At 43.2% G+C, this 566959-nt stretch overlaps 5 protein-coding genes and 2 long non-coding RNA genes across 25 annotated transcripts in view; 4 read left to right on the forward strand and 3 right to left on the reverse strand.

The window, feature by feature from the left end:
• Window positions 1-134798: 134798 nt before the first annotated feature.
• Window positions 134799-180592, reverse strand: LOC137301726 (uncharacterized). Of its 2 annotated transcripts, none has more exons than XR_010958343.1 (3): window positions 180567-180592; window positions 152181-152282; window positions 134799-134945 (listed from the first exon to the last, which is right to left on the reverse strand). It is a non-coding gene; the product is annotated as an uncharacterized lncRNA (long non-coding RNA). The 2 variants fall into 2 exon arrangements; XR_010958342.1 differs by lacking the exon at window positions 180567-180592 and adding an exon at window positions 168022-168089.
• Window positions 178025-279871, forward strand: smad3b (SMAD family member 3b). Of its 5 annotated transcripts, XM_067971333.1 has the most exons (10): window positions 178025-178750; window positions 206356-206427; window positions 245964-246157; window positions 248272-248406; window positions 250682-250756; window positions 252396-252449; window positions 262266-262478; window positions 266393-266530; window positions 267518-267662; window positions 271092-279871. In XM_067971333.1, the coding sequence occupies exons 1-10, from the start codon at window positions 178545-178547 to the stop codon at window positions 271213-271215; spliced, it is 1356 nt and encodes a 451-aa protein (XP_067827434.1). In that variant the 5' UTR covers window positions 178025-178544; the 3' UTR covers window positions 271216-279871. The 5 variants fall into 5 exon arrangements, with proteins under 5 accessions (XP_067827434.1, XP_067827435.1, XP_067827438.1 ...); XM_067971334.1 differs by lacking the exon at window positions 206356-206427 and having other exon boundaries at window positions 178026-178750; XM_067971337.1 differs by lacking the exons at window positions 178025-178750; window positions 206356-206427 and adding an exon at window positions 233425-233560.
• Window positions 279872-282486: 2615 nt separating this feature from the next.
• aagab (alpha and gamma adaptin binding protein) lies at window positions 282487-315203 on the reverse strand. 2 transcript variants are annotated; one of them, XM_067971339.1, is made up of 10 exons: window positions 315094-315203; window positions 300449-300639; window positions 298854-298950; window positions 296221-296310; window positions 294543-294626; window positions 288280-288362; window positions 287032-287116; window positions 286846-286950; window positions 286321-286370; window positions 282487-284214 (listed from the first exon to the last, which is right to left on the reverse strand). In XM_067971339.1, the coding sequence occupies exons 1-10, from the start codon at window positions 315158-315160 to the stop codon at window positions 284137-284139; spliced, it is 930 nt and encodes a 309-aa protein (XP_067827440.1). In that variant the 5' UTR covers window positions 315161-315203; the 3' UTR covers window positions 282487-284136. The 2 variants fall into 2 exon arrangements, with proteins under 2 accessions (XP_067827440.1, XP_067827439.1); XM_067971338.1 differs by having other exon boundaries at window positions 286846-286953.
• Window positions 315204-315657: 454 nt separating this feature from the next.
• On the forward strand, window positions 315658-428553 carry iqch (IQ motif containing H). Of its 2 annotated transcripts, XM_067971340.1 has the most exons (21): window positions 315658-315763; window positions 318952-319074; window positions 323569-323666; window positions 324911-325031; window positions 332414-332530; window positions 341869-341989; window positions 343765-343902; window positions 345753-345955; window positions 350676-351227; window positions 351872-351938; window positions 352689-352772; window positions 357059-357234; window positions 360617-360889; window positions 368150-368341; window positions 387638-387758; window positions 393612-393898; window positions 409791-409976; window positions 413776-413901; window positions 419092-419153; window positions 419578-419686; window positions 423112-428553. In XM_067971340.1, exons 1-21 carry the CDS (start codon window positions 315710-315712, stop codon window positions 423211-423213), a joined length of 3312 nt encoding a protein of 1103 aa, XP_067827441.1. In that variant the 5' UTR covers window positions 315658-315709; the 3' UTR covers window positions 423214-428553. The 2 variants fall into 2 exon arrangements, with proteins under 2 accessions (XP_067827441.1, XP_067827442.1); XM_067971341.1 differs by lacking the exons at window positions 315658-315763; window positions 318952-319074; window positions 323569-323666; window positions 324911-325031 and adding an exon at window positions 330245-330266.
• A 3827-nt stretch (window positions 428554-432380) lies between these two features.
• c34h15orf61 (chromosome 34 C15orf61 homolog) lies at window positions 432381-448528 on the forward strand. 5 transcript variants are annotated; one of them, XR_010958345.1, is made up of 6 exons: window positions 433987-434674; window positions 434937-435115; window positions 441429-441524; window positions 443593-443705; window positions 444314-444493; window positions 445890-448528. XR_010958345.1 is itself a non-coding variant. In XM_067971349.1 (3 exons), the coding sequence occupies exons 2-3, from the start codon at window positions 434338-434340 to the stop codon at window positions 435062-435064; spliced, it is 465 nt and encodes a 154-aa protein (XP_067827450.1). In that variant the 5' UTR covers window positions 432381-432462; window positions 434336-434337; the 3' UTR covers window positions 435065-435176. The 5 variants fall into 5 exon arrangements, 3 of the variants coding, with proteins under 3 accessions (XP_067827450.1, XP_067827451.1, XP_067827452.1); XR_010958344.1 differs by having other exon boundaries at window positions 441434-441524; XM_067971349.1 differs by lacking the exons at window positions 441429-441524; window positions 443593-443705; window positions 444314-444493; window positions 445890-448528 and adding an exon at window positions 432381-432462 and having other exon boundaries at window positions 434336-434674; window positions 434937-435176.
• Window positions 446384-468856, reverse strand: LOC137301733 (uncharacterized). Of its 2 annotated transcripts, none has more exons than XR_010958347.1 (3): window positions 468166-468856; window positions 467344-467435; window positions 446384-448900 (listed from the first exon to the last, which is right to left on the reverse strand). It is a non-coding gene; the product is annotated as an uncharacterized lncRNA (long non-coding RNA). The 2 variants fall into 2 exon arrangements; XR_010958346.1 differs by lacking the exon at window positions 446384-448900 and adding an exon at window positions 460266-460444.
• Window positions 467935-566959, forward strand: part of map2k5 (mitogen-activated protein kinase kinase 5) — a 241979-nt gene continuing 142954 nt past the window's right edge. For 6 of the 7 annotated variants that reach the window (XM_067971342.1, XM_067971343.1, XM_067971344.1 and 3 more), the window contains exons 1-8: window positions 467935-468881; window positions 482936-482984; window positions 485516-485583; window positions 513340-513409; window positions 517808-517848; window positions 528695-528762; window positions 529816-529864; window positions 553045-553109. In XM_067971342.1, the coding sequence (XP_067827443.1) occupies window positions 468753-468881; window positions 482936-482984; window positions 485516-485583; window positions 513340-513409; window positions 517808-517848; window positions 528695-528762; window positions 529816-529864; window positions 553045-553109 (539 nt within the window). In that variant the 5' untranslated portion in view covers window positions 467935-468752. Of the gene's footprint in view, window positions 468882-482935; window positions 482985-485515; window positions 485584-504308; window positions 504378-513339; window positions 513410-517807; window positions 517849-528694; window positions 528763-529815; window positions 529865-553044; window positions 553110-566959 lie in introns of those variants that run through there. The other variant, XM_067971348.1, reaches the window with a different exon arrangement.

Here is a 566959-nt window from a genome sequence, read left to right on the forward strand (position 1 = left end):
CTTTCTTTTTAGTGATGTTGGTTGAGGGATAAATATTGGCCAAGGTCACCAGGAAGAAATCCCCTGCACGATGCTGGAATGGGAAGATGGTATTCTGGAAGGATGGGATGAAATGGGCGGAAGGGCTCTCTTGTAGCCCGTCTTGCTGCCTGATCTGACATCAGCTGCTTCAGCATGGAAAGGGATTCAAACCTGGAACCTCCTGGTTTCTGTGGTTGACACCAGGCAGTGTCTTTATCCACTGCACCATCAGGGGGTGGACTTTTTGATTGCGAGGGGGCATTATAGCCAAACTCAATCCGTTCCTGAACAACATCCACCCACATGCACTTTCCAGCAGGAGCCACTGGATAAAGACTAGCAGCGAGAACTCTGGCCGATTTATTCCCCCCTCCCCACCCCAAGGATGCTGAGGCCAATTGTGCCAGCCCGACATGGCGCACCAACTGAGGTCAACTAACTCAGCACAGACCTGAGACCTTCTGGTTTGTATGGTCTCACTAACACATCGGGCAGTGCATTATAATCTTTGAGACATTCAGAGGGTGTCAAATGAATTATTTTCTGTCTGAACGCAGAGGTCAGATTACGAGCAGTGTTCCTCTACAGCCAGGACGAAGGAGGTCCTCGAGCCCATTTGATCTCATCTTTCCAGAAAACCAACCCTCCCATCTTCCCATTGCAGCCACTAGCTGTTTATTAAATGAGGTCAATATCTTGACCTGAACCATCCCTCTGATTGTTTATCACTTTCTGATGCTTGTCCGAAATTTATCCTTCACAGCCCTGGCCCCTGACCCCTCTTATCCAGTTGGCCCTGAAAGTATTGTTCCAGGTTTACTTTTGCTTCCTCCTGAAGTATCTCATATACTTCCATAAGGTCCCCTCTCAGACATCAGTCTATAATGGGCGATTTCTATAATGGGCTGTTTGTATAATGGGAGATTTCTATAACGGGGGATTTCTATAAGGGGCGGTGTTTATAATGTGGGGTTTCTATAACTGGGCGTTTCTATAACGGGCGATTTCTATAACAGGCGGTGTTTATAACGGGCAGTGTTTATAATGGGCCTTTCTATAACGGGTGATTTCTATAACGGGCGGTGTTTATAATGGGCGGTTTCTACAACGAGCGGTTTCTATAACGGACGGTGTTTATAACGGGTAGTTTCTATAACGGGCGGTTTCTATAACGGGCGGTGTTTGGTGTTTATAATGGGCGGTTTCGACAACGGGCAGTTTCTATAACGGGTGGTGTTTATAACGTGGTGTTTATAACGGGCAGTTTCTATAATGGGCAGTGTTTATAATGGGCGGTTTCTATAACGGGCAGTTTCTATAACGGGCGGTGTGAATAATGGGCGATTCCTATAACGGGCAGTTTCTATAACGGGTAGTGTTAATAACGTCATGTTTATAACAGGCGGTTTCTATAACGGGCAGTGTTTATAACGGGCGGTTTCTATAACGGGCAGTGTTTATAATGGGCGGTTTCTATAACGGGCAGTGTTTATAATGGGTGGTTTCTATAACGGGCAGTGTTTATAACGGGCGGTTTCTATAACGGGCAGTGTTTATAATGGGCGGTTTCTATAACGGGCAGTGTTTATAATGGGCGGTTTCTATAACGGGCAGTGTTTATAATGGGCGGTTTCTATAATGGGCAGTGTTTATAATGGGCAGTTTCTATAACGGGCAGGTTCTATAACGGGTGGTTTCTATAACGGGCAGTGTTTATAACGGGCGGTTTCTATAACGGGCAGTGTTTATAATGGGCAGTTTCTATAACGGGCAGTGTTTATAATGGGCGGTTTCTATAACGGGCAGGTTCTATAACGGGCAGTTTCTATAACGGGCAGTGTTTATAATGTGGGGATTCTATAACGGGCGGTGTTTATAACGGGCGGTGTTTATAACGGGGGGCCAATCCAAAATGTCAGTTTCACGCTCGGGTGGCATGTTGAAAATTACCCCCAATTTCTTCACGAGAGCAAGGGGCAAACACGTGAAGAAACGATAGAATGTACGGAATCTATTTACGTTTAGTTCCTGCCTTCTTTGCACCAAATATTTCAAGCACCGAGGATTCAAAAGACTAACAGTTTTACGTGCCATCCCATACTTTACTCTCAGTTAAAGCTCGTGCTTTTCCAGTTTCTGCAATGAGGAGGCCCAGCCACTAATTACCTCTTAGAAAAACAGTCAGTATTAACTGACAGCGAGACATGACCAGGTTGACCCTTCTGGTTGGGAGAGCCAAGTTTTAAACAAGCATTGTCTGCCTTAAGAGGTTTTCAACTTCTTTTCCATTTAGTGCCGCAGTCAGATGGAATGTGTGCTTGAGAAACAAGCACATACCTGTCTTAGAAAGTGAACTAGGTTTGTGGCATTTACCAACATATTCCTTAAAGAAGAACTGAGCTTTCGTGTCGAAGTTGAATCCTTTCAGGAAATGTTCCTACAGATTGGCTTCTTTGCTGGTTTTGAGCACCTGTAAAGTTCAGAGGAAACCACAGACCTCAATATCTGTAACAGGAATAACGTGAGAATATGGTTCTGAATGCTTTACTTTAACCCGTAAACTTCCAGCCGGTCCTTGCAAATAAAAACGTTTCTGCAACATACAGGAAGACACCTCAAAGCCTCTTATAGGGCAGTGGAAATCAATGCCCACCATGCAGAGAAAACAGATAATGGGAAAAGAAATGGCGGAGGCCGAGGTACTGTCACAGAGCAGGTTTTTTGAAAAGCAGGTAGGGAGGTGGCAAGGTAGAGGGACCTTTCTTTTCTTATTCATGCTTGGGTATGGGCATCGCTGGCAAGACCAGCATTTATTGCCCATCCCTAGTTGCCCCTTGAGAAGGTGGTGGTGGGCCTTCTTCTTGAACCACTGCGGTCCGTGTGGTGAAGGTGCTCCCACAGCACTGTTGGGTAGGGAGTTCCAGGATTTTGACCCAATGACGATGAAGGTTATAAGAAAATAAGAAATAGGAGCAGGAGTAGGCCATATAGCCCCTCGAGCCTGCTCCCTCATTCAATAAGATCATGGCTGATCTTTGACCTCAACCCGCCTGATCCCCATATCCCTTGATTCCCTTAGAGTCCAAAAATCTGTCAATCTCAGTCATGAATATACTCAACGACTGAGCATCCACAGCCCTCTGGTGATTATATGTCCAAGTCAGGATGGTGTGTGACTTGGAGGGGAACTTGGAGGTGGTGGTGTTCCCATGCACCTGCTGCCCTTGTCCTTCTAGGTGCTGGAGGTCACAAGTTTGGGAGGTGCTGCCGAAGAAGCCTTGACGATTAGTTGCAGTGCATCCTGTGGATAGAACACACTGCAGCCACGGTGGTGGAGGGAGATGATCCAGAGGGCAGGGATTTAATGACTGAAAAAGTAACCAGAGATAGGAGAACGGAGTGAGTGGAGAAATGACCATTACTCCAGGGAAAATAATTTTGTTTGTTTTTTTATCTCACACTTTGATGTCAATACCAGGAATAGATTTATTCCTGCAATCTTAACTCTGAACTACTAAATTAAAGAAGTAAAAGACAACTTTATACAAAATAATAAAAATGAAATACTTTATCCGTGCGTGCCCCTTTGTTCCTTTTTGCCGATTATTCTCGCTTCTGCCCTGTTCTCCCTGTCCTGGTTTTTGATTTGAACTTTGCGCTGTTTTTTAAATTGATGCACTCTTTCCCTGTTTCTCAGGCCCTCGAGATTATATCGAGATAATTTATTGAAAGGAGTAGGTGCAACATCTGAGGCCAAAACATTCCAACTGTACGGAGGGCTGAAAGTACGGAGTCCATTGGGTGCCACTTTGTGAGTTAGTCAAAGAGAGGGACAGGAAGAGAGGGGATTAATTCAATAATAACCCTGAAGCCCTGGGCGAGCGAGATATGAGTTGACCTCCTATTGCTCAGCAAGCTTTCCTCTGAGTCAAAAGGTTGTAGGTTGAAGTCTCATTCCAGAGATTTAAGCAAAAAAATCTAGGCTGACAATCCAGTGCAGCCCTCTCAGGTGGACGTAAAAGATCCCATGGCACTATTTGGAAGACGATTAGGGGAGTTCTGCCTGGTGCCCTGGCCAATATTTATTTCTCAACCAACATCACTTAAACAAAACCCAGATTACTTGGTCATTGCTGTCTGTGGGATCTTGCTGTGCGCAAATTGGCTGCAGCGTTTCCTACATTACGACAGTGCCTACGCTTCAAAAGTTCTTCATTGGCTGTAAAGCGCTTTGGCTCGTCCCGAGGCCATGAATGGCGCTATATAAATGCAAGTTCTTTCTTTACACGTGTAGTGTTGGAAATGTAACCTTTATCCAGTAATTCCTGGCATTTCTATGGGTTTCCTCTTGCTGGAGAATGAAAGAAAACAAGAGCATGGTGTGAAGGTGGAGCAATCCCAACATGTTTAGCAGCAGAGAAGTTCCCGCTATAAATTCACTAAGGATCCTATAGATTTAATAAAGGGCTTTCACTATTGCTATGAATGCTGGGATAGCCCCTCCTCCATAGCCACATCTTCTTTTCTCCTACTCTCCTTTGAGGGAAAAGAGAAGGATACACTTGCAAATCCCACAGTCAGGGAGGCTTTGCATAGAGAGAGAGAAAATGAGTGGGGAGGAAGAGAGGGAAAAGAATATGTAAGAAAGAGAAGAAGAATGTGTTAATGGCAATTTGGCTGCTCCCTGCGGCCTGTGTAACAGACACAGCTTGCAGCTTTTAACCCCGTTAGTGTTTTTGGCTTGAGGTGAGGCCCCTGGTGCACAGACTGAAGATCTCGCACCTGGGATTTGTCCAACGTTGACAGCTCTGAATCTTCAGAGAGTTAGAAACAGGCCGACTTCCTTAATCTCCTGCTACCTGGCTTCTAAAGTGCAGCTGCTTCGTAAAGCTGCACATGCGCCTGTCTTGGGTGAGAGATATTTGTTGGCTGGGCACCAAGGTTGATGTGTAGATAAACTGATTCAAAGGAAACCTGAATTTCTGCTCCAGCACAATAATAATCTTAACCAGTTTTGTTTGCCAAAGTTTGGATACTTGATTGGGCTGTGACATTAAGTTGGCTTCTAATCGACTCAAGATGGGGAAGGCCAAACAGCACTGACAATGAAAGAAAGCAGAAATGGAAGAGAGGAGGACAGAGGAAACTGCTATTAGATCAGAAAATGTTGAAGTGACCCCTCAACCAGGGCAATTGTTGAGTTGACATAGAGGGAGCAAGACAATTGACCAGTGTCCACGCTGGCACCCAATCGAGTGACCACTAATTGGGAAGGAAGGGCACCCGCAGGTTGGACGAGGACCGAGCTGGACTTGGCTCCACAGTTCCTCCAAAGTTGAATAGCCAAGGGTCACACGCCAGGAGTGTCCAGTCAGCAAGTTACTGGTGGGTGGCCATCACTCATGAAAATCTATTAGTCAGTGTATGAGTTAGGTAAGAGGAGGGGAAAAAAATGGAGACTGGGTAACTAGTCATTTGGGCAGTGCCATTGCAGTCCTGAAAGTTCTACCACTACACTATACGCTGCTTCAGATATCAACTTATAGAATGATAGAAATTACAGCATGGGAGCAGACCGTTCAGCCCATCGTGCCTGTGATAGTGCTAGTTCTTCTACTAGAGCTACCGACATTGATCCTATTTCCCTGCCTTTTCCCCGTGTCCTTTTAACCTCAGAGGCACAGGGTAGTGCAAGGGGACATACAACTCTATGCTGTCCCCACACCCCAACCTTGAAGCAGGTCACTGGCTCAAGCCCACAACATTAAGCCTCTATAGATTCAAGCTGATCAGAGTAAATACATGATGTGGAGATGCCGGTGATGGACTGGGGTGGACAAATGTAAGGAATCGCACAACACCAGGTTATAGTCCAACAGCTTTATTTGAAATCACAAGCTTTCGGAGCTTTGCTCCTTCGTCAGGTCACCTGACGAAGGAGCAAAGCTCCAAAAGCTTGTGATTTCAAATAAAGCTGTTGGACTATAACCTGGTGTTGTAAGAGTAAATACACACACTGAATATACATGCAGAAAGTGAATGCATTGAGAGTGACTACTGGCGACAGACACATACACCGAACACACAGAGTGAATAATGGTGAAACTACACGTAGAATGCACTGAGAGTGAACATTGGACTGGCCTCACGCATACACACGCACCTGGGTTAGACGGAATGGAACCAGAGTGGGCGAAAGACTGGACTCCCAAAACAATGTGAATTCTTGGTCACCTTTCGTCATCCATTGGCTGAAAGTCAAAGGTGGGAGCAGCCATCTTGTATTGCTCGTTTATGCTGTTTGAGAATGTGATTTTTTTTTGGTTCATTGTTTTTTTGATCGAAACATTTACAAGTTATTTATTTTTTATCCCTGGCAACAAGGTCAAAAGCCCGACCCTGCCCCCTCCCAGTATTAGTGAAACCAGTTTGCCTACCCAGATAAGGCTCTGTGCACCCTAGGCTAACTGATTAAGGGATAGCGTGAGAAAAATCCATAGTTAGAGCTAGGCATGGGGTTACCCTAGTGTGTGAAAAGACTAGGTGACACTGTGCAACTAAAGGCAAACACATCCAAATACAACACTGAATAACCTTTCAGTTATCCAAGGTATAAATAGGTACCAGGCTACAGAGAGGAGGAAGCATTACAATCGGTTATGGCTCTACCAGTCGCCTATTTAGTCATGGCACCACCTGGTGTAACACTGAGACTTGCAAACTAAAAAGATCCTTGCTCAAAATCTGATTTCTGATGAGCTAGCTACAACAACTACTTGCATTTATATAGTGCCTTTAACATAATAAAACATCTCTCGGCGCTTCACAGGAACGATTATCAAATAGAATTTGACACCGAGCTACATTAGGAGATATTAGGACAGGTGACCAAAAGCTTGGTCAAAGAGGTAGGTTTTAAGGATTGACTTAAAGGAGGAGAGAGCGATCGAGAGGCAGAGAGGTTTAGGGAGGGAATTCCAGAGCTTAGGGCCTAGGCAGCTGAAGGCACGGCCGCCAATGGTGGAGCGATGAAAATCAGGGATATGCAGGAGGCCAGAATTGGAGGAGCGCAGAGATCTCGAAGGGTTGTAGGGCTGGAGGAGGTTACAGAGATAGGGAGGGGAGAGGCCATGGAGGGATTTAAAAACAAGGGTGAGGATTTTAAAATCGAGGCGTTGCCGGACTGGGAGCCAATGTAGGTCAGTGAGCACAGGGGGGAGTGGGTGAACGAGACTTGGTGCGAGATCGGATAGGGGCAGCAGAGTTTGGATGGGCTCAAGTTTATGGAGGGTGCAAGGCGAGAGGCCGGCCAGGAAAGTATTGGAATCGTCAAGTCTGGAGGTAACAAGGGAATGGATGAGGGTAGTTGTGCAGTTGTGGTAGGAGCACTATAATTGGCCTCAGTGTCCTGGGGGTGGGGGGGAGGGGGACAAAACAGCCACAGTTGCTGCTCCTAAAGCAATCCCTTGCTGGAATGTGAGTGTGTGTGGATCTTGAGTGAGCACAGGATTCGGCTCAGCTCTGATGCCGTCCATGGTTGAATACCCTCCTGACATTACCTGTCTAGCCTCATGCATGAAGAGCGGCCAGTCGGGCTGGAGGAATACTGGAACCCAGGCACGCCTGGGCCAGAAAGGCTACAGGAGAGGAGCGGAGGGAGGAAAATTCACAAAATGAAAAGAATTGATTGTGCCGGTCTGTTACAATAGTTTGAGAGCCCGTCAGTGTATTCTTAAAGGGGATTTGCTCCCTCGGTGGGTTCTCAGTTCCCAAACCTGTGGACCCCAAGCTGAGCTTGCCAGTTTCTCACCAACCCAGAAAATTATTTCTAGTTGACAGATGTAACTTTAAGGTGTCAGCCGTGGCTCAGTGGGTAGCACTCTCACCTCTGAGTTATAAAGGTTGTAGGTTCATAGTCCCACTCTAGAGACTTGAGCACAAAATCTAAACTGATACTCTGAGTGCAGTACTAGGGGGGTGCTGCTCTGTCGGGGAGATGCTGTCTTTCGGATTAGACATTAAACCAAGGCCCTGATTACTCTCTCAAGTGGATGTAAAAGATCCTATGGCATCATTTTGAAAAAGAGCAGCGTCCTGGTAAGTATTAATCCTTCAACAAACATCCCTACAAAACAGGTAGCTATCACTATGTGGGATCTTGCTGTGCGCAAATTGGCTGCTGTATTTCTTACATTACAACAGTGACTAAACTTCAAAAGTACTTTATTGGCTGTAAAGTGCTTTGGGATGTGCTGAGGATATGAAGGGTGCTATATAAATGCAAGTCTTTCTTTCTTTAACCGTTGATACACGAGTCGGCTTTTTAATTTCGCAAGTCAAAGCCAACCAGATGGCAACCTTACTCTGATAGCACTTTTTGCAGGCTGCCCTGTTGGCCTTCAGAAGGTTGATCCAATGCCTGCTTGTAGGGTTGCCTCCCAGGTAAAGACCTGCACTCCCCTGGATGTGTTCTGTAGCAGGGATTGAGATCCTTTTAACAATGGAAGTTGTGACCAACAGTCAGATGAAAATGCTCTTTCCCAAACAAAGCCATTCATTTGGAAACAAAGAAGTAGGCGAACGACTGTGGGTCCAGTACAAGAAAATACTGCCAGAGATCCTGGACAGATTACAAGCTGGATCTGTACAGCCCAGGGTATTACTGAAAAAAAAAGTTTTTTTTTACATTTCCTGCTCTGGCTCCCCAGTGGTTCGGTCGATAAGTGAACTGACCCAGTGTGGAATAGAGCCAGACAGATCAGGAGGGTCTTTGGTCCAATCCCTGTTTGTGCTAAATTAGATGCCTTTAAGGGGAAGCTGAATAAATACATGAGGGAGAAAGGAATAGAAGGTTTTGCAGATAGGTTCAGATGAAGTAGGGTGGGAGGAGGCTCATGTGGAGCAGTTGGGCCAAATGGCCAGTTGGGCACAAACCAGTTGGGCCAAATGGCCAGTTGGGCACAGACCAGTTGGGCCAAATGGCCAGTTCCTGTGCTCTAAATTCTATATAATTCCATATAATACCAGTTGAAGCAGTAATAGGGATAATAATGTTACATTCCTGGGTAGGTTTGGGGGAAATCAGCCAGTATTGAAATTTTTGGTTGGTAGCCAGTGACTCCTGGATTAACTGTTTATTAATTTATTAATAATTACCTCATTGCTGGTTGTGGGATCTTGATGTGTACAATTGGCTGCTGCAGTTGCCTACATAACAACAGTGATTACCCTTCAAAAGTAATTCATTGGCTGTAGAACATTTTGGGATTTCCTGAGGATGTAGAAAGCGCTATATAAATGCAAGTTCCTTTTATTTCCCTTGTTGGGAAGTGCGCACGTGAATGTGCAGGTGAAGTGGACCAGGATGGCAACATTCCCCACCTTGGCACACCCGAGAAATGGCCACTTGGGTAAAGTAATGGCAGCTGGCATGTGGAAAACCATAGCTCAGGAATGGTCACTGTCTTCGGAAGAAGGGAGCGAATTGAAGCAAGATATAGAAATGCAAAAAAAAACAAACATCTCTTTCTAAAGCTGACCTTGCAACTAGAGTTTTGGAAGTTGTCATGGCAAAGGATTGTTTCTTTAGCGCCTGTTACAAAAACATTCATTTTCCACTCTGCGGGTTGAATCATTGTATCCTGCTAAACAATTGTTTACAAGGAAAAGGATAAATAATGTGACAAGACAAACACAGCCCCAGCCAAGATGGCTGGCTCATACAGTACCGATCTACTCAACCTATCTGACCTCACTGGGATGTCCTGGGCTTCTCAGTGTGGACCACACAACCTAGGTCTTTGGCTGGATTCTCCAACATACAGATCCAGAAACATCTCCCTGTCCAACTTGGCTACAATAGTTGGCTCTGGGCCTCTCCTAGACTCCCATGAGAACAAGAAGCGAAAGAAAAACGTTTATCAATTTGCAGACGCTCTGCAGCCGAACATCGGAACTGTGTTTTTTTTTTGTCTTACATATTGCTGCAATTTGGTACAGAAAAAAAAGAGTGTATTTAGCTCAGGGTTTCCAACCCTCTGGGATTGGCCTGGAGTCTCCAGGAATTGGAGATTAATCTCCAAGACACGGCTGTGAGCAAAAACCAAGAGAAAAATCATAGGGGCATTAAAAAAAACTGTGCTTTTTTAAAATTTTCTTTGAACACTTGTGTTTATTAGTTTTATAAATATTGGAGATGGGAATAAAGGCTGTTTGACTGACTGCCAAGAATCATCCAATCGGTAATGAAGGATATATTCACTTTCCATTTGGCCGAGAAGATGGACATGTCGGGCGACCAATGGCGGGAGTATAGGGGGAGGGGGGGGTGGGAGGGGGTGGGATGTGGTTGGAGGCAGGATGTCATGTGATGAAACCTCCAGGAATACGTCCGACCCGAGTTGGCAACCCTAACTTAGCCCGCTGCCTGCCTGATGGCTACTCCTTCATATTATCAATGACACCCTTGCTGTTGTGACATTGGGTTTGCAAGCGTTGTAAATCAGGGTGTGAATTTGCAGCTCAAGAGTCCAACCGCATGAAGAGTTGGGCCAGACGGGTGATTGAGGGGGGAGGGGGAGAGGGAAGGGGGGGAGGAGGGGAACTTTGGTCCCAAACCTCAGTATTTGACTAACTGAAAAGTCAGTTAAGGCAAAGAAACAGCGAGTCATAAATAATGTGAAAGAGAGCGGTTGATGAGGCATGAAATCCATGGTCTCTGGACTTGTATTCATAAGGAATTTTTATTCATTCAGCTGTTGTCAGAGTTTTGTTTGCCGCACTCTGCACGCAATACTATGTAATCAATAGTCAACAAACCCCCTCAAACAAATATTGATGCTGTGGGGAGATAGTTTCATTCTATTTATATATAGGAACACTCTGTATTAACCTTCACTATGCTTTTGTTAAATAAAATAGAATTTGTTTGCTTTTCCTGCCCTTTTAGACACAGAAAACCTGCAAAATCCTTAGCCAGTATTATTTTTCTCTCTCTCCGTTTCCTTTCCCCCTGGCTGTTGGGCGTCCTCTGACTGAGTGGGGACTCTTCATGTGTCAGCAGGCTAGTCAACCACACAAGATATGATTCCCTCCTTGACAGCCACACACTCCAATATTCCAGGATTACAATCAGGAGAAAGAACCGGGTGGAATTTTTTTCCCCCGCTCCCTATCTCGGGGGGTGTTGAGGCCAATTGTAACCAATGTTCTCCCCACCCCCCACCAAACTCCTCTCCCCTCCCCTCCCATCCATTGTTGTCCCGACTGAGATCAGCTAACTCAGCACAGATTAGATTGATCCTGGGATCTTTTTGGACCTGAGTAGTTGCGTATATATCACGCTGGTGCGACCAGATGTGCCGCTAAAAACACATTTTTCCGGCAGCCGATGTTAGTCATTCCCAGCTCTTTCACATTTTGCTCACAGTCAACCGTGCCAAACCATTATTTGGCAAGCCTGACAGCACCAGCATGGTTCTTGGGTAACTGCGCCACCAGTTACCAATGTAGGTTATACCATCTAGGGTTGCCAACCCTCCAGGATTGGCCTGGAGTCTCCAGCAATTGAAGATTAATCTCCAGGACACTACTATGAGCAACACGGAAGAAAAATCATCGGGACATTACAAAAAACTGTGTGTGCGTTTTTTCATTTTCTTTGAACATTTATTAGTTATAAAAATATTGGAGACGGGATGAAAAAGGCTGTTTACTGATAGTCAAGCATCATCCTGTCGGGTAATTAAGAGCCTCTCTGCTTTCCAATTGGCTGTGGGAAGGCGGAGTGTCAGGAGGATGAACGTGTCGGGCGACCAATGGCGGGAGAGTGGGGGATGGCAGGGTGGTTGGAGGCAGGAAGTCTTGTGATGAAACCTCCAGAGTTGGCAACCTTGATACCATCTGAGTCGTGTCACAGAGCAGGTAAGACTCTTGGGCGCTTCCACCAATGGTCTTTAAATCCTTCAAATTCGCCGGGATGATCATAAAACCAATGCATTTGTCCTCTCAGAAACCGGTTGTACCTGAACTGGAGCGATGGTCATAAAAGACCAACTTTGCTGCTCAGGTCTCATGTGCCAGTTAGATGATTCCAGGCTTCCAGAACAACTACTTTATGCAGAACTGAGCTCCGGCCTAAAGAAGGAAATGCTATAAAACACTCAGCAAGTCAGGCAGCATCTGCGGAGAGAGAAACAGAGTTAATGTTTCAGGTCGATGACCTTTCGTCAGAACTGGAAGAAGTGAGAAATTTAACAGTTTTTAAGCAAGTGCAGAGCCGGGGAAAAGGGTGGGAGAGGGAAAAGAGCGAAAGGGAAGGTCTGAGATAGGGTGGAGGGCAGGAGTGAGTAAATGACAAAAGGGATGATGGTGCAAGGCAAAAGGGGATGGCGGTAATGGGACAAGTAAAGAATCAAAAGATGGACCCATCAGCCACAGTATTTTGCTTTTGTTTCTGGCTAAAGAAGAGTTTGATGACCAGAAAAAGAGACATAAATACAGTTTGAAATCCACCCTGTAGAAATGCGGTGTTGACATCAATACCTGGGAGGAAAACATCAGAGACCGCAGACTGTGGCGATCAGTGTGCAGTCAGGGAGTTAACAAGCCAGGAGTGCCAAAGAAGAGAAACAGAGTAGACAGAGGAAAGGATGTCAGTCTGCTGCGATTAAACCTTCAGCTGGGTTGTCTTTCATATGTCAGCTTTGTGGTAACGCACGTCTCTCTAGGATTGGTTTACACAGTCATCTAAATGCTCACCAAAACCACGGCCAATCTTAAACCTCAAATTGTTTTTTTTTTAACCTGCTGGGAAACAATCTGACTTGATTATTGAGGAATTGCCAAGAGTCAGAGTGGGAGATTTTCATCATGTCTCTGACTGAGGGCTACATAAACCACACCAAGTTTGGTGGATTTGGTGGTGGGGGGGGTGAGTTATGAACAGATGGGTTTATGTTAGTAAGGGAGACATCATGCACGCTTTATCACAGGTCATGACCTCTGAGAGAGCATAGTAATGAGCGGTGAGCTATAGAGAAGCAGGTGTCGTATATGTATAAGGAGCCAAAAGCAATGTCAGAGCTTTATAATGGAGGGCAACTGGAAATACCAGACAGTCACAATTAATTACAGGTAATAAGTCTCCTCCAAGTCAACAGAGTGGGAGGGTGTTGTCATGATGGGATTCTAATGAGAAAGCCTAACCCAACTTCTCTGCTTCTGATGCTCACTAACCTGCTGTGTGTTTCTACTATTGTCTGGTTTTATTTCAGTATTCAACCCTTTTTTTCTTTTCGTCACGGCCCTTTACCCTAAACCCCCGCCCCCCAGAAACCGCAACATAAAATCTCAGACAATAATGATGGCCCGCATCAGAGACGGCAAAGTTCAGAAGTTGGCAGATGAGCACGAGATGTGCACGAGAGCCATTCATTGGGTCCGGTAAACGACCATTTCTCAAGTATATCCCTCCTCTTCCTGCTCCTGTTTCATGCGCACTGGCTTGAAGAGCTCGCCCATTTCAATGGAAAGTAAAATCGGGCGGAGCGTAAAACGGGCGTCCGACCCGAACCCACCCTGTTCCCACCGGGAGGGTGAGGTTAAAATTACCCCCGCACTGTCCGCTGACCAAGGGGGCATTACAGCTGAGCTTGATCCTGTTCCTGCCTGATGTTCCGGCCTGAGAGAGAGAAAGAAAGAATGAGAGAGAGAAAGAACAAAAGAATTGCATTTATATAACGCCTATCTTGACCTCAGGATGTCCCAAAGTGCTTTACAGCCAATTTGCGTGCAGCAAGGTCCCACAAACAGCAATGTGATAATGACCAGATCATCTGTATTTTTAATAATGTTGGTTGAGAGAACTCTCCTGCTCTTCTTCGAATAGTGCCATGGGATCTTTTACATCCACCTGACAGGGCAGACGGGGCCTCGGTTTAACATCTCATCCAAAAGACGGCACCTCTGACGGTGTAGCACTCCCTCAGTACTGCACTGGGAGTGTCAGCCTGGATTTTGTGCTCAAGCCTCTGGAGTGGGACTTGAACCCATGACCTTCATGACTCATAGTGCTACCACTGAGCCACGGCTAAGATACAATAGCAACCAAGAGTTGGAACCGTTGGCTGATATTCCTCTCCCTAACACAGGGATATCCAGGCCAGTGTCAATGCTCCAATAACTGTCCTGCTCAGCACAGACCAGAGGATGAAACTGGGATTTTGCTGGTTCAAATGGCTTAGTTACTCACTGGATAAACTCACTGTGCTTTGGAAGGGGGAGGATGCTGAAGTAATAAATTTAACAGCTGCCAAGTCGCATAGCTGCCTTGCTATTAATTTTAAAGTTGGGCTCGACCGAATCCTGTCAGTATATTTATTTATATCCACAATGAACAATTATAAAGAATGCAACCAAATAATAGGGTGCTGCAAACTAAACATTTCCCACAGGAAATAAGTGTATGGAATTGACCCCCAGCAAAAGCAGGTGATGCTATCAAAATGAACTCCCTCTATAAGACCCCTGGTCTATATTGAGTTAGCTGTTCTCAGCCAGCACACTGGTACAGTTGGGTTAGGGAAGGGAAATTAAGCTCGCATCTCTGCTAGAAACGCACGTGTGTGGGCATTGGGTGAGGACCTCCGCAGCTGAATAGCTTGCCAACACACTCGGTTGAGGCCTGCACATTTTAAAACGATCAAGGCGCAGTACCTAGAAACATTTGCCCTCTGAGGAACACAATAACAACAACAACTTGCATTTAAGCAGCACCTTTAACATAGAAAAACAGCCCAGGAGCACTTCAGAGAGGGGTCATCTCAGAAAATGGACGACGAGCCAAAGAAGGAGATATCAGGAGTGTTGATCAAAGAGGTGGGTTTTAAGGAGGGTCTTAGTGAGAAGAGGGAGGTGGGGAAGTGTAGGGGTTTGGGGGGGATTTCAAAGCATGGAATTCTAGGCAGCTAATCACTCCCAATCACTGCCAAATCTGCGTCACTTCTGTGCTCTGGGTCTACACTCACTAAGAGGAGGGTTCGGAATGTCCAAAGTCATTACACTTAGGGCTGTTTAAAATTATACTTTTCCAACATATTGGTGGTAACTAAACCTGTTTCCTCAACTATATAGTGCTTTGGTCAGACCACATCTTGAGAGTTGTGCGCAGTTGCTAGCCAAGTCATAATGGAAATAATTCAAAGCTCTCACACCCCCATCCCTACCTCTTCTCATCTTCTGCTCAACCACTCATCAATGCACCTCGACTATTCCAATGACCTCCTTTCATCTTCCATCCTCTATAAACTTCAGCTCATACAAGTCCTTGCTGCTCATATCCTACCCGACATCAAGCCCGGCGTCCCTGGCCTTGCTGACCTCCATTGGCTCCCGGTTCCCCAATGCCTCAAATTTAAAATTTTCATCCTCATGTTTAAACCCCTACATGGGCTCTCCGTTCCCTGACTCCATAACCTCCTGCAACACCCTATAAACTCTTCATTCCTCTGAGTCTAGCCTCTTGTGCGCTCCCCCATTGGCGGCCGTGCCTTCAGTTGCCTGAGTCCCGTGCTGTGGAGGCAGTGTAGAGAAGAGTCACGAGCTGAGGCCTAGTGTCAGGAGATGAGTTATGAAGAAAGACTGAAGAAGATGGTGCTCTTTATCTTTGAATGGAAATGACTGAGAGGAGGCCCAAAGACATATATGAGATATTAAATGGCATAGATCAGGAAAATCAAGAACAATACTTCTAGGTATGCCAGGATACTAGAACTGGGGAAGTTTAGGTCAGTTGTTAGGAAGGACTTTAAGCAAAGGGAGATCAACACCTGGTATGGTCTTCTGGACAAGTGAACTTCAGGGACCACAAGGTAAACTTAAGTGGATGAGCTGAGTGATGAGCCATGGGTTTGCGACTGGGAGACCTTTCATGGTGAATTTGCAAAGCTGAGCCTTGGTGGGGAGAAGCCAGGCAGATGTCACCTATTTCCACAAAGCCTCAACACCCCATGGACATCCCCCACAACTCCTATTGGCTAACTTCAGAGCGGCACTGGTGGGTAAGTTCAGGAACAGATCATTAACCTTCCCCTCTGGACCGAGGATCGCTCATAGTGTGGTGTGTGAGGGGCGGGAGGGGGGGGGCGCGGATAGCGGGCAAGATGGGATAATAGAAAAAAGTACCTTAAAAGAGAGCGTCTAATGGAAACATAGATACTTACATTACAAGAGTGACTACACTTCAAAAGTACATCATTGGCTGTGGAACGCTTTGGGATGTCCTGAGGTCCTGAAAGGTGCGATATAAATTTGAGTCTTTTTTATTACTTCTTACACCATGAATGTTGCTAGCAAAAGACACTTTTTATTTAAATGGGTCAACTTCCTTTTATGTTTTCAGAAAAAGATTTAAGAGTAAATTTTTATCTTCACACAGAGCTTCAGATGCCAGGAGGAGATACTGGGAGTCAGGCTTGTGCCCAGATTTGCAGCATGCACCACCAGAATGGGGAGATCTGCCAAGTACACTATAGAAAATAATTAACCCATTGGTGAAAAGTCTGGGTTATTCCTCCCCTCAAAGTGCTGGTTCTCGGTGGGATATGGGTCACCTCATAAGGAGACAGTGGGTTGCCACAGAGTCATCAAACAAAAACAAAGAAAAGTGCCCCCTTTTAGAGGGGCTCATCCAATAGAAAACTAAACCTAAAACAAAGGAATCTTTATCAAATTAAATAGGAATACTGTCACCCGTGTCCAGTACACCCTCCAGTCCCAGCGGTGCCCACCAATCACGGAAGACCTCAAGCGTAGCGATGGACAATGCGTGCTCCTTCTCCAAGGCCGCCCAGGCACAGACCAACCTGGACCCGTGGATGGGGGACATGGTTTGCACACTTAGCTCCAGCTCCTTAATCTACCTCACCTTCTCTTCTATTGTTTTCGAGCTTGGTGGTGTCCTGCACTGTCAATCTTGACCTTTCACCCACGTCTCTCAATTCAAAAGTGACATTGTGCCCTCTGCTACAATGTACATTCAGATATATTCTGCTGTTTTTCTTTCTGTCTCTAAACATTTGTCTACCTGAGTATTTCTGCCTATGTGACAAATACAACTATTTCAGTAGCTCACCCAAAAGACCATTCTTCGTGGATAATGGGTGTGAGTAGCTATTGGACCCTGATCCTGTCCTTGCTTAATGTTCACTCACACTCACTAATATACAATAGAATTCACTGGATGACAATCGGGAGCAGGAACCTGGCTCATTTCCTCCCCTCTGCCCCCTTCCTGCTTCGCCCAGGGGTGCTCAGACTAATTGCAGTAACCCCTATTTCTGTCACACCAGTTAACTCAACACAGACTGGATATCAAACCAGTCCTAATCTGTAAGGTTCAGTCTCACACTGGGTTTAGTACATTTATTGAGCCTTCACGGAAATCCACTGCACCTTTAATATGGTTCAATTTTACTAATAACATGCAAGAACAGAAAGTCATAATAAGCCATTTCACGTTGTTTGTTGCAGGCCTGTATTATATTATTATGTGGGACAAATGCTCCCAAGTGGTACAATTATCTCTCATTCATACATAGCTACTTTTCCACTGACGTTCTATATTTACTTTACTATAAGCATGTAATTGATGGTTTGGTGGATTTCAAAGGCACTTATTACATGCTGGTGCATGTATTGTGGTAAAATGCCTTTGTACGTGAGTCACTCTTCAGCTGTACACATGCCTCCATCTAAAATAATTGTATTTGTCACCTAGTCAGAAATACTCACGTAGACAGACACTTAGCGCTAGTTCAAAACAGCAGGATAGATCTGAATGTACGTTTCACCAGATGGCACAAACTTACATTTTAGTTCAGGAACCTGAGTGAAGGGGAGGGCATGGCCAAGGATGAAAACAGTAAACAGGAAGAGGTGGTCAATTAAGGAGCTATCAAGCATCTGAAAAGCCTGTAGATTGTAAGAAGAAATGATTGCTGAGGGAGGTAAGGGGTCCCACAGTTTTGAGGTGCTGGGATAAATGAGTAGGAGATGGTGTGACCAGTCTTGGTTCCAATACAGCGAGGATGAGGAAGAATGGGTAGGGTGGTGTATTTGGAGCTTAGATGCTCAGAGGAACTCGGAGGAGCAATAATCATAGAGGCAAGAAAGGTTGTGCTGGAGAGTGATTGGAGGTCAGAGCGCAGAGAATCATCTACATGCTTGGAATATCTGATAATAATGTCTGCAGGCAAAGCTTAGACTTCAGTCAGCTTGTTACTTAACTAGTCGAGTACAATCTATCGTTGTTGCTGTTAGATAGTCATCAAATAAGTTGTAAACAAGCTCTAATTGGTAGTACGGCACATTTTTGAGGGCTGTCTAGAGCCTTGTTGCTCAATAACTTTTGGTCATGGACCACAGTTTCAACCAACATCTTGCTCTTGGACTCCTCTCAGCAATACTGCACACACTGTACTCGGAGTCTGTGCCTGTCATTCCCCCCACGCTCACTCCTGATTTCAATTGTACCACGACGGGCAATTATCAACCGGAGGCCAGCTGTTTACCCACAGGAAGAGGGAAAAAAACGACAGGGTCAATAGTTCTATTCTTATAGGGCCCTTTCATTTAGTATGTGGATATTGAGATAATCCTGTCTTATTCCCTTCTCTTCTTTTGCTGCATAAGAAAAACACTGAACCCCAGTGCGGCCAACATCCCACAACACATCCTTTGGATGAGATGTTAAACCGAGGCCCCGTCTGCTCTCTGGATATAAAAGATCCCATGACTGCTCATAGAGGATCAGGGGAGTTCTCTCCGGTGTCCTGGCCAATATTTATCCCTCAACCAACATATCTAAAACAGATTATCTGGTCATTTATCTAATTTCTGTTTGTGGGACCTTGCTATGTGCAAATTGGCTGCCTTGTTTCCTACATCACAACAGTCAATACACTTCAAAAGTACTTTGTTGGCTGTGAAGCGCTTTTGGACGTCCTGAGGTTGTGAAAGGCGCTGTATAAATGCAAGTTCCTTCCTTCCTTCCAACATATTTGTCAACTGTTCCAATTTAGTATTGACGTTCCAACATGAAACGATGCTGCTGGAGAACGCAGCAATGGTGAACAAGACGCCAAACCAATAAGATCAGCTGACTTGCCGACTCTACAGAAAACCAAACTTCCATCCTTGGCATTGACCTGAATTCCACCCATTCAACACACTGCCATGAACAGAGAGCCGGGGGTATACGGAGCAACAGGCCTGCCAAAGACCACAGGTGAAGGGGAGCTTGGCTGCAGATCACCCCAGGGTTGTATTATGAGCACCAATTGTGTAGAGGGAACTATATTCTACATCTGACCTGCACTGTACTTGCCTTGGTGTGTGCTTGAAAGTGTGCTGGATTTTTTTTTATTATAGTATTTGAAGAATGAAGCACCTCTTTGAACAACAAACAAGGGTCAACACTATGCAAATAGTTTTGCATTTCTAATCACGCATTTACTCTGCTGCCTTGCAACTGATGGTAGCTCCATAGTTAGCTGCAGACCAGAAATGTAGTCCAGTACCTCCACTGCTTGAGTCCTTTTCTACACAATGTTCCATACAAGCATAACCCCCATTCTTGCCCATCTCTATAAGTAACTTGTACCCTGGTGATTCAACTTCTAGGTCCTCGTCCTAATCCCTCCATGGCTGTGCCCCCTGACCTCACACCTCCTCTGCTCCAACCATTGGAGCCCAAACTTTCAGACACTAAGCCCCTGTCCTTTGGAACCCTCTTCCAAAGTCACTTTCCCTCCCTACCTCTCTCGTAAGCCTGCAAAGAAAAAACTTCCCAAAGCCTATCTCTTCAACTGTGCCTGTGGTTCTTCACCCTCCAGGATTACATGTGACGGATGGTTACTTGAGTGAGATGCTGGGGCCTGCTGGAACCCATGGAGCCACATCAGGCAATACTCAGTGTCTTCAGGAGAAAGGGGAGGGGTAGAAAATTGGGGAAAAGAAATATACTCAGACTGTGAATGAATAGATACAACAGTAAAATGTTCTAAGCATAGGCACCTCATTCATATGAGTGTAACTCTCCTCTTCCGTGCCTTTACACCGTTTGCTGCTCGATGGATATTTGAAAGATTTTATCTGTTTCCATTCACTTTAAAGGTCCAAGAATTAGTGATCTTCAGACACCATGTAAGAAGTTCAAGGACCATCTTGAGAACAGAAAGAAATCCTGTGTAAAATCTGCTTGTCGGCAGCTCAGGATAACAAGCTGAGATTGGACTGTCTACATTATACAAACTAACAAAGCTGGGACCTGGTGACAGACGTCTATCCTATGAATACTTGAAGGCCTCAAGGTTGTGTGAACACCTAGAGTTGATGTTTAGTGTGCAGGAATGGCTTGTGAATTGCGTGTTTAGCACTAGGTTGCAACTAGGGTTGCCAACTCTGGTTGAACCGTATTCCTGGAGGTTTCATGACACAACATTCTGCCTCCAACTGCCCCACCCCACACTCCCGCCACTGGTCGCCCGACATGTCCATCCTCAAGGTGCCCCGCCTTCCTTGGTCAATTGGAAAGCAAACAAGCTCTTAATTACCCGATTGGATGATTTCTGTCAGTCAAACGGCCTTTTATCCCATCACCAATCGAAGAAAATAAAAAAATCGCGCACAATGTTTTTTTATTGACCCTTTGATTTTTCCCCGGGTTGCTTGTAGCAGTGTCCTAGAGATCAATCTTTAATTCACAGAGACTCCAAGGCAATCCTAGCGGGTTGGAAACCCTGGTTGGAACTCGTTTACCTCACCGTCCACTTGTCATCTCCAATAAAAAGGCTTTGACGTGACTGGAAAGTTCTGATTACGTGAAAAGATGGATTTATTGCGGTAGACTCGTCTCAACAGAAAAAGTGGTTGCTTAAGACCCCTGAAACAGATCTTGGAGGGTGTAAGAACAGTCCACAGTAAATCATTTCTCGGTCGATGAGTTAACACTCTGTTCAAAGACAACAGGAAGCCTCCAGTTGCATGTAAATTCTGAAGAGCCATTGAAGCCATCACCAAATGATTAGGCTGAAGGGGGACTGGTTCGGACAGTGGGTCAGACATTGACCTTCCACCTCTAAGACCAGGTCTCAACATAAGCCAGACTCATGGGATGAAAGTCTCCTCTGTCTGCAGACCGCACCATTCCTGATGTGGTATGAATCTGTCCGGTCCCAGCCCGGTTCCCAGGCAGGTACAGCACACAACTGATTAACAGTCTCACTCAGAGATGCCAGGAGATGGCTGGTGTAGGGAATGGAAAAATGTTACCTTGCAGTAAGAGATCTTGTGAAATTGGGTCTGGGAGCGCATTCAAAAAGGTGTCTACTAGAAATACCAACCAAAGAAACTGCATGGATTCATTTATGGTGCCAATTCATGTAGTTATTCCTGAATTCACGCAAGCCCCTTTTTCCAGGTGGAGTCACTGGATGCCGACCTGGTATCGGAACCCCAGCTGATTTGCCCCCTCCCTCTCTCCTCGGGCGTGAGAGCCTTAGGGATATCTTGGCTGAGCTCAGTTAATGCAGCACAGATCAGGGACCGAACCCAGGACATTCCCGGTCTGTAACGTTCAGCATTCACACTGGGCAGCTCACATATCAAGTGAGCCATTGGATGGGGAGGGTGCAGGGTTAGAAAGACTTGCATTTATATAGCGCCATTCATGACTTCAGGACGTCCCAAAGCACTTTACAACCAATTAAGTACTTTTTGAAGTACAGTCACTGTTGTAATGTAGGAAACAGGGCAGCTAATTTGCGCACAGCAAGGTCCCACAAACAGCAATGAGATAAATGACCAGATAATCTGTTTTTGGTTATGTTGGTTGAGGGATAAATATTGGCCAGAACTTCCCTGCTCTTCTTTGAATAGCAACCATGGGATCTTTTATGTCCACCTGGGAGGGCAGACGAGGTCTCGGTTTAATGTCTCATCCGAAAGACAGCACCTCCAACAGTGCAGCACTCCCACAGTACTGCACTGGAGTGTCAGCCTAGATTGTGGTGCTTAAGCCCCTGGAGTGGGACTTGAACCCAGCACCTTCTGACTCGGAAAAATTGACACACTCCCCTGGCTGGGGAGGGGTCCGGAACGAGGAGTCTCAGGATACGGGGTAGGACATTTAGGACTGAGATGAGGAGAAATTTCTTCACTCAGAGGGTGGTGAACCTGTGGAATTCTCTACCACAGAAGGCTGTGGAGGCCAAGTCACTGAATATATTTAAGAAAGAGCGAGATAGATTTCTAGACACAAAAGGCATCAAGGGGTATGGGGAGAGAGCAGGAATATGGTATTGAGATAGAGGATCGGCCATGATCATATTGAATGGTGGAGCAGGCTTGAAGGGCCCAATGGCCTACTCCTCCTATTTTCTATGTTTCTATGTTTCCATGTCTTAAAGGATCAATTTTATTTTCCACATTAAATATTAAGAGTTCATGGTGGGGGGGGGGTTAGATTTTCTCTGTGCACTAGGTATAGCAAAATCATAAAAGCATTTCCAATTTGGTTACAAGGTGCACACATAAAAAAATCATTCCTCCCACAGCTGAACGAACATATTCAGACCCTGAAATCACGCTGTGAGTTATTAACATACCAACGCTTAATGATTTCACACAAATTTTCTCTCTTTGCTAGTTTGGCAGAGGCTGCAACCCACGTCTGGTTAATGCCTCCATTAAAATTACGGAGAGGGGAATTTCAGTCGTTCGACACAAAACGTCCGATCGCCACTACCCCCGCGGCCTGATTTCAGAGCCAATAGTCTTTAATTAAAGGCGAAATAGGCTCAGTCGTGCTTTAGGAATCTCACCCAAGAGAGGAGGTAATTTGAAAGGACTTGAAAAAGATTTTTACTGCAGAGTCATAAAATAATAAATCCAAAGAACTGCAAACATTAGAGTGAAGCCTAAGTAATAAGTGTATTTTGCCACTAATGCGTTCCACATTTTTGAGACTAAATGGGGTAGACTGCGGAAAGGCAGTCACCCTGCATCACTTCCAAGCTTCCAATGCAATGCCTGCTCCAAGCATGCAAGGCTCCAGAGAAATGGCACTTTGAAGCTAGCTCATTAAAGTCCTGCTTTGGTTTTTTTCTCGCATAACTTTGGAATCATTAATGTTCAGCGTCGCGCTTCGAAATAAGGAGGAGGGTGGGGGGAGAGAGTAGAGAGGGAGGAGGGCAGAAAAAGATTTTTTTTTTTAAAAAGGCAAGCATATTAAATAAATGCAGCCCAGCAAACAAATTACCTTAAATAGCCCTGAAGGTCAACAGTTGCGAGGGCACAGCTGGCAACTATTAAGTGAGTGCGCTCTGACCAGCCAAAGCAGAACACTCTGCCAGCTAACCACGGTGACTTATAGCTGGTCCGCAGACAGTAGTTGATGGACAGCTTCCGATTATAATAGCGTGCTATCGTCAAGGGTGAGGTATTTAAACACATCAAGTTTTATTTGCGAAGAAGTTTACACATCAGTCCCCGGGGAATGGGATATGTGCAGCGAGGCGAAATGGAAAAACAGGAGAGAGAGAGAGAGAGAGAGAGAGAGAGGTGGGGGGCGGGGGGAACAAAAAGATGTTGAGGTGCAATTGCTGTTTGATCATCGAGTGAGTGACCGAATACACCAGTACACTGGCAGCCTGTTTAATACGCCATGTGTTTGGTTTATACTGGCAGGGTACACTCTGTGCTTTACGTCCTCACTGAGCCACAGCAGACCTAACTTTTTCAGAACGAGTGTGGTTTCATTTTTTTATTTTCAAAACCACCCGTTCCTGACAAATGTGTTCCTGCATGAGGGGAGTGGGGGTGATTTCTGGGCGTTAATATGCCGTCCCTGGTTTGGGGGCGGGGTGGGGGGTATATGTATATTAATATATGACCCGCATGGTAAGGGGAAGATGGGCATTAATGTACTGCCCCTGGGAGAGGGCTACGGTCGCCACGTCAGGGGGACGATAGACATTAATAGACTGTCCCCAGGAGATGGATACACTAAACAGCTCTCATTGGGGAGAAAGATGGATATTAATATAGTGGCTTGAGGGGATTATGGGAGTTAATATAGGGCCCTCATTGAGGAGGAAATGGTCATTAATATATGGTCCCCATTTAGGGTGGTAAGATGGGGATTAATATACATTTCTGGAAGGGTGGGGGGTTATGAATATTAAATGGCTCCCATGGGGCAGATGGGGGGAGATGGACATGAGTGTGCTGTCTCCAGGGAGAAGGGGAGATGGATATTAATATACTGTCTCCATCACTGTAGTGTTCCCATGTTGGGGAAGGGGTAGACACTGACATGCTTTCCTCATGGAGAGATACGTTGGTGGTTTACTCCCACAGTTTCATTGGTTGTGTTCTGGGTCTGAGCAGGACAAGCCCTCGCCTGCAGGCGTCAGGAGCAACCGGGTGCTCCTCACCTCCCTCCGTCTTTCCTTCCTCTTCCAAATATACAGACTTTTGCAACCCAAGCTTGGCATCACTTAACCACAACTTCTGGATTTATTTCATTTTCTCTCCTACTCTTTTCAGTCTTGATGGTTTCCTGCACAATGGGTTTTGACCTTTCACCAGGTTTCTCAACAAAAAAAGGTGACACCAGTACATAAATATTCCTTGTAGTACCAGATATAAGAAGGAAAGAAGAAAGAACTTGCATTTATATAGCGCCTTTCGTGTCCTCAGGCCGTCCTAAAGCACTTCACAACCAATGAAATGTAGTTACTGTTGAAATGTAGGAAATGCGACAGCCAATTTGTGCACAGCAAGATCCCAAACAGTAATGAGATAATGACCAGTTAATCTGTTTTAGTGATGTTTGTTAAAGGATAAATATTGGCCAGGACACTGGGGAGAACTCCCCAGCTCTTCTTCGAAATTATGCCATGGGATCTTTTACACCCACCTGAGAGGGTAGACGGGGTCTCAGTTTTACATCTCATCCAAAAGACGACACCTCCGACAGTGCAGCACTCCCTCAGTACTGCACTGGAGTGTCAGCCTAGATTATTATGCTCAAGTCCCTGGAGTGGGGCTTGAACCCATGATCTTCTGAGTGCAGACAGTTATCGCTCCCGTCACATCATTGATTGAGAATGGAACCACTAAATTACTACAATTTGAGTTCTCTCCAGATACTTTATTCTCATACCCAATGCAAAAAATCCACTTCTTTAGGCAAACCCTCGTTTCCCTATGAACTAAAACACGATCCTTATGTGTGAAGTAATATAGGATAGTATGTCTTGGGCAAACACTAAACTGTTTGGAAAAAATTCATTCTCAGGATGTGGGCATCACTGGCAAGGTTGGCATTTATTGCCCATCACTAGTTGCCCTGAGAAGGTGGTGGCGGGCCTTCTTCTTGAAAGTGGTTTAGATACAACGGAGAGGTTTGCTAGACCACTTCAGAGGGCAGATAAGAATCAACCACCACGTTGGTGTGGGACTGGAGTCACGTATAGGCCAGAACTGGGTAAGGGCGGCAGGTTTTTATCATAACCCAAGAGCTTCGTGGTCAGTTTTATTGATCAGACTGCACGCTGGAATTTCACTGCATTTTATGTTACTTCAGAAATTGGAAAAAAAAATCAAGCTTTCTGAAACAATGAAAGAGGTTTATTTGTGGATAAAGTTACTTCCAGAAGCAGCATTTTAAACAACATGACAAACGTATTTGACGGGCAGGCAAAGACCAGCTGGTCCAACGAGTCGGCCCCACTTATCAAATCAGTTCAAACACAGTAGTCTGGAGCCAGTTCACAAAGGGTTAAACAGACAAACCAGTCAGATGAGGTCCGGAGAAAACGTCCTTGCGGAACTTGGAATAAAACAAATACTTTTCAGAGATAGGTAACAGTGGGTCGTGGAAATCTGGAACTCTCTCCCCCCAAAAAAAGCTGTTGGGGGCTGGGGGGCTCAATTGAAAATGTCAATACTGAGATTGATAGATTTTTGTTAGGCGAGGGTATTAAGGGGATACGGAACCAAGGTGGGTAGATATAGTTAAGATACAGATCAGCCATGGTCTAATTGAATGGCGGAACAGGCTCAAGGGGCCGAATGGCCTGCTCCTGTGCTTATGTTCCTTCCCATGGTTCTTTAGTGAACCAACAGAAAAGAGTTTTTGCAGCATTTACACGATTCATGCCCGAGGAGCTGAGTCCCATTACTGTGCCTCATGGCCAGACTAAACTGAACTGCTGATATATGTGACATTTTTATACCCACAAAGCCCTTTGCAGACAGGGACTGGCAACATGGCGTTTGATGCAAATTTGCAAAGATCAATATTTTATGCCTTTGATGATGCCTGGATCGAAACATCATTCACTCTACTAACTTTGAATGGGGACAAAAGCAGCCTATGACTGGATTACTGTCATTCTCTCTAAAGCTATATTCATTCTTTGTGAATTTTTCAACCAAATATTTGAATGCTAAGGATACGTTACCCTATCAAAGGTTTAGGAACATAGGAACAGGAAGAGGACATTCAGCCCCTCAAGCTTGTTCCGCTATTCAATTAGATCAGGGCTGATCTGTATCTTAACTCCATCTACCCACCTTGGTTCCATTACCCTTAATACCCTCGCCTAACAAAAAATTATCAATCTCGGTTTTGACATTTTCAATTGACCCCCAGCCTCAACAGCTTTTTATGGGAGAGAATTCCAGATTTCCACTACCCTTTGTGTGAAGAAGTGCTTCCTGACATCACCCCTGAATGGCCGAGCTCTAATTTTAAGGGTACACCCACCCTCCCCCACCTTGTTCTGGACTCCCCCCACCAGAGGAAATAGTTTCTCTCTACCCCAATAGAAGGTTCCTGTCAACCTTCTGGGTGGATATTTTGTGTTTTGGTGGAAAGCCAACATGAAGTTGGTGTGGCAGTTTCTGAACCGGCCTGACGTCCCTGCCACTGGCCTTGTTGATTTTCCTATGCCGGCCTCATTGGAAGTCCAGTGGGATTCCCACCTTTGCCAAGGAGCCTGCCTAAAGGGAGGGGAGGGGGGGAGAATGGTTGTTGCAACTTCCGGGGGCATTGGGACTGCTGAAGAGGAGGCCCAACTTTAATAACTTTGTGAGGTGCAGGAGTGCAGCCAATCGCCCAGTGATCAAATGGACTGCTGTTGGGGACCCTTGAAATTTTAAATCCTTCCTGCCCACCATTATCAGCATTGGCTATCAGTGGAGTTGCCAACTCTGCTTGGGCGTATTTCTGGAGGTTTCATCACATGACCTCCCATCTCCCACTGTCACACTCCCGCCATTGGGCGACCAACACGTCCGTCCTCACGGTGCCCCGCCTTCTTGCGGACAATTGAGAAGCAAACAGACTCTTCATGACTCGATTGGATGATTCTCAACTTCGGTCAAACAGCCCCTTTTCCCATCTCCAGTGTTTTTTTATAACTAATAAGCAAAAGTGTTCAAAGAAAACGTTTTTAAAAACAATATTTTTTTTAACGTCCCGATGATTTTTCTCCAGATTGCTCACAGCAAACCTACCTCTGTGACCACCCTTCCTAATATCTCCTTATGTGGCTCAGTGTCAAATTTTGTTTGATTACACTCCTGTGAAGCGCCTTGGGACGTTTTATTACATTGAAGGCGCTATATTAATGTAATGTATTAATATTAATGTAAGTTCTTGTTGATTGGGATGTTATCCATGAATAAACAATCTGCCAGCACTCATTAGAGGAGATTCCTATTGGCTTCACCGGGCGGAAATGGGGTGAAAGCACCCTGAAAATCAGGATGACGCCATCCTGAAAGAGGCCTACCGCTGGTCAGCTAGAAGTGTGGCCTATTTCAGGCAGTATGTCCTGTCAATATGACGTTTGATTGTCGTTTTCGGAGACAACTGGGCCGAGCATGCGTCATGTGCGCTCCGCCCGGTTTTACTGGGACGATGAGGACGCAAAACGTTAAGTTGAAGATTATTTCTGTGGGATCAGGAGGTCCTCCAGTCGCTACGAGAATAATCTGGGCGGCTGCCCCCCCCCGAGCTCCGCCCTTCCTCCCGACCTACCTTCCTGGCGCTGGGTCAGCCTCAGGGCCGCCCGATACTGCACGGGCCTGGAGCTGGTGAGGTGCATTGGGTGCGCATTTGGCGCCCGCTGTCCGTCAGCCGCCCGATAGTGAGGCCTGGTCCCGCCGGCACTATCGGGCTACCCGCGGGTCGGCCGCCCGATAGTGAAAAACCTACCCTGCTGTTAGTGTCGACCGTGGTGCAGTGGGTAGCATTCTCACCTCTCAGTCAGAAGGTCATGGGTTCTTGTCCCACTCCAGAGACTTGAGCATAAAATCTAGGCTGACACTCCCAGTGCAGTACTGAGGGAGTGCTGCACTGTCAGAGGTGCCATCTTTCAGATGAAATGTTAAACTGAGGCCCCGTCTGCCTTCTTAGGTGGACATAAAAGATCTGATAGAATTAAGTCAAAGAAGAGTTCTTCCTGATCTCCTGACTAATATTTATCCCTCAACCAACACCTAAACAAAACAGATTATCTGGGCATTATCACATTGCTGTTTGTGGGACCTTGCTGTGCGCAAATTGGCTGCCACGTTTCCTACATTACAACAGTGACTACACTTCAAAAATACCTCATTGACTGTAAAGCGCTTTGGGACATCCTGTGGTCGTGAAAGGCGCTATAGAAATGCAAGTCTTTCTGTCTTTTTTACTTTATTGTCCAGAGTTTACACGTGATGAGTGCCTCCTGTGGGTGATCTTTGGAATTTAGCTTTGGAATTCTCGACCCCAGAGGGCTGTGGATGCTGAGTCGTTGAGCATATTCAAGGCTGAGAAAGATGGATTCTTGGACTCTAGGGGAATCAAGGGAGTTGGGGATCGGGCGGGAAAGTGGATTTGAGATCGAAGATCAGCCATGATCTTATTGAATGGCACAGCAGGCTCGAGGGGCTGTATGGCCTACTCCTGCTCCTATTTCTTATGTTTCTTATGTGAGGTGCCAGGTGAGCCGAGGCGAGCGAGTGATTCACCTCCTGACTCCCCAAAGCTTTTCCACCATCTACAAGGCACAAGTCAGGAGTGTGATGGAATACTCTCCACTTGCCTGGATGAGTGCAGCTCCAACAACACTCAAGAAGCTCAACACCATCCAGGACAAAGCAGCCCGCTTGATTGGCACCCCATCCACCACCCTAAACATTCACTCCCTTCACCACCGGCGCACAGTGGCTGCAGTGTGTACCATCTACAAGGTGCACTGCAGCAACTCGCCAAGGCTTCTTCCACAGCACCTCCCAGACCCGCGACCTCTACCACCGAGAAGGACAAGGGCGCATGGGAACACCACCACCTGCACGTTCCCCTCCAAGTCACACACTATCCTGACTTGGAAATATATCACCGTTCATTCATCGTCGCTGGGTCAAAATCCTGGAATTCCCTTCCTAACAGCACTGTGGGAGAACCTTCACCACATGGACTGCAGCGGTTCAAGAAGGCGGCTCACCACCACCTTCTCAAGGGCAATTAGTGATGGGCAATAAATGCTGGCCTTGCCAGCGATGCCCACATCCCATGAACAAATTTTTTAAAATGCAAGGACCCTCTACAGGAGCAAAAGTTAACGTCATAGAATGGCGCAGAATTGATGGGCCGAATGGCCTGTTTCTGTACTGTAACATTCTACGTTTTACACTTAAAAAAAGAATAAACAAGTCAAGAAGGGCTAATTATTTGATCTAATAATGAAAATGAATCGAAAACTGCATCCCTAATCTACCTTTTAAAAAAAGATAAAGAATCAAACCAAAGATGGGTCAGTAACCAAAGGACACGGATTGAAGGTAATTGACAAAAACCAGAGGGGAGATCAGGAGAATTTTTTTACGCAGCGAGTTGTTACGATCTGGAATGCGCTGCCTGAAAGGGCGGTGGAAGCAGATTCAATAATAACTTTCAAAAGGGAATTGGATAAATACTTGAAGGGGAAAAATTTTCAGGGCTATGGAGAGAGTGCAGTGGGACTGCTCTTCGATCTAGATAAGCACATGAGGGAGAAAGGAATAGAAGGGCATGCTAATAGGGTGAGATGAAGTAGGGAGGGAGGAGGCTCGTGCGGAGCATAAATGCCAGCATAGATCAGTTGGGCCAAATGGCCTGTTTCTGTGGTGTAGTTTCGATGTAACTTGATGTAACTCTTTCAAAGAGCCAGCACAGGCACAATGGGCCAAATGGCCTCCCTCTGAGCTGTATCATACTCTGATTCTCTGAAATCAGCTATCTGTCAGAATAGTTTCCAGAGCTTATCGATTCTGAGCTTCAAGCAATTACAGAGGAAATAAGGTAAGACTGAGTACCCAGTTCTAAGTAATGACAGAGGGACTGTAAAGTAGCTGATCTAATTGGATTGTAAATTATGGACAGCCGTCAAGGAGCCTCAAAAGCACGGCACAGGCCAGATGTTGAAAACCTTTAGAGGGAAATCCAACTCTTTTCTTAACTGTGTTTGTCAACTGTTAATGATTCCCACTAAAGAATGTTTTGAAGCCACTGCAGCTGGAACAGTGTATCCAAGTTAGGAGTTTACATTCAAAGTTTAAAAATGCCTGATTGTTTAGCAGATGTCTAAGGAGCTGTATGTGAGAGCGCTTTCCGAAACTATCTATTAAAAGAAAGGATGTGTGCTTTTTTGTGGCTAGTTTATTCGAGGCTAGATATTTATTATCGAACGACTACAGTCGGTATGGTAAACTCACTGGCAGTCTGCGGACATTGTAAGTGCATGCAATACTACTGTTATGATTTGTGAAGCTTTGAAAATCAAGGGGCTCTTGTTTCCCATCTAGTAAACAAAGGCACCAAGCACAGCTCCAGCCAAGTTAATACTGCCTGTGGAAGGGATAGAGGCTTGAAAACAACTGCCTCAGCTCTCTGTAGCTCCCATCCCATGCTGAGAGTCATTTACCTTCACTTCCGATTCACCAGCGACCTCCTTTCTTTGTTGAGGATTTTGATGCTCGTCGAATGCTTCAATTTCTGGCCCAGTGTCAGAATCAAGCACTTGCAGGTATAATATGCTTAGATGGAGAGTAAAGACCCCTTCTGCACTGCTTCATCAAGCATGCAAAGGTCAGGTATATACGTACAGTAAAGATTCCTCCACTTCAACAATGTACCTCAGCCCCAATCTCAAAGAAAGACTTGCATTTATATAGCGCCTTTCATGACCTCAGGACATCCGAAAGCGCTTTACAGCCAATAAAGTACGGTTTGAACATTACACTGTTCTAATGTAGGAAGTGTGGTAGCCAATTTGCGCACAGCAAGCTCCCACAAATAGCAATGTGACCAGATAATCTGTTTTCTAGGCATTCGTTGAGGGATAAATATTGACAAGGACAAGGACACAAGGGAGAACTCCCCTGCTCTTCTTCAAAATAGTGCCGTGGGATTTTTTTTTATGTCCACCTGAGAGGGCAGACGAGGCCCACGGTTTAATAACTCATCCAAAAGACAGCATCTCCGACAGCGCAGCACTCCCTTGTCAACCTAGGTTAGGGGCTTCAAATATCTGGAGCAGGGCTTGAACCCACAACCTTCTGACTCAGAGGCAAGAATGCTATCCACTGAGCCACCCGTTCTCCATATCCAACACTAGCCACTCTGTGGGTCTTAAAAAAAAACTGGGTTGAAACTGCCCAACCCCAATGTAGGACCATTAATGCTGGCAGAGAAAGGAGACTTTCAGCTTCTCAGGTCCCAGAAATCAAAGAGGCATCCTTCTTAATCTCTCTTTAGTTAGAACACTTCAGCAACATTTTGATTTCTCTGTTAACTAATTCTCCTAAGCAGGGTTAGTTATTGTGCTGTTCAGCCTACTGGTTAACAAGTGTTAAGGACAGGGTCAGACTTGGCTGCTATGCGTCCTTGCCAACACTTAGTTTCCATGCTCATTCAGAATGACCACCTGCGAGTAGCTTGTTTGTAAATCGATGTGGGTGTTGCTGGCAAGGCTGGTATTTATAGCCCATCCCTAGTTGCCCTTGAGAAGGTGATCTTTTTAAAAAGCTCTCTGGATATTTGAAGGAAAAGTGCACATTACATTCAGATCTCTATTTTGTTTCCAATTTTCACCTCTTTTATTCTCCCCCCCCCCACCTCTCCTGAGGGTGCTGGCTCATGTTGGGGTAAGTTCCCCTCCAAGCCACACACCATCCTGACTTGGACGTATATCGGCCGTTCCTTCATTGACACTTGGTGAAAATCCTGGAACTCCTCACCTAACGGCACTGTGGGAGCACCTTCACCACACGGACTGCGGTTCAAGAAGAAGGCCCACCACCATCCTCTCAAGGGGCAACTAGGGATGGGCAATAAATGTTGGCCTTGCCAGCGACGCCCAGATCCTTAGTGATGTGAGCCTGGTAAGTAAATGTTAGCAAAGTTTTTGGGCTGAGGGCATATAACAATCAAGTCTGACCCTCTCCTCACCTGATGTTCACACCTGCACATTTTCCAGAAAGGGTGATTGGATACCAATCAGAACCAGGAATCGTGGCTGATTTCTTTCCCCTCTTTTGTTCTTCTGTTACTGAGGCCAATTGAAGCCCCTTATAGCCAGCCCGGCTGAGATCAGTTAACTCAGTGCAGACTGGGATTGTAACTGGGATTTTCCTGTTTTGCATGAATATCACAACTCAATCAACTGGGATTAACTCACTAGGCCATTGGGAGAAGTGTGCATTCAAAGTTAACTAAGTTTGTAACAGGTTTGTTACTTAAATAGTCAGAAACCAGGATATCACAGTATATTTGTTTGAATATATCTGTATCCTCAGGAACTGATTACCTTGAATCTTTAAGATAATTTAAGTAAAGGTCAAGGATAATATTGTTCATTATTTTCTGTGTTTACTTGACCAGGATACATTAATAGAGCCTTTCATATGAAACTATAGTATTTTTTGCTCTATTTAAAGTTCCATTTCCCCCTCCTGCCTGTAATTGTTTCATTTAATTGTTGAACAATTCCTAATTTTTTTTATAACCTTGGAATACGCCTGGAGGCTTTTGGGGGCATTTCCTGGCAAAACAGGAATCAATAAGTATAGTTCCCTGGATCTTCAAGAGATGTTCAATAATATGACAAGCTCTGGGACAAAGGGACTTGGAATCAAACTTAGGCAAGAAAAGGTGAATACACAGTTAAGATATAAGGAGTAATCGCCCACTCCCCCGCTCCCAGTGAGGAGCTGCAGCACGAGAGCACAGGTCGGAGATTCCGGGCCACAAAGATGTAGCACTATTCCCGCCTTGTGTTACTTGTGAGAACGAGTCCCTGCTGGAAGCTCGGGATCATGAATTACCCTATTACCTCGCCATGCAGAGAGTGGTACATGGGGCTTAGCTACCCAGGGAGGCACTGAAGTGAAGGATGTTAGAAAGGACTATTGAAAGATATCAGAGGTAAAGCCTGAGGTCTTTGCCATTTGAGCTCATTCAGTCCAATGGATGGAGAAGGTCATTTCTGGACCTGTTCCTTAGGAAATTGGGACAAGTTGAAACAAACTGTGATGAGATGGGTCAATGCTACATATCCATTCGCCATTAACCTCTAGGTCTCTTTCTTGATCAGGACACTGTACCCGTTGTTACATTTATCACATTCCCTATGCTAATTATTTTTGTTTTCCCACATTGAACTGCATTTGCCACATATTGGACCAGTTATGTGGAAAATCTAAATATTTCTGAGCCTCGTTCCATTGTTACTCACTGTTGCTCTGACTCCATTATTTGTAATTGTCTGAAAACTCAGATACTTTGCACACAACATCCTTGTTGAAGTCTTTAATACTATATAATATTATAATATAGTAAAAGCCTTGCACATTTCCTGTAAGTGTCATACTTACTTCATGTCACACTTAAGCCATCACAATTTGATGATTGGTTCAAAGTAAAACAACAGTAAAACATAATTAAAGAGGTGGAGAACATACCAATCATAAGCAAGGAAAGGGCTACAAAAATCAATGGCCCTAATTTTACACCGTGGTGCTATGTGACACAACACCCCCATTGTTATAAAATAGTGTATCCTCTGCTTCACCATGAGCAATGCCGCAGGAGATATACCCAACACACATTTTGTCTGTCACACCCGTCTATATGCAAAAGAAGGTACCTTACAGTCGTAAGATCATAAGCCTTGATCCCACCCCCTGCCCCATCCCATTCTGCACCCGTCTGATTTTGTACTTGGTAAAATATGGTAACCCTGCATCCATCCAATGACTATGTTGCAAATATTCTTTTCATTAAAAGTTCATCTGATTCTCTTATTTCTCCCTTTCTCTTGAAAAAAGTGGGTGCTGGTCACCATTCTAGTGACAGATGCTGGCAGCAGGCCACATGCCCTTGCCAGCAACCATGAGGCGGTGTGTCCATTGTGGCAATAACTAAATTAAATACCAAAATGGAGGAAAAAAAACAGTGCATTACGCAACTGGTAACGTGGAGTTACAGGCGGGAGATTATCACTTCCTGCTCTGAACGTAAGACCTTCCTGGACTGTACAACTCAGTACCATTCCAGGAAGTGAATTCACTCACCAACTATTAAGAGAACATAGGAACAGGACTAGGCCATTCAGCCCCTCGAGCCTGTTCCACCATTCAATTAGATCATGGCTGATCTGTATCTTAACTCTATCGACCCGCCTTGGTCCCGTAACCCTTAATACCCTTTGCCTAGCAAAAATCTATCAATCTCAGTTTTGAAATTTTCAATTGACCCCACTCCCCCCCCCCCCCCCCCCAGTTCCAACAGCTTTTTGGGGGAGAGAGTTCCAGATTTCCACTCCCCTTTGTGTGAAGAAGTGCTTTCTGACATCATCCCTGAATGGCCTGGCTCTAATTTTAAGATTATGCCCCTTTGTTCTGGACTCTCCCACCAGAGGAAATAGTTTCTCTCCATCGACCCTCAAATCCTTTAATCATCTTAAAGGCCTCAATTAGATCACTCCTATATTTAAGGGAATACAAACCTTTTAGCTACAGTATCTTTCTGGTGAATCTGCGCTGCACCCCCTCCAAGGCCAATATATCCTTCCTGAGGTGCGGTGCTCAGAACTGAATGCAGTATCTCCATTGTATGTTCCATGTTCTAAATGTCATTTTCTGATTGTTCCTCTAGTGACCAAGGTTATAGTGTGGAACCATGGTTTGTGACTCCATTAACCACCTCAATTAAATGAGTAAAGGACACATACAAATAACATTTATGCATATATTCAGGATCTGGAGAATGTAAAATGTAAGCAAATGATAAGACAAGAAGTGCATTACAAACCAGCCCTGGGCAGGTCTACAGATATTACTCAACATGGTAGTGTATGGGGTACTCCAGCACCTTAATCAGAGACCACTTTTCACAGATAACTGCTCTGCGGTAGTTGAGTTTTGGTGGGGGGATCAAAACAAGGTCATATGTCTACTGGGGCATTCATGATGTCAACATACACAATTGTTTTTTCTTAAGGGCCCTTGGTTGCATGTGATGGGCACGGGTTGGCATGGGCACTTGTACAAGTTTGCTTCAGATCCTGAGAGGATACAGGCTATCTGTGGCTACTTCTGCCTTTGAAAGCTTAGAATGGGGCACTGTGAGGGGGATTCTATCTTTAACAGAAGGCTTGTTTACAAAGTGAACACAAAGAGAGATGGCACAACGCCAAGGCTACAAGGAGCACTCTGAAAAAACCCTTCTCCATTACAAAGTAAAAGAACAATGATAGATTATTCCACAGCAACTGGATAGGGCATTTTATCACTGTACCACACTCAAAGAGAGCTCCGTGCCCAAAAAAACCCTCAAAAATGTATTCACTTTGGTGTTTAAGATACTGGCCTAGAAATTTGACTGCGCCACGCCCATTGAGATAAGACATTAAACCAAGGCCCCGTCTGCCTGTTCCAATGGTTCAATTGGACTTTAAAGATCCCATGGCATTATTCAAGGAAGAATGGCGAGTTCTCGGAGTGGGCTGGCCGATATCACTCCCTCAACCAAAAAATGAATCAATCCACTAGTCCGTCACTTTGTTGCTGCTTGTGGGATCATGCTGTTTGAAAATCGTGGCTGTGGCCAGTCTACATAACAACATAGGAACAGGAGTAGGCCATTCAGCCCTTCGAGCCTGTTCCGCCATTCAAATAGATCATGGCTGATCTGTATCTCAACTCCATCAACTCGCCTTAGTTTCATATCCCTTAATCCCTTTGCCCAACAAAAATCTATCCGTCTCAGTTTTGAAATTTTCAATTGACCCCCAGCCTCACTGGTTAGAGTTCCAGATTTCCACTCCCCCTTGTGTGAAGGAACAGTCACTGCACTTCACAGTAATTCCTGGTAAGTGAAGCCTTTGAGATGTGGTAAGGTGCGATGTAATTCCAACTAGTTCTTTCTTTTGGTGCCCTAATACCTCCGATATGGAATACCCTGATCAACCCAAAGCAGAGAGGTGTCACAGTGAGGGTGGAGGGGGTCCATGGGTCTGGGTGTTGCAATTTACCTTATTCTCTGGGGGCCTTTTTGAATTGTGACATTGAAAGACTAGCTTTGGCAAGGATTTAAGAGGGCTTGACAGGGTAGATCACGAGAGGCTGTTTCCCCTGGCTGGAGAGTCTAGAACCAGGGGGCATAGTCTCAGGATAAGGGGTCGGCCATTTAGGACCAAGATGAGGAAAAACTTCCTCACTCAAACGGTTGTGAATCTTTGGAATTCTCTACCCCAGAGGGCTGTGGATGTTGAGTCATTGAGTATATTCAAGACTGAGATTTTTGGACACTAAGGGATATGGGGATAGGGCAGGAAAGTGGAGTTGAGGTAGAAGATCAGCCATGATCTTATCAAATGGCAGAGCAGGCTCGAGGGGCCGTATGGCCTACTCCTGCACCTATTTCTTATGTTCTTATGATTTGGCCACAGTCAACCAGTCTTGAATTTGGTAAAGGCTGACAACCGGCAGATAATTTTCCAACTTCTTCTGTGCCGTCATGGGAGGGACAGTGAGGGGAGCCCAGGCACTTCATTAGGTGGAAAGGGTGAAGATCAGATGCACAATTGCCCTTGAGCCTGTTTAGTTCATGTACGAGCCGACACCAATAGAACAGCAGAGGCTCAAGGCCGATGACCGGGCTCAGCCTGGTTTCTCAGGCAGGGATGCTGTGTGGGATGGAGATAGGGTTGCCAACCCTCCAGGATTGCCCCCGGAGTCTTCAGGAATAAAAGATCAAGCTCCTGGACACTGCTGCGAGAAATTCGGGAGAAAAATCGTAAGGACATTTAAAAAATGGATGTTTTTTTATTTTCTTTGAACACTTTCATAGAGTTACATAGAGTCTACAGCACAGAAACAGGCCATTTGGCCCAACTTATCTATGCTGGCATTTATGCTCCACACCAGCCTCCCACCACCCCTCTTCATCTAACCCTGTCAACATATTCTTCTATTCTTTTCTCCCTCGTGTGTTTATTTAGCTTCCCCTTAAATGCATCTACGCTATTCGCCTCAATTACTCCTTGTGGTAGCGAGTTCCACATTCTAACCACTCTCTGGGTAAAGAAGTTTCTCCTGAATTCCCTATTGGATTTATTAGTGACTCCCTCAGCCTTCTCTTTTCTAAAGAAAAAAGCCCCAACCTGCTCGGCCTTTCCTGATAAGCAAAACCTCTCTGCTCTGGTATCATCAATGTGAATCTATTTTGCACCTATCGTTCATTGGTTATAAAAATATTGAAGATGGGGACAAAAAAAGCTGTTCGACTGTGTGGGGCAGTTGGAGGCAGGAGGTCATGTGATGAAACCTCCAGGAATACGTCCAACCACAGGTGGCAACCCTAGGCGGAGAGGCTCTCAAAGAAAACACAGGAAGCACTCGGAGAAAACAGCGTCTAAAATAACCCAAATCTTCCCGCTCCACAGTCTGTGTGTGCAGTCAGTCTCAATGTAATGAACCTCATCTGCATTCCTTTAGTCAAGGTTTCTGAGCAATCTGTCAGCCTGCCTGTGTAAGGTGGACCTAATAGGAGGGAAATACAGATTTCTGTCAACACTTTCAAGCAGGTTTGCACACTTGGAAATGGCAATCTGAAACCAGTCACACCTCATGGATCAAGGCTGCGGATTGCTCGCTACAGCCAACCTTAAGCACGCCCTTCATGAAATTGCATGTAAATGATAAAATAAGCTGAATGCAAGAGACTTGTGACTCAGTCATCATCTCTGTAGGTATTCAGACTGCTTTACTCCCATCTTCCACCCTCCGTAAACTTGAGAGAACTCATCCAAAACTCTGCTGCTCGTATCCTAACTCGTGCCAAGTCTCGTTCACCCATCACCCCCGTGCTCACTGATTTACATTGGCTCCTGGTTCACATAGGTCTTAATTTTAAAATTCAACCAAGCTGTTGATCACCTGTCCTACTGTTTGCCTTGATGTCAATTTTTGTCTGATTACACTCCTGTGAAACGCTTTGGGATGTTTTACTACGTTAAAGGCTTGAGCTCGTCCAAAACTCTGTTGCCCGTATCCTAACTTGCACCAAGTCCCATTCACCCATCACCACAGTGCTCGCTGACCTACATTGGTTCCCGTTCCAGCAACACCTCGAATTTAAAACTCTCATCCTTGTGGTCAAGTCCCTCCATGGCTTCGCCCCTCCCTATCTCTGTAAACCCCTCCAGCCCTACGACCCTCCGAGATCTCTGCACTCCTCCAATTCTTGCCTCTTGCGCATCCCCAACTTCCTTCGCTCCACCATTGGCGGCCGTGCCTTCAGCTGCCTGGGCCCTAAGCTCTGGAATTCCCTCCCTAAACCTCTCCGTCTCTCTACCTTTCTCTCCTCCTTTAAGACACTCCTTAAAACCTACCTCTTTGACCAAGTTTTTGGTCACCTGTCCTAATATCACCTTCTATGTCTTATTACACTCCTGGTAAAGTGCCTTGGGATGTTTCACTATGTTAAAGGTGCTGTATAAAGGCAAGTTCTGGTTGTTGTATAAATGCAAGTTGTTGCTACAGTTGCTGCCTGGCCATTTAACAACAATGGTCTGTTTTTTCTCCCCTCGTCCTTTGAAGGCATTGACTCATAACGGGATATGGTACCACCAGCACTGGCAACCTTCTCACTACCTTCATGTAGGAGCCAGGACGGTGAGCGCTGGTGGGCCATTCAACAGTCAGGTCGGGGGGAGCAGTGGCATTGCGGCCCAGTCAGATTCTGCCATCACCTGTCATCCTGGTCCCCTCGCAGCCTATCAAATAACTCGCTAATACTCAGTTTCCACCTGAAGACGACACATTTGGATTCGGTGGCGTTTTCACCCATGTTACACACCATTTTAACAGATAACCAATAAGCAGTAACCGAGGAATTAAAGCACACACAATGATCAAGAAACACTTGCGCACTTTGCTTTTTGTCTTACCTTTAAAAAGAAAGACTTGCATTTATATAGTGCCTTTCATGACCTCTGTACGTCCCAAAGCGCTTTACACCCAATGAAATAGTTTTGAAGTGTAGTCACTGTAGGAAACGCAGCCAATTTGCGCACAGCAAGATCCCACAAACAGCAATGAGATAATGATAGGGTAATCTGTTTTAGTGAAGTTGGTTGAGGGATAAATATTGGCCAGGTCACCGGGGGAACTTCCCTGCTCTTCTTTGAATAGTGTCATGGGATCTTTTACATCCACCTGAGAGGACAGATGGGGCCTCAGATTAACGTCTCATCCGAAAGACGGCACCTCCGACAGTGCAGCACTCTCTCGGTACTGGCACTGGAGTGGTAACCTGGATTTTGTGCTCAAGTCTTTGGAGGGGGACTTGAACCCACGACTTTCCAACTCAGAGTCAAGAGTGCTACCCACAGAGCCAATAAATACCCCAAATCGTTACGGTTCACGTGCGAATATGAGTATTGAGATCAATTCCCAACGACAGTGTCTATTTTTTGATTTACAAATTGGACAGCTATGCTTCAGCCCGTGCCCTCCTAACTTTACTTAATTCCACGTGCAAGAGATTAGAAGTCAGTCCACAGTCCAGTGACACAGAAGGCTGAGGAGGAGCGGTCGGGTTTGAGCAGCTTGCAGAACTGAAGCTCTGGAGTCTCCTCCTGGGACTTAAGTTGGGGTGACTTGTGCCTCCATCAAACAGCTGCAACACAGCACGCACTGGCCGTTTGAGCTAATGGAAAGCACTGGGGTAACAGCAAGGCTGAACTCAAGGAAGGGACATGCGAAGGCTAGGGGTTGCCAACCCTCCAGGATTGCCCTGGAGTCTCCAGGAATTGAAGCTCAATCTCAATGGACCCTGCAGCGAGCAAAAAAACCACTGGAGAAAATTCATAAGGAGGTTAAAAAAAAAAAGTGTGTTTTAAAAAATTTCTTTGAACGCTTTTGTTCATTAGTTATAAAAGTATCAGAGACGGGGAAAAAGTGCTGTTTGACTGGGGGGGGGCAGTTGGAGCTGGGAAGTCATGTGGTGCAAGCTCCAGGAATACCTCCAACCAGAGTTGGCAACCCAGTGAAGGCTGCCTGTCATCTGACGGAATGATGTCGCTTACAGCGTACAGCGCTGGTACTGTAATTAACATGTTTGACATCTCACATAAGAATGAGCCCACAGCAAAACGCTCAGCCTGTCTGTTAAAGATGGGAACCTGTGGCCTGAGCATTTTTCCTTTGTGTTAAATTGCAACAGTATATTCCAGTTTAACTAGAATTGTTACTCTCATTGCCATTTCTGAATGCAAGTAAATTAACTATTTAGTTTGTTATAGTTATAGGCCTCCATGGGAATCATTGTAGGTAGAATCATAGAATCATACAGCACAGAAGGAGGCCATTCAGCCCATCCTGCCTGTGCTGGCTCTTTGAAAGAGCTATCCAATTAGTCCCACTCCCCCTGCTCTTTCCCCATAACCCTGCAATTTTTCCTTTTCAAGTATTTATCCAATTCCCCTTTGAAAGTTACTATTGAATCTGCTTCCACCGCCCTTTCAGGCAGCGCATTCCAGATCATAACAACTCGCTGCGTAAATAAAATTAGCCAATTATCTTAAATCTGTGCCCTCTGTTACAACCACTATTAATGCATAATATTTTTCAATGCTTTGCAAACATTTGCCTGAGGAAGGAGAAAATCTCCGAAAGCTTGTGAATTTAAAATAAAATTGCTGGACTATAACTTGGTGTTGTAAAATTGTTTACAATTGTCAACCCCAGTCCATCACCGGCATCTCCACATCATAACAATGTACTTAACTAAGAGAGTCACAACAAGTGGTTGTATTCGGGTTGTGCAATCTTTATTGCAGGGTGAGGGTTTAAAGTTTTCTGTCTCCTTCCTGTCTTCCAGTTCAAAGGTAGATGCTAAGTGCGAGATTTTCAGATGTAACCTGTACACCCCAGGCTTCACCTCGCTCCAGAAACATATGTACACGTAACGTGAGCTGTAGGAGGCAACCAAGTGGTGTTAATGTTCTCTCCTGCTCTTTCCCTCATTTTTTTCTCTGTTCTTTTTCCTCTATCCCATTTTTTAAAACATATATTTCTCTTTCACCGTTCACCAACCTGCCTGGTCTGTGTTTTTTCTCTCTTTGTCTGTCTGTCTGTTTCTCCCTGTCTGAGTCCGTCTGTGTCTATCTCTCTCTTTGTCTCTCTCTCTCTGTCTCCCTCTCTGATTCTCTCTGTCTCTGACTCTCTCTGTCTCTCGCTGTCTCTCTCTCTCTGTCTTTCCCTCTCTATCTCGCTCTCTGTCTCTAACTCTCTGTCTCTTTCTCTATGCCTCTCTCTCTCTCTTTGTCTCTGTCTCTGTCTCTCCCTCTCTGACTCTCTCTGTATCTGTCTCTCTCTTTCTCTCTTTCTGTCTCTCTATCTCACTCTCTGTCTTTCTCTGACTCTCTGTCTCTGTCTCTCTTTGTCTCTCTCTCTGTCTCTCTCTGTCTCTCCCTCTCTGATTCTCTCTGTCTCTGTTTGTCTCTCTGCCTCTCTCTTCCTTTCTCACTGTCTCTCTATCTCGCTGTCTGTCTCTATCTGACTCACTCTCTGTCTCTAAGCCTCTCTCTTTGTCTCTCCCTCTCTCTCTTTCATTGGATAGTGACACAAAGCAGGAGGGAAGGTGGCCACTACTGACACGATCCTCAGGAAGGGGGGTACTAGATCGCAAGCTCATGCATGAGACTCCCGCTGAATGCGGGAGAGTGGGTAGACCATTCAAAGCGGTGTCACTAAGGCCATTTTCAAGGCTATGCATTTTAGTCAATGTTGTGAAAACCGTCTTTACCGTGGCTCTGTTGCAAGGCACCGGCCATACTGAGGGAGCGCTGCACTGTCAGAGGTGCCGTCTTTCAGATGAGACGTTAAATCCAGGCTCTGACTGCCCTCTCAGGTGGACGTAAAAGATCCCATGGCACTATTTCGAAGAAGAGCAGGGCAGTTCTGCCCGGTGTCCTGGCCAATATTTATCCCTCAACCAATATCACTAAAAAAACATATCATCTGGTCATCATCCCAAAGCTGTTTGTGGGATCTTGCTGTGCGCAAATTGGCTGCAGTGTTTCCTACATTACAACAGGGACTACACTTCAAAAGTACGCTGTAAAGCGCTTTTCGATGTCCTGAGGTTGTGAAAGGCGCGATATCAATACAGGTTCTTTCCTTATTTGGTCAGAAAGTCATGGACAGTGCACACCCAAATTTCCAATAGGTGCACCCAATGACCAAGACTCCACGGCGGGTTCACCAAATCGGAAAGTGACCCCAAGCTATTTTGCCTTTTGTTACGTTTTTGAGTCAAACGAACAAGAAAGTTAAATAGATTAGAAGCAACTCTCCTTCACTGTCCATGAAAAGCAGCATGTAGCCATTTGAAGTTCTATAGGAAGTGACATCTTTTGACTCCTTGCCACAAAATGGTTTCCATATTACTGTCATCACTGGAAATATGTAAACCAAACTCTGGTTTAAGTGAACCACAGAAACTAGTCTGTACACCACCATACACCAATCCCTCCCCATAACACACATTCAGAGTGTGGTATGAAAACTGTATGAAAGCTATAGGGTGTGCGACAATAGGCCGTTCTGTCTATTTTGTTAAGTAGAGAGTCACAAACAATGCATGCTATATCGAAGAGTCCTATAATGAGTGGTTCCTGGAACCATTTGAACAGCATAACAAGGCAAGCCTCTATCGCATGCTTTCATCTCCTGCTTTTATCTCTTGCCCCTTCTCACCATTTCTTCCCCCTCCCCCAACCAACTTGATTAAAAGCAATTTAATGCAAGCGATTAGGTTACAGCTAGTGTCGGTCATGTGATGTGCAGCCGGCCAATCACAGATTCTCCAGCGACTTGAGCACAAAATCTATTCTGACACTCTCAGTGCCATACTGAGGGAGTGCTGCACTGTCGGAGGTGCCATCTTTCGGATGAGACGTTAAACCGAGGCCCTGTCTGCCCTCTCAGGTAGATCTAAAACATCCCACGGCACTATTTCAAAGAAGAGCAGGGGGGTTCTCCCCAGTGACCTGGCCAATATTTATTCCACAAGCAACATCACTGAAAAAACAGATGATCTGGTCATTATCACATTGCTGTTTGTGGGACCTTGCTGTGTGCAAATTGGCTGATGCTTTTCCTACATTACAACAGTGACTACACTTCAAAAAGTACTTCATTAGCTGTAAAGTGCTTTAGGAAGTCCTGAGGTCATGAAAGGCTCTATATAAATGCAAATGTTTCTTTTTTTTTCTTTCTATACACACGAGTCTACACTTGGGGTGCTACTGTCGCCACCCACACTGCACTCCTATAGAAAGTGGCCGAGCTTTGCAGATCCTATAGTACCCAGGACCAGACTTTTCATGAATCTGGAGTTGCAGAAAACAAAAACCCACCATTAAGGATTGGCAGCACAATGGTACACAAACCAAAGGGGGTGCCACTCGGAGGTCACAGGTCCATTGACTGCTGCTCCTCCAGAGACCTAGCACTAATACAAAAACACTCTAAACTTTTCTTTGCCATGCTTCTCCCCTTCATTTCTCCCCGCTCTCCTCTCCAATCTTAGCAGGTCCTTCGTAAGGTTGCATAGAAATAAGAAATAGGCTGAGTACAAGAGACTTACGATTCAGTTGGCCTCTCCGTGGGCCTTAAGGCTGCTTAACGGTGTAGTTGCTGCCTGGATATTTACCAACAATAGCCAGCTGGAACTCACTGTATAGATTCACTCATGAAGAATGGGAACTTGAGCAAAGTATTTGAGGGCTGACAGTGCCTGAGGGCATACTCCAAGAGTCAAAGGTGTCAGGTATCATTAGTAGGTACATCACTGCCTGATCTTTCACCTGACAAAGCATGTTACAACCAAGTTAAGTGTCCTACTCATCCTAGTTTAAACATGGTTATGAATATCCTCACACTATTCTACCAGGACTGATTTACTGTTGTCTTAACGAACCAAAGCAACACAGAACTCAAAGATCCAATTGGAACATGTTAACACCTGTTAGTGAGGATACAGCACCAGGTCAAGCAAGTCCAGGTCTGTATAGGCAGAATGCAAAAAAAAAATTGCTCAGGAAAGTGGTTCCCAGCTGCAGGAACTGCCAGTGAAACTTCCTACATTCTTCACCCCAGCAACTCCTCACATCCGCCTATCACAGCTGATGCTGGCAACTGCTGCGCCCTATAACTCTCAGTCTAACTTACAACAATGACAACTTGCATTAATGCAATGCCTCTTAAGTAGGAAAACATCCCAAGGCACTTCACAGGAGCGTTATCAAATAAAATTTGACACCGAGAGAAGATATTAGAACAGGTGACCAAAAGCTTGGTCAAAGAGGTAAGTTTTAAGGAGCATCTTAAAGGAGGAGAGAGAGGCGGAGGGGTTTAAGGAGGGAATTCCAGAGCTTAGGGCCTAGGCAGCTGAAGGCACGGCCGCCAAAGGTGGAACAATGAAAATCGGGGATGCGCGAGAGGCCAGAATTGGAGGAGCGCTGAGATCTCGGAGAGTTGTAGGGCTGGAGGAGGTTACAGAGATAGGGAGGGGCGAGGGCATGGAGGGATTTGAAAACAAGGATAAGAATTTTAAAATTGAAACATTCCCGGACTAGGAGCCAATATAGGTCAGCGAGCAAAGGGCTGATGGGAGAACCGGAGTTGGTGCGAGTTAGGATACAGGCAGCAGAGTTTTGGATGAGCTCAAGTTTATGGAGGGTGGAAGGCCAGGAGAGCATTGGAATATTCAAACCCCTTCGCCTCTCTACTTCTCTCTCCTCCTTTAAGATGCTCCTTAAAACCTACCGGAAAACTGGCAGAAATGGCTTCTGCCCTATTTTCCTGCCACAGAAAGCTACTTGCCCTGATCATGCACCGAAATTGCACCCAAAACAGAATGGTAGTTCTCCCTCCTTTATGATGCTGCTGCACAAAATGGCCAGAGGGTTTCTTACCCACAGCGGAGTAGGTGCGGTCATACAGTGGGTTGCAGATTGACCTCTCGTCTCTGCGATCCGAAATTTAATCTGATCCGAACTGAGGGGATTAAAGTCTCTGCTGGGCTCTGCTAGTTGGCTGTGGGGCACTGCATCAAATGAATTTGGGCTTTTTCAATCTAATTGCACTGAATTGGCAATCTCACCCAGAGAGGGCGCAAGGGGTGGGGGGTTCATTTTAACTTTCGTAAAACGGGCGATATTGGATCAGCCGCCCGTTAAACACCCCGTCCGATTTGAAGTCGAGGGAAAGGAAAATCAGGAGAGGTTTATAACGGGCGGCCGACCAGATATCGCCTGATTTACACTACGGCCAAAAGTTAAAAGTACCCCCTGGTGGCTGGTGTGAGAATCAGAACCATAGTCACACTGATGCAGTAGGGGGTGATTTTCTGAGACTTGAGCTGATGCACATTGATGAGGGGGCAGACATATGAGGAGAGGTTGAGTAGATTGGGACTCTACTCATTGCAGTTCAGAAGAATGAGAGGCGATCTTATTGAAACATATAAGATTGTGAAGGGGCTTGACCGGGTGGATGTGGTAAGGATGTTCCCAAGGATGGGTGAAACTAGAACTAGGGGGCATAATCTTAGAAAACTGAGATGAGGAGAAACTTCTTCACTCAGAGGGTAGTAGGACTGTGGAATTTGCTGCCCCGGGAAGCTGTGGAAGCTACATCATTAAATAAATTTAAAACAGAAATAGACAGTTTCCTAGAAGTAAAGGGTATTAGGGGTTACGGGGAGCGGGCAGGAAATTGGACATGAATTTAGATTTGAGGTTAGGATCAGATCAGCCATGATCTTATTGAATGGCGGAGCAGGCTCGAGGGGCCGATTGGCCTACTCCTGCTCCTATTTCTTATGTTCTTATGTTCTTAAGTGAAATGAAGAAGAAAGAAATAAGTTGCACTTATATCGTACCTTGTTACGACCTCAAGACAACCCAAAGAACTCCACACCCAATGTATTACATTGGTCAAGAATAGCCACTGATGTTACATCAGCACACACGGCAGTCAAACTGCACACAGCAAGGTTCTACAAATAGCAAATGAACAATCAGTTAATCTGTTTTTGTCGGCATTAATTGAAGGAGAAATGTTGTCCGAGACTCCAGGAGATCTCCCTGTCCTTTGAAAAATAGACAAGACCTAGGTTTAACAGCTCATTTAGAAAAAAAACACCACCAACAATCCAAACTCCCTTAGTACTGTCAGCGTAAATAATGTCCTGCAGATCTTGAAGGAGGGGCTGGAACCTATAACCTTCTAGCTCAGAGGCAAGGGTGCTACCAATTGAACCAAGCTGACACAAGCCAAGGGTGCTTGATGAAACAGTGCAGAGGGAGCTTTCTTCTGCATTTAACTTAATGCTGTAACTGACCTGTGAATGCTCCCAGAAATGGGAGGAAGGGGAGGAAAAAGAAAATGGTGCAGAGCTCGCTGCTGCCAAACAAAAGGTGTGTTACATAGAATTACACAGAATTACACAGAACAGCACAGCAACAGGCCATTCGGCCCAACTGGTCTATGCTGGTGTTTATGCTCCACACAAGCTTCCTCCCTCCCTACTTCATCTCACCCTATCAGCATATCCTTCTATTCCTTTCTCCCTCATGTACTTATCTAGATTCCCCTTAAATGTATGTATGTTATTCGCCTCAACTGCTCCTTGTGGGAGCGAGTTCCACATTCTCACCACTCTCTAGGTAAAGAAGTAAAAAAAATCGTTGAGCTTTTTTTTTTCACGAAGACAGTCTCCTTTTTACATCAAGGTGACACCCAATAACAGTGCGAAGCCTCCAGTGGGGCCTCCCTTATCGAGATGTACGTATCAGACCCGACACACTAGAGTTGTCCAGTTTGTCTCTGATGGTTCAACAACAATGAGAAAAAATACTTTTATTCGGGGAGAAAGGTGGGGTGTGAGCAGTTGTCTGCCGCGTACAAAGGAGATTCTGGAAACTCAATCGCTTAATTTGACCTCATCGAGAGTTTGCTGATGGAAGGAACTCCTCCTGCACCCAAAAAGAAACTGTAGCTTTTTTCATGATCTGCACTCCACTTAAGCCTGAAAGGAGCTGGGAGCTGGGGCATTGTCAGATTAAAGGTCTTTCTCTCCTTAAAAATGACTGCCTCTTGTTCCTCGAGCCACATGATTTGACAGATCCAGTGAGCCTCTCTGGCACGACTACAAAGAAGGCGAGTGCGCTGTGTAACCTGAACTGACAACAGGGCACAAGAAGCAAATGAAATAGGTGCAGAAAGTGAAGTCTAAACAATCTGCAAAGTGTCAGGCTTCAAAGAGATCGGCAATTATGATATTAGGTGGCACAGATCAGTCACTTTTTTTATCTATAAGTCCTTGCACTATTCATTATTACTGAGTTTTTTTTCATAGAACAGTAAAATAATTTTTAAAAAGACATAACTAAAACCATGGCCTAGAAATTCGGCCGCGCAGTGCACGCGTATCGGGTGCTAAATGGCCTCTTAGGCCTCCAATATGGCGGGCAGGAAACGCACGCACATTTCCAGCCGAAAGCGCGCCGCCCGCCATATTGGATAAGGTGGTTGCGCTGGGGTCTTGAGTGCCCGTTGGGAACATCACTCACTGATTGCTCCCTCTCCCCCCCACCCACACTCCGCCCCGTTCCCCCACCGCGCCACCCCCGGCCAGCGATCGCTCCCACCTATCAACGATCGCTCTGCCCGCCAGGTCATCCCCCTTCCTCACTGACCCGACAGCCGTTGCCAGCGTCGCAGTGGCCTGATCTCTTCAGCGATGCTTCGCCGGGCAAGCCACCTCTTACCCTCCGCAGCTTGCCCACTTCTAGGTCCAATATCAGGGGAGCCTCAGGCTTCACCATCCAGGCGCAGGGATTATACCCTGCCCCCCCACCCCCCCCACCGGGTGCCCCAAAAATGGACATACCTGAATTTCTAGTCCACTATATTTTCCCCGAGGTACGTTACCTTAACTACAATCAACAATAGGTAGGAATAAAATCAAATCATTCATTTTCCAATGAGTCAGTTTCACATCAGTTTCAACAGAAAGCCTTTGCTGAGATCTAATCACTATTTTTAGGCCTATGGTACGGATTGACTCTGAGATACAGTCTCCTCCAACAGCCAATCCCCTGACCTACTGCAACTGCCTTTACCGTCACTTTCATCAGAATAAGATGTTTGACATCAGTGAGTAAATTAATATAGAGAATTGTCACATATACAAATCAGTTAGAAATTAAAGGGGGCTGTGTCATATTACAAGACAGCTTGGTGCATCTGTTAATAACAAAACGGATAATTGGCATTCCTGGATGGCTTAGTGTTGCCTTATATGGAAATGAGCCATACAGACCAGGAAAATCCCAGGTGCGATCGCTGAATTTTATCCCTTTAGCTGATTATGCACTGCCCAATGTTTATCCCTCAACCAACATCACTAAAACAGATGATCTGGTCATTATCACATTGCTGTTTGTGGGATCTTGCTGTGCTGCCACGTTTCTAACATTACAACAGTGACTACTTCACTCACCTGACGAAGGAGGTAAGCTCCGAAAGCTTGTGATTTTCAAATAAAACTGTTGGACTATAACCTGGTGTTGTAAGATTCCTCACACTTCAAAAGTACTTCATTGGCTGTAAAGCTCTTTGGGACATCCTGAGGTTGTGAAAGGCGTTATATAAATGCAAATCTTTTTTGGGTGAAGGGATTCTTACTTTTCTTTCTTTATACGAGATACTTGAGGAGAAAGCAAAAGTAAACCTGGAACAATTCTTTCTTTCGTTCATAGTGATAGGGGCACTGCAAATTGTTTCAGCATCCTGAGAATTATGAACAAGTATCCCAATTCTTATTGCCATTCAGTGGCTCCTGCACATATGTCGATGTCCACTGGGAGGACAGCATCAGGCTCAGCCATGATGCCCTCACAGTTGAATAGCCAACCCTTCGCTTGCACTTTACGTGTGAGGAACGGACACTTGGGGCAAGGTGTGGGAGGGCCCAGGTAAATGGGATAAAAGTCTCTTCTCCCCGCTGGGATTCGGGGCAAGTCATAACCAGGTTCTCAGTGGGCAGGTGTCGATGGCACTAAGCTGTAGAATTTGGAAGGAATTGACAGTAAAATGGTATACCCACTCGGGTTAGTGGGGTGGCTGGTGTAGAGAACGAAAACATCACATTGGGGTGCTCTTCTGAAATTGGGGTTCAGGGACATGGTTGAGTCACGTTTGAAGGAAAGAAAAATTGATAGAAATTGAAAGTACAGTTGCCTCAAGGTAACATGGAAGACACCAGCGAAATACATCCCATTTGTCATTTCACTGTCACTTGATCCCTTGACATTTAAGTAAATGAATTGTTAAATTTTTTGTGGCTGATCTCTTTGTGTTGACTGGAAATTCCTTCTGGTGCTTAATGTCTTTGGTGGGTTAAGGGGCAAGCAGTCTCAGTGTTGATTAGACTTGCACTCAGAGTGGTAACGGTGCAGGTTTGCTCAAATGGGCATGTTTCTGATCATGGCACCAAGTGGCACTTCCCCAAGGTCCTGAGGAAACGTTGGTGACCATTCTGCCCCTCTACCCCCGAAACCAGCTTGGAGTTAAACACAACAACAACAACAACAACAACAACAACAACCTGCATTTATAAAGCGCCTTTAACGTAGTAAAGTGTCCCAAGGATCTTCACAGGAGCGATTATCAAACAAAATTTGACACCGAGCCACAAAAGGAGATATTAGGACAAGTCTGGTAAAAGAGGAAGGTTTTAAGGAGCATCTTAAAGGAGAGAGAAGTAGAGAGGCGGAGGGGTTTAAGGAGGGAATTCCAAAGCTTTGGGCCTAGGCAGCTGAAGGCACGGCCGCCAATGTTAGCGCAAAGAAAATCGTGGATGCGCAAGAGGCCAGAATTGGAGGAGCGCAGAGATCTCGGAGGGTTGTAGGGCTTGTGGAGGTTACAGAGATAGGGAGGGGGGAGGCCATGGAGGGATTTTTAAACAAGGATGAGGACTTTGAAACACAAAATGTTTCATTTGTAGGCTGAACCCACACAAAAAAAAAAGGTGGCTTGGTGTCTGCTGAGGCATCGCGAGGGGTTCCAGTGAAAACCATTTGCTTTGGTAACTGAGCGACTGGGGAGTGCGTCACTGGTTCCTTTACCTACCTGCACCTTTAATGGTGTCGGTGGGTCCATCAGCCAGCTGGCCAAGTAAGTACACAATGAAAGTGATGGGTTAACATGAGAAATGGCAGAGGGACATAGACATAGTATCATAGAATGAAAGAGCACAGAAGGAGGCCATTCGGCCCATTGTGCCTGTGCCGGCTCTCTTTGCTAGAGCTATCCAATTAGTCCCACTCCCTCTGCTCTTTCCCCATAGCCCTGCAATGTTTTTTTCCTTCTAGTATTTATCCAATTCCCTTTTAAAAGTTATTATTGAATCTGCTTCCCTTTCAGGCGGTGCATTCCAGATTATAACAACATGCCGCGTAAATTTGTTTTTTCCTCATGTCGCCTCTGGTTCTTTTGCCAATCACCTTAAATCTGTGTCCTCTGGTTACCGACCCTCCTGCCGCTGGAAACAGTTTCTCCTTATTTACTCCATCAAAACCGTTCAGGATTTTGAACATCTCTTTCAAATCTCCTCTTAACCTTCTCTGCTCTAAGGAGAACAACCCCAGCTTCTCCAGTCTCTCCACATAACTGAACGTATGTCTTAGGTGCTCAGCTCGAGCACTACCACATCATTTTAAACAGAGACATTCTAACCCTGGCATTTGGCACATGGCCCAGGTTAAAATACTGCCTCACTTAGATGTGGGCCATTGTCACTTTATAAAATACAGCAATTTGAATCAGGAGGATCACACAGAGTAACTAGTCAATGGCAGACTCTTTGTGTCAGTCTGTTTATCGCGGAGAGCATTGATGGCAAATATGTTAATCTCGGCAGTGCTGAGACCTTTTCAGCTGCACTTTGCTTCAGGGCTCTTCTGTTACCCGAACACAAAAAGAAAAGAAGAAAAAAAGAATAAGGGAAAATGTCACACAGACTCTGACTTGTCAAAGGATTGCCAACTCCAGCCAAGCCCGTGGGCATTTGTCATCTGCCCCGGAGTCTCAGTATGGCTGGGCTCTGCCCACACTTCTGCTGTCTGGCGGCAGCCTGTCAAGGCTTGGCGACAGTGGGTCTGCCCATTTGACACAGAAAACAAGCAAGAGATAGAGAGAGAGAGAAATTAAAAAAGCACGGGTTGTGTTAGATCATGGTTTTAAAGATACAATGGTGCGACAGATTGCCTGCAGCCTCTCCTGATGGGTCAGCAAGTTTATCCAGTGACTAGTTAAGCCATACAGACCAAGAAAGACCCAGACTTGGTTCCTGGCCTGTGCAGAGATAGCTGATTGCAACCAGGGTGGCAGTAAGAATGTTACAATTGGCCACAGCACCCTTAGCTTAGGGACGGGATAGGGGGGGGGGATATTTTTATTAAAACTATGTGGGCATTGCTGACAAAGATGGCATTTATGTGCCATCCTTTGCCGTCCTGATTGAGAGGTTTGCTAGGCCACCTTAGAGGGCAGTTAAGAGTCAACTACATTGGTGTGGGACTGGAGTCACATATAAACCAGACCTGGTGAGGACGGCAGGTTTCTTTCCCTAAAGGACATTAGTGAACCAGTTGGGTTTTTACGATAATCCAATTGATTTCGTGGTCACTTTTTTTTTTACTAATACCAACTTTTTTATTTCCAGATTTTTTAAAAAACTGAATTCAAAGTCTCAAACTTCCACGGTGGGATTTGAACTCACATTCTCCTGGATTTAGTCCAGGCCTTTGGATTACTAGTCCAGTGACGTAACCACCAATCTGCCAGGAATGCCACTCTGATCACTATCAATGGTGGATGTCCGGGTCAGGACAGCATCGGGTTCGACCGCGATGCCACCGTAGTTGAATAGCCGGACGACTCACCGTTTTGGCCTGGTATGCCCGACACCTGAAGGAGGGGAGCAGAGCAGAGAAAAACTGGCCGGTGAAGGTTAAAAAAAAAACAAGAACTGCTTACGATAGCTTTACATCGCAACTTAGCAAGGCAGGGAGAAAGTATGTGACCATAGCACTCCTTGTCACCAATCAAAACCGTATCCCCCGGGGGAAATGTCAGATCACTGAAGCGTGGAGAGCATTCTGTAGGGTGAATAATAAACAATGTTTTATAAAGTAATGAGCTCGTCCTGTCCAGATCAAATTACCAACTTGGTTTCTCCTTACGCAGAATTGGGAGCGTTGAAGAATTTGTTATGAAATTAGAGTAATGTAGATGTTCCAGATACACCCATGGTTTGCTCGACTAGACGGCTGATCACAAACAAAGAATAACTTAAATATATACATCAGGGTCTCCATATAGTTTGTCTTTGGGGAACACATTACTCGATCATTACAGATGACAGCCATGATCTAATTGAATGGCAGAGCAGGCTCGAGGGGCTGAATGGCCTCCTCTTGATTCTATGTTCCTATGACCTGGAAGGCCATTCGGCCCCTCTTAGCTCAGCCATAGTGCAGTCCCCCCCACTACAGCCTGCAATTGCTTCTTGATTGATTCCAGGGTATTTGCCTACACATAGCAACAGAGGGACGTTAGGAACAGGGGTAGGCCATTCAGCCCCTCGGACTTGCTCCGCCATTCTATTAGATCATGGCTGATCTGCACCTCAACTCCATTTACCCGCCTTAGCTCCATATCCCTTGATACCCTCACCCAACATAAATTTACCAATCTCAGTCTTGAAAGCTCCAATTGTCCCCCAGCAACCACAACCTTTTTGGGGGTGAGAGATTCAGATTCTGCTACCCTTTTTGTGGAAAGAGTTTCCTGATTTCACTCCTGAATGGCCTACCTCTGATTTTAAGATTATGTCCTCTTGTTCTTGATTGCCCCAAAGGGGGAAATAGTTTCTCCGTATCTACCCTATTGAATCCTTTAAACACCTCGATCAGATCATTCCCTCAATCTCCTATACTCAAGGGAATACAAGCCAAGTTTATGCAACATGTCCTCATAATTTAACCCTCTAAGCCCCGGTACCATTCTGGTGAATCTGCGTTGCACCCTCTCCAAGGCCAATATATCCTTCTTGAGGTGCGGTGCCCAGAACTGAACGCAGTTGCTCCAGATGGGGTCTGAAATGATATCCAGGAGTCCATTCCATGCATTGACTACTCTTTGGGGGAAGGAAAACCTCCTGATATCAGTCCCAAATTTGCCTTTGTCACACCTTGTCCTACTCTCACAATTTAAGTTTCTGGATTTTCCATTCTGCTTACGGTCTTCTGTCCTTCTGTAAGATTCTCCTCTCAGACATCTCCTTTCAAGGATGAAGAGTCCAGGTTTCTCATACCTGAGATCCTCAACAGCTGAGGGGAGCATACCATGAAACCTCGGTAAGTTGTAGGAGGATTGTAGCAGAGAGGAGGGGGGATCTTGCATCAGTTGGAGGCTCTGTAATTCAGATGAGATGTTAAGCTGTCCACCCCGTGGATGGTAAAGATCCTGCAGCACTAATTACAAAGAGCCAGGGCTTAACATTCCAGGCTCCGAGCTCACACTGATCCAAGGAAACCCCTCTGTCTCCCCTTCCCACAGGGCCCCAGCATCAACAGGATGAGCCATTTCTTTCATCCAACTCCTCCCTCCTCTCCCCCCTCTCCCCCCACCAATGCCCACGTTCACTCTTTTCCTAAAGACATCAACTCTTGCGGGGACGCAGGGGGTTGCCGACAGCCTTCACCGACATGGCCATTTTTCATGTGTGGGCTGCAGGCAGTGATTGTCGGCACGCTATTTAACCATGGAGACCATCACGGCTCGCCCAATGTCAACACCGGCGCGTGCGCACACTTTCCAGCAGAGGTCACCGAACTGCCACCAGGAACAGAAACCCCCTTCCCCAACCCCAGCGAAGGGTGCTGAGGCCAACTGTAGCACCCTTGACCCCCACCATTGCCACAGAGGCTGAGATCAGCTAAGTAAGCACAGACCAAGATGTGCGATTTGAATGAGATCCTTTGCATAAATACCATCAAATAAGTAATCACTTGAAAATAAGTAGGCAATATGATCATCAATAGAAGAAGCACTTCAGGGAACAGTATTAACTGTCACTGCCTGTTCATCAGCGACACATACAAGTTATTTGAGACCGGTTGGAAGAGGGGAACTAACTGGACAATGAGGCCATTCACTCAAGGTGTGTGTTACCCAGGTAGGCGCTTTACAATTCATTTTGGTTCAGGAAGAGAGCAGGGCCCTCATTGTACTGCTGTTTAATGTTACCCACCTCCCAGGTCATTACTGGGATCCATTACACCCCCTAGCAGGAGATCAAAAGAGAAAAACGGTTTCAAATTGAGCAAAGAGACATTTGAATTGGCAGGTCGCTGAGATTAAAAGCGAGAGCTCAGCTGAGCAGAGCACAGGCACATGGTGCTTGTAGAATGGACATCCCAGTGACTAGTTGGCAGACGTATCACACTGTCTCAATCAAACCCCCAACTGTAAACTATTCCCACGACACCCCAGTGTTGAAGATGTGCAGGTTCTTTCATGTAACAACTCCCTCCACACACACACACAAACACACACACACACAAACACACACACACACAAACTCACAAACACACACACACACAAACACACACACACACAAACTCACAAACACACACACACACAAACACACACACACACACAAACACACACACAAACACACACACACAAACTCACACACACACACACACACAAACACACACACACACACACACACACAAACACACACACACACACACACACACACACAAACTCACAAACACACACACACACACACACACACAAACTCACGACTCTCTCCTCTCCTGAAGGCACTGACTCTTGTTGGGGTATGGTTCCATGCGTGATGTTACAGAGGTGCACCTTGGCGATGGATGGGATGCAACGTTTGAAGCTCAGCTCTGGGCTGAACAGGGTGCCAAGGTTTCACATGGCCTGGCTCAGTCTGAGAGAGCAGCTGAGGGGAAAAGGAGGGAGTCAGTGGCAAAGGAATGAAATTTATGGTGGGAACCAAAAGTGATGACTTTGGTCTTCCCAATGATCAGCTGAAGGAATTTTTTAATTCATTCATGACTTGCATCGAGTTACATCGGGTCTACAGCACAGAAACAGGCCATTCGACCCAACTGGTCTATGCTGGCGTTTATGCTCCACATGAGCCTCCTCCCTCCCTACTTCATCTCACCCTATCAGGATATCCTTCTATTCCTTTCTCCCTCAAGTGTTTATCTAGCTTCCCCTTAAATGTATCTATGCTATTTGCCTCAACTACTCCTTGTGGTAGCACATTCCACATCCTTACCACTCTCTGGTTAAAGGCTATTAGATTTATTAGCAACTATTTTATATTAATAACCTATAGTTTTGGTCTCCCTCACAAGTGGAAACATTTTCTCTATGTCTACCCTATCAAACCCTTTCATTATCTTAAAAACTCTATCAGATCAACCCCTCCACCAGCCTTCTCAGACGGGCTGTCTGACAATATAGAACTGGCCATGGGATTCCAGGGAAACGGTGGAGAGGTAGACTTGGATGTCATCAGCATACGTATAGGGGTCGATTTTAACTGTCCCCACCTGCTGGATACCAGGCAGGGGGCAGGGGCTGAACACACACGGGGCTGCTGTCCAAGACTGGTCTTGTGATTCGAACCCTCATGTTGGGTGTTAGCAATAAAAAAGGATTTGCCAAATGCTAATTCCTGAATGCATCGCCCCTTTAAAAGTATTTCCAGATTTGTTTGGCACTTTTTCCTTGTGGAATATTTTTCCTCCTTCTTTTGCCCATCCCGAGAGCCAGTGTATCCGATATATTTCAGTGTTCTTTGCTCCGACCCTTGTTATCAAATCTAATGGCTGCTGGTACCAAATTCCTGGAATTCACTGTTAATCTCAGTTACTAGCTCTGTTAATGCTGCCTTTGTTGCTAAAATCCTGTGTTAATCTGTTAATGCCTCACTCCCAAAGGGCTACTGTGATTCTCCCAAAATCAACTGGGAATTTTGTAAATGTTTAATTCGAAAACTCTCAATGCTGTTCGATTTTTTTCTCCTCCAGCCCTACAACCCTCCGAGATCTCTGCACTCCTCCGATTCTGACCTCTTGCGCGTCCCCGATTTCCTTCGCCCCACCATTGGCGGCCATGCCTTCAGCTCTAAACTCTGGAATTCCCTCCCTAAACCTCTCTGCCTCTCCACCGCTCTCTCCTCCTTCAAGACGCTCCTTATAAACCCACGTCTTTGACCAAGCACCTGTCCTAATATCTCCTTATGTGGCTCGGTGTCAAATTTTGTTTGATTACGCTCCTGTAAAGCACCTTGGGACATTTTACTACATTAAAGGCGCTGTATAAATGCAAGTTGTTGTTGACTAGATTTCAGCTTCACATCAGTGCCCCACTTTACGTGTTTCTATCACAGCCCCCTACTTTGGAAGTGAAACCGTAATCTAAAAGAGGTGGTGGCTACGCCTCAGAACATGGAGGTCACTACCTCACGAGGCGGTTACACTCCCGGTCTTTGCAGGCAGTGTGCCAGTGACAGCAAATGCAAAACGGCCCTGGGTGCACCTGCAGCCCGCCATCTTGCTCTGGCCATTGGCGGCCTGAGGCCTCAGCCTGCCCGCACAAGGCCCATTGCTCGCACGCTCCTAGAAACGTAGAAACATAGAAAATAGGAGCAGGCCCTTCAATATGATCATGGCTGATCCTCTATCTCAATACCATGTCCCTGCTCTCTCCCCATACCTCTCGATGCCATTTGTGTCTAAAAATCTATCTAGCTCCTTCTTAAATATATTCAGTGACTTGGCCTCCACAGCCTTCTGTGGTAGAGAATTCCACAGGTTCACCACCCTCTGAGTGAAGAAATTTCTCTTCATCTCAGTCCTACGCCATATCCTGAGACTGTGACCCCTCGTACTGGACTCCCCAGCCAGGGGAAACATCCTCCCTGCATCCAGTCTGTCTATCCCTGTCAGAATTTTATATGTTTCTAAACTCGAGTGAATACAGGCCGAGTCGACCCAATCTCTCCTCATATGACAGTCCTGCCATCCCAGGAATCAGTCTGGTGAGCCTTCACTGCACTCCCTCTATGGCAAGTATATCCTTTCTTAGATAAGGAGACCAAAACTGCACACAATACTCCAGGTGTGGTCTCACCAAAACACTGTATAACTGCAGTAAGACATCCTTGGTCCTGTACTCAAATCCTCTTGCAATGAAGGCCAACATACCATTTGCCTTCCTATATGTCCTCCCCTTGACATGGTGGCCAGAGTCGCTGAAGGAGACCTTTGACCCACTGCACTAATTTGCGCCTGTCTAGTTGTTCCAACGCTGCCAACGTTCTGACTAAAACTCCCCCTCCCCACCTCCTCGCAGCATAAAAAGGGCAAATGATGCAACATTGAGCAGGCATGCACACAATAATGTGGGCCCCGCAATAACAGGGCGTCTGTGCATATCACCCACTAACAGCATGGCTCCGCTAACAGATGCCACGTAGGCTGCTTGCACAATGGGAGTCCAGCAATTCTGTAGAAAAAAAGATGGAAGAGAAAAAAGTAATTCGGTTACTTTGGAACCCGGAAATGACTGTTTGCAATTTTAAAGAAAGGAAGAATTTGCATTTATATAGCGTCTTTCACAACCTCAGGACAACCCAAAGTGCTTCACAGCCAATGAAGTACTTTTGAAGTGTAATCATTGTTGTAATGTAACAGCAAATTTGCACACAGCAAGATCCCACAAACAGCAATGAAATAAATGACCAGATTTTAGATGTTGTTGTTTGAGGGATAAATATTGGCCGGGATACCGGGGAGAACTCGGCTGCTCTTCTTCGCATAGTGCCAGGGAGCTTTTACATCCTCCTGAGAGAGCAAATGGGGCCTCGTTTTAACGTCTCATCCAAAAGACAACACCTCCGACAGTGCAGCACTCCCTTGGTACTGCTCTGGGAGCATCAACCTAGATTATGTGCTCAAGTCTCTGGAGTGGGGCTTGAGGCCACAACCTTCTGTATCAGAGGTGAGAGTGCTACCCCACTGAGCCATTGCTGACACATTAGCACACAACTGCGATGGCACATCCTCCGCACCCCCCTCCCCCCCAAACTAACAGGCAATACACTAGGCCTTCGCACGCAAACATCGCACAGATTAAACTCAGATGATTGAAAACCACAATGCTTGCCGACAGGTGAAATCACTCGTTCCATGAGGGGAAAGAATCAGAGCAATATCCACGTTACAAACACTGAACTCATACCCCCAGGCTTTCAAAGGCTGAAGGCCTCGTTGCCTTAAAAATGCAAACAGATACAGCTGCTCGTGACAAGAAATATGAATATCTGTCTTCATTAGCCTTCTGCTACATCTATTTACATTACTTGGTGAGTAAAGGATGAAAATCTGAGGCACGGATTTTGTTTGATGTGCTGCTTGTTAAGGTGAGAGGTGACAGAGTTGCAGCTGGAATGGATTTCAATATCTGTGTCAGGTTATACAACCACAGAGCTTCATTCCACCGCCTAGGGTTGCCAACTCTTGTTGGACGTATTCCTGGAGGTTTCATCACATGACCTCCCTCCTCGAACCGCCCCGCCCCCACACTCCCGCCATTGGTCCTTCCTCCGCCTTCTCACGGCCAACTGGAAAGGGAACAGACTCTTCATTACCCAGTTGTATTAATGTTGACTGTTAGTGAAACAGCCTTTTTCCCCTCACCTCCAATATTTTTATAATTAATAAATAAAAGTGTTCAAAAAAAATTTAAAAACACTAACGCAGGATTCTCCTCACTAATGCAGGAGTCTCTGCACTAACGCAGGCATCTCGGCACTAACGCAGGCGTCTCGGCACTAACGCAGGTGTCTCTGCACTAACAAAGGCAACTCTGCACTAACGCAGGCGTCTCTGCACTAACAAAGGCAACTCTGCACTAACGCAGGCGTCTCTGCACTAACAAAGGCAACTCTGCACTAACGCAGGCGTCTCTGCACTAACGCAGGCAACTCTGCACTAACGCAGGCATCTCTGCACTAACGCAGGCGTCTCTGCACTAACAAAGGCAACTCTGCACTAACAAAGGCAACTCTGCACTAACGCAGGCATCTCTGCACTAACAAAGGCAACTCTGCACTAACGCAGGCGTCTCTGCACTAACGCAGGCAACTCTGCACGAACAAAGGCAACTCTGCACTAACGCAGGCGTCTCTGCACTAACGCAGGCAACTCTGCACGAACAAAGGCAACTCTGCACTAACGCAGGCGTCTCTGCACTAACGTAGGCGTCTCTGCACTAACGCAGGCAACTCTGCACTAACAAAGGCAACTCTGCACTAACGCAGGTGTCTCTGCACTAACGCAGGCGTCTCTGCACTAACTCAGGAGTCTCCGCACTGATGCAGGCATCTCCGTTCAAGTGGTTAAGAAGTCTGTAAACGTCAACTGTTCCTTCTCTTTGAACAGTGTTATGACCTTAAAGTAAAATCACTTCTCCCTTTGTGTCAGGGGCAAGCTGTGTCCAAAAATTAAAACATATCTTAAATGTCTCTTTGAGTGAAAAGGACATTTCAAAGTGTTTGTTTTCATTGCGGCACAATAGTGTTTTACCCTAGCAACCCATTAATGGAGGAATAAACATTGCATCTTCAATGGGAACAGGTGTCTTTACACAGCCGTTTATTCTCGTGCAGGTTAACCTGTTAGGGGTTAGTCTACGGCAGGAGACGTAAGATTCTTATTTGGCTCATTATTGGGCCATTTGTTGTTTTCTGGCATTATTCTCCAAAATAAATACCCGTTTTTTTTGTTTTGTTTATCGTCCCTGGGATTCAGCTGCAAATACTGCTCCAAACCTCACTCCAGAGACTTAAGCACATAACCCAGGGTGAGACTTCAGTGCCGAGGGAGAGCTGCATTGTCAGAGGTGCCGTCTTTCAGATGAGATGTTAAGCTGAGGTCACGATCTGAGTTCCGTTAGTTGATCTCATCGGACATGGTGCCGGGGATCGTTACAATAAGTTTCAATGCCCCCAGGTTAGGTTAGGGTTCCTGCTCCTGATCGCTATCTCACAAGACGTGCAGTGTCCCAGTTCCTGGTGTGCCAGCCTCTCTCGAGTATTTTGCCCAAGTGGCCACTTTTCATGTGTGGAGGTGGACGGTTAAGAGGAAACTTCCAACTTTCACAGTTCTGATGCGAAGCTTTGTCCATCGGCAATGCATAGGTCAAAACATCGCCTGTTGCCAACTGGTGAAAGAGCATCACCCCTAGTTAAATGATCAAAGGGCATTACCAAAAAGAGAAGTGGTCAAAGGACATCACCCACAGCCAAAATGTCAAAGGGCATCACCATTTTTATAACCTGGAGCCTTGGCAACGCATCAAAACACGTGACAGGACCGGGAATCATTTCCAAATACGCTACAAGACAAGAAGAAAACACCATCCAGAGTAAAAAAAAATAAAGAACTTGCATTTATATAGCGCCTTTCATGACCTCAGGACGTCCCAAAGCACTTTACAGTGAAGGAAGATCTTTTTTGAAGTGTAGTCACTGTTGTAATGTAGGAAATGCGGCAGCCGATTTGGGCACAGCAAGGTCCCACAAACAGCAATGTGATAATGACCAGATAATCTGTTTTTTGTGAGGCATAAATATTGGCCAGGACACCGGGGGGAACTTCCCCACTCTTCTTCAAAATAGTGCCATGGGAATCTTCTACATCCACCTGAGAGGGCAGACGGGGCCTCGGTTTAACATTCTCATCTGAAAGACAGCATCTCCGACAGTGCAGCACCGGGACGTCAGCCTAGATTTTTGTACTCAGAGTCTCTGGGATAGGGATTTGAACCGATTTGAAACCATGACCTTCTGACTCAGAGGGGTGAGAGTGCTACCCACTGAGCCATGGCTGACACAAGGATACAGACCGACTGGGATAGATTTTCCACTTGCAGTCCGTGCATAAAAACCGGCAATGTGGATTGGCCGCCCGTTATAGAAACCACCTGATTTTCGTTTCCACTGGTTGCTATAACAGGCCACCATTTGCTTCACATTCGGACAGTAAGTTGACAATCTACCCACCTGTGTTTAATCCCTGGATATACTGTCTAATAATCCCCCATTCTACTCAGAGAGATATGGTAAACACATCTCTATTTAACAGATATGTCATTAAATATAATTTGGCTATGGGCTTTATTCATGCCGACTGAAATATTCTCAGTACCTTTCTTTATCAAGGAAATCTTCCGCCTTCGTTAAGTGCTTCATTTGCCTGCAGTCATACACCTCCATTTATCTCCTGCCTCTGAAAGAAAAGATATTTGTGAGCAAGGAATATAAAGCAAAAAGCCAGAGAGAGCCAGAGGGGGAAAATGCAGTTCCCAGAAATTTCAGCAGTTTTGGACATGTTCGAGCTGAGTAAAATCATGTTATAAAGTATGTAACTAGCAGTGTGTGTCCGCAGAACAGATGCTGGTTAGGAAGCTAAATTGCTAACCTGGAAGTGTTTGATTCAACCGGGCATTGGATCGATCATTTCAAGATAAGATTCTGCACATCAAAACTGAAATTGTTAAAGATTTCAGCTTCCCCCCCTGACGTCTCACTGGGTTAATGCACCACCTGGTGTGGTACTGAGACATTCAAACCAACGTCCCAGCTTCCAGCCGCAATCTGTGCTGATCTAGTTTATCTTGGTTGGGTCAGTAGCAGAAGTGATACAAGTGGTCTCAGTGCTCCTGGGTTAAGGGGGCATGGTTTCCCATTCCAGCCTGCTTTTTCCAGTGACTCCTGCTGGAAAGAGCACTTGTGTGGATAGTGGAACATAGGAACAGGAGGAGGCCATTCAACAAATCAGGCCTGCTCTGCCATTCAATCAGATCCTGGCTGATCTGTACCTCAACTCCCAACACTTTTGCTCCATATTCCTTCATACCCTTACCCAACAAAAACTAGCGATCTCAGTCTTGAAGGTTTCAATTGGCCCAGCCTTTTGGGGGAGTGAGTTCCAGTTTCCCACTACACTTTGTGTGAAGAAATGCTCCCTGATTTCACTTCTGAATGGCCTGACTCTAATTGTAAGATTCTGCCCCTTTTGTTCTGGATTTTCCACCCAACCAAAGGAAATTGTTTCTCTCTATCGAATCTCTCATTCTAAACACCTCGATCACATCACCCCTCAATCTTCTATACTCAAGGGAGTATGCAATCTGTGGTCATAATTTAACCCTTTTAGCCCTGGTATCATTCTGGTGAATCTGCGCTGCACCCCCTCTAAAGCCAATATATCCTTTCTGAGGTGCGGTGTCCAGAACTGAACGCAATACTCCAGAAGGGGTCTGACCAAGGCTCTGTACAACTGAAGCATCACTCCCTCCCCTTTGTATTCCCGCCCGGTTGAGATATTGGGCAAAGACAGGATTGGGCTCAAGTGTGATGCCTTCCTCCATCAAATATTCTCTGGACACAGGGCTCATACGTGAAGAAGGGCCACTTGTGCAAGATGCCAAAGGGCGGCCGGCCCCCAGGGATCTGCAAACCAGCAAAAATATATACATTTTTACCAGGGGCACAGCTGGTCAGGTCTTTGCCCCTTTCCCAAATCCCAAGGGTGGGATCGTTCTCGTAGCCTTGTGTGGGCATGTGCCTCGGTACGTTTGATTTCAGCCATGGTTTGTTGGTTTTGGTCAGGAGTTATGAGCCACAACTCATGAGTATCCCTGGTCCCGCAGAACCATCCATCTTGTCCAGATATTCCATTAAATAATTGGTGGAGGAATAGACTGGGGTAAATGTCACGGAAGCTTCCAAGCTACCTGGCATGCACCTGCTTGATGTGGTACAGGTGGTTACACACAACGTGTACATTTATTGGATGGAATGCCTTCCAATTCATACATGAGGGAGAAGGGGACAGAGGGATACGGGGGCAGGGTAGGAAGAGGTAATTAAAGTGGGAGGAGGCTTGTGTGGGGTATAAACACCAGTTGGGACAATTGGCCTGTTTCTGTGGAGGCACATGCTCTGATGAAGTGTTAGAAAATCGGAACAGCACCCTGTTACTCCGAGGGAGGGGGCACGAGGCCCTTACTGGGGACAAGATGTGAGTGAACTCACTATCTTACATCCTTGCATTTAGATCCTTGCTCACACTATAACTCTAGGCTGACACTTCCAGTGAAGTACTGAGGGAGTGCTGCACTGTCAGAGATGCTGTCTTTCCGATGAGATGTTAAACCGAGGCCCCGTCTGCTCTCCCAGGTGGACGTAAAAGATCCCATGGCATTATTCGAAGAAGAGCAGGGGAGTTCTCCCTGGTGTCCTGGCCAATATTTATCCCTCAACCAACATCAATAAAACAGATTATCTGGTCATATAGCTCATTGCTGTTTGTGGGATCTTGCTGAGTGCAAATTGGCTGCTGTGTTTCCTACATTACAACAGTGACTACACTTCAAAAAGTACTTCATTGTTTGCAAAGTGCTTTAGGCCGTCCTGAGGTCGTGAAAGGCTCTATAGAAATGCAAGTTCTTTCTTTTTTTTCCTCTCGCCTGCTCTTCCAACCTTGATGGGCATCCTGATCTTGCCCTTCACCCGAGTGTCTTAATCGAAAACTAAATACAACTCAGGAACATGTCGCACAAATAAAATTCCATGAGAGGGCTTGCCATTTTCTCTTCCCAAAAAAAAACCAGTCAGATTTGGGAAAGGTCCGTCACTTTTAACTAGCGAGATATCCCAAAATACCTAGAGTTCGACCTTGCTGTCCGGCTCTTCATCTGGTCTCGCGCCCAGCCTGTTGCCTTCAAGACAAAACACAGCGCGGGACTGCTCAAGTGAGCAGATAATGGCAGTCAAGCAAGGCTGAGTGAAAATGAAATCTGTGCCCTTATGTGTTTCCATGCGTGTCTTCTGAAATCGATGGCTTCCAGGGACCCCTTTCTCCTTTGTGTTTTCAATAATAACAAATCCTTGCAGCCAAAAGATATCCTTTAAACCAATACGCTCATGTACGGGTACTTGAAGTTGCAAGGGCTCTCACTTTAATCCTCTTATAACAATGTCATCTCTCTCATTGACACATTCCAGTCAACTGAGTATGATACTATTATCTCAAGATATTAACTAAGTTACTTTGCTGACTATTTTTGCACAAAAGTGCAATATTTCCACTGAGAAATTATGTTATCTCTCATTATTTTTCCTAGGCTCTGTCAAACATTCTAAGCCATACACACAGAGTGTAAAAAATATTATTTGTAAAAGAAAAGAAAGAACTTGCATTTATATAGCGCCTTTCATGACCTCAGGACGTCCCAAAAATGCTTCACAGCCAATGAAGTACTTTTGAAATGTAGTCACTGTTGTAATGTAGGAAACACGGCAGCCAATTTTGAGCACAGCAAGATCCCACAAACAGCAATGTGATAATGACCGGATAATCTGTTTTTAGTGATGTTGGTTGAGTGTTAAATATTGGCCAGGACACCGGGGAGAACTCCCCTGCTCTTCTTCGAAATATTGCCATGGGTTCTTTTACGTCCACATGAGAGGGTAGACGGGGCCTTGGTTTAATGCCTCATCCAAAAGCCAGCACCCACGACAGTGCAGCGCTCCCTCAGTACTGCACTGGGAGCGTCAGCCTGGATTATGGGCTCAAATCTCTGGAGTGGGACTTGAACTCATGACCTACTGACGCAGAAGGTAGCTCAGAATTGGATGGCGCAGCGACTGGCCTGTCACTTTCAGGGCCTGGGCTCAAACCCAGACAAGACTGATGGCTGAAAGAAAAATGACATTGGACTGTCTCAACCCAGTTCCTAGTAGGCAGGGGCCCATAGCACAAACCCACCCACAATTTGGTAGTTTATGAGTCTGGGCTGCTGGCAGGGGAGCCTCATGTAGTTGGGGGTGCTAATCGGAAATTCGGGCACGTACTGCCCAGAATTTTCCAACCATTTCCCCCTAAATTATCAATCTCTCTCAGAGAAGGCAATAGTTGGCGTGGGAAATGAAAAAATGGCCCACTGGTGCTGGGGTTATGGGGAGCGGGCAGGAAATTGGACATGAATTTAGATTTGAGGTTAGGATCAGATCAGCCATGATCTTATTGAATGGCGGAGCAGGCTCGAAGGGCCGATTGGCCTACTCCTGCTCCTATTTCTTATGTTCTTATGTTCTGAGGTCACGGCTGAGACACCTCGGTGGGGCAGAGTAGAGGGAAACTCTGCTCTGCACCTAGCTGTGCTGTACCTGGCCTGGGAGCGTTTGATGTTGACACTGGATGTCCGAATTGGGAAAATGATTCATTCCTCAGCCCTAACGCCCTGATGAGCACAAAATTCACAAAAAAAGGGCAGAAGTTAGGTCACGCACCAATGTGAATCAGCTTTGAATGATCGAATAGAGCCAGGCTCATGGATTGGAGTTGCAGAGAGTCAGTGGTGGCTCAGTGGCACTCTGGCCTCTGAGTCAGAAGGTTGTATGTTCATAGTCCCACTCCTGAGACAGAAGCACAAAATCCAGGCTGACACGCCAGTGCAGTACTTTTGGATGAGATGTTAAACCGAGGCCCTATCTGCCCTCTCAGGTGGATGTAAAAGATCCCATGGCACTATTTTGAAGAAGAGTGGAGGAGTTTTCCATGATATCCTGACCAATATTTATCCCTCAACCAACACTACAGAAACAGATTATCTGGTCGTCATCTCACTGCTGTTTGTGGGATCTTGCTGTGCACAAATTGGTTGCTGTGTTTCTTTCATTGACTACACTTCAAAAAGTACTTCACTAGCTGTAAAGTGCTTTGGGACATTGTGAAAGGCGCTATATAAATGCAAGTCTTTCTTTCTTCTGCTTTCTTCTATTTGGAATATCTGATTTTTTTCTCCAATTTCCTTAACTGTTTATTGATGAACACTTTGCAAGTTTCACTGCAAAGGCCATCCCATATTTGTATTCCCAGACTTTTTGCCCTGTGTCAGACAGACGCATGATTACAAATGGCTGTAAAGATTGTGTTTGACACTGTGCGCGATTAATAATTGATTGGAATATCTTTAAACCCTTGCTAAATATGAAACATATACATGTCACATGTAACAGTCAAAACACATTCTAATGCCTGGCTGTAATGCTTATGCGTAGTCTGATTAATGTCTGAACGTCTGGTCTATGAATACAGTGGATTTTAGTTACAGGGAGCTGCATTCATTGTAAACACACACCTTCGTCATGCTCTGGACCCCGGTTACTATAGGGATGTTTCACTCAGATTAAAATAACAAACCTTCAGTACCCCAAACTTAAAAATTATGCAGATTTTTCTTTAGGCAAGGGATGTTTTAGCAGTGGGAAATGGACTACTTAGCCCATTCCAGACACTCCCAGATAAAGTATCTACACAAAGTAAAGCTCGCTCAACTCGGCCCCAACAACATGCCTCAGACCCAACTTCAGAAATGCACCCCCCAATACACCAGTGCGTCAATTCTCCATTTCCCACAGTTATCCTGAAGAGAGAATGCCAATTAAGTGCTGTTGTCTTGTGGGCCCTGGCCCATTAGGGGCTGGATCAAGTCCGTCAAGACTCATTTCAGCCCTAATAGCCAGCAGAGATGAGTTTAATTCCCTCTGTCAGGGGCTAGATTTGAAACTGGGCCTCAGAGGTGAAAGGTCAATGCACCACATAATCTCCTAGTCAGGAAGAAAAAAGTAAAAGAAAGATTAACCAGACAGCTAAAGGGGAAATGCCATTGGAAAAATAGTAGTTAGGTCTATGTTATAACATTTACGGATCTGGGGATTGAAAATAACGTAGAAATGGTGAATGGTGTTAAAATATATTTAAAGGAGACCTTCGTAAAAATGGATCAAATGATTTGAGAAAGTCCCATTGCCCTCACCGTGGCTCTGTGGGTAAATGTGCTACCTGGTATGGTACTGAGCCACACAGACCAGATAGTTCCTAGGTTCATTACCTTGCGCTCAGTCAGCTGTTCTCAGTCGGCATGCAGGCTGGGGGTTAGGTGGGTTCATCCTCCTGGTCACTATCCAGAGGCACCTGCTGGAATCTGAACTCGTAGACATGGGGTGAGGGGAGAGAATTCCTCTGAAAATCAGAAATATGGATGTGCACTTGAAGTGCCATAACCTACAAGGCTACGGACCAATAGCTGGAAAGTGGGAATAAGCTGGCCCTTTCTCGGCCGGCACGGATACGATGGGCCGATTGGCCTCCTTCTGTGCCATAAATTTCCACGATTCTATGAAATGGAATCAAAAAGAACATGCTTATGATGGCGTTCTTCCAACTCTGGCCTCTTGTCCATCCCCCGCTTCCTTTGCCACACCATAGGTGGCTGTGCATTCGGCCATCTAGGCCCTAAGCTCTGGAATCCCCTCTTCTCCTTTAAGACCCTCCTTAAAACCTACCACTTTGACCAAACTTTTTGGGGGTCGCCTGTCCTAATGTCTGATTGCACCCCTGTGAGGCGCCTCGGGACGTTTCACTACGTTAAAGGCCCTATATAAATGCAAGTCGTTGTTGTCGTTACACATAGCGACCAGAACTATTCTCGACCCCACCGGATGGGAATGGGATCAGGCTCGACTATGGCGCCCCCTGCGGTGGCGTGGCCTACCTACACTTGGCTCACGGATGAAGATTGGTCACCGGGGTGGGGTTCTGGAGGGCTGAGTGCACCTCCATGGGATTATACCCCAGCAAGGAGCTCGGGGAGGAGGAAGAAAATTGGGGGAAGGGAGAGAAACAAAATTTGGGGTTCATTCCACGTTCCCCCAGCCCAGAAATCTGTGAGCAATGAGAGTGAACAAGGCAGACTCCTACTGCTGAAGAATATACTTTGCGTTGCTAGATCGCAATATGTCTGTATATATTATATATTTTGCTTCTAAATGAGTCATATTCATCCCTTTGCATTATCATTACATATTTTTGCATTTTTGTGAAATTAGTCACAGAGTGAGACATTTTCAATTATTGTGAAGAATCTTTTAAAAACTTCCTTGCATTGTGCAAGCTGGATGAAAATCAAGAATCTGTCTGTGCCAGAAAAACACACAGAAACAGTGAAAAAAAACGGTCCCAATTCTGTCCCCTCCTGAAGGCACTGTGTTTTGTGAGCAACACTGGCATGGCTGTGGGTGACACTCATGCCTCTGAGTCAGAAGGTCGTGGGTTCAAGTCCCACTCCAGAGACTTGAGCACAAAATCTATGCTGACACTCTAGTGCAGTACTGAGGGAGTGCAGCATTGTCGGAGGTGCCATCTTTTGGTTGAGATATAAAACCGAGGTCCCATCTACTCTCTCAGTTGGACATAAAAGATCCCACGGTATTATTTTGAAGAAGATCAGGGGAGTTCTCCTTTGTGTCCTGGCCAATATTTATCCCTCAACCAACCATCTAAAGCAAGTGATCTGGTCATTTATTTCATAGAAACATAGAAACATAGAAAACAGGAGCAGGAATAGGCCATTCGGCCCTTCGGGCCTGCTCCGCCATTCAAAATGATCATGGCTGATTGTCTAACTCAGTACCCTGTTCCCGCTTTTTCCCCATTTCCCTTGATCCTTTTAGCATTGCTGTTTGTGGGATCTTGCTGTGCGTAAATTTGCTGCTGTGTTTCCTACATTACAACAGTGACTACACTTCAAAAAAGTACTTCATTGGCTGTAAAGCGCTTTGGGACGTCCTGAGTTTGTGAAAAGCACTATATAAATGCAAGTCTTTCCTTTATACCCATCCCGAGTTGCCCTGACCACCGAGTGGATTGTTAAGCCACTGCAGAAGATATTAAGAGTCAATCACGTGACGTGGACTAGCCCAGAACACATTGGGGTAGCAGGTTCCCTTCACCGAATGTCACAAGTGAACCAGTTGAGTTTTTACGACAATTTTGTTTCCTGCGCTAGTCCACAAATGACCAGCTCCATCGCCATAACTTCCCACAGCGGGATTTGAAATCACAACCTCTGGGCTCTATTCCCACAGCCACGATGCTATCCCGTCCTCCCTGGGTTACGGCTCCACTGGCAGCCCTCCAAGACCGTGCTTGATTCTTCAAGTGACCGTGAATGTCACCATGCTGTTCAAGAAGGGAATGATGGTCATTCCCGATTCCTGTTCACCCACCCCCAACGTCCTGCACTTTCCAGCAGGAGTCACTTTTCCATATCAGCGGGAAATAGAATTCTTTCCCCTCCCTACCTCTAGCCTGCCTGCTATCCTGGATTAGATCAGTTAAATCAGCATAGCCCTGTGCCCTAATAGCCTGTGCAGTTCAGTGCTACACTAGGCAGTAACTCTCCCTGCTATGCCAGCAGGTGTAGTTAAAGATGTACACTTTAAACAAATAATAAATCATTAATCTAGTTGTTTTGCAACTCGAGGAGGAGGCCTCATTTAAGGAATTCTAATGCTTCAGATTAAATTGGAGAAAAAAATGTCAGCTAACCTTTATAAAACACTGGTTAGGCCTCACTTGGAGGATTGTGTTCAATTCTGGGCACCACGCTTTAGGAAGGATGTCAAGATCTTAGAGTGGGTGCAGAGGAGATTTACGGGAATGGTGCCAGGGATGAGGGACTTCAGTTATGCGGAGAGACTGGAGAAGCTGGGGGTTGTTCTCCTTACAGCAGAGAAGGTTAAGGGGAGATTTGATAGAGGTGTTTAAAATCATGAATGGTTTTGAAAGAATAAATAAGGAGAAACTGTTTCCAGCGGCAGAAGGGTCGGTAACCAGAGGATACAGATTTAAGGTAATCGGCAAAAGAGCCAGAGGCGACATGAGGAAACATTTTTTTATGCGGAGTTGTTATGATCTGGAATGCGCTGCCTGAAAGGGCGGTGGAAGCAGATTCAGTAGTAACTTTCAAAAGAGAGTTGGATAAATACTCGAAGGGAAAAAATTTACAGGGCTATGGGGAAAGAGGAGGGGAATGGGACTAATTGGATAGCTCTTTCAAAGAGCCGGCACAGACACAATGGGCCGAATAGCCTCCTCCTGTGCTGTATCTACTGTGACGCAATGAAGTGTTTCTGAAAACAACGGGGATCCTTGTGTAACTATCATTTTCAATAGTTGCGGCTCCAGCTGAAGCAAGCCAATAAAATTACACTAAAAGAATTGTTTAAATATTCACCCTCCCATGCACAGAGCAATTCAATTACTGTCTGTCTGGAGAGAGAGGAGTGTTCCTCTCTGAGGACATGGTTAAACCATTAGCAAAGTGCATGCAGAGTGTACCAGGGAAGCTTAGCAAAAATGGTATAAAAGTGACAGAAATTTGGAACTAAATCTGAAAATAAAAAGAATTCTTGATTATAGTTTGTCTCAGTAATTAATCTGTATTGTAATTGTCAGGAACTTGTATTGGATCCTACCTGAACTTTCTTCAGTTAAAAATTATTGGCTCAGAATTTGTTGTAGCCAGTCAATGATTGGTGACCAGAAGACACAGATTGAAGATAATTGGTAAATTAGTTAGTTAATCAGTTAGACTTGCCCTTGCCTGTTTAATCTCCATGAGATCTTGTACTGGAAGTTGCTGATGTTCGAGATAGTAACAACACATTGGTACCTGGGACCTGAGTGAACAGGTTCGATTCAGAGAGAAAAAAAAAGAGACAGAAAGGAAAAGTAAAAAAGAATTAAATTATTTTTTTTTAACAATCTCCAACAACAATTAAAAGCTGAAGGAATGAGACTCCACACTTGCAATAGTTCATTTTCAGTGCCAGAGAGGTTGTTTGGCAGTAATTAAGACTTATCACACCGTTAAAAAGGGTACTTACACTGAAATGGAGAAGCCCCAACTTTCTGCGGCAAGTTTAGTTAGTATCTACCGCGAAAATACAGCAACTTAACGCCGTTCAATGCATTTCAATGGTGAGGCAGACAGTGAGATGAGATTTTCGCAAAGCTAAAGGCAGAGCGGTGCCTCTCGAACAGCAACTTCAGGATTTTCGTGTTTAGCCTCACCTGAAGTTGCTGTGCAATTTGTGCACAAATAATAGTGAGCACCATTAGTCTCACCGTTATTTTGACAGCAAATTCTGGGCCGTTGGTGTCCTCCTTTCTCCTTCACTTTGCCAGGGCAGTCATTTTGAATTCAGGTCTCCAATCAACTAGCTTTCCCATCTTGTAATTGGTTTTACCTTTGGCAAATATTATGGAGCTCCTGGGGGTGAAATTGGTCTCGGGCAGTAGCGCAAAGCGGGCAATAGTGAATCAGCGGCCCGCTTTACCCGTGTTCCTGAGGGATGGACATTTCCAGTTATGAGGTGCCTCTGGCATAGGCAGCCTGGGCGCTAAGCTCTGGAATTCCCTCCCTAAACCTCTCCACCTCTCTCTCCTTATTGAAGATGCTCCTTAAAACCTACCTCTTTGACCAAGCTTTTGGTCACCTGTCCTAATATCTTTTTATGTGGCTCGGTGTCAAATTTTGTTTGATTACGCTCCCGTGAAGCGCCTTGGGACGTTTCTACTACGTTAAAGGCGCTATATAAATGCAAGTTATTGTTGTTGTTGTGTCAGAACACCGGATGATTGTAGGGTTGGGCTCGGTTGGTCTCTGCCGTCACTCATCGTCAAGTCTCCCACATGGAGAACGGATGCCCAGGTGAAGTGAGTAGCACCTGTATGGGTTTGTACCCCAAGTCTGAGTCAGGGGGCATCAGGAAAATAAGGGATGATAACTGCGGAGAGGGAGGATTGTACTGTATATATATCAAAACAATTCCAATAAAAAAAAATTCTAGGAAGCAATTTCCTTTTAAATTGAAAAGAAGCAAATGGGACAATACCTTGGAAAGGGGGCAGAGGAGATTTATTCGAATGGTACCAGAGATTCAGTTAAGTGGAGAGACGAGAGAAACTGGGGTTGTTCTCCTTAGAGCAGAGAAGGTTAGGGGGAGATTTAATAGAGGCGTTCAAAATCCATGAAGGGTTTCGATAGAGTAAATAAGGAGAAATTATTTCTAGAGGCAGAAGGGTCGGTAACCAAAGGACACAGGTTTAAGATAATTGGCAAAAGAACCAGGAGGGGGAGATGAGGAGAAGTTTTTTCACGCTGTGAGTTGTTATTATCTGGAATGCGCTGCCTGAAAGGGCGGTGGAAGCAGTTTCAATAGTAACTTTCAAAAGAGAATTGGATAAATACTTGAGAAGGAAAAATTTGCAGGGCTATAAGGAAAGGGCAGGGTGTGTGGGACTAATTGGATAGCTCTTTCGATGGGCCGAATGGCTTCCTTCTGTGCTGTATCATTCTATGATTCTGCAAGAGGATGGAGCAGAGGGAGATAATAAGTGAGGCAGAGGAGGTTCGGTGAGGTATGTGTGGAATGGCGACTATTAGCAAACTGGGAAGATAAGACAGTCGATACTGGGTAAACTATCTGAGGCGCCAGGTATTATAAAGAACCAGATCTATTTTATAGCTGTGGTTAAATATTATGCAGGAGTCTGTGGCTCGGAGCTGGTGTAAGTGCTGATCAATAGAGTGCTGCTTTGTTATATTACTGCTTATCACCGCAGACTGTCAGTGCTTTTTAAGCATGCAAGCTGTTTTCATTAGCTTCGAATGCAGATTAAAAAGTCATTAAAACGGCTCTCGCATTCATGTCTTGCTGCTGCTGCAGCGGCCGGTGCATCATTGATACAAGGCAATAAGAAACAGACAAACAGCTGCCCCTGACCTCCCGTATTATCTGATGTATTCAGCATTTATAACCCAGCGAGGAGAGAGAGAAAAAAAGCTCCCAGCAGTCAGACCGGCTGGCTCCTCTCATCCCAGTTGTCCAGACGGGAGGCGGGACCTGCTGTCATGAGCATTGCTTTCACTGAGGTTCAGTTAAACTAGCCAACACCAACACTTCCTTTCCTCCCCACCCCAAATCCCTCACCACCTTTGCTGGGGTCTGTAACTACCTGGTACCCTGCGAGGAGAGTGAGCAGGCTTGCCATTTATAAGAACCTTGCAAGGTCCCTCCAAACAGCAGAGCTCCTCTCTCCCCACCCCCCCCCGGCCTCGTGTACCATTCATCAACGAGGCAATACGCGCCCACCTACAGTAATTTGCTTCTGCAAAGTACATGGTCCACTTGTTCCATTTTTAATTAATCTGTTTAAAGAGACGACGCGTTTTTTTTTTAAAATGCCCTCCGTCGATTGAATTTAAAGGGCCACCCCCACTCTGTGCTCCGAGCTATTTTTAGCCGCTGTTCCTGGCATCTCCTACCTCGTCACCAGACAATTGCCCATATCTCAGACAGGCACCGTTGCCTGCCTGTTGTCACAGAGGTTACATTTCCCAGTCACAAAGTCTTATGAGATTAAAGTGGAGAGACATCATCGTTAACCCTGTCTGTGCTGTATCGCACGCTACTGAAGCTGTTATTGGAGAAGCATTTGCATTTTATATAACACCGCACACATCTCTCAGAAACATCTCAAACCGTTCTAAATGCAATGAATTCCGTTTAAAGTGCGGTGGCCATTGTAAAACGGGCAATTTCAGCAACTGTCATGCGCACAGCAAGATCCCACAAGCAGCAATGAGATGAATGAATGATGATTTGTGGTGTTGTCATCCTTGTTTTCAAATCCCTCCATGGCCTCGCCCCCTCCCTATCTCTGTAACCTCCTCCAGCCCCACAAGCCTCCGAAATCTCTGCATTCCTCCAATTCTGGCGTCTTGCGCATCCCCGATTTTAATCGCTCCACCATTGGCAGCCGTGCCTTCAGCTGCCTAGGCCCCAAGCTCTGGAATTCCCTCCCTAAACCTCTCCGCTTCTCCACCTCTCTCTCCTCCTTTAAGACGCTCCTTAAAACCTACCTCTTTGACCACCTGTCCTAATATCTCCTCGGAGTCAAATTTTGTCTGATTACGCTCCTGTGAAGCGCCTTGGGACCTTTTACTATGTTAAAGGCGCTATATAAATGCAAGTTGTTGTTGTTGGATTAAGGGAGGCATGTTGGCCGGGCCACCAGAGAACTCCCTGAGCTTCAAATAGTGTCATGGGATCTTTAATGTTCACCTGGACCACCAACACAGGCAGAAAGGCTTGGGTTTAATATCTCACCCGAAGGACAGTACCTCCAACAGTGCAGCACTCCATCAATACTGCACTGGAGTGTCAGATAAATTTTTGTGCACAAGCCCTGGGGTAGGCCATGAATACACAAGGTTCAAAGAAGAGATAACTATTGAGAACCGAAAACTCCCAAGATCGAGCTCATAACCTTAGAGATGTTTAAAATCAGGAGGGGCTTTACCAGAAATGTTTGAAGGAAAAGAAAGAACTTGCATTTATATAGTGCAAGGCGCCTTACAGCCAATGAAGTACCTTTTAGAAGTGTAGTACCCGTTGTAATGTAGGAAACACGGCAGCCAATATGCGCACAGCAAGATCCCACAAACCAGCAAATGAGATAAATGACCAGATAATCTCTTTTTTAATGATGTTGGTTGAGGGATATATATTGGCCAGGATACCGGGGAGAACTCCCCTGCTCTTCTTCGGAATAGTGGTCGTGGGATCTTTCATATCCACCTGAGAGGGCAGACGGGGCTTCAGTCAAACGTCTCACCTGAAGGCTTTTTAATACAGGCGGGTTATCAATAGGCTGAGGGAAAGAAACTGAACAATAGAGGCGTACAGAGGCATCAACTTTACCGGTCAACAAACTGTGACTTCTGTTCTACAAAGATGCCAAGAGACTTACGTGTCCTGTATCCTGTTAAAAAAACAAGTACGCAGCAGAGCAGGCTAGGGTTGCCAACCCTTCAGGGTTATGCTGGAGTCTCCAAGAACTTAAGATTAATCTCCTGGACACCGCTGTGAGCAATCTGGGAGAAAATTCATAGGGGGCATTATGAACGATTGTGGGTTGTTTTTATTTTCATTTTGCTTTGAACACTTTTGTTTATTAGTTATTAAAATATTGGAGATGGTGGGGGGAGGGGGAAATAAAGACTGTTTGACCAGGCGGTGCGGTGGGTGGCGGAAGGTCATGTGATGAAACCTCCAGGAATACGTCCAACCAGAGTTGGCAACACTAGAGCAGGCCCCAGTATTACTGACCAACTATTCGTTGTCTGTCGGTTAAATCAGAAGTGCAGTGAGATGAGTTTGGTCTTGCACAAAGCTTTATCGATTTTAAGCAAACATCTGTCAGCATCTGGCATGAAGGAAATTATAAAGACTTGTGTCAACTGCCCCCTAACGTCGTTACCCTGGCAAGGAAGGTCCAAATGTCCACAAGTGCAGAAAGAGAATTGACTGAATGCTTTCAAGCAACACTGGGCAAGTGTCAAGGTGATATTTTCTCCCATGTCTATTCAATGTTGTGCTCAGAGCAGCAATATAAATTGCATTAAAGACTGGCCAAATGGATAAATATTAATGGATACGATTTAAGAACCTCTCTTATTGCGAATGCTTTTCAATTTCTTTTGTGTGAGACCCCCCCTGCAAATAGCTACACACTCCTGAAAAACTCCTAGGAAACACTTCTTCATGCAAAGGGTGGTAGAAATGTGGAACTCTCTCCCACAAAAAGCAGTAGGCGCTAGCTCAATTAATAATTTTAAGTCTGAGTTTTTTGCTAGCCAAGGCTATTAAGGGGTATGGAACCAAGGCGGGTGGATGGAGTTGGGAACAGACCAGCCGTGATCTCATTGAATGGCAGAACAGGCTCGAGGGGCTGAATGACCTACTTCTGTTCCTATGTTCCTACAAATATTTACATACTTGCAGGGACACCTTGCAAATAGACATTCCCGAGAACTTCCTACAAATATTTATACACATCCAGGGAGTCTCTACAAATATTTACGCGTTCCCGAGAATTTCCTACAAATAGTTACAAAATTTCTGGGAACCCCTGCAAATATTTACACATTCCCAAGGACCCCCTACAAATAGTTACACACTTCCAGGGGCACCCTGCAAATAGCCACACATTCCTGGGGACCCCCTGACCTAAGTTCTGGTAGGCAGTACCAGCTACCCAAAGGAAAACAGCGCTATCAATGGGAACAACATTTTATTTATTGGGACACAGCAGGGTTCGTCCAAGCTTTTTTTGTCTTTGTGAGCCACATTGGTGCCCTGGAGTTCCGTGGGACACCTATGTGGACAAATGTAGTGAGGCCTCTACTGGGAAATCGTGGAGAGCCACCAATCAGGCCCGATGACCTTCACGCCCCAATCTCCGGTCTGTTCTCCTGTCGAGCAAGAGCTTTGGGAAATTTATCCTACATTTAAATCCATGTTGTGATTAATTAGCATATGGATCTCAAATCGCTGATACTGACAGATCTTGGTGTTTGCATATAGGGTTTATCCATCAATAAAAAGAAAGACTTGCATTTATATAGCGCCTTTCACGACCTCAGGATGTCCCAAAGCGCTTTGCAGCCAATGAAGTATTTTTTGAAGTGTAGTCACTGTCGTAATGTAGGAAACGTGGCAGCCAATTTGCCCACAGCAAGATCCCACAAACAGCAACGAGATAATGACCAGATAATCTGTTTTAGTGATGTTAGTTGAGGGATAAATATTAGCCAGGACACCAGGGAGAACTCCCCTGCTCTTCTTCAAATAGTGCCATGGGATCTTTTATGTCCACCTGAGAAGGCGGGGCCTTGGTTTAACATCTCATCTGAAAGACGGCACATCTGACAGTGCTGCACTCCCTCAGCACTGCACCGGAATGTCAGCCTAGATTATGTGCTCAAGTCTCTGGAGTGGGGCTTGAACCCACAACCTTCTGACTCAAAGAGTGCTACCAACTGAGCCAGTGCTAACGCCTAATGTGGATCGGTGCCGAGAACAGCCCTATCCAAACCACCAGGTCTACAGAATCTAAACAAGACAAACCAGTAGGTAGGGTGGCTGCCCATCTCATTGGTGTGGGATGGAGTGTGAGGGGCAGAATCTCAAATTGGGATATAATCAAAGAATGATGCTGGGAGAATAAGTATCTCCAACATACCAGCCATATGACTGGGCTGGGATGCCATGACAATACCAAAGAGTGATGTGGAGATGCCGGTGATGGACTGGGGTGGACAAATGTAAGGAATCTTACAACACCAGGTTATAGTCCAACAATTTTGTTTGAAAATCACAAGCTTTCGGAGGCTTTCTCCTTCGTCAGGTGAGCGTGGGATATGCGGTACCTTCCATCGAATCCCACACTCACCTGACGAAGGAGAAAGCCTCCGAAAGCTTGTGATTTTCAAATAAAATTGTTGGACTATAACCTGGTGTTGTAAGATTCCTTACATTAATACCAAAGAGGGCTGTCCCATTTCTTTCTATAGGTAGTGTTGAGTTGCACTATTGCCCACGGGCCATGATAAGTACCAGTCAGTATTTGCACTGCAGTGTGCAATGACAATACCTTCAACTTGGACTGCAGTGTTTTCACAGTGTCGATAACTATAGCAACACATTTCTTCTGGAAAATTCTGTTTTGGTTGCATTTTTAGTTATCGTCCTTTTCCTTTCTTGATAAGGTCCACAATGGAAAATGGCCAAACAACAATTAGGAGCAGCCAAGTAAAACTTTGTATAAAAACACAAAATGAAGCCACAATCCACAGAAGAAATTGGACAGTGGAAGGGTACCCTTTTTAAAGCTGGAGCTTCCTGTTTGGCTGAGTTTATACAATTATATTTCAGCTGGGCCATCTCTTGAAAAACGTTGTCAGGGCAATGTCTTGAGAAACCTGCTCGAACTCCCTCAGTGGCTCAATCAGCACACAGCCTACATCCCAGTAACACTCTGAGATAGATTTTTGTTAGATGCTTCTGCCCCTAATGGAAGGGGTGTCAGTGTTCGGTAAGAGTGCATTTATTTGCTCGAGTTATGAGTATCAAGGACTCCCTGCTGAGTCACTGTACAGATTACGTGCAGAGCAAAGATCCCTTCCTGGTGTTTGAACAATGTGCCCATCCCTCCTTTTCCTTGTGATCTCTCTGAACAAGACTGCTAATTTAATGCCTATTTATCTATCAGTCAGTCTGTTTGTCAGTCTATCTATCTGTCTATCTATCGTTCTACCTACCTATCTGTCTATTTGTCTGTCTGTCTATCAATCAATCTATCGATCTATCTATCTATCATTCCATCTATCTGTCTATCTATTTACTATTACAAATCTTATTGTCTCTGTAATATTGTAGTGACATGACCGCTTGCCTCCAAACACCTCGCCCAGTCAACCAGCCTTTTTTGCCCATCTCCAATATTTTTATAAATAGTAAACAAAAGTGTTCAAAGAGAATGAAAAAACACACAATTTTTTTTTAATGTCCCAAAAAAATTTCTCCCAGGTTTTGAACAGTATCTGGGAGATTAATCGTTAATTCCTGGAGACTCTAGGACAATCGTAGAGGGTTGGCATCCCCTATCCCCTCCATGTCCGTAATCCCAAGGATTTTCAACATGGCTTCCTCGAAGGCAGCCGTTGGTTGATTGCTGTGGGACTCCCTTCCAGTCTTAGTCTGCTCCCTTCTGTTGAGCGCTGCCTTGTTCTGCAAGTAGAGAAAAACTGTTCAGATGCTGAAAGTATCAGGAGCGCATTCAACGACACGCAAATGGTCATGCTGCAGCCCATTGCGTGTGCGTGTGGAACTACGCAAACATGAATGATGCTGCCAGGGTTTGGCAGAAGCATTTTAGTTTTTTTAGTGGAGCCCTTTTGAAATGACAGTGTGCCAACGGTTTCAAGGCTAAGTCGCAATCAGAATTTATGGGAAACCTAATTAAAGGGCTGGATAGCGACTCTATTGATAGATTATTCCAGTTTAACAGGTTGGGGAGGACCAGGGGACACTCGTTTAAACTATGGAAGAGTAGGAATAGACTGGATGTTGGGCGGTTCTTCTTTTCCCAGACAGTAGTGAGCCTCTGGAATGTGATGCCGGCTGGTGTGGTGGGTCCTGACTCTCTGCCTTCAAGAGGTGGCTGGACTGGTTCCTGACTGGGGCAAAGATCACATCATATAGATGGTGCGATTATAGATAATGCTTAGTCCATGTGATCTCCTGGACTGGTTTCGATCGTCTGAGGAGGGGTCGGAGAGGAATTTTCCGGAGTATTTTTTCCCTTATTGGCCCTGGTTTTTTTTCTCTGTTTTTTAATCTCTACCAAGAGATTACGTGGCTGCGGGGGTGGGTGGGGAGAGGAAGGGGGGGGGGGGGTGGAGGGGGGAGGGGAAGGGGGGTGGAGGGGGGAGGGAAGAAACATTTAGTCACGATGCTTCGGCCATCGTGAGTGTGGGTCAGGCTTGATGGACCAGCTGGTTTTCTCCTGCCTGTCAGTTTTGCACGTTCGTCAGAAAAAGGGAGTTCATCAAGGACCAGGGGTTAGGTGACTACCTTTGAAAGGAGGAAGGGGAGAGTGAGGAAGGTGAGGTCTTGGGTAACAATGAGTTAGAGTCGGAGAAGGTGTGACGAGGCTGGATTTCAACGCAGTGAGGATTTAGGATGCGCAAATTTCATGGGGTGAAAATTCCACTGCACCTCTCCTGGAGAATGTATAATCACAAAATTATGTGATACTAGCCCATGATTTTGCATCCATTAACAATGGATAATACTAGCATCGTTTATATACATGAGGAGGAAGTGTCTGACATTGTCTATATACACAGAAGAGATGAAATATTATTGGTAGACACATTGGAGTAATACCTTATATGTGAGTATCTGATATAGTGTTATATGGAGGGAGACCTAGTTCATCTGTATGAGATGTGGGGGGTACATATGGTTGGTGGGGGAGTGAATGGGCATTGCTGACTTCATACCATGAAGTATCAAATAGAAAGCAAGAGATACACTTTAGAAAGGATGTCAAGACCTTGGAGAGGGTGCAAAGGAGATTTACCAGAATGGTACCAGGAATGAGGGACTTCAGTTATGTGGAGAGTGTGGAGAAGCAGGGGTTGTTCTCTTTAGAGCAGAGAAGGTTAAGGAGAGATTTAATAGAGGTGTTTAAAATTATGACGGGTTTTGATAGAGTAGATAGGGAGAAACTATTTCCACTGGCAGGAGGGTCAGTAACCAGAGGACACAGAGTTAAGATAATTAGCAAAAGAACCAGGGGGGAGATGGGGAGAATTATTTTCACATAGCGAGCTGTTATAATCTGGAATGCATTGCCTGAAAGGGTGGTGAAAGCAGATACAATAGTAACTTTCACAAGGGAATTGGATAAATACTTGAAAAGGAAAGAGCGGGGAGTGGGACAAATTGGATAGCTATTTCAAAGAGCTAGCAGAGGCACGATGGGACGAATGGCCTCCTTCTGTGCTGTAAGATTCTATGATTCTATACACGTGAAGATATTCACATGAGCTAGAAATAGACTAATCCTTTTACAGTTTCTCTCTCAATACTGATACTGGGGACACAGTTCTCAAACAGTTAAGGATGGCTCTGTAAATATTTGGCTGAGTATCCTCCCAGGTTTTTTCCACAGTGATGCGCGTGGAATCAGTGTTATTTATCACACTACCCTCTGTCTGATCCTGCCAACCTACGATTGATATCAGTGCACAGCACTGCGGGCAGAGTACACCTGATACTAATCTTTGATCTTCATGCCCGGAAATGCAAATATGGCCCATTAACTAGTTCACTACCAAAGCCAGAATTGGTTTCTTTTCCGATCCCGGTACCGTGCTAGCTGCCATTTTCTTTTTGTCTTTAGACTATGCATCAATCATAGCCGAGCAATAAGAAAGGCCGTAGAATTATCTCTTCATTACGACAGAGAATTATAGTACCAGCCCACATCCACCTCACGCATAGTCTCTCTCTATGTACTCTACTCTTAATTCAAAGTCACTTCCTTCAAATTATCTGTTAATTTGAATTGACATTGTGCAAAAATTGCACCTTGTGCTGTATTATTTAAATTGCTTAATTCAAACTACTGGATAATTTGCTTTTTTTTTCCAGGCAAAAAAAAAACTTTGAATTAACAGGGGCAGACTGCATTGGAAAAAAAATATTTGTTCCTCCATCTTTGTACCTTAATTTGCACCCACCCCCCCTCCTCTCCTGTCGGTGCTGATTGCTGCTGGGGTAATGGTTCTATGGCCATCACAGGCCCTTTCCATGTGTCCATTCTTTATGAATGAGCCTTCATAGTGAGTATCGCCAGCCGACTGAATCATTGTAGGCCTCATTGCTGAGTTCGATCCTGTCCTTGCCCAATCTTCACACATGGGGGCTTTCTAGCAGGAACCAATGGATAACAATCAAGAGTTACATCGAGTCTACAGCACAGAAACTGGCCATTCGGCCCAACTGGTCTGTGCTGGTGTTTATGCTTCACATTAGCCTCCTCCCACCCCTCTTCATCTGACCCTATCGGCCAATCCTTCTATTCCTTTCTCCCTCATGTGCTTATCTAGCTTCCCCTTAAATGCATCAATGCTATTCGCCTCAACTACTCCTTGTGGTAGCGAGTTCCACATTCTCACCACTCTGAGTAAAGAAGTTTCTCCTGAATTCCCTATTGGATTTATTAGTGACCATCTTATATTTATGACCCCTAGTTTTGGACTCCCCCACAAATGGAAACATTTATTCTATGTCTCTAACCCGTTCATAATCTTAAAAACCCTTATCAGGTCACCCTTCAGCCTTCTAAACAAAAGTGAGCCAGCCTGTACAGCCTTTCCTGCTAAGTATATCCTTTCAGTTCTGGTATCATCCTTGTAAATCTTTTTTGCACCCTTTCCAATGCATCTATATCCTTTTTATAATATGGGGACCAGAACTATGCACAGTCCTCCAAGTGTGGTCTAACCAAGGTTCTATACAAGTTTAACATAACTTCTCTGCTTTTCAATTCTTTTCCTTCTGGAACAAACCAATGGATAGCAAACAGGATCGAGAACTTTGGCTGATTTTTTTTCCTCCCCTAGGCCAGGAATACTGAAGTCAACCGTAGCATTCAACTAACGGACAAACCACTGATTGAACTTGGCGTTCTTGTCTTATACCTCAGTACCACACCACTGAAAACATTTACCCCCTCCCCCACCACCATTTTCCATTATAAATTATGTCCACATTTATAATGGAAAACCCCTATGTAAACGTCACATTGTAATTACACCTTCCTGCCAATGATAGTGTTGCAGTACATCAGTCATGCCTCTTCCAGCTTCTCAGCCTGCACTGCAGACTCTAAACTGCTGTCAGATCCATGCAATCCTGGTCACTAACATTTTATTGAAAGCCGTCAGTCTCTAGCAGTGCCCTGATCTTGGGCCATTTTTAGGAACGCTCCAAGATGCTGAGCAACGAAATGGTTCCCTATACAGCAAGCCTCTGGTATCTATTATGCGGAGCGCGATTCAGCATTTCCCCACAGGATGAGAAAGGGAAAAAGCTCAAGGCCCTACAGTTCACCTCTGAGTCAGAAGGTTGTAGATTCAAGCTCGACTCTGTGACATCAGCACGTGACCTAGGCTGAGACTTAGGGGTCATAAATATAAGATAGTCACTAATAAATCCAATAAGGAATTCAGGAGAAACTTCTTTACCCAGAGAGTGGTGAGAATGTGGAACTCGCTCCCACAAGGAGTAGTTGAGGCAAATAGCATAGATGCATTTAAGGGGAAGCTGGATAAACACATGAGGGAGAAAGGAATAGAAGGATATGCTGATAGGGTGAGATGAAGAAGGGGTGGGAGGAGGCTCATGTGGAGCACAATCACCGCCATAGACCAGCTGGGCCGAATGGCCTGTTTCTGTGCTGTAAACTCGATGTAATTCTATGTAATGACGGAGGGCTGTGTTGTAGGAAATGCCATCTTTTAGATGAGACATTAAAGCAAGGGCCCATTGGACTGTTCAGGTGGATGTTAAAGATCCTTTAGCATTATTTGAAGAAGAGCAGGGAGTTCACCTGGTGTCCTGGCCAATATTCTTCCCTCGAGCAGCATCACCAAAAGCAGATTATCTTCTCATTCAGTTACTGTTGGTGGGATCTTGCTGTGTGCAAAATTGGATGACATGTTTGCCTACATAACAACCATGGTTGCACTTCAAAAGTAATTCATTGTCTCTGACGTGATTTGAGAAGTCCTGAGGATGTCTCAAGGTGTTACAAAATCCAAGTTCATTCTTTCTGTCTCTTGCCACGCTGACTGAGACCAGAGAACAAAGATTAAACCTGGGACCTTCTGGGCTATATGGCTCAGTACCGCATCGACCAATGCCTCATCCAATCTCTCGAAACGCACTTTCATTCCATAAAGCCAACTTGCCGCCAGAAGTTTGAGGGGGAAATTAAAGTACAAGAGTGGGGTGAAGCACGGACCATTCGGACCTTGACCCCGGGGTCTGGCTGGGCCCCAGACAAGGACGAAGTCGCCCCCCCCCCCCCCACTTCCTGGTAACTGCTAAAGATCACAGAGGCCTGCTCCGTGGTAGGCCTGAGCCTACAGCGTGAGGTGACTTGCCCTCTTAACTCAGCACGTTTGAGCTGTGTGAAAGAGCTCATTTGTGGTAATGTTTCTGATGAAAGCAAATGTCACTTGGTGTGGCCTCAGCGTAGTGTTTGAGAAGCTGCAATTTAAGGTACATTGATTAAGCAATGTTAGTGTTGCAAGCTTTGCCAACAGAGTGGAGTCATTAAATACACAGTGGAAACATTCCATTCCCAGGCAATGTTAGGCCTAGCCCTCTGTTCAAAACACTTCTTGAATGCCCAGAGAATAGGACATTCCTCAATAACCCCTGCCATCTAGTGGACTCTTGTGATATAGTGTTTCCCATTCACAACACTTAATTCATTCAAAATGACCCCATTTAGTTTGCGCTCAGTCTAGAAGACTCGCTCTTTAAATTTAGGGATTCCAAACATTCATATTATTTTTATAATAAAACAAATTGCAAACAATTTGCCTGATATATTTTTTTGAACTGCCACTGAGATCTATTTGTTTAGATTTTAATTGAGCTTATTTTTTCACTTAGTATCTAGTTTATTTTTCTCTCTCTCTCTCTGGTTTCGTCCTCTTGTCTCCAGAAAGTGTTGACCTCTCCCACCTCCCCCCTCACACAGGGGAACGGTCACACGTTCAAAGTCTGCTCCCTCGCCCAAGTCGCCATTGGCCACGTGTGAGCCTTGGCGGTGAGTGCCGGCGGGCTATTCGACCAAGGCAGCCATCGCTCTCCTCACCTGACGTCCACACTTCCTGCAACGGCCAGTGTATGATTATCAGGGATGGGAACCCTGGCAGGTTTTTCCTTACCCGGGGGAGCGGTAGCTATCAGAGGATATTGGCCAGGACACCGGGGGAGAACTCCCCTGCTCTTCTTCAAAATAGTGCCACGTGATCTTTTACGTCCACCTGAGAGGGCAGGCGGGGCCTCACTTTAACGTTTCATCCAAAAGACGGCACCTCCGACAGTGCAGCACTCCCTCGGTATTGCACTGAAGTAATTATTTCCCTTTAGTCTCTATGTTTGACCTCTGAACTACTGCTAATCAACGGAGGCCTTATGATATCAGAAGGGCAAGTGGAAAATGGCTGCACGATACAGGTGGTGGAAAGTTGCAGGATAATAGTGCACAATGTGAGTTATGAATGTGCATTTTACCGAACTATCATTTTCAGTCTGAAGTACCATACACTCAGTGTATTATATAGAACGCTATAAACATCTAGGAGTGGGTTACGAGGCAGCAACACATCAAGGAGTTCATAGGTCATCATAAATAGTGAGAGCAAAGGTCAAGTATTTTGCCAATCCTATCTCGCCCGTCCAAACACGCTCCTAAATAAATTATTCATTGCGGCGTCTCAAAATCATAAAGAATTTTTTTTTAAAATCGGAGTTGGCAGAGTTGAAACAGAGTGTCGACAACAGTGTGAGTGCAACTCCTGTGATGTGAATTTCTGTGTAACTAACGGTTCAAAGAAAGAGCCTGAATTTACATAATGTCGTATCATGTCCTCTGGATATTCCAAGCCACTTCAACAACAACAATAACTTGCATTTATAGAGTGCCTTTAAAGTAGTAAAACGTCCCAAGTCGCTTCACAGGATTGTTATCAGGCAAAATTTGATACCGACCCACATAAGGAGATATCAGCACAGGTGAAAGAGGTAGGTTTTAAGGGACATCTTAAAGGAGGAGAGAGAGGTAAAGAGGTGGAGTGATTTAGGGAGGGAATTCCAGAGCTTAGGGCCTAGGCAGCTGAAGGCACGGCCGCCAATGGCGGAGCGAAGAAAATCGGGGATGCGCAAGAGGCCAGAATTGGAGGAGGGCAGAGACCAATCAATTAGGTTTGGCATTCAATCATTGTTGCATGTATGCAAATGCAGCAGTCATTTTTACACACAACAAGGTCCCACAAACAGCAAATGAGATAAATGATCAGTTAATCTCGTTTAGTGGTGTTGGTTGAGGGATAAATGTTGACCAAAACACCGGGGAGAACTCCTGCTGTTCTCTGAATAGTACCATGGGATCTTTTACATCCTGAGAGGACAGACAGGGCCTTGACTTAACATCTCATCCAAAGAGGGTACCTCCGACAGTGCAGCACTCCCTCAGTCCTGCATTGCATAAAAGGGGTGATTTGTGACCCCAAGCTCCCATTGGGTACCCACAGGGCGGGTGGGTCATAGAAAAGGGGGGATACAATGTTGTAGCCCCATCTCCCACCCAGACTTGCTGCGAGTGAGAATCAGGTCTAAGCATATGTAAAATTTTAACCTATAATTGATTGACAATTAATTGCCAGTCAAAGGTATGTTTTGTCATCATCGTTAATATAAAGCTCAGTAATCATCATGAAACAATGGGTCACCATTCAAATCTACGGCCCTTTGATGTTGAACTTAGACTGTTTCGAAATAAAAAAGTTTAGCGTTGGCTCTGCAAAGGTTGATAATAGATAAGCCATCCAAATAACAACATTGTGTGGAGAGAGGAAGGAGGCACATACAGAAGCAAGTGTAGAACTCCTTATAGACCTGGAGTCTCCCGAAATTTGAAGACTTATCTCCAGGACACTGCTGCAGCAAAAAACCCAGAGAGAAAAATCATCGGGGCATTAAAAAACATGTTTTTTTTCCATTTTCTTTGAACTCTTTTATTTATTAGTTACGAAAATATTGGAGATTGGGGAAAATAGGCTGTTTGACAGAGAGTCAAGAATCGTCCAATCAGGTAATAAAGAGTCTGTTTGTTTTCCTATTGGCCATGATGCTATGAGGATTGATGTGTCGGGCGGCCAATGGTGGGAGTGTGGGGGCAGGGCGGTTGGCGGCAGGAGGTCATGTGATGAAACCTCCACGAATACGTCCAACCAGAGTTGTCAACCCTAACTCCTTAGCTCCCCTTCCTTCTGCAGTCTGCAGGCTCTTGGATCCACTAAAAGAAGCAACACAAGTTGTTGAGACCTTCAAAGGGTGCAAAGTACTGGGGTTCATTTCTGGAGGAATAGAATGCAAAAAGCAGGGAGGTAATGTTACGTTTATATAGAACCTTGGTTAGACCACACTTGGAGTACAGATGCAGTTCTGGTCTCCATACCACAGAAAGGATATTGAAATACTGGGGAAAGTACAGAAAAGATTTACAAGAGCCTCAATTTTAACTCAGGACAGCACCTCTGACAGTGCAGCACTCCCCTCAGTACTGCAGTAAGAGTGTCAGTCCAGACTTTATGCTCAAGTATCTGGAACAGGGCTTGTACCCATGACCTTGGGACTCAGAAGCAAGAATGCCACAGCTCCCAGTCCCTTAAATCTGTTTTTTTCAGTGATGTTGGTTGAGTAGCCTGCAGGCACTCATCGTGTGGGCTCATACACGAGAAATGGCTGCTCGGGCAAGCTTCAAGGCGGCAAACAGTGCCTGAGCAACTGTACATCAACAAGAGTCTTTACTGCCTTCAAGAGAGGATGGGTGAAAATCAGGAAAAAAGAAAAAGTTTCATTATGAAGCTATTGAAATATGCAGGAAGGTATTGGGGACATTAGAGGACTACGTCTTCAGGAGGAGGAGGGAGAGAAAAGAACATAAGAAATAGGAGCAGGAGTAGGTCATATGGCCCCTCGAGCCTGCTCCGCCATGCAATAAGATCATGGATGATCTTCTACCTCAACTCCACTTTCCCGCCGTATCCTCATACCCTTTGATTCCCCTAGAGTCCAAAAATCTATCGATCTCAGTTCTGAATATACTCAATGACTGAGCATCCACAGCCCTCTGGTGTGGAGAATTCCGAAGATTCACAACCCTCTGAGTGAAGACATTTTTCCACATCTCAGTCCTAAATGGCCGACACCTTATTCTTGAGACTATGACCCCTAGTTCTAGACTTTCCAGCCAGAGGAAACAGCCCAAGGAGAAAATTGGTCAGGCCAATAACACACCAATAGGTTTGCACTGGCAGGGATTACTTTGGCACGAGGTGAAACCAGCACAGGAATGGGCAGAATGGCCAAAACCCGATAGGGTTGCCAACTCTGGTTGGGTTTATTCCTGGAGGTTTCATCACATGACCTCCCGCCATTGGTCCATCCTGCAGGCCACTGCCTTCCCACAGCCAATTGGAAAGGGCACAGACTCTTTGTTACCCAATTGGATTAATTTTAACTTGTTATTAAAGCAGCCTTTTCTCCCCATCCCCAATACTTTTTATAATTAATAAATGAAAGTGTTCAAAGAAAATGAAAAAAAAACACAATTTTGTTTAGTGCCCCAATGATTGTTCTCCTGGGTTTTGCTCACATCAGTGACCTGGAGATTAATCTTCAATTCTTGGAGACTCGAGGACAACCCTAATAACCAAGCAACCATATTCCAGCACCTTCAGGAAAGGAGGGAGGAAAAATTGGGGGAAGAAAGATCAATGATGATTAGTCATTTGTTGAGCCAAGCTGACTAACTTGATACATCCCAACACATCTGTACTTACACCAGCCTCCCCCAAGGGGGGCGCGGGTGGGGGAGGGTACTGTGACCTTTGTCCCCTTTTTCTTAGTCTTAAATACTCTGCCTTTGAGTACTTGTCTTTTATAACAAAAATTCAAACAAAAAAAAGATAAAGGGAGCCAGATGTGATATTGTGATGGAATTACAGATGTGGTTTCTTTCAACAAAGATGTTTGTTGTAAGCAAAAAAGGAAACAATTATTTTAAGGAAAATTGTTCCTTAAAATTTATTCCACACAAGTGAGGCCCTAATCCTTCCCACACTGGGCCCCTGCATTAACCACAGCCGCTTGCGCTCTGCCTCTCTGTCTGTCTGTCTCTCCTCAGTTTACCGCACTCTCACTAAGTCAGAAGGCTGTTGGGTTCAGGCCCCACTTTGGCACATTTCCAGGCTAACTCTCCAGTGCATTACTGAGGGGGTGCTACATTGTCAAAAGTGCCATCGGAAGTTTGCAAGGTTAGGGAGCGGGGCCAGTGTGGGGATGAATCTGTGGCATTGGTGCACCAATCGAACGCCAGCTGCCGACTGAAAGAAGAAAGAACTTGCATTTCTATAGAACTTTCACGACCTCAGGATGTCTTACAGCGTTTCACAGGCAATGAAGTACTTTTTGAAGCGTAGTTATTGTTGTAATGTAGGAAATGCGGCAGCCAATTTACACACAGCAAGATCCCACAAACAGCAATGAGATAAATGACCAGATAATCTGTTCTTTAAGTGATGTTGGTTGAGGGACACCAGGGAGAAACCCCCCCCCTGCTCATCTTCAAATAGCACCATGAGAACTTTTACTTCCACCTAAGAGGGCAGACAGGGCCTCAGTTTAATGTCACATTCAAAAGGCAGCACCTCCGACACTGAAGCTCTCCCTCAGTACTGCACTGGATTTTGTGCTCATGTCTGTAGAGTGGGACTTTGAACCTACAACCGTCTAACTCAAAGGCGAAAGCGATAACACTGAGCCACGGCTGACACTCCAACACAACTGAGACCGATAGAAGCAGGAGCTTCTAACTCTGGCCCCGCCACCCTTACATTGATAGCCCCGTAGGGCAAGGCAGAGTTTCCGTCCTCACAAGCCCCTTGCAGACACATCGACACAAGGCTGAGAAGCAACTGAGATCCTATGGTGGGAGCCCACCAACAAGGCGGGAGATTTTTGGGGCCAAGATCTCGTTAACCACCTCTTAGTGGGCGGAGTTCAGAGCGGCAATGTCATAAGTCTGAACATGGGATGTCCACTCATCCTTTCAGCCGCAGATGGTACATGGCACAAGGAGAGACCCTTTAATGGAAGAGGTAGGAAATAGTTTTGTATTAAAAAATGGTTTACACTGAGAAAAACCAAAAAACAAATCTTCCCTCCCCTAGTTGCTCAGTATGTGATACAGACTAGAATATCACAGGTTTGGTTTCCTGCGTTACCTGATCTCAACTGGGGCAATTGTGGTTCTTGTATCCTCTGGCCTAGAGAGAGGAACAAATACTTCACCCAGAGAGTGGTGAGAATGTGGAACTTGCTACCACATGGAGTGGTTGAGGTGAATAACATAGATGCATTTAGGGGTACATTGGATGAGTACATGAGGGAGAAAGGAATAGAAGGATATGCTGATGGGGTGAGATGAAGTAAGGTGGTTGGAGGCTGGTGTGGAGCATAAACACCGGCACAGACCTGTTGGGCCGAATGGCCTGTTTCTGTGCTGTAAATTCTATGTAATACTACCATGCAAAATAATCGGCCAGGAATCCTGCTCCGACCAGTGACCCCTGTCGGACGGTGGACCTGGGAGGAAAACAGGAATTGGCTTGTTTGTGATGCCTTGCACAGCCAAATAGCCTGCCGGGTTCACCCATGAAGAATGGCCATTTGGGTGAGGTGCTGGGGGAGGGGGAAGAGTTAAGTCTGCAAAGCTGAATTCCACCATGAATCAACGCCAGGAGATGAAAAAAGTAAATAATGCAAAAAAAAGACCCCCGACAGAACCACACAAAGACCGTGCCCATAAATAGTTAAACTTTAGCTTTTACCTCATGTATAAATCTTGAACTGTAGTTCTTTCCAGGCCTGCCCTCCTAATCAGCGTGCTGGAGATGGAATGACTGTTTCCCTGGAATACGGCTGGTATGTGGTCTGTCACTTATTAGAAGTGTGCAGTCCTGGTTTAGTAAGAAAGAAGGAAGTTGCATTTATATAGAGCCCTTCATGACCTCAGGATGTCCCAAAGCGCTTTGCAACCAATGAAGTACTTTTGAAGCCTAGTCACTGTTGTAATGTAGGAAATGTGGCAGCCAATTTGCGCACAGCAAGATCCCACAAACAGATAATCTGTTTATAACCGGCTGCTTTGCCTGTGGGGTTTCTCCCCTCCTTTTTACTCTCTCGCTCTCTCTTCCTAACTGAATCAAGCGCTAGCCGGGAACAATAAAAAATTTGAAGTGAAACAAACACACGGGTCCTGCCCATCCAGGAGATCGGGACACACTCCCGGACACGGTGTCGCTGGGATGAAGTTTGCGGCTGCACCAGCTCATTAACTCGCAACTGAAATGAAGACTTCTCCTTCAAATGTTCATGGTGTCTCTACGTGCGAGAGTAAACCCCAGACGTTAAGCGGTGTGAGGTTACCGTGCAAAAACTTAGGGGCCCCATTCTCCGACATCGCCCAGCCACTGGAGAGGCCTTGCTCACTGAGTCGTGCGTAACAGGACATGGCCGTCCCTGCACACTTGGAGAATTGGCCCTTTAATGCGTTCATATCAAATACCCACATCCATTGTTTTTAACGGAGGCTTTCGCTCATTAAAATAAATAGGTTAACGCCGCTGCTAAAACAAGAGAAAGGGATTATTTTCATAGAATTACATAGAAATTACAACATGGAGACAGGCGGCCCATTCCCTTCATAATTTTAGACACCTCTATCAAGTAATACGATGTCAGCCTTGTCTCAGTGGGTAGCACTCTTGCCTCAGGGTCAAAAGATTGTGGGCTCAAGTCCCACTCCAAGGATTTGAGTGCAAAATCCAGGTTGAAACTCCCAGTGCAGTACTGAGGGAGTGCTGCATTGTCGGAGGTGCCGTCTTTCAGACGAGACGTTGAACCGAGGCTCTACCTGCTCTCTCAGTTGGAAGTAAAAGGTCCCACAGCACTATTTCAAAGAAGAGCAGGGGAAGTTCTCCCCGGTGTCCTGGCCAATATTTATCCCCCAACTAACATCACTAAAACATGATCTGGTCATTATCATATTGCTGTGTGTGGGATCTTGCTGTGCGCAAATTGGCTGATGCTTTTCCTACATTTCAACAGTGACTACACTTCAAAAGTACTTCATTGGCTGTAAAGCGCCTCGGGACGTCCTGAGGCCGTGAAAGGCGCTATATAAATGCAAGTTCCTTCTTTTTAAGTCTTTTATCCTTTAATCTTTGCTATTCTAATGGGAACAGGATTTGATACGACTGCATTAAACTCGGACGATAATATTGCAGAGATTTGTTTCCAGCTTATATAAGGCAAACAGGACAAATGTGAAAAAAGATGGCATCCTTAGTTTAATTTCCTGCAGTCTTGTTCTCCTGAATTTAGCTCTTGTGATTAGCTGTTGTAAAGGCTGTCGTGGGGAAGTCACACCCTCCCTGAAGCACTGAATGGCTTTTTACAATTAGCTGAACTCACCTCTACATTGTTATCAGAAAATTATAACAAAGCAAAAACTCTGACCCCAATTTTAACGGGGGTACAGTGCGCGCGAGCCCCCAAAACGGGCAGGGGAGTCCGGAGACCTGGAGGCCATTTCCATGAATTTTACTGGAGTCCCGCCCGATCCCAGACAGATCCACTACCTGGCCAGAGGGGCGGGAGGGGGAACTGGGCGCCAGGAGGCCGCAGCCAGGGACCTGCGGGAACAGTCCCCGTCAGTCAGTTGAGGGGGAGGTGAAGGGGACGGCTCCGGAGGCGATCGGAGGTTGTGGGCGGGAAGGGAGAAGGGGGCGAGGGAGGCCCCAAGGCTTCTTCGTGAGGCCGGAAGCAGCACGCCTGTCTGGGCCGCTTCCCCCTCCTGGCGGGTCTGGCCCGATGGCAAATCCGTCATGGCAGCCCGCTTCCCCCCACCAAACCACGACCCGATCTGCATATTTAAAGAAGGATCCCGCTGCCTTCCTGCGAGTGTCTCACTCGCCCGCTCAAAAGAATGGGTTAACATCGGGACACAGCGGGAAGGCAGCAGGATCAGCGTGACTGCCCTCGTTTTAACTGTCACCCCCCCCGACCTCCCCATCCCTCGCCTGGTTTCCGCCAGGCAAGGGGGGAGTTAAAATCGGGGCCTCTTTTTAAAAAAAAATTTTCAAACATTTGAAGTCATTTTTCCCATTCCTAACCCATGTGCACTGAGATTTGCAGCAGCCACCTCTGTCAACACTTAGCCCAGATCAACGAACGCAGCACAGACCAGATCCAAACTAGCCAATTTTGTTTGCCTCCTGTGCCGTCTGAGGGGCCCAGTTGTATTTTAAACCCTTTTGTTCGCGTGGTATCAGCGTCGGGAGGCCTGGACTGGGCTATCAACAAATAAAAACTTTTAATTGATAGCAGAGTCGAGGTAAATATCAGCTCAAGACCAATAAATCAACCTTGTTCTCGTGCACACTTTTACATATGTCTTAAATCAGTCCTTTACTGATGGGTTTGGCAAAAAGTCTGAAATATTCGCGGGGCACAAAAGTCGACAACATCATTTAACAGAATTAGTGGGTGAGCTGCGATCGCAGACGATCAGAATTTAATGTTCTGTTGTCAGCCTAGCGAAACTCTGACAAACAAAACAAATAATTTCATGACAAGTGCCCCAGAAATTCAGTATTTCTCTGTTTTCTTTTTCTTTTGACAACAAAAAGAAAGACTCTGCATTTATATAGTGACTTTCACGACCTCAGGACGCCCCAAAGCGCTTTACGACCGATGAAGTACTTTTTGAAGTGTAGTCACTGTCGTAATGTAGGAAATGCATCAAAGGCAGCCAACGAGCGGGACAGTAACCTTTTCCCGTGTTCTGATATTTTGCGGCTGCAAGAGCGTGACCCATTTATGGTCAAAACCTGCAGATGAGTAGTGGGATAGAACGCACCCCCACTCCTCAATAGTCTATTGGGTAACAGATATGCCCAGGGTAGCCCTAACCCAAATAGGAAATAGGGTCTAGATTTTATCCTGGCCAATATTTACCCCTCAATCAACATCACTAAAACAGATTATCTGATCATTATCGCATTGCTGTTTGTGGGATCTTGCTGTGCGCAAATTGGCTGCCACGTTTCCTACATTACAACAGTGACCACACTTCAAAAAGTATTTAATCGGCTGTAAAGCGCTTTGGGACGCCCTGAGGTTGAGAAAGGCGCTATATAAATGCAAGTTCTTTCTTTCTTCCTTATTGCTGGCCTGTGCTTGTTTGGCTGATCTCAGCCAGTGTGGGGATAGGGAGAGACACCTCCATTTTTCTCAATGACCCTGGTTGGGAGGGGGGAAATCAGCCAAAGTTCCTGCTCCTGATCATTAATGGAAGCCAAGACGGAGGAGGGACAGGGAAGCCTGGGGCCTCCCGCCAGAGGAGGGCTAAGAAGGGGCCCGGGGAGTCCTCGGAGGGGGAGGGGGAGGGTGAACGCCAGGCCAGCCCAGGGAAATGGTCAGGGATTTCCCTCCAGTGGATGATCAACTCCCCGAGAACCCCTGAGGGAAATGGCCAAGGCGGCAAAGAGCGAAGACTGGCTCTAAGTGATAACATCTAGTGACTCACTGGAAAGGAGAGATGATGAGAAGATGACTGGTCTCAGCTGGGAATGTCCCTCACAGGTGAATGGTTTCCAGTCTAAACTCTATATCTAACCCATGCTGTACCTGAAGTAGGAGGGTTTGATCGGAGACTGTACAGAGAGCTTTATTCTGCATCTACAACAACAACTTGCATTTATATAGCACCTTTAATGTAGTAAAACGTCCCAAGGTGCTTCACAGGAATGTTATCAAACAAAATTTGACACCGAGCCACATAAGGCGATATTAGGACAGGTGACCAAAAGCTTGGTCAAAGAGGTAGCTTTAGGGAGCATCTTAAAGGAGGAGAGAGAGGGAGAGAGGCGGAGAGGTTTAGGGAGGGAATTCCAGAGATTAGGGCCTAGGCAGCTGAAAGCACGGCCGCCAATGGCGGAGCGAAGGAAGTCGGGAATGCACAAGAGGCCAGAATTGGAGGAGTGCAGAGATCTCGGAGGGTTTTAGGGCTGGAGGAGGTTACAGAGATAGGGAGGGGTGAGGCCATGGAGGGATTTGAAAATGAGGTGCGCTGTACCTGATGTGGGAATGCTTGACTCGGACATTGGATGGAGTGAAATGGGAGAAGTTCCATTTGCCAAAACTAACATCCCTCACAAAAGTCAAAGAAAAAGAACGAGGCTACAATTAAGATTCAGCCAATGGCACAACAGTGGAACAGTCCATTGAGAATAGGGGGCATAACAGAAATTTTGCTAATATAACTGCGCAATGCTATGGGAGATCCACTATATATAAAAAGGTATGATTTTCAATAAGGGATCCCATTTCTTGATGGAATTTCAAACATTTACCACCGGCGATGTAGGCTGGGATTTATTCTGAAATACCAAATGCCTTGAATGAATGCATTCCTTTGTTTTGAACCAAATAATAACTGACCTTTCAGGCAAGGTTATTGAATGTTGCTCAGTCCGGAGATGTATGCGTTTGACAAGTATCAGAGGAAGGCTGCACTCGTCACACGAATGCACATTCTCTGGCAGATCACTGATACCGCGTGGACAGTTCCAGATGCCCTTCTTTTAACAGGGGCCAACGATCCGATGACATCTCTTGCAAGAGATGTGTCCCGAATCGATGTTTGTCTCCAACTGCCCTTGCCTGCTGCCCTATGTGACACGGCTTTAACCCGTAAATGAATGCACTATGGAGTGTGGTACCGAGCCACACACAGGGCAGGAAAGCTGTTGGAAAACGCTCGTTTGTGTGTGGACATTGAGAGAGAAGAAGCTGGGCCGTGCAGGACCCTTTATAGCTGACTAGCTGACTGTGCAAGGACCAGTCTTGACGAATGGTTAATATGGTCAGGTACTGGGAGGCAGCCAAAGATAAATAAAAAACATTGCAAGTTATTGTGACCCTTTTGTTTTTACATAGATTGCGATCCAGTTTATGTTTTAGAAAGTTTTCTTTTTCAAATGATGTCATTATTAGCATCTAAAATGTAACATGTTTAGTAATATCAATAAATTTGTTACCATGGCAACGCGACATCAATGTAAGCCATGGGGACGACATTGTCAGCTTAAAGATATAAAATACATGTCGACAATAATTACTAAAGCATGTTCTGCCACACAGCCAATGACTGCTGTGAGAAGGGTGTTCCTGCAATAGGTCTCAAGGGAATGACAGACTGTACTTATCTTCTAAGTGATACTGGGGCCAAGAGGCCCCTCTCTGCAACCTGATAGAACGATATAACGCGCTGAAGGTGCCTGTCAGCATTTTAAGAGGTTCCCATGTCGTCAATGTTGAATTGCCCAATATTGGTGCTGCATCCTTAAACGTATGCTCATGCAACATTGGCTGATGCAGTGGGTAAGGTGATGATCTTTTACATCTGGGATCCGGGTTCAAATCCAACCTGAACTTATGGGTGAAAGCCTCCTGTAGCTGTAAAGGTCCTGCGTGCAATCAGTTTGGGCAACCTCGACTCAGTTCATCTGGGTGAAATCTGGAAATAAAAAAGCTGGTCAAAGTGACCAGGAAGCCGTCGAATTGTTGTAAAAACCAAGCTGACTCTCAAATGTCATTTAGAGAAAGAAAGACTTGCATTTCTACAGCGCCTTTCACGTCCGTAGGACATCCCAAAGCGCTTTACAGCCAACGAAGTACTTTTGAAGTGTAGTCACTGTTGTGATGTAGGAAACCTGCTGTCCTTACCCAGCCTGGTCTATATGTGACTCCAGTCCCACACTAATGTGGTTGACTCTTAATTGCTCTCTGAAATGACGAGCAAGGCATTCAGTTGTACACGGCAACTAGGGATGGGCAATAAATGCCGGCCGTGCCAGCAACACCCACATCCTGAGAAGGAATTAAATAACTATCTACACTTATGACACTCTTCATTCTAGGCACCCATTGTAAGTACGAGGCTCACAGTGGAAGAATCATGTGTTTAGCAGCAGCTGGATTTCAGTAATGTAAAAAGCCCATTCACAACTCACCACAAGGTAGGGTTGCCAACTCTGGTTGGACGTATTCCTGGAGGTGTCATCGCATGACCTCCTGCCTCCCACCGTTCCATCCCCCACACTCCCGCCATTGGTCACCCAGCATGTCAATCCTCGCGGTGCCCCGCCTTCCCACGGCCAATCGGTAAGTGAACAAGACTCTTCATTACCTGATTGAATGATTCTTGACTGTCAGTCAAAAAGCCTTTCTTTCCCCCCCCCCCTCTCTGATTTTTATAACTAATAAACAAAAGTATTCCAAGAAAATTTTTTTTAAAAACACAATTTTTTTATGGCCTCTATGATTTTTCTCCTGGGTTTTTGCTCCCAGCAGTGTCCTGGAGATTAATCCTTAATTCCTGGAGACTCCAGGCCAATCCTGGAGGGTTGGCAACCCTGTTTTTCCTTCAGGTGTTTAAGTGATTTTCACCCACTTCCACTTTTGCTTGTAAATAAATATCCACTAATTAATACTGTATATTTTCTGTGAGACCAAACAATGTAATTTTTGCGTTTGATCTCTAGCACATTGCTTTGCAATGTATTTAGATCATTATTTTCTCATTATTCCCAGCAGTCATTTTGCATCTTTCTCCTAGATTAATCATTATTAGGCTCCGTTACAAAAACTGCCAATAAATTAATTACATTTTGGCAGCGCTACAGTGTAATGTTAGCTTTTGTAATCACTGCAGAGAGATTTGTAGTAATCAAATGTGTTAACCCTTAACCTACTGATTTACTGGCACTCCATAGAGTTACTGTAACATCAAATCATATAAACGTCAACCACTGTGCTTCTGCCAGTGCTGGCTGCCTGATCTTCCCCAGTCTTTCATTCCTCCTGTAATCTCCAGACTGTTAAAGCCCAAATTTGGCTTCATCTAACCACCTTTTTTTGATTTATTTCATCACAGTATCAGCTGTGGTTCAGTGGGCAGCTCTCTCGCGTCAGATGGTCGTGGGTTAAAATCCCGTTACGGGGACTCGAGCACATAATCTAGGCCGACACCTCCAGTGCAGTACTGAGGGAGTGCTGCACTGTCGGAGGTGCCGTCTTTCGGATGAGACATTGAACCGAGGCCCCGTCTGCCCTCTCAGGTGGACGTAGAAGATCCCACGGCCACTCACACGTAAAATGGCCACCCGGATGACGTACTGGAAGACTGCCAATCCCTCAGCAACCCAACCCCAGCTGGGTTCCTGCTTCTGATGGTTACCCTTGCTGAATCTTGAGTGAACATGTGTGGACTTATGGTGTGGCCAGGATCAGGTCCAGCTGTGTTGCCCTCCTCCTGGTCAAGTGACTTGCTGGCATTGACTGTCTTGGCTCACACATAAAGAATAGCCACTTAGGGAAAGTTCTGGAAGACTGGTGTTGCCCATGTAACCGTATTCTAGTGTGACTTACCATCTTAGGGAAGGTAGGGAGAAAATTGGACAGAGGAATGGAAAATAAATGATATCAATGTCAAACCATAATGATTGGTAGCAGATGATTAAAGACAACGCTCTCACTAATAGCTTCCAACAGATGATAAATCAGAATTTAGAATGCACCCCCCTCCCCATAGAGAGGGACCCCTATTGCTTCACCATATTGAAGTACAAGCTGATGATATTTGTACTGCAGTTTATGACATGGACCCAAGACTTCCTAAAATGTATGTTTTCTCAGAAATTGTTTCATTTTTCACGTTGAAAAATTTAATAAACTACATTAACTAAAAACATTTATTTTGTGACTGTTTCTCTGTGATTTACATCATGTTATGTTGTCTACATGCAACAACTAAGGCACCACAGGCGTCTGAACATTTACCGTTAAAGTATGGGATGTGTCAGGGACTCGTCAGAGGGGAAAGTCCAGAGTTTCCACTGCAGACTAACTATGTCTGTGCTTTAACTCACCTGAGATTCTAGCTTCATAGAATGGAGGACTCGCTATCACTAATGACAATGTTAGTCGGACGGACAAGACAATAAAGGTCACATGACACTATTCAAAGAAACGTTGGTGTTTACCTGGTCACCTGGTCAACTTTCCACCAGAAACAGATTAATTGTTCATTCATCCGCTGGTTGATACTCTGCTGCCTGTATCCTAACTCGCTGAGCTTCCAACCCCATATCCTCTCCATCACCAAGGCCGCCTATTACCACCTCCGTAATAGTTGAGAATTTTAATATCGAGGTGTTGGTGGACACCACGGTCCCACAGATGGAAAGCAGAAACCTTGGCCGCTTCGGTCAGCTTTCTTCCAATCATATCCCAGATATGAAAGTTTGCTCCTTGCATTGTTTAAAACCAAAAGAATAGTGAGGCTGAATCAGGAAAGCTTTTGACATCTGGTCATAGGAACATAGGAACAGGAGTAGGCCATTCAGCCCCTCGTGCCTGCTCCGCCATTTGATAAGAGCATGGCTGATCTGTGATCTAGCTCCATATACCTGCCTTTGGCCCATATCCCTTAATACCTTTGGTTGCCAAAAAGCTATCTATCTCACATTTAAATTTAGCAATTGAGCTAGTATCAATTGCCGTTTGCGGAAGAGAGTTCCAAACTTCTACCACCCTGTTGTTAGCTGGGTGATGTGTCGTGAAGCCTCCCTGTATAGCTTCAGTTTCACGCTAGAGTGACAAGCCAGGCCCCTCCGAAATATGGTGACCCTCAACAGATGGCCACGAGACGTCAACCCTTGTGGCAGGTGCGACCGCACTACTCCCCCACCTTACCCCTCCCGAGCCTACCTGCGGGCCTCGATCATTAACAATCTGCATCACGTGGCACCAAAGTGGTTAATTCTAACCAAATTAGCTCACGACTGAAGGTGGTGCAGTATCCGGAGTGCTCTCAGGTCTCCAACACGCACAATGTGGGTCAGCTCAAGGCTGCAGAAGCAACAGAGAAGAACACTACAGGCCCTGTCAGTGCGCGTTATGCCTATGAGGTCATTTTCAGTTTAAATCTGGCTGGTTAGCCCCGCAGACTTGTTTATGCACCGCGAAGTGCTGGTGACAAGAGTGACATTGGCTGTAAAATCAGGACCACTCACAGTGCTTGGCACACAAGGATCCTTCATTGTCTGTCTCTGAGAAAAGGACCATTAATTACACAAATTATTTGAGCCAACTTTTTTTTTTCAACCTCATGTTCTTGTGAGGTGACTTTTTGTATTAGGGACACCAGAGTTGAGCAGGAGAATGTTTAAACAGCAGAAAAACATTTCTGTCCCAGTAATAGGCCACAGGCTTTCATTAGGGGAGATAGACTTCTTTAAATTGCTTTGATTTGGAGCCACTCCAAAATGTCATTCAATTCTTCCTCCAAAAAAAAGAACATGTCATTTCCTTGCTAAACACAACGCTCATTCAGAAGACAAGTTTCACCCTAAGGCTTCATAACAGACCTGAAGAGGAGACATACCCACCGTTACAAGCTGGGTTTTTAAAAAAAAAACGTGATGTAATAACAAAAACAGATACAAGAAGGTTGGAAGCTAGGAGCAGCTGACCAAGTGCAACTTTATCTCTCACTCCGACTACGTGATCCATTCTTTCATTTTAAACAGCGCCCAGTTTTCCACTTCAGTGTCCCATCACCAAACACCACCGTCAAGGAGGACAGGCTGAAAGCTTACCTCAAGGCCTTTCCCAATGTCTAGAACTTGGTTGAAAGTGACCCTGGGAAGGAGTGAATCTCCCCCCCCCACCCTCCAATTTTCCACTCACTCCCTTGTGTGCACATCCACCTTGTCCGGCCAGACTGGGGGCTACAATCCATCCATTCCCATTGCACCAAAGCACTGCGCCATGATCTCTGAATGGAAGAACGCCATTTCCTTTCTCTTTCCTTCCAAAGTAGCTCTGGTAATGTCATTGGCTGGAACATAGGAACAGGAGTAGGCCATTCAGCCCCTCGTGCCTGCTCCGCCATTTGATAAGATCATGACTGATCTGTGATCTAACACCATATACCTGCCTTTGGCCCATATCCCTTAATACCTTTGGTTGCCAAAAAGCTATCTATCTCACATTTAAATTTAGCAATTGAGCTAGTATCAATTGCCGTTTGTGGAAGAGAGTTCCAAACTTCTACAACCCTGAGGAGAAAGGCTCCATTTACTTCATTAAGGGGATGGAACCATGGCCCAACTCTTGGGCAGACCGTTGGCTGGGTACTCCACACACTTTGGCAGTGGGAGGTGTGTTTTTTTTTACATTAATGGCTCTGGAAGGAAGTTGAGCCAAAATGGTGGGTCTCTGTTGGGGCAGGAAATTGGAATTTCTTTTCACGTAGACATTGGGGGAGTACTTTGAAGATAAGGTGCTACCCAGACAGGAAGGATGGGTGTGACTGTCAGGCAAGGACAGGATTGGCTGTGGAACATTAGGAACAGGCCATTCAGCCCCTCAAGCCTGCTCCGCCATTCAATCAGATCACAGCTGATCTGAACCTCAACTCCATTTCCCCGCCTTTGCTAACAAAAATCTATCTATCTCAGTCTTGAAAGCTCCAATTGTCCCCCAGCATCCACAGCCTATTGGGGGGAAGAGAGTTCCAGATTTCTACTACCCTTTGTGTGAAAAAATGCTGCCTGATTTTTGCTCTTGAATGGCCAGCTCTAACTTTAAGTTTATGTTTCCCCCCACCAGAGGAAATAGTTTCTCTGTATCCACTCTATAAAATCCTTTTAACATTTTAAACACCTCGATCAGTTCACCCCTCAATCTTCTACATTCATGGGAATAGTTTTCATGGTCAACTAGGCTCACACATGAGGAATAGCCACTTTGGTGAGGTACCAAAAGGGCAGCCTTAGGATTGTACCCGAGCAAGAGTCAACGTCCCCGGTAGACTGTTCAAAATGGGAGAAAATTAGCGGGGGGGGAAGTTTATTAAGGAGGGGGGAGCGATTGAAGGCTTGGGTGAAAAGATGGATCTGCGAAGGATTTTAAAGGAGGAGAGAGATGCGGAGAGGCGCTGGGGTTTAGGGAGGGACTTCATTTTCCAACCGTGAGCTCCCTGCAGGTCGTCTCAGCCACTGGGAGCACCTATCAGAAACTCAGATGCGTGCTGTGCCCAAATTTCCAACGTATGCTATTGGCAGAAGAAGTTCCTGTGCCGAGAGCACAGGGTCAAAAGATGACCCCTTACATTTCTCTCTGCTTTTGTTGATCTACTAGCACGTTATTTCTGTTGCGCAGCAATACTGGTTAAAAAAAAATTCTTCCGAAAGAAGCTAACACTGTCTTTCTGAAGTTAGGACAGCCTGGATCCCCAGGAATGTGTCAATATTTGCAAGGTCTCCAGGAATGTGTTTGAGTTTGCAGGATGTTCCCTGGTAATGTACCACTGTTTTCAGGGGATTCCTGAGAATGAGTCAATATTTGCAGAGATCTCTGGGAATGTGTCAGTGGTTGCAAGGGGTCTCGAATGTATCCAAATTTGTAAACGGTTTCCAGAAACGTGTCAATTATTTTAAGGGAGACTGATGGTGTAGCGGTATTTACACGGGGTCCCCGGGAGTGTGTCAGTATTTACACGGGGTCCCCAGGAGTGTGTCAGTATTTACACGGGGTACCCAGGAGTGTGTCAGTATTTACAGGGGGTCCCCGGGAGTGTGTCAGTATTTACAGGGGGTTCCCGGAAATGTGTCAGTATTTACTGGGGGTCCCCAGGAGTGTGTCAGTATTTACAGGGGGTCCCCGGGAGTGTGTCAGTATTTACAGGGGGTCCCCGGGAGTGTGTCAGTATTTACAGGGGGTCCCTGGGAGTGTGTCAGTATTTATTGGGGGTCCCCAGGAGTGTGTCAGTATTTACAGGGGGTCCCTGGAAGTGTGTCAGTATTTACAGGGGGTCCCCGGGAGTGTGTCAGTATTTACAGGGGGTCCCTGGGAGTATGTCAGTATTTATTGGGGGTCCCCAGGAGTGTGTCTGTATTTACAGAGGGGTCCCTGGGAGTATATCTGTATTTACAAAGGAGTCCCCGGGAGTGCGTCAGTATTTACAGGAGGCTGGTGCTTGTGGAACCGTACCCCAACATGCGGACTTGCGTTTATGTAGCGCCTTTAATGTAATAAAATGTCCCAAGGCGCTTCACAGGAGCATTAGTAGACAAAATTTGACACCGAGCCACATAAGGAGACATTAGGACAGGTGACCAAAAGCTTAGTCAAAGAGATAGATTTTAAGGAGCATCTTAAAGGAGGAGAGAGAGAGGTGGAGAGGCAGAGAGGTTTAGGGAGAGAATTCCAGAGCTTAGGACCTAAGCAGCTGAAGGCACGGCCGCCAATGGTGGAGCAAAGAAAATCGGGGATGTGCAAGAGGTCAGAATTGGAGCAGCGCAGAGATCTCGGAGGATTGTAGGACTGGAGGAGATCACAGAGATAGGGAGGGGCGAGGCCATGGAGGGATTTGTACACAAGGATGACTCGGGAAAAAAGGTTGGGATGGAGAGGGGCGCGAAGGAGAAAAAATAAAAAGAAACAAGCTACAGAAACAAACAGGGAGCCAGCTGGACTCAGAAACCCCTGTAATTCATTTGCTTGTGGCTTAAGAGCTAGCTGGAAGGAGCCAGAAGATGGAACAATCAGGAGAGCCAGGCAGGAATCATGTCTTGGAATTTTTACTAATAACCCTTAGTTTAAAATGCCTATTGAATGTTGTATGTAATGATGCGTACAGGAATACAAGGTCTGACACTTTAGTTCACTGGGTTTGTTTGCTCTCCGAGATGAATACTTACATTACAATAGAATCTGTCAAGATTATTAGTGGATTAGGAGGTGATCGAGCCCATTGCCTATTAGCAGCTGGGACCAGAATTCTCCGCATAGTTGACATCAAAGTTAAACGTTTTAAAATCTCCGCACAGCTAGCCCAGAGGAACCCCCTCAGAAGCCTTGCGTTAAAACATAATGACTACAAGTGTCTTCAAATCTCTGTGTGTGTTGTCGGCAATACACTTGACCCTTCAGGATGATCAGAAGGGGAGGATGACAGCAGGTAGCTTAAATGTTCGTTGATGGAGCTGGATTGCCATTACAAGACTGTCTGTTGATTATTAAGGTGATGGCTGGTGTCTGCACTGGGACAGATTAACCCCTCACTGAGATTAAAACTCAGACGTTTTAGAAAAATAAATATATATTTTTAAATGGTTTTAAGATATGTCTGAGGCTTTGATGTTTTTTCCCATCCAATTTTCTCTCATCCTCCCCCGAGGTGCTGAATCACACTGGGTAGAATCCTACAAAGACCAAACCTACACCTTAGCCTTCTGGAGCGAGCTCGGACAGTGAGTGTCCGGCTGCTTTTAATAAGCAGGCCAGGTCTCGGCATGGCGGCCTAAGTGCCCTGCTCTCCTGCATTTACGTTCGATCAGCCCACCTTACGTTCTTATTTTTTGGACACTAGGGGAATCAAAGGATATGGGGATAGGGTGGGAAAGTGGAGTTGATGTAGAAGACCAGCCATGATCTTATTGAATGGCGGAGCAGGATCGAGGGGCCATATGGACTACTCCTGCTCCTATTTCTCATGTTCTTAACCCGCTGCAAGGTGGATGCCTGTGCAGAGAATGGCTGGCATGCAAGCATGAAGTACTAGTGTCGTAACGTTAGTCAAGTGTTGGCACTGCCACCAGGATCTGGCATGTTCCACTGGGCCCAGGGAGACCCGTCGATGTTGGGAAGAACCAATAAGGAATGGGTTTGCCTGGCCGCTGGTCTTTAAAAAAAAATCCAGCAAGTTTAGCTTATTGCAAGGCTATGGGGAAAGAGCAGGAGAGTGGGACTAATTGGATAGTTCTTTGAAAGAGCCGGCACAGGCACGATGGGCAGAATGGCCTCCTTCTGAGCTGCATGATTCTATGATTCTTTGACTGTGGTTGATGCCAGCAGCATTGGGAGTCGGTAACCAGAGGATACAGATTTAAGGTAAATGGCAAATGTGTCATGAGGCAAACATTTCTTACACAGCGAGTTGTTTATGATCTGGAATGCGCTGCCTGAAAGGATAGTGAAAACAGATTCAATAGTAACTTTCAAAAGGGAATTGGATAAATACTTGAAGGAGAAAAATTTGCAGGGCTATGTGGGAAAGAGCAGGAGCGTGGGACTAATTGGATAGCTCTTTCAAAGAGCCGGCACAGGCACGATGGCCCGAATGACCTCCTCCTGTGCTGTACGATACTATGATTCTATAACAAGAGAAAAAATGCATGAGAGGCATCACAGCTGAGTCCAATTCTGTCTTAATCCAACATCACACACAGACACTTTCCAGCAAAGAACACTTTGCTCATTCCTGAGGTTCTGAGGACCATTGTAGTGATCCCAACTGATGCACCAGGTGAGATCAGGATGGAACCCGAGACTTTCTTGCTCTGTAAGGCCCAGTACCACCCCATTATTGAATTACATTTTTCTTCCATGTCCAAATCATAACATTTTTCGGTTGAAAATACAAGTATCCTTGTAAATAGGAGACCGTCTGATCTTTTACAGTTCCTTTGCAGAAACTCCCAAGTGAAACGCAGAACCAAAGCTGTCTTATTTTCAAAAAGGTCCCCTATTTCTGAAGTCAGCTGCTTCTATATTCAACTCAGTGGGTTTGGAAACAGGCCTGCTGTTCCTCCCCAGGCCTTCGAACCTAAGGACATTTTACAAGGGTGAAGACTTGAGCAAGTGCGGAAGGTGTGAGGTGTAGCCAGACCTGCTCTAGGGCCCGGGAAGCTTTGGATTGTCACATACCATTCATGCATTTATTCTATTTGATACAAAATGTGCGGAATTGTTCAGAAATCTGGGAGGTCTGCGACCAACTACCCTTCCCCCCATCCAACATCTGACTGTTCACACAGCGCACTGTCATTGGCAGGTCACTGTGTCACCGCAAGATAATTCCAGATAGACCAGTGGAGATGAAAACCCTGAAACCATTTAAGAAACAATTGGATGTTACAATGGGGGGATTTTTCTGGATGGATGAAATAAGATTGGCCAATTGGCCTTTCTCATGTATAATCCATGTAAAAAAGGCACCAAACCAGTGGAGTTTTTACTGTACTTGATACAGATTCAACCCTTGGCATAATCAAAACAAAAAGGCCTCAAAGCAAGTGCTAGGCCTCAAATGCAGCATGGCATTCTATCATTCACATTAATTGCTACTCTTGCAACAGATTCAATTGCAAAGGTTGATTAATCAAGAATTATTTAGGCTTTAACCCCTCTGTTACTTCATGATTTACATCTCATGGAGGTTTCATCACATGACCTCCCGCCTCCAACCACCCCGCCCCCACGATCCCGCCATTGGTCACCCAACACGTCTATCCTCGCGGCGCACTGCCTTCCCATGGCCAATCGGAAAGCGAACAGACACTTTGATACCCGATTGGATGATTCTTGACTGTCAATCATACAGCTTTTCCCACCCCTCCACCAAATCGCCAATATTTTTCTCTCAGGTTGCTCGCTGGAGAGTCCAGGAGATTAAGTCCTGGAGCTTCCAAGGGTTGGCAACCCATTTATTAAACGCGGGGAACTACCTTGACATGTTGAGAGATTTTTGTTGCCCCCTTTGCTGGCGTTGCGCTGAGAAGCTTGCCGCACAAAAAACAGTGTTTCCACTCTATGAGAGAGGTTAATTAGTCCATAAGAAAGGTTAAAGAATTACCCCTTCCCCCCCCCCCACACCCATCCTCCTGGCCTCCCTAAATTATTCAAATATAGTCATCATCGCAACCTAACTGTTTATGCAGGTAATGAGCATATGCAGTCTATTTATGCTAGATTATCCTTTTATCACATTTCAAACCTCATTTCAGCTCTCATGTCTCATCCCTGAGGGCATCATCAAGCAACTTAAGTCGTGCTATTTCCCTCCTGTGGTGAGATAGCAGGAGCTTCTCCAGTGACGGATGAGGACCACTAGTTTCGTCAAATAGGGTTTGCTTTAATAGATATTTTCCTTGTGATTATCATAGCTAAAAATTATCATGATTATTGAGGTACAATGATCTTTCGATAAATGTGTTCCTTTACATGCCAGTACCCACAGCACCGCGTCTCGGTTTTAATAGTCACTAGCTATAAGCAACAACAAGAAAAAGACGCACTTATATAAACCTATTAAAGAACCACTTGTTTCCCCCAAGTGATTACATGGCTTAGCAAAGTGTATTAGTTATATTGATAACTAGCGGTACGCTGATTGAGTGATTAAGTTTTCTTTGAAGCAGTGGGATCCTACTCACGTTCTAGTCAAATTTCAAAGGTTCTGTAACACCCCTGTGTAATGGTCAGCACTAATACCCGTTTGATGTCCACTGGGTTTAATCTTCAAGCTTGGTTACGAACTGTAAAGAAACAAAATCAGACGGAGAGGAGGTGAAGAGACTGCATGAAGTGGCAGCTTCACCTGTGTTTTTTCCTGGCTCCTCCTCCGTGCCCTAAAATGTCAGCTTGGCTCAGTTGGCAGCACTCTCACGTCTGAAGCAGAAGGTTGAGGCTTCGAACCCCACTCTGGACTTAAGCACGTAGTCTGGGAATTTTCCTCAGATGCTCACTGATTCCCTCTGTTATATATCTCTCACTCCACTCTCACTGATTCCCTCTGTTATATATCTCTCACTCCACTCTCACTGATTCCCTCTGCTATATATCTCTCACTCCACTCTCACTGATTCCCTCTGCTATATATCTCTCACTCCACTCTCACTGATTCCCTCTGCTATATATCTCTCACTCCACTCTCACTGATTCCCTCTGCTATATATCTCTCACTCCATTCTCACTGATTCCCTCTGCTATATATCTCTCACTCCACTCTCACTGATTCCCTCTGCTATATATCTCTCACTCCACTCTCACTGATTCCCTCTGCTATATATCTCTCACTCCATTCTCACTGATTCCCTCTGCTATATATATCTCATTCCATTCTCATTGATTTCCCCAGCCAAATGTCCTAACCACACATTAGGTGCTGGGCCAACAAATTGCCAGCAGTATAATTCCTAGGCTCAAAGCTGGCAATTAAGGAGTTCCTGCAATGGGTCAGTTGGTAAACGCATTATCCAGCAATGGGACTAAGCCACACAGACCAGGAAGGTACCAGGTTCAATCCTGGGTTTGTGCTCTGATCTCAGCTGGGGTGGCTGTAGGGACATTACAATTGGGCCTCAGCACCGCTAGAGAGGAGAAACAAATCACCAGGGATCCCTTTTCTCAATGCCATCTGGTTGGGATAAATGCCATCTGGGGGGCAGTCATATCTGGGAATATGTCAGTACTTGGGGTGGGTGTTCCTCAGAGTATGTCAGTATTTGCAGGTTTCTCTGGGAGCATGCCAATATTTGTACGAGTCTCCCAGAGAGAAGAGCTTGAAAACCATTGTTCTGAAACCAAGTGGGAAAAAATGTAGCTGATCCCAATCGGAGTTGATGGCAGCATCTTCCAAATTTCCTCCTCTCTGCCTATCCTGTTCCTATGTTCCCATTTCCCCCTTGGCCTACCATGGCTTCCCAACATTGTTGCTACTTCAGTACCCCTAGAGCCACCATATACTGCTGCGAACCAACCCTCTTAATTCTCTGAGTCAATCATTGCTAGCCGTCAAAGTTCAACCCGGGAGTGTTTCTCCAGAGAGACTAATGATCAGCGAGACACCCACAGACCCAACAAGAATGATTCAAGGCAAATTTCTGTTCCTACCTGAAGGTTTGTAACCTACAATTCCATATGAAACATTTATGAACCTGACTGAGTGACATACCCATTGATCAGATGACATTGGAGTCACTTAACCATTACTTTTTGATTTATCGCACTTTCTCGCCTGCTGTCTTCAACCTTGGTGCACTGTCAGCCTTTGACATTCACCTAGACGTCTCAATATAAAATCAAATTGGTAGCTGCATTTTTACTGTACGGGTTATATACTCTGTCAATACAATGCTTTTATTTGCTCAATTTAAGGTTTGGTGCCACAGGGAAACAGATAATGAAAGGAAAGGACTTGCATTTATATAGCGCCTTTCACGACCTCAGGACGTCCCAAAGCACTTTACAGCCAATTAAGTGCTTTTGAAGTGTAGTCACTGTTGTAATGTAGGAAACGCGGCAGCCAATGTGTGCACAGCAAGGTCCCACAAACAGCAATGTGATAATGACCAGATAATCTGTTTTAGTGATGTTGGTTGAGAGATAAATATTGGCCAGGACACCGAGGAGAACTCCCCTGCTATTCTTCGAATTGTGCTGTGGGATCTTCTATGTCCATCTGAGAGAGCAGACGGGGCCTCGGTTTAATGTCTCATCCAAAAGACGACACCTCTGACAGTGCAGCACTCCCTCAGTACCTAGATTTTGTGCTCAAGTCTGTGGAGTGGGACTTAACCCCACAACCTTCTGACTCAGAGGTGATAGTGCTACCAACTGAGCCATGGCTGACACCTAAAGTATATTCACTCCTGTTTGTTTCAGCAGCCCCAGTTTCATTGCAAAACCCATAAAAATAAATGAATCACTTACATCTAAATAATCCGATTGCCTACTCTGTGTACATCCTGTAATATACCTGAATTTTCCTTCACGGTTCATTAGCAATGAATGAATTTTTCGCATAGACAACGCTGTGCTGCAAAAAGATTGATGACAGGTTCCAACCACACAACGGTGCTGTGGATTCGAAGGCATTTGCACTGCATCTACTTTCATTTGTATGAAAACAATGACAAGAAAGGAACAATTACGTTCGCCTTACAGGAGATTCTTTGCTGTTGTGCCATGTAAGGTTCAGGTGCAGCTGAATGAAGGAGGTAATGCTGCTGAGATACTGGTGTCCCACTCTTATAAAGAAAGAAATATAGAAATATAGAAAAATAAAGAAATATAGAGCCTTTCACAAACCGGATGTCCCAAAGTGCTTTACAGCCAATGAAGTATTTTTGAAGTATAGTCACTGTTGTAATGTAGGAAACATGGCAGCCAATTTGCGCACAGCAAGATCCCACCAGCTGCATTGTGATAATGATTGCTGTGGTGTATAATTCTATGATTCTATGAACTGCCAACTTTGTTAAAACCCCCATGATAGGGATTTGGTCCTTCTTGATCCTTGGAGCTTAATGTGCTGTCACATTACTTTCCTTGCACGTTAGGCGCCATGGACAACCACTTTACCTTCCCTTCCTGGTGCCCGCTTGCACCCGTGGTATGATGCCTCCCACCAGTGTAGAATTACATAGAAATTACAACCAGTGTTGATGTTTACCTCCACATGAGCAGTAGCCCTAATCTCATGTGCCCGCTCTGCTCCCACATCCCTTTATCCTCCTTTCCTTCAACTACTCATCCAACTTATTCTTAAATGGCGATATGGTCTCTGATTCAATCACTAATCCCACAGCCTCACAACCCTCTGTATTTCCTGGGGGCAGGTGGTTGGAGGGGGGGGGGGGGGAAAGGGGGTGGGGGGGCGTAGCTCCCAATCGGCTGCCGTAACTTCAGCGTAAGATCAGTGGAAACCCCGACTAAAATGTGTAAACAGGGTTTCCGTTGATCTTCAGCCAAAATTACCACGGCCAACGGAGAGAAGCCAAGGAAATTTGCAACGGCTGTTACCACCTGCTCTGTCCCATCCCTGCTTACCAGGCAGCATCATAGTGAATCTGGGCTATACCTTCTCTAGTCAATCAATGTCATTCTTATAGTGTCAAGCCAAAAACTGCACACAGTGCAGTCCCCACCACTTATAGTGGGTGCGTGGGGTTAATGCGATTAGTTAGCATTGGACGGTCTATCGTCTTTTAGAGACACCGACAGAGAACGGAAACAGAGAGGAAACAAACGGCTGGCTGGATTCTGATTCTTATTGATAACAAAGTTTAACGTGGGAAGGGATCAACAGATGGATTGTTTGGGATTTAAACCAGGGGGTTTGCCAATGTTCCCAAATTACTGACTGAAGAAGCAGGAGCTGGTGAAATGTAGGAGGGAACAGAATTTCTTAAATCCCTGCAGCAGTTACTGGTAACTGAGCTGCGGGTGGGATTCTGGTTTAGAATGGGCGATTGTTACTGAGAGAGACCCTGGGCTCAAAACAGACACAAACACAGAATGATCCATGGAGGGATTTAAATACAGATGTGATAACGAGGTACGAAGAACTTATTTAACTGCCCAAAATAGTCAAGATGTTATAAACAGCGCTTTGAAATTGACTGCTATAGTACTGGGAAATGGTTAGTGCTATTTGTCCGATATATGCAGCTGCCCATGATAAGTGTGGCTAGTGTAAATAGTGGGGACTGCACTCCAACTGTGGTCTTAGTAAGATTTTGTACAGATTCGCCATTACAAAGAATGTACAGCACAGAAACAGGCCATTTGGCCCAACAGGTCCGTGCCAGTGTTTGTGCTCCATTTGAGCCTCCTCCCACCCTTCTTCATCTAACCCTATCAACATATCCTTCAATTCCCTTCTCCCTTGTTAAAAATTGAATGCCCAGGTGGTGAAGGATAGAATACAAGAGCCTGGTCTTCAGTTGCTTCAAAGCCTTTATTCACGGAGATCCACCTCACACATCATCCACTCCCTAGATAAGCTCCCTCCTATAAATGGAAACAAGAGAGTCCCCAATTAACACCCAGCATCTGTATACAATTAACACTAATTGAGATATAAATCATATGGATACAATTAACATCCCTCATGTGTTTATCTAGTTTCCCCTTAAATGTAGCTATGCTAGTCGCCTCAACTACTCCATGTGGTAGCGAGTTCCACATTCCTACCACTCTCTGGGTGAAGAGGTTTCTCCTGAATTCCCTGTTGGATTTGTTACTGACTATCTTATATTTGTGGCCCCTAGTTCTGGTCTCCCCACAAGTGGAAACATCTTCTCTACATCTACCCTATCAAACCCTTTCATAATCTTAAAGACCTCGATCAGATCACCCCTCAGTCTTCTCTTTTCTAAAGAATATTCAATCTTTCATCCTAATAAATCTTTTTTGCACCTTCTCCAGTGCCTCTATATCCTTTTTCTAGTATGGAGACTAGAACTATTCGCAGTACTCTAAGTGTGGTCCAACAAAGGTTCTGTACAAGTTTAGCATGACTTCTCTGCTTTTCAATTCTGTCCCTCTAGAAATGAACCCAGTGCTTGGTTTGCTTTTTTTATGGCCTTATTAACCTGCATCGCTATTTTTAATGATTTGTGTATTTGTACCCCTAAATCCCTCTGCTCCTCTAACCCGTTTAGACTCTTATTTTCCAAGGAATATGTGGCCTCCTTTTTATTCCTACTAAAATGTACCACCTCACACCTATCTACATTGAGATTCATCCATTATATCTCGACTCTTATATTCTATACCTCTTGCCATAAAACCCAATAATCCATTGACTTTTTCTATGGCCAATGTGACCCAAAAGCTAGCCTGTGGCCCTGTCTGGGTTTCTTCCTCTGCTATAGACCCGTCATATTTCATCAGCCTAAGCCACTGGCTGGAGCCTTCCCCCCACTGCCACCTTCTGCCTAAAATGAGAGTACAAGAAAATAGACACACGGCAGTAGAAGAGAGCAAAAAAAAGAGAGAAACTGAAGAGCAGAGATGAGCAGGAGAGAAGAGAATCAGTAAGAGAGACCAGCAGAAGAGCAGAGTGAGACCAAGAGAGAGAGATGGGGAGAGAGAGAGAAACCAAAAATTAAACAGTGAGGAGATAAAGAGAGAGAAGTAGACAAAGAGTTACAGAAAGAAGCAACAACATGAAGACAACAGAGACAGGTAAGAGAAAGAGTCCTCTGGCTCAACGAAAGCTTGGAGATCCATTTATACAATATACATAGACAGAGATGAGCTATGCCCCCAAATTCTCAGGTTTAAGGTCTCATCCGAAAGACGGTACCTCCGACAGTGCAGCACTCCCTCAGTACTGCACTGGAGTGATTATATTGATAAATCATTCCAGCTTCATTCTCATGGTTCCGGATACATTCCAAATGCCTTCACGTGTCACTGCCTTGTAACACACTGTAGAGAGTGCGTTCTCCTATGTTTATCACGGTCAACTTGTCAGATACACATTGAGAGAGTTAAGACTCCACCAATCTAGGATTGATCTTCAATACAATCAACATGCCATTGAGTCTCCAGAAAAACACAAGAGCGTAAAGCAGTCCTGATGAAGCCTAGACAATAGCTTAATGAGTTAGACATCTTAATCATGCTTAGCTTGTCTGAATATTGTAATATAATCAAACTGACGCTGGTCACAATATCTAATAAAAGCCAGCGGATGCAAATACTTAAAGAAGATTAAGCGATCTTCACCTCACTGTATTACTGCGACATGTAAACAAATTAAATTGCTTCATCGTGTTGTAAAGTGTGTTATTTTTATATTCCTACAGTTGACTGTTTTATTGCGCTATTACAAGCAAAACATTTGCTATAATTTTGGAGCTGTGCAAGAATAATGGGGTGGCAGCACTCAGACCAATAATGATTAGGATTTCTTCTTATTGAGAAAGTGCACTGAAAAAATTAAGCCTTTTATATGTATATAAAAAAATATTTAGTGTTTGTGCGGGTGGCTTAATTATCTCTCCACTGCCCAAGGGGGTGAAAAAAATAATAATGATAAAAGAAGCTACTAGAATTTTAGATTCAGGAAGATGAGACATTTCCACTCCTGGATCTCGCTGAAATATGACACAAACCCATGACTATTTAGTCTCATCCTTGCACTTTATGTTTTGCATTAAAGAAAAGTAATTTCATGCATATGGGTGAAAAGTGATATGTCGAGGCATTAAAAACATATCGGAGCTAATTTTATGATGATTAGTTAAAAGGGAGAAAAAAATACTGAGTTTATGTCATCCATATGCACTGATTTGCATAAAAATGCCCAAAGTTGCTATGCCAACATTTTCCATGGCGCTAGTCAGGGTCGTTTCTATGTCAAGACTGTGTATTAAAATGCTCTCCAGTGTGTTCTGCTTTAATTCATTCAAAGCTGTAAGTCATTTGTTCCAAATTGCTTGCAGTAAAACAAATGAATAGCTAAAATACTCATTTGCATGATTCCCATTTTAAAATGATTCCCCTGAAATTAAAGAGCGTGTTTGATGGTTGTAAAGATGAATGTGCAGATGAGGCATGCAATTAATATTTCTGTGTTCTGTTTAAAAGCCCTCTGAAGAATTAAAGTAGCACACGCAGCCTTCAAGATAGATTGGGCTTTGCAACAGTTCCAAAACAGCACAGTGCGGCCTGCTCTACCTTTCCCTCCTGTTATCCCAATTACATTATTCAGTAATTAAAACTATTTACTATTCCTGCACATCTGCCATCTGCTGCCAGTGGTAGCCTCACTTTGTCCATTTAGGATTCTGACAGAAATGGAGCTGGACACTGTCACCAAGCTAAGTAGGGATAATGCATCACAAACCTGCTTGGGATCTGTACTAAGTGGACTCAGAGACACTTTTGTAGGCTAAAACCTTTTAAAAGAAGACAACAGAGCTCGATAATACCCGATTAGGATCAGGATTGAGGGCTAGAAGGACAAGTACAGACAGGGATGATTGAGTGCTGAGTGGAGCATGAAGCTGGGACCATGGGAATGTCACGTCAACACGCCAATTGGTCAAGAAAGAATAATGTAAGGTGAGATAAGATAGATAGTCTGGAGCTTTGCTCAACTTACCTTTGAGGGGGGAGGGAAGAAACTTTGTAGGACATTTCCTGAGGAGATGGTATGGGTTGGGTAGAGTGGTCGAGTGGACTTTTCTCTCCAATGTTCCCTTGTGTTCTTATATTTGTGTAACAATCACTTGTCATTTTAGCTAAGGGATAATTCCTTAACCCTTTCCTGTCCAGTCATTTCAGGAATGTCCATTATTTTCACTGGGAAATTGGTGGCCATTCTGGCCACTTTTGAAAGAGGAGGGAGAAGGTAAAGCCTATACTTTCTCTAGAATTTTACATCGCGTCTACAGCACAGAAACAGGCCATTCGGCCCAACTGGTCTATGCTGGCGTTTATGCTCGATACGAGCCTCCTCCCTCGCGACTTCATCTCACCCTATCAGCATTCCTTTCTCCCTCGTGTGCTTATCTAGCTTCCCTTTAAATGCATCTATGCTATTCGCCTCAACTACTCCTTGTGGTAGCAAGTTCCACATTCTCACCACTCTCTGGGTAAAGAAGTTTCTCCTGAATTCCCTATTGGATTTATTGGTGACTATCTTATATTTATGACCATTAGTTTTGGACTCCCCCAAAAGTGGAAACATTTTCTCTATCAAAACCTTTCATTATCTTAAGGACGTCTATCAGGTCACCCCCTCAGCCTTCTCTTTTCTAGAGAAAGGAGCCCCAGCCTATTCAGCCATTTCCAACAGGCGTCTTAGGGGTGCTCCACACAACAAAATGTAAAATTTCGATGCAGGTGGTGTTCTTCTTGGAGTTCCACCCTTCGCTTTATTGCTATCATTCTTTTGGCTTTCCAACAATCAAATTTCTTCAGGGGACTTTAGTCCCTACCACATTTCTCCTCCCCCCCCCCCAACAAAATAAAAATTGACGGCACTGAACAGACAGTGGGTACCTGACATTCCAGCCCCACCCCACAACCAACACGTGTTCCCAGAACATCATGAACTACATACCAGGTGCAGAGTTAGAGTTTAAATTAACTCTAGTCTAGGAAAGAGAAAGCTGAGAGACGACTTAATAGAAGTCTTTAAAATTATGATGGGGTTCGATAGGATAGACATAGAGAAAATGTTTCCGCATCTGGGGGAGTCCAAAACTAGGGGTCCTAAATATAAGATTGTCACAAAGAAATCCAATGAGGAATTCCAGAGAAAGTTCTTTACCCAGAGAGTGGTTAAAATGTGGAACTTGTTACCACATGGAGTAGTTGAGGCGAATAGCATAGATGCATTTAAAGGGAAGCTGGATAAGCACATGAGGGAGAAAGGAATAGAAGGATATGCTGATAGGGTGAGATAAAGCAGGGTGGGAGGAGGCTCGTATGGAACATTAACACCAGCATAGACCTGTAGGGCCGAATGGCCTGTTTCTGGGCTGTAAATTCTATGTAATTCTGTGTAACCGACCTTGTATTTATTTCAGCATGGGTTCTTGGAGTGCCTAGTAAGCAGCGGTCCTGGGTGTAACAATTCCAGAACACGTTTAATGCAGCAATAGCAATATGTTGGACATGACATCTTGTTTCAATGGGTTATGCTCTATCATCATTGGTCAGGATTGTTTCCCCTGTTCCAAGTGAACTGTTCCACTGATTAGACCATAAGTAGAACAGTTCATACGTGGAGAAGGGAGAGGACCATCTTCTTCCAATAAAACGTAAGATGTACTTTCAGGAGGATGCCAAGAGATGGCAGGACATGGAACCACAATCCTCCACACAATGGTTTCCCATTTCCAGTTGTGGCATTGTCGGAAGATGCAAAATGGAGACCGAGCACTTTCTACAGAGAGAAAAGAACAACTGGGGAGAGTTATTCCGCGAAGCTTCCTGATAGCAATTCAAACAATGACAACACGCATTTCTATAACAACCTTAACCATTTTCACATCGTTCACCTGACGAAGGAGGAAGCCTCCGAAAGCTTGTGAATTTAAAATAAAGTTGCTGGACTATAACTTGGTGTTGTAAAATTGTTTACAACCTTAATGTAGTAAAACATCCCAAGGTGCTTCACAAGAGCGATTATCAAACAAAATTTGACACCGAGCCACATAAGGAGATATTAGGACAGGTGACCAAAAGCTTGGCCAAAGAGGTAGGTTTTAAGGAGCATCTTAAAAGAGGAGAGGGAGGTGGAGAGGTTTAGGGAGGGAATTCCAGATCTTAGGGCCTAGGCAGCTGAAGGCACGGCCACCAATGATGGAGCGATTAAAATCGGGGATGTGCAAGAGGCCAGAATTGGAGGAGCGCAGAGATCTTGCAGAGGGTTGTAGGGCTGGAGGAGGTTTCGGAGATAGGGAGGGGCGAGGCCACGGAGGGATTTGTAAACAAGGATTGATTTACAAAGCAGCATTGGCAGAACAATGCAGATGGGTGTTCCAGTGAATCATAAAATCATAGAATTGTACAGTGCAGTATGGGTGGGTAATAGGCTGTGTTGTACAGCATTGAACTGAGGCATGAGGGAGGAGCTTACCATTAGGTTTTAATAGATAAGCCATAAGCTGTGGACATGTTAAAAGTATGATGATAGGTTAATGATTTACTGTAAGAAATATTTTCCCTTGTGTATTATAAATATATAATTGATTTGACTATAAGAATAGAATATGTAAATAGTACATTGTATTGATTTTTAAATCATTTTTATGCATCAGTTTTACTCTTATGGAAAATATAAATATGATTTTAATGGGGTAAAAATGGCAGGCTTATCGTAATGATAATTAAAATCTAAACCATTGTAATAATTATATGTGGGATCGCCAATACAACTCCAAACCATCCCACATGCCCTTCCTCGCCTCTGCATCCTCACTGAAGATTATGCTGATAGGGTTAGATGAAGAGGAGCGGGAGGAGGCTAATGTGGAGCATAAACGCCGGCATAGACCAGTTGGGCCGAATGGCCTGTTTCTGTGGACTCTATGGGCTCAATTTTAAAACGGAGCCCGGATGAAGGCGGTGGGGTCAACTTGAGGTCGGGAAACCCATTAGTACGCATTTCCCGGACCTCCTTACGATTTTGAAGTAAGGGCGTCTTTTATTTTTTTTGTCAGTTTCTCGTCCAACTGACCGGCTGATTGACAGGCTGGTCTCAGTCGGACAGGAAACCAGCCAGGGAGAGGACATCTTCAGGTAAGTCTGCAGGTAAGTCTTTATATTTGCATGGATGGGGGGGAGGGCATGGGTGGGTAAGGGGCATGAGTAAGAAATGGGCACAGGTGGGCATGGGTGGGCATAGGTGGGCACGGGGGTCGCGAGTCATGGGGGATGGGATTAGACATGGGGGGGGGGGGGGGATTGTGGGTCCGTGATCGTTGAAGGGGTGGATCGGGGTTGGAGGATTGGGGTCGGGGATCAGGGTCGGGGGTCGGCGGTCAGGGTCAGGGGATCGGGGGTCCGCGATCGGGGGGCAGTCTGCGATCGTTGTTGGGGGGGGGGGTGGTCAGTGCAGGTAGGCTTGTTGGGCCCGAGGGAAGCGCTCCTGCTCCTCCAGGCCTACAAGCTATGCCTTTCTAGGCACTTACCTGTTAGTCTCGGGCCTTCTCACCTCCTTTCACGAGGCGCAAAACAGAAGGCTCGGGAATCCCAGTCCCCATGTTGAAATCGGGAATTAGTGAAAAATGGAGGCCTGAAGCCTCTTTGAAAGGCTTTAAGGCCCAACTCACCTCCTGGGAGCGGGTTGGCCGCCCGCCCCTCGTCCCACCCCGATGAAAACCGTAAACGGGCAGTTTGGAGGCGGATTGGGGGCGGGTCTGAAATGATGGCAAATTTCAATGTTCCCCCGCCCCCAACCCACCCGTTTTTTACTTTTAAAATTGAGCCCTATGTAACTGTATTGAAATCTAGACTACTTGTATGATTTCAGAAACAAATCCAAGACTTCATAAACAAATTCCAATCTGGCAACTTGAGAAACCTCTAATAAATCAGTGCACTCCCAATTTTAGGATTTATCACATTGTCCCCTGCTCTAACTCACTCATTTTCATGGGAGCTCAGAGCTGCAAAACACCTCGCCTCGATGGAAAGGGAATTCTAAACTGCCCCCTTCAGCCTTGGTGTGGAGAGACTATGGGAGGAGAGGGCAACTAAATGGTGAGGGAAGATAAAGTGCTGTCTTGTGGGCAAAACAGTCTACAGCAGCTGAATGCTGAGCGAAGGACGTACTTCAGTGTTGTAAACTAAACGGTTTGTGTGCCTTTGTGTTGCAAACACTAGGAATGTTGAAATGCTTTTATGGTGTCCATGATGTGGAGATGCAGGTGATGGACTGGGGTGGACAAATGTAAGGAATCTTACAACACCAGGTTATAGTTCAACAGTTTTATTTGAAAATCACTCTGTGTCGATATGCACGATCTTCTTGGAGATCCTCTCCACTGTGAGCTGGCAGTTTGTGGTGTCGATAGTAGCCATGATGGACTGGGGTGGTTTCAAATAAAACTGTTGGATTATAACCTGGTGTTGTAAGATTCCTTACAAATGCTTTTAGGTTACCAGTATACCATTAGTTGCTGTTGACTGGGAGCATACTGGTCTTGTGTATTCAACAAACCCCTCCCCCCTCAGAATATCAACACTCTGACCTACCTTGTTATGGCAGAAACAGAAACCTGTTTTTTTCATGCAACTCCCAATCTGCCTTCGAACCACCATCCACTCAATTGGCCTGCAGTGAGCTTACAGGAGACCGTCCGCCTACTTCAAATATATATGTTTGGAGAAGAATGGCCCAGGAAGGTTGTTTTGCCATTGGTCTTCCATGACCTTGGCCTGCACTAAGCCACATCCTTTGTTTTTGTATCTGCCTCTACCAATTAAGTAATGACATTGAAACAATTCCCATGAATTTGTGCTGGTTTTTTTTTTGGGGCGGGTGACTAGAGGGTCGGGTATAAATTGGGTTCAAGCTGATATTTCCTTGGGGAAGTACACACCCTTCTCAACAGGCCCGCCAACGGAAAAAAGCCTAAATCAAAGTTGCTAGGATACTCATTTTTATATAAACCAGCACTTGCAGAATTTAAACATTGTCTTGTTAGTGATTAGACATTTGAGTTTTAACTGCTGTGCTTCATTATGTATTATTAAGAAAAAAGACAGGCCTGGCACAAGGGATTTACAGTGTTGTCATTTGAAAATTACCTTTACCACAGCCTAGATCCTGCCAACAACTCTTTGTAGGCCTCTCCAAGTTCATGGGGGGTCAGACATGAGAAGAAATAAAAGGCAAACAGTGGCTTTTGAAAGCATTCAGTGCAATCAGCTTAAACATAATGAGCACTGACTGTGCACTTGGATGGAAGCCAACCTTTCATTTACTACGAGTCTTGTGTAAATGATTACATTACCTTACATCGGTTTCTGCAGCACCCCCAACTGTTCCTTCAGAGGTAACAGTTGGCTGTTGGGTCTGGGTTTTTTTTTTGGTGTAATTACCATGTGAGGTACAGTACAATTACAATAAAAGGTTCTTATGAGATTGTTAGTGATAACTAGAGGCATGTGGGTCTGCATCCTCTCCCCCTATCTCCTCCCTACCCCCTCCCCTCCTTACATTCCGTGTGATTTGTTTTCCAAAAATACAGAAAAGGAATAATTATTGGGGATAATTGTAATTTTGGGCAATGGTATAAAATGGCCGATATTGAACTGGCCGTCTGTATACATAATATCCGATTTTCTTTCCCATTGACGTCAGTGGAGGTATAATGGGCAGCCAATTCAAAATCACTCATTTTACACCATCGTGCAAAGTTACAATTTTGAGTTTAACTCCGCTGAACAAGAGCTGTAATAAGAGGAGCAGTTTCTGAGCAATTCATTTGCCTGGTAAGGCTTTTCTGCTCTTCATTCAGCTGTGTGGGGACTTCAGTAATTATTACAAGTGCTATCGTTTATACCAGGAGCACAAGCCTGAGCTTCCCGTCGCTAACAGCTTTTATCCTCCCAGTTTTCTCCCCTCCTGTTCTGAAAAGGTGCTGAGATGCGTACAATGGGAGCTCCCTGGTACCCTACCCGAGTAGCCATTCTTCACGTGTGAGTCTAGACAGTGAGTGTCGGCAGCCTATTCAACTGTAGAGGGCATCACAGAGGAGCACATTCACGTCCTCCCCCAATCTCCACCCACTTGTACTTTCCAGTAGGAGGTTACTGGATGACTTTTCCCCATTCCCTGGCGCAGGAACTATGACACCAATGATAGGGCCCGTCTCAAGTCAGAAGGAACTAACTCAGTGCAGATCAGACTTCGAATCTGGGATTTTATTCCTGAAAAGCCGCTTCAAAATCCATCTGTTTGACCACTTCTCCTTATTCTTCTAACTGGTCAATGTTCCTTCACCCCCCTCCCCCACCTTTTGTGTAGCATCTTTGAACATTTTGCTACACTAAAGGAGCTATACAATTGCAAGTTGCTATACCTGGTCGATATGCCCTAGTTCCACACCATGTGGTGTATATAACCATTTAGCCTCCATTATGGTATAATCTTGCTTTACATATAACCAGTACAGACAGTTCCACATATATACCTATCTATGCATATAAAAGCTTTTGCTGACGTCACACTTTTGATGTCACACCCCAGTCTCAAAAGTATAAAATATAAGAGAAAGAAAATCATGCCTGTTTCTTCTAACCTGCAGCCAGGAATTTACAAGTACCCGCCAATCTACAAACTTCCCTCACCGACTGTAATTAACCTCTAATCTACAGGAGATGGTCTTAAAGGGAAAGGCCAAACTAACCACAGCCGCGCCTCAGCAGCAGAATAATACATTACGCATCGCATGGTATAATGCTCCTATCATTAAACAGCGTATGCTTCAACTCAACATGAGCGATGTCACAACAGATCCGCCAGTATATATTAAATAACTCTGGAGTTCCCTCCCTAAACCTTTCCACATCTCTACCTATCTCTCTCCTCCTTAAAGATGCTCATTAAAACCTATTTCTTTGACCAAGCTTTTGGTCACCTGTCCTACTATCTCCTTCTTTGGCTTGGTGTCAATTTTTGTTTGATATCACTCCTGTGAAGCACTTTGGGATGTTTTACTACGTTAAAGGCGCTATATAAATGCAAGTTGTTGTTGTTATTATATAAATAAATCAGATGGAAGGAATTTTATGACAAGTTTCGCTCCTGTTAAATATGTAACTGATGTCCCACAACGTTAATGACCCACAGGAAGGTGAAATTCCTCCTGTCGATTGTCTTACCACAAAACAGTGAGCTCCTGCTTACCAATTATGCCAACTTTTGTTTGCTATAATTATTGATAGAAGATGTGACACCTCTTTGTGAAATAAACAAGGCAAAAGTCTATGGCACAGAGAAAGCGCCAACTGACTGAGAACAGGACAGGCTGAGATATTCTAAGAGGTTTGGTTTACGACAAAGATTTGCGATTTGTGATTTTTAAAAAAAAATTTATCCCCTCGCACTTCATGAAAGGAATTTTCCCAATTAGAAATCTATATTTAAATTTTCAACTGCGAGCGGTAAAAATACTTCACAAGTTGCAGGATTCATAAGCAAATTATTAGCGTTGGAAATGCAGTGACATTTGCAGTTGGCAATAGTCAAAGGAAAGAAAGAATTTGCATTTATATAGCACCTTTCACAAACTCTAGACGTCCCACAGCGCTTTACAGCCAATTAAGTACTTTTTGAAATGTAGTCACTAATGTAAGGTAGCAAACGTGGCAGCCAATTCACACACAGCAAGAGCCCACAAACAGCAATGTGATCAGATAATCCATGTTACTGATGTTGGTTGAGGGATAAATATTGGCCAGGACACTGGGGGGAACTCCCCTACTCTTCTTCAAATTAGTGCTCTGGGATCTTTTACGTCCAACTGAAAGACGGCACCTCTGAGTCTCAGCCTCGACTTTGCAGCATAGTAGGGTCTTGGCCATGACTTACTCAACCTGTGACACTGGCAACCCTCCAAAACTTCGGCCCTGATTCGGGATGTGAATGCGGGGTGCGGGGGCACAGGGCAGGCGTGAAGCCCGGGCCATTTTAACTCCTGTTCCTCACTGGGCTACAGTCCCAAGGGATATCAGTCACCCTTCGATTCCTCACCTAGACGGCCATTATATATGTGTGAGCCTCATCAGCAAATGTCAACAGGCTAGTGCATCACAGCGGACCCAGATCCAGTTCTCTCCTCACGTTGGTACGCACTGGGTAGGAGTTACGAGTGGGAAGCCTGGTCATTTCTTCTCCTACCCTGAGACAAGTTGTAGTGCTCTAACTACACAGTTGGGTTGAAGCTGAGACCTGCCTATTCCATGTGACTCAGCTACACACTGGGTGGTGCATTTTTTCAATTGTCTTTTGAATACATTTTTGTCCCCCCATAATCAAGATCAAGGACGCAGTCACATCACCAATCACATCCCTGTTCAGCTCTGTTTACAAGCATTACAATAAAAATCTTTCATTTATATAGCGCCTTTAACATAGTAAAACATGGTGCTTCACAGAGATATATGGGGAAAATGGACGCCGGACCGAAGAATTAGAGATTGAAAGAGGTGACAAAAAGCTTGGTCAGAAGAGGTGGGTTTTGAAGAGGTCTTTAAGGAGGAGAGTGAGGTGCAGAGGCAGAGGGGTTTAGGGAGGGAGACCTGAGCAGCTAAAGGCATAGCCAACAATGATGGCCGAACAGAGGGAGGATGTACAAGAGGTCAGAGTCAAAGGAGAATTAGAGTGGGGGGGGGGGTGGGTGGGTTGTAGAACTGGAGTGGGTTACAGAGATAGGGAAAGGGCACGGCCATGGTGGGATTTAAGCACAAGGATACAATTTTTAAATTTTGAGAAGTTGGGGGACCAGGAGTCAACGTAGGTTAAACAAAAAAGCGCACAGGTCAACTCTGCTTTAAGTGAGACAGTTCCAACACGGACACCAGCAAGACTATGCTGATAGGGTTAGATGAAGTAGGGTGGGCAGAGGCTCGTGTGGAGCATAAACACCAGCATAGACCAGTTGGGCCGAATGGCCTGTTTCTGTGCTGTAAATTCTATGTAAGTTGTGCTCCTAGTGATGCGTCATTTGAAAAACAGCCCTCAATTTTTATTAAATTATTTTCTCATCAGTCTGTTGCTGTTATTGCGTTATGATTCCCAATTTGTGTTCTCCAACCATTCTGATACACAAGCACAGTTGCTGCCGTTTATGTAGATTGTCTCTGAGGGCTGAGGACGTTCCCTCGTTGAGCTACAAACGGACTGAGGAGAGCTGCAACGTGTGAGAGCCACGGTTTACTAATATTTAATGACTGTGTAGAAATAAGAGGCTAATTTCAATGCTTGTTTCACTGCTCCTCAGTCAAAGCCACCAAACAAAACAAAGCACTTTCATCCCTTGTTAATTTATCTCGAAATTATAAAATGTTAATGGAGGGGGCGGGGCGAGTGTTTAATAGAAATTGCTGCAACCAAATAAATGAAATATTTAGTAATGGAACCAGATGCAAATAATTTCACAAGTTGAAATTTAGTTATGGCATTAGATTATTGTCGAGCGAAGCTGCTGGTTATAATCTGCGTTACTTTAATAAGCAAATATAATACCAGTCAATCTGTTTTCAATTTAAAGCTGTAGTGTACTATCGGAATCTAGGGGCTTTTTAAAGCCACATATGCAAAGAATCTTTTTGTCGTCCTTAACCCAAAGTTTGCATTGCTGCTACTTAGGAAGTTGGGGTGCCTCATGGGGTTGAGATACCTCCGTTGACTGTTTGTAGCACACAGGTACGCAAGCCCCATAGTCCTCAAGCAAAGAGCACATAACAAGGTACAGTCGAGAGGCAGAAGCATCATTAAGCAGATATTGGGCATGTTCAAACAGCAGTTCCAATGTTTGGATTGCACAAGGAATGATGTACAGAAAGTCCCAAAGAGAGCCGGCACAATGATAGTGGTACGAGGCTAGGAGATAGCCTTAGAAAGAAGCATATGCATGTTTGTGGAAAAAGAGCACCAACAGATCATGGCTTAGGATGTAGAAGGGAGAGCAGAGGATGGCGTTGAGAAGCCAGCAGAAGCTCAGTAGCCATTGCGGGAAGCACCAAATGGTTTGGCAGGATCAACAAGAACCACAACATTTATATAGCGCCTTTAACATAGTAAAACATCCCAAGGTGCTTCACAGGAGCGATTACCAAACAAAATTTGACACCAAACCACATAAGGAGATATTAGGACTGGTGACCAAAAGCTTGGACAATGAGGTAGGTTTTAAGGAGGGTCTTAAAGGCGGAGAGAGAGGTAGAGATGCGGACAGGTTTAGGGAGGGAATTCCAGAGCTTACTGCCTAGGCAGCTAAAGATACGGCCGCCAATGGCGGAGCGATTAAAATCGGGAATTAAAATCGCAAGAGGCCAGAATTGGAGGAGCGCAGGGATCTCAGAGTGTTATAGGATTGGAGAAGGTTACACAGATTGGAAGGGGACGAGGCCATGGAGGGATTTGAAAACAAGGATGAGAATTTTAAAATCGAGGCTTTGCCGGACCGGGAGCCAATGTAGGTCAGCGAGCCCAGGGGTGATAGGAGAACGGGACTTCCTGCGAGTTAGGATCTGGCTGAGCAGGTCTTTCTTTCAGGCCTGCCTTTACTTTTAAGTAGACTTTTTTTTTCCTCAGTGGTGCTGCTTCTGTGGAAAGACTGTAGCATTTATGGTGATCTGTTGCTGTCTTTACTGCGGATTCTGTAAACTCTAGACAAGATATACTTTTATAAAATGTGGTCTCCATGGGTTAGTCATCCATAGCGATTCAATTATAGGGCTACAGAAATGACAACAAGTAACTGCAAAAGATTGCTTTTAAACTTTGTACAGCTTTGCAGCTTTGGACTCTGACATATTAAAAGCACAAGAACCACTCTTTCCTGAGACAGATGTGTAATTTCAATAATAATAGAAAATGCCAGATTTCAGATTAAAAATCTTACATCAAACAGAAAACAATTTCTCTTTCTCCCACACTGAATACAGTGAAGTGTGAGGTAAATTTCTCGATGCCCCGTGATTTTTCAGTGGGCTTCAAGGAACAGCACGCAGCTGACCTTATCGAAGTTTGTTTTAGGGGTTGGTCCTGATTTCATGTGCAGAGCAAGCTCCCAATCTGGATTGGGCCTCCAACTGGTAGCTCGCCAAAGCGGGGTGGGAGTTGGGGGGGGTGGGTGTTGCAGAAAATCTGATAAGTTAGTAACTCCTAAAGGACTGCAGTTGGCACTTAATGGGTGTGGCTACCTAACGGTAAGTGGCCACGTCTCTAAAGGTTGAGGTAGGCAAATTAAAGGGTCATCAAAAAGCAGTGGGTGGCAAAACAAATGCAGAAGCAGTGGGTGCGTAATGGACCACCCACGCCCTCTTGTTTGACCAATGACGAAACAGAGGTGGGTGTGAGGATGGTTGTCCTATTTGGCCTTCCAGGGAACCCGCCCCAGAGGAAAGAATGCAACTTGCCTGGCAGGAGGTGATGGGCAAGGTTAATATTGTATCTGCTTCCTGCTACACAGCATAGACCAGGTATGCAAGCCTCAAAGTGTTAAAGAAAGAATTTGCATTTATACAGCATCCTTCACGGCCTCAGGACATCCCAAAGCACTTTTCTGCCAATGAAGTACTTTTGAAGTGTAGTCATTGTTGTAATGTAGGAAACACGGCAGCCAATATGAGCACAGCAATGTGACAATGACCAGATAATCTGTTAGTGATGTTGGTTGAGGGATAAATATTGGCCAGCAGGGAAAACATCCCTGCTCTTCTTCAATATAGTGCTGTGGGATCTTTTACGTCCACCTGAGGGGGCAGACGGAATCTCCATTTAACATCTCATCCGAAAGACAGGTCTTCTGACAGTGCAGCACTCCCTCAGTTTTGGCACTGGATATGTCAGCCTAGATTTTGTGCTCAAGTGTCTGGAATACGACTATGAACCCACAACCTTCGGACTCAGAAGTGAGAGTGCTACCACTGTGCCACACAATTGCTGCGAGTCCGTATAAAGACCCCAGACAACCTCACAGCTCTTTCTTTGCTCATCATGCACACCAACACTCCAGCAGGGCACATGTTCAGGCTGCAACTTACAATTGACAGCCATGGCACACTGACCTCTTATAAGAGCTTCTCACAGCAAATCATTCTAACATGACCTAACTGCATGATGCGTGGTTGGTTACTGATGCACAGGATGGGCTACAGGTCACACACGTGTCTGTTACTGCATGTGCTGCTTCTACTAAGTAAACCTCTTCTCTGCTTGCAAGACAAGATGGCACCTAATAGAAAGGTAAAAATCCAAACTGAAGGAGGGCCTAGAAATGACAAGACTTTGACTCTCTTTGAGAAGGCAGCTGCGGACATCCTTGCTATAAGACCATCAAGAGAGTAAAGAAAAGGTGAAGCCAGAGGCTTCCACCAAGCTCAGGGCCAGTATCATCTTGCTTTCTCTCATTCACACACAGGTGTAACCATAACCATACAAACATCACACACTGGGGGTCATTCTGACTTTGGGGAATAGTGTGATATCAGATCAGCTGCCCGTTATATATCTCCCCTGATTTTAATTTCCATTGAGGTCACTGCACTGTATAGTGTAGTACTGGCCCGCACAGACCAGGAAGGGCCTACACTCAGTCCCGAATCTGTATTATCTGTGCTCATCAAGCAGGAAAGACACAATACAATTGTCTGCAGCGTTCCTGGAGCTATGGTGAGGGGGGGGGAAGAAAGGATCAGTTAAGGTTCCCACTCCCGATTCCTACTCCCAGCTGGAAAGTAAGCATGTGTGGATGTCAGGTGAGGACAAAATCGGCCTCAGACATCTTACCCTCCATCATGGTTCAATAGCCCATGACACTCGCTGACGAGACTTACACATAATGAACGGAACTTGGGCGAGGTCCTGGAGGAACTGAACCAGCACCTTCTGCGGAGGATGGGACAATTTGGATAAAAGTGTGGCGACATTAGGGTTGCCAGATGTGATTGGACGTATTCCTGGAGGTTTCATCACTTGACTCCCCCCCGCCCAGTCAATCAACCTTTTTTTCCCCCATCTCCATTATTTTTATAACCAATAAACAAAAGTGTTCAAAGAAAATTTTAAAAGACCACAATTTTAAAAAAAAATTCCTCTACGCTTTTTCTCCCAAGTTGCTTGCAGCAGTGTACAGGAGATTATACTTCAATTCCTGGAGACTCCAGGACAATCCTGGAGAGTTGGCAACCCTAAGCAACATGGCAAATGTACTAATACTTAAGTATATTTATTGCATCAAGGTGCGTTTGCTCTGTCTATCATTCTACACAGCTAAACAATATTGAAAGACGTTATGTCCAAGTATTCCGTCAATAAATGTGCAAATGGTCACCACGTCACGTTTAACGTCTTGCTGAGATGTTTTGGTGGGATTCAGAGTTAAGCTCTGTGCACTCAGCAAACATTCTTCTTGACCAATTTAATAACAAAGGGTCTTCTTTCTGAACCAACAAACTTAGCTGCTCTCACGGATTGCCTGCCCCAGGGCCTGAATGCTGAAGCCTAGATTTGAGTGTTTGTGGTTTAAATGCCGACAGTGTCTGTTTACACTTTCAATGGGCCTCAAACGTCATAAATACATGCCTCCTTTGAATTTATTTGCTTAACGTGAGACTTCTGAAGGACAGCTCAGGCCTGGCCTCTTTCTCTGTCTCTCAGAGGCACAGGGAGGGCTGAGCAAATAAATAATCCAACATCAGAACCCATTCTGAGAAGCCCAGGAGGTTTCCGGAGAGGATGGAAAAAAAATATTTTCTGATTTTCTGGTACTCTGAAGGAAACTTTGAAAGACAGTGAGAGGACACAGTGAGCAGTTGCCCTGTTTAATGTAATTATACTAAATAAAAATGGAGAGCACCAGTTTAAGTAAAAGTAATGTAGTTCAGTCTTTTCTGCCTTTATTTGCCTCATCCGTGCTAAGGAAGCATTAGGTCTCAGCTCACATAAATACATATGCTGTTTTATTTTTCAAAGGCAATTAATCCCTTAACTAGAATCATAGAATCATACAGCACAGAGGGAGGTCATTCGGCCCATCGTGCCTGTGCCGGCTCTTTGAAAAAGCAATCCGATTAGTCCCACTCGCTGCTTTTTCCCCGTAGCCCTGCAAATTTTCCTTTTTAAGTATTTATCCAATTCCCTTTTGAAAGTTATTATTGAATCTGCTTCCACCGCCCTTTCAGGCAGCGCATTCCAGATCATCACAACTCGCTGCGTAAAGAAACTGATTGTTATTGTAATGACATGAGGGTGATAATCACCTCCTGGGTTCACTGATTTTAGGGCAAACTAAGATCTCCGAAAACAGAGGTTAATGAGTCATTTCTTTTCAAAGGCCAGGCTCAAATTTTTAATAATCTTTTTGCCTTTCAGGTTTTCTTCCCTCTTGTGAAGCCATTGACTCTCGACTGAGATAAGGTACAGTGGGCACCTCCAACTGAGTGATCACTATTCACGCACAAGTCTGGACTGTGGTGTCAGCTGCTTATTCCACTGTGGGGTTTAAGCCCAGAAAGGATGAGGCAAGCACAGACTTACATTGGCTCCCGGTCCAGCAACGCCTCAATTTTAAAATTCTCATCCATGGCCTCGCCCCTCCCTATCTCTGTAACCTCCTCCAGCCCTACAACCCTCCGAGATCCACGTGCACCTCCAATTCTGGCCTCTTGCGCAGCCCCGATTTTCATCGCTCCACCATTGGCGGCCGTGCCCTTTGCCGCCTAGGCCCTAAGCTCTGAAACTCCCTCCCTAGATGTCTCCGCCTCTCTACCTCTCTCTCCCCCTTTAAGACGCTCCTTAAAACCTACCTCTTTGACCAAGCCTTTGCCCACCCGTCCTAATATCTCCATATGTGGCTCGGTGATAAATTTTGACTGATAATCACTCCTGTGAAGCACCTTGGAACGTTTTAGTACGTTAAAGGTGCTATATAAATGCAAGATATTGTTGTTGAGTATATGACAGTGGTGGTGAGCTCTGTGTCAATCATCGGAAGGACGTAGATGAAAGTGAGAAAGATGTCGAATGACTTTTTTATTTGTGGTTTGGTTGAGGGAGGAATGTTGGCCGAGACACCGGGAGACCACTTTGCTCTTCTTCGAATAGTGCAATGGGATTTTTCACCTCTACCTGAACAGGTAGACGAAGCCTCGGTTTAATGTCTTATCCAAAAGACGGCACCTCTAACAACGCAGTACTCCCTCGTTACTACAGTGGAATATGAGCCTGGATCACATACTCAAGTCTCGACCCCCAGCCTCTGACTCTGAGGTGAGAGTGCAAGGTCTAAAGAAAGATGAAGCTTGAATATTACTTTGAAGTGGTTGCACAGGACACGGACAAGATAGAAAGTTGTAGCTGTTAAAGGTTTTTGACAAAATGCCTTGCTGACGCAGTGACATTTTAACAAAAAAAGTAGCAAGTAACGTATCAGAAATGGAAATTGCAGGATTATGCAAATTATATGCATGAGTGCAGCAATGAATTTCCATGGCCCAAATCACCCTGCCTTAACCCCCACTGCTCTTATGTTTACAGGCAAAATTCATACATAATTGGAGTACACAACGTGAAGCAGCTGGTGGACCCCCCAAGCCATCACTGATGCCCATGTGAGCAAGCAATGTTCAGGATATGTTCAGGAGAGCTTAGAAGGTTTAGGGTCTGTGGAGATTAGAGAACAATGCATTATTGATGCCTTGTACCATATTATTCAAGTTATTCTGAGTTCTATGGGGCTACTGTAATGGGTCTGCTTTCAAGTGCAAGCTGGTATAGTCCCAAAAACAAGATTCGGCAGTCACACAGTAGAAACCTTTCTCATGAATGTTTGCAGTGCTGCTCTAGAGAAGAGCACTATTTGAAGAAGAGCAATGTGTTCTCCCAGTATCCAGGGCAACATTCCTCCCTCAACCAAACCACTAAAAAAATGTCATTCAACTTCTTTCGCTATATAGAGACTGTGGGTTCCCAAACTCCAAGATGTGGTCATGGCTGGTTCCAACTCACTTGGACAACAGTTACAGGCAGCCAAGTCACACTGGGGGGGAATATAATACAATGCTTTCAATGATTCGGCAGTGTGAAGGCATAGTACCTCTTTTGGAGGGATGGCGATCATTCCATGGTCCATCACCTGTTAGTGGGAAGCTAGGGCATTAACTTTTCTTTAGAAGGTCCACTATCCGCACAGAGGAGCTCCGTGAAGCAGAGAATGGCGAGAAAGAGCGGCCAGGATAGAGACGGACTTGATGATGAGAGCAGGACAGATCCCAAGAAAGTCGTAAAAACAAATTGAAGAGCTGGTATCAGTAAAAGTGACCCTGAAGTTGTTGAATTGTCGTAAAAATTCCAACTGGTTCACTCATGGCCTTTAGGGAAGGAAACCTGCTGCCCTTACCCGGTCTGGCCTATATGTGATTCCAATCCCACACCAACATGGTTGACTCTTAACCACCCTCAGAAGGGCAACTAGGCCATGGGCAATAAATGCCAGCCTTGCCATTGACACCCACATCACGAGAATTAATATTTTAAAATGTAGTTCCAATAATTGCACCTGAGATCAGTAAATCACTGAGTATAAACCGCAAAATATGATATAATAATTTTTATAAGGGGGAAGGCAAGTTTGCAGTGAATATGTTTGTAATTTGGTTGATTTTTAGTGAGAGGAAATTGTATATTTATCTAGGAATGTATAAATTTGAGTGATTCTGCGATCAAGGTGGTTCCGAGGTTTATGATCAATCTGTGCATGTGACCTTGTGAGCCTGCCTGAGATCAGAACCAACTGATTACAAGCAGATGACTGTTGTAATACAGGCCTGTTGTGACTGGAGGATGGAAATACTGGATTTACAGGTGCCAGGGGGCTAAGAAAGGAGCTGAGAACCTAAATCAATTGTAATGCAAGAGAAAGTCTTATTGTTCACTTGTTAGTCCACCTGACCCTGGCCAAAGATAGATAATTGACTTGAGCCTGGCTTCTTGGCTAGCATTAATAAGGGTTCAGCTGCACCATCTAGTTGACTTGCGGGCGGTGAATAATTTTGAGGCTCCAGCCTTATTTAAATTCAGGAGCCCAAACAGGCGTCCCGGACCAGCTCGACGGGTTGAAGCCTGAAAATCGGGCCGCAGCTGCTGCCAGCAAGGTAAGTTGTGGGGGTACGAGTGGGGCTGGTCACGATCACGGAGGTGGGGAACCCAAGCAATGGAGGCCCAGATTATTTTTGTGGACCCCGGGGGTGCACTCCTGCTCCTCTGGGACCCACAAAAATAATTGGAAACTTGCCTTTTCTGACCTCGCCTCTCCCATCGCCCGTGGAACTGGTTGGAGTGGGCACTGCGCGGGCTCTGACCGGTTCATAATTAAAATTGGAATGGGGGTCCTATTTACGTCAAGGGATCCCGATTTCCATGTTAAAAGGGGCCCATTGCCTGAAACAGGCGGGCGCTTTGGACACCCGGCGGTAGGCCCCCTTTCAAAATGGTGTCGGCCGCATTGCCGGAGTTAACGGGGGTGGGAAGGCGACCGACCCCATTTTGAGGCTGTTACCTCCCTCCCCCCCGTTAGCACCAGGCGAAGGCTGCGAAAATCGACCCCACTGTGTCAGTCAAAGGAATAAAAGAAAGTAAGATTGGATGATCCAGTCCGGCCGGCTCCCCCTCTTCCTTCAGGTACTCTCTCACAGCACACTCTGATCATTTTACATCTCGACAAAGTGAGGACCCAGGAAGGAGGCAGAGCACGGAGGACAAAATGTTCGGAACAAAGAAGAAACAAGAGAGAAGCATTCAGAGGAGCAGTGGTCACCGTAGGAAGATATGAACAGTGGAACAGTTCAATCCTTCAAGCCTGTTCTGCCATTCAATTAGATCATGGCTGATCTGTATCTTAACTCCATCTACCTGCCTTGGTTCTGTAACCGTTAATAGCCTGACCTAACAAAAATCTATCAATCTCAGTTTTGAAATTTTCAATTGACTCCCAGCCTCAACAGCTTTTTGGAGGAGAGAGTTCCTGATTTTCACTCCCCTTTGTGTGAAGAAGAGCTTCCTCACATCTGATCAATTGATTATTCCACTGGAGTTAAAAACTGTATGGAGCCAATCGCAAGACTGACCCCCAGTGTCATTGGACTGGGTTATGGGGAAAGACTGGAAAAGAGTATTGATAAATAGAGAAAAGAAAGATTGTGATGGAGAGAAAAAAAACTAAAGTTGCAGGCTTCATTTACTGTGAGCACAAGGGAAAGTAGGATAAGGGGTTTCTGTTTGGCCAATCAAGTGGATCTAGCAAAAAAAAATTGGGATGGTTGGATGAGTTATTCTAAGGAATGAATATGAAACTAATTAAAATGTAATTCTTTCAGAAACATGGTTCAGGTATGGTCCTGTGCCATGGGAATAACTTTGATAGAGAATGTTCTTCTCCCAGTTCAAAATTAGATTCCATTAGCAACAGTTCTGTTGTGAGAAGCCTGCGTTCACAAAAATTCAAGACAGTCACGGATAAGGGAAGCTCATCCACCCAGGAAGACCTTACAATCCTCCCGTTACAGCATCCAACTGTCTCTTAAATTATCTAAGGCTTTTGCTCTCACTACCCTACCCAGGAGTCCATTCCACAGGTTGCTCCTTGCAGAAGACCTTCTTGAAATCAGTCCTAAATTTGCCTTGTACGGTTTTGAACCACTGTCCCCCCTTGACCTCTGTAAATGATTTAATTTGAAGTACGGTTCCTGATTTACCTTTTCCATACCATTGACTATTTACTTTTCTTGCCGTCCAACAAAAGAAGACAAGGGAATGCCGTTGGGAAGCAGGGTTATTCTAGCTACAATACAGCAAGTAAAATGGTTCTATTAATATAGAGCTACTGGCCCTATAGTTTTTTATTTCCTCTTCCAGTGGGCTTGAACTGCCTACAGTGGTTGAAACCAAATAGCTCACATGTGGGGAAAATCACAGGCTCAGATCCCATCCCGTCATTCCCTCGTTAAGCATGTTGCAGCATTCCTGGGAATGGCCCTCAAGCCAGATACTGTTTGGCATTGACTAAAAACGTTAGTGAGTAACTTTGCCCTGGGGAAGTGAGAAGTTTGCATGTCAGTGAAAATTGAGATTTCAACCCAGTTTTCATATCAATGACTTTCAAAAGGGAATTGGATAAAGACTTGAAGGGAAAAAAATTACAGGGCTATGGGGAAAGAGCAAGAGGAGTGGGACTAATTGGATAGCTCTACTAAAGAGCCGGCACAGACACGATGGGCCAAATGGCCTCCTTCTGTACTGTGACATGCTACGATTAGAAAATCCAAAGTTGTAGCTGCCAGGACACCCAGGGCTGACCTGAAATAATTAAAATAAAATCCCACCGTTCTCCTCCCAACCTTAAAACATCATTCACTCCGGCAACAAAGGCGAATCCGTATGTTTGGAATGGTTAACTGCACTGATAAGATAAATGTTTTACCTAGAAGTAGCGAATCAAATACCATTTATCTATCCTCAGGGACAGGCTCTTACATTATCTGTCATCAGTATGTAATGATACTGTAATGTTCAAGGAAAAGGCTGAATTTAAAAGACGGTATTTTGCTCTGCTATACTACACAGGCTATCAAAAATCAATCTTAGCCTTTAAAGCAATTTCCACAGCAATAGTTGTGCCAGTTTCTGCTTATTTATTAGGGTCTAGGGTTAAAGGAGAGCTAAATATAACTTGTAGCTGTGGTTATACTAAAAGGTTGCTATTATGGTTAAAAAATGATTCGCACCAAAATTTGACCCAATCTCATGAAGGGCCTAGAACCAGTAAATAGGTCTACGTGTGTATTAAGGAATGGATTCTTTTCTCTGTGGGAACGTGCCTTTAATAGATATACATATCAATATAGATACAGGCGCTGATTGGCCGTCCAGCTTATTCCTCTCTTCATCTGGAGATGTTGGCTTCTTGCCTCTAGGCTTTTCTGACTTTCTTTGAGGTTTCAATCAAACTGTCAGACTCAATGGCACACCCTACAGAAGAACATAAGGATGTTTAGGAACAGACAAGGCCACCAGGTACAACAGGCCTATCCTATTTGTTTGATTTCAATCCCATTCACACACTTTCTCACCATGTGTCAGCCGTGGTTCAGTGGGCAGAACTCTCGCCTCTGAGTCAGAGGGCTGTAAGCACCAAATCCAGGCTGACACCTCTGCGCAGTACTGAGGGAGTGCTGCACTGTCGGAGGTGCCGTCTTTCAGATGAGACATTAAACCGATTCCCTGTCTTCCCTCTCAAGAGGACATAAAAGATCCCATGGCACTATTTCAAAGAAGAGCAAGGGAGTTATCGCTGGTGTCCTGGTCAAAGTTTATCCCTCAACTAACAACACGAGAAACAGATTATCTAGTCATTTATCTCATTGCTGTTTGTGGGACCTTGCAGTGCACAAATTGGCTACTGCATTACTGCAGTGACTACACTTCAAAAGTACTTCATTGGCTGTAAAGCACTTTAGGACGACCTGAGGTCATGAGAGGTCCCATATAAATGCAAGTCTTTTGTTCTTATATCCCTCAATTCCTTCTCTCTCCACCAATACATTCAATTTAATCCTGAACTCATTTGTGTTAATCCCTTCAAAGTCATTCCCTGGTAATCATTTCCACAACTTTGTTACACTAGAGGTGAAAAAGTTCAGCCTGATTTCTTTAGCTAAGTTCCTCCTTGAGTGTCAGCTTGGCTCAGTTGATAGTTCAGCTCTAATACTCTCGCTCTGAGTCAGATTTGGGTCTAGGGCCCAGCCCAGAACATAAGCACGTAGGCTGGGAGCTGGTCCCACTCTGTTCATGTAGTGCGGCAGAATGGGAACAGCTCCATGGAAATTCCCGGCCATAATCTAGGCTGATGCTTCAGTATCGAACTGAGGGAGCGCTACATTGATGGAGGTGCTGTCCTTTGGATGAGCTTTTAAACCAAGACCCATTCAGGTGGCTGTTAAAAATCCAATGGTATTATTTGAAGAGCAGAGAGTCCTCCTGGTGTCCTGGCCAACATTCTTCCCTTAGCCAACACCACCATAACCTGGTTATTCGTCTCATTGCTATTTGTGGGACCTTGCTTGGACCAAGCGCAACCTCCTTACCCTTTCCTTATAACTTGAATTGCTGGAATCAGGAACCATCTCTGTTCTGGGATCGCTGGATCCTCTCAAAGTAATTAACATCCTTCCAATGAAGGCAAGTACGAAAAATGGCTGCCATGTTAGCTTATGTAACAGTGGCTGCACCTCAAAATAATCCATTCTCCATGAAGTGCTTTGGGATGTTTCTGAGAGATGTTAAAAGGCATTATATAAATTCAACTTCTTCCTTTCCTAATTTTTAACTTGTGTCTCTTGATATCTCGACATTTTGTGACATTGAATAATTTGCTAGGATCAATTTTTTCAATTCCCTTCATAACCTTGAAAACTTCAATTAGATCAGCTCAAAGTCTCTTCTTTTCCCAATAAAACAAGCCCCACCTTCTTACCCTTTCCTTATAACTTGAATTCCTGGTATCGGGGACCATCTCTGTTCTGGGATCGCTGGATCCTCTCAAAGTAATTAACATCCTTCCAATGATTTGGTGACTGGAACGTTACACAGTACTCCAGATTGGTCTTACCAGTGCCTTATACAGCAACTATATAACACCAGAAGAATGTACACAGAGCACTGGAGACAGGAATAAGGCAGAAACTCAATTTAATCCCCCTATTTGTCTCTGTGGTTCAGTTGGTAGCACTCTCATCTCTAAATCATAAGGTTATGGGTTCAAATCCCATTCTGGAGACTTAAGCACAAAATACATCAGTATAGTACAGTATTGTTGGAGGTGCTGTCTTTCAGATGAGACATTAAACCAGGTCCCTATCTGCCCTCTCAGGAGGACATAAAATATCCACATGGCACTATTTCAAAGAACAGCAGGGGTGTTCTCTCTGATGTCCTGGCCAATATTTATCCCTCAACCAACATCACTAAAAACAGATTATTTGGTCTTTATCACATCGTTGTTTGTGGGAACTTGCTGTGCGCAAATTGGTTGCCGCGTTTCCTACATTACAACAGGGACTTCACTTCAAAAGTCCTTCATTGGTTGTAAATTGCTTTGGGACATCCTGAGGTTGTGAATAGGTGCTATATAAATGCAAGTTCTTTCTTTCTTTCCTCTTTCTATTCCTTAAGAGCCATCCACACGGCACACAGTGCCCGTACCTACAGATCAGACAAAGAGTTTGCCTATGTCATCCTTGAACTGGCCACTAAGAGTTGTGGGAGACCAAGTACAACTTGCCCTCTGTCTAGGATAGTGGCTCGCCTCTGATTGTCATGTTGTCCCAACTAATATTGCCACCCATCCGGTTTTGGACCACACAGTTCTGCTGTTGAACAGAACTTCCAAATATAATTAGGGGGCCAAAACGTCTGGTTTTGTCCACTTTTCCCCCACTTGCTTCTTCATGTCCTGATGTGGAGACTTTCTCGTTTGTTATTGAGTCTGTTATTTGCAGTCAATTTTTATCAGCAGCAAAAGTAAACGTCAAAGCTCAAGGCATCCGGCCAGTTCCACAGGCGATGGAACGGAAGAGGCCGCCCCAAAGGTAAGTGTCGAAATAATCTGGGCCTCTGCTGCCCCGTTACCGCCACCCTCTGTGATCACCCCAGCCTCCCCACAACTTTACCTAGCTGACCCTGGCCCGATCTTGAGCTGTATTGGGCCTGTTTGGTGTCCCACAGCTCGCCTGCCAAATTGAACTAAGACCGGGGCTTCGAAATCGCGGGGGCCTCTTCGCCGCCTGACACGGAGGGACCCCCAATGGGATTTCAGGGCCCGAGCGTCGGTGGGCTATTTGACCACGGAGAGCATCACAGACCCCGGTCCTTTCCTCCCAGCTGAGATCAGTTTCCTCAGAACAAACCAGCGATTTGAATTAGGACCTTTCTTGGTGGGGTGTTTCCACATGGTTCAGTAGCACACCTGGCACTGCCGTCAACCACTAAGCCATCTGGGGAGATATCTATTGTTAACATAAAGCAACGTAGAGCCTCCCCACGATAAAATGTGCACTCGGTGAGTTGAAATCCCTTATTTAATCATTGTAAAATATACACTAAGGAGACACTAGAGGGTGCTGGAAGACAGAATACTGCCAATTTTACTGTAGTGACGGTACAGATGGAGAGAACTGCTGGTGCTCCTTGCCTTACAGTGACTTTTGTTCCCTTCCCGTGAGGGTACATCGCTAACCAGTGACGAGAGAAAATCTATCTGACTGGATCCCCCTTTTAAAAAAATTGGTGTTGAAATAAGAATATTAGAGCTGGACATTAAGTGTCAATTTTGGCTAATATTTCACACAGTGCAATTCCCAGGCCTACATACTTTCTAGCTCTTTATTTCTTTCTTCCTCGTTTACAATTATCTTCCAGCCTGATACAACTGGACAAGTGAGGGAGACGCAAGCACACTGAGGAGGAATACAGTCCATTACCCTCAGATAATTGATCCCTAACGATTATTAAAACTCAGAAATTACTGTTGACAATATTAGCGGATCAAAATGCTGTCCCCCTATTTTGGCAGAGGCTTTAACCCATTTAACGTCAGTAGTGGATAAAAGCAGGTGTTTCCAAACCTTTCGTCCCTTGTGAGCCTGGGGAGGAGGGGCGATACATGAAGTTTTAATCCGTGTTCCTATTAATTTGCGTAGATCTCAAGTTGCTGACACTGACCGATTTTGGGGGTTCTGATTTAGGATTTGAGGCAAAAGTGATGAAAGTGCCCTTTTCGAAATCGCCAGGCCCACAGAATTCCAACCAGCGAGTAAGAAATAAAAGTGGAAATAGAATCGAGTTGCCTGAGTTCCATGGGCTGGATTGCCTGAGTTCCATGGGCTGGATTGCCTGAGTTCCATGGGCTGGATTGCCTGAGTTCCATGGGCTGGATTGCCTTGGGTTCTATGGGCTGGATTGCCTGAGTTCCATGGGCTGGATTGCCTTGGGTTCCATGGGCTGGATTGCCTGAGTTCCATGGGCTGGATTGCCTGAGTTCCATGGGCTGGATTGTCTTGGGTTCTATGGGCTGGATTGCCTGACTTCCATGGGCTGGATTGCCTTGGGTTCTATGGGCTGGATTGCCTGAGTTCCATGGGCTGGATTGCCTGAGTTCCATGGGCTGGATTGCCTGGGTTCCATGGGCTGGATTGCCTGAGTTCCATGGGCTGGATTGCCTGAGTTCCATGGGCTGGATTGCCTGGGTTCCATGGGCTGGATTGCCTTGGGTTCCATGGGCTGGATTGCCTTGGGTTCCATGGGCTGGATTGCCTGGGTTCCATGGGCTGGATTGCCTGGGTTCCATGGGCTGGATTGCCTGAGTTCCATGGGCTGGATTGCCTGAGTTCCATGGGCTGGATTGCCTGAGCTCCATGGGCTGGATTGCCTGAGTTCCATGGGCTGGATTGCCTGAGTTCCATGGGCTGGATTGCCTGGGTTCCATGGGCTGGATTGCCTGAGTTCCATGGGCTGGATTGCCTGAGTTCCATGGGCTGGATTGCCTGAGTTCCATGGGCTGGATTGCCTGAGTTCCATGGGCTGGATTGCCTGAGCTCCATGGGCTGGATTGCCTGAGTTCCATGGGCTGGATTGCCTGAGTTCCATGGGCTGGATTGCCTGGGTTCCATGGGCTGGATTGCCTGAGTTCCATGGGCTGGATTGCCTGAGCTCCATGGGCTGGATTGCCTGAGTTCCATGGGCTGGATTGCCTGAGTTCCATGGGCTGGATTGCCTGGGTTCCATGGGCCACATTCAGCCCAAAAGCTGCAGGTTGGAACATCCCAGGGATAGAAGAGTTTCACATGAACTCATTAGGCTTTTGACCCCCCGAATACCAGCAACTGTCATTTCTAGGCTTTTATTTCTTAATTTTTATAACTTGTTGGAAATGGGATGGGCAACAAATGTGGCCTTGACAGCACATGCCAAGAACAGATAAAATAAAGGTATTTTGGAGATAGTGCGAGCAACTTCGGAGAGAGCACTGGGACTATAGCTCTACAGATTTCAAATAAATTTAATTCCATTTCCAACACAGAGAGCCACTAACCTTGATTACCTCAACTATATAGTGTTGGTTCCTGGTGTCTAGTCAGGGAGATACTGCAGGGTGTCCATCAAGCTATCAGATGATGCCAGCCATGGCTCAGTGGGTAACGCTCTTGTCGCTGAGTCAAGAAAAGTTGTAGGTTCTAGCCCCATTCCAAAGACTTACGCACAAAATCTGGGCCAACACTCCAATACAGCCTTGAGGGAGTCCTGCACTGTCAGAGATGCTGTCCTTTAGTAGGAGATGTTAAACCAAGGTCTTGTCTGCCCTTTCAGGTGGATGTAAAATGGTCCCATGGTACTACTTGATAGAAGAAGAGCAGGGGAGCTCTCCCTGGTGTCCTGGCCAACATTTATCCCTCAACCAACATCACTAAAAAAAAATGATGATCTGGTCAAGTAATTCATTGCTGTCTGTGGGATCTTGCTGTGTGCAAATTTCCTACATTACAACAAGGACTACACTTCATAAAAGTACTTAAATGGCTGTAAAGCGCTTTGGGATGTCCTGAGCTATATAAATGCAAGTCTTTCTTTTTTTCTTTTTCATTGACACCACTTTCACCAGTAGGTGTCAGTGAATTCCCTAGAGAGGAGAGCTCCGGATTTGTTATGAGGTGCAGATGGAAAGGAAGTGACGGATTTCCGACACGAACAGAGATGTCAAATGGATTTTACATGACTGCACGCTGAGTCAGCCAATGAGGAAAAAGTACTGTGCAACAAATCACAAGTGTAGAGCCCTGGGACCTCAGAGATACATCATCAGGATAAGTTTACTCAGAAGGCGACCTAGAAATGATGGGGTGGAACATCAGCAAGGGCGCGACCTCAGGGGGATTGAAGCCACCGTGGAACTCTGCCACTGACCCCGCCAAAGTTCACAGGGGCAGGCGGCAGCTGAGTGCTGCACTGTCGGAGGTGCCGTCTTCTCTCTGGATGTAAAAGACACCAGAGCACTATTTCGAAGAAGAGCAGGGAAGATCGTCCTGGTGCTGTGGGCCAATATTTATCCCTCAACCAACAGCACTAAAAACAGATCATCTGGTCATTACCACATTGCTGTTTGTGGGATCTTGCTGTGCGCAAATTGGCTGCTGCGTTTCCTACATTACAACACTGGCTACACTTCAAAAATGTACTTCATTGACTGTAGGGCGCTTTTCCAGTTAAAAGGGAAGGATGCTATATAAATGCAAGTTCTTTCTTCTTTCTTAAGAATGCCCACTTGACTGAGGTGCCTTAGAGATTGCGGGCACTTGTTAACTGCACCCCAGCGTGGGTCAGGGCCGTCAGCAGAGGAAGAGGGGGAAAGGAGACAAAACTGAGAAAAGGATTGGTACCTGGGGTACACTGAGGGGCAAGTGATTACCTACCGCAGGCCTTACTCCTTCGAGAAATCAGCACGACCGCACTCATTGCCAGAAACTGTATTAACAGTGACAAAAAGCTGAACGTTCCAAATGTATTGTTGAGCGCATTTGATGAAAGATGCATTTATTGAGGAGTGTTTGGAACTCTTAAAAACAACAGCCCCTCGATTTTAATCTAATCCGTCCACCGGGAACGTGGAGGGCTCGGGTCGGAGATGCGTTTCGACGCCCCCGCCCGATTTTACACTCCACTGACCTCAAGAGGGTGTAAGACGGGCGTCCAGCTCTAACCCACCCCGTTCCCTCCAGGATAGGTTATCGATGGGCAGGAAGCAGGGTTGTTGGTGTCAAAGTGGGGAATAGAGAAACACTGAGGATTTTTCTGGGGCCTAAGAAAAAAGGACTGAACAAATTGCCATCACCGGCTGCAGAAATAAAGGGGCAAGCTTCAGTTACTAGATTTAGGGAGGGGGCGAGACAATGGAGAGATTTGGAAGCAAGGATGTGAATTTTAAAATGGAGGCATTGTCAGACCGGGAGCCAATGATTCTAGTCCCACACTGCATGGTTGACTCATAATGACCCTCTAAAGTGGCCTAGCGAGCCACTCAATTTTACAAACTGGAATGCCAACAGAATCTCCTCGGGGCAATAAATGCAACCTGGCCAACGCTACCCACATCCCAAGAGCAAAACCTACATGTGAAAGTATTTCATTGCATATGAAGCACCTTCAGATGTTCCTGATGTGGTAAGATAGTAAGTGTCAGCTGATCCTGTCCTGAGCCAAGATTAGAGTTGCCAACTCTGGTTGGACATATTCCTGGAGGTTTCATCACGTGACCTTCTGCCTCCAACCGTCCCACCCAAACGGCCATTTTCCCCATCTCCAATACTTTTATAACCAATAATCAAAAGAGTACAAAGAATGTTATTTTTAAAACATTTTTTCTAATGCCCCTATGATTTTTCTCCCGGGTTTTTGCTCGCAGCAGTTTCCAGGAGATTAACCTTCAATTCTTGGGGTGGCAACACTCACTGAGGTACAAACACACACACACACACACACACACACACATTCTAACAAATCACCGGAAATTCCCAGAACGCAGAACCCTGGCTGATCTTTCCAGCCCAGATTGTCAAAGACAATTGTTGCAACCCAAACGCCACGATCTCAATGACTCTCAGGGCCGCTACTGATTATGAAATGTGTGAGACCAAATATGGAATGCTTATTGGGGAGTTACTATGGACTGTGAGAGGAAGGTATAAGCGTCACTGGATAGGCGTGACTCATCAAACTACTACAGAATCTCTGATCCAGTTCACAACAACAAAAAGAATGAGTTATGACTAATCTGGACTTCAGCCCATTGAGCTTGAATTAAAGAGTAGAATCTAACTGCTGGACACGTGATAATGCAGCTTTCAAATGTTTCCTTTCTAGGTGTGTAAGGCTATTGTCTTGTACTACTTTTTCTTTGAAAGTAGTACAAGGCAAACATCCACAGACATGAAACATTCCAGCCAGAGATATTGGACAGCAATTGTGGCTGATTTTTTTTACCCTCCCTTAGCCTAGGGGTGAGACAGTCATTGTGAGCTCCTCAGCTACTGCCCCAGCTCAGTGCAGCTAACTCAACGTAGACCAGGGTTCAAATCTGGAACCTTCTTGGTCTGTGTGGCTCATATTTACCCGAGGAGCTCTAAACCCATTTTTTTTATTCTAAGCTTTTATTGCCTCTTTCTCGCACATCTTCCTCCCAACCCGCCATCCTGGGCCATTATGATACAGCTCTGAATGAACCATTTGAAGGTGCGTGAGAGAGGCTGCGATATCTCCTGCTCTGCTTTTCCCTCCCTGTCTCTGAGTCAGCATTTATCTATATAATATCTTGTAGTAAAACTATAGGCACCCGACAGTTGAAGCTAAGCTTAGGATTGTTACGTTGTGGTGATTATTTAATGGTATTATTGATATTAATTCAGATCGCCTGAGGGGAGCCAGAGAGGAATTTCCTAGAGTATTTTTTCCCTATTGACCCTGGGTTTTTCTCTGGTTTTTCACCTCTCCCAGGAGATTACTACGGGAGGGGTGGGGAAGTGTCTAGTCATGATGCCCCAGCCATCATGGAGTGGGACAGGCTTGATGGACCAGCTGGTCTTTTCCTGCCTGTTAATTTTGAACATTGGTATCAATGGAGTGGGTAGCATTTTTCGATCACAGCTGGAATGCAAAGGGCTTAAGAAAGCATACAGCCCAAGAGAGAGTACGAAGAATTCATAGCATAATAAGAAGACGTAGGAATGAGAAAATGTCATTAGACCCATCAAACCCACTCCTTCCACAGGTGATGTACTATCTATCTTATAACGGAATCTCCACTGCTACGTAATCTCCTGAGGAAAAGATTATCAAAGCAAAACTCCAGAATATTTGCCCATCCTCACATCTCTACTGTTCAACCTTGGATTCTTCTGGAAAAATATTTCCCAGCAACACAGGAACCATCATGTCCTGTGGAATAATTGATCATCTCCATCTAAATCTCTCCAGATTACCTCCAATCCAATTCCTGACCACCTCCTTTTCAAAGGAGTTAATCATCTTGGCCTCAGCTTGTTCCACATCCCGCAACTTTATGGAATGAGAAAGAAATCTTCTAACATCCAAGCTTTTTCTTTATTTGAAACTTGTGTCCTCCAGCTTGCACGTAGTTTAAATCTGTTGGTGCACTTATATCATGCATCATTTTTTCCTCTCATCGTTTTACAGTCATGGGCCCTGAGATTCTGGTGGGGTGGGAGAGCTGGAGTCCTTCTCTCCAGCGGAAACAAAGAATAGACTGTGCCTTCTGCACACCGATTGTTGAAGTCATCCGTCATTAATATTTGACATCTGTTAATAAACTTTGTCCGAATCTGCGCCATTAACACTCCTTCATCTTCCCATGTTTACGTTAGTAATCCGTAAAAGCATTCCACAGCTTGGAGATCAAACGACAGAGCTAAACCAGATAATTATAGTGCAACACATTGCGTTTGGCTTATGAGCAGTGATAGGTCTTCAAGGACACAAAGCTTTCCTCTAACAAACTCATGACAGCGGTGAGGAGGCAATTAACTCAATGCTTTTCTTCCTGAAATCCCACCTTCGTTTAACTGATAGGACACAATGTTCAAGACTGAGTGAGCCAAACAACCAACAACCAGTCAGGGCAAGGCTGGGTAGATACAGTTGATTACCACAATGTCCTTTCATCTCTTGGACCTGCATTCGAATCCAGATCCAATTGATGAGAGCCCAGGCCAACTCACCAGAGTTTATAAACTGCGAGTGCTGCCCAGTGACTCTCACTGGAAATTATTTGCGTGAGAACGTCAGGTGAGAAGAGAATGGAGCTCACCTGAAATGGCCACTCTTCTCCCCATCCCTACAGTTGAATAGCCCTGATTTTATCCCAGCTGAAAGGGGAGGGGGAGGGAAGATATGTCTGGGAGTGGGATCATGTTGTAGTTGGTGGGAATAACAGATGATCTGGTCAATGTGTAGTGAAAGTTAAGAAAAAGGGAGTGAAAGGAGGGAGAGGGAGTGGGAATGGAAGCACAGGAAATGGAGTAGATTATGGCCAAGGGGCCTGTAGACTATGGCCAAGGGGCCTGTAGACTATGGCCAAGGGGCCTGTAGACTATGGCCAAGGGAAGAACCTGAGGAAAAGGGAGGAGATTCCAGAACCCTTGGTGCAGAAGTCATTTGAGGAGATACGACAGAACTGGAAAAACTGGGAGAAAGGGTTGGAGTCTTTCCAGGATGCCGGGTGGGAAGAAGCAATCATTTAGTCAGTTGTGGGGGTCTGTGGGCTTGTATTAGATGCCTGTAGAAAGACCGTTACGAGAAATGGAGAGAGCAAAGTCCACGAAGGGAAGGGAAGATTCAGAGATGGACAGTGTGGAGGTGAATGATAGAAATTGGAAATTAAATTCACCAAGTCAGATTGAAAGTAGGAAGAAGCTTTAACAAGGTCATCAGTATAACAGAGAAAGAGCAGAATGAGGGGACTTGAGTAAGATTGGAACAAACTTCAGTGGAAATAAAAATTGGGAGAGATGTAAAACAGGCTGCCGATTCGCTATCACCCACTTTACACTATGGGACAAAGTCAAGATCTACTCCAAGGGCTTCCAAATTCCACCACAGGCTAATAACACCTAAACCCTTAATATAAACCAATTTATGCCTTGGTTACAATAACAGAAGAGGGAATTTTGTACAAGGACATTAAGTGTCCATACTTATTGTCACATTGTGTAATTACAGGCCACATGTATTTGATATCTATTGATGAATTTTGTTAAAGTTACAATAAGGACTTTGGCTCCCAGGGGTGCTACTGATATGGAACACAGAATGCCCATTGGAAAATTACTACAGACTGTGAGAGGAAAGCAATAGTCTCACCGAGTAGGCATGGCCCATCAAACTACTACAGAATCTTTTGATCCAGTTCATAACAACGAGAGGAATGGATTATGACTAATTTGGACTTCAGCCCACTAACTCTGATGTAAAGACCTGGCTGCCAGGAACAGGCTGCTGAGATAATTCCTCTTGAATCGTCTCTAGGCGTGTAGAGTGATTGTCCAGTAAAAAGAAAGAATTTGCATTTATACTGCACCTTTCACGGCCTCAGGACATCCCAAAGCACTTTACAACCAATTAAGTACTTTTGAAGTGTAGTCACTGTTGTAATGTAGGAAACACAGCAGCCAATTTGCGCACAGCAAGATCCCACAAACAGCAGTGTGATAATGACCAGATCTTTTTTTTTTCTGGGGTTGTTTGAGGGATAAATATTGGCCAGGACACTGGGGAGAACTTCCCTGCTCTTCTTTGAACAGTGCCATGGGATCTTTTACAGCCACCTGAAAGAGTTTAACGTCTCATCCAAAAGTCAGCACCCCCAACAGTATAGCACTGAAGTAATTATTTCCCTTTAGTCTCTATGTTTGACCTCTGAACTACTGCCAATCAACAGTGTCCTTATGACATCACAAGGGCAAGGGGAAAATGGCTGCACGATACAGGCGGTGGAAAGTTGCAGGATCATAGTGCACAATGTGGGTTACTGAATGTGCATTTTACAGAACTATCATTTTCAACATAGAAACATAGAGCAGGAGTAGGCCATTCAGCCCTTCGAGCCTGCTCCGCCATTCAATATGATCATGGCTGATCCTCTATCTCAATACCAAATTCCCACTCTCTCCCCTTGATGCCTTTTGTTTCTAGAAATCTATCTAGCTCCTTCTTAAATATATTCAGTGACTTGGCCTCCACAGGTAGAGAAGGTTTACCACACTCTGAGTGAAGAAATTTCTCCTCATCTCAGTCCTACCCCATATCCTGAGACTGTGACCCCTCGTTCTGGACCCCCCCCCCCAGCCAGGGGAAAACCCTGAAGTACCATACACTCAGTGTATTATATACATCTAGGAGTGGATTACAAGGTAGTAACACATCAAGGAGATCATCATAAACAGGCCTTGATTGTAAATTGGTACAGGATGGCACCTTCAACAGTGCAGCACTCCCTTAGTACTGCACTAGGAGCATCAGCCTATATTTTCTGCTCAAGTCTGTGGAGTAGGGGACTTGAACCTACAACCTTCAGACTCCAGAGTGCTACCCACTGAGCCACACCTGACACTTAGAAAAGTGTCCAGTACCACTTTTAAACGAAGGCCCAACTGGGCGAACCTCACAACCACTTTTCCAGCCAGTGCCAAATGATAGCGATTGGGATAGAATCATGGAAAACTTATGGCACAGAAGGTGGCCATTCGGCCCATCGTGTCCGCGCCGGCTGAAAATGAGCCACCCAGCCTAATCCCACTTTCCAGCACTTGGTCCGTAGCCTTGTAGGTCATGGCACTTCAGGTGCACATCCAGGTGCTTTTTAAATGAGTTGAGGGTTTCTGCCTCTAAAGTCAAGGATCAGGACACTTGGCATTTTCCCCTCCTTAGAGTAGGAATGCTGAGGCCATCGCCGAATCCCCCACCATCAACATCCTGCGGGTCACCATTGACCAGAAACTTAACTGAACCAGCCCCCATAAATACTGTGGCTACAAGAGCAGGTCAGAGGCTGGGTATTCTGTGGCGAGTGACTCACCTCCTGACTCCCCAAAGCTTTTCCACCATCTACAAGGCACAAGTCAGGAGTGTGATGGAATACTCTCCTCTTGCCTTGATGAGTGCAGCTCCAACAACACTCATGAAGCTCGACACCATCCAGGACAAAGCAGCCCGCTTGATTGGCACCCCATCCGCCACCTTGAACATTCACTCCCTTCACCACCGGTGCACTGTGGCTGCAGTGTGTACCATCCACAGGATGCACTGCACCAACTCGCCAAGGCTTCTTCGACAGCACCTCCCAAACCCGCGACCTCTACCACCTAGAAGGACAAGAGCAGCAGGCACATGGGAACAACACCACCTGCACGTTCCCCTCCAAGTCACACACCATCCCGACTTGGAAATATATCGCCGTTCCTTCATCGTCGCTGGGTCAAAATCCTGGAACGCCCTTTCTAACAGCACTGTGGGAGAACCGTCACCACACGGACTGCAGCGGTTCAAGAAGGCGGCTCACCACCACCTTCTCAAAGGCAATAGGGGATGGGCAATAAATGCCGGCCTCGCCAGCGACGCCCACATCCCATGAATGAATTTTTAAAAATTGCAGAACTCTTCCCACCACCGAGCTGTAATTAGTTAGCTCAGCTCGGAGCGGGGATCGACCCTGGTGCCTTCCTCATCTGCATGGTTGAGTACATCACTGAGCTGTGCGTTTACAAAGTGAGCCAACCGGGGAGCTGGGCAATGTTTTTTTTCAACACAGATGGGGTGTGCGGCACTTTGGGCTACTGTGGAGTTAGGGGGGAGCACGCTGGCTCCTCTGGGCTCCACAGCAACTAATAAAAAATGTTTTCTTTTTAATTTTACCTTAGATTAGCAGCCGATGCTTCGGTCAGAGCAACTGCTGAAGAATCGGGCGAGGAGTAAGTTCCAGTTTCTGCAAGGGAGCCTAAAACAGGCGTTAGGCCCCTCGTTGACATATGCAAGAGGGCCTAATGCCTGTTTTAGGCGGCTGCTGGGGACGCCTGAAAAATGGCCCCATCCAATTTGGGGGGCCGGATGTTTTTTCAGGCACCCTTGGGCCGCAGGACGTTGCTCCCCAAAATTGAGACCCGTTGCACCAATTTTACGCCCATAAAACGGGCGCGACGCCGTCCACTTTCTATCCCTTACTGTTAAAACTCCAGGCTCAGCTGGCTGAGCCAGCTACCTACAGGCCCAGCTTCAATCCCAGGTCTGCTGATCTCAGTCGGAGCAGCAGTGGGCCTCGTGCTGCAGTGTTTCGGAAGGTGTAGGTGAGTTTCTGGTCCTCACTCACCAGTGACCCCTGCTGGAAAGTGTGTGAACGTCAGGCGAGGATCGGATCGCGGTAACCCTCCTGGCAGAATAACCTCTGTCCAGGCTCACACTTGATGAACGGCCAGTTGTCAAGGTACTGAGGCAGCACCTGTGGAACGGGACCCTGGCAAGGAGTCAACGGCTTGAGAAAAAGAGATGGTAGGGAAAATTGGCAAAGAAATCAACGGGGCGGGAAAGTTTAGGGAGATTGCCTTTTGTTTAACGCCATCTTCCAGTTTAATCTATATCTCTAACTGAGCCCCACAGCTTCAGACCTCCTGCTGCTAGGCCCCTCCATTGGTGTCACTGACAGGGAGGAGACCCACTTGTGCCAGAGCAGTTCCTTTGAAATAGGGCCTGTGACTTCAGACCAACGCCAAAAACGAAGCCACCCGACCCCCAGGAAAGCAGAGACATCCCCCACTTCCCTCGCCCCACCATTGGCGGCCGTGCCTTCAGCTGCCTAGGCCCTGAGCTCTGGAATTCCCTCCCTAAACCTCTCCGCCTCTCTCTCCTCCTTTAAGACCTTCCTGAAGAACCTGCCTCTTTGACCGAGCTTTTAGTCACCCGCCCTAATAGCTCCTTCCATGGCTCGTTGTGAGTTTCTGTCTCCTGTGAAGCAGCTTGGGACGTTTTACTGCGTTAAGAGCGCTATATAAGTGGAAGCTGTTGCTGTTGAGTAACTTTGGTGGGGTCAGGGAGCAGCCGAGCAGTGAGGAGAACCCGGCAGGTCTCACAGAAGTGAAACTTTGACATCGACATCTATTTTTGTGGTAGAATTTTTTGTTTTAACGGAGATAGCCTTATCGTTCCTTTATATGGCAAAAGAAGCAGAGGGGGAGAATTTGTTTTTAACGTTAGCGAGTTGTTACGATCTGGAATGCACTGCCTGAAAGGAAGCAGAACCAATGGTAACTTTCAATAGGGAAAATTTGCAGGGCTATGTGGAAAGAGCTGGGGATTGGGACAAATTGGATAGCCGTTTCGAAGAGCCAGCACAGGCACAATGGGCCAAATGGCCTCCTTCTGTGCTGTATCATTCTATGATTCTGTATATGGTGCAGTTAATAGGTGTTTAACGTTCCATTTACATTTTTCACCTAATGCAATGTTGTTACTATTACTCACTGGTTGTGCGTTTGAAAGTCTGTTACATTCATACCTACCACCCTGGCATTGGGAGCCACTGAGCCGAAACCAAGGGGCAGGGGGGTTTGGGTGAGCGTAAGTCAGTGCGAGACGATTTGCCAAGATACATCCTGCCAATGGCCAGGTGAGGAGCAGCTTTGCTGGAATGCTGGGAACAGCTCAACCACACATTGGCTCCTTGTGCCCAAGACAACAACAGCAACTTGCATTTATATAGCGCCTTTCACATAGTAAAACGTCCCAAGGCGCTTCACAGGAGCGTAATCAGACAAAATTTAACACCGAGCCACAGAAAGAGATATTAGGACAGGTGACCAAAAGCTTGGTCAAGGAGGTAGGTTTTAAGGAACGACTTAAAGGAGGAGAGAGAGGTGGAGAGACAGAGAGGCTTAGGGAGGGAATTCCAGAGTTTATATTTGCAACATGTTGGGATCTGATTCTGAATTCCAGTTCTGAATTTTACCAAGGGTTTTGCCGAACCTTAAAAAGTGACTGGGATTTTCTCCACCCAGCCCCTAAAAGGAATTTCACAACAGAGAATTGAACAGTAATTAGTAGCAGGCTAATTAATTAGAATCTGAGGCAGTGACAACAACAACAATCCTTAAACTGGAAATAATAACATTTTATTCATAACTCTATCCATGCACCAGGGTACTGCTGTGCAGGTATTCAATATATATAATAAATCAGAAGTCTTGAATAAAGCAGGCAGTTCCTGTAAGCCTTACACTTACTTCTTGTTACATTTTCCCAATACTGTTATAAAACACCATATCCTGTGACTGACTCACTGCCGGCAAAGCTTTGGAGATTTCTTAGTATATGTAAAAATGTCTTCTGGTCTAGCATGTGTTCATCGCATACCAGACATCACATTCCTGACATCACACACCAGGTGTCACGCACCAGGTGTCACACACCAGGTGTCACGCACCAAGCGTCAGACTCCAGGCGTCATACACCAGGTGTCACACACCAAGCGTCAGACTCCAGGTGTCACACACCAGGTGTCACACACCAAGCGTCAGACTCCAGGTGTCACACACCAGGTGTCACACACCAGGTGTCACATTCTAGGCTTCATACACCAGGTGTCACGCACCAAGCGTCAGACTCCAGGCATCACACACCAGGTGTCACACTTTAGGCATCACATACAAGGTGTCACACTCCAGATCTAAGCAACATTAGGCGTCACACACCAGGTGTCACACACCAGATGTCACATTCTAGGCATCACGCACCAGGTGTCACACTCAATGCGTAAGCAACATTAGGCGTCACACACCAGGTGTCACACACCAGGTGTCACACACCAGGTGTCACGCACCAAGCGTCAGACTCCAGGCGTCACACACCAGGTGTCACACACCAGGTGTCACATTCTAGGCATCACGCACCAGGTGTCACACTCCAGGTGTCACACCCCTGGTATCACACACCAGGTGTGATACTTCATTACAGATGCAAAACAGTCATTGAAAAAGAGTAAGAACAGCGTGCCATTGACATGGAGTCTGAAATTTACAAGTAGTTACGACTGCCTTGTGAATGACCCCAGCAGTTTCCGATCAGCTACAATTACCTGGATTTGACTATTTAGAGCAGTGGAATTAAAGGCACGGGCCAAGTTAGAGACAGAACATCACAACTGTCCTCTAGGTGCCACACAATGACTGAGCAATGCCACGGGAGATCTGCTAGTTTGTGCAAAATATAAATACGGTTTGCTCCATCCCGCACTTTCTCCCTAATTTTCTTCCCACCTTTCCTGAAGAGGCTGCTTATCGCTGGGATAGTTCCACGGCCATTCCATGATACCAGGCATCACAGTCAAGCCAGGTCCTGCCCTCACCTGACCTCCTCGTACTTGGACTGTCTATTAGAGGTATCTGGATAAGGATCAGAAGCGGGAAGCCTGTCAGATTTGTTCCCCTCCCCACCCTGGAGTCTACTGAGGCCAATTATGGTGCTTCTATCACCATGAGATCAACTAACTCAGCACAGACAAATGCCCCTGGGCGGGAGAGGGGAGTAGATAACTAGCATTCCCCCTCCTAATCACTGTGATGTCCTGCCAAAACGGTCAAACAGCCTGCTGATACTTACACTGGAAGATTGACCACTCCAATCGGTGAGACCCAAGAAAGCCACCTGCATCCGAGAGACTGCACCCCTGAGCACAAGGCTTTAGGAGAGGGGAGAAAAAATCTGGATAAAGAAAAATAGGAGCATTAAAATAGGTCAAAGTGGCTAAAACAAACAACTGAAGGAAAGACACAGACCAGACATGTACATCTGAGTGATGATTAATCAAATACTTTATCAGAGACATTGACTTAGCATTTCAGCCTTTGGTCTTAAAGACAGAGTCTCACCATTACTACCTTTTTTCATCTCAATGAACTCTGACTAACCGAAGCATCCTTTCTGTGTGTCTAATCCCACTGATTTCCCCCCCCACCCCCCCATGTTTTTGTTTAAATGATGAGTATTGAAGACGTCATCAGATGGAGCTGACTTGCAGGGGTCATGAACAAGGGGAGCTGAGTTGAAATGACAAGATTGATGGAAAACACTTGGGTTATGACTGTGCTTTTACTGATAATAATTCAGTTCCATCACAGCGTTACTCCCAGTCAGTAATGATGTCACAGCGGCTCACTGTTTAAACAAAAATATTCACCGTAACGACAGAAATAAACAGAGCAAACGGGTGTTAAAGTCAGACATTGGAACATAGGAACAGGAGGAGGCCATTCAGCCCCTCGAGCCTGTTCCACCATTCAATTAGATCATGGCTGATCTGTATCTTAACTCCATCTACCCGTCTTTGTTCTGTAACCCTTAATACCTAACAAAAATCTATCAATCTCAGTTTTCACATTTTCAATTGACCCCCAGCCTCAACAGCGAGTTCCAGGTTTCCACTCCCCTTTGTGTGAAGGAAGTGATAAAGGTCTCAGGGTTTGAATCGTAAAATGGAGTCTGGGTGAATGGGTGACACTGCAGGCTGGTGAGAAGCAAGTTTCTCTCTACCAATCCTATGTCCTGCTTTCCTGAAGGAGCAGACTCTTCGCTGGGCGCAATCTGATCAGTACCAGCAGCTCTTCATTACCTCATCCAACTCATCGCGTGCTAAACCATGACCATGAGTGTCAGCTGTCTTAAGAATATAAGAAGATAAGAAATAGGAGCAGGAGTAGGCCATACAGCCCCTCGAGCCTGCTCCACCATTCAATAAAATCATGGCTGATCTTCTACCTCAACTCCACTTCCCCCCCATCCCCAAATCCCTCGATTCACTTCGTGTGCAAAAATCTAACAATCTCAATTTTGAATATACTCAACGACTGAGCATCCACAGCCCTCTGGGGTAGAGAATTCCAAAGATTCACAACTCTCTGAGTAAAGAAATTTTTCCTCATCTTGGTCCTAAATGGCTGACCCCTTATCCTGAGACTATGATGCCTAGTTCTAGACTCTCCAGCCAGGGGAAACAGCCTCTCAGCATCCAATCTGTCAAGCCCTCTCAGAGTCTTATATATGAGATCACCTCTCATTCTTCCAAACTCCAGAGAATATTGGCCCATTTTACTCAATCACAGCCGAGCCCATTTGTGTCTTCATCCCAACACGCGCTCCCGAGTACAGGTCACTGGCTCGTTTTCTCACATTCCGACCCAGAGGCTTTAAAGCTAACAGCGGTGTCCCTGTTGCTGCCTCAGTTGAAATCAGTTAACTCGGCACAAGCCAAGGAGTGTATCATAACTTGCACCAAGTGAGGAGTGCAAGTCAGGAGTGTGATGGAATACTCTCCACTTGCCTGGATGAGTGCAGCTCCAACAACACTCAAGAAGCTCGACACCATCCAGGACAAAGCAGCCCGCTTGATTGGCGCCCCATCCACCACCCTAAACATTCACTCCCTTCACCACCGGTGCACTGTGGCTGCAGTGTGTACCATCCACAGGATGCACTGCAGCAACTCGTCAAGGCTTCTTCGACAGCATTTCCCAAACCCATGACCTCTACCACCTAGAAGGACAAGGGCAGCAGGCACATGGGAACAACACCACCTGTACATTCCCCACCAAGTCACACACCATCCCGACTTGGAAATATATTGCCGTTCCTTCATCGTCGCTGGGTCAAAAACCTGGAACTCCCTACCTCACAGCACAGTGGGAGAACCTTCACCACACGGACTGCAGCAGCTCAAGAAGACGGCTCATCATCACCTTCCCAAGGGCAATTAGGGATGGGCAATAAATGCCGGCCTCGCCAGCGACGCCCATATCCCATGAATGAATAAAAAACAAGTCCCGTTCATCCCTCACCCTCTGTGCTTGATGACCTACATTGGCTCCCGGTCTGTCAATGCCTCGATTTTAAAACTCTCATCCTTGTTTTCAAATCCCTCCATGTCCTTGTCCCTCCCTATCTCTGTAACCTCCTCCAGCCCTACTACACTCCCGAGAGCTCTGCATTCCTCCAATTCTGGCCTCTTGTGAATCGCCGATTTCCTTTGCCCCACCATCGGTGGCCGTGCCTTCAGCTGTGGAGGCCCCAAGCTCTGGAATTCCCACTCTCCACCTCTCCACCTCTCTCTCCTCCTTTAAGACGCTCCTTAAAACCTACCTCTTTGACCCAGCTTTTGGTCACCTGTCCTAATATCTCCTTATGTAGCTCGGTGTCAAATTTTGTTTGATTACGCTCCTGTGAAGCACCTTGGGACGTTTTTACTACGTTAAAGGCACTATATGAATGCAAGTTTTTGTTGTTTTTTTTAATTAATAAGAGAGCTTCCAGTTCTGTGTGGCTCAGGAACATACCAGACAGTGTATTTACCCACCAAACAACGGGGAACCAGATGTTAGCTCAATTCTCCCACATTGCCAAGCTCAGCTACACTACCCTGTAGTCATCTACAGACGCTGAAAGACGCCCTAGTAAGAACGGGATATGACGCTCGACTCATCGATCGACAGTTCCGACGGGCCACAGCAAAAAATCGCATAGACCTCCTCAGGAGACCAACACGGGACGCAACCAACAGAGTACCCTTTGTCGTCCAGTACTTCCCCGGAGCGGAGAAACTACGCCATGTTCTCCGCAGCCTTCAACATGTCATCAATGAGGACAAACACCTCGCTATGGCCATCCCCACACCTCCACTACTCGCCTTTAAACAGCCACCCAACCTCAAACAGACCATCGTTCGCAGCAAATTACCTAGCTTTCAAGAGAACAGCGTCCACGACACCACACAACCCTGCCATGGTAACCTCTGCAAGACATGCCAGATCATCGACACAGATACCACCATCACACGAGAGGACACCACCCACCAGGTACATGGCTCATACTCCTGTGACTCGGCCAACGTTGTCTACCTCATACGTTGCAGGAAAGGATGCCCCAGAGCATGGTACATTGGCGAGACCATGCAGACGCTGCGACAACGGATGAACGGACACCGCGCAACAATCGCCAAACAGGAGGGTTCCCTCCCAGTCGGGGAACACTTCAGCAGTCATGGACATTCATCCACCGACCTTCGGGTAAGCGTACTCCAAGGCGGCCTTCGAGACACACGACAACGCAAAATCGTCGAGCAGAAATTGATAGCCAAGTTCCGCACCCATGAGGACGGCCTCAACCGGGATCTTGGGTTCATGTCACGCTACACGTTACCCCACCAGTGAACAAATGTTATCTGTTTTTAATATAATGGGTCATTTGCTGGCTTTCTCTGCCTTCCGGATGTTTCTGCCTCTCTCTGTTTTTTTTTCCTGTTTGTTTTTTTGTTGAATGTGTATTCGGGGGTTCTGCAGGTGACACCTCTCTGTCTGAACACGGTGATTGCCTTGGCAACGGGCAGTTGCAGGGGCAGTCTGTAAACACCATGTATTGTTCTGTGATGTATAAATGCGTAGACTTCAAGGAGCTCCTGAACATTTACCTGACGAAGGAGGAAGCCTCCGAAAGCTTGTGAATTTAAAATAAAATTGCTGGACTATAACTTGGTGTTGTAAAATTGTTTACAACTACCCTGTAGAACACTGAAGTCAGGCTTCTCCCAATGAGTGGGTGGGGAGAGGGGGGTAAGGGAAAATACAGGGAGTTCTCTCTGAGTCACTCATAGATACCTCCTGGCACCCAGTCCAGAGTGCAATTAGTTTTGGATATCGATCAGGAAAGACATATTGGCCTTGAAGACGGTACTGCACAGATTCACCAGAATAATACTAGGGCTTAACGGCTTAAACTAAATTATGAGGACAGGTTGCAGAATCTTGGTTGTATTCCCGTGAATTTAGATAAGGGGTGATCTAATCGAGGTGTTTAAAATGATAAGGTAATTCGATAGGTTAGATACAGAGAAACTATTTCCCCTGGTGGGGGAATCCAGGACAAGAGGGCAAAATCTTAATTGGAGCTAGGCCATTCAGGAGTGAAATCAGGAAGCAGTTTTTCACACAAAAGGTAGTGGAAACCTGGAACTCTCTCCCTCAAAAGGCTGGGGATGTTGGGTCAATTGACATTTTCAAGATTGAGATCGCTAGGTTTTGTTAGGGAAGGGTATCAAGGGATATGGAGCAAAGGCGGGTAAATGAAGTTGAGGTACAGATCAGCCTTGACCTAATTCTTCTTATTACTTATGAAGGTCGATTTTGCCATACTCTTGTTTCCCAGTGCCGTGTCTCACTCGGCAAAACCCAGATCAGGGAATCGAGCACAGAGATCAGCACATCTAATAGGTTTGAGGGGCTGAATGGCCCACTCCCGTTCCTATGTTCAAAGTAATTCATTCTATGTGAAGCGCTTCGAGATATTTCTGAGCGACATAATCAGACACTTATAAGTACAATTTTTCTTTCTATCGGTCCTCAACTCTCCTAACGCTCTTTATAGTTATCCTTAACTGACTTTTGTAGGACTCCCAGCCCTCACTGCTGTTTGTTGCCCTGTATCTTTTAAAATAAATGTTTATACCCAGAAGGAATTTAAGACTCAAAGGCTGAAACTCCTCGACACTGTCCCATTGAAAACCAAGGGAGCATTTTGCGCCAAAGCAAATACTAAAATATTTAGGACGTCTATTCCTAGGATGCTGTATATGAAGGCATGTGTTGTTCCATACATTTCTCTAATTCTTCTTCTGACTTATGAAGGTTGATTTTGCAAGACCCTTGTTTCCCAATGCCGTGTCTCACCCGGCAAAGACCCAGATCAGGGAATTGAGCACAGATCAGCACATCCGATCTGAAGTATTCTCAGTTTTATGCCCACCAATTTTAATAATCAGAAAATCAGGAGTGCTATGAGTTGGACATCTCCAATTTGCCCTCCCGTTCAGCAAGATTCAGTGCAGCAGACCCTTGAAAAATTTTGCCCATTGGTCTTTCCTTTAAGACGACACATCTTGCTAAGTGGTAATAAAGTTCTTTCCAAAAATAAAACTCTAGGTTTAACGCCAGGTTTTTCAGTTACTAAGTGTCAGTCCCACAGCAATGCGTGTTTTTGCATAAGAATTCCCTTGTGGCATCTGAAAAGGACCACTCATTTCATAAAGAAAAATAGGCATCGTGTGCATTTACAGAGCAAAATAGACTGCAAATAGATAAGATTACTGGAATATAACACGGGCAGTAAACTAAACATGAAAAAGAAAAGCAATCTGAGTGACTTTCTGTTCATTATCTATAATATATTAAAAGTTTTGAGTCTTCCTGTTTGTGTCATAATTACTTCCAGTGTTACGCTTTGTCTATCACGCCTGGTTGTCACAGTTGGGTGTCACACCTGTGTTAGTTTTAAGCTAGAAGATTTGTATGCTTACCATAATACTAACCTTTCAGTGATCCCAAAGGTTGGTATACTGCGCACATATTAGTTTCCCTCCCCGATCCCAGCCTACAGCCCCGGTCAGATTCCTTCGCCCTCCCCTCTGGCGATCCGTCACATCCTGCCAGCATGTGGCCTTGCCTGGATCGTTGCCCCCGCCAGCGACATGCAGCTCCTGCCAGCCTGCCACCCTGGCCGGAATCCTCCCCTGACCCCTGACCTGGCGCTCACCTGCAGAAGTTACCATGAAGGAGAAAGAGAGGTGAGACTGAAAGAAACAGAAGAGGTAAAGTGAGAGAAAGAAACAGAAGAGAGAGAGAGAGAGAATCAGCAACACAAAGACAACAGAGACAAGTAGGAGGAAAAATCTGACTCACCGTGAGGCGGTGCCGTGGGAAATTCTCTGTTATTAATAAAAATTTGTGGCTTCAATAATGTGAGAGGCGAAACCCCTTATTGGCACAGCACAATCAGATAATTTCTTCATCCAACTTTCTCCTCTCCTGTAGCTGGTGACTCATTCTATGGTACTGTTCCACAGGCACGAATAGCCCTCTGGTACATGTTTATCCCATGGAAGAGTAGGAATAGACTGGATGTTAGATGGTTCTTCTTTTCCCAGAGAGTAGTGAGCCTCTGGTGTGGTGGGTGCTGACTCTCTGCCTTCAAGAGGGAGCTGGACCTGTTCCTGACTGGGGCAGAGATCACATCATATCGAAGGTAAGTATCTTTATAGATAACACTTAGTCCATGTGATCTCTTGGACTGGTTTCAATCAGCTGAGGGGGTCGGAGAGGAATTTTCCTATGTTTTCCTCTCCCAGGAGATTACATGGGGAGCGGCAATGGGAAGGGGTGGGAAGTGTTTAGTCACAATGCTCCAGCCATCATGGTGTGTTGGGCAGGCTTGATGGAGCAACTAGTCTTTTCCTGCACATCAGTTTCATATGTTTGGATTGTCCACATAGTCATTCTCCAGTATGACCCTACCTAGGGAATAACAGGGGGATATTTGAGATTGCATTGCAGCCGCGCATTGTTTAAAGTTGTTGTTTATAAAGTTGACACATATGCATTCCAGCAGGAATCAACGAATAATGTGAGCACTGCCTGATTTTTCCACCCAGAGAAGTCCATTACAGCAGGCCAACCACTTACCCAGCTGGGATCAGTGAGCAAAGCAAAGGCCAGGGATCGATCCTGGGCCCTTCCTGGCCTGTATGTTTCAGTATCACACCATATGGTGCACTTCCATTAAGCCATTGATGGAGCCCAAAAAGAAAATGGAAAGAAAACACCAATTGGAAAAGTAGAGGATATATAACCACAAACAAATCAGTTCGCAAGTGTGACCCTGAGATTCTGGTTGCTTGCCATTTTAATTCTCCATCCCACGACCATTCTGTCCTCTGACACCTATGCCATTCCAATGAAGCTCGACGGAAGCTCGAAGAACAGCACCTCATCTTCGATTAGGCACTTTACAGCATTTGGGGCTCAACAACATTAGATCATAAGAACATAAGAACTAGGAGCAGGAGTGGGCCTTGTTTTTTATTCATTCATGGGATGTGGGCGTCGCTGGCGAGGCCGGCATTTATTGCCCGTCCCTAATTGCCCTTGAGAAGGTGGTGGTGAGCCGCCTTCTTGAACCGCTGCAGTCCGTGTGGTGAAGGTTCTCCCACAGTGCTGTTAGGTAGGGAGTTCCAGGATTTTGACCCAGCGACGATGAAGGAACGGCCGATATATTTCCAAGTCGGGATGGTGTGTGACTTGGAAATTTATCGCAGGTGGTGTTGTTCCCATGTGCCTGCTGCCCTTGACCTTCTAGGTGGTAGAGGTCGCGGGTTGGGAGGTGCTGCCGATGAAGCCTTGGCAAGTTGCTGCAGTGCATTCTGTGGTTGGTACACACTGCAGCCACGTTGCACCGGTGGTGAAGGGAGTGAATGTTTAGGGTGGTGGATGGGGTGCCAATCAAGCGGGCTGCTTTGTCCTGGATGGTGTTGAGCTTCTTGAGTGTTGTTGGAGCTGCACTCATCCAGGCAAGTGGAGAGTATTCCATCACTCTCCTGACTTGTGCCTTGTAGATGGTGGAAAGGCTTTGGGGAGTCAGGAGGTGAGTCACTCGCCGCAGAATACACAGCCTCTGACCTGCTCTTGTAGCCACAGTATTAATATGGTTGGTCCAGTTAAGTTTCTGGTCAATAGTGACCCCCAGGATGATGGGGGATTCAGTGATGGTAATACCATTGAATGTCAAGGGGAAGTGGTTATACTCTCTCTTGTTGGAGATGGTCATTGCCTAGCACTTGTCTGGCGCGAATGTTACTTGCCACTTATCAGCCCAAGCCTGGATGTCGTCTTGCTGCATGCGGGCACGGACTGCTTCATTATCTGAGGGGTTGCGAATGGAACTGAACACAGAGCAATCATCAGCGAACATCCCCATTTCTGACCTTATGATAGAGCGAAGGTCATTGATGAAGCAGCTGAAGATGATTGGGCCTCAGACACTGCCCTGAGGAACTCATGCAGCAATGTCCTGGAGCTGAGATGATGGCCTCCAACAACCACCACCATCTTCCTTTGTGCTAGGTATGGCTCCAGCCACTGGAGAGTTTTCCCCCTGATTCCCATTGACTTCAATTTTACTAGGGCTCTTTGGTGCCACACTCGGTCAAATGCTGCCTTGATGTCAAGGACGGTCACTCTCACCTCACCTCTGGAATTCAGCTCTTTTGTCCATGTTTGGACCAAGGCTGTAATGAGGTCTGGAGCCGAGTGGTCCTGGCAGAACCCAAACTGAGCATCGGTGAGCAGGTTATTGGTGAGTAAGTGCCGCTTGATAGCACTGTCGACGACACCTTCCATCACTTTGCTGATGATTGAGAGTAGACTGATGGGGCGGTAATTGGCCGGATCGGATACGGCCCCTCGAGCCTGCTCCGCCATTCCATAAGATCATGGCTGATCTTCGACGTCAATTCCACTTTCCCGCCCGATCTCCATAACCCTTGATTCCCCTGGATTGCAAAAATCTCTCTATCTCAGCCTTGAATATATTCAATGACTCAGCATCCACAGCCCTCTGGGGTAGGAAATTCCAAAGATTCACAACCCTCTGAGTGAAGAAATTCCTCCTCATCTCAGTCTTAAGTGGCCGGCCCCTTATTCTGAGACTATGCCCCCTAGTTCTAGACTCTCCAGTGAGAGGAAACAACCTCTTAGCATCTACCCTGTCAAGCCCTCTCAGAATCTTATATGTTTCAATGAGATCACCTCTCATTCTTCTAAACTCCAGGTAGTATAGGCCCATTCTACTCAATCTCTCCTCGTAGGACAACCCTCTGATCCCAGGAATCAATCTAGTGAACCTTCGTTGCACCGCCTCTACAGCAAGTATATCCTTCCTTACATAAGGAGACCAAAACTGTGCACAGTACTCCAGGTGAGGTCTCACCAAAGCCCTGTACAACTGTAGTAAGACCTCCTTATTCTTGTACTCCAACCCCCTTGCAATAAAGGCCAACATGCTATTTGCCTTCCTAATTGCTTGCTGTAACTGCATGCTTATTTTTTGTGTTTCTTGTATGAGGACACCCAAATCTCTATGAACACCAACATTTAATAGTTTCTCACCATTTAAAAAAAAATTCTGTTTTTCTATTCTTCCTACCAATGTGAATAACCTCACATTTCCCCACATTATACTCCATCTGCCATCTTCTGTCATAATCACTGCTCTCATTTTTTTGGACAGCGGGTGCTGGTAATGGTTCTGCTGTAACCATTTACATCTCCTCTTGACCCATCTTTTGTTTACTTACTTGTCCCATTATCATCCCCTTTCGCCTTGAATCCCTTTTGTCATTTAATCACTTCTACCCTCCACCCTAGCACATAACTTCCCCTTTGTTCTTTCCTCCACCCCCTCCCCTCTTTTCCCCAGCTCTGTACTTGCTTATAAACTGTTAAATCTTTAACTTCTTCCAGTTCTGATGGAAGGTCGTCGACCTCAAATGTTAACTCTGTTCCTCTCTCCACAGATGCTACCTGACCCGCTGAGTGTTTTCCAGCATTTTCTGTTTTTATTTCAGCATCCACAGTATTTTGCTATTGTCCCACGTAGCAGTGTCGAGAAGAATCATACTTTGTGAAGGGTGAAAAACGTACTCAGTAGTCACAGTATTATTAAGCTGGATCTGTCTGGAGATAGACTTCGCTGTCTTAGAATTACCGAGAGAGATTCTTATTGTTGTTATTGAGCTCTGAGCCTAACTTGTTAGCTGAAAGAACTTGTATTTATTAAGTGCATTTCACATTCAAAGGATGACCCAAAATGCCTCCACTGCCAATGAATTACCGTTGTAGTGTATGTAGTCACTGCTGTTGTGAAGCGTTTTCACATGACAGGACTGCAGCTGAGAGGGGATACATGAACTTACCACCAATGGCTGCACTGCTAAGTACATACGACCTGACCTGCAAGAAACCAGCAGATTCGCAACTGCTGTAAGATTAAAGGCTCCTGTCGCAGAAAACTAAACACAGGGAGCTGGTCTCCGTAGAGGAGACTTATGGAGTCCAGCACCCAACTACATCCCTGCACGTTGGTTTCCTTGAAAGGGTCACTGGATAGTGATGAGGAGTGGCTGAAATTTCCGCACCTTAGCCCAGGGCTGCTCAGCACAGACCAGGGAGTACATGCAGCATCTATGTTGCTTAGTACTGTACGAGCTGGTGTCTTTACCCATTAGGCCATATGGGATCCTGAGGCTTTACATATGTTTGAATGTTAAAGCTTATTATTGATCAACTCTTAAGAATAGGAACTTGCATTTTATTGATATCTATGCTCGGCAGAAGTAGACTAGAGTCACGTTTCCTTCCCCCCTCCCCCCCACAAGGGCATTTCATTTTCTTATAATGGTCCCAAGAGCAGTACTCAACTCTTACATGAAGAATGGCCATTGAAAGAAGAAGAAAGAAAGACTTGCATTTATATAGCACCTTTCATGACGTCCCAAAGCGCTTTACAGCCAATGAAGGATTTTGAAGTGTAGTCATTGTTGTAATGTAGGAAACGTGGCAGCCAATTTGCACACAGCAAGGTCCCACAAACAATAATGTGACAATGACCAAATAATCTGTTTTTAGGTGTTGGTTGAGGAATAAAGATTGTCCAGGACACCAGGGAGAACTCCCCTGCTCGTCTTCGAAATAGTGTCTTGGGATCTTTTATGTCCACCTGAGAGGGTAGACTCACTTTAATGTCTCATCTGAAAGACGGCACCTCCAACAGTGCAGCACTCCCTCAGTACTGGCACTGGGGTGTCAGCCTAGATTTTGTGCTCGGGTCTCTGGTGTGACACTTGAACCCATAACCTTGTGATTCAGAGACAGAGTGCTACCCACTGAGCCACAGCTGACACGATTGGGTAGGTACTGAGGGCAGCTGGGATCCATGGGACTGTTCCCTCACACGAGTCATGGAGGGTGGAATTGTAGGTGACATTTTTAAATAGCAAATCAAAATAAAAAGATTTATTAACACAGATTAGTGATTTTAATTAGGACAGATTAGTGATTTTAATTAGGACAGATTGGTTGATTTGAAAGGCGCCCACCTATATTGTCAAAAATTACCCTACAGAAAAATAGCAAAAAAAAAGAGAAAAATAAATTTTAATTTCTTTGGCACTTGTTTTCTGTCTGGAACTACAGAAATGTGGTACAAGGAAAGGCGAGGAATGAAAGTTTGTGTATCAAAGGAAAAAAAGAGGATGTGGTGTGTGATTTTACTGGAATTTAGGCCTGGTTGGTCACAAAGCATAGCGAGTGTGAAATGATAGAGATGCTGAGGTAGGCCGGCTGTAAAACCAGTGCTCAGTGGTGGAGAGAGAGATGGAGAGACAGACAGAAATAAACCCCAGTGTACCACTGACGCAAGCAGAAGAATAAACTTGAAAGGCTCACTCTTTTACAAAAAAAAAACCTGTGATGACTAAAACGCAAATCAGAAATACTGCCCTGGTTGTGCAGCGTGTGACATTTAACTGGAAAGAGAAAACATTTAGAAGATCAGGGTGAGGAGGACTTAAAACATTCACTTTTGCTCCTCTCAGAAATAGATCAGCTTTTAGCTCAGGTGATGTAGGTATTGGTGAGTAATATTGCATTCCTTGATTGAATAAGGGGTAGACTTTTCTCCTGACATTTAGAATCATTTTTAACTCCAGGAATCGGTAAGTTTCAAGTGTGTGTATGTGTGTGTGTGTACATTTTACCACTGTGTATTTAACTAATGCTTACGGAAAGCCTATCATACAGGATTTATAGCTTGTTTTTTCTTTCCATCGACCAACTGGTTTAAACTGTTGGTGCTTCTCTCTTTTTAAAAGTGCCTAAAATCTAATAGATATTTGTCAGCTTGGCTCAGTTGGTAACAACCCTGCCTCTAAATCAGGAGATTACGCACTAAATGCTCACGTTGAGACTTAAGCCCTCAATCTAGGCTGATACTCCAGAGCAGCCCTATATTGTCAGAGGTCCTGCCCTGTCCTAATTTAAAACAACATTCAATCTCTTTTAGAACTGCTTCCAGAATAATGTGCAAAAGTCCCATGTTGGCTCCTGATCGATGGACAGGTGGTAGGCTTAGACAGAATGAAAATGGTCTTTAGCTTTTGTCCCAGCCTTTGATTTCAATTTCTTAGAAAAGCAGAGCATTCCTACTTGAACAAGATTTTTCCCATCGCTGAAATCTGCACTGGTCATTCCTAAGCTATAATCCCCCACCTTGCACCCTCTGTAAACATAAGCTCATCCAATAATCTGCTGCTTATATCCTAACTCACACCAAGTCCCGTTCACCCATCGTCCCTGTGCTTGCTGACCTACATTGGCTCCTGGCCCAGCAATACCTCAGTTTTACAATCCTCATCCTTGTTTTCAAATCCATGGATTCACGCCCTCCTTTTCTCTGTAACCTCCTCCAGCCCTACAACCCTCCGGGATCTCTGCACTCCTCCAATTCTGGCCTCTTGTGCATCTCTGATTTTCATCGCTCCACCAATGGCGGCCGTGCCTTCAGCTGCCTAGATCTTAAGCTCTGGAATTCCCTCCCTAAACCTCTCTCTCTGCTCCTTTAAGACGCTCCTTAAAACCTGCCTCTTTGACCAAGCTTTTGGTCATCTGTCTTAATATCTCCTTATGTGACTCAGCCTCAAATTTTGTCTGATAACCCTCCTGTGAAGCGCCTTGGGATGTTTTACTATGTTAAAGACGCCATATAAATGCACGTTGTTGTTGTTTAGCAGGGAGAGAAACAGAAAATAAGGCGTCCCCACAGTGGGAATAGGAGAAATGGAAACCCAGAGGAGTGAAAATGCTTCTCAGCGGGTTTGTGTGTAACATATACATGATCTATCAATGACTGAAAGAACAAATTGAAAGTCAATAAATGAAATTCGTTGAATCGGCTGCAGGTCTCAACAGCAACAATAATTTATATCGTACCCATCACATAACACAACATCCCAAGATGCAGGAGGAGAAGTGGTCACCAAGCAGGAAGTAGAAGGAAAGTTAAGGGAAATGACCAAAGGCTTAGCCAAAGTGTTAAATTTGCAGGAGAAGAGATAACGGGTAACAAATGAAGATATATAGGGAGAGTCTTCCAGAATGTTAGTTCATGATGGCTAAAGACTATGACCCTGATAGTAAAATGGATGGAGGGGAGAATGCACAATAGACCAGAGTTGGAAGAGTTTGGAACAGAGGACTGGTGAGAATTGCAAAGGTAGGGTGAAGCGAGCTCATGGATTTGAGGACCAGAATGAGGATTATGTACTCAACGCACAGGGGATTAGGGAACCAGCAGAGGTTAGAGGACAGGGGAACCGGGTACCTGGGACTTTGTGCGGGAGGTGTTAGGGGCTGCAAAGTTCTCGATGCATCGGAATTTACATCAAACCTTCTATTGCCTTCGACACGGATTGAGACGGATGTAAGCTACAGGGAACTGTATACTGGACCAGGATAGAAATAAAACCTTTAAATTAGGCAACATCACCCCTGTAAGGAGCAATAATTTAACTAAACTCTTTTGGGGGCATTTGTTTTACCGAAAAAAATAGTTAATGGCAGCAGTCTGTATCCTGGAAAAAAAATCTTTGAGATTGGAGCCAACAGCATCAAAAAAAGATAGAGTGGACAAGAGAGAGATTTCATCTCAATAACTTACATTTATATACCACTCCAAGAGAGACAGTAAGAGAGAGATCGTCTATGTAGGTCCCTTCCCGCCTGCTTCCATCTGGCATGACTCGGAAGCAATGGGAAACCCAAACAAGAATGGTTAAATTAATTTTAATTTTGTAATACACCCGTTTAAGTACCCCAACTATTTCAATGAGGTACATTGCCCCTTTAAGTATCGGCCCGCTGGCTTTAAGTACGGGCGGGACTTCCGGGTGTCTGTTGTGCGCGCGCATCCATACCTGCCAGGGTCAAACCATGAAGTGGGCGCATTGGAGGTGGGATGCAGTCCCACTCCAAAAAGCTGTTATTTTAACCTCCACCCACCCCCAACCCACATGTTCTTAGTGGTTAAAATTACCCCCTTGGTCTATGCTGAGTTAACCCCTCTGGCAACAGATGGGACACTAGAACCAGCGACAGTGCCCATGAGCTGGGTTGAATAAAATCAGACAGGTCTCCTGCTCTCGTTCACTATCCAGTCACCCCTTGTTGGATTTGAGCCTAGGTTTGAAGTCGACTGAGGACAGAATCAGGCACGGCTGTGATATCCTCTACCATCGAATCGCTGTCAAGGCTCACAGATGAAGAATGGCCATGTGAACAAGGTACTGATGCCAATGCAGCCAGGGGCGGACTGGCTTCCCCCGAAAGGGTGCAGGATTTTTTGGGATTCGAACAGAAAAAAGGGGCGGCAGTAACACAGCGCTATGGAACCATTCATGGGTGGAGTCCGCCTTTGAATGCAGCTGTAGTCCAGCCTGAGTCAGCGGCTTCAGGGGAGGAGGAGAAGGAGCTGGAAAAGAGAAAGGCCAGAAGCAGTCTAAATGCTTTGACTGCGATTCCTGCAACCTGAATTATCTGGGATTCAAACTCGTCTGGGCTCAATTTGAATAAGGGAGTTTACTTGGCTCAGCCCGTCTGAGACCCGACAATTGCCAATCAGTTTATTGATTTGGCAGCTCTCTTTTCTCTGTTTTGAAATGTTTTGTGAAATATCCTGTCTTGGGGCATTTGATTGGCTGAGGAGCCAGCTGCCAAAAGCAATTTTTCAACAACAACCACTACAAAAACTTGCATTTATATAGCGCCTTCAACGTATTAAAGCATCCCAAGGCGCTTCACAGGAGCGATTATCAAATAAAATTTGACAATGAGCCACATAAGGAGATATTAGGACAGGTGACCAAAAGCTTGGTCAAAGAGGTAGGTTTTAAGGAGCGTCTTAAAGCAGGAGAGAGAGGAGGAGGGGAGGAGAGGTTTAGGGAGGGAATTCCAGAGCTTGGGGCCTAGGTAACAGAAGGCACGGCCGGCAATGGTGGAGAGATGAAAATTGGGGATGCGCAAGAGGAACGGAGGCACTCAGAGATCTCGCGGAGGGTTGTGGGGCTGGAGGAGGTTACAGAGATAAGGAGGGGGTGAGGCCATGGAGGGATTTGAAAACAAGGATGAGAATTTTAAAATGGCAGCCCGATGGTCTTTTGCAAATTTTCTTCCACCACCAAAATGTACAGTGGGAGCTGGGGGAAGAATTTAAATATGACCACCCTTTGATCACTAGATGAGGCTGGCACTAAACACAGCTGATCAGCTGGTCTTTTCTGGTTATCTGTTTTGTACATACAGGAGAGCAGGGATAGATCTGAAGGAGATAAGCAGGTTCAGACAAGCATGAGTGTAAGCCATGACCTCGCAGTCTATCACCTTTATGTACTTTATTGCATGTTATTTACAAAGGTGTCCTCTGATTTCAGCAGTACTGACCGGATTAATTTAGCCCTCCCCTTATTGCTGATTTATACGTCACTAGACAGGGACAGAAGTGGCTCTGATGTACGTACCTTGAAATGTTAGGAAATCATCAAACATTTCTGATGTTGCTCCCAAAGCCTAGTGGATAAATGCTTTGCATAGTTCTGAGAAGGAAAGGCCCAGAGTGCTCAGCGATAGCACTCTCATCTCTGAGTCATACAGTCATCGGGTCAAGCCCCACTTGAGCTCAAAATCTAGGCTGACACTTCAGTGCAGTACCGAGGGAGTGTTTTGGATGAGACGTTAAACAGAGGCCTCGTGAAAGGTCCCAATGCCACTATTCAAAGAAGAGCAGGGGGAGTTCTCCCCGGTGTCCTGGCCAATATTTATCCCTCAACCAACGTCACTAAAAAACAGATTATCTGGCCATTTACCTCATTGCTATTTGCGGGATCTTGCTGTGCGCAAATTGGCTGCCAGGTTTCCCTACATTACAATAGTGACTACACTTCAAAAAGTACTTCATTGGCTGTAAAACGCTTTGGGACGTCCTGAAGTCATGAAAGGCGCTATATAAATGCAAGTCCTTTCCTTCTTTCATTCACAATGCGAGTGTAAAATCGGCACTGCAGTTGCAGTGAGAATGAACTGTAAGGTAATATTAGGCAAAGTGAAACAGAGAAATGCAGTGGCAGAGGAGACATAGATGTAGCCCTCCAGTCCTTTCCAACCAAACAAATCCTGTTTACCTGTTAGCAGGTTTATTGCTGCAAATTTGTAAATTATTCTTCAAGAATTTGTGCAATCAAGGCTCATTTCTAATGGAGCTGCCCACCACAACATCCAATTCATTAGAGAGCAGGTTTTGAAGGTGGCGCCTCACACCATCCTCCCAGAGAAAGGCAAGGCAAACAACTCATCCTCACCCCAGCTCATAAGAACAAAATCAAATAAGTTCCGGAAACATTGCTAACTACAAGCATATAGACTATATTCTATTCAATAGACTGGCTATCTAATGCTATTAAATTGTCAGATATCTAAGGAGTCCCATCCTACATTAATCTCACAGTTTATATTACCTCAGACACTGATCTCAACTGTAAATTTATAATCAGCAAGCAGTTAATGCTGAGTTACTATGATACAACTAAACTGCCTTTGTAACGTTTGATATTTATAGCGTCAATTAACCCTATCGACTAATTATTTGCATACTCAATATTGTTTAAGTTCTGCCAACTATGTTAATAAACAACTGTTAATTCATCACTTTGTTGTCTGACTTCTTTGATAATTGGAAAGAAAGAGTTAATTCATTCACTCAGTGCAAATCCTGATGGGAGGTTGGCAGTGTAAATGCTAATATAACCCAAACTGGTTGAAGTCAGCCAGTTTGGCGTGCCAAATTTAGGCTCATTAACTCCTAGGCATAGACTGGGTGTAAACCCCAGATGATTCCTTGACGTGGAGTTACGGTGAAGGAGTTAATGATTCCTATGGGTGCCCATGATGAATATTCTTGTCAGGCTATCAATCCCAGTGTTCCTACAAGTCTCAGCTATCAAGCCTGAAGAAAATGGCAGACATCCCCCTTATGTTTGTTGCTGCTGGCACTTTTCTTCTTGAGGTTCCTTCAAAACCCATCTCATAGATTGGGTCTTGTTGCCCTGTAGGCTTTATATCACACTGCTGCCTCTGGAAGCAAGGCATAAATTAGAGAATCATAATTTTGTACAATACAGAAGGAAGCCTTTCGGTCCATTGAGCCTGTGCTGGCTCTCTGAAAGAGCTATCCAATTAGTCCCATTCCCCTGCCCTTTTCCCAGATATCCAGTTAAATTTTTCTTTTTCAAGTATTTATCCACTTCCCTTTTAAAAGTTATTATTATTTCTGCTTCCATCAGTCTGGTAGCGCACTCCACGTCCTAACAAATCTCTATATAAAGAAAATTCTCCTCATCTCTTTCTTCGTTCTTTTGGTGATGATCTGAAATTTATGCCCTCTAGTTACTGAACCATAAAATCACAAGATACTTACAGATGAGGAAGTCCACTGAGCTCATCTTAATTCATCAAACCAAAAAGACCTACAGTTCCCCTCATTGGTGCATTTAATTGTTTCTTAAAGATTCCAGGATTTTCGCCTCCATCACTCTATTCACCCCAAGTATTGGTCATTCCCTGTGTGAATAAAAACTTCCTGATATCAGACCTAAAGATCCCATTTACTAGTTTGAACCTGTGTCCCCTTATCCCACAGTTTAATTTAAGGTAATACAGTCCCCACCGCTAAAAGCAGGTGCGTTCGTGCAAATGCGATTTTCCCACTATACATGATGGCCGGTATTACGGGGAAGTGCTGAAATATTCAAAATTATGAGGGGTTTTGATAGAGTAAATAGGGAGAAACTGTTTCCACTGGCAGGAGGGTCAGTAACCAGAGGACACAGATTTAAGGTAATTGGCAAAAGAACCAGAGGGGAGATGAGGCGACCTTTTTTTACGCAGCGAGTTGTTATGATCTGGAATGCGCTGCCTGCAAGGGTGGTGGGAGCAAATTCAATAGTAACTTTCAAAGGGCAATATATACTTGAAAGGGAGAAAAAATTGCAGGGCTATGGGGAAAGAGCAGAGGGGAGTGGGACCAATTGGTCAGCATTTTCAAAGAGCCGGCACAGGCATGATGGGCCAAATAGCCTCCTTCTGTGCTGTATGATTCAATGATTGTATATAGGCAACGCTGTACACAGAAACAACTTAAACTCTCTCTCTCTTTCTCTGAATACCAAGGAGTAAATTGCGTGCACCCTGCAGTTCAAGGGCTGTAAATACTGTATGGAATGGCTAGTGACTATGACAGCTGACGTGATCCTATTACATGTTTTTGGAACCATTTGTTGCTCAGTGACACCACCTCCTTTCCATCTCTGTGCCGTTGATTGTCCACAGCCTGGACCAGGTCACGTCTTGCCAACCACAGATGGGCTGTAGTAACGTCCTTCGGTTAAAGGGATATACTCCAGTTGCTTTAATATTGTCCTAAAGTTTAACTGGAACAAGACTAATTAAAAAAATACACCTCCCGTGGCTTAGCATTGACTGTTGGTGATTCCGCAACAAAGAAACTATTAACCAGTTTAAATTTCAAACCTGTAGTTCAAGGAATCCACCTAATTTAATTCGATATAATCTGAGTTTGATTGAAATAAGGTTTTGTAATGATCAGTGTGAAAAAGGAAGATAACAATTCAGTGAATTGTCACCGACCTTAATACAGCTGTCTCTGCCCTAAAAAACAGGATCACTTAAGACACTATAGTCGGAATCTTTGAAATTGATGTCAATGCGAATGGATAATGGTTATCGGGTTCTGGACGGTGTAAGTGACTGCCTACTTTAAACATGGGCTTTTTAAGTGGCGGGGACTGTATTCTGGATCAACCTTTTCCATTCCCTTAACTATCTTACAAACCTCGATAAGATCACCAGCGGAAATAGTTTGTCCCGATTTACCTTATCAAAGCCCCTCATAATTTTGAACACCAAAAAGACAGAAATGGCAGAATGTCACCGATGAAATGAAGCAGAAAAGAACAACTGGAATTTCATTCCAGCAAAAATGATGATCTAGAGATCTGCTGCAGACAGAATAATGTAAGTATTGTGGGCCTGCTAGGATACGGTAACTAGCCAGAATGAGAACTCCTGTCATACTGTTTTTCCATTAGCTTTATCCAGATGGTGTCCCAGCTATAACCTCTCTACGGATACAGGGACCTTCTTCACAAAGCTAGACTAGTTCAATCGCATTGGTACATTGAACTCTTGATTTTTTTTGACAGATTTGAATGACAGCCTAAGTAGGCCGGGAATAAGGAACTTTGTCAGTGCAGTGGTAACCCGTGGCAACCCACTTGAAGGAACCACAGAACATACCTTAAATCCGTTGAGCTTTCTCAGATGTTAAACTAATGCCACAAGTGCACCCTCTCAAAACCTAAATCTTCCTACGCTCATAAGTCATTTCTACTTGCTCGTGTGTGTTGCAAGTCCAGCTGGATTCTGATACAGCAATAGATTCTCAGCCAAGAAATGTTACGCTTGGAGTTAACTGTGTAAAGAAATTGACTATTTGCAGTCACGTTATTTTATTCTGAAATGGAATTTAATCAAAATCAACAACTTACATTTATACAGCAGCTTCCATGTGATGAAATGTCCCAAGACACTTGACAGGATGAGCAAGAAGTAGGGGGAGAAGTTAGGGTGGGTGGCTAAAAGCATGTTCGGTAAGGTAAGTATTGAAGAGGCTTTTGAAGGAGGGGAGAGAAGTAGCAAGGTGAAGAGGTTCGGGAGATCAGAACTCAAAGTGCGGGGAGCACAGTGGCTGATGGCTTTCCTGCCAATGATGAAGGAACACAGGGTGAGGATGCAAAGTAGACCAGAGTTGGAAGAGCAGAGAGTACATAGTGGAAGATTGCCACGGTAGGAAGGAATGAGGCCATGGATGGATTTGAAGATGAGGACTTTCAATTTTGAAGTTGATGTGCTGAGAGATAGGGATGTCATTGGAGGTCGACGAGGATCAGGATGATGGGCTTGTGAGTCTTAGGATGTGGGCTGCAGAGTTCTGAATGAGTTGGATTTTGAGTAGGGTAGAGCTGGAAAAGCTAGCCGGGAGAATGTTGAAGAAGATGAGCCTTGAGAAAACACTGGAATTGAGCCGTTCAACTTGGAGGATCACATGTTTGAACTCCGGTATGTGCCGAGTGATCTGGTCTCAGCCAGGGTGGCAGGTGGATTTCTGTAATCAGCCTCCACATTCTTTGACTAGGGAGGAGGAATCAATCAGCCAGGATTCTTGCTCCTGATCACTATCCAATGACTCCAACTCGGAAGTGGATGTGTGTGGATATCGCATGTGAACAGGAGAGAAAAACCCTACCCTTAACAGCTATCTGGGACCCTTGCTGGAAAGTGTTGACGTGTGGATCTGGGGTGAAGATCAGAACACACTTATATGTGATACCATAAATGGTCAATACCTACAGAGCCGTATCCCAGCACGAAAAGGAAACTTGGGCATAGAGTTCTAATCTTAAACTGATGCATATTTACGAGGAAGTTGACAGGACTGGAGAATTTTAGCTATGATGACAGATTGGATAGGCTGGGGTTGTTTTGCTTGGAACAGAGGAGGCTGAGGGATGGTTTAATTGAGGTGTACAAAATTATGAGGGGCCTAGATAGAGTGGATAGGGAGGACCTATTTTCCTTAGCAGAGGGGTCAATAACCAGGGGGCATAGATTTAATGTGATTGGTAGAAGGATTAGAGCGGAAATGAGGAAAAATGTTTTCACCCAGAGGGTGGTGGGGGGTCTGGAACTCACTGCCTGAGAGGGTGGTAGAGGCAGAAACCCTCAACTCATTAAAAAAATTCCTGGATGTGCACCTGAAGAGCCGTGACCTGCAGGGCTATGGACCAAATGCGGGAAAGTGGGATTAGGCTGGGTGGTTCGTTTCACAGCCAGCACGGACACGATGGGCCGAATGGCCTCCACCTGTGCCATAAATTTTCTATGATTCTATGATTCATATACAGCTCTATGTATTAATGGGAGTCAACACAGGGAAGTGCTTTTGCTATAAGTCCAATCAATAGATCCAATGCTCTGCATGTATCTTTCATTGTCCAGATCATCTATCATTCATGTTCTCTACTGGGTCACTGTCCTTCAACGCATTGATTCCAAAATTCTCATCCTCGTCTATAAATCTTTCCATGCCTTCACTCCTCCGTGCAACTGTAACCCCTTCCAGCCCTAAATCCCAGCTCACATCCTCTGCTTATCAGACTCTGGTCTCCTGTAATTCCCCCTCCCCACCCACTCCACCTTGGATGGCACAGCACAAGTTATCTTTTCCCTTGCATGTTGCACCCCTCTCCCTAAATCACTCTGTCTTGCCACATTGCTCCCCACCTTCAAATGCCTCCTTAAAGCCTACTTCTTTGACCTGGCTTTTGGCTGCCTCCTCAGCTCTTCTATCTATCCCTGCTTGGGTCTGGCCCACATCTGTGACAATCCTGGAAATCCTTTGCTGCATTAAAGGTGGGTTCAAGTCCCACTCCAGAGACTTGAGCACATAATCTAGGCTGACAGTTCAATGCAGAACTGTGGGAGTGCTGCACTATTGGAGATGCCATCTTTCAGATGAGACAGTAAACCGAGGCCCCATCTGCCTCCTCAGGTGGTCATAAAAGATCCCACGGCACTATTTCGAAGAGGACCACAGGAGCTCTCCCCCCTGTCCTGGCCAATATTTATCCTTCAACCAACATCACTAAATAAACAGATAATCTCATCATTGTTTCATTGCTGTTTGTGGGACCTTGCTGTGCATAAATTGGCTGCCATGTTTCCTACATTGCAACAGTGACTACACATCAAAAGAACTTCATTGGCCTCCATTGAGTTGCCTGGGGTCGTGAAAGGTGCTATATAAATGCAAGCCTTTCTTTCTTCCTATATATATAACAATTTGTTGTTGCTGAGATTTTGCATCAGTCAAAAAAGTCCATTCCGAATACCAATGGTACATCTGCTTCTGAGGAAGCCTCTCTCAGATATTAGGGTAGCCACCCAGTATTGGACAGTCCAGGTTTAAACTGCAATCACAAAAGTCTGATTTTCAAAATAATAGTTTTTTTTCTCTATTTTCTTCTGTGTCTCAGCAAAGCAAACATCACTACTCAATTAATGATTCTACCGCCCATCTTCGTTACCCCTATTGTGCACCCAGTTTGATCTTGGTCATGGCAAAAAGTAAAAGTTTTAGTCTCGTCCCAGGAGGTCTGTCTACAGAAAATCAAATGCAGAGCCAACCATCAGCTATGGATCCAGGCTCGCTAGGGCATGAATTGGGATCAGAGAAGGCTCTGGGCATGCCTATTGGCTCTCCTAACACATATTTCTGGGCCTAATCAGACACCAGACCAAGAGACATCTATACTTGTTGCAGTTACCTCCAGCTGTAACCTGTTGTTATGCCAACATAAAGTTACAAAACAAAAATATCAGTCACGGAAGAGCGCTGAATTAGTCAATGGGTTGGCATTTAATTGGTTTAGGATACCCCAGAGTACAGTAACCTTTCAAAATTATCTCATCAGATGGGTGTGTCACTGCAGGGAATGTCGTACAGACTGTTGCTGAATGAGATTCACTTCCTAGGGTTTCATTTTAGGTCAGTGGAGGAAACTTAGGCTGCCATTATACTGATCTGAGAGTTGTATCTGCCAGCTACAATTGATAGACCTTTGTTTTACCACGATTGAACAGCGAGATGAAGTAAAGTGACAACTGCACATGAATTCTTCAAAGCTCCCCCTGCAGTTGAGCTTTAACATTTGAAGAGTGCGAGCAGGACTATCTGCCTCGTCCTAACATTAAAAAGAAAGAACCTATATTTGTAAAGCAACTTAAATATCTCAAAGCACATCGCTTTCGATGAATTACCTTGAAATGCAATGACTGTTGTTATGTAGGCGGACACAGCAACTATTTTATACACAGCAAGATCCCACAATCAGCAATGAGATGAGTGACCAGTTAATCTGTTTGTGGTGATATTTGATAAGGGAGGAATGTCGGTCAGGACACCAGGAGAACTCACCACTCTTGTTTCAATACTGCCATGGGATCTTTTACAGTCACCCGGATACACGGACAGGCCCTCAGTTTCATTTAAAGAACGGCATAAGAACATAAGTACATAAAAAATAGAAGCAGGAATAGGCCGTACGGCCCCTTGAACCTGTTCCGCCATTCAGTCAGATCAACCTCAACTCCACTTTCCTGCCCGATCCCCATATCCCTTGATTCCCCTAGAGTTCAAAAATTTATCTATCTCAGCCTTGAATATATTCAATGACTCAGCATCTACAGCCCTCAGGGGTAGAGAATTCCAAAGATTCACAACCCTCTGAGTGAAGAAATGCCTCCTCATCTCAGTCTTAAATGGCCGACCCCTTAACCTGCAACTATGCCCCCTAGTTCTAGATTCTTCAGCGAGGGCCTCTCTGACAATGCAGCACTCCCTGAGTACGGCACTGGACTGTCAGCTTAGATTGCGGACTCAAACCTTGAAGTGGATCTTGAACCCAAAACCTTCTGACTCAGAGGCAAGAGTGCTACCACTGAGCCAATCTGACACCTAGAATTGTTTCAGGAGCCAGCTCTTCCTCCTGGGCTGAGGGGACATGGGGGATCTAAACTGGGTCCATCTCATGGTGAAGCAAAGTGCAGAGGCCTGTTTATTGGGACTACTGGGAATTACACTGGTTTCTGATGTTATACATGTTGGGCTGGAAGGTTTAATCAATATTTGCTGTCTACCACAATGAGGTATTAGAATACCAGAATGATACCGGGGCTAATAAGGGTTAGATTACAAGGACAGGTTGCATACACTGGGCTTATATTCCCTTGAATATAGATTAAGGGGTGATGTAATTGAAATGTTTAAGATGATTAAAGGATTTGATAGGGTAGAAAGGGAGAAACTATTTCCTCTGGTGGGTGAGTTCAGAACAAGGGGGCATAACCTTAAAATTAGAGCTAGGCCAATCAGGGTGATGTCAGGAAGCACTTCTTCACACAAAGGGGAGTGGAAATCTGGAACTCTCTCCCCAAAAAGCTTTTGAGGCTGGGGGTCAATTGAAAATTTCAAAACTGAGATTGATAGTTTTCCATTAGGCAAGGTTTATGGAACCAAGGCAGGTGGAGGGAGCTTAAGATGCAGATCAGCCATGATCAAATTTAATGGCAGAACAGACTCAAGGGGCTGAATGGCCTACTCCTGGTCCTATGCTCCTAGAGCTTCTTGTTAACCTCTTCACCCCCTGCAGACTCCCAGCCCCAGCTCCAGCTCTGCGCTCATGTGCGTGCACACACATCAACACACTCAATCCTTAGCTCCCCATAGTGTGTCTGTCACACTATAGTGTGTGACAGACACACACCTATAATTGGGATGTCTTGTTGGATTTGAACAACATCAACAACTTGCATTTATATAGCGCCTTTAATGTAGTAAAAAATGTCCCGAAATGAAAAATATTTGGAGAAAATGATTGCATTCTTTCCTATATTACAACAGTGACTACATTTCAAAAGTACTTCAATGGCTGTAAAGTGCTTTGGGACGTCCTGAGGTCGTGAAAGGCCCTATATAAATGTAAGTCTTTTCTTTCTTTAATATTTGCATTCCCATGTATGTGCAATCACTGCAATAAAAGAATTGCCTGCATTTATATAGCATCTTATTGCATAATTGAAATGTCATGCTGACTTGCAGAGGGCAGTGATTGTTGTAATGGAGCCAAACACAGTAGCTATTCTGTGCCAACAACGTCCAACAATCAGCAGTGGGATGAATGACCAGTCCATAAAGTTATTTTTTTACAGGGGGGCGGAGTAGCAACACTGGGACAACTCCCTGCTCTTCTTCAAACACTGCCTCGGGATCCTTAACATCCAGAGAGGTTTAATGTCTCATCTGAAGGATAGCAATTTCGACAAGTCAGCAATCCTCTGGGGCATCAGCCTAGATTAGCTGAGCCTGAATTTGGGGCTTGAACCCACAATCTCTTACCCCAGAACTGAGTGTGCCACTAACTGAGCCAAGCTGGCAGTAGCCATTTTTTGAAAATTAAATTTACATGTAGGATTAAAATGGTGAGCTAGATTGCATCACCCAAGATACTATAATGTCATAATATTGTGTTGTAACACTGATACTTAAAGTTCCTTATTTCGATGATCTATGAAAAAAATAAGTTATTGATCCCAGATGATTGGATTTTTATAGGTAAAGGGGGAGTGGAGAGGTAGTGAAATTACTACTGCAATATTATGAATTGTGCCAAGTTTCATTGAAATTGTAGCTTTGGGTTGGGTTAAATAAGGCATTTCCCTTTCACAGCGTTCTCTGTGATTGGTGTTAGGAGGCGGGAGGGAGTGGGGTACGTCTGGGCAATGACATTTTTTTCTCTCCGTCTCTCTTACAACACTCGGTGCTCAGTCTCTGCTCCAACTGCCTGCTGTAAAAATTTGCATGAGACACAGACTCAAAGTTGGCTTGACTGTGGACCGCATCACTGCACACCCACCCACCCCCTTCTCGGGAGTAGGAGGACGCATTAATTTTAGCATCAGAGAAAGGGGAGGAGAGGAAAGAAAACTTTTTAGGAAAAAGGAATTTTTTTTCTCTCTGTTGCTGCTGCAGCATCGCGTAAACCTTTTAAAAAAAGAGGACAGAAGCGAGTGAATCATCGTCTTGTTTCAAGGCAAAGCAAAGAAGGAGAGGCACTTAATTGAGAGAGCGGAGGGTTACTGAGATCCCCCCCCCCCTCCCCTCTCATAGGAGAGGTGTGCGGAGGCTGGGCTGTCTGGAGTGAAGTTGACGAGCGACTGAGGGAAAAAAAAAGTTTGGACAAACTTCTCCGAAAAGTTTTCGGATCGCGGTCGATCTGTTTTCGGGAGGACTTGGAGGAAGAAGCAGAAGAAGGCACAGCGTTTTTTTTTTGTTGTTGCCGGTGCTGGAAAAATGTCTTCGATCTTGCCCTTCACTCCCCCGATTGTCAAACGCCTCCTGGGCTGGAAGAAGGGAGAACAAAACGGGCAGGAGGAGAAATGGTGCGAGAAAGCGGTGAAAAGTTTGGTGAAAAAGCTGAAAAAGACCGGCCAGTTGGACGAGTTGGAAAAGGCAATTACCACACAGAGTATTAACACAAAGTGCATAACCATCCCCAGGTAACACGTTTTTTTTAAAAAAAAAAGACCCTTCCAATCATTAAAAAAAATGTTTTTTTTTTAAAAAACAGCCTTAATTAAAAGGGAGTTTCTAAATTGGCACCTATTTTTTTTGCTATTTTTTTTGCAATTTTTTTTCAAAGTGAATTGCAGTTTTTTTTAGAAAGCCAATTTTCATTCAAGATTTGCTGTCTCTCATTTTGCGTTTATATTGGATGTGCAGAGGAAAGGCAGGGTGTAATATGTCAAAAGGAACCACCTGTCTTCATCATGGAACGTTATTTTATTTATATATATGAAAATGTCCTTAACAGGCATGTTGTGTGGGTGACAGTTGGACATTGCAGTTAACATCCATTCTTAAAGAGGGTCCCTTAACGTGGACAATCAACTGAGCAAAAATAACAGGTCATCTCTACCAGGTTGACAATGATGTGTGTATAACAGTGTGTTTTTTTCTGAGTGAGGGGCTCCCAGACTATTTGACACACTCTTGGGGGACCTCCTGCAAATATTGGCACACACCCCTAGAGACTTGCTTGCCCTCCCTTCCGGAAGACAGTGCCATCTAGGCAATGGAAAACAGTGCTATCATTGGAGGAAGCACTTTTGTTACTGTGCAGCAGCTACAAAAAAAAACAGGTTTGTAAGACAGTCTAAAAAAATATATATAATATATTAGAATAGGGAATTCACCGGTCACTGTGCTGGTGGAGTGAGGTTACACAAACCTGGATGGACAGAAATCTGTTCTCGTGGACCCCCTGGAATCACTGTGGACCCCATTTTGAAAGCCTGTGCTGTGATATCATGGCACACTTTTCTCACATTGTGCTGTCAAAATGCAAGTAACCAGCACTGAAACACTGTCAGCATACAATCCTGCCCTTCGTAATATTAACAGTGAGAAACTCGCCAAAGTGCCACAGATCTCTTACCCATCTGTACAGGATCAGAGCTGCTTGGTCTCAGGGACCGTAGATAATTTACAAAGTATTTAGGTTTAATCATTGAATTCAGTTGGTTATGCTTGGCTCCAAAGCTGCAGTTAATGGTGTAAGTGCAGCCTGAGTCTGGAGCAAGGTGGCATGAGACTGATTCCCTGGAGGAGACTCACTCTGCTTTAAAGTGAAGTCAGTTGAGACCGTAACACCCAACTTACTCAGCACAAGTTTAGCGTCAGTGCAAAGCCGAAACTAATGCTAACCCAGTGTAAGTGCTTGTGAAAGTGCTTTGGGGTGGGTGTGTGTGTGTGAGTGAGAGAGAGAGAGAGAGATAGGGTTAAATCAGGCACTGTTGGACTTTTTTTATAGTAAGATTCTGGTTGTTGGGTGTTTCTAGAGTGTTTTATAATTTTCATTTTTAAACTTAGCCTTAGTTATCACACTGTGCTTTGTGTATGATAAGTGACTGGAGAGTGTTGCATGTAAGAAGACAAAATAATTTCTAATTGACCTGAGCAGGTTGACCCTCTCGTTCAGTTGCGCCATAAAGGGACACAGAAGGCCTGTGTAATCTCACGGATTTTATATTTTTATAATCAATACATGCTCCTCAGATCACATTCTAATGTAGGAATCATACAGCACAGAAGGAGGCCATTGGGCCCATCATGCCTGTACCAGCTCTTTGAAACAGCTATCCAATTAGTCCCACTCCCCCTGCTCTTTCCCCATAGCCCTGCAAATTCCTCCCCTTCAAGTATTTATTCAGTTCCCTTTGAAAGTCACCATTGAATCTGCTTCCACTCCCCTTTCAGGCAGTGCATTCCAGATCATAACAACTCGTTGTGTGTAAAAAAAAATTCTTTTCTTACCTCCCCTCTGGTTCTTTTGCCATAGTGTTATAATTACTGTAGATATTTTTGGGATTTGCTTTTGGGATCTGTTTACTTTTAAGTCCAGTCGGATCCGAAAAAAAAATGGCCTCCTAATTTTCTCGCCTCCTCTCCAAACGTTGCTGACTCGTGCTGGGGGACAGGTATTGGCCACCCTCTGCTCCCCCACCCAAGTCATTGGTCATTCTATATATGTGAGCCTGGACAGTGAGTGTCAGGGGGCTATTTGAATGTGGAAGGTTCTCACAGTAACCTTCCCGAAGCACAAGCCTTCAATACTCTTTCTAAACACACACTCCACCGGATTGGGTTTCCATTCCTCTACTACTTTGTGAAGTGCCTTGGGACATTTTGTTACGTTAAAGGCAATAATACAAAGGAAAGTTGTTGTTGATTCTTGCTGATTCAGGAACAAGTCTGTTGAGAATGATAAGAGAAGAGACAACTCAAAAGATAGCGTTAACAATCTGTTCTCAATCCTGCTCAATTCCGTAATTCAATGATTTCTTTTTGCTAAAGTTGATTTTTTTTTACCAGCTTCGCTGGTGAGGATTTTTGCCAAATTTGAACGGGAACGAGCCCATTATAATGGGGTCTCAATTTTGGCATTGGTGCATCCTGATGACCTCATGAACAACAACAATTTGTATTTATGCAGTGTTCCTCAGGTAGAACGTCTTGGAAAACTTTACAAGAAGGTGGGCTCGGCCCCAAATGGGAAGTAAGTGAATGTAAAGGGGCGAGCAAAGGCACAGTCAAGGGGACGAGGAAATGTGGCCTTGGAAAAGATTTCCAGAGGGCAGATGTGAAGTACCTGAAGGATCAGTCTCCAATGGTGGAAGGGAATGACCAGAAGACCAGCAGTGATCCATAGTTACAACTGATTTATTGACATCTTTACAAGACGCATAACATTGTTAAGTCATGTGTTTTTATAAACATTGATCAATAGGGGTAATTTTCCTGAATTTCTGATAGTGACTCTGGCTTCCTGTTTATCATCACCCCTCTTCCCTCTCCCAGTGCTCCTCACTCTGTGACAGAGCTATCAAATGTCTGGTCCTAATCTCTAGATCTGCCTCTCCCTTACCTTGCTACTTCTCTCCTTTGCCTTGTTACTTCTCGCCTCAGCTTCAAAATCTTCTTCCAGATCTATTTTTTTAATCGAGCATTTAGTCATTTCTTCTAATTCTTCTTCCACCACGTGATCCATTCTTTCCTCTGAAGTGCCTAAAGAAGTTTTGTTACGTTAAAGATGCTATAAGAACATAAGAAATAGGAGCAGGAATAGGCCATGCTGCCCCTCGAGCCTGCTGCGCCATTCAATAAGATCATGGTTGATCTTCGACCTCAACTCCACTTTCCTGCCCGATTCCATATCCCTTGATTCCCTTAGAGTCCAAAAATCTATTGATCTCAGCCTTGAATATACTCAACGACTGAGCTTCCACAGCCCGCTGGGGTAGAGAATTCCCTCTGAGTGAAGAAATTTCTCCTCATCTCAGTCCTAAATGGCCAACTCCTTATCCTGAGACTACGCCCCCTAGTTCTAGCCACTCTAGCCGGGGGAAACAGCCTCTCGGCATCTACCCTGTCAGGTCCTCTCAGATTCTTATATGTTTCAATGAGATCCCCTCTCATTCTTCTAACTCCGGAGATAATAGGCCCATTCTACTCCATCTCTGCTCGTAGGACAACCCTCTCGTCCCAGGAATCAATCTAGTGAACATTTGTTGCACCACCGCTAAGGCAAGTATATCCTTCCTTAGGTAAGCAGGCAAAAACTGTACGCAGTACTCCAGGTGTGGTCGCACCAAAGCCCTTTATAATTGTATCAAGACTTCCTTACTCTTTTACACCAACTCCCTTGCATAAAGGCCAGTGTACCATTTGCCTTCCTACTTGCTTGCTGTAACTGCACGTTAACTTTCAGTGTTTCGTGTACAAGGACACTCATTATCCCTCTGAACACCAACATTTAACAGAATATTTTTTAAATGGTGAGGAACTGTTTTTCTATTCTTCATACCAAAATGAATAACCTCACATTTCCCCACATTGTACTCCATCTGCCACCTTCTTGCCCACTCACTTAACCTGTCTATATCCATTTGCAGACTCTTTGTGTCCTCCTCACAGCTTACTTTCCCACCTAGCTTTGTATCGTCAACAAACTTGGATACATTATGCTCGGTCCCTTCATCTAAGTCATTAATATAGATTATAAATAGCCGAGGCCCGAGCACTGATCCTTGCGGCACCCCACTAATTACAGCCTACCTACCTGAAAATGACCCGTATGTTCCTACGCTCTGTTTCCTGTCCGTTAATTAATCCTTTATCCATGCTAATATATTACCCCCAACCCCATGAGCCCTTAACCTTGTGTAACAACCTCTCGTGTGGCACCTTATCAACGCTATTCAAATGCAAGTTGTTGTATAGACAGCTGCCATTTTGTGCACAATAATGTCCCACAAACAGTAATCCAATAAATGACCAGTTAATATATTTTTGATGATTGGGGGAGGAATTGTGGTCAGGCCACCAGGAGAATTTCCTGCTGTAATTCAGTTAATGCCATGGAATCGTTTACATCCACCTGAATAGGTAGACGGGGCCTCAGTTTAACATCTCATCTGAATGATGGCACCTCCGACAATGTAGCACTTCCTCGGTACTGCACTGAAGTGCCAGACTAAATTTATGGACTCAAGTCTCTGAGTAGGGCTTGAACCTACAACAATCTGTCCCATAGTGACACCATCGCCATGGGAATATCCTCTTTTAAAAAAATCTATGTATTGTGATTCAACAACTTATTTTTTATTTACAATATATAAATTAAAATAAAAAGATAAAGATACAAAAAAACCTCAGTGACATGTAACAGCGCCAAACTTCCCTGGCACCCAACATGGCCAGGTTTTGAGCAGAGGCCTTTGAAGCCTGTTCCAGAAAAGGAGCCTTTCCAGAGTTCTCCCTCTTTGGCGTCAATTATCTCGATCGTGGGTGGAATTTGTTGGAGCTCAGGCACACTGTACCTGTGGTTTCTAATCTAGCAAGTTGCCCATAATGTCCAAAATACTATTAATGTTGCTTTAGGAATGCTCTGGAATTGTTGCGTCCTATCTAGTGTTACAGAGGTCATCGATATGCTTTGCCTCAATACTTAACTAATAAGAACTGAATCAAATCAGTTATACAGTGAAGACTGTAAAGTAGAAGTTCTGGCCCGTTCAGTTTGCCGTCTCTATCTCTCTTTCGTTTATCTATCCGCATGCACACCAATAGATTTGACAAAAGTTGCGAATGCAATAAAATGGCAGTGCCGACAGCTGCTTTTGTATTGTGGAAGACCGCTAGTGGTACCCATACAGCTCCTGTGCAGCCGTATTAAGTCTTCCTGGCCGCTCAGCTCAGTAATTCCCAACAGGCGGCTCTACGAGACCTGTGTATCAGCAGCTGGTGCCACCAGGACCGGTCATAACGCAATATGAAAGCGGCTATAAATGGGGTGTTAGTGCTTTTGTTTTTCTTTTATTGCCTGAACTTTTTCTCTAATGACCGTGAAATGCTGCAATCCATTAACCAATATGTCAATAAGGGGTGTAGGATTTGTCAATCAAGAACAGCTACCTGGGCAGAAATTGAGAATTTGTCGATATTAAGTTGCTGGGTGCAAATATAAACATTACTGTGGTCCTTGAAAATCAAGTCAGTGCCTTATCCAGGCTTCATATGGACAGCCATGTCAGGCAGGGTAAGAAATATAGAAATTTCAGACTATCAATAATTGTTTTCGCCAATAAAGCATAGTTTACAAGAAAGGTACCGAAAACTCTCACAAATTTGATGAAATCATTTGAGTTGGTGCTGTTAAAAGCCTGTAAATAGGCTTGCCAACTCTTTCACGAGTCGCATCTATAATCTTTATAGCTACAAAGTCGGTTTCAGTAAAGGTTTCTCGTGCGCCCAGTAAAAGGGCGCACGAGGCTGCGGCCTAAATTGATGGGATTGTAGAATCTTACAGCACAGAAGGAGGCCATTCAGCCCACTGTGCCCGTGCCGGCTCTTCGAAAGAGCTATTCAATTAGTCCCACTCCCCTTCTGCTCTTTCCCCCAACCCTGCAATTATTTATTTTCATTTATATTTCTTATTCACTAGTTTGTCTTTTTTGACTTTTGGGGCCTGGAGGTTTGGAGAGGGCAGTTCTTAGCATTGCTGCCTCATTGGTGGATAAATCGTTAATCCAACAAGAAGATCTATTGGTATCTGCAACTTGACAGCTATGCTAATTTATTGGAACATTATACCGGGTTCTTAGACTCTGTGATATGCAGCTACGCAGCCCACAAAGACAAAACAGTGGATACCCTTGGTCTGGATCTATCATGGTGCTTTTATTTGCTAGGCCGTTGGGGGAGCCCTAACCTAACTTTTTTTTTTGTTGCTTTGCATCAAAAAAACCTTGCATTTATATCACCTCAGGACATCCCAAAGTGCTTTACAGCCAATTAAATACTTTATGAAGTGTAGCCACTGTTGTAATGTAGGAAACACAGCAGCCAATTAGCACAGTAAGCTCCCACAAACAGCAATGTGATGATGACCAGGTAATCTGTTTTAGGTGTTGGTTGAGGAATAAATATTGGCCGGGACACCGGGGAGAATTCCCCTGCTCTTCTTTGAAATAGTGCCGTGGGATCTTTTATGTCCACTCGAGAAGGCAGACGGGGCCTCGGTTTAACGTCTCGTCCGAAAGACGGCACCACTAACAGTGCAGCACTCCCTCAGTGCTGGCACTGGAGTGTCAGTCTAGAGACAGACTTTTACAGTCCCAGTTTGTAATTACCAGGTTTGACTGTGATTTTTTTTTTGATGTAGAGCGTTTCCTTGCAGCCTAAGGCCTGCGTTGCTCATTACTAATGGTGTGCAGTATTTTCACCAGGTAGCCAATATCAAAAATAGGGTCACCACTGTGAGTGAGGATGATCTCCCGCACTGGTTGTTGTGTTATTGGAAATATAGCCAGAAAGACAGTGGAAGTAATTTCTAGTTGCTGAAAGACTTTTTAAAAAAAAACATGTGTTGGGCCGCTAAATTTAACAATGCCTGTTGTGGCCCCATAATGTGTTTGTGGCTATGTTCACATTTAACCACAGCAGCTTCCAGCACCTACACCTCCTTATGTAGCTACATTCAGCACAGTTGCAGTTGATGAGCTCATGGATCTTTTCGGTATTGTGCTTGGAGCTGTTTGTGCAGTGTTATCGCTGGGTAAGCAGATACTCTCTTTTCCCGTTGTTGAATAATACCGATACTTGTTATTGAGAGACCTAGGTGAAAGGCCAAGGTCCACAGTACAGGAAGCTAAGGTTGAAAAGTGCAGAAGAAATGGGGACTGAGTGTTGGACTGGGTTAGACACCAGCCTTTCACTTCTGGGATCTAGTGATGGCTTGGCCCTCCAGGAATTTCAGGCCTATAATCTCTAATATAAAATCTGTGAGCTACAATCGTTTTGCTGATCGGCTTTACTAATTTTGGTCACTGCATCATCAACAGTACTAAATCCTTGCATTTATATGACGCCTCCTCACAATGTCAACAGTGAATTATTTTTGAAGTGAATGTATCTGTTGCTATGTAGGTGAATGCAATAGCCAATCCATGGCAGCAATGTCCCACAAAGTGCAATGAGATGAATTAGCAGTTAATCTTTTTTTTGGTGGTGTTGGTTGAGGGAGGAATATTGGTCAAAGCATCAGAGAAAGCCCCCAGCTATTTTTTAGATGGTGCCATGGGGATCTTTAATGTCCACCTGAATCACTGGAACTGAGGGACAGGGCTCGAGTTCAACATCTCATCTGAAAGAGGTCACGGCACAAAGCCACATCTCTTACCCAAGGCCACATGACAGTTTAGTTGTTTCACTTGACATCGGGGGGGGGGAATTGAATAGTTTGCCAATCAGCTGATCTCCGAGGAGGAGAGGATATTTCTTGAATATGAGGCTCTTGCTCATTTCGAAACGCACCTGGAGTTAGACCCACAGAACCTGAGAGACTAGGTCCCACACCCAGGTTAAGTTGGGTTTAAAGCTAAGTAGAGGCTGTGGTTGTGTCAAGAGAGTATCAGACATGAGATGTTGTGCTCTACCTTTTTATTTTGAATAAGAACCATCTATAATTGCGCATATATTCATCTAAGTACAAAGAGCACACTGTGAAGAGAGGAGGGTAATTTAGGGCTTAAAATGAAGGCCTGCGGATGAGAGAAACCAAAAACATATCTCCCTCAGTCTTTCTTTCCTCTTGCAATTAACAGGTTGTTAAAACCCAAACTTGGCATCACCTAACCACTGCTCCTTGATGGAGCTTATCTTCTACTCTTTACACTCCAAGTGGTGTTTTGCACCATAGACCTCTGCCCTCCACCCCGGATTTGCAATGAAGAAATAATTTCTCTAGAAATGAGAAGGCTGAGGATGATAGAGGTCTTTTTAAGATTATGAAATGGTTTGATTGGGAAGATGTAGAGAAGATGTTTCCACTTCAGGAGAAGACCAAAACTAGGGGCCATAAATACAAGATGGTCACTAATAAATCCAATAGGGAATTCAGGAGAAACTTCTTTGCTCAGAGAGTGGTGAGAATGTGGAACTCGCTACCACAAGGAATGGTTGAGGCGAATAGTGTAGATGCATTTAAGGGGAAGCTAAATAAGTACATGAGGGAGAAAGGAATAGAAGGATATGCTGATAGGGTGAAATAAAGTGGGATAGGCTTGTGTGAAGCATAAACATTGGCATAGACCAGTTGGGCCAAATGGCCTATTTCTGCGCTGTAGGCTGCGTAATTCTAATTGAAGAAGAAATGTTTCTGATTAAGGATAAAATTAGAAAATCCCAGATGGCAAGATTTTTGTTCCTTCAACAAAATTTTCTGTCTGCTTTTAAAATTTAAAAAAAAATTTCCTCCTGTTATGTCACAGTCCCTTGTCACACATAGTGCTTTTTTAACTATGGTTTATCCAAATCATACTACTAGTTATAGCTGAAAGTCTGTCTTTGTGTTTCCCTATTCTCTAGTCAGAAGCTGCTGTAAATATTTCTTTTGATGGAACCAATAGGTTGTCAGAAAAATCGCACCCCTGAAGCCAGTGTGCGTTAGCATTGTGTTGACACTCTTCTTGTCATTTGGTGCAGTGCTCATAATCCATCACCTCGAATTGTTCCCATTGTGATGAGCACTATTGACTCAGGCATGTGATCTGGTGCTTTTTTAAAAAATTCATTCTTGAGATGTGGGCTTCGCTAGCAAGGCTGGTACTTATCGCCCATCCCTGGTTGTCCTTGAGAAGGAGATGGTGAGCCGCCGTCTTGAACCGCTGCAGTCCTGTGTGGTGAAGGGACTCCAACAGTGCTGTTAGGGTAGGGAATACCCAGGGTTTTGACCCAGCGACGATGAAGGAACAGCGATTATATGTTGGGATGGTGTGTGACTTGGAGGGGAGCTTTGGTGGTGGTGGTCCTTTGTGCCGGCTGCCCTTGTCCTTCTAGGTGGTGGAGGTCGCAGGTTTGGGAGGTGCTGACGAAGAAGCCTTGGTGAGTTGCTGTACTGCATCATGCGGACAGTGCACGTTGCAGCCACAGTGTGTCGCGTCCCTCGCAAAGCCCCAGCGCCACACTAAGAGCAGCCGTGATGGTGTTGCATTGCAGTGCCTACTTGCCCACCACCCAGGGGCAGGAAGCAATTACTTGGTTATAATGCCCCACGTTTCTTCAATCTCAGACCCAGATGGACCACAGTGGGGAACCCTTACGTAAAAGTTACTTGGCCTCAGCACTCTGGCTTAGGGATTGGCAAATGAGCCAGTGCCCAGTTCCTGATTGTTATTCAGCACCACTGGCTGAAAGCATGTGGGCTAAGATGTTGGTTAAGGACGGAATTAGCCCCGACCACAATGCCTGCTGTGGTTGGAAACCAACTGAGACTCAGTGTCTAGGCTCACAGATGAATAATGTCCACTTGGGTAAGTTAGCGGAGGGCAGCAGATGCTTGTGGAACTGTACCCCAGTAAGGAGTCAACTCCTGCGGGAAGGAAGGGGGGAAATTAGCGGGGGGGAAAAGTCATTATCTCAAGACATGAAAGAGGAGGTACTCGTCCCTCTTTTTTTTCCCCCCCCCTCCCAAAATCCCAGTTGACGAGGCATTTTAGCCTCTGTAATCAGCCTTCATTGAGGCACTTCATCCCTTCTAATTCCCCCCAGTTCACAGAGACACTTTACCCCCCTCCTGCGCACCCCCTCTCTCCAGTTCACTGAGGCATTTCCCCTTCCTGATCTTCCTGTCGCAGGTCCTGGCAGCAGTTCACACATAATGCTACTGCTTCACTCTGGGAGCGGACCCTGTGTTGTGGATGAGAATTCCTGATCTATCATGAGACCAGCCATTGGTATTTACAGCACGAAGTGCGGTCCTGGAGCCAAGTAGCAGCGTCGGATATGAGCTGGAACAGGGAGAAGCTCATCGAAGAGCAAGATAGCAGTGGTTTTCCAGCCATAGAAACAACAAATCAGTATTTGCATCTCAAGCCGGCCCATTTTCCGCCTGTCCATGTCCCAGTAAGTAAACTCGAGAGGCAATTGTGCCCTGTTTCTGGAGAGAGAGGGGATGTGATGAGAAAGTTGGCAGATGGGGTTGCGATCAACCAAAAATTGGTTGCACTTATTGGATCTAATGGCCCTTGTGTTCTACACAGGAACTGAACATGTAGCATAAACGAGAAGGTCCTGGGGGATGGACTTTCTGAAATCTGCCTTCAGCGGTTGCCTGCGTGGTAAAAGATAAAGAATTCAACTTTCTAGAATATGACCGCCCGCTGTGTATTTGTGCTTTTTGACTTCCATGTGCTTTTTAACCAGCTGCGTGTCCTGGTGTCAGTTGGTCCTGCTGTCTGTGTTAGCACAATGCCCAAGAACAAGAGTGGTTCTCACTGCCAGCCAAAAACTGTGCGAAAGAGCTGGGTTAAAGTAGATCCCACTGCACAGATGACAACGGGGAAAAAAGAAGATAAGCAGCCATTTCCTGTGTCAATTTAACTGTTTAATAGTGTGTCAGAAACACACCATAGGAAAGCCATATGTTGCCTGTTGGGTGATTTCCATCACTGGGCTCAAATTCATCAGCTATCTGTCCTTGATGTGGTTTCTCTCTGGTGTTGCTACGGTAGCCATTTTGAATTAGACAAACATGTAGCTGGGCTATCCCAACATGCACAAGGCACAGACAGCAGTGAAGTATACCTTTTGTACGCAGCTTGGCTGCATTGCTACCACTGGGTCAGAGGATTGTGGTTTTGAACTCAACACAAAGACTTGAGGGCATCATTGAGGCTGGCACTCCAGTGCAGTACCGAGGGAGCGTTGCATCGTCAGTGTGCAACATCCTTCGGTTGAGACGTTAAAATGAAATCTGATGGTTTGGTTGGATATAATTGTCCCATAGCACTATCTGAAGAAGAGGAAGAAGTTTTCTTCTTGTCCTGGCCAACAATTTTTCTTCAACCGACACCCTCAATGACAGATTAATTACCTGTTCTTCGCTGTTGGTGAGATACTCCTGGCACAGAATGGCTACTGCATTTCTCCATCGATGCAGCACTTCCTCAGTACTGCACAAAAGGTTGTGTGCTTAAATCCTGGAGCGGGCCTTGAAGTCATAACTCGTGCCTCCGAGGCAAAGGTGCTACAAACTGAGCCAAGATCACTCCGTTAGTAGTACTTAATTAATTACTGACTTCTCCCAGATCATGTCTGTTGAGTCACTCAGTCCATCATGGCATAGGGATGGGCTTCATGGTTGATTCTTGATCTGCATGAGTCAGTTAGGACTTCTTTGCATTTTGATATGAATTAACCCACTTCAGATCCGTTTGGACTTGAGCAGAATCATCTGTGCTCACATCAGGTAAATGGAACAACAAATGCTATGCAGACATTGAGAAGTAAAGAAAGAGGATGGTCAGCAAATGTTTTTTTTTGTGCTATGAACATGAAGTAGGGGGTCTTTGATAGGGAGGATATGGGGTTCGAAGCTCAGCTCGGGGTCAAGTAGGGCGCTGAGGTTGTGAACAGTCTGGTTCAGCCTGAGACAGTGGCCCGGGAGGGAGATGGAATCGGTGGCTCGGGAACAGAGTTTGTGGCGGGGACCGGAGGCGATGGCTTCGGACTTCCCAACGTTTAACTGGAGGAAATTGCAGCTCATCTAGGACTGGATGTCGGACAAGCACTGTGACAACACGGGCAGTAAAGGGGTCGAGAGAGGTGGTGGAGAGTTGGGGTTGGTTGCCGTCAGCGGACATGTAGAACCTGACAGTTAGCACCAGTACTTCACCCTGGTGTTGTACAGCTCAAGATGCTCTCTCCAGACACAAGTTTGGGAAGCCAGAATCTCTAATTGATGCATAAAATACGCCTAAGAAAACCACAGCAGATCAGATGAAGACTCCAAATAGATACCCCAGGCTTCTCCATCCAGTGGTATAATAAACATTGTGGATGCACCTTAAACTGTACCCGTCCTTCAAAGGTGAAAACATGCAAACCATTTCTTTGATCGATTGCTCTGTAAATGATCTCGGGCAGGGCTGTAGTCATGGTGAAGGCAAAGGATTCCCTCCAAGTGTTCACCAACAAATGGTCTTCGTCATCTGGGTGTCTTTCACAAGTTCAACACCAATAAGGTTGCATTTTCACGAGCACCTTTAATGTCATAAAATGTCCCAAAGCGCTTCACAGAGCAGCAAAAATGGAGGAGCATAAATGGAGGAGTTAGGAGAACTGATCAAAAGCATGATTTTAGAAGGTAGGTTTTGAGCAGGCTTTTAAATGTATGGAGCAAGAAACAATGTGGAGAGGTTCAGGGAGGGAACTCCAGGGCCAAGACAGCTGAACGCTCAGCCGTGCACGGTGCAACGAATTTCACAAGCATCGTCGAGCATTCCTAAATGCAAGTGGTAAAACTAATTTGGACGTATAGACTCGGTGACGCAGGGAGAGAAACCGAGGGGAGCTGAATGTGGGTAAAAGAAAGAAGAACAAAAGTCTTGCATTTATATAGCACCTTTCATGACCTCAGGATGTCTCAAAGTGCTTTATAGCCAATTAAGTACTTTTTGCAGTGTAGTCACTTGTAATGTAGGAAATGCGGCAGCCAATTTGTGCAGAACAAGGTCCCACTAACAGCAATGAGATGATGACCAGATAATCTATTTTTAGTGATGTTGGTTGAGGGATAAATATTGGCCCGGACACCAGGGAGAACTGTTCTGCTCTTCTTCGAATAGGGGATCTTTTACGTCCATCTGAGAGGGCAGATGGGGCCTCGGTTTAACATCTCATCCGAAAGACAGTAACTCTGACAGTGCAGAACTCCCTCAGTATTGCACTGGAGTGTCAGCCTAGATTTTTTTTGTGCTCAAGGCTCTGGAGTGGGATTTGAACCCACAACCTTCTGACTCAGACGAGAAAAAGGGGAGGAAAACTGAAGAATGAAGTGTGGAGAAAGGAGGACAGGGACTCGGGAATGGAAATGTGAAAAGAAAGAAAGGCAATTCAGGAGGAAGTTGTTGGGTCTGAGCTGCATTAAACATCAGTTAGTCAAGTGGGACCAGCGAAAGTCAGAAATAAAATAGTTAGACTTAGGCTTGGAACTGCCAAAGGATGTGGAGTGTGCAGATCCAACAAAAAAAAGCCGTTAGCTACGCTTATTTTATTAACATAAAACAAAAGCAGAGCACAAAGATCTTTGGCTGCCAGTTGTTTAGAACATGGGGGAGAGAAGGAAGGGAACACTGAGTAAGTGGAATCTAACCTTAATGACGCACATCTCCTTTGCACTGCACCCTTCCTACATATAAGACTATCTTTCTAAAAGGCTGTAGCAACCCTTATTTCATAGAGTAATTAATATTTTTTCTAGGTTGTCGACCAGATTGAATCCAGTTGATTTATTCTGGAAAAAAATAAATCAGTGGTTTGGCCCATAACATAAGAACATAACATAAGAACTAGGAGCAGGTGTAGGCCATACGGCCCCTCAAGCCTGCTCCGTCATTCAGTAAGATCATGGCTGCTCTTCTACCTCAACTCCACTTTCCCTCCCTGTCTCCATATCCTGTGATTCCCTTAATATCTAAAAAAATTCATCAATCTCAGCTTTGAATATACTCAACAACTGAGCATCCACAGCCCTCTGGGGTAGAGAATTCCAAAGATTCACAACCCATTGAGTGAAGAAATTTTTCCTCATCTCAGCCAAGTAGATCAGTGGTGCTTAACTATTGAATGCACTCGTCCAGTGAGGTCATGGGGCACCCAGAATAGGAAGGTCCCAAGTTGGATCCCCGTTCTGTGCTGAGTTAACAGATCTCAACTGGGGTAGTGACGAATGGTGGTACAAGGCCGTCACACAGCTAGATTAAGGAGGAGAGATGATAATAAACCAGAGTTCCTGCTTTTGTTTGCTGTGCAGTGATTCCATCTGTAAAGTGAATGATGTGTTTGGACGTTGGGTAAGTACGGGATCCAACTCTGCTGTGATGCGTTTCACAAGTGACTGGTCTGCCAAGTGACGCTCACTCTCTCTTTGGACTCTAAACTCCCCTGCTCTTCTTCGAAATAGTGCCATGGGATCTTTTACGTCCACCTGAGAGGGCAGGCGGGGCCTTGGTTTAACGTCTCAAACGAGAGACGCCACCTCCGACAGTGCAGCACTCCCCCAGTACTGCACTGGATTGTCAGTCTAGATTTTGTGCTCAAGCCTCAGGAGTGAGGCTCGAACCCACAACCTTCTGACTCGGAGGTGAGAGTGTTACCCACTGAGCCACGGCTGGGCTAATCCTGGGCTGTCGTTGGAGGGCGGGGATGGGGGGAGCGGAGAATTGGGGCTACAGTGTTAATTCCAATCCATGCTCTTTCTATGAGCGTGGCTTCTCCGCTGGGAGAGTGGAAATCGCAGAATTAATGCTTGGATTGCGAGTTGCCCTTCCGTGTGTTGACACGTGGAGGAGGGGAAGTGGTTTACAGCTGTTGCCCGCAATATGAATGGGTTATTGTGCAATTTGGAGCGTGAGCAGCATCTCTGATGAACTAGCACACTAATGATTCAGTGGGGAAATCACCCGCTTTGCATCCAGGCCTCTTAATTTCCTAAAGCGCTTCAAATTCGTGACATCTATGGAGCAACAATCGACTGTGGGTCACAACAACATCCTGAGCGTACTTACCAGGGCTTGAGACATTTCTTATTTAAAACTTCTTGTGTGTGTTTTTGTTCTTGAAGAATGTTTCAGTTTGCTTCTTTTTAGAGGCCTGGAGTAGCATTTAAACAGCTGTGTCAAAAATGTGAGGAGATTTAACAACTCGTCTGTGCAGTTACCCACTAAGCAATCAGTGTGGCCTGGGACTGAGCTACAGAGACCAGCAAGCCCCAGACTCAATCCTTTGGCGAGTTTGTTGATCTCAGTTGGGGTGTCAGTGAAACAGGTTTCCCCTCTCATGATTGTTACCCTGAAACTCCAGCTAGAAGTTGTGCTTGCGTGTATACGGATGTTGACTGAAGACAGGATCTGGGTTCAATCTGATGCCTCCGCAGTTGAATAGCCTACCAAAGCTCACTGTCTAGGCTCGTGCACGAAGAGTGGCCATTTGGGTGGAGCGACCATTGGTGTCCGTGGAACTCTAACCTTAACTGGAGGCTGAGGGTGATGAGGGGAACCCATCGATCATTGGCCAGGTTTCTCAAACGGAGTGAGACTGAAGTGAAGTGACATGTGGTGCGGTGTATCACAGCGCCTAAGTGCGGCATCACGGACTACGCAGTTTCCGGTCTGTGATCGCTAGAACAATGAGTTCCTGACGGCAACCGCGTCAATGGGGAAGCATAGAATAGAGGGAAGATCAGTGGAAAAGTTCTCCCTTGGCTGTTGCCTTGCATTTGGTCGTTTCAGAGTGATAAGTTTGTCTGTCCTTTCAACTTCATATAGGGAGTGCGGCTTAAACAAGCTGTGTTGCCCTCGAAGAAATAAAACTCCCATTCTGAAACCCACACTCACTTTTTTTATATATTAAACATGCCCATGTGTACATGGACGTGTAATTGGTGTGTCTATGGAACAGGATCTTACAGGACATGAGTCACAGTCTAAAAGTTTAACGATCTTTTCATGTGTCAAATGAAATTGGATCGTACTTGTTGGGAGTCAAACTGCACAACGCTCTGCACTGTCAGCTTGGCTCAGTGATAGCATGCTTGTCTCTTGAGTCCGGAAGATTATGGATTCAAGCCCCACAATGGAATCGAATGCACACAATCTAGGCTGACGCTTGTGCTGTGTTGTCGGACGTGCCAACTTTTGGATGAGATGTGAAACAGAGGCCCCCTCTGCTTCGTCGGGTAGATGGAAGAGATCCCATGATGTTTTTGGACTAAGAGGAGCAAAGAGTTCTTCCAGTGTCTTGGCCAGCAATTATCCCTCAACTAACACCACCAAAAGCATTTTAACTGGATATTTTATCTTGCCCTCTTGTTAGTGGGACCTTATAGTGTGCAAACGGGTTAGCCTTGTTCGCCCACGTTACAATGAGAGAATTAAAAAAAAATACTTCATTGGCTGGCATGACCAGAGTATGCAAAACGTGCTATATAAATACAAGTCTTTCATTTCCAGTGAATGATTGAATGAAGTTGCCCTGGGTCACTTTGGGCAGAGGTTACGTGCCTGCACTCAATGTACTTACCTGCACAGTAATGGTCCACTGTGTCTCTACAAGACTAAACACTGTTGTGTTTCCAACGGGGACGCCCAAGGTCAGATCTTAGTTTTACAGTCGGGCTTTGTGCCCTGCTGGGGCCTGACCGAGGGAGCACCATTCAGAAGCATCAAGGGCGAGGATGCTCCGAATACAGCCCTGGGAATGTTGTTAGAGCTGGGATCATTGCTGTTCCCCCTCAATCTTTTGCTCTCCAGAAAAGGAAAGTAAAGTGATGTCAGGAGGCAGTATCCAAAGACCAAATGAAAGAGCCCCAGACCTATCTAATGGAATTGTTGGCCTTCTAGCGGGTTTTTCTCCTCTTCGTGTGGGATGGTGGCTGATTTCCATTTGGAAATGGCCCACAGTGAGTGGATTGAAATCAGGAGCTCACTGTGTGTGGAGGAGTCATTGGCACAGACCCGTGTCCCACCAATACAGGAGCGCTACACTTGTCCTTGAGAATGTCCGATATCTCCCAGCTGACACGACCGTACGGGTGTCGTGTTTTGGGGGGGAGATTACAACACCAAAAGATGTCACCTTGAAATAAATGCTTTAGTTAAACTGAAAGCACCGTACAATGACTTCATTATTGGAGTGAGTTATGCACGCACTCAAATGACTCACAGTATAGCTGACAGGTAAGGTCAGATTTCTGCAGATAGGTAACAGCAGCCAAGCAGGGGGTGTTGAGTAGTCAGCATATGTGAGAGATCTCACAGTCTCCCAGCTCTGACTCATATATTTCGACTTCCTGTTGAGAAGATAAGCCTTCCTAAAGCAGTTGAGTTCTTGTTCTGCTTGATGTTTAAGAGGAAAGTCACTGCTGCTGAACCTCCATTGACCATTTCACAAGGGCGGTGTTCCACTTCTAACGCAGCAATGTAAAATTAATCTTTAATTGAAACGGAAACTAAATATATTCAATTTTCGTTATTAATTCCTTCCCTCCCTCATCCAGTTTTCCTAAAAGGCGCTGCTGATTCCTTGCTAAGGTGTATAAAGTCCCACAGACACCAGCTACCCAGCAACAATAGATGCTGAGAGGTTATTTCCCCTGGCTGGAGAGTAGAACTAGGGGGCATAGTCTCAGGATAAGGGGTCGGCCATTTAGGACTGAGAAGAGGAGGAATTTCTTCACTCAGACGGTTGTGAATCATTGGAATTCTGAGTCGTTGAGTATATTCAAGACTGAGATCGGTAGATTTTTGGACTCTTAAGGGATACGGGGATCAGGCTGGAAAATGGAGTTGAGGTCGAAGATCAGCCATGATCTTAACGAATGGTGGAGCAGGCTCGAGGGGCCGAATGGCCTACTCCTGCTCCTATTTCTTAACTTCTTCTAACACCTCACTCAATGGCCCTTATTGCAGGAGCCTGGACAATGCATAGCCACAGGCCGCTCAGTCATCGATTGACATCATGGCTGAACCTGATCCTTACCTCACATTATGTATCCTAACTCGCACCAAGTCCCGTTCATCCATCACCTCTGTGCTTGCTGATCTACATTGGCTCCCGGTCCACCAACACCTTGATTTTTTTTTTAAATTCAAGTGTTCACATCCCTCCCTCGCCTCATCCTTCCCTATCTCTGTAACTTCCTCCAGCCCTACAACTCTCCGAGAACTCTACGTTCCTCCAATTCTGGCCCCTGGTGCATCCGCCGCTTCCTTCGCCTCACCATTGGCGGCCGTGCCTTCAGCCGTCGAGGCCCTATGCTCTGGAATTCCTTCCCTAAATATCTCCACCTCTTTCTCCCCCTTTTAAGATGCTGCTTAAAGCCTACCTCTTTGACCAAGCTTTTGGTCATCTGTCCTAATATCTCCTTATGTGGCTTAGTGTCAGATTTACCTGATTACGCTCCTGTGAAATGCCTTGGGATGTTTTACAATGTTAAAGGTGCTATATAAATGCAAGTTGTTGTTGTTGTTGTTGCACAACACTTTCACCTTCCAACAGAGAATTACTGATCAGGAGCAAGAACCCTGGCTGTTTTTCACCCCTCCCCCTCCTCCTAGCTTGGGGACACCGAGACCAACTGTAGTGCTCCCACCGCCATCTTGGCTGAGATCAGTTAACCCAAGACTGATCAGGGAATGAACCTGGTCCAGTTAGCTCACTCTCACGCTACAAGGTGCATTTATCCATGGAGGCATCGGGGGACTGTGTTCTTTTGCGAAGAACGTCAACATTGGAATTGACCTCCACCTCCTGAATATTATCCACTTATCATGCCGCAAAGTGCATGTTTGAACATCTGGTGGGGGGGGCAGGGCCAGACTCTACCATGGTCAAGTAGCCTAGCCAGTCCTCCCTACCTAGGCTCTGATATAAAGTGTGGCCAGTGCCAGTAGGTAAATGTGAGGTCATCCACTTTGGACCTAAAAAGGATAGATCAGAGTACTTTCTAAATGGTGAAAAGCTCAAAACAGTGGAGGCCCAAAGAGACTTAGTATCCATGTACATAGATCATTAAAATGTCATGGACAGGCACAGAAAATAATCAGAAAGGCTAATGGAATGCTGGCCTTTATATCTAGAGGGACTAGAATACAAGGGGGTAGAAGTTATGCTACAGCTATACAAAGCCCTGGTTAGACCACACCTGGAGTACTGTGTTCAGTTCTGGGAACCGCACCTTCGGAAGGATATATTAGCCCTGGAGTGAGAGTAGTGTAGATTAAATAGAATGCTACCTGGACTCCAAGGGTTAAATTACAAGGAGAGATTACACAAACTAGGATTGTATTCCCTGGAATTTAGAAGATTTAAGGGGTGATTTGATCAAAGTTTTCACGATATTAAGGGGAACTGATAGTGTAGAAAGAGAGAAACTATTTCCGCTGGTTGGGGAGTCTTAGGACGAGGGGACATAGCCTAAAAATTAGAGCCAGGACTTTTAGGAGTGAAGTTAGGAAACACTTCTACATGCAGAGAGTGGTAGAAGTTTGGAACTCTTCTGCAGATGGCAGTTGATGCTAGCTCAGTTGTTAATTTTATACCTGAGACTGATAGATTTTTGTTAACAAAAGGTATTCAGGGATGTGGGGCTAAGGTGTGTATATGGAGTTAGATCACAGATCAGCCATGATTTCATTGAATGGCGGAACAAGTTCGGGGGCTAAATAGCCTACCCCTGTACCTCAACAGGAGTCAGCACTTGCAGAAGACGGGGGGTGGGGGGGGAAAGAATTGGAAGACTAAAAGACATAGATATTTCAAAAGCAGCCCACTGGGCTTTGGTTGGGAAATGCTTCAAAGCAGTTCCACTGGCTTGACCATTGACCAATGCAGCCCGTGAATTCATTTTCATAATTTGAGTGATGAGAGGTTTCCTGTGTGAACACACAATGGTGTGCTTTGTTTGCTGTAAGCCGGTGGTGCAGGAAATGCACAGGAGTTTGAGTGATGGGCAGTGGTACCAGTCTCTCACCTAGCGACCATGTGCCATTTGTTCTTGAAGCATTGACGAGGGTGCAGAGGAGACTTACCAGAATGGGACCAGGGATGAGGGACTTCGGTTGTGTGGAGAGACTGGTGAAGCTGGGATTGTTCTCCTTGGAGCAGAGAAGGGTAAGGGGAGATTTAATAGAGGTGCTCAAAATGATGAGGGGTTTTGATAGAGTAGATAGAGAGATACTGTTTCCACTGGCAGGAGGGTCAGTAACCAGAGGACACAGATTTAAGGTAATTGGCAAAAGAACCAGAGGGGGAGATGTGGAGAACTTTTTTTGCACAGTGAGTTATGATCTGGAATGTGCTGCCTGAAATGGTGGTGGAAGCAGATTGAGTAGTAACTTTCAAAAGACAATTGGATAAATACTTGTAAAGGAAAAATTTGCAGGCCTATGGGTAAAGAGCAGAGGGGAGTGGGACTAATTGGATAGTTCTTTCAAAGAGCCAGCACAAGCAGGATGGGCTGAATGGCCTCATTCTGTGCTGTATGGTTCTATGATCACCAGTGCTGGCAGACAGGAAAACTCTGTGATGTCAGACAGTTCCCTTGGCCAACTGGCATAGGTGTCTACCAAAGTTGCCGGATAATCGTGGATGCAATTTGGCTTCTCGAATCGGCCCACTCAATATTTCCTGTTTATGTCAGCGACTTAGAGATCTATTTTAATTTTTGCCTATTGCCTTTTGTGTGTAAAAATATATATACATATTGTTTGTGGGTATGGTGTGTGGGGGTGGGCGGAGATGAGACATTTGTGAAGTGTGTTGTGAGACTTGCTTTGTACTGTGTTCTGGCTCGTGCCCAGTTGGGGAAAAGGTCAACACGAGAGTGCCTTTAAAAGAAGAATCCTGTTGTTCCATCTGTCTGGCCTTTATTCAAAGCCTTGGCTGCAGGTGAAAGAACGTTGTTGTTGCTCACTAAATCATTCAGCTTTGTTCTGCGTGGGATTTTTGCTTACGATTTTACACCGGCAACACCCATCCAAGACAGTCGGGGAATTTTACAGCAGCTGCTGACTACCAGCAGATCATTCAAAGTGGCGCGGACTTGGGAGAAATCTCCCATCTCCACCCCTGCCTCAGCTCATCTGCTGCTGAAACTCTCATCCGAGCCTTTGTTACCTCTAGACTCGATTTATTCCAATGCTCGCCTGGCCAGCCTCCCACCTACCACTCTCCATAACCTTGAGCTCATCCAAACCACTGCTGCCCGCATCCTAACTCGCGCCAGGTCCTGGTTGCACATCACCCCTGTGCTCGCTGACCTACTTTGGCTCCTGGTCTGGCAACGCCTTGATTTTAAAATTTTCATCTTTGTGTTCAACTCCCTCCATGGCTTTGCCCCTCCCTATCTCTGTAACCTCCTCCAGCCCTACAACCCTCCGAGAACTCTGTGCTCCTCCAATTCTGGCCTCTTGCACATCCCCGATTTCCTTTGCTCTACTATTGGCGGCCGTGCCTTCAGCTGCCTCGGCCCTAAGCTCTGGAATTCCCTCCCTTAACCTCCCTGCCTCTCGACCTCTCTCCTCCTTTAAGAGGCTCCTTAAAACCTCCCTCTTTGACAAAGCTTTTGGTCACCTGTCCTAATATCTCCTTATGTGGCTGGGTGTCAAATTTTGTTTGATAATCGCTCCTGTGAAGCGCCCTCGGATGCTTTACTATGCTAAAGGCGCTATATAAATGCAAGCTGTTGTTGTTTTAGTTGAAAGAAGATGTGCAGTCGGTTTGACCCCTGCCCTTTCACCGCTTGAGACCTGGGGTCAATTCAATCTCCGACTGGTGGGGTGAATGGCTCCCCTTTCGTCTGGCTGCAAGTGTTCTATGTGAAATGAGTCTGGCCAGTTTTGGTCCAGTGCCTGCAAGGTTACAGCATTAAACAGTCTGCATTTTGCCCACCCATGGAGGTTATAAGGATGGCTAATGTAGGAAATGGAAAGATGCACATTGGGCAGCGGATGTCCTGTGACTGCTGAGCCCTGAAGCCTAGCCAACTGGGCTTAGATTTCTGGTTTATCCAGTTTGAATTTTGTAGGTCTGGCAGTTTTGATGGGGCTGTTGCCTCATTGGTGGATAAATCCCGAATCAGAACACCAAGATCTGTTAGTATGAGCAACTTCGTATACGACAAGAACGTGGTTTAAACTTTATATGTGGTCCATGATATATACCTAATGCAGTTCACCGGGATAACAAGCTTGGCCACTGAGAACTAGGGGTGCTCTTCTGAGATGCCTTGCTGAGATCAAGTAGGAGGTTGTTCCCCAGTATCTAACACACTGCCTGACACCTCTCCAGCACTTTTTTTTACTGCCACAATCTCCAATGTATTGATCGTACGGATGTAAAAGTTACGCTCACGTACAATGGCCTGCAAAACTCTCAAACACAAACACCAGAACTCTCCTGGCCCCGCCATCCTTCCGCTCCACCTTAAGTGGATCTTTATCCAACCACGGTTCTCCTGCCCTGTACGATCCTCTACCCATTGCCCTCCGTGCTCAACACCTCCTCAAAACCTTCCTTGTCGACTGTGCCTTTGGCTTGCCCCCGTCCTGGCCTCTCCACTCTGCTGCCCTTCCTGCTCACTGTACAACGTAAACCTGTTTGTCTTTGTCGTAAACCACACTGAGATGTCCTCCTGGGTCTGAAGAGTTCTATATAAATGCAAATTGCTGTCGTACAAACCACATCCTCACGTTTACAGGTCACAGATAAAACCTGTAGAAAACTGTGTGACTGTGTACAAAACCTGATGGTAAATTTTTGGACTTTATTTTTGTCGTGAACCTGATTCTTAATGGAGTTATTTTCTTTGTCAAGAGTTCAGTGACAATACTGTATCTTAACCAAATATATGTGGTTTCAGTTCCACTGTGGCAGATGCAGTTCTCTGGCAGCTGAAACATATAAAATAGCTTGCTTGGTGCTTCTAATGCCAATAATGTTCCTGAATTACATCAACGCTGCTAGGGTGCCTGAAGCCTAAAAAGAATACTCCACAACAGCCCAACCTGGCAGCAGAGAAACTGCCATTTTCTGTTTGCTCTTCCTTCTCCTTCCCTGTTTCATCAGCTCTGCTTGGGAGCATAAATGGCTAATGCACTCTCCAGCCATTGCTCTGGATCCTCTATAACTGGATCCGGCTATTGATGCTCTTTTCAATCTTCGCTTCCCCCTCTAGGGTCAGCCGTGGATCAGTGGGTAGCGCGCTCTCCTCCTTGAGTCAGAAGATTGTGGGTTGAAGTCCCAATCCAGAGACTTGAGCACGTAATCTAGGCTGATACGTGTCAGGAAATGCTACACGGTCGGAGGTGCTGTCTTTTGGATAAGGTGTTTAACTGAGGGCCCTGTTTGCTCTCTTAGGTGGACGTAAAAGATCCCATGGCACTACTTCGAGCAGGGGAGTTCCTCCCTGGTGTCCTGGCCAATATTCATTCCTCAACTAACATCACCAAAACAGATTATCTGGTCATTATCATGTTGCTGTTTGTGGGATCTTGCTATGTGCAAAATTGGCTGCCATGTTTCCTACATTACAACAGTGACTACACTTCAGAAGAACTTCATTGGCTGTAAAGCGCTTTGGGATGTCCTGATGTTGTGAAAGGCGCTATATAAATGCAAGTTCTTTTCCTTTCTTTAGGGGCAGTGAGACTGGCCTCTTATTTAGAAGCCCCATTGGATGATTCAGATGAAGGAACAGCCCGTGCTCAGGCAATCACAAATACCCTGTGTTTCATTGTGCTATCCCGCCCAAGCCCTTCCATTTTAGACTCAATTGGGCGATTGGACATTTGTTGGTTGTACGTGATTGGCTGGATAGATGACGAGACACTGGGTTTTCTCCAGAAATAGTGCCAGTTTCAGATATTGCAAGGCCGCTGTTTCTAATCACTAACCAGTGACTCCTGCTGGAAAGTGCATTTGTGTGAATGCCAGTTGAGTCAGGCTGGGTTCTGATGTGCTCCCCACCACCCCCCCCTTCCATGGTTGAATAGCCTGCTGACATGCACTGTTTAGGCTCATGGATGAAGAATTGCCACTTGGATGAAGTAATGCGAGTATTGAGTACTGCGTTCAGTTCTGGGCACCACACCTCAAGAAGGATATATTCGCTTTGGAGGAGGTGCAGTGCAGATTCACCAGAATGATACCGGGGCTTAAAGGGTTAAATTACGAGGACGGGTTGCACAGACTAGGCTTGTATCCACTCCAGTATAGAAGATTAAGGGGTGATCTAATTGAGGTGTTTAAGATGATTGAAGGATTTGATAGGGTAGATAGAGAGAAACTATTTCCTCTGGTGTGGTCCAGAACAAGGGAACATAACCTTAAAATTAGAGCTAGGCCGTTCAGGGGTGATGTCAGGAAGCATTTCTTCACACAAAGGGCAGTGGGAATCTGGAACTCTCTTTTCCCCCAAAAATCTGTTGAGGCTGGGGGTCAGTTGAACATTTCAAAACTGAGATTGATAATTTTTTGTTAGGTAAGGGTTAAGGAACCAAGGTGGGTCGATGGAGTTAAGATACAGAGATGGGACCGTCTGTGCCAACGATCCCCCATGTAGGGAATCCTGGAACCTAGCCTGCCCTGTTCTCGGGAGGCAGTGAGCAGTGGCAGGTGTTTGTTCCACGGTGGGGGAGAGAAAGTCACCCTATGGGGTGCCCTTTTGCATCTCTTGGCAGCCCACGACAGAGTAACAGTGGTAGAAGTGTGGGAACGAGTTGTGGGGAATGGTGCCAGGTCAGACACATCCACACTGGGGCAAGGGAAGCTAATACACAAGATTTACTTAAATCGAAATAAGGTTTTGACAATGCAAACCAAAACAATAAAGGGAAAACATGATGTAATCGATCAGTAGCAACTCCTGAACGATGATGACAGCTACAAATTACAGAACATCCAGTATTGGGAAAACAAACACGAAATATGATATTTTTAAAAAAAGACACCAACCTGTAGCTCCCCCTTCACCACAAACACATGATGAAAGGTGTACTCAAGTAGGTTGGGCTGGGCCAAGATACTGGCTGACTCCTGGGACTAGAACACAGATCTAACCATTCACGATGGAATCAATCTTTGAACGGCACCTCTGACTAATCATTTTATTTCCCATCGGGATGGGAAGAGGAAGAAGGAATTCCTTAAAAAGTGGAAGCTTTACCCTCTGATATTCCAAGAAGTGACTCACTATATGAAGCACTTTGTCACATTTCAGTGATTTAATAAGAAAGACTTACACCTGTATAGTGAGTCCCTCATCACATCTCCCAGAAACGTCTCCAAGGTGCATCACACACAGCGACTGTCGGCAAATGTGACACCAAGATCCCAACAGCAGAGAAGTGAGTTGAACGACCAATTAATCTGCTTTCTGGTGGTGTTGGTCAATCAAGGGAGGAATGTTGCCCGGAATCACGGGAGAACTCATCTGCTCTTCCAATAGCATCCTGGGACCTTGAATATCCACTTAACATGTCGTCTGAAGGATAGCACCTCCAGTAATGCAGCAGCCCCTCAGCACCGCACTGGAGTGTGAGCCTGCTTTATGAGCTAAGGTCCTGGAAGCTGTTTTCTCTCGTATTTATAAAAAAAAAAGAAGCTGGATGGTCTTGGGGAAAGCCATTCATTAAACCTATCTGACACCCAAATGGCTGATGTCTGCAGCTATGATTTATAATCATGGATTAACCACAGGGTTTCACTTTATTTTCTCTGTGATTGTTGGCAAACAGTTGCTGTTAAGTCACGGTGTTTGCAGTGATCCAACAGGATTGGCAGTTTCCAGACGTAGCTCGCTGCCACTTGGCTTTTTATTCAAACTCCTCTAGTGAGCTCGAGCTGATAGCTCTTTTGTTTGGCCCACACAATCCATCACTGAATAATATTATTTCTCATCAACTGGAGGTTTTTCTGCAAATTAACATGGGTTTTTTTTTGCCAGCGCATGGCTTTCTATGAGGCAGTAGTTTTTAAACTTCTCTGTGTGGGGGAATGCTGAAATTTTGACAATGCTCCCAGGGACCCCCTGCAAATACTGACACTCCCAGGGACCCCCTGCAGTTACTGACTCACTCTGAGGAACTCCCTGCAAATACTGACACTCCCAGAGAGGCCTGCAGTTACTGACACTCCCAGGGACCCCCTGCAAATACTGACACTCCCAGGGACCCCCTGCAAATACTGACACTCCCAGGGACCCCCTGCAGATACTGACACACTCCGAGGAACTCCCTGCAGTTACTGGCACACTCCCAGGGAGGCCTGCAGATACTGACACTCCCAGGGAGGCCTGCAGATACTGACACTCCCAGGGGAACCCCTGCAAATACTGACACTCCCAGGGAGGCCTGCAGTTACTGGCACACTCCCAGGGACCCCCTGCAAATACTGACACACTCCGAGGAACTCCCTGCAGTCACTGGCACACTCCCAGGGAGGCCTGCAGATACTGACACTCCCAGGGGACCCCCTGCAAATACTGACACTCCCAGGGAGGCCTGCAGTTACTGGCACACTCCCAGGGACACCCTGCAAATACTGACACACTCCGAGGGTCTCCCTGCAGTTACTGGCACACTCCCAGGGAGGCCTGCAGATACTGATACTCCCAGGGACACCCTGCAGATACTGACACACTCCGAGGGTCTCCCTGCAGTTACTGGCACACTCCCAGGGAGGCCTGCAGATACTGATACTCCCAGGGACACCCTGCAAATACTGACACACTCCGAGGGACTCCCTGCAGTTACTGGCACATTCTCAGAGACTCCAGGGTACCCCTTACAAATACTGATTCACTCCCCGGGAAGCCTTGCAAATATCAATACAATGCCCATGACCTGCAAAAATTAATGCACTTCCTGGTACCTCCTGCAAATATTGATAACCTCCTTGGGACCTCAGTCCTAATTTCTGAAAGACACTTTACTAGCATACAACAACAGAAGTGATGTGCCAGTAACTCAACAAACACATAGAATACAGAATTCTGACACTGAGCTGATGGGATGCTCTTTGCACTTCCTCAGATGGTTAGGATTGGGGTGTCCTCGCTGTCCCTCCAGGGATAATGGGTCCCAATTTGCAAACCTATGCTATAAGTAGTAATCAGGCATTGATGTTATAAGTTTTTTTTTAAAAAATGCTTTTCCTGTTATCTTTGTCGATCCCAGACTAGTTGCTCTACTTAACAGAACTGCAAAAGAATCGCCTGGTCGTATGGTGAATATTTAATCTTCCTGCTCTGTTGACTTCTCAGTTGATTCTCGGCATGAGTCAGCACCTTCGGCAGAGGAAGGGAGGACTTTAGGGGGAATGGGGACGTGAATTGATTTTATTACGATTGAGAGAGCCCCATTTAAAAGGGCTTCCTATTGACCCACCACAGCTCAAGGTCTATGCTAACTGGAGCCGAGTTAGCCGGCGTTCATCTGCTGCCAATCCATGGATAAAATCGACCCTTTATTTTTTTGGCATCTAGGAGGACAGTGTCAAAGAATGCGAATAAGGAACTACAGAATGAGGAAGAATGGAGAAACAGTGACCAACGCAAGTAAGATCATTTAACAATCCATGCCTCAGTGCTAGGCCCCTCTTCCCCCAATTTTCTGCCTTCCAACCTTGAAGGCGGGACTCATGCCAAATGCAACTATTGGGAACTCAATGGAGAGGGAAGATGAACTATGCACCTATTCCATCGGGCTATTCCTCTGCAGTTCTGTCACCTAGAGCAGCGGGCTCGGTTTGACAAAGATAACCAGGAATGGGAATTTTAAAAAAAAAAATCAGAACTGAATCTGAAAGGCCAAATGCAGATATGTCCCAAGGCAGAAAAGAGCAGCAGAGAAGCTGAGGTGAGTTGGGAAGTAATGATTAGGTGACATCAACCTTTGGAAAAACCTGAACATTATAGGAGGAAGAGGGGAACGGAGAGAGGTGAGAAGTTGTATGGTTTTGAGGTCCGGGGAGCGAATGAGTTAGAGTAGGAGACAGTGTGATGAGTCAGCGTGAGGATGCAGGAAGGATCAAGAGTGGAAAGTTCAGAGGAGCACTGACCATAGTAGACTCTTTTTTTTTAAAAAAAAGAGAAAGATAAGAAAGGTTGTGAATGGCAAGAGGTCAGAGGCTAAAGGTGAGAGAAGGATCAGATAACCAGTTGATAAAGAAAAAGCTGCACAGAGGATGCTTTATTGTCTGGTGCCTGGAGGCAGTCTGAGACGACATGGGCGTGGGTGGATGCTCAGCGTGGAAGAAAAAAGCTTGCCAGAAGAAACATGTTCTTATCTGTACTTCTTGAGGCCAAAAGATAAAAAATACTTAAGAAGAATTAAAAGAAATACTGGATCAAAAAGTAATGTTTTTTTTCATGCAGATTATCAGCCGATTTGTTACATCTTCAATGACAGTGTTTTAAGTAGAATTGGCTTTCTAAAAAAAAATTCAGATCTCCTGTTGAAATTTTCTGTTGAAGATTGTTGTTGAGTTTTACAAATTCATGTTCCCAGCACAGAATGACACATGTTGGGAGTGGAATTCAGGCACTCCTTTCCACCCCCAGATTTTTTGTCCATTAAAATTAATGGATGGAGAATTGTTGGAAGCAATATGTGCTTCAGGGAGCGTTGAATCATAGAATAGTATAGCACAGAATGAGGCCATTCGGCCCATCGTGTCCATGCTGGCTCTTTGAAAGAGCTATCCAATTAGTCCCACTCCCCTGCTCTTTACCCAAAGTCCTGCAAATTTTGCCCCTTCAAGTATTTATCCAATTCCCATTTGAAAGTTTACTATTGAATCTGCTTCCGCCGCCCTTTCAGGCAGTTTATTCCAGATCATAACAACTCGCTGTGTTTAAAAAAAAAATAATTCTCCTCTGGTTCTTTTGCCACTGACCTTAAATCTGTGTCCTCTGGTTATCGATCCTCCTGCCAATGGAAACAGTTTCTCCCTATTTACTCTCTCATAAGTTCTCATAATTTTGAACACCTCTATTAAATCTCCCTTTAACCTTCTCTGCTCTTAGGAGAACAATCCCGGCTTCTCTAATCTCTCCACTTAGCTAAAGTAAGGAAATTTACTCTGAAATATTTTAGAAGATGCAGCAAATAACTGCTGTGTAATGCTGATTAATTGTTCATTTATTTCTTTTGCTGTATGTTGATCTTGCTGTGTGTAAATTGACTGCTGAAGTTGCCTACATAATGACATTAACTGCAGCCCCAAATCACTAATTACATGTAAAGCACTTGAGACGTTTCAGAGACCAGATATTCTGTTAAATAAATGCAGATTTGTTTCTCTATGCAGTTCAGACAAGTTGCATGAGGAAAGTTTATAGGAGTCAAACATTTTTGGAGTGACAAAAAGGAAAAGAGAAAGACTTGCATTGATATAATGCCTTATCTTGTGTCTCAGAAACATCCCCATGTGCTTTACATGCAGTGAATTGCTATGAAATGCAGTCATGGTTTGTAGGCAAATGCAGCAGCCATTTTGCACGCAGCAAAATCCCTGCAAATAGCAACGAGTTAACCTACCAATTAATCTGTTTTTTGGCGGTGAGAAAGGATCGAGGGTTACGATGAGAAGCTGAGCAGGTAGGGTTGCTCTATCAAAAAGGGGACACGCTTCCTGGGATGGTGCCCTTTTCCTGTTCCTAAAAATACTTGTTTCTAAGCAATGCTTTGCAACAGAGCCTGGCAGTAACCTTATGGAAAAGGGGAAGTTTGTTCAGCTGGTGTACTCACTGCAGTGCACATGCACAGAGTTGGTGCAGTATCTTGATGAAGTTTAATGTAGACCATAGCAGCAGTCTGATGAGGGGAAAACCCACTGTGCATCTTCATTGTTAACATAAGGCTTACCGCACATGGTTTCTTTTCTCCCCCAACCACATCACTTATAATCATTATGCTCTGAATGAGCTTTATGCCAATGAAGCACCTTCTTAAAACCCTCGTGTTTGGACTGAGCTTTCACGTAAAATGGTGAGGTGTTTCCAAGATCAGTTTGGCTCCTTTCAGCAATGGAACAATGGACAGAGAAACCACTACCAGCTTCTGAGCTGAAAGGCAGTCATTCCCTTTTATTTGCTTGTTTACTTATTTATATGTGTTTGTTTTGTTTGTTTGTTTTATAAGTGTGTGTGTTTGTGTGTGGCGCGCGCGCGTGTGTATATGTTCTATATATAAACCAAGGTGAAATCCTATGACAACTCATGCAGAACACCAGCAGGGTTGAAAAGTGTGGGGGAAAGATGATGTGAAATAAGAACCAATAGTTAGATGATCACAATCAACAACAACAACTTGCATTTATGTAGTGCCTTTTAATGGTGTAAAACGTCCCAACGCGCTTCACAGGAGTGTTCTCAGACAAAATTTGACACCACATAAGGAGATATTAAGACAGGTGACCAAAAGTTTAGTCGAAGAAGCAGGTTTTAAGGAATGTCTTAAAGGAGGAGAGAGAGGCGGAGAGGTTTAGGGAAGGAATTCCAGAGCTTACAGCCTAGGCAACTGAAGGCACGGCCGCCAATGGTGGAGCGATGAAAATCGGGGATGCGCAAGAAGCCAGAATTGGAGGAGCACAGGGATCTCGGATGGTTGTAGGGCTGGAGGAGGTTACAGAGATAGGATGGGGCAAAGCCATGCAGGGATTTGAAAGCAAGGATGAGAATTTTAAAATAGAAGACAGGCCAGCTTAACCTTTAAGAAGCAGAATAATACATTGTGCGTTCAATGGCATCATCTGACTCACTGTGAGCAATGCCACAGGAGGTCTGCTTAAAAAAAATCAATTGCATGTTTTAAAAAAATAAACCTACTGCTTTCCCTCAGATTATTCCAGAATATGTTGTGAACTAGAATGGCAACTAGAAATAAGAACATAAGAAATAGGAGCAGGAGTAGGCCAATCGGCCCCTCGAGCCTGCTCCGCCATTCAATAAGATCATGGCTGATCTGATCCTAACCTCAAATCTAAATTCATGTTCAATTTCCTGCCCGCTCCCCGTAACCCCTAATTCCCTTTACTTCTAGGAAACTGTCTATTTCTGTTTTAAATTTATTTAATGATGTGAATACAGATTGCCTAGAGGCTGGACCGTTTGAGTGACTTTCATATGTTGAGGTGTTTGTCCAACGCACTGGTTGAGGAGTTTGACCGTTAGTTAATGCTGCGGTAACTGGGAAGAACGATACTCAATGGTAACCTTGTGTAGAAAGCAGAACGAAGCTTGCCCTGGACTGACTGCCTGTGGGTGTTGGTTTGGCTTGTGGTTCCCTGCAGGGGTGGAAGATTAGGAGAATACTTGCTGCAGTATTACTTTGATACATCAGTCCTGTGTGTACACATGATTAGTCGTGGCTATCCTGTGTGTGCTTGCGTTTGTGATAGTTGAAATATACAGAGAGAGATGGACAGTAACTGCTCTGTCTTTTCGGACTCGTGTAGATTGTGCAGCTGTGTGAAATTCATACTACAGCCACTTGAACTGTAACAAACATTAAGTTGTACGATTATAGATTCTGACCTTCCAAAGTTGGGTTGCGTCTGGAGAAAGCAATTTGAGCTGTCTTAACACTAGAGTGAAGCACTAGTGTGGGAACAACTGGGGTGATCACACACTAAAGCATTTCACCTTCTGTAATTATTTTTTCTCTTTCTCACTTCATTGAATTGATACCAATGCACCTAATGACACAACCACCTGGAGATGGTATTTAAGCTACACAAAATCTATATAAAGTATTGCAGATAGAAAATCCTGGTTGTCCAGGTCCAGTTAACTCCTTTTCGTGTGCTGATGAAAGATTTTATCGTGTTCCTGCAAAACTTAAAAAGGCACCTGGACCTGAGTTAAAAGACTGGGCTGGAGATGTCTAAATTGCCTTTTGAAGTTCGCTGGAGCCTTTCATATTTGTTATGTTCCCAGACAGCTTTCTTGCTTTGAAGGTGAGCTGAAACTTGACTCTGGCAGAAACATTGACGGCCATTTGCAAGTGAGTTGGTTCCAACCCTATCCCATTACGGAATGGTTCCATAAAAAGCAACAAAGTCACAATCTCTTGCTGTTAACTCAAAAAAGAACGGGACAAAAATTGGGCAGCAGTTGCTCCCCAATGGCTCCGTTGGTATGTTCTCCCCAGATTCCTGGCCAATATTTATCCCTCAACTAGAAAAAAAGAGAGTTTCTGGTCATTATCACATTGCTGTTTGTGGGAGCTTACTGTGCAGCAAATTGGCTGCCACATTTCCTACATTACAACAGTACTTCAAAAGCAATTAATTGTCTGTAGAGGGCTTTGGGACGTCCTGAGTTCGTGAAAGACGTTGTATAAATGCTAGTTCGTTCTTCTTTAAGTACACTGTCCATGCATTCCAGGATCAATCCCCTAGTTTGTGGTAAATTAGCTGATTCTCAGCTGGAGAAGTAATGGGTGCATTACAAAGAGCAAAGTGTTCACCACTATTGGGAATGAAAATTGGAGGGAGAATACAACCAGCGTTTTTCGGTCATCCACAACCAATAAATCAATTCTTAGTCCTGCTCAGGATAGATGCTGAGTAAATTTTTACTGTACAGATGCTTTTTCTTTTTGCCTTTTATTTCCAAATCTTAGCAAGGGGCAAGATCTGGATTTGGATAAACCCTTTCGAGGCTTGTTGCCGACTCAACAACAGTGGAAATGCACTTAAACTGTTTTCATCGAAAATATGAGTGAAGGACCAAGCAAGGTCCATAGTGCAGGACACCACCCAGGTTGAACAGAGCAAGAGTAAATCAACAGTTGGTGAATAGGTGACGTCAACCTTGGATTTTGAAAGCCTGTGGAGGGTGGGAGGATGAGCGATGGAGGTGAGGCATTTGGCAGTTTTGAGGTGCTAAAGAAAGAATGAGTTGGCCAGCGTGTGGAAATGGAGGTTAAGTTTGGGTAGCAGTGGGAGCGCCTGCACCGTTTACATGGAGAAGGTAATCTGTTTGCTATTAAAGTCTTTTTATTATTATAATAAAAAGACGTTTATTTTAGTTGACAGTAATAGAGAACAGACAGCATCATCTCAGTCCATATGGAAAACAGATTTGCACTGTTTTTGGGAGTATGGAGGTTGCTTTTTTTCCGACTATAAAGAAGAAACTTTTTTCTACTTCTATCCCCCTCTATTTTTCTTTCCCTTCTTAAAGGCGCTAACACAAGCAGGGTTGGATGTAGGCTGATCTTCGCTACCTCACCCAAGCAGCCGATCTTCATTTGTGAGCCTGGACAATGAGTGGCGGTAGATTATTCAGCTGTAGAAGGTATATCACAGCCAAGCTCTATTCTATCCTGACCCGACAATCACTTTCAAGCAGGGGTCATTGGATAGCAATCAGAAGTGAAATCTTGGCGGTTTAGGTTTGTATCCTCTCCTAACCCAAAGACAGTGCGTCCAATTATAGCACCCTACTGCTGCCCCTGTAGTTTTTACTGTGTTTATTTATTTCCTAAACAACTGTAAGGACAGGAGAAGGAAACCAACCTATTTGGATTTATTTTGGTTTTGGTTCAACTTGAAATGTGCCCAACCCATCGAGCTGGAAGCCAGATCTGAGCCATTGAAATTGATGCATCAAAGTCAACAGTAAATGTTACAGCTTGGCTCAGACCCAAGAGTTTTTCCTTCTCCCTTTTAATCAGTTTGGGTTTCAAGTTCTTGAAGAACAAAGCAGTCAGCCTTTTATACAAGAAATCCCAGCCCGACTCAAATGTAACTTGGAAAAATATCTTGAGACAAACTTTTGACTAAGTTTGTAGACTGAGGTGTTGTGCAGGGTGATGATGTGACGATATGTCCAACATATTGTAACATTGCTTTAAGAATGTTCAAGGATTGTTATATTCTGTCTGACTGTTATATCGATCATCGACATTAAATAAACCAGAGAGAATCAGTTGTACAAGAAAGTAAGAGGGCAAAAGATCCAATGTCCACAACCTACGTCTTTTTGTGTAGCTTATTAAGATGTCTGCACATTACAGACATGTTACTAGCCACATCTGCCTTGACAAACTTGCAAACACTAACTTATGAGAAGATGAGGAACAATAATGGCTATAGCAGGACCTTTTAGAGAACCATCCGCAGTACAAACTCACCTTTGTGCTTGGCACCGTTCCCAGCTGGTGAGGCAAACAGGTGACCCGTCCCTAGCTTTTTGCATCACAAGAATGGCCCAGGGTCTTTCATCTTTGTTTTTCTCTTTTGTTTTTGCTGTGGGAAAGCATCTGGCTTCACTTCAGCAACTCTGCACGTCAACACACCTGAAACTTGCAGTAAAGAATTGTAGGAACAGGTTGGTGCCTTACTGTCCCATGATGCAGATGGGCTCAAAAGAGAAAGACAGGTTCACGGTGCATTTGAAGGGTCTCACTTGAAATGTGACGCCCTCTTGTGACACTTTGTTTATGCTGTGCGAGGGAACGGTGTGGGAGGGTTGAACCATTTCAGAAAGGATCCACACGATATGGAACCTTTTGGCTCGATGTTACAAATAAACCATTGTCGTGCGATTTTTCAGACCGCAAATTTGGGTATAAGTTCCTTACACTGAACCTAGGTGTGGTAGGAGGGGGAGGTTCTTCAAGGGGATCTCCATGGTCATCTTAACTATTGCGAACACCAGTAGTTTAAAGGTGAATGTTTCTGGAAAAAGACCACAGGCAGCTATATTGAATTGTAGGACATATCGACACAATAGGGGTGATGCTGCAAATCTGAAATTCCAGCGGGGAAGCCGTGCTTGATGGGAGCTAGGTTGGAGATATGGCTGCAACATCATAACCCAGGTTCTCCAACCTGCACTCACGGTGAGCGCGGTGCCCTGGTGGGAATTGTGGACTCACCACTTGTATGTAAGAGTGGTAAGTATGAGGAACTTGCTACCACAGGGAATAGTTGAGGCAAATAGCATAGATGCATTTAAGGGGAAGTTAGATAAGCACATGAGGGAGAAAGGAATAGAAGGATATGCTGAAAGGGTTAGAAGAAGAGGAGTGGGAGGAGGCTCGTGTGGAGCATAAACGCTAGTATAGACCATTTGGGCAGAATGGACTGTTTCTGTGCTGTAAATTCTATGTAATTTTATGTAATCTTCCTAGTTCAAATTGCACCTACGGTTCTATGGCATTGGGTTTTAGAGGAATACTGCAGGATTGGGGTGTCCAAGCTTTTTTTGTTTTTGTGGGCTACTTTAGTGAGTATTATGGAACTTTGGGTCCTACATATGAAGTTTAAATCCATTTTTTTTTATTCATTCAGGGGATGTGGGCGTCGCTGGTGAGGCCGGCATTTATTGCCCATCCCTAATTGCCCTTAGGAAGGTGATGGTGAACCGCCTTCTTGAACCGCTGCAGTCCGTGTGGTGAAGGTTTTCCCACAGTGCTGTTAGGTAGGGAGTGCCAGGATTTTGACCCAGCGACAATGAAGGAACGGTGGTATATTTCCAAGTCGGGATGGTGTGTGACTTGGAAGGGAATGTGCAGGTGGTGGTGTTCCCATGCGCCTGCTGCCCTTGTCCTAGGTGGTAGAGGTCGCGGGTTTGTGAGGTGCTGTTGAAGGAGCCTTGGCGAGTTGCTGCAGTGCATCTTGTAGATGTAAGGAGTCGCACAACACCAGGTTATAGTCCAACAGCTTTATTTGAAATTACAAGCTTTCGGAGCTTTGCTCCTTCGTCAGATGAAGTGAAGAGATGCATATAGGCACAGCATATATAGTCAGAGAACAATGCCTGGTGATTACAGATAATCTTTCTAACTGCCCTTTATCACATCTTGTAGATGGTGCACACTGCAGCCACAGTGCGCCGGTGGTGAAGGGAGTGAATGTTTAGGGTGGTGGATGGGGTGCCAATCAAGCGGGCTGCTTTGTCCTGGATGGTGTTGAGCTTCTTGAGTGTTGTTGGAGCTGCACTCATCCAGGCAAGTGGAGAGTATTCCATCACACTCCTGACCTGTGCCTTGTAGATGGTGGAAAGGCTTTGGGGAGTTAGGAGGTGAGCCGCTCACCGCAGAATATCCAGCTTCTGACCTGCTCTTGTAGCCACAGTATTTATGTGGCTGATCCAGTTAAGTTTCTGGTCAACGGTGACCCCCAGGATGTTGATGGTGGGGGATTTGGCGATGGTAATGCCGTTGAATGTCAAGGGGAGGTGTTTAGACTCTCTTGTTGGAGATAGTCATTGCCTGGCGCTTGTCTGGGGCGAATGTTACTTGCCGCTTATCAGCCCAAGCCTGGATGTTGTCCAGGTCTTGCTGCATGCGGGCACAGACTGCTTCATTATCTGAGGGGTTGCAAGTGGAACTGAACACTCTGCAATCATCAGCGAACATCCCCACTTCTGACCTTATGATGGAGGGTAGGTCATTAATGAAGCAGCTGAGGATAGTTGGGCCTAGGACACTGCCCTGAGGAACTCCTGCAGCAGTGTCCTGGGGCTGAGATGATTGGCCTCCAACAACCACTACCATCTTCCTTTGTGCTAGGTATGACTCCAGCCACTGGAGAATTTTGCCCCCTGATTCCCATTGACTTCAATTTTACTAGGGCTCCTTGGTGCCACACTCTGTCAAATGCTGCCTTGATGTCAAGGGCAGTCGCTCTCACCTCACCTCTGGAATTCAGCACTTTTGTCCATGTTCCCATTAATTTGGTGGAACTAACCAATTTTGGTGTTTGGATATATTCACCAATGAGGCAACAGAGTTCAGAACAATCTTTCCCCAGCCTGCAAGCGCACACAATTCAAACAGGGCAAACCAGCGAGTAAGAACTATAAATGCAAATAGTGCTGAATTGTCTGGGGTTCAAGAGACAGATTGCTGAGGGACATAAAGGCCACAGTTTGGACATCCCTGCACTACATCCACCTGCCAATGGTTTCATCCTTGCCAATTTGATAAATATGTAAAATTTTATGGCAATTTCTTTCAGAAACTCGCCACAGTGGCTGGGGTCTTCATCATGGCTGCCATGCTGTCTGTCTTTCAGAAGTCTGGCCTTGAAATGTGTCATTAATTGACCCAGCTTCACTCCCAACAGCTTTCCTGCCACCTCCCCACTTCTTTAACTGCTGCTTATTAGACTGTTATATAATTACATTGTAGTTGTTCAAACAACTTGAGTTGTAAAGAACGTTGGGGGTGATTAGACCCCCAAGCCCCTATGCTGGCACAAGGTAGATGGGTGGGACTTCCTGCTCGCCCTGCTGCCTGTGCCCATTTTCCAGGGTCCATTTCATTACCATATTTCCAGCCAGATTCCTCACTCCGTAAAGGACCTTGGTCGCAAGGGAAGCGAGGAAATTGCGGCTTCAGGTCTCAGGAGGAGCTTAGCCCGGTTGGCTGCCCAAAGGCATCCAATCAAAACCTGATATTTCATTTTTAAAAATTTAAAGATATTGGGGTAGAACGAGTGTGTTTCAGCGCCCGTTGGGTCTTTAAAACTTCAATCTCTTTCACACCCCCCCCCCAACCAATCCCATGCTTTAGCAATGCTGAATGTCAGGAACAACAACTTGCGTTTATATAGCGCCTTTAACATAATAAAACACCCCAAGGCGCTTAGCGCTCCTAGTGTCCAGCATGGCTGAGGCCAATGATGGGAAATGCATTTTATGACACAAACCCATCATTTGCACCTTAGTGTAACACGCCCGCCCATGTTTGGGAGATGTGTTGGACGCCCGCTGTCACTTCCCAAAGAAAATTTCGGAATTGGCGGTGGGCAGTGAGGAGCTGACTGATCGTGTTGCCCCCACCTGCTGGAGTTAACACTGGGGCACCAGCTTAATCCTCGAGGAAAATCGGCCCATGTGCTTTGACAGTAGTGTTAATAGCTGTTCTGCTTTATATATATTTTTTAAAAACAAATCATTACCTATTTCCTTGAGTTATTGAATGATCTGGTTAATTATAGGTCTGAGTTCTGTTGTTCTGTTTGAACTATTAAGTGATTTATTAGTGTAATTAGTTTCAATATCTTCCCCGCTGTGCTCTGAATAAGTGATTCATGTGGGATGGTTGTACATGCAGTGTCCATGTGATTGTCATTAAGATTAAAGGAGCTGGATGCTATCATTAGAATTGCTAAGACTCGAGTTGTTTTATGTTTGGTCCCAATCTGAACAATTTATGTTAAAGTTTTGTTACTCTACTTTTTTTATTTAAAGAGGGCATTTTATTAGTATGAGCTGACCCGAGCATTGGCTGGACTGCCATTTTGGAATCCGAATTCCAAGTAGTTGGACTATCCCGTTGCATATTTGCAATAACACTGCAGCAACCTTAAATTTGTATTGAACAAAAACCATGAAAAAAAATGTGTGGGCAAGGATTCGAGTGACTCAATCCCTTATTGAGGCATTAGTGGGGCCGCATTGAAGGAACTTCTTTCAGTTCAAGGTCGGTAATGCTGAAACCACCCTGTTCACCTTTTCATCATGAACTTAACACTCGAGGACCTCATTTCATCTCCCTCCGGGGCTCCTTGCTCAGACTGAACCTGCACCAAGTTAGGTGGCACAGTAAATAGTGTAGATGGGACCCAAAAGTTGCAAAGAGATATTAGTAGATTAAACGAGTCGGCAAAACTGTGGCAGATGGAGTTCAATGTGGGGAAGTGTGAGGTATGGACTATGAGAAATGGATTTTTAAATGGTGAGAAGCTAGGAACGGGGGGAGCAGAGAGATTGAGGGGTCCGTGTACAAAAATCCCTAAAAGCCAGTGGACAGGTACAAAAAATAATCAAAAAGGCTAATGAAATGTTAGCCTTTATCTCAAGAGGGCTAGAAATAAAGGGGTGGAAGCTTTGCTATAGTTATATAAAACTCTGGTTAGACCGTATTTGGAGTATTGCGTTCCGTTCTGGGCACCGTACCTCAGGAAGGATATAATGGCTTTGGAGGGGGTGCAGCGCAGATTTACCAGAATGATACTGGGGCTAAAAGGGTTAAATTACGCGAACAGGTTGCATAGACCAGGCTTGAATATAGAAGATTAAGGGGCGATCAGATTGAGGTGTTTATGATGATTAAAGGATTTGATAGGTTAGATAGAGAGAAACTATTTCTTCTGGTGGGGGAGTCCAGAAAACCTTAAAATTAGAGCTGGGCCATTCAGGGATGCAGTCAGGAAGCACTTCTTCACACAAAGGGTAATGGCAATCTTCAACTCTTTTCTGCCCCCCACCCCCCCCACAAACAAAAAAAGCTGTTGAGGCAGGGGGTCAATTGAAAAATTAAAGACTGAGATTGATAGATTTTTGCTGGGTAAGGGTATTGAGGGATAAGGAGCAAAGGTGGGTAAATGGAGTTGAGGTACAGATGAGCCATGCTCTAATTGAATGGCGGAACAGGCTCGAGGGGCTGAATGGCCTACTCCTGTTCCTGCCTATGCCCTGTATCTCACCTTCAATACCAGCGAAACCTTCATCTCGGTCGATCACCTCAAGGCTCATTAAGTGAAATATAAATATAAGTATTGTAGTCATAATTGTATATAACTCTTTCTAGAAGTGGCCTATCTTTAGACTGTATAAAACCTAGTACAGAGTCAGTCGGAAGCCCTGTCAGAATTGCAGAGGCAGTTGCAGTAAGCTGTAGCTCTGAACTGGCAGGCCTTCACCAGGATTTATTTAAAGCAAAGAAAGATCTTGCATTTATATAGTGCCTTTCACGACCTCCCAAGGTGCTTTTCAGCCAATTAAGTACTTTAGAAGCGTAGCCATGGTTGTAATGTAGGAAACACGGCAGCCAATTTGTGCACAGCAAAGTCCCACAAACAGCAATCTGATAATGACGAGATAACCTCTTTTAGTGATGTTGGTTGAGAGGGATAAATATTGGCCAGGACACCTGCTCTTCTTCAAAATAGTAGCCCCGGGATCTTTTACATCTACCTGAGAGGGAAGACGGGGGTTTCGATTTTAACATCTCAACCGAAAGACGGCATCTCCGACAGTGTAGCACTCATTCAGTACTGCACTGGAGCATTAGCCTAGATTTTTGTGTTCGAGCCTCTGGAGTGGGATTTGAACCCACAACCTTCTGACTCAGAGGCACGAGCACTACCCACTGAGCCACAGCTGTATTATGGTGGGTGTGTGAAATGTTCACAAGCCTCATATCGTAGGCACTTCTTTCACTGGCATTTCAATTAAGTGAGAATGGGAGAAGTGTTCTTACTGTGTCTGCTTTAAGTATCAAAAACACCCAGCCGTATAATTCTGGATTCTGCTCTGCCAAAACGCGGGTTGTGCCTGGAGGGGATATTTTGAGCTGAATTACACTCGGGTGAAGCACCAATGGTGACAACTCTTGTCACTGGCTGGGAGCTGTTTGAGGAGATGAAACATGAGTATCAAATAAATAAGTGTTAGCTTAAAGGTGAATTTTTTTTTAATAGCCTAATGACAGCACTGGAACGGCTACAGTAGTTTTGGGAAATGTTTGTAAAAAGCTCACTGCTCAGTAGAATATTGTTAGGGACAAAGTCGCTGGTTTTTGCTTTTCACAAAAACAAATGGAATCGCGATTGTGATCCCAAAAACTTTGGTAAAAATCCAGGTAATAAATGTGGAATTGAACTTCTCCAGCCACCATTAACCAGTCATCCTGCTTATGAGGTAATGTGAGATTTGGAAATGAGGTTAACTAGACACTTAACTAGATTTATGGCCCAACACCTGTGATTGGGAAATGCAACTGTATCTGGAGACAAGTGGAGGCTTAATTTAGATTGAAAAATATGCAGTGCATCCACTTTGGAGCCAGTCACTCATGTCCTAATGCTGCCAGTGAACAGTAATGAGTAGGGCTGTATATTTTACATGGATTGCAATTTATCATGGAGCCTCTGAAGCTCTGAAGAAGGGGAGACCCAAAGTATTTCATAGAAGTGCTCTACCGAAACTATAGGAGATTTCAACACATCATGTCCCGTTTCTCCCCCCTGTCCCCCCCACAACCTAGTGGTGCTTAAACAACACACACACACACACACACACACACACACACACACAATAAGAAAGTATGGAAAGAAAGGAAGACTTGTATTTATATAATGCCTTTCACGACCTCAGGACGTCCCAAAGCGCTTTACAGTCAGTGTTGGCACTGTTTTAATGTAGGGCAAGAAATAGATAATGTACAGTTCATTCTATCGTGGATTCAGCCCAATCCATTTAATCTCCTGAGGAAAGTTTCTGCAAAGTTGTTCCCTCCTTTGAAGGTAAATTGAGCAGAACTCCAAACTACGTATATAACTGTAATAAATCTGTGTTGATTAACTTGCTTAAAAAGCTGGATGAACATCTGGTTCAGAACACGACTGAAGGCAATAAAGATACATATAGACATAGGTGATTAAATACTCTATGGAATTATGATGGTTCCTGAGCTGCTGGGACTGTGGAAGTGCCATCTGTTGAATGTAAGTGGTCAGGGTTGAATAATACAATGATGGCTTAACGATAAGATTAATGAGCTAGATACCTTTTGGTGGCCGGGGTGAAACTTTACATAGCTTTATCATCTTGGGAGTTTTCCTTGTGGCTAGTACCATTTGTTAAGAGATTAAATAAGTTGGGAGAGTCCATCGCTGCTAGACATCATGGATAGGAATAGGAAATCAAACAATAATTCATGAGGGAAGACCTTCCTTTAGTGGGGCATTTGTAGGCCTGAGTTAGGAGCAATTTACTTCTTTGGCCTAAACTTCATTTCTAGGTTTTTCTTTGGGTCCTATGGCTGCACGAGGCAACGGAAATGTCACCTGGACTCTCAGTGGCCCAGGTGACTCTGTTTCTTCCACCTGAAGAGCACTCTGTCATGACTAATGTGGAAGAATCCTTTCTCGAGAGGAACATGAAAGTATCATTTATGTTGTTATGTCTCGTCTATTGTTAAATCGGGAAACACTCCCAGAGTTGAAAAGAACCATGTTTCGGGTAAAGAAGGAAATTTAGGCCCATAAAAGCCCAATTGAGGTGCACTCTGCCCCCGGGGAGTCCCTGTGGCTAACGAGAGATGCAAAATGGAGATTTGATTCAGCAAACTCCAGATTGTTTCTTTTTGTTAGCCTTTGTGCTGGGACTAGCAGTCTATAACTGCCTGTGACTGCAACATCAGTATCAATGATGAAAGTCACTTTCACCAGTTTTAGACAGAGAAGCAACAGTAATTTCTCCTCATCTCAGTAAGAGAGCAAGCGAGGACAAAAGGCCATTCAACCCGTTAAGCTCTCCTGTAGACCATGTACAGTCCACCCTAGTATTGGGTAGAATGGGCCTATACTTTTCTGGAGTTTAGAAGAATGAGAGGTGATCTCATTGAAACATACAAGATTCTGAGAGGGCTTGACAGGGTAGATGCTGAGAGGCTTTTTCCCCTGGCTGGAGAGTCTAGAACTTAGGGGGCATAGTCTCAGACTAAGGGGTCAGCCATTTAGGACTGAGATGAGGAGAAATTTCTTCACTCAGAGGGTTGTGAATCTTTGGAATTCTCTATCCAAGAGGGCTGTGGATGCTCAGTCATCGAGTATATTCAAGACTGAGATCGATAGATTTTTGCACTCAAGGGATATGGGGATTGGGCACGAGGGTGGAGTTGAGGTTGAAGATCAGCCGTGATCTGACTGAATGGTGGAGCAGGCTCGAGGGGCCGTATGGCCTACTCCTGCTCCTATTTCTTATGTCCTTATATTCTATTATAGACTTCTACATAACTCTTCAGAAAGAGGTTTCTCCCTGCCTTCCCAAGCATAGCGGTGGCACATTTGAGCAAGCCCACACCCCGTTGTTTTGGGACATACTGATGGTCCTAGTATCCAGCGGGGAAAGGATTTCATTCTAAAACGTTGCAGAGCATGTGGTGATCATCTCCATGCAAGACATGGCAGTGGTAGCTTTCCTAGGACAGCACGGCACAAATTGCTTCCTCAATGGATCGGCAAGTTGATGAATTTTCAGACAAGTGAAAATACTGTTCAAATTCTGGGATTTTCGGAGAAACATGTCCTCTGCTCAATGTTTGCAGTGAAATTATAAACATGGGTATAAAGAAAACATTTACAATTTCTCCAAAACCAGTAAACTGAGCAAATCTTTTGCCTTGTTTCTAGTTGCGGTGCGCGTGTGTGTGTATCTGCCTGCGTGCATCAAGGTGCATGTTTTCCAAACTAAACATCAGCAACCAAATGCAAATTTAAAACCACGTTCAGCTTCCCTCAGTAGGAAGTTGTGCTATGGAGCTGGAATGTGATAAACGAACACAGAACAACAACGTGTATTTATATAAGATCTTTAATGTAATAAAAATGTCGCAAAGTGCGTCACAGAAATGAAATCCGACATCAAGCAAGTGATGGAGGGTTGCAAGCTGGGGAGATGACTGAAGACATGATCAAAGCAGGAGGTTTTGAGGAGGCTTTTGATGGAGAGGAAAGTGGTAACAAGGAGGAGGGGTTTAGGGAGAGCGGTCCAGGGTGTGCGGTAACCCTGCAGAATGTTTGAACAGTTGTGCACGCTGCAGCCGAGCACCATCTGAGGAGGTCAGAACATTCTGTTGCCCAGAGACACACTCTGCAGAGCTGCATAGTGCTATCTCTGATGTATAGATTAGAAGTCAGAGTCAGATTGATTACAGAAGCAGATTGCGGTGTGCCTTTGGTGGTGAGACTAATATATAATAGGTGGCCACCCTCTAACCAGCAAACAAATACAGCAGGGTAAGTGCAATCCTTTGGGGATGGAAATCACATGAGATGTGGTTGCCTGTGCTGTTCAGCTTGAAACCATGTCTCTCTGCCAGCATTTCAAAAATATTATTTTTGGACTTTGTTTTTGAGTGATGTTGATTAATTGCAATGAAATGATTTTATTCCAACTTTTAAAAGCAGCATAAAAATAGGACCGAGGGTAAGAGGCGATGACTACGTAGAAAGATAACTAGGCTCTGCGGTGGCACAGTTGGTATCTTTTGCTGAGCTATTAGGGCAGTGTCATGCCATTCCCTGCCAATACTCACTGTCAAGATTCAGTGAAGACTTAGGTGGGGTTTTGGAGAGTGACTGGTGCCCATGGAACTGTATCCCAGCATGAGTCAGCACCTCGAAGAGAGGAGGGAAGAAAAAAGAAAGGACTGCATTTTAAAGCATCTCATCGGCCTCTTAAATTTTGCAAAGTATTTCACAGACAATGAATTGCTTTGAAATGCAGTCAGTGTTGCTGTGTTGGCAAGTGGAGTAGCTATTTTGTGAACAGCAATGACATGAATCGCCAGTTAATCTGTTTATTGGTGATTTATTCACACTCGTCACTGGATGTTCACCATATGTATTCAACAAATATTGAAAATGGTGATGAACAGGTGTACGAAAAGGACCCTGGGATGGAAGGCACTGACTGGGGTTTGAAGAGATCCCCAGAGTGGGGACACTGACTGGGGTTTGAAGAGTTCCATGGATGGGGGTACTGACTGGGGTTTGAAGAGTTCCATGGATGGGGTTACTGACTGGGGTTTGAAGAGTTCCATGGATGGGGGTACTGACTGGGGTTTGAAGAGTTCCATGGATGGGGGTACTGACTGGGGTTTGAAGAGTTCCATGGATGGGGGTACTGACTGGGGTTTGAAGAGTTCCATGGATGGGGTTACTGACTGGGGTTTGAAGAGTTCCATGGATGGTGTTACTGACTGGGGTTTGAAGAGTTCCATGGATGGGGTTACTGACTGGGGTTTGAAGAGTTCCATGGATGGGGTTACTGACTGGGGTTTGAAGAGGTACCCAAGAGGCTGGGTGTGTGCTGGGGATGATCAGAATTGCTGCTGGGGGTGCGGGGGAGGAAACAGGAATAGAATGAGGATGGTGACCAGGAAAGGTTTGTGAGGGAGAGAGGGGTTAAAAGGCAGTGGTAAGAGAAGGATGACCCATCAAATGACAAACGTTCCCGCTATCCTGACGATGAGCACGAGTAAGATGCCGGAAGCGTTATTAAAGTCTTGGTGGGAGACACATTTGGAAGTGGCTAGATGGAGTTCTTGCTCCTCCCTCCTCCGCTGAGCTGGAGTGCCTCTTTGTTTCACGGCATTTGTCCAGCTGTCCAGTTTGGATCTGCTGAAACGTGCCCGACTGAGACAGAAATCTGAATGAAGGGCAGCCCTGGGATTTGACCTCCCGACCTCTTGGTTAGAAGTTCAACGTGAGTGAGCACTCGGACTGTTTGGGGGTTTTGCTGTTTCTTTCTGTCCTTCAAACCATCTCACATATCCAGACATAACAAAATTTTTTTAAAAAGAGGGGCAGGAACAGAATGGTTACTAGGAAACAAATCCTGAGTTGTGCCCCTGACGACTGATTAAAGTCTTGTCGATGTAAAAATAATTGGAAAAATTGTGCCCTGTAATTCAATGAAGCTGCAGTGAAATTTTCAGCATCACCCTGAAAATCTATATATTTTTTTCTCTTAGTTTCCTCCACTCCTGAAATTGATATTGAGGTACAGTTGCCCTCTGATACCTCATCCAATTTGCCGTTATTCACGTATGAGCCTGGGCTATTCTGATGTGTGGGGCTCCAAAGATGAGCCCAAATAGATGAGCTGAACCTCGATAACATGTTCGAGATCGACACAGACTCCAGAACTGGAGGAATCAGGATCGAGCTCAAGAACGTCGGAACAGAAGTTTCGCCATTCAGTTAGATCATGGCTGATCTGTATCTTAACTCCATCTACCTGCCTTGGTTCCTTAACCCTTAATGCCCTGGCCTAATAAAAAAATCTATCAATCTCGGTTTTGAAATTTTCAGTCGACCCTTAGCCTCGACAGCTTTTTGGGGGAGAGAGTTCCAGATTTCCACTACCCTTTTGTGTGAAGAAGTGCTTCCTGACATCACCCCTGAACACTGAAAGCTTAGAAGACAGTTTTAGATTTAGCTACTTCACACAGAACATGGAATGGACTGTTAGGGAGGCAGTGGAGGGAGGGTAGTGTAGGAAAAAATTTAAGTGAGAATTAGATAGGTTTTTCAGGGAGAGGGGCGATTTGAGAGGTGGTAGTTTTTGGGACCGACTAACTGGACTGCAGAGTCTTTTCCGCTCAGTACTTTCCTATGTACACGGCAATGCAATAAAGAAAGAAAGAACAAACTTGCATTTATATAGCGCCTCTCACGACCTCAGGGTGCCCCAAAGCATGTTACAGCCAATGAATACTTCTGAAGTGTAGTCGCTGTTGTAATGTAGGAAACGTGGCAGATAATTCGCACACAGAAAGGTCCCACAAACAGCAGTGTGATAATGACCAGATAATCAGTGTTTGGTGATGTTGGTTGAGGCATAAATGTTGGCCAAGGACACCAGGGAGAACTCCTCTGCTCTTCGAAATAGTGCCGTGGGATCTCTTGCGTCCACCTGAGAGGGCAGACGGTTTAACATTTCAATCGAAAGACGGCACCTCCGACAGTGCAGCACTCCCTCAGTACTGCCCTGAAGTGTCAGCCTGGATTATGTGCTCAAGTCCCTGAATTCAGACTTGAACCCACGATCTTCTGACTCAGTGGTGAGAGTGCTACCCACTGAGCCACAGCTGACACTAATAGTATCCGACGTGAATGAAAAGCCTTTCCTCAGCCAGAAATTGCTCAGTTGAAGCTAATGTAATGCGACATCGCTGGGTCAAAATCCTAAAAGCCCCGACCAAACCGCACTGTGGGAGCACCTTCACCACACGGACTGCAGCAGTACAAGAAGGCGGCTCACCGTTGCCTTCTCGAGGACAGCGAGGAACGGGGCGGTAAATGCCGGCTTTGCCAGCGCTGCCCATATCCCGTGAATGAATATAATAAAAAAAACAAGTGTGGCATCCATGATGTACAGTCTCTCACAGATTCCGCGGAAAGAAAGAAGGAAAAAAGACTTGCGTTTATGTAGCACCTTTTTTTCTGTCTCAAAACACTTCACACGCAATGAATTACTTTCAAGTGCAGTGACTTGTTACATAGACAAATGTAGCAGCCATTTCTGACACAGTTAGATCCCACTAGTAGTTAACTTACTTTCCGTGGAGGGAATAGGGGCCAGGATATTGCTCTTCGAGTAGTGCCATGAGATTCTTTACGTCCGCGTGGACAGGCAGAAAGCTTCAGTTTAACAGAAGGAAAGAAGGAAGGGTAGAGGAGGTAAGTGGGCATAGGAAGGGGCAAGGCAAAATGTGGCAAGATACGGACAGTGGGTCTTTAGAAGGCTAAGGTGTGGTTTCATGTTCACCAGGATCCGTCCTCACTTAAGTGCCCATACGTCATGCTTAAGCCGAGACAGTGAAACCTGGATTTTCTGATTGACGTTCCTTTAATGACAACAGTTACTCTAAATGGATTACCACCGGCATTAAAATAACACCAACTGGATAATCTAGGCTCAGCCAATGGCAGGGGGTCCAATGTAAGGGTTATCACTAATGATCTTGCCTTCAACTGAAGGCCCACGTAGCTACATTGGGGGTCATTAGACAGGAATCAGGGACCAGTACTCTGGATGATCCCTTTCCTTCTGTTAAACTGAGGCCCTTTCTGCCTGTACCCTCCCCCCCCCCCCCCCGCAATCCCAAAAAGCACAAAATTGCTGAACAGTTAAAGCAGTCCAGTTGATGCCCAGGCTGAGATCAGTGAACAGAACACAGACTGGGGATGGAAATTGCGACCTTCCTGATCTGTACGATTCGGTAGTATCTCAGCATGAGCCTTTGGTGGAGCCATTATCACCGCTGCACCAACAAGTCTCCATTTTCCCAAAAGCAAAATACTGCAGATGCTGGAAATGCGAAATAAAAACTGAAAATGCTGGAAAAGCTCAGCAGGTCAGGCAGCATCTCTGGAGAGAGAAACAGAGTCATCGTTTCAAGTCGATGACCTTTTCATCAGAAAGTCCATTTTCTGTTTGCATGCAGGGTTCTGGGAATCACATATTGTTTAATAATAAACCTAACTCTTTTAGCTTTACTTATGGCTGAAAGAAGGCGGGTATGTCATTTACAGAGCATCAGTAATTTTGGTGTAAACACTTTAGACACACAAATCAGCTGGTTCTTTGAAGTTGGTCCTTCATACTCTCTAAAAAGAAAACTATTTGAAAAATTATTTTTTTTGTGTATCGTTTGAAGTTATGCATAATGTGTACAATTTGTTTTTTTCAATTATGTGTTTTTGGTCTTTGATGTCCTGAGAAATTGAACCTTCTTGAAAAAATTGTAGGCATGTGCACTGTAGAGAGGGGTGATGGAGGGAGGGATGAGGTTCTAGTTTAAAGGCCCTGAGAAAGAATGAGTTAGCATTGGAGACTGTGCAGTGAGTCATGATTTCAACACATTAGCCTCAAAGAGAGTTCTACAGGGCAAGGACAAGCAGGAGGATCAATGTGGTCTTGATGGTTAAGATATTGTTAGATAAACACTCTCAGGCATTTACGGAATCTGCTTTGAAGTGTCTTCCACACCACAGTCTGAGATGTGCACCAGGAAGATCAATCTGTTTCTTTTTGCCCCCCCACTAGGAATCAGCTTCAATAAACACTCATTTTTTCAGCCTGGAAGTGAAAGACTCAAACTAGAAAATGAACCATCCCACCTGATCTCTTCCCCTCCCTATCACTGTGACCTCCTCCAGCCCTACAACCCTCCATGATCTCCGCGCTCCAATTATGGCCTCTTTTGCATTCCCGATTTCCATCGTTCCACCATTGGCGGTCATGCCTTCAGCTGCCTAGGCCCTAAGCTCTGGAACTGCCTCCCTAAAACCTCTCCATCTCTCTCCCTCTATCCCCTCCTTTTAAGACACTCCTTAAAACCTACCTCTTTGACCAAGCCTGTCCTAATATCTCTTTATGTGGCTTGGTGTCACATTTTGTTTGGTAATCGCTCCTGTGAAGTGCTTTGGAACGTTTTTACTTTGTTAAAGGCGCTATATAAATGCAAGTTATTGTGTTAGGAGGATCCCTCTCCAAGGATTTATGGGAAATCATGTCACCAGCTCCTACTCTATAAATCATTCTCCCCAGGAAGTCAAAATTGTGGATCTCCTCACCTCACCCCCTTTTCCCTTCCACCTACAATCTATAGGCTTTGAAACCCAAGCTTAGCATCACTCAACCACCACCACTTCATTCACCTCATCTCCTCTTTCCAATGTTAATGTTGGTATGCGTAGTGGATAATGCCGTTCACCCACGTTTCTCAAGAAATGGATCAGCACAGTGGGATGGGGGTGGGATAGATGGCTGCACGCAACCAGCATCTTGAATGGGGGGTGGGCGGAAGCAGTGGATCAGAATAATTTGTTTAAAAACTTCCCAGATCTGTGGGAAACCCAAAAAAAATCTAGAAATGCTTCTATGTATTCAGCGAGAGTAAGAAACTGTGCTCGCGTGGAATTGGGCATTGAACACTCCATCCTGAGCCTGAACTGACGCTCAGGGAATTATGGTGGGAATCCAAGAATATTGTATTCCTGTGGATTGTTTTTGGAATCTGGTCCAATCATAGAAATTTCAGCAAAGGAGGCGGCCATTTGGGTGATTGTGCATGTACCTGTGCCAGTGTTGGCTCCACATCTCAGCGCGCTCTCCTTTATTCCTATTTCTCTGCTCTTTTACCCATACCAGTTACGATCTTTTTTTTTCCCTAGTGTTTAATTTCCTCTCGTGTTAACGTTGACCTGGCTTCAGGAGCCACTTGTGGTAAAGTAGGGATGTCCAAACTGCAGCCCAGCGGCCTAATGTCACATCCGAGGCCTGATATTCCAGCCCTTTTCAGATCAGGCAACTCGGCACGGATTCAAACTTTTCTATGTGTTTCCCTTCCCCACCCCCCCCCCCTCGTTGCAGCTCCACGGTCTTTCGGAAGAGACGTTCAACCAAGGCCCCTCTTGGGTGGACGTAAAAGATCCCATGACACCATTCGAAGAAGAGCAGGGGAGTTCTCCTTGGTGTCCTAGCCGATATTTATCCCTCAACTAACATCACTAAAACAGATTATCTAGTCATTCATCTCATTGCTGTTTGTGGGACCTTGCTGTGTGCAAATTTCTTGCATTACAACAGTGACTACCTTCAAAAAGTACTTCATTGCTGTAAAGCGCTTTGGGATGTCCTGAGGTTGTAAAAGGTGCTTTATAAATGCAAGTTCTTTCTTTGCTTTCTACGATATACAGTTATGTGGCTCATGGAAACAGAAAGCTTGGACATCCCTTTGGTAAAGCATTCACAGCAATTTTTTTTTATATATATGTATATTCTGGTTAGATAGCTGGGAGTCCCATCTCTTACCACACACTACTTTGCCAACCAAGTTGACAGCGTCAGTCAATTAGGCCATGACACAGCACAGATTTAATTTTTAAAACATCAATTGTGAAAACGAAAGAAGCAGAGCTACAAGTTTAATAAAAAGATCAAGGGATATAAAGAGATGGGCAGCTGCGGAGGTGAAATGGGGAAGAGATGATTGGCTATGAACTTCCCCTTTTGATGAAAAATGGGTATCTGTTTTTGTCTGGAATTCGCTACTTGCTAATGAGACTAGCAGGAAGTGCACTGGGAGCATGTGATTGCATTAGAAAACTTTGAGAGAAACTGGCATTCTCAATTTTTAAAATTCTCATCCAAGTTTTCAAATCCCTCCATGGCCTTGTCCCTCTATCTCTGTAACCTCCTCCAGCCCTACAACTCTCCGAGATCTCTGTGCTCCCCCAATTCTGATTTCTTGGGCATCCCCGATTTTCAGCGCTCCACCATTGGTGGCCGTGTCTTCAGCTGCCTAGGCCCTAAGCTCTGGAATTTCCTCCCTAAACCTCTCCTCCTCTCTACCTCTCTCTCCTCCTTTAAGACACTCCTTAAAACCTACCCCTTTGACCAAGCTTTTGATTACTTGTCCTAATATCTCCTTATGTGGTTCTGTGTCAAATTTGGTTTGATAATCGCTCTGGTGAAGCGCCTTGGGATGTTTTACTGCGTGAAAGGTGCTAGATAAATGCAGGTGGTCGTTATTCTCTCATTTTTCTTTAAAAGAGGAATTTCAGCCCTAACGCTGGAAAAACTGGAAATGCACAAGAGGACAATCGGCTTCTGAGAGAATAAAGATAGGTTGACATTTCGGGTGGGGCCCTTCATCAGAACCACACCCCCAAACCCCATACCTCACACCCACAAACCCTACACCCCACACCCCCAACCCATCCATGCAATCTTTAGTTATCTGGAGCTCCGTTAAATATGAACCGTTTTCTGAGCGGCCTGCCTTGTATTTTTACCGCAATCTCTGCCCTTATTTTGGATTTTCAGCAGTCGCGGTTTTTGTTTTCATCTGGTGGTTGTGGAGATGTTAGAAACCAGATGTGAAAAGATTAAGGGGATTATCCCAGTGATCTGTGGTAAAAACAAGACAAAAATGTTGTGGATGAATTCTAAGGGGGCATTCTTCAGCCTTGCTGTCTCCTTTTCTCTGCAAAATACATCCTTTATAGTTGCTTCTACGCTGTACTTCGGGTTTAGACATGTTGGCACCACACTCCGCCATTTACTTTCCCAACAGACAGAGTTCTGTGGATGGATGTGGAACCGGTGAATCTGCTGCCAGTTAAAATGCCCCACGGAAAAAAATAACCTGGGGCTCCACTGTTGCTGGATCAAGGCGAGTCAGACAGATGTATTTCCAGGTCCCACCGGCGAATAGGATGATGCTCATTTACTGTCTGCCTCAACCAGCTCGCCTTTCCTTCCAGTTCTGTAATAATCTTGACAAATCGTTGGGGGTAATTTTTTAGCTTTGGCGAGGTGGGGGTGATGGCGGGAAGCAAACTGGCTTCTCCGTAGAGAATTGGCTGTTCGTTATACTCCCCGCCTGATTTTCCTTTTTCATTGAAGTCCCACGATAACCCAAGTACTAATCAAAGACCTCCATCTTTTCACTGGGATTTGAAAAAGCCAAGTGGTGGATGAAAGCATAATGGTCGGGGTGTGAAATGTTCACGCAATGCCCACTTGAACAGAGCAAAAACAACCAATGGCACAATTCTAGATTCAGCCCTTCCAAACTTGGGTTATACTTAGAGCGCTTTGAACTGTGCATTGGGTGAAGTGCTGGTGCCTGCAAATCTGTTCTTAGAACATAAGAAATAGGAGCAGGAGTAGGCCAATCGGCCCCTCGAGCCTGCTCCGCCATTCAATAAGATCATGGCTGATCTGATCCTAACCTCAAATCTGAATTCATGTCCAATTTCCTGCCCACTCCCCGTAACCCCTAATTCCCTTTACTTCTAGGAAACTGTCTATTTCTGTTTTAAATGTATTTAATGATGTAGCTTCCACAGCTTCCTGGGGCAGCAAATTCCACAGACCTACTACCGTCTGAGTGAAGAAGTTTCTCCTCATCTCAGTTTTGAAAGAGCAGCCCCTTATTCTAAGATTATGCCCCCTAGTTCTAGTTTCACCCATCCTTGGGAACATCCTTACTGCATCCACCCGATCAAGCCCCTTCACAATCTTATATGTTTCAATAAGATCGCCTTAGTGGTGGCAGCTAACTGTAAGATTCTCTTAATTCATCGCCACAAGATGGCTATTGCACAATGTCCAAGTGTATTGCCTCCTCCAGCCCTGCGGTCCTCCAAGATCTCTGCGCTCCTCCAATTCTGGCTTCTTGCACGTCCCCGATTTTCATCGCTCCACCATTGACGGCCGTGCCTTCAGCTGCCTCGGCCCTAAGCTCTGGAATTTTCTCCCTAAACCTCCCCACCTCTCTCCTCCTCCTTTTAAGATGCTCCTTAAAACCTACCCCTTTGACCAAGCTTTTGGTCACCTGTCCTAATATCTGCTTATGTGGTCCGGTGTCAGATTTTCTCCGATTACGCTCCTGTGAAGCGCCTTGGGACGTTTTACTACATTAGAAGATGCCGCCTTCTGTTGCCACAGTGAGGCTGCATAGATGTTTTTAATTAGGCGCTGGGCATTTAACCTTCAAGGACATGTAAAGAAAATTACAACCCCAGCAGCCCAAAGGACCATGAATGCTGTTGTTTTCTCTAAGCTTACCATGTACTGCGCCTTACCACAGTGTTTTGCCCAAGGCCTGGAATATCGTTCCTTGAGTGGAGCCGAGCCCAGCCCAGCCCAAAGGGAATCGCCCCGATGGGATGACGCCTATTTTACTGCCTCTGAATCGATTTGCTGTGTCTCAGACAGTGTGTGGGTGTGGAGCACACAGTGGAATGATAGAAGAATGTGACTACTTGTCTTCACTTCCTCTGTATTTTTGTAAGTCGCTGAATTTTTGTTGTGGCTGGTTGTTGGGTTAGTGTGGGCGTGGGAGCTAAAGCTGTTTGCAAAACCTCTGTTCATTAGTAGTTTGTTGATCACCAGGAGAGACCTGCAGCACTATACCTCATCATTAAAGAGATAAAGGCCCAAATTCTTTCTCCCCCAAAATTGGATGCAGGCTCAAAGACAACCACAATATCAAGGGCAATGAACTGACCTACATCCATGTGCACAATTGATATGGCGGGCATCACACTGAAAAGTGCTTTATGCTTTGAATTGACTAAACGGGGGGATCCTGGCTCCATAAGCATTGCCAAACCCTCCAATATTGTCTTGGAGTCTCCAGCAATTAAAGATTAACCTCCTGGATACTGCAGCGAGCAACCCGGAAGAACAATCACAGGGACATTTTTGGGTTTTTTTTTTACATTTTCTTGTGAACATTTTCATTTATTGGTTATAAAAATATTGGTGTTGGTGGGAAAAGGCTCTTTGACCGGGGTGGGGTAGTTGGAAGCTGGATTGCTCTTTCAAAGAGCCGGCACAGGCACGATGGGCTGAATGGCCTCCTCCTGTGCTGTACCTACTATGATACTATGTGATGAAACCTCCAGGAATACGTCAAACCAGAGTTGGCAACCCTAGTGCTCAAACCACCTAACGTGGTTGGCCATCATCTTTTTTACTTCCCGAATCTACTGAACATTTAAAGTTAAATAGATTCCGCGACATTTATTTTCAAATTTTGACAGACGTGACAGTCCAGTGATACGTTTTGGAGACCATTGCATCATTTCCTGTTAACTTGGGAAGCACTTCCTGTGCTCTGAATAGCTGTCCAGCCTGTGGTGCAGTTTTGTTTTAAAGGTTTTTGTCACTTCCGGTTACCGAAGGAAGTTCTTCCTGTGCACTAAATAGCCAACCAAACCCTATTGTTTTCGAATTGCTGAATTATTTTACTGCTCGGTGCTTGTGAGAGAAAAAAAATGTGGGTGGTGTGTTGCAACAAAATTTCCCCCTGAACTTGACCTTATGAAAGAAAGAGCTTTCGTCAGTGGGCTAGCTGCACTTCCTGCTGTTGACAGGATTATGCAACTTTATTGAGGTTTTTTAAAATGACAAAAGGATTCGATAGGGTAGATACAGCAAAACTATTTCCTCTGGTGGGGGTGGGTGCAATCTTAAGACTAGAGTAAGGCTGCTCAGGAGTGAAATCAGGTCCTAGTTTTTCACACAAAGGGTACTGGGAATCTGGATCTCTCTTTCTCCCAAAAGGGTTTGGATGCTGAGGGTTGGCGGTCAATTGAAATTTTCAGGACTGAGATTGATAAATTTTTATCAGGTAAGTGCACCAAGGGATATGGACCAAAAGTGGATGAAAGGATATACGGTACAGGTCAGCCATGAACTGATTGAATGGTGGAACGGGCTCGAGGGGTTGAACGGCCTGCTCTTGTTCCTATGTGAGGAACCCTTTTATTTTGTACGCGCCAAGGCTGGTGATGTGACATCAGTCACTGTGTGGTCAGAGTTAGCACCGCCAACTGCAGAGCAAAGCTCCTTCTGCTTTGCTCAAATTTTTGTGCCTTAGGTCCATGCTGTGACGTGCAGCCCTACCACATCAGTCTGTCATTTCCATTTCCCATGCCAGCCAGCTTTGTGGCCTCCCTTGAGTCAGATCGACAAGTTAGTGCCAGTTTGTTTGTAACCAGCTGTTAGAGACTGGGTTGAAAGAGTTCCAAACTCCATTCATACAGATCCCTAACTGCTAGCAGAGAGAGATGGGCTAAACCCAGATCCTCAGGATGAAAGGACTGTGCACTAATCACTCTGCCAAACAGTTTCACCAGAAACCTCTTGAATTGAGCCTTTCTGTTTGAACGGAATGAGGGCAAAGTCCTTTTTGATCTAGGGGTTTAGACACTGAGCTAAATCTGTAGGCCTCTCAGACTGCAGAGGTTGGAGAAATGAATTTTGCCTGTTTGTGCAAAAAGAATATAATATCCCCAAATGTTAGCCTCAGTGCAGATCATTGAGACATGAGACTGATCACATTGGTCAGTAAATCAAAATATTTTAACAGACTAAAATTTACAACAAGATACTTGTATGTAGCAAAGCCTTAGAATCATAGAATGGTTACAGCACAGAAGGAGGCCATTCGGCCCGTCGAGCTCGTGCCGCCTCGCTGCAACAGCAATCCAGCTAGTCCCACTCCCCCGCCCTTTCCCCGTAGCCCTACAGATTTTTTCCCTTCAAGTACTTATCCAATTCCCTTTTGAAAAGCACGATTGAATCTGCCTCCACCATCCCCTCAGGCAGTGCGTTCTAGAATCACAACCACTTGCTGCGTAAAAAAGTTTTTCCTCATGTCACCTTTGGTTCTTTTGCCAATCACCTTAAATCTGTGTCCTCTGGTTCTTGACCCTTCCGCCAATGGGAACAGTTTCTTTCTATCTACTCTGTCTGGACCCCTCATGGTTTTGAACACCTCTATCAAATCCCCTCTCAACCTTCTCTGCTCTAAGGAGAACAACCCCAGCTTCTCCAGTCTCTCCATGCCTTGAAAGTGAAAACTCACATTAGGACTGACCTCTCGCTCCTTTTCTCAACTCATAAACCACATAAAGGGAGAACTTCAGATTGATGTAAGATACATTTGTCTACAAAAGTGTCTGCACTTGTAAAAGTAATCCATTGGATGCAAGGCAGTTGGGAGTCCACTAGTTGTAAGGCAGTTTAGGAGGCCCTGAGTGCGTGACAAGGTGATTATATAAATGAACAATCTCTCGAAATGAGCTAATGCTGGTGACAGTAATACATACAGTACAGGGACGCAGTATGAGTGCATGAAGCATATTCTATTGGCATTCTTGAATTCCAATGTTCTCCTCTCTCCAAGGTAGTGATTCATATTGTGTACAGTTCCATGGGCACTGATGGCCCTCTGACACCTGGCCTTGATGTGCGAGCCTACACAGTGACTACTGTCAGGCTTTTTGGACAGTGGGGGACATCACAGTCAAACCTAATCCTGTCCTCACCCAACATCCACCCCTACAGACTTTACACTTCTGTTTCAGTAGTAATAGAACCACAACGGCTAGAGAATCAGTGGCAGTGTCTTCAGTTGTCTGCTTGGGAGGCCACAGCTCTTGGATGTTAGGGATGTCACTGCTGTTGCACTGACTGCTGTTTGGGTAGCACAATTCCAGACCTACTTTCCTAGTCTTGGTTCAGTGGTAGCACTCTCGCCTATGAGTTAGAAGATTGTGGGTTCGAGTCCCACTCCAGCGTCTTGAGCACAAAATCTAGGCTGATACCTAGTGCAGTACCAAGGAAGTGCTGCACTGTCAGAGGTACCGTCTTTCGGATGAGACGTGAAACTGAGGCCCCTTCTGCCCTCTCAGGTGGATGTAAAAGATCTCCATGGTACTATTTCGAGGAAGAACAGGGGTGCCCTGGGCAATATTTATCCCTCAACAAACATCTAAAACAACATTATCTGGTCAATATCACGTTGCTGTGCGCAATTGGCTGCTGCGTCTCCAACGTTATAACAGAGACTACACTTCAAAAAAAAAAGTACTTCATTGGCCTTCAGCTGCCTAGGCCCTAAGCTGTAGAATTCCCTCCCTAAACCTCTCCATCTCTCTGTCCTCTTTAAAGACACTCCTTAAAACCTACCTCTTTGACCGAGCTCTCCTCATATCTCTTTGTGACTCGGTGTCAAATTTTGTTTCATAGCACTCCTGTAAAGCACCTTGGGATGTTTACGTTAAAGGCGCTATATAAATGCAAGTTTTTGTTGTAAAGCGCTTTGGGACGTCCTGAGGTAGCTACAGGTGCTATAAAAATACAAGTTCTTTCTTTAAATGAGGACAAGGTACTTCTTACTCTTCCCTTTATCTTTGATCTCCCCCAGGCTACAACTGTTGGCTTCCGCGGAGGGTGTGCGCCTGTCTTCTGAGCCTCTGCCAGTACTGGTTTGCTAGGAGATGAGCGAGTGCAGCCTGGGAAGACTTGTCCTCCAGTTCTCGCCGTGGGGAGGAGCCAAGCTTAGCGCTTCCCCCACGGTGGCACGACTGGAGACTGGGAGCTCGGTGGACAGAAGATTATGCTGCCGGGCCCAAGCCCAATCATTCCGTGCGACCGGACAGCCATCGCAACAACAACAACTTGCATTTATATAGCGTCTTTAACGTAGTAAAACGTCCCAAGGCGCTTCACAGGAGCGTTATCAGACAATATTTAACACTGAGCCACGTAAAGAGATATTAGGACAGGTGACCATTGGTCAAAGAGGTAGGTTTTATGGAGCGACTTCAAGGAGAAGAGAGAGGTAGAGAGGCGGAGAGGTTTAGGGAAGGAATTGCAGAGCTTGGGGCCTAGGCAGCTGAAGGCTCGGCCTCCAACAGCGGAGCGATAAAAATGGGGGATGCGCAACAGGCCAGAATTGGAGCGCAGAGATCTCGTGAGGTTGGAGGAGGTTATGGAGATAGGGAGGGAGCGACGAGACCACAGCGGGGGGGGGGGTGGGGATTTTAACACAAGGATGAGAATTTTAAAATCGACAGCCATCGTCAATAATTTTAGGATATTACATGCTTCGTTCAGCGGCTGCTGGGGGTGTGTCTTCTGTCCAAGGTCAGGTGCAGAGGTGAACGATGAACAGAGCTGATCTTGTCGTCCTCTGCCACAGGTTGCCATGGAGCTGCGTTCAGTAACACAGCTGTGTCTGTGGGAGGTGGAACGATTCCAAGTTGCCTGGATTGTCAGAGGTTCAGGCCACAAAACCAATCCTACTTTCCAAGTTGTGTTTTTCTTTTTAGGTAACTTTTTTTATTGGAGGGTGGAGGAGAATCAAAGTCACCCTCAAAAACCAGCAGGATTTACATTCCCTCAGCTGTAAAACACACTCTATAATTTGTGTTTCTCTGCTGCAAATTCTCCCTCCCTGACTCTTCCTGGGAATACAGTTCTATGGGTATCCGGTACTCACCTCACTGAACCAAGCTATGTGGGTGTTGAAGGGATATTCGGCTGTGAGAGGAATCATAGGCACATCCAACCCTACCGTCACCTCACCTAGCCTACGCACATTCCAGCAGGGGTGATTGGATAGTGATCAGGAGTGGGAATCTGGGCTGATTTTGCCTGCATCTGAGCCCTAGGGTGCTGAAGGTAGGTAGGAACACTTTTAACCGCTGCCCTGGTTGAGATCAGCCAACTCAGCACAGGCCCAGAATTGAAGCTGGATCCTTCCTGGAGTATGTGGCTCACATTGTACCTTCACTGACTAGAACCAACCAAGGAGGTTCAAAGCCCTATCTCTCCTTTCTTGGATCTCTCCGAGGCCACAACCAAAAAGGATGTGTGGGCCACCTTCTCTGAAGCCCTCCATGAGTGTTGCTCTGGCGCTGGTTGCTAGGAGATGCACCAGGGCCAGAATGGGGTCGGCCTCCCTCCCTCCCTGTGAGGATACTCCTCAACGTACCAATCCAGGAAATGAAAAGGTCCACCAAAGGATCCTGTCTGACCCTTGTCCAGTGTGGTCTTCTTGAGAGGACCACATTGGGCTTGCCTGTGCTTCCCCCCCCGCCCCCCCATAGTTGAATCACCTGGTGGCAATTTTGGCTAATACTTGAAGAATGGTCACTGGAAGAGGGGGGGGGCTGTTGCCCATGTAATTGGGCCCCGACTTCAGGAAAGATGAGGGGAGAAAACTGGGCAGCGGATTGCTGTTCCACTTGGGGGGGTTTAGGAGATGAGCAGTTCAAATCAGAGTTATTTTTACAAACAGTGAACCGTAGTCCTTTTCGGCCCTGCCGTTTGAAGTATTTAAATAGTGCAGCTTCTGTGTGTGTGTGTGTGTGTATTTATTTTTCCAACTCTTAAGCTTCTATTTTAAGCTCTCACTGTTTGAACATTTTAAAAATAGTGTTATTGAACATTTAGTGGCCAGGACCCCTAGAGAGTTTGTCATCAGGATCGCTGCACTGGCTGGTTTAATGATTAGCCCAGCTTTCTTCCAGATTCTCCACAGTCTTTTTGAAGATGTGCAGTCAGTTTTATTTGTTGCAGTGACTGGAGGGAAAGATATATTGGCTTTGGAGAGGGGGGTTGGGGGTGGTACAGTGCAGATTCACCAGAAGGAAGGCTGCATAGTTTCAGTGGGTTAAACCCCAGCAGTACCCCTACGGGTGCTCACACTCATTTTGTACGCGATGTCTAACAGCTGCCTCCTCGATCCCTTTCCGTCCCAGCTCCTCACCACTCAACTCCAACGCCCTCAGCTCACACTTGCTGACGTCAACTTGTGTTTTTTTTATTCCGCTCTGGGCCTGTCCCAAACTCCTTCAGGACCAACGTTATTCAGCCCCCTCTTCAGGAAACCCACCCCGAACCTCAGAGTGGCACTCGGCTTTCTTTTTTTAACGATCAGAGTAAACTATTTTTATTTCCATTGAGAGCAAATGAAGCTGTTGGAAAGGGCCAAAAGGGCAATAGGCCGTTGGTGAAGATGGCAGGTGAATGCTTAACATATTAGCATGACATTCCTCTGTCGGTAGTTTTAACAGAAGCATTAACCCATTTATTTTAAAACATCCCCATTTTAAATAGCTGAGAGGATTGTCTCATAAATGTATTAAGTGTTGGTTCACTGTTATTGCCAATAGTCATTTCAAGCCTTGCATATTTTAAGGTTTTAAAAGTGCATGGAATGACATTGAATTTACACTACAGAAACAGGCCGTTCGACCCAACTGGTCTATGCTCCACACGAGCCTCCTCCCTCTCTACTCCATCTCACCCTATCAGCATGTCCTTCTATTCCTTTCTCCCTCGTGTTTATCTAGCTTCCCTTTATGACAACACAGATTGTGTGTGACTCCATGTGTACATCAAAATTATGTTTAGTGAGAGTTACAATAGGCTCCCAAGTTCCAGAAAATACACCCAATAATGTGTTGTTTTATTAAAAAAAAACATTTTCTGGGGGAGGGAGTAACCACTATCTGCCAGAAAATAAACTTTTCACCTTTGACACTGATATCCTTTAGTAATTTCTAAATCCTCTCCTGCAGCAAACTTTGCTTTTGTGTACAGTGAAACCTGTAAATTACGGACACCTTAGGGACTGTCAACAACTGTCCTTTTTTTGCAGGTGTCCTTATTTTCAAAATGGTCATTGTATGCACTGTAAAAATTGTCAGTAGAATGGGGAGTTCTTTGCCCAGCATCCATAGCGGCAGAGAAACCGCCCTATCCCTGGGATCGAGCATTCACTCCCAGAGAAACTGCCCTATCCCTGGGATCGAGCATTCATTCCCAGAGAAACCGCCCTATCCCTGAGATCGAGCCATGTGAGCATTCACTCCCAGAGAAACTGCTCTATCCCTGGGATCGAGCCATGTGAGCATTCAATCCCAGAGAAACCGCCCTATCCCTGGGATCGAGCCGTGCGAGCATTCAATCCTAGAGAAACCGCTCGCTCCCTGGGATCGAGCCGAGCGAGCATTCAATCCTAGAGATAGAGCAGTTTCTCTGCCGCTATGCACGCTGGATGAAGTGCTCCCCATTCCACAAAAGCCATTTCTTTCACCGACCCCGCTGTTGCCTCGCGCTGACACGTGAACACTGACCTGACTACGAATTTAGGGGCGGAATGGGAGCAAGCTGCAAGGGGAAACGCCAGTGATCTCGACTCAGTGAAAATTCCAGATGCAGCAGCTTTGCAACAGGCTGTGGTGTCCCGTGTTTTAAGGTGTGGAAAGGCTTGGTGCATTGAAGGCTGTCCCTGGTTCGTAATTTGCGAGTGGCCGTGGTTTCAGACTGCCTCTTGTATATTTCATCATGGAAGTTATTTGGGTCTCAATAAGTGTCCTTTTTTGCAGCTGTCTGTTTTTTGGAAGTGTCCATTTACACAGGTTTAACTGTACTTCAGGGTTTTCAGTTATGATGAGCGCGTGTCTCGCTGCACTTTCAGTCTAACTTTTTGTTATCACGTGTCCCGAGGCCAGTGGTTAAGGGCTGTTTTTCAGTTACCAGTTTTTTTTTCCTTTGAGGCTGTTTGTCAGCTTTCTAGCTCAGCGTGTGTGATGCAAAATGCTTTGAGATGTCTTCCTACACGTGAGGAGGGCTATAGAAATGCAAGTGTTTGTTGTAATTCAAACAGAGAGTTTGGTAGCCCTGTGCATGTGCATGTGTGCATGATACTGTGCAGCAATTGTCGTCTTCAGGGCAGTGTTGAAATGAGGAATAATCTATGCACTGCCCCATTACACTTCCATTTGCTTGCAGGAAGTGATAATCTTTAATCAACACATCAGTGCGAAGAAGGTGCCTATAAATAGCATTCATCAGCTTTAATTTTTGTGTGTTTTTCTCGAGTGTTGGGGTGGGTGTGTGTGTGTGTGTGTGTGTGGCTCGAGTCAGGGAGGCTCAGCATGTTCTCACCTGCCTCTACAGAGAAAAGTTGTAATGGGATGTGGCTCTACAGTGCATTTTCCTGTGAAGCTCTTTGTCCAGAGTTGGAGGGATTCCAGTACCACACTTTTGCCACTTCTCGGCCAAGTCCAAAGTCAGGAGGCGAGATAGGGGGCAGCGCATTAGGGTGGGATTGTGGCACAAGTTCCCAACGTTTGCTTTTCTGCTGATTTTTTAAAAAATTGGCCAGAGAAACCTTCTTCACTACTGATACCATGTCACGAGACTCAAGGAAATGGTGGACTTTGGGCGTTCAGTTCATCTTTGAGAAACCTCCTGGACGCCCCGTCCGAACACAAGACCGTCTGATCCAAAAAAACGATGGGTGGTGACCCAAAGTTTAAACGGTTGGAATGAACCAGATATGTGTTGGATTAATTCGGGCCCCTGAAACAGACGGGCTGTTGAAATAGGGGACAGAGTAATTTCATGTGAACAAGTTGAGCCTGTGCGCACGTGTACTGTGTGGTAATTTCTAAACTATAGTTTCTGAATGAGCAGTATCGCTGTGTGCGCTGTAATCGTTGGAGATATCGGCATGTTGAGATTTTTAGCAGTAAATCGGGTACTGTTGTACCTGTATCATGGGCCACACGGGATAACAAAATAGCATTAATGTATTTCTCTTTCTCCTCTGTCTCTCCTGTAGCCTTGCCCGGTCTTGCTCTCCCTCCTCTTGCACTCCTTCTCCTCTTCCTCCTTTGCTCGCACATGTTCGCTCACTCACTTCACTCACTCTGTCTCTCCTTGCTTGCTTGCAGGCTCTTTTTTTTTCTCCTTACTCTTATTTCGCTTCCTCTCCCTCTTCCCTCTCCCTGTCTCATCTTGTTTCCTCTCTCAACTTGCTCCCTCTTCCTCTTTCTTTTGAGCTTCCCACACTCTGCTCTTTTTCTCCTTTTGTTTCTCTTTCTTCCCCCTCCCCTTTCAGTTCTTGCGCACACAGACGCTCACACTCGCACTCTGTTTCCCCTCTGCATTTTTCCTTATCTCTTCTCAGCCAGCCTGGGTGTGAGATACGCAGCTGGTTTCTGTTGCTGTCTTACTGGAAAACACTCCGGGCACAAGCGAGGCCCCAGATACGTTTTTGATTCCTTGTGTCAGTTGGAGTGGCTGAAATCTGCCCACTTACCTCTGCTGCAGACATTGAGAAAGGAGATGATTGGGCAGTGCCTGAATGGCCTATCGTCACTCACTGTCCAGGGTCACAGTTGAAGATTGTCTTATTTGGGTGAATTGCAGAAAGTTCCTGTATCCTAGCATGAGCCAATGCCTTCAGCACTGGGGTGGGAGCAAGGGAAAAGTAAGTACTTTGGTGATGAACTTATCAAGGAGCTTAGAAAAAGTGAACCAGGGCTGAATGGAAATGAGGCAGAAAGGTAGTTGGAGTGCAAAGGTGAGCTTTAGTGCAACTTACCTCTTAAACCTGAAGGCTAGTTTTAATTTAGAATTTTTATAAAAAAGTGCAATTTCACCTAAATTTCCTATTTAAAAAAAAAATTTTAACCCAGTTTTAAAATATATTTTGAACCCTGACCCACATCTTACAGACATCGCAGTGCACAGTTGAACCATGTAATTAGGCAACATTTCAGAAAGAGCTTTGACTGTTATCATGACATGTAACAGCTCGCCCTGTGGTGTATCAGTGAGCAGAGATTCTCTCGCTGTTGTTTTTCTTGGATGAAGGCTGGTCTCTGCTGTTAACCTGCTGCGTCCTTGTTGACACAGTGGCTTGTTGTATACTTTTTGTGCTTAAGTTCGTATAATTACAGCACGGAAGGAGGCCATTTAGCCCATCGGGGTTATGCCCATATCCTTTTACACTCTTCCTTTTCAAATACTTATTATCCAATTCACTTTACAATGATGTCATGATCTCTGCCTCAATAGCTGTTTGTGGTAAAGCATTCCCTGTTCTAATAGCCCTCTGTGTGAACTAAATTGTCCATCTGATTTTTTTTTTCCTACCTCACCTTCTCCTCTTGTGAAGGATGTCTGCCCTAGACTCTGGGATTCCCTCCCTGGACACCTCTGCCTGTCCACCTCTCCTCCTTTAAGATGCTCCTTAAAACCTACCTCTTTGACCAAGCTTTTGGTCACCTGTCCTAATATCTCCTTATGCGGCTCGGTGTCAAATTTTGTTTGAAAATCGCTCCTGCGAAGCGCCTTGGGACGTCTTACTATGTTAAAGGCGCTATATAAATGCAAGTTGTTGTTGAATTGAGGTTTGGTTCCTCGAGTGCCCCCCTGTACCTAGTTTGAGTGACGTTGAATGTTGCTGTGCTATTTAACCATGGGTGGGGGGCCCTGCTCCTGCTCCTGTCCTAACTCAAATTTCTACACATGGGCCCTTCCCAGCAGAAGTTGCAGAATTGTGCTCAGGAGCTTCGAAACCTGACCAGTTCGTCGTATCACTAACCTAGCGCCACTGAGACTGAGCCTCCGTGCCCTGCCCTGGTTGGAGATGGGCTAACTCAGCACAGACCAGGGATCGAACCAGGGACCTTCCTGGTCTGTGTGGCTCAGCTTCATGTAACCAGCCAAATCCTGAGGATGTGTACAGATCCAGTATTTGTTTGTACCCCTGTTACTAAGGAGCAAAACATTTGCTGCCTCATATGTGAATAAAACTTGCTGTAATTCAGAGTAATTTGCATGTGCCTCATGTAAGGAGGCTGTTTGAGTCCTGGCTGCCTGCCGAGTTTTTTGCATTCTGATTTAATGCCATGAGGTCACGGCAGGAATAATGTTTCTTTAAGTTTCAGTGCTGCTTGCTGTGTACGTTTTCTCCCCCTCCTCTCCCCCCTCCCTAATTTTCTTCCCATCTCCCCTGAAGATGCTGGGATACAGTCCCGTGTGTGTCAGATTCCTCTCAGTATTTCACCCAAAGACAGCCCCAGCGTTAGACTGGTGGGGGTCCCGGGCAGAGGCTAAGGTGTGGGTCCGTTTCTCACTACTCTGTAAACATGACCTAACCTAGCCTAGTGGAGACCCCCCCCCCCCCCCCCCACCCCTTATGGGCTGGGGCCCCTGGCAATTGCCCAGTTGCTTGCCTCTGAAGCTGGTACTGCCCAAAGAGCCATTCTTCATGTTTTGAGCCTAGACAATGAATGTTGGAGGGGTTATCAAAGCCAAGGCTGATACTCTCCTCACTCGACATGGAAACTGCATAGTGACCAGGCTGCTTTTCTTTTCCTCCAATTCCCAGCCATGGCTCAGTGAAGTGCTGCCCAGGCACATGTACCCCCTCCCCGATTTGCTTGGGGATACTGAGGCCAATGTTCGCACCACAGGGTTGAGATCAGCTCACTCGACATGGACTGATGGTTCAGTTTAGGGTCTTCCTGGTCTGCAAGGCTCAGTGCCACACCAAGTGACCCATTTCCCAACTGCGCCACCAGGGTGGCCCCTTTTTTTTGTTGTTGACTCTCTTTTACTGATATGTTCTCTCCTTCATCCCCTGCTATTGTCCCCAGTTGAGGTGGCAGGTGGACAAGAGTGCTGCTCTCAAACTAGCAAAAGAGCAGTGGCTCTCCTGTGCTCATTCTTCCCCTCCCTTTGGGGAACCCAGAGCAGCTGAATTGATATTGGAAACTCGGTGTGTGACGAGAGTGAAATTATTTTTTAATTTACCGGATGACACTATGTGAACTCCCAAATCATTTAGAAAGAAAGACTTGCATTTATACAACGTCTTTCAGAATCTCAGGACGTCCCAAAGTGCTTTAGTCAACTTTAGAAGAGTTGAAATAGGTTTGCGATCAGTCCTGTTCTTTTGAATTATAAAACTCAATCTTAGCACTTGCCCACTGCTGTGATGTAGAGGAGGGCACGACAATATGAGTGAACGCTGTTCACAAGCTCTCCACGGGAAGTGTGTATGCTGAAGGTGCTTCACATCGCATCCTATTTTGGAGGGAGAGAGAGCGAACTCCTTGCCCTGCTCTCCCACTTTCCCACTCAGAGTGGGAAGCCAGCCTCTGTGGCTCTGCTGGGTTCCGCTCTTAACACAAAGATCCTGTGTGTTTTTTTTCCACAACCTTCTTCCCCATGCTGATGTTACAGAAACCACTGACCTTATCCCAATGGCAGAATCAAAGACCCACACTCTCCTGGGCCTATGGTTCCTGGAAATCTGGGCTTGTTTACACTATAACGTATAGTCGGAGGAGGGAGACCTGCAAATTTGCAGTTGGCTGCATTCCTGTACTTAAAAGTGACTTGAGACCGGCACGATGCACTGGCAGTAGAATCACAGGATGTTACAGTGCAGAAACTGGCCATTCAGCCCATCAACTCTCTGCCAGTGTTTTTCTCCACGAGCCACCTGGTTTAATGCCACTCTGCTTGCTCCCATCTATACAGAATATACTTTTAAAAATCTTATTTCTTAAACACTTCCTGTCAACTTCTTCCATGATACATTCTTGTATTCAGATTTATAATGAACATTGCCTCTGTAATATGTCCCGCTAGTTGGAGCAGGAGAGTGTGATTACAGCGTGTCAAACTTATATAGGCAATTTCCATTATAAATGTGGACATTGGAATTTGTCATTTGAACTATAATATAAATTACTTAATAAGTGTCTTACATGAAGAGAATTTGGGCAGTCTCATTCCAGTTCCCAGTGGGTCAGAGTCCACAGCATAAAACTGATCCTAATTTGAGCTACTTTTATGTTTACCCACAGTGACTGCACCTTTAAAAAAAACAATTCATTGGTTGTTGAACGCTTTGGGAAGTTCTGAGGATGTGATAGGGCACTTTAGAAGTTCTTTCTTAAATGGACAATCTCACTCAGAGGCCACAAGATGTCCGGTGTGGGAAATGGGTAAACTCCCACTGGTGGCATTGCTGATGTCGGTCTGAGGCACATTGTTGGGGCAATGTGGCGGGAGCTTTACTTTGTGTCTAACTCTTGCTGTGTCTGACTTGGTGCAGACGCTGCCCTAAATGGAAAGGTGTTCCTTTCCCCAAAACTAACTTCCTCCACCTTGATCAGCACAAAATTCCCAAACAAAAAGTGAGACAGAAAGAAATTATCCGTGCCTGTAGCATTCCAAAGTTCTTTGCAACTTACATTATGTCTGTTTGAGACATTAGTTGACTGCTGTTTCCTGACTCATTTTTGGGAAAATCCCATCATTATTGTCATTTAAAAATTATTCATGTGGATGATGAAAGTAGATGCATCTTAAGAGTGTGAGTGAGTAAGCTGCTGTTAAACCTGCGTTGTATTCTTTGCATGTAGATCTCTCGATGGAAGGCTCCAAGTGTCCCATCGGAAAGGCCTACCTCATGTCATCTACTGTCGCCTCTGGCGTTGGCCGGATCTTCACAGTCACCACGAGCTGCGAGCCATGGAAATGTGCGAGTTTGCCTTTCATATGAAGAAGGATGAGGTCTGCGTGAATCCTTACCATTACCAAAGAGTGGAGACACCGGGTAAGTGTATACCACCCAGAGCACCGTAAAAAAAATAACAAGCGTGCGGAGGATCAGTCGGCTGGGAAACAACGTAGAATTACATTAATTTACAGCACGGAAACAGGCCGTTAGGCCCAACAGGTCTGCTCCACATGAACCTACTTCATCTAACCCTATCAGAATATCCTTCTATTCCTTTCTCCCTCATGTGTTTATCTAGCTTCCCCTTAAATGCATCTGTGCTATTCGCCTCAACTACTCCATGTGGTAGCAAGTTGCACATTCTCACCACTCTCTGGGTAAAGAAGTTTCTCCTGAATTCCCTATTGGATTTATTAGTGACTATCTAATATTTATGGCCCCTAGTTTTGGACTCCCCCACAAGTGGAAACATCTTTACGTCTACCCTATCAAACCCCTTCATCATTTTAAAGACCTCTATTAGGTCTAGAGAAAAGAGCTCCAGCCTGTTCAATCTTTCCTGATGGTTGTTAATTTACCCCACTTTTTTTTTAAAAAGATAGTCGACCCAAAATTTTTTTTTTAAATGACAGGAGATTGAAAAGATGAATGTAGAGAGGTACTTTCGGCAGAACCAGGCGGAGATCAGACAATATGACTGTGTGCTTAAAAACCACAAGCTGTGCTAACTCAGGGAGCAAACATGGGGAGTAGACTCACTGATGTGTGAAGTAGGCTGACACCCACTACATTGGAGACTGAATCATTCAAAATGGAATTGGATCAATTCCTGATTTGAAGGGGAGTATAGAGATCTGGATTCAGGGCAGAAGAACAGAAAAGTGCACCAGACTGAGTCTTTGCTCAGGGCCTGAACAATTTTTTCTTGTCGCTGCACTCGAGTGATCACATTGGCCATATGACCATATGTTCAATCCATTAGATACAACGGAAAGGACTCTGTGAAATAAACAGTATTGATTTTTGACACTAGGTGTCACTAGCACATTCTGCAAATTTGCAAAGTTCCTAAAGACACTTAGAGGAAGAAAATCATTACTGAACTGAAGGCGCTGACTATTTCAGGGAGAGAGCTGTAAGGGCACGGGCCATGCTCCAGTGCCTTACCCAAATGACCATTTGAACTTAGACAGTGGGTGTTAGCTGACTGTTTGTCTCAGGGTGGGGGCATCATTGCTGAACGCGGTCCTGGCCGTGCCCAGCCGAAAGCCCCTTTTCAGCAGGGAGTCGCTGATTATAAATTGAGACTTTTGTACTGGCTGAAATCAGCTTATAGCACTGACCAGGGATCAAGTCTATCTGGCAGAGCATTTACCCACTGCGGCTTCTTGGGAGTAGGAGGGGGCATGGAGCTAAGGATCTTGTGTTTGCATCTGCAGTGGAGGAAGAGCCCTCCTTGCTTAATTCTCACTTACTTCCCAGGGGCTGGTTTCATAGCAGCTCTGGCAAAGGTCGAGGGGAAGAGAGGGAGAGGGAGAGGGGGAGGAGGGAGAGAGGGGGAGGGAGGGGAGTCATCCCTGTGCGACCTTCACCTGCGGCGAAGAATGGAGCAGGAAAGGAAGAACTTGCATTTATAAAGTACCTTATCGTGTCTCTCAAGGTATGGCAATTAATTATTTTCAAACGCAGTTACTGTTGTTACGCAGGTAAACGCGGCAGCCAGTTTGCACACGACAAAGTCCAATGAACAATGAAATGAATGACGTTGAATTTGTTAGGAGAGATGGACATGTTGGGCCGAAGGGCCTGTTTCCATGTTGTAACTTCTATGATTCTATAAGGCTGTTGAGCAGGACATCAGGAGAACTCGCCGCTCTTTTTCAAATAGTGCTATGGGACCTTAAACATCCACATGAGGAGGCAGTCGGATTAACTTCTCATTCACTGGGCACTCTGTGACAATGCAGCACTCCGTCAGTACTGCACCAGTCTAGTTTACGTTACTCAGGTTCAGGAGTGGGACTTGAACCCAAAATTGTATGACTCAAAGAGAGAACGGGAATGCTACCACCTTACCCAACTGGTACCCAATTGGTATTGGAAGACGACCCAAGTTAGGGAAAGGGAGGGATACAGCTTTAAATAGAGAAGAAGCATTGGCTTCACATAAAAAAAGCTAAGTCCTTTCTATTCTGTCTTTTTTTTTACAGTTTTGCCTCCCGTTCTTGTGCCAAGGCACACAGAGGTGCCATCTGAGTTCCCACTCCTGGATGACTATACACATTCCATTCCAGAGAACACAAACTTCCCAGCAGGCATTGAACCACAGAGCAACTATATACCAGGTACTAAATGTCACCTAATGGAACATTCTGGTAAATTACATTTCCTGTTGTTTGCAATGGTAGAAATGCAAGTTATTCCACTGGCAGAAAAAGAAAGTGAAATGTATAAATGGGGAGGAGAGTAACTGATTCTACACGTTCTTGCAGAATTTTGAGTCTGCTACCAGATTTTAACATATCACAGCGTTAAAAGGAACTGCTGTGTACTTGTGCTTGATATAGAATGCAGCTCATAGATGTCATATCAGATTTCCATCACTTGCCGTCACAGATTGATAAATGAACAAAGCTGTCGTGGGGCAATGCAGTTCTCGGTGAGTCTTTTTGAACTAGAGACAAAAGGCCACGACACGTCGCGTCAGACAAACTACTTCTTTCCAAAACTTCATTAGGTGTGTCTTAATATGAGGTATGACTGCTGCAAGGGAAGAGGGTGATTGCTTGTGAATAGTAATCACTCGTCGTTATCGCCGATCCCGCTGTGAGTTTGAAATTCCAGGGAGAGGAAAAATAACCCTCAATATCACGTGAAAATAATTCCCAAGTTCGAACTTTTCTGATGCTGTGAAAGACGATTTCTTTTCTCTGTCACTGTAAGAAACTGCCTTGTTTTCTTTTCACCAACACCCATCACTGAGTGGCGTTGAGAGTTGAGTTTGAGAGCTAGCACCTATGTGCGGATTCAGGCCAGTTGGAAGTTATAGCCCCCTCCTATAATGTGTAATCGCGGTGTCCAGTGCAGCGCTGAGGCGTCCAGTCCACCAGGCCCCAGGTTCACTGTGCTCAGTTAGCTGGCCGCTGCTCGAGCAACATTTGGGGCTCTGTGCGGTTGGACTAGAGGGGAGAGGGAAAAGAAATTAGTTGCGTGTTCCTGATCCTGATTGTTATCCAGTGACACCGAGACCGTCACTGGCTGGCACCATCCATGAAAAATGGCTGGAAAGTGTCTGCTCCCTCATGGACCTGGAGTCCAGCGACTGTCAGGAGAGGAAAGGGTGGGAGCGGGGGGTGGAAAGGACCAATTTAAGTGCTGGTCTGTGTGAATTGACAATTAGTGCAGATAGGTGTTATGGAGGGTAGACTGTACACAATGTGTATAAAACCAGCATCTTCTGTATCGTGTGAATGATTAAGGACTGTAATTCTATTTAATAGCACATCAAATAAGCAGCATATTCTAATTCACTGTACCCCCCCGTTAACAACATGCCTGGTATCTGTGTTATATCGCTAAGGAGCGGGTGGGATACACTCCTTGTGCTGGCTTTTCCCTTTTTTTAAGCTTCAGATTTTTCTCTCATCATTTGCCCCTCCACCTCAGAGAAAAGTAAATGAACATTTTCAAGTGGGGTGTTCGTCAGAAACGTCTTGATGAAGACCCTCCGCTCAGAAACGTTCCCCTGTTTTTTTTTTCTCTTTCAGCTGCTATTTCCAGGTTTCTGTTTTTTTGCCCCAGATTTGCAGCATTTCCATTTTTTTTAAAATCGAGGGTTTATGATTCTTCCATGCTCTGCAAAAGCAAAAAAAAAACACTTGGGTGTAACACATTACTACAGGTAACTGTACAAAAAAAGTAGGAGGTGGGTGGAAGAAGACCTGATTTGATTATGTGCACAGCATTGTATCATGTCCAAGGCTGTTTGATTGTATCTCTAGCTTGCACAAGACACCCGAGACTGCTTCTAGGACGGAAGATAAATGAGCTGGATCCAGAGGATGTGCGGGGGCTGAAGAAGTCCTTGACTACAATGTATCTTGCTTCAAACTAATTCGTCGAGCTAAAAGTTGGTTCACAGGTGACGCACGAAACAGATAGTATTTAATTCTGGATGTGAGTTGCTTAAGCAAAAATATATAAGTGTGGAATATTAAACCCAATCTGTTACGTGCGTCACCTGTAAGCAAAGGCTGACAGTCTAAGGTAACACTTCCAGGATGTCCAACATAATAGGGTCACGTCGAACCTTTGTCAGGTACGGTGTGCTGAAATTGGAGCTACATGTCTTCTAATGCATACACATAGAAGGGTAGAAACCATTTGGTAACCAACAGCAAAAGTGCCAAACCTGGCAGACACCTTCTGAGGGAGCACAGTCCAATTTGGGAAAAGAACAGGTTCCGAATAGGAGTTTCTGTATCCTCCAACTTTGACCTGGTGTCTGCAAATGGAGCTCAAGTTTATACAAAACTTAGCCCAATCAGGACCTTCAAAGTGTGGATCTGCGCATTGTATCGATATGTTTAAAAATGTAATTTCTTTTTTCTTCTCGGTTAGAGACACCACCGCCAGGTTACATCAGTGAGGATGGAGAAACCAGTGACCATCAGATGAACCATAGCATGGACACAGGTAATGTGCAGTGAGGGGCTAGTGTGTCATACCTCAAAGACCCATTTAAGGAGAGAGCAGTTAGTGCGTACTGACCATCTCAAGCTGTGTTAAGTACCAAAGTATTCCAACTGGTGACTTTGTAGCTGTAAATCACAAATGCTGTCAGAATTAGAGAAGGTGGGAACTGGCGGGTTAACACACCTTTCCTTCTGCCTCTCGGGGGCAGATTCTCCCCTAGGGCGTAAGGCACCCTGTGGAGGCAGAGTTGAGAGACCTTTATTTTACAGCTGGCTGTTGTGACGTGCGGTGTCCTAAATGCCTCAATGTAAATTCCCCCACCCTGCTTATTTCCTCTGCCGTTTTCTCCCCAGCTCTCTCCGGAATACGGTTGCCTATTCTGGTTGGACGTATTCCATGAGGTATCACTCCAAGACTTGCTGCCTTCAACCCTCCCGCCATTGGGCACCCGTCACATCCATCCTCGTCCACCTTCCCCCATGGATCGGAAAGTGAAGACTCTTCATTACTTGAGTGGATAATCCTATCAGTCAAACGGCCTTTTTTTCCCCATGTCCGATATTTTTAGAACTAATGAACAAAAGTGTACACTTTTTTTTGAAAACAATGCAATTTTTTTTTTAATGCCCCCTATGGTTTTTCTTCCGGGTTTTTGTTGGCAGCAGTGTCCTGGAGATTAGTCTTTAATTCCTGGAGACTCCAGGTCAATCCTGGAGGGTTGGCAACCCTACTGCGGGAAGCCTTGGTCGGAGGAGTGGTGGTCATCTTCTGCTATTTTACCAAGGTGATCACTTGTGGGCAGGTGTTGTAGGCTCCTCCAGCACTGAAGAACATCAGGCAAGCCTGATCCTACCACCACCCAGTGTCCGCACATGCCCAATTGCCCTGTTGTGATCTGGATTGGGTGCGCTGGCTGATTTAACCCCCTCTCCCCCCCCCCCCAAGCTCAGTAGCATGGCCACTCCATTTGTGAAACCAGAATGAAGGAGGGTAAACCTGGTCCACGTGGCTAAGAGTTGGAGAGTTTAAATCTTCGCCACTATTCCCCAGTGTTAACTTAGCTTACCTTGAGCACAAAAATCCATTTAAAAAAAAAGGTTTAAGTAAATAAATGGAGGCCACACAGATTTCCCTTTCCAGCTGGTAGTGTTTAGTTAGTTTCTCTAATGCAATGATTCAGAATTAAATTTAACTAGTTTCCTTATTGAGAAACCTAAATGATAAGCCATAGTGTAGGCGACCACCAAGATTGAAAAAAATGGGAGTGAAGATGAGATACATCAGGAACTAGTGATTACTTAACTTGGGTTTTAAAGCCAATAGGTTGTAGGGGAAAGTAATATGGATTGGGGGAGGGGGCAGGCGAAGGGGGAGCTGACCAAGATAGCAACTACATCCAATAAGGTTGATTAATTCTTTTAAAATAAAAGGCGATTGGATATTGTACAATTTGGACTATATCACTGTTGATATTATCAATTTCATAATTAAATATGTAAATATATGAAATATTAGAAGCCAACGAGGCCAATCGCTATTGTAGACAGCCTCTCATTCCATGTTGATCAAGTGAAATGTATTGTAAGGAAATGAATTGTTTCCCAGTCTTGATCTTCAGTGCTGCTTTATCTCTTTCTAGGTTCTGTGGCTGACTTATCTCCAAACCCCATGTCGCCCACGCACAGTAACTTGGGTAAGTGCTCCTGTAACTGAATAGAGGTCTCAGGCCCTGAACCCAAAATGTACTCACTGAAAAGCGAAACTTTCCTGACTAAACACTTGAGGCCAGGATTGGGTCTGGAAGCTCAGATCTTCTGATCTTCATATCACAGAAACAGGCATTTGGTCCTTCAAACTTGTCCAGGTGGTTTTCTCCAGATGAGAACCACATTCAAATCAGACTCCCCTGCGTGTCCCCCATATCCTTTTAATATTCCCCTTTATCAAACTACTAGCTAATTCCCTTTTAAAAGATTTTATGGACTTTGCTTCAACAACGGTTCGTGACAGAGAATTTCACATTCCAACCAACTCCATGCATTTACACAACAGCGCATTTTAATGCAGGGCAGTGTCCCAAGGCCCTGCACAGAGGCATAAAGAAAACTGGACACTAGGCCTGCGATGGAAAGATTAGCAGGAGTGACCAAAAAGCTTGGTCAAAGAGGTGGGTTTTAAGGAGTGTAGCCTCGCTAAATTTACCCTGTAGTGTAAACACACCCAAAGGGAAAGTGGCTTTAAACAAAACCCTTTTTTGGTTGTCGAACATTGCATTGCCAAGTACATTGCAAAAATATTGCTTCGTTTTGGAAATGAAAATATTGTGTGTCCATTCTTCTTTGCTGTAGTGGTGCCCTCTAACTTGCTGTTGCTTTTGTATCGTCCGCTTTTGAAGCCAAAATTCTACTGCCCGTATCCTAACTCGCACCAAGTCCCGTTCACCCATCACCCCCTGGGCTCGCTGACCTACATTGGCTCCCGGTCCGGCAACACCTCGATTTTAAAATTCTCACCCTTGTGTTCAAATCTCTCCGTGGCCTCGCCCCTCCCTATCTCTGTAACCACCTCCAACCCTACATCCCTCCAAGATCTCTGCGCTCCTCCATTTCTGGCCTTTTGCACGTCCCTGATTTCCTTCACCTCTCCGTTGGTGGCCGTGCCTACAGCTGTCTAGGCCCTAAGCTCTTGAATTTCCTCCCTAAACCTCTGTGCCTCTCTACCTCTCTCTCCTTCTGTAAGACGCTGCTTAAAATTTACCTCTTTGACCAAGCTTTTGGTCACCTGTTCTAATGTCTCCGTATGTGGCTCGGAATCAAATTTTGTTTGGTAGTCACTCCTGTGAAGCGCCTTGTGGCGTTTTACTATGTTAAAGGCGCTATATAAATGCAAGTTGAAGTTGCTGGCCTGTGCTGTTCTGCAGGTAATAGCTGCCCTCCTGGTACCTCACAGATGGTTGTTGTCATATGTGAGCCTAGGCACAGTGAGTGTCGTTTGGGTGTTCATTTGTGGAGGCATCAAAGCTGAGCCTGCTTCTGTCCTCACCTGCGATCTACATGAACGAACTGTCCAGCATAGCAATCAGGAGCAGGAACCTTTGCTGATTTGTATCTTCTCCCCCTGCACCCCCCCATCTTCCCCAGCTCAAGTGGCAGACGTGGCTCAGTTGGGTAGCACTCTCTCTCTGAATCAAAAGATTGTAGGTTCAAGCCCCACTCTAGAGACTTGAGCACAGAATCCAGGCTGACACTCCAGTGCAGTACTGAGGGAGCACTGCGCTGTCGGAGGTGCTGTCTTCCGGATGAGAAGTTAAACCAAGGCCCCATCTGCCCTCTCAGATGGATGTAAAAGATCCCATGGCACTATTCAAAGAAGAGCCGGTGTCCTGGGCCAAGATTCATCCCTCAACCAACATCACTAATGAAAACACCTTATTTGGTCATTATCACATAGAATCATAGGTTGCAGCACGGAAAGAGGCCATTCGGCCCATCGACTCTGCACCCGCTCTATGTAAGAGCAATCCAGCTAGTCCCACTCCACCGCCCTTTCCCCGTAGACCTGCAAATTTTTTCCTTTCAAGTACTTATCCAGTTCCCTTCTGAAGGCCATGATTGAATCTGCCTCCACCACCCCTTCGGGCAGTGCATTCCAGATCCTAACCACTCGCTGTGTAAAAAAAAATTTTCCTCATGTCACCTTTGGTTCTTTTGCTAATCGCCTTAAATCAATGTCCTCTGGTCCTTGACCCTTCCGCCAATGGGAACAGTTTCTCTCTATCTAATCTGTCTAGACTTTTTGTGATTTTGAATACCAATTGCTTTTGTGGGATCTTGCTGTGCCCAAATTGGTTGCCGCATTTCCCTGCATTACAACAGTGATTACACTTCAAAAGTACTTCATTGGCTGGAAAGAGCTTTGGGACGTCCTGAGGTAATGAAAGGCGCGATATAAATACAAGTATGTTCTTTCTTTCGAGGACACTGACGCTAATTGTACTGTCCTACCCCTGCCTTGGCCTAGCAGCCAGTTTAGCAGAGGCCAGAGATCAAACCTAGGGCCTAAGCATTAACTTGTCGCCATGTTTCACTGACCGGGTTGGAAGTAACCAGCGCAAACTCGAGAACTGGCGTTTCTCAAGTGATCACGAAATCTAAGTGAGGTTGAAAGTTCACCTCCTGGTCACAGAGTTTACATTGGCAGCTGGCCCACGGTTTTAGCTTTGTTTGCCTGTCGTGACTCAGTGCTGCTGCAGCACACTGTCCCACAATGAACAAGAGGCTCTTGTTTTATGTTAGAATAGCAGCGGCTGAACAGGGAGGCTTGGGGTCAGCCCTGCTTTTCGCCAACTACTGCTGGGCAGGGCATGAATTTTAGGAACTGTTATTTCCAATAGGTACCGTGCAGTTGGACTACTTAATTAACACTTGAGTTAAAAGTATAATGCATGACTCTTGTTGACGGGGATTTTATATTTTAAATTCAACAATATCTACAAAGAACAATATATAGTTTGTGGGTTCCCCAGATGACTGAGTTGCTGCCCAGTACTCTCTGGACCATGCCGAACCCAAGTTTGATTGGTGGATTGTGCTGAGTTACTTGCTACCTATGGACTTGGCAAACTCTGGGTCAAGGAAAGGGAAAATGAACCCGGTTTCCCACTCCTGACCGCTGCCAGTGACCCGAGTGCAAGTGCGTGGATCTTGGGTAGGACAGGGACGAGCTCTTTTTATGATGCCCTCCTTGACTGAATAGCGCGCCAACACTCGCTGTCTTCGGGACGCACGTGGAGAATGGCTACTTGAGTGAGGTAGTGGAGGGCTGCACTCTAGTCAGGGTCATGTCCTTCACAAGAAGAGGGGAAGAAATTGGTGGTGGGGTGGGGGGGTGGGAATTGGGGTTGAGGTTGCAGAAGGGACAGGGGAAGAAGCAATTCCTAGGGGATAAAAGTTTGCTTTCCTGTACTCTGGGAAGAGCCTGGGCCTGATCCAACTCCCTTCAGTGTAACAGCAGAAAGTTTTGAAGACTTCAAAAAGAGATTCGAAATTTTAACAGATTACAAACGCAGTGAGTTTAGGCATTGGTTGGTCCTCTGATGATCACAAGCTGCGTGTGTCTCCAGTTTTAGGGTGTCCCTAGTATCCTTCTGTTGATTTGCTGCCCTGTATCTCGCTGTGCACATTAAACACAAGGTCACAGACCCAGTCTAGCCTCTTTGCAGTGCTGCTAATCGTCGCCAAGCTTCAGAGAGGATTCCCTCAAAGGAAGAAGAACATTTTTTCTTTTCTGTCCTGAGGGTCCGGACTCTTGTGGTTCCATGGGTGGCTGTAGCTTTCTGATACTTGGCCCAAGTGACTATCCTGCAGACAACGTGGACACTGAGAACCGGTTGGTTTGAGAGGGCAACACTGTTGAACATTATCTTGTTCTCACCCAACATCCACTCAGGATTACTTTCCAGCAGGGACTACTGGATAGAGACCGGGGTAGGGAGCATTGGCAGGTTTTTTTCCCCCCCCCTCCATAGCAAAGGAACACTGAGCACAAGTGGAATGGCCTGGTTAACTCAGCACAGACCAGGGATTGAATCTGGGACCAATTAGTCTGGTATGATTCAACAGCACGTCGAACAGTGCATCTTTTTCTCTTGAAAGAACTACAAGAGCCAGATGCAGTGACTGAAACGAACTCTTGAGGTTCGCTTTGGGTTCTGGAGCAGAACCAACCATCCTGACGACCAGTTCCTGGCAGCAGTGAGTAAAAATGTTGCTACTATGTATTGTATGAAGCACTAACGGGGACTGATTGAGTTGGGGGGAGGAGGGGGAGTAGGATAGCCACCAGCCCAAGTTGGGACTGGATGCCCGATTTTTGAGCCAGCTACCTTGAAATTTCGGGGTCGCAAGCCAGATATCAATAGTCCATTTTTGAAAATTCAGTACCGTTTTTCCCGCTTTGTCTCATGATATGGAGACACTAATTGTTGAGATTTTCAGTGAACCTTCCTCAGTAGCAAACTCATTGAGCTACCAAACCCCACCCCCTTGACCAACGCAACCCAAACCTACCTCCTGGGTTTTGTGGGGAGGGAATGGGGTTGGGAACGGGGTCACCCCCAGGAATGGGAGTCTCAAATGTTGTGATCACTTAAAGTAAACTATCAGAATTACCATCTTGTAGGTTTGACATTCTCCGAGGCCCTGTAGCTCATTCCTGGCCAACTGTCACTCTCTATAATAATATCTGTCATGTTGAACATTTACTGTATTTGTGGTTGCAATTTACACTTGCAATAAAGCAGAGCCCCAGTTAACCAGCTGTCAAAACATTGGCACTGTGCCTTTTGAAATTGTCCGCCTTTCTCTTTTTAAAATAAAAAAAAAATCTGTTTTCTTTTCGGACCTCCCATGCCAGACCCTGTCTCTGCCCCTCAGTCAAGAGGACATGCTCTTGGGCCTCTGCTGCGGAGCTGGGCACGTGACCATGGGGTCAGCTTGCATGCCGTCCTCCCCACCTCCTCTCTGGTTGGATCAGTTCAGCTTCGACCGCACTCCGTGACTCTCCCTCGTGGGGAGCAGTGACCAGGCCTGCCCTGGTGGCCGAATTGGTAACCACGCTTGTACTGTGTATAGTTCAGGAAGAACACAGAGTCGGCCTATGGTCTGCGTTGTGTTACTTGGTCTCAATGGGGATGATTGTAGGGGAGTTGCATTCGGTTTCAGTGACCTTCGGGGTAGGGAGGAAGAATAGATCCACCGTGGGTTCAGCACCTGCTCGCTATCCGGTGACCTCTGCCCAGATGTGCTTATGTGTGGAGAAGGTTAGGATTGGGCTCAGGCTGTGATTCCCGACCCTTCTCCGCTGACGCTCACTGTCCAGGTTCACGTGAAGAATGGCTACTTGGGGGGCAGTATCGAAGATGCCCAAGTACCTGGGGTCAATGAGGGTAGTGCGTTTGATGTAGTCTACGTGGATTCTAGCAAGGCATTTGACAAGGTCCCACATGGCAGACTAGTCAAAAAAGTACCAGCTCGTGGGATACAAGGGAAAGCGGCAAGTTGGATCCAAAATTAGCTCAGTGGCAGGAAGCAAAGGGTAATGGTCGACGGGTGTTTTTGTGACTGGACGGCTGTTTCCAGTGGGGTTCCGCAGGGCTCAATATTAGGTCCCTTACTTTTTGTGGAATATATTAATGTTTTGGACTTAAATGTGGGGGCATGGTTAAGAAGTTCGCAGATGATACAAAAATTGGCCGTGTGGTTGATAGTGAGGAGGGAAGCTGTAGACTGCAGGAAGATATCAATGGACTGGTCAGGTGGGCAGAAAAACAGCAAATAGAATTCAATCTGGAGAAGTGTGAGGTAATGCATTTGGGGAGGGCAAACAAGGCAAGGGAATACACAATAAATGGGAGGATACTGAGAGATGTAGAGGAAGTGAGGGACCTTGGAGTGCATGTCCACAGATCCCTGAAGGTAGCAGGACAGGTAGATAAGATGGTTAAGAAGGCATACGGGATACTTTCCTTTATTAGACGAGGTGCAGAATATAAGAGCCGGGAGGTTATTCTGGAACTGTATAAAACACTAGTTAGGCCACAGCTTGAGTACTGCGTACAGTTCTGGTCACCGCATTACAGGAAGGATGTAATTGCACTAGAGAGGGTACAGTGGAGATTTACAAGGATGTTGCCAGGACTGGAGAGTTTTAGCTATGAGGAAAGATTGGATAGGCTGGGGTTGTTCTCTTTGGAACAGAGGAGGCTGAGGGGTGATTTAATTGAGGTGTACAAAATTATGAGGGGCCTAGATAGGAAGGACCTTTTTCCCTTAGCAGAGGTGTCAATAACCAGGAGGCATAGATTTAAAGTGATTGGTATAAGGATTAGAGGGGAGCTGAGGAAAACTTTTTTCACCCAGAGGGTGGTGGGGGTCTGGAACTCACTGCCTGAGAGGGTGGTAGAGGCAGAAACCCTCAACTCATTTAAAAAGTACCTGGATGTGCACCCGAAGTGCCGTGACCTACAGGGCTACGGACCAAGTGCTGAAAAGTGGGATTAGGCTGGGTGGCTTATTTCCGGCCGGCACGGACACGATGGGCCGAACGGCCTCCGTCTGTGCCGTAAACTTTCCATAATTCTACCTGCGGAGCCTCCAGCAAGGAGTGAGTGTCTGCAGGAGAGGTAGGGAGGAAGACTGAGAACTTAATGCAGATCATGTATGTGGATTTTTGTTAAAACTGAATCCAGTGTAAGTTTAAAACGTAAACAGGAAATGTGGCCCTGCAGTGTGATGATTCAGTGTGCCAGGCAGAAACACTACACTTCCTGTTTGTTACTGAAGAATTAGCTGCAGTTAGAACGTGAAGAGTGTGCGTGTGTGTGTGTGACTTTGTCCATTAATTTCCTTCTTCCCCCTTGCACACCAGGACAGCATGGTCCACCACACACACTTGCATCATTGCCAGAGACTCTGGCATAGGCCTCGTGTAACATACAGGCCTGAAATATACTCTTCCCGTCCCCACCCCCCTCCCCAACTTTCTTCCTTCTCTCCTAAAACTGGCAACTCGCGCTGTGATATGGTTAAAAATCAGCCGGGGTTACTGCTCCTGATCTCCGACCCTCTTGGAAAGTGCATGTGTTGACGTTGGGCGTGTGCGTAAGCGTGGTGTGTGAGAGCATGTGGCGTGCTGTCAGTGTGTGAGAGAAAGTGCCCCCTGAGAGACCCTCACTCACGACCCATTCCCACCCCCAGACCCTAGCCGAACACGTGAAATATAGTCGCCTCGGGCAAAGTACAGTTGGGCTGTGCGACTGTACCTCAGCAAGAGTTGATAATTTCAGGAGGGGGTGGGAGCGGGGAGAAGAGATTGTAAGTGGGGGACTATTGTTCTGGCAGCAGGAGCTTTTATTCTAAAATGGGGATCTGTTCTGCTGGGAGATTGCATTCTGCTACTGAGAACAGCTGTTCAGAGCAGAAAAATTTGTAGCAGCTGTTCAAACTGAATTGTGCTGTATATGTGTGAGAGAGAGAGAAGCATTCAAATCACAAGTGATGGCCTACGGTTGGGAAGTACAAAACCATAATCTCAGCCCTCAAAACTTTGCAGAAATCCCCTTCTTTTCCTCTTATTTTGCCTTTTATGGTTTCGCTCAGAAATGTTAAGGCTGTTGGTCTGGACCGCTAACACCTCGGGGGTGCTGAGGGCATTTACAGTGCCCGAGCTGAGATCAGCTAACTCGGCACAGCCCAGGGATCCAGTGCATGAATTTGCACGGCCCAGTAGCTCAGTGCGCAGTGCAGTGACAGACTCCGGTCAATAAGGGAGCTCTCCTGGCCAGGGTCAGTTAGCTCGGCACAGCCCAGGGATCGATCCCGGGCCTGTGTAGCTCAGTAACACACCAGGCGATGATGGCCTTACACACCTAGACCATCAGGGATTAACAGAAAAACTGATAACCAAAAATTAGGGCGAGTAAAGTCCATCGAGCTTACTGTATCTCGGAGACCTTAACTGTCCCATCTGCGCTCTCTTGTGAATAAGCCCAATGATTTTGCCTCAGTTGATAGATTCCCAACATTTACACATTTTCTCATGTTTAACTTTATTAAGATTATTAAGTAGTATTTACTGGGAATAAAAATAGGGAAAGGATTTGTACATCTTAAACGGTAAGATTATACGTGGAGTGCAGACACACAGGCCATTAAAGGCAAATTGAATCTTTGGTTTTGTATCTAGAGACAGAGAACACAAAAACAAAGAGCTAACATTGAACTTGTACAAGACCCTAGTTAGGCTGCATTTTGAGTATGGGGTGCAATTTTGGGCACCCCATGATAGGAAGGATATAAAAGCAATGGAAAAGGTACAGCATAGATTCACTAGGATGTTACCAGAATTGAGGGATTACAGTTAGGCAATACTGAGGGAGTGCTGCACTGTCAGAGGTGCCATCTTTCGGATGAGACATTAAAAAGAGGTCCCATCTGCCCCCCTCAGGTGGATGTAAATGATCACATGGCGCTATTTGAAGAACAACAGGGGAGTTCGTCCCGGTGTCCTGGCCAATATTTAGCCCTCGACCAACATCACTAAAACAGATGATCATGCCATTTATTTCATTTCTATTTTTGGGATCATGCTGTGCACAAATTGGCTGTCACGTTTCCTACATTACAACAATGAGTACGCTTTAGAAGTACTTAATTGGCTATAAAAAGCGAGTTTTGGGACGTCCTGAGGTCATGAAAGGCGTCATTTTTTTTTATTCGTTCATGGGATGCGGGCATCACTGGCAAGGCCCACGTTTATTGCCCATCCCTAATTGCCCTTGAGAAGGTGGTGGTGAGCTGCCGCCTTGAATCGCTGCGGCCCGTGTATAAATGCAAGAGGTTGAGTAGATTGGGACTCTACTCATTGGAGTTCAGAAGAATGAGAGGCGATCTTATTGAAACATATAAGATTGTGAAGGGGCTTGATCGGGTGGATGTGGTAAGGATATTCCCAAGGATGGGTGAAACTAGAACTCGGGGGCATAATCTTAGAATAAGGGGCTGCTCTTTCAAAACTGAGATGAGGAGAAACTTCTTCACTCAGAGGGTAGTAGGTCTGTGGAATTTGCTGCCCCAGGAAGCTGTGGAAGCTACATCATTAAATAAATTTAAAACAGAAATGGACAGTTTCCTAGAAGTAAAGGGAATTAGGGGTTACGGGGAGCGGGCAGGAAATTGGACATGAATTTAGATTTGAGGTTCGGATCAGATCAGCCATGATCTTATTAAATGGCGGAGCAGGCTCGAGGGGCCGATTGGCCTACTCCTGCTCCTATTTCTTATGTTCTTATGTATGTTCTTTCTGTTTCCTTTTTTATGAAGTTAGGGCTTCTTTCACTGGAGATGACAAGGTTGAGGGAATAACCGGATAGAGTTCTTGAGAATTATGAAGGGTTATAACAGGATAAATACTGATTGATTGTTCCCGGTGGCTAGCGAGACAGTAATGAGCAGGCACGAATTTAATATACTCACAAAACATTTTTAAAAGGGAGGTGAGTAAAAAAAAAAAAAAATTCTTTGCACGGAGGGTGGTTAAAATTTGGAATTTTCCGCCATTGACCAGTGTTGAAGCAGAGTCCATGAAATCTTTTGAGAAGAACTAGTTGGATTGAAAAAGAGGAATATTAACAGGGGTGTGGCAGGAGAGAGCACGAGAGTGGGATTAGACTAGGTAGCTCATGTGGATATAACGACTTGATGGGTTGACTGGCCTGTTTCTGTATGATTAAATGGTCATGCTTTGAAATTTCATTCTATTTGTTTTTCTTCCCCCTGACCCTGGGGCGGAGGGGGGGAATCCTAGTGTAGCTCATGGCGTTGTCGGGGCATTGGTAGGGGTATTACAAATAGGGCGCAGAAGCTTGGGTTTGTAAGGGGAAAATTGGGCCCTCATCCATTGTATAAAATTGCTTCCTGGCTTTTATTTTTATTTTGGTTTTCTTCCACAGACCTGCAGCCGGTTACCTACTGTGAGCCAGCCTTCTGGTGCTCAATAGCTTACTATGAACTGAACCAGCGAGTGGGAGAGACTTTCCACGCCTCGCAGCCCTCTCTCACCGTGGATGGCTTCACTGATCCATCCAACTCCGAACGCTTCTGCTTGGGGCTGCTGTCAAATGTGAACAGGAACGCGGCAGTGGAGCTGACGAGGAGGCACATTGGTAATGGACCGCACTGGCGGTTGTAGTTCCTACTCCTGACTGCTTTTGAGTGATAGCCTCACCCGATACCTACATGTTGCACGTTGGTAACGGTCTATTCCAGTGCTCTCCTGGCCAGCGTCCCGCCTACTACCCTCCGTGAACTTCAGCTCATCCAAAACTCTGCTGCCCGTATCCTAACGCACATCAAGTCCCGTTCACCCATCACCCCCCTGTGCTCGCTGACCTACATTGGTTCCCGGTCCAACAACGCCTCGATTTTAAAATTCTCATCCTTATTTTCAAGTCCCTCCATGGCCTCGCCCCTCCCAATCTCTGTCACCTCCTTCAGTCCTACAACCCTCCCAGATCTCTGCACTCCTCCAATTCCGGCCTCTTGCACATCCCCGATATCCTTTGCTCCACCATTGGCGGCCGTGCCTTCAGCTGCCTCGGCCCTAAGCTCTGGAGTTCCCTCCCTAAACCTCTCCTCCTCCTTTAAGTCATTCCTTAAAACTACCTCTTTGACCAAGCTTTTGGTCACCTGTCCTAATGTCTCTCTATGTGGCTCGGTGTCAAATTTTGTTTGATAATCGCTCCTGAGAAGCACTTTGGGACGTATCACTGCGTTAAAGGTGCTTTATAAATGCAAGTTGTTGCTGCAGAGATGACTGCATTGCCTCAGCAACTTTATGATTCAGGGTGGATTCACACTATTGTTTCAGCTTTGCACCAAACGTGTAAATTGGGTAATAAACTCGAACTGACTCCAAGACAGGGAGAGTGAAGTTCCCTCCTCCAGGGAATCTCACTCCTCTTTGCTCCATGGCCAAGTTGGGCCCTGTCTCTGGATTTACACTCGATAACTGCAGCATTGGTGCAAAGCGAGACTGCCTCACACTGATGCTGTGGTGGCGGGTTAACCTCCAATGACTCGGCAGGTAAATACACTGCTCAGTTCCGGGTTTGACCCCTGGTCTGCGCTGAGGTACCTAACATCACCTTGTGGTTGGGTTGCTAAAATTAACCTCAAATGTCCCAATGTGCAGGAACTGGGAGCAAAACTAAATCAACCAGCGTTCCTACTCCCGATGGCTTTGGAGCGATGTCCTCACCCAGTACCTACACGTTGCACGTGACAAGACTGGACTCGGCTGTGATGCAGTCCATGGTTAAGTAACCTCCTGACGCATGCTGTCTAGGCCCACACGTGAAGAATGGCCCTTTGACTGAGGTACCAGGGTGGGGACAAGTGACACCAACGCTCATGGAACCATATCCCAGGAAGCATTGGGTGGGTGGGGAGAGAAATTGGCACAAAACAGTTGTAGATTCCATTCCCCAGTAAGGACATGCTGCCCTTAACATGGAGCTCCCAGCATGGCAGTAACAGGGATTATAGACTTTGAGTTACAGAGGAGATGAAGGCCAACAGTTTGAGATGACAAACGTCCCCATGTACGAGGCCCACTTTCTATAGCATGTTACGCAGGAAAAGCAAAGATGCTTGTCAGATCGTCTGCAAGGAAAATGGATGGCTTCCCCCCTCCTTAGGTTCCATGGTTCAGTTTGAAAACAGTTCACGCTGAGAACTCAATGCAATCCATTCTGTTCTCCGCTGGATTGAAAAAACTTCTTCTATTTTGCCTCCTTGCTAGTCACATAGTCGTAATTTGGATCGACTGCAGTGAAGAGAATGCTGCATTGCCAGAGATGGCATTTTTCAGATGAGATGTTTTAACACTGAATCTGTCTGTTCAGGCCTGGACTAATAATCCAGAGAACATGAGTTCAAAACCCACCGTGGCAGTTTGAGAATAAAATTTTTAAAAACTGGTATCAGTAAAAGTGACCAGGAAGCTGTTGGATTGTTGTAATTACTCAACTGGTTCACTAATATTCTTTAGGGAAGGAAACCTGCTGGCTTTACCCAGTCTGGCCTATATGTGACTCCAGTCCCACACCAACGTTGTTGATTCTTAACTGCCCTCTGAAGTGGCCTACAAGCCACTTAGTTGCATCAAATTGCTTACAGCGGTCCAAGAAAAAGACTCTCCCACCACATTCTCAAGGTAACTAGGGATGGGCAATAAATGCCTTGCCACCAATGCCCACATCCATAGAATGAATAATAAAATAAATATCCCAGGTCAATATTTGAAGAACAGGGCGTTCTCCTGGAGCCTGGCCAACATTCCTCCCCCAATCAACATCACCAAACAGATCAACTGGCCATTAAATATATAATTACAGGCTCTTTCTTTCTGTTAATCTCATTGTTAGTCGCAGAGTTTAGGCAAACAGCTCAACTGGAGCAACTGCTCCCTTTCCCTCTCGTTAAAAAGGGGGGGGGGTTATGTTTTACTAAATGTCTCTATAAGGGAAGATACCTATACTTGTACCAGCATTTCTCAGTCACCTCCTGTTGCTTAATTTTATGCTTTACAAGTGCTGGCTGGAGACAACCTGGGAGGAGACATTTTATGCAGAACTTCTCCTGTCTTGGCGTGAATGAGAAGCAGTGGCTTCTGGGCACCGTTGCTGTTTTATAATGTTACATGTAGAGGAGTTGATCACTAGTGGGTTTCATTTCGTCTCTGCTGTGTTTCCACTGTATTGGTTCATACGTTCGCCCTTAAGTAATTCTCCCTGTGCTATTGTGAAATATTTGCAGGGCTATGGGGAAGGAGCGGGGGAGTGGGACTAATTGGATAGCTGTTTCAAAAGAGCTGGCACAGACACATTGGGCCGAAGGGTCTCCTTTTGTGCTGTATGATTCACTTCTATGATTGTGACACAGTCAGTGCATTAAAGTCAAGCAGATGGGAATTTAACACAAACTTACTGAAAATAAAGCACAGGGGAAATTAAACCACAAAATAGTTACCCCCAGGCCGCCTGGAACCAGCACTTCAAAAAATGTAAAACCAGGCAACAGGAGGTAACCAAGAAATGCTAATGTACGGAGTATATTGAGTAAACTTTCCCATTAAACACACACATTTACTAGAGCTGTCGACAACAGACAAATCATCAGTGTGAGATTTTGAATCACGAGTTGTGTACCTGAGGCATCACCTTGTGCCAAATAGATAAACGCGGTTAAAGCTGGCAAGCTGTGTCTGTCTCAAGCATAGGGAATGACCAACTAGCATTTAATAGGTCCTCCTCTCCCCCCTGATAGCCTGCTTCCTTGCCTTTCCCTTTTTACTACATTTCCCTTTCTCACCATGCCTCCTTTGATTGTGGGATATGCAGGTGTTTTCTCTCGCAGCTATGGAGATGTGGCTATCCCAGCATTCACTGCAGTAGTGAAAGCCATCTATTAAAATAACAGGCCCGAAAATTGGTCGATGTCTCGGTCTGTCTCTGTAGTATTTAAGTGTGTGTGTGTGTGTGTGTGTGTGTGTGCGCGCGCATATGCTAGCACGGTCCATACACTTGGAACTGCCCAGTGGGTCACTGTGGGTAAGTCTTGCATATCAGACTGATGATGGGCCAGTTTCAAGTGCATGTTTAGGGTCCTGACTGTGGGACAGACACAATTTGCCCAGCTCAGGGCAAGGTCAGCTCTAAGATCCAAACCCAGGTTACTGGGAGTTCAGGGTCTGCGACTGATGTTATGTGTGTGTTATCATGAGGGTACATTGAGGATTATCAGTTTGTTTTAATAACATTGCAGACAGACGGAGTGTTTTTTTATTTCTTATCTCATTTAGGTTTCTTTTTGGTGTCTTCCAAAAGCTTCATTATCATCACTCTCCTCATGGTTTTTCAAGTTTGCATACTTGCATTTGTAAACAGAGTGGATTATGTTTAATGCAACTGGATTCTTTGAGGACATACTGTTTCGTATGATGCAGTGCTGAAAAGGCACTGTGTTCGGCTTGGTTGTGTTTTCCAATGCTGACGGCCATGTATCCTGTGCATTCCAGGCAGGGGAGTCAGGCTATACTACATTGGGGGAGAGGTATTTGCTGAATGCCTGAGCGACAGTGCCATCTTTGTTCAGAGTCCAAACTGCAACCAGCGCTACGGGTGGCATCCAGCGACCGTTTGCAAGATTCCGCCAGGTAACTGCGATAGAGTGGCTTTCGTACGCTGCCTTCTGTTAAGTTCTCAATTAAATGGGAAGGAAATCTTATTGGGGGGGGTTGGGGGGAAAGTAAGAGTACTTTCTGTTCAGTGTACTTCCCCACTGTCTATTCATAACTTTTCTTTCATAGAAATATGACCTGACTTTTTTTTATCCCTGATTGAGGCTTGCTGTGTCAGGTGGTTATGCCATTGACTGTAGAGCAATCCCATGTGTTCAAAAGCGTCTCCGTTCTTTGCGAAGGGACCATGACTTTGGACCACCCTGGGGGGTGATCCAGAGTCGCACGACCCTGAGTAAAAGCGCACCTTGGGGTAATAATCAGCGCGAGTGTAATTCATGGAAGTAATACGCCTCTTAATTTGTGATAATACTGGAGGCACTTGAGTTTGTTCCTCTTTGTAACACACTGCAGCCCTTGTGGTTTCTGATACACTCACTCAAAGAGCTGTTCCAAACTACTGAACGGATGTTGGATCGAAGGCAAGAGGTTTGGACAGTTTATATGTTGAATAACAGATTCCCGGCAGTGAGTTGCAGGCTGGATTCAGATGATTTATAAATAGAGTGACAGTTACCCAGGAGTGAGCTACAGGCTTGAACCCAACAAAGAGGTTTGGGAGGTTTATACATAGAATGATACAGCACAGATGGAGACCGTTCGGCCTATTGTGCCTGTGCCAGTTCTTTGAAAGAGTTATCCAGTTAGTCCCACTCCCCTGCCCTTTCCCCATAGCTCTGTAATTCCCCCCCCCCCCCCTTTCTATAATGGTTACCCAGGAGTGAGCTGTAGGCTGGAACCTAATCAAGGGGTTTGGCTGATTTATATAAGACAAGCACACGTACTTGTCAGTGAAGTACAGGCTGGAATCAGGATTGGGGAGGCGGGGGGGAGGAAAATGGCAATTTTCTGGCAAGTGATGTGCAATCTGATCTGCAATGGGTTTGCTCTCTTCCTAAACAGGATGCAACCTCAAGATCTTTAATAACCAGGAGTTTGCAGCCCTTCTGGCTCAGTCAGTGAACCAAGGCTTTGAAGCAGTGTACCAGCTGACCAGGATGTGCACAATCCGAATGAGCTTTGTCAAAGGCTGGGGAGCAGAATACAGGTATAGTTCACGATGTTCATTGCCAAGGGCTCTGCCAGTCCCGCTCGGGGGATGGCTGTCTGCTCGATTTTGTTTGCAGGAAAGGTGCAGGTTGAGTCCAAGGCCGGATTTATACTGCAGTCATTGGGCTGCCATTCGATGGCCTTCTGCAGAGGGCCCTCACACCTGGAGGCTTTAATGTGCTCTGTATTCTTCTGAAGCTGCCTTCGTGTTGCTGTACAGTTGTGTCCGTGCCACTGACGTCCAGGTTTCACACAGATGGTACCGATCCCAAAATAAACTTGCCAGATTCGCTAATGCGGGCAGGCAGGTAGATCAGGTTTAAAAGAAAAGCAGCAATATAAAATTACCTTACGTCACATTCACATTTAATATACCCAAAACCACTTTAGTCAACACAGTAGTATAACTGCAGCCTAACTTAAATTGTCCAGAATATTGACCTAAAGGTACAGATGGATATAAAGCCACTTGTGTACGATACTGTTCGGTCGCCCAGTTACCTTGCAGGATGTTGAGTTCATCGGCATTCTTTAAAATTAATTCCAGTCTTTGGAGGAAAGGGGGAAACGCTTCTGCTAAATTGCAGCGTGTAATTTTGAACGGCAATGTCTCCAAATTAGCTCGGTGATTCAGATGTATATTTTCTTTTGCACATTATGCCTTTAGCAGGCAGGAGGGACAGCAGCAGCTCTGATCTGCCTCTGATTAGCAACTCCCCCACTCTCCAAATCCACCAGATGTTTAGAGACTTTGCTGGTTCTCCCCACATTCAAATAACAGCCAAAACTCCAAAGTGTTGGCTCCTGTCCAGCAAGATAATCACATCCAGATGCTAAACACACACACACACAAATCAGGGCTGCCCTCGAGCCACTCTTGAACATTTTAAGTTAGGACTGAGAAGGTGGAAGGGGGTTGTGAAGAAGTGGGAAAAAGAAATAATCATTAATTATTAAAGAAGTAGATAAATTCGCCACAATGTGTGGAGTGTAAATCCTGCAAAAACCTTGGGCACAAACTAAAAAGAAGTTTGTTCCAATTCTTCTGCTTTTGCCCTTCTTTCAAAGGAAGTTCTTATCTATGTCAACCCAAATCTTTGTAGTTTGAGGGTTTTTTTTGGTTTGATTTGGATGTTTTAGAGGGATCATCTCATCAGCCAGACCATATTTTTTTTTAAATGGAGGTAAAGTTTAATAGTAACATTCTCTCTTTTAAAAATGATTACGAGTTTCCCCCAACAATGCTCTGTTACCCGCACCACCATCTGTGACCACTCTTCCAGCCACCATATCCCTATCCGCTGGAGCTCCTTCCCTAAAACCCTTTACCTTGCCACTTCCTTCTCTACTTTGAAAAGCCTCTTAAAACCTTGACATTTGAGTGGGCTTTCTCTTCTCCCCCTGCACCCACTTTTCCTGTTTTAGTTTTTCTCCCCAGCTCGGTCTCCCACAACCTTTCAAAGCACCTAGAGCTATCTGCCTGTATGTGAGGAATGTTATCGAAATGTAAGTGGTTAATAGTGCTGCTCGCTTGACGATCTTCTGAGTAAACGGACTGCTCCGTACAGACCAGAAGGTCCCAGATTTTCCTTGCATGTACTGAGTTAGCTGATCATGGCCAAGGCAGTGTTGGGGGCATTACAATTGGCCTCAGTAGTCCTGGACTAGGGAGGGGACAGTAACAGCCAGGGCTCTAGCTTCTGATTCTGGCTGGAATCTGCATACACGTGTGAGCGTCAGGTATGGCCAGGATTGTGCTGGGCAGTGATGTCCCCAGTGGTCAAGTGGCTAGCTGACATTCATTGTCTGGGCTCACACAAGAGGCCTGGCTGCTTGGATGAAGTAACGGGGTGCATGACTCCTGTGGAACCGTAACACAGCACGAGTCGGGCCTCTTGGGGAGAAATTTGACCAAAAAATAATTAACAAGGGCTGGTCACACCATCAAGGAAGCTGGCTTGGGGGAGTTACTGAATCTGGCCCTATGGGTGCCTACACAGTATCGTGTTGCTGTGTAATGTAAACGGGGCAGATTCCACAGCACTTTTAGCTCAGGCTGTATTAGATAACCTCTCTCAAAACAGTTCTGCAAAACAATAAGGGCAAGAATCATTGTAACTGAAACGTGGACACATTCGGTTTTTAGTTGCAGGTTCAAACCCCATTCCAGGACTTGAGCAAATAATCTAGGTTGACACATGAGATATTGTCATACTTTGGATGAGATGTAAAACCAAGCCATTCTACCTGTTGTGATGGTCCAGGTGGATGTTAAAGGTCCTGTGGAACTATTCAAAGAGCAAGGAGTTCTGGTGCCTGGCCAATATTAGTCACTCCACCAACACCATCAAAAACCATTCATCTCATTGATTTTGGAAGCATCTTAATGTGGGCAAAATGGCTGCCACATTCACTTACATACCAACCTACAACCAGCAAAGCACCAGCCCCAAGAAAGATGATAACTTAAAAAAAGTTCTAAACATAGGCCTAGGATATGTAGTCACACTGAAAGTACAGTGTAGCGTAGCTTAAGCTGCAGAAACACCCAACATCCCATTACTTGTGCAGCAGAAGACTGTGGCAAAAATGAAGGAGAATGCCTCTAATTTCTTGTGGAGAAATTCAGGTTTATTGTGGGTATGTTTCGGTACTCTCTGTTGCTAAAGAGAACTCTTAAAATTCTAAAATTGTCGTCTGTGTCACAGAGCCACCCCTCCGCGCCCCCTCCCCCTCCAGTCATGGAGGCCTCTTTCAATTTACCCTCACTGTCATTCCAGACCCCTTCCTCTGGCTGCAGCTGGCTAATGTGCTCGGGGTTGCAACTACGCTACGGCTGGGAATTCCTGATCTCTCAAAAACTATTGCTAGATCAGCAATTCGGGTATCAATAAAGTTTATCTTGAGATCCAATACAGGCAGATAGGCCGAAGTTAATTTCACGTCAACTTCAGGTCACCACGTTTTGTTTCTGGGCACCATCTTCAGTGTGTAGCAGAGTTCTATCCCCAAGCAAAGCACCTCAATCATCAGGGAGGAGGGTCGAACAGTGGAGGACTGAATCAGACAAGCCAAAGTGGCTCATGAGGTGACCTCAGTGGTGTGCAGGTAGTTCAAGACTCCTCTGCTTTTTACCTGCAGCTGAGGAGCCCAGTACAAAACGAAACGTTGACCATCTACCTAAAACATGGTTAGCGTGTATGTGACTGCACATTGAATGTTTCTAAGAGCTGTGATATGGTGCTATATAAATGCAAGACTTTCCTACGAGGAACGATTCCTGGGCATCGATGTATAAAATGTCATCATTGGCGGGGAAAGGATGCGTTGTTGGGGTGGTGGGGGGAGACGAGAGGGTGCGCATTAAACCTCTCCCCATGTGTGCATTTTTATGACCTGCCTGCGCTCTGCCTTTTTATCTCTGTAGACGGCAGACAGTGACCAGTACCCCCTGCTGGATCGAGCTTCACCTGAACGGACCTCTGCAATGGCTGGACAAAGTCCTCACCCAAATGGGATCGCCGGCCATACGATGTTCGAGCATGTCGTAAAAGATTTGTTCATCTCAGGGAAGACGCCTGCCAAATCTTACTGGTCCAGCTGTAGCAGTTAATTTATAGAAAAATAAATCAACAACAAAAAAAAATTGCTACTCGCAGTGCCCGCTGCCAGTGGTTCCTTCTGCAGTGATACCAGGTACCATCTTTGCCACTCCCCCCACGATAACTGTAAGCACTTTCTGTGGCAATGCTGTTGGGAAATATTTACAAGGGCAAAATGCAAAGTGACGACAAACAAACAAAAAAAGAAAAACACGCATTTTCAATTCTCTTTTTTTCTAATGGAGGAAAATAAACTTTTTTTTCCCTCACTACCAGATGGCAAATTTGTCGGCGGTTGTTTTGTGCCAACTGTCCATTTTGTATTATTTGGCTTCTTAATGTTCTGTCTCTACAACTAGAATGAATAGTGCAGTTGCCTAGGGTTAAATTGATCGATCGATCTCTCTCTAGTTTTTTTTAATTTTTAATGTCCTCATGGAACCTTTGATGGTCACGCCTGGGAAGAAGGCCGTTTGTTGTTACCCGCCTGCATCACCCTGGTAACTTGAGCCATTTGTTACACCGAGAAGAAAGAAGTTACTACAACCGTTCTCTTGTTCAGACCAGCTCGTCCCTACGTTACAACAGTGACTACACTTCATAAGCACTTCATTGGCTGTAAAGCGCTTTGGGACGTCCTGAGGTCATGAAAGGCGCTAAATAAATGCGAGGTCTCTCTTTTACTTGGTGGTTTTTGAGCCCCTTGTTGTTTTGCAGGTCCCCCCTGTATACCACCACCAGCTGTTGGGAATGGGGGAATTGAGCTGCACTTCCCAGGACCTATTCTGATCATCAATGTACTGGAAGCTTGTGATTTCTTTTGCCAGTAACCTTTTTCCTACTCTGTGTTTCTACTTGTATTACAAAAGTTTGACTTGCACACTAACCACCCGCTTTTAAATCTTTCCTCCTTTCTAGTCAGATTTCGAGCACTCGGTTAGCCATCTATAGTAGCTGGGAGTTGTTATTTTGAACAATACAATCCAATTTATATTGAAAACTTTTTCTTAGGCCTGTATGAAGCGCCTTGGGACATTTTCTCTAGTTAAATGCGAGTTGTAGAGGTGTGCAGAGCGGCCAATATTTAGTGGTCACGCCCGACTTTAAATGACCCCCATCTTGGAACCGGTCTCAGTCCTGTCTGCAGCACTTGCATAACCTTTAATTCCTGCAAAGGCAGTGGCACTGATGGCTCTGCTCAGCAGGCTCATACAGACTAGAAAGGTCCCAGGTTCAATCCCAGGTTAGTACGATGTTGACTGATCTCAGACAGGGTGGTGGTTAGGGCGCAACTGTTGACTTTACTGTCCCTGGGATGGTGGGGTGGGGGCGGAAGAGATATCAGCCAGGGTTCTTGTTACTGCTCAATTTTCAGTGAGGGCAGGTTGGGGCTGAGGGCAGGGCTCCACTGTAACACCCTCAAAACACTCACCCTCTCGGCTCCCACAAGAAGACGGACAACTTCGGCAAGGTACTGGAAAGCGGCTGGTATCCTAGCAACGGTCAGTGTGGGGGAGAATGCAGCATTTATTTACACTGATTTCCTCACTTGCTGCCTTTGCAGTAATTGTTTTTTTTAAAGTTTTTTTTTTTGCGCAGTGGTCCAATTCAAACTTGCAACACAAGCTTGTGTTTCTGTCGTTGGACAGATTGAGACTTTGGCTGAACTGAAACAATTGGCTTATTCAATTAAGTATTTATTTAAAACGGTCAAGTAGTGCTTTTGATTTAGCCCGAGTCCACAGGCATTGTTATCCATACTCTGGTGTTTTTGTTAACACAACCTCAGTCTCATGGAGGTAAAAATTACTGCTCCTGGACTGAAAATCGGGGGTTTGGGACTGCGTACTTCTGCATTACCCACTCTCAGTGCATGTTAGGAGCGGGTGCGTCAGATAACCTATGGTCTCTGTAAAAATCTCCACTAATTAAGGATCATCCATACAATGCAGTACCTTAAAAAAAAATGGTCCCAGGGCAGTGCTGGGGTGGTGTACTCTAACAAGGCAAATGGACAAACTTGGTTCCAATCTTAAAATAAATGGAAAATGGTGCAAATGTATAGGTCAGTCACAATCTGAGACAGAAAAGACAGGTTAACATTTTGGGCGGATATCCTTCGTCAGAACTAGTTTTGACAAAGATTCCCATCAGATTTGTCTTTTCCCTTTCAGACACGGATCCCACCGTTTGTAGCGGACGTGTTGGTGGTAACACTATTTGTAACCAACATCTTAAAAAAAATAAGCAATCTCCATTTCGCAACTGCCTCTCCTAATTGTTAGCAGTTGCATCCAGAATTTCATCACTAAGGTAATTGCACTTTAACGAGGTCTGAACAGCTGATTAAAACTACTCGAAGACCCGACGTTGCCTGAAATCAACAGAGCCTTTTAAATCGTTACGTGTAGGGTAAGCATTTATTGAACTGCCCGAAATACGTTCATTAACAGTGTCTTTGTAATTGATTCCTATGGTAATGGCAAATGATTAGCCACCATTTGCCCGATATAAGCGGCTGCCTGTGATAAGCTTGGACAGGTTAAGTGGTGGGGACTCTACTGACTGACCTGCTGTATGTTTTCAGCATTTTCTCTTTGTACTTAAGATTTCAGTCATTTGTCACTATTTTTCCTTTTTACCTCCAATTGTTCCAATCTTGGTCTTCTCACCTGATTGGAGTGATGTTGTTCAGAAGATGTGATTCATTTGTACACCCGTTGACTCCAATAATGGTTAATTCAATTATTGAGAAACCCTAGGTGAAGGGATAAGGCCCGTAGAGCAAAGATGAAAGACATGGTAAATCAGGGAGCAATGTTTAGTGACATCAAGCCTGTTGATGGCTGGAGGAAGGGAAGGTCCACAGTTTTGAGATCTTGGGAAAGAATGAGTTACGGTAGATGGTGAGATGAGTCTTAATTTCAGTACAGAGTGTATAAAGAACTGCTTAGGCTCTTAAACAAAGGCAAAATACTGCAGATGCTGGAAATCTGAAATAGGCCCTTAGTTAGCTGGGAACTCATGTCTGACTGCTGCAGATATCTCTTAAAAATTCTGTTGATTCGAACTCTCTTCTTTCCCCGTGCAGTGGAGTATAGAAACTTTACCTTCATGTTTACATTAGCACACCAAGGGAATGATGTCATGTGGGGAAAGTGGCTGGGGGTAGAAATATTAAAGCAATGTTAGATGATTTCCCCCCCCCCCCCCCGCCCAGTTTCTTTTTCCAGACCTCCTGTATCTCATCCAAGTGGCAGTTCTTCATGTGTGTGAGACCATATGTATGAGCGGACTATTTCAACATCGAGGACATCACAGCCAAGTTCTATTGTGCGCTCACCCTGCGTGTATGTATATAAGAATCATTGGCTGCCAGTCCAGAGGAGCAACACTAACTGATATTTGCCCTACTTTATGGGGAATTATGGATAATCATAGTGCCCCAGAACCATTTGCCCCAGCTGAGATCAATTAACAATACTGGTCAGGGATTAAACCTGCATGGTGCCGTTACCCACTAGGCCATCAGGGGAAAGTGGTGAGAAGCTATTTATGGCTGAAATGAGGATAAAACAGGTAGAACTGTAGGGTGATTGTTGTAAGTTTTAAGCTGAATTCCTGTCATTTTCCCCTTGCAGCCACTACCCCTCCCCTTTGGAATTCTCTTCCAACCGCCTTCCTTTAAAAGCCCTTCTCATTTTCTTTACTTCCTGCTTGTTCACTTCTCCCCCTTTGTGAAGTGCTCAGAGATGTTTCTATGTGAGTATTGTATATATTTTGAGTATAAAATTATCTCTATGGTTTGGGAATTACTGGGGGGGACATTTGTGTTGGATTGGGTGGGGGTGGGTGTGCTCTCACCTGGGTCTATTTTCCAGACTTCTCAGTACCAGTCACCATTTTCCAGCTGCCGGTCTCCTGCTCCTCATTTTCTAGCCTCGCTGTTGTTGTATAGCAGTGGAAGTGTGTGGAACATTTCTTGTTCTCTAGGCTGTTGTGGTGACTGCAAGGAGTCTTATTTTTGAGTGGTGGATTTTTTTTTCTTGACTGGAAGGTATGGGTGGGTGGAGTGTCTTATACACCAGTGATATAAGGTATACATCAATATGTTAATTCCAAGTCAATGTGCTACCAAGCTACAAGGTTATCCAAGAACACAAGGTTACTGATAGACCTGGGAAATTGATAAATATTCATATGCGTCAGCTTGCCTCAGTTCATAGTACTTGCACCTCGGAGTCAGACTGCTGAGAGTTCAAGTCCCATACTAGGATTTGACCACTCAATCTACTTTTTTTTTATTCGTTCATGGGATGTGGGCATTGCTGGCAAGGCCAGCATTAATTGCCCATTCCTAATTGCCCTTGAGAAGGTGGTGGTGAGCCACCTTCTTGAACTGCTGCAGTCCATGTGGTGAAGGTTTTCCCACGGTGCTGTTAGGTAGGGAGTTGCAGGATTTTGACCAGCGACGATGAAGGACCGGTGATATATTTCCAAGTCACGATGGTGTGTGACTTGGAGGTGAATGTGCAGGTGTTCCCATGCGCCTGCTGCCCTTGAGGTTGCGGATTTGGGAGGTGCTATCGAAGAAGCCTTGGCAAGTTGCTGCAATGCATCCTGTGGCTGGTACACACCACAGCCACGGTCCGCTGGTGGTGAAGGGAGTGAACGTTCAGGGTGGTGGATAGGGTGCCAATCAAGCAGGCTGCTTTGTCCAGGATGGTATCGAACTTCGAGTGTTGTTCATGGAGCTGCACTCATCTGGGCAAGTGGAGAGTATTCCATCATACTCCTGCCTTGTGCCTTGTAGATGGTGGAAAGGCTTTGGGCAGTCAGGAGGTGAGTCACTCACCACAGAATACCCAGCCTCTGACCTGCTCTTGTAGCCGCAGTATTTATGTGGCTGATCTATTTAAATTTCTGATCAATGCTGACCCCTAGCACGTTGATGGTCATTGCCTGGCGTAAATGTTACTTATCAGCCCAAGCCTGCATATTGTCCAGGTCTTGCTGCATGCAGAGCATGGACTGCTTTGATATGGTTGATTATGGTTGGAGGTGACTTCCTTTGGATGAGATGTTAAATTTAGCTATATCTTTCTCTTCAAAAGAAGTTATCCTAGCCAACGTTCCTTGCTCAAACACCACCAAAAGCAGATTAACTGGTCATTTGCCACAGTGACATTTGTGCATCCTTGCTACATGCAGAATGACTACTGTGTTTGTCTACAGTCACTGTGCTTCAAAGTAACTAATGTCAAGAGGGTGTGTAAATAGATCATGCACCATTCAGCTCTCAACTTTCATGGGACGGCTCACCTTAAAACAGTGCCAATGGGGAAAGCAGCAGCCATATAGCAGACTCGCGAGCTGGTAATACAAGCTTTTGAGACACACTGTGATCCTGCCTGATGTTCTAGTTGCAGTTTGTAGCTCCTAGTCACCAGCTTATCAGATGGAGTGAAAACCATGCTCCTGTCGCCAAAGCAGACAAAATTGCACCCTTTTCAGAGACTGTAGTTAGCACGCAGGCTGATCCTACACCTATACCCACACTGTGCTGGAAGCAGCCAGTAGGTAATGCATGCAGATGCCTTAGGGTGGCTTTCCCAGCCATTTTTCTTACTATCTCTATGGGAAAAGCAGCTGGCCTCAATTCTACATCTCCCTGCAAACTCACTCTATCCCTGTCACAGATATTTCCATGTGGTTTCCTTGAACAGCTGGTAACACTTATTCTTGGGAGGAAAATTCCAGGCCTGATTAAATGAGGTTTAAACAGAAGATTGAAATAACTGACCTTTTAGTGTATACATTTTTTTTTAAAAAATCTTTTCACTGCACTCCTTAAGAGCATTCATTCTTTTGTTTAAAAAAAAATTACATGCAAGAAAGATTTTAAAACAGTCTGCTCTGGATTTCGTGGGATTATCGTATGAGGCACTGTACAAGCCGTAGCGAAGGGGGAGAAGTGCTACTGGAAAGTACCACACTGATCACGAAGAGGTGATTTGTCCCATCAAGGCTGCTCCTTTCACAGTGCATGGCTCTCTCACTCACTTCAATCATTTTTCTTTTAGTTAGAACATGCAGAGTCCCTTGACTGTTTTATAGATTTGTGTTCGAGATTCTTAATGTAAATTTGCTATATATGTCACACATTCCTTAATTGGACATTACCATTCTGTGACAGTCACACCTGCAGCTACACACTTATCACTAGGTGGAGCTTCATAAGATCCAGGCACCCATATTTATACCTACTGCATCACTGATGCAATGTTGAGGTAAATTCTCAAACACCTGCCCTACTGTGGTCAAAGCTATGGAAGATTCCCTAGTTACTGAGATTCACACATGATGTGGAGATGCCAGTGATGGACTGGGGTTGACAATTGTAAACAATTTTACAACACCAAGTTATAGTCCAACAATTTTATTTTAAAATCCACAAGCTTTCGGACGCTTCCTCCTTCCTCGGGTTTACATTCACCTGAGGAAGGAGGAAGCCTCCGAAAGCTTGTGGATTTTAAAATAAAATTGTTGGACTATAACTTGGTGTTGTGAGATTCACACAGGTAGAGTTTCTATATGGAGTGGAACACATCCTGCTTATCTCAATCCAGATAATTTAGATGCAGGTTAGCAGGGGCAAGGCTTAGGGACCTCCTGGCATACACAAGGGTATTTCTGGATTTTAAGCAGCAAAAACCACACTGCCTACCAGCACAAATCACTGCTAAGCTTCCCACTGCTTGTCCAGTAAGGACTATCCTACCTATTACTAAGCTGGGTGCAGAATCCTAGCCACCATTAGCGAGCTGGGTGGATCTATCATAGTTCCTAACTCTCTCTTGTGCATTACATAGATCTATTAATATCACTGAACTGCTTCCTTGGCAGATATTGGATCAATTCTTCTAAAGATATCAACTGACAGAATTAACTACTTTTTCTGGTAGACTAGGGGATTGCAGTATTAGTTTCACCATAGATACACATTTCTTTGGAACTGGTTCTAACTCTTCATTTTGCTGCAGTTCTGAGTTGGTATTATGGTAAGCACCCCACAATAAGATGGAGTGACCTCTCAGTGGTCACACTGAGCTGGATGCTCAGGCTGATGTTACGAATGCACAGTACCACCGGGCAATCTTACTCAGGCTATGCATACTGCAACATCGCAGATCCACTGCCCCCTAATCTACGAGACTCTGGACTGCACTTTCGTAGGATCAGCTTCTGTTTTGAACAGCAGAAGGTCCAGAAGGTAAGCTGTAACCAGCAGGAAAGTCCAAGCTTCACCCTCGGAGTTAGGAAACCAGCTAAAGATCACACTCCTGATGGAAATTATGGATTTGGATATTTTGATTTCCAGCATTCACAGTAATTATTTTTTAAAAAGGAGCCTGTAGTGAAATCACATTGCAGCTGTTTCATGCTAGTGTGATTCAAAAAAAAGAGAAACAAAACCCAACAAAATTGGATCAGGCTACAATTATAAGTGAGTGTGGAGTCTTGAAATTGGATGTGGATGTCATTGCATGTTGTCCCAATGTCCAGTCTCTCTCTTTAGACCCTTGGCACCAGCAAGAGGCGAGTGACTCAACAAGCACTTTTGTTTACTGCAAATTCCCAATGTGAAGCACAGGCTATGCAGCCCTAGTCCAGCTGCTCAACCACGCACTCCCCAAATGGCTCAGTTGCTAAATTTGCTATGCAGCAAACTAAGCCATACATCACCAGGAGTTTTATCTTGTGTGCAGGCAGAATTAGGGCATCCTACCACCCTTGATCAAACAACTGGCAGCCATGGAGCAAAAACAGGTGAACTTGGGCATTCCTACTCAAACTTTGGCCATAATATTGGAAAATAATCTCACCCAAGGTCCATGGAGACAATCCAACTACATTTGTAATACTTGTTTTACTAGTTTGGGAGTTTCTAATCTAATAAAAGGGAATACTTTTGTGCAAGATGGGTTAAAGCACTGTATTGGAGAGGTTCTCATGTGCTTCAGTGTTTAAACAGATGAGACCAACTCCAATGGGTCTACTTTTGGACTTATCAAAAGGTGGCAACACTAACTGAGCATGTATTGTGGTGCAGTGCATCATGGCATGAAGCACCCTCCACAATGGCATCTGTGATGCTTGCAACAGTGGAATAGTGATAACTCATGGAGTCAAAATAAAGCTATCCCATGGCTATGTGTATTTTTCTATTTAATGAAATGTAATGTGATTCTGCAAATATATTTAACTAAAAATTGGCCTGTAAAACTAAAGGCAATTGAACCTATGTCTACAGTTATTGCTTGCTGTTTACTAGGCCAAGGTTGCAGTTTAGATTGACTACCCCATGACCTGTATCAGCATTTTACCAAGTTCTGTAGGAGGTACCATGTGAATCTCTCCCCAAGTAGCATTAAGCTATTTAGTCCCAGCAGACAAAGCTGTATAACTTTCACATTTTACAAAAAAGGTGCTTTCTTGTACTTTAGTGGTTTTTTTTCTACTTTTAAAGTGTTCAGAAATGGCCAAAAATCCTTTCCATTTATGTAAATGTTTCAATGTTATTAAAGTTCATTTTATCATGTTATGAACGGTAATTGTTTTTGTTACATCAGCCACTCGAGGGTTTAGTGAACTCACTGCCTTCCAGGGGAGGAGAACAACTACACGTTTCTTAAACCAAAATGTTGAACACTCATCTCAAGACATGGACTCGGTGGGCTATTGTTCTATGGTCAGCAGCCCTCCTCAATCCCTTATATGAGCAACCGGTCTTCATCTCCAAGTGAATGATGACAAACCCCCCCCCCTTATGATCGAATGGCCTGCCTTTAAAGCCAAGCTCAATTTTATTCAACATTTTCACCAGGGCAGGGAGGGGCACTGCTAGATTGTGATCAGGAGTGGGAACATGGTTATATTTCTCACCATAACCAAGTGACAGAGGATCAGACACCCAACCAGAATCAAAATTGGGAACTTACTGCATGGCTACATACCAAGGTTTACAGGGAAATGGGATTGAAGGATAAGAGCACATCATCAAAATACTACGCCAACCTTTTCTGCACACTTCAGGAAAAAAACATGCACAAGGAAACCATTGAGTACCAAGTACAGATAGCTGCCCTATGCAGGCCCTCCTCATGCCTAGTTACATGCATGGACACCACAATGGTAGACCACAAATTTTTCACAGTACCACAGATTTGTGACTAAGTCCCTTTGTTGAACAAAGAAATAAAGCCCATTTATACAGAAATTGCCAAAAGATGATATAAAATTGTCAGCATTAATCATGGGTTCATCAGTCAGCTTTGTAACATGAACAAGATTTTTTTCTCTAAAAAGGAAAATGACAGAGCCAGTAAGCCTGTACCTTTTCAATAGATCAACTCTACCTACCTGCCATCTCAAAGTATCCCTCAATCCCTTCTCCAGAAACATCCAGATATTTAAATCTTCTAGTAGCATACTGGTTTGTGTAAAATTCCTATGCACTAGGTTAATCACTGCATTAACATATTACACTAAGGAATATTACATGAAAAAAGACTTGCATTTATATAGAGCCTTATCACATCTCTCAAACATCTCAAAGGGCTTCAGACAATTAATTACTTTATTGCAGTCACTTATAAAGCTAACAGAGCAATCATAATGCACACTGCAAGATTCTAAACAATGATGAGATGAATTGCCACTTTAGCAGTTTTTGTTGGTGGGGGAGAGGGTGAATATTGGGAAAGAAACAAGAACTCCCTGCTCTTCAAGAAATGCCCTGGAATCCTTGGTGTCCATCTGAAGCAGCAGAACAACAGCAACTTGCATTTATAAATAGCCTTGCTTTGAGGTCTTATCCAAAGGACAGCACCTCCAACAAAGCAGCACTCCCTCAGTACTACCATGCAGCATTAGCCTAGATCATGTGCTCAAGTCTAGGAATGGGGCTTAAACCCACTACCTTCTATCTCAGAGGCAAGGAGACTACCAACTGAGCCAAACACAGCCAGTGGTTTACTAGAGTTAATTAAAAACACACTAAATGAGAGTTGCTGTTGTACTCACGTCATGAACGCAGTTATACTGTGTTTCAAGGACCTCTGGTACCTTCTTCCACAACTCTATTGGAGGTTTTGAATGAAAAAGTTCTACCCGAGTTCTTACCCCCAAATACTGAGCCTTTAACTTGTGGCCGCTGCTATTTGAACCCCTACCCCTTGCCACAGTGAAAGATTTGCTGGGATCAGTTCTGTCAATTCCCTTTATAATGTTGAAAAGTTTAATGTTAGCCTGAAGTCCCCTTTTTTTTAAAAAACAAAGAAAGCAAGCTCAACTTTACTCACATCATAAATTCCAGTTTACAAATACCATTATGTTGCAATAGTGGATTAGCAGGTTTAAAAATTGATACACAATCCCTTCTTCCTCCTCTCAAGAAGGTGCCAGCTCACACTGTGGTACAATTCTACAGGTGTCAGCCATCTCCTAGGGCCTCACCCAAGTGGCTATCCATGTGTCACCTAATGACAACGACATTGAAAATAAGAACTTGTATTTGAACCTTTAATGTAGAAAGACATCCCAAAGCACATCACGGAGGCATAAAGAAAAATGAACATTAAGGCACAGAAGAAAAATTTAGGAGGGGTGACCAAAACCTTGCTTAACGAGGTGGGTCTTAAGGAAGGTCTTAAAAGGAAGAGCTGGTGGAGAGGCGGAGGGGTTTAGGAAAGGCTATCCCAGAGGTGCAAAGCCAAGGCAGATGAAGGCTTAGCTACCAATGGTGGGATGAGGAAAAACATAACTGGCCAGTGTCGGAGGAACAGAGAGTTTGGGGGGGGGGGGGGGGGGGGTGGTTGCAGGGCTGGAGGAGGTTAGATAGGGAGGGATGAGGCGAGGCCATAGAAACATTTAAACACAAAGATGAGAGTTTTAAATCTGAACCATCGAGGAACTGGGAGCCAATGTAGGTTAACAAGGACAAGGGTGATGGGCGAGTGGGACAGCAAGTGCCAGCAGACTGACTGAAGGGGATTGCAGCTGAGCCCGATCATGTCCTCATGATGTCCGCATATGGGCACTTTCGAGCAGGAGATACTGAATACTGACCAGGAGCAGGAACCCTGGCTGATTCTTTTTCCTCTGTATCCAAGATTCAACCTCTCATGCAAAAATAAATGCTCAGACAGGAAGCACAAGTAGAAGATATATACATATATATTATATGCAGATAAAATTTATTGACTTTCTACACCATACAATAAAGATTAGCATTTTTGATCAGGTAACATTCTATTTAAACGGTTTCTTGTGAAATTCTAATAGAATATTCATTCGTATATCATTCGAGTTTATGACTTTTTTGCTCATAGGAGGTGAGGATTGTTAGTTAGCACTGAGGAATGGAATATTTCCGCACTTTGGGCACCCAGTGTCAGCATCAAGCACTCCCAGTGGTACGGTTACATGCAGAGTAAAGCTCCCAACTAATGTACTGCAGCACCAACCTCAAGTACACATCATATTGTACCAGGGCAACATTTTTTCTCATTTTCCACACCATCCTTTTGCTTCCGAGTGAGACCTGCCAATTTACCACACAGTTAGGGGCAGTTTTGTGTTGTGGGTGTATGCCCCACCAGGAACTGGATTAGAAGGCCTAAACTGATTTCGCACAGTACCTTCGCAGACAGAAGAGATACTCATGCCATCTGTCTGGAGTGGATTTGAAGGCAGCTTCCAGAGATGAAAGGGGTACACACCCAAGTGCGCCACCACATTCCTCAACGTGAATGTCATTTTCAATCAGTTAACTGCAAAAAGAATAGACCCCAACATTAAAGAAGCCATTTTTAAAAAAAAATAATCTCCTGCATAGAAGCAGCTCATGTTTCTTGCTCCACTGGTACAGCATGTGAAATATTTATCTGCAGCAGTGTATGTTTTCCTGCCTGCTTGCACTTGCACTTGCACTTTTTTCTAATGGAAGACACTAAAAATAAAGACCTATCAGAATCACGTGGCAAAAAGTACACAGTTTATAGCAAAATCCTTTAGGGGCTGTTATAAACAAAGAAACATAATTGTCTTGGCTCCTTGAATGTTACGAGTTTATTTTTTCCATGCAAGTTACTTAACTTTATTCTGGATAGGTTTATTTTATGCCATTTTCTTTGCACATCTCTCAACACACTGAACTGTGCATTTTCAAGAAAAAAACGAATCATGGTTATCAACTATGTTTATCATCTAACTTGCACGTGAACAGTTATTCAAAGCTTTTATGCTGAATCTGTAACAAATTTCTTTTAAGATACACTGCGTTCTTGGTGTGGTACTGGGTACTCCACTAAATATTTATCATAGGTGCACTATTCTAGCACTGAAATGAAGTGCATGAGTGAAACAGCTGCTCTATACACAATCCAATCTGCTTAATGAAAGTAGAGCAAAGGCTCTGGGTGAGAATGAGTGCACAAGGAATGGAAAGGCTCAAATGGTTCTCAAACCAGTACCAGTTAATGTAACCAATGTCCAGGATATTGGAGGGAGGTGTAGCCTAGAAAGGAGGAGGGGGTGCAATTCTTCCTCTCGGGGGCTTCTTAGCTCCGATGTTTAGTCTAACAAATAAGTGCGGTTGAGATAGGGGAAAGCACAGATGAAGATCCATATCTTATTCAGTTGATTCAAAACATCGACTTGCCTGCAGTGTTGGCTCTGCAGTTGCATGAAAAAATTTTGACCCCCGACAACCCTGGGAATGAAACGTCTAGCGAGAGACGCAAGCAGAACACAGGCTGACAACAAATTAAAATCTTTCATCTGGAAAACCACAAAATGACCAAGCCCTTAGTCATTCTCTTCATCAGACGGTTCCTCAATCTCTTCTCTGTCTCCACCAATGGCCATCCAAAAAGCTTTAGCGACCTGTCAAATGAAATAGGGTGAGATTTGTGAATGTAAAACACACCCTCGTTGTAATTTGAAAACTGTTGCTCATCTTCATTGTAAACAGGATGAGCATGAGACAATGTTATGGTGAAGGGGAAGGGTGAGAAAAAAAATTGTAAGTAAATAAGACACAAGATCACCCATTATATTCTGAAACAAATCTACTTTAAAGCTACGATAAGTCAGTAAATTCTTTAGCCAATTTGGCCGAACAGTTCATTTGGCCTGCAGCAATTGAACCTCAGTAAAAATCTATTTTGCCAGCTTGTTTTGGTGGATCTCCACGATAATGAATAACATTACTATTTTCAAGTAAATGTTTATTTTGCACATGAAAACTCAACTTGGTGGGTGGTGGTGGCAGGGGGTGAGGAGGAGAAGAGGAGACAAGAAATGGGATGAAAAAAAAACTCAGGTACTTTCATCGGAGACAAAAAAAAAACTGCACATGCTGGAAATACGAAATAGAAACAAAAAAAAGTGCTGGAAATAGACAGCAGGGTCATTAGCATCTGAAGTGTAGAGTTTTGGGCAAAGACTCTTTTACCCAAAACATTACCCAATCCTTTTAAGTGCATCGGCTATGCCTTTCCAACGGTTTCTGTTAGTACTTCTGTACCTGGATATTCATCAATCAGAATATTTTGTGCAGTAGAAACTCATCACAAGATAGTTGCGGATGATACAGGTCATTCAACCCGTTTAAATTCATCTATCCAGAATGATCTTAAAGTCCCCCCCATTAATTGTTTCTTAAACATGTCCAGGGTTTGTGCCTCCACTACTCTATCTGGAAGCCTATTTCATATGTTGATCACTGTGAATAAGAATTTCCTGATCAGTCCTCGATTTGCCTTTCACTGTTTCAACCTGTGTCCCTTTGCTCTGCTCCTGCAATTTATTTATTTACAGTAATACTTGGGATTTACCTCTTCCATTCTTCTATCTGATATCCCTCCATAACTTCAACTCTCAGGTGCCTCCTTTCCAGGATGGAAAGCCCTAGTTTCTCCAGTCCTCCCTTGTAACTTAAGACCTTTGACACTAGGGATCAGTCTTGTGGCTCTTCTCTGCACTGCTTCCAGGTCTTGAACGTCTCCTTTGTGCCTTGGTGACCAGAACGGGATCTAATGCTCAAGATATGCTCTGACCAGAGCACTGTACAATTTGATCATGACTTTCTCTGACTTACATTCTACCGAATAATAGATTCTTAAGTGACTTATCAAGATGGTAATCTCATAGAGGACAACACACAACTCATTTGGGGCAGTTTCTTCTCTTTTTACCATCAGTAGGTATTACAATATTTTAGTCATTAGCATTAATGCCAAATAGTTGCTCCACATGGCGGTTCCTCACTGAATGAAAAACTATTGAAAGTTTATTGAAGAGTGCATGTGTACAATTTTGGGAACTCCATTATAGAAAGAATATAGAATCAATGGAAAACCTGCAGCATAGATTGACTAGGATGTTACCAGAGATGAAGTTACAGTTATGAAAAAAGACTCGTCTAGTTAAAAAGCTTTTGCATTGGAGTTGAGAAGTTTAAGGGGTAACCTGATAAGCCATGATTAGGTAGCTAGCGATAAATTGTTTCCACTGGTCCGTGAGCTGGTAATGAGAGGGCACAAATTTAAGATAATCACAAGAAGAATTCACAGGGAAATTAGAAAAAAAATTGAGGGTTGTTAGAATTCTCTACCACAAACCGTTGTTGACGCAGAGTCAATAAATTATTTTAAAAGGGAATTCAATAGTTGCCTGAGAAAAGTATTAAAGGATATGAGGAGTGAACAAGAGAGTGGGATTAGACTAGATGGTTCGTGTGGAGAAATTGCAGAACAGCAGTGTACTGAGGTCATTTTGACAACATCCTCCCACATCCAAAATATGTGCAATACATTAAGTCGTATGTGCAGTGCACATTTCCTGTGACATTACACTCACTTAAGTCACATTTTAGCTGTAACACTTCGGGCAACAAACTTTGAGATATCCCCCCGTGAGCAACGCCATAGGAGATCTACTACAACGTACAAACACCTGGTGTTTTGCTTAAAGTCTGCAGGTACTTACCTTTTCTGCGTGGAGTTTTCTTTGCTCATGAGGTAACGTTGCTGCTTTGTCTGCCAATTTGAAACAAAGAGTTACTCATGTAACACAATCAGCTGGAAGGATTCCCAGACCATTAGTCATATGCCAGCAATGGGCACTTCAGCTACAATTCTTTGCTTTCTCTCCCACCTCCTCCTCATAATGCAGCTGAGAACCACCTCTAGATCTTAGCAACCACAGGAGGTAGAAATTATGACTTCAACTGATTTAGATATAGCGACCCATCATAACAATAGTATTGCATTGTCGTTAAGTGTGCTCAGAGACTCATTCATTTTAAACAGTATATAAATTGTAAATTTCAGCCCAGCTACAAGTAGTACACGTGTATGTTTTGTCACACCAACACCCAATTTCCTGTAGGACAGAACTGGAGTAACTCAACTGAAGGTATGCAGAACGTCAACAGTGGTTGGGTTGAGACACGTGTCAGTAAGGTTAATTTCCATAGACTTTATGAAAACTGTTTCCAAACGCAAAACCCACCTTTCATTTCCTTCAACTTCTCAAACAAACGTTCAAAGTTTTCACAGTCAACTTCGCCTGTGGTAAGAGTGGCGAGTTCTTGGATATCCAAGTGTAACATTGGATCTGCTAGGCAAACAAACATACAGAAAATCAACATTGGTAAAAAAGACCAGTACTTCTGAAAAAGGAATTGGATTTCCATACCTATGACACTGTCGGTCTGAGGAGCTGCAACCCTATTGCTGTCTTCTGCAAGTGATTCATCATCGGGTTCTGTAAGGCTGTGGTACTGTATTAAATAGAATTGTTGCAGACTGGTTAATTAAAAAGTACACATCAATAAGATTAATTTGTTACGTACAAGGCGCACTCCTTATTTGGGCATCAAATTCTGTGACACACAGGCATACCTGGATCCGTAAACTACTACCACTAGATGAAACAGATCTTCACACTCATACCTACAGCATTACCACTATTTTGATTTGTCCCGACCTTCTATGGGCGACACCACAGGAGATCCAATTGTTAGTTATAAAAACACTTTCCGGGTAGCACCCACTCTTGCTGGGGTGCTGTACAGTGAACATCCTTCAATACCTTGATCAAGTGGCCATTCTTCATGTGCCAATTTAGACAGCAAGCGTCTGCGGACTATTCCTACAAGAGCAGCAACATGGCTGCACCCAATCGGATTTCCACACAAGCACTTTCCAGTTGCAAGCTACTGGTTCACAATTAGAAGCCGAAACCCTGGCTGAATTCTCCCCTCCATAATCCAGGCCAATTTGTAGCATGCCAATTGAGGTCAGCTAACTCAGCATTGACCGGAAATGGAACTTGGGACCTTATGGTGAGAGGCCACTTGCAACTTTTTTAGCAACTGAAAAAAAATGCAATTTTTCCATATTACTTAACTGGTTGGCCCTGCCCATTGAACTATGTGGCATGACCAGGTGGAGGAAATGAACAAGGACTTTGCCTCACAAAGCTGATCCAGTCCTCAGTCACTGAAAGCACTAAGCAAATTGGGAACTGAGGCAGAGCACTGAAACTTGATGTTTCATGTAACCTATTCTTGAAAACAACAAGGTGCTGGACTGATTCATGATTACCTGACGAAAACAACATTGTGAGGACTGTTTTTCCTGCATTCCTCATCAGGAAAAGGCCAATTTTTTTCATAATTATTAACCCTTCACATAAGGACATTATACACCTACCACATTTACCGTCATCCCCAATATCTGCACAAAATATCCAAAATGGACAATGACTTGCCATCGCCATCCTCCAAACTCGCTCATTATAAAGATACAAAGGGAAGGATTACAAGGTAATCATTTCAACTTTGGGTTCTCAAACCATTTTAGGGCATCGACTGAACCCTTCGAGAGGATCACAGCTTGTAATCACACCCAGGCATCAATAATTAATTAGTGAATCACTTACTTCCACTTGTGTTTCCGCTCCTGTTTCACGATTTTCATGCACACCAGTTAAACTACTGAGAATTCCAAAGTCCTGTGGCCTGTCTAAGAGAAAAGAAACAGCATGCTAAGTGATGTGGTAGGTTAAAAGATAGAGGTCTACCTACTCAAATTTATGTTTCATGTTTTTAACCATTTAATACTAGTTTTGTATCAATGCCTGTGTAGTGTAAGGCTGTGAAGCCCCACAAATCATGTTCCAGAGCTAGGCACTATGACCCCACCAACCAATCGCCCAAACAACACATTCAGATCAGTAGTTTCTGGGACTGGGTTTCCCCAAGATGAGCACCAAGCATTGTTCAAATTTGCCATTTGCCTTTCATGCCGCAATCTCAAACCAGTGTATCCCCCAGCTCACAGTGAGCAATGCCACAGAAGATCTGCTCATTTTAAGTCAAACATTTTGTCGCACCATTATTTTATGCTGCAATGTTAGCGGCCTTTTGAAAACATGGATTCATAGAATGATACAGCACTGAAGGAGGCCATTCGGCCCATCGTGCCTGTTCTTTGAAAAAACTATCCAATTAGTCTCACTTCCCTGCCCTCTCCCCATAGCTCTGCAAATTTTTCCCCTTCAAGTATTTATCCAATTTCCTTTTGAAAGTTATTATTGAATCTGCTTGCATAAGAAGATAAAAGTCTTTCAAAAATAGATATTAAAAAGATAAATAGCAGTCAACATCCAAGGGATTATGTTTTGTTACATATGCCTGCAGTATTTTTACAATGGCTATTTGATTTTGTTTCTGTTTTTTTTTAAAAATCGTTCATGGGATGTGGGCATCACTGGCGAGGCCGGCATTTATTGCCCATCCCTAATTGCCCTTGAGAAGGTGGTGGTGAGCCACCTTCGTGAACCGCTGCAGTCCATGTGGTGAAGGTTCTCCCACAGTGCTGTTAGGAAGGGAGTTCCAGGATTTTGACCCAGCGACGATGAAGGAACGACAATATACTTCCAAGTCGGGATGGTGTGAGACTTGGAGGGGAACGTGCAGGTGGTGTCGTTCCCATGTGCCTGCTGCTCTTGTCCTTCTAGGTGGTAGAGGTTGCGGGTTTGGGAGGTGCTGTTGAAGAAGCCCTTGGCGAGTTGCTGCAGTGCATCCTGTGGATGGTACACACTGCAGCCACAGTGCGCCGGTGAAGGGTGTGAATGTTTAGGGGGGTGGATGGGATGCCAGTCAAGCGGGCTGCATTGTCCTGGATGGTGTCGAGCTTCTTGAGTGTTGTTGGAGCTGCACTCATCCAGGCAAGTGGAGAGTATTCCATCACACTCCTGACTTGTACCTTGTACATGGTGGAAAGGCTTTGGGGAGTCAGGAGGGGAGTCACTCGCCGCAGAATACCCAGCCTTTGACCTGCTCTTGTAGCCACAGTGTTTATGTGGCTGGTCCAGTTAAGTTTCTGGTCAATGGTGACCCCAGGATGTTGGTGGTGGGGGATTTGGCGATGGTAATGCCGTTGAACGTCAAGGGGAGGTGTTTAGACACTCTCTTGTTGGAGATGGTCATTGCCTGGCACTTAAGTGGCAAGTGACATTCGCGCCAGACATCAGCCCAAGCCTGGATGTTGTCCAGGTCTTGCTGCATGCGGACATGGACTGCTTCATTATCTGAGGGGTAATGCAACTGAACACTGTGCAATCATCAGCGAACACCCCTATTTCTGACCCTATGATGGAGGGAAGGTCACTGATGAAGCAGCTGCTGAAGATGGTTGGGCCTAGGACATTGCCTTGGGGAACTCCTGCAGCAATGCCCTGGGGCTGAGATCATTGGCCTCCAACAACCACTACCATCTTCCTTTGTGCTGGATATGGCTCTAGCCACTGGAGAGTTTTCCCCGATTCCCAATGACTTCAATTTTACTAGGGCTTCTTGGTGCCACACTCAGTCAAATGCTGCCTTGATGTCAAGGGCAGTCACTCTCACCTCACCTCTGAAACTCAGCTCTTTTGTCCATGTTTGGACCAAGGCTGTAATGAGGTCTGGAGCCGAGTGGTCCTGGCAGAGCCCAAACTGAGCATCGGTGAGCAGGTTATTGGTGAATAAGTGCCGCTTGATAGCGCAGTCGACGACACCGTCCATCACTTTGCTGATGGGGCGGTAATTGGCCGGATTGCATTTGTCCTGATTTTTGTGGACAGGACATACCTGGGCAATTTTCCACATTGTCGGGTACTGGATCAGTTTGGCTAGAGACGCGGCTAGTTCTGGAGCGCAAGTCTTCAGCACTTCAGCCAGGATGTTGTCGGGGCCCATAGCCTTTGCTGTATTCAGTGCACTCAGCCGTTTCTTGATATCACGTGGAGTGAATCGAATTGGCTGAAGACTGGCTTCTGTGATGGTGGGGATATCAGGAGGAGGCGGAGATGGATCATCCACTCGGCACTTCTGGCTGAAGATGGTTGCCACGCTTCAGCCTTGTCTTTTGCACTCACGTGCTGGACTCCGCCATCATTGAGGATGGGGATGTTTACACAGCCGCCTCCTCCCGTTAGTTGTTTAACTGTCCACCACCATTCACAACTGGATGTGGCAGGACTGCAGAGCTTTGATCTGATCCGTTGGTTGTGGAATCGCTTAGCTCTGTCTATAGCATGTTGCTTCCGCTGTTTAGCATGCATGTGGTCCTGAATTGTAGCTTCACCAGGTTGGCACCTCATTTTTAGGTACGCCTGATGCTGCTCCTGGCATGCTCTTCCACACTCCTCATTGGACCAGGGTTGAGTGAGGAATATGCCACGCCATGAGGTTACAGATTGTGCTGGAATACAATTCTGCTGCAGCTGATGGCTCACAGCACCTCATGGATGCCCAGTTTTGAGCTGCTCGATCTGTTCTGAATCTATCCCATTTAGCACGGCGATAGTGCCACACAACACGTTGGATGGTTTCCTCAGTGCAAAGACAGGACTTCACCTCCATGAGGACTGTGCGGTGGTCACTCCTACCAATCCTGTCATGGACAGATGCATCTGCGACAGGTAGATTGGTGAGGACGAGGTCAAGTAGGTTTTTCCCTCATGTTGGTTCGCTCACCACCTGCCGCAGGCCCAGTCTGGCAGCTATGTCCTTCAGGACTCGGCCAGCTCGGTCAGTAATGGTGCTACAGAGCCACTCTTGGTGATGGACATTGAAGTCCCCCACCTAGAGTACACTGGGAGTGGGGGATTCTAAAATTGAACACTCCCTTTGTTTTGCATAATTACGGGGTATCAAACACAGTTATTTTCTAACATTAATGGACACCTACTTGCATTGTGTACAATAAAATAAAATCAAAACTTTGGAAATATACACATGAAGTCACACACAATGTGTGTTGTCATAGAGACCATTATATAATTCATCTGTTAGAGGAGAAGCCAAAAACATTAAGCCAGAGGTTGCGTGCTCCTGTTTGGTTGGAATTTAAAAACGTTTTCACACTTTACATTCAGCAACAAATTTAAGGTCAAATAGGATACGTGTCAGAATGTGGACTGGTCTGTTCTGTTCTCTCCACTGATACAGCCTGGCCTGCTGTGTGTTTCCAGCATTTTCTGTTTTTGATTCTTTCAACAAAGCAGTTTGCCTGCACTTTCCACCCACCTTTAAATCACCACTTATGTTCAAATAGGAGGATGGAAAAAACAATTCTGCTGCAGTTGTTTGCAATGATGCGTAGAGATGATAGCACTTAGCTTAGATATCTAAATGGCCATCTTAAACACAGATGATGCGGTGAATTTAATTGCACTTCTATCCAGTCCAGAGTTGAATGCAACTCAACTCTACATATCTGATGTCTCTTGACTTTCTACCTTTTCATCATTTTAAAAATGATCACTTTCCACACATTTAAAAAATGCTACTAAAAACTCATATCATCTTAACAAGCTGAATTTCAGCTTTTTGAACTGGGAATGCAATCAGAGGTGCACTCAACACCATTCTAAATTTGGGCAGCATGAGAAAAGGGATCATTTAACATTAGCAGGTTGGTATCATGTGACAAAGACTGCTCATTGTGAAAACAAAACAAACTTTCAAACCTGATTTGATATGTCATTCCAGTTAACACAATTTCAACCTGATGTGGATGAAATATGCATCCATTTGGGGAGATGAGCTGGTACTATATATTGCAGATCATATGGTCAATAAGTGAATAAGCTGAATTGTGTCAGTATAAGCCACGGTGATCTGAAATTAGACCTGGGAAATTTAGGTAAATTCTAAAATTAAAAGAACTGATTTCCTTTCTGCCCCACATTCTCTCCCAGTCGAGAGGATAGGATGGAGAATCGTGCTCAGGCTGCCTCTGCTGATGCCACTCTTCAACCAGACAGGAGATACAGTCAAGTGGCCTGGGATGACATCCCTTGTGTTGGTCCCAACTCTTGGGGAGAAGATACTTGGCTTCTGCTTATATCATCATATTTAAGATTGGGTAATGATCTGGAAATGATGAGCACAGGCCTGTCACCAGTACATGGGCAATCTGCTAGGAGTGCCAATATATCGTGACACCCAGAACAGAAAACGCTTTGCATTACAACAGCTCTAATTAAAATCAGTCTTACAGACCAGGAAGGTCCCAGGTTCAATCCCTGGTCTGTGTAGAGGTAGGGAATCTACTGGATGCGACACTGGAAGGTTGACACCGGTGGAACTACACGCTAGCATAAGTCAGCATCTTCAGAAAAGGAGAAAACCGGAAAACACAAATAAGGTCAGCACTGTGCTTTAATTTAACAACTTGAAAAAAAAAAATCGACTTTAAAGGAGAGATTCTTCCCGCAGCACTTCTACTATTCCACATTACACAGAAAAATCAGTGAGAAAGAAAACAGACTCACAAACAGATTAAAGATGCCTGTAATGTGATAAGTTGCAGATCATAAACTCGACGGATAAACTAACCAGAATTAGCATTATTCTGTCTATGCATGGCTAAATACGTTCAAAATCAAACAGGTCACAAAACAAAAACACTAGTGCGAGTAGCATTTCTTAACAAAATATCCATGCAGATTTCATTTAGGAAGATAAAGCTGTTGTAGGTTTTATAGTTATGCAAAGATATCAACACGGAAAATTAATTTTTACTTCAAGTTGAGCACCAACATTTAAGTGGATAATTAGGGTGTGTGGAATGGCAAACAGTTGGTTCTAGGATTCGACTGTTAGTTAATTGCCAGGCTTAATAAAATACATCCATTAGTTGCTGAAGCCATAAGTAAAAGTACCCCAACAATGCTCTCTCAGCCTACTTACCCCAGTATGTAGCAAGCAGCAGCACTGATCAGAAATTTAACAGCAAGGTCAAGATCAGGAACACGAGGTCAATTGAACCTGCATTTCCCACCCTCCTAAAACTAGGGTTGTAGCACGTATTAGTGCTCAAACATGCACAGTCATCAAATTCTACCTTTAGGGCATCGCTTTTTTCCTTATGAGTCAGGCCAGGTGGTCAACACTTCCGGTGACCTTGGTTACAGTGGCCAAAGGATAACACACTATCTGGAGTGACCGCACAGATCTATAATGTTTCTTTGGCTACTCGTGGGACTGCCTAGATTTACAATTTGGTGGTGATTGTAGGCACTTGGCCAAAAATCAATAGAGCACCAAATAAGCCAGGAATGCCAGAACGAAATAATTTCTGACATATCCTTTCATTAATCCCTATTTACATAATGAAGCGAAGACAACGCTAAATTTTCAGTTATATCTAAGTTGCCAAAACTTGGATATTTTGTCTCTAAATCAAGGATATTTAAGCAATTGCCTGTGAACGATTGGACTGTAACACTATTGTTAGAATGTAATTCAATCTGTCCAAGCAATCAAGTATCAGTATAGAGTAAATCATCGATTTTCATTTACTCAAAATAGAGACTTGTTCAAATAGGTGAATTGGATGTTGCAGTTGGTTAGACCTGCTATATCACCGTTGGGACTGATTGGGATGAACTCTGCTGGCTGTAAGGATCTTAAGAGCAGTCCCAATTCAGGTCCTTGTGCAGAGCACATAATTGGTAATCTCACTAGGGGATCCACAGGATGGCTGGTGCAGGAAGTGGAAAGTGGAAAATGTCACACTGATGCTAGTCTGATATTGGGACAGAGTAGAGTGCTGGACCGGATGAGTTTGATGCAGAATGAAGAGTTCTATTTATCAACAGTAATAAGAACGGTTATCAATACATTAAAAAAAAACTTCTCGGTTTCATACCTGTTTTCATCTCAACATTTGACCACACATTTGCATTCAAGGCTTGAATAATTCTCTTTACACCAGTAGATTCTGGGAAGTCATCTGTATGGAAATCAACAGGTCACATTTAACAATCACATTATTGAAGATACACTGTTGATGCAGAACATGGGGCACATAGGTAAAATATAATTCAACTGAAAATATCCACTAGAACGAGAGTTTTAAAAATGACAGACAGCAGTTAATGCAACAAAATGGTAGATCAGCTTACACACAAATGCAAGACACTATATTATATAAACAATCCTAAACACCCTAAATATTCACTCCCCTCACCATCGGCGCACTGTGGCTGCAGAGTGTACCATCCACAGGATGCACTGCAGCAACTCGCCAAGCTTCATCGACAGCACCTCCCAAACCCGCGACCTCTACCATCTCGAAGGACACGGGCTGCAGGCACATGGGAACACCACCACCTGCACGTTCCCCTCCAACTCACACACCATCCCAACTTGGAAATAAATCGCCGTTCCTTCATCGGCACTGAGTCAAAATCCTGGAACTCCCTTCCTAACAGCACTGTGGGAGAACCTTCACCACATGGACTGCAGCGGTTCAAGAAGGCGGCTCACCACCATCTTCTCAAGGGCAATTAGGGATGGGCAATAAATGCCGGCCTCGCCAGCAACGCCCACATCCCATGAACGAATATAAAAAAAGACAGCAGGGATCTGCACTTTGACACAATTTCACTGAGTGGATGGCATAAATTGTTCCACCTTTCCTTGTATTGATGTATCATTTAAATTTCTTGATGGTGCTACAATTTTTTAAAAACCAGTTAACCTATCTACTCTCTTATGTTCCCCTTCTTGTCAGCCCTCCACCATGCACACATGCACTTCCCATGCAAGAAGGTTGGCTGCTTTCCGGCATTTTCAATGGTACTATGTTAGGAGGCTTAAGATGCACCAAATCTTGCAGTAAGATTTGTAGTGGTACAAGACTTGCAATTTTATCTTTAAAAAGCTGAACACTTAATAAGTAATTAGGTCAGAGACGAACCTCACACCAGTGACTTCAGCTCATCCACTAATTCTCCATCCCCGAGCACATTTGACACCTCTTCTCAAAGGTTCAGCAGAATTTTGCCATCTGGGGCAGGGGGGTTACTTTTTTTTTTGGTAAAAAAATGATTAGTTGGTCTCAACCAGTTACGTTGCCACAAATGGTCTCAACTCTCCTAGGCCAGGAAAGAGGAGATGGGGAGAGATTAGCTAGGGTTTCTGATCACTAGTCACTGACCTTTGAAGCACACACCAGTGCCAAAGACAGGAACAGGCTCATTTACGATGTTCTCTCTGGTCAAAATGCCCATTGATGTCGTTCAGGCTTACACATCAATTAGCTGTTTGGGCAAGGTACTTGAGGGCTACTGGCACAAGTGGAATTGTACCCCAACAAAAATCAGCACCTTCAGGAGGGAGGGAGGGAAGGAAGGAGGGAGGAGCTTGCAGAAAAAGAGAAAGAAAATATAATCCAGGGGAGCTGCAGTTTTCTTCTGAAGTTCTTAACTTTGCTAAGTCCATTGATTGAATATTGGAAATGTTTCATTGTGTATTCAGTTTAAGAGAACAATTCCCTGGCTCACCATAGCTCTATAATAATGGCTCGGAAATGCAAAACAAACCTTCTTCATCTGGCAACTCTTCTGGATTGAGCTCCACCAATTCAAACCCATATTTAATGCACCATTGCTGTGCTGTTTGCCTGCTCACCCCTGGAAGAGAAAAGAAGAACGGATAACCCAAGCCAACTTGACTAAGCAGAACCAACTCATTTAAATCAAAACTTTTCTTCATTTCAAAGAATAATTTTTCTTCTTATTTCCTGGCAGATGATCACTGGACTCCCAGCCTGAAGGTAACAGATTGAGGCACTATAGCTTCCACTGTTGACATTCATTTGGACAATATGTGTCAGGTCTTAGCTCAGCGACTGGATGGAGCCGCAGGGAGAATCTGCCCAAGCTGGAGCAGGTTGCGAAAGTCAGAAAAGCTTTGGTCTCGCCCAGCTTAAATCAAACCTGTTGAAAAGTCCAAGGCTCAGACGGTTCTCCCCTCCCAGCTAGATCAAGAGGAACTGGATGTAGTGTTAAATTCCCATCTGTAAGATATTAATGATGGGAGCCTACACCACACTAAGGTTGTAGTCTAATAATATCCACAAACAATGAATTTTCAATGTGGTCTAGATTTTCAATTTAAATATTTAAAAATTGCCTAAAGCTGAGCCTGACTCGACTATTCCAATGCTCTCCTGGCTGGCCTCCTATCCTCTACGCTCTGTAGACTTTAGCTCATCCAAAGTTCTGCTGCCTGTATTTTATCCTGCACCAAGTCCAGCTCACCAATCACCCCTGTCCTCGCTGACCTACATTGGTTCTCAGTTCCGCAACACTTCCAATTTAAAATTCTCATCCTCGAGTATGAATCCCTTCATGGCCTTGCCCTTCCCTATCTCGTTATACGGGATATTTATTGGTGTTTCCAGGATTGCATTCTGCAATTCCACCTGCTTTTCTGTGAATGTCAAAAACCTGTGACCTTGCCTACAATATACAATGGAAATGCTATTTGCATAATGTGGGCCACTGGTTTATGATGACTAAGTCAAATGGGACTCTAGCATTTTTACCAGCACTGTGGGGATCATAATCCATGATTCTGTTTTTCAATGAAAACCAAACATTATGTACTCAGGTCTTGAACTCCCAACCTACTAAACTAAAGGTAAGCATGCTATCAACAGAGCCAAGATGACACAAAATAAAATTAATTTCTGATTCAAAGAGTAGAGGATTCTGCATTTGGTGTATAACAGATGAACAATGGGCAGATTGGGTCCTCAAAACAAAATGAGGACCAGAGTGAGTTGATGGGCTGAAGAGCCTTCTTACACTACCAGTATGTTGGATACAGTCTCAGATCCTCGGTAAGACAAAAAATGCACAACAAAATCACAATCTCTTCTGAAACTCTCTGGCTTCATCGAGCAAAGTTTGGAATAAAAAATTCCATTTGGCACACTCAACCAATTACTTCCACAGTCCATGCTTGACCACCGCCCCATGATCCCGAGACTGTCTTTCTAATTTCTAAAATGAGTCAGGGAAAAAACTTGTATTGAAAAAGACTGGGCTCCATTTTGTTGTGGTATTCATTTTCACCATTATGCAGCCTCTAAAGAAAACTCAAAGAGAGCTAGTCAGTTGATAAAGTATGTTCTACCAAAGGGATGTGTAGATTCCTGTGGTCAGAGATACACTTGCTTTAATTCTTTCTCTATGAATACGAGTGTACTGTTTTTCCTCACAGTAAGTTGTTCAGGAAGTTTGGAGTTTAATATTTTGCCAATAGCTGTGTCACCAATTCTTCTCAAAACTTCCTGCTACAGCATATTGGGGCGCTGCAGCTAGTGAACAAAAGGGTTTCAAACTAGATTGAGGGCTCAACATATGTAACCTGTGAGACTGTGTCACCCATTTTTCTAATACAATAAGTTAGGTGCACTTTCTTCCTAAAAGATTTTAAAAGTGCACTGCATCAGGGCAGTTTGGTGATGGAGTGTAATGCAGCACGTGCACGTCGAATGGAATCACCAGCAGCAACATTGAAAATCCCCCCAAGCCCTCCTTTAGGCTGTGACTTTATAGTCATGTGCTACACAGAGGCTTGGTGCCTCCAATAGGGAGGGAAATGAAATTACAACCAATGTCGTCTTTGAGCTGTTGTGCATATTAGTGTTATAGGCAGAGGACGAGGAGGAATGTACCTACATGTCCAGCCACAGTGCGCAGGTGGCCTGAGAGAAAGAGAGACTTATCCTCCAAAAACATCATCTATCACAGTGCCACTCCCCCTCAGCCCTAGCAATCGAGCACACAAAGTCCAAGTAACTCAATCCTATTTGTGCTTATATTTCTTACTCACTTATGTGTACTGTTTGAATTTTGTGGGCTTGAAGGTTTGGAAAGCGCTGTTCTTATGAATCTTCAATCAGAACACCAAGATCTACTAACTATACAACGCTTGAGATATGAGCAAATGAATGGGAACATTTATTTAAATTTTATATGGGGCTCCCAAGAATTAATGGTACATACTTAAGTGGCCATGGAGACAAAAAGCTTGGACACTCCTAATCTATGGCGGCAGTTCTACAGAACCCGTGTTTTGTTGAGCTGGTTGTTACGCAATATCTAGTTCCCTTTACAAGCCAAAGTTTGTAATGAATATAGAATTTAGCAACTTAATACAATACCATTATCTGAAACTCTGTCACACACCAGAATCAAAACCTCAGGGGACCATTCTTGAGTCAGAGGAAGCCACGTCGACACCTCATCAAGGCCTGACTTCTGAGGGAAAAAAATAGAACTTAATGGTAAAAAGAATGTCAAAAGGTCAAAGCTATACACTGAAAAATATCAGCCAAATTTCTACATTGACATTGTGTTAATAAACCTACATTCCACCCCTCAAACACATCTGAAGAGGTAAGTTAATCAGTGCTCCAAACACCTTCCTTGGCGAAGGAAGTCACTTCCTCTCAGATAAATGCTCAAGGCAATTAGAAAACTGCAGAAGTTTGTGGCAAAAAAATCTCAGAAATTGCAAGCTGTTGTGGATATAGATTGGTACTCTGTCAGATTGGTTAAAATTATTTTAATTTTCCAGTCATCCTAGTTATAGCACTGTGCTTCTCGATAGGCACATGAAGGCCGATTGCTTTTACTGCAGCAAAGAAACAGCCTTCATTTGCCATTACCAAACAGATCCACCAGGCAGGGGTGAAGGGAGAGCTGGAAGAATATTTGTTATACAAAAAATAGATTTGGACCAAAGAAGAATATAAACTGGAACAAGACTCATGACTCAAATCCTTACAGTCTTGGTCATAGCAGCAGCTGGTGTTACAGGGAAAGTGCCAGGCTCACCTGATTGAGGCAGCGAGTCAGGCCAGGTAGGTTTGAGGAATCCTATCTACTGAGTTAGCCAATCTCAGCCAGAGAAACGGTATGGGTGCTATCATTTATCTTTGCGCTCCTGGAGTAGGCAGGGAAACCCAGCAAGGTTTCATGTTCCTGACTACTATCCAGTGACCCCTGCTGAAAGTACATGTATGAACAGCAGTGAGGACTGCATTGGACACAGCTCCTATGCCCCTCCAGTCAAAATGCCTGCTGACACTCAATCTAGGTTCACATACAAAAAATTGCTAGTTGGGTAAGGCACTTGTGAACACTCAATGCCTGTGGAACCATGTGCTAGCAAGGGGTCGATGCTTTTGGGAGAGGTCAGAAGAAAATTGGCATACAGAGATGGAAAAAAAACAGCGTATGTGCACAATATCATAACACGTGCACACAAACGGATGTGGATTTTATGAAAAACATCAGTGTTTAATGGAGCTGCTCACCAGTATAAACAGTGGAGCTTCACTAACTGTGCCCATGTGGATTCGAATGCCAAGCCCAGATCATAATACTGGTGCTCAGTACATGTTAAGTAAGCAATATTCTAAATACAGTACTTGGCAAGAACCCAAACCGTGGTCCAAAATCTAAGTTTCCCTTAAACATGGGTGGTTTAGTGGAAATGAGTTGTACATAATTTGGGTTCAATTAAACTCTTCTTCACATCCCCCACATTTTTACTGAATATAGTCAAATGAAAACTAGAGCAAATTTCACTTGCGTCGAGGAGTGGGAATCAAGAAGTTGCAATTTCAGTAGTTTTGATTTGGCTTGGAGTCAGTTGGAGGCTGCTCACTGATCCCTGTGTAGTACTCAGGACATGAGAAAAACTGCATCCTCGGAGGTAATAAAGATATAATAAGGAACAGATTTTCCTTACCATCGTGCTGTCAAAGTAAATCAGGAAGGCCTCCACTGAGTCAGCAATCTCCTTTGTCAGTATGAATTTGTTGGGCACCACACATAGCTGAACACCAGCTGTGTAATACTTGTTATCTATAGTCCATGGGTAAGATCGGACTTCATTCCTGGGGCCTGTGTATTCAGGAAGGTCATCTGCTCCGATAATGTCTAAAAAAGGAGGGCAATAAACTTTGATAATTAGACATAGAAAAATGAGAGCTGTGGTTAAATTGTTGGACTTTAACAAACCAGTGTAGCATTGTCATGGGCCATGGGAGAGGAGAAAAAAAAACACAGGACTCCATTGCCCAATTTCTAATTAGTGACCCCTGATGGAAAAGGTGTGGGTGTGGGTTTGGCTGGATTGTCCCCTGTGGTTGGTTTACCGACCAACACTCACCACCAAGGCACATGTGTGAAGAATGGCCACTAAGAGAGAGATATTACAGGGCTATCATATCTAGGATCATCAGAAGAGGAGGGGAGACATTGGTTTGGGGTGGGTGGGGGGAGGAGAAAAGAGAAATGATGCATTATTTTACTAGGTCAGTAAGTAATCTGTTCCAATTTCACAGTCCACAAACGGTTAAGAGTTTCAAAAATAAAGACATTTATAATCCTTTTCCCGCTTAGTCCAACAGCATTGTCACTTTTTGTTTATAACTGTCAAGAGGAAGAAAGTTAAAATTCAGTTCATTTTACAGTAAAATTTCAGAAATGAACTTTAGAATTACTTGACCTGTGCCAAAGTGACCCAATGTATAAAATAACTAGCACATTGGGTTTACATTGAAGCCTGTAATACTGTGGCAAAGCATTATTTAAACTTCAGTTTGTTGGGCTTTTCCTTTTACAATTGTTACAAAAATAATTTTGAATTTAATTGCCCACACTGAAGAATGAGGATGATGATGCACGTTGATGCAGAGTACATTATGTAGGCTTTTAAACCCTCCTGGAGAAATGGTTAACTTTCCAACAATGAAGTTCAATGCTTAAAGTCTTGTTTAAATGACTATAAAATTCAAATGCCATTCCAAGCTCTGTAAGTAAGTTTATATTAAACTAATTATATAAGCAATAGGAATACACCACCCAAAGTCATTCGACAGTCCTTAATTTGCAAAACGTAGTAAATGGTTCTCTGAAGGTACTTTTTAAAACCAGGCAACAGTGCCCCTTTAAATTTACAAACAGTGCTGGGCAGAAGTGCAATGACACACATAATTAGTGTCAACAGGACAGCATTTTTCATTTCCATTGTGCCCAAAAAAGACTGGCAGGACACCAATGGAACTTTCACACCACCTCACCATTTGTGCTTGGCAGGAAAGCAGTGAAGTAGAGGGCCAGAAGAAGAGTTCTCATAGTTTAATAATCAGTCTAGAATCCGTACATAACAAAAAGTTCAAACAGGGCTTACGTAGGGAGGAGAAAATATCAGCCACAGTTCAACAACAACTTGCATTTATATAGCGCCTTTAATATCAAAAAATCTCAAAGTACTTCAGGGGTGCAAAAAGCAGGCACCAAGCCAAAGGAAGAGAGATTGGGAGAGGTGACTAAAACATGGGTTAAAGAGGTGGTTTTTAAGGGAGGATCTTAAAGTGGAGAGGCAGAGGGGATCAGGAAGAATTCAAAAGCGTGGGCCTAGGCACGACCATCGATAGTGGGGTAAAGGGAGTGGGGGATACACAAGAAGCCAGAGTCAGAGGAATGGAGAGTTTTGGGGGGCAGGGGGTGTGGGAGGATGTGGGGCTGGAGGAGGTTATAGAGGTAGGGAGGGGCAAAGCAATAAAGAGATTTAAATAACACAATGACCGTAAGCCAATTTAGGTCAGCAAGGATAGTAATGAATGGTGAACGGTGCGGGATAGGATACCGGCAGCAGTTTTGGATGAGCTCAAATTTACAGAGGGTGGAAGGTGGGAAGCCAGTCAGGAGAACATTGGAATAGTCGATTCTGGAGGTAACAAAAGCACAATGAGGGTTTCAGCAGCAGATGAGTTGAGGTAGAGATGGAGGCGGTCATTGTTACAGTGGGGGAAGTAGGCCGTCTTTATGATGGAGAAGATATGGGGTCGGAATTGGTGGCTAGGGTACCACGTTTGTGGTTGGGGCCAAAGATGATGGCTTTGGTCTTCCCAATATTTAGCTGGAGGAAATTGCGGCTCATCCAAGACCGGATGCTGGACAAGCAGTTTGAAAGCACAAATGCAGTGGAGTCGTCGAACGAAGTGGTGAAGGAAGCTGACCCAATGTCTGCAGATGATGTTGCCAAGAGGCAGCATGTAGATGAGGAAGAAGAGGGGTCTAAGGATAGATCCTAGGGGGACTCCAGAGATAATGGTGCAGGGGCAGGAAGAAAAGCCATTGCAGGAGATGCTGTGGCTATGATAGGTGAGGTGAGAGTGGGACTAATCAAGCGCAGTTCCACCAAGCTGGATAACACTGGCGAGGTGTTGGAGATGGATAGTGTGGGCAAGGGCTGCAGAGAAGTCGAGGAAGACAAGGAAGGATAATGCACCACAGTCTCAGAGAACATTCTGCTCCTGATCACTATCCAATGATGGAAAGAGTGCTAGTGCGGACATCAGACAAAGCTAGGTTGGGGCGGTATCCTTGGTCAAATAGCTTCACTAGCAATACACACACAAAGAATGGCCATTTGTGCAAGATGCCAGAGGGCTACCTGCACCCACTGAACTGGACTCCAGCAGGAGGAAGAAAACCAAAAGGCAACTTATAAAAGATGGACCATAATACTAGTCTTGGAACAGCACAATTTTATGCTTTGTTAACATTAACAAGGCAGCTGGTAGACATACTTTAAAGGGTAAATATTTAAAATATTCAGAGAAGAATTATTGTGCACAGTTTTCATGTTCATTCCTGTAATAGGCTGGAGTAACATGTGCCAGGTACAATCAGTATGCCTTAAATTCTCTTGAGTTTTTCTTCCCTCTCGTTTTATGTTTAATATTTCTATTGTGCTATTGGGCATCTGGGGAAGGAACAAGGCTTAAGCTTATCCCATAAAACTTTAACCTGCAGGTAAGAACCAAGAGAGTCATGTCCAATTGTGCAGCCTAGACACGAGCAGGGCTACTCATGGTAGGTCCCAACTGACACAATAAACCAACACAAAACAGGGGTAGTGGAGACAGCACAAAATTTATTTGCAATTGCACAAGGCATCCCCGTGGCAAGGAAGTGAACAGCCCAATAGTAATGTCTCCATTTTCAGTGTGAAGGCTAAGAGATTGTTATAAACCAAGGCAGTTTCAACACAGCATGTCTCACACAAGGCCCCAGGGCAGCTGTAGTTCACTCAGCAATAACTTCCAGTTCATCCTAATCTTTCCAGCTTTTTGCTTTTACTCCACGTGAATTAAATTTGGTGCCAGATTTACTTGGGTGACTGGAGGACTGGATGGCCAACAGCTACTGAATACGGATCGGACAGAACAAACTAACAGAGCTGCGAATCAAATTTGATTATTCAATGAGAGTTTCTAGCTACAGTGAGATAGACACCACCAAGGGATAATATCCCCTCGTAAAAATGCCACATGTTGACTGAGGCGGAAGTGAAGATTTTATTCTACACCTGCTGTAAAATTTTCACTCTAATATGCAAGGATTTTCAAACTGGAATCCCTAAGGGGATCCCAGGAGGTACTACAGGCTTTCAGGTTTCTGTATTTGTTGATACTTGCATGCTATTTCTGTTGCTGTTGTACGTTCTACTTGACGTCAGTTCATTCGAATTACTGGATAATTCAAATTTCTGTGCAAAAAATGACTTTGAATTAGAAGATGTATATTTTCTGCTTTCCTTTAGGTAGCCAACACTACCTTTTGGAAGTTAGAGCAGTGGCCCATGAAAGTGTGTCAATATTTGCAGAACATCCTCCACAAGGAAGACTTCAAACACCATACTAATAAAGAGCCATATGCCCTACCACCCATAACTGCAACAGTGATTTTGCCACCCAGAAATGTCTCCATGACAAATTCTACCTCAGGGGTAGGGAACCAAATAAGGCCAAACCACAGCACTCTTCTGTACCTCCTAGTCTCATTTTATACCACATGCATATTACAGAACTGCTTCCAAAGTTCTGTAATATAACCCACTTCACATGTCAAATCTACTCTGCTCATACTGCTGAATGGATTTGGTGACAATGGATGACTGCAGTGAATGAAATCATGTTTGGCAGTTTGGCCAGAATATTCCTGATATCAGAGGATGGTGTGTACAGGCAAGCAATGGTAAATGCACATTGCTGACCTGTATGTATGAGCTCATAGTATGGGCAGATTCCAAAATGGGGGCACTGAAGAAAGGATTTGCAGTTGTTTATATTCTCTACTGGCAGTATTCAGTGGTCAGAGATATCTCCGAAGGACAGAGTGTTGGTGCCACTGTATTTATTGTGCAGCAGGGATGTTCAAACTACGGCTTGTGGGCATATCGAGCCCTGGTAATGCAGCCAACAAAGCCCAGGGAACTCAGTTCTATTTGTGCTTATATTTCTTACGCGCTGGCTTGTCCTGGTTGAATTTTGTGTTACTGCAAGTTTGGAAGGAGCTGTCCTTAGCACTGTAGCTTCATTGGTTAAATCAGAACACCTAGATGTGTTAGTGTCCGCAGCTTGAGATGCAGGCAAATTAATGGGAATATTGATTTAAATTTTCTATGCACTCATGAAGCTCCAAAGTATGAAGCAAAGTCAACCACCCCTCGGAAACATTGCATTGCTTGTATAGGAGGCAGAAAAAAAACAAAATAGAACACAATTAACAAAACTAAGGGATAAGAATTATAAAATTAAAAAAAGTTACTACATCAATTCTTGTTCCTGGACACAGCATTACAGGAGGATCAAAATGTGCTACATCTGGGAAATCTCTGTTGAGGAAATCATAAGATTGGGTAGCAGAATGGGTTTTCATTTTGCTTGGGGGATGTTTTAATTTAATCATTAGCAACATGTAAATACAAGAGGCTATGTATGTAGGCTCTTGTACAGTCAGTAAAAGGCCATTTCCAGCAGCAAAATTCAAACCAGGCAGATGGTGACAGATGGTGAAAGAGGCAAACAATGTGGTACAGAATAACAGTGCAAAAATGAGAGTCCTGGCAAGGCAGCCTCTTCTTTCTACCCACTCCCCCCAAAAAAAAATTTGCTGCAACTAAATTAGAAATTACACAAGATAAATCCCAAATTCTTAATGAAACTATTAAAAAAAAAGTTGGAGTGCATTACGATGCTCTCAACCAAAGATGCCAAAGAGGTCACTAAGCGCAAGAGTGAAACCTAAGTGGCTTAGGTCACAGATTTTCTTCCTTTGGGTAGCTGAAACGGTCTTTCGTAAGTTAAGACTGTGTCAATATTTGCAGAGGGTCCCTCATGTAGAAAAGTTGGAAAATCGCTGCTTTAGGTAGCCATCTGGATTCCTCAGAGTGAAATGCAGTGTTATACAGACTAACACATATTATACACCTAATCATTTTTACTAATTAATTAAAAATTAATAAAAGTTTCTTTGTGGATTGTTAATGACAAGGAAAAACTGCATGTGCACTTATGGAAAGCGGCTGCATACAATTCAGGTCTCAAACTGAAAGAAAGTAAACGCCAGCTACAAGTTGAATGATAAACACTCTGGAGTTTTGCAATTATACTGCTGATGCCACTCTGTTGCACTACATGCCGACATGTGATTTAGGGCAATTCTATGGTGCTAAAAGTACACCCATATTAGATTTGTTTAAAAATAAAATTAGATACATAGAATTACAATAAATTAGCAGTGTTTTCACAAGATTACTTAGCATAGTGGTAACAATCTACCAAAAACAAATCAAGTTAAGTCAACACACATTAAATGTTGTGCAACATGCTTCTTATATGATACTCATCCTAAATTACTTCCGCCACTACTAGTATTACACCCTAATGTGATACAGCTCAAAATACTCTCCGAATTTGGAAGGATAATACCTGTGTGTGTTTTTCCACAGTCCCAGTGGACATATTACTAAAATTCACAAGTTCACCCTACACTTCATTACATTTCTCAGTGGCAAAACTAAATAAGGATCATTTTTCCTCCAGTTTTCTTCCCTCCTCCTAAAGGCACTGCCTTTGGGGGGGGGGGGGGGGGGGCTAATGTTCCATGGGTGTGTACTGCCCTCAAGTATCTCACCTATGTAGTCATCACCACATATGAGCCTAGACAGTGAGTGGCAGCAGCCTACTCTACCTTACCCAACATCCACACGCATACTCTTTCAGTCATCCTCAGAGAATTGTCCTGAGGAGCAGAAATCCTGGCTGAGCGTTCCCCCCTCCCTAGCCCAATTGTAGGACCCTGGCCAAGATTAGTTAACTCAACGCAGGTAGACTGACACTTGCATGTGTGCGTACACACACACTTTGGGAGGATACTACTTAGTCTTTAGTGCACAGTCAACAGCTTACATTTGTATAGCGGCTACAGAGTAAGAAAACATCCCATAGGTCTTCAAATAGGAGCGGTGGATTGAGCGGTTAAGGGTTTAGATATGTTGGCGAAAGGAACAGTCAAAAGTGTCCGTTCCTGTTGTATAATAATCAAATTTAACATGATTATATCACCTGCGATGCTTTGCAATGATGTCCTACTGACTGGGACTTAGCAGAAACAACCTGTAACAATGGATATAAAACCATGTGGTGGAGTGCAGTATTCTAAAACTTTCAAACAGTGACTGCATTTAAAGACATTTAAGACAGAGGTGGACCTATGTGCCAACACATTGTCAGAGTGGTTGGACATGGGCTTACACCCACAATTCCACACGTCAGGTTTCCTACTTCACCAGGCACTTTAGGTGGAGAAGGAACATTACTACTTCAGGTTCTTTGCAAGGCGCGTCCTTTTGAAAGGCACATTTCTCCAATTTAGGGATAGTGCTGCTCCAATTGAGTTAATAGTGTGTGTCAGCAATGAGATGAGACACCAAATAATCTGATTTTGATGGGATCGGTTGAGGGAAGAATTTCAACCAGGACGCTGGGAGAATTCCCTGCCCTACTTTAAGTGGTGCCGTGGAACTTCTCACATCCACCTGCACAGGCAACCGCTTAACATCTCATCCAAAGGACAGCACCTCCGCCAAAGCAGCACTCCTCGATACAACTTGCTCATCACATTTATTTCCGCCACACTGTTTAAACAACTTTTTTGATGTGTAATGTAATAAAGTTAATAATCTGCTTTTGTTCTTATAGTTAAAACTGATTTTACGATCTGGTAAAGCATCAGTAGGATCAATAAAAATTTCAACCAGAAACTTTCAAAATAAGTAGTTACAGAAAAAAGAATTATTCTGAGAAATGCCTTCAATGTACTTATTAGCCCTGCTCCAGCAGTTTCTATCTCATTAGGCACTCCAACTGTTAAACTACCCAACTCTTTCTTCTCAGTACAGTGAGACGGTGTACTTGAAATGAAATTACAATCTATCAGTCTCCATAGCCACCTGGTGGAACTTAAGCAGAACAATACAGACAGTATCTGAAGTGCTTTATGCCAGTCAGATTATGCAGGTGAACTGGGATTGAACTCCAGCTGAGGCAACAAACTGGACGATGGCAAGAACACAGTGAGGCTGCTATGCACTCTCTCTTACAGTTCCTTCCCAGAAAAGAAAAGTAAACTCAAAATATATGTCCATTTTTGGCATTGGGACAGCACAAATGGTTTATTCCTCCTGAGCAACTCAAAAAGTTCACTTTCCCAGTCACATTTTTACTCTTCCCCACAAAATCTTAACCATTCGTCAATACATTAGAGACATAAATACAGTTCGGCAAACCTAGCGGTTGTGAAGGGCAGTGCAGCTCAGCACATTGCCCTTCCACATCCTGGACCTGAACTCCAGCTGACTGTTGACAGTACAAAACTGCCCCTTTAATTAGGCACTAAGGTTACAGTTTCCAAAAGGTCACCAGGATATGGGAAAATGCAAGAGAGGCATATTGTTAGAACATGTGTAGATGAGCTTTACTCCAACACTTACCTATGCCGTACATGACTTGGGAGCACTTAATGCAGACACTGGGTTGGAAAATGTTCTATTTCCCACCATTCACTTCCCTCACCTTGAGCATTAAGACTTCATTTTTTTTTAAAAAAGCTGTCACCTTTGGGCCTCAAAATACTGGACAAGACCACTTAACTACAATATTGCAGGGCCCAGAGTCAGCCAGCCAAGCAACACCTATTATGTAGAAACTAGAGTTCATATTGGGATTCAAATATATTATACACTAGAAGCTGTACTATAATTGCGATTATGAACCAATAACATGCAGCATATAATCTATATAATGGATAATAAGTAGGAGCCTGTTACAAATCAGTAACACCAAAGAGCCAAGATCAATCCACCAGCAAGAATATTCATAATCGACTCTCCTTTCCATTTTCTTCCCACTTCCATTCAGGTGTTGGCAACAGATTTAAAATGAAAACCAGCATTCCATGGTATTGCTCGCAGTAAATTGTATGATATAAAAATCAGGAGTATTGTACCATGTAACCTATTCTGCCAAAGTGGATTGTGTCCCTTTAAAGGTCACAAAGTCTAATTGTAGTTAAGTAAACTGACGCTGGAGTCATTCAGAGATTAATTGTTTGATAAGGGCTCCCGAAGTTCAGACTGGGGATTACAAGTGCATGACAGAAGATTGTTACAGAAGCTAAAACAAGGCAACACATCTGGAGTGAGAAATTTGGATGTGCTATATGTATCATTTAATATATTAATTGATTGAGTTGATTAATCTCTCTTTTTCTCTCAATCCAAATTTCAGTCTGTGTCCACGAGAAGTATTTTCTACCTATACCAATCTAAACTGTAAGCTCTGGATTTGATTTATTTTTCGCTTTAAAATCATAGATACAGAAAAACAAATAATCAACCAATATGGTGAATGTCTTGAAGGCCAAATGTGAACTCCGCTTGTTTTTCCAAGTACATGTTTATAGTGAAAGGTTCAATGAAGGTGGTCAATGTTTACAGTGTATTCATTTAGTGTAAACATTCAAATGCTGACAACCACACTTCCCAGCATGCAAATGTGTTGCAAATCTTTCCCCCTCTTTCAAATTATTTCTTCACTGTGACCACTGTACGGCATTTTAACCCAAAGTGCAGCCTCCACAGCAGCTCAATTGTTCCATTCCAGCAATACGCTCTAACCCTCTCAAAACAGAATTTCCTCTGCAATGCGGTCACTAGGGTTTCAGCACAGTGTAACATTATCACTTGAATTATGAAAATACCATCAACACAATTATACATTTTGTTCTTCCAAACATGCCTGACAGGAGCATTCAGCTGTGTAATACTGGACTCATGATTAGATTGGTCACTGGTGAAGTTGGGAGCAATTTGAGGTGATGGACTGTCAGCTCAGCTCAGCTCTGATCTCAGAGTCAGAAGGTTGTGCGTTCAAGTCCCACTCCTGGATACTAGTGCATTATGTAGGCCGACATTCCAGTGCTGAGGAAGTGCTGTCCTTAGGATGAGAAATTAAACCCTGTCTCCATCTTCCAGTGGTCTAGGTAGATCCAATGGTAACATTCAAAGAAGAGCAGGAAGTTATCCTGGTGTCCTGGCTAACAATATTGCTCATCAACAAAAACAGATTATCTAGTCAGTCAGTCATTCATCTTAAACCTATTTGTTGGATTTTGCTGTGTACAAAAATGGCTTATATATGTATGTGAACTGCTTGGAGATCTTTGAGAGCACTACATAAATACAAACCTTTTATGAATTAGAGACACACAAGATGCATTTTGGCACACAGCAGTAAGATGTATGAGGCCACGTTTGATATTTTTTCTCCAGTTTTCTAGTATAATGTATTGTAACATTAGTACCAATACACTAAATAAGCTTAGGACATACTTAGCTAAAATACTCTGCAGCAGCCACCTGAATCAATGGTTACACTTAATGCCAAATCAAGCTACATCAAATTAGGTGAAACAAAAACTGCACAACATTTACACAAGGCTGACTCTGGCCTGACAGTTACAAAGCAAGCCAAGGCCCGTAACACATTTAAAATAAAAACAAAATAATGTCAATCATGTTTCACTTGGATGGGCCTAATTTACAAAAGTACTCATGCATTTCATCTTTGGTCCAGTTCAGTTTTACTTCACTATTGCAATTTATCACCCTTTACAGTCGAACAGCAGCAATGGCTTGTGTTACCATAAATAGTGAAATTAAAATGTTTCATCTTGCAACACAAGCATTTCCATGACTGAATAAAATGGCACACTGGAAAGTTTTAGGTTTTCACAACATACTGCTGCATTTTTCCATCAGGTCAGTTTTCATTGATATGGAAATTAATGTTTAAGTAATTCTGCCAAAAAATGAGTTATTGTTATCAACTTCACTAATACTGAACATAAGAACATGCTGCCAAGGATATGAAATGGAGAATTGTGTCCATGGTTAAACAGTACAAAATGCAATATTACACGACACTGCATTGTGTTAAAATGACATTAACCTGCTTGAGGTGAATCATTTCATAAGTATAAATCTTTTCTTGTGAATACAGGACTGTCTTAGTTTGACTAAATTCTGACAAGCTGATCCAAAATCAAGGACAAATCCGATACTGGCAACCAAATCTGTTGGGTGTTTTGTTTTCCTCCACGTTTTCATCTCCACTGAAGTGGCGGGCTTTTGTTAAAGGTCATTAACTTGAGAGCCATCAAGGCTTTGCTCAAGTAACATTCTTTATGTGTGAGCTTGGATAGTGTCAGCAGGATATTCGACCACGGAGAACAAAGCCAAGCCAATCCTATTTTCAACTAACAATCACATATATCCATTGTCTATGTGGATCACTGGACAACAATCAGGAGTAAGAACTGAGGCTAATTTTTCACCTCCCTAACCCAGGGATACTGAGGCCAAATGTAGCACTCCAACTGCCGCCAAAGATGAAATTTGCTAATTCAGAAAAGATCAGGAAACAAATTGGAGACCTTTTAGTCTGTATGATTCAATGGTGGTGCCTTTATGCATTAGGAGATCAGGTGAGCATGATTTCTGCTTTTTATACACATTGGTAGATATTGTTAAAACCACAATTGGATGCTTCCCCTTTCCTCATGGTGAAGTCTCACATATGAATAATTGCCCTTTAGTTGAGCAGAGGGTGCCTGGTACCTGCAGGACAGCAAGGAGTCAATACCTTCCCGTCAAGAGTGAAGTGAAAAAATTGGTGAGAAAATATACATTTAAATTTTGAAAATGGGAATGCTGTACCAATTAGTGATGACACACAGGCCTGTACCAGTGACACTGCTCATGATGAGGTTCCAGTTGATAAGTGGTAGCCAGTCACTTCCCCATGAACATAGGGGAAAAATGGATATTGGATAGCCCACTTTCCCAATCGCATTCCTTGCTTTCAGAAAACCAAAAGTAAGTGTGCTGAATATCAGCTGTCAACATCCCAGAGCCAGACAACAAATGATGGCTCAGAGGCATGGGTGTGTGGCAGGAGAAAATCACTCAAATGGGGTTGAGCAAGGCTATGGAACATTAAAGAAGACCAAGCTCTCCAGCAGATGAAAGAAAATGTGACCCTTTATATCAACATGTCAAGCAATGTCAGCACAAAACCAACACCAACTTGCATTAATTCTGCCAATGCTGACCTCTTTTTGACAACAAACAGCCTAAGACAATAGCTGAGAACTCCAGAAAGCAGCCTTCATGTTTAAACCACACTATTGGGAATTAAAGTTGACCGATTTTACCCTGTGCAGGTTTTGTAATGGGATTAACTGATTTACTATAAAGCATTGATTTTAATAAAGCAAAGTTACAGGGTCAGCAATAAATCTTACTTGGCTATACTGGCTTCAATACAGCTGATGTCAATATAATGGGGCAAACAGAGGCTGCAATTACACTATAATTCTAGAGTAGGTGCAAAGATGCTACAGTTATAGAGTAAATGCAGAGATTCCCTGGAGAAGGGAGTGTCACTCTGCTTCACTCCAAAGTCAGGTGAGAGCCTGACTCCCAATTTACACTATAACTTTAGTGTTGATACAAAGATTGTATCACTAGCAAGTAAATATCTGCAATGGTAATGTGAAATTATATTATGCTATCCCTTTATAGGCTGCATTTATACAGCTACTTTTGTGTCAATGTAAAATGGTTTTGGGTACACACCAATGTAAAAGTGACAGTATAACTCAAAAGACAACCATGAACATGAAAGCCCGGGATACAAACGATCCTAATTTGAGCTGACACTAATTTGACATAGCATAAATCCAGCCCTCGAGTCTGTTTGTGAATCTGGACTACAATTATGACCAAAAGGAAAGCTACAACTTCATAATAAACTATATGACCACATCCTTAAGTAAATGGCTGAAAAAGAGAGAGTCCTGTGCTTGATTTTTTTTTAAAGTTACCATAAAGTGAATGACCTCCTCTTTGGGAATGCCATCGTCAGCACACTCAAAGTTCACCTCATTCGCCTGATCTATCTTTACCTATCCTCAACTCCAAGCACATCCACTGCCCTCATTTTCAACTTATATAACCATAAACCACTAAATTATTCATATAGCACATGAACTTAAACACATTTAAGATTTAGTTTTAATAGATTACACTCCACTGAATTAAACATATTTCTGTATAACATATGGCTGGCCATAAACCTGGCTTAATGCAGAACAGCACTCTACTTTTAGCCACGCACTCATCAGATGCAGTAATAACAAACTTGCATTTACATAGCGCCTTTCACGACCTCAGGAGCACTTCACAGCCACTGAACTACTTTTGAAATGTAGGCACTTCTATAATGTAGGAAATACGGCAACCAATTTGTGCACAGCAATGAAATAAATGATAAGATCATTTGTTTTTGGTGTTGGTTGAGGGATAAATATCAGAGTGCCATGGGATCATTTACATCAATCTGAGAGGGCAGATGGGGCCTCGGTTTAACGACTCATCTGAAGGACGCGCCTCCGATAAGTGCAGTACTGAGGGAGGGCTGCATTAAGTGCCAGCCTCGATTATGAGCTCAAGTTTCTTGAGCGGGGCTTCAATCCACAACCTTCCGATTCAAAGGCGAGTCATACGACTGAACCAAAGCTCACTGATAAGACAATTTTTTGAGATTATGCAGCAAAGGACTTTAACTACCTACCCTCAAACTACATAAACAGACCTGAGAAATCAATGTGAGGAGTGAGATTTGCACAAACACGTGCAACTGCATATTATTTTTCAAGTGAGATGCATCCGTTTTTTTTTAAATGACTAATGAGAATTGAAACCCTAAAACTAATATAGCATACTTCAGCTGGCAAATTGTTGTTTTGATGAATTCTTTCCCTTAGGACATGGGGTATTAGTGCTGGGAAACAAAAGATATTACCATTTGAGCATCCAGTGTAACTGCCAGGTCAGGTACAGCACAGCTCTGATGAAAGGTCATCGACCTGAAACATTAACTCTGCTTCTCCCTCCACTGATGCTGCCTGACCTGCTGAGTGTTTCCAGCATTTTTTATTTTTATTTCAGGTACAGCAAATATTACATGTAGAGCAAAGCTCTCTCTGCACTGCCCCATCAAGTGCTCACTCCTTAGATACAACTGTCTGTGGCACAACATTAGGGTCTCTAGATGTGATGAATTAAGGTGGGCCAAATGCCCTTCCTTTTCTGTAATTATCTTGTGATCACATCAAGGGGGAAGAGCAATTGCAATCCATTCAACTTTCTACAGGAAGGGAGGCAGAACCTTGTGACAAGGTTTACAAAAAATTAAAGGTTATTTGGCCAATTTCAACACGACACTCATCAGGGTTAGAAAACAACTAAACTACAGTAAAACGGTGCCATATAAAAGGAGGGTAATCCCCACCCACCCTCAGGAAAACAGGTCCTTCCATCTCCCTGCAAGTGCCAGGCAGTGGCTGCACCAAAGCCGCTTCTCACACACTGACCTGGGGGAGAGTTAGGCCATCTTAGGTTAGTTAGCCCATTGGGTACGGTAGCAAATCCTGCCATGGGGAATTTAAATTCAGTTAATGAAATAAAATCTGGAATAAAAAGCTGGTGATAGTGACCATGAAACTACAATTGTTGTAAAATAAAACCCATCTGGTTCACTAATGCCCTTTAGGGAAGGAAACCTGCCGTCTTTACCCGGTCTGGCCTATATGTGACTCCAGACCCACAGCAATGTGGCTGATTCTTAACTGGAATGGTCTAGCAAGCCCCTCAGTTGCATAATCCAGCTACAAGAAGACATAGGGACTTCAGCGGTTCGAGAAGGCGGCTCATCATCACCACCACCTTCTCAAGGGCAATTAGGGATGGGCAATAAATGCCGGCCTCGCCAGCGACGCCCACATCCCATGGATGATTTTTTTTTTAAAAGCCTGGGAAACGCCACCGACCGGGAGAGAGGGGGCCTGTTAAATATAATTAACCGCTCTCGGCGTAGAGCGGGGCCTATAAAAGGCAGGCAGACACTCACTCACCTTTCACCAGCGTTTCCTCCACGAAAACAGGGCAGCAGCTGACGAGCAAGGCGCTGGGAACCTCCATTCCGACTCGGCCGCCGCCAACTCTGACCTCTGACCTCTCACCCCAGCAACAGCGGGATCCAACGCACCTCGTTTCCCGACCAGGCTTTCCCTTAGCAACCGCTATAAACGCGACACGCACACAAAAAAAAAATCTATTGGTAAATCTATCCAATTTTGAAAGCCACATCTTACCCATTCCTGAACTGAGATTTTATTTATTCTTTAAGTTGTTTCTCTATTTTCTCCTGGCAACGAGGAACATACCATTTTCCAGAAGAGGTAGACGCTTCTTTTAATCGCGGTCCAGTATACAGAATGCGACGAAAGGAAACTATAGGAGATATTTTAAAAGACATAAAAATGTTATGCATGTAAGTTTCATGCAAAATATCAGCCACAAGTGTGAAAAGTCTTTATGTTCACTGTTGAGATGGGTGATAGTCTCCCCTCTTCTCCTGTGGTAGGGGCTACATTCCGTTGCTAAGGGAACCCTCAAGCTACCCTGGAGGATGACAACATGAAGAGGGGAATGGAGAGAGTGTGAGGTGGAAGCAGCTGTGCTCACAACATGGCAGGACACTCAACAGACAGTAACACTGATGTGGGACACATATTAGTCCAGGTACTTGAGGAGTAAATCTTCTAATTATTTTACTATTTAAAGAACCAGGCCATTAAATGTTAATTGGACTCAGTGTTCTCCTGGATTGGCCTCCCTCCTTCCACCCTCTGTAAACTTCAGTTCATTCAAAACTCTGCTGCCTGTATGTTAGTTTACACCAAGTCCTGTTAACACTCACCCACTGTGCTCGCTGACCTACGTTGGCCCCCGGTCTGCCAACGCCTCGAATTTAAAAATCTCATCCTTGTTTTCAAATCCTTCCATGGCCTCGACCCCCTCCCTCTCTCTGTAACCTCCTCCAGCCCCACAACCCTCCGAGATCTCTGCACTCCTGCAATTCTGGCCTCTTGCGCATCCCCTGTTTTAATCGCTCCACCAATGGCGGCCGTGCCTTCAGCTGCCTACGCCCTAAGATCTGGAATTCCCTCTCTAAACCTCTCTGTGTCTCTACCTCTCCTCCTTTAAGACGCTCCTTAAGACCTACCTCTTTCCCCAATCTTTTGGTCACCTGTCCTAATATCTCCTTATGTGGCTCGGTGTCAAATTTTGTTTGGTAACGCTCCTTTAAAGCACCTCTGGACGTTTTACTATGTTAAAGGTGCTGTATAAATGACTGTTGTTGTCGTTGTCATCAGTAGGCTTTCCTGAGCGTGTATCATTGGATTTCCCATTTCATTACTCAGGATATTCTGTTTTATTATAACAGGAGCATTATACAATGTAGCGCACAATGTATTATTATATAATATCTGGTCAGTCTCCAGTGGCATTGCAGTGGCACTCTCTGAAGTTTAGAAGAATGAGAGGTGATCTCATTGAAACATACAAGATTCTGAGGGGGCTTGACAGGGTAGATACTGAGAGGTTGTTTCCCCTGGCTGGCGAGTCTAGAACTAGGGGGCATAGACTCAGGATAAGGGGTCGGCCATTTAAGACTGAGATGAGGAGGAATTTGTTCACTCAGAGGGTTGTGAATCTTTGGAATTTTCTACCTCAGAGGGCTGTGGATGCTGAGTCGTTGAATATGTTCAAGGCTGAGATAGATAGATTTTTGGACTCAAGGGGAATCAAGGGATATGGGGATTGGGCGGGAAGATGGAGCTGAAGCCAAAGATTAGCCATGATCTTATTGAATGGTGGAGCAGGCTCAAGGGGCCATATGGCCTACTCCTGCTCCTATTTCTTATGTTCTAATTGTAGTCTTCAGGTGTAAAGGTGGGGTTAGAGAGCGGTGAATAAATGGACCAGGCCATTCAGATGTAATTCATCGTCGCTGGGTCAAAATCCTGGAACTCCCTTCCCAACAGCACTGTGGGAGAACCTTCACCACATGGACTGCAGCGGTTCAAGAAGGCGGCTCACTGCCACCTTCTCAAGGGCAATTAGGGATCGGTAATAAATGCTGGCCTCGCCAGCGACGCCCACATCCCATGAACGAATAAAAAAAAAATTCAGTCCCCAATTTAAATTCATATATTCTCTCTTTATTTTTATATAATACTTTGATGTAATAATATTATTTATATACGACTCAATCCCTGCAGGAAGTGAAGTCCAACTGCAGTCTTCAGGTGAAGGATGGTTAGAGTATGGGGATCATTGCTCCAGGGAGCACATACATAATTCGGTCCCCATTTTAAAGCCATTATTTGTTTCCTTATTTTTATATATAATACTTTGACAAAACCACCGCAATTTGGGAATCAGAGAAATGGAGTAGGTTGTTGGGGTGTAGCCTGATAAAGTTTGAGAACCACTAATATTATTGTATGTTTGGATTTTTACTCGGTGCATGTCATAATTTTAATTTTAATCACCTATTTCTGCAGTCACTCTGTGGTGGAAGCAGATTCAATAATAACTTTCAAAAGGGAATTGGATAAATACTTGAAGGGGAAAAATTTGCAGGGCTATGGGGAAAGAGCAGGGGAGCGGGACTAATTGGATAGCTCTTTCAAAGATCCGGCACAGGCATGATGGGCCAAATGGCCTCCTGTGCTGAAAGAAATGATTCTGTGCAGCATAGATGTTTCTCTGCAGTGCAGCTGAGGAGATGGGAGAGGCAATCTGAGGTGCTGCAGTGCTCCCACTGGCAGGAAGGTATAGTTACAGCATGACAAGTTTACACAGGCAGATACCGTCATAAATGTGCACATAGAAATTCACAATGGAAAAGGTTGACACAGTAAGTGCATACAGATGTAAGATTTATAATGTATTATAGATGTTTTCTCCACTCAGAGGGTGGTGAACCTGTGGAATTCACTACCACAGAAGGCAGTGGAGGCCAAGTCGTTAAATATATTCAAGAAGGAGATAGATATATTTCTTAATGCTAAAGGGATCAAGGGATATGGGGAAAAAGCGGGAGCAGGGTACTGAGTTAGACGATCAGCCATGATCATTTTGAATGGCAGAGCAGGCCTGAAGGGCCGAATGGCCTACTCTTGCTCCTATTTTCTATGTTTCTATGAGGGGACAGTTTATGTCTTAATAGCTCGTCTTGATAAATGTAAAAGGATCGTCTTTAGGAAAGCTGCTACTGATGTAGAGCAGTGTTTAGGCTGGACTGTTCCTTCAAACTCTCAAAGCCAAATTGCTATAAGTAGGCACAGTTTGAGGTCAATTCGAGGCTAGTTGCTGAGTGAAGTTGGTCTCTGGATTGGCAGCTGCTTTTAAATCCCCAGTCCCTCCCCTTAGAGCAAGAAATGACTGTCTTTTTCTTTTTTATATATAAATATTTTAAGCGTAAGTGTAGGCTGGCTATTTAAAATAACTCTCCAGGTAGTCTTGCAGAGGATGATTTCCTCTGTGCATTATTTGTAGTAAAATCATTAGTGGGTTTTTATAAACACGTTTCTAATTTCACGTTACCTAGTGCCCAGAGGAAATCTCCTGCTATTTGGGAGATTGGCAGCAAATTGGCTGCATTAAACTTAGCATTTGGCACTGATACGACCAGCATCAAAAGTACGGGTTTACGACAGCAAAAACACATTAGTATAACATACTATTAACTATGCTAGAGATACAAAAGCACTTTATGGGCTAACTCATGATTTCCAGGGAGTATGAGTATAGTTTGGATACTGTTACAAAGCTACATCCAAAGACCTGTATTTCTTAATGGGATCTGTTATAATGGTGCTACATTTGAGCACTCTACCTTTATACTGTTTGTTCTTTAGGTTCAAGAGGATCTTCAGCAGCTGAAGGAGAGAATCTCACACATAACGATACATGGATCTGCAGAAGCAATACAGATTCAGACACTTGAAACAGCCATACATAGGACTGAAATGGGCATAAAGGTTAGTGTAATTGAAAGTGCAAGGTGTTGCTGCTGCTTAATAAATATTAGTTAACCATAAGCTATGTATGCTTTGGAACACAGCAAGTAGCCAGGACCATCTATGGAAAAGGAGAATAAATACCTGAGCCATTTTTTCTGTTTGTAAATTTGATTTTTTTGAATAAGAGGCATGAATTTTGCTTCCGGAGAGGACCTGGCACCTTGTGCTGTACTAAAAGGCTTTTATTAGGTTTTAAAAAGGCACACTGCATCCAGATGAGAACTGGGAGAAGCCAAGTTTTATCTGCACATACAATTTACACACAACCAAGAGCTGAAAAACACCCAGGGACAAGCAGAAGGGCCTACCACCTCCCCCTGCTGGTTTGACAAGAAATTAAATACCCTTGATGTATCATTAATGGACATGAGCAAACTGGGTGAGCAAAACAGATCAGGTACAATGTGTTCATGGACCATTAGCAATGTTAGTTATGTACAGGATAGAAATGTCATTTTCTATGTGCCCTTGGCATGATTGCAGAGCTGAAAACTGGTGCTATGGAGCTGAAATTGTTACTTTGCTCTTGTAGCCTTTTGTGGAGGAAATCGTGCGCCACTGTTAACTAGGGGGGAAATGTTTTTTTTCCCCCCCTCAGGTGTCAGCAAAAGCAACATTTTTTCTTCAACTGCCTAAAGATGAATCTTTTTAAAACTTACTAATGCAACAACTGAATTAATTTAAACAATGTCTTTTATGAATTGCCATTACAAGGTAGAAAAATGAAATGCATATTAAAAATTATTTTATAGTTCGCTGCACAGTGTGGAACTAAGCCATTCAAACCAAGGGGAAACACTTGCTCTGGTTGCTGTGGGTAGTGAGATCATAAATGTGTTTGAAAAGAACGTGAAGCAATCCTTTCTGCCAGAAGGCCACAGGTTTAATCTCAGGAGTTGGTACAAGTGATACAATTAGCCGCAGCACTCCTGTGTGAAGGGGGAAAAAAGACGCAACTCCTGATCATCATCCAGTGACTTCTGCTGCAGCTGAGGACAGGACTGAGCTGTGCCTCCCACGATTGAATAGCCCTCGAACACTTGCTGCCTGGGGTCACGTATGAAGAATGGCCATTTACTTGGGCAAAATTCCGTGAAAGCACACCCCAGCATGGAACAGCACCTTCAGGAGAGGAAGAAAGAAAATTGGAGGGAGGGAAGAGAGTTATTTTATAAATACTATACCCATGGATCCTAGATTAATCGCACATATTATTTTCTCTCTCACTTGGTGCAAGATGAATGCACCATAATGATTCATCTACGATTTATGCAGTAATTCTATGGTTCAAATATATTTCTAAAGAATACATAATAATAGACATTTTGATCTCAATAGTCCTATCATTGGGATTCCTTTTTGCAAATTAAGGTCCTTATCCCTTTTTGTGAATCATGACACACTATTCTATAGTGAAGACATCACAACAGCCTCACAGTCTTCAAATTAATATAATCTCAGAGCTACTTTTAATTGCTATTAAAACCACTTTTATTTCATCGCGACTGCAATGTTATAATATGTTATGTCTATGTATGTGTATATATGTACAAATTACATTCTTAAGCCACTTGAGCAGCAGCAATTTATATTAATAGTGTAGAATTGCTGGCCTACGTGCTCCTAGGTTAGCAAGGAGAAAAAATCAGCCAAGGTTCCCACTGTTGGTCACTATCCAGTAATTGATATTGATAAGTGCATCTCATCCAAGAGAAGCATTCTCATCTTTGTTGTCAAATCCCTCCATGGCCTCGCCCCTCTCTATCTCTCTAACCTCCTCCAGCCCTACAACCCTCCGAGATCTCTGCACTCCTCCAATTCTGGCCTCTTGCACATCCCCGATTTTCTTCACTCCACCAATGGTGGCCATGCTTTCAGCTGCCGAGAGCCCTAGCTCTGGAATTCCTTCCCTAAACCTCTCCGTCTCTCTACCTTCATCTCTTCCTTTAAAACGCTCCTTAAAACCTACTTCTTTGACCAAGCTCCTGTCCTAATATCTCCTTATGTGGCTCGATGTCAAATTTTGTTTGATAAACAGTCCTGTGAAGTGTCTTGGGACGTTTTACTACGTTAAAGGCACTATATAAATGCAAGTTGTTGTTTGGACGTCAGGCGAGGATAGGATCGGGCAGGGCTGGACACCTATTGGAATAGCTTGGCAGCACTCACTAGGCACACACATGATAAATAGCCACTTGCATGAGGCACTGAAGCCCTGGAACCTACCCTAGCATAACTTATCACCTTTGGGAGAGAAGAGGAAAAATATATATAGTGGATCTAATGGGTGGATCATAGGTCAAATCTTTGCATCGTACTGTTTAAGTTGCTTTAAAAACTACCTCTCTTATTTTTTGGCTGGAAGAAAATAGGGGAAAGAATTCACAACTATTTTCTAAACTTTGTTTTACAAACATTAATAATCTTTTATGTGACATTTCAACCCACACTTCCAGAAACTGGAAATTGGAGTAGCCATCCTGACTCCCATATTTGAATAAACATTGTAAATTGTTAAGAAGAGACTGATGGAGTGACATGCACTGTAATAAGTCTAGATATAACGAAACACCATTTTCTTCAGAATGTTACACTTGTGTACATGTTGATGCTCACACAATGTTCTACAGTAGCGCACACTGATTCAATGAGCCTGTTGGCATGGTTGCGCTTACTGACATGGCAGTGTTATATGGTTCAGGGTCAGAGTGGTTTATTGGCAATGGTAAGGAAGGAGGAAGAGAGAAGACAAGGTAAGTTTAAAAAAAAATAGAGATTAGGTGCACCCAAAGCTTGGGTTTCAAAAACCTATCAATTGTAGGTGAAAGAGAAGACTGAGGGAGGTATGGTGTTCCACAGTTTCTTCCGACACCAAACACATACCAATCTTAGATTAGGAGAGCAGCGGATGACCTGCTCTCACCTCTGTCAATGTGTCTTTGAAATCAGACCAATAGAACGTTAGCAAGGTTAGCCCGTAGTGACTCACGCTCACTAATTATCCAGCCTCCTAATAGGGAATCCACCTTCTGATGTGGGTGAGATTGGAAACTGTGTGATAAATTATGGTTGCAAACTTATGTGCAAAACTACAGCACCAGAGTAAGGGGACAGAGGTTATGATTTCACAGCCATTCAGTTCCCAGACTCAGCTGCACGGCATTGCAAAATTTTCTGAGCAGAGGCCAGGTACCTCCCAACTTGAAAAAGGGAAATATTAGAGAGACCATCATCCCTGGTCCACTGCCACATGCTTTCTATCAATGTGAAGACAGCATTGCGGAGGTTGGAGAGACGGTTGCCTACCTTGGCATTTTGGCCACAGGTAGGTGTGTGGTTCAGTGACAACAGGAGGACCAGGGAGAAACTACAGAGATCAGTAAATGAGCTTACAGTGTTAGTGTAATACCAGTGAACATCTCTCTCTTGAAGTTTACCTTATTCACCTGTCTTACCTCTCTTTCAGTTCCTCAGAGGCTGTGGAATCCCCACCCCCACCCCCCCAAGGCTTCCTTTCCCCCTGCAATCTTTTAAAACTTCAGTCTGCCACACCTAGCCACTATATCCCAATCTCATCTTCTCTCTTTCTCTTTTCACTCAAGGTGATGGCTAGGGTTGCCGCCCATCCTGTTTTGCACCAGACTGTCCAGTCTGAGTAAGTTGGCCAGAAGCTTCTAAAATAGTCGTCCATCTCCTATGGCGTTGCACATGGAGCAATCAAGACCAACTGTAGTCTTCAGGTGAAGCGGAATTAGAGGGCAGGAGATAATTGGACCATGACTCACAAGTGTAATTCTGTCCCCATTTTAAAATCACACACTGCATCCTTACTTTTAAATTTCCATTATAAATTCCCATGTCCACATAATAATAATAAAAGCCGCAGTGCTTTCACTGGGAGGAGGGTGTAATTACGGCTTGATAATTTTATGTAAATAGTTTCCATTATAAATGTGGACATACGAACTTATAATGGAAAACATTGATAGGAAGTCTGAACACGAAATGTCTTTTTTTAAATGGGAATTCTTTTTTTTTACTATCCCTCTGTGCCTTACTAGGGATTCTTTCTGAAGGTTTTTAATGTATTTTTTATCACCAGTAAGGCAAAGATAAGAATTCAAGGCACAATCCCATAATCAGTCCTTTCCCTGTCTACTCCTCTGGCTGTTTTTGGAGTTGGGAAATAGGGGGTGTCCTACATTGTTGGTCTTGGCCTTTTGTGAATCAAACAAAAATTGTATGAATCCAGTTTCTCAATTAAATAAAAGGAAAATTAATGCATGGTATTTTCAGTGACTGAGAGTTTCATCAGTGCCAGCATCTCACACACAGCAAGTTATATGAATCTGTTATCAGTGGGCAGTGCAAGCCAAAACAGTCTCGATTTTAAGTAAATATATGAAGTGTGATTGAGTCACCACATCCTGAACAAAAAATGTTTTATTGCAGAGACGTGCAGCGGAGTATTTGAATGTAATCAATAGACAAGTGTTGACACTTCCTGCTGTGGAATACAGAGACACTCCAGCTGACCAGACTTTAGCAGAGTAAGTAATGCAGCTCATACTGTTAATCCCAACCCAACTCGTTGTCATTATTTAGTCATTTAAAGGCAATGTTAAGTCTAAGAGGAATACTCTTTTTTTTTCAAAGTATTTGCTGCATTTTATTATGAAAAACATAGAGGTACAATTTTGATCTGACATTACCTATGAAGAGGCATACAAGGTTAAGTCTCCCTACCTAATAGACTGCTCTGTGGTACTATCAAAACAGAGCATCCCCATGCACCCAGGAGAAAATCCATTGGAAATAGCAGGAGCCAGAACTGAACAGCCCCTGTTTTTTTTAATCATTGTAAAGTGGGGGAGTACTTTGAATGAAAAATTCAGTACTCCCTCCAGACTAATCTTCCTCGTCAAATGAGATGTTACTTGTAGCTGAACTTGAGTTTTGACAAAAGATCATCGACCTGAAATGTTTGTGAGGTTTCTCCCTCTATAGGTGCTGCCTGATCTGGTGAGTGTGCAGTATCTGCAGTATTTTACTTTCTGTTGCTTGTGGCTGTCAGTTTGCTGGGGGCAGTTATATTGCGGGTGGACTCTTGAAATTCAGTGATTCTGAGGAGATTGGGGGGGGAGTTGTGATTATAGGTAAATAAAGTAAAATGACTCTCCCAATGGCTCGGTGTAGAGGAAGATCCCACTTATGCAATGTTTGCTGATTTCGGGAGGTGGGTTGGTGGGTGAGGGTGAGATAGCTAGGGTGTTGGCTCTAAGATGAACAAATATGGGCCTTGCGTTTCCTGATTGCTATGCAGTAATCTTTGCTGGAGAGTAGGCACGTGTGGGCCTAAGGGGAGGACAGGATCAGATTCAACGTTAGATCCCAGTGATTGAATAGCCTACTATTCACTGTTGCGACTCACATATGTAGAATGGCCACTTGTGTGAAGGACACTTAGCATCCTTGACAATGAGCCCCAGCATGAGTCATTGTGTCTTCAGGAGAGATGGGGAGAAAACTGATAAAATGGAGGTCGAGAGATTTAAAGCTGGCGAGAAGAGGTTTCAAAAGTTGAAAATTGTAACCTGGAAAATTGGATGGAATTGAAAGATAAATGTCCAGTTTCAGAGGTCCATATATTGGATGGAGTCTGCAAACCCCAGTGCTTGATTGCACACCCTAATCATTCATGGTGCCTATATAATGAAGTGCCTCATAGTAGAAATCTTTTTGCCTCAAAAACCTATAATGAATGAGTGTTTTTATAAAATGTTCTTTGATTTAGAGCAGTTCAACTGAGTAGCAATAAAATAATCAAGGGGCCTATTGTTTACCCATCTTTGAGTAAAAGGCGCCACCGTCCTCAGCTATGGAATGCACCTCAACATACCTCACCTGGAATACAGGTACGCTCATTATCAATCATGTACTTACTGGTTTGATTTTAATATAAATATGTTAAAAATATCCACAGTTTTTCCATTTTATTTTCAGAATGGTGTCAATTTAAGAGTTGTTGTTTCCTGTTACAGTTTGAGACAATTAGATGTGTTTGAATGCTGAACATACATACACCATTCAGGGTAAAGTACTAAAGCCGGTGGAGAAAGAAAGAGATTTGGGCATTCTAGTGCATAGATCCCTAAAGGTTCATTGACCAATGCCGTGAAGCAATAGCTAGAGCAAATAGGGTGCTAAGGTGTATTTATAGGACAATTCACTATAAGACAAAGCATGATCTTTTGCCTTGTACAAGACCTTGGTTAGGCCTCAGTTAGAGTACTGTGTCCAGTTTTCGCCTCCTCACATGGTGAGTGATATTGAGTCTTTGGAAATCATGCTGAGGACGACCATTAGCCTAATTCCCAGCATAAAGCATCTTAATTACCACAATAAGGTCAAAGAGCTGGAACTCTGCACTTTAGAGAAGCATATACTTGGGAGTGATTTGATCGAGGTTTATAGGATCATTAAGGGAATAGATTGTGTTTGTGTAGGCAGTTTGTTTCAACTAAATAAGTTGGGGAGGACCAGGAGTCAGAATCTCAAGTTATGCAAGGCCAGAATTAGGTTAGATGTCAGGAGGAATTTTCCAGATTTTTTTTTCGCTTATTGGCCTGGATTTTTTTATCTGTATTTTTGCATCTCCCAGGAGACCATATGGCTTTCGGGTGGGGTGAGGAGTGTATATATTGTGATGCACAAGGCATCGCAGTTGTGTGGGACAGACTGAATGGACCAGTGGGTCATTGTTCGTATGTATGGAAGAGGAAGGAATTAAGGATAGGAAGGTAAATTACCTGCTCTTGTGATCCCAGTGGGGAACTGTACTCAAAGGGAGCACAGGTTGGAGATAAAGCTTTAACACTGTAACGTTGGTTCTCTGACCCACGCTCCCTTCAAACATAGCTCACTGCTGGGGGCAAGGGATCAGGTGGTGAGAAGGTGGGTGGATGAGGTTGATCTCTCAAAAAAGATTGGGACTTATGGCCTTTTCCTGTTCCTAAAAATTCTTGTATCCCATAGCTTCACAAATGTGCGCCTACCTTGAAATTTGTCTTGAGAAGGTTTTCTTTAAAAATAAATAATTTTCACTTCAATTTCACTCACCAAAAAGCTGTTCACTAAGCTCAGTGTTTGGGTTCCATCCGGACCACTCGGCTCCAAACCTCATTATAGCCTTGGTCCAAACATGAACACTAGCTGAATTCCAGAGGTGAGGTGAGAGTGACTGACCTTGGCATCAAGGCAATATTTGACCGAGTGTGGCACCAAGGAGCCTGATTAAAACTCAAGTCAATGGGGATCGGGGGTAAACACTCCAATTGCTGGTGTCATACCTGGTACAAAGGAAAATAGTTGTGGTTATTGGAGACCAATAAACTCAGCCTCAGGACATCACTGCAGGAGTTCCTCAGGGCAGTACCCTCGACCCAACTATCTACAGCTGCTTCATCAATGACCTTCTCTCCATCATAAGGTCAGAAGTGGGACTGTTCATTGATGATTGCACAATGTTGAACTCCATTTGTAATTTCTCAGATAATGAAGCAGTCCGTGCCTGCATGCAATAAGACCTGAACAACATCCAGGCTTGGGCTGATAAGTGGCAAGTAACATTCGTGCCACACAAGTGCTAGGCAATGACCATCTCTAATAAGAAAGAGCCTAACCACCTCCCCTTGTTATTCAATGGCATTACCATCGCCGAGTCCGCCACCATCAACATCCTGGGGGTCATCGTTGACCAGAAACTTAACTGGACCAGCCACATAAATGCTTTGGCTACAAAAGGAGGTCAGAGGCTGGGTATTCTTCGGCGAGTGACTCACCTCCTGACTCCCCAAAGCCTCAGCAGCACCTAGAAGGCGCAAGTCAGGAGTGTAATGGAATACTTTCCACTTGCCTGGATGGATGCAGCTCCAGCAACACTTAAGCTCGACACCATCAAGACCACCACCTTCTTGAAGGCAGCTATGGATTGGCAATAAATTCTGGTCTTGCCAGCGATGCCCACATCCCAAGACCCCTTCATCACTTGAAGGTGCTGATCTATGCTGGAATACAATTTCAGAGCCACCAGATGCCCTCTGGTATCTCTCCCAAGTCATCTTTCTTCATGTGTGAGCCTAGACAATTAGTGTCAGTAGAGTATTCAAAGTTGAGTCTGAATCTGTTGTCAGCACACCTGCACTTTCCGACGAGAGTCAATGGATAGTGACCAGGGCCAGGAACCTTGGCTGATTTTCTTTCCCTTCCCTGACCCATGCTCCCAGTGAAACCTGCACCTCAGGACACGTTCCAAGTTCTGACTGTGGTTTGTGCTGATCTTAACCTGGGTGTCAATAGAATACAATACTGTGGATATTGAGTGAGGGCAGAATCGAGCTTTGGTGTGATGCCTTGTGTTCAAATATCCTGACAATGTCACTGTGTAAGCAACACATGAAGAATGGCAGCTTGGGCGAGGTACTGAAGGATTGCTGGTGCATTCCGGCATGAGTCCGTATCTTTAGGAGAGGAGGGAAAATTAAAGAGAGAAAAATAAACTAAGCATACCATGCTGCTTTGCAGAAGACCCAAAGTCACTCCTTCTGTGCAGGCCTCAAACAATTTGCATTAATTTTAGCTGTGGCGCCATTATATTTATATCTGTGTAGTATGAAGAACAACAATAACATTAATTGCTCATTTCTAAAAGTGTTAAAAGATATTTCTGAAAACTCGGATGAGCAGAATCTATATTAAAGTGACTGATTTTGCCCAATTGTATTAAACATCAAACCTACACATCTACATATTACTGCACAGTTTTAGCTACTTACGTACTTGAAAATGCAATAAGAAAAATTGAATTTCCCGTCTGAACCAGTCATTTATAGCTTATTAGCATATGTTAGTGTTCACAGACTCTAAAAGGCTTTAGGTTGTTTTACCAGCACGAAATTACATCATTTGGCAGGAATAGAAAACGAGTCATATTTTTGCCTCCAAGCTATTAGTTTATTTCATAACACACATCTGAAACAAGGTTGGAGTGAAAATGTAATCATGCCACCTTATTGTACTGTAAATACAGGTCTGTGCAGTCATGTATAGCACAATTTGATTCCTTATATATTCACCGAAGGAAGGTTGGGTGTGATAGATTAGTGCACTTTGTTATAGTAATAGAAAGGAAGGACGGTAATTCCGTGCTCATTCTGATGTTATTTGAAGGAGTTTTTGTGCATGCACGGAGGGAGCTAGTACATATCCTCTTTCCTCTTCCCCAAATTCACCCCTTTGCTGACCTGCAGGTTAGGCACCTCCTCCCTCAGAGAGTACAGCACACTACCCGCTTCCAGAGCTCTCCCAAGGCTGTCGTTAGGCAGTTACCAGGAAGTGCATGACAGCAGTTTGGCAAGGACTCTGTATGATTTACCCTTCCCCTTAGCCTCTGCTCAACACATCCCGCACCAGTATGGCTCGGGTCAGAAACAGCAACTCACATTTGCATAGTGTCTTTCAAATAATGAACATCCTAAGGAGCTTTGCAAGGGGGAATGGTGGATGCCAAACAGGACTAGGAGAGAAGATAAAGGAAGTGAGTGAAGGTATGTAGGTTTCAAGAAGGCTTTTGATGGCGGAGAGAGAGAGAGATGGCAAGATGAAAAGGTTTAGGAAGAGTGTGGGGGGTGTGGTGTCTGATGCTCTGCTGTCAATAGTGGAGTGGAAAGAAAGGATGATGAACAGTAGACTTGAGTATGGGATTGAACGTGTCTCTTCATTTTTGCACCAACATGCTGCACCACTGGCTACCCCATGTGAGTTAATTTTAATTTTCTCCCTTAAGCTGCATAGCACCATTCAGTCTCCGCCACAAGGGTTGCAGACATTGCTATTGCCCTGTTCCGCTTACCTGGCTGGCACAAATGTAGATCATCAAATAATCACCTCTCAAGTCATGAACACCAGCCAGGTACTTTCATTTTTTTTTTCTGAAGTTCAGGCAGCACCACCTGAGGGACGATAATGACAAATGGAGGGAAAATTAGATATTTAAGCATTGGAGGCGGTGCAGAAAGGAGCCACAACACTGATATGCCATGTTGGAGGTCTGACGTATGAGGAAAGACTGGAGAAATTTGGACTTTTCAGCCTTGACAGGGAGGTGTCTGAACAGTGACCTTGTAGATCACTGATTGTAAGATTGTAAACAGTTTGGAAAGGTAAATCTGGAAAATTATTTTCAATTAAATTGCAAGAGTACAACAATGGGGCCACAACATCAAGCTGATAAAAGACAAACTTAAGACTGATGTGAGGAAGTTCTTCTTCAGACACAACAGGGATCGGCACATGGAATGGACTCCGAGACAGAGTAGTAACTAGAATCATTTAAGAGTCAATTGGATACTGCAATGGGGGACATTGGGGTCATTCAGGATGGATGAACTAAGACGGGATGAACAGCTGCAATTACCTTGTGATCAATTCAGACATGTCTTGTGCACCTCCTAGTGGCTGATTTAAGCACAACAGGTCACCTGCCTGCCCTTCAAGCAGGGAATGGAACAAAAACATCAATGTGCCTGGACAGGGTAACCTGGCTGGTGAGCGTGAGACATCACATTTGTGCCAGCCAAAAGGCAACAAAAGCTGCAATCAGAGCAGCCAAAAGGACATTGGAGAAGAAGGTAGTGGCAATAGCAAGATTTTGTTTTTAGCTATATTAGGAGTTAGTTGGGGACTGTATAAGGCCATTGAAGGATCCTCAGATGGATTCCCACAATATCACATGTCCACTCCAGAGACTTGAGCATATAATCCAGGCTGACACTTCAGCGCTGCACTGCCAGAGGTGCCATCTTTCGGATGAGATGTTAAACCGAGGCCCCGTCTGTCCTCTCAGGTGGTCGTGAAAGGTACCATGGCACTATTCGAAGAAGAGCAGGGGAGTTCTCCTGGTGTCCTGCCCAACATTTATCCCTCAACAATAACCTAAAACAGATGATCTGGTCATTTATTTCATTGCTGTTTGTGGGACTTTGCTGTGTGCAAATTGGCTGCAGCTTTTCCTACAGTACAACAGTGACTACACTTCATTGATTGTAAAGCGCTTTGGGACGTCCTGAGGTCGTGAAAGGCGTTATATAAATGTAAGTCTCTCCTTTTAAATGGCTACTTTGCATCAGTCTTCACTACAGAAGACGATGCTGACTTTTCAGTAATACATCGCACAGCTGACACTAAAGTTCACAGTGTCAAAGTGAATGCGGATATGGTTCTGGCTAGAATAAGGTGTCTCAAAATGGATTGGGCTGCTGGTCCTGGCAACATTCACTCGAGGGTGCTCAAAGAAGTGGGAACTGAGCTCAGCAAGCCCCTTGCTCAAATATTTAACAGCTCACTAGTGTCTGGAGTTGTTTTCATGGACTGGTGCCAATATTCAAAAAGGACAAAGGTCATAACCAGAGTATTGCAGGCCCATTAGCTTGACCTCAATTGTGGGCAAGTTGCTAGAAGATGTCATTAGCAATACACTGTATGACCGCCTCGATAGTGAAGGGGCTATTCGAGACTTTGCACATGGCATCTGGAAAATTAGTTCACATGTCACCAACCTAGTTGAATTTTTTGAGGAAGTTGATGGATGTAGGTAGTCCATTTGACATTATATACCTTGATTTTCAACAAGGTGCCACATAATAGGCTACTTCATAAGATAGAGTCCTGTGGGATTAGCAGGAAGATTTTGGGTTGGATAAGGATTTGGTAGATAAAAGGTTGTTATTAATAGCAGTAGTTCTGCCTGGGGAGCAGTTACTCCTGTTGTTAGAGCTGTTGCTGTTTACTATCTTTATGAATGATCTGGATGAAGGCATTGGGGGAACTGTCTGCAAGTTTGTGGTCGATATAAAGATGTGCGTGGGTGTTAAGACCTTAGATGAGAAAAATAGATTATAAGCAGATCTAGATGCAATGGGGGAGTAGGCTGACAATTGGCAGATGTCATTTAATGTAGATAAATGTAGTGTTATGCACATGGGTAGGGCAATGCCAAGCATGTTTACATCATGAGGGTTGCAAACTTAAGGCTGTTGAGTCAGGTGAAAGATCTAGCTGTCATAGTACATGAAAACCTGAAGGATCATGACCAGTGCCGTGAGGCTATTGCAAAAGCAAATAGAGTGCTAGGATGTATTGCTGGGATAATCGAATTCAAAACTAGAAATACACTGCTGTCCTTGTATAAAATCTTGTTTCGGCCTCATCTAGAATACTGTGTCGAGTTTTGGTCCCTTCACATGGTGAGTGATATAGAGGCCCTGGATAGGTTCAGAAGAGGGCCACTAGATTGATATCTAGTTTAAAGTTACTATGAAAGGCTAATGTAGATTTCGAGGAGTTTTTAAAGTAATGAAAGGATTAGATTTGGTCCGTGTGGATAGGCTATAGGCGAGCTCAATTAAAAATTTCAAAACTGAGATTGATAGATTTTTTTTTGTTAGGCAAGGATATTAAGGGTTAAGAAACCAAGGCGGGTAGATGGAGTTAAGATACAGACCAGCCATGATCTAACGGAATGGCAGAACAGGCTCGAGGGGCTAAATGGCCTACTCCTGTTCCTGTGTTCCTGTTTGGATTAGATAGGTTAGGGAGGACCAGGGACATGCATATAAGTTACGTAAGTATACAACTAGGTTAGATGTCAAGAGATGTTACTTTTCAGGGAGAGCCATCAACCTGTGTAAAAAGTTGCTGGCTTGTGCAGTGAGTGCAGATTCACTGCAGATGTTCAAAAGGGATCTGCACAAGTTCCAAACTATGGCTGACATCACTGCCTATAAATGGTCAGTGGGTATTGGGGAATGTGTCTGCCAGTCACTGTGGTTTCCTGGAACTCGTTTGATCACCTATAGAAGTCAGAGTGGAATTTCCACAAGTTTTTTGCCCCTCCCAGGATATTACTTAACTGGCTGATGGAATGGGTGGGGTAGCGGATGGGGGTCAGGTGTGCATAACTTGCACCATGGCAGTAGGGAAGAGGCTTGATGGACCAGCTGGCCCTTTCCTGCCCATTGTTTACATAGGTTTGAATGATATAGAGTGAACATAAAGGGAAAAATAAAAAAATGACACAGGGCAGATATATAAGTGAAAGCTTTCTTATAAAAAGAATAAGTCAACTGTATTCTTATTTAAACTTTCATTTTTGTACTACTGTTAGATCATTTACAAGCAAACAACAATTCTTGCATAAATATATTTGAATAAGTTAACTAGTGTCTCACCTTTTTAATAGCACAAGCTAGCCATGGATATGAGGATCTTGCGTGATCCCTGCAACCCACAGAACAGAAATTTGTTAAATGAGCACTATGGGATTCAGCTTCCTCTTATTAAGAACGAAATGACTGAAGTAAGTATAGTAATTCCTTTCAATGTTATGATATTTGACAATGACACTGAAGGTTTAGCTACCAGTTATTGGAGCATGCCAATTAATTGATTTTCTGGGCTTTATTTTCTTTTTTTCTTGACTTCCAAGAAGATTGTGCAATGGGTTGAAATTTGACTTATTCTGTAATAGGGGTGATAGTCTTCAGAGGAAAGTGTGTTCAATCTAAATGGACATGAGCCCATAGCTGGTACAGAACTTTTTTTTTATTAGATTGGAGTGCTGGGATCAGCATTCAGAACTGTGAAAGATGCTGATCTCCATTCATCATAATGAGATCGCTCAGGTTTGTACTGAGTTATCTGATTCTAGTTCAGGTGCTACAGTAGGCCTCAGAATCCCAGGTTAGGGAAAGGAAATTCCTTGTTGAAGTCAATGGGAATCAGGGGGAAAACGCTCCAGTGGCTGGAGTCATACCTTAGCACAAAGGAAGATGGTAGTGGTTGTTGGAGGCCAATCATCTCAGCCCCAGGACATTGCTGCAGGAGTTCCTCAGGGCAGTGTCCTAGGCCCAACCATCTTCAGCTGCTTCATCAATGACCTTCCCTCCATCATAAGGTCAGAAATGGGGGTGTTCGCTGATGATTGCACAGTGTTCAGTTCCATTCGCAACCCCTCAGATAATGAAGCAGTCCGTGCCCGCATTCAGTAAGACCTGGACAACATCCAGGCTTGGGCTGATAAGTGGCAAGTAACATTCGCGCCAGACAAGTGCCAGGCAATGACCATCTCCAACAAGAGAGAATCTAACTACCTCCCCTTGACATTCAACGGCATTACAATCGCCGAATCCCCCACCATCAACATCCTGGGGGTCACCATTGACCAGAAACTTAACTGGATCAGCCACATAAATACTGTGGCTACAAGAGCAGGTCAGGACTCCCCAAAGCCTTTCCACCATCTACAAGGCACAAGTCAGGAGTGTGATGAAATACTCTCCACTTGCCTGGATGAGTGCAGCTCCAACAACACTCAAGAAGCTTGACACCATCCAGGACAAAGCAGCCCGCTTGATTGGCACCCCATCGACCAACCTAAACATTCACTCCCTCCACCACCGGCGCACCATGGCTGCAGTGTGTACCATCCACAGGATGCACTGCAGCAACTCGCCAAGGCTTCTTCGACAGCACTTCTCAAACCTGTGACCTCTACCACCTAGAAGGACAAGGGCTGCAGGCACATGGAAACACCACCACCTGCACGTTCCCATCCAAGTCACACACCATCCCGACTTGGAAATATATTGCCGTTCCTTCATTGTCGCTGGGTCAAAATCCTGGAACTCCCTTCCTAACAGCACTGTGGGAGAACCTTCACCACACAGACTGCAGCGGTTCAAGAAGGCAGCTCACCACCACCTTCTCAAGGGAAATTAAGGATGGGCAATAAATGCTGGCCTTGCCAGCGACGCCCACATCCCATGAACGAATAATTTTTTAAAAGTTCATCCAGGGTTCCTGCTCCTGATTGTTATGCCGGGATCCCTAAACCTTGGATAAGATACCAAGGTCCAGTATGCTTATTTGTGGATGATAAAAGATCCAATGGCATTGTTTGAAACAAGCAGCTCTCCTATCGACAATTCTCCCTCAGCCCGTATCACTAAAAATAGGTTTAATTGATCATTCATCTCAGTCCAGTTGGTGAAATCCTGTTGTGTGCAAAACATAACATCAGTTACTGAATTTCCAGATCATTCATTGCATATGAATCACATTGAGATGTTTCTGAGACGGGATAAGGTGCTATATAAATGCAAGGCTTTTCTCTTTTTAATTGAAGCTGTGTCCTTGACCCCTGCCTGACACTCTCATACAGCATTGGCCCTAAGTATACCTTTTATATTTTCTCTGTGAGATCCTTTTGTTTAATTACTAGGGTTTATTATAGGAGTAAGGACTTATAACAATCAGCTTTAGTTAAAATCTATTTGATTTAATGAAGGTGTACTTGTAGAGGTCTCATTACTTTAAGGGGATAGCTACCATGCTGGATCTATTTGCTGGGCGTAGCAGCTCAGTATAATCTCTTTGTATGATTCCTTTTGAGACAAGCTTGGATAGGACACAAGAAGAAACATGTCACCTTATACACAGTTGCCCTCTCACTGCACATTCTCCATCACAACCTGTGTTGTCTTTCACTATCTGTTCAATAGTACTATAGTGTTCCTCTGAACTTTCCACTCTTGTTACGTAGGCAAACTAAGAGAGAACACATCATAAATGGTGGTTAGGTGATGCAAAGCTTGGATTTGATAAGCCTGTAGGCTGTATGAGGACAAGTTTGCCAGTAATAAAGATAGAAATTGATGGTATCTCTGCTACTGTTCCAAAGCTCAACTCTTTGAACCCCTCCAGCCATTATTATGTTGTGAGTTGCGTTGTGCTGTGAGCTCTGTGCAGCACAGTGTACATCTTTAGAGAGGACCCTAACACAGGATACTCAACACTCAAATTATACATGGTCCCTTGAGTGGAATGGGTGAGTTGGGATAAATGTCCTTTTCTATTCCTTTTTATTAATATGTTTTAAAAAAACTTGCATTTATATAGCACCATAACACATCTTCCAAATGTATTTCACATGGTGAATTACTTTTGGAATAAAGAGACTGTTCTAATGTACAAAAATGCAACAATCATTCTGGGTTTGATTTCAGAGAAGCCATGGAGAAGTTTTAGTTTAATGACGACATCTGCAACACAGATGAAAGTCACTTGGTTTTCAGGCTGTTACTTGACAGATTCTTGGCAACTAAAGCAAACTTTGGCAATTGAATGCATGCAGCTCAATAAATGAAAAATTGTACTGTAAAATGAGAAAATGAAGCTTTTAGTAATTAGAAAATCAGGAAATCCAAAAAGCCTTTACGCTTTCAACAAAGTCCTGTGTACTGCACCCACTGCAGTCAGCTTGGATTCCATCTCATTTTTGCAGGTTAGATCAGAAACTTTGACAACTGGGTGCATGCAGCTCAATCAATGCAAAATTGTATGTAAAATGAGGCTACGCTATTCACAGTAGGGAAAGAAATATTCTGGTTGATTCATGCAGCAATATTGTAAATGCGTTCCTGAAGACTCCTTCTGGTTGGTACTTCGATTAAAATTGTAAACACGATCAAAAAGAAATATTGACCAGAGGAAATCTTCATAAATTCATTTACGATGTTGCTACCCAGTGGAGTATATTGTCAGACCGGCACTGTTTCTGTGCAAATGCTTAATGTGCTTGTCTTAAATTGCACCATTTTAAAACAACTCGGTTAATGTGGAGCGTTAAAAAAGTGCACAGAGGAATGTAGTACAAGTGTATTAAATGGGAACTGTGCCTGTGGGAAAATATGCCCTATAGTGACCAGAGAAATCTCCCCTCCAAGTTCCAAGTTTCCTCATTAAAATAGGCGTTTCTTTTCTCTCAACCACACAACCAGCCATTTTTAGCCAATAGGTGCTGGAATAGTTTAAGGATGGATATGCTACTGTCAAATGTTAGAGATCTGCCACCAAATTGATGGCATGGAATACATAGAGGATTCTGTTATTACACACGGTGATGCAGATTTTCAGTAATCATGATCTCTAATCCTTGGAAATAAATTAAAATACCCCTATATTCCAAGTCTGATCAGTTTATCATTTAACAGGGAGGCTGTGAGTGATTGGTCTCGTGAAGGGCTTGTTGAGGATTGCAAATGACTTGTTAAAGGTCAATGGAAAGAAATATTGCAGGGGGATGTAAATGGAACATAAATCCTAAACTGCTGCTCTGAGTTTGTTGCCAGTCAATGGAAGGAAAGGGGGCATCACCAGAATACTAACAGCAGTGATTAGTGCAACGGAATTTGGAGCCTCACCGCATCATTGTCAGTTATTACACAGTGTAGGGGGAGATGGTGGAGTGGTTCACAGGGGGCAAAGAACTAACATTGCTGTGAAAATGAACTACCCTAGGGACAGAGTCTACCACAGCAGACATTGCTACCTGGAACTCCCCAAGGACCAACGCATGATGCAGTTTAGGTTCTGCAGAATTCCTGTGATTGAGCTGTGTCAACTGATCAGCAAAGAGTTGCAGGAACCACAATATGAGTAGGAGTGAAAGGGGGTCATTTTAACTTTGGGCGAAGGTGTAAAACGGGCGATAATGAATTGGACACTCATTGTACACTCCGATCGATTTTACCTTCCATTGACATCAATGGAAAGGGAAATCAGATATGGTTTATAACGGGCGGCCAATTCGATATCCGCTGTTTTACACCATCGCCCAAAGTTAAAATTGCCCCCAAAGTCACCGCTGCCACAGAGTCCGTCCAGGCGCCCACAGGGGACAATTCAGGAGTCAGTTGCTACATTGTTCAAGCTATATTAAGGGCATAACTGAAGCCTTGTTTTGCCAAACCACTGATGAATTTACTTTAATAGCAACCACAGGAGCAGCAGTAGAAGCAGTTAGAGTTTTACCAGATTACTAACATCTCCAAAATACAGAATATCATTGACAGTTGCATCTCGCTATTTGGTGCTTCAGTGCATGTGGTAGATATGTTCAATCTGTATTCCTACTGTGCTTATCCCATGAGATTGTGTACTTTTATATATTATGTCTATGCCTTTCTTTCAAGTGCCCCCATAGCTGAGTGAATAAGGGTGCTGAGTCAACTAGCTAGCTGCCTGTGTTACAGAATGCCCGCTGCCCCCATCTGCATCGACCCCTGATGTACGTTTATCACTGCCTGGAGCATCCCTTGCTTGAGTCGCTAGGGTCTCGGTGCTTTCTGAGGCATTGCTTGAAACTACTTTTGCAGTTCTTCCTGGTGACCTAGAACTGCTGCTGACATCACTGTTTCTCAGTTACTTTGCCTCTGCACACATGTCCCTGCTGGAGGCCATCTCCTCAATACACAGACCAGTCTGAGTGTAGCATAGTGAGCCATTATGAAGCCTTGGAATCTTCGATGGTTGTTCAAGATTATCTTAACTGAGTATTGGATTTCTGACCCAAAAACAGAGCAGGAGCGGGAGCATTCATGAGAGACCCTTGCTGCTCCCTGATCGATAGTAGACTACAGTGCAAATAACCGATCCTCTATCCCTTACATAGTCATGAGTTTGAAGCCAAGGAACTGCACAACAAGCTCCATGTATTATAGTATCATCTGCTGGAAAACAGAACCTCGAACCACTATATCTCGATTGAGCAGGGGCAGGCAGTGTGTGCTGGGCCTCCACCAACCACTTACTCACCCTTCATCAACCCCCACATGTTGTGTCCCTTCATCACCAGTGATCTGTGCTGTATCCAGTGCTTCCTCATTCACATCACTATCTGTATGTTGTCAGGTGTCTGTATCTAAACTGGTGCTTGGTGCAAGTCTAGTGTCAATGGTAACGGCTGTGCTAATTTTTCGTGTGCTGCATACACTGCAGACAACTTGATTTTCCCTCAGTGGCAGAGGGGAAGTTGTGAGTGCATAAGCACACTTATTCATTTGGGTATTGTATCAATATTATATGCACTATTAAGCATACTTGCACAATGTTTATGCACACGTTGATGTAATCTGTTTCACAATCGTAAACCATTTGATCAATGTACACACCTGGTTGTCAGTGTCTCAATTCAACTTCCATAGGTGCAGAACTTTACAGAACCTCCTTCCCTATTATGGTTGCTAAATGCTCTTTGAAAGTAGTTTTGAAAGTACTTTCCTTGCTACATCCTTCGGAAAATTGTTCTATGTGGGTACAAAGTTTTTGCCTATAAGTACGAACGTATATTCCATATATCCATATATATATCATTCATCTCCAAACTAAAACAGGCTGAATTTCCAACTGACATTCATTTATTTATTCGTGTGATTAAACTGCTTTTAGCATCTATTTATAAGCACTAAGACTTTTTAATTCATATTCATTTCTATGTACGTTTTTCATCTCCATGTTAAGGCATGGTGATGCTCTTCTTCAATCTGATAACATTCCAGGTCTTTGGAGCAATAGACACAGAGTTGGCCCAGTTGCAGCCTGACAATATTTGTGGGCTGCCTTCTCAGGCCTCATTTGTCAAATAGGCAGACCGACAAGTCCTCAAAGTATATCCAGGTCATTAAGCCAGACTTTCCAAACATTTTGTGTAGCCATTTGTAAATACTTCATTTTTGAATGAATACTGTTAATACACAGCTGGATTAACTACATTTTCATCTTTTATACTGGTTAAGTGTCTCATCAGCTGCTTGAGAAATGTGAAATGAAAATTATTATAGGTGTGTCATAATTGGCAATTTTTCTTGCTGTTTCCATTAGCAAATTCATGTTGCACAAAGTCAGCCACAGTAAAATCAGGAGCATGCACAATTTTGATTATTAAACACCACCGAAAATATGATTATTCACTCTTTGGGGAATATTTTCCTTCTTTTCCTCAATGTATAATGTAATACACAACTTGGATAGTGGTGCTGTGCAGAAAACAACCATAATATAACCATAACATTAGTAGGAAGATTATTGTAAAGCAGCAGTCTGAGACTGGCTGGGAGCAGGCACTAATGTGCAGTAAAACAAACACTTTTGTAGAGCAAACTTAACGAAAGCAATATTGTGACTGTTTTTATCCTGACGCTGTTGCCACTTTTGCTGTTTGGCTTGTGCTCCGTTTATATCCTATCCACTAGTTGTTATAATGAGCATGATTTCCCTGGAATTGATGATGTTGCGCTCAAAAAATGCCATCAAAATTTAGATAATTAAAAAGGGGATTATCACATGCTGATCATTTAAGAGTGATATATTTTTCACAATATGCCCTTGTCATTATGGGCAGCTTTGAAAGTCGGGTTTGTAGAGCTGCAATTTGCTATTGTTATGTGACTTTTTACACTTCATTGAAACCATTTAACTTGTCTAAAAACAGACATTACTCAAAGATTTGACACTAATTCCCTTGAATATGTTTGGAATTTACATTGAGGTGCTTGCAGTCAAATAGTCTTAGAATGCATTTAAAATGGAGGGCTGAAAATTATGATTTAAAATAAAATTAGCACCTGAACAGAGTTAGCACATATCCAAATTACATACAAGTGCTTGTCATAGTATTTAACAATACTCATTGTCCATAAGTGTACTTTGACTGCATTTGTTTTTATTCCCTATATTTTATAATAAAAACCGCAGTCAATATTTATGGATTGTTCCTCTTGAATGTGATCTGGCATGCGTCTAATCCATTAGATTTTGGTTGCACTGCAGTAATTCAAAAATTCTGTGTTGCATTCATAAAATCTTTACAATAAATACACAAATTAATACAGTGTCACTGTGACAAAAATAGGAGATAATTGCCAAGGCAGAGCTAGGGAACAGATGACTACAATCAGTATACTTTCAACCTAGCATTTGGGAAGTGAAGGTCACCCCCATCTCTTATGACAGAAGAACATTTGTTGGTAAACAAATTAATCTTTCTAAAGGTCACCATTTGTTTAAGTTTTTATCCAGCGCTTGTCATCTGGAATACAAGACAAGTCTGTCATTCAGCCACGCAGGGTGCAACAGAAACGTGCTGCATGGATGCAGTAATGGTGTTCCAGTGTGTTTCAGCATTCTTCGGTAACATGGTGCCTGATTGGGATGCTATGGGCTGCTGGTTTACAGCTGTCTGTGGGCATGATAGAGGTCCAGCCATGAATTACAATAAGATAGGTCCATACTTTCTGACTGGTACAAGCTGGACTTCTGCCTGGAACTGACATTTTCAACACTATCAGCCAACACATATCTCTTTTTTTCTCTCTTACTTTATGCTACTTCTGCTCTTTTTTTTAATCTCATAAAGCAGCGCTTGAAATTTCAAAAAAAGTTCTGCATCAAGTACACTCTGCAGACATTTTTTGCTATATCATCAAGACAGCCACATTTCCTGTAAATTGAAGTGGCAACTGTTTGCTCATTCAGATTGCAGAATCCTTATTTGTCCCCCTCCATTATTTATGTCACAAAACTGTGCTCTGTTTTGAAGCATTGTTGTTTCACATTGAGCATTTAATTTTTTACAGTCCCCAGAGAAAATGATGGCATACACATGCTTAAAGAATTGCTATGATTGCTAATTTTTCTTACATATCACCAATCACTATACTTCAAGGTAATTCATTGTATATGAAATACTGAGCAACGTTTCTGAGATGTAGTTCGCGCTATATAAATGCAAGTGTTTTAATGTTTACTGTGGTAAAACTGCTTGCAGTAGAGAATGGAGTATTACCTGTGCCCAGAAAGAGTTTCCTTAGGTACAGTGTATATTTCTTGATACTTACTGATAATCTTTTAATTGTTGTAATATGTTCTACCATCCCCTCCCTCCCACTTTATATGCAGAGTGCAACAGCTATGTTCTACTTAAATGCAAAGGATCATTGCAGAGAATGGTCAGTTTTCTGCAACAATTTGGATGTAACAGTGATTGCCAAGTGAAGGCCAAGCACACAAGAAAAGAACGAAAAAAAATAAAGCAAAACTATAGGGCCAATCATTCCATTCTTTTAGGGCCCTTCCACTTTGTGAATGGAAGCTGGGATAACCATGTCTCCTTAAAGCATTCCCTTACCTTCTCTTGATGAGCACCAAAAAAAGGTAAGTACATAACAATGAATTCTGGCACTCTCAATATCTCACAGCTAGGCAGGCCATGAAGAGAGGCTGAGGAGCACTGGTGAAAGGCAGGTGATCTATATATGGTTCTTGGATGTGCTAGAGCATCATTAGTCTAAATTCATTTTGTATATGACCCTTAATATCCATAAGAGAGAAGAAACTTTCATCCCATCAGACTGGACCAGAGTTGAACTGAAGTCCTCAAAGTGAAAGGGTAGGAAGTGTTTCAACATTCCCCTTCACCTAATTCACCATTACTGAGGTGAAAATAAACCTGTGGAAAACACAAAGTTCATGTTTAAAAATATGCAGGTTAACAAAAAAAATGTATGCTAACATTGGTGGGGAAGATACTTAAAATATTTTGTACATGTACAAAAAACAGTAATTACAAATAGAAAGCCATCCAACTGAAAGCCAGAAAAGGCAGTAATTTATTGCAAGTTAATACCATATTAACTTCAGATCTCAACAGTGAGCCATTGATTTTTGACCCCCTGATGGGCACCCCTGATGTTTGCTGCAAGTGAACGCACATGCAATTCACATCAAAAGTTTATAGCCAGTACCTCATAAAAGCCAACTTTTAAAAAAAAATTCATTCATAGCCTTTCTTTCCAACAGACACCAATGCAAAAACTTGTTAAAGGTCCTACAGTTGGCACGCTCGCCATTTTGCCTATTTCCCACCGCGAAGATCCATCCCTCCTTCCTCCATTTGTATCTGAAAAAGATGCAAGGAAAGGTCAGTAGTGTTACAGGAGATCTCAGGTTGTTATGGGCAATCAGGTCAGGCTGAAGCCAGTTCTAGGATTTTGTTCTGCTGCGTTAGTCATAACTACAGAAACTTCATAACCACAGGTTTTTTTGGGTGAAATTTGTGCTCATCATGGTGTAGCATGCTGGTGCTCATGGAGCTGACCGCTCGGTCCATATTGGACAGAATTTCTCCATGCTCTCTCTGCATGAAGCCTTGACACAAATTCGAGCTGGACTGCTCCATGCTCTGCAACATTGTGTGCAAGCTCACTGGCAGGCTGTTCAGTGCACCTAGCAATGCCTGGTGAATACCCATCAACCTTCTTCAGTAGACTGGGCACTCAAAAGTCAATATCTGAGTTCTGTGCAGCAGAGCTAGAATGCTATCTCGCCATCCTGTGAGCTGGCACCTGTGGCATCCTAACCCTCTGTCCTAGTTCCTGCACATTTGTGTTCGCCGATTCACCATGTGAAGATCTGTCCTCTAGCCTACCCTATAATGTACACGTGGTGCTTGCTAGGGTGAGATCGAGTGACACTGCATCTTCAGGAAAGCAGACCTCCTCTTCCTGAAGTGACAGAGGTATCGCCACATCTTCAGCAGCTGAAATGGAAGATAGGGACTAGGGTTAGCTTGTGGTGTGAAGGGAGAGCAAAGAAAGAAGTGGCTGGTGAAAGCATCTGCAGTTTGTCATGCAGACTATGTAGGATGAGATAGAAGTGAGAAGGAAAAAAGAGGACAAGGTGTGAAGAAACCCTGCGCGACATCTCCTCCGGCGTTGCCAGTTGCCACGGCCACGACACTCCCCTTACCCGTGATGGCCAACCACTTTCTTCGATGGGGGAGAGAATGTGCAGCTGGGCTCGGTCTCCTCTGGTGGCAGCTTCCTGCCTGGAGTTGTGCTCGACCTTCTCCTGCAAGAAAGAAGGGAGTGTGTTATGACATGCCTGTGAGGTCTTTAGAGAATGTGCCAGTCATGTTGAATAGCTGGTATGCAGTGTGTCAGGTATACGGTGTGGGGAAGTGAGAGTTGCAACAGCGGTGAGTGTGTGAGTGTGACGAGAAGGAGGTGGAATGAAATGTGGTGCAGTGATTGTAGGAGAGTGAAGGGAAGCGGGGGGGTGGTGGGGAGTGTAGTGAGGCTGGAGGTGGTGGAGGTGTGAGCAGAGAGGAAGAGAGCAGTGTTCTTACCTTGACAACTCTGGTAAGGTCATTGAACTTTTTCCGGCATTGCAGCCATGTCCTTGGAGCTAAGCTCTTGGTGTTGACCTACTTTGCGATCTCTTCCCACTGGTGGCAGAGATGTTGCCTGGAGGGCTTTCTTTCCCAATCTGCAGGTCTTGCAGCCATTTCTGCATTGAGAAATGTTTCCCAGTTGTCTGCAGCTAGAGTACACCACGCCTTTAAGAGGTGTGGACTGCCTTTAAGTGGCGCCCAATTACGGCCCTCCTCCCCCCCCCCCCCCCCCCCAAAATCAGATGTGCAGCCAATGAATAGCATGGGTTGTGTTGGCAGTACGCCAGAATCATTTTAATGAAGTCCCAGCATGAATTTAACGTGCTGCCTGGGACCACGTGAACAGGCATGATCGAATTTCTAGGCCTATCAGTCTGGGCTGAATTTGAATCTATGTCCCAGAGATGAAGGCCAGGGTCTAACCCATGGCACTGCCCAATTCCCCAAAGCTACAATCTACTGCATCAAATAGTTATTTTGCATTACTCACAGTTGCTACTGATAATATTTTGCTTCTCTTATAGGTATTCTGAGTTTGATTGAACGAGGCCTAATTCCTCCAGCGTCTGAGCTGAGCCTTGATCCACCTCCTTTCCAACCCAAAGCAGCACCGATTCATGCTATTGAAGAGAAATATAGGAAGCCACCCCCAGAAATAGTTGGTAAAAAGAATACTAAAATCTCCTTTTTTCATTTTCTGTTTCATATAAAGTGTAGCCTGGTAAAGGTGTAGCACTAAGCCACACAGACCAGAAGGTCCGAGGTTCGATTTGGTTCTATGCAGAGTCAACTGATCTTGTTCGCAAAAGCAGTTGGGGCACTACAGTTAACCTCGTGCCCTTGGCCTACATAGAGGGAAAAAAATGATCCACTCGATTGCTTTCCAGTGACTCCTGCTGGAATGTGTGTGCTTGCGTGTGTGTGTGCGTGCATTCAATGAGTACACTTTTGGGCTCAGTTGTGATGCCCCCTGTAGTCGAATGACCTGCCAGCACTCACTGCCTGTATCAAGAATAACCACATGAGCAAAGTACTGGAGGGCGGCCGGTACCTTTTGAAACCATACCCATCAAGATTCAGCACCTTCGGGAAAAGAGTTAAAAATAAAAATGCTCAATAACTCAAAAAAGGAAATTGTATTGGGAACTAAAATACTGTTGGGAGGGAATGTAAGAATACAGAAGTAAAGACAATTTTTACCGAGCAGCTCACATGATGCAGAATCTTGCAGCATTACATATTATAGAGGATACATTATGAAGAATTGTGGAATATGATTCATGTCCTATAAGTGACTTGACTCCTGAGAACGAAAGTCATGGATGAGTTACGGTCAGTGTCACAAGTAGGATATAAATCATTATCCCATAGGTCTTCGTAACTATTCTGCTTGGACTGTACATTAAAAATTAATTGGGTAGAGAGGTTAAAAAAAGAAGACTGGTTTAATGGTGCACTGTATTCCTTTGAGCATTGGCTTCAGAGTGTCTGGAGGCAGTGTGACCCCTCGTTACTGTATCGTGGGGTATGGATTGGGAATGTTTACACTTTACACTTCAAACAAACGCTCAAAGGAAAAAATGGTTCTAGTAATTAGAATGTGATGTCATGTAATTTTCATGAAGTATCAAAAATACATGATGGAAGTAACGTTATTACAGACGCCTGGTGCAGTTTGGAAGGATGCAATAGCATGAAAGTTTCGTGCTGTGGTTACCTTCACTTCTGTGGGAAGAGCCAACCCTAATCCATATGTTGTGTGCAGGTCATTGTGCAGCAGATGGCACAACTGTGTTGCAATCTGTCTTGTGAAGTGGAGCCTTCAAGATAGCTCTCCTCTGACATGTCCAGATACAGGTCCTGGGGTAATAACAGGTGTGGCCAAAACATCTCAGGGCTGGGTGCACTGCATTTGTTGGACCCTCATAAACTCCTCTTCCTCATCCACTATTATGTAGTGCATTCAGCACCCCCAAAAGAATAGTCATCCTCACCTCTTTGTAAATTGCAAAAATAATGAAGCAAATTATTAGTGGGGGAAAACCCCCCAAAAATGGAAAAATGGAGCACTCCCCAGCAAAACCAACTAATGTTTGGAGCTAAATGTAGCAAAGGGAACATTAAAACAAAAAAGCCTTCCAAAAACCTACCCTTCTCCCTTCAAGAGGCATACTTCAGCTAGTGAGCTCTCAGAGCTCATGTGTCCAGATTTTATAGGTAATGCTCACACTACCATAAAATTTGGAAACCATGATGGCATTTAAATATTTAAATGATAGCACGGCCCCATTATTTGGACCCAAATCATGCCTCTTGAAATCGGATACTTAGCAAATTGGAATGAGGCCACACCAGCTATTTTACAACCTCAGACGGCTGCCTGCAAGGGCCCCACCTGTGGCACAGGGCCTCAGAAAATTTACCATGGTATCATTTAGCTTAAAATCATTGCTTGTCAGCACGATATCTAACGTGACTCTTCTAAAATTAGACTGCTGTTACTGATTTTCAGGTACTTACCCCAGAAAAGCTTATTGTATAATCGTAAGTGAGTCATACTCTGACCCAAAATATCTGGAAAAGAAGCCAGTCCCAAGGCTACCAGTAAGGATGGGCACTGCTACTCCCGGACCTTCGTTCATATCCAAGTCGTCCGGTGCAACTCAGCGCCTACTTGCTAAAGACGTGGTGCCATATCCGTTTCATCAGCCACAGGTATGGAGACAATGTGTATTGTAAAACAGGGCACACAGTATTTTTGCAAGGAACTTCTTCAACATGAAAAGTCATTTAATGGCAGGCATTGTTGTGCTCCCCAATGGACTAGTGGTAAAGGAAACGCCCGGGGTTGGTAGCATCCCAAAAATGATGGGGGAATGACTAACAGCCCCGTTCCCACCATCGCTGTGGCTGCCACAATCTTCCCTGGGCCTACCACTGGGCAGTGGATCACCAATCTGAGTGCAACGGTAAGCTAATTTAAAATGACTAATTGGGGTCCTTCGGCCCCATATGGCCCCGTTTGCCATTTTAGGAGAGAGGAGCCCAGCAGGTAAGTTTGTGAATAGGAGTGCTCCTCCGGACCCCACAAAACCAGCATGGGCCGCTGCTGCTCCATGTCCCGCCCTCCTGAAATGGGCCCCCACGAACCTGATCTTCTCCCGGCCCGGAGGCCAGCTGAAATCCGCTCGGGATGAAAATCTACCCCCAGCATCATACTAAGCCATACAAACCAAAACCTGCCAGGTTCAATTCCCTGTCTTTGCAGAGTTAGTTGATCACGACCAGAAAGCTACAGTTGGCTTCAACGCCCCTTGGGCTGGGGAGGGAAAATCAGCCAGGATTCCTGTTGCTGATTGCTGACAAGTGACCCCCGCCCTTCTGAAAATGGGGACATTGGGTGAGCACTGGATTGGGGTTAGTTGGCAGTATCCTAGCTGGAGTCAATGCCTTCAGGAGGGGAAGGGAGGCTTCTCTAAAGAAAAATAGCTTCCTGACAATAAATGTTTGGTTCACATATGACAACGGCCATTTAGGCAGGGTAGTAGATGGCTGCCGGCATCTGTGGAATCCTACTTAGCTAGAATCACCATCTTCAAGAGGAAAAAAAATTTGCCCCTCAAACCATGCACAGATTAGCAATGCAGAGGGAGCTATGTCTTGGATCGGAACTGTTCCACAGATTGCCCTAGGAGTCTTTGGACACTGTCAGTGATTGAAACTTAAGGAAATGCATTCTATTTATCAAGCACCAATATCTTTCCTCTTGGTGAATCAAAATGCACAGAGAAGCAGAAGTATGGGACTGTGACATAAAGATTGTCAAATGATGGCAAGGTAAAGTACATCAGTCGTTTTTTGTAGCAGTTCTGGTCATTGCATTGGTAACTTCTGGCCTCTGTCCCTCTTGCTTTGGCTCCATGTTAGGCAAGTGACAGTTGGAATATAAGAAAACTATGAGCAGGAAAAGGCTTATCGGCCCGTCAAGCCTGCTGCATCCAGAATTCATGAATGATTATTGATTATTCTTTAATGGATTTCTTCCCTTTCCTCTCCACATCACTGTTGATACCCTACTTTAACGAACACTAAATTCCTTCCCCTACCCCCTCTCAAAAAGTCATGCAGTACTTTCATACCCCTGTAAACTTCAATTCTAATTCTCATCAGATATCCATCCAGCTTCTTTTCAAAGTCAACTACCTTGTCTGGGAGTTATTAAACTAATGATGATTGGGAAGATTAAGAAATGGGAATAGAAGGTAGCATTGTAGTCATTCCATATAAAATAATACCCCGGTGACAACCTCTGACACATGCAGTAGTAATACAACTGAAGAGTTTTGATGGCAATGCAACCACGAGTGCAAAGTTCAGTCATGAGAATCCTGAGACTGCATTGCAGTCTGTATCACATATTCCCAGGCAGCTGTTGCTTCATATCAAATATTGCAGTCTTCTGCTCCTTTTGCATTGGGTCATCTTCCATAGCAGATATTACCTTTTATCATTCAGATTGTTCTCTTCCATTTATGACTCTTAAGTTTACCCTTTAAAGCGCTTGCCTTCTATGGCCGCCATTTTTGCCAACACCTTGAGAAGGTGAATCAAGCAGCACGATATAAGTAAGATCAGACATGTATTGTGACATGGTCCAATTAGGTGAGAGACTGTCATATCTGCGAGATAGAAAGAAAGATCGAGGTATTCTTTGTGATGTGTTACAAGGAAAATCTCTCTTCTTTTGCCACAAGACACTGCCAATGATAGGAACTATATAGTATTATTTAGACCTGATATGTGTCATACTACAATGATGTCAGTAATGTTGTGGAAGAGCAGCATTGTTTGGATGGAAGACGGGTGTGGGGACTGCACCTCAGGTCATTTACTAAGTTGCCTCCTATTCATTGGGGCTTTTTTCATAGGAAATATATCATCACATTAACTGGTAAATTGCTGTCTAATGGGTTTAATGGGTTTTTCCTAGTGCTTTACATGGTATACAGTGATGTTTAAAAATTAATTACTAATTGATGCAGTTGATGTTCCAGTTTCCTGCTTCCTAGCTTACAGTAATCCAAGAACAAAGTAGAAAATCACCTAAACGTTATTTAAACAATAAGAAATGTAATTATACAAAGACCTCCCTTTTTTCTATCTTGTTGCATTATAGAATCTAGCTCAAAAGTTCTAAAACTGAACCCAACATTAAACTTTAGGCACAATGAACAAGAATTGAGCACTTGATTTAAAACCCTTGGTCAGACTCAATATCGGTATTTTAATTTACTGTATGCTTTGTGCTGTGAAGAAAGTTTACTGTAAATCAATAAGTAGGAAAGGTTTACAAGAAATATATCAGTGGTGGGATGATGCGGTGGGTGATTGGAAGCAAATTAAGAAGCCATGATCTCTGAATGCTGCATGTTTAGAAAGTACTTTCAAGTTATTTAACTCAAACTTTGCAATCTCATGTTGTGTGTGATTCCAAAAATATCAACGATCTAAAATAATGGGAAGGTAGAAAGCTAATAGGTTATCAGCTATGGCTTCTGACTCCCCATTTTTGTGTGGTTAAATTTTTGTTGTACCATGGATGCTCCTGAAAATCCACATGCCTTGGTTCCATTCTCAGCTGCATCACTGAGGGGAAGTGTCACTGGAGGCCAGGTGTACCCCTGCAAAGGGGGGATGGTCTATCGGAGGTAGAGTTATCATTCAGCCACTGCAACATCCTTCCTGGTGGCCACTTTCAGAGCATTATTAGCAGTGGGTTGGGACAATGTCACCTTTTGGCTTTGGTATCTGGAGTGGGGGCACCCAATTGGGGAACATGAAGAAAATAACCAAAAAAGGAGTGTTACTGTCACAAAATGGAAAACTGAAATGTGCTTCAAAATCAATAGAGGATGCACAGTGCTGTGCTGGAGAGCAGTGAGAAGTAGTTTCATACAAACAACTCCCCGCATAGTTCTTCATATGAGACATTAAACTAAGCCTACCAGTTCCAGTAGTTCAGGTGAACATTAAAGATCCCATAGGACTATCTAAAGAAGAGCAGAAAGTTCTCTCAGCACCACCAAAATGAAGTAGCTTAATTAGTTGTTCACCTCATTGCGTTTGTGGGACATTGCTGTGGGCAAAATGGCTGCCACGTTCACTTACATAACAGCAACAGTAATTCCTTATGTGTGAAGCACTCTAACTTTTCAAAGAGACACGATAAAGTGCTACATAAAACATGGGAATTTCCTGTTTATCAGTAAATGGGGAATTTCATCCTCACTGGCCCCTGGTGTCAGCATGAAGCACTTTGAGGCAGTTACATCATGAATTGAATGCAGAGTAAAGCTCACTCCAGTCCACCCCGTTGAAGATGCCTGCTGCATCAGTGGCTAGCCAACCTGATAAGACTCTCAGTTTGATATTAATTTATGCCTAATTGTGGGCAGTTTAGTGATTTATTTTCTATGAATTGTGTTAACACTGCAAAAATCCATAACATCGGAACAGGAGTAGGCCATTCAGCCCCTCGAGCCTGTTCAGTTAGATCATGACTGATGTTAAATGCATCTACCCGTTGCGTCCAACAGAGAGCTGGCTATCACGTGGTTAGTCTGGACAATATCATAACCCACTCCAATAATGAGACCCTCTGGTCTCATTGCCTCTGTCTTCCTCCCCCACCCCCTTATTCTTTCCCAGTTTCCATATGTGACTGGCAAGGGACACTCTGGCCTGCAGGTATGATCTTTCCACTAGTACTGCTGCTTGGCCAAGCTGATGGCAATGATGGGTGGTGGTGGTGGGGGGGGGGGGGTTGGAATATGCCTAACTAGTGCAATGATAGCAAATATTTACAGCAGATCCTCTGTTATCCACTATAATTACGGGGACCCCTTTGGTGTTTAATAGAAATTAGCGGATAATTGACAATTCACAAACTTTGGTCTTATATGTGATACACCAATACCTTAGGCATGGGAAGGTGGGCGCATACAATACAAATAACAAAAGGAACATTATGCAGTTGTGTTCACCAAGAAAAGATGAAGCAAATAATAATAGAAACAGCGGGCTGTGTAACGATGCAACATTTCAACGGTGGTTTTGTCCCGTGAAAATTCTGATGGATAATCAGGAAGGCAGATAATTGGAGTGGGGCTTATGGAGATTCCACTGAACATTGCTTATATGGCACAACAATTGTCAACTACAAAGTTAATTACATATCATTTTTAACTGCTTTGGTTTATTGTAAGTGCGTGTGTGTGTGTGAACATATTTGATTGATCAATGGAAAACTTTTTTTTAAATTAAATCAATTGCTTGCTAAGGGTTTACAGTATATGTTAATGCAATAGTTTATTTTGACAATTCGTCCATAAGTGAGTTGAAACCTGGAAATTAATGTATCATTTTATTCTTGCAGCAGTTTCAAGTGGTGCCAATTCATCGGCCCCAGGAATTTCAACAAGCTTACTACGTTGTTATTTTTGAGGGCAAGATAGATTACATGGCTCCAGACTTCCTGGCTTTCAAACAACATTACCAGATATCCTGGGGACACATCCTTTCCTTCTTGGAATATCTTGAGAAGAAGCTAAGAGAATATGCCGTGCCAGTCGCCATTATAGAAGGCCAGAAGGCGGCAGAGCTTTCAGTTGTCTTTGAGCTTAATTCACGGCCCACATGGGAGCAACTGCTTCCTGCATTGAGAAACAAAGACTTGGTGGAAGAGATCATCAAGCGTCCAGGCCAGCAGTACAAGGGGCCAGATGGCATCGAGATGGCAGCCACAAAAATCCAAGCTATCTGGAGGCAGTACCAAGGCAGGACCAAGTACCTCATATCTCTTCGCCAGAAGTGGGCAGCAGGTGTTATTGCCATCTCCTGGCTCATGCATGCTCAAATGGCGCGGGTGAAGAAGACCCTAAAGCAGTCACGTCAGAGACACCTGGAGAATTTTCGCAGCAGGGCCAAGGTGTGTGGAGCTGCCAGCTGTTCCGCCAGCCCTCACTCTCCAAATATCTCCGCCTGAGCGCTCCTGTAAAGCTGTTCCCACATTGCCTTTCCCTGCACTTGTCTGAGAATCATATTTCATCCATCATCAGAGATGCAGCCGTTGAGGCTGCAAAGTCTGTCACTGATTTTTTTTTTGCCTGAAAGAATGGCTCTGCCTTTTCACCACTTTTACACTGAACATTTACACTGTCAGAAAAATCAATTAAAAAAGTTTCCTACCTGCACTCAATATGTGGCAATCTGAATTTGTTTGAAAAGCTCCCTCTCAAACTACAGCACACTCAGTACTTTATCGTACTGTATTTACTTTTTGCAGACAAGTGTGTTAATTAATGCTTACTTCACTTATGTTTAGTTTCTTTTTAATTCATATTCCATTAATTAAGCAAAGCACACTCCACAATCTCTCTGCTTGGAATACTACTAGTGCATCATGTAGCGCTAATTAAATTAATTGGGGAAGATGTTTTAAGTATGTAATTAAATCAATTAATATAATTTATGCCTGGCTTGGTCTGACTGACTAAAGTGGAGCAGCTGAAGTTTAACTTGATGAATCTATTACAGCTTCTGTCACTGATCAATGCTCTTCTTGATTCCTAGCATCTGGCAGCCAACTGGAATCGCATCAAGGCCTCCAGGAGAACTATTATCCACATCCCATCATTAGGTATTGCACTTTTTTTTTGCCTGCAGATTCATCCACAACCTCTATTACCCACCACATTACAGGTCCTTGATTGAGTTCAGGAAGCCCCCTTGTTTTGTTTCAAATTGGTCTCGGTAGGAAGATGTTCTTCAGATGATGAGAGTAATAACACAAGCCCTTGCTCAAAACAGCATTTAATTTCAGGATTAAGCAAATAAAGTCATTACACAGGCCCTATTCGGATGAGAGGTGATTTGCTGTAATTCACTTTCATTTGTATGAAATGGAAGCTGAAAGGCTGTGCTGAAATAGCAGATAATGTTTTCTATCTATCTTTAATGATATGAGAATTCGGGCTCTTGCTTGTTGTCGTGTTAAATCAATAAGTGGGGAAGCTTGCTATATGTTGGGTTTAATCAAATGTGCAGTCAGAATGATAAGCTACATTGTCTGGAATTATTTAGTTCTAATTACTGTCAGATGGGAAGCTTTATTTGCACTTAAGGCGAGGGGGTTCTGGTGCTGACAAAAGGAATGCTGTGCCATGCTAAATAATTAAGAAGCTGAATGGTGGGCTCTGTGCTTAAATAATCTGCAGCTTTGAGTAAATTAGCACAAGCCCAGCAAATTAATTACTTTTTATTAATTGTGAATTTAGAGAGTAAACTGGCTTGTAGCAATGAAGGGAACAAGACAGAGGAAGAAAAACGTTTAGATTCAACAAACATTCATTACCTATTTTTATGGGGTCTCTTGGTTTGTGTTTCCTAGGGCATACCCAGTCGTTGAGATCTTCTGTACCCAATATAGATACTCAGCAGAACCTACAGATGGGAAGGTTATGTGACATCAGGGGTGAGTGCTGTCATTGCCCAGCGTTTGTAAAGATAGTTTTGACTAATTACTGTTACGCTCAAGGACAAGGTAACTTTATGACTGTGACTTCCCCACTCCCTGGGCCTGCCCACTACTAACCAGTGGTGCTGTCTGTACTTTAATATGCTTTATTAATGTCACAGCAAAGAGAAATATAAACTGTGTAAAGCTCAACTTTCCCAAGAGATGAACAAATGCTGGAAATCAGAAATAAATAGAGTAACAGTAGGAAACAGACAGCAGACCCATCATCATCTGAGGTTAAAAACATATATATACAAATGTATGTGTATGCAGTTGTATGGTATTTCACAGATACTGTGATTAAGTAAAAGTCTATTGTAAATTGTTCTGTAATTCTAATGCTGGTCCATATGGAAAATTGGCAGAAGGTCAAGACTGCAGAGAAATGTTCTTAATGGACCTGGGCTCTATAAGCTGTGTTTCTGAATTGATATGTGCCTTATCATTCAAGGATATTTACTCCGTTGTGGCTGTGCACACTTGCAGCTATGATGATGATGATGATGATTTCTGTGAGATTAGACTATTTAATACCACACATTGTAAATGTAAAATCATAATTTTAGACATTGAAATACAATATTGTGATGATGGTTCAACATAGAACTAAGTGTCAGCCTTGGCTCAGTGGTAGCACTCTCATCTCTGAGTCAGAAGTGGTCGCTCCAGAGATTTGAACACATAATCTAGGCTGGCACTTCAGTACTGAGGGACTGCTGCACAGTTGAAGGTGCAGTCTTTTGGATGAGACATCCGAGGCCCTGTCAGCCCTCTCAGCTGGACGTAAAAGATCCCAACGTACCAGTTATCCCTGGTGTCCTGGCCAACATTTATCATTCAACCAACACCTAAAACAGATGATCTGGTCTTTATTTTATTGCTGTTTGTGGGATCTTGCTGTGCGCAAATTGACTGCCATGTTTCCTATATTACAACAGTGACCACTTCTAAAGTACTTCATTGGCTATAAAGCACATTGGGATGTCCGGATGTCATGAAAGGGACTATATAATATCAAGTTATCTTTCCCTTTTTTTTCCTTCTTCCCTTCCCTTCTGTCCGAGTAAGTACCTTACAGTGTGGGCTCTTTGTATTATTTAAAATTAAATTTTAACATACCTCCAGTATGTTCTAAATGCTGTATGCACTGTCTCCTTAAAGATTGCAAGTATTTTCATTCATATTTTCTCTTTTTTTTCTTTATAAAGGTCTCTTTTTTTTCTCTGTCTCCTTCTGTCTTTTGTGCACTCCACACCATTCTCTGGCACAGAAGGGAGACAGGCAACCTGTGCATAGACCTCTGCCAATATAACTGGACACAAGGAGGTGTCTGGGAATGGGTTTGGGTGACTCAGCTATCTAATATGCCCCAGCCTTCCCCAACAACTTCCCTTGACAACCCAAGGGGAAACCATAGCCAGAATGTCCTCAGTTAAACCCCTGGACTGATCGTCACCAGGCAGAGGTCAGGTGCCATGATTGGCCCTGACCCTGGATGAGAAAGTGGAAAAGCTATCCAAGATCTCTATCTTGATTGCTTTTTTTTTCCAAAAAATATACTTTATTCATAAAATTTGTAGCAAAAACATACAATACATTTGTCATATCACATTCCAATCGTACACAATACAGATTATACAATTTGCAGGTTAATTCAAGTACAGTTCAATGAACACATTGTGCATAATTACAGTTCATGACACTCTGGGGTGTTTCATTGCATTATACTCAATACAGATTATTGATTTCAGATTCATTACAGGTGCATTACAGGTACATTACAGCAATTTGAATTTTACATTCTGCCCGGGTATCTTGATTGCTGACCAGTGACACCTGCTGGAAAATATGCATGTGGGTGTTGGGTGAGAACAGGATCAGATTGGGCTTGCATGCGATGCTCACTGTTTAGGTTCACGTGGAGAAAGTCCATTTAATTTTCCTTAAGAATTAAAAATATGTACTCCATCACGTGAGGCTGATGGCCTCTGTATTTCTATGTGCTGACCAGAAACACATTAAAAGTAGCCTGTACTTTGCCATTTCACAGCACTTAATAAATACATTCAGTTAAAATCACCAAATCACTGCTGCAATGTCTTGAAAAGCAATAGAGAATTTGGCCCATGATTTTTAAATTTCTTTATGATTTACTTTTCACAATAATGATTTAGAATGTAAAATTGTTGAAGTTATAAAAGGAAGAAAAATTCTCATTCCATAGCACTTATGTGAAAATGATTTTGCCTTCAAAACAGCCACGATACACAAATTGATTCTCTGGTTCAAAATTCAGTCCTTTTCATGATGTGCCAACTGTAGTGACCTGCATTAACTATGCAAAAGCACCAAAACAGCAGATTTTTTTTTAAAGTATAGTTGTGCTTTGGATGCAGTTCCTTGGAATTAAATTACTTTTTAAAAAAATATATACTTTCCATTTGAAGTTTCTCATTTTCAGAAAAATACACAATCACATGAATAACAATGAGATTAGTGCTTGTGGTAACAATAAGGAGGGTGTAATGTGAGGAGGGAATCGCAACAGAGTGATGGATCAGAAATACCTGAATTGGATGAATAAAGTCCCTGCAAGAGATTAACCTGTCACATACAATGAAGAGGCTGAAGAAGCCAAATTGACCACTAGAATGAGGCTCATTCGAAGTCCTACCTGCTGTGCTCGACAGGGGGACATAAGAATCACCCCCGTCTCCTGCCGGCAAAATTTCCCAAGGCACAGCAGGACCAACTGTGAGGGAAAGCAATTATTTCAATCACATTTACCAAGTTTTGTTAGGGTCCAGCAAATGATTAGCCTAATGTTCTAAATGTCTTGTCTGATGTTAAGTGAAGTGGCTGTTTGTTGGGAAAAATTGCACATAATTTATTTATTAAAAATTACTTGTGGTATAATCATAGGCAGCGATGGTATATCCCGTTATAATAAATGGAACTGACTGCTGCCCTAATTAAATGTTAGTTCAGTAGCTAATAACCTGTTGCTCTAATGATAAGTATTTGGAGGCCCACAGATTTAGGGTTTTAAGTTTCTAGGTTATGGAATTTACTTCAAAGAATTTGTGAGGAAAAAGGCAAGTCTTAATACATATGTACAATCCTTTGTGGCGGTGCACACAGGGAATCAAGACCAAGTGTAGACTTCAAGTGAAGCAGGATTAGAGGGTTGTGGATTACTGGAGCAGGACACACAAATGTAATTCAGTCCTCATTTTAATGGTCTGTTATTTTTATGTTTTCATTATGAATTTTTATGTTCATATTTATAATGGAAATTGCTTATGTAAACTTGTCACAATGTAATTACACCTTCCTGCAAGTGATGGTGCTGCAGTGACTGCTGGTAGGATGGTATAATTACAGTGTAATTAGTTTTCATTAGAAATGTGGACTTAAGAACTTATTATGGGAGAAGTTAACAGATAATGTGTGCCAAGATGTAAGAATACAGACAGACGTGTGTGTGTGTGTGTGTGTGCGCGCGTGCATGTATGCCCGTGTGTGCGTGCGTGTATGCACCAACAATGTCCAAACTTTTGTTTTCATGGGCCGCTTAGTTGTACACTATGAAGCCTTTCGTGCCATAAGTAAAGTTTAAATGAATGTTCCTGTTAACTTGCGTAGATAGCCAGCAGATTTGTTGTTCTAATTTATGATTCCGTCCACCGTGAGTCAACGCCACTAAGAAAAGCCCTTTCCAAGCTGCTAAGCCCAGAAATTTCAAATAGTACAAACTAGCAAATAAAAGTAAAAGTGGAAATAGAACTGAGTTGCCTGGACTTCATGGGCTAGGTTGCCAGAGCTCAGAGGCCAGATACTGTCCATGAGCTACAGGTTGGACAAAGCCAGTGTTTGAGTGTAGAGGGCTGGCCACACCTTGTGTTGGGAGGTGGTTGCCATTTCACATTGTTCCACTTATTCATTGATGTCCAATTTTGGAGAAGCAAAATCACATTCAGAATATGTTGTGGCCTTTGAGAGTGGAATTTATTTTACCTTTTTTATCCTACAAAGAGAAATTGGCCCTAAACATCTGTGGGGGCTCTGCCAGAACTCCACTTGGAGACCGGTGGAACCCAGCATGAAACAGCGGGGACCCTGTTGTACACTTATAAAAGAACTTTTTACAGTTGGCAGAAAATAGTTTTTTGTTTGCACTGCGACAAGTAGTTTGTTTTACAAAGAAAACAGTCCGTGGCTGATATTTTTTTTCTCCCCAGATGACAATGTAGATGTTATCTATGTTTGCCCCCTTTGGATGGGTGAGGATGTGACCCAATACTACATGAAACTACTTGGGCTGCAAGAAGCCGTCAAATCAGGGATACCCGAGAAGGTGGTCGACATGAAAGATCGTCTAAAAGTCATTACCCCCGAGGCAGCTGGCCATTTTCCTGTAAGTTTCTCCACTAACTTCATAAAGCTTGATAAGTGGGGGGAAAAGACTGGACTAGTAATCAAGGTTAATCGCTGCATTCATGTACATGCTGACAAAATTATTTTTTTTTCCTGATTTTTATTTTTCTTGAAGATACTTCCCGTTCCTCTTCCTTTTGGTCACTGCACAATAAACATAATTCCCAAGAGGATGTTCTGCTGTCAGGGTACTACCAATGGTGCTCTGTAACAATCTGCTAGAGCCCAGTAATTCTCCTGCATCCCTCGGAGGAAGAAAGTGCCTCCTTGCAGTAGTATTGCTGGGATCTGCAACCCACATCCCACCACTTTTGGACATCAAGAGGATCAATTCACTGCACAATCCTGTGTAAATTTGTAAACTAAAAAAGGGCTGCAGACATCTCACACGTATATATGTGTATGTTTGTATGATTCCTCTTGTCTGCATCCTTGGTGTATTGAGGATAGTACAAGAATTTCTATTTTTTTTAACAGGAAAATGGTCTGTAAAATGATACAGGAAGGAAAATAAATTAGTCACCTACAGAGAGTAGAAAAATACAGGAAAACAATCAAGGACATAGAGAGGAAAATACATAGTCTGCATAGACTGATCTAGGAACACTGCAGTTATAAATATTATGATTTGTGGCTATAATTGGAAATGTTTCTGCATACCAACCAAAAATAATTCTGAGAACATTTAGTTTCCTCTGTACTTGGGTGTGTTGACAATTGTGTGTAATACAGGAAAAAGTAATGAGAAATGGGAGACTGGGCAGTGCAAAATTTGGATAAGGTCTAACATTCTTGGAGGCTAAGTTCAAATCCAGCGCAAGAAGCAGGGATGAAAGTCTTCTCTTCCCATTGACTGCAAATGACCTGTGTGAATTGGGTTTGGAAAGTCTCGACCCAGTTTCAAGTGGGATGGGTCCAAAGTACAAAACAGCCTCTTGTTTGCCAATAATTGGTGATTTGTGCTAGATAAGGAGGGAATGACTAGAGGGCATCAGTACAAAGTACAGAAACATAAGAGTTAGGTTAGATTCCAGGAAGTGTTCCCTCCCACAGAGTCATCAATCTCTGGAATGGATTGCTAGAACTTGCAATAAGTGGATTTACTACAGGTCTTCAAAAGGGAGCTGGACGAGTTCCCTAGAGTAGAAGGCATCTTGAGTTATAGAAGGTAGGTGAGGGTTAACTGTAACTGGTGATATCAGTTACAGCTGTCTCCTGGAGCTTGCTTGATTGCTTCGGGGGCTGGAGAGGATTTTCCCACAGTTTTTTCCAAAATTGGCCTAAGTTTCCCCCCTCCGATTTTTGCCTCTCTCAGAAGATTGCATGACATGGAGAAGGTTGGTGCATGCAGACTGTACCATAATCGGAAGACGTAGGCTGGATGGACCAAGTTAGTCTTTTCCTATGTTTTTCGTATGTTTGTACCAATTGATTTGAAATTTGGCAATCTCATGAGGGATACTAATGTTGGGAAATTGAACACTTTCCCATTTCAGGGACTGTGTAGAGGGTGCTGCTCTGAGGTTGGGGCATATGTTGGAATGGACCTGGTCTCTGCATCTCACCATGCTCCAAGTATGCTGACACCAGGTGGGGCAAAGGGGAAAGTCTTCCATACTCCAGCCCTTAAGAACCCTCACCTTGATGAGCACAACATTCACAAAGTGAAGGTTAAATGTGCTCAGAAAATACATAAAACAATGTTAGTCTGTACAGGAAAGATCTCATCTCAAGGTCACAGTGAAGATGTTCTTTGTGGGGAAAAATATAGGATTATAAAAATACAGAACTTAAGGGAAAAAACAAGCAATTTGTTACAGATACAAAATGAGAACAGCTGTAAAATATACATTGGATTGACAGTTACAATATTTTTTTTTAATTTTAAGGAACGGAACCTGTATTTTTGTGTATTAAATAGAGTATAAGTCCCATGCAGGTGATTTTTGACAGTGGGATCATGCTTAGCTGTGTGACCCCTATCAGAAATCCTCACAGAGGTCAATGGCCCATAATATGACAGGCTGCGGCAGAGCTTCCCATTTCCCTAGTGGCTTGTTGTGATACTCGCCTTGCCTTTGATAATATAAGATTGTCCTAGCACAAATACAGGCCTGCCCCTTTAACCCTTTAACTGCTATACCATAACAGCTGTACCTTCCCTGCATTTTTAGCATGAGGATTTATTGCTATGTTAAAATTGTACAGAATTCTGAACAGATTAGATTAATTTATGATTGTATTTTTATTTCCCATTTAGGCCTAGTGGGTAAAGACACTGCCTGCTGTGGTACTAAATCATACCGACCCGAGGGTCCCTGGTTCAAGCCGCTTTCTTTGCTGAGTTTGCTGATTTTAGCTGATGTAGCAGTTGGTAGCCCATCAGCGCCTTGCCCCAAATGGTGATTCTTTACGTGTGGTCCTAGACAATGAGTGTTAACAAGCTATTGAGCCATAGAAGGAATCACAACCAAGCCTCATTCAGTACTTACCCAAACTCTTTGCAACATGGATTACTGGTTAGCGATCAGGAGTGGGAACACTGGCTGATTTTTTTTTTTCCCACTTCTTCCCTAGCCCAGGCATGCTGAGGCCAGTTCTAATATGTCAAATGCCGCTTGGCTAAGATCAGCTAATGCAAATTGGGAACTTAAGCTGAGACTTTCTGGTCTGGATGGTTCAGTGCTAGACTTGATAGTACCTTTACCCACAGAGCCATCGGAGGAGCAGATATTTTTTAAAACAAATATTTTGCATGAGTTCCACTGCAGAAAATATTTGTTATAATTATTGAACAACTTTAAATCCCATTTAAAAGGTTTTCCTCTAGTGCAAGAAAATTCATTGAGAAGATTAATGAATGGCACAGCATGTACTGTGAGAAGGAATTTGTTACAGACTGGTAACCTGTAGGATTGTTTGTGTGTTTTTTAATGTCACTGCAACTCGGCTGATGCATTTTTTGTTAGTTATTTGTATTGATTTTCTCCAAGCTTTAGTCTTAAACTGTGCCACAACTGTCTTTTAGATAAATCACTGTTATTGAAGGCTGCCAGCATCTTTTCATGCGACAGAAGGGTAATTCCACGTGGATCAAATAAATACAGATGTGTAGTAATTAGTTGAATTCCCAAGGAACCCATTTACGATGCACTAAAAATGTGAAGGATTATGGAGCTGTTGTGAGTCTCCACACTGGTGGCTTTTATCAATTTAAACTGCTAAACTATAGCTCCGGTCGCAACCTAGTCTACTATTATAGTATTAATATATAGTATGTATTTGTCATGTACAGCATAATAAATTAGGCCTTGGGAGTAGAAAAGGACACAATCTAACAAGAGTAATGTCACTATTCGCAGACCCACCACTTGTGCCTGGCCACTCATCTGAAATACAGTCCCAAGACAATAAAGCGAATAAAAAATCTTATTGAAGGAAAGGCTGCCTACATCGTTGGCGGGCTGCTTCACGAGGATGACTTAGCTGTTGCAGATATGCTAAATGTACCAATTCTGGGCCCAGAGCCGGAAGTGGCCCATCTGTACAGCGCCAAGTCTGGAACCAAAAGAATCTTTGCGAGCGCTTGTGTGCCAGTGCCACCTGGGGAATATGATATTTACAACCTTCAGCAGGTATGTCATAATTATATGCGTACAGTGTAGTAAAGTGTGTTCCTTTCCATTGTCAAACTGTTTTTTGATTGCAATTGTTCTTAGTTACAACAGATTGTCATGTTGGTATAATGTGTTGTATGCATGGTTCATTATATATAGTACAAAGATATAGGGTGAACTAGTGTGCTTACAATACAGCCCTGGTTCTGATGAGTGATAATGCTTTATCTGGCTCTGGCTGCCTGCACACAATGATGACTGTTGGATCATTATAGTTTTCTGGACTTCCAGGAATAGGTGGGTTGGTGCTGGTCCTTCTCTTCTGTGCCAGGGATATTGGGAATGTTGATGATCTGCTGGCTAGCCATCAGCAGTAGACCAATGAGAACCAGATTTTGGAGAATTTCTCTTGGTTCTGCCTCAGCAGGTACATTATCTTTTCACACTCGGCTACTCCTCAAAGGGCCTTGAATCACATTTACTAGGTGATCTTTTTTCCGTTAACAATGTGTTACTTTCTGAATGAGTTTGTTTGATTTATCTCTTTACATTTCCTGCAAAGATCTTGCGCGTTTGTAACCTGCACAATTTTGAGTCAGATCGTGGAAATTATAGGGGAGATTTTCCGCCTCAGCACTCCTGGCAGAGAACCCTGCTCAACTGAAGCACAAATCGGGAAATTGCACACTCCCGATCCCTGGATAGAAAATCACGGGCTGGGAGTGCACAATTTCCCAATATGGATTCATAGCAGGTACCATTCACAGCATTCCCAAAGTGAAAAAGTTCCCCTTATTTTCCTTCAGCTTGTACTTTGTGTCTCATGGTTTCCTATATTACAACAGTGACTATACTTCAAAAGTACTTCCTTGGCTGAAATGCACTTTGGGATGTCCTGAGGTTGTGAAAGGCGCTATATGAATGCAAATTCGTTCTTATTGATGCTGCAACTTTCATCTGCTTGCCCGTAGCTCTTTGTCACAAACTGAGTTCAAATCAAGATTCACTACATTGCCTCTTATTCTAACTCTATTGTTTTCCCAATACCTCAAAGCTGTGGAATTCCTTATCATCTTTAGTCTTTCCTTCCTCCTACAATCTACAGGCTTTTAAAACCCAAGCTCGACATCACCAAACTGCTACTTTTTGATTCACCTTATTTGCCTTCTGGAAACCTGCTGGATGATGTGGCACAAACAATTTTTGTTTATAATAGGAATCAAAGCTTTTATTAATAATTTATAAATACAAAATAAACGGCCTGGCGACAGACTGTTGTTTAGGGAGGAGGTTTTGAAGGTTGTAGAAAATGTTCAAAAGCTCAAGCTGTTCAAGGATGTACTGAACTGAAAACATCTTGTACATTTTGTGTGCCTGTAATCCGCACCTGACTGTCTATCTGTGTTCTAATGTATAGACAAAACATTTTTAGCGATCCTATCTAGGCCTTTATGGGGGTTGGAAATGAATGGAAACAAAAGCAACTATTGCAACCTGCAAACTATGTGTTCCACTTGTGAACCATGCTTCTGTAACTTGTAATAAAGTTTCACGTTCTTAAAAAGTCTTGCGTTAGAAAAAGCATTTACATTTATTTAATTTTATTCTCCCCTTCGATTTAATTGATGATCACAATCAGCATTTCGTACAGATTGGTGCATGATGCCTTATGCAGAGTGCCAGTTTGAATAGTTTTTCTTGTAACAGAAGTTAGATACCCCCACCATCCATCCATACAGATCTGGCCCATTGCGATACTGAGCCATATAGCTATTCACCTATGCACCTGAACCCTAACTCTTGCTGGTATACATTTCTAATTCACGAGGTGCTCTCTGATACCTCGCCCAAGTGGCTAGTCTTCATGTGTAAGCTTACACAGTATTGTCGGCTGACTATTCAATCGTGGGGACATTGCAGTCGATCCTGATCCTGCCATCATGCACAGGCACACTTACCAGGAGGAATCAATGTATGGCAATCAGGGTCAGAAATCCTGGATGGGTCTTTCACCGTCCGCATAGAAAGTCTCTGATTTTGGTTGTGCCACAACCGTGAAAGCCGAAGAACTTTGCTCCCGGAAGTTGGGGTGGGGGTGGAGTAAGGGAAAATTTGTAAGCGAGCCACAGCCTGGACTTCTCCTCTGTTTCCTAGCACTTGGCTCAACCGTGATATCAGTAGAGGCCTGAGAATAGGTTTGCTGCCCAATGGAGAAGATTAAAAGAAAATGAGGAATTACCTATAGGCAACATTACAGAATTACCATTAACCATGTAGGATACTGCTCCAATGGTTTGGTTGCTAAGGGAAGTGTGTAATAGATAAGAGCATTCCCAGTTTGATTCCTGGTCTGACTGAATAACTGCTAAGCCATTGAAGTAGCTTATCTTGTTTGATTTCTGTTACAAGAAAACCGATTTGGAATGGCGCTTTGCTTTGAGTCCCATCATCATGTATTAATTTTTTTCTCTCTCGTGTAGTATCATGATATTAAGAATAATGTGTTTTATTTGAAAGATAAGCAGTTTAATTTTCCCAAGTACTGTGAGCTTCCCTAATCTCCTGGTAAGCAAAGCCATCAGCCGGTGCAGTATGGAATCACAACAACAACTTGCATATATATCACGCCTTTAAAGTAGTAAAACTTCCCAAGGCACGTCACTGGAGCATTATCAAAAAAGATTTGACACCAAGCCCCACGTGGAGGTATTAGGACAGGTGAAATAGGTTTTAAGGAATGTCTTTAAGGAGGATAGAGAGGCAGAGAGGTTTAGGAATGGAATTCTAGAGCTTAGGACCTGGGCAGCGTTGAAAATCAGGGATGCGCAAGAGGCCAGAATTGAAGGAGCACAGAGATCTCGAAGGGTTGTGGGGCTGGAGGAGATTAGGAAGGAGTGAGGCCATGGAGGGATTGGAAAACAAGGATGAGAATTTTAAAATCGAGGCGTTGCCGGACCTGGAGCCAATATTGGTCAACGAGCCCAGTGCTGATGGGTGAATGGGACTTGAAGCAAAAACCAATAGATCCTAGATTTGATTTCTGGCCTATGCTGAGTTTGCTGGTCCCAGCTGATGCAGCAGTTGGGGTGCTACAGTTGGCATGAGAGGGGAACATCAACCAGAGTTCCCACTCCTGATTACAATCCAGTGACTGTCATGCCAGTAACTATGCGTGTGTGCGGATGTTGGATGAGGACAAGATCAGGCGGTGATGGCTCTTGTGGTTGCATAACCTGCCAATACTCATTATCGAGGTTCACTCACAAATAAAGACCAATGGGCAAGACACTGTAGCATGACCAGCTATTGTGGAACTGTACCAATGTCTTCAGGGAAGGAATTGCCAAGGAAATAAGAACTGAAAATGCTGGAGGTGAACAGCAGGTCAGTCAGCATCTGGAAGAAAAAGGTTAATGTTTTGGATGGGACCCTTTATCAAGACCTGACCGAACCTCTGTGTATTTCCTGTATTGTCTAGTTTTTTTTAATATTTTCAGCATTCAAGTATTTTGTTTTATCTCTCGAGTATGTGGTGTAAATTAGGTCACAAAGAAAGAGGATCCTTTTTATGATGAGTAATCACAGCAATAGGCTTGCTTGTCCAGTTTCAAGCATATTGGCCAGTATTTAGACACTCAATCTACAGCATAAATCTTTATTTTGTGTGTTTAAGCACGTTTTGATTGCAGAGATTGGTCAATATGTCCCTGAAGCTACAAATTCTTGAACACAGAAAAGCGAAGATAAACGAACACAATTCTACATTTACCATGGTATTTTTTTTTTAAATTTTAACTGGATTTCCCCCAGAGTACAGATATCAAATTGGCCTCACTACTTTTATGTTTAAATGTGACAAATAGCTTCTCCCAAACTATATAACCAAAAGGGTTTATTTGGGAAATTTCAAAATATTCACACATGTACTAGACCACCAAGATCCATTAGAAAAGGTAATTTGTTTCTTCAACGAACCAAGAACAACTTGGGGAAAAGATATCTATATTATAAATGTGCTACTCCGTGGAACTCCCTGGACATACAGACGAAAAAGATCTTGTAAATACTCACTTTTAAATCTCAACTGAGAAAAATGCAGCATTTCTACTCTTGGTGCTTAAAGTAAAACATTATTAACTCAGTTACTAGATGTATTGTAAAGTGTCTGAGTGCATTAGCTGTCTTTGTTAGTGTGCCGTCTTGCTATTCTGTAGATCAAAGTAGATATGAAAAATATCTGCACTTATTTTTTTTAAAACGCCTTTATCGTGAACCAGGTGGTCTTCTGTGATATTGTTCACAGGCGAAGGAAAAATTATCTCTCTCCCTTTGTTCCATTAGCTGTTAATCTGCTTGTCACCCACTTGAATTCTTTCAATCTTACTATCTTTTTTTATTTCTTTCATTCTTTCTCTCTCACTCATTCTGTCTCCATCTGTTTCCTCTCTCTGTATACCTCACACACTTCCTCTTGTTGTCATCTCTGTACCTGTGTTTATCGACAACTCTCTTTCTCTTTGTGCCTTTCCTTGTCTGTCTCTTCTATTCAGTGTGTCTTTACCCAAAGAGTGGTAACAATGTGGAACTCACTACCACAAGGAGTAGTTGAGGCGAATAGCATTGATGCATTTAAGGGGAAGCTAGATACGCACATGATAGAGAAAGGAATAGAAGGTTATGCTGATAAGGTTAGATTAAGAGGGGAGGGAGGAGATTCGTATGGGGCCTAAATGCCGGTATAGACCAGTTGGGCCAAATGGCCTGATTCTGTGCTGTAATTTCTATGTAATATGTTACTCTCGGTATGCATCTCACACTTCCTGCCTTTCTCACTTTTGTATGTCTTCCTTTCTGTTATGTCTGTATGCCTCTTAAAAGCCTTCTCTCCCTTTGTCTATATGATGAGCCCATTTTCTAATAAAATCATAGAATGTTCCAGTACCAGCTATTTTGCCCCATCAAGTCTGTGCTGCTATTTTTCTCCACATCAGCCACTTTTGTAATCTCAGTCCCCTGCTCGCTCCCATATCTTTTAATGTTCCTCTTTTTCAAGCAACTATCTAATTCCCTTTTAGAAGAATTTATGGACTCTGCTTCAATGAGTTTGTGGCAGAGGATTCCACATTCTAACCACATTTTGTGTAAAGGATGTTTTTTCTAACATCCCATTTAATTCTTTTTGTGATCATTTTAAATTTGCTCCCATCTTAAAATCACTATGGTCTCATTGACCAATAGGAACTAACTATTTGCCCTACCATAGTCCTTAATGATCTTATAGACCATCAGGTCACTCCTCAACTTTCTCATCCTGAGTGGTGGGGAAAAAAACCCTAAGTTTGCTTGTCTGTCTATTTCCGTAACCTCTTATCCCTGGTAACACCCTAGTGAATCCATGCTGCATCTTTTCCATTTTTAAAAAATGTTTCACACTCTCTCCTTTTCTTCTCACTTATCACCAAGACCTGTAGGCAGAATTGGAATTGTAAAGCCACAGAAATGATCTAAACTCAAGTGTGTAGTCTCTCTCTATCCTCCTGCACATCTGTTTCCTTTCCTCTTTCACTTCTGTTTCTCTCTCTCTTCCTTCACTTCTTTCCACTCTCTCCTTCTTCACTTCTGTTTCTGTATCTCCCCATCCACCAGTTTTGTCTCTCACTCTCCCTCCTCCATTTCTGTAACTCCTTCCCTGTCAATCTTACTTATTTTTCTCTCCAACTCTCTGTTCATTCACTTCTTTTTCTCTTTCGCTTTCCCCCTGTCCCTTCACCTCTTGTAGCGTTGGTAGTGCCACATAGGAAGACTAGCAGCATGAGGAGCACTCCAAGTGGCTAAAGGAGTCTTGTGAGCAGGAGGGAGCACAGTATTGCCACTGATGCAGCATAGACCGAGAGTGGCCCAAAGTGTTGGAACCATAGAGTGTGAGAGACTATGGTCTCGGGAGCTCAAAGAAGGGAAGAAAGCGGGTTAGTTGAGTACTTGGAACAGTCAGAAGTGTGCCAGGGAATCACAAGCACAGGAAACATCATATAAAGAAAAGTGTGTGTTCCTTTCTGCACATGTTAGAGCTCCAGCAGTGTGGTGGCTTCTGATAATTATAGTCTTCACATTGAAACAAAGCTCCTGGGCATGTGCATGTTGTTTATTTACATCGGGCCTCCAAATATAGGGAGTCAATTGGTTAGGGTAGTGAGGAGGGAGGGGGAATTATGAACTGTGAAATGGGAGATGGTGTACTCAGAGTCCAGCAGACTGTATAAAGCTGTTTCTGCAAGTTGGGGAGGGACAAAGTTGTTGGTGCAAACTTTGTGGGTAAGCTGGTGACCTTTTTCTAAAGTGTTGATTTTTAAAAAAAAATCTTTTGTTATGTTATAAATTTTATTTCCAGGAACTTATAGGATGAGTGTGTAACTATTATGACAGCTGTATGCCACAGAAATGATTTAGTGAAATATAATTATTCCTTTTTGGTGCCTTAATCAATAAGAATCGATATTACAGAGATGATTGTGGAATCTGATTGTCCCTGATTACATGATTTTGGGATGTGATTGGTTCCTGGTTCTGAGATCTAATTGGTTGAAGGAACAATAGTCCCTGAGATTGGTCTGGGCAAAGTTTAGAGATGTAATTGGTTGAAAGTAGTGATTTCTGGTTCTGGGTTTAGATTTGTTGAAGGGAAGCTAAATCACAGAGACACATTCACACAAACACATTTAATAACCTGAATGTTATGTCCATCGAAGTGAGGGCTGTTGGTGCTGGTGAACGGAACTGTTTCCGATTTCAGACACCTATTGTATGAATCGAAAATTCCCAGCTTAGGTATAGCATGGTTAGATATCGAGTAAAACTTCTTGTACTCTTCCTCAATCCCAATCTCAGAATAGCACCCCGATGTGACATTTCTTCATTAGCAATGTTCTGGCAGCAAGTTCCATCATGCTCCTCAGCCGTAGAATGGAGAAAGAGTTAGAAAGAAATTAAAGTCCTTAGAGTGGATGTTGGAATTAATTTTACTTAATCAAACACAAAAGGTTGATCACAACTCAAACTCACGAGTTATCCAATCTGCCTTGCTTGTGTAGATATCCATCGTGTTTGACTTATATCACATGTTGTAGTTATTATTCTATTCTGTTTCTGTCCAATGAAGTAAAGGTGGTTCAATATTCATCATAAATATAAATGGTCAGCATGCCTCTCATAAAAGTGTTTAGAATCTTCCTGCGAATAACTTAATGTGTACTTTATACTGTTAAAATTCTATTTGTGCAGCTGCATGAAGTCTTTATTTCTCTTATCCTCGAAAACCTGGAAATTAGGCGTTGGCTCTTCAAAGTGGACACTGAATTTGGTGGGAGAGGTACTGCGTATTTTGATGTCTCGCACCTGAAGTGTTATAAGCAGATTCTAAAGGAATTTATGGAAATTGGTTCTATAACATGGCTGAAGAAGAAATGGATTCAGGTATGTACACTGTGATTTAAATGTTTGATTTTGGGGGAAGCAGGGAAATTGTTACTGGGCAATAGTGGAGAATGGAATATACACCCCCTTTTACAGCCAGTAACAGTATCCATTTGTTTTGCAAAGGTTACTGCAATAAATGTATGTCCCCATACATTACTGACTTTAATTAAGTACCTCAACCCAAAGCTCAAAGGAGAACCCATTCTGTTTTAATGAGGCATCGCCCTTTGTCTATCCTTTTACTGTAGCACATGGGTGGAATGGTTGCACTAGCAATTAATAACCAATCTGGAATGTTTTGCAGTTATCATAGTGTTGTGGTGGAATCGGAGCAGCACAGAAGGAGGTCTTTTGGCCCGTTGAGTCTGTGCTAGAGCAATCCAAAACTAGTCCCATTGTCCTGCTCTTTCCTCGTGGTCCTGTATCATCCTTGTTTCAATTATTTATCCACTTTTCCCTTAAAAGATGCCATGGTCTCTACCTCAACTACTTCCTGTGGCAAAGCATTTCGCTCCCAACACCTCTCTGCGTAAAGAAACTTCTCCTGACCCGTCTTATCACAATTTGAAATTGATGACCCGTTGTCACTGAATCCCAAGAGGAACAAGAGGAAATAGTTCCTCTCTCTTCACCCTATTGAAACTATTGAAACCTTCGCAACCTTCTCCATTCTGAGCAACGTCCATTAACCCGAATCCTTTGTTTCCTGTGTCAACCAAATTTCTATCCATGCTGTTAAATTTCCTCAAAGCATACTCCTGAATTTTTGTCACCAGCCACCTGAAAATCATTATAAGAACATAAGAACATAAGAAATTGGAGCAGGAGTAGGCCAATCGGCCCCTCGAGCCTGCTCCGCCATTCAATAAGATCATGGCTGATCTGATCCCAACCACAAATCTAAAGAACACAAGAAGTCGGAGCAGGACCCGGCCACATAGCCCCTGGGCCCTCTCCGCCACCCACAGGGCATTGACCGATCCGAACTCAGCTTCATGTCCAATTTCCTGCCCGCTCCCCATAACCCCTAATTCCCTTTACTTCTAGGAAACTGTCTATTTCTGTTTTAAATTTATTCACATCTCCTGCATTCCCTTTATTTATCCAATCCATTGCTTCTTCAACAAACACCAACTAGGTTTGTCAAACATGACTTGCCTTTAACAAATCTGTGCTCGCTCTCCTTGATTAACCCACGCATTTCTAAGTGTTTATTAATTTGATCTCAATTTATAGATTTTTAAGAAGAGATGTTAAGTGCCTCCACCTGCCGTACGTGGGGTGGCCATGGCTTGAAAATAGTGTTAAGTCACTTACCGTCCCATTTACACTGATGCTCCAGATGCTGCCATCTTGGGTAGGGTCCTGAGAAGTGTAGAAATGCTTCTCCTGGGCCCACAAAATATCTCCAGCCCGTGAGAGGCCCCCACCCCCAGGGCTTTACACAGTCAGCCGGTTTTGATTAGGAGCCAGCCAATTTCCTGCCCTCCCCAACCAGCAAGCTGCCTCAAAGTGCCGGTTTGGCGCAGACAACGTGCAAATGGGGCCCGGGCCTCAAAACAGCTTCGGCCTTCTGGCGGAAACAAGAAGCAAGCAGCGGGTGCCCGTTGTGCACCTAAAATTAAAATCATCCCCTTAGAGTATGCCTGCAACTAATATTAGAATTACTGGTCTATAGTTACTCAGTTTATCCGTCTTCCTCCTTCTTGAACACAAGTGTTACACTGGTTACCTTCCAATCTCCAGCAAATTTTGCACATCTGAATAGGATGAAAAATTTTGGTCATGTCTTATTTCCTTCAACAACGTTGGGTGCATGTCATCAGGACTTGGCATTTTAGTTTATTGATCATTTGAAAAAAATATATATTTTCAAAGCTGCGCTAGCTGCTATTATCATTTCCCTTCTTTCCAGATGTTTCTCAAGGTCGGTCAGCTTTTATTTTGGTGCTGCATATCTGGTGCCAGTTCTTTTTTTTTAAATTACATAATAACTGCATCTAACATTTAGCCCTGGCTCACATTAGAACTTGCTGTTCAACTACATGTTTTTCCAGATGACAAAGTCATCGCCTATTATGCTTTCTTTTTGAAGCAGGTACTGTCCTCTACTGGGAGGACTTCATTCCACTATCATTGGTCTCTGTGTAATTTTTAGAGTTCTTCCATGGCTTCTAAGAAAGGCACTTGTCCTGCTGGAACTCATGTAGGTTGATTGTTACCTTTTTAGAAGCAAAGACTTAACTTTCATATCAACAAGGGTGTGTTTCACAGCCCCCCTCCCCTCCATGTTATCTTTTCAATGAGCAAGATGCTCCTTAAGGTGGGTACTTTGTCCCTCTTCAGTATTGTACTCCCAAATCTACTTAGCCCATTCTTGTGATGTGGAACACCCACCCCGTTTAAGATTTCCTTCTCCCTTTATGGTTTAAAATTGCTGATTTAGATGCTAGGTCCCAGAAGCTGTCTCTTAAATCTGATTGCATGGCATTGGTTAATTGTTATAAACTAACCTATGGTTTCAGTATAATACAAGAGCTTAAAGAAGGCCCTAGAGTAATTTGCACTATATAAACTGAATGGTTTGTGATTATATGAAGCAAAGTTTCAATTCTGCCACTAAAATTGAATGAATTTTAATGAAAGAAAAAATATTAGCCGACCTCAGCAAAGGTTCTCCTGGCTTCCTAAGGCAAAGGAGAGTATTATTTGCTACATTCACTCTAATTACAAAATCCGCAGTATCTATTTCATGTTTGTCTGCATTTAGTGATGAGGTTAGTCAGCAGCTGGTGTTGTTCAAGGGCCCCAACATTTCCACTTAACCTGCCTCTGTGGCCCCTTCGCTCTGCTTTACCTTATTCTACACTATCATTCTCCATCACAGCACTATTTTACTAGCATACAGATTGTTATGTCAGTCAGTGGCTACAATTTTTTTTATTCAAAACCCTAAACTTTGGACACCACCAAAGTTTGAAAAAAGTAGAAGAGAAATCAGTGACTTGAGCTAAAAGAGACAGATGGGGAGGATTTCAAAAATTAAATTGTCATAATTGTTTACCATAATTGAATATAACAATGATATTTTTCCATGATTTCTAAATAAGTATTTAAACCAAATCATTACATAGAATTTACATCACAGAAACAGGCTTCTTCCGATAGGTACCATTTGCACCATAATGGTAGCTTCTTTAATCTCTTGAAGAAGGCTAACCAACTGCAGGTGAAACTCTCAAAAATATGAAAGTCTGTGCAATTTCTCCCTTACTAAATTAAAAAAGCGCATCAGTTAATACATTCGCACAGATTTCTTTGTGCGTTACTTTAAATCAGGGTGTTTATACATTGCAAGTTTGGCATTGGTAGGGGGTGGGATCTGGAATGGGATGCGGTACTGTTGTTTGTGGTGGTGGGGGGGGGGATTGGTGGCTGGAAATACTTTTGCGGGGTGGGGGTGGGGGGGGAGGAGAATGGATGTAAATGAATGTTGTAAATTTTTATCAATTTCTCCCCCAGCATCCAGAACTAAGCTGGGACCCTAGTGTTTGTTTAGTGCATTTGTCAACAGTCAGCAGTTGCAGCAGAAGTACAGTATGTGCTTTATGTAAGAAACACACAGCTCCTGGCTCTTGGCCAGGAAAACCATTTATGGTCACACCCACCTCTGCAGTAAAATCTAGTATTGCCATGTTTCCAACCATTACCCGTGAACCGCCTTTTAATTCTTTAAAGTACTGGCTGCGCCTTTACTATAGAAGTCCATCGAAGAACTTAAAGCTGGTTCCTGCGTCATGGCCAGAACCTAGTAGGCTGTCGTTTGTGGGTATGGATATATGTTGGGAGGGAAATAAGATCGCTAAATGGGATGGCAGGAGGGAGTGAAGACCAATGGAGGCAACAGGTCACCAGGAAGAGGGGGCAGTTGGAAGAGTCAAAGGGGGAAAAGGCCACTGGCACTCGGTGAGTTAGCAGAGAGATGTGGCAGGAGGGAGAGGAAAGTGGGGAACGTAGAAAGCCTGGCTTTTCACAGGCCTTAGGCACTTGGCACTGTGACAAATAGTGCCACGTATCTTGGAGACTAAATTGAAAGCTAGAAGAACTCTATCAGAGATAAGTACAATAAATAGGCACGTTTCAATGTGACACCCAGGCATGATGAGTAAAAAAGTGTGGCAGCAAAGTGTTACAAGAAGTGTGTGCTATATGCAAGGCTTTTTATTTATATCTGGTTGAGGTCCCGTAAAGTTGCACATGGTAAGTCAGAGAATATGGTCCCTCCCTTATCTGTCTTTGCTATCTTCATGTACCTGTTTTTCTCTCTCTGTCTCTCCTCTTCTACTTAAGTCTTTTTTCCCTTTAACTCTCTTTTTTGCTTTTCTTTCTGTCATCTATTTTTCTCTGTCTTTTCCTTTTGGATGGATGGCATGGTGGGAAAAGGAGATACCAGTGGCTGAAAGCTGTGTTTTATGGATGAAGGTTTTGGGGGAAATGCATCTCTGTGGCTCCCTTCCCCTCCTCTCCTAATCACTTGTGCTCCTCCCACCACTTTACTCCCATCACGTCCCCTATCCTTTCACCTTCCCATCATCCCTTCCACCCTTTCACTCCCATCACTACCCCTACCTCTTCTCCTTTCAACTACCCCACCTAACTCCAGTATCCTGTCCTCCCCCTTGATCTACTGTCACTCTATCCATTACCCAGTTCCCACAGAATTCGACCACCTATGCACATCTGATTCCTGAACACTTGGAACACTAATTTCTACTTCCAAATACATAAAATAAAATAGCCACCCAACAGTTTGCAATCCCTGAATTTTTTTTATCATTCTATTTATTGTCCCACTTCATTCAAATTAAAATTATTGTACTCTACAGTATAATATAACCGCAAAACAGCTTGCTGTTCCTGAGCAATGAGAACAATAAAGGGGACTTCAAGACCTCTAGCTACGATATATTAAAAGTCTTTCGTATAATACGTGCTTCCTGCAAGTGTATGACTTACTACTTCTTCACACTCCCTTATTATAAAACAGCGCATCACCTGACTCATCATGAGCAGTGCCACAGATGATCAAATAAATAGTCCGCCCAATTACTCACTATCCTCGAGCTTTTCATAATTAATTTTATTGTGCCGTTTCATTATAATTACAATTCACCAGGATTCAAATTATTGAATCACACCCTTGACTGCCTATTTATTAACAACATGAAATATATATTATACTATATTAAACTATACACAAAATAATTCCACAACCTTGATCCTGCCAGAGACCACCAGACAGCAACAAGTAGATAATACCAGGCAACCACAGAAAGAATTACAAGAAGATAACCACGCAAATTTTGTATTTCCTCTGTAAGCAATGTCATAGCACATAGACTGATATGTATATAGATATAGACATCGATAGATGAAAGAGAAGGGGTGGAACAGATAAATTGGATCAAGAAGGATGTAATCCATTTACATTTGAATTCATGGGGCCAAATATAGTTGTAACTTGAGACTCCCTAAGTGATTTACACTGTTATTCTCTTAGATCCTCATATTTTATTTTAAAATGATATATTTGAAAGCAAATGTATGAAATCTGATTTCTAATCAATAGTTTGAATTAAGTAGGTTTTAGTATAATAGCATAACCTAACCAAAAGTAAAACTGACACACCAGATTTCAAATGAAGATTTTATATACATGTTAAATCGAGCATAAAATATGAGTACTCATCTGGAATTTACGATTCATTTCAAAATACATTTCCGTCCACGTAGATATTGGGTAAATCCGCGCTCTTAGTGAGAAGCTGCCCTCATAGAGCACATGGGTCAGAGAACAGAGGGTAAAATGTTGTAGCCCTATCTCTGACTCACACTCCTTCCAAGGAGTGCAGGATCATGGAACTACCCCTATTGTCTTTACACTTTGAAATATATTGAGGGGGAAATGCTTTAATTCCTGTGAGACTAATTCCGAACAAATCTATAGTAAGGCCTTTCTTGCTCACTGACTTTCACACTTATTTATTTTTGGTTTTTTTTGTCTCTAGTTGCTGAATCTCATATTTTCTCGTGCAATTTATTCTTTCATTACTGTCTTACTGCACACCTAACAGCAAAATATCTGCCAGAGAATATTTTTCAGGGGAATATTTGGATACCTTAATAATCACGTGATATGTAGCAGTGTTTGAATCTAAAATGCAACTGTAATTCATCAATACATTTGAAGACATAAGGGAAACATTCAAGACAAGGAGGCAGTGTAGAGTAGCTGATCCCTAGTGTCAAAAAATTGAGTTATGAGGAAAGACTGGAGAATCTAGGGCTCTTTAGCCTTGAAAGGAGGCGATTGAGAAGGGACCTTACAGAAGTATATAAGATGTCAAACAGCATAAAAAATAGGAGCAGGAGTAGGCCATACGGCCCCTCGAGCCTGCTCCGCCATTCAATAAGATCATGGCTGATCTTCGACCTCAACTCCACTTTCCTGCCCGATCTCCATGTCCCTTGATTCCCTGAGAGTCCAAAAATCTATCGATCTCAGCCTTGAATATACTCAACAACTGAGCATTCACAGCCCTCTGATGTAGGGAATTCCAAAGATTCACAACCCTCTGAGTGAAGAAATTTCTCTTTATCTCAGTCCTAAATGGCTGACCCCTTATCCTGAGACTATGCCCCTAGTTCTAGACTCTCCAGCCAGGGGAAACAGCCACTCAACATCTATCCTGTCAAGCACTCTCAGAATCTTGTATGTTTCAATGAGATCATCTTTCATTCTTCTAAACTTCAGAGAGTATAGGCCCATTCTACTCAAGTATATCCTTCCTTAGGTAAGGAGACCAAAACTGTACGCAGTACTTCAGGTGTGGTCTCACCAAAGCCCTGTACCATTGCAGCAAGACTTCCTTACTCTTGTACTCCAACCCCTTTGCAATAAAGGCCAACATACCATTTGCCTTCCTAATTGCTTGTTGTACCTGCATGTTAACTTTCTGTGTTTCATATACAAGGACACCCAAATCTCTCTGAAAACCAACATTTAATAGTTTCTCACCATTTTAAAAAAAATCTGTTTTTTCTATTCTTCCTATCTAAGTGAATAACCTCACATTTCCCCACATTATACTCCATCTGCCACCTTCTTGCCCACTCACTTAACCTATCTATATCCCTTTGCAGACTCTTTGTGTCCTCCTCACAACTTATTTTCCCACCTAGCTTTGTATCGTCAGCAAACTTGGATACATTACACTCTGTCCCTTCATCTAAGTCATTAATGTAAATTGTATATAGCTGAGGCCCCAGCACTGACTCTTGTGGCACCCCACTAGTAACAGCCTGCCAAACTGAAAATGACCTGTTTATTCCTACTGTTTTCTGTCCGATAACCAATCCTCTATCCATGCTCATGTATTACCACCAACCCCCTGAGCCCTTATCTTATGTAACAACCTTTTGTGTGGCACCTTATCAAATATACTACATAAGTAAGCACTACTTCAAGATGGATGAGTTAAGATTGCATTCCCTCGCCTGAATCTATCTTGTGAACATCTTTTCTCCTGCATATTGTTGTGGTACCAGTAATATTTAGCAAGAGAAACACCACTCTTTCGTCCTCCTAAGATCCCTTGTTTTCACTTATTTTCATTCAGCTGCAGTGTGTAAATATTATACGGTACGAAGGAGGTTCTCCAACACACTAATGGCGCTGGTGTTCTAGAACTCGCCCCATTTACATTGCGGGGCAGATTTCAGATCACTGGTGGCACTACTGAAACAACTGCTCACACACAATCTTGCAAGTATGCAGTTGCTTTACACCTGTAAGAAGTAAGACGTTTGCTCTTTGTGCAAAAGCATGAACATGTCCTTTTAAAAATGTGGTTAGGATTTTGCTACAGTAGTGCATAGAGGAAATCTTTCCACTACGTATCTGGCTGGGGTAAGGACTGCAGTGCAGAAAGAGGTTTGCTGGCATGTACAGGCAGGCTAAGAGTTCATCCCACCCGTGGGCAGAACAGGATGGCAACCTGCGCATTCACGCTGCTGACAGTGGGGAAAGGGTGCACCTTTTGAGGTGATTGTGCTGTGATAGGCACAGTACAGTGATGCCACTGGAGTCAGAGCTGCTTATAGGTGCAGCTGAGTAACAGAATGCAGACCTCTGCACTGTGCTGTATACACCATGTTGAGCCAGCAGGAGGCATATCTGCTGCATAGTAAGGAAACCAATGCCAGTTTCCTTTCAGTTTTAACCCCTCCCCCCTTATCCCCCCCAGGTCTCTCTGCCTCCACAGGGTGCCCCACCAAGCAGCCAAGCTGAGAGCTGATAAAACTGATCATCTGTTTCCCTGGTGAATTCAATTATCAGACAAGCCCCTGAGGCGCAAACCTACAATAATGTGAAATGAGCATCTTAACTGCTACACCACCAGATTAAAAAAACACATTCTTCTTACTAAATTTTTGACACACCTGTAGACTGTGCAGGTACGTCGTTGGGCCCTCTGACTATCAATGTGAGAAATGCAGAGTACCAGCATTGACATGACAATGCAAGCAAAGTGACAAAATAATATGACTGAATGTGTCTGGCCAGTTTTGTTGCATATTGCACCTCTTGAATTAGTTTTTGTTTCCCGCAATTATGAGAGTTCAGATTATCTGTTGTTATATTCGAGAAATATATATGTATTTTTATGTTTTAATTTTAAAAAGAAGGTCTGCATCTTCGGATGTGTAATCAGGTCTGATCTTTTAAGCCTGTGCTATAAAATATCATCAGGCACACACTTCAATATGGTGGAGCAATAGGGGTCCTTCCCTGCAGGGTGGAATGTTCTAAAATATGCCGTATTAAGAAAGAAACTGGAAAAAAAAAATGAATCTTCTTCCCCATCTATATCTAAATGTTTGAAAGCCTAAGCTGGCAAGGGCTGCTGCAGATGATCACATTTGCTTGCATAGTGCCACCCTACATAGCACAACGTGAACACTGGAGTAAAAAAGCATATCGTAAAATCGTATGTAACAATTCCCAAAAAAATCCACATTGAGCAAGAATAACAGCATTGTTATGAAATGATGAGAAAAGTCTGAGTGTAAAAGAGATGTTCCAAGGTAACCTCTAGAAGTCGGTCACGCAATGCATTTACCTGTTTTGGTTTGAGCCAACCCTATAAACGGGGCTGGCCAGTTCTGATTAAGGGTCGCACCTGAAACATTACCCTTCTTTTCTCTTTCAGATGATAGCCAGCATTTTCTGTATTTTTGTAACATTTCATACATGAAGGGCTACTGGGAAAGAGCAGAGGTCTGGAACTAGTTTGATAGCTCTTTCAAAGGTCCAGCACAGGCTTGATGGGCCGAATGGCCTTCTTCTGTGCTGTATTATTCTATGATTAACAGGGCTGTGAAAAAAAAATTGAAAATTTTACAATGCAGTAAATTTTTTTTATTCATTCATGGGAAGAGGGTGTCGCTGGCAAGGCCAGCATTTATTGCCCATCCCTAATTGCCCTTGAGAAGGAGGTAGTGAGCCACCTTCTTGAACTGCTGCAGTCTGTGGTGAAGGTTCTCCCACAGTGCTGTTAGGTAGGGAGTTCCAGGATTTTGACCCAGTGACAATGAAGGAATAACGATATATTTGTCGGGATGGCGTATGACTTAGAGGGGAACGTGCAGGTGGTGGTGTTCCCATGCACCTGCTGGCCTTGTCCTTCTAGGTGGTAGAGGTCACGGGTTTGGGAGGTGCTTTCAAAGAAACCTTGGTGAGTTGCTGCAGTGCATCATGTAGATGGTACACACTGCAGCCACGGTGCGCTGGTGGTGGAGGGAGTGAATGTATAGGGTGGTGGATGGGGTGCCAATCAAGCAGGCTGCTTTGTCCCTGGATGGTGTCTAGCTTCTTGAGTGTTGTTGGAGCTGCACTCATCCAGGCAAGTGGAAAATATTCCATCACACCCCTGACTTGTGCCTTGTAGATGGTGGAAAGGCTTTGGGGAATCAGGAGGTGAGTCACTTGCCGCAGAATACCCAGCCTCTGACCTGCTCTTGTAGCCACGGTATTTATGTGGCTGGTCCAGTTAAGTTTCTGGTCAATGGTGACCTCCAGGATGTTGATGGTGCAAGATTCGGCAATGGTAATGCCATTGAATGTTGAGGGGAGGTAATTAGACTCTCTCTGGTCCATTGCCTGGTCATTGTCTGGAATTTGTCTAGCGTGAATGTTACTTGCCACTTATGAGCCCAAGCCTGGATGTTGTCCAGGTCTTGCTGCATGCAGGCACGGATTGCTTCATTATTTGAGGAATTGCGAATGGAGCTGAACACTGTGCAATCATCAGTGAACAGCCCTGCTTCTGACCTTATGATTGAGGATAAGTCACTGATGAAGCAGCTGAAGATGAACTGTTGCATCTGCTACACTGGGAACCTCCCCTGTGAGTTTAGAATGACCTTATCATTTCTCTCAGTAACAACTCAAAGCACCTCACATATCATTGAGGACTTTGAAGTGCAATGATTGTTGGTATGTAGGCATATACAATAATCATTTTATGCACAGCAAGATCCCATAATGGGCAAAGAGATGAATGGCCAGTTGATCTGTTTTTTGCTGGTGTTAACTGAGGGAGGGCTATTGGCTGAAACTGGAAAGATGCTCTTTCATCAATAGTTGTTATGGCATCTTCCACATCCATCTGAACCATAGCCATAGGTAGGCAGGGTCTCATCTAAGGAATAGATTTCAAAATAGAGCTTTTACTGATGCTTTCCAGAATGGCTGAAAACATGTGATGCCCTTTAATGCAAATACCGAGCATATGCTAAATAGCACCAAATAAAACCAAGATTTTTAAATGCTTTACGCAGTTAAATACATTGAAAAAGCTGAACTTGGGCAAATAATACTGCACAGCTAGTCTTTACAGTGTATAGGAATAAAAAGAGAAACAGGAAATATGAAATAAAAACAGAAAAACGGTGTGAACACATAGCAGGTGCGTCAGCGATTGGTTCGCATTCCGGGTCAGACCCTTTATTAAACAATGTGTTTATCTGGAGCCAGTGCCCAGGGTTGTCCATAACCCCTACCACTCTGTAAAGTTCACTTGCTGCCACAAAAAGAAAGAACTTGCATTTATATCGCGCCTTTCACAACCTCAGGACTTCCCAAAGCGCTTTACAGCAAATGAAGAACTTTTGAAGTGTAGACACTGTTGTAATGTAGGAAATCAACCATCTACCATGTATACAAATCCATGTTCACCAAATACTATATGAATATAATTATTGCCAACATTTTGTAACCAAAGAACAATTGTAATTAAAAAAAGGTGTTTACCTTACAAAAGAAAATAAGATGCAATGTAAAACACAAGAAAACCCCCTTGTGGTCTTGGACAAATATGGGGGGATAAAGTGATTTATCTTAATGGGGTGGTGCAGTTTGTTGGACCACTGACACTTAACACCATGGCCAAAGTGGGATATTCCCCCTTTCCCATCGCCCCCAAAACTGTTCTTTAGTTCATCCGGGCTTCAGTGGTGAAGGAAAATCAGATGGAAGATTCATCCTTGAGCACCTCCTACAACCGGGTTTGGGGTATCAATGGCAAATGCCTGGGATTAGGTCACCCAACAACCGTTTCAACTACAGTTAGTGTGAGTCCAAGGAAGCAAAATTTTAAAAAATACTTCTTAAATTTTTTCACAACGTGTGTCATTAACATTTTGGGATTATTTCTAGTTTCTGTTTACTTACTAATTTGAGAGCTCACTTTTATTTTCCTGTCACTCTCATCGTGCGTCCCACTGTAAGTATAATTTTCATCTGGCAATGCATTGTAATGTGAGACAAGTTACGCTGCTTTCTGTAATACAAGGAACTGCACAGCCTGAAATGATTCTATATCCCATCAAGCATTACCTGAAGCTCCAGGAATTTAATGTAAGTTTTTGCTGTGGTTCCCCACTGCTCTTTCTTTCTGTGCACTGTTTCATTGCAGTATTTTACTATTTAAATAAGAGTTTTGTATAAACTAATTGCTTTGTAAACCAGCTCTTACAAGTCATGCTATCTGAGTACCGTTTATTGCATGTCTCACAGTCTGGAAGTATTTGCCCCTTTTTCAGCTGATGGATTTTGGCAATTTGTAGGATTGTTATGTCAAACTTCAGGATGTAATTGTTGTCACATTGGTGGTATTAATGGATTAGATGGATTAAACAGAGTACTCGCACTGAAGGGGCGCCAATGTTTCTGGGAAGACAGAGGAACGGGCTGAAATTGTGTTGTGACCATCTGGAGAATACAGAAGGGGGAAGCATTTGTAATTCTTTCGGCTAAGTACACTTGGAAATGAAAGCCCTGAAAGTTTCCACCCCATATTGGAATAAGAGCCTCATTTTAGTCTTGAGCAATGCAGTGTAAAGTGCAGCAGAAGTAACAAAAGAAGTGTGGTAATGAAAAGTAACTCAAGATTCTTTGTAGACTAACGGAGAACATGAGGGGGATATCTAGTCATTCTAAACCTGATAGAAGTTTATGGTACAATATAATTGGAATGTGTGACCAGAAAATGGAAAATGTAGTTTTGTATTGTATGCTGTGAAAATGATCTGACATGTTTTTTTAATTTAATTTTGTCTTATATCACGGTGACAGGTTTATTAGAGTGCTGTGTAGGAAACGTTCAAGATTTTTGACTATGATGGTGCCTAATTAATTGCACCTCATAAACCAGTTAATATGGCAAACATGGATGACAGTTTGTGCTGTTTGATAGGTACCTAACTTTAAAAGTTAAAAAACCCTGTGGGAAGCCTCCCTGAAGGCTCAGTTGATAAAGGCTGAGCCACCCAGACCAGAAGGTCCCAGATATGATTCCTAGTCCGCATTGAGTTAGCTGATCTCAGTCAGGGTGACAATTGTACCCTGCACCTCTGGGATAGAGAGGGGAAAATTTTGCCAGCCCTGTTGACTCTCCAGTGACCTTTGCTGAAAAATACACATGTCCGAATGTTGGATGAGAATCGAATCAAGCTCAACTATGGTGCCCTTCATGGTTGGTTGCCTGCTCTCACTCGTCAATATCACACTTGAGGAATAGCCAGTTGGGAGAGGTAAGAGGGCAGCAGATGCCCATGGAACCTTACCCAGCAAGAAGGGGAGAAAATTGGCACAAAAATTATTTTAATTTTTTTTTAAACCTGCATCCAGTCAGTGTTTATTTTTACCCTGTTTCTAAACTACATGTGTATTCTTTAATTATTGAGTGTAATTGGGCTCAGCTTGAAGAAGGGTAATTAATCCAAAGAAAAGAAGAGAGTGGACCCCATGTGGTATTTAAGAAAAGAAAATGTAGCTGAACAGAAGAGAGTGCAAGACAGAAGAGCGTCTGGGTCCTGTGCCAGGCATTTAAAGCAGTTATTTTCTGCTTATGTGTTCCAGCATAACATATGTGCCCCTATTATGTTATTAAAAAAAAGGCTCTTCAGTTTTAAACAGACCTAAGCCTTTCTGTGGAACTGGGGTTGAAGTCTGGATAATGAGAGATACAGCCTCTCAAGGAAGAGTGAGCAGATAATACCATGTGGACACAGAGTCTGTATGCCGTTCTCAATTCCACTTAATGCATGCTGAAGCCACATCGAATTGCATTTCACATAAGTGTGATGGGTCATTAGATATAAGAGGAAATTGTCTCAGATGGGTTCAATAGATGCAACAAATATTTTACAAAACATTTTCCATTAACAGTGAAAGACAAAAAAATGAAGCATTTGTATGCATTTGTATAGTAATATGCTAACATACAGAGATCCCTTTTACAAGGGGATTGTGCAATACTTTGTTTTGCTGCTCTAATATTGCAAACATTGATAATTGAGCTTTTCTTGATTTAAAAATTTACTTTTTACATTGAGGATAATGAACAGCATCCTCATAGAATTACTGTAAAAGGCAATAAACCAAGTTGGGTGGGGGGGCTGCTCAAGTAACATTCTAAATCACAAAAGCAATACTGACATTAGGTTACTGCTTTAAATTCATGAAGGAGCATCTGCATTAATTTAGTCCCATTCATGTTTGTACATAGAATAATTTTTTTTAGAAGGGCAGTGGCTGTGATGTACGCAAATGTGGCAAACGTTCGGCACCAGAAACATCTTGTGTGTGAATGGCCACGAGGTATGGGCATGGGTGAAATGTTGGCTGGAACACCTGGAGAAGTCCCTGCTCCTGAAATAGTGCCTTGGATCTTTAAAGTGCGCCCAAACTACTGGAATAGGGAGACGGGGGCTTCGGTATAATATCTTATCCAAAGGATGCCAGCTAACAATGCAGCATTCCTTCGGTACTGCACTAGAATGTCAGCCTAGGTTATGTGCTCAGGCCCTGGTGTGGGGCACAAATGCACAACCTTCTAACCCAGAGGTGAAAGCATTACCAAGCTGACAGTAATGAAGTGTGATTTACAAGTTTTGTTTAGTCATTACAATGCCACATTTGCATTGCGATGGACCCTTTTAAAGGTTGCACAGAGCCTTGGTCAGACACCACTGTGTTCAGTTTTGGGCACTGCACCTCAGGAAAGATCTATTGGTCTTGGAGGCGTTACAATGCCAACTCGTCAGAATAAGTGGACAGAGTGCAGAAACGTGGCTTGTATCCCCTTGAGATTAGAAGGTTGAGAGGGAGATCAAAACGAGATCTTTAAAATGATAAAGGGATTTGATAGGGTGGATACAGAGAAACTTATTTTCTCTAGTGGAGGAATCCAGAATACAGATCAGCCATGATCTTATTGAATGGCGGAGCAGGCTCGAGGGGCCGATTGGCCTACTCCTGCTCCTATTTCTTATGTTCTTATAACTAGGAGGCATAATCTTAAAATTAGAACTAGACCATTCAGGAGTGAAATCAGATGGCACTTTTTCACACAAGGTATCGTGGAAATCTGGACCTGTCTTCCCCCAAAAGGCTGTGGATCCTGGGGGTCAGTTGAAATTTTCAAGACTGAGATTGATAGTTTTTTGTTTGGTAAGGGTATCAAGGGATATGGAGGAAAGGTGGGTAATAGAGTTGAGATACAGATCAGCCATGATCGAAATGAATGGCAGAACAGGCTCAAGGGGCTGAATGGCCTACTTCTGTTTCTAAAGGGAAGGACTTGTATTTATACAGTGCTGCAGTATGTCTCACCTAGGTTCACGTTCCTGATCGCTATTCAGGGAAGGTGCCCAGGTGTAGATTTTGGGTGGCGATAAGATTAAATTTGGTGGTGTTGGATGGCTGGCAATTGAACCATACCCTTGTAGGGATCGACACTTGGGAGAAAAAGGTGGAAAATTTTGTGTGATGGGGAATTCTACTTAGTTTCAGTCCAAATGGGTGTGATCCAAACTGCTTACTATTTGCACTGCACCTTCTCCTGTGAGCAGTTCCCAGGTTGGACAGTATACAGTAATATTAAAAATTCAATACATGTGTTTTTAAGCACTACAAAACAGGAGAGAACAGGGTAACTCAAAAATGAGTCAACTGTAATTGAGCCATTTTAGATCAGCATCAGGAGAATGGGTTAAATTATGAAACAAAGCTTGCATTCCCTTGTGTAGAATATTGTGGGGTGATCTAATTGAAGTGTTTAAGATGATTAAAGGAGTTGATAGGGTGGATATGGAGAAACTATTTCCTCTGGTGGGGGAGTCCAGAACAAGGGGGCATAACCTTAAAATTAGAGCTAGGCTGTTCAGGGGTGAAGTCCAGAAGCACTTCTTCACACAAAGGGTAGTGGGAATCTGGAACTCTTTCCCCCCCCCCCCCAGAAAAAAAGCTGTTGAGGCTGAGGTCAGTTGAAAATTCTAAAACTAAGATTGATAGCTTTTTGTTGGGTAAGGGTTACAGTAACAAGGCGGGTAGATGGAGTTAAGATACAGATCAGCCATGATCTAATTGAATGGCTGAACAGGCTCGAGGGGCTGAATGGCCTACTCCTGTTCTTATGCAGGAGATAATTGATTTCACATGAAGGGTATGGGAGTGTAGTGGTTATGTTACAGGACTAGTATTCTGGAGGCCTGGACTAATAGTCTAGAGAATGTAAATTCACTCGCTGTACAGGGCATTTGAGTCATCTGCCTCCTGTGAAACATATCTCAATGAGAGTCAGCACCTCAGGAGATGAGGGACTAAAATCAAATGAAAAGGATTTCAGTCTGGGTGAAGATCCATTACAGTGCCACATTTGCATTGCCATTTATGCAGTGTGTTTTTTTTTAATTCAGAGAATTTAAAAGAAATAAAGCTTTATAGATCTCATTTAAATTGTACTAAACTGGAACAATACTGATGCAGCATTCCATAATTTCAGTTGCTAATAACTTAAAATGGTAATTTAAAACTACAGGGTAGAAATTATGATCACCGTCCTTGTACAAATGCTTAAAATGTGCATACTAAATTCCTCACTGCACTACCTTATTTTCTACCGTTATAAACAATTGGGGGGGGGGGGGCGGGGTGGGTGGAAAGAAATCTGCAACTGCTGCAGCATCTTGGTCAGGTACACTATTTTTGAGCTGCACTAATGTAGGACACTGCAGTTGACAATCCTGCCTACATGCAGTCTCTGCTTCCGTCCCAGGCAGTACATTGTGCACTGTGGGACAGGGTCCGTGGTCTCGCTGTACCTGACCCGCATACAGCATGGAGGCAGGGCTACAGAATTGCTGAGGCTTGCTGCACTAACCATTCCAGAATAAATTTATAATGTAATTAATTAATTCTTGGGCAGTATGAGGGTTAGTAATGTTTGAATATATATATTGCTTAGAATTATGGCATTCATTTTAATGTCCCATTTAATGAGTTGATAGAACTGTAAACTGGTAAATTTACACAGAGCCAAACTTTCACAGGAGCTTAGGGGTGATTGGGATGATGGTTGCGTTTAAATAAAAGCTTGTTTAAGTTGCGAAGCAGAATAGTAGCATTGGCCGTTGAATGGCTGCACCACAAAGCAGCAGGATATGTGTTCTTCACCTAACTCGCCACATGGTGAATTTTCTGACCTCAACATAGGAAAGCACTGAAGAGGAAGCAGGAAGGAAAATGAAAGGTTAGTCATTCCCACCCTGGGCTGGTGCACCCTTCTAAAAGCCTGCTATGTAACAGCAATGGCACAGGTTTAGGGAGCACACCAGCTTGTCCTCCTGGTCAGAGAGTGATGCTGGGATATTCTAAGAGACAGGGGAACTCATTGTCCTGCACGCTATTTGATCTCCGCTGCGTTGCTGTAGGACAGCACCAAATGAATGTAGAACAGGGAAGGCAGACTGGAGAATCACCCAGGTCTCCATTCACAGAGCTCCCAACAGCCAGTTTTGGAGTAACATTGGTGAAGGCCAGTGGACAGGTGACCTGATCATTCTCTTGACTGGCCCATATGCAGCTCAGAGGTTCAACTGGGATAAAAGGAAAAAGAAGTGTAATCCTCATTTTAAAAAAAATAACATTGAAAAATACTCAAGATTAGGGACCTACAGTGACTTTATCAATTGAGTGTTCCAGTGAAATACATCAGTCCTAATTAATTTAAATAAAAATCTTTATTAGCAATTTTATTTTCTGTTTATTGTGTGGCAGATGGGTTCCGAGTCAGAACTTTGGGTCTCCTATGCTGGACTTCTAAAGCTGGGTGTCAAGCTCTGAAATTAATCCCCAGCCAAGAACAAGAAATTCCATGTCCACCAGTTTCATTCCGATATTAATTTGAGCTGGTATAGGCCTTGATCTGTGCTGCAGCACAAAAAGGAAGACCTACATTTATATGTTACCTTATTGGCTGGGAAGCTGTTCAACAACTTGCATTTATATAGTGCCTTTAATGTAGAAAAAGATCCCAAGGTGTTTCACAGGAGCATAAGGAAATAAATGAACACTGAGCCAAAGATAGCGATAGTAGGAGGAGTAACCAAAGGAGGCAGAGGGGATTATGAATCGTATTTCAGAGTGTGGAGCCTAGGCAGCCGAAGGCACTTTTGCCATTGGTGGGGTGAAGGGGGACAGTGGGGGAAGGGAGAATGCACGGGGGGTCAGAGACAGAGGGAACGTCACGTTCAGGTAGGAGGGATTGTAGGGCTGGAGGAGGTTATAGAGATAGGAAGGGGTGAGGCCATGAAGGGATTTAAATGGAAGTGTTGGGGGAATAGGAGCCAATGTAGGACAGCGAGGACAGGCGTGATAGGTGAGCGGGACTTGATATGGGATAGGATGCATCGGCCATTTTGCACATAGCAAGATCGCACAAACAGCAGTGGGATGAATGATCAGTTAGTCTGTTTCTGGTGGTGATGGTTAAGGGAAGAATCTTGGCCAAGATACTGGGACAATTCCCTGTACTTCGAATAGTTCCATGGGATCTTTAATGTTTACATTCACCACTGGAACTGTCGGATGGTTTAGCATCTCATCCAAATGGTGCCATATCCAACAATCCAGCACTCGCTTAGCTCTGAAATGGAGCATCAGCTTAGATTATGAGCTCAAATTGCTTGTATGAATGAATGTTAAATCATTTCCTTTGCCACCATCACACACTCAGCAGGTGCAACCAAAAGAAAACAGCAGGACATGTCTGTAATAATAAATTACTAAAAAAAAATCCAAACAGCAGGACACAATTAAAAGCCTGTATTAGCTTTCCTGACGACTCAGTGGCTTAAATGCACCACGTGGTGTGATACTGACCAGAATAAGCTAGAATCAGTTCCTGAGCTGTGCTTGACTTAACCAATCTCAGCTAAAGTAGTAGTTGAGGGTGCTATAATTAGCTGGATCAACCTATGGCTAGGGAGGGGGAAGATCAGCTACAATTCCTGCTCATGACCATTGTCCAGTGGCCCCTGTTGGAAGTATGGACGTGTGGATATCAAGTGAGACCAGCATCAGGCTCTGCTGTGATGCCCTCATGGTCAAATAGCCTCACATGAAGGATGAGCACTTACACGTGGTACCAGGGAGCTTCCAATCTCTGTAAATATGTAGCCAAGCATGTCCTTTAGGAGTGAAGGAGATAGAAATGGGGAAATCTAGCATGATAAGCACTCAAAGGATATTAGCAATAGAAAACCATCCACTGCCATCTTTGAATGTGTGGCTAACGTGACTGTTGATTTTCCAGTTCCCATTTTAAAGTATAATTCACTTATTTATGTGTGATCTCTGCTAATGTTTGTGTTTGATTTATTATGCAGGAGCCTGCTGTACTGAAACTGTCTAAGGAGTTGCCTGGAATTTTGGCAGAGAATGCACAGCCAGTTAATAAGGAAGTATTCCCAACATGGGAAAAATTCTTACAGGTTTTCCTCTGTCAAGGTATAATTTTTTCTTTTGATAACATGTTTGTCATGCTACATGAAATTCTGTCTTTATTTTTAATTCAAATTGTTGCATTGAGTTTCTTAAAGAAAGGAAAAACATGAATTTTATATAGTGCCTTTCATATCCTCAAGATGTTCCAAAGTGCTTCATAGCTCCCAAACTCTTGAATTATGGTCACTGTTGTAATGTAGGCAAACATGGCAGCCAGTTTGCACACAGCAAGCTCCACAAACAGCAATGAAATAAAAGACCAATTAAGCAGTTTTGGTGGTGTTGGTTAAGAGATGAAATATTGGCCAGGACACCAGGAGAATTCCCTTGCTCTTCTTCAAATAATGCCCTGGAATCCTTTACATCCACCAGAACAGGCACGGCCTTGTTTAATGTCTCATTCAAAAGGCGGCACCTCCAACAATGCTGCACCCCCTCAATACTGCACTGAAGTATTAGCCTACATTATGTGCACAAGTCTTGCAGTGGGGCTTGAATCTTTCAACTCAGAAGTGATAGTGCTACCACTGAGCTAGTCTGCCACTTGCTCTGAAACAATGGTCCAGGTTTCAAAACATTCAAAAACAGTTTCAAAATTACATTTGGAATTCAGTGTTTTCATTTTCTTTCTCTCCCTCTGAACCCTCCCTGCAAACTCTCTGTTCCTCTAACTCCGACCTTGTGCATCACCATTTTCCTTCACCCCACCCTTGTTGGCTGTGCCTTGAGTTGCCTGGTTCCCACTGTCTGGAATTCCATCCCCAAACCCTTCTGCCTTTCGACCTCCCTTCTCTACTTTAAGATCCTCCTCTTTCACCAAGTCTTTGGTCACCCCTCCTAAATCATTCTTTCTTTGGTGTGGCATCTATTTTTCCCAACATCTCTGCAAAATGTGTTGAGACATTTCTACGTTAAACACAATCTAACAATTTTTGGTTCCACAGTCACTGGCTGTTAGCTGCCCTGCATTCCCTCGTCCAAGTGGCTGTTCTTAATGTGTGAGCCTAGTGTATGTCAGCAGGCTGTTTGGTCATGAGCCTTATAATCGCACCCAATCCTATTCTCGCTACTCACACTCACGCGCACACGCACTTTACTATGGGGTAACTGGATAGTGATCAGGAGCAAGAACCCTGCCTGATTATTTCTCTTCCCTAACCGAGAAGCACAGAAACCAAATGTAGAATCTCTACTATTGTCTAGACTAAGATCAGTTAACTCGGCACAGAATGGGGATCCAACCTGACACCTTCCTCGTCTGCATGGCTCAGTTCCACTTAGTTACTGACACATTGGCAAGCAGTAAGGGAAAAACCCTCTCACATGGTTTTGACATTTTGGAGTAATTTTTTATGCAGTGAGGAATAAGAAAACATTTAAACAGACAGAAAACTAGGGAATAGGAAAAGTTTTAGTAATCAATATGTTGACGCTTTGAGTCATGTGAAACTCCTTTGGTCCTTATGTTAATAAAAGCATTTATCTGAAACGGGTTAAGAACTTTATTAAAGCAGCAGACAGAGGAATTTCATAGGAACAAATTAATTAATGCTCATCGATAATATTGCACAGCATGACCCTAGCAGAAAGAAAACAGGTCCACTTACTCCAGCTGTTAGTTAGGTAAATTGATCTTATGCAAATACAAATACAGGTGGAGCAAGAATCATTGAATTATAGAAATTACAGCATAGAAGGAGGTCATTTGGCCCATCACACGTGTGCGTGTTAACACTACAACTGGAGCTGTCTACTCTAATCTCTGACTCTGTTCCTGGAACTATCTAATTTAGTAAGAAGAAACACACCTGATGGTAAATCCAAAAACTAATATTGGAGGGAAAGAATTAACATAACTACAACATTCAGATATTTATTTATTTTAATCCAGATGAGGAATGAAACTCAACAGCACATTTCAGCGACTTTGCGTGAGTTAGCCAAAAGGGTTTTTAACTATAGGTGGACTTTGCACTTTTAGATTTTTTTTTTCTTTTTAATTTCAAAAATGGTAGGTGTTACAGAATTATAGCTTCACAAAAATTTGTTAAAATCTTGAGAGTCCACAAAAAAAACCCCAATTGAAATACTATAAATACAAGAGATCAGAATACAGCCAAATATCTCCTTCTCAAACTAAAATTATTACTTTGGGAAGCTACTCTAATATTTTAATAAAGAAAGATAGACTTGCATTTATATAGTGCCTTTCATGACTTCAGGATGTTCCAAAGCACTTTACAGCCAATTAAGTACTTTTGAAGTATAGTCACTTGTAATGTAGGAAACACAACAGCTAATTTGCGCACAGCAAGGTGCCACAAACAGCTATGAGATAATGACCAGATAATCTGTTTTAGTGGTGTTGGTTGAGGGATAAATATTGGCTTGAACATCAAGGAGAACTCCCCTCCTCTTTGAATAGTGCCATGGGATCTTTTACATCCACCTGAGAGGGCACATTGGTTTAATGTCTCATCAGAAGGACGGCACCTCCAACAGTGCAGCGCTCCCTCAGTACTGCACTGAAGAAAAGATTTGCCTGAGAACCACTAAAACAAATTGGAGGTTATGTCTCTGGAATCAGTGAACCCAGAACCATGGAGTTTTTTTACAACAAGCACTCACACGTCACCAGGAGACAATCAACACCAACTTATTTTATGTGCATCCCAAAGTAGTGACGGTTTTCTTTGCCAATTTCTCCCCTCTTCAGAAGGCATTAACTCCTTGCTGGAGTATGATTCCATGGGCAGCAGGTGCCTTCCTGCACCTCACCAGGTGAAGCTTGAGGGTGAGTGTTAACAGGCCGTTCCATGCATAGGGGCATCACAACTGATTCCAATCCTGACCCGACGTTACATCCAAGCACCTGTACCTCCAGCAAAGGTTACTGGTTAGCAAGCAAGAACGGAAACCCTGGCTAATTTCCGCCTCTGCCCAAGCTGAGGTCAGCTAACTCGGCACAGACTGTGGACCAAACCTCATCCCTTCCTGGCCTGTCGGGTTCAGCTATAAACTGGACAAACCCGTTGAACCTTCAGGAGCTGGTGCATTTCAACTTGATTTGTGTCACTGAGCTGCAGTATTTTTGCAAGATATAGGAAAGAAAAGTCAGTGTCCTTTTATTTTTTTTAAGTGTTTTTAAAAGATTGGTTTCTTGAACAATCAAATCCTTGAATTAAACTCACCACAGATTTATGAAAAGAGTGAAGCACAGAACAGAAAATTGCATTCGGCCCACCAAGCCCACTCTTTACATTGACCTTGTACAATCTATCGTTTGTGGATTCTACTCAATGCATTAAAGCCCAGAAATGACTGCTTAAGACATTAGTGTATGAACACCTAACTTTACCATTGCAACCAGTTATTTCTTGGCTTTAATCGCCTGAGGGAAAGTTTTGTACAAATACTCTCTGATCCCCAAAGGTGATCAAGCAAAGCTCCAGAATGTTCAGCCATCCTCACCCCTGTGCTGTTCATCCCTGGGATGGCTGTGCTCCCCACACTACATTGCCTCCTTCCTGCCCCCAGCAGCACAGGAAAGATCGTCCCACGCAATATTTGATCAGATCAGTCTGCCCCATCCCAATAACCTGTAAACCCATTTCCAACAGTTATTTATATCTAATCCATTTCTTTTTGAAGGAAAATTAAGCCTCAGATGCTTCTGCTATAAAATTGTCCTTCATATCCACTGCCACAGGAGAGAAGTTTCTTCTCCGAACAAGTAGGAATGGGCAATAAATTCATTAAAACTATACAAAGTATTTAAATATCTAGGTGAGCTGTGTGCACATACACACACCAACCTACAAGCACCCCCTTTCTCCTTACACTACACCGCTAGTCTTGTTGGAAGCCCAGTAGGGATGGACTGTCCTCTGAAACAACCCACAAATTTGGGTCTAGTGCACCACGAAAGCTGCAGAATTTGCACTGCTTACACTACGGAGTACTGTCAGTGGCTGGAGTAACACACAGGTGCTGCTGATGGCATGGCGCCAAAGGAAAGGCTGCATAAATAAACCATTTAAACCCCTCAATTACATTTCAGCCTCGTAATCACTCCCAGGTATCCACTATTCTATACATGGACCATCTGGACTCCCTTGATTCGATTACAACCTTTATCTCACTGCCAGGTATCCATTATTCTCTGTTTAAACGACAGAAAGAAACTTGACAACACCATTTTAGCAAAAACAGTGCCACATCCAATTTTTAAAAATTGGAGGAAGATATCCAGGGAGAGAACATAACAATTTAAAATCTAAAGTGTTTGCTCATCATTATTGGAAATGTTTTCTATATGTTGCATTGTGTTCTCGTAGCTCCAATATTTTTCATGTTTAGAAACTCTTCAATTCAGCTTGGAGCAAGTATACCGGAACGTGAATTGTGGATGTGTTTGCTTGGCTGCTTTTCATTTTGTTTGTAAATGATAACACGCAGAGATGAAAACCACATTAAAAACTGGTAATCTATTCTCCAGTGCAGATTTGCTGCATCTTTTCCATGATGGATATTGAATTTCATCAGAATTTGATCTCAGTTAGCAACTCAATTCTAATGTTGTGCAATTTCTATTCGGAATAATGCTCCTGAGAGTCTGTTAACAACTATTAAAATGGCAATATTACAGCTTAAAATTTAAGAAAATACGTTCTTTTAATAACAGCAATATTTAAATGTTTTCTCTGGTGTTATATAAAGTTAAGTACACAATATCATTCCGATTCTGTTAGTAATCAAGTAAAATCCTCCTCCTAGAATGTGTTTTATCACTTGGATCAGAAATGACATACAGAATAGAAATGGATGTGTTTTGGGTACTCTGAGGTACTGAGCCATACTGACCAGGAGGTCACAGGTTTGATCGTTTGCCTGTGCTGAGTTAACTTATACCAGCAGCAGCATCAATTGGAAGTAATGCAAAGGCAGGGTTTTAAAAAAAAATCAGCCAGAGATGCCAATCCTGATCCACTGGCGTGTGACTGGAAAGTGTGCAGGTGTTCACATCACATGGGGACAGGATCGGGCTTGGCTGTGGTAACCCCTGTGGTTGAATAGTGCTCACTGTTAAATCTTGCTCATGAAGAATGGCCTTCTGGGCGAGGTACTGGAGAGCTGCCAGGACCCATGGAACCGTAACCCAGTAAAAATCGGTGTTTGCAGGAGAGAAGAGGGCAAAAATTGGATGGAACAAAAACAAGCATTGTGTAAAATCTCCTAGTAATTATGTTTTGTCATAATAACAAATACCAGTGTTTGATTCCTGGGTTGACGGGTAGTATAGTTGATGCTCAGACATTGGACTCATTTAAGAAGCAGCAGTAATGGGTAGATAGTAGAGTTGGTACTCTGGCACAATGAGATCCAATGGGCTTCATCCAAACCAATCTTGTGACCTAATCTGTATTAGGTTGCTCTAACATGCTAAAGCCTCCTTAAACTTCTCAAGCAGAATGGTGCTATTATACCACTGGAGTATTGCAAAAGTGGGAGTATAACATGTGCTAAAGTTTGTCGGAGGCATGTTTATAAAAGGAGAATGTCTTAAGCTGTTTAGAATCACAAATGATTGGTGTTGTAAAATTGTTTACTCGAATCACAAACACTTTGGTGAAGAATAAAAACATTTTTTTGGGATATTTGGCTTGACATTGGGATATTCAGTGGAACCTTTTAGAATTTTATTTGTGAAGGAATAGATATGGTAACTACTTAATACTTTGGTAACCTTGTAATATTTGATTGGTTTAATTCCATGCTGATTGGATAATCTGAAGTGTTAGTTTTGAGTAATTCCTGTCCCATCAGGTGCTGACTCGTTTCCGCCTCTTCTCCCAGGTGGTGTGATGGAGGCGTACCCTCCTTCAGACAGCATTACCAACCTCACCGTGGACATGCTAATCGAGCCAACGGGGGAGATATCAATGGTTTCTTGTGGGGACCAGATCCATTCCAAAAACCCTCTGGAATGCTGGGGCACCACCGTCCCACAGTGCTCCGTGGATCCAGGCAACTTGCACACGGTGTGTGTAAAGATTGCTGAGGCCTGTAAATCCAGAGGAGTGATGGGTTTCTTCTCTATTGACCTGGTGACCTTCATACATCCATATACAATGGAGCAGCAGGTGAGATGGACACAAATTGAGGTTCATATATCAGACTGACTAATAAAGATCCAAGTCCCAGGGTGGCAATAAAAAAGAGATTACAAAATATAATGTGAAGCTTTGCGAACATATCAGCTATAAAATTCACCAAATGAGCTAATCCATCTTCTCAGGTCAGTGAACTAATTGCAGACTCAAAGGGCTGGCTTTTGCCATGTGGGGATGTACATTAATATATAAGTATTATTTTAATTAATTAAATTGTGTTTTATTAGTGCCCCTCTACCTACGTTTATATTTGACTGCGATAAGTTAGCTCAATACTCATCTGAAGATTCATTGTAATAGGTCTACAATTATTATAGTGACTTTTGATCCAGAAGAACAGTTTAACTGAATGCAAAATAGCTTACTTTTCCCCCCCAAAAATACAACTTTTTATAATTAAAAAGAGAGAAATGGATAAGTGAGAATGATTACAAAGTTTTCCCAGGTTTGATCCTGGTTTGTGCTGAATCAACTGTCCTCAGTCGGGTGTTGCTGTAAAGGTGCCACATTTAGCTTGGGTTAGGGAGAAGAAAAGTTCCCAGGGTAATCCAGTTGAAGGGTTTGGTTGACATCATAAACCAAGAGAAGGAAGCTTGTTTACAGCTATTATCTGAACCCTAAGATTAAAGATGTGAAATCATTCTCTGCTATGTCATTATATATATTTACACATAGTTTCACAACCCCTCAGATAATGAAACAGTCCGAGCCCGCATGCAGCAAGACCTGGACAACATCCAGGCTTGGGCTCATAAGTGGCAAGTAACATTCGCGCCAGACAAGTGCCAGGCAATGACCATCTCCAACAAAAGAGAGTCTAACCACCTCCCCTTGTCATTCAACGGCATTACCATCGCCGAATACCCCACTATCAACATCCTGGGGGTCACCATTGACCAGAAACTTAACTGGACCAGCCATATAAATACTGTGGCTACAAGAGCAGGTCAGAGGCTGGGTATTCTGCGGCGAGTGACTCACCTCCTGACTCCCCAAAGCCTTTCCACCATCTACAAGGCACAAGTCAGGAGTGTGATGGAATACTCTCCACTTGCTTGGATGAGTGCAGCTCCAACAACACTCAAGAAGCTCGACACCATCCAGGGCAAAGCAGCCCGCTTGATTGGCACCCCATCCACCACCCTAAACATTCACTCCCTTCATCACTGGCGCACAGTGGCTGCAGTGTGTACCATCCACAGGACGCACTGCAGCAACTCGCCAAGGCTTCTTCGACAGCACCTCCCAAACCCGCGACCTCTACCATCTAGAAGGACAAGAGCACCTGCACATTCCCCTCCAAGTCACACACCATCCCGACTTGGAAATATATCGCCATTCCTTCATCGTCGCTGGGTCAAAATCCTGGAACTCCCTACCTAACAGCACTGTGGGAGAACCGTCACCACACGGACTGCAGCGGTTCAAGAAGGCGGCTCACCACCACCTTCTCAAGGGCAATTAGGCATAGGCAATAAATGCCGGCCTCGCCAGCGACGCCCGCATCCCATGAACGAATAAAAAAAACTATATGTGGGGATGGTTTTTGCTGTTTTCTGTTTTAGCAGCTCTCTGGTAGACAGCGAGTATGAATGCACTCCAGGACGATTAATGATCATATCATTTGTTGAGAAATGCGTGTAGAACCTAAATCAATTTTAAATGGGTTAACACCTGCATAACAGCAGACTACACGGGAAGTTAATAAGCATTTAGATGTGACTTTCACTGATCCAAAGTTCTATTCTATAACCTGAAGTTGATTGGAATAGCTCCCCAATGATGGGTAAAGGGATCACTCAATGTACCATTAACCATACAGACCTGAAGGTTGCAGATTCGATCCCAGTGTTGAGTTAGATGCTGTTGGCTGAGGCAGAAATTGGGGTGTTATAATCAGTCGAAATGCCCCTTGGCTAGTAAGGGGAAAAATTAGTCAGGGTTACCACTCTTGACTGCTAACTAGTGGCCCCTATTAGAAAGTATGTATGTGTGGATATCAGGTGAAAACAGAATTGAGCTTATGGTACAAGGAAAGGAATTAGCAATTGCAACAAGGGGAGTAATTTCAGCTTCAGCGCCTGGGCGGTAACCTAGCAGCGGAAACACCCACCCACCTGCCGGAAATCAATGGAATGAAAATCGGGTGGGCTCTATAACAGGCGGCCGATCCGCTCCACCCAGCTTACCACCCAGGCAGCAAAGTTGAGAATTATCCCAAGGGAGCTGGTCGTAATTCAGTCTCAAGCCATGTTGGTACGTGTGGATTGACACCAACCAATCCCAAGGTGGTTTTGTTTACTAGATCACCAACTGGGAATTTATAAGTCGGTTTGAATATGTTGAGGGGCCAACTTTGGAACTAATATGACCATTAAAGTTTAGTGTAACCAAACAATAGGACCTCAAAACTTTCGAATTCTCCCTCAGTCTTTCCTTCCCCCTACAATCTTACAATCAATCTTAAAAGTCAAGTTTGGCATCACCAGATCACTACTTCCTGATTTATCCCATCTTCTTTCCAATTAATTTCATCCTTGATGGTGTCCTGCACTGTGGGCCTTGGCCCTTCACCCAGATTTATCAGTATAAAAGAAAACATGATTTAAACTCTTATGGTTAACATGTTGAATTTAGATGATATTCAACTACTCGGGGAGTCTTAAAAAATGCTTTAAACCTCAGATACGTTTCACACTGAGCATTTTAAGAATTTAAGTCCATGACTAGACTATGTAAGGACTGAAACTGCCTCCTATAACTGATACCTGCTGAAATATGGAGCCTGCATCACTAGGGTGTTAATAGTGTCTGAATGTACAGCCTCTGCACCAGAAAAGGGAAGCAAAAAGCTGGTGATAGCCAAGTGGTTCCCCTGTCCATAATAGAATCTAGACCTTTAGCTGCTATAGCCAGTAGTTGCGACTAAATTCATAGGGTGTTGATTTGGATTTGAAATAACTTCTCTGAAACACCCTGGCCAGTGTTGTGTTTTGTTCAACCATAGAATGTAGATTTCGGTCAAAAATTCACTTCTGTCAGACGGCCGATTGGGCTGTTGAATTATTTTAAGTTATTTTGTATTTTCTTCCTGGTTGAGAGGATGTGGAAGTAACTGATGCTGCCCTGTAAATGGAGAAAAACATGACCCAGCAAGATTCTCCCTCTGATTTTCTGTCTCCCGATCCTTCAGAAACTACTCGATCTTCGCTGTTGCGTTGGTGACTTTGTCTGAACTCATTAACAAGTTGTTTGTTTGTAACACGCTCCTAGGTATCTGCATACTACATCCCCAACACAGCGCTGCAGTACATAACTACAGAGAATTCATACAGCTTAATAATGTAATTAAATATAATTATACTGTAACTATAATATGGTAATTGAAAACATAAGTGGTATCACATTATTTTCTAAAGTAATGTTTTAATGATTCTGAGATAATATAACCTAAATGCATTCATGCAAAAGTAGTTCTGGAATCTGTCTGGTTAATGCAGTGGTGAATTTTCTGTTAAAATGTAAATCCTGTATTGCAGATTTGCCAGTAGGTGGCAGTCTACACGGGTCCTTTCATCTAACTGTCTTTGTGGCATTGGTCTGGAAAATTAGACATTTTCACACTTCTACACAAATCTTTAAAAAAAAATTCCTTTCCATTTTTCATAAATTTTGTACTAACACTCATAGCTTTTTTGCCTTCAGGCCAAGCAGAAATAACTAATAATGTAAAGCAAACATACTGCACATCTAACCCCCATCTCTGTTGCAACCTTTCTTGTTTGTGTTTTATCAATATCACTATGATCAGTGCTTCTCTCTTCCCCCAAACTCCTAACTATGCGCTCTTCCTCCTTCCCACATCCTCACTGTGTTGAAATTGGAACTTATTGAACCGTCTTCTACGCTACCTTATTCTTCCCAAGGATCTCAAAACTGTAGCACTCCTCACCTCCCTCAAGTCTTTCCTTCCTTCCGCAATCTTCAGGGTTTCAAAACCCAAACATGGCATCACCTAATCACTAGTTCCTGATTTACCTTACCTGTGAGGATGATGTTCCAATATCATAAGCAAACGCTGGAAGATTTCCTCTGGTTGATATTTCTGGTGAAATCATAAACATTTTATTTGTTAACGCATTTGTTTGCAATGTTACCACACACAACGATGAGAGGAAACCATTCTCCTTGCTCTTTTTATTCTTTTCCGTCTCAGTGACATCCTGCGTTGTGAAGAGTCGAGACCTACCTCGGTTTCTCATTAAAGAGTTACAGGTCAGCCTGAATAAAATAAAACCCTTGAATCCAGCACTGTGTCCATTCTCAATGTACTCCTCTTCCCTTAATATTTTGAAGCATAGAAATTACAACCATGACTACTATCAAGTCAAAACTTAATGCACTTGTACCAATTTCTTCTCTGTTGTTTTAAAATGAACAGGTTGACACTTAGATTACAATAGCGGAGAAAGGAATTTGGTGCAAAGTGGCTCAGCAAGTCACTCATCACCCTATCTCTGGGCAATAAATGTGGCCTTGACAGTGTCATCCACATCTCAAGAACAAATTTTAAAAACTTCGAGTTTTCTTTTTGCACAACTGCTTACCAAACTTGGAAGTAGGGCCACACTTCGATCCTCAGTCTCTGCTGGGTTCATGGAAAACCTCACTGGTGTTTTCCTTGCCTCATGTCTGGGTCTGTTGTCGACCAATTGATAGAGATTGATTACCATGATTAGTCAACAACTCCATTATCGTTGTATTATGGTGATGGTAGAAGGCAACCTAGATGGACTTTGGTCTTTTCTCATCGAGCAATTCCTATGTTCCTCTGTCAAGGTTGCAGTGGATAGGCTACCGTTAGTTTCAGATTAGGGTGTTGCAGAGGGTGAGTGAGGAATACAAGCAGCATTCCCGCTCCTAATCATTATCCAATGCCCTCTGCTGGAAAGTGCATCTGCATTGGGCATGGTCTGAGGGTCAGGTTAGGTTGCAATGCCCTCCATGATTGGGTTTACTTGGGATCCCCCTCCCCTCCCCTCCTCCACAGTTACACACTCAGACAACTCTTGCAGTCTGGGCTTACACATTAAGAATAGTGGAAGGCAGATGGCGCCCAAGCAAAGATACCCCAGCAACAGTCAACACCTTCCGAAAAAGCAGAGAAGAAAGAAATACATGTTTGGGGAGTTTTTCTCAGCCAGATTGGCCTGATTGGGTCTGGTTTCGGAGCTCAGCTTGCAGTATGAGATAGGTTGAGTCTTCTCGAACTTACTGCAGCATGGAGTTTTCACTTGTGTTAGATTCTTCTACTTGAAGTTGACGCGTTGAATTGCATTTTGTTTGATGTGTTCTTCATTCACGGATTGTTGTGCCAAGGGAAAAAAAAAAATAAATGCACAAAAATAGAAAAGTTCCGACCGGACTAGCCAATTGATGAGAATCAGTGCTGGACAATTCCACCAGCCAGCTAATTTATATATTTTTAAGAGGTCCTTAGTTTTGGAATTTTTGAATTACATGATAATTAAAGCATGCGAGGAAAATAGAAAGCAGACATACAAATAAACAGAGAAAAATAAGGAAGAGGAAAGCCTCACACACACCATGATAACAGCGTTGCAACAGTAACAAACTCAAGTACAAGTTCCTAACTGTCAAACGCCCAAAGTAAGATTACGCCAAACAGCAGCATCAAAAAAGCGCACAAACTAAAACAAAAATGTATTATAAAGAAAGTGTCAAGTTAAATTACTTTTAAAACATCATCCCAGATCTAGTTGCAAAATCATCTTTCTCTGCTTCACTCTGTTGCTTGATTACAATCTTTCATCTGGGCCCCACATGGAAATTGCAGCATCCTCTGCCCCGGGACTCCTCCCATGGGACCTTCCCCGAACCCCCACTTCTACCTTGGCCTCCCAATTTTCCGGAGACAGGCAGCCTCTCCCCGCCCATCCCGGCCAGGAAGTGGACCGGCAACATGTCGATGAGGCCAGGGAGTTAAAATAGCCCAGGTCTCAAATTTTCTCCAGCAAGTGCGTTTCGTACTCACCCCTTCCCCTGCCCGCCCGGAGCTAAAATCAAGATTTAAAAATCTGTAACTTGTAAGAGGCAGGAAGACTGAGAGTGGCAAAGAATTTAATCAATATTAATGGTAGCAGTGACTACAATGGTGTGCACCTGAGCTATGGATAGAATATAGAGGGGAAAAAGTGAGAAAGCACGAAATAAAAAAGTAGTGTTTGGGCAACTAAAATATCATTGTGCTTTAGTAGGCTTAGTTCATGTGAGGTACAGTGTGGGGAAACTCCATCTGCTTTTAACCCAAGTTGCAGCTTAACTGAGGAGTAGTTAATATAGTCAAGAGATGAAAGTTGCAGAATTGCAACCTTCCCCGTCCTTTACCTTGGTGACATAGAATTCTCACACACAAAAATACTTTTTAAAAAGCAGAAATGCAGCTGTTCAAACCCAGATGTAGTTTTATATTCTCCTAGGTTGAAATTCTGCAAATATCCCCTTGGAATAGTCACTTAGATTTTCTGACATACTGTACAGCTGTTTCATTCTGAAACCCATCATAGAATAGATTTGCAAAGAGTAGTTTAAGAAAACCCTCGGTGAAGGTTCACAATCTGTAGTGGAGGACACCACCAATTTTGAAAAGAGTAGGAGAGATAAAGTAGATAAAGTAAATCAAGTAATGGTGGTTATTTTAATAAACCCGTAACTTGTATGAAGAAGAGCAGATGGAGAGAGGAAAGGAATTCCATAGTTTCGATCTCAGGGGGAAGAATGAGTTAGAGCAGGAAATGGTGCAATCAGCATTGTTTCAGCTGAGTGACAATTCGAGGTTCCTAAGTGAAATTAGTGGAAGCAATCTGAACCTAGACGAGCAATTTTACTTTTCACCATCAGTTTTTAAACCACCTAACAACAAGTTGCATTTATGTAGCACCTTTAACGTAAAGAAGGAAGCAAGGAAACAAAAACCAAGCCGGGAAGGGAGAGGTGAGGAGGAGTGACCGGAAGCTTGGCTGAAAATTGAATTTTGAGAAGGATTTTAAAGGCAGAGTGTGGGGCACAGAGGTTTAAGCAGAGAGTAGGACTGAGGTGACTGAAGGCTCAGCCACCAATGATGGGGCAAAAGGAGGGAGGATGCACATAAGGCTGGAGTCAGACGAATGGATTGTTTGTTAGGTTTTTATTTCAGAACGTCACAATTCTCCTCTTTGGCCTAAACTTTCTGGGCCACCTTGGCCCTCCCTCCATGATTCGAGTGCAAGTGACATCAGATGCTTCATATAAACTCCATGGCCTACATGGAAAGGATGATGCTCTTTATGATTTTCAATGTCTCTTTTCCAATTATTGTTCAGGTGGTATGGGACCACAGAAAAATCAATCTGCAATGTCAGTGCTCGTTATCGAGGAGGCAGCCATGATGCCTTCATTCCGTGGCAGTTCACAGCGTCCACATTATTTGAAGGAGATGAAACACTGGACGGGATGTATCTTCGGAGTATCGGCTGTCAACCCCCTTGAGAAACCCCTAACAATAGAGGAACACCTCGGCCTGGATGCCTCGGCATCTGTTTGTGGTAGTTCCTAACTTGCGTTTGTGCCATGGCTTAGACCATACCAGGAATGTGGGCAAAACTGAGGCAAAATTCTTCATCACCTGGAGGCAGGTACAAGGGAGCTGGGTCAGTCGGCGTCCTCCCTACATGCAGCTTGCTCCTATGCTTTTACATGAAGGTGGTCTTCAGCCCACAATGTGGCCACCTTCCCTTTGTTCATCTTCTCCAGCAAGTCATCTATCCCTTTGGCGTCAAAAGTAGCAGTGCTGCCCATTGCATCACTGTCTTCACTATCGCTATGAGCAACTATGGGGATTGGGTGGGAAAGTGGAGTTGAGGGCGAAGATCAGCCATAATCTTATTGAATGGAAGAGCAGGCTTGAGGGCCTGATTCTATTTCTTATGTTCTTAACCAGCCTACTTTTGTGTTAACAACACAACTTCCTCTTTTACAATGAGCTGCAGCCCTTTAAGAGCTACAGGCCAAAGCTCTCTGGGCCAGCAGCCAATTCAAATTAAGGGTGGGACTCCCGTCAAAAAATTCGGCATAGCCTGCTCCCTGAACGACCAGTGATGGGTGCACCTGTACCAAGGGGCCAGCTCAAGTCTATTTTTGCAATTACTGGAAAATTGGGTATTATGTTTACCTGAGCATATCTTAGAACATTGAGAACATGCTTGGAGTGTGTTACACATTGTGAGGATCGTGTTATTTGTTTGACTGAGTCCCTGAGGAGGAGTTGGGTGATAGCTTTGGGTGTTTGGTCCCTTGCTTTCCTTGTTTTAGGATGATGGCGGTTTGGGTCGCTGTTCTCTGTAGTGCCTTAGGTGGGAACAAAGGAAATTTCCAAGGTGACAGCCACCTTCTTCTCGCGAGACATAATCATGGAATTTACAGCACATAAGGACGCCATTCAGCCGATTGTGTCTGTCCCAATGCTAACTCTTCAGCGACAGCTGTCTAGTCTAATCCCATTTCCCTGCCCTTTCTCCATATTCATCCTTTTCAAATACGTATTCGATTCTCTTTGAAATCATGTTATGATGTCTGCTTCAATATCTACCTGCGGCAAAGTATTCTGAGCTTTACCACAGGTGGCTGATTTCCCCCTTTGTTCTTCTAGTGATTTCTGAGTCTGTTACCAGTTCTCTTACCAGTGGAAACAATCTTTGAAATTTTTTTATAATTTTGAAAACCCTATTAGACTCCCGTTCACCTTCTCTGTTCCAGTGACAAAAGCCCTAAGATATATAGTAATTCACATGACCTATGAAGTATCAGAGTATTTTTTGTGCTTGGGAAAGTCCTTTAATTAATTTTGCTTAAATTCATCTTCCTAATATTGGCAAAATAGGGTTTTAAACAGAATACTCATGGAATACGTTCTGTCATTTCCCACCAAGTATGCTCTGTCAACCAGTTGATGCTGCTGCTGGATAATTGTATGTTTTCATTCTTAGTAAGACTTTCTAACGAAAACGCATTTGATTGTTGAATCCGTCAAAAACTCTGCACCCTGCCTCTCTCTCCATGCTGACTTCATTGCCCCTCCCTAGCTGCTCTCCCAAACTGAACCAGAAGTTACATAACCTCATCCTGTTCAACTTTGAGTTGAGCTTCAAATCCTATATTCTATCACCAAGACCAAAGTCCTTGTGCTGATTTACAAATTCCTCCATAATCTCACTCCACTCTACCTGTATAACCACCCCCACCCCCTCAACTTGGCCCTATATCCTATCTTGTGCTCTTCGGTCTCTTGGCTCTGGGCTTCTATGGATCCACCACCGCTCCAATATTGATTACAGAGCCCTCAACCATCTCAATTCTGTTCTCTGGAACTCGCTCCCTAAACTCCTTGACCTTTCTATTTCTCTTCCCACCTTCAAAAGCTTGATCAAAACCTATTTTTTTCAACCACACTTTCAGCCATCACCCCTACTCCTGTTATTGCTTGGCCTCCACTTCTCCTCTCTGAAGTGCAATGGAACATTTTTTTTGTTGAAGGTGTTGTATAAATACAAGGTGCTGTTTCTAGGTTTTTAATAAGAAGCCTAGACGAAGGGTCAAAGCCCACAGTGCTGGACAGCATCAGGTTAATAAGAGTAAGAAAAAAAAAGACAAGGTACAACAGGAAGCAGGGGTTAGGTGATAGTCATCTTGGGGTTTAAAATATTATAGATTGTAGGAGGAAGGAAAGACTGAGGGATGTAAGGAGTTTTGAGATCTGACAAAAGGAGCAGTGAGCCTTGGTTTCAACATAGTGAGAACGTATGGAAGAGGAAGAACATGTAGGACAGCATATTTGGAGGGACAAGTGAGGAATGTACAGAGGAGCACCAACTGCAATATTCATGATAAGATCGAGACAGGCAAGATTGTGAGACAAACGGACTCTGTTTGGAGGCCACAGATGATAGAATGATCCCCTATCAGACTGGCTTTTTTTTCTTGTATTTTGTCCAGGAGTGTGTGAGAGGTTACTGGAAAATCCCACTTTGATATGGAAGACAGTATTTGCCATCTTCTAGTTTATGTGTTGTCCTCGTACTTGATTTGATTCTCATGCTTATTGGAGACTTTTGCAATATTAATAGAGAAATCATACAAAGAATACAACCCATCATGTGTGCATTTGCTTAAAAGCACTCAAACAAGGGTACAACATATGTCCCAAGGTTCCTAAAGTCTGGCCTATTTTGGCAAATCAATGGAGTTGCAAATAAGCATGACAATAAAATTAAACTGAGCGTATGTTATTTTTGAATGATCTTTTCAAATATCCCATGAAAGAGAGTTGGGACGACTGAAATAGCTATTGAATCCAACTGACATCGCTAACCGTAATCTGCTGCATAAAATTTAAAGCTAACAGAAGGCACTTATTTCTTTGAACAAATACATTTGTGGATCCATATCCATTTAAATCTCTTACCTGTTGCTAAATGCAGGCTTCTTTTTTAAAGGAGGGAGACATGTCACATATGTTTGCCCTCACAATGCTGTGGCACTAGGCAAGTTAATGGGGAGCCCCAGCTGCTAGATTGCAGCTTTAATGAAAACACAGACAATACAAAACAGGTATGATTCAGGATCATATTTCAATCTTCTTTGTTGCTTCTAACAATGATGCCGGGACTGTTTGATTCTTGCTGCTGATCGGTGGAGTTTGTAAATTGCTCTGTGGCTCCTGCCAGTTAGAGAGAGAGGAGGGGGTTGGGGGATAAGAAACCAACATCACTTCTGCCGCACACACAAAAAGAATTAGAAGTTTAAACAGTTTTAATGCTATGGAAGCCTTCAGTTGACATGAGGGGGGCTGGGCTCATGGGGACAGAGCAGTGCTACAGTTAGCCTAAGAAGACCGCTAGACGAGGGAGGGGGGGTAAATAAAAATCAGACAGGGATCCTGCTTTCTTTTTATTTGTTCATGGAATGGGCAAGGCCACATTTATTGTTCATTCCTAGTTGCGTTGAGAAAGAAATGGCTCATTTCCTTGAACTACCTGCAATGGCCGCCTAAACAAAAAAGTCTTGCCGAATTTAACAGTGGCTCGGGAGCACATTGGGTACAGGCTTCCCCACTGCTACATTTGACAGTAAAACAGGCGCAACGATGTTGAATTTAGGCCCCTTAGTGTGTACGCTCACACAACAAAAATTACATAGAATTTAACAGCACAGAAACAGGCCATTTGCCCCAACTGGTCTACGCCGGTGTTTATGCTCCACAAGAGCCTTCTCCCACCCTATCGGAATATCCTTCTATTCCTTTCTCCCTCATGTGTTTATTTAGGTTCCCCTTAAATGCACCTCTGCTATTCCCCTCAACTACTCCATGTGGTAGCGAGTTCCACTTTCTCACCACTCTCTGGGTGAAGAAGTTTCTCCTGAATTCCTTATTGGATTAATTAGTGACTATCCTATATTTTATGTCCCCTAGTTTTGGACGCCCCCATAAGTGGAAACATCTCCTTGTCTACTCTATCAAACCCCTTCATAATTTTAAAGGCCTCTGTAAGTTCTCTCCCCAGCCTTCTCTTTTCTGGAGAAAAAGAGGGGAGAAAAATGGACACGTTATTTTTTTAAAAGCTACGTGAACAGAAATGTGATTCTAAAAATGCTACAACCAGGATTTGCATGAATAACATTCACTGGCTTTATTTTTATAGTGTTAATATTAGAAGAACTAGAACCTGACAGGCTTTTTATAGTTTGAGTTACACCAGGACAGCAGAGGAACCAACAGATAATACAATAAACTGAAAAAATGGCTTCAGGAGGATAAATAGGTTGCTTAAATAAAAGCAAAATGTGAAAAATATACAACAGGTCTTATCAGCAAGTGAAAAGAGAAAAAGGCAGGATAATGTTTCAGTTGGGACCTCTCATGCAGATTTGACTCTCAATTAGTCTCTGCCCCGGTGTTACTGAGAGCAAAATCAGCATTGGGTCCTGCAGCTAATCGCTTTCTGTTCATTTGTAAACATCAGGCTGAGGCATGGATTGGGCCTGGCCGTGATGATCCCCACGGAAGAATAGCTTGTTGCTGCTCGCTGTGTAGGCGTACACATAAAGAATGGCCACTTGGGTGAGGTACCGAGGGAGGGCAGCCGTTCTTAATGTGTGAGCCTTGACGATGAACGATATCAGGCTGTTCAACCTCGGTGAGCATCACAGCCAATTCTGCCCTCACCCAGTGTTCACACTTCCAGCACCTGTCACTTGATAGAAGGCCAGCACCTCCAGGAGAGGAGAAAAAATATAGGAATATGCAAACAGATCGGATGTGGATTTCCTGTCTTTTTTTGTGCTGGAGATTGGAACACTTCTGATTTCAGGCGGCCAGAGTCACCATCAAGCACTCTCATCATCAAGTTCTTTCTTTCCGCCTCAACAACAGCTTCAGAAGAGCACATTTTTGCTATTTTCCAGACCTCTGAGTAAGATTGCAAATTAGTGCTAGTTTTGTTGTAGATCCACTAGAAACTGAATTGACATTGTCCAAATTAATTTCGGATAGGATCCTACAGCCAGTGATTGAGGAGACTTTCATCCCATCAGTCTGGGCTGGATGTGAACCCAGATTCCAGAGGTGAAAGGACAGTGTCTAACTCACTGCACCACCCAGTTCCTATCTTCTTATTTTTTATTTCACATTTCTAGCCTTTTTTCCTTTTGCAAAATAAATTCCACAGATTTTCTTTTTACTAAATAAATTCCTTTTTTCCTTCTTTGAAATTGCTTACAAATAACTAAATATGGTTCATTGGCTCTTCCCTTCTTACAGAAAGGCAGTAAATTAAACTCTGTGTAAATACCCTGAAAATGCCATTAGTATAATGAGGATTAAAGTGTTTGTGCAGTTCAACCTATGTGACATATTCTAATGCTAGTTTGTTACACGTCCCCTCTTCCTTTCCTGAAGGCATTGACTCCTTGCTGTCCCATGGGCGCTGGGTGCCATCAGCTACTTTATCCAAGCTGCTGCTGTTAATGTTTGAGCCTCGACGATGAATGCTATCAGGCTATTCCACCATGGGAAGATCGCAGCCAATTCTGCCCTCACCCAATGTCCACACTTCCAGCATCGGTCACTTGATAGCAATGAATGCAGGGAACCTGACCAGTTCCTCCCCCTCACCATCCCCCCCCAACCCCGCCCTCACCACAGAAGGACGCCAAGACTAATTTTAAGCATCTCTTAATACCACCCATCTGAGACAAGGCATAGGACTGGGGTACCTATCTGGCTTGTGTGGCTCATCTACACACTGCTATAACCAGCTGAGCCACACGCCTATGTTTTGATCCCTAAATCCCAACTAAAGCCACTTTGAAGTTATTTATATGAATAAGGTGCATATGGTTTTGTATTAAAGTGATGAGCATTTTAATTATGAAATATGGACTATCGCGATACTGCATTTAGATCTCAGTGAATATATTCAATGGTGTGTTTTTCATCGAACACAGGATTTTTATATATAGAGAGAGAGGAAAACAGTATTTCGTGGCCAGCCTAGATCAGGATATAAACTATTGCGAATATGAACCGAAAGAAGGGACTTAGTAATGAATTCGCATTTTGTTTCTGGCACCAAGCACTTAAGTTGAAAAATGGCATCGCCACAGCCAACAGTGGTAGAATGCAGTGTTTATTCAGGATGATATCAATTATAATTTATTTCTCCGTGCAGGAAGGGGGGCACCGCTACTAAAATATTACTTGGAAATTAGTCCCGTTTTAACAGATGGTCTTGTTTCTCTGACCTCTTAATATCCTTATAATGATGTCATTTACCATTCCGTGCTCACCGAAGTCAGCCACCACTGGGTCTGCTATGGAAGGCCGAGCTGGGAAAATGTCATTGCTCAAAGCAGCATGTTTACTGGTTACATTTTTGTAAATATGCCCAGCAGGAGTTGCTCCAGTGCACGTACAGTTTCTGTTCATAATCGAAAGTATGACAGGAAATGGCCCTCTTGTGGATTAGGTAGTGATAGGACTGTTACGAATTAGAGAGATCCATTGTCCTATGTGCAAGGTAACTATACATCAGCTAGTCAAACAATTTGTGAATCTTTTCCAAAGTACACAGTGTAGGGAAACAATCACTCAGAATGCACAAAGTCACCGAACATCTCTCTGATTTCCCCTCCCCCCACCCAAAAAAGTCGTCTTTATTTATTTGACGTTCTCTCCCCTCCTCTTCTGAAGGCACTGACAGACAATGAATGTCAACAGGCTAGTCAGTCATGGGGAGAAGCACAGCAAGTCCAATCCTGTCCTCGGCCAATGTCCACACGTGCATCGGACGCTTAATAGCAATCAGGTACAGGAAGCCTGGCCGGATTTCCTCACTCTAATGCAAGGGCAATGAGGCTAACTAGCATTTCTGACACCACTCAGCTGAGCTATGGATCCATGGCACTCGTTTGCTCTCTCGTAGCTCACCCAAGTAACCATTCTTCGCACGTAGGGCCGAGCATTGAATATTGGCAGGCTATTTGAACATGGAAAATATTCAGCACCCTCACCCCGCCAATGAAACGGGGGGGGGGTCGAGAGGCAGGGAACAGAATATTCCATTTTTATGTATTCATTTTTTTTAAATAATGAATAATCATTGACTTATGATAACTGAACATTAAATTTTTGAATGGGGAGCACCATTCTATGGTCTTGTAATTCAAACTACAATGCTATTTTACCTTATAACTTATATCACAGTGATGCAGACTTTTTGTATCGCTGACAGAGGCAGGCATACGGTATACTGTAGTACATAATACAGAATTGCTGCATTGTAAAGTATGCTGTACAATTGTGTGTACAAGTTGCACATGTGTAAATGTTGAACATACAACTTTTACACCAGGCACCAGGCAAGAAAGATATTTGTTGCAACTTACAACACTTGTGTGAAGCTGTGACCTGAGTAACTCTAAATGGAATGATTTGACAAACATTGCAAACCGCAATGCACCAGATCTGCCGTTGCAGTTATAACCAGAAATATACGTGTGATAAAACTTTGTCTGTCTTTGTCCCCACCTCTCCCGAGGACGCTGACTTGTGATAGTATACAGTTCCACAAATGCTGGCTGCCCTTTAGTGCATCACCCCGAGAGGCCATTCGTCCAGTGTGAGTATCCACAGACTGCTTGACAGTGGAGGACACCACAGCTGAGCCCGGTCCTGCCCTTACCCGATGCTCACACACATGCGCTATCCAGCAGGTGTTACTGAATAGCGGCCATGAGTGGATCTGGCAGATTTTTATTTTACTCCCTGGCCCAGGCACTAAGTCCAACTGTCGGACCACACTTTCTGCACTGACAGTGATCATCTAATCAGCTCAGATCATGCCTGGATCTTCTGAACTACATGGCACATCACCAACCATGTAACCATAATTTAACTCAAATCTATTTAAATAAATTTAAAACAGAAATAGACAGTTTCCTAGAAGTAAAGGGAATTAGGGGTTACGGGGAGCGGGCAGGAAATTGGACATGAAGCTGAGTTCGGATCGGTCAAGGCCCTGTGGGTGGCGGAGCGGGCCCAGGGGCTGAGTGGCCGGGTCCTGCTCCTACTTCTTGTGTTCTTTAGATTTGAGGTTAGGATCAGATCAGCCATGATCTTATTGAATGGCGGAGCAGGCTCGAGGGGCCGATTGGCCTACTCCTGCTCCTATTTCTTATGTTCTTATGTTCTTATGTATTGCACTCAGTTTGCTTCACCAGTGGCAGAGTAACATTGTTTCTTTTCCAGGTCTGGGCCACGGACTTAGACCTGGCCTACAGTGACCAGCTGGCCATGACACAGCTGATGCTCTTCATTTCGAATGGGAGGCTGGTCTGCAAAACCAACACCTTCGAGGTGCCTCCAAAGCCCAAGGAGAAAAGGAGGAGATCTCACAGGAAAGAAGAAGTGGTGGCAGAGGAGGAAACACAAACTGTACGTGTGCACGAATAGAACAGCAATCAAATTAGAAATTTGAACCACCTCAACCATAAAATAATTTCATAACTGTTCCTCTCATTACAATCAGAAATTAATTAGAAGTCATTACAGAGCACTTACATACTTTTGGATGTCAGCGGGGTTAAAAACAGAATATAGTAATTAATTATTGCTTGCGTGAGAAATTATTGCACTGGAAACCTTATCAGGAGCAAAATTGCCTGAAAGCATTCACAAAATTAATACCAAAATAGGCACACGCCCTATCTGGAAAAAAAAATGCAGTATCTATAAAGCTAAACATTCATTATATTTGCAATACATTACCATCTACATAAATGCAGCTAAATAATCAACACATAAATAATTCATGATGCAATTCATTATGCATGCGTATGCATACATCATTGTTATAATGAGCACCTCATCAACTGCCAAATGTTAAACAATAGTACTCCATTATTGCAATGATATTCAAGTTTACGGTTGTTAAACTGCTGCTTGTATTATTCTGTCAAACATTAATTTAGTTGCAGTCCCATAGTACACACAACAGATTTCATAAGTTTCTCCTTTTACAGTTAATGATATGATCAATGAGTGTTATTAAATCTATGAATATTATAAACATGATTAATTTTCAATGACACGTTTAACACCCAAGTAGGAGATTCACGTTTTTCCAGCTTCCACTCTACCATGGCTGCACCAGATTGTTGGCCATTTCAAGCAAGAATTTTCAGAGAAGAAATCAACTTTTAATTATGAAGAAAAATGTTTCAGCATTAACCTTTTCAGTGTTCTGTTCTACCTAGCATCTCGCTCTTCACTTTGATGCAGTTCAGTAACAGAATTCCATCAGCATCCATTCCCTATTTTTTTCCTCTAGTTTTCCCTCTCCTCTTCTGAAAGTGCTGACTCTTCCGGGGGTATGGTTCCAGGTTGCCAGCCGCCCTGCAGCATCTCACCCAAGCGGCCATTCTTCACTTATGAGCCTGGAAGGGGTGAGTGCAGGCAGGCTATTTGAGGATGAAGGACAGACAGCACAGCAAAGTCCTCTGCTCAACTGGCAACCATACACATGCACCTCCCCAGCAAGAGTTCACTGGCTAGCAATCTGCAGCAAACATCCGAGCAGATTTTACCCCTCCCTAGCCCAAGAGTACCAAGCCCCCTACTGCTACCCTGGCTGAGATGAGCTAAGTCACCGCAGAGTGGAGGAGTTCCATGTTTTTAACAGACCAGATACATCTGGTCACATTTCAAACATTAACTACAAGTATTCATGACTTGTAATTCCATCAAATTTAACGAAGGATTCTTAAATGCCAAACACAATGTAGTATTTCTTGTCATACTAAATGTTCTCCATATTCTTCCTGGTCCTAAATAATTTAGCCTGAACTCTTTATGTACATCTTATTTTACCAGCACTTTCAAAAAAAAAATTATATAATTTTATGGCACTTTTTTTTTCTCCTTTTTACCATTTGTTTAAAACAAGTTTTATTACAATTCAACCTTGGATTTCCTCTTCGTACTGTGCCTACACAAGACATAATTAACTTTTTAAAAGAAATTTAATATCAGATTTTGAATGAGGTGAAATAATGGCGTATCCACTTGCTGCCCATGGCATCCAGCCAGAAGGAACGTCCCACAGGTGTGCCATACATTTTCTGTCATTTCCCTGGATATTCAATTATTAATTTTTATTATTATTAAATTTTGTAGATATGAATTGTAAGTTAGGCCTCCTTCAAAAATGAGCAATTCAGATGCAGGATGACAGATGAAAAATTTAAATATTCACCAATGAGGTGGAATCAGAGATTCTAGTGAGAATTAACCCTTCTGAGGCTACAGTAATAAGTTGGCACCATTTAGACCTAGAAAGCAAGGGAAGGAGCAGTGGGTTAGATACTGGCCTTTGAACCCCAGGAGCTAGGTTTAAATGCAGCGCAGACTGATGGGGAGAAAGTCTCCATTCTCTTCTGGCTGTAATGAGTTTGGGCAGTCTCATTCCAATACTTGCTGGACATGGATCCACAACACTAATCTGATCCCCAGCTCAGCATTAATCATCAGTCTTACTCAGAGAGGCCACAGAATGGCTGGTGTAGGAAATGGAAAAATGTCAAACTGGTGCAGTAAGGGAGTTTTTCTGAGGTTGGGGCCGAGGGCACTCTGCAGGAAGCATTGCTGCGGTCAATATCATAAATACATTCATGAATATTTCCTCTGGTCAGAAATTCTAGTGAAATTCTTAACTTCAAAAAGAACTGGAGAATCTTGCTTAATTTAATGTATTGGGAGTGGCAATTGTGGTGCTGCAATTGCCCCCAGTGCCCAAGGCTAGGGAGGAAGAAAATCAGCCAATGTTCCTGATCGCTATCACTACTGGAAAATGTGGACATTCAGTGAGAATGGACTAGACTTGGCTGTGATGTCTCCCATGGTCAACTAACAACCCTGCATTCACCATTTAGGCTCACACATTAATTGGGTAGGGTACTGAAAGGCAGCCAACACACATGGGCCTAGAAATTGGCCTGTGCAGTGCCTGTTTTTTGGAAGCTACTCTTACTACTAAAGCCCCAATCTGGCGGGCAGGAAGCATGTGCATATTTCCAGCCAGAAGTGTGCTACCCGCCATATTGGGCAAAAAAATACGCATTTTTTACCCACGCCTGAAGCAGGCGTAAGGAACATTTGCATAAGGAAAAATGGGGCCTAACAGCTGCTTAAAGTCCCCTCTCCAAGATTGATTTGCCCTGAGGCAGCCTGCGCCCAGGGATCGCCTGCTAGGCCCAACCAAGAAGGTAAGTAACTTACCTGAATGTGGAGGCAGGAGGAGCAGGTGTGTTCCTCCCGACTGGACGACTGGACAGTAAAGGAACCGATCACGGCCCCTCACCACCCCCCCCATCACATCGCTCCCGACCCTCGACTTCACTCCCCAACCCCACCGATTACCAGCACCCGAGATTGCTAGACCCCAGGTCCCTGGCCCCAGATTCTCAGGCCCACCATCCCCAGCTCCCCGGTCTCCAAGGGGTTAAATACATTTGTGCAGTTCCAGAGAGTTAGGTATTGCAGGGATAAGCACCATTGTGCATTATTCCAGTCATTCTACCATTTGCTGGATAAGTATATTCATGCAAACTCTTCTGATGACCAAGTAGGTGAGGACACTAAGCCATACAGACTAGGAAAGTTGCAGTGATGATTCCTAGTCTGTGCTGAGTTAGCTGATCTCAACCAGGGAGATGGTGGATTGGCTACAGTTGGGTTAGAAAGGAGAAAAATCAACCAATGTTTCCCCTCCTGATCACTATCCAATGATCCCTGTTGGAAAGTTCCAGTGCCTGGTCGTCAAGTGAGGACAGAATTGGGCTTGGCTGTGATGCCCTCTGTAGTCAAATAGCCTGCAGCCACTTGCCTGTCTAGGCAAAGAACTTTCATGTGTTCAATGAATCAAGCGTTAGTAACTTCAGGAGAGGAGGGCAAATTGGAAATAAAAAATGCAGTATTCCAGACAATTCTGCATTGGCTGGTTAAGCATATTCATGCATTTATGCTGGGTTATTTGACTGAAGGAGTTTTCCTCAGCTATTTTTTTCCTGAAATCTAGTAAAATGGCTTATGTTGCATTTTAATGAGATCATGTGAACCAAAATATTTGATCGGCAGATGCACTTATCTGAATTCCTCATTTAAACTTAATAGGCCACAGTAGGGTTTCATTATATATATATATATATATCTGTACTGGATATTATTTGCCTTTCAGCAACTTCCTTTTATGAAACGTTACGGAGTGTTAAGCACACAGCTGAAACATGCCAATTTATCCATGGTCCACTACAGTGTACTCTTCCAGATTTTTAAAGCTCATGGGATCGGTTTTGATATTAAGGTATTGAAGTTTTATTTTCTTTTCTCCCAAGGTTTGCCTTGGTAGTAAGCACTATAGGTGGTCTTCCCCGACTTCATTATAACCACGGTTTTATTCTATTAAACAAATCGCTTGCATATCCTGGTTTGTCTGAAAGTCTTATATAGATGAAACCTCAATGGGGACTGGTGAGATATGGGTTATATTAGACACATTTGGAAATCCTATTAACTCGTACTGATTTTCTGCAGGCGCCTAATAGCCCGTATCTCCCCAAACTCAAAGTATTCTGTGAAAACCGCTATGTATTTTTCTTTCTCTTAAGAATTTTCCCCCTTCCCCACCTCTTCTAAACAGATGGGCTCCTTGCTGCCTTTGGTTCCAGAGGCGCTGGGCACTTTCCAGTTCCTCACCCAAGCAGCAATAATTCCTGTTCGAGCCTTAACTCTGAGAGTTGGCAAGGTATCTGACCACAGTGGTTCGGGGTTAGAACCTGCTGAACGCAGTCTTATCCTCACCTGATGTTCTCACATACGGACATTTCCAGCAAGGGCCAGGTTATAGCAATCAGGAACGTGAACCCTGACCAAATTATCCCTCCCTAACTTGGAGCACTGGAGGACAATTACACCGCAGCCCTGGCTCAGATCAGCACAGACCAAGGGTTGAAATAGGAATCTTTGTTTCCCGTACGGGTGGGTTACTCACTGGATAAACATTAGAGGGAGTCTCACAAATGTAGATATTTTAAATTTGTCAAAGATTTAGATTTTGGTCAACTTGACTACTTTTAGTTAGAATACGTCTGTGTTCCTTACAGGGCTGATTTTCAGAACACGACGCTGGTGCTGCACAATCTTGCCCGTGTTTTTGCAATATGTACTCCCGCAGCCGAGGCTCTGCGTTAGCAGCACGCGTCCGGATCACCTCTGCAGCCTCCTGATTCCTGCAGTTGCGGACAAACATCTTAACGGCACCATGCTCCAGACAGGGCAATATCAGAACGTTTGCATGCACCATTCCAGAGTCAGGGGCTAGAAAGACAGTAAATCTGGACAAGCAGCAGAATTGCCAGGACATTTGCACAAGCCCGTACAGATTGATGGTCAATTTCTCAAACCCTGGGAAACTTGTACAATCTGGTAAAAATCATGGCTTGTACAGATTTCCTGTTATTCCGCCGCCCAAAGAGATCACGAGACCAGCATTTTTGGGGTCATTATGATTCAAATGCTGGAATGTCAGGATGTTTTACTTTTATTTGAATACCCAAATGTATCACACACACTTCCTTTTTAGCTATACTCCTGTACTTGTAGTAAAAGATTTTACTGGTAAAACTCAGGACATCTCTATTATTTGCCATAGAAAATCAGAAAGTATATATCCATTTCACAAGAATAATATACTTTTTTAAAAAATCTACTGATTTCTCTAAAGTATTACAGTTCCTCGTGAACAAATAATTCCTTACGAAATGCAGCCTATCATTAAACACATCAGCCAATCCATTTTGTTGTTTTTCAGCATCTATGCAGATTATTTTTTTAAATATAAGTGAATCCATATGTAACGGGGAAAGACAGTATGATTCTTTCACCTCAACCCTCCAACCGAAACACTCACTTGTTTCTCTTCCAGATACTGACCATCCTGTTGTGTATTTCCAGTGTTTTCTCTTTTTGTATCAGACTTCCCGTATCTCTTAAGATACTGATCTTAGTGCGTTACAGTGGTATCGTGAACCACCAGAGATACACTTGTTTAGTCTTCACCACTATCTAAAGTTTTGTTATATTACAGCTTCGAAATTACTACAGGGTTTATCATTAATATTATATAGAACCATACAGCACAGAAGAAGGCCATTCAGCCCATTGTGCCTATGCCAGCTCTTTGAAAGAACTATCCAATTAGTCCCACTCGCCCTGCCCTTTCCCCATAGCCCTGCAAAATTTTCCTTTTCAAGTATATATCCAATTCTCTTTGGAAAGTTACTATTGAATCTGCTCCCACCACCCTTTCAGGCAGATCATAACAACTCACTGTATAAAAAAAATTCTACTCATCTCCCCTCTGGCTCTTTTACCAATTACGTTAAATCTGTGTCCTCTGGTTACTGACCCTCCTGCCAGTGGAAAAAGTTTCTTATGGGATTGGGGGTAATATGTTAGTATGGACTGAGGATTGGTTAACGGACAGAAAACAGAGTAGGAATAAATGGGTCATTTTCGGGTTGGTAGATTGTAACTAGTGGGGTGCCGCAAGGATCAGTGCATGGGCCTCAAATGTTTACAATATATACCAATAACTTAGATGAGGGGACTGAATGTAATGTATCCAAGTTGGCTGACGATACAAAGCTAGGTGGGAAAGTAAGCTGTGAGGAGGACGCAAAGGGATATAGACAGGTTAAGTGAATGGACGAGAAGGTGGCAGATGGAGTATAATGTGGGGAAATGTGAAATTATCCACTTTGGTAGGAAGAATAGAAAAGCAGGTTATTTTTTAAAATGTGAGAGACTAAGAAATGTTGGTATTCAGAGGGATTTGGGAGTCCTTGTACACAAATCACATAAAGTTAACATGTAGGTACGGCAAGCAATTAGGAAGACAAATGGTATGTTAGCTTTTATTGCAAGGGGGTTGGAGTATAAGAGTAAGGAGGTCTTGCTGCAATTATATAGGGCTCTGGTGAGACCACACCTGGAGTACAGTGTACAATTTTGGTCTCCTTACCTAAGGAAAGATATACTTGCCTTAGAGGGGGTGCAATGAAGGTTCATTAGATTGATTCCAGGGATGAGAGGGTTGTCCTCTGAGGAGAGAGTGAGTGGAATGGGCCTATATTCTCTGGAGTTTAGAAGAATGAGAGGTGATCTCATTGAAACGTATAAAATTCTTAGACGGCTTGACAGGGTAGATATTGAGAGGTTGTTTCCCCTGGCTGGAGAGTCTAGAACTAGGAGGCATAGTCTCAAAATAAGGGGTTGGCCATTTAGGACCAAGATGAGGAGAAATTTCTTCACTCAGAGTGTTGTAAATCTTTGGAATTCTCTACCCCCGAGGACTGTGGATGCTCAGTCATTGAGTATATTCAAGACTGAGATTGATAAATTTTTGGACACTAAGGGAATCAAGGGACATGGGGATCGGGCAGGAAAGTGGAGTTGAGGTCAAAGATCAGCCATGATCTTATTGAATGGCAGAGCAGGCTCAAGGGGCCGTATGGCCTACTCCTGCTCCTATTTCTTATGTTCTTATGTTTACTCTATCAAAACCCTCCATAATTTTGAACATATAGGAACATAGGAATAGGAGTGGGCCATTCAGCCCCTCGTGCCTGCTCCGCCATTTGATAAGATCATGGCTGATCTGTGATCTAACTCCATATACCTGCCTTTGGCCCATATCCCTTAATACCTTTGGTTGCCAAAAAGCCTTCTATCGCAGAATTAAATTTAGCAGTTGAGCTAGTATCAATTGCCATTTGCAGAAGAGACTTCCAAACTTCTACCACCCTTTGTGTGTAGAAATGTTTTCTAATCTTACTCCTGAAAGGTCTGGCTCTAATTTTTAGACTGTGCCCCCTACTCCTAGAATCCCCAACCAGTGGAAATAGTTTCTCTCTATCCACCCTATCTGTTCCTCTTAATATCTTATAAACTTCGATCAGATCACCCCTAAACCTTCTAAACTCTAGAGAATACAACCCCAATTTGTTTAATCTCTCCTCGTAACTTAACCCTTGAAGTCCGGGTATCATTCTAGTAAACCTACGCTGCACTCCCTCCAATGCCAATATGTCCTTCCGAAGGTGCAGTGCCCAGAACTGCTCACTGTACTCCAGGTGCGGTCTAACCAGGGTTTTGTATAGCCGCAGCATAACTTCTGCTCCCTTGTACTCTAGTCCTCTAGATATAAAGGCCAGCATTCCATTAGCCTTCTTGATTATTTTCTGCACCTGTTCATGACACTTCAATGATCTATGTACCTGAACCCCTCGGTCCCTTTGGACATCCACTGTTTTTAACTTTTTACCATTTAGAAAGTACCCTGTTCTATCCTTTTTTGATCCAAAGTGGATGACCTCACATTTGTCTACATTGAATTCCATTTGCCACAGTTTTGCCCATTCACCTCATCTATCAATATCCCTTTGTAATTTTATGTTTTCATCTACACTGCTTACAATGCCACCAATCTTTGTGTCATCAGAAAACTTAGATATGAGACTTTCTATGCCTTCATCTAAGTCATTAATAAATATTGTGAATAATTGAGGACCCAAGACAGATCCCTGCGGGACTCCACTAGTCACATCCTGTCAATGTGAGTACCTACTCATTATCCCTACTCTCTGTCGCCTTTTGCTCAGCCAACCTCCTAACCAAGTCCGTACTTTTCCCTCGATTCCATGGGTTTCTATCTTAGCTAACAGTCCCTTATGTGGGACCTTATCAAATGCCTTCTGGAAGTCCATATAAATAACATCCATTGACATTCCCCTGTCCACTACTTTAGTCATCTCTTCAAAAAACACCTGTATCAAATCTCCCCTTAACCTTCTCTGCTGTAAGGAGAACAACCCCAGCTTCTCTAGTCATGTATACTGTTAAATTTATTGGTCAGTTTTATTTAATTTGGGGTCATTGTTTGCATTCTGTATCACTGAGGTGCCAAGCCAATCACACTGAAGGATCGCCTCCCAATAATAACACTATTGATAGCAGGACCTCCCTTGGGTAATGGGCAAGAGGCTGCTTCAGACCTCTCCACTGATACTCGCCCGTCTGGGGGAGTTGTACATCTCTGAAAATGATAACTCTATGCATCCCAGGTCACGCGGACCAGAAGCTCCTCGGCTCGATCACCAGTTTCTGTTGGGTTTGCTGATCTCGACCAGCGCAACAGTTATCTGGAAGGGAGTAAAAAATATCATCCAGGGTTCCTGGTCAGTATCCAGTGACCCCTGCTGGAAAGTGTGTCTGCATTGAGTGTTGGGTGACGGTTAAGCTAAGTTGTGATGCACTCTCTGATGGAATAGCGTGCCGAGACCCACTCTCTACGCCACTTTGCTGCACATGGAACTGCTTCCCAGCACAAGTCAAGTGTCTTCATGGGAGATGGGGAGAAAATCTCAAGGGATTTTCATAACGTGCATCATCCCAATTGTTGTGGGATCTAACATTTTGTGTTCTGTTTTTACAGGAAAGACAAGGAACAGTTTTTGTACTTCATGAAGATAACAAGAGGGATCACTTGGGGATGGTGTAAGTTTGCCATTTACTATAACCGCACGATTTGTAACTCCCAATTTTCCGTTCAAGGAGCAAGCTTTAGACAGCAATCGTTCAACCTGCTGAAATATTTTGAATGTAGGGGATACGATGCCTGTTTTAAAAGACCATAATAGTCTTTTCCTAACAGTGTGGGATACCATTTTACCATCCAATTGAGTTAACCTATTGCTTTTCAATGGTGTATTGATTAATAAAACATATTTATTGCGCAAATCCTTCAGTTGACATGTAAAAATAGTACCTCATCTTTCATATTTCCCAGAAGATTTGTGCCCCGCGAGAATGAAAATGCTCATTAAATTCCATCAGCACTTCCCTGAAATGAGACTGTGATTGTTTTTAAGCATGTAAAGGGAATCATTAGTAAACTCATTTGTTTGTATATCATTAACAGAACAATCGGAGAAGATCTCCAGGGGGCTCTAGTGACCTTTGCTCGTAATCTCTCTGTCATTCATCAGGAAATATCAGCACCTAATGTGCAATGGGAGAACAATTTTCAGGTGAGGCGTTAATTAACTAATGTTTTGCTGTTAATTTTTGTACAGTTTATTAACATAGAAACGTTTTAAGATTGCACGGTGATTGGAAACAAGAATGTCACTCAACCTTCAGTCGACAACCGTAACTCTGCATTTCAATACCTGCAACCCAGCTTTACCAGCTTGGAAAGTAAAAGAACAGGGTTATTGCACTTAGCACAATCAATACCAAATTCCTCTCTGTGCTGTATTATTGGGATAATATCTGTTAAAATTTGAATTTGATGTGAGCACACTAAGCACTGACAATCAGTATTTCTTTCAATTATTTCCCCCTCTTTGCCTCTTGTGCATTCCTGATTTTCTAGGCCCTAAGCTCTGGAACTCCCTCTCTTAAACATCTCCGCCTCTCTACCTCTCTCTCCTCCTTTAAGGCGCTCCTTAAAACCTACCTCTTTGACCACGCTTTTGACCACCTGTCCTAATATCTCTTTACGTGGCTCGGTGTCAAATTTTGTTTGATAATCGCTCCTGTGAAGCACCTTGGGACGTTTTACTACGTTAAAGGCGCTATATGAATGCAAGTTGTTGTTGTTTTAGCTGTCCTTTCCGAAAGGCATTAACTTATGCTGGGTCATGGCTCCAGGGCCGTTGACACCACTCCAATACCTCACCCAAATCGGCATTCTTCATGGATGAGCCTAGACAGCGATTGTTGACAGGCTTAATGACCATGGAGGGCATCGCACCCAAGCCCGATCCTCTTATCACCTGATGTCCAGTAGATGCAGCTTTTCAATATTTTTTTCAAAGAACAGAATCGGGTAGCACCTGCAATTATCTGGAAAGCTTAACCATGATTGATGTTGATTTGATGGATCCATTTTGTGTTTCTCCGTGGCCATTCGTCAGTGATTGTGATCTCCAGGTGTCAAAGTGTAAGAAATTTCGGCATGCAGCACTGCAGCTTTTTCCAGGGTGCTCAGATACTAAAGCGGATATGGTTTGCCCAGGAAAACCCCATCTAAAGATTCCTCTGCTTGATCGCAGCAATGTTACAATTGGCCTCATCCCACCTAGAGCTCGGAGGCAAAAAGATACAGAAATTGAGTAAGATGTAGTAGACATCTCGAGTTATAGCGGCAGATGTGGTATGTGCTGAAATTCTGCCTGCCCTATGGATGTGCCCCTGACCCTGTCCCAAATCCCGGGGTCTTGGGTATTTCCATATTGTAAGTTGACACCAATGCTATTTCCCGCACCAATAGCACGCTCACCTCACTTTGCAGTTGCTTGACCCACAGACAAATACCGACCCACATACCGAGTAGCCTTGAGGTTTGCGTAATAAATATGTTCCGAAAAAGGTATTTTTAAAGCCTTAAAGATTGATCTAAAGATAGGGTAAGATGAAGTATGGTGGGAGGAGGCTCCGTGTGGAGCATAAACACCGGCATGGACCAGTTGGGCCGAATGGCCTGTTTCCGTGCTGTAAATTCCATGTAATTCTATGTAAAAGGCGGGTGGGTTGACGGGGATAATGGTACCAATCACTATGGTCTCCCAGAGCTTGCTGGGGATCGGAGAGGAATGTCCCAGAATTTTTTCCTTAATTGGCCAACGGTTTTTTCTTTTTTTTTGCCTCTCCCAGGAGATTGTGCAGCTACTGGTGGGGGGGTGGGGGGAAGAGGGAAGAGGGAGAGAGGATGATTAATGGTGTGAGCAGGTTGCACTGCATGGGACAGGACAGGCTTTTTGGACCAGCTGGTCATTTCCTGCCCTTTTTCGGACGTAAGTTGATGTTTTCCTCTTCAGTGAATATTTCTGGAAAATATTAATTTCTCATTTTAGCCACATGATCATCTTCAGTTTCAACATCGCCACATTTGTTTTTTAACATCTCTAGAGGTGCTATGGGTATCTCAGTCAGGACAGTATAATTGCTGTTAGCTGTCTGGACCAGGGAGAGGGAAATCAACCAGAATCCAATCTCTGATCCCTATCCTGCCTGAGAAACTCCTCGTCTTTTTCGACGATAATACAGATAGTACAATTCCCTATGATATTGTTTATTTCAGCTTTCAGTGCAAGTGCATGTGTGTGGACATTAGGCACGGTCAAAATCAGACTTATACCTGGTGATTACAGATAGTCTTTCCAACTGCCCGTTGCCAAGGTAATCAAAGTGTTCAGACAGAGAGGTGTTACCTACAGGGCCACCAAATATACAAACAACCAAAAAAAAAACAGAGAGAGAGAGGTAGAAACATCCGGAAGGAAGAGAAAGACAGCAAATGACCCGTTATATTAAAAACAGATAACTTTTGTTCGCTGGTGGGGTTACGTGTAGCGTGACATGAACCCAAGATCCCGGTTGAGGCCGTCCTCATGGGTGCGGAACTTGGCTATCAATTTCTGCTCGACGATTTTGCATTGTCGTGTGTCTCGAAGGCTGCCTTGGAGTACGCTTACCCGAAGGTCGGTGGCTGAGTGTCCTTGACTGCTGAAGTGTTCCCCGGCTTGTGATTTTCAAATAAAATTGTTGGACTATAACTTGGTGTTGTAAAATTGTTTACAATTGTCAACCCCAGTCCATCACCGGCATCTCCACATCAAAATCAGACTTGGCTGTGATACTCTCAATAGCCAAATAGTCTGCCAGAACTCACATGCAGAATGGCCATGTGAACAAGATACAGATACCCGTAGAACTAAGAGCAGAGCTGTCAACATCAACAATAACTTGGCATTTATGTAGTGTCTTTAACACAGAAAAACATCCTAAGGCGCTTCACAGAGAGGCAAGATAAAAGCAACGGATGCCAATCCATGGGGGTATAGTTAGGAGAGGTGACTGAAAGCTTGGTTGAGAGAATGGATTTTGAGAGAGATTTTAAAGGTAGGTTGAGAAGTTAAAAAGGTGGAAGGGGATTTAGGAAGGGAGTTCCAGTAAGTAGGGCGAAGGCAGCAGAAAACTCTGCCACTGGTGATGGGGTGAAAGAATGGGGGCGGGGATGCACAGGCAGCCGGAGTCAGAGGGGGATGTAAGGCTGGAGGAGGTTGCAGAAGTAGGCTGCAGAAGGATTTGAAAATAAGGACGAGAATTTTAACTTCAGTGCATTGGGGGACAGAGAGATTGGGAGGACAGAGACAGTATAGGTCAGTGAGGAGAGGAGTAATGAACAAAGGGGACTTAGTGCAAGACAGGATACGGGTAGCTGAGATTTGGGCAAGTTGGAGTTTATGGAAGGTGGAGGGTGGGAATGAGAACTGTTGGAGAAATTAAGGGTAGAGGTGACTAAAGTGTAGATAGAGGTTTCAGAAAAGGGAGGGAAGAAAGTATTCAATGGAAGTTGTACGATGAGATTTTGTTGTGGGAGGGTTGAAGATAACCTTTCACATGTACAGTATGGCAAAGAAGCTTGACGCTTATGTTCATGTTACAGGCAGCGATTAAAGACATTGAAGAAATCCTTGGAATTACAATAGTGAACCAGTCCAGAGGTGAAGAAGACAACACAAGCACTGCATCAGAATCTCTGATTTGAAGATCCTAATTGAGAGAAACTGTAAATATTTGCCAGTGTTCAAAATGAATTACTTAAGCTCCAATCCTATCTTTGTCTCACTGGATGCCTGTCCTATTTTAAACGATTCCAAATAAGGCTGCATTATTCTGCCAGTCAGTGTTTGAATATGTTGCAGGTTTGTACCCATGGAAGCACAGGAAGGGTCCAAGAGCATTTGTTTTTACAACAGGATATACTGATAGTGATCGAAACTAGCCCAAAGCCACGACTAAAACTTTAAAGTTGAGACAAAAAAAATGATTTTTCAGTGTTGGTGCTGTAAATACTCTGTGATTTTCTATTAACTCTATTTTTCTTCCTTTCTGTATGTCTTCTCATTCACCCCACTGACTGCCATGCACTGTCCTACAACTGGGTAATCTACTTCCAGGTCTCTGCCTGTGTCACTCTGTAACCAGCCAGTAGGAGGTGCACGAGAGCAGTCCAAAATGATTCAGTTACTGATATATTATTAAAAGGGGGAAAAGTAATTCTTTCGTGTGGGTAAGTCCCTTGGCAACCCAGCCAAGAGTTGTTGACAAGCTTACATCCAGCTGTCTTGTTTAAATAGCATTACCAGTATCGTTACTGAACTTCTTTAGGGTATTGGTACCATTACACGATAAGAAAAAAAAATCACACTTGAAGTCATCTTCTTCCGTGCCTAGAGGCACAAGAGGTAACCCATTTTTTTCACAGCAGAGTGTGCTCTGGATTGTTTCCGTAACAAAGTCCCTTTTCACGTGGACGGGTCCTTAGCCTGACTTACAACTCCCTACCAGGAGAACCGGCTGGATGCGATGAGGGGTCACTACTCCACTCCCTCGGACACAGGTACCCTGCTGTATTGGTAGTGGTTATGTCACTGGGCTGGTAATCCAGAGGCCTAGATTAATAATCCAGAGAACTAGTTCATAACCCACCACGGCAGTTTGAGAATTTGAATTCAGTTTTAAAAAATTTGGAAATTTAAAAAAAAAGCTGGTATCAGTAAAAGTGAGCTTAAAGCTGTCGGATTGTGGTAAAAACCCAACTGGTTCACTCATGCCCTTTGGGGAAGGAAACCTTCCGTTCTGCCCTATATGTAACTCCAGTCTCACACCAATGTGCTTGACTCTTAACTGCCCTCTGAAGTGGCCTAGCAAACCACTCAGTCTTTGTGGCGCTTTGATACAACTACCACACAGACTGCGCCGGTTAAGGAAGGTGGTGCAGCTCTGCCTTCTCAGGGCAACTAGGGATGGGTAATAAATGCCAGCCTTGCCAGGGACGCCCTGAGAATGAATAATAACAACCCAGTATTCAGAGGCCAGAGCTGTGGTCTCCTGCTCGCCGGGACAGACTTTAAGCAATGCTCTTAATGCACCTCTTTAAATTGTTTCCAACACCAGTGACACACCAGTACTTCACCTTTAGTGTTATACAAATCAAATGTTCTCTCTCCATGCAAAACCCAACTATGGAAGGACAGAGTCTATAAATTGTACTGCTGGCTGTTTTCAATTGTCAAGTGGACATAGTAGAAAAATGTCACCCCCCCCCCCCCCCACACTTTACAGAAGTCTTCAATATAAACCAGCCATTTATTAACATGAACATTGTGTTGTGCTTGTAACACATAACTTTTCAGATATTTTGAGACAATTTTTGTAACTTTTGATTTATTGTGGCACATGAGAACTTTGCCCCTGCACAGCTATTCTGCTACATGCTTTTCAGATGTAAAAATTACAGAAGGCATGTACTGAGATAACTGACAGTTTAAACTTTGGGATTCAGCTCTCAAAAAAAATCATACTGTATCACCTCATTAAAAGTCAGTTTTTCAGTCAGTGGCAAGGGTAGAGATGTTTTATTTCCTTATTATAAATAAACAGTGTGATTACCACTACTTAAATATTATTTTCTCTAGCACTCTTTTCTACTGGTGGACGTCCCGTGGCGTTGCTCATAATAAGTTACAGGATATAATGATCGAGCATTATACCACGTAGTGCACAATGTATAATAACAGGGTGAGTATTTACATCTTCTTGGCCTTTTCCCAATTAGTGTAAAGCGACAGCTTTGAGGAAGGCTATCTTTAACTTGGCCTGTCCCTTTAAGGGCACAGAGTATTTCCAGTGATGAAATGTTCTAAATGTGCACATCCTGAGCTCGGTTAGAGGCTAATTGCTGTTGCTGAGGGAAGTTTACCTCTAGATTGGCAGCTGCTTGTAAATCTCCAGTTCCTCCCCTTTGGGCGATGTCAGGTCGCCAAAGACAGCGGAAACCAGCAGGAAATGACTGTTCCTTTTGTAATACTTTTTAAAATACAATCATGATTTATTGCTGTTTTATGAATATGATATTTGAGCCAAGCAGGTGCAAGTGTGATACAGACTTTGCATATGTGACACGTTGAGGTTAACACATGTGCTAGGCACGAGACATTTAGATGGATGCGTTTGCGAGCAGGCTGATTATCCTTCTCTGAAACTTGGATTCCTTCCGGGTATAAACGTAACAGGCGCTTTTACATTGTGACTTGGTGCAGCCCAGGTCCTGGAAGAATCACACGAAAATTACCTGCTCGCGTTGGTCTCCCATTTTTACATTTGAAGTCTGTCACCAGTCTCCCGCTGGCTGGTTGGCTCCACGGAAGAGATATTTTCAACGGCAGATCCCGAGACCCACGAAAAGCAGGTGTCCACTGCCACTGATACAAGATAGGTCAGCCATTTCTGCGCTGGGGCATGCTGTCATCCACAAGCCAGGAATTGATGGCATCAGAGTAATTCAACAGCACCTCAAAGCCCTGTAAAATCATTCATGTGCCCATTTGAAGTCATTGTGTAGCAACACATTTCTTGTTTTCTAGTTTCTTGTCTTATTATTTCCTTGAACTAAAAGACACAATGGCAGAGGATAGTTTAATTTTAAACATTTGTTTCCTTTTTTTATTGGCTGATTTATTTTTATTTCTTTCCCATCACTCCTGAAGACACTGTCCCTTGCTCGAGTGCAGTTCCACAGACTCCCAACTGCCCCTTCCAATGCCTTGTCCAAGTATGAGCTTGGACAGGGAGTTATTCGACATGTAGGGACATCACAGACCAGTCCAACCCTGTCCTCACCCAACATTCATACAAGCGCACTTCTCAGTAGGAATTGTTGGATAACGATCAGGCCCAGGGACGGTTAATAATTCCCCCCCACCCTATCCCAGGGTACTGGGGTCAATTGCAGGGCCCTTATTGCCATGCCTGAGAAAACTGGTGGCAAAAGTGAACAAGAAAAGGCCCCTTGGCCTATAAAACCCATTATTTCCACAGACGTCATGAACTCTAACCATTTGAAGGTTTTCCCTAAATACTCCCTGATCCCTCAAGGCTATATTCATCTGTCCTTGTATACCTTTTATTCAACTCTACTGCCTTGCACAGACAACACCCTCCAACCACCCCAGCAGCAGAGGAACCTTTGTGTCCTGCCAACTATTTGATCATCTCAGTATATAATTAGCCAGCTCCCTTTTGAAGGGGTTAATTGACCTAACCTCTACTGCTCTTGCTGAGAATCTGTTTATTAAGAAAATTATACCAGCTAATTAACATATCTTGAGAGTAAACACAACAGTGGCATCACCAAATGCAAGAATATCTGCTCAGTACCACTCCGGCCTGAATATATTCCATCTGTCTTATTAACATATTTCACAATAGATGCCTTTCACAAAATATTAATTATTCATCTGATTACAATATTCCACATTCACAACCCTTTTCCAAACCTTAGAACTATTCAGTCAATTACCATATTGTACAATAACACTCTTCTTCTGCACCATAGTATTATTCATGTAATTATAACTGGGGAAAATACACAGCTGATCCTATTTGGACCAGAGTGTAATATCTCCCAACTGCTCACCCGAATTTCTCTATCGACCACTACTCATGCCCCAACCCACACAATCAATGTGGCCTCAAAGTTACTGCACAAGGTGCAACCTCCCTTCCCCCAAACATTTAATTGTCCAGATCAAGACCACCTTGGTAACCAGTACATTTATGCTCATATACCCCATGTTGCGTGGTTCTTATTTTCAATTTCACCATTTTTTTTCTCATTCCCCTTTTCTAACAGGCTGTGCTTCCAATTTTTACCTTCAATAGTAGGAGTTCTTAGACTTACACCTAAGAGCAGACAAACCCACTTTCTAAGACCCATAACAGCTATGACTCATACCTTAAAGTACCTTTCATAACCGGTGGACACCGCAAGGACTGGAGTGTTTGGTGGACACGGGGACCAATATTATCATTTAGTTTTATATGTTTCCTTTTGGTTAAGTTCTTTTATTAGTTGTGCCCCTTTGGAAAAAAAAAGGGGGCGCACATTTAAAAGTGGGTCTTCAGTTAATGACACTGGGGCAACCCAGTACACCCTTAATGATCTTTAGGAAAAGGCGTACCCTAAGAGTGTCTTTATATTACGCCGTACTGGATAGCACAGTGGAGGACTGGCAGACCTGAGCAAGCTCCTGCCTGGCTACAATGTGTGCTAGATCCACTCAACAGGTTGCCAATGTTAAGAGAAAGCCTGACAACATTTAATGGCTATATAAGTGTTGGCTTAGCATTGGACTGGAGTTATACCGTGCACAGTGTGAAATACAAGTATTAGTGGTACTATCTCCTGAAGGTAATCTCACATCTGTAGTCCACATTCAGATCACCAACTTGCAGTAGTATAACTGGCCCATAAGGAATCTTATCCACTTTAAGTGTCACAATTGTCTAATGTTCCTGTGTGTTTTCACATTACTGGTTAGAAGCAGCCCAGACCAGATATTTTATGTAGTCTCCACTTTGCTGACATCATGACTAGGGAATGCTGTCCACAGCTCTCTATCTCCATTGATGATGTCAACGGAGGAGGGACTCTACACAAAATGGCTGCCTCCGACCAGCAGTTTTAAAACCTAAATGCCCAATCCAGGGCTGACTGACAGACAGCGGCAAGCTTATAGAGCTTGTTATAATGTTCAGGATTATGCAGCAATTCAGATGAACAGAGCTCCCCTACAACAACAAATTACTGAATGGTTCACTCTGCAAATGAACCCTTTTCCCTGAACGGACCATTCTAATTACCTGAACTTTATTGTATGTTCCTTCACGGCAATTCTGTCTTGAGCTCTTAGGACTTTCAATTAGTGCCGTATTATAGTCACAAGCATAGACAACCACTCTGCAAAGACTAATAACAAAATATGTCATTTATGTTTAAAAATATTAGTTTTAAAATTGGTGTTATTTTCCAGTGATTTGACCTTCAGTGTTTTTCTAAATTAGATTTGTTGTTACCATTTTTGCAACAGAGCTAAATGTATTTAAAGATTCAATGACCTTACAGTCACATTGTTTTTAATAGCACCTCCATAAAACAAAGTACTCTTCTGTTTTGGTTCACGCAACTCATAATTATTGACATTGCCAGTCTTCCTTAGATGCTGGGGGGACAGAAGCATCAGATCTAGAGTTGCCAACTCTGGTTGGATAGATTCCTGGAGGTTTTATCACATGATCTCATGCCACCAGCTGCCTCGCCCCCACACTCCTGCCATTGGTCGCCCTACATGTCCATCCTCACGCACACTGCCTTCCCACGGCAATTGGAAACCGAAAAGACTCTTCGTTACCCAATTGGATGATTTTTGACTGTCAGTCAAACAGCCTTTTTTCCCATGTCCAATAGTTTTACAACTAATAAACAGAAGAGAAAATGAAAAAAACATACTTCTTTTTAATGCCCCTGTGATTTTTTTTCTCCCAAGTTTTTGCTTGGAGCAGTGTCCTGGAGATTAATCTTCAATTCCTGGAAACTCCAGGCCAATCCTGGAGAGTTGGCAACCCTAATCAGATCACATGCAGGACTGTGAACAGGATTCCATGGTCTATTCTTCTGTTGTCATTTCAGGTCTTGGTTACACTGCTGATATGATTGTATAGATGGTGGTGTAAAGCTTAATGCTTCAGTTAAATAAAGATGTCTTTAATAAATTGGGTTTGGAAATATAATCTTAACAACACAGAACAGAAACATATTCGGAAACAGGGAAAAGCCATTCAGCACAATAAGCCTGTTTTATTTATAGATCAATCCCTTCTACCACATCCCTTAAACCAGACATGTCCAAACTGTGGCCCAGGAGCTCTGGCAATCCAGCCCATCAAGTCAAGGCAACTCATACGTGCTTATATTTCTTACTTGTTCATTTGTCCTGTTTGAATTTAGTGGGCCTGGAGATTTGCAAAGGACTGTTGCCTCGTTGGTGGATAAATCCGTAATCAGATCACCAAGATTGTTAGTATCAGCAATTTGAAATATCTGCAAATTAATGGGAACATTGATTTAAACTTTAATTTCACCCACAGGTGTCAAGGTACAAATCTAAAAGGCTCATTAAGAGAAAAAGCTTGGTCACTCCTGCCTTAAACTTTTCTCTCTCTTATCAACAAACCTCCTTTGTAGAATTGGGTATCAGTATTGGCTCAGTGGGTAGCACTCTCAGCTCTGAGTTATGAAGCTTGTGAGTTCAAGCCCCACTCCAGAGACTTGAGTACATAATGCAGGCCGACAGTTTAGTGTAGTACAGATGTAGTGCTGCTCTGTCAAGAAATGCTGTTTTTTGGATGGGATGTTAAACCAAGGCCCTGTCTGCCCTCTCAAGTGACATAAAAGATCCTATGGCACTATTCGAAGAACAGAGGAGTTTTCCCCAGTGTCCTGGCCAATATTTATCCTTCAACCAAAACCACGAAAAACAGGTTATCTGATCAATTATCTCATTGCTGTTTGTGGGACCTTGCTGTGCGCATTTTGGCTGCCATGTTTCCTACATTACAACAGTGACTATATTTCAAAAGTACTTCACTGACTGGGACGTCCTGAGATCGTGAAAGGTGCTAAATGAATGTAAGTTCTTTCTTTCTTAATTATCTCAATTTTAAATTTATACAAATTGCCCTAGTTTCGCCATCAGAATATTCTGTTCCCATGCATGTTGCAAGAAGCATGTCTAAATTACAACTGTGTAGTACAAATAGCGGTGCCTATGATTATTTTGTGGATGCTAACGTGTATTATTTAAACCAAGCACAAGATCACATAGAAATACATAAAAGTTACAACATGGAAACAGGCCATTCGACCCAATCAGTCTATGTTGGCATTTACCCTTCATGCGAGCAAATAGTCCTAATCACCATTACGTACGCTGTTCCTATTAATCTTTAATTCCTTTTTACCGTATTCACCTATCCAATCTAATCTTGAATGTTGACATAGTTTCTACCTCAACCACTAGCCCTGCAAGTGAATTCTGCAGCCTAGCAACTTCTTGAAGTTCTCAAGTTAACAGCATTTACAATGGGAAAGCTCTGTTTCACTTCAGGAATATGATTATAATGTAACTATCTCTCTGAGATGGAACATGCAGTGATATGGCATCACATAGTTTGACAGGCTAGTACATAAGGTGAATCACTCTTTTGTCTTTCATGGCATCTGGTTAGTCTTCCAATAGAACTAACTTCACTCTTGCCCTATGATAGGGATACTCGTTAATTTTTTTTTTAATCAAGAACCAATATTGCTGTCTCTGTGCTGCCCGGGTGTGAATGGATGCCCAGATGTACATGAAGCAGGGTCTGAGGGCCACAGGCACGAGGAAGCTGGACACAAGTGGCAATAGGGGTATAGTATGAGTACCACTGGCCCATGTCATCATTACAGCACAGGGCTGTGCCCAGTGAACCAGACCCACCTCTGACAATGTCCACTTCCCACCAAGTGACTTCACAAAACTACAAAAATACACCGATCGCAGGAAAGGTTCCGAGTTACATTGAAACTACAGCACAGAAACAGGCCATTTGGCCCAACTGGTCTATGCCGGCGTTTATGCTCCACTCAAGCCTTCTTCCTCCCTACTTCATCTGACCCGATCAGAATACCCTTCTATTCCTTTCTCCCTCATATGCTTATCTCGCTTCCCCTTAAATGTATCTATGTCATTTGCCTCAACAACTCCTTGTGGTAGCGCATTTCACATTCTTACCACTCTTTGGGTAAAGAAGTTTCTCCTGAATTCACTATTGGATTTATTAGCGAATATTTTATATTTATGACCATTAGTTTTGGACTCCCCCACAAGTGGAAACATTTTCTCTATGTCTACCCTATCAAGTTAAATGAGTGGATTTCAGCATCAACTATAACCTGCGATTAGACACGATATCTCTTGGAATAAGCAAGAGTCTGATATGGAATCTGCTATAATAGCAGTTGGACAAAGCATGCACAAGATGCAACTGCCTTGAGAGTCTGTGCCGGGTAAATGTCAGTTGTGTCACTAAGTGACTGGCAGCTGACAAAGAATTTACAAAGCCTGGATGCAGAGATAACCAAAAGGGTTAATTGGCAGCATCCAGTGCACCATGAATTCTCATTCCCCCCTGAACAGGAACTTTTTCCACTGTAAAAAAAAAGTTTGAGAGTTTTATTTTAGGAATCGCCTGTAATTTATTGTTTTTTTGTTTGGCTAAAACATAATTAATTTACATAACAAGCATATTTAAAATATTAACCTATTCTCTCTGAATGAGTGCCTCTCAGTTGCATAGAGTCGGTCTAATATCCTCTCCACTAAACAATCAAAACATATAAAACAAACTGCATAACAAAGTGATAAGACTGGAAAAGTTTAAAATGATCTAACCATTAAATTCGAACGCATTTGTAAGAGCTGAGGTTTTTAAAAAATATCCTTAACTTTCACCAGGAAAAAATGTCATGGATTCAGCTCACCCCGTTTGATTTTGGCCTGAATTTAAATAAATATTTTTAAAAAACATTCAGCTCTTGTATATCACTCTGGACGGAACGTCTAATAGAACCTATTAAAAGAAAAACAATAAAATTCATGTGGCAGTATTTTATAATTGGAGCACACAGGTTCATCAAAGCAATAGTTTTAAAAGCTTTTCAAATTGCTTGATTGTTGCTATAGATGTGTTTTGGAAGTAAGTGGGATTGTTTAGAAAACTTTTTAAAATTATTAAAGTCAATGGATCAGCTTCCAGGCTGGTTGTGGGGGGAACAAAGGTTCGGGGCGGAACAGATTTACGGAGGAATTGTAGCTGTTGGGAGCGAGAGCGCGGAGGGGACGGTGATGCCATGGTAACGGAGGGGAAGGGGGTAACTGTACATTTGGGGGGTAATTGGGGGGCTGGTAAAGGGGGAGAAGGAGCTTTAGGGAGTGTTGGCGGCAGAGTCCCGGTCTCCAGCCGGTGCCGACCCCTCCCCAAGTATCGCCAGAAGTGAGTGAGGATCCGAAGGACTGGGACAAATAAAGCTGCAAACTCACTCAATACTGGGGGTTTAATCAATGCTGGGGATCCATCAATACTGGGGGTTAATCAATGCTGGGGATCCATCGATGCTAGGGGTTAATCAATGCTGGGGATCCGTCAATACTGGGGGTTAATCAATACTGGGGATCCATCAATACTGGGGGTTAATCAATGCTGGGGATCCATCAATACTAGGGGTTAATCAGTGCTGGGGATCCGTCAATACTGGGGGTTAATCAATGCTGGGGATTAATCAATACTGGGGATCCATCAATACTGGGGATCCATCAATACTGGGGGTTAATCAATACTGAGGGTTTAATCAATGCTGGGGATCCATCAATACTGGGGGTTAATCAATGCTGGGGATCCGTCAATACTGGGGGTTAATCAATACTGGGGATCCATCAATACTGGGGGTTAATCAATGCTGGGGATCCATCAATACTGGGGGTTAATCAATGCTGGGGATTAATCAATACTGGGGATCCATCAATACTGGGGGTTAATCAATACTGAGGGTTTAATCAATGCTGGGGATCCATCAATACTGGGGGTTAATCAATGCTGGGGATCCATCAATACTGGGGGTTAATCAATGCTGGAGATCCATCAATACTGGGGGTTTAGTCAATGTTGGGGATCCATCAATACTGGGGGTTAATCAATGCTGGACATCCATTAATACTGGGGGTTAATCAATGCTGGCGATCCATCAATACTGGGGGTTTAGTCAATGCTGGGGATCCATCAATACTGGGGGTTAATCAATACTGGGGATCCATCAATACTGGGGGTTAATCAATACTGAGGGTTTAATCAATGCTGGGGATCCATCAATACTGGGGGTTAATCAATGCTGGGGATCCATCAATACTGGGGGTTAATCAATGCTGGACATCCATTAATACTGGGGGTTAATCAATGCTGGCGATCCATCAATACTGGGGGTTTAGTCAATGCTGGGGATCCATCAATACTGGGGGTTAATCAATGCTGGACATCCATTAATACCGGGGGTTAATCAATACCGGGGGTTAATGAATGTCGGCGATCCATCAATACTGGAGGTTAATCAGTGCCAGGGAGCTATCAATACTGGGGGTTAATGCCAGAGATCCATCAATACTGGTGGTTAATCAATGCTGGAGATCCATCAATACCGGGGGTTAATCAATAGTGGGGCTCAATCAAGAACAACAACTTGTATTTATATAGCGCCTTTAATGTAGTAAAACGTCCCAAGGCGCTTCACAGGAGTGTTATCAAATAAAATTTGACACCAAGCCACATCAGGAGATATTAGGACAGGTGACCCAAAAGCTTGGTCAAAGAGGTAGGTTTTAAGGAGTGTCTTAAAGGAGGAGAGAGAGGCAAGGGGTTTAGGGAGGGAATTCCGGTGCTTAGGGCCTAGGCAGCTGAAGGCTGAGGATCAATCAATACTGGGGATCCATCAATATTGGGGGTCAATCAAGACTGGGGATCCATCAATACTGGGAGTCAATCACTGCTGGGGATCCGTCAATACTGGGGATCCGTCAATACTGGGGATCCATCAATACTGGGGATCCATCAATATTGGGGATCTGTCAATACTGGGGGATCAATTATTATTGGGGATCCATCAATGCTGGTGGCGATAGTCCATATTTCCCAATAACCATGTCTGTTGATAGCATACTTTGAAACTTTTTTTACAGCAATGGCTGTGGCAATGAAGATGATTCATGGTGCCCTACTTAAAATCATCTTTTATTCCTTTGGGTCGAATATTGCAAAACCCAAAGCGTCCGATGTCCTAACAAAACATTTACTTCAGAGAAACCTCCCCCATTGGACGTCGTACTTTGTTAAATACAGCTCTGTGGAAAATGACCAGTTTGGACTCTCGCATTTTAACTGGGATGTCAAAGGGATCAATTACCACATCCTCAGGACAGGCTGCTTCCCGTACATCAAGTACCACTGCTCCAAGGCACCCAGACGAGACCTGGAACTGGAGAACAAGTTCTTCACTACACTGAAAGTTATTAACCTGGGTGAGTTCTTTGAGGATTGAAAGCTATTGTGGCAGTTACTGCTGTAAAATTGGTTTATAAAGTCAGTAACAACTTGTATAGAGTTCCTCAATTTGGAAAGGAGTCCCAGAACACTGCACAGTGTAGAGAAGAGAAAAACTAGACACTGAGAGAAAATTTTACTGAAATAACAGGACGGCTTATGCACAGGTGAACCTGCTGTACAAAATAACCCATTTTTTTTCTTACCCTATCCTTTTCTCTTCTTCCTCAAACTATCCAGGCATGCCCTGTTTGGCCTATGGGATCGGCGCATGGTTTCTTGTCAAGGTTACTGAGATTGTTCACACCAGTTCTGGTCCGGTGAACATCTACTTTCTCTACCAGGAAGATGAAGGAGCCGTTAACTAAGTATCATACTGCTAGCAACTGGTCTTGAGTTCACAAAGGATCAGACTTAAAGTTAGTGCGACAACTGAAAAAATAAAGTATTTATCTGTTTACCTTAAATAAAGTATAGCCTCCAGAATTATTTTTTGTAAAAAGCTTAAAGCCAAGTGTATCTTTTGTTAGACCCTTTCAGTTTTGTACGATATGTTAGTGCCACTGGTGTACAGCATGGCCTTTCAAAAGAAATATCGTTTATATAGTCCTAGTTTGTTTTGGGAGGGGGGTCCTTGTTTAGGTGGAAGTTTTACGTGATGTGGAGTTTAATTCTTTTTCACACCTGGTAGCTGTATTTCAAACTCTTGGCTGGGGTGCAGAGTGAAGATCCCTTTACCACAATGATGGGCCTTCAAACTAGCCATCCCTGTAGCGCCGCTGAGTAAGATTGCTAATTTTTGTGATAAACTGTTTAATGTTGTGGGGTTGCACACACCGAAATGCATTCCTGTATAATGCTGTCCACCGGTTCATGCTGTAAGCATTTCTTTCCTCGCTCTCATCTCCATTTAATCTTATTTCAGTTTGAAATGTTTCAAGTTCTAATTCCCAAAGTTTCCCAATCCTATTATATCTGCCACTGATATATCCAGTAAAACCAGGTTAACTGTGGGACATGGGTTCCATTCCCCCATTTGCTAGCTTCATTGCTTTTTTAAAAATTCATTCTCGCAACGTGGGCGTTGCTAGCAAGGTCGGTCGACATTTATTGCCCATCCATAGTTGCCCTTGTGACGGTGGTGGTGGGCCGCCTTCTTGAACCGCTGCAGTCCGTGTGGTGCAACAAAGGTTCACTAGATTGATTCCTGGAATGAGAGGGTTGTCCTATGAGGAGAGATTGAGTAGAATGGGCCGATACTCTCTGGAGTTTAGAAGAATGAGAGGTGATCTCATTGAAACGTATAAGATTCTGAGAGGGCTTGACAGGGTAGATGCTGAGAAGCTGTTTCCACTGGCTGGAGAGCCTACAACTAGGGGGCATAGTCTCAGGATAAGGGGTGGGCCATTTAGGACTGAGATGAGGTGAAATTTCTTCACTCAGAGGGTTGTGAATCTTTGAGGGCTGTGGATGCTCAGTCGTTGAATATATTCAAGACTGAGGTCGATAGATTTTTGGACTCTAAGGGAATCAAGGGATACGGGGATCGGGCAGGAAAGGAGTTGAGGTCGAAGATCAGCCATGATCTGATTGAATGGCTGAGCAGGCTGGAGGGGCTGTATGGCCTACTCCTGCTCCTATTTCTTATGTTCTTATGTGAAGGGGCTCCCACGGTGCTGTTGGGTCGGGAGTTCCAGGATTTTGACGCAGTGACCATGAAGCTTGAGCTGTGCTGATGTGGAAGTCACCAAGCAAAGGGCAGGCTCCTTCTCACTGGCAGGCACCCAGAAAAAGCAGAGGGGAATTCCTCCCAGTGGCTAGCCCAAGAGGAGCAGAGGCCTGGAAGCACCAAGAGGTCTGTGACCCATAGAGACAAGAAGGATTTACAAAAATGAGGGGGTTGAATTGAACAGAATCATTCCCTCCAGGGATCAGGCTCCGTTATGATGCTTCCATGATTGAATAGCGTGACAAAACTAGCTGCCTCGGCTCATACTGGGCCAAGGTACCAGAGGGTGACTGTCTTGCAAGGATCAGTATCCCAGCAAAGAGTCAGCAACTTCAGAAGAGAAGAGGAAGGAGTAAAATACAGGATAACATTCCCTCCAGAAAATATCAACCCTTTCCTTTTAAACGAGTATGCGACTATTGCATTAATCTTATCTGGTGGCAGTTTGTTCAACATATTTACTATCTGGAAGAAGAATATCTACATATATTTCTTGTCTGACCCTTTTAATACAATGCCCCTTGTTTTACGTTGTACATCCATTGTGAAGAGCTTCTTAATCTTCATTTAAATTGACAAATTACAATGAAAATAAAATCTATGTTGTTACAAAGCACAAGTGCTGAAGTAGGTGCTTGGCTGTCTTCACTCCACGGTTAAATAGCCTGTCAAAAGTCACTGGTTATGCTCACACGAGAAGAATGGCCACTTAGGCGAGATATTAAACAACAATTTGAAATATAAATGGTGCCTTTAATGTAAAGAAAATTCCCACGGTGCTTCACAGAGGTGTAAGGAATAAAACGGATGCTGAGCCAAAGAAGCAAAGATTAGGAGGGTGGTCAAAGAGGTGAGTTTTAAGGAGAGTCTTAAAGGAAGAGATCGGGGTGGAGAAGCAGAAGGGTTTGGGAAGAGAAAGAAGGGGAAAAATTGACTTTAAAAAAATCAGCCTGGCTAAAATCTTGTTTTCTCCTGCTCAGTCATAGAATCGTAGAACGTTACAGCACAGAAAGAGGCCATTCGGCCCATCTTGCCTGTGCTGGCTCTTTGAAAGAGCTATCCAATTAGTTCCATTCTTCTGCATTTTTTTTCCCCTTCAAGTATTTATCCAATTTCCTTTTGAAAGTTACCACTGCATCTGCTTTCACCGCCCTTTCAGGCAGTGCATTCCAGATCATTACAACACGTTGCGTAAAAAAAATTCTCCTTATCTCGCCTCTGGTTCTTTTGCCAATTACCTTAAAGTAATAGTAAAGAAATTTTTTTTTTAGATAGTTTGATGAACAGAATTCTGTGGAGAACTCACATTACGCCACTGCGTAAGAGCCATGATGGACTGATCTGCATTCATTCAGAACTACACTAATTGTAGTTTGAGCCCCTCAGTCACTAGTGTAGGGCATCTCACAAATACTGTACAGTGTTACAAGTCAGAAAAAAAAGACTTTGAAATAGTAAGTGGTGGGTACTAACTATTAGAATATATAAAATTGGGTGTATACTGCTTTTCATTGTGGGATAGAAGTGATGCTGTTGGATTAACTTAAACAGATATAGAAAATTGCAAGAAATCTACTTTGCTTGCTTAAGATGGTAAAGTTTTTACGGTAATGCTCTTGTTAAGACAGCAGAGCAGAATTTGGTACAAGCAAGTTGTATTTGTATGAGAAAAGCACCAATTGTAATTTCTGCCCTTATATTTTAGGTCAGTTATAGTATACAGTTTGCATCAAGGCTAATCAGTTATGGCTTCACGTTGACTTGAACTGTGTCATGCAATTTGGGGCTGAAATCTCCTGTTCAAATGTTTGGCAGCCGGTATGAGATCATCTTCAGGATGTAATCCCACATTGATTGGGTTTAGCATCTGCTGCAGTGTAACTGCTATGAAAGAAAACATTTGGTTACCTGCAAACTTCTTAAGCTTCACCTTTACCCTTTCCAATGTCAGCAGAGAGTTGAAAGCAGTGAACGCACGCAACTCCATTTTCCTTGGGCAGAAAGCAATGCAGAGCCAGCAGTATAACTTGGATCTGCAAGTTCCACATTGCTCCTAGCAGCTCAAACCAGTTACATAACTGCACACCAAGACTTCTACAATATTATCATTCCTATTTTTATAACTGCTTTATTCTAGTGTAAATAGCTAGTGTGCAAAATTCTTGAGGGAATGTTAGTGTAAAAACTGCTTTCATATTGTGATATAATTTCAAAAGTTTATGAAGTTTTTTACGTCCCACCTAACTGTGAAAGTGTGAGCTGGGCGCAGTTGGTAGCACTCTTGACTCAGTTTCGGAAGATTCATGGGTTCTGGACTTGAACACATAATCTAGGCTGACAGTTCAGGGCAGCACTGAGGCAATGCTGAATCATTGGAGGTTCTGACCTTTGGGTGAGATGTTAAACTGAGGCTCCATCAGCCTGTTACTGGTTCCATGGCACTATTCAAAGAAGAGCAAAGAGTTCTCCTGGTGTCTTGGCCGGCATTCCTCCTTCAACCAACACCACCAAAAAACATAACTGGTCATTCATGTCATTCCTATTTTTGGGATCTAGCTGTGCACAAAATGATGTCCATGTTAACCTACATAGCAACTGTGACTGCACTTCAAAGTAATTCATTGCATACGATGTGCTTTAGGATGTCTTGAGGGGTATGATAAAGTATCTTTTAAGACCCAGAAATCACAATAATAGGTTGAAAATAGAAAGGAAATTTAATGTTTTTAAAATGACAAGTCTTCTCATGTAAAAGTGTTTTAACTAACAGCCCTAGCAAAGAGTTGAAATCACTACATTTAGATGTGTAAATGTTCAGTTTAGAGTAAAATAATGTTCATTCATTGGTATTGGCCCTGTCAGTGGCTCTTGCTGAGGGTTCCCATCTTGAGCACAAGCTGATAAAATGTTTTTTAATTACCAGGCAGTGAATGTAGCCTTTCACTGGGAGGCTGGACCTCTCGTCAGCTAGCTTGTTTGATTTCTGATAATGTGCATTGCTGACTTTGCTTACCTGATATTCAATAATGGGGAGACAATGGGGCCTCCTGACCGCACAGTGATGTGCAGGCTCCTTTGAGAATGGGCCTGACAAACTACTGTATTGATTTAAGCAATTCTCTGCTGCTTGCAGCACTAAAAACCAAGCTTGATTTCTTGCCTAACACTTCCACTGTGTAACAATTAAGCAACTGAAATAATTTCTTGTATTACATGAAAGTCGATAGACCTTGCACACCCCTGGTGTTGATCACTGTGAAGGATGGACTGGAGGCTGCTGGAGGTCAGGGGTTGGAATATAATCATATCATTCAGGGGATTAGTATTGAGAGCCCCCTTCATTAAGGTTCACTTCCCATCTATTGTTGGATGCTTAGAAGAAAGACTGGCAATGATAAAGAGGATTGCTTTAATGTGAACAGTGCAGTCTCAGGTGGCCCTGGAAGTTAATTGCAGACAAGATTGTTTGCTTCCAATGCAAAATTGGAGGAAGACAGAACGACATCACTAACTGGGACCTGACAGCTAAGAAATAGAGATCTATACTGTGTCTAATGATATGGTTGATTTCCTAAAACTGTGACGTACATTGCGATAGCAAATTATACATATTTATGCTTCCTTCATATGTCATGATTTCACTCATTTTAGTGCTGCAATTTTCCCCCCCAGATTTCTCGCCTCCCCTGCTGAAGGTGCTGGCTTTTGCTGCAGTATGATTCATACATTAAAGGCAAGTTGTTTGGTGCGGATGCTCTTGCGCCTGTACCTTGCCCCAGTAACCATTCCTTATGTGAAAATGTTGGCAGGCTGTTGAACTGTGGGCCATCACAGCCCAATGCCTCAGCGGGTAGCACTCTCGCGTCTGAGTCAGAAGGTGGTGGGTTCAAGTCCCACTCCAGGGACTTGAGCACAAAATCTAAGCTGACACTCTAGTGCAGTACTGAGGGAGTGCTGCACTGTTGGAGTGCAGTACTGAGGGAGTGCTGCACTGCTGTCTTTCGGATGAGATGTTAAACCGAGGTCCGGTCTGCCCTTTCAGGTGGACGTAAAAGATCCTATGGCACCATTTCGAAGAAGAGCAGGGGAGTTCTCTCCGGTGTCCTGGCCAATATTTATCCCTCAACCAACACCTAAAAACAGATTATCTGGCCATTATCGCATTGCTGTTTGTGGGACCTTGCTGTATACAAATTGACTGCCGTATTTCCTACATTACAACAGTGACTACACTTCAAAAAGTACTTGATTGGCTGTAAAGCACTTTTGAACATCCTGAGGTTGCGAAAGGCACTATATAAATGCAAGTCTTCTTTCTTTCTTTCATCTCGTGTCCACACACACAAACGCTTCTCAGCAAGGGTTGGTGAATAACAAATTGCACTAGAGCCACTCTAGGATTTTTCCCTACTCCAAGGGTCCTGAGGCCAATTGTAGCACCTCAGTAGCTGCTCTGGTTGAAATTAAATAAAGAACTTGCATTGATATAGCGCCTTTCACAAGCTCAGGATGTCCCAAAGCTCTTTACAGCCAATTTAGTACTTTTTGAAGTGTAGCACTGTTGTGATGTAGGACATGCGGCAGCCAATTTGCACGGTTAGGAGCAGGTAGTCTAGATGGAACACACACATTTATCTGGGCCAGAAACCATGTCAATGATTCATATCTATGAAAATTTGGTGACTGTTTTTCTTCTCTATTTGCATGAAAGTTATGGGAAGTGAAGTTTCCTTGCCCTGTTATTCAAGAAATGTGGGAAGACTTGCAGCCTACCCTGACGATGGAAACAATTAGGAATGTTCATGGGGCAATTAAGTGCTTGTATATCTGTTCCTGGCCCTTGTTCCTGCAAGCAAGATTCTCACTGTCCGGCTATTTCCTGAAGGGACGTAGACTGCTTGGCCGGTGTCTTGTCAGGCATCCCTCATGCCTTTAAAACATATTTGTGATTGAGACCTTTATTCAATTGTGATGGATACATTTTTAATATTATTTTGTCTCAGTGCAGATCTCAAAGCAAAGAGAGACAAACAACTGCAGCCAGCAGCAATGATTCCTCGAAGTGCATTTCTATTTCGTCAGGCAACCAATGTGTTCAGGTTAGTAGAACGCTTTGTGAGCATCTAGTCTCAAATAAACCTTCTCAATTACAATGCCTGCTCCAAACTAATTCTGAGATCCACTAGAGAATCAAGACATTTATGATTTAGAAATATGGACAGTAAGTTAAGTGTTGTAATTTAGTGAAATCTGCTGTTTTTGCTCAAATTTACTTAGCAAACTTGATTCACAGCTGTAGCCTTATATATGGTCTGTCACAGTATTATTTGGCCATCATTTGGAGAGATCTAGAGCATACAATGGTATGGCGTACTATTTCCAGTGCATCCCTCATCAGTAAAAAGGTTCATTGTTTGCCCTGGGTCCACATTCGCTTCAGTCACTGGATGCCAGACAAATGCAATTTCTCATTGATTCAGGGGCGAGAGCCCACAGCAGTCTGGTGAAAGGCGCTGCTCTTGTGGTGGTGTTCCAGGGCCAGGGAGACATAGGACACCGATTCATAATGTCAGTTCCTAACATGGTGAGTTTACAACCAGCCGGCTGTGGGTGTGCAAGGGCCAAGAGACTTCGTAGAGCTTTCCCACAGGGAGAGAGGGAAAATTGCTGGGTGATTTGGGACCCTCTTAGCTATCGGCATCAATTATAGAGTAGTCTTGGCAGGGATTGGAGAACGGGGGCAGCAGAATGTCATAAGGCTCAGATATGTGACTAAAATGGGGAGCAATGCATTTTTTTTTAAGTATCTTCTATGGTGTCGCTTGTGGTGAATCAGAGGATACGTGTTCTACAATGTATTATATAATAATAGTGGATCTCTCATGCATGCTCATGATAAGTTGGATGGCATGATATTTTATAATGACTGCCGTGCTATATAATGTGATGCCCAGTGTACCATTCTGCTGATAAGGTACAGCTGTGTTTAAGCTAGTTTGTCTCTTTAAGACTACAAAGCCTCATTCATCTAAACATCGTGAAGTCAAGTTTAGGTCAGTCGCTGTTGGTGATAGAAATTTGCAGATTGGTTGTTACTTGTGAATGTACCAGCTCCAGGTCAGAAGAAACCAACATGAAATAACTGGCTTTCTTGTTATAATTATGACATGACATCTTAAGTGTGACTTATAATTTAATGATATTGCTCTTGGACATTTTTCATAAAATTCTGTTAAAAAAAAGTTAAATTTTTTAACCATTCATTGTCACTGGGTGGAAAATACATCAGTATCATCTTCTCTTACACTCCAATTCCTTCTATTTCTCTCTCTGTCTTTTGGTTGCCGTCAATTGTTTCTGCCTACCTCTTTCTCTCTCTCTGCACGCGCCTCAAATTCTCTGGTCTCCGCAGCTCTCTGATCCTTTACTCTTTTTCTCCCCCTCTTTTTAAGTCTGTCCTTATTTCTGTTTGCTCTTCTGAACATGTCTCACACTCTCTATTTGCTGCTATCACAGGCTACTTCATTAACTTACTCAATTGGTATTTTTCACTTTTTTGCTGGTCTGGACTGGGAAGGGGCTTAAAAACAAGAAGTACTGGCACATTTTTGCTTAGTAATTCATAGTATTTACAGCACATTATCAGGCCATTCGGCCCAACAGGTCTATGCCTGTGTATGCTCCACACAAGCCTCCTCCCACCTTATTTCATCTCACCCTATCAAAATAACCTTTTATTCCTTTCTCCCTCATGTAACTATCCAGCTTCCCCTTAAATGCATCTATGCTATTTGCCTCAACTACTCAGTGTGGTAGCAATGCTCCACATTCTCACCACTCTCTGGGTAAAGAGGTTTCTTATAAATTTCTGATTGGATTTACTAATGACTATCTTATGTTTATGGCCCCTAGTTTTGGACTCCCCCACTGTGTGTCTTAATGTCAAATCATATGTTTTACTCCCCCCATCAAAATTGTTTTATACCTTAAAAAAAATTGGAGGTATTTGAACCCTTCTATGACAGCCAGCAAGACTGACCATTGGGATAGTATGGCATGATTTTTTGTTAGTAAAGCTGGCAACCTGCTTTGAGTAGAAGATGATAGCGTTAAGCTGGATTCTGGGAGTTATATTGTAGGCCACTAACTGTTCAACTTTCCTATCAGCAAGAAAGACAGCACCCACTCCAAAAACATAGCAGAACTCAAGTCTTGGGCTTCCGAAAGATGGATAGGCCTTTGTTCTAGAACTTTCAAACACACAATGGATATTTCTTTAGGTAAGTCTAATAATTTTGTTATGAATTATTTGATTTTTGCATGTGTTTCTGATGTTAAAAAATATATTTTAGTGGTGTGAAAGCACCTTTAGAAAACATTTGAGCAACTTTATTGCTTGTCTATCTCTTGCTTCCTGGTTGTTCACAGAAAGCATTTTTGCTGCTGGTTTGTTCTTGACTGGTACCTTCCCCTACCTTTTATTATTTGTTGCTTGTTCATTGTAGCTTTCTTCCTGTTTAATTGTATTTGAGATTAACAGATTGGCTGCTGTTTACAAATATGATATTTGAACCAATCAGGATTTCAAGTGTGTTGGACACTTTGCAAGTGTGGCATTTAGAAAGTGTGACACAATGAAATGTGATGACATTTTCTCATAATCTACAGAAGAGCAGTAGATACAAGACTTTTAATTATATAGATAAATGCTTCTATAATCACTTTTCATGATAATAACTCATTTCAGTCATTAACAAAGATCCCTGTGGCTCTGACCTTGTTTTGAAGACTATTATTCAATTTCTTCGTTCTAATACAACAATTATCCTGGAGTTTATGCTCAATTGCCTTTGGGGGTCAGGAAATAATTTCATTTTTTTCCCCTTAGGTTTACCTATGTTTATCCAGCTCCCGTGGGAGATTAAATAAGTTGGATAAGTCCACAACAGTGTAATTGTATGTGGTGCTTCAGAAGGACTGTGTCAATGAACCAATTGGCCTTTTCTTGTTCTTCTCTTTGGTTCACATTCCACTGTAGTCCAGTGCTCTACCAATTGAGGTATTGAAGGTACATGTTTTCTTATGGTCATATATTGTAGCTCGGTAGTTTCAAGTATGTAGTGACAAGTGATGGGAACTCTGACATAGGAAATCCAGACTTTAAGTGTGGCTGATAATATGAAGAAGATTGACCCAAGGTTTGGATAGTCAAAATAATTCCGTTTTTAAAAAAAAAAATTTGTGAAATTTGTGTTCAAGGCGAGAGATATTGGAGTTGGAAAATGGAACACTTTCCCATTTCAGCCACCCACCGTCAGTGTCGGGTACTCCCAGGTATAACAGAAGAGTAAATCTTCCTTTGCTATACCCTGGGTGCTTTATCCCCAATCTTACCATGGTGGCATTTATCACAGTCATCATCCAGCTACTATGGACTGGTCTGGGAAATGGAGACAATTCACTGTGGTAGGATTGAGGGTTGAGAGCAACTGTCCATTAGTGCTGAATTATGGTTAGTTTGCGCTGTGACACCATACCTACTAGGAACTAGGTTGAGACTTGAAATTTCTTATAGGACCTTTTAAGCCTAGGGGAAACTTTCATCCATCAGTCTGGGCTGCATTCAAGCCCACATGCAGAGGTCAAAGGTCATTATCTACACCATTGCAACACCTAGTCCCCTTAGCTATGGTGGTGAAACATATTGGTAACTCACAGCAGATCAGAGAAGGGGGGGAAAAAAAAGCTCTTCTCTTGGTTCATTGGCAAATGCAAAAAGGTCAGCAGTAGAATGCTACAATAACTGCATTGTCTGTGACCTAGGGAGGAGAAAGATTAGCCTGGGTCCCAACTCCTAATCACTGTTCAGAGATCCCCTGCTAGAAAGTGCAATTGTGGGTATCAGGTGAGGACTGGATCAGAATGAACTATTATTTCTGGCTATGTTCAAAAGTCTGTCAACGCTCGCTGCCCAAGGTGACACGTTAAAAAAGGGTCACTTGGGCGAAGGGCTGCCGGCGATCATGAAACCGTATACTAACTAGCATGAGTCACTCCGTCAGGAGAGGAGAGATAAAGGGAGTGAATGTATTACAAAAACTGGAAGAGGGAAAGAAAATGAAAAACAAAAGGAAAATAACAAAAGGCATCATAGTATCAGTGTCTAGTAAGCTGTGTCAGTCAGTCCTGTAGGTTTATGCTAGAACAAATGTCAGTCCATCCATAATGCAGAAATAACATTTTTATTAGAATTTCTGTTAAGAAAGCAAAGTGTTCTCTACTAAATACCATATTTTTTCTATAATGTAAAAATTATGACACATCTATACTGTTCTTTAATTCAGCTTTCAGTCAAAAAGGCATTAAATGGAGCTTGTAAGAGTGCTACCTGAAGAATTATAATTAATAACTACAATTAATCATAAATTATTCCCATAATCACAAGTTTTTCTAATACTTTTCAGACAATCCATTACAAAGATTGCTACGTGGAACAGATTTATGAACAGTTAGAAGACAGACTAATATAAAGAAAGGATCTAATTCTGGGAGCGTGGGGAATTAAAGACTAATGGAGGCAGCATCATACAGTAAGTTGTAATTGAGGACGGATAGCTTGATCGAAGAACAAGCCTGCAGATAGAGTCAAGTTGCTTTATACTCCACAAGTGCACTGAAGGTTGATGGTTTATTTGTGGTGGATTAATTCTGAAGCCATCAATATATTCTGTAAGGTTTCTGGGAATATTCCTGATCACCTGTGGCAGCTCCCAACTTCTCACGTTGCAGACAAACATGCCAATTTTGCTACTCCAGATAAATCAACCAGGACCATCCAGTGCAGATCAGGAGACTTGTAAAGTGTATGATATTTTTGACTCCCACAATTGCATAGGATGTCCAGCACCGGTGAAATTATGTATTCTGGCATGTGGCAATGTCTTCAAAAAAAGGAGGAAAAATATTAGAAGAAAAAAAGTTCCTTTTAAAGGAAAGGAAAAGTCTGGGGTGATTTTTATTTGCTCAAAGTAGCTCAACCTTTTTTGTATAAAAAGAAGAAAATAACAGTCTTGCCAGGAATTTCTTTGATTTTAAAAGTCCATCTTTTACTGACATGGAACCCTCGAGTAGGATCTGCCGCCCTGCCAGCCCATTCCAGTAACACCAATTACAGGAGGTCCCCCACCCCGAGCAGCTCCATTGCATAAGGGTGGATCACGCCTTCGAGCTAGCCCGAGAGCCAGCCAAGCTCGAGAAGCCACACTAATGGCTGGGAAATCTGTGTCATCAGGCCTGTTTAACACTTCTTCCCTGCTGTCTGCAGTGGAGTTGCTCCAGGACCTGTGGCATTGCTCCCCATAACTGATGCCTTCGGAGCAGACTAGTAGGTAGAGAGTTTCTATTGAGGAGCTCCAATATTGCAAGAATATTAATGTTTTTTTTCAAAAAAAAGTCAAAGAAATTGTTGCATGTCAAGGGGAGTACTTTGAACAAAAAGTACCCCTCTCAACTTTTAAGGTAATTGGCAGAAGAACCAAGGGGGAGATGAAAATTTTTTTTATGCATAGAACTGTTATGATCTGGAATGCACTGCCTGAAAGGGTGGTGGAAGCAGATTCAATTGTAGCTTTCAAAAGGGAATTGGATATATACTTGAAAAGGATCTATTTGCAGGGTTATGGGGGAAAGAGCAGGGCATTGGGACTAATTGGATCGTTCTTTCAAAGAGCTGGAATGGGCACAATGGGCCGAATGGCCTCCTCTGTGCTGTATGATTCTATGAACTTTCCTGCCCCTTTACCAGTTTGCACTAAAAAGCCAGTATGACCCCATACCTTATGCAAAAGATAGAATTTGCAAATGTGGAGATAAGCTGTTAACACTGAATCTTTGTGTCTGCTTCAATCCTACTGTGTTAAATGGGAACTCTATGGGTAAATTTATGATGGAAGAGTCTGCACCATGAGTGTGATCATTGGCCATAATGACATCACCCCAAGTCTATGTCTATGCGTGACATGTATACCATCCTGCAAGACAGTTTAACAAAACAACATTGCACTTTCAAACAGTTACCTGTAGGAAAAAGTAAACCTGCTGATCGTGGCTGCCTGATGTCTTTCCAACAACAGCATAACGTAAGTGTCTGGAAACTAACCTGCTCACCACCTGTCTGATGTAATTGAGATCACAACTCAAGTCTCCACAGTATTTCTTACATTGAAATTCATCTGTCAACTGTGACCGCATCCCGTTAGGCTCATACTTTAAATGAAATCCTCACTCAGGCATGTCTGTCGCAGTTTTCCCAACCACTGTAATACTTTACTGGTCGACTGTGCTCTTTTCCCAATATTGTTATTGATAATTGTTCTGTACTTTTCCCCCACAGTCGCTCCAAGAAAAATAAGGAAACAATTAAACAAATCTGATAAGTAGCCACAACTCCACATGGTTAAAATTGGTGGGTCTCATTGGCACAGAAATGCCACATTGAGCGACAAGTCCACTTCCATAGTAGGCTCCATGCATTGAAAGTTGCTGGTTTGATGAGGCCAGATATTATCTTTCATAGAGAAGATATATCCTGCCTGTTTTGTTTTGAATCCATCCATCCATCCATCCATCTATCTATCTATCCAGTTCTGTGTCTGTGTGTAGTATTGTAGAACTCCTGCAACCAATCAGATTGTAGAACCAAACCACTGTCCCTTCAACCAATTGCCCAATGGCGACATGCTGTGCACCGTCCACCATAAGATCAGCTGTTTCTGCCAACCGTCTTTCCCTGAGGTAAGATCTGAGAGTTACTGAGACTTCCTGTTTATACTTTGTACATATCCTGCTTCAAAATAGTAACCCCTGCCTTGCCAATGAGCAATGCCACAGGACATCCACTAGTACACTGTAAAATTGCTATGAGAGATTTGTCGACTTGTTTCTTCGTTTTCCTTCCTGCATCCATAGGCAGGTAATTTTTCCTATGTAAGAAATCCCATTGTTTGGACACATCCTCTGTCCCTGTGAACAAACGTGAACTATTCTACTCTTATTCACATGCCAATATTAACATACTTGTACAGTAAAAAATGTGCAGATTTTCCATGTGTCTTTTGGAGAGATGATTTTCTTGCTATCTCCAGGTTTATGGCAATGCTAATATTTCATTTGGCTTGGCATCCATTTTTTCCTTATGCCTCTGTTGGGATGTTTTTCTACATTAAAGGTGCTATATAAATGCAAGTAGTTGTTGTTATACAGTATATGCCTTATAAAGGCCTATATAACTGCCTCATTACTAATAGAAATCATCAACACACTACAGAAAACTGTATCACAATGAAAATTCACTGTTATAGCTCCCTCGATGGCTCAGTGGGTAGATACACAGCGTGGTGTAGACCAGGAGGGTTCCAACTTTGATCCCCGCTCTGTGGCCAGTTAGCTGATTTCAGCTGGAGTTGAATTAGGCAAGCTATCGGGATGAAGAGAATCAGTATTGAAAAATATTTGCATTAAGGTTCGGGTTCAGACACAGTAAATCGATAGAATACAGCAATAGGAAATTTACAGATTATAATTCTTCCTTTGCCTATGAGAAGGGGCTTCGTAACTCCCGGTGCACCTGGATTAAAGGACCTTTGTAACCATGAAGGAACATTGGGAATGCAATGTCACTGGTGAGATATCCTATATTCATTGCTTCTTACTCTCCAGTATACAGTCACAAGTAATTTCACATTACTGAAACTAGAGTAAGCTATATGAGATTACAGAGGTAAGTTTGTGCTAGATAGCATTTCCTGGACTCTAATAATAACAGCCTTTGGGAGATCAGCATTAAATATCTTTTGACAGAAATGTCAGAATGGTTTGTTTTTTTTCATCCAATTTAAGATTCAGATTCTTTCAGAATTAGCCATACTGCTGCTCCCCCATGGCTCAGTTGTTAAACTCACTGTTTGATGTGGTACAAAGTCATATAGGCCAGAAAGGTCCCAAATTTGGCCCCTCACACGGGGTTAGCTGATCTTCGCCATGTCAACAGTTGGGGAATTGATTCGGCACAGCGCTCCTTATCACTGTCCAGTGATCACTACTGCAGAATACATGTGTATAGACATTGGACAAGGACAGGACCAGACTTGGCTGTGGTTTGATAGTCTGCTGACAGACTGTCCAGGATCAGTCATGCAGAATGGCCAACTGGACAAGTTACTGGAGGATTACTGCACCTGTAGGAGTATACCTTGCAAAATAAAAGAGGAAAAAAAGCTAAATGCACAAGCAGTTCCCTGCTGGATAGGCACATTTGTAGATAGATCATTTTTGAATCAGAAATAGTCACTGCTGGTTTCAAAGGTAAGTTTTATTCCTTGTGGTGTCTTTTAAAATCACAACAGAGTGTATTGTATTATATTAGTGAGAGTCAGAGATTCCAAGGGGATCGATGGTGTTGCAAAGCTCACAAACTACAACGGCAACTTGAATTTGTATAGCGCCTTTAACATGAAAAAAATGTCCCAAGGCACTTAAACGTAAGCTGTCCCAGATGATCAGGTTGCAGCCTGTCTTCAGTGCTCTCTAGTTTAATAGTCATGACTGCTACAGAACCGTAAACTAAACAGCTGCTTAGTATTACACATTGCCTGGGTCAACTGTATTGGGTATCGGAGCTGAAATCATGTAACTGTAAATTAACGGAAAATGTAACTGCACTTTGCTGAAAGATCAATGTCCAATAAGGGCTACACAATCAAACTTGTCGCTCTGATTGAAAGTCTAAATTGCCTTTCAAAGATAAGGTGGTAATCAACATAGGTTTAACAGTCTTTCTTCTGAGTTCAATTACATGCTAATGACTTGTGCCAAGCAGAGATCTTTAAATACTATTCCTGATTAAATCTTATGTAAGTAATGAAAAATTACTTAAGCTAGACAATCAATAGAACTGGGGCCTTAATCACTATATTTCTGCTTTATATTTTCTGATTTTGTTGCACAAGAGACATCCCCAAGTCCCAGTCACAATAATAAGGATAATAATTAAATTGAGTCATTTGAGTTTATTTTTTCTGGCTCAAGTCGAGGTGTGCAGCACTTTTAAATTTAACATTTCTGTGCTGAATGGGGGAATTGTTGACCATTGTTACTTGTGGCTAGTGACAGAAGTTGTCGCAAACTGGTAGCCTGAGATAATTTTCTTTAAAATCTTTTTATTATAGATTTGTGTAAGTAATAAAATTGAGATTGTGTAAACTAGATAATAAAAAAGGAAAATAAACATGAGATATCGACAATTCCCAAATGACAGACAATTGTAGACCATTCAGTATTGGCAAAACCAACATGGGCTATGAATTCTGATAAAAAGTTACAAAATCATCGGTCCGTCTGCACCGAGAATACAAATTGAAAGAGCTACGCAAGTAGGCTGGGCTTGCTCCCAAAGCGCTTCACAATCAATTAATTACTTTTGAAGTGTGGTCACTGTTGCTTTTGTGGGAAAAAGTGGCACCCAATTTGCACACAAGGTACTATAAAGAACAATCCAATTAAATGACCAATTAATCTGTTTTGGCGGTGTTGGTTGAGGGACAAAAGTTGTCCAGGATACCGGGTGAACTCCCCTGGTTTTCTTTGAGTGGTGCCATGGGATCATTCTATCCACCTGAGCAGGCAGATGGGTCTTGGTTTAACATTTCATATGAAAGATGGCACTTCGGACAACGCAGGACTCTGACAGTATTGTATTGAAGTGTGAGCCTAGATTATATGCTGAGGTCCAGCAATCGGGCTTTTACCTTCTGATTCAGGGGCAAAATTGCTACCATTGAGCCAAGGCAGACACATTGGGGGCAATTTTAACCTAACTTGCCTGGCAGGAACAAGCTGAGATTGGGTGGAACGCTGATTTTACAGCCGGCCTGATATTACTCTCCATTGACTTCAACGGAGAGTAAAATCGGGCGGGGTGTAAATCCAGTTTTGCACCCAATCCCATCAATTTCCTGTCTGGTGGGTCAGGTTAAAATTGTCCCCAAAGTTCCTGATCCTGACTTCTATCCAATGAAGAGAAAGCGTCCATGCAGATGTCAATTGAGGACAAGACTGGACTTAACCGTGATGCCTCCATAGTCCTCTGATACTGACTAAGCCTACACATGAAAAAATGATCACTTGGGTGAGGTACTGGAGGTCTGCGGGAACTTATTATACTACTCAAGGGCAATTAAGGATGGGCAATAAATGCTGGCCTCGCCAGCGATGCCCATATCCCATGAACGAATAAAAAAAACCATTAGCATTTATCTTCCCAAGTCCAAGGGATATGGAAGCTCTTTATTATGTCCTTATGCCTGCCCTTGTGGAGATCAGCTAACAGAACAGACCAGGGATCAAGCCTATGACCTTCATAGTTCATATTTCCAGGAAACCAAATTCGAGTATGCATTTGCTCACTAATGAAATCAACAACAAAAAAATGGATTAAAATGACATTTGGGCTAGATTCAGCCCATTCAGTCAATGGGCTGAAAATCAGACCCAGCATTAATATTCACAGAGCTTATGTTCAATGACATTGTTTATTAATGCTCATTGCACGTGGGTAAGTTAAAACAGTTTTTGAAAACGCATTAATTTTTTTTTGAGTCTTTTGTAACCAAAGCATTTTGTCCTACTTGGAAGCATAAATATGTGAAAAGGATGTGCCCTGGACATTGTCCCAGAAGATACTTTCAAACAGACGGTAGAAAAAAATGTGAAAAACACCAAGACATAAGAGGTTAGGCCATTGCACTAAACAAAATTGGTTTGGCCTATGCTAATGATTGTACTTGAACATAAATGCTTCAGGGGTTATATAATTGTTTCTGCCACCCCTATAAATATCTGAGTAACAATAAAATTAATGTGATTTTTCTTCCTAAATAATTTATGCTTTACAATGCATAAGTACCTCATGAATCACTAATCACAGAATGAGTACTTATCCTGGGATGTATTTTATTTCTGTCACTTTTAAATAGAACATTTGTAATTTTAATTATGTAGTTTTTCAGTAAATGATTAAAACAAAACAAAAATACTTAGTACTACATATATAATATATATATATATATAATTTAAATAATTGCTTAAACTCTTTGGTGCTGGGTGTTTTTATCACTATGTCTTTTTAATGTTTATAGAAATGTACTATAATACACTTATAATTGCAGTTTTTTTAAAGCATTATTAATGTTTTACTTGTGTCTTCACTGAACCTTGTGGCCCGGACTGATGTTGGCTTTAGGAAGACTGGAACGCCTTTGTGGATGGATCTTGTGTATAACAACAACAGAAAACAAATGGTTAAGGAGGACCAGGGGTCACAATGTCAAGTTATAAAAAGCCAGATCTAGGTTAGATGTCAGGAGGTGTTTCTTTTACCAGAGGATAGTGGACCTCTGGAACAGGCTGCCGATTCGCTGAATTCCTTCAAGTGAGAGCTGGACCTATTTCTGGCTGGGGCGGAGATCACTTCATACAAAAGGTAATTACTGCATAGAGTTATCAGGGTTAGAGTGAATTTCCAAGTTTTCTTTCCCAAATTGGCTTGGGTTTTTTATGGGGTTTTTTGCCTCTCCCAGGAGATCATACGGTTTTGGGTGGGGTAGTGAGTGTATATATTGTGATTCACAAGGTATCAAATTGTTTGGGACAGGCTGTATGGACCAGAGGGTCTTTTCCTGCCGGTCATATGTTCGTAATACAGCTGCCCCAATAACCCATGTTAAATACACTGCACACTTTAAAATTGCCCCGTGTAGATCCAGCATTGCCTCTGGGTCAATTCACAGTCTGAGCTGAATTAGCTGGGGCAAGTGGTTGGAGTGCTACAATTAACTTCAGGATTGGGTTCAGCCACGATGCCTCCTATAGTTCAGCAGCCAGCTGAAATTGTTTAGAGCGCATGTGAAGAATGGCCCCCTTGGGTGAGATCACAGACAGTGGCTGGAAACTTTAGAACTGCATCCCCAGCAGGTAAATGCCACGCAGATAGTTTAAAAAATGGTCAAAACTGGAGAGTGTGGTTGGGAAAAAATGTTTCTCTGTATCTGGTTAACATTCACTTTGGACATAAGTAATAAACAAAACTAAAACAGTTTTACATAGTTTGTCCTAAAGTTTTGCTAAACAATGCTACTTTATATATTCAGTGTATTAAAAAAATTTAACCTTGAGAATGTTAACTCTGTGAATTAGCTATCACAGTTAGACCACACACTCTCTTTTATAGATCATATTACCAAACTGAGTGGCTAAATGGCAGCAAAAATAGCTTTTTTTTCCAAAAACGTTATTAGATACTTCTATACACAGACAGCAGGGGCAATTACAGAAAGTGCATTAATTGTGCCTCACTTTGGTTGTGGTAATGCAGTCTGGCGACAGTGTTCAAATAATCAGGAGCTGCAAAAGCTACAAATATCACAAAACATTGCAAACAGCATTATATTGTATTGCAATCCCAAACCTCAAAGGAAATGACCTCTCCCAAACTCAAGCAGTTTTCAGCATCCACTGCAACAGACGTTCATCTGTCAAAAAATTTTATTCTTGAGGAATCCAGCTGCAAGGCCAAGGCTCATTGTAGCAGGATAGAGTGTGGTTAAAGGGAACAGGAGAGAAGTTGAGATAAATCATGAAATTGTGATCAGGTGATTTCAAAGTGCATTCAGACTTTACAAGTTTAGCATTGGTGCGAAGAGCGCTTTGCAAGACACTAAACTTGGAGTATAAATCAAGGCCCTGGCACCGGTTTCGGGCTGCATTTCTACTATATCTGTAGCATCAGTGTGAAACGAAATTGCATTGCACCAAGCTATACTTGTACTGTATATGCATCCTTAAAAGCCTGTAAGGTTACAAGACTGAGGACGGTAACAGGTTTCACAGTTCTGAATTTTGATTTCAATAGTGAGGATGCAGGGAGTAGGATGATCATAAACTGTAAACTGCATACTATGCAGCATGTGGCATGACTTGATATTTTACAATATGCCAACTTGCAGCAAGTTAAGAGTATAGAGTAAAAAAATTCATGTTTGAGAAAATTTTCTGAGTTAAAAGTATATGAAATTAAGTCAAAGAAATGTTTTTCCCAGCCAATTCCTGGCCAGTGAAAAAGATACTGAAAACATTTACTGTATGAACACAAATTAACTAGATTTCATTAATTAGATTCATAGAGTCATAAAAGTTTACAACATGGAAACAGGCCCTTCGGCCCAACATGTCCATGTCGCCCAGTTTATACCACTAAGCTAGTCCCAATTGCCTGCACTTGGCCCATATCCCTCTATACCCATCTTACCCATGTAACTGTCCAAATGCTTTTTAAAAGACAAAATTGTACCCGCCTCTACTACTGCCTCTGGCAGCTCGTTCCAGACACTCACCACCCTTTGAGTGAAAAAATTGCCCCTCTGGACCTTTTTGTATCTCTCCCCTCTCACCTTAAATCTATGTCCCCTCGTTATAGACTCCCCTACCTTTGGGAAAAGATTTTGACTATCTACCTTATCTATGCCCCTCATTATTTTATAGACTTCTATAAGATCACTCCTTAACCTCCTACTCTCCAGGGAAAAAAGTCCCAGTCTATCTAACCTCTCCCTATAAGTCAAACCATCAAGTCCCGGTAGCATCCTAGTAAATCTTTTCTGCACTCTTTCTAGTTTAATGATATCCTTTCTATAATAGGGTGACCAGAACTGTACACAGTATTCCAAGTGTGGCCTTACTAATGTCTTGTACAACTTCAACAAAACATCCCAACTCCTGTATTCAATGTTCTGACCAATGAAACCAAGCATGCCGAATGCCTTCTTCACCACCCTATCCACCTGTGACTCCACTTTCAAGGAGCTATGAACCTGTACTCCTAGATCTCTTTGTTCTATAACTCTCCCCAACACCCTACCATTAACAGAGTAGGTCCTGGCCCGATTTGATCTACCAAAATGCATCACCTCACATTTATCTAAATTAAACTCCATCTGCCATTCATCGGCCCACTGGCCCAATTTATCAAGATCCCGTTGCAATCCTAGATAACCTTCTTCACTGTCCACAATGCCACCAATCTTGGTGTCATCTGCAAACTTACTAACCATGCCTCCTAAATTCTCATCCAAATCATTAATATAAATAACAAGTAACAGCAGACCCAGCACCGATCCCTGAGGCACACCGCTGGTCACAGGCCTCCAGTTTGAAAAACAACCCTCTACAACCACCCTCTGTCTTCTGTCGTCAAGCCAATTTTGTATCCAGTTGGCTACCTCACCTTGGATCCCGTGAGATTTAACCTTATGTAACAACCTACCATGCGGTACCTTGTCAAACGCTTTGCTAAAGTCCATGTAGACCACGTCTACTGCACAGCCCTCATCTATCTTCTTGGTTACCCCTTCAAAAAACTCAATCAAATTCGTGAGACATGATTTTCCTCTCACAAAACCATGCTGACTGTTCCTAATCAGTCCCTGCCTCTCCAAATGCCTGTAGATCCTGTCCCTCAGAATACCCTCTAACAACTTACCCACTACAGATGTCAGGCTCACCGGTCTGTAGTTCCCAGGCTTTTCCCTGCCGCCCTTCTTAAACAAAGGCGCAACATTTGCTACCCTCCAATCTTCAGGCACCTCACCTGTAGCTGTCGATGATTCAAAAATCTTTGCTAGGGGACCCGCAATTTCCTCCCTAACCTCCCATAACGTCCTGGGATACATTTCATCAGGTCCCGGAGATTTATCTACCTTGATGCGCGTTAAGACGTCCAGCACCTCCCTCTCTGTAATATGTACACTCCTCAAGACATCACTATTTATTTCCCCAAGTTCCCTAACATCCATGCCTTTCTCAACCGTAAATACCGATGTGAAATATTCATTCAGGATCTCACCCATCTCTTGTGGTTCCGCACATAGATGACCTTGTTGATCCTTAAGAGGCCCTACTCTCTCCCTAGTTACTCTTTTGCCCTTTACGTATTTGTAGGTGGATCTGATTGAATTTGTATTTAATAGGGATTCTACTCCATTAGCATACAACAATATTTAATACAGCTTATTAATTACTGGTAATCAACTGCCGATTATGTCCCAATAAAGTTTCAGCAGTAGTGTCATGATTGTTAATCCTTCATTCTGATGCCATTGCACAACACTGGCAATCAGCATCCATAATAGGAACCGCTATTGGCTAAAAAAAACAAAATCCATATGTAATTGTTCCCCATATTAGTTAACTTATTGGAGGGCACTGTAAATCTGCATTCCCATCTACATGCAGTCTCACTCTGTTTTTCCCAGACAACAGACGTTAGAGAAACATAGACAGTCTAAGTGAGTCGGCAAAACTATGGCAGATGATGTTCACTGTGGGGAAGTGTGAGGTCACCTACTTTGGATCTGAGAAAGACAAATCGGAATATTTTCTTAATGGCGAGAGACTGGGATCTGTGGAGGAGAAAAGGGATTGAAGTGTTCACATACACACATCACCAAAAGCTAGTGCACAGGTGGAAAAAGTAATCAAAAAGGTTAATGGAATGTTGGCCTTTATTTCAAGGAGGTTGGAATTCAAAAGTGAGGAAGTGATGCTTCAGTTGTATAGAGCCTTGGTCAGACCTCATCTGGAGTACTGTGTTCAGTTTTGGGCGCTGCACCTCAGGAAGGATATATTGACCTTGGAAGGGGTAAAATGCAGTTTCAGCAGAGTAATACCAGGGTTTAAAGGGTTAAATTATATGGATAGGTGCATAAACTTGACTTGAATTCCATTGAGTTTAGATAGTTGAGGGGTGATCTAATTGAGGTAATTAAAATGACTAAGGGATTTGATAGGGCAGATACAGAGAAACTATTTTCCCTGGTGGGGGAATACAGAACAAGAAGACATAATCTTAAAATTAGAGTTAGGCCATTTATGAGTAAAATTTGGAAGCACTTTTCACACAAAAGGTAGTTGAAATCTAGAACTGTCTCTACCAAAAAGGCTGTGGATGCTGGGTCAATTTAAATTTTCAAGACTGAAATTGATAGATTTTTGTTAGGTGAGGGTATCAAGGGATATGGAGCAAAGGTGGGAAAATGGAGTTGAGGAGCAGATCAGCCGTGATCTAACTGGATGGTGGAACAGGCTCGAGGGGATGAATGGCCTACTTCTGTTCCTATGTAACATAACCTATTAGCTTCATAATCACATTTATCATTATTACTTGAGTAGGAGACAACACAGTGGGGGCTAGAACTGGCTGGGTTGAAGGAAGGGTCTTCAGAACCACAGTCTCAGCTATGGCCTTGTCTGCACCACTTTGCAAAGAAAATACTTCTTTAGCATTAAAAGTTGTGGATGGTCCTGATGTACATTAAATTCTGCCCTCCTCTCCTGAAGGTGTTGATTAATGCTGGTTCCATAGGGGTTGGGTAGACCTCCATTACCTCACCCAAGAAACCATTCTTCATGCATGATGCTCACCAGTCGGCATTGCCAGGTTATGCAACTATGGGACATTGTGACAAAGCCCAGACCTGTCCTCCCCACAAATATACAGGCACAGGAGAGGGGTCACTTGATATTGATCAGGAGCAGCATTTTTTCCCCTACACTGAGGCAAATTCTAGCATCCCAACCCAATTGCAACCCTAGCTGAGATCAACGAATTCAGCACAAAATGAGAATTAAACCTGGGATCTACCTGATCTGCGTAGGTCATTACCATATTTGCCCACGGAGGCACAAGGGTGCTTGACACGTTCAAACTGCAAAACAAATATGGGTGGTGCTTTCATCTCTCCCTCAAAGGAAGTTTGGTGAGTAGACTGAGTGGCACCCAGATGCATTGACATTATGGGGGTGAATTTCCATGAGGGTTCTCCCAATCATCTGTCATAACTTCAGCGATAGAGCTGAGGAAACACCGGAATAACATAAATGGTTTGCAGGTGTTTTTGCAAGGATTCCAAGGCTCTTCCAGTGAAGCTACGGCGAGAGAATCCCCTTGGGAATTCATCCCCCACAACTTTAGTGTTTGTGCAAAGTGGTTTCTGCTCGCAGTACTAGAGCTGTAGTGTAAATGCACCACAAAAAATTGCAAATAAATCAGAAGAATAGGTTTCTCATTACCTCAAAAGCTGTCAGGGAATAGTTTAGGTAAGCAGTGGCTGTTTGTTGTTTCAACAAAATGACTGGAAAGGATGTAACCAGGGATATTGTGCTCCAACTGCAATGCAAATGAATGCAAACTGCACAAAACAGAGTCCCAGTGGTTATGAAGTAATTTTAAAAACGCTTTAAAATTCTTAGTGATTGTAATTGTTAGGTAAATTGTTCCTCGTGAAGAACTTTCACTTTAATTTCTTCCTGGAAGAAAACAAGAGAAATAAAAGCACAGAAAATGCTGAAGATGACACAATCACAATGTTTGTTTTCTCAATCATTTTTCTTTTTCGTATGGCAGCTGGATGATGGAGTGGGCTGGCACACGGTCCTTTCATCTCTGGGGCCTGGGGTTAAATCAGCTCAGATGTATGGGATGCTGGACTCCTTTCTCTGCTATCTGTAAGGACCAGGTTGGCCAGCAAAGCATCGAAACAAAACTGCTTTGTTAGTGGCTTGTTAATTACTGTGAAGGCCTTGTTAAATGCCTATATTAAAAACGTGATGTGGAGATGCCGGTGATGGACTGGGGTTGACAATTGTAAACAATTTTACAACACCAAGTTATAGTCCAGCAATTTTATTTTAAATTCACAAGCTTTCGGAGGCTTCCTCCTTCCTCAGGTGAACATCTGGACTATAACTTGGTGTTGTAAAATTGTTTACATATATTAAAAACGTGCAGTATTTTTACTTTGCTTACCTCCATTTAGGTTGAATAAAATAAAACTAGAGGTAGTAACAGAAGATAAGCCTGTTAATAATTTCACTCACCTGTTTTTGTTACCATTAACACCCAGAGCAAAATATATATCAAAACTTTGTGGGTGGGGAGTGAATGGGAACACCGATTCAGAGTAGAAGTTAGTGATATGAAGGAAGGGTGAATATTAGATAATTGGCAAAAGAACCAGCAAGCTGTTATGATCTGGAATGCACTGCCTGAAAGGGAGGTGGAAGCAGATTCAATACAAACTTTCAAAAGGGAATTGGATATAAAAAGGAAAAATTTGCAGGGCTAGGCGGAAAGAGCAGGGGAGTAGGACTAATTGGATAGCTCTTTCAAAGAGTCGGCACAGGCTGGATGGGCTGAATGGCCTTCTGTGCTGTATGATTATATGATAAATTTAAATTTGTGTTTAACTCAGTGACCATTACAGAAGATATTTCAGAATGGATGTATGCATTTATAGAGTGCATCAAGAGCAATAGAAGGAAATTTGTTCCATTGTGACGAAACCCAGATGGAGAAAATGGTTGTTGCAGTTTATCATGGTAGCATGTAACACGTCTGACAATTTGAGTGTGCAAATTTGAAAAGATGGATTAGTTTATGTACAAGATTCAGAGTGGGTTTGTGAAAGACAGGGGCTGATTGGAAGAGAAGAATTAAAGCTAAGTATAATTGCAGATAGGAATAGGGATAGAAGATCCAATTTGCTCCCACTGTTAATTATTTAAATGGGGATAGAGAAGCATGAAATGGTGAATGGGAAAAATATAAACTAAGAAGTTTATATCCGAAGGTTGCAGAACAGGTTGATACGGCTGTTAAAAAGCATACGTAATCCTTGGCTTTATAAATAGAGGCAGAGTACAAAAGCAAGTAAGTTATGCCAAACCTTTATAAATCACTGGTTAGGCCTCAGCTGGAGTATTGTGTCCAATTCTGTGCACCACACTAGGAAGGATGTCAAGGCCTTGGAGAGGGTGCAGAGGAGATTTACCAGAACGTACATGGGATGAGGGACTTCAGTTATGTGGAGAAACTGGAGAAGCTGGGATTGTTCTCCTGTGCTGTATAATTCTGTGAACAAGTAAATTAACAAAACCAAGAACCTCATCGTAAAGATTACTACAATATCGATGTTAACTGTATGATTTATATCAGTGAGTGTCAATTGTATTCAGGTGGTGGCTATCAATTGGGGACTCTCTTGTAATCTTTTTATAGGAGAGCTTATCTAGAGTGTAGGGTGTGTGTTAGGGGAATCTCTGTGAATAAAGGCTTGGAATCAACCAAAGACCACGCTCTAGTATTCTATCCTTCACCACGTGGCTATCCAGTATTAACAATCGATACACGTAATATTTATGTTAACATAAAAGGGGTGAATTTCCAAGGGGGCTCTGCTGCAACTTAGGTGAAAAACAGCCTATGCGTGGCTCTTTCCTTGAAGTTACGGGGGAGGAGCGGAGAACCTGCATAAAAATTTGAGGATCACAAACCAGTAACTGGAGCTTGAAGTTTACATGTGAGAAAAGATGGACACATGGTTAATGGCCAAGTTTCATATGACTGGTTTGAAGCGTTTGGAAGAAATAAAAGATTGGTAGTGGTGTTAATAAGATCTGGGAATAATCAAAAGAAGTTATATAACCCGAGATGAGGGGAGAAATAAATCCTTTTGAAACTTCAGAGGCAGATAAAGAAATTATTAGCCAGAACTGAGAGGTTATACCTATAAGGAAAGATTGAACAGGCTGGGGCTCTTTTCTCTAGAAAACAGAAGGCTGAGAGGTGGCCTGACAGAGGTCTTTAAGATTCTGAAAGGGTTTGATAGGGTCGACGTAGAGAAGATGTTTCCACTTGTGGGGGAGACCAAAATTTGGGGCCATAAATATAAGAGTCACTAATAAATCCAATAGGGAATTCAGGAGAAATTTCTTCACCATGGAATGGTTAGAATGTGGACCTCGCTGCCACAAGGTGTAGTTGCATTTAAGGGGAAGCTAGATAAACACATGCGGGTGAAAGGAATAGGTTATGTAGATAGGGTTAGATGAAGAGGGGGCGGGAGGAGACTCGTGTGGAGCATAAACACCAGTATAGACCAGTTTGGTCAAATGGCCTGTTTCTGTGCTGTAAATTATATCTAATTATAGTGAACGACAAGCAGAAGAAAAACATCAGAATAGGAAAACTCGCTTGGGAAGAAACCAACACAGCAAAGGACAGATATCTTGTAGGAGGCTTGCACTCCCTTACGATAGTGATGACATGATCAGAATTAATGGGTAAAAAGGAAAAGCATGCATAAATAACACGCTGAAATTTAAATATCCGACATGTAAATTTAAGTGAAATATATTTTAAGCTATTGTGAATGCATGCATAAGTTCTTGATTTTTTTTTTAAGAGGGGGTAGAAATTCTAATATAATGTAATTTTATATCAGTAAGTGACTATCCAAACATTAAAAGTTTCACGGTAAAAGCAGCTAATATTATACCCAGTAAATGAGACCTTACTGGAGTAAAGAAGCAAAAAGTTATGGAAAGCAGTAACAATGATGCAGAAATTGAATTGTGTTTTTGTCACAGCAAATAGCAATGTCAATTACATCCTTTACCCTGTCATCTTCTGTAACAAAACCAAAAAAGTTGTGAATATTGATAAGGTCTGATACAATTTAAATCATCCTCTGCTCGGATCTATTACACACACTCACACTGTCTACACCAGTGGGAGCGACTTATTTTTGTCTAAAACATTTTAACAATCGTCTCCCTGATTTCTTGTGTTCAGAGTGTGAAATAAAAGAGTTCATCATTTGTCAGAGAATGCAGAACATTACACACACAACCATCATTGGGAATCTTAGTTCTACTGGTTCTGTATAGGAACGGAATTAATAAGTACATTCTACCAACAGCAGCTAAGTAGCGCAAGTGGAAAAAACCATTTTCCACCCTTCACAAGTTTTAAGCTTTGGGCCTGAAACAATTATTCTGGTGTACAAATGGAGTATAATAAATAAGCCAAATTACCACATGAATACAACAAGTTTCAACACAATTTAAGTTAATTGAGTTATGTTGTCAGCGCAATCTGAACCTACTTTTATCAATGTCCATAAATTACATCAAGAGTGTTAAAAGTTTATTCCTGGCACTGACAACCAGTTTACATTATGCACAGTGATGAACAGCACTCAGGTTGCGGCTAATTTAATGATAGTGTTCAGTATGTGAAGGGTTTTGATAAAGTCAATCAGGAAAAACTATTTCCACTGGTTTGTGAGTGGTAACTAGAAGACATAAATTTAAAAACACCACGATAAAGGGAGTGGTTAGGAGAATTTTTTTTAATGCAGAGGGTAGTTAAGACATGGAATACCATATCAGAAAATTGTGGTGGAAGCAGAATCTATAATGGCTTTTAAAGAAAGGTGGATAAATATTTGAAAAAGGAAAATTTAAAAGGATATGAGGAATGTGCAAGGGAAGGGGACGAGGTGGATAGCTCTTTCAGAAAGATAGCACAGGCAAAACGGACTAAATGACTAAAATTCTATGATTCCAAGCTGGAATTTCATTTTTTACATTAAAATCCTCTCACTTATTAGCCTTTTCTCTTAACTTAGTATTTCTATGCAATTTTTCTTTGGCAATACGAGAAGCATTTCCACCATTGTTTCTGGTAGGGCATTCCATATCCTAACAACCATTTGTGTAAAAAGATAACCTTGTAACTTCTCTGGTATCATCTTATTGAATCTCTTCTGCACCCGCTCCCTGATCTTGACATCTTTCCTAAAGGCACAAAATTGGAAAACATATTCTAACTGCAGCCTAACCAATGATCAGAACAGGTTTAGCAATACCTCTTTGCCTTCATACTCCTATTTATGAAACTAGGATCCCATTTATTTTTAAACTTGTCCTCCCACTTTTAAAAGTGTGTATTTGAACCCCTGAGTCTCTGTACTCTATTCCTTTTAGAGTTTTGCCATTTAGTGTATATGTCCTCTCCTTATTAATCCTCCCTAAATGTATCGCCTCCCATTTCTCCGCATTAAATTTCATTTGACATCTTCCCAATCTAACTTGTCTGTGTCTTCAGTTAGCCACACCCCTATTTTTGTCATCTGCAAATTCTAACATTGTACCCCCTATACCCAAGCCCATATTATTTTATTTATATAGTATATGTTAATATATAGCAAGAAATAGTGAAACACGAGTGGATCTGTGGCACTGCTCACTGTAAGTCAGATGATCCACTGTTGCAAAAGGACAAAAGCACTGTGCCATGTAATGCACAATGTATTATTCTGTTGCTATTCCCTTTAAGGCAGCAAAGTGTAATTACTGTTTTAAAAAAAAGCACTGGGCGAAGTTAGAATATAATTGTTGTTTATGCTGTAGGTCTGAATCCTGGCTTTCTGGGTTTTTATAGGCGTGATTGGTTAGGTTAGTCAGAGGTTACAGACATTCTGGCTCATGCGTCAATTAAGAAAGAAAAGAAAAAATAAAGACATGCATTTATATAGTGCTTTTCATGACCTCAGGACATGCCAAAGCGCTTTGCAGCTTTTTCAATTGCTGGAGTACTTTCTCTGTACATTTCAAATGATTGTCTTGGTTTATTTATATTTCAAGTGTAACACAGAAATTTGTATATAGACAGCAAATGCATTTTTGATGTATTATTTTTATTATATTCCAGTTAGAGTAACAATTGTATTACTGTTACTGTTGTCCTAGCTGAGATTGGCTAATTCATTACACGAATCTTAATTTCACCAAAACAGATTTTCAGATCAAAGATAACACTGACAGACCCACCAGAGGTGGCATTACAGCGATATACAGTCAGGAGGGAGTGGCCCTGGGAGTCCTCAACATTGACTCTGGACCCCATGAAATCTCATGGCATCAGGTCAAACATGGGCCAGGAAACCACCTGCTGATTACCACCTACCGTCCTCCCTCAGCTGATGAATTAGTCCTCCTCCATGTTGAGCACCACTTGGAGGAAGCACTGAGGGTAGCAAGGGCACAGAATGTACTCTGGATGGGGGACTACTGACCGAGTCCTGAAGGACATAGCTGCCAGACTGGGCCTACGGCAGGTGGTGAGTGAACCAACACGAGGGAAAAACCTACTTGACCTCGTCCTCACCAATCTACCTGTCGCATGACAGCATTGGTAGGAGTGACCACCGCACAGTCCTCGTGGAGATGAAGACCTGTCTTCGCACTGAGGACACCATCCAACATGTTGTGTGGCACTATCACCGTGCTAAATGGGATAGATTCAGAACAGATCTAGCAGCTCAAAACTGGGCATCCATGAGGCGCTGTGGGCCATCAGCAGCAGCAGAATTGTATTCCAGCACAATCTGCAACCTCATGGCCTGCCATATTCCTCACTCTACCATTACCAACAAGCCAGGGGATCAACCCTGGTTCAATGAGGAGTGTAGAAGAGCATGCCAGGAGCAGCACCAGGCATACCTCAAAATGAGGTGCCAACCTAGTGAAGCTACAACTCAGGACTACATGCATGCTAAACAGCGGAAGCAACATGCTATAGACAGAGCTAAGTGATTCCACAACCAACAGATCAGATCAAAGCTCTGCAGTCCTGTCACATCCAGTCGTGAATGGTGGTGGACAATTAAACAACTAATGGGAGGAGGAAGCTCTGTAAACATCCCCATCCTCAATGATGGCAGAGTCCAGCATGCGAGTGCAAAAGACAAGGCTGAAGCCTTTGCAACCATCTTCAGCCAGAAGTGCCGAGTGGATGATCCATCTCGGCCTCCTCCCGATATCCCCACCATCACAGAAGCCAGTCTTCAGCCAATTCGATTCACTCCACGTGATATCAAGAAACGGCTGAGTGTACTAGATACAGCAAAGGCTATGGGCCCTGACAGCATCCCGGCTGTAGTGCTGAAGACTTGTGCTCCAGAACTAGCCGTGCCTCTAGACAAACTGTTCCAGTACAGCTACAACACTGGCATCTACCCGACAATGTGGAAAATTGCCCAGCTATGTCCTGTCCACAAAAAGCAGGACAAATCCAATCCGGCCAATTACCGCCCCATCAGTCTACTTTCAATCATCAGCAAAATGATGGAAGGTGTCATCGACAGTGCTATCAAGCAGCACTTACTCACCAATAACCTGCTCACCGATGCTCAGTTTGGGTTCCGCCAGGACCACTCGGCTCCAGATCTCATTACAGCCTTGGTCCAAACATGGACAAAAGAGCTGAATTCCAGAGGTGACGTGAGAATGACTGCCCTTGACATCAAGGCAGCATTTGACCGAGTGTGGCACCAAGGAGCCCTCGTAAAATTGAAGTCAATGGGAATCAGGGGAAAACTCTCCAGTGGCTGGAGTCATATCTAGCACAAAGGAAGATGGTAGTGGTTGTTGGAGGCCAATCATCTCAGCCCCAGGACATTGCTGCAGGAGTTCCTCAGGGCAGTGTCCTAGGCCCAACCATCTTCAGCTGCTTCATCAATGACCTTCCCTCCATCATAAGGTCAGAAATGGGGATGTTCGCTGATGATTGCACAGTGTTCAGTTCCATTCGCAACCCCTCAGACAACGAAGCAGTCCGTGCCCGCATGCAGCGAGACCTGGACAACATCCAGGCTTGGGCTGATAAGTGGCAAGTAACTTTCACGCCAGACAAGTGTCAGGCAATGACTATCTCCAACAAGAGAGAGTCTAACCACCTCCCCTTGACATTCAACGGCATTACCATCGCTGAATCCCCCACCATCAACGTTCTGGGGGTCACCATTGACCAGAAACTTAACTGGACCAGCCACATAAATACTGTGGCTACAAGAGCAGGTCAGAGGCTGGGTATTCTGTGGCGAGTGACTCACCTCCTGATTCCCTAAAGCCTTTCCACCATCTACAAGGCACAAGTCAGGAGTGTGATGGAATACTCTCCACTTGCCTGGATGAGTGCAGCTCCAACAACACTCAAGAAGCTCGACACCATCCAAGATAAAGCAGCCTGCTTGATTGGCACCCCATCCACCACCCTAAACATTCACTCCCTTCACCACCGGTGCACTGTGGCTGCAGTGTGTACTATCCACAGGATGCACTGCAGCAACTCGCCAAGGCTTCTTCGACAGCACCTCCCAAACCCGCGACCTCTACCACCTAGAAGGACAAGGGCAGCAGGCACATGGGAACAACACCACCTGCATGTTCCGCTCCAAGTCACACACCATCCCGACTTGGAAATATATCGCCGTTCCTTCATCGTCGCTGGGTCAAAATCCTGGAACTCCCTTCCTAACAGCACTGTGGCAGAACCTTCACCACACGGACTGCAGCGGTTCAAGAAGGCAGCTCACCACCACCTTCTCAAGGGCAATAGGGGATGGGCAATAAATGCTGACCTTGCCAGCGACGCCCACATCCCATCAACGAATAAAAAAAGGTGGTGGCAGATCTCCCTTCTGAGCTGTGGAATGCCAAATCATATGGGAGAATCTAAATGCAGACCAGTTAAAATGGAGGGAATGTTAGGAGTGCCATTTTATGATAATCAAGAATGATAACATTGCATAAACATTTGGAGTTCTTTTTAAAGTCAGTTTTTAAAAAGAATGATTGTCACTTCCAATGAGCAATGCTTAGGTGAAACAGTAAATGCACTAACTTCTCTCCCATGACATTGCTCATAGGTGTTCTCGAGCAAAGTTGTGATGTTTTAAGTGCCAAAATGAAGCTGCCAGTCCCTTTAAGATCACTGGTTGTGTTTTTCCTGTGGGTAAAGGTTTCAAAATAGGTTTATTCCAAGGTCAATTAATTGCTAATTGTTGAGGGAAGTCTCTATAGATTGGCAACTGCTTATAAATCATTGTAGCCTTGGGGAGAGCCAGTCTGTCAAAGTCAGGAAAAGACTAGCATTCTTTATATTTTTGATGCTCAGATACCTACTCGTTGTAAGTGTTATATCGACTTGTCATTCCTTCCTCCTGCAATTTGCATCCTTCGGAGACTCAAGTTTAGCTTCACCGGGGTTTACAAGTCTGGTAAAAGTAAGGGGAGTAGATAAATTCTTGAAAAAAAACTGTTTGCAAAGTTTGCAGTTTTTCAGTATGAAAAAGCAAACACTAATAATTATAATTACTGATGCAGGATTCTATAACAGAGCCCTGCCCTGTGTAGCCATTCCTCCCTTCGGTTGCCAACTCTGGTTGGATGTATTTCTGGAGGTTTCATCACATCAGGTCCTGCCTCCAACTACCTTGCCCAGTCAAATATCTCCAATATTTTTATAACTGAGAAAATGAAAAAAAACACATAATTTTTATTTTGTGCCTAGGTTGCTTGGAGCAGTCTCCAGTAGATTAATCTTGAATTACTGGAGACTCCAGGGCAATCCTGGAGGGTTGGCAACCCCCCCTTTAATATTTAAAGTACAGGAAACAAAGATGGTGGCCGAGCAGGGACATATTTCCTATCACGTGTCCGGGCAATCTGCTCTTTCCATCGTTTTATTTTGTTCCGGTTTATAACACAAGACACTTCCTTTATTTACAAGCCGGAGGGGACAAAAAAAATGGAACCATAAACGATGAAATAAGGGTCGCCAAATTAAATTAAAGCGGCGGAGAGTGTTCTGAGGAGAAATTTGAAGTACATTTCACTTCTTAAAGTTCGGCCGGCCAAAGTGGGGAGTCGACGGTGGCTATTTGTGGAGGAGGAAAAATCGGGCCAGAGATTTGAAGTAAACGAAGCGAGAGCGCGAGGCCGTACCTGAAACCGTTGGTCGCGCGGCGGAGGAGGAGGAGGCAGCCGTTGACCGTTGGGCGCGCGGCGGAGGAGGAGGAGGCAGCCGTTGACCGTTGGTCGTGCGGCGGAGGAGGAGGAGGCAGCCGTTGACCGTTGGTCGCGCGGCGGAGGAGGAGGAGGCAGCCGTTGACCGTTGGTCGCGCGGCGGAGTAGGAGGAGGCAGCCGTTGACCGTTGGTCGCGCGGCGGAGGAGGAGGCAGCCGTTGGTCGCGCGGCGGAGGAGGAGGCAACCGTTGACCGTTGGTCGCGCGGCGGAGGAGGAGGCAACCGTTGACCGTTGGTCGCGAGGAGGAGGAGGAGGCAGCAGCAGCCGTTGACCGTTGGTCGCGCGGCGGCCGAGGAGGAGGAGGCAGCAGCCGTTGACCGTTGGCCGAGGAGGAGGAGGAGGCAGCAGCCGTTGACCGTTGGTCGCGCGGCGGCCGAGGAGGAGGAGGCAGCAGCCGTTGGCCGAGGAGGAGGAGGAGGCAGCAGCCGTTGACCGTTGGTCGCGCGGAGGAGGAGGAGGCAGCCGTTGGTCGCGCGGCGGCAGAGGATGTGGCCCCGCGCGAGCGATGCTCGTGCCGCGTGAGATGGAGCCCAAGGCGCAGCCGCAGCTTGTCATCCGCATCAAGGTGCCCGACGGCGGGGACGTGGATTGGAGAGTCCCGCTCGGATCCCAGCTGTTCTTCAGGGATGTGCTGGTAAGGCGTGGGGTGGCGGGTCTCTGGTGGAGGGTGGTGGGAGGCGGGTCACTTTTCGGGGGGGGGGGAGCTGGTTGGGGTGACTCCAGACTCCCTATTATTCCTGGATGCTGACTGGATGTGTATGGGTTTGTAGTTCCACCCTTGGGACCCAGACCATGGAGTTGTGCTTTTAAGTGAGGGAAGCTAGTTAAGCTGACGGGTCCCCAATTGCTGTCTGCTAGATGTGCTCTTGTGAATCTGATAAATCACAGGTCGTCAATCTTTGGGATCCCCGCTTCAGGGAATGTGCTTGTGTGGAGTGAGGGTCCAGATGTAACTGAGGCTCCTTTGGACTGTACCGGCAGTCTACGGTGATTCCTGGTTTGCTTGGATTTTTAGGTAACCCTGAGACCTCTCGCGCTGTTGGGACTCTGGCTATAGTGATGCATTGGTTCAGTAGCTGTCGGGCCCTTCCAACATACGACACTGGCTATGAATGTGGTGAACTTGACTCTGACCTGGGGTTAGGGTAACCCCAGACTTCTCTTAGTATCCAACTTTTAAAGAAACATTTAACGTGATACAGAATCGGTTTATACCCCTGAGGGGCAAGAACTCTACTTGCCAAAAAAAAAACAGCCATGGACAACTAAAGAGGTAAGGGACAGTATAAAAAATAAGGAAAAGGCAAAAAATGGCACAGATCATGGCGAATGGGAAAGATACAAAGATCAACAAAGGGTCACAAAACAGATAGTAAGAGCTACAAAAAGAGAGTATGAAAAGAAACTTGCAAGGGATATCAAAACCAATATGAAGAACTTTTATAGTTACATTAGGAAAAAGAGGGTGGTCAGGAGCAGTGTTGGCCCCTTAAAAACTGAAAGTGGGGATATTTTCATTGACAATGGGGAAATGGCGGACATGTTGAACAATTACTTTGCGTCAGTATTTACAGTAGAAAAAGAGGATAGTATGCCGGAAATCCCAAGAAAACTAATATTGAATCGGGGACAGGGACTTGATAAAATTAACATAAGTAAAGCAACAGTAATGAAGAAAATAATAGCACTAAAGAGTGACAAATCCCCAGGACCAGATGGTTTCCATCCCAGGGTTTTAAAGGAAGTAGGTGAGCACATTGCGGATGCCCTAACTATAATCTTTCAAAGTTCTCTAGATTCAGGAACTGTCCCTAGAGATTTAAGGTGGTCATGGAAAAGGACAGGGAGGGGCCGGAAATAAAGGTTCTAAATTGGGGGAAGGCCGATTTTAATAGGATACGGCAGGATCTGGCCAAAATGGACTGGGATCAGCTGCTTGTAGGAAAATCCGCATCGGAGCAATGGGAGTCTTTCAGAAGGGAGATTGAGACCATACAATGGCAACATGTTCCCGTAAAGGTCAAGGGTGGTTCCAAGAACTCCAGGGAACCTTGGATGTCAGGGGATATACGAGAATGGATTTGGAAAAAAAGGAGGGCTTTTGGCAGATACAAAAGGCTAAAGACGGAGGAAGCCCTAGAGGAGTACAAAAAGTGCAGGGGGATACTTAAAAAAGAAATTAGGAGATCAAGGAGGGGCCATGAAATAACACTGGCGAGCAAAATAAAGGAAAATCCTAAGATGTTTTATAAGTATATTAAGGGTAAGAGGATAACTAGGGAAAAAATAGGGCCCATTAGGGACAAAAATGGCAATCTGTGTGTGGAGCCGGCAGATGTAGGAGGGGTTCTAAATGAATTTTTTGCATCTGTTTTCACTATGGAGAAGGACGATGTAGACATAGAAATACGGCAGGGGGACTGTGATATACTCGAACATATTAACATCGAGCGGGAGGAGGTATTGGCGGTTTTAGCAGGTCTAAAAATGGATAAATCCCCAGGCCCGGACGAAATGTATCCCAGGCTACTGTGTGAGGCAAAGGAGGAGATTGCGGGGGCTCTAACGCATATATTCAGAACCTCTCTGGCCACAGGGGATGTGCCAGAGAACTGGAGAACCGCTAATGTAGTACCATTATTCAAGAAGGGGAGTAGGGAAAAACCGGGGAACTACAGGCCAGTGAGCCTAACATCAGTGGTAGGAAAATTATTGGAAAAAATTCTGAAGGACAAAATTAGTCTCCACTTGGAGAAGCAAGGATTAATCAGGGATAGTCAACATGGCTTTGTCAAGGGAAGATCATGTCTGACTAATTTGATTGAATTTTTTGAGGGGGTGACTAGGCGTGTGGATGAGGTATACATGGATTTCAGTAAGGCCTTCGATAAAGTCCCTCACAGGAGACTGGTCAAGAAGGTACGAGCCCATGGAATCCAGGGTGCCTTGGCACTTTGGATACAAAACTGGCTTAGTGGCAGAAGGCAGAGGGTGATGGTCGAAGGTTGTTTTTGTGACTGGAAGCCTGTGGCCAGTGGGGAACCACAGGGATCGGTGCTGGGTCCCTTGCTGTTTGTGGTCTACATTAATGACTTGGATATGAATGTAAAAGGTATGATCAGTAAGTTCGCTGATGATACAAAAATTGGTAGGGTGGTAAATAGCGAGGAGGATAGCCTCAGTCTGCAGGATGATATAGATGGGTTGGTCAGATGGGCGGAACAGTGGCAAATGGAATTTAACCCGGAAAAGTACGAGGTGATGCACTTTGGAGGGACTAACAATGCAAGGGAATACACAATGAATGGGAGGACCCTAGGCAAGACAGAGGGTCAGAGGGATCTTGGTGTTCAAGTTCACAGATCCCTGAAGGCGGCGGAACAGGTAGATAAGGTGGTAAAGAAGGCATATGGGATACTTGCCTTTATTAGCCGAGGCATAGAATATAAGAGCAAGGAGGTTATGATGGAGCTGTATAAAACACTGGTTAGGCCACAGCTGGAGTACTGTGTGCAGTTCTGGTCACCACATTACAGGAAGGATGTGATCGCTTTGGAGAGGGTGCAGAGGAGATTCACCAGGCTGGAGCGCTTCAGCTATGAAGAGAGACTGGGAAGATTGGGTTTGTTTTCCTTGGAGCAGAGGAGGCTGAGGGGGGACATGATTGAGGTGCACAAAATTATGAGGGGCACAGATAGGATGGATGCTAAGGAGCTTTTTCCCTTCGTTGAGGGTTCTATAACAAGGGGGCATAGATTCAAGGTAAAAGGCGGGAGGTTTAGAGGGGATTTGAGAAAGAACTTTTTCACCCAGAGGGTGGTTGGAGTCTGGAACTCACTGCCTGAAAGGGTTGTGGAGGCAGGAACCCTCACAACATTCAAGAAGCATTTGGATGAGCACTTGAAATGCCATAGCATACAAGGCTACGGACCAAATGCTGGAATATGGGATTAGATTAGACAGGGCATGATGGCCGACGCGGACACAATGGGCCGAAGGGCCTCTATCCGTGCTGTGTAACTCTATGACTCTATTGGAAAATTGCACATGTCACTCCGCTTTCTAAGAAAGGAGAGAGAGGGAAACCGGGGGGTTATAGACCAGTTAGCCTAACATCTGTTGTGGGGAAAATGCTGGAGTCTATAATTAAGGATAGGGTGACTGAACACCTCGAGAATTTTCAGTTAATCAGAGAGAGCCAGCATGGATTTGTGAAAGGTAGGTCGTGCCTGACAAACCTGATTGAATTTTTTGAAGAGGCGGCTAAAGTAGTGGACAGGGGAATGTCAATGGATGTTATTTATATGGACTTCCAGAAGGCATTTGATAAGGTCCCACATAAGAGACTGTTAGCTAAGATATCATCTACCAGCCTCCACATTCAACGTATCATCTTCCGCCATCCCACCACCAAACACATCTTCCCCTCCCCTCCCCTTTCAGCATTCCGAAGGGATTGCTCCCTCTGTGACACCCTGGTCCACTTTTCCATCACCCCCAACACCCACTCTCCTCCCCACGGCATCTTACCATGCGAGCACAGGAGATGCAAAACATGCCCCTTCACTTCCTCCCTTCCCACCGTCCAGGGCCCCAAACACTCCTTCCAGGTAAAACAGCAGTTTACTTGTACTACTTTCAGTTTAATATATTGTATTCGCTGCTCACGATGCGGTCCCCTCTACACTGGGGAGACCAAACGCAGATTGGGTGATCGCTTTGCTAAACACCCCCGCTTTGACCCTGACCTGCCAGTTGCTTGCCATTTTAATTCCCCGTCTCACTCCCACTCTGACCTCTCTGTCTTCGGTCTTTTACGCGTTCCAATGAAGCTCAACGGTAGCTTGAGGAACAGCACTTCATCTTTCGTTGAGGCACTTTACAACCTACGTTGATTTCAATAACTTCAGATCGTAACCACTGCTCCCATTTTTTCATGATGTGGAGATGCCAGTGATGGACTGGGGTTGACAATTGTAAACAATTTTTACAACACCAAGTTATAGTCCAACAAATTTATTTTAAATTCCACAAGCTTTCGGAGGCTTCCTCCTTCGTCATGTGAGGCAAGTGCTGGTAAATGGTCACCATTTACAGTTACTCCTGACCAAGCTTTTGTTTCTTAACCTATCCCATTATCACCTTCCTCGACTTGCACCATCACCCCTTTTGTCATTTAATCACTTTTGCCCTCTACGCTATCACTTACCTTCCCTTCTGATCTTTGCTTTCCCCCTCCCCCCCCCCCCTTTACCTGGCTCTGTAGTTGCTTAAAAACTTTAACTCTTTAACATCTCCCAGTTCTGACGAAAGGTCTTTGACCTGAAACATCAACTCTTTCTTTCTCCACAGATGCTGCCTGACTTGCTGAGCTTCTCTAGCATTTTCTGTTTCTATTTCAGATTTCCAGCATCCGCAGTATTTTGCTTTTGACTGTTAAAAGCAGCTTTACCAGAGAATACTTCTGGTCATGGAAGTTTTTAGAAATCAATTCTTTCATAGCAATGTGTTTTAGATGGAATATATACACCTACCTAAATAACCCCACTGAGAGTTGGTATTGTGTCTAAGGGCAAATGTATTCTTATTGGGTTTATGCATTTAGGAAAACAAGATGCTTTGGAACAGGAATTATTTTATATTTTTCAGTGGTTTCTTACAATTGTGTTCTTTTGTCACGTACAAGTTAAATCATATTTACTGCACTATAAAACTTACAAAACATTTTAAAACAAAAACAAAATACTGCGGATGCTGGAAATCTGAAACAAAAACACAAAATGCCGGAAACACTCAGCAGGTCAAGCAGCAGCTGTGGAGAGAAAAACAGTTAACTCTTCAGGCCGATGAAAGGACATCGATCTGAAACATTAACTGTTGCTCTGCAGTCCTGTGTGTCAATTTCTCCCCTCGCCTCACCTCGCTCACTCCTCATTTTTCTAAAATCCTCCCTAATCCAATCTGGTGTTCTAGTTTTTGGACTGACTTTTTTTCCTTTCACAGTGTATTGTACATAACTACATGGTCCCATTAGAAAGACATGGAGACTGTTTTGATAAGTTGGCTGATGATATGACTTCAATGTTGTTGGGTGGAAAGTTAAAATTTGAATTTCTAGCATTGGAATATTGGGATAGATTGGAATTTATAAAGCATAGTGCAGGTCCAGTGTTTTAGAGCCAGTAGTTTCTGGGACGTGGGTTCAAATCTGTAATCATCCGCATAATCAGCTGAGCTACTGTTGAGGTACTTCCCTACAGGCATCTCTATCCAGTAAACCCGAAAGAAAAGCATGTTTGTGGATGTTGGCAGAAGAATGGATCAGGTTCAGCTAAAATGCTGTTCACTATGAACAGCCTTTTAAAACTAGATATCTGAGTTTGCACATGAAAAAATGGACACTTGGATGAGATACCAGAGGGTTGCTTGTACCTGTAGAATGCGCCCCAGCAAGAATTACTGCATTCAGAACAGAAATAAGGAAAGCAAATACATGTGTGTTTGTTGGAAGCAGAAATCTTCCTAAGTTGCAGTAGATTCGCTTGTCCGTCCACTGTCAGTGGTTTGTTGCTAATTGTCTTGGTCTTGGGCTGGTGGACTGTGCACCACGAAGCTGTATGTTACCCACTGCTTATATTATGGGACCCTGCTTTATATTCCTAATTCAGTCGGCTAGGTGTGTTCTGTGAGGTGATACGTACAGTGGATAACCAACTTGAAAAGATTGGCATTTCTTGAGACATTACTGATAATATGTCAGAAATTATAGTTTTACTTTAGTTTAGAGTTTGATCAGTTATTCCTTTATCCTCACGCTGAAAAGCATTACAGGGAAATCTAACCATAAGAAGCTACAAGCAGGTCTTTAGAATTTTTTCTCTTTTGTGAAATCTAGAAGAAGGGTCAAGGCACAAAGTAGAAGACACCACAAAGTTGAAAAGAATAAAAGAGATCAGGAAATAATGATTAGGTGATGATAAACTTGGATTTTGAAAGCCTGATTATTGTAGGAGAAAGGAAGAATCGAAGGACGTAAGTAAGGACTTGCATAATTTTGAGGCTCTGAGAAAGAATGGAGTAGGACATTGTGATAAGTTTTGATTTCAACTTAGCAGGGATGTAGGAAACATGAATACTGTATCGCAAGGTTGATTTTGAAGATTAAAAGAGTGAGAGGAAAGTTCAGATGACCCATAGTAAAGCTATGTGCTCTTATGGAAATATTTTTCTGTTATGTTTTGGTTATCTTGCTTTCTGGGGCAATACATAGTCTAGGGAGAAAATTAAGTTTTGTTTCAGATAATGTTCAGGTTGGCTGCTTTTAAAGTGAAGGTCATCTATTGCACATTGAAAGAATACCTATCTAACTGAACTTTATACATAAAAATTATTGAAAATATGAGAACATGGAGTATTTTAGAATGCAAAAAAATGTGCCCTCCTGACGGCTCATTGGATAAAAACTCTGCTCAGTGTGCTGAGCCATGTGGACCAGGGAGGTCCCAGGTTTAATTCCTGGTCTGTGCTTTGTTATCTGGGTGGCAGTTGGGTGCTATAATTGACAATAATAAGGAAAGTCAGGCAAGGTTCCTGCTCCTGCTCTACATCCAGTGACTCCTGCTGTCAAGTGTGTGGTGTGTGTGTGGATGTTGAGTGAGCATGGGATCAGGTATAGCTCTAATATTTCCCCATAGTAAGATGCCCGTAGACATTCACTATCTAGGCTCACACATGAAGTGCAGAAAGCATTGGATGCCAGTGGATTAACGCCTTGGGGGGAAAATTGGGAAGTGGAGAGAAAAATTATAATAAATACCAGGTATTTATATCTTCTGTAACTTGCAGTGAATTTTCTTGTATTTGAATTCATGCTGTAGAATAGCGCTATCAAATGATTGATCAGTGAAGATGACTTTGCCATCTGCAATGCCAAAAAGCACAGAAAAAGCTTTATTTGAAGTTGGTACAGAAAGTGGAACTTTCAAATTAGTACAATTCAATAATTTCCATGTACTCTTTTGCAGATGAATCTGTTGTGACATAGGAGCTGAGAGTACATGAAATGACATGATGCTATATACCTTAAGCTCTACGTCACTAGTATTATTCCTCTTAGCTGTATTGTGCTTTCACTATGCTCAGTGAATCTGCCATATAACGGTATAAAATCAGAAAATGTAGGGAGAAAAACTTGCAGACTATGTAGAAGTTTACAGAACAATAGAAATTTGCAGCACAGAAGGAGGCTATTGGCCCATCATGTATATGTGGTCCTTTGACATAGTAATATTAGGAACAGGAATAGGCCATTCAGCCCCTCTGGCCTGCTCTGCTATTAAATTAGATTATGGCTGATCTGCACCTCAACTCTATTTTCCCGCCTTCGCTCCATATCTCTCGATACCCTTACCTAACAAAAGCCTATCTATCTCAGTCTTGAAAGCTCCAGTTTCCCTAGCATCCACAACCTTTTGGGGACAAGAGTTCCAAATTTCTACTACCCTTTATGTGGAAAAAGTGCTTCATGATTTTGTTCCTGAATGGCCTAGCTGTAATTTTAAGATTGTCACCTTGTTCTTGATTTCCCTACCAGAGGAAATAATTTCTCCATATCTACCCTATCAAATCCCTTTTTTAATATTTTAAACACCTTGATCAGATCACCCCTCAATCTCCAACGATCAAGGGAATACAAGCCAAGTTTATGCAACCTGTCGTCATAATTTAACCCCCTAAGTCTCGGTATAATTTTGATGAATTTATGCTGCACTCCCTCCAAGGCCAATATATCGTTCCTGACGTGCGGTGCCCAAAAATGAACGTAGTACTCCAGATGGGCTTTGTCCAAGGCTGTATACAACTGCAGCATAACTTCCTCCCTTTTTTATTTCAGCCCCTTTGAGATAAAGGCCAACATTCCATTAGCCTTTGTGATTGCTTTTTGTACAGGTCTACTGGCTTTTAATGATTTGTGTACTTGGACTCCCAAATCTCTTTGCTCTTCTATAGTTCCTAGTTTCTCACCATTTAGAAAAGCTGACTTATCTTTCTTGGGTCCAAAGTGGATGACCTCACACTTGCCCACATTGAACTCCATTTGACATAGTTTTGTCCACTTATTTAATCTATACACAACAAATGGGAGGATACTGAGAGGTGTAGAGGAAGTGAGGGACCTTGGAGTGCATGTCCACAGATCCCTGAAGGTAGCAGGACAGGTAGATAAGGTGGTTAAGAAGGCATATGGAATACTTTCCTTTATTAGCCGAGGCATAGAGTATAAGAGCAGGGAGGAACTGTATAAAACACTGGTTAGGCCACAGCTTGAGTACTGCGTACAGTTCTGGTCACCACATTACAGGAAAGATGTGATTGCACTAGAGAGGATACAGAGGAGATTTACAAGGCTGTTGCCAGGACTGGAGAATTTTAGCTATGAGGAAAGATTGGGTAGGCTGGGGTTGTTCTCTTTGGAACAGAGGAGACTGAGGGGTGATTTAATTGAGATGTACAAAATTATGAGGGGCCTAGATAGAGTGGATAGGAAAGACCTATTTCCCTTAGCAGAGAGGTCAATAACCAGGGGGCATAGATTTAAAGTGATCGGTAGAAGGATTAGAGGGGAGCGGAGGAAAATTTTTTTCACCCAGAGAGTGGTAAGGGTCTGGAACTCACTGCCTGGAAGGATGGTAGAGGCAGAAACCCTCAACTCATTTAAAAAGTAGCTGGATGTGCACCTGAAGTACCGTGACCTACAAGGCTACGGACCAAGTGCTGAAAAGTGGGATTAGGCTGGGTGGCTCATTTTCGGCTGGTGCGGATACAATGGGCCTAATGGCCTCTTTCTGTGCCGTAAACTTTCTATGATTCTATCTATGTCCATTTTTAAAACTTCCTGCTCCCATCTGCACTACTTACTGTTCCTCCTAACTTAGTATCATCTGCAAACGTGGATATACAACTCTCTATTCCTTCATCTAAATCATTACTAAATATGGATAAAAGTTGAGGCCCCAGAACACATCCCTGGGGAAAACCACTTGTCAGATGCCTCCAATAAGAGTACCTGCCCTTTATCCCCACTCTGTCTTCTACCTACCAAACAATTTCCAACGCAAGTCAAAAGGCTACTTCCAATTCCGTGGGCTCATATTTCTGCTAATAATCTCTTGTGTGGAACCTTATCGAAAGCCTTATGGAAGTCGATATAGATAACATCCATAGTCCTTATCTACCTTATTAGTGACTTCCTCAAAAATTCAACTAGAGTAGTCTCACGTGACTTACCCTTAACACAGCCTTGTTGGCTCTCTCTGATCAGCTTATAGTTCTTCATATTTGAGCAAATATATTAAGCATATTTGGCCATGCTTCGTGTGTCTGCCATTTAATAATATAAATTGTCAAAAAGTAGAAATTGGGGAGAAAAACCATAGAAATTTTCAGCATAGAAGACCATTCAGTGCATCATGTATATTTTCAATAACAAATCTGACTACTCTGACTTTGCTGTCATGTGTTGTGTTTGAACTATTTCATTAAATTAGGACCCTGCAATTAACTGACAGGCATCCATTCTCCTGTACATATCCATTTCAGACTTTTTTATATTAACATACTTCATTGCTACTTTTAAAATGCTGTGCACTAGTAGACACGACATTGCCCATAAATGCAGTCTAAAATAAAACAACAACTTTCCAAGAACTAATTTATTCTTAAAGGTATTCATTCTTTGTGCTGTTGTTAATTGGACCTTGCACATACAGAAAAATTGTTTTCAGATACTTTGGACTACTGGTACAAATATAACACTGTTGACCGTAGGTCACCGGTTACGGTTATTGGTTTAGTACAAAGAGGAAAAGAGTCAATTCTCTCTTAATTCTCAATTTGCTTTATTCACGTCGTTAGATCATATACATATAGCTTATATGTCTGGTTAGATATAGACATGCAGTTTGCACCAGGTTATACAGTTTTATACCCAAACTAGGATCTAAACGCATACCCACTAGGTTTCTCCGACACTCCGAGTGGTCACAGAATATAAAGGCTAATACCCGAAAATGAGAGCTGACGCTGACCAGGCGTTCCGTTATCTCTCTCTCTTTCGACGTCGCCTCTACGTCCCTGACTGAGGTTCTTCCACTTCCACGATGGTTGGTCTCCAGAGTCTTCGCTGGCTCCACGCCCGAGATTCTTCATTCTTATTCCGAATCTTATCTCTTCAAGCTATGCTGTCTCTCTCCCGTTGGTTTAGGCTTGCTCGCCTAGTCCATGTCTTCTCCTTATTGGCTCTGCCCCAAGGACTTAGGTAGCATTACCTCATTACTCCTTTTCTAAATAAGGACTTGTGTCTTATCACAGCTCCTTTGTCTTTCACGAAACTTAGCTAATTCAAACCGGTTCCAGCCAGCTCAGGCCAGCGACTGAACTCAGGTTACTTCAGTTCAAAAGTTGCTTTTGCCTGTGTGTCAGCAGCCCCTGGCCAACACCACAATGCAGAACCTTCTCATTGCTGCTTACAGCACAGTCTAGTTAGAAAGTCAATCCAATAATCAGTGCTTTCTTCACATTGAGAAGATGATGAGAAAAAAATGTATTGTGGTAGGAATTTATTGTAGCAGAAATGAATAGTCTGTATTGTGTAAATTCGCTGTTGTAAAATTTTGTGTTTTACACAAAGGGTGTAACTTTGGGATTCAATGCCATCTTTTTGGAAGTCACCCCTGTAAATTGCACGCTCCACTAACTTTGCAATACTTAATATTCTGGTTTGCAGTAGTGATGGAGTCTGCCTGAACGTCCTGAGGCTTGATTCTGATCGATGCTCAGCTGTTGTCCAATGGGTTGGCAAATGGAATTAAAACAGAATGAGGTATGGCAACTTAAGACAGCTGAGCACCGATGAGAGTAGAGTCCCAGAGCTGTAATGATAAACCATTATGCAGTAGTGACCATCAAGGGTTAAATCATCTGCCTCATTTATTTATCCTTCTTGGAGAATGAAGTCCATTGTCAAGGGGAGGGAGAACTAAAGGAGTAATGTCTCTTTAAGATCTTTGTTTGCACTGGACTTGTATAAAAAAAAAGTGTAATTCTCTCCCTGTCCAATGTTGCATAAGTACCGCAGACACAGACTATGTGGTGTTTTTAAATCCGATGTTGCATTTTATTTTGTAGCCACAACTCTTGCTAAAATCTCTGTTTGAATCAAAGGCATGTTTTGAAAGAGAGCAAGCAAATGACCACTGTTGGAACATTTTGTTTTCTCTGAAAGTGCCTTTTGCTGACCTGAAGTTTTCAGTGGGGTTTTCAGAATCTGACAGTCATCAGCTCTGTGTTCATTGCCTTCCATCAATGAACAAATTTGAAGAGTGTCAAGAAACACTAATGCTGATTTTTGAAGATGAGATGACTTTGATGCATCACTGTCAGGCACTGGAATGAAGCTTTGAAATTGGAACTATTGGCCAGTCTTAAAAATATGTACTAATGCTTCAGATGAGCAAAGGCTTAGGACAGAAGGATATCTTTGATGTTCACAGGAGAGATCCTTTAATAAATCAAGGTATGAGGTGGGCTCCACACTGTCTTGTGCCTGGAGAGAACACATTAGTCTCTTCTGGAACTTCATACTTTTCATTCAGATCTTGCCATAAGGCTTCGGCATCGGTAGTAAGTAGATGCAGTACAACACCTCCAACAAGCATGTACAGCACCAACATTTATAACACCAAAAGCAAGAGATTGCAACCCAAGCCAAGTAATTACACATTAAGCATGTCAAAGATTAATTTATTGAAGGGCATTGCCACAATTTAGCAATGATGTGGAGATGCCGGTGATGGACTGGGGTTGACAATTGTAAACAATTTTACAACACATCGTTCACCTGACGAAGGAGGTAGCCTCCGAAAGCTTGTGAATTTAAAATAAAATTGCTGGACTATAACTTGGTGTTGTAAAATTGTTTACAATAATTTAGCAACAAAGCCGGGCTATCTGGACACAGCTTGAAAGGTGTCTTCATCTGTCTGAAGAATCAGTGAAATGACGCACTGTTCCACAAGCTCTTAACAAAATAAGCCAAAGAGATAGACATTTCCTTTAAATAACCACCTTAAAATGGATAAGGACGTAAAATGTAAAAATCTATAAAATACTGTGCACATTTTTTTGTCTGTCCTTGCTATCGTCTAACCTTACCTCCAAAATAGTTCTTTCTCTGAGTTCATTCCTAGCTCTGTCATGTTGCTTATTTTATTTTCTATACAACCTCTTGATCACTCCACATTTGTTTTATTATTTGACTTCCTTCATATCACTACTTTTGGCCTGATTGCTATCAAATTTTGTAATTTCTGTGAACTAATGCAGCACCTACCTCACTTGTCTTAGTTCACAAGAGCAGATAAATAACTTATTCACCCTCGCAAACTACAGAACAGTGTTTCCCTAATTCAAAAACAAATAATTTTGTGCGTACATAATATTTCATAGTCCCAGTGTTATTGATGTTTATACAAGTCATGGACCCGACCCTACCAAAACCATCTGTGGGAGATTGTGGGAGTACCAGTCAAGATATTTCAATGATGTCGTAAGCCATTAAGAGCAAGTCTTGTTCAGTTTGTCAGGTGATCCCCAACATTAGGGAACTGTATGAACATCGCATAACACTGCAATTTGTCATTGCTCCTTAACTTGCATCACTAAAACAGATTATCTGGTTATTATCACATTGCTGTTTGTGGGACCTTGCTGTGTGCAAATTGGCTGCCGTGTTTCCCTACATTACAACAGTGACTACACTTCAAAAGTGCATAATTGGCTGTAAAGCACTTTGGGATGTTTCTTTCTTGTATTTATGTACTGAAAAGTAATCTTACTCGTGTTTTAAAAATTACTTTGGATACATTATAAAGAAAAATGTATGTTAAATGACATTGATATAATCAAGCGTTGCTCTCGTGGTTTATCATGCCATCTTCACCCTTCAATGTATTACTTTGCTGTAATATGCTCCAACTTGTGAGTTATGCTGTCGACCAATGTCACCTTTCATCACCAAGTTTACTGTTAAATATTTTAGTTGGAACACAACTTGGATGTCATAGAGTAAATTAAGATGGTAAAGAAAGGGAGGAAAATCTGATTTCCCACTTTGCCATTTTTTAAAATTAGTTTCAAAGACATGGGGCAAATAGGTGTTGAGGTCACTGTGTAGGGACATCGTAAATGTAGTTAAAAATAATGCATTTATGATGTAGCTGCACAAAATGACTGGAGCAACTCTTCCTCCATCCTAGAACCAATGAACTGGGCCATGGATGCAGGTTTACACCTTCGTTTTATATGTTGAGTCACTGATCACAGCCATGACACCAAGGGCGGGGTGGGGTAGACAGAAGGAGCGGAGGGTTAGAACAGGGGTCAGACACTACATAAAGGGAGGGAAAATTAGAGGGAAAGTCATCTACAGGTTGCTGTGGTGCAAGCCTCCAGAGCGGGGTTGGGAGTAAGTAGCTATAATGTATACATCAAAACTGGGTGGCGGAATTGGGAGAAGGCAAGGAATTATTTATCCATTTTTTAAAAATGTATTATTTTTAAATCCATTTTTTGAAAGTAATATCTTCCCAGATCTGCTTTAGAATGACCATTTTTGTTTCTTGCTTTTAGGATGTTATTGGCCAGGTGTTACCAGATACGACAACAACAGCATTTGAGTGTAAGTAAAATAATCAGTGCTTTTGCTGATTTTGATGTTTAATATGTAAAGTATATCCAAATTATAGGAACATCTATTCCCAGATTCTGTTTTGTTGGTTAATTTTGTTTTAATGGCAGGTATTCTGTAGGCTTCATAGAAATACATTTGGTGGAAATGTGCACATTTAGCTTTTTACTACAAAGAATTATTTATTTTTGGCTGCTTATACATTATGTGTGATTAGCTGTACAACATTCCATTGGCATGACAAATTACTTGCAAGTAACTTACTACATGAGTTCAAGAATTTTAAAGATTAGAGTGCATCTGGATTTGGCTGCTGCTTTGCATTTGGTGATTACATTCTTTCATAATTCACTGTTAGTAGAAAATTTAAACTCTAGGAGGTCCAACCTCCTTTTGTATCAGTGCATTTGGGGGGGTGGGGGAGGAACAGGACAGCGCTGACTTGGATCTTTTAAAAACATGCACATATCTATATCCAAAGAGTATATATACTAAAGTTTTTTATGTATAGCACACCCTTCCTGCAACACCTTTCATCGAATCATACAGCACAGAAAGAGGCCATTCGGCCTATCAGCTCTTTGAAAGAACTATCCAATTTGTCCCCCCCCCCCCCCCCACCTGCCCTGCTGTCTCCCCATAGCCATGTAATTTTTTTCCTATTCAAAGATTTATTATTGAATCTGCATCCACCATGATTTCAGGCAGTGCATTCCAGATCATAACAACTCGCTGCGTAAAATGTTTTTTCCTCATGTCGCCTCTGGTTCTTTTGCCAATTACCTTAAATCTGTGTTCTTTAGTTACCGACCCTTCTGCCACTGGAAACAGCTTCTCATTTTACTCTATTAAAACCCTTCATGATTTTCAATACCTCTATCAAATCTCCCCTTAACCTTTCCTATCGTAATTTTCTGTAACATTAATGCTGTCACCCTTTTCTGTCACACTATCTTACTTACTGATTTTCCTTACCTTTATTTGAGCCCTGCAGCTTATGTCTCCAAGGCAGGTGGTGCTGGGGTGCTTTAGCAAGTCATCATTTCTGCCCTGTGGTAATAAAAGCCAGCTCCCACTGCGGAATATTTCAGGCTCTTTGAAAATGTTAATATTAATATTTTTAAAGTACTTAAATAACTTAAAAACTGTTCTCCCCACAGCAGGATGCAGCTTTCAGTTCTGCGGGGCAGTTAGGGGATTGCTAATGGGGCTTTCCTATTCTAAATTCTTTATTCAGCAGCTCCCTCCTGCTGGGTTTTGCTACTCTGGCCTCACCTCATACCAAGCATCCATTCCTTTCCCCTGCTATCCCCATCACACCACTGCCACACCCCAATACACTACTCCCAGATGCTAGAATTCCCCCCATCGCCCTCCCAATGCGGAGAGGTTTAGGGAAGGAATCCCAGTGCTTAGGTCCTCGGCAGCTGATGGCACGGCTGCCAGTGGTGGAGCGATTAAAATCGGGGATGCGCAAGAGGCCAGAATTGGAGGAGCGCCGAGATCTTGGAGGGCTGTAACGTGTCTCGAACTGTGGGGTGAAATATCCTGCTACGGTGCAAACACTGTAGTTGATTGTGAAAACAGTGTAAACCTACAATGGATGACTCTATGCTATGTCATTTTATTTCAAAATGACACTGAATTGCATATAAATCTAATATAAATTGCTGCCAGATGCTCCTCCCTCTTGGAAATAATTGTAATATACTTTCAGGATGAATATTTCAATTTGCTTTATTCTTTCATTGATGTTATTAGCCTCTGGCTTGCTGCTGTGCTCAATTTATCTGCCGTATGATAGTCTTTAAGAATAAAATTAGTTGATGTGTGTATGTTGGAATGAGCTAATCTTGATGGTGCTTGGTCACATTTGTTGTGCTGACTGTATGATGTTTTAGTAAGCAGGGTACAAGTTAAAAGTTGTAACTCAGTGTTCTATTATATATCATGAGAATCTACCATGAAAATCTCTCCTTTGAAACTTCAGTCTTGTAGCACTTGCAGGTATTGATTTGAATGTGGATGGTAACATATGTATCAAATTGCAGAATAATTGTTTAATTTGCTACATGCTTCAGTCTGGCTATTACAAAAATACTGTTTGTATCAACTATGTTAAACAGACCAACCATCAACTATGTTATACAGATCAGGCATTCTATTGTTGTAATGTGCAGTGGAATGAAAACACTCATTTTTCAAACCATATATACAATAATACCTTGGATTGTATGGTAAGTTCATGGGAGCTTACTGTCAACTGCTGTCTTCTATGACATCTGCCTGGAAGGAAAAAAACTTTGTTGACAACCAAAGAAAACACTCTCTGCAAAATCCATATAAACTATAATGCAAGCTGGAGTATGACCTTGACTTTGTTCTAACTTCTGCAACATTGTTGTCTTACAATGCATTCCAAACTGTATTATCCTCTGTATCACACTCCTAGCATTCTCCTATTTAATACAAATTGCATTATCAAACTAAATCATATTTAAAATGCATTTTTGTTTTTAAAGATGAAGATGAGGATGGCGATCGAATCACAGTACGCAGTGATGAGGAAATGAAAGCCATGTTGTCATACGTAGGTACATTTAATCAAAGCCTTTTATAAAGCCCTCCAAACATGCACACTGTGAATGAAAGCAGCACTTCTGCCAGTACAGTACTGTCAATTTTATGTATGTTATTAAGAATTGCCATGATACTATAAATCTTAATGGGAGAGTTAGTTCTTTGGTTTCTCATGTTTTATATTTGGATTAAAAGTGATAGTTTCACTTTAATCTTCAATGTTGTAATGATTGTTGTTACTTTGCCAAATGGGTTGGATAATTTCAGGATAATTTTCTCAGTTTTCCTTTTTTCATTAAGTCTCATCTGCAAACACAAGCTGTATGCAGACATTTATACAGAAGTGCTTTTTGAAAAAGAAATCCAGAGGCAAAGGAATTGCTATTTTATATAGGAGCTTTCAGTAAAATCATCTAGTAAAAAAAATATCATAGTTCCAGGAAGCAAGGAGGAAAAGTATATTGTTAATTGTAAGGTTAACCTAAGATGGCAACTGCACTACATAAAATAGTTACGTTCTTTTTGCATGTTTTCAAAGTTATTTAATCATCCTCTCAATCCTTTGCACCACTATTGGAGTGTGAGTTCTCATGAATGAACTGTGGAGATATTTCACTCATGATTCGTGAGAGTTTATACAATTGAATGTCATCCGACTGTTCAACTGTGGGTAGTATCGCAGCTGAGCTCAATCTTGTTTCCACTCGACAGTTGCACTTTCCAGCAGAAATGGCAGGATAGCCATCGAGAGCAGGACTCCCGTTTGATATTTTTATCTTCCCCACTCCAGTGCTGCTGAGGCATGCCAACAGGCTGAGATCAGCAAATTCAGCAGAGACATGGAATGAAACCTGGAATATTCTGGTTTATATGGCATAGTGCTACAGTGGGAATAGGCCAGTTATAATTTCTATGCAAAAGCATTCAATTAGTATGAATTAGAAAAAAGGTACCTGTACTATATTTTAGTTCTATTTTGGTTGTAATATAAAAACATAGTTCACAGTACAGAAGATGACCATTTGGCCCATTTAGTCTCTGTTGGTTCTTTGGTAAAACAAAACAAAAAACGAATTCCCCACTGTATCTTCCTCCACTTCAAATATTTATTCATTTTTCTACTTAGAAGATGCAATGGTTTTTGCCTCAACTACTGCCTGTGGAAAAGTATTCCATGCTCCAATAACTTCCAATGTACAGAAACATTTCTCCTTTGTCTCTTAGTAATGATTTTAAATTGGTGACCCTTTAGCACTGATTCCCAAATCAAAGGAAATAATCTTACTTTACAAAACCCTTCATAATTTAAAAGAATCTCTATTAAATCTCCTCTTAGCCTTCTCTGCTCCAGTGGAAATTGTCCCAGTATCTCAAGTTTATCCTCAATTATAGTTCACATCCCTGGCATAATCCTAGCTACAGCTTAATACTTCTCATGCACTTGAAAAAGTATGACATCTTGGAATATATTCTACTATTCAATAAAATAAATCTAGATATCATCACTAGTTAAACCATGTGGCATAATAATGGCAGTGTGCTGTTATTCAGTATAATACCTACCAACAAAAATGGCAACTATAGGAAATGGTTTTATTTCTTTTCTGTATTATAGCTGTGTAAGATCTATATAGGGTGAGCAGTGACATGTCTTGTGGTTGAGATGTTGCTAACAAACCAGTAAAACGTCTCAAAATTGGTACTAGCTTGGAATACACTCGAGTCTGTACCACCTTGCAGATAACATTTGAAAATATATCATTTTTAAGAACAGAAAAATTATTAGACCCAACAAATCCATCCCTTTTCCAAAATCACAATACTTAATTTGCCTTCTCACCATAATTCTCAATTTATGCTATTAATTTAAGTGGTCTTCCCTGGTAACTTATTCCACAAGACTATTACACTTTGGGTCACAAAGTTCTGCCTGAAGTAACTTTTTGCTTCTAATTTCCTAATTTCTAATGTATCAATAATGGTATTGAGCATATGCAAATTGAGGCTTGGGTGGCAAGCTGCACACACCGAGAGATTGCTGGGATTTCCTTGCATCAGGATTGCATGCATGGGGATTTACTGAAACTGGAAATACTTTTTCTTTCAGTTTTGGAGTAGTGAAGAAGAAATGCCTAAATGATCTTTGAAGGGAGCACATAAATCAGGGCTTAATTTAACCACCATCACTGGTGCCTTGACTTGCAATAAGCTGTGACCCTCCAGGTGTGGCTTGGCAGCAACAACATTTTAAACTAGCTCTTAAAATTGTATTTGTTGGATCCTGGTGCTTCCAGATCAAAAGATTAACTTTGAGGCCTTCTACATGAAATTGATGTCAAGAGCATTACAGTTTTTTTGCCACCTAGGTATTAAACAGTGCAGTAGCCAAAATAAACCTATTTGTACAACATATGTCATTGTTTATTCCTCCAACAAGCCAAAGGTGGAATTTTTCCTCCTTACAAATCATTGCTCAGGAGTGGTTTAATTTTTTTTTGTGAGCTACCCATTTCAGAACAGATTATTCCATCGCTATAACAACTTTCTTTTGAGTTCTTTTATTTTGAACTTTCAACTTGAAACAGGAAAACTGATAATTATTTAACAATTAAAGGTCCAGATAGTAAAAAAAAAATTAAAAATTTTGGAAAACTTTGTTTGAACAAAAGAAGAGTTCTATACTGGTTTTCACACTGATATAATACTGAATTGTATTCTCAACGTGTCATTAACAGGAGGTTACTCTGACAGCCAAGTTGTGCACTTGTACAGTAATTTAACATGCTTCAAGTGTGAGGCGGATTCAGAATGGGACCAGCAAAGCTGGACAGAGACGAGCTAAATCTTCCAGGGGTAATTTGTGGGTTGTATCATGGTTTCTGTACAGCTCGGGATCAACGTTGGTGTGTGCTGTCATTGGCATTAACTTATCCATCCGTCTACATAGGTTTAAGAGGGACCAGTGCATAGATCTTCAGGAAGAGAGTTCACACTGCTTAATATTTCCCAGTTCTAGGTGGAGCCTATAAATGACAGGCACTCATTACCACATCTCCCACGTGCATAATCTTCATGTTTGTGGTAGGAGGAGTAAGGTTTACTTTAATGGAGGGATGCATCTTCTTGCTGGTGGCAGTGAGAATTGAGCTAGTCTGTGCATCTCGGGCAGATCTTGCGCCCCTGAAGCTGGGCCTAGCAAATAGCAGAGTGGATTCGAGTTTAAATTTTACCATTTCTCTTTTGCTGATTTTGGGCTACTTCCCATTTTTGTGGAGATTCCTAATTTTTTGCAGGATTCCAAGTGGATAAACAGAACTGGATATTGCATTTCTGTAATCACCTGATTTCCAGTGGAATTATTTAAATGGCCACCAAAGGACCCTTTTGATCCATGCAGTAAGTTCTTATGGACGAGGGAAAAGCAAAAGGATAAAGAATTGGGTGAAGTGGTTAATGCGCTGTGAGGTTTGATAATGAGCTGCACAGACCATGACTGTCCCAGGTTCAATTGCTAATCAGGGGACAGCAGTTGGGGAGTTATACAGTTGGCATCAGTGTTCTTGGGCTTGGGAGGGTACAAATTGGCCAGAGTTCCTACTCTAAATTGGTGTTTATTTCCACATTTGGAGAGTGTGAGAGTGTCAGGTGAGGGCAGCATTGAACTCAGCTGTGATGTTTCATATAGTTCATTGGCCTCCAGCAGTCATTGTTGAGGCTCACACATGAGCAATAGGCAGTTTGCTAGGTACCACAGATCTGCTGATACCCATGGAGCCATTATCCACTATGATGCATTGCATTCAGCAATGAGGGGGAATGAGAGAAAAGAAACAGCAGAGGAGGAAGTAAATGAAAGCATTTACCAAAGGGAAGGAGAGGCACAAACATAACAAAGAAAGAAAAACATAAATCACAAGTAGAAAGACATTAAGGAGGCTGAATTAACAGTAAGTTATAAATGTAGTATTTTTGATTTAAAGAATTTTGATTGCACAGAGTGACATGCAAGAGGAACAGTGCAGAAATATTTTCACTGTTTTCAGACTTTATCTCGCTTGTTTTTGTTGTATATATGCAAATGCAAACCAACAAAAATATAGAGAATTATGATACGAGAGCATATTTGGTACTCGCAGCCTCTCTCCAAATCTGAACCTCTAAATCCACCTGAATTTGTGAAAACTAAGCAAAAAATTGATTTAAACGCGTACAAAATCCATTCACAACATTTCTGGGTGGTGTTCAACAAAGCTAATCAAACACTGTAATAGGCTGCATCTTTAGGACATATACCTAGAAAAGAAAGACTATATGTAAAAAGCTATTCTGATCTTGTACAGATGACTGCTGAGGTCACATTTGGAATAGTGTGTGTAACTTTCAACAGCAGTATTGCCATGTCCGTCAATGTGTGTTCATTACTTATTTTCCCCCTTTCTTTCTCCCTCCTTTTTCATATAGTCAATGGGTGTAACGAAAAGATAAAAAGGGAGAAAATAGAATATGAAAGTAAACTAGCAAGAAATATAAAAACAGATTGTAAGAGCTTCTACAAGTATGTAAAAAGGAAGACAGTAGCAAAAATAAACGTTGGTCCCTTAGAAGCTGAGACAGGAGAAATTATAATGGGGAATCAGGAAATGGCAGATGCGTTAAACAAATTTTATATCTGTCTTCATAGTAGAAGACACAAAAAGCATACCAAAAATAATGTGGAATCAAGGGGTATGTGAGAGTGAGGAACTTAAAACAATTAATATCACTAGAGAAAAAGCACTGGACAAACTAATGGGACTAAAAGCCGACAAATCCCCTGGACCTGATGGCCTGTATCCAAGGGTTCGAAAAGAGGTGGATGCATTGGTTATCATCTTCCAAAATTCTCTCAATTCTGGAACAATCCCAGTGGATTGGAAGATAGCAGATGTTACCCCGCTATTCAAGAAGGGAGGGAGAGAGAAAACAGGGAACTACAGGCCAGTTAGCCTGACATCGGTTGTTGGGAAAATGCTGGAATCCATTATTAAGGAAGTGGTAACAGGGCACTTAGAAAATCATAAAACCATGTTGACTCTGCCGAATCATATTATGAAAGGGAAATAGTGTTTGACAAACCTATTAGAGTTTTTTGAGGATGTAACTAGCGGGGTAGATATAGGAGAACCAGTGGATGTAGTTTTTTGGATTTACACAAGATAAGGGCTCATGGGGTCGGGGGTAATATATTAGCATGGATCGAGGATTGATTAAAGGACAGAAAACCGAGAGTAGGGATAAACGAATCATTCTCAGGTTGGCAGGCGGTAACTTGTGGGGTGCCGCAAGGATCGTTGCGGGAGCCTCAGCTATTTACAATCGATATTAATGCTTTAGATGAAGGGAATGAGTGTAATGTGTCCAAGTTTGCTGACGATACAAAGCTAGGTGGGAAGGTAAGCTGTGAGGAGGACACGGAGTCTGCAAATGGATATAGATAGGCTAAGTGAGTGGGCAAGAAGGTGGCAGATGGAATATAATGTGGGGAAATGTGAGGTTATTCACTTTGGTAGGAAGAATAGAAAAACAGAATATTTTTTAAATGGTGAGAAACTATTAAATGTTGGTATTCAGAGAGACTTGGGTGTGCTCGTACAAGAAACACAAAGTTAGTATGCAGGTACAGCAAGCAATTAGGAAGGCAGATAGATGACATGTTGGCCTTCATTGCAAGGGAGTTGGAGTACAAGAGTAAGGAAGTCTTACTACAGTTGTACAGGGCATTGGTGAGACCTCACCTGGAGTACTGCGTACAGTTTTGGTCTCCTTATCTAAGGAAGGATATACTTGCCTCAGAGTTGGTGCAACAAAGGTTCACTAGGTTAATTCCTGGGATGAGAGGGTTGTCCTATGAAGAGAGGTTGAGTAGAATGGGCCTATACTCTCTGGAGTTATAAGAATATGAGGGGGCTTGACAGGGTAGATGCTGAGAGATTGTTTCCCCTGGCTAGAGAGTCTTGAACTAGGGGGCATAATCGCAGGATACCGGGTTGGCCATTCAAGACTGAGATGAGGAGGAATTTCTTCATGCAGAGGGTTGTGAATCTTTGGAATTCTCTACCCCAGAGGGCTTGGATGCTGAGTCATTGAATATATGCAAGGCTGAGGTGGATAGATTTTTGGACACCAGGGGAATCAAGAGAATTGGGGATCAGGTGGGAAAGTGGAGTTGAGGTCGAAGATCAGCCAAAATCTGATTGAGTGGTGGAGCAGGCTCGAGGGGCCGTATGGCCGACTCCTGCTCCTATTTCTTATGTTCTTATGTCCTTCAACATTGATGCCAAATGTGTCAGTGTCCTGTGATAAGTTACTTTGTGTATGTGTTTTGTTAAAATTATTTTTTCTTCCTTTTGGTAAAGCAGTCAATACTGGGGATTTGAAGTAAACATTCTATGATGAGTCATGTTTGTATAATAGCCGAATGGATAAGTTGATCCCAAATATAGGGTTGACTCCTAAAGGGCCACCAAAATGAGAGGTGAAGAGTTCATTTCAGTTCATAATAATTGGACTTTTGATTTAAGGTGACTGAATAATTTGTATGTTTTTATTATATGGGACTTCAGGATTTTTACTGGTGTGTTGGGGATCATACTCTACATTCTATCCAGTTTTCTATAAAAACCATATATCAATGGGGCTTGATATTTAATAAACATTCAACTCTATAGTAAAGACGTTTTAAACCACTGCAGTCTCATCATTGGCCTTTCCTGGAAGGGGTTGACTTTGGATTTTCAAGTTCCCCTGGCTGTACATATAAGCATCTGCAATACAGATTATTGTTGTAAACCAGTGACTAGTAATCTTGAGTGGGCCAGAAACATGCATCCTGTTTGTGTTGCTGTGATACTAGGATTTCTGTCAAGAGTAATGGTGGAATGTGAAATATTTGTTGTACGTTTATATGAACTGTGAAATATACCCAGCAGTACAATTGTAGATTTTGAAGTACTGTGGCTACAAGTTTGTCACTAGTGGTAGGAGCAATACAAGTTGCTGAATTTCAAGAGTATTATACAAGAACCATGATGCACAACACTAACGTGTATTAGCTTTAGTACAATGTTTCCCTGTAGTGTGTTTAGTCTGAAATAATGCACTAAATATGCCTTATGACAAATGTTGTATGCATGTAAATAGTAGAGCTGCTTCTTTCTTCCTGCTCCCCTCAAAACCACACACCATTTCCAGGTCATTGGACTTTCCAATGTTGCTCAGTAACCAGCAGCTGGGAGGTGGTGTATAAATGTGGTGCAGCTTGGCTCAACTATTGTGCTTGTATTTTTCATAGAATAGAATCATAGAAAGTTACGACACAGAAGGAGGCCATTCGGCCCATTGAGTCCGTGCCGGCCGAAAAAGAGCTATGCAGCTTAATCCCACTTTCCAGCACTTAGTCGGTAGCCCTGTAGGTTACAGCACTTCAAGTGCACATCCAAGTACTTTTTAAATGAGTTGAGGGTTTCTGCTTCTACCACCCTTTCAGACAGTGAGTTCCAGACCCCCTACACCCTCTGGGTGAAAACATTTTTCCTCAGCTCCCCTCTAATCCTTCTACTAATTACTTTAAATCTATGCCCCCTGGTCACTGATCCCTCAGCTAAGGGAAATAGGTCCTCCCTATCCACTCTATTTAGTCCTGTCATAATTTTATACCTCAATTAAATCTCCCCTCAGCCTCCTTGGTTCCAAATAAAACAACCTCAGCCTATCTAATCATTCCTCATAGCTAAAATTCTCCAGTCCTGGCAACATCCTCGTAAATCTCCTCTGTACCCTCTCCAGTGCAATCACATCTTTCCTGTAACGTGGTGACCAGAACTGTATGCAGTACTCAAGCTGTGGCCTAACCAATGTTTTATACAGTCCTAGCATAACCTCCCTGCTGTTATGTTCTATACCTCGGCTAATAAAGGAAAGTATCCTGTATGCCTTTTTAACCACCTTATCTACCTGTCCTGCTACCTTCAGGGATCTGTGGACATGCACTCCAAGGTCCCTTTATTCCTCTACACCTCTCAGTATCCTCCCACTTATTGTGTACCCCCTTGCCTTTTTGCCCTCCCCAAATGCATTATATCTCACACTTCTCTGGATTGAATTCCATTTGCCACTTTTCTGCCCACCTGACCAGTCCATTGATATCTTCCTGCAGTCTACAGCTTTCCTCCTCACTATCAACCACACGGCCAATTTTTATATCATCTGCGAACTTCTTGATCAAGCCCCCCACATTCAAGTCCAAATCATTAATATATACCACAAAAAGCAAGGGGCCCAGTACTGAGCCTTGTGGAATCCACTGGAAACGACCTTCCAGTCGCAAAAACACCCATCAACCATCACCCTTTGCTTCCTGCCACTGAGCCAATTTTGGATCCAACTTGCCACTTTCCCTTGGATCCCATGGGTTTTTACTTTTTGACCAGTCTGCCATTTGGGACCTTGTCAAAACCCATGTACACTACATCAAACGCGTTACCCTTGTCAACCCTCCTTGTTACCTCATCAAAAAATTCAATTGTTAGCCAGACACGACCTTCCCTTAACAAATCCATGCCTTTCTAATGACTATTTATGCTGTCCCTCAATTGATTCCAATAATTTGCCCACCACCGAGGTTAGATTGACTGGCCTATAATTATTTGGTCTATCTTTTTCTCCCTTTTTAAACAATGGCACAACGATAGCAGTACTCCGGCACCATGCCTGCAGCCAGGGTGGATTGGAAAATGATGGTTGAAGCCTCTGCTATTTCTTCCCTTGCTTCTCTTAACAGCCTGGGATACATTTCATCTGGGCCTGGCGATTTACCTACTTTCAAAGATGCTAAACCCTTTGATACTTCCTCTCTCACTATGTTTATCCCGTCAAATATTTCACACTCCTCCTCCACCTCCTCCTCCTTAACAACAATCTCTGCATCATCCCTCTCTTTTGTGCAGACAGAAGCAAAGTATTAGTTAAGAATCATGCCCACATCTTCTGCCTCCGTACATAGGTTACCTTTTTGGTCCCTAATAGGCCCTACTCTTTCCTTAGTTATCCTCTTGCTCTTTATGTATTCATAAAATATTTTTGGGTTTTCCTTAATTTTACTTGCCAGTTTTTGTGTAATGAGTTTTTAAAATGTTCTGCCTGGCGTCCTTTTGCATGCTTAGTTGATACTGGTAATTTGTTGTGTCAGGAATTGTTTGGGAAAGAATCTGTTTTCTGCCACTCTGTGATGCCATGTTAATACACCATCTTGGTATGCCTTGTGACTACCTAATGTTCCTCAGATTATTAGCGCCGACTCTATGTTTTTGAATTTGTGGGTTTTATCTCGTGACTAAATGACCTTCGATCAAAACAAAAAAACTTGCCTGCCATGCATTTTATTTTGAAGTTTTTTTTATTTGTAAAAGTTTTTGCAGGTAAGATCTACAACAAACAACAAAAACAGTGTGTTATATATTTATACAAAAAATACAAGCACATAATTATGGAAAGGCAGCCATTTTAAAGTGATGCCATTAATCCTGCAAATATTGAATTTACTAGGATGAAAGTTACTCACAGTTCAACAAGATTGGGAGGTGATCCCAAAATTGTGAAAAAATTGTGATCCAGAGCAGCCAGTAAATGCTGTCAACTTTGGGTATCTGAATATATTTGTATTGAGCTGGACTGTATTCCAAGGAGGGCCAGCACACCCAACAGGGGAGTTTGACGATAGTAGGAACACCTTATTAGTGGATGACCACTGTGATTGAAAATTCTGTAGGCTGGGTGTGCATTTATGTAGTGTTCTTTGCAATGGCCAAATGCAGAAAGGAGTTCTAAGATAACTCCAGACAAAATGGGACAAAGTTTTTTTTTGACATTTCCAAAAGTAGTTCCATAGTTACTGATCAGATCATCATGAACATTAAGAAAAATAGATTTTAATGATTTTTTCCATTATATAATAGCTGTATGCACCATAAATTTTAGTATCCTTTATGCATTACTTAATAGTTACAGCTCATTAAAAATGAGCCCCAGGGCTTTTTTAAATAACACTTTCCACAAGAGATGGCTTTAACCCCTAAAAGACTATTATAAAATTAGTCTGTGTTGCACTGTGGGATAAGAGGTAATAACTTGACAGTGTTGTATTTTAAATTAGATTAAACTGCTGGCATAAATTAATTGTATTTGGTTAAAATTGTGCATAGAATTGTCAGTTTGAAGATTTTGTTTGAACAGAGTACCAACAGCTGCAAGCACCCCTTCTGCAATCTCAAATTCTCTTTCTTCAGCCTACTTCCCACCTCATCCATGATTCAGGTCTTAGCAAGCTATAATTTCACTACCCTAGCCAGCTTCGGTTATAGGTAATGGTTTGAACCTTTAAAGTCAAACCTTTACCATTTTTCGTAATGATATTTTCAGCTAATGTTAAATAATGGGAATGAAAGTCAGAGATCTGGTCCACCTTTAGAAAATGCAAGGCAGAAATTGATAGGGCTATGGGGAAGCTCTAACTAACAATTATACTATTCATTTCTTTCTACACCGTACACTATCTCTTGTTCAAAGTAGGTGAGCAAGGCGAATCTGCATCTAACTTCATGAACTCAAAAACGATCTTTATTAATCAATTTTATGTTAACATGAATTTATAGAAAATCAGCTTACCTCATTTTCCTCAACCACTGTCCACACTTTCCAGCAGCAGTTGCTGGATAGGGAGAGGGAGTAGGAACTACGTCTGGCTGGTTTTATTTGGCTGCACTACTGCCAACTGAGCAGTGATCAGCAAACTCAGCACGGACCGGGGACTAAACGTGGGACCTTCCTCATCTGTATGGGTCAGTACTACTTTTGCTTACAGAGCCTTTAGAATGACTAACCCAGAGTTTTGTGATGCTTTTTTAAAAAATAAAAACATAATGTAGCAACTGTCTAATTGAAGTGGGGTAAATGACCCACTTTAAGGCCTTTGCCAATTTTCCTCAGTAACCAGAATTAAAAGCGCACCATTGAGTTAACCCCACCCCCCACAAGGCATGGGTGTTTGTGTAACTGGTGTATCTTTAATTTGATACATTGACCAAATTCTGATACATCTTTAAAAAGAAGTCACTTATTTTTTTCCCTGTTTAATGCAATCAAATAGCTCACTATTATAATTGTACCTGTCATTTGATACTGTATGCTATCAGGACCACCATAGTATCAGTGGTATCTTTTTGTTCCGTGCCACACAAACTTATTGAAAAGAGCCCTTTGTGGGAGGGCGGGGGATCTTTTTAAGAGTATATAATATTGTAGAATATTGAGTTGTGAGAAAGCTATGGTAACAGCCACAGTTCTGCATTTTTTTTATTCCACTGTCATTATTTACTAATTATGCAAGTTTCACTTTGGCTATTTGTAACCTTGTCAAAATAACTCAATTGTTTCCACTGTAATTCACTTTAAGGTGTATCTATTAATTCATATTAAAAGAGAGCTCCCATTATCCTAATTAAGTAGCATCAACTGTAGTATGATCTCCCAATGTAAATTTTAATGTATTATGAATATTTTTGAATGCCAAATTCACACCATCCCCAGCATGGCTGGTGGTGTAATTTTAAGATACCTTCATATGGTACTCAGTATTGTTTGGTCCCAATTTTAATAGGTCTCGTGCAGCCAGCAGTCACACAAAAAATGCTAGCGGCCTTGAAAACTCAGTTAAAAATGGATCTTTCCTACAGTTTGCCTCAACAAATGCGGCAAGTTTACTTTATTATTGCTGCGCAAAACCTGTGAATTGGGAGCTAGCGGCACTAGCGCAATATAAAAGCAGCTTTAGTTTCAATAGCAGCATTGTTCAGAGACTAGCTATAATTTCCTGCTTGCTGAAAGTGCTAAAGGCAACGGTGCCTGGTGTAACTTTGTGGCAAGAGAGGGGAGGAGATTGCTTCAGTGATAATGGAATAATAATTTCCCTTCTCATTTTCCAGTTATCTATACAATGGGGCTATTTTAAATGGGTGTGTAGTGGGTAAGCCCACTGTTATTTCACTTCTATCACCTGAGTTGGAATCTGCTAGACTGATGAGAAGAGAATCTTTTCTTTGTTGTGAGCTGGCTAAGTGAAATGTGTTAGAGCAAGCTCAACCAAATTCCTAATGGGTAACAAAGCTGTTTATAATTCAGGACCAATTGGTGCTAAGTCCAGCCTTGCTCTGACAAGGTCATAAAGACCACTGGTGTAGGAAATAAAAATAGCACACTGGTTCTGGGGCTTTCTGAAGTTAAGTTTGAACACATTGTTCTGGCCTCTCCCACCCTCTGACCCCCTCTCCCTCCGGTCCCCCCCCCCACCTCTCCCTCCTGCTTTCTATTCCCTTCCCTTTTTCCTTACTTTTCTTCCCCAAATACTACTTCTGTCTCATTTTTTTAAAACCCAAACTTGTTGGCACCAAATCACTACTCTGCAGTGCTTTTCCAGCTTGATGCTGTCCTGCACTGTGGGCCTTGGGCCTTGGCCCTTCGCCCAGCTCTTGCAGTTGGGGGGAAAAGTATCCTTGTCTCCTACCTTTTTGTAGTTTGATGGCACTACAGCATTATCAACTTTCTTTTGCTCTTGTGTCAAGCTGTTAGTATCCTTTGTTGACCAGCAGATAGGAGATCTGTCTTCTCAATGTTTATGTACTGATACCTTTGCTAAAGACTGCTTAATAAATTGCATGCAGCAGTTATATGAATAATGTCTACTTTGGTTTTTCTGGCCTGTTCCTTTTTTATGGATCAGCTGATTCTCATCTTGCTTATTGTAGGGCTTTGTTCATCATCTACATCATTGAGCAGTACTCTGGTATTCCCAGAGCAATGGACAGTGAGCACTCCAGTCTTGTGATAAACGCATTATGAATTATTTTAATAGCTTGTATTCCTTATAGGATACTCGGGCCCATTATTTCTCTGATGGGAAGACGCTGATCGTCGGCTATCATTTTATGCAGGCGCTAATGAAGAAATATGGGCCTTCTAGTTAACGGATGGATTGAGTGTTTTCACTATATGATGCTGAAACATTTTGTTTTTATTTCTACAAGTATATTCAATCCAGTCAAATAATAGATTAAACTAACATTCCAGTGTAGGGTTACTCAGCAAATACTGTAATAGTTAGTTAGTGTTCTACTGTGTTTAATTCATATACGTTGGACATGAAAATCAGTTGCAGGTTATAATTTTTTTAAGCTTGCAGTAATGACATTGTAATTGTCTATCCTCTGTGAGAAGATCATCACGGACCCAGAATATGGAGCTCATTGATGGCATATTAATTGACCAAAAACAGAATAAAAACCCACACATGAAAACTATGTGAATTGGAATCAATCCCAAGGAGTTATTTCAATTCTGTAATCGAATCTCATTATTCTACTGACTCATAAAGAAAGAACTTGTATTTTTATAGTGCCTTTCACAGCCTCGGGATGCCCCAAAGTGCTTCATAGCCAATGAAATACTTTAGAAGTGTAGCCACTGTTGTAATTTAGGAAAACCACTAAAGGTCTGTTGCTGTGGTTTGTGTTGTCATGTAAGCCACTTTATGTGTTGTTCTGTAATATAACTCTCAGCTAGTCTTACTATTGAAGGAACAGGACTTTCTCTGAATAGATAACAATTAAAGGGGGAATGAGTCCAGAGTACTTTTATGTTAAAATTACCCTTCTCCCCTCCCCATCAATGGAAAAAAAAATATAGCCACAATTTTGCCTTGTCTGTTGGAGATGCAGCATGAGCTTTCCTGGTGGCCAGCAGGGCAACACTGAAATCATGAGGCAGGGCTTAGTTATTTCCTGAATCTCCCACCTCTCCTGTAGACAGGGAAGCTATCTTATTAACTCAGAGTTTGCTTTCTGTTCCTAAAGTGTTTTATTTATTTGAAGGATTTCCTTTGAAGTGATGGAAGAATGGGATTGGGAGATAGCCACTTCCATTTTAACCATTGCAACATCAACTGGTTCCTCCTGTAAAATGGGAACCAGCAGTGCGCTGGCAGCTTGTGGGTGCTTTATGGATGAAATGCTACCATGTAACCTCATGTGCTAGTATTTTTGCAGCAAGCAGATAATGTGATTGGGTAGCCACCAATATTTTGCAACATTCCTATTTATGTAATCAATGGGGTTGTCGGTGTTGGTTTTCAATGATTCCGAAGATCACTCCACATAAAAGCATGAAAACGTTGTATTTGTGGGTCTACACAGGGAGGCAGCATGTTGTTCAAGTAAGGTTTTAGCTTACTTCAGCACCTTATTCAGAGTTCGGTGGAGTGAAGGAGTTGAGGACTTGACATCCAGTACTTCCCCTGCCTCCATCATCCTCTATCTTTTGCAAGATGTGTACCATTCCAAAAATGAGTGTAGAAGAATTTAATAGTGGCATGGATCCCAGTATTTGGCAGCTGTTCAAAAAAAGTAGAAATAGAGGTGTTTTTACAGAAAGAATATTGTGTTTTTTATGAGTCTTTACAGGAATATATTCCTCTAAGTTTCTTTCCAGATGATCTACAGATATGGCTGTTGGTTTTAATGTTCTGTGGTATGCAACCCCTCCCGTAACTAGTCCTCACTCCACTGATTTGATGCGCTCTGTGTTGTCTTGTGTACAGCCATAATAAATCCTGTGATTCTGCTTTTCAACTTTGGTATATCTTCACATGGTGGCATGTAAGCACTTGGAACTGGATCTTGCAGAACTAGAACCAAAGAATGTGGCTTTCTGCTAGTAACAGCTTTGAATTTTAAAAAATGCATGTTTCTTACCTCTCCCAGGAGATTACTTGGCTGCTGGTGGGTAGGAGGTGTCTAATCATGGTTCACTCATCACAACTGTGGAAGCAAAATACTCGGATGCTGGAAATCTGAAATAAAAGTTGAGTGCTGATAAAAGGTCTTCGACCTGAAACGTTAACTCTATCTTTCTCCACAGATGCTGTCTGACTTGCTGAGTATTTCCAGCATTTTCTATTTTTATATCACGACTGTGGGGTGGGCTTCTTGGACCAGATGGTCTTTTCTTGCCTGTCATTTTCGTATGCTTGGATATAGAGGATATCATTTCAAAGTTTGTACTAAACTTGGAAATGTAGTAAACAATCTGGAAGATAGTAACAGACTTCAGGAGGACATAGACAGACTGGTGAAATGGGCAATCACATGGCAGACGAAATTTAACGCAGAGAAGTGTGAAGTGATGCATTTTGGTAGGAAAAATGAGGAGTGGCAATATAAAGTAAATGGTACAATTTTAAAGGGGGTGCAGGAACAGAGAGACCTGGGGGTGCATATGCACAAATCTTTGAAGCTGGTAGGACAAGTTGAGAAGGCAGTTGAAAAAGCATATGGGATCCTGGGCTTTATTAATAGAGACATAGAGTACAAAAACAAGGAAGTTATGCTAAACCTTTATAAAACACTGGTTAGGCCTCAGCTGGAGTATTGTTCAATTCTGGGCAGCACACTTTAGGAAGGATGTCAAGGCCTTGGAGAGGGTGCAGAAGAGATTTACTGGAATGGTGCCAGGGATGAGGGACTTCAGTTATGTGGAGAGACTGGAGAAGCTGGGGTTGTTCTCCTTAGAACAGAAAAAGTTAAAGGGAGATTTGATAGAGGTGTTCAAAATCATGAATGGTTTTGATAGAGTAAATAAGGAGAAACTGTTTCCAGCGGCAGAAGGGTGGGTAACCAGAGGATACAGATTTAAGGTGATCGGCAAAAGAGCCAGAGGCGATATGAGGAAACATTTTTTTAAGCAGTGAGTTGTATTGACCTGGAATGCGCTGCCTGAAAGGATGGTGGAAGCAGATTCAGTAGTAACTTTCAAAAGGGAATTGGATATATACTTGAAGGGAAAAAATTTACAGGGTTATGGGGAAAGAGCAGGGGAATGGGACTAATTGGATAGTTCTTTCAAAGAACCAGCACAGGCACAATGGGCTGAATGGCCTCCTCCTGTGCTGTACTTACTATGATACTATGTTTGTATGTTTAAATTTGGTTCCTTTCAAAATATTGTTACTTTTCTTGCAGAGGCTAAACACCTCATAGTGAACCACCGCTACAATTTTAGCACCACGACCTTGCTACAGGATTAATGAGCACACTGCCCGGTGGTAAGATTGTGCTACGACCTCAACTGGAATACAGTCACCAAAAATTTGTCTCCCTTCTAGTCACCTTTATAAATTTTCTGTGTGCCTACTTTGGCAGACAGATTGATTCAGAGCAGTAAGATATAACCTTCAAGACCATGGAATTTCTTTCCCACTCAGGAAACTTTTTTTTTGTCCTGTTGACTTCCTCCTCTTCTGGAGGCACTTTCCAGCAGGGGACTGCACAGCAATGGGGAGCAGAACCTCCCTGATTATTTTTGTTCCTCTCTAGCCCACAGGCATTGAGGCCAAATATAGTACTGTATTCCAGTTGCTACAGTGTTTGAGAGCTAAAGAAAGTTTGTTTTCATTATAAATCAGTCAATCTGCTGTACATTATATTAATGCAAAGTGAACACGCTGCAATAATTGGTTAGAAAGGTAAAAAACAAAAAACTATCAATATGTGCAAGTCTTTGGAGGGGATTCTATAATTGGGTGTTAATGTTTATTCTGAATGAGTGAGTGTTAAAGTTGTGAACTTAAGAAATGCACTGACAAACATTTTTATTATGTATCTAAAATAATTACAGTAATGAAAAGAACTCCTTAAATATGTAGAAAAAATACCTTTTAATCCTCTTCTGGGATTTTTATTTCTTTTAAAAGAAAAAAGTTTTTGCAAGGCATAACTATTTAACCAATGCTAAACAAATGTTTTGTTCAGTCACTTACATGGGGAAATAATGAAATTAGTGGGAGCTGATAGTATTGGCTGATAAAGAGTATCAAAATATTATAGTATTTCAGTCTTCGAACATGTCATCCATAATGACTTTACAGTCCATCAGTCACATTTTTCTGCTGCATTGTCTTTTGATTAATATCCAGTACACACCAGTTAATGGCACACCCTGTTAATGGGAACACTCATTTAAAGGGGAACATTTCCCCAGGCGCTGATTCATTCCCTGTACTGTCTCTGTTCGTTTTTGTTGTTACTTAGCGGAAATGACTGGATAAAGGGAATGTTTTACTTGCCACCAACTTGTTTCCACTAGGCAATTTTTTTGTGTATTTACTGTTAAATCTGGTCTGTCAGTTGCAGTTTTTCACACCTAGTGGAAAGGCCAATAAGTAAATTGAGAAGTAATGATTGGATGATACTAAATGTGGGCTATAGATTGTAGGAAGAAAAAGACTGAGGGAGGTAAGGAGTTCCACAGTTTTCAGTTCCTTGTTTGGGGGAGGGGGGGGGCAACATTTTCAGATGTGGGACAATTTCAGTTTGTGTTATGATGTTGTAATGTTGTGATGTGCATTGTATTGTGGGACATTTTCTCAGCATTGGCTGTTTAGATTGAAGCAGATGCTCTGTTAATCTGCTATCTACCTTTGCTGGGCACAGTGTAGGTGGTACTTGAGTAAACACATGATGGCTCTATTCTACATTTTTGCGCTGAACTTTCATTACTATAAGCATACAAATGAAATATGCACAGTAGCTAGAATTGGGGGTGGGACAGAATAGCGTGCGAAACATCCAATCGGATTATCCTCCGCATCCAGTCTGTTATTTTTCATCCCTTTTTCTTGCTGTACTTTTCCTTCAAATTTAATGTAGTCCTTCCTTTACAACTTATTGAAGGTAGAGATGGGAGGCAAAAAAACGGGCATCTTTGGTGTAGGAGCTTAAGTATAGTTCCATGGGCGCTGGCTGCCCTTTTATTACCTTGCTCAACTGACCATTCTTGATGTATGAACTTAGAAAGTGAATGTTGGTTGGCTATTCGATGGCATGACAGCCAGGCCAAGTTCTCGCTCATCATCCGTGTGTGCACACTTTCCAGCAGGTGTCACTGGATAGAGCTGAGGAACATAACACTGGCTGCGTTTATGCCTTCCCAGTCCAGAGTCACTGAAGCCAATTGTAGTGTCCATACTGCTGCTTCCGCTGAGTTCAGGTAATTCAGCATAGACCAGTAATTGAGCTGGGACCCTTTTCATGATTTTTTCCAATTTAAAATTTAACAATTTTTGGTAAGTGAAAATTTAATTTGTGCAAGTTTAAAAAGAAGTTACATTCCAACCAGTGAGCAAATATTTAAAACTTTCTGTGGACTAGATGATGCTTTCCATAGAGGAGTTGTAAGAATAGCAGATTTACACAAGCCAGTGTTTGAGGGGGCAAAAAGAACTCTGCAGGTGTATAAGGAACTTTTCCAGATTTTATATTTGGTTATTTGGGTAATCATAGTAATAATCAATAGACAAGTTGGCCATAAAATGAATCAAGTGCTGGAGAGACTGTGATTAAATCAAAGTGTGATCGCTGCTCCCCATAGAGAGTGGTCTGTACAAGACCTTCCAGTATATAAAAAAACAAGGTTTTCTGGCAAGGGTTATCATTGATGGTCCTGACTGATAGTCAAATGCCATAATACTATGGATATCTGGAATGCATATTCTACAGAAGTGGAAGTACAACAAAGGCTTTGTTAAATTTGCATTTGTTCTCTTCAGTGACTTTTTAAAAAAGATAATTTTGTTTTAATAACCATTCCTTGCAGAGGGAGAAGAGGAGCTGACCAGTTCTCAGTCGTATACCAGTGAACACTTAAAAAATCAGCTGATTGGAGGTACATGAAATGCCACCACCAGTGACTCCACATGATAATGAAAATGTTAACTTAGTATGGATGATGCTCTGTACCATTCAATAACTTTTTAATATATACATATTTAATATACACATACGTATGTATATACATGTGGATATATATATAAAATATATCTGTGCAGTGATTGGCTACTCGTTCTGAATATGCTGAAGTGGAAATGTCATTAAAGTGCAGTTTGCATATTTTAACCACTGACCTGCTATTCATAACTGTTACAGCTGTGAGCTTTTCTGAGGATTGGTAAATGGGCTGGCCAGTATAGCACCGATTTTTTTTTATATATATAGATGAAAATCTTCATTTTTGATATCTCAATCTCTGCTGAGTGGACTGATCTCTGTCACGGTAGCAATTGTGATGCTAGAATTGACCTTTATGAACCTGTGCTAGGCAGAAGACAAGTACCCAGGGCTCCTGCTCTGTAAATGCCACCCAATGGCCCCTGCTGGAAAGTGTGTGCATATGGAAGTGAAGATACAGTCAAGCTTGGCTGTGATGTCTCATGCAATAAATAGCCTGTTGACCCTTGCTGTCTAAGCTCGCACATAAAGAATGGCCATAAGTACCCCATGGGGGGCAGCTAGTGAGCATGGAACTGTATCCCAGTAGGAGACTGCACTTTCAGGAGAGGAGACAATTTGTGGGGTGGGGGAAATGAGCAGAACAAAACACTTCCAAAAAGCTCATTTTTACTGACACATTTCTGTTGGGTGCTATTTTTAAAAAAATATATAAACTTTGTGACAAATAATGGCTCACTGCAGCTCCAAACATAGAATGACATTGATGGTCGGCAATGTTACGCAGTGGAAAATATTGCTTTGCGGATTGAACATCTGGGCCCCCGTAGCTGTTCAGTGTTGCTTAATTTTTCTGTGTCTTTACTGTCTGGGAAATAAATTGGTTCTGTCAGAAGTCAGCATTCATTCAAACAATTTTTTTAAATCTTCATTTATTTATAAGAGGAGCTGTATTTAGCTATGATTGTAGTTTAGAGTTGGTCCCTGTTGGCAAGGTAACAGGAAAGCCAAGTATCAACTGATAAAAAGATGGTTGAGAATGCAAACATAGATCAAATATACCTAATAAAATAGGTTATGCTCTCTTGAGTGTATTATGTTTTGGTTGTAAAGAGTTTTTCTTAAACATTTTGCAGATTTGGAGATAATTTTATGTGGCTTGGAATTAAGTTCCATAATTGAAAAGCAGTAAAAGTGCTGCAAGATTTGCCAACGTTGCTTTTAACAGCGGGATGCCTGCAATTTGCATTAGTGAATGATCTTATATTATAATGTGATGCTAATGCTATCCAAGACAATCTAGTGGATGGGTAAGGAAAAGCAGTATTATTAAAACATAGCGTACTAGTGTACTAAATGAAATACTTGCCATAAATTGAAGAAATTTAAAATTCTTTCAAAACCATGAAGTGATTTAGAGGGGAATGAAAGCATAGTTGAACTTCATTATTAAAGTTCACTGATATGAACTTGTTACAATCCCTAAAATAATTGTTCTTATGAGGCAGCTTGTTCTCTGTTTCAATTCTGATCTTGATTTTAATGGAGCTTCACCCGGAACCACAGCAAATTGTTAGAACAGGAAGTTTGAGGGGAACCTGGTTGGTGCAGTGGTCACCTCTCAGAACTGGGTTGAAATCCAGCCCAGACTAGTGGAATAAAAATGTTTGTTCTGTTTACTGGAATGATTCTAAATGAAATGAATTTGGGTAGTTCTGATGCAGTTCCTAGTAGGTAGGATGAATAAGCCAAAACTACTCTTGATTTGATTCTAATTGACAATCTCACTGATGCTGCAAGCATGACTAGTGCGGGGAATATAAAATTCACACTGGTACGTTGAGGAGTCACATTCTAAGATTGGGTTACGGTATGTTATTGGGACAGAATATGTTGAGCTTTGTGCTGCATCTAACCTGTGCAATACATGTCGCTAAAAGTGGAAAAATTTCCATTTCTTTAGCAATGATTTTTGTCACCCCGATGGACATAAAAATCCTTTTCTCTCCACCATCCTTCTGAATAGAATGCCATTCTTAAAACTTGAGACTTTTTCCTATTAAGTCACCTGCGTAAATTGGACTGGACTCTTTCTGTACTACAGTAGACTTTACTTGCCAATTAAAATGGGAAATTTAAGTCATTAGGATAGGAAGGGAGGGAGGGCTCCCACCTGTAGCTGAGTACCCTGGAGTTGGAATCAGCCTCATGGCAGCATGTCTCTGTGCTAAAGTTCCTCACATGAGCATCTGGATTAAGCAGTTGTTGATGAGAAAGTCGGGTATGCACTATTGGTCATGGATATCCAGAACATCAAAGTGGCTGGCATGTTTCGAGTTGCCTACATAGATCCATCTATCTTGTTGAAAGTAGGTGTCCATTATACAGCTGTCTCAGATTTGGGGTGACAGATATTGAAAAATGTTGCTTGCAGGTCAGGTACAAAAGCCCGGGTTCGTATATCTATGTTTGAAGCCTTACATAATTGGGCTGCAGAGAGACAAGCAGCTGCCGAAGCTCCATACTTCCAGCTGGTGAAACCAGCAGTTTTAGCTAGTTAAACTCTGGCATTTCTCCAATGCATACTGGTGAGGTCCCTAAGCCGTGGCTTTTGGCAACCTGGATTAAGCTCGACTTGGGTAAGTGGGATGTATCCCTACTGGTGAAGACTCTGCATTTTATTTTGTGCAGGGGTCACTAGATAGTGATCAGGATCTACCTATTTTTTGTTCTTTTTATCCCATCCTTAAACCAAGTATATTACTCCAATTATTGCCCTCATTGTGATCATTTAACTTAGTACAAACTGGAAATCAAACTTGGGACCTTCTGGCCTGAGTGGCTCAACCCTACAAAGTTCAATATACCTACCAGTTGAGGGAGCACTAAAATTTCTATTGTTTATTTAAAAATGCTCAAATTGCCGTGACCAGAATGCTGACTCTGAAGCAGTGTTAGCATGCCAGCTGTGGTAAAACGACTACACGTCCTTCACTGTAAATGTAGACAAGATGGCCGGTGCCAATTGAGTGGGTTAGAGAGTTAAATGGTGCCCCTCCTGTTTAGTGACTTGCATAAATGTTCTTTGGTGACGTTAAGCAAATAAAGAGGGGTGGAGGGGGGGGGAACATGCCTGTAAATCTTGTGATTTTTGACAGCTACTGATTGGAAAGTTGCTTGCAACTAGAATAGCTGCCTTAGGCAGACAGTACAAGCTGCGGATCAATAACTGGCAAATTTCCTATTAAAAATACACGAACAAAGCTCAAAATAGCCAGTGGCGTCATATTTTCTGTGAAAATTACTACGTTTAGAAATGTCATTGTATTTCGGCAAGACTTTATTTTGAACTGTTTTTCGAGACTACTTGTTAACATTTATTACTGCTCTAAAAGGTCGATCTGTAAAACTGCTACCATTAAAACCTACTTGTCTTGATGGTTTGAGTAATAGACGGCACCAATTATTTTTTGCAAGGGTAATAAAAGCTTTTGAAAATAAGTTTTTCTCAGTACATTGTGTTGAAGTTGGCTTTTTGTTTCCAAATTGTTGGTATGGTCGAAGGAAAGGAAAGCAATATCCACTCTTTGATTTTCAGCTTATTTGGCAACCGAAGGTAGCCACTAAATAAGCTGCAAATTGGCAAAACCAAATCGGATAAATATTCTATTAGATTGTTTCTGCTCACCATTCAATGTCCTGATTATCTCATGACTTCAGTTCATTAGACACTATAGTAAGATTCATATCAGTGTTGTGATTAAATACCATAGTTTTGTAAAACTCTTCATTTATTCTTGCTCTTCAAATTCCTCCCTGCACTCTGACTGTTCTGAAATCAGGATTCACCATACCATCTCCTACTCGTAACTCATTCTTTTCCAGGACCTTGAAAGTGTGGAATTCCTTAGTCTTCCCTCCCACTGATAATCTCCAGACTTTTAAAAGCCAAGCTCAGTGTCATCACAATTTGATTTATCTCAACTTTCTCCTGACTGTTTTGCATCTTTGATGATGTCCTGCACTTTGGGTCTCTGCCCTCACCTAACTCCCATTCAAAAAGCTGGTATCAGTAAAAGTGACCATGAAGCTGTTGGATTGTCGTAAAAACCCAACTAGTTCACTGATGTCCTTTCAAGAAGGAAACCTGCTGTCCCTATCTGGTCTGGCTTATATGTGACTCCAGTCCCACACCAATGTGGTTGACTCGTGACTGTCCTCTGAAGTGGCCTAGCAATCCGCTCAGTTGTCAGGGCACCTAGGGATGGGCAATAAATGCCGGCCTTGCCAACGACGCCCACATCCTGAGTGTAAATTTTTTTTAAAGTGTAAACAGAAATTGTTACCTGTGTTCTATGATGGAAATTTTCTTTTTACAGCGACAATGTGTTTGTGCAGCACATTGAGTTACTAACATATTGTATTGTGACACAGATTCTAGTCTCCCCATGCTACTGAGTTCTCAATTTTTTTTTAGAGGAGACTCAGTGCTTCCCCAAAACAGCGATTATCGGAGACTGAGTAATTCCTGTGCCATTTGTGCACACTACTGGCATCCAGCTGAGTGTAGCATTGGCAGAGCAAGTCAGCCACAGCTATACAGGCCCTGGAGAATGAAGACAAAATAAATGGAATTTTCCCTCAAATTTAAAAAAAAATTCTGCCTGAAGTCAGTACTGCTAATGTTCATTTACAGATCTAAAATCCATTTATTGTTTAGTCATTACTGCTTACACTTAAAGAACAAAGCTGTCTAATGGCAGTAATTAATAATAAAGGTGCCAGTGATTTGTTGTGGCATGAGGCAAAACAATAATCACTTTTGTCCACCACCTTCACAACTGCACAGCTTGGTGTTCATTGTTGCCTAATAAAGGTCCAGTTTACGCCAGCTAAATAAATTTTAAATCATCAGAATTTTTGGTGTCTGGTACTGTCCAAACTGAATCTCATAATATGGACTATTGTCTCTCTGTGCAGATGGTCTTTAAGAAATGTTTATCTTTATAACTATCTTGTGAGTCAGCAGGCAACAGTGAAGTGTTGCAAATCATTTTTTTACATAGTTGTCACTAGGAATTCACTAAAGTGAACGTGAGAACCTTTTGTACAATGCCCATTTGCACTGTGAAAAATATCCAATAATACAATTAGATTACAGATGTTATCCTTCCAAACTTGGATTATGTCTGGAGAATATTTTGAACTAGGGTGAAGTTGTAGTAGTTATTGGTCTGTCATTGATGGTCATAGTGGTGGGAGCAATTTGAGATGATTAATTACAGATACCACACAAGAATTGTATTGTCAGATTAAAGCATATTGGTTTAGTGTATTTTTCTTCCCTTAGTGTTTTGGTACTAATATATTAAATTAGCCTAGAGACAAAAGTGAGACATTTGGGATTATAGTTTGCCCTTCCCTTCTATATGTGGCCATGGCAGTTGTATAAAATATTATTGTAAAATAGTTGCTACATTAAGCTTTATAATGAAATCCTTAAATTGTATCCTACACTTTTGAAGTTGGGTGAAAGTAGGATTGGGCTTGATAGTGGTGCCCACTGCAGTCAAATAGCCTGCCAACATTCACTGTCTAGGATTACTCATGAAGAATGGACACTTTTGTAAGATCTCAATGGGCAACTTGTGCCTCTGGAACCATACTCCAACAAAGAGAAAGGAGAAAGAAAAATATTGCATCCTACTTAATCGTTGTTTAGAGTTCGTTTAACTTTATGCAATGCTTGGCTAAATCAGCATATAATAAATCCTGCATATATTATTCTATAAGAATACATTAAATTTCTTGAGTTACTAATGAATGAAAGCTGAAGGTGGTGCTACATATAATTTATATATGGTGAATTTCCAAAGCAGTCACAGTGCTTGTACAAGGAGATAAATATATCCGATTTGCTTTATGGCAATGTATGATGGCCATAGAATTTCCTAGTAATCAGCTGCAAATTAATCCTCAGGAAATATGCAATAATTAATTGAATTGTAAGTGTTAGTCTTTCATTGTAAAACACCTTCTGGTATCAACCACAGCAAGCAGGCTGACTATCAGTGACAGAAATGACACATAAACCGGCACAAAATTGAAGAAAATTTCCTCACAATTATTTTTTTTAAAAAAATGTTTAAATGATTTTAAGGCAGTAATCTAATCTTGAAGTTTATGTGACATTTATAAACCAAAGTAGTTTATGATATTTGAACCCCTTGATTAGATCCCAACCTCTGGATTTCTTCCAATATGCTGTGTGTAAACCATCTGTAACCCCTCAAATAGAATATTGATTTGTAATCATTCTTGGGTATCTATCATAGTTTATTTGTGTTTTCATGCTGTTTTTGAGCAAAGACAGTTGAGGACGGTATTTTTCTCCCTGCTCCCCCTTCCTCTCCTAAAAGCAGGAGTATAGTTATGAGTTCTGGCACTCCTCTGATACCTTGACCAAGTGGCCATCATTCATGGGCTTAGATAAGGAGCATTGACTCGTTGACTGTTCCTTTGGGATCGGGTGCATGCAGACTCTTATAGAATCGTACAGCAAAGATGGAGGCCATTCAGTCCGTTGTGCCTGTGCCGGCTCTTTGAAAGAGCTATCCAATTAGTCCCACTCTCCCTGCTCTTTTATTTCCTGCCAGAGTTACTGGATAGTGATCAGGGGTGGGATCTCTGGCTGTTTTACTCATCTCTTTCCCACAATTTTCCCCAGCCCCAATTGTAGCACCTCCATAAATTTTATTTTAACCACAAAAGATTAATGTCAGATTAATATATGAAGCATTACACTGCTAGTGTTAAAATTCATTCGTTATGAATTTTGGCAGTGAAGCAAAATACTGAAGCAGAAACATTTTGTTCTATAGTTATTAGTACTATTGGTGTGAAAATTGATCCAGTTTAAACTTGGAAGAAAGCAGTGGTGTAAGTCTTGACCCAAATTTTGTAGGATCAGAAATCCAGATAGACTCACAAATCAGTAGATGATAAATTCTATATTGACAATATTATGCTTATTTTGCTAATGTGGATTGCAGTGTTAACCTTGCTTTTTAACTAAGAATGTATGAAGTGTCCAATAGGCTAATTGGGTCAACAGTGTTTGGTATCCACCAGTTTTTTTTCTAACTGGAGCTATTGTTGCTTTTGAGAAAAGAGAAAACTGCAAAATTCTGAAAATATGAAAATGCTGGAAATACATAACATTTGGAGAGAGAAAATAAATTTATAATTTGGATAGATGGCCTTCATTGGATCTCAGTTCTGACAAAGGGTGTCTCCTGGCCCCATGCTAACTGATATTGTTAATGGCTCCCTCAGCTCGGACACTATCTCTCTCATTTTTATCACTGTCATCACCCTTCCTCAAAAAACCTACCCATGATCCATGCATTCTCTCCAGCTACCACCCCATCTCTAGCCTCCCTTTTCTTTCTAAAGTTCTCAAATGTGTCATTGCTACTAAGCTCTGTGCCAATATCTGAAAAACAAACCGTTTAAATCCCTTGTCTAACTTTTGCCTGCTCACAGCACTAACATTGCCCTAGCCAAATGCACAAATGACTGTCTCTGACTGTGACCTTGGTGCAGTATCCCTCTTCATCCACTTCACAATGTTGGAAACGTTTGACACGTTATCACCTATTCTATTTTGTTCAGCACTCATATAGTTCCACTGCTACTTGTCCGAACTCTGCCAGTATACCTCCAGTAATGGCTTCTTTTCCTGTTGCCATACAGTCACCTCTGGTGTCCCCAAGAATCAATCCAGGTCACCTCCTCTTCCTCATTTATATGCTGCCCCTCGATGACATCATCAGCAGGTGTGGGATCAGCTTCCATATGCATGCTTATGATACCCTGCTCTACCCTCCACCACTTCCCTTGACCCCACAACCATTTCTGTTATTAGTCTGCCAGTTTGACATAAAGTTAAGGACAAGTTAAATTTCCAACTGAATATTAGAAAGATCAAGGCTATTACTTTTGGGCTCACATCATGAACTCCACTTTCTTGACACTGACTCCACTCCCCTCCGCAGTTATGTAGTTAGGCTGACCCAGACCATGCAAATCCATGGTTTCTTTCACTTGCAGCTAAGCTTAAAACCTCATGTCGCATCCACCATCAAGACTGTTTACTTCCACCTCTGCAATATTACCCCTATCCCACTAAACCCATACCCATTTTTTTTTCTCTGATTTAATTTCTCCACTGCCCTCCTAATTGGCCTCCCAACCCCCAACCTCCATCCATCATAAACTCTAACTTGTCTAAAATTCAGCTGTTTGTATCATGTTCCATGCTAAGTCTAGCTAATTATCACCCCAACCTTGCCCAACTATGTTAGCTCCCTGGCTCCCAATGTGTTGAATTTAAAGTTTTTATCCTCTTTAAGTTGCTCCTTTGCCTCAGCCTGCCTTACCTCTGCAATCACCTCCAGCCTTATATCCCCTGTCACATCCTTCAGTTCTCTGACCCTGCCATCCCTTTGTCCCAATAATGGTGGTAGAGCTTTCAGTCACCTCGGCCCAACTGTAACTCTCTCCCCAAACCCCTCCACCTCTCCTCTTCTCCACCTTTAAGAATCTTCTTGAGACTCATCTTCATGACCAAGTTTTCAGTTATCTCTACCAACTCTGCCACCATGGCTAAGTGCCTGTTCCTTTATCTTATTTATTACCCCTTCCCCCTGGAAAGCACTGTGGGACATTTTCTATATTAATAAAGGTGCTACATAAAGGTGCAAATTATTGTTGCCTACTCGAAAATGTTAAGAAACCTTCTCATTTTACCTATTTTTATTTGGAAAGACTATAAATAATTCAATTTTATTTAAATTTAGGCATGAATACATTGTGTGTGTATGTGCTTTCTTTTCTAGTATTATACTACTGTGACAGAACAGCAGGTTAATGGAGAGATGATTGAACCGCTGCAGATATATCCACGAGGTAAGATGGCTGACTTTGCATCTGTATATTCAGAATGAGTAAAAGGAGATGCATGTAAGTCTACATTTGTGTTTATATTTTTTTTCTCTCGACCATATCTACAAATCTTTGAAAATTAAGCCATATTATTGATCCTTGATGTTTATGCATGGTATATCCGCGATGGTATGTTTTATCCTTAGCACCCACCATGACAATTGCTAACAAATAAAGGACCCAAATAAAGAATAAAATTCAACAAATTCCACTGTGTCTTTTTTGATAATGAAAGCATGGGAATGATTTAAAGGTTTTTCTTGCTGACCATTATAAATTGCCCGTTTAACTTTCATGTCATCTAGACCCTTCGATGAGATAGCTGCTATGTAATCACTCACAGACATCCATTCTCTATGTAATAAGTATGAGGTGCTCAGTAGATTTATTTTTAAGGTACTGTCATAATGGCCAGATGGCTTAATAAGTGAAACTAAGGCAGAAGTATGAGCTGCTCTAACAACAGAATCCCCGAGTCTCTTTCTGCTATTACAAAGTATGGATGGTGTCGATGGATGGAGGAATTTGGGTAAGAGATTGTTACTATATATATTAAATAGCTAGATGAAAATGAATAGAAGACGATAATTTAATCTTGGGGTCCAGGTGACCTCAACAAATTCCACCAAGCTGTTGAGGTTTCCGACTTCATCTAAATTTCTTCGCTATAAATTGCTACCTTGATGCTGCTTCACAACCATGTTTTTTTAAAATTAGTCTCTTTAGATATAAATATTCTGCTATATTCCAGGTTAATTAATTGGGTTATTCTGCTGTTTGCAAATTGGATACAGTGATAGTCACTGTTTAAGATAATGGTTAAATGACCCAGGAACTAAAATTTATGTAGCCACTTGGACAAATGCATCTTTCCACATTGGCAATTTTGTTGACATTATAGCACTGAGAAGGTTACTGATTGACCTACTTACATAATTGTACTAAATGTTAGCATACATCTTGGTGAAAATTAAATATTTCAGAAGTTTTACCCATATTACAATGTGCATTGAAACATAAGAACATTAGGAACACGGATAGGCCATTCAGCCCCTTAAGTCATTCAGTTAGATCATGGCTGAACTGCACCGTAACTCCATTTACCACCTTTGCTCCATATCCCTTAATACCCTTACCTAACACAAATATATCCGCCTCAGTGTTGAAAGCTCCAATTGTTCTAGCACCTACAGCCTTTTGGGGAAGAGTTCCAGATGTCAACTACCCTTTGTGTGAAAAAATGCTTCTTGATTTCACGCCTGAATGACCTCTTGTCCTGGATTCCCCCACCAGAGGAAATAGTTTCTCTGTATCTATCCTATCGAATCCCATAATCATTTTAAATACCTTGATTAGATCACCCTTCAACCGTCAAAACTCAAGGGAACATAAGCCATATTTATGCACGTCGTCGTAATTTAACCCTTCAAGCCTTGGTCGATTGCAGGAAGTGGGGGGTTGAGATTCCGGGGGGTGGGGGGGGTGTTGAAGGTAGCCGGGTGGGGTGGGGAGGAGTTGGGGAGGTAGCGGGGTGTGTGGCGGAGGGTAGGGGGGGTTGGGGGAGGGGGTGCTAGCGAGGGGTGGGGGCAGGGGGCAGAGATGGTAGGGGAGTAGGTGTAGGGGGGAGAAGCCGTGGGGAGAAGCAGTGAAGGTGGGGGGAAGAGGGCACAGGCGGGGGGTCAGCGGATCGCGGCACGTTTGCTTGGGGGGCTGGGTGGAAGCACTCCTGCTCCTCCAGGCCCACAAGCAGTGCTGGAAAAGAACTTACCTGCTGAATCCGGCAGTTCTCACCTCCCTTTAGCTGCCAGGTTTCCCGAGTCCCGGGAAACCCATGCTGGAGGCATTAAATCCAAATCACTGCTTAAATCTGAGGCATGGGGTTGGTAATTATAAATATTATAATTACCAACCTGTCTCTTGAGAGCAGGTTACTCGCCCAACCCGCCCTGATTAAACTGGAAGTAGACACGCTCACTGTGGGCTGGGGTCGGATTTCCCTTTTTTAAGAATTTAAACCTCCCCCCACTGTCCCACCCATCCTGGGAGGTTAAAATTCCTCCCTGTAACTTTATATTTTTGAGCCTATCATTAGTACTGATTGTTCTATGATCCTCTCCCACAATTGAGTGGCCTATTGCCTATAGTAATGTGGTGCCCAGATCAAGAAATGTTAAAAACCCATTTTGTGAAGGAAAGTGTACAGGGTTCTATTTTCTATACAAATGTAGAAAGTGAGAATGAACTTACCAGAGAGCTTTTAAAATATTATTTTGTGTCCTGGTTTCGTAATTGAGGCTTTTAGACTTGAGTGGCCAAACCAACAACCATTCTAAATTTATAGTGCTTTCAACAACAACAGCAACAACTTGCATTTATGTAGCGCCTTTAATGTGGTAAAATGTCCTAAGGCGCTTCACAGGATCATTATCAAACAAAATTTGATACTGAGGTGCATAAGGAAATATTAGGACAGGTGACCAAAAGCTTGGTCAAAGAGGTAGGTTTTAAGGAAAAAAGGGGAAATAGAATCAACTCCGAGAGCTGCAATTGAGAGTCTAACACTGAACAGGGTATGTTCATTCCCGTTAACAGTTGAGCCACAAGATCATTAATACCCTTTTAGAAATATTCCTAAAACACTTCTATCCCATCCTTTTTTTTTGTAACAAACTGATCTTGGAATCTCAATGTTTTTCCTTGATATTGGAGTTGCCATTCTTTAGCCAGTGTGCAATATATGTTTCCTTTATAATTTTTTTTCAATATCTTTGCTAGCTTTTTTCCCTTCCTCTCCTGAAGGTGTTGCCTCCTCATCAGAGTATGGTTTATGGATTCTGGTACCTTGCCCAACTGGCCAATATTCATGTGGTGAGTTTGGTCATGAGGCGGGGGCATCATAGCAGGCTCGATCCTGATCTTACCTGATGTCCACATGTACATTTCCAACAAGAGTTACTGGCTGATGACCAGGAACAGAAATCATTGCTGATTTTTCACTCCTTTACCTGAGATACTGAGGCCAGTTGTGCCAACTCCACAACAGCCCCAGCTGAGATGAGCTAACTGCACAGACCAGGAACTGATGATAAGGTTTTCTTTAAAAACAAATTCAAAACCTCTGAGCTAAAAAAAATATATATTTTATAATTAAGAAGATTGCAGCATTTTGGATTGGCTATATAAACTTGGTATCCCACTGGAGTGAAGCACACATTCATCTGGGAGAAGGGGGGGCAGGGGGAAATCGAATTTGTCTTGGTGAGACAATCAATCAAGATTGACAAGTTCTTTAACATACCATTGGTGGCGTTGTATTTCTGAAATGAGATCAAACCACAGCATCCAATATATCCATAAAAAAGAATCTTTCAGCAGGAACAAATACATTCTTGTAAATATTTTCAGTTAAGTCAACATTGCTTACACTATTCTTTTAAAGGACTGTCACTATTGGGATCCTGTTTACAGGGAATCATAGTTAACTTTTATATCGTTGGTACTTTTATTTCTGATTCTTTTCCCTTAAATACCCTTGTTTAAACAGTGAGTGATGACCTCATTGGTGCAATTGCCTCAGAAAAGTTGCTGCATCCAGCAGAGTTAGGGAGTAAAATTAACGTTACGGTTGAAATTATATGTTTGTTGTAATGCCTTGGGTTAATGGGTACATCTCTACTGATACTTCAATTGCTTCACAGTGCTATGCTCAGTAACCCAATTGAGTTATGCCTTTCCTCCCCCACCCAAATTTAAAATAGCTTTTTGTTTAAACAAAGCACCAAAATAGATATAGTGACCAAAAAAGGATGTACATTTTGATCATAATTCTTCATAACTTTTTATTGACTCTACTGATGGAATGTAAGTGGCTCACCTGCTCAAGCAAAACATTAAAGATAAAATAAACTCTTTATTTTCATTTTAATAGCATTTTGAATTTTACCCTTATAGTTTATACTTTATTAATCCCAGTAACGGATTCTACAGATAAGTATATTTTTAACCCATGTGTTAGGTTAGCCCGTTTTCTTAATGATACAGAAAGGTTAACAAATGAAGGTTGAATTGGACTGGCTGTTTGTGCTTATATTTGTATTTATAGTCTGTTAATCTTTGCATTTTATACTTTGTATCTTTTTATGTAGACTGTCTTTATATGTCTATCTGTTTTTCAGTGTTCAATATTGCAAGACGGAATCACTATTATATAAAAAAAATTCCCTGTACAGGCTTTTGAGCCCCTTTTCCATCATTTTCAGTTGCTAATTTTGGTGTCAGTCTCATTTCTTTCAAATGATTCATTTTTAACAAATTTGTAAATGGCCCTGATGTGTTCTGCAATTTAGTCAATTACTGTTTCAGCCTGCAAGCCACCTGGGAAACGGAACATACATGGCCTGAAGGTAATAATTTCAATAATTGTTTCAGTAAAGTTGGGAATGGATTTGTAATGCTGTGTTCCAGTTATTGAAATGTCATCTGAAAACCTTGGCTCTTCAAACTCTGACAAGCAGGGGGTCTCTTGTTATACAAAGTGGGGAATATTTCCCATGATTTAATCACACAGCTGTGAATTCTTGTCTTATTTCCATTGAAGCAATTAGAGTTACAAAATAGGTTATCGCTTTTAATTTTTTATATTAAAAGGTGGTTAAATTTTTGTAATGTACATTTTAATGAGGGACAGAAAGTGATATGATTAAGAAATTATACTCATTATACAAACCTTCAGCACGCCAAAGGAAATAAAATGATTTCTCAGCTTTCAGGCAAAATTTTCCTGTGTCGATTTTCATTACTTGTTGCGTATGTGATGTACAAGAAACACTGGAATGTTGAGAGAACAAGAGAGAGGAAGATATCTGTGCATTCGCTTTTACTGTTTAACTTCATGGAGAGGAAAAAAATTGAAAATGGATAGGACCAAACCAAAATTGTCATGAAATAAAATATGCTTTTTTCCTTCCTAGTTTATTTAAAACATTGATTTTAGTGAAAGTGCTCAAATTGGCCTCAGCGCCCCTATGTAAGGAATGGGAAAAATCCGTCAGGATTTCTGCTCCTGATCACTGTTCAGTGATTCCTGTTAGAAAGTGTGTGTGGCCATCTGGTGAAGATGGACACTGGCATAGCTCTAATGCTGTCTATAATAAATAGTCTCTCTTGACACTCCCTGCCTAGGTTCTTGCACAGTCACTTCAATTAGGGACATGAGTGCCTGGAACCATACCTAAGCAAGAGTTGGTGTATTTAGGAAAGAAAAGATGGCCAAATATTTTGTTTTCTTCCACTACTCTTTAGTTCCTGTGTGCTGCAGGGCTAGATGTAGGGCAGGTGACCAACCAGGCCTCTTCTATTACAGCTGTATGACTGGGTAGGAACCAGGTTTAAGTGATTTAGATTGAGTCTTTCTACGTTTTTTTGTTCTCTTTTTCTTCTCCACAACCCCCCCCTCACCCAAGTCATTGTAGGAAAGTATATTCCTGTATTCAAAGCATCATCAACTTTATATAGTGCCTTTAGCGTTTTTAAAAAAAAGCCCCAACTCACTTCACAGCTGGGTGCGATTTGTTTTTAAAAATGCCAAGCCAGGAAGGAAGAGATTAGGAGGGGTAACTGAAGTCTAGGTCAACGAGAAGAGTTTTGAGGAGGTTTTTAAAAGGTGGAGACAGAGGTACAGAATTAGTTGGTTTAGGGAGGGAATTCCAAACATAGGACTAAAGTGGCTGAAGGCTGTGGAACCAATGGTTGATCGAAGGGAAAGGAGGGATCCACACAACACCAGATTCAGAGTAACAGAGGCATATAGAGCTGGAGAAGATTGAGTGGGACAAAGCCATGAACGGGTTTATAAATGAGGACAAGGATTTTGAACTGATTGTGTTGGGAGTTGGGGAGCCAGTGTAGGTCAGTGAGGACAGGGGTGGTTGGTGAGCAGGGCATGGCAGTATATGCGTGATAGGGCTTTGGGGTTTTTGGAAGATGGAGAATGGAAGGCCAGCGAGGAGAGCGCTGGAATAGTCAAGTCTGGAGGTACCAAAAGCATAGATAGGGCTTTATATATGCCTTTTGAGGTGCAATGAAGTGATTTTCGTAATGCATAGGTTGTGTGGTTTAACACTCGGCTCACTGTTAAAGCACGTGGTGGAGTCCTTCAGACAGCAGTGAGATAAGTGACCAGATAGTCTGTTTTAGTAATGTTGGTTGAGGGATAAATATTGGCCAGGACAATATACAGAAAATTATAGAACAAGGCATTATTCTAATGGAAAAAAATCAAATCTTTTTGGGATTTTTTTGAGGGGAGAGAAATAATGGGGCACAAACACTCCCGAAATAATAGCGGAGCTCAATGGTGCTCTCCATTGTTAGTGGTGAATTGAAGGAGCAAGTTCCTGCGTTTGCACATGCACAGTGAAACACAGAAATCCGGAATTCACTCCTAGTGGTTCGCTGGCGATATGACTGCTTTGAATTAAAGGGACATGGCACGCTGCAATCAGAGAAATTGAAAAAGCACCAACTTATCTGCCCAGCTGGAAAGTAACTAATTACGCCACCAAACAAGTACGCTTAAAAATCTCGGTCTAAACTAAGTTTTAACAGCACGGTAAGTCTTAATGACTACCAAACAACTAAAAATCAACTTTTACAAATGTGGAATCTCATATTACTCCTTATTTTAATAAAATATTTAAAAATTAAAATTTTTATTTACAATTACATACAGAATACTAACTTTCAATAAATGAAGTCTGGTTGTCTGCTTGTGCAATGCAGGCTGAATCTGTGGGTGTGGCTTCTCTTCCTGACAGAATTTGTGGACGTGTCTTCTCTCAGACATTTCCAGCTGTGGCAACTCGCGCTGCTCAGAGGCTGGGTTGATAGCGCACAATTTTTTTCAAACTGTCTTTTTTTAGTTTATTTTCAAGCAGACTGCAATGACGTACTTCTAATGAAATTGTACTATCGCATCACTTTTGCATGATGTCATTGCATGGAAAGTGGCCCATGGGTCTGCTCATGGGCCAGAAATCACTCCAAGCAGTGAGGCAACAGTCACTGCCGCTCCAGCGAGTTAAATTAACAAAATTACTTACTGCGGGCTCTGTGGCATCAAATTGCTTGAATTTGAACTTTTAAACACACACTTTTACATGAAGATGTAAATTTACAGAACTATGAGGGTACAACTATCAGAAAAGACTGAACAGGCTGGGGCTCTTTTCTCTAGAAAAGAGAAGACTAAGGTGACCTAGTAGAAGTCTTTGAAATTATGAAGGAGTTCAATATGGTAAACATGGAGAAGGTATTTCCACTTGTGGGGGAGTCCAAAACTAGTGGCCATAAATATAAGATGGTCACGAATCAATGTAATAAACAATTCAGGAGAAACTTTTTTACTCAGTGGTGAGAATGTGGAACTCACTACCACACAGAGTAGTTGAGGCAAATAGCATAGATGCATTTAAGGAGAAGCTAGATAAGTACATGTGGGAGAAAGGAATAGAGAGATTGTTGATAGAGTGAGATGAAGTAAGGTGGGAGGAGGCTCGTGTGGAGTATAAACATTGGCATAGACCAGTTGGGTCGAATGGCCTGTTTCTGTGCTGTAAAATCTGTGTAATTCATGTAAACAGGACACCGAGATTGTAAATGGTCTGGCTCAACCTGAGAAAGTGTCTGGGAAGGGAAATGGAGTCAGAGACGAAGGACTGGAGTTCATGGCGGGGGGCTGAAGAGGTGCTTTGGTTTTTCTGATGTTTAACTGGAAGAAGTTATGACTCGTCTGGGACTTGATGTTGGGTAAGAAATCTCCTAACACGGGGCAGTCAAGCGATCAAGTTATGTGGTAGGGAGGTAGAGCTGAGTATCATTAGCATACAAGTGAAAGCTGATTCTGTGCCTGCGGATAATGTCGCTCAAGGACAGGATGTAGATAAGGAAGAGGAGGGGGCTGTGGAAAACCATAAAGAAATGCCTGACCAAATTAACTTTCTAATACACCTAAACCATAAAGCTGAAAAGCATGATGGATAAGTTGACCATGTTAGCTGACCAGCTGAATATAATAGAAAGAATGTATGTTTTAGTTCTCACCAAAGACACACAGAAGAGCTATTGTCTGCTTATGAGATAACTGTCTGACTAACAGAAATGAATGACCATATAGCCTTGAGACTGAGTACAGAACTGATAATAAAGACAGTTTCTTAGGGGAAAGGCACTTTCCCAGGCCTGTGTTCAAAAATCACGAGGCAGTCATGAGGAACCAGAGGGTGGGTTCCCTATTTTGATTGACTAACCACTTGAACCAATAAAGAATGTACGCGTACGCCCATATTCTACGACAGGTGCGCGTAACTGAATTAACTGTATAAAAGTTAACTGTTTCCTCTGTTCAGCGAAGAGGTTATTCTGCCCATTGTGCAGAATATGCTTCCCTTGTATACAAGCTTCTTTTAATAAATTCTTACTTGTCTGAAAATAAGTGTTTGGAGTTAATGCATTGTATATAATAGGTAATTAAGTTTTCGACAGGGCCAAAGATAGATCTTTGGGGGACCCTGGAGATAACAGTTTAGAGGAGAGAAGGGGAGCTATTGGTAGAGATAAGCTAGCTACATTGAGATAGGAAGAAATGAAACCATGCAAGGGCAGTCCCATGAAGCTGAACGACAGAGGCCAGATACTGGATGCATATGGCATGGTCAATCTTGTTGAATGCTGCGGCAAAGCAGGGGAGGTTTAGTGCATCACGCAGTCACATAGGATGTTGTTCGTTACTTTGACTAGGACTATTCTGATTTTGTGAAGAGGGTAGATGCTGGACTGGAGGGCACTTTTCAATTTCAAAGTAAAACAATGAGAAAAAACTAACTTTTTTGTATGTAAATGCACCAACATAGTAGTCAGAGAATTAAATCCGGTACCACTTTTTAAAATACATTTGTACCTGGGATGAGGGTACAAATGAAGGCTTCATTTACTGCCCATCCTGGTTGCCCTGAGAAGGTGTCAGTAGTAGTGGGCCACCCTCTCGAACCACTGCAATCTTTTTAATGACAGTGCTCCCACAATGGTGTTAGATATGTAATTCCAGGATTTTGAACCAGTGCTGATGAAGGAATGGCAATATATGTCTAAATCAGGATGGTATGTGACTTGGAGAGGAGCTTGGAGGTGGTGGTGTTCCTGTGACTTTCATTGTGTTTTTTCTATTGTGTGAAATGCTGCAAAGCCTGGTCTCAAAGACAAAAATCCCAGTTGTAATTAAAGGTTAGTGTCTCATCACAAGCTGCTCCTTTGTACAGATACTTAAAAGCTAATGGTTGCAGTTTCGAAAACCTTGAAAAACAGTACCAGAAACAACAATTAAACATGCTAATGTAAGAAGAAAATCTGAATGAAATCTTTTTTGTAGATAGTCGATGACAATTTGGATTCCTCTCTTTCTCCCCCCCCCCCCCCCTCACCCAACCCAACTTTCCTGCTCCAAATTGGACTTGCATCTGCTTGATCAGGAAGGTGGGACTTGAGATGATCTATCGCATAGGTTTCTGGATATTGCTGGTTATAGTGAATCTTGACTAGCTAATTAACATACCAGGCAATACACTTTGGCTCTGAAAGGCAATCCAAAGTTGCAGTATTGCTCTTATACAGTTTTTATTGGATTATTAGGTTTTTGTCTAAGCATTTTGTTTGTACTTTGTTAGTTATACACTTACATGCATATGTCGGAATACACAGACACTGAGCTGACGTATTGTCAACTAGTTGAACATTTGGATGCTCAGTTCTAACCTGTCAATATAATGTAGAAATCAAAATTATTTCTTCTTTACTCAAACTCACAATTAGAGCTATCTATCTAACAGATAATATTTGTTTTCACCAAAAGAATTATTTTTGTGATTGAACATGTTTTGCATACATTAAATCATCATAAAACTTGTAATATAAGTCCAAATAAAGACATGGGTCTAATGTCCTTCTGGTTGAGTCCCAGCTTGTTTGGAATAAGTTTTTTTTTGTCAATAGATAGTAGTTGTTCAATTGATTTTTCTTATAATAATTATAAGTTTCTAAGTTTGGACAAGAAAAGGCTATTTGGTCCATCAAGCCTGATCCCTCATAGACCACGTATGGTATTAATGCAGCCATAAGATTACCACAGCCTCTTTTCTATCAGCTCTACTCTTCCTCCCTTGTGTGTGCATCAGGGGGCAGTGGGCTGTCCCTCACTGGCATATTTCAAACTGATGCGGTCTTAAATAGAAGATGCTGGAATTGCCTATTTGTGCCTGAACATGAAGACGTCTGATTTGACCTCTGCCCACTTAAACAAAATTTCATTAACAGCCTTGTCCCACCTCTTTTCAAAAATGCCTGCAGTAGGAGCCACCACTATCTCTGACCACCCATATCTAAACTGTAAAAAAAAAAATTAAAAACTATAAATGCTGAAAGTGCACAGCAGGTCAGTCAGCATCTGCAAAGAGAACAGACAGATTAATGTTTTGAATATAACCCTTTCTCAGAACTGAAAATAAGGTTGTGATTCTGACAATAGGTATACCTGTTGACTTATCTTTTCTCTTTACAGGTGCTGACTGAGCTGCTGTGTATTTCCAGCATTTTCTGTCTCTAAACTTTGGAACTTATTTAATTTGCTCTGTCGTTTCCTTTTAGAAATTGAGGCTATTTGGGGACCTCTTCTGTATGTGTGGTTACTGAGGATGTCATAGGCTGACCTCTGTTCCTCCTCAGTAACTCATATGGTTTACCAAACTTGACAAATATCTTGTCGTTGGATGTGTTTTTTTCTTAAAATGAATAGATTGGGAACACACCCACAACAGTGGCTGTGTCTGCCCAGAACTACTGAAGTGTTAGCAGGGAGGGAGCTGGCAAAATTTCACTAAATAACAGCATGCACTATATTTATGTTTCTGTAACTGTAGCTGTAACCATACCAATTTTAAAAAAAACCCACTAAACTCAGACTTTTTTTCCTCTCCATCCTCATGACAACAAGGTCCTCGGCCACTTTTGATGTTGTAATGAAGTCTGTTAGATACATGTAATCCTGCATAAAACCCAAAGAACTCTTCAAAATTTCTTGGTGGCAATTATTGTTCAAGAGACATCAAAAACACGTTATACATCCTGATTACAGAATTATTTCAAAAGATTTGATTTTCAAAAAAATCAGAAGAAAAGATACATTTTTAAGCTTAAATAAATTTTAAAAATTGTATGTTATTTACCTTTTTATTCCCTTTTTCAGATAATTCTGTAAATGACGGTTAGAGTTGCCATCTGTCTATTTTTTGACCAGTTTTTTTTTGAGTAGGCTGTGTGTTTATTTTTAATGATGTGGAGATGCCAGTGATGGACTGGGATGGACAAATGTAAGGAGTCTTACAACACCAGGTTATAGCTTTAATTGAAATCACAAGCTTTCGGAGCTTTCCTCCTTCGTCAGGGGAGTGTTGGATTCCATAAAGGTACAGCATATATAGTCAGAGAACAATGCCTGGTGATTACAGATAATCTTTCCAACTGCCCGTTATCACCCTCGGCACACCATTCCACTCCTTTGATTGCTTTGATTATATCTCTGCCGAGGGTGATAACGGGCAGTTGGAAAGATTATCTGTAATCACCAGGCATTGTTCTCTGACGATATATGCTGTACCTTTATGGAATCCTACACTCACCTGACAAAGGAGGAAAGCTCCGAAAGCTTGTGATTTCAAATAAAGCTGTTGGACTATAACCTGGTGTTGTAAGACTCCTTACATTTATTTTTAATGTAAGTTGTGCAGCTGAAATCCAGTTTTAGGGGGGAGATTTTTGTCCATTTTTCCAGATTTTTCCACCTGGTATTAATATCAAAAGTGGACCAATTTTTAACTTCCTGCAGCTGCAAAACTTCTGGGAGCTTTGCAATAAAATTCAACACCATCAGCAGGGAGAGGAACATTACTGAAGTAAATGTAAAATATAAAAGGTAGACTGTAAATGTTGGAAATCTTCATCTGTTGGAGGATGAACACCTGAAATGTTATAACCAATCTTTTCTCTTCACAGATGCTGACTGGCCTGTGTATTTCCAACATTTTCTGTTTTTATTACTGAAATAAATATACCCCTCATACCAACTCAATGTTGAGGCCACACATCTGAACTAATTTGTCTTGATAAGAATTTTTAAAGCTATTTCCCTGTCCCCCAGCTTCTGGCTTTCACTTGGTAAAAGGTGGCAGTTGGCAATGCTAATACTGGTGTGTAACCATTTTTCTCGGCACCTGTAGAAGTCAGGGAGTCATGGCCCAGTGGCGTTAAAACGATGCTTGAGTTGTGACTAAAAGTCTTGTGTGAATAAGAATATATTAGAAGAACAATCAACATCAGTTAAAGAGTGAATCTGTGTTGCTTTAAAGATTCAGAAGTGAAAGATATCACAAGTTTGAAGTCCTTTTGGCACGAATAGACTTATCAGGTTCCAGCGATATTTACTTTATCCATTTGGAAAGCTTTCAGAGCGACTTCCAAAAACCTGGCTATCCAACTCCTTGTGTGATTGTAGGTTACTGCTCTGCCTGATGCAATCTCAGCACTATAGGTGTGAATGACCATATCCATATCTATTTCAAGTCCAATAGTGATTAATTTAAATGGTCTGATTGCAATAATTGATATTAAATTTAATTCTTTGAGCTTTTTTAATATTTTTAAAGGGTCGGGGTGGTATAAATCAGTCTTTCTTCTTATCCTGGTCTGCCTATATCTTTTTCTGTGATTTAAATTTTACTTCTAATTGCTGTGCTGTGCGCAGGAACATAGGAACAGGAGTAGGCCATTCAGCCCCTCGTGCCTGCTCCGCCATTTGATAAGATCATGGCTGATCTGTGATCTAACTCCATATACCTGCCTTTGGCCCATATCCCTTAATACCTTTGGTTGGCAAAAAACTATCTATCTCAGATTTAAAATTAGCAATTGAGCTAGCATCAATTACCCTTTGCGGAAGAGTGTTCCAAACTTCTATCACCCTTTGTGTGTAGAAGTGTTTTCTAATCTCACTCCTGAAAGGTCTGGCTCTAATTTTTAGACTCTGCCCCCTACTCCTAAAATCCCCAACCAGCGGAAATAGTTTCTCTCTATCCACCCTATCTGTTCCCCTTAATATCTTATAAACTTCGATCAGGTCACCCCTTAACCTTCGAAACTCCAGAGAATACAACCCCAATTTGTGTAATCTCTCCTTGTAACTTAACCCTTGAAGTCCGGGTATCATTCTAGTAAACCTACGCTTCACTCCCTCCAAGGCCAATATGTCCTTCCGAAGGTGTGGTGCCCAGAACTGCTCACAGTACTCCAGGTGCGGTCTAACCAGGGTTTTGTATAGCTGCAGCATAACTTCTGCCCCCTTTTGTACTCTAGTCCTCGAGATATAAAGGCCAACATTCCTTTAGCCTTATTGATTATTTTCTGCACCTGTTCATGACACTTCAATGATCTATGTACCTGAACCCCTAGGTCCCTTTGGATATTCACTGTTTTTAACTTTTTACCATTTAGAAAGTACCCTGTTCGGTCCTTTTTTGATCCAAAGTGGATGACCACACATTTGTCTACATTGAATTCCATTTGCCACAGTTTTGCCCATTCAACTAATCTATCAATATCCCTTTGTAATTTTATGTTTTCATCTACACTGCTTACAATGCCACCAATCTTTGTGTCATCGGCAAACTTAGATATGAGACTTTCTATGCCTTCATCTAAATCGTTAATAAATATTGTGAATAATTGAGGACCCAAGACAGATCCCTGCGGGACTCCACTAGTCACATCCTGCCAATGTGAGTACCTACCCATTATCCCTACTCTCTGTCGCCTTTCGCTCAGCCAACTTCCTAACCAAGTCCGTACTTTTCCCTCGATTCCATGGGCTTCTATCTTAGCTAACAGTCTCTTATGTGGGACTTTATCAAATGCCTTCTGGAAGTCCATACAAATAACATCCATTGACATTCCCCTGTCCACTACTTTAGTCACCTCTTCAAAAAATTCAATCAGGCTTGTCAGACATGACCGACCTTTCACAAATCCATGCTGGCTCTCTCTGATTAACTGAAAATTTTCAAGGTGTTCAGTCACCCTATCCTTAATTATAGACTCCAGCATTTTCCCCACAACAGATGTTAGGCTAACTGGTCTATAATTCCCTGGTTTCCCTCTCTCTCCTTTCTTAAAAAGCGGAGTGACATGTGCAATTTTCCAATCTAGAGGGACAGTTCCTGAATCTAGAGAACTTTTAAAGATTATAGTAAGGGCATTGCAATGTGCTCATCTACTTCCTTTAAAACCCTGGGATGGAAACCATCTGATCCTGGGGATTTGTCACTTTTTAGTACTATTATTTTCTTCATTATTGTTATTTTACTTATGTTAATTTTATCAAGTCCCTGTCCCCGATTCAATATTACTTTTAACTTGAATAAAAAATAAACAAAAAAAGTGTAGCAAGGTGTTATGGCATATTGGAACAGCAATGGGCTAGGATGTGGGTTTGTATGCAGATTCCCCATTTCCCAATGTTCATACAAGGAAACATAACACAGGTGTTGGCCATGGGTGCATGGGGGGCAAATTCAAGGGTGATTGACCTGTACGTCCATTGCTAAAAACTGAGTGTAACATCCACTATTTAGACTTGAGGATTAGGTGGCACTGCCTCAAGAGATACAGCTGGAGACCACTTTGTGATAGTCACAGCCTCCAACAACTCCTCAAATGTGAGATTAATAGTATAAATTTGCCGTTGCCTCTAGCAGCCATGTCAGCAACAGATCGATACAAAATTAGCAGACAACATAAAAAATAAGAGAGAAAAATATATAAATACAACATATGCTTAGTGCATTTTGAAAAACATTAGAGTGTAAATTTTTGTTTGAAACATGCTGAAATTGTTTTTAATATATCTTTTGCACAATAGTATCCATCATAGCACAGCAGCATTAAGTAATGCTTTTTCTTATTTCTACAAAGACTCCGTGGTTTAGTATGCTAACGTCATGTGCAAATAGAGAGCATGCAACCGTCCGCATGCCTAGCAACAAGCCAATTAACCTTCAGATGGAAATGAGAAATCTATGGTAAATTACAGGTTAATTAGACTGCTGTCCTCAGCCCATGAATGACTGATAAAAACTCCTTATCTGCCTGCAGGTAAATACACGGGCAGGGTCCTCTAATAATAGCTGCCCAGCAGTCACAGAAGGCCTGCCGAACAATAGGTAAGAGTCAAGAGCAGAATCAAAAACGGCTTATGAGATATGTTCACTGCATGATAACTAATGGTACTAGATTCAAAACTGTTATACCATATAATTTTAGAAGTGTTTCTGTTGGGAATTCTTGACAAAAACGAGAAGAAGACAATTATAAAAGGCAAATGATGTTGGAATTAATATTTATCATCGCTTCTGACATCTCATAACTGGTACTCATTAAAATGTCTAAAACTCAGTATTCTATTGTTTTCACAATTGCAAGACTGGTGTTGATGTGTTTATAAGATTTATTAATATTTAGATTAATTTCAAATTACAGTAGTGCAAATTATTTAATACATTCTGCATTAAAGTGTGATCGGCTTTGTTTTTCTATCCGAATTTTCTCTACCTTCCTCTCCTAATTCAGGAGTATAGTTTCATGGGTATGTATTGCACTCTGGCAGCTTTCCCACATTGGCAGTCTTCATGTGTAAGCCTTGATGGTGATCTGTTATCAGGCTATTCAACTGTGGAGGGTGTCACAGGTGAACCTGGTTCTATCCACACCTGACATGCACACATTCCAGCATTGGATAGCACTAGTTGATTTTTATCCTCTTTAGTCCCTGCGACCAATTATAATGTCCCTGCCACCACCCTTGTTGAGATCTTATAGATCACCATCTCAGACCTGTCTGGTTTGTAAGGCTCAGTTTCACACTAGGCAGTGGACTTACCAACTGAATCTAGGGAGAGCTGCATTTATTAAAAACATTTATTTATTTGTATTGAGGGTACTAGGGAGAGGACAGCTTCTATAAAGATACATTTGAGAAATCTTTGCCTTTTGGTGCATTTCTATAATTTGTACGTGAATTACGAACAACAATTAGGGTCTTTTGAAGCAAAACAATTAATTGCATAATAAATCAGCGTATTGACAATTTTTTTTATTATTCCTTTTAAGTTCCAGAGAATACATTTGCTGTCCTGTAATTTTAGTTGGTTTAAATTGTGTGTTTCTATGTTGACATATGCATTTGCATAACTGTCTTTGCCTTTCTTTTGTGTTAGCTTGAAGAAGTCCTCTGCCGAACTTAAGAAAATACTGGCAAATGGACAGGTAGGTGGTGGAATCTGCATGCAAGTAGAATTACAATATGTTTAATTGATGTGTAATTTCCCACTAATCTGCTGTGAATAATAGCAGGCTGATGAAGCATACTGAAATTCTAACACAATCAAGGGGTTCAGGTCACATAGTGGACACTACCTGAATCCAAAGTGTGTGTTAGTTTTAGAATAAATATCTTGATTTTAAAATAAAACTATATTATAAGCAATCACTTTTGTGTTTGTGTTCAGCCCATCTGCTGCTAAAGCCCTCATCCAAACTCGACTATTTAAATGCTCTGCTGGCTGACCTCCCATCCTCTACCCTCCATAAACTTCAGCTCATCCAAAACTCTGCTGCCCCTATCCTATCCTGCACCCACTTAACCATCATCCCTGTACTTGCTGACCTACAGCATCTGGATTACCATCTTAGATTTCTGATATTACATAAAGAATAATGGAGTGATTACAAAACAAAATTGAAGTGATATGCAGAAGCCAAGTTTGAGCAATCAAATTTTTTTTATCTGAACCATGAGACACGATTTAGTCCTCAAAGTCTGACCACCTATAATTTTTTACAAGGTATAATAATGTATAGTTCATGAGATGACTTGCCCTTCTCCTCTCTTTCCTCCTCCCCTGACCAATTTTTTCCTTTGCTTCTGAAGATGCTAAATCATTGTTGAGGTATGGTTGCAAGGGTGCTAGTAATCTTCTGGTATCTCACCCAAGTGGTAATTCCTCACAGGTGAGCGTAGATAGTCAATGTTGGCTGGTTAATTTATAATGAGGGCATTACCACCAAGCCTGATCATGTCCTCACCCAATGCCTACACTTGTATTTTCCCACATGAGTTAGGTTGTAGTTTTATTTCCTCTTGGGTCTACTTTATAACAGTGGCATTGTACAACAACAACGTGCATTTATATAGCACCTTTTAAAATGGGAAAATGTCCCAAGGCGGTTCACAGGAGTGTAATAAAAATTGACATCGAGCCAAAGAAGGAGATATCAGGATGGGTGACTAAAAGCTGGGTCAATGAGGTAAGTTTTAAGGAGGGTCTTAAAGGAGGAGAGAGAGGTGGAGAGACGGAGAGGTTTGGGGAGGGGAATTCCAAAGCTTTATGGCCTAGACTGCTGAAAGCACAGCCGCCACTGGTGGGGCGAAGGGATTGGAGGATGCACAAGAGTCCAGAGTTAGAGGAACGCAGAGTTCTTGGAGGGTTGTAGGACGGGAGGAGGTTACAGAGATAGGTGGCGTTGAGGCCATGAAGGGATTTGAACATGAGCATGATCATTTTAAAATTGTTGGACCAGGGGCCAATGTAGGTCAGTGATAGAGGTGATGGGTTAGCAGGACAGTTTAGAATATGGATGGCAGAGTTTTGGATGAGCTTAAGTTTATAGAGGGTGAAAGATGGGAGGCTGGCCAGGAGAGCGTTGGAATAGTCGAACCTGAAGGTAACAAAAGCGTGGCTGACTATTTCAGCAGCGGATAAGCTGGAGCTTGGGTGGAGATGGGCGGAGGTGAAAGTTGATAGTCTTTGTGATGGAGAGGATATGGGGATGCCGAGGTAGCGAGCAGTCTGGTTGAGCCTGAGACAATGGCAACGGAGGGAGATGGAATCGATGGTGAGGAATGTAATTCGTGGCGGGGGCCAACGACAATGGCTTCAGTCTACCCAATTGGAGAAAATTGTGGCTCATCCAGCAGTGGATGTTGGGCAAGCATTCTGACAACACAGAGGCAGTTTTGGGACCGAGAGAGGTGGTGGTGAGGTCGAGGTGGGTGTCGGCAGTGTACATGTGAAACCTGACGTCTTGTCTTCGGATGATGTCAACGAGGTGCGGCATGTAGATGAGAACTATAAGGGGGCCAAGGATAATTCCTTGAGATATCCCAGAGGTAACAGTGTGGGGGCAAGAAGAGAATTCATTGTAGGAGATTCTCTAGTTAGAACCAGATAGGTAAGAGTGGATCCAGGCAAGGGCAGTCCCATTCAGCTGAACTAAAGAAGAGAGGCATTGGTGGAGGATGGTGTGGTCAACCATGTCAAAGGCTGCAGAGAGGTCGAGCATGAGGAGTGATAGTGCTCCCTGGTCAAAGAGGATGTAATTTGTGATTTGAATTAGGGCTGTTTCAGTGCTGTGGCAGGGGCAGAAACCTGATTTGGAAAGGTTCCAACATGGAGTTGCGGGAAAGATGTACACAGATTTGGGAGGTGACAACACGGAGAGGAAAAGGAGGTTGGAGATGGGGAGGTAGTTTGCAAGGACAGTGGGATCGGGGGGGGGGTGGGGGAAACAGTACCTGGGGAGAGGGAACAGTTTACTATATCAACCAGCAGAGGAGCCAGGAAGGGAAGTTTAATGTGAATAGGGTGAAGAGAACAGGAGGTGGGTCTTCTGGACAAGATGAGCTCAGAGGGTATGAAGGGAGATAGGAAATAAACTAGAGAAAGATGCGAGTTCAGAGGTAGCGCAGGGGGTCACATTGGCTTGGTGGGTAAGGGAAAGAGAGGGATGCGGCAGAGGCAGCTGAACAGATGGTCTCAATCTTCGTGACAAAGAATTCCATGAGCTCCTCGCACTTGTTTGTTGAGTAGCAAAGAAAGAAAGATAGGAAGAAAGAACTTGCATTTATATAGCACTTTTCACAACCTCAGGACATCCCAAAGCGCTTTACAGTCAATGAAGTACTTTTGAAGTGTAGCCACTGCTGTAATGTAGGAAACATGGCAGCCAATTTGTGCACAGCAAGGTCCCACAAACAGCAATTAAATAAAGGACCAGATCATCTGCTTTAGTGATATTGTTTGAGGGATAAATATTGGCCAGGAAACCAGGGGAATTCCTCTGCTCTTCGAATAGTGCCACGTGATCTTTTACGTCCACCCGAGCGGGCCGACACAGTCTTGGTTTAACGTCTCATCCGAAAGACAGCATCTACCACAGTGCAGCACTCCCTGAATACTGCACTGAAGTGTAAACCTGGATTATATGTTCAAGTCTCAGGGGTGGGGACTTGAACCCACAACCTTCTGACTCCCAGACGAGAAATAATATAGTCAGCATATATTAGAACCCTTTTATATATGGAACTGTGATATTTCTGCTTAACAACTGCTGTTTATATTCCTGAAATCTTATGATTGTCATTATTTCTAAAGCAGTGATATTTAGAGGAATATATATATTAATGCCTAAGTGATACATATGTATAAATATTATAGAGAAAGGTGAAAATATCATCTCAACCTCTTCTAGAACTTTTATCATTTCCACGCTCCTTTGGGGTTAAATGCTATTGTATAATATGAGTTTAGGAATATGTCAACATATTTGTATGAAAGTCCTTTGTCTGCTATTTTAACAGAAGCATTAACCCGTTGAAAAGAAATTGGTTAACGCTTCTGTTAAAATAGTGGAGGAAAGGAATTTGATATTGGCACACAAGTTTAGGGCTCATGGAATCGGGGGTAACATATTAGCATGGATTGAGGATTGGTTAACGGACAGAAAACAGAGAGTAGGAATAAATGTGTTATTTTCGGTTGGCAGGTTGTAATTTGTGGGGTATCGGAGGATCAGTGCTTGGGCCTCAGCTGTTTACAATATATATCAATGACTTTGAGTGTAATGTATCCAAGTTGGCTGATGATACAAAGCTAGGTGGGAAAGTAGGCTGTGAGGAGGACGCAAAGGGATATAGACAGGTTAAGTGAATGGACGAGATGGTGGCAGATGGAGTATAATGTGGGGAAATGTGAAATTCTTTGGGAAGAATAGAAAAGCAGGTTATTTTTTAAAACGTGAGAGACTAAGAAATGTTGGTATTCAGAGGGATTTGGAAGTCCTTGTACACGAATCACAGAAAGTTAACATGCAGGTACAGCAAGCAAATGGTACGTTAGCCTTTATTGCAAGGGAGTTGGAGTATAAGAGTAAGGAGATCTTGCTGCAATTATACAGGGTCGGGTGAGACCACACCTGGAGTACTGTGTTAGTACAGTTTTGGTCTCCTTACCTAAGGAAAGATATACTTGCCTTTAGAGGGGGTGCAACAAAGGTTCACTAGATTGATTCCTATGAGGAGAGATTGAGTAGAATTGGCCCATATTCTCTGGAGTTTGGAAGAATGAGAGGTCATCTCATTGAAACGTATAAAATTCTGAGAGCGCTTGACAGGGTAGATGCTGAGAGGCTGATTCCTCTGGCTGGAGAATCGAGAACAAGGGGTCATGGTCTCAGGATAAGGGTTCGGCCATTTAGGACCGCGATGAGGAAAAATTTTTTCACTCAGTGTTGTGAATCTTTGGAATTCTTTACCCCAGAGGGCTGTGGACGCTCAGTCGTTGAGTATATTCAAGGCTGAGATCAATAGATTTTCGGACACTAAGGGAATCAAGGGATATGGGGATCGAGTGGGAAATTGGATTTGAGGTTGAAGATCAGCCATGATCTTATTGAATGGTGGTGCAGGCTCGAGGGGCCGTATGGCCTACATTTGTTTTTTTTTCATTCGTTCGTGGGATGTGGGCGTCGCTGGCAAGGCCAGCATTTATTGCCCATCGCTAATTGCCCTTGAGAAGGTGGTGGTGAACCGCCTTCTTGAACCGCTGCAATTCGTGTGGTGAAGGTTCTTCCATAGTGCTGTTGGGAAGGAAGTTCCAGGATTTTGACCCAGCGACGATGAAGGAACGGCGATATATTTCCATGTCGGGATGGTGTGTGACTTGGAGCGGAGCGTGCAGGTGGTGTTGTTCCCATGTACCTGCTGCCCTTGTCCTTCTAGGTGGTAGAGGTCGCGGGTTTGGGAGGTGCTGTCGAAGAAGCCTTGGCAAGTTGCTGCAGTGCATCCTGTGGATGGTACACACTGCAGCCACAGTGCACCGGTGGTGAAGGGAGTGAATGTTTAGGGTGGTGGATGGGGTGCCAGTCAAGCAGGCTGCTTTGTCCTGGATGGTGTCGAGCTTCTTGAGTGTTGTTGGAGCTGCACTCATCCAAGCAAGTGGAGAGTATTCCGTCACACTCCTGACGTACATAGAAAATAGGAGCAAGAGTAGGCCATTCGGCCCTTCGGGCCTGCTCCACCATTCAAAATTATCATGGCTGGTCGTCTAACTCAGTACCCTGTTCCTGCTTTTTCCCCATATCCCTTGATCCCTTTAGCATTAAGAAATATATCTATCTCCTTCTTGAATACATCTAATGACTTGGCCTCTACTGCCTCCTGTGGTAGAGAATTCCACAGGTTCACCACCCTTTGAGTGAAGAAATATCTCCTCATCTCAGTTCTAAATGGCATACCCCGTATTCTAAGACTGTGACCCCTGGTTCTGGACTCGCAAGCCATCGGGAACATCCTCCCTGCATCTAGTCTGTCTAGTCCTGTTAGAATTTTATATGTTTCAATGAGATCACCTCTCATTCTTCTAAACTCTAGTGAATATAGGCCTAGTCGACCCAATCTCTCCTCATACGTCAGTCCTGCCATCCCAGGAATCAGTCTGGTAAACCTTTGTTGCACTCCCTCCATGGCAAGGACATCCTTCCTCAGATAAGGAAACCAAAACTGGACACAATACTCCAGATGTGGTCTCAACAAGGCCCTGTATAACTGCAGTAAGACATCCCTGCTTCTGTACTCAAATCCTCTTGCAATGAAGGCCAACATACCATTCGCCTTCCTAACTACTTGCTGCACCTGACTGCTCGCTTTCAGCGACTGGTGTACAAGGGCACCCAGGTCTCGTTGCACCTCCCCTTTTCCCAATCTATCACCATTCAGATAATAATCTGCCTTTCTGTTTTTACAACCAAAGTGGATAACCTCACATTTATCCATGTTATACTGTATCTGCCATGTTCTTGCCCACTCACCCAACTTGTGTAAATCACATTGGAGCCTCTTTGCATCCTCCTCACAGCTCACATTCCACCCCAGCTTTGTGTCGTCTGCAAACTTGGAAACGTTACATTTAGTTCCCTCATCCAAATCATTGATATATATTGTGAATAGCTGGGGCCCAAACACTGATCCTTGCAGTACCCCACTAGTCACTGCCTGCCACCCGGAAAAAGACCCGTTTATTCCTACTCTTTGTTTCCTGTCTGTCAACCAATTCTCAATCCATACCACTATATTCCCCCCGATCCCATGTGCTTTAGTTTTGCACACTAACCTCTTGTGTGGAACCTTATCAAAAGCCTTCTGAAAATCCAAATACACCACATCCACTGGTTTTCCCCTATCTATTCTACTAGTTACAGGGTCAAAAAAACTCCAGTAGATTCGTTAGCATGATTTCCCTTTCATAAACCCATGCTAACTTTGTCCAATCCCATTAATGCCCTCCAAGTGTTCTGTTATCACATCTTTTATAATAGACTCTAGCATTTATGCCTTGTAGATGGTGGAAAGGCTTTGGGGAGTTAGGAGGTAAGTCACTTGCCGCAGAGCACCCAGCCTCTGACCTGCTCTTGTAGCCACAGTATTTATGTGGCTGGTCCAGTTAAGTTTCTGGTCAAGTGACCCCCAGGATGTTGATGGTGGGGGATTCAGCGATGGTAATGCCGTTGAATGTCAAGGGGAGGTGGTTAGACACTCTCTTGTTGGAGATGGTCATTTCTTGGAGCGAATGTTACTTGCCACTTATCAGCCCAAGCCTGGATGTTGTCCAGGTCTTGCTGCATGCGGGCACAGACTGCTTCATTATCTGAGGAGTTGCGAATGGAACTGAACACTGTACAATCATCAGCGAACATCCCCATTTCTATAGCATGTTGCTTCCGCTGTTTAGCATGCATGTAGTACTGAGTTGTAGCTTCACCAGGTTGGCACCTCATTTTTAGTTACCCCTGGTGCTACTCCTGGCATGCTCTTCTACACTCCTCATTGAACTAGGGTTGATCCCCTGGCTTGTTGGTAATGGTAGAGTGAGGAATATGCCGGACCATGAGGTTACAGATTGTGCTGGAATACAATTCTGCTGCTGTTGGTGGCCCACAGCGCCTCATGGATGCCTAGTTTTGAGCTGCTAGATCTTTTCTAAATCTATCCCATTTAGCACAGTGATAGTGCCACACAACATGTTGGATGGTGTCCTCAGTGTGAAGACAGGATTTCGTCTCCACGAGGACTGTGCTGTGGTCACTCCTACCAATACTGTCATGGACAGATGCATCTGCGACAGGTAAGTTGGTGAGGACAAGGTCAAGTAGGTTTTTCCCTTATGTTGGTTCGCTCACCACCTGCCGCAGGCCCAGTCTGGCAGCTATGTACTTCAGGACTTGGCCAGCTTGGTCAGCAGTGGTGCTACCGAACCCCTCTCGGTGATGAACATTGAAGTCCCCCACCCAGAGTACATTCTGTGCCCTTGCTACCCTCAATGCTTCCTCCAAGTGGTGCTCAACATGGAGGAGGACTGATTCATCAGCTGAGGGAGGGCGGTAGGTCGTAATCAGCAGGAGGTTTCCTTGCCCATGTTTGACCTGATGCCATGAGATTTCATGGGGTCCGGAGTCAATGCCTCGGACTCCCAAGGCCACTCCCTCCTGACTGTATATCACTGTACCGCCGCCTCTGGTGGGTCTGTCCTGCTGGTGGGACAGGACATACCCAGGGATGGTGATGGAAGAGTCTGGGACGTTGGCGTAAGGTATGATTCTATGAGTATGGCTATGTCAGGCTGTTGCTTGACTAGTCTGTGGGACAGCTCTCCCAATTTTGGTACAAGTCTCCAGATGTTAGTGAGGAGGACTTTGCAGGGTTGACTGGGCTTGGTTCACCTTTGTCGTGTCCGGTGCCGGTTGGTCTGTCCGGTTCTTATTCCCGATATAAAAAATAGCATTAAGCCAACATGCAATGTTGTGCCAACACTTGTGCAATACTCTTCACCTCAAGTTGCTTCCACCACTGCTATTACCAGTGATAAACCTGTAATTGCTAGTACTTCAACCTAATACGGTATGCCTCAAAGTCCTCTGCCCAGACACGATAAAATATGGAAGCACAAAATTCTATAATTGGATCTTTTACTAAGACTTGGTACAAAACTTGCATCTTCACATCATTGCACGTGACTGAAATCCTAGGACTAGAACTGTCTAAAGTCCATTCTGCATCTAGAATCATAGAAAATTTACGGCACAGAAAGAGGCCATTTGGCCTATCGTGTCCGCGCCGGCCGAAAATGAGCCACCCAGCCTAATCCCACTTTCCAGCACTTGGTCGGTAGCCTTCAGGTGCACATCCAGCTACTTTTTAAATGAGTTGAGGATTTCTGCCTCTACCACCCTTTCAGGCAGTGAGTTCCAGACCCCTACCACCCTCTGGGTGAAAAAATGTTTCCTTAGCTCCCCTGTATTCCTTCTACCAATCACTTTAAATCTATGCCCCCTGGTTATTGACCTCTCTGCAAAGGGAAATAGGTCTTTCCTATCCACTCTATCTAGGCCCCTCATAATTTTGTACACCTCAATTAAATCACCCCTAAGCCTCCTCTGTTCCAAAGAGAAAAACCCCAGCCTATCCAATCTTTCCTCATAGCTAAAATTCTCCAGTCCTGGCCACATCCTCGTAAATCTCCTCTGTACCCTCTCTAGTGCCATCACACCTTTCCTGTAATGTGTGACCAGAACTGTACACAGTACTCAATCTGTGGCCTAACCAGTGTGTTATACAGTTCCAGCATAACGTCCCTGCTCTTATATTCCATGCCTCGGCTAATAAAGGAAAGTATTCCATATGCCTTCTTAACCACCTTATCTGCCTGTCCTGCTACCTTCAGGGATCTGTGGACGTGCACTCCAAGTCCCTCACTTCCTCTACACCTTTCAGTAACCTTCCATTTATTGTTAACTCCCGTGCCTTGTTTTCTCTCCCCAAATGCATTACCTCACACTTCTCTGTATTGAATTCCATTTACCACTTTTCTGCCCACCTGACCAGTCCATTGATATGTTCTTGCAGTGTACAGCTTTCCTTCTCACTATCAACCACATTGCCAATTTTTGTATCATCTTTAAACTTCTTAATTATGCCCCCAACATTTAAGTCCAAATCATATATATTTCTATCACAAAAAGCAAGGGACCTAGCACTGAGCCCCGCGGAACCCCACTGGAAACAACCTTCCAGTCACAAAAACATCCGTCGACCACTACCTTTTGCTTTCTGCCACTGAGCCAATTTTGGATCCAACTTGCCACTCTCCCTTGGATCCCATGGGCTTGTACTTTTTTGACCAGTCTGCCATGTGGGTCCTTGTCAAAAGCCTTTCTAAAATCCATGTAGAATACATCAAATGCACTACCCTCATCGACCCTTCTTGTTACATCCTCGAAAAATTCTATCAAGTTAGTCAGACACGACCTTCCCTTAACAAATCCATGCTGACTGTCCTTGATTACTCCATGCCTTTCTAAGTGACTATTTATGCTGTTCCTCAGAATTGATTCCAATAATTTGCCCACCACCGAGGTTAGACTGACTGGCCTGTAATTATTCGGTCTATCCCTCGCTCCCTTCTTAATCAATGATACAATGTTAGCAGTCCTCCAAACATCCGGCACCCCGTCTGTATCCAGTGAGGATTGGAAAGTGATGGTCAGAGCCTCCGTTATTTCTCCCTTGCTTCTTTTAACAGCCTGGGATTCATTTCATCCGGCCCGGTGATTTACCTACTTTCAACTATGCTAATCCCCTTCATACTTCCTCTCTCACTAAGTTTATCCCATCCAATATTTCACACTCCTCCTCCTTAACTACAATGTCTGCATTGTCCCCCCTCTTTTGTGAAGACAGACGCAAAGTGTTCATTAAGAACCATACCAACATCTTCCGCCTCCACACATAGGTTCTTAATGCATTTATAAAACATCTTTGGTTTTCCTTGATTTTACTTGCCAATATTTTTCCTGCCCTCTCTTTGCTTTCCTAATTTCCTGTTTAATTTCACCCCTGCACTTTTTATACTCCTGTAGGCTTTCTGTAGTATTAGGTTCTCGGTGTCTGACATAAGCTTTCCTTTTCTGCCTTATCTTACCCTGTATGCTCCTTGACATCCAGGGGACTCTAGATTTGGCAACCCCACCCTTTTTCTTAGTGGGAACATGTTTACTCTGTTGAATCTTCCCCTTGAATGCCTCCCACTGCTCTGACATTGATTTACCTTCAAGTAGCTGTTTCCAGTCCACTTTTGCTAAATCACTTCTCAGCTTAGTAAAATTGGTCTTTCCCCAATTGAGAACTTTAACTCCTGTTTTATCTTTGTCCTTTTCCATAACTATGCTAAAACTAACTGAATTATATGATCCCAACTACCAAAATGCTCTCCCACTGATACTCCTTCCACCTGTCCAGCCTCATTTCCTAAAACTAAATGCAGAACCGCCCCCTCTCTTGTTGGGCTTGCTACGTACCGGCTAATCAAAGTTCTTCTGAATGCAATTTAAGAATTTTGTGCCCTCTATACCCTTCACACTGTGTCCCAGTTAATAGGGTAGTTGAAATCCCCTCTTACTGCCCTACTGTTTTTGCACTTCTCAGAAATTTGCCTACATATTTGCTGTTCTATCTCTCTATTCTGTTTCATTACATTTTCACAAACCTGATCCATATTTTCAAAAATTGTAACAGAATATGGTAAACTGGAGGTAGTCTTTTTGGTGAGGCTGGTTTACTTCACAAAAATGAGTAGCATTTTCCAGGTAGGTCTGTTACTTGTTACTTACATTTCTAATGACTTGGCATGACCATATGACACATTCTTGATGGAATTGAAATAGTCTTTCACTGCACTTACTTTGGCTGATATGGTACTTCATTCTAACCCTAGAATGTGAAACATACAATTCAGAAATGAACCTTGTTTTTTTTTCAAATGTACTGCAGTTAGTAGAACTATGTGTCACACTAAAACTAAACGTCTATCATTACTCCTATAATTAGGAAAGGTCCCCCCCCCCTCCCATGTTAAGTATACACGCCTAAAATATCGTGATACTTGCATGAAGTAGTCTGATGTGAATTTTCAATTTGCAACTGATTGTGAGGAATAGCATTTTAAAAGTGTGGCATTATTGAGTAAAAAAAATATTGGTTTCAGAGCTAATGAATTGGAAATTAAGCAATAATCCATCCACAAGTGTGCTGTATCAAAGTCATTTCTCCGCTGTATCAAAATCATATTTTATTTCATCTCGTTTGTAGTTCCATTGTGATGCTCTTCAATTTCTTACTAACACTTAAAAGCAACCCTGCTGGATTTTTTTTGTTTCCACCCCCTCCCCTGCCACTGTGGAAATGACCAGTTCTGCCTCAGTGCTGCCCTCCTAACTCTAACAGCACTTTGGAGATTAAGACCTTTGGGGAATTGTTTTTTTGCGCACTCTAGTGGGTAATTGTGCTGTGCCTTGATATGTCAATGTCTTAAAGTTTTTTAAAAAGAGCTAATCTATGGGCCCCAATAAGGATGGTTTTGATGTCAGTTAACATGCATTAAACAGAATCACATTGTCAAGAGTTATTGTAATGCTCTTCCGCCAAGTATTCTGTCCAAATCGGGTAGTAAACTGAAAGTAAAATAAAAATCACATTTGAAATACTTATCTCATCAGTGGTGCCAACAGTCATTGTTTAGATAATAGCATTTCTGAAAATCATTAACACTGTAATATTGCATCAATATGATTGTTGGGCAATGAATTAGGTTTTGAGTACCAGGGGGTTATATCGTAACATTTTATGAAGCAATTTCCCATGTGCAAAGTTGGCTACATTTTTCAAATATATTGAAATTACATTTCTGTATTTATTGTAAAACACCAGCACCAACAATATTTAATCAAAGCAGGTTTTGACTGAATTGTAATGAATGTGTAAATATCAAGATTTTTTCCTGAAAATGGCCCTTTTTACTATGATTTTCATATTGAAACCAGCTGGATTCCTAGTTTTTTTTCATTATAGATTTTTGAAGGCAAGCATGCTGGTGGTTCTGTCAAATAACTTTTTGCACCAGCATCTGCAATTGCTCAGCTAGTAAAGTTAGTGACTAACTAAGCCAAACAGACCATGAAGGTTCTAGGTTTGATTCTCTGATCTGTGCAAAGGAATGAGTTGGTTCATGGGGTGAGGACTTCCCATTTGGAACACTGCTGGCGAGGTGGTCTGCACTCTTGGTTTGGACCTGCTTTTTTCTGGAACACTGGAGTCTGCTCCACTTTCAGTTTTCCCTTTCCTTTTTATCTGCCTATCCATCACCCCTTCAGTTATTCACACCCTCTATGTCTCATATATGTTTTTTATGCCTTCTATTGTATTTCTCTCCTTTGTTTGCCGATGACACAAAGATTGGTGGCATTGTAAGCAGTGTAGATGAAAACATAAAATTACAAAGCGATATTGATAGATGAGGTGAATGGGCAAAACTGTGGCAAATGGAATTCAATGTAGACAAATGTGAGGTCATCCACTTTGGTTCAAAAAAGGATAGAACAGGGTACTTTCTAAATGTAAAAAGTTAAAAACAGTGAATATCCAAAGGGACCTAGGGGTTCAGGTACATAGATCATTGAAGTGTTATGAACAGGTGCAGAAAATAATCAAGAAGGCTAATAGAATGCTGGCCTTTATATCTAGAGGACTAGAGTACAAGGGGGCAGAAGTTATGCTGCAGCTATACAAAACCCTGGTTAGACCGCACCTGGAGTACTGAGAGCAGTTCTGGGCACCGCACCTTCGGAAGGACATATTGGCCTTGGAGGGAGTGCAGCGTAGGTTTACTAGAATGATACCCGGACTTCAAGGGTTAAGTTACGAGGAGAGATTACACAAATTGGGGTTGTGTTCTCTCGAGTTTAGAAGGTTAAGGGGTGATCTGATCGAAGTTTATAAGATATTAAGTGGAACGGATAGGGTGGATAGAGAGAAACTATTTCCGTTGGTTGGGGATTTTAGGAGTAGGGGGCACAGTCTAAAAATTAGAGCCATACCTTTCAGGAGTAAACCATAGTTTAGAAATAGGAGGGATCAAACAGAGGGCAAATGCCAGTACCAAGTTTTCAGAACGTAAAGAGATGTTACCCCCCGGCAGTTCTTCAGTGTGCAGCTCGATACCAAGTACAGGAAGAAATGGGATGTGCTGGTTCTTCAGTTGGAAGTGATTGAGCAGGATGAGTGATATGTCTTTTTAATTTTTCTAATTATTGCCTTCTATTGTCTCATGCTAATATTGGTTCTGCCCTCCTGGTCTATAATTTATACATCATTTTATTTCTTTTCCTGTCTGTGTGGTTATCCAAGGCAGTCCAAGATGAGTTTGGAGTGCATGTGCGTAAATGCATGTAGCGTGGTAAATAAGGTTGGTGAGCTGTACGCACAAGTCTCCACATGGGACTATGATGTATTGGCAATAACAGAGACCTGGCTCAAAGAAGGGGAGGATTGGGTACTTAATATTCCTGGCTACAAGGTATTCAGGAAAAATAGGGAAGGAAAGAAGGGAGGGATTGGCAGTATTGATCTAAGAAACTATTATAGCACTGGAAAGGGATGATAATGTTGAGGGGTCAAAGACAGAATCTATTTGGTTAGAATTAAGGAACAGTAGAGGAGATATTGCGCTACTGAGTGCATACTATGAGCCACCAAATAGTGGAAAGGAGATAGAGGAGCAAATTTGCAGGCAAATTACAGAAAGATGCAAGAACTATAGAATAGTGATAATGGGGGACTTCAATTATCCCAAAATAGACTGGGATAATAAGGGTCAAAGAGGGGGAAGAATTCATGAAATGTATACAAGAGAACTTTCTTGATCAGTGTGTTTCCAGCCCAATGCGGATGTGCTGGATCCCGATCTGGGGAATGATATGGAGCATGTTTCAGTGGGGGAGCATTTGGGGATCATATCATTAGGTTTAGAATAGTTATGGAAAAGGACAAGGAACAATTAAATGTAAAAATACTTAACTGGGGGAGGGCTAATTTCAGTGAGTTAAAAAGGGATCCTGCCCTGGTGGTTTGGAATCAAAAATTGGTAAGCAAAACAGTAATTGAACAATGGGAGGCCTTCAAGGAGGAGATGGTTCAGGTACAGGCTAGACACATTCCCACGAGGGGGAAAGGAAGGACATCCAAAGCTAGAGCTCCCTGGATGACTAAAGATATAGAGATTAAATTAGCTACATCATTAAATAAATTTAAAACAGAAATAGACAGTTTCCTAGAAGTAAAGGGAATTAGGGGTTACGGGGAGCGGGCAGGAAATTGGACATGAATTTAAATTTGAGGTTAGGATCAGATCAGCCATGATCTTATTGAATGGCGGAGCAGGCTCGAGGGACCGATTGGCCTACTCCTGCTCCTATTTCTTATGTTCTTATAATTGAAACAGAAAAAGGAGGCTTAAGACAAATGTAAGGTTCATAATACAATAAACAACCAAGCTAAATACAGAAAGTACAGAGGAGATCTAAAAAAGGGAACAAGAGGGGCAAAGAGAGGGTATGAGAATAGATTAGCAGTTAACATAAAAGGGAACCCAAAAGTCTTTTATAAAAATATACTAAGTGGAAGGGTGGGGCCGATTAGGGACAAAAAAAGATTATCTTGTGGAGACAGGTGGTATGGCTGAGGTACTAAATAAATACTTCACATCGGTCTTCACTAGAGAAGAGGATGCTGCCAATGTAGTAGTAAAGGAGGAGGGAGTAGTGATATTGGATAGGATAAAAATAGATGAAGAGGAGTTGCTTAAAAGTTTGGCAGTACTCAAAGTAGAAAGGTCACCCGGTCCAGATGGGATGCATCCTAGGTTACTGAGGGAAGTAAGGGTAGAAATTACGGAGGCTCTGGCCACAACCTTCCAATCCTCCTTAAATGTGAGGGGGGCGCGGTGCCAGAGGACTGGAGGATTGCAAATGTCACACCCCTGTTCAAAAAAGGAGAGAGGGATAAACCCAGCTATTACAGGCCTAGCGTTGTGGAAACTTTTAGAGACAATAGTCCGGGACAAAATTAATTGGCACTTGGAAAAGTATGGGCAAATAAATAAAAGTCAGTACAGATTTGTTAAAGGAAAATCGTGTTTGACTAACTTGTAACTTGATTGAGTTCTTTGAAGTAACGGAGAGGGTTGATGAGGGTAGTGTGGTTGATGTGTATATGGACTTTCAAAAGGCATTTGATAAAGTACCACATAATAGACTTGTAAGTAAAATTAAAGCCCATGGAATTAAAGGGACAGTGGCAGTGTGGATACAAAATTGGCTAAGGGGCAGAAAGCAGAGAGTAGTGGTGAACGGTTGTTTTTCAGACTGGAGGGAAGTATACAGTGGCATTCCCCAGGGGTCGGTATTAGGACCACTGCTCTTTTTAATATATATTAACGATCTGGGCTTGGGTATAATTTCAAAGTTTGCAGATGATACGAAACTTGGGAATGTAGTAAATAAACAATGTGGAGGATAGAAATGGACTTCAGGGGACATAGACAGACTGGTGAAATGGGCAGATATATGGCAGATAAAATTTAAGAGAAGTGTGAAGTGATATATTTTGGTTGGAAGAGTGAAGAGAGGCATTATAAACTAAATGGTACAATTTTAAAGGGGGTACAGGAACAGAGAGATTTGGGGGTGTATGTGCACAAACCTTTGAAGGTGGCAGGACAAGCTGAGAAGGCTGTTTTAAAAAAAACATATGGGATCCTGGGCTTTATTATAGAGGTATAGAGTAGAAAAGCAAGAAAGTTACGCTAAACCTTTTATAAAATATTGGTTAGGCCTTAGCTGGGATATTGTGTTCAATTCTGGGCTCCACACTTTAGGAAGGAAATCAAGGCCTTAGAAAAGGTGCAGATGAGATTTACTAGAATGGTACCAGGGATAAGGGACTTCAGTTATGTGGAGAGACTGGAGAAGCTGGGGTTGTTCTCCTTAGAGCAGAGAAGATTAAGAGGAGATTTTATAGAGGTGTTCAAAATCATGAATGGTTTTGATAGAGTAAAAAAGGGGAAGCTGTTTCCAGTGGCAGAAGAGTGAGTAACCAGAGGACACAGATTTACGGTGATTGGCAACTGAACCAGAGACGACATGAGGAAACATTGTTTTACGCAGAGAGTTATGATCTGGAATGGACTGCCTGAAAGGGTGGTGGAAGCAGATTCAGTAATAACTTTCAAAAGGGAATTGGATAAATACTTGAAGGGAAAAAATTTACAGGGCTATGGGGAAAGAGCAGAAGAGTGGGGTTAATTGGATAGCTCTTTCAGAGAGCCAGCACAGTCACGATGTGCTGTAACATACTATGATACTTATGGTCAGCGAAATAAGAGATTAGGAAGTGGGAACCTATTGCTTGTACTATTGTAATAGGTAAAATGTATAATCTGAATATTGAATAGAAGGTCCCTAGTTTGAAGATGCTTGGCACATCTAGTTGTCACATCAACGTGGTGTGTCATAGAATGGCAGGACATATGTTAGTGCCCACACATTTCCTGAAAGTTCCCAGAGTCTGCTAGGTTGGTGAGGACGCACTAAGTAGAGGAAAGCTTCATCCCACCAGTATGAGTGATGGAAAATGGAAAGGTTTGTTGACCTGGGTTGCTTTTGTGCACAATACAGTGAATGATTGTAGAGTGATTTTGGCAGAGGCCAAAAAGCAGATTTGTAGTTAAGGAATGGTAAATAAAAATTATAAATTGGAGAAAGACAAAGATGTGAATGAATGATGCGTAAAATGAAGACTGAATTGTTAGCACACAAGATCCATTTATTGGGGAGCACATTAAGGTTCCTTTCTTTATTGCTGCGATTATGTGTTAAGCTTTTGTACATAAAATTTTGACACAATCTTCTTTCTGTTAGGATAATAAATTTGCTGTTCTACAGAACCACAGATTGCTGATTTAGTATTTTGCTATCTTTTCCGTAATGCCCTCTTGCTGCATGGAAGAGTTTGGCTAAGGATTATTTAATGAGATGCCGGTTAATTTGTACGATGTCGTAATCCCCTGGTATTGCAGAATTTGGCTAATGCTAAATCCACTTGTGCATAATGGGTGTGATGTGTGGATTACTTGACTCACTTTGAGGTGGGACTGGATTAATTGCAGTGATGAGTAATGTAATCTATCATGGTGAGATAGAAATTAATGCTGTAATTAGCTAACATTGTTATAAAGCTGGAGATACACTTGTGTCCCTCAATAAGACCCAATTCCTTTGGTGCTGAAATTACCCTGTTTATATTCCGGGGTGGATTCAACAACACCAGAATAACATGCACAGTTATATCCACGTATCCAGTTTGCTTACATGGCCTTATGTATACGCAATTATTACAATGCCATATTTGCAACTCGATCATGCTGGCTGTGGACTTTCCAAAATGGTGATGGAAGACCGGCAATGTTGAAATCACATTGAAAGCTTCATGCTGTGTGGCTAGAATCAAAATGGTGGCAGTACTTTGCTTCTGGAGCCAACAGTGAAATTACCTGCCAAAGACAGATTCAGTGCCCCTGATGGTTACTTTACAAAAATGTCCCTGACAGTGCACTTGTGGTCAGAAGCAGTCCTGTAAGTTAGACACATTGAAATTGGTTAATTCTAACCTGGGCTGTTGTGATAATTATACTTGCTCCTGCTTAAACCTTTGCCGTACTACGCAGGTGTTGTGCAAAACAGTTTGTTAATCAGTTGGAATTTCATTGTAAAAAGTGTAATCAGATGGCAATCTGCTTTAAAGGTGTGCATATCCTACAATGCATCAATTCTGTACTAAAAATGTCACTAGCACAATAATGTGGCAATACACACTCTTGAATACTGTTATGGATGTGCAGATGTATTCTTTTTGGTTTAATTATTGTGATTGATATTACACAATGTCATGGTTTTCTTCCTGTACTGTACACAGTCAGGTTCTGCATTGTATTACAGCAAAATTGCATGATATACTCCACTGGCCTTTCAGAAACACCTCTTCATGTCAATAAATACATTGGGTTATTCGTCATTATTCTTCAAAAATCATTGTTTCTTTTTATGTTTTACACATATATAAATTTATATACAAGCTATATGTTTACCTGTGAGAGGCTTTTTAAAGCATTCTCTGTGCATTCTTGCAATGCAATTTTTGTGTGTTTCGATGTTGGATTTTATAAAAATTGGAACACATTGTATATTTCTATCTTCACATTTTTATTGACCCAAAATTAGACATTGTAAATGTAATTAATATGTGTTAATATATTCTGAACGTGTCTCTTTAACAATAGATGTCTTTGACAAAGATTAGGATAGTTTTTGATATTAAATTGATGTTTCAATTAAAGCTCACAGTCCTTTACAGCATTAAGAATTCAACACACTCAATTTTTTTTATCACCTCACAACAGCAAGAGTCCACTATCTTAATCAAATAAAATTGGCCACAGACACTCTATTCTGTGGTGTAATTGGGTGAGTGTGCATCAAGCACTGCACAAAGTTGCATTGCGTGACTTTACATAGTACTGCAACATTATGTTGCCACCCACGGTCCTTGCCATGAATTGTTCTCTCATATATACATAGCTAACTAATTTCTGTCCATTCTGATATTTGTATTAATTTTTAAAATCCAGGATGAACCAAACTGCTGAATAGTGACTCCCCGATTTAGGTTTCCAAAACTCTTTGCATCTAACATTTGATGCTTACTTACTATATGATGCTTATTTTGTTGTTTAAACAATTAATATCTATTTTTAAAACTTGGAAAGGGGGCTTTGAAAATTTAGTTAAAAAAGAGCAAGTTATACATCATTCTTCCATGAATAATTTCTTTCCAAGCACAAATAGATTTTGGTTACATCTTTGTCCTATCCAATCTTGTTCATTTAGCACTGTGAACAGGTACAATAAAATTTAAACTTTAGGTAAAGTACAGATATGACAAATTGTTAATAAAATACATAATCATCTGTAGCACTTTGCCTCAGTTTGTCCCAGCTTTCAAAGCATTCTATAGTTGATTGGGATTTCAGTATTTTCAAATGGTTCAAAGATTGGCACATTTCATTTTAAAAGAAAATAAAAAAGGTGAAAATCTGTTCACCCAATCTAGTCTAATATTAACCTGATCTTCAGTTAAAACTTCAGTAATCTGCTTCTTGTTGCAGTTATTGGTTTGGATACCAGCCTGTTGCTAGTTATCGAATGCTTCAACGTAATGTGAAGTGGCCATAGGGCTGCCGTGTTTGTGACAATCCAAAAGCAGATAGGGCACAGAACTTTGGGCAGTTACACGTCATAAGAGAGAGTTTTTTTAAGTGTAGATGTAGAAAACCTGAATTTCACTCTAATTTTACATTGTGTGAATTACCAGGCAGCCACTATTAGACTGTATATTCCAAAGCCAAAATGTCCATTACAGTTGGTGGCTACCATAAGCGGTCAGGTTAAGCTGTAGTGATACTTTGCTGACCTATTGGAATATTCAAGTAGCTAGGAAGGAGCATTGGAAATATCTCTTGCAATTTAATAATTGTTTACACGTAGCTTACTGTCAGTTTGACTTGTGCATTTAAATTGGTCAAAGTATAGATTATAATGGTGCTTTTAAGGTGGCGGAGAGAGGTGAAGCTTTTTAAGAGACCTTTGAGGAAGGAGGGCATCTGTCCATTGTGATCAGACTTGCTTATTAAGTTGTATTGACTGAGACATCTGTGTCACTGCAAATGAAAGATGCTTATTGATTTTCTAACTGCTGTTCACATCCCTTTCACACTTTTTAGGATAAAAAGTTAATCATCTTGGATGCGTATTCATTCTCTGTGAAGGGAACAGACTAAGCCTTTTTGGCATTTCATGAATCAAGTTGTTCAAGTCAAGTGTGTCAAGCAGACAATTACCAGCTTGCTCTTTACGCCTGTCCCTTGATATCACCTGTAACAGAGTAGCCTAATGGAGGGATGTCCCCTTGACATTTGATAGTAGTGGCAGTGCTCCAATCTTGTTTGTTTGCCACAGAATCAATTCAGTACAATTCAGGACATAATATAACCAAGCATTAAAAATGTGCTACCTGGTAGTTTAACAAAATTACCAGTGACAGTTCAATATTGACTTCATATTAGGTGTTAAAAAAAGTTAAAATTATGATCCTCCTGCTTGTCATTGGGAAAATCAGCTATTGACAGGTTGAAAATAGCTTTCCACTGTGTTTCATTGACATAGGTTATGTGATATAAATATTTATTTCATATCTGTCACTCACTGGTAATGCCAACCATTGATTCTAGCATTGATAAAGTGTCACTAGTTCATAAGAAGCATTTGACCATGTTGTGTTTTTGAATTGCTTGCCGCTGTATAAAATGGCATTTGCTAAGCCTCAATTGCCCACATTAATGCTTGGATGAAATGGTTACTGCAGTGAATAAAATATCTGTAGTTGTTTTAACCGGAAGAATTTTTTATCCCAATGAAGATTCATTGAAGCTGTGTGTAATTTTTTTTTACAAATTAGATTGACTTAGCAGCAATTGTTGGCAAACCATGTAATGTTTAAACAGTTACTTACAGAACTAGTAGTAATAAATTTAAGTTTTAAAAAAATTAAATTGAAGTATCAAAATGTTTATATTTTATGCACAAATTTTTCACTTTGAAATTTGGCATTTCAAAAAAATTCTTAAGAACTCACATCTTTTACTTCATCTGTTGCTGTTTTTATGTCATAGTTGATGATTATTTAGAGAATAACCAATACCTGGGAGTAATTGCAAGGCAGTAATTTAATCAAAGAGTTCAGATAATGCTCCTAAATTGAGAGACCAGAGCTTGAACAGTTTGTAAGTATTGTCTTGAGATTCAATTTTAGATTAAAGTTTTGCAATAACTGCCTGGTATCTGTTGTTATTGTTTCATATAATATATTGTTTTAATTGTTATGTGCTTTGGGAAGTTAATCTTTTTTTTTTGCTGGGCTCATGTCCATTATGTGTTTTGATCACACAAGAGTGGTAACAGTTATGATGTCACTGCTGTAGAAATAATTTTTAGTTGATTAGCTTGACATTCTCTTCTAGTCTATATTTGTCAGTGTTGTCACCAGGCTTATTTAGAACATTGCTACCAATATACGGAAAAATCCCACTTAACCCACTGCGTATTTTGACCCAATGTGCTTTTTGTGACCACTTAATCACCTCGAATTGCTACCACCACTAATGACAGACCTGTAGCAACCACGACTTTACCCTAGTGTTCTTTACTATAGCTCAAAATGCTCTCTGCATAACCCAAGTTTGGAAGGACAGAATCTATAATTGTAATGCTGGATGCTTTTCACAGTTGAAGTGGACACCATAGGAAAAGTTCAGACATTTTTACCAAAGTCCTACAGTGCACAGTATATCGAATCTGTCTGAATTATTTGACTGCTGTCGAAAGGAGGAGTAGCCAAGCATCAAATAACTCATATTAAAAGTTGTTGCTTTACAAGTAGCTTCAAAAAACACTATTGTAGGGAGTTTATGTATTTACGAGCGTGGGTACGAATGGTGGAAATTTGCTGCTAATATTGTCTGTCTTGTATGACAGCACAGGGCCAGGCTGCTCAAACAACCCAGTGGTAAATCAATTGAATGAATATTGAGTAACTGCAAACTCTAACAAATAATACCTCATGAAAATCTGTTTTAAGAGTGACTTCACAGTGCTAGATGTTGGGATTGAGCTGAATTGAACTGATGGACAACAGTCCAATTATGTCACATGCACAAAAAATACAATATGCAATATGTACCAGTGACAAAGAAAAAGAACAAACACCCAGTGATAACAGCAGAATTATGAATGGTAGAAATTTGAAATAAAAACGAAGTGTTGGAAGTACAGAGCCAGTCAACAACAACAACTTGCATTTATGTAAAGCCTTTAATGTAGAAAAAGCATCCCAAGGCACTTCAGAGGCATAAGAAAGAAAATGGAGCCAAGAAAGGATGTATTATGAGGATGACCCAGAAGCTTATTCGAAGGGGTGGGTTTTAAGGAGGGTCCTAAAGCAGCAGAGGGTGGTAAAAAAAGGGGCAGGGGTTCAGGGAGGAAATTCCAGAGGATGGGGCCTAGCCTGCTGAAGGCACAGCCGCCAATGGCGCGGCTTAGTGCAGGATTGGATACGGGCAGCAGAGTTTTGGATGAGCTGAAGTTTATGGGTGGGGGGGGGGTGCGTGGAGAGTGGGAAGCCATCTGAAAGAGAAGATAAGTTACTGCTTTGTGTTGAGCCTTAACATGTCTTTCTATGAAGATAGTAGTAACCCCTAACAATGGACAACTCTCCAACCTGATTTTAAAAAATTAATTTTGTGATGAAATTGCCCCCTTCAGATGGGATCCTTTGTAGGCTGAGTATGTGGCAGTAGCCAGTTTTGCCCACCTTCTCTACTAGAAAAGGTTTATTTGATGTTTGGAGATGAAGAAAGATGTGGGGATAAAGTTGAGGAAAAACGTTAACTTTTAACGAATTGTGTGTGTTTTTTTAAAAACTGCATGTCAAACTGCTATAGAGATTATTTCTTAACTCTCTTACCAAGTTGCAACAATGTGAAGTCTTCGACATTAACACTTTTGCAGCACCTGTCTCTTGTTTCTATGTGACTGGCATTGAACGGTACAGACTTTGACAGTACTGACGTGCGCTTTGAAGGATGGCTGCATTCCTACTTGTTTGTAATGAGGACCGAAGCCATTCTCAGCTAAATTAAATTGTTTCAGTTTTGAGGCAGAATAGCATGATTTTATACCGAGTTCTCATTTTTGCCTTTGTATTGCCCTCAGGGTATGAGTGATGCCAGTCACCTCCCTTCTTCTCCACCCCCCATTCCCCTCCTCACACCGACCTACCTAAGCCATGTTATATCATTCAGTTTTGACATCTTTTATCAAACATTAATGAAATGACCCAGGCAAACAAATTGTCATTAAACTTTCCATCACTTTGTCCCTTGGTATTGTCTTTTATAAATTGAACAGCAAATGTTGTATTGATCTTTCCCCACTTGCTGCTGAACTTGAAATGACCTGGATGCTTGTTGTTTATGGCCTTGAGTTACTTTTCCTTGACATTTCTATATGCTTGCCTGACATTACTAGCTTTTTTTTTCCACCTTCCCTTTTAGATGAATGAACAGGACATTCAGTATCGAGATATCCTCGGTCATGGCAATGGAGGGACAGTGTACAAGTGAGTATCTGCCTCTACCTATTACCATGGAATGCGTGAGAAATGTTGGTAAAGGGTTTTTTAATGTCTTCCCTGCATCCATCACACAGTTTTGGCTGAAGGCATGCATATCATATTGATTTGATGTTGAAGAATGAAAACGATTCTGTGGGTGCCTTTCTGTGTACACTTTACACTTAGTCATTTCCATTACAGCTATGATGTATTATCAGTGTTCAGCAAACATGACAAGGTGACACAGGTCGCTGAACAGAAATTTCAACTCCTGTTTCCACCTGAATCAACTATTATTGAAATAGTTTATTGAGATTGAGGTATTGATCACTGCTTGCACTAACCTTGGCTTAAAGGGAGACTGTCTACTCTGGATTGCACTAACTTTTTTAAAAAAAAAGTCCCATTTATTTTTTACAACCACTTAAATTTTATGGCAATGGGTTGAATTACTTCGTTGTTTCTCTTTCATTGCAAAATGAGCACACTCCTCACATACCAGGATTACAGGCCACAGACTCAAATTGCGAATTCCCAAGCACTTTAAAATAAATTGTTTGGGGGGTGGGGGGAGTTATGGCTTCCAAAACAAGCAAGCTTGTGTACTATTGGGTGACTATAACTTCCAAACATTTACCTAAAACTGAGATTCTTGTCTCAACACTTTATGTAATCGCCTTCCCAGATGCCTGTTGTGCTACGCAAATAGCTTTTCACTCAATTGATTACAGTTACAATCTGTCCACTACAGCAATATCTCAACTCGTATATGCTAGTGAGTAAAACCTCACTGCATCAGCCAGAGATACATCTGTTTTGTTTTGTGTAGGTAATGGGATTGGTGTGTAATATTTTCAGTTTTTCTTACTCCAGGTACCCATTTAGAGATTTATTTGAACAAAGAACAAGGGGTATGATGGGGAGAAAAGGACAGTCACTGTAATCTGATTCTCTATTTAGTATCTTCCTTAATAATCTTGTGTTCCAAATACTTTCCACTCTTGAGTATAACCAGGTCGGTAGTTTTAATCACTTTCTTGTTTTGAATGTAAATTACGCACTTGAATATGATGTGTACTTGCCAGACATTAGGAGTTGTTATGCAAATAAATTCATGTTGCAGCTGAAAGGTTTTTTTTGTGTAAATGCCTGCATAATGCAGTTGGGGAATTTTTTTAAATGATATTTCCTATAATATCCATCAATACCTTTTTCCCCCTTAAAATGTGTAAGAGAAGTGAGTGACGCACAATGAGCTGACGCAGCAGTGCACTTAAAACACAGCAGGTTTGTTGTTTTTGTTCTTTATCGTAGCACACCGCAGTGGAGTGGTGTTGAGCAAAAACAAGGCATCTCCACGTAGAAAGAGGGAAAGAATCATCTCTGCACTGTTCTTGTGTGCTTCCTGGTGGCTGACTAGAGGGATACTGGCAAAGCCCTGGGAGCAAGTTGTATGTGTGGACCCTGTGAAGTGTGAGAAAATTAAGCAATTTCATAACCGTACCAAAATATAACCAGGAAAAGTTTGAAATACCTGAAATTTCTTGAGAATGAAAATTAAGGCCTGATTTTCATTATGATCTTGGATTTATTGTTGTTTCCACTTCGACTCTCACACCCCCCACCACGGTTTTCTCCCCTTCTTTCCTCAATGTGCCGATATCACACCCAAGTGTCCTTTCTTCTTATTTCCTGGTTATATTTTGCTATTTTCCCTCCACTCAACTACCAGGAAGCACACAACCAGTGCGGAGACGATTCATTCCCCCCTTCTACATGGAGATGGCCTTGTTTCTTGCTGTTTCGCTGCAGAAACGCTTTGTGCTTTGAAGTGATAATTTACATATGTACTATTTTCACTGGTGTAAATGGTCCCCACCAAAGACTGTGAGATTGTCATTAATTCTTATATGGCATGTTGTTAGGCTCAGAAGGATTTATATTTACAGAGGAGCTGAAAAACTTATGGGATAGATTTTAGACTTTCATTATTACGTCTGAAAAATACATATAGTGAAGTCCAAAATGCAACTTTAATTGAATATAAATAACATATAGCATGTACTGCATTTAGAGTCCATAGTGATTATTTAAAACACTAGATTTGCGAGATGCTAAATGGGATAGATTCAGAACAGATCCAGCAGCTCAAAACTGGGCATCCGTGAGGCGCTATGGGCCATCAGCAGCAGCAGAATTGTATTCCAGCACAATCTGTAAACTCATAGCTCAGCATATTCCTTACTCTACCATTACCAACAAGCCAGGGGATCAACCCTGGTTCAATGAGGAGTGTAGAAGAGCATGCCAGGAGCAGCACCAGGCGTACCTAAAAATGAGGTGCCAACCTGGTGGAGCTACAACTCAGGACTACATGCATGCTAAACAGCGGCAGCAACATGCTATTGACAGAGCTAAGCGATTCCACAACCAACGGATCAGATCAAAGCTCTGCAGTCCTGTCACATCCAGTCGTGAATGGCGGTGGACAATTAAACAACTAATGGGAGGAGGAGGCTCTGTAAAGATCCCCATCCTCAATGGTGGTGGAGTCCAGCACGTGAGTGCAAAAGACAAAGCTGAAACGTTTGCAACCATCTTCAGCCAGAAGTGCCGAGTGGATGATCCATCTCCGTCTCCTCCGGATATCCCCACCATCACAGAAGCCAGTCTTCAGCCAATTCGATTCACTCCACGTGATATCAAGAAACGGCTGAGTGCACTGGATACAGCAAAGGCTATGGGCCCCGACAACATCCCGACTGTAGTGCTGAAGACTTCTGCTCCAAAACTAACCGCGCCTCTAGCCAAACTGTTCCAGTACAGCTACAACACTGGCATCTACCCGACAATGTGGAAAATTGCCCAGGTATGTCCTGTCACAAAAAGCAGGACAAATCCAATCCGGCCAATTACCGCCCCATCAGTCTACACTCAATCATCAGCAAAGTGATGGAAGGTGTCGACAGTGCTATCAAGCGGCACTTACTCACCAATAACCTGCTTACCGATGCTCAGTTTGGGTTCCGCCAGGACCACTCGGTTCCAGATCTCATTGCAGCCTTGGTCCAAACATGGACACAAGAGCTGAATTCCAGAGGTGAGGTGAGAGTGACTGCCCTTGACACCAAGGCAGCATTTGACCGAGTGTGGCACCAAGGAGCCCTCGTAAAATAGAAGTCAATGGGAATCAGGGGAAAACTCTCCAGTGGCTGGAGTCATATCTAGCGCAAAGGAAGATGGTAGTGGTTGTTGGAGGCCAATTATCTCAGCCCCAGGACATTGCTGCAGGAGTTCCTCAGGGCAGTGTCCTAGGCCCAACCATCTTCAGCTGCTTCATCAATGACCTTCCCTCCAACATAAGGTCAGAAATGGGGATGTTCGCTGATGATTGCACAGTGTTCAGTTGCATTCGCAACCCCTCAGATAATGAAGCAGTCCATACCCGCATGCAGCAAGACCTGGACAACATCCAGGCTTGGGCTGATAAGTGGCAAGTAACATTCGCACCAGACAAGTGCCAGGCAATGACCATCTCCAACAAGAGAGAGTCTAACCACCTCCCCTTGACATTCAGTGGCATTACCATCGCTGAATCCCTCACCATCAACATCCTGGGGGTCACCACTGACCAGAAACTTAACTGGATCAGCCACATAAATACTGTGGCTGCAAGAGCAGGTCAGAAGCTGGGTATTCTGCGGCAAGTGACTCACCTCCTGACTCCCCAAAGCCTTTCCACCATCTACAAGGCACAAGTCAGGAGTGTGATGGAATACTCTCCACTTGCCTGGATGAGTGCAGCTCCAACAACACTCAAGAAGCTCGACACCATCCAGGACAAAGCAGCCTGCTTGATTGGCACCCCATCCACCACCCTAAACATTCACTCCCTTCACCACCGGCGCACAGTGGCTGCAGTGTGTACCATCCACAGGATGCACTGCAGCAACTCGCCAATGCTTCTTCGACAGCACCTCCCAGACCTGCGACCTCTACCAGGACAAGAGCAGCAGGCACATGGGAACAACACCACCTGCACGTTCCCCTCCCAAGTCACACACCATCCCAACTTGGAAATATATCGCCGTTCCTTCATCGTCGCTGGGTCAAAATCCTGGAACTCCCTTCCTAACAGCACTGTGGGAGAACCTTCACCACATGGATTGCAGCGGTTCAAGAAGGCGGCTCACCACCACCTTCTCAAGGGCAATTAGGGATGGGCAATAAATGCTGGCCTCACCAGCGACGCCCCCATCCCATGAACAAATTTTTTTAAATGATTGTAATATACATTCCATTGAGAAATAAAAACTCCATGGGAAAAGTGATCCACCCGCGGCTAACTAAAGAAGTTAAGGAGAGTATTAGATTGAAAGAAGAGGCCTATAATGTTGCCAAGAAGAGAAATAAGCCAGGGGATTGGGAGAGTTTTAGAAACCAACAAAGGAGGCCCAAAAAATTGATAAAAAGGGAGAAAATAGAATATGAAAGTAAACTAGCAAGAAATATAAAAACAGATTTTAAGAGCGTCTACAAGGATGTAAAAAGGAAGAGAGTAGCAAAAGTAAACGTTGGTCCCTTCGAGGCTGAGACAGGAGAAATTATAATGGGGAATCAGGAAATCGCAGATGCGTTAAACAAATATTTTGTATCTGTCTTCATAGTGGAAGACACAAAAAGCATACCAAAAATAGTGGGGAACCAAGGGGTAAATGAGAGTGAGGAACTTAAAACAATTAATATCACTAGAGAAAAAGTACTGGACAAACTAATGGGACTAAAAGCCGACAAATCCCCTGAATCTGATGGCCTACATCCATGGGTTCTAAAAGAGGTGGCTGCAGAGATAGTGGATGCATTGGTTATGATCTTCCAAAATTCCCTAGATTCTGGAAGGTAGCAAATGTTACCGCACTATTCAAGAAGGGAGAGAGAGAGAAAACAGGGAACTACAGGCCAGTTAGCCTGACATCGGTCATTGGGAAAATACTGAATCTGTTATTAAGGAAGTGATAACAGGGCACTTAGAAAATCATAATATGATTAAGCAGAGTCAACATGGTTTTACGAAAAGGAAATCATTTGATAAATTTATTGGAGTTTTTTGAGGATGTAACTAGCAGGGTAGATAAAGGGGAACCAGTAGATGTAGTATGTTTGGATTTTCAAAACGCGTTTGATAAGGTGCCATGCAAAAGGTTGTTACATAAGATTAAGGGCTCATGGGGTTGGGGGTAATATATTAGCGCGGATAGAGGATTGATTGAAGGACAGAAAACCGAGAGTAGGGATAAATGGATCATTCTCAGGTTGGCAGGCTGTAACTTGTGGGGTGCCGCAAGGATCGATGCTGGGGCCTCAGCTACATACAATCTATATTAATGACTTAGATGAAGGGACAGAGTGTAATGTGTCCAAGTTTGCTGACGATACAAAGCTAGGTGGGAAAGTAAGCTGTGAGGAGGACACAAAGAGGGGGTGATTTTAACGCCCAAGAACGGGTGTTTTGGGGACGGGTGGGAGCTGAAAATAGTTTTTTTTTTTGGGTCGCAGCCACGACCCGGCTTCACTTCTGGGTTTAACGTGGGCAGCAAAAGCACAGACTTTCCACTGGGAATGCAATGTCCAAAAATTTTGCGATTGCGACCCACAAAAACAACTATTTTCAACTCCCACCCATACCTAACCCACCCATTCTTGGGGGTTAAAATCACCCCCAAAGAGTCTGCAAAGGGATATAGACAGATTAAGTGAGTGGGCTAGAAGGTGGCAGATGGAGTATAATGTGGGGAAATGTGAGGTTATTCACTTTGGTAGGAAGAATAGAGAAATAGAATATTTTTTAAATGGTGAGAAACTATTAAATGTTGGTGTTGAGAGAGACTTGGGTGTCCCCGTACAAGAAACACAAAAAGTTAGCATGCAGGTACAGCAAATGGCATGTCGGCCTTTATTGCAAGAGTACAAGAGTAAGGAAGTCTTACTACAGTTGTACAGGGCTTTAGTGAGACCTCACCTGGAGTAGTGTGTACAGTTTTGCTCTCCTTATCTAAGGAAGGATACACTTGCCTTAGAGGCGGTGCAACGAAGGGATTAATTCCTGGGATGAGAGGGTTGACCTGTGAAGAGAGATTGAGTAGAATGGGCCTCTACTCTGGAGTTCAGAAGAATGAGAGGTGATCTCATTGAAACATATAAGATTATGAGGGAGCTTGATAGGGTAGATGCTGAGAGATTGTTTCCCTTGGCTAGAGAGTCTAGAACTAGGGGGCATAGTTGCAGGATAAGGGGTCGGCCATTCAAGACTGAAGTAAGGCATTTCTTCACTCAGAGGGTTATGAGTCTTTGGAATTCTCTACCCCAGAGGGCTGTAGATACTGAGTCATTGAATATATTCAAGGCTGAGATGGATAGATTTTTGGACTCTAGGGGAATCAAGAGATATGGGGATCGGGCGGGAAAGGGGAGTTGAGGTGAAAGATCAGCCATGATCTTATTTAATGGCTGGGTAGGCTCGAGGGGCCGTATGGCCTACTCCTGCTCCTATTTCTTATGTTCTTATGCAATACACATTGGATATAGAATTTACAGATAATCAACAACATACATTTCAATTGCATTACTAACTATTCTGTAATTATCTAATCAGTTATTTTGTATTTTTTTATTTGAAAAGGCCTGGAATGGAAGCCACTGCCACTGTTGGGAAATATAGGAAAAAAATCAAGCTAAATCATGAAGTGGTTCGGTGATGCTAAGCTTTGGTTTCAACAGTCTTTAGATTGTAAGAGCAAGGGAAGACTGTGGATGTTAAAGAATCTGACAGTTTTAGGTATTCAAAAAAGAATGAGTTTGAAATGGCATATGTTGGAAATGCACAGCAGATCAGTCAGCATCTGCAAGTCAAGGATAAATTAATGTTTCAGGTGGAATCTTTATCTGAAGATGAATTCTCCCATCCGAGATAACATTCTTCTCTCTCAGATGCTGACTAACCTGTGTATTTCCAGCATTCTCAGTTTTTATGTCACTCTCATGATTTTAGTTACCTTTTTCTTCAGTCATCTTGTATTTTAGACTGGGTGAATTCATTGTGTATTAAATTCTTGATGGCATAATGATGGTATAGTGTCAGGCAAGGATCTCCATTGTGAGATTCATCCAATGCACTACTTTCCTCCAAAGTCACTTCTGGAAATAGTAACACAGTGGAGTTAATGCTAAAGAACTGAGATTTTTATACAAGATAATGACTATTATTTATAAACACATTTCAACTATTTATGCCATCAAGAATTCGGCATTGCATGGGACTTATGCAGGAAAGACCTTAGTCTCAAACTCCACAAGAAGCATTGGGAGCATCAATGTGGCATTGGCTGCACAGCATTACTGTATCCCATACTGTCTATCCTGAATTCAATGCTAACTCATCAATTTCATTCTGCTCTGTTGCCAGACTGCTTATCTAACGTACAGTCTTGGATGAGCCACAATTCTCCTCCAGCTGAACATTCGGAAGACCTTCGTCCATGCCTTTGACACCTCCGGACTCGACTATTCCAAAGCCTTCTTGCCTGGCCTCCACACTCCGTAAACTTTGGCTCATCCAAAGCTCTGCTGTCCATATCCTATCCCACACAACAACCCACTTCTCCATCACCCCTGTCTCCACTGACCTGTATTGGCTCCTGGCCCCCTCATTTAAAATTCTCAACCTCATGTTTAAATTACTTCATGGCCTTGCTCCTCCGTATCTCTATACCCTTCTACAATCCCTCCGAATCCTCTGACTCTGGCTGTTCCGCATACCCTCCTTCGCACCACCATTGACAGCTTGCGTTCAACTGCCTGGACCCCATGCTGTGTAATTCCTTCCCTAAACTCCCCCACCTCTTCTTCTCTCCTCCTTTTTAAGACCCTCCTTAAAACCCACCACTTTGACTAAACTTTTGGTCATCCTTCATAATATCACCTCCTTTGGCTCTGCATCCTTTTTTTGATCACACCTCTGAAGTGCTTTGGGACTTCTATGTTAAGGGTACTATATAAATGTGCACGTTGTTGATGATGGCATAGAGAGCATTTCATGTCTGTCTGAGAAGCCTAAACGACCATGCTGGGTCCAAAACAGCAAGGTTGAAAAGAATAAAGACAAGATAGTAATTGGTGCAATGTTGGGTTTTCAAAGCCTGTAGATTGTAGGAGGAAAGGAAGATGGATGGAGTTAAATTTTGAGTATTATTACTGCAGTCAAATAGCAACGGGATAGTACAGCATTACAACAGAAAACAGCATTCTGGCCCTCAGCTTTGTTTTTTATGTTGCAAAAAAATTATATTATTTCCCACATTCACAAAAAGGAATGCCAATGAGCCTTCCCAACCCAATTGTCCCACTGCTGTGAATTGAGTACTGAGCTAAGACATTTATTTTCCCAACGGTTTTGTCCATTTCAAATTAAAGAGGGTAAAACTGAACTGAGCCTAAAATAGTTTGCTCTAACAAGGATTGCATTTTTATATTTTGATGATGGAATTTTGAACCTAGGGTCTTTAAATTGAAATCCAGCACATCACTGGAGCAGTTAGGCCATTGTTTCTGTCTTTAATCGATTTATATCTTTGATTCACTTATCAGCAATTTACTGTGTGTATTTTGTTCCCACTGACTGCTTCCCCATCATAGGAACTGTTCTGACTCTGAAGCAACTTTGTACAATCAATACAAACACTGGACAGCAAGGTTGAAGTGTCAGAGGTCGTCTGGCGTGACCCACAGAAGTGCTATTAAGAAGTTTCAGGAGTGTTTTCCTCTAACGTGACAGCTGTGCTGGGAACAATGCCATGTAGTGTTATCTTTGTTTTGTTTTGTATTCAGCACAAGACTCGTATATCCAAACTTTTGAACAATAATAATCTTTGGTAACTTTTCCATAATTTATTGCAATGTGCTTAAGTCTTCAGATTTGGGGGCACTAATTATATTTGTTTTCTCAATTTTCTCCACTCTTCTGAAAGTGCAATCATGCTGTGATGCGTTTCTGGTATATTGCCCATTGGGCTTAGATAGTGATTGTCAACAGACTATTTGACTATGGAGGGCCAACCAGCCCTCACCTGATATCCACACTTAATGCACTTTCCAGCAGAGGTCACTGAATAGCAATCAAAAGCAGGATGATTTTTTTTGCTCCACCCTAGCCCATGGACACAGAAGTAAATTATAGCACATGTCCTGCCTGAGATAAGCTAAGTCAACATTGCTTTCGGCATTGGATCAGAATATGTTCTGGGTTTCTGGCTTAGTACTACACTAGGCAGTGTATTTATTCACTGAGCTGTCACTGGTGGAGCTTTGGATGATAATTCGGGAACAAAAGCGCAACAATATTGGGAAAGAATACTTCAAATTTTTGACTTCTCTAAAGTTTTAAGACTTTTTAATTTAAATTGAGGTAATGATCATGTTAGGGACAATTTATATTTTTTCTGAATTTTCATTGGGCATATGCCATCAGTGTACCCTTTTGCCCATGTGTGGAATAATTTTAGCAACACTTTCATAAGTTACGAAGATTCCAAGTGACTGCAGTTTAAACAAAACCTTTCCATCCAGATATAGAATGTGTTTACGCTTAGATTTAGACAGATTCAGTGTAAGCTGTGTGGACAGCATTCAGAGCCTACTTGATAAAACTGTTCAATTAAGGCAAAAGCATTTACATGGTGTAATTTACCTAAATTGCCAGTGGGCCTCTTACACACTAGCAGTGTTAGAATTGATTTAAGCAATTGATTTTAGCTGAAGCTGATAAATTTCTGCTTGTTAGTTACAGTAATTTTGCAGAAGACTTTGTAAAGCAGTATTGAAGTGTGCATTTAGCTGATGTTTAAAAGAAATGTTATTTACAGTGGGTTTTTACTGTTTGTTTAGACATTTGGGCAGTTTGCCAGGCTATTGAAGCTTAAAATTTTTCTTCTTTAAATATTTAAACAACAAATTATCCAATTTTCCCATTTGCACTGAAGACAAACTCTCTGTGTAAATGAACAGACAGAGAAATTAATTCTTCTGATTAAGGGAAATAGCTTCCAGGCTCAGAATTAAGGCAATGTAAAGTGTGTTTCAAAAGTATATATTTTTAAGTTTATGTCATCTATTTTCACCTATTATTATGTTGCAATTTAGACTGGCATTCAAATGTAGTATTGAGTGTGTGCTACTTTGTTAGAGGTGCCATCCTTCAGATGAGACTTTAAACAGAGGGTCATTCTGTCTGATTAGGTAGACATTAAAGATCCTGTGGCACTATTTGAAGAGGAGCATGAAGTTCTCCTGGTGTCCTGGTCAACATTACTCTCTCAATCAACACCATGAAAACAGATTAATTGGTCCATCTCATTGTTTTTTGTGGGACCTTGCTGTGCACAAAAGGGCTGCCGTGCTTGTTTTACAAGTTTTACTTCAATAGAATATATTGTGTGCGACATTTTTGAGACCTTATAAGGCTCTATATAAATGGAATTCTGTCTCTGAGTGCTTTTACAATAAGTAAGACCCATACTACTGTCACTAGTTCCCTAAGCATGAGTCTTGTGCAGCCAGTTGCAATCCAAATCTTCAACTAGTGTGACTTGGTAAGACTAGCTGCTGGGAAGGCCCTTTTTTAGTCAGCCCTAACATGTCCTAGTTGTTTTATATTCGGATTACAGTTGCCTGTGTGTAATGCCTGCTTTAGTTGCTGGTGGCATTCATGCAGGTCTTGTGCAATGTAAAAGTAGCTTCTATGTCTGTTTATGAGCATGATTTAAATACTGAAACAAAAGAATGCTCAGAAAATACACATTGGTGCTATCTGAACAAAGTTGAAATGTTCATCCCTTTGTCACCAAATCGGAAGTTGTCATTATTCCAACTTGTTTTCCATGTAATAATTCCCCAGCAATGGCATATAAAGTCAGAGATCCTAATGACTAATATTGTCTCAAACAACCTTTACTGATTCATTTAGCAACCAGTTTCCATGTTTGCCAATACCAGGTCAATGTGAGTAGTAGGGAAAGGTCAAAATTCTAAACCACTACTTCAACCCAGTTTTCATAATTTGTGTGCAATTGCTTGATCTTGGTAACTAAAAGCAAATAAAGCACCCTCCAGAGGATTATGTAATTCTGAACTCTGGTCATTAAAAGTTGGGTTCCAGCATGTTTGTTGCTGTACAGCAACTTCCTATAATTGGTCACTATATATAATCTAGTAACACTTGTCCAAGAAAACCGATACGGATGTATACACCAGGTCGTTTATTTCATGTATTAGTGATATTTTCATTGTTCAAAAAAGTGATAACTAACTGCAATGAATATAAGAAAATTCCAACTGTAGTTACTTAACCACTCATAACCTTTGCTGTGTTCCACACTTGAAACAAATACTCCTATGGTAAAAAGGAATATGATCGTACTATTGATGCAGGAAAGAGGTTCTCAATCTAGAATTGCTTTTTCCTCTTTCCCTGCCCTTTGTCTCCTTTATTTATCTCTCTCAGAATCTTTCTCTTTCAGATGTTGACTGTCCAGCTGTGCATTTCCAGAAGTTTTTGTTTTTATTTCAGATCTCCAGCATTCAGTTTTCCTTTCCCTCTTGTTCTCGCCTGCTCAGTCTGTGTGTTGCTCTCTGTCTAATATAAAATATTAGAAGAGAACCTGTCATGAATGGTGACCTTTTTTTCCCTAGTGAAATATATAGACAATGGATACTTCATAGTGAGATACAAGGTTGTAATCTAATGAAAGGATTCGGATGATATCCTAAATCAGGAGAGCAAAGCTGCAGCATTTCATAACCATCTGAACCCTGAAAACAGATTTCAGCCTTGAACTCCCTCCCTGGTACAGTATCTGTTATCTTTTTAATTATATTGGATCATTTCTTTGTGGCTTTTAATTCAGTTTTCCAGCTGTCTCTGTGCCAGTGATGGCTAACCGGCATTATGTCACATCAGGTCCATGGTATTCACAAAAGGCTGCTGAGTGACTTGCCGTGACAAAAGGGCAGTTTTAACTTATTCTTGATTGCTAGCATGTTCTATATTAACTGCAACATTGAAATCTGGAAGGCTGAGAACGTAATTGAGAAATTCAGTTGCTGATCTAGAAGTTTAGGGATGTTATGGGGGTTCAGATGCACAAATCTTTGAAGGTGGCAGGACAAGTTGAGAAGGCTGTTAAAAAAGCAATGGCTTTATAAATAGAGGCAGAGAGTAAAAAAGTAAAGAAGTTATGGTAAACCTTTATAAATCACTGGTTCAGCCTCAGCTGGAGTATTGTCTAATTCTAGGCACCACACGTTAGGAAGGATGTCAAGACTTTGGAGAGGATGCAGAGGAGATTTACTAGAATAATACCAGGGATGAGGGACTTCAGTTAAATGGGGAGACTAGAGAAGCTGGGATTGTTCTCCTTGGAGCAGAGAAGGTTAAGGGGAAGTTTAATAGAGGAGTTCAAAATCATGAAGGATTTGATACAGTAAATAACAGAAACTGTTTCCACTGGCAAGAGGGTCGGAAACCAAAGGCCACAGATTTAAGGTCATTGGCAAAAGATGGGGAGATGAGACATTTTTTAATGCTCTTAAGTTATTATGATTTGGAATGCACTGCCTCAAAAGGGTGGTGGAATTGGATATATATTTGAAAAGGGAATTGGATATACATTTGAAAGGAAAATGGGACTGTTGGACAGCTCTTTCAAAGAGCCAGCACAGGCGCGATGGGCTGAATGGCCCCCTTTTGTGCTCTATGATTCTATTCAGTCATGCAAACTGAAGCTAAATTGCAGCCTTTTACTTATTCTCAACCATCCAAAATCTTTATGGTGTATATATGTTACCTATATTCCTAATGCATTCTGTAGCCCACTCTTTCTCTACACCCCCCTTCCCCCCTTTCTCTCTACACCCCCCCTTCCCCCCCTTTCTCTCTACACCCCCTTTCTCTCTACACCCCCCTTTCTCTCTACACCCCCCCTTTCTCTCTACACCCCCCTTTCTCTCTACACCCCCCTTTCTCTCTACACCCCCTTTCTCTCTACACCCCCCTTTCTCTCTACACCCCCCCTTTCTCTCTACACCCCCCCTTCCCCCTTTCTCTCGACACCCCCCCTTCCCCCTTTCTCCCTACACCCCCCTTCCCCCCCTTTTCTCTATACCCCCCCTTTTCTCTATACCCCCCCTTTTCTCTATACCCCCCCTTTTCTCTATACCCCCCCCTTTTCTCTACACCCCCCCTTTTCTCTACACCCCCCCTTTTCTCTACACCCCCCCATTTCTCTACACCCCCCCATTTCTCTACACCCCCCCCATTTCTCCTACACCCCCCCCATTTCTCTACACCCCCCCCATTTCTCTACACCCCCCCCATTTCTCTACACCCCCCCCATTTCTCTACACCCCCCCCATTTCTCTACACCCCCCCCATTTCTCTACACCCCCCCCATTTCTCTACACCCCCCATTTCTCTACACCCCCCCCATTTCTCTACACCCCCCCATTTCTCTACACCCCCCCATTTCTCTACACCCCCCCCATTTCTCTACACCCCCCCCATTTCTCTACACCCCCCCCATTTCTCTACACCCCCCCCATTTCTCTACACCCCCCCCATTTCTCTACACCCCCCCCTTCCCTCGACACCCCCCCCTTCCCTCGACATCCCCCTTCCCTCTACACCCCCCCCCCTTCCCTCTACACCCCCCCTTCCCTCTACACCCCCCCCTTCCCTCTAAACACCCCCCCCTTCCCTCTACACCCCCCCCCTTCCCTCTACACCCCCCCCCCTTCCCTCTACACCA

The sequence above is a fragment of the Heptranchias perlo genome, chromosome 34 (assembly GCF_035084215.1).
Source record: "Heptranchias perlo isolate sHepPer1 chromosome 34, sHepPer1.hap1, whole genome shotgun sequence".
Lineage (NCBI taxonomy): Eukaryota > Metazoa > Chordata > Chondrichthyes > Hexanchiformes > Hexanchidae > Heptranchias > Heptranchias perlo.

Coding starts and splice junctions, on each gene's coding strand:
- smad3b (XM_067971333.1), top strand. CDS start 178,545: ATGTCTTCGATCTTGCCCTTCACTCCCCCGATTGTCAAACGCCTCCTG. Junction 250,757..252,395: donor GAACCATAGCATGGACACAG/GTAATGTGCAGT, acceptor ATCTCTTTCTAG/GTTCTGTGGCTGACTTATCT. Junction 252,450..262,265: donor GCCCACGCACAGTAACTTGG/GTAAGTGCTCCT, acceptor TTTCTTCCACAG/ACCTGCAGCCGGTTACCTAC.
- aagab (XM_067971338.1), bottom strand. CDS start 315,160: ATGGAGGTTCCCAGCGCCTTGCTCGTCAGCTGCTGCCCTGTTTTCGTG. Junction 294,627..296,220: donor AGAGTTGCCAGATGAAGAAG/GTTTGTTTTGCA, acceptor ATTTCCATACAG/ATGACTTCCCAGAATCTACT. Junction 287,117..288,279: donor GAGCGGAAACACAAGTGGAA/GTAAGTGATTCA, acceptor TATTTAATACAG/TACCACAGCCTTACAGAACC.
- iqch (XM_067971340.1), top strand. CDS start 315,710: ATGGCAGGACACTCAACAGACAGTAACACTGATGTGGGACACATATTA. Junction 357,235..360,616: donor AGGCAGCTGGCCATTTTCCT/GTAAGTTTCTCC, acceptor CACTATTCGCAG/ACCCACCACTTGTGCCTGGC. Junction 409,977..413,775: donor CAGAGGAGGAAACACAAACT/GTACGTGTGCAC, acceptor TTTGCCTTTCAG/CAACTTCCTTTTATGAAACG.
- c34h15orf61 (XM_067971349.1), top strand. CDS start 434,338: ATGGCTGTGGCAATGAAGATGATTCATGGTGCCCTACTTAAAATCATC. Junction 434,675..434,936: donor ACTGAAAGTTATTAACCTGG/GTGAGTTCTTTG, acceptor CAAACTATCCAG/GCATGCCCTGTTTGGCCTAT.